Source organism: Thunnus maccoyii, chromosome 17 (assembly GCF_910596095.1).
Source record: "Thunnus maccoyii chromosome 17, fThuMac1.1, whole genome shotgun sequence".
Classification (NCBI taxonomy): domain Eukaryota; kingdom Metazoa; phylum Chordata; class Actinopteri; order Scombriformes; family Scombridae; genus Thunnus; species Thunnus maccoyii.
In genome coordinates this window covers 10,697,835-11,206,784 of record NC_056549.1, presented here as the reverse complement: position 1 = coordinate 11,206,784, position 508,950 = coordinate 10,697,835, and the positions used below count along the sequence as shown (strand labels likewise).

Sequence of the window (508,950 nt, the reverse complement as noted above, 5' to 3'; positions counted from 1 at the left end):
TGAAAAACTATGGAGGAAGTTTCTTGTTTAAATCAATAACACTGAACCTGCATCTCTGCAAGGACACTCACACATGGCGTCAAGATCAATGGCAGCTCAGGAGCAAAGTTGTGTTTTTTTTTGTTTTGTTTTTTTTCACCCTGACTTCACGTTTCAGTGGATTGGTGCTGGCGCTTGTTTGCTTTGAACAGGTCTGGGCTCTCTACTGGAGACAAGTATTACACATTGAGCCATTAATATGATTTTGCTCAGCTGGAGGAGTTTGGGCAAGGAGCACATCCATGTTTGATATAAAACTTGCTGTTCCTCCTCAGGCTGAGTCAGTCTCTTTGGTATGCCATGGTATCAAAATACCATGAAATGTATGATAAGATAATGTGACAGCCCTCTCTCTTTCTCTCTATTTACCTTCTTCTAGTTCTCTCCAGTTACACTCTTGTTGTTTTTCTTCCAGGAGTGGTAGTGTTAAGAGGTCTGTCAGAGTTGAGGAGGGAGTGGCCCCAAGGATATAAAAGGGCTGCTGAGTTTCTCCCCTTCTTTTCTGCTGAACAGCAGCACACCATCCTCATGGCTTTCACTTTAGATTAGTTTGCTTTGAACTTATGTTCCTTTACTTTTACAGCCAACATTTCATGCATCCACGCACACACTTTACACCACTGATGCCTAACGTTCCCATATTTTAGTATGAATTGTGATGCTTAGTTAAATGAATATCTTTTTGCACTGTTCATAAGTGTGTGGACTCTCATTTGCTGCAAGCCCTGAGCCAGGTTTGTAACAATAACAACACAGTAACCTCCGTATTGGGCTATTTCAACTGTGCAAGACCAGGCTTAAAAGGTTTGCTCTCATACATCTTAACGTTTGAGCTGTTTAATGGAAATAAATAGTTTATATGTTGTTTTAATATGGTTTCAGGACATATTGCACTACATATTTTGACCAAAAAAAATTGTATTAGTGTTTCCAATTCCTCACAGTAATATTTTCTTCATATAAAAGTTTGGATCTGCTTGTGTCCTCAGGATGAAAAGATACACACAGTATACTGTAGCCGTAGTGCCATGTGTTGCCACAAAGAGCTTCCAAAGAGATGTGGAGTCTTTTACTACTTGTTCCCTCAGGCTCTGCTGAGCAACAATGGCTTGTTGCTGGATGAACAAATACTTTATGTGCTGTGACATCTGCTGACTGAATGTTCTTTGCTGCTTTCAAACCCTGTGTTTACATATTCTGTATCCTACCTTTTCCTGTCAGAATGTGTCAAAATCAGCATGTACTGCTTTGCAAATTTATGTGCAGATTTGCAACATGAATCTTAGTCATACTACTGTTGACCAAAATGCATATGTAAAGTGGCAGCATCACCGCAGCCTGTCATACATTAAATAATGAAAAATCATTCAGGGCAGGATAATGGGGGTTTGTTTGGTGCAGCGCCGCTGTTCATGTGTGATATTCCCTGAGGGAGAATCATTGGTTTTATAATCACTGTGTCACTTGTAGCAGTTTTTTATTCATGCACAAATTGCAAGAGCAGGAGCAATTACCTAAAAGATGATTCTCACCTAAATACATACAAAATAACTCATTAAGGAGAACACTTCTTTGTTTTAATGAGCAGAGAGCTGAGTAAGAACTCATACCACTTTTTACACTCTTTCCCCACAAATTGGGTGGATTGCTTGACTGAACTCATGCCATGAATAATTTACCTGTCTGTTTATAAGTAAATGATAAAGCTGCATTATCAATGAAAAATGTCACAGGGAGTTAATGATGTGCTACATCGCAGTCAATGACATTAAAGTTTGGTGTTCTGCAAAGAGCAGTCTTTAGAATATAAATTGCTCCCTAAGTGCTGAGCCCAGCCGCACTTTGCAAATAAACCAGTACATATCAGCGTTATCATTATAAAAATAAAGAATGTCTCAAAGTGCAAAGTGTTTGCTTGTGTTGCTGTTGATTGTCCCTCCATGTCCCCTTTCACTGAGTTTCTCCTTAGTTTGTTTTAGACAATAATTGTGTCAGTTTGACCCAGTTTTATTTTGTGTCACTGTTTCTACTGGTGTCATTAATTCAATTCAGTGAGAAATGGGGAGAGAGCGCGCACATCCTCTTGATGGATTCTACTGACATGAGCCTTAGGGGACCAACTAAGTCTGGGTTACTATGACCTGACATCAAACACCACTCTGAAGTCAAGTGATGAGGAGGGGAAGCATTACAATTGACCCTGTGGCTGTCCCATAATTAAGATCCTTTCTGCAAAAACACTGGAGAGCCTCATCATAATGTGTTTGCACATGACAGTCTCCCAAGATGCTGTGCTCCGCTTGCCTTAACACATTTGTCAGCATCACAAAAAGAGATCATATCAACTCTCCGCACTCTCTCTCCCCCCCTCTGAGTGAGGGAAGCGTCCTCTCTTTGAAGGCCTAAATCTCTTCTAATCTAAATCTAATTATCATCCCAATTTTGTCGTGTCAACTGATTGTGAGACTTTGAGGTAAGCACTAAATGCACACACCATGATCAAAAACCTAATTAAGCTGAAACTGTCAACGTTCTTTCCGAGGCGTTTGGTTTAGAGAATTTCTTTTCTCAACATAAGTGGAGTACATTTTTATAAGTACGCAGCTTGCTCTTGAGAAGGAGAAGACTTTTCCAAACTTGCACCCATTAAGAAAACTATGTATCCAACCACCCACCTATTTATCTATCTATTCTTACAGACTTGTGAGTATTGCTTAGGATGACTATATGTTTTTATCAAATATAAATACTCTGTGTTTAAAGTGCGTCAAAGAACTTAATCTTCTCTCTTCTATGAGAACCGATAAGTGGCCATGAAACACATACAGTATCAGTCAAACATTTGGACACACTGTCTCATTATGGGAAAGTGTGTCCAAATGTTTGACCGGTACTGTATATGTAATACCAATTGCTCAAATAAATTGTGAGTCCCTCCCAAATATGAAAGTCCAAATTGTGTGTGTCCTAAAGAGTGAACAACATATAAGGTATGTGTAACTCATTAATTAGGTGGCTGAGCTTTGTTCTGAGATTAAAGCAGCTGTAAAATGATAACAAAGACTGACCATGTAAAGATGTAGGCACACTGCATTGTCAGAGTCACTTTTACAACTCATGTTTTGATGATTTACCACTGAGCTGAAGCTCCTTTTCTTTCTGCCTGCCCAGTTGTCCGTTTTGCTCATTATTTTCAAGTGTCTCCAATTTTTTATTCATACTGGAGTTGTAATGGATCCAGTAAAGGAAATGAATGGCCTTGACAATCTTGCTTTTGAGGTGAGTACAATGACTTATTCATGTCAGCTATAACATATATGGGCATATAAAGATATTCTTTTTTAACACAGTCAGCATCACTTTGCTTTTAATTTCATATTGTATTAAATAGTAAGGACTGCACTACATTGAGTTCTGATCAATCTAAAGGTTTGGACAAGTGGGAGTACTTGAGGTTGAAAATTTCAACCTGAAATTTTTTTTAAGCTCACACAGCAGCTCAAAATATGTTACATGTTTTAATCAGAGTGGCAAAGCTTTATGTTTTTCCATTTATTTGCTTTACATAGTGGCTTTCCATATTTAAAACCAATACTCTTAATAATGCATTGTGTCTAAAAATGTGTAGAATAACATACTATTAAACTTACATTCACTGTAGATGTGAACTAGTCATAAAAATAATCTGAGAACAAGTTATTACATTAGTGTGTCTTTGTCTCTATCTGTGAATTTATATGTTTTTTTTTATCTGCATTTGTCAGCAGCCGAATGAACAAGTTACTGATCAACCTGGGGAAAATGTGGTTAAAACTCATGGAGGCAGCTGTGAAGTGGAGGAAGACAGAAATAAACCAACCTATTGTGTAACTGATGTTCCTCCCTGGTACCTTTGTATTTTCCTGGCCATTCAGGTGGGTGTGTTTAGACCTGAGTATTATTTAGATTTTAATGACTGGTTTTTATATATGAGGCAAGATCTCTTTGAATGTCAGTTTCCTGGTTGTTGTGACTGATGAAATGTTAAATGTATATAATGGTTGTAACATTGCAATAGTATATATTGTTTTTTGAACAATTCTAAATGTAATCCTTCTTTGCCTTATATCAACCCAAAGAGGGGAGATGACATACTGTATATACAGTATAGTCCAGCATTCCTGAAATGTTGTGTTGTTATCCACACCATCAATTCTTCACTGTCATCATCTCTCCTCTCTCCTCTGCAGCATTACTTGACAGCATTCGGTGGGATTATCGCCATCCCTCTCATTTTAGCGGAGGGGCTGTGTCTGCAGCACGACAGCCTGACTCAGAGTTACCTCATTAACACCATATTCTTCGTCGCCGGTCTGTGCACAGTTCTGCAGGTCACGTTCGGTGTCAGGTTAGACTGATGCTCCGAGTTCAATCCACCATTCACCATCCTGTATGGCAGTATTGTTATGATGAATCATGCTTTCATAGTACATTTGGTCAGACTCAAATTGAGACTCTTTATCAGTTGGTTAGTGGTACAGTCACTGTACTTTTACTATCTAACTCCTGAATCGTGAAATTGTAAAAGTTTCACTAAAACAATGTTATCATAGTAATAGTGAATTACAGTAAATGGCTAGGTGTAATGGGAGAGTTTGCTCACAGTACTGAATTATTGCCCAACTGTATAGTCCCTGTATGATTCAGTCTCACCGCTCTGTGTTCACCAAAAAACATCCGATAAACCCACATGCTGCTTGCTTAGCACTCAATGATAGAGAGGGTCTCAAAATGAAGTGATTTGTGCTACAACGATTCATTTCAGTTATTTATTTAACTTTAAGTGGAAACTTGATTTATTGACCCCTGAAAACTATTTACCCATTTATATGTTTATGTTCTCATGTACTTATTGTTTGTGGTTGCTGTTTAATTTAATTTAATTTAATTTAATTTAATTTAATTTAATTTAATTTAATTTAATTTAATTTAATTTAATTTAATTTAATTTAATTCAATTTAATTTAATTTAATTTCTCAGGTCTTTCTGCATTATAGATTGTGTTGTGGCAATTTTACAATTTCACTCTGACAAAGTGAAATGAGACAAATTTATTAATGGTCAGAGCTCAAAGTTAGATTGTAGTACGCACACAGATGAAAAACTGTCAACACTCTTCTCACTCGTCAAGGCTGCTTCTTCCTGTAAACATCTTTATCTGGTTTTGCTTCTATCTAAGGTACTGTGGCAATGTTGCTACATCATTTTAGCCTTGGCCTTTCAAAACAGTTAACAATTAGCAAATCCTCTGCTCACACTCCCAAGGACCAAGATATCTTTTGTCTTACACATTCCACAAACCCTTCAGTGACAGTTATAGTAATTCAGTGTGTTATCAAAGGTTATCTCAGATTAGGTTGATAATATATGAAAAACAAAGATCAATTTCATTACATGGGCAATAAAGATATTTATATGTGTAGTATAATTGTAATGCTCTATTGCTGTTCCTAATGCTGTTGTAATATAATAATTAACTTCTTGAAAAAAACAACTAATCTAACTGATAGCGAGACAGATAATATTAACGACTAGTAAAGAAAATTATAAAAATAATCAGCTAATGGCCAAGATATGTTTCTCAGGAGTTGGTTGAGACCGAAATACAGTTTAAAGGAGAGAGAATGTATGGGTTTACATTTGTCTGGTAAACAGAAATACAACTCTAACAGAATGCTAATGTTGTTCTATATCTGCTGGATGTGTAAATAGGCAAGTGTTTGCTAAGGCGTTAGCCACTCTGAGGAGATGTCAGGGCAGCGTGTATGTTAGCTCGTTTTGCATGCACTAAAGTCGCTAAGTCTGCAAAATCTTATTACAATATTTAGTTAACTGGAACTAATTGATTTGTCTCTTTCTTTGGATACTGTTTGATACATAATTCTACTGTTTATATTTTTACCTTGTAGAAGAATAAGGACACTAACAGCCACATTTAGCTCTTGCACATATAATTTTGGCTAACAGTTACTGTTTTGTATCCTGAAACCTAATTTACAGGTTTTACAGGAAACTTAATTTAGTTGAATTGTAAAATTTAATACAAATAAAAACAAAAACAAAAATGTCGATCAAATACCAGCTAACCTTGCATACTGTTCTGTGCAGTCTTATGCATCACAAGACAGTGTATCCTTTAGTGGCTTTGTTTTGGATAGCCAAAATTTTCATGAAATGGTTTGTCTTTTTTGTCTGACAGGGTTATTTTATCTTTCTGTCACACTATATAGGCTTCCCATACTACAGGGCGGCACATTTGCCTTAGTGACACCTGCCATGGCCATGCTGTCCTCGCCAGAGTGGAAGTGCCCTGCTTGGACCCAGAACGCCAGTCTGGTCAACACCTCCTCGCCTCTCTTCATAGAGGTGTGGCAGACCCGCATGACAACAGTGAGCCAACACAAACACTGCATTTACAGCTTTTGATAAAAGTATACCAATGAAGTCGGGGGGAAAAGAAAATATAATAGCACTTTTGTGGAGCTCATGATTAATTCAGGGATCTCAAGTGGTTTCTGCTCCGGGAAGTAGCCAATCATGTTGGTTTGTTGTCTATCACTCAGCCAAAGACAGAGTGGTGACATTAATGTTAATGATCTTGGTTATTGTGTTCCTGTCCACAGCTGCAGGGCTCTATCATGGTGGCATCTCTCCTCCAGGTCCTGGTTGGATTCTCTGGCCTCATCGGCTTCCTCATGCGCTTCATCGGCCCTTTAACCATTGCCCCCACAATCTCTCTCATAGGCCTGTCACTGTATGATTCAGCCGGAGTCAAGGCTGGCAGTCACTGGGGCATCTCTGCTATGTACGTAAACACTCACTGTCATGGTTGTCACATCCTGCCAGGACATTCTGTTTGTGTTTACCTTTACTTCCTGTGTTTTCCCGCCTTTGTTGCGTGTCTTGTTTCACTCAACTGTGTTCAGTTTGTAATCAGACCCCATGTATTTTAAGTCCAGTTTTCAGTTCAGTCTTTGTCGAGTCGTCTGTTATGTTAAGTCTGTTCTGTAGGTTTGCGCTGTTCTGTTCTGGGATTCTGTTCTGTTCATCCTGCTCTGTTCATCCTGCTCCGTTCATCCTGCTCTGTTCATTCTGCTCCGTTCATCCTGCTCTGCTCATCCTGCTCTGTTCGTTCTGCTCCACTCATCCTGCTTCACTCCTCCTGCTCCGTTCATCCTGCTCTGCTCATCCTGCTCCGTTCATCCTGCTCCGTTCATCCTGCTCCGTTCATCCTGCTCCACTCATCCTGCTCTACTCATCCTGCTCTGCTCATCCTGCTCTGCTCAAATAAAGACGGTTTATTTGAGCAGCAGTCCTGCTTCTGGTCTCTGCATTTGGGTCCACCTGCTCTACACCAAATGACAATGGTGAATGCCTCTTTGCCCAGCTGGAAGTGAAATGTTTTTACTGTGTGAACCAGCAGTATTGTACTGACCTTGTTCTTCAAGAAGTCAAAGTCTGATATTGCATTCATTACTAAATTCTGCCTTTTATAGCTGTAGTCTGTAAGCTCTGTTGAAATTTAGCATAACAAGCCAGTTTTTCAACTGTTTTTACTGGTCTTTTGTTTCAAGTCTTTCTCTAATTCACGTATCAGTATGGTACTAACAGATCTTCTGATACTCACAGGACCACAGTGCTGATCATCCTGTTCTCACAGTACCTCCGACACATACCAATCCCTGTTCCTGCATACAGCAAAGACAAGAAACTGCACACCTCAAAAATCTTTATCTTCCAGATAATGCCTGTATGTCCACTGGAACTCTTTTAATACACTCCACTTAGATATTGAAAGCTACATTAATGCATGTTAGTCCTGTTTTAGACTAAATACTCTGTGTTATTCATGTAAATTACATATAAATTTAAGTTATACTCCATATTTGAATTATTTCATGGTAACAAGTAAATATTGACACTGATACTAACATTAGATATTGATTAGATTCTGCTGGGCATATCGGTCTCATGGTTAGTGTGCTACCTCCTCACCATCTATGATGTCCTACCATTTGATCCAGCTGAGTATGGCCACCTGGCTCGTACTGATGTGAAGGGAGATGTGGTGAGTCGGGCTCCCTGGTTCACACTTCCTTATCCAGGTAAGTTCACATGAATACTGTCAACACACCTGTTGTTCTTTAATTCCTTATTATTATTATTCTCTTATGTTTAATACATCAGTCAAAAGTCATATTACCACCGACAGGAAGATACATGAGAGCAAGAGGGGAGAATATTTTGAACACTGCTGAAAGTACTTAGATGTTTTTTATAGACTATTGAATCATGATCATATTGACTTCACATTCAGGTCAGTGGGGTATGCCAACTGTGAGCCTGGCATGTGTGTTTGGCATTATGGCTGGAATAATATGCTCCATGGCAGAGTCTGTGGGCGACTACTATGCATGTGCCAGGCTGTCAGGGGCCCCTCCTCCCCCAAAGCACGCCATCAACCGAGGAATTGGTATCGAAGGGATCGGCTGTGTGTTGGCAGGGGCCTTTGGCACCGGCAATGGCACTACCTCATATAGTGAAAATGTAGCCGCCTTAGGTATAACTAAGGTAATGTATAACTAAATGTCCTTACTCCAGTATTTAACATCCATTTCACTGATAAATGATATTGATATGATTTTAATATTATGCACAGCAAGTACTTTTATTGTGATTCTAAAATTACACAATATGGTGTTTGTGTGACAACAGGTGGGTAGTCGAACAGTGATTCTACTAAGTGGAGTTTTTATGATTTTGATGGGGATGCTGGGTAAAATTGGAGCCATCTTCTCAACCATCCCCACCCCTGTGATTGGAGGGATGTTTCTGATCATGTTTGGAGTCATTACCGCCGCCGGAATTTCCAATTTGCAGGTACACAGCAGAAGTAAAGTTTTAAAAGTCCGACAGATGTACAGTGTTGCTCTTAGCGGTGTTACTCCTCAGAATTTTGACATCTCATTTTGTAGTCAACAGATATGAATTCCTCCAGGAATATCTTTGTTTTTGGTTTCTCCATGTTTTCTGCACTCGTCATTCCAAACTGGATCATGAAGAATCCTGATTACTTAGTGACAGGTATGATGGACACACAAGAAAGAGAATGTATTATTTACACTTTCACTTCAACTACCTTTTGCTGATATGAAAGTATTCAGTTTTTCATTTTTGAAAACTGCACTGTGATACGTAACACTTGCATTCCCTCTTATGAGCTGATATTGGACAGCAGGATCAATATCTATCTAATATCCACTCCCCTCCCCTCTCTTGTCTATGGCTCAGGTGTGACAGAGCTGGACCAAGTGTTGCAGATATTGTTGACCACTCATATGTTTGTTGGAGGGTTCCTTGGCTTCTTCCTTGATAACACAATTCCTGGTAAGCTCACGTGAGAGGTTAAATATCAAAATATAATGCACACGGTAGCTGTAGCAGGTTATTGGCTTACCATTCGTTTCTGCTTTATTGTTCCTCAGAATACTTTTATCATTATGTAAGTTACATGTTAATATATAGAAAGGTGTGTTTTACTCCTCTCTTCTAATGCTCTTTCTAATATCACTGTTATAGGCACTAAACGTGAGCGTGGCCTGTTAGCCTTCGACAAAGTGCATCTTGAAAACTCTAGCAGCGTCTTGAGAGCTGAAGATGTATACGACCTTCCCTTTGGCATCACTTCTTACCTCTCATCTCAATCCTGGGTTCGTTACATCCCTTTCTGCCCATGGAGGGGGCAGAAATCTCAGTACGAGTCTAAGAACGATATGTCCCAGGGCCAGGACAGAGAGCATCTGCCTGATAACGTAACAGAATGTGCTCTATAAGACCACACTTCTCAGGGCACTCTATCTCTAGCTTTGACTTCTTGTTATTTCTCTAAATTGAAACACTTTCTATTGTTGCACTGATTGTAAGTTGCTATGCATTACAGCATAAGTCATATAACATAAATGCACTTTCTCAGCTTTTGTTTGATTTTTTTTTTTTTTTTTTGATGTACACCAAATAACTACTGCTATTTTATATTTTCACCATGTGAGCCTGTTTACAGAAAGAAATAAAGTGTGGACTGTAGCTCTCTCATGCTGTCAACACCAATTAAAAGAGAACTAAACGATCAAAGTGTTACTAAATCCCACCATTACTCAGAATCTTTCCTATAACTCACAGCAGGTCACGCAGAGACAGGCAACTAGAATAACATGCCCTTCGCTCTCTTTCAAATGAAAGTGAGTCTAGCCTGTGGATAAATTTATTATCACAGAGCCCTATCTTCACACACACATACAGGCGGTGGCTTAAAAACCAGCATCAACCCTTGAGCTGGTATTGTGTTTCCTTTTGCAAAAGCAAACAGATAACACATCTCGTCAATCATTCTCTTTCTCTCCCGTGCCTTTATCTCTTTCTGTATTCATTTCCTCTGTCTAGTCAACTTTGAGAGGCAGGTGGTGTACGGTGCCATGCTTTGATCTGTGGAGTTTTTTCCTCCAATGGTCAATGATTGACTGCCCATCCTAATGTGATTACAGGATAGTACAATGGCTTGGGCCACCAAGTGTAATTTACATGTCAAAATCTCACCTTTTCTTTTCTGTAGCTGTGCCGAGAACACATTACAGAATATTAAATTTTGTAAATTGGTGTAAGTTGGTACTCTGGGAGAGGATTTTTGCGCAGTGATCTACTATAAGGTTTTATGTAACACTGCAGTGATCTGCATTTCAGTGGGAAATGATAATGATAACTCAGAAATTCGATTCTCATCAGGGAAGACTTCAAACTTACCAGCATCATATTTTTTTTCTGTCCGAGACTTCAGGCTTGAGGAATTGCTTTTATTTTCTCTCTTTCAAATCTACATTATCTCATATATTCTCCCAGCTTCCAGGCACTTTATTCAATTCAATTCAATTCAATAAATCATTATTGTCCCCGGAGGGTAATTCTGGTGCAGCATAAATAACATGGGGACAACATATAGAAACAACAAAAACACTATCAACAACAAGTAAAAGTAAGCCTCAAGTTTACAACATGCAATGAGTAAAAAAGTGAAGGTGGTGGAATGTACAAAGTGCAACAATAAAAAGCCGCCAATAGTTTATGGTTAATGGCAGCTCCTTTGGAAAGAGGGAGCCTTGAGCTCTGGAGCTCCTGAGCCTAGGGACCCTATACCTCCGCCTAGAGGGCAGAAGGTAGAACTTCTGGTGCAAGGAGGCCAGGATGGAGGTGGCCTTTCTGACCACGTGTCTGTTGTACAGAGCAGATGAGCTGGGACGCCCTTGTGATCTTAGAGCAGGTGTTCACCACTCTCTGTAGCTTTGTGTTACTTCGCATCTTAAGGTTCCCAAACCAGCAGATCAGGACAAAAGTTCAAATGAATTCAATAAAGATCTATAAAAATGAGTCATAACCGTTTTGTCCACATCAAAAGAGTTTAGCTTTCCCAGTAAAACCAGTCTTTGTTGAGTTCTGGAGTGGATGGTATTATCCTCCCCTTTCAGTTTGTCATCAATTATTGTGCCCAGGTGTTTGAAGATATTAACAATTTCAACTGTGTTGTCTGCTATGACAGTCTGAGATGGAGTGGGTGGGGTTTTTTTATGTTGAGATCTATTTGTTAGCTCTTGAAAGCTTTCAAATACCCAAGTTTATCTTTCTGACATACAGTAAATATTAGCGCAAATGGAGTTAGGAGAACGGGGCGAGAGACTAACAGAAAGAAACGAGAGAGAGAGAGATTGTGTATTCATGACTAGTAGATGGGATCATACTGCAAGGAAATGTGATGGATTGCTCTAAACACTCCTCCTGATTCATTCATTCAAACACAAACAGGGTTAAGAAAAAAAATATCCAAACGAATGCACACATAAATAAATATATGCAAGCTGATTTAATTTGAGGTACCCAGATTCATTCAGATGAAAAGTGTAATCTAGATGGATATGTAGGCAGCTATAGTGCCTTCATATTCCCTCTCTGCATTGTGGGCTGGAATTACAATATTAAAGGCTATTTTTCAAGCATCACAGGACAAAAAGGTATTTTTCTGAATTTAACCCAACGCTGACCTCCAAGGAAGGCCTGAAGGCAATCATATCCCAGTTATCACCAGCAATATTTAATGCCTTTACACCATGCTAAGTGCCAATACATCAACAGGAAGGATGCATTTAGATGTTACATATTTCATTTCAAAATTTGACCTGACATTTTTACAACATGTTTCTGCACACATCCTGGGAATATTGATGAATGAATATTGAATATTTATGAATATCTTATTCCAACCTCTATTCAGTATAGGAGTTCTGGTGATATACTGCAGGAAAAAACGGTGTAATACCCTCACGCAGCAACAACATGTGACAATAACAATAGTACATATCATAATATAAGTCAGGTTATGCCTTGAGCTCCTTTAGTGGGCCATAAGAGTCCTTTCATTTCATGAGCTCAGTGACATATATATCTGATATTTCAGTGCTCGGAAATATTGGATGAATCAGCACATTAAGGTGACACTGGATAGCTACCTCCCCCCCCCCCCCACTTGAACCACCCTTGACATTACTGTTTAACTGCTAGATGTGAAGATATATTGTTAAAAACACATGATAGCAAGGTAAATGTTGTCTTATATATATATATGTATATATATAATATATATAATATATATATATATATACACACACACACACACACACACACACACACACACACACACACAGCTTTATTGCTGACATAAGGAGCAAACCACCATGTCATACTCAGTGTACTGTGTGTTGGATTTTACTTTCCAGGTAAAACTGGTTCTGACACTGATTTTTTTGAACTGGGAGAAGCTGAAATTCTTTTTTTTCCTACATTTGATTTGGTTGGAATATTAATGTACATCCTCCCTTAATTCAGCTTTCTTTCTTTCTTTTTATTTTCATTTATTTTAGCCTTTTATCCTCTGCTGTTATTTTAATAATGGGATTAAAGTCACGCACACATACAGTAAAGCACGTTAAACTGCACTAACTGTATGTGTATAACTGAAGATGTTAATAACAATTGATTTATTGGTTGGATGTTGCCTAGTAACATCACAGACACTAAGTTGAGTGATGTTTCATTGTCCTTACCTCCAGCTAAAGATACTGCATCTGTGGCTCCGACCACGTAACCAAAAATAAAGCTGTTACCTCCCCGACCAGTTCTCTGCCAGTGATAAGAGCTACTAAATGTGGTAGATTTCCAGGAAGCTAAAGTACAGCTTGTTTATAGAATACACCAACTGTGTGCTTTATCAGATATACAAAGCAACATTATTGTATTCTGCATCTGCATTTGTTCTGTTTTGCCTCCTCATGTAGCAGCAACTATAATTGTAGCACTGTTTGCTCCAGCCTCAGGGCACTTTTACTCTAAAATAAATCTACTACAATGACAGAAAAGCGCATATAGAAAAACGCACAAATACACATGTGAATGAAAGAGCTCAGCAGGTTGCAACTGGTAAAAGTGATCTGTAATGAGAGCGCTGCTGGGTGCTGAGAGATAGATTGAAATATTCATAATGCTGCAGTCTCTCATCATGATTTCTCTCCGTCTCCTTTACTCTTTCATCAACATGCCTGTCTCTCCCCCGGTCGTCTCGTACCACATCAACCACGATCGGGAATTAGACCGCTGTTACAGACACCAAAGCAATCAGGTCCATACATACACAGCGAGTAAGCTCTCCAAACCGATAGGATAAAACAAATCCAGAGCAGAGGTTGTTAGCATTTTTCCCAGGTCAGTTGGATAACTCTCTCCCTGCCCCTGCATCATCACAGTTATGTCCCATTGGTGTTCATTAACAAAGCTGGACAAGAAATGAAGACAGCCCACTTTAAGGCAGAGTTCATACCGAAATGAAAACTCTCATTGTACTCATTAGTACTCTGCAGCATCTGCCTTATCTGAAACAAGAGGGATTTTGTAATCCCTGATTCGTTAAAAGAACTGAGACTTTTTAAACTGCTTTGTTTCCATACATGCGGGGTGCTGAAAATAAACCAATTGTATGTCAAAGATCAGGGATTGCACTCGTAATGAAGCTCAAGTCCTGACAGCGAATTTTCTGGGGAACTGCTCTAAATTATACTGCATTCTGCTCCTTGCCGGTCAGCGGCATGGTGTAATATTTCATTTGAACACTGAAGGGAGCTACAGGCTAAACTTTGGTTTTGAGTCTGGACATGAGACAATGTAGTTTCAATAAATGTGTTAATAAGCTCTTATCATGAATCAGCTGAAAGGAGCTTCTTGCATTCTTGTGAAGATGAAGATGTTTCTACACTGCAGCAGTGTTACAAACTGATTAAAATAATATGTCATTTAGCTCATCTGCAGCACAAGAATCAGAGAGAGACATGAACTATACAGTCTTTCTTTAGTTTGTCTGTGGTTTATTGGTTTATAATAGTGTGTAGGGTCAAGTAGGGTGGGAGTCACACTAAATTGAAAATATTGTAGCAGCTTTAGACTTATCCCATCATTTAGTAATAGAGTAAACTCTGTATACACAACAGTCCTAAAAGGACACAACGGTTAGTTGTGTTATTTAACCTGCTAACAGAGTGCACTGGCCTCAGAAGTTGATCTACATCACAAATCATATATGCTGGTATCATACATCATTTTATCATAGGCTATCAGTGGTTGACAGTATAGTGAGAGTATAGGGTTATTGAAATCTGAGACACTTAAGAGGATGATAAATTTAAAAAGCCTTTAATACTTCATGTCATTGTTAGTCATAGTTAAAAACATGACCATGCGTTTTAGCCATTAAGGCCGTCATCAGGGCTGCTTCCTTTAAATGTTGGTAAATAGTCACATGATCAGTATGGACAAGTAGTGGTCACATAATTAATGTAGACAGGTAAAATCACATGACAGACACAAGGAAACCTCACATCTAAACATTTACATAATATCAATGCAAAAAAAACAGCAATAAACTAACAATATATATAAAAACATCAACATTTTTAAGTTTTCAGTACAAACAAGCGAAACAGCTCATGACACTGTTCAAAGAACCAAGATCCCTAAATCAAAGGCAATTATAGAAAAGGAGAGAAGTCAAGTTCCCCATTCAAACCAGGATATTGTGTAGCTTTCAATGTATATATTCAAAACTATTCTCTTTGTAAGAGAAGTGAAAGAGTCTGTTTCAATGGTCAAAAGAAGTTCCTTTGAGCAAAGCACTTTACACCCATCTGTTCCTGTGGAGCAACTCAGTGGTCACAGCTGGATAGCTGGTGTAAATAGCCTACATGTCACTGTGAAATAAATAAATGAATGAAATCATCCTGGTGCAAGATTCATCAGCTCAAAGAGTAACATGCATGACTTCCTGGGCTAACACTGTGCATAAATCAACCATATCTATTGGACACAATACCAGGAGCCGTATTCACAAACGTTCTGAGAATATTGTCAGAGCGCTCCTAACTGAGCCTAAACATTTCCAGCGAGAAGTCCTAGCTTAGGAGTGATTACGGAAAATTCTCAGAGCAACTCTGAGCGAGGAAGGAACAGAAACTTTTACCTTATTGAGGTGCGGTTGACCCCGTATGACTCATTATTTTAAAAGGTGTGACTGATTGATCGAAAAAGAAAAAAATAAAGGAAATAAAATGCACTCTTAATGATAATGGACATAGAATGAACAGTGAAATTGATTGGCCTAATCATAGAATTTAGTCTCTATTAAGACACGGTGTAATTATAAATACTATTTTATGTTGAATAAATTGTAAGCCATACTCTAAAAGTAGCCTATGAAATGTTTTAAAACACAGACCTACTTGTGCAGTAGCCTATTCACATGCTGATAATTGTTATATATATATATTTTTTTACATTTATTTATCATGCTGGTCATTTTGGTACTTAATCTATTTGATATTAACAGAAATGGCTCAGCTTTGATCAATTTCTGTGATTGCTGGTCAGTCTATAGAAGTAGCAGCGTTGGTTGGCGTGTATATCTTTTCTTTCCAGTTGCCAGCAAATGCAAATTTTTTCGAGTTGCCAAATATCTTGATATTGTGATCACTTTCATTTCTGGCATTATAGTGTTATTGGGTTGGGAGATGTGAGTGCATCTCTAATGAGATCGACAACAAACATTATCCCTGCACCATCTAATCTGTAGTGTTTCATCAACTCTGTAATTCAGTGTTTGGAGAATATTTCTCCTTCCTCTTGGTCTGTCTGGCATTTTCTCCTCTGCTTAAGAGACTCTTAAAAGTCCACCTCTCTTCTCTCAACAGTTTTTCACCTCATGAGCTCTCTTAAGGGCTAAGATGCTTTGTGAATAACTTTTGTCTTTACTAGGATCTATTCTTGTGAGAGGAAATTCTTAAAAAACGTAATACTTTTTCACTTTGTCACGAGGAAGCTTTATTATTTGTCATCAATCAGAAGTGAAACCAGTCGTTTCTGGGGGAAAACCCTGAACTTCCAATCAAAACGAAACGTGGTGGTGTTGATAGCAGATCATCTCCTCAATGCTTGTAAATCTGAGGATATTTGAGCTACAAGTCACCTGATCTCTGTCTGTCCCGGCCGGCCACACTGTGAAAAACGAGAATTTGTTCTGAGCCCATCAGCGTAAAACAGCTGAGTTACCTTATCAAATATTAACATTTCGGTTCGGTTATGTAATTGATCGCTTTCTCAGAACGGGTCTTCTGTTTTTGTGTGTGTTTTGAGATATTTTCGGTCGCCAGTCAAGGCTGCAGTGTTCATTACGTCATTGTCCCAAAACAACTCGAGTCTCCTCCTATTTAGCGTCGGACCACATCTTCAAAACAAGTCATAATCTTCCCGAAAATGTGCAAATGTATTGATTTCTTCTAACGGTACGTTCACGCTCTGTTGTCATTCTGTCGCAATGCACCGTCAGTGATATTTATAGTACAATTTACTCTGCTCAGTTACAGCTGTCTGTAGCAAACACACACAAGCCGGCTGATGCTGCATTTTACAGGACCTCGTAAACTTCTACACTGCCGGTTAATAACATGATTAAACCTATAATTATGTTATTATTATCTTATTGTTATTTCCAACAACCATTTGATCATAAATGACGGTATAACCAAAATGACCATGTAACAAAGATTTGTTAAAGGTAGGTAAAGTTACATAGTAGACTATTACAATGTACTGCAGATTTGAAAAAAGAGAAACCATGCAGCTATTTGTATGATTTTTGGCTAATTAATTCGCTAAAAGTTCTTAATTGTGTCGCTTTTACTGTCATTCACAGTATTGCGAAAAGATGCGACTTTCATGTTTGCGTTTACCACTTTTTAAAGGTCGAAGATGGTGCTTTAACCTCAAAGAAATGCTGTTACCGACGGTACTTAAACACATCATATGCGACAGGACAGAGTAAGGATCCGGAGCAAGGCGGTCTGAACCAGCCTCGTCAAGCGGCGACAGGAAGCACGAACACAACATGCGACATGGAAACGTGCCTTCCACATAAAAGTGCGAAATATTTGTGAGGGTAGACTTGGACCATTTGAGTCCACATCTGGAAATATTGATTATCTGATTTATATTTATATAATACTGAGGCCACGAGCATAAATGCTTCCATTGCAAGTTAAACCACCACAGAAACAGTTTGATCAGCCTTCATAAAAACAGACTATTTTTAAAATGATTTACAATGACTGAAATTTATACAATCGATTTCTGGAAATTGAATATCACAATATTATTGTCTAGACGTTGTGTCAAAGGATCCTGTGTGGTATGTACGTAATTGTGGTGGCGAATACTAAATCCCTGATTTAACTAGCGTCTCAATATGGTCAAATTTGAAGACAGATTGTCTGTAAATATTAGAATTAGCCTTTAAAATCCAGCATGTGTAATATGTGTGTAGTCATAGAATGCAAACACTTTGGGTCATTAACCTCATAAATTACTACTAATTAATTTATTATTAATGGTCATGTTTTAAACCCACATCAGGGGGAAACTTAGGCTGTCAAAGTTGACCAAATTTCCACCATCAACCGCTTAGAGTGCCGTCTAATAGGGGATGCCAATATAACAAGCCAATTTCACTATGCGACGGAAAGAGCTGCGGTTAACATGCTCCCAGCACCCTTATCGAATGCACTGGCACCCTCTGTGGGGCCTGCCCAGAGCACTGATATGTTTTGGTTTTAAATTATGTCATGTGGAAGGTTTTAGTTATCGGTCGTCTATTTGTTTTAAAAAGAATCTACACATTTTGAGGCTGCATTTGTATTTATGTTGGATATTACTCATGAATATTTTGCACGTACTTTGTATGTTTCCAAACAATCGGCACATTTCCGTTCTATTTAAAGTTCACTTTAAATTATATCAATACTTAAATTCTATATCGTCTACTAATGATTTCCTGGTGTGAGTTTTGCATGTCTTTCTTGTGTTGTTAATTTTGATTTGATTTAGTCGTATATTGTAATAGTAATCAGATTTGCTACATAAAATTTATTTTAAATAAATCAAATATTGTAATAAACTAAAGGTATTCAAACTCATGTATTCACATTCCACCTGGGGTGAAGTTCACCTAGGACAGTGGTTCTCAAACTTTTTCACATCAAAGACCACTAAACTGAGACAAAATAAACCACAGACCCCCATTTGATAAGATTTTGTTCCAGGGTCCCCCATCTGATTTTTGCTTTTAGGTGCTTTATTACACAAAGTGTATGAAACCCATGACCAAAATAGTCATACATTCAGTCATTGTGTTACTTGTGGATGGAATTTAAGTGAAAATAAATGATTCCCCTTTTTGCTGGGGACCCATGGTAACAGCCTCAAGGTCCCCTGGGGGTCCTGGACCTCACTTTGAGAACCACTGTTCTAGGGCACCAAATGTGCTGGGTAGCAGTTTTCTGTGTAGTGTAGGCTTCATTATTAGAAAATACATCTGGAGTCCTCTTCATCCATCTCAATATAAATCATATGTTATAATTATGAATGATTTATTCCTCCTCCATTACACTGAAGCGTATGGTTTATTCTGAAAGTACACACCGGAAGTTTTGCGTTTTCATTTCCGTTAGCTTGATGTTTATGTAGCTGAATGTTTGCTAGCGGTAGTCAATCTTTGTCTAAAGTCAAACAGGTTATCCAACGCCAGTGTCAGAAACTCGTATCGCGGCCAAATTGATGTCACAGGGAAGCTTTGACTGAGCCGTAGGCGTTATTTTTTAAAATAATTTTAGTTAAGTTCAAGCTTAACATCGAGACATTGTTTCGTTAGAGGCAGTGATGGCTAGCGGTGGACTGAGTTCAGGTTTGTTTTCGCTCAGACCGAAACCTCTCAACGCGATAGTCGAACCTGGTTCACTGTGAGTGCTCCATCTTTGAGGCTCACAAGTACCGACACCTAGCTGCCAAAAACAAGTAGGTAGCTGTTGTTTCTCCTGTGTTGTGGTTGTCTTCTCTTTAAGTTGAATGTCTTGCTATTCGTTGGATGTTAGCTAGGGGATGTTCAACTGGTCTATAGGTAACCCGTCACTAATGAGTAAGCTGTGTGATGCTGGTTTGATAACGGCTTTAAGTTATCGATACAGGCAGAAGCCGCACTTGGCACGCACGGGAGTGTACTCTGCCTCTGTATATCGCTTAAATTGTACCAGACAGTCAGTGAATTAAATAATACTATTTTTTGACAGCCTGTTTGTGTGCTTTTTCAGCTTGTTTTCCGCCGCAAGTCTTTCTCTGTGCCTATGCCCACCATGGAGACCGCCGAGGTGACTTTGGCTGTCAGAGGAGAAACATCCCCAGGTATGGCTGTTCAACTACACAGCTACAAATCAACGCGTCTGTGGACTCTTGTTACTACATGATCTGGTTTCATAATGCAAGTGTTATTACTTGCTTTCATCATTTACTATCTATTTGTGCTGTATAGTGCTGCCAACAAGTTGTGATGTGAAAGAGTCACTTTTGTAAGAGTTTAGTCACGTTCCTGGGGGAAAAGAGCTGGTTAGGATTGTGAAAATATTAAATTTACCAAGTTTTCACACATTTATAAGACATGCCGGCATTTCCTTATTTAATAAGACATTTCAAACATGTTCATGTCGAAATGTTGTTGTTAAAAACTGTAAAGGTTGCTGTTAATGTCAGTCATATATTTATTGTTGAAGTTACATCCGGTAACAGATCAATTTGCTGGTTTTTAGGTGAAGTGATTGCAGTTACTGGCAGCTGTGAAACCCTAGGAAGCTGGAGCCATCAGAAAGCTGTGATCTTACATCCTGATGGAAATGATGGGTAAGTTAAACACTTTAAAGAGTGTGTTTTGTTTTTTTCTATCAGGTTACATGCGAGTGGTTATCATCTTTCTGTATTTCCTCTCTAAAATATCAATGTGTGTGGCCATTTCTTGACAGAAATACCTGGACTAGAACCATCACTATACCTAAGGGAATTGTTTCCAGGTACCGCTATTTCAAAGGCTTCTTTCTGGAGTCAAAGGTGAGCAGAGTCTTCTGTCTGTAACAAGTAACACATTCATTTGGACAACTTTTGAAAGCTGTGTTGGCTGTTTAAAAAGATGGATATGGGTAAATTTGATTGTGATACGTTGCAAAATTGCTTTTCCTCTACTGTCAAAAGTATTGTTGCATGTTATGTGATGATTTCAGGTGTTTTTTTAATGCTTTTTATAGCTCATCAATAGGGAAAAAAAGAGAGATTTTGTTAGCTTGTTTGTTAAAGTTCTACATTTGCTACCGTTACAACTTGGATCAGTCACAGGATATCACGTTTTCTACATCTGTGTTTATGCTCTCAGAAACAGCTGTAGGCCAATGTTGTGGAATAGCGAGTCCCGGGCAAACTGCCAACTGGCTGGCTCTAATCTAGGGTCACGTTCAGACCAACATATGCACGTGAGCTTTTCCTGAGCCTCTGCTAAGCCTGCCTGTATGCACAAACATAGCAGGGATCAGATATCCCTGGAAAAAAGAGAGAGTGAGTGAGTGAGAGACAGAAATTTGTCAGACATTTCCCAGAAAAAACTCTCTCTCGAAGTATTTGTGTGTTGTTTTTAATTTCAAGGGTGGGGCTTACATTGTGTGAGTCTTGACTCAACTTCCTCATGCCTCCATAGAAAACCCTCACTTTGTAAATTACTTTGGCTTGAAGTTCCTTTGAGCTGAAACTTGACATTGGCTTTCTTTCCACAGTTGTTGCAATGTTAAAGAAGTTTCCCTGTGTGGTGATTTATTCATGCAGTTTGAGTTGAGCTTGAAATTTAAGAAAGTTACTCCAAATACCCGTGAATGAACTGTAGCAGCAATAGAAACACTTTTTTAAGTCATGGATTATGTTTTTTTTCATAGTTGTTGTTGTTCTTGTTCACAGTGTAATATTGTATTCAACACAATCATGATGTAATTACATTACAAAGGTCAAAATGTGTTGCTACAAACATATTGTTGCTATAGTTAACAGTGATTTAAAGAGCAGCTTTAATGTGTAACACAAGAAATTTTTTTTTTTTTCTTTCCTAACAAATCCACATTTCAGATTTCAACCCATGGTGGCTGACTGCCCTAGCTGGGGATTGGTGACTATACCAGCTCTAATTCCTTTCTCACCTTTTAGTCCAAAGACGACTCGGAGACCCGGACTGAAAATGGAATCAATGTATCTGATTTGAAAACCCTAACATTGTACTAAACATTGGAATTGCAGAATGCAGATGGTCCCTGTCAAGTGGTAGTCAATATGTGGGAGACCCATCATCAACCCCGCACGATGAGCCCCACAGGTATAAAACAACAACAACAACAAAAAATGTTCAGTTTGGTTGGGTTTGGCAAAAGTGTGTCATACTCGAACCCCTTGTGTAGCTCCCATTGCTTACTCTATAGCACTATAGGTTAAAGTTGCCTTCGGCCCTTGAGTTTGTTGTTTTGGGCAACATGTAATGCATTTAAAATAATTTAGATGTGTTATTTATGCTGCAATACTTTCACTATTGTTTCTTACCTCTGATTCAGACATAACTAGCCGAGTAGAACAGACGTTAGTTTGCCAGTAAGTTACAACAGTAGACAACCTTGATGTTACGCTTCAAGCCCAGCAAAATGCACGTGCATGTTTGTTGCGTCATTCAGCGGGAGCGGCTTAGCAGAGCGATACGAGAAAGCATCGTGAATGTTCAAACGGCCTGCCGCAGCTTTAACATACCACAACCTGTCTGCAATGTTTGTTCTTCAAATGACATCTGTGATTTATTGATAGCGCTCTTTTGCAGAGTGCACGTGCTTTGGCAAAGATGAGGGAGACCACTCGCTGGATTAATATATAGTCAAAGAGGAAGCACTCCAGTGCAGTAGATGTCATGAGCTGTCATTGTAGACCTGTCTAGTTAAAACACCAATGTGTTGGCTTACCACAGACAAAGCTTATTGAAAATGAGCTTGATAGGAAGAATAGCTGCAGCCATGTCCGCACCCCGCTTGATGCACTTTTTCACTCTGGCCTGGCACTTCATCCTTGTGTTTTTTTTGTTTTGTTTTTTTTCTTCAAGAAAATCTCACTGAAATTTTCCCACTAAGATTGTTACAAATATGAGGTTTATGTCTGTATTACATTCAGAGATGTTTGTTTGTCTTTTATAGTTTTATTAACATGCTGCTAAATTAACCTTAATGACATGCTCACGTTAGACTTCCACCGAAAGATTTATCGGAATCAAATGTGTTTTATTGCTCAGTCGATACTCTTGAAGTGAGAGCAAACCAGAGTTACTTAAATTCTGTTGGAACTGAGATTTGATATTGCTTTTGGAAAAGCTCTGGCTTGATCTGACCTCAATTTTTGTATGGTTGAGATTCTTCTATCTTTTTTCTAATGCCTTTTTCCTTTATTGCAGCATCACATCTGAATATTGACGATGGAGAATTTGGAGTTCACAGTAAGTTGGATAAAAAAAACAAAAACTAAACACAATAGCTATAACTAATCCTATACATCTAGGAGCTCTTGATTCTCATTATCCACTAAAATCATCATGAGATGGAAGAACTGTAAAACTAAATTGCTTTCTGATGTACTTAACGCCTCTGGGAATTGTAATCCCTATAGACATTGTATTCACTTCCTCTTTTTTTATTTTTGTACAGTAGAGGTTTTTAGGTCGTTCCATTATAACAGAACAAACGGTTGCCTCTTCCCTGCTTTTGTCGCTGCCACCAGTTCTCTGGTCAGCAGTCATGGCAAACAAAGTGGACATACATTCTCATCAAAAGCTTCCTCTCTGTGTCCTTTTTCTGTTAGATGGGATGAATTGTGTTGACTCTGGGTGGCTGACGTGCCAGACGGAGATTCGCCTGCGTCTGCACTATTCTAAAATGTCTCCGGTTTCCATCACTAAGAAGAAATTCAAGAAGTCTCGCTTCAGGTAGGGAAGACACCCAGGTCGAATTTAACACCAGCCAGAGAAAGTTCTGCTTGAAAGCGACGTGAGACGGATAAGTGGATTGTTACAGCGCTATTATTACCCTACCTACCTGTTAGTGTTGTGTAACAGAAACCCTGCACACAGAATGACAGCAAAACATAATTTTATTAAATCTTTTAATGTTTTGATGCGTTACTTTTTGTAAATATACGTGGCTCTCAATATGACCATAGCTGTTTATTTTACTTACCTATCCAGGATCAAGCTAACATTAGAGGGCATTGAGGAGGAGGAAGACGACGAGGATAATGAGCTCAGTCCTTCATCTTGGCACAAGATGACCAGCACTCTGGAGACCAGTATGATCAGTGCCAATGGCTATAAGTCGCGCCACTCACAGCCTGAATGTGGGTATGCTCTGGAGCCCTCGCAGTGGACTGAGTACAGTATCCACACTATGGACCCAGACAACCTAGAGCTCACCTTCGAGTTCTTTGAGGTAACACTTAACCAGTAATTTTGTACAACCCATCTCTTAATAAGCTATAAAGAGGATTCTTGACTGCTTGACTAATGCAAGTGGAAAAAATAAGAACAAAACAAGCATCATGATTAAAATAATCTGGTTTAATTTGAGCAGGATTATAACAATCCATCATCTGTGTTTACAGGAGGATATGAGTGAGCATGTAGTCCACGGGGACACTCATCCTGGTCACGTTGGCACGGCTTGCCTCCTCTCTTCCTCTTTTCTGGAGAACGGCAAGGACACCGGAGTAGCCACGCTTCCCATAATGGGTCGAAATTCCCGACAGACCATCGGGAAAGTCAGAGGTAAGATCTCGAACCAAAGAATTCCACACAGGATGTCAATGATGTGGTTTGCAAACATTGAAAGTCTCAAACATGTTGGCTTACTTTGTTACTCTGTTCCAGTGGACTACCTGGTGATCCGGCCCATCCAGGGGCTGCAGTGTGACATGAGCTCCTCGTTCACCAAGTACTGGAAGAAAAGAAGCACCCTGGATGTGGGCCATAGAGGAGCTGGTAGCACACATGCAGCCAAGTGAGCCTTAACAAGTCTTTAGCCTGGATAGGATAGAGCGATTTGCATAGAACTTGTTAAAAAGTAAATACATCTATCCTGTGTCTGTTCCATGTCAACATTTTTTTTTAAATTTCTGTCTTACAGGCACCACAGAGTCAGGGAAAACACCATAGCCTCTTTCAAAAGTGCTGCCAAGCATGTAAGTTAATCAGATGATTAATGCAGTTAAGTGAGTAAGTGAGTAAATATTTACTCATTACATTAATTCTGCCTTAATCGTGTGTCAATTATGTTCATTTAGGGTGCAGCCTACATAGAGTTTGATGTTCACCTCTCCAAAGATGCTGTTCCCATTGTTTACCATGATCTCACGTGCTGCATATCCACCAAGAAGGTATGGACATACTGTATGAAAGTGACTTGGTAGTGTTCAAATGTGCTGTTTCTGTATTTTTATCTTGAATGTATATACTTCTGTAGGTTTTTATTTTTATTGAATTCAATGAGTAATTTTTAAAATATTTAGGAAAATTGTCAGTATAATTGTCAGTATAGACAAATGTATATCACAACTAAATTTGAGGTTATGCTGCATGATCAAATCTTCTAGTAATGAATAGAAAACATGTCTTTAATAAACCTTTAGAATATTATATGTAAAATATTCTTTTAGACTGAATCTTTCTGTTTAAATAGATCACAGTGAGTTTTTAAAAAAAAATTTGTATAGCAGTCACTGTACACTACATTTTGGACATTTGTTCCTGTGGGAATATTTTTTGTTGTGGACAGAAAAGGCTGTAAACAATTAATGTGATTCTTTTTTTGTCCTCTTGACAGAAAAATGACAATACTTCTCTGGAGCTTATTGAGGTGCCAGTCAAAGACTTGACATATGACCAGCTGCAGCTTCTGAAGGTAAGAGCCTGTGCTGGCTAAACCTGTGTGTCAGGGGTGTGTCACATTCATGCTTCTCAGTAACCATGAGGTCAGGTTAAGCTGCATGGTGAAAATAGGCTTCAGAGCTAGTTAAGTGGGAGGGGTATCACAATATGTATTTATGTTTTACAGGCCACAAAGACAGAAATTCAGAGAAAAAGTTGACATTTGGGGCTACAGCTCTACAATACTGTAACTAACATTTAGTAACATCTGTAGCGCTTCACAATACTGAGCACTAGTCACTCATCACACATCCAGTTTGTTTACCTTTTAGCACTTCATTTTGACCTATTGTTTCTGCTCAACCTTACCTGTTCTCGACGACTGACGACTGTCAGGCTCAAATATGTGTGAGACTGTGGACTGTCAAATGAGTTGGAGTAGGGCTGGGCGATATGCACAAAATCAAATATCACAATATTTTTTGATTAAATACCTCCATATTGATATTGCGACAGTATTGTAGGGATGACTATAGTTGCTTTCATAAGATATTTACACAATGAAATTTTGGATAAATAATCATCAGTAATGTGGATATAATGACTAATGGGTAAAAGCAAATAATGTAACAGCTAGAACAGCTCAGAATATTACATCACTTTACTGTGATGCAGCCTTTGTGGACCCCAGGACGAGTTGCCAAGTGTAATGGCTAATGGGGCTCCTGATAAACTAAACTAAAGTGAAGACAACACCATATCACATATAGCATATATGCCATATCACAATATTACGACATCCAACATCTAAGACAATATCTAGTCTCATTTTATGATATCAATCATAATATGGATATATTGCCCAGCCCTAAGTTGGAGTATGTATTTTGAACCCAATTAGTGTTCAACTGAAATTGCATCAGCGGAAAGACATGGTTGTGACGAGTAACCTTATTAACAGCTTGATTTCACTCACCTGGTTCCCTGTAACTTGGACAAATCTGGTTTATTACATGTTTGGCTCCTACAAACAAAAGTCAATCAGGAGGTTTTATTCAAGCCAGATTACATAAACCACTTTATCTGGAGATAAAACTAAAAGCCCACACTTCCATAGTGTCAGTAATAATTCTTAATAGACATTTCTCATGGAAAAGAGCTTAGCTGATTTGGACTTGCCACAGCAGCTAAAGCAGTGACTGCAGTAATTACATTACTGATGGCCCCGTTCCATTTAGGCCTCATATAAGCTGTATCAGGATACATCATCTGACAATGATATCTGATCCACAGGCCTTTGTTTTACACCTGGTATATGGAACAAAACACTCAAATGAAATGGAGTCATCATTAATGTTATTAATTACAGTGTCCTGACAAGTCGAACTGTCTGCTGTGATCATGCAGAAACACTATGTACACTGGACAGTCTTGACTAATACTTTTATCATTTGTTCAAAACTGCAGTGATTGCATGGCTGCTTGTTTTTCTGGCCCCGTTGCTCTTCTTCTAGCAACGTCATCATGCTCCTACATCTCAGTAATTAGCTTGGTGAGCATAAAATTGTTATTACTGATAGGAATGATGGTGATAGTGAAAACCATGAGCAGAAGACTCAAGTTGAAATAAAGATTTATATTAAAATAAACTAGCAGTATTACCTTTTTTAATCTATTATTAATATTAGAAGTCAAGAACTTTAGTTTCATTATGTGAGCACAACGAAATTGCAATTGCGTCAACAGCAAATAGTGCATTTGTACAGGAGGCACTGATAAGAGGAGCACAAAACCATTGCGTCTGGGCACGCCGCCATCTTGCCATGCGTGCCGCCATCTTACATCTATCAGAAGTCAAAGAGGTTGTGGTAAGAGCCATCAGCCCAGGACTAAAGCTGCGTGACATGCTTAAAATAAAGACTAATTTGACCCTGCCTCAGCTAAAAAACAATATTAAAGGGACATTACTAAGGAGATGACACATCAGACCTGTACCAAAAATTGATAAGCATTCTCAAGAACTAAAAGAGTCAGCACAAGATTTTGTTAAGAACTATTGACCTGAAAGACAGACTGCACTTTGCATCTAAGGAGAGTGAGTCAGAGGAACACTACAGTGCCGATCTAGTCAAAGGGAAGTTTCTGAGATCAGTGGAAACCGGACTGCTCAATGACAATATCAATTCAGATCAAGCCCTTTCTTGATAACCTGGATGTGACAGATGAAAAGATAAATGAAGCAGCTAACCTTGAGGCTGAGAGACTCAACAAGTTAAAGAGGAACAGCACCAAGACACCCAGAGAAGCTGAGCTGCAGACAACCAGCAACACTTCGGACAGTTCACATGGCTCTTTATTAGCCCAGAGCACACAGCCGGCGAGGAACACCAAATATCTCTCCAAGGAAAAAGTAAAGGCTGCTTACCCTTCACCGGGGCCTGTGGTGTACACCCTGGAAAGAGAGCTTCAAACAGAGGCAGCTGAAATGAAATAGATATTGCTTGTTTCCACAAGAACTGGCAAATCAAAGAACTACAAACAAATGGCAGAGAGCAAGGACACGTGGAGGATAGGCTGCATGCTTTGCCAGGCCAAAGGAGAGGCAAGAAGCTGTAGTCACTGCTTCAAATGTGGTCAGCTGGGCCACATTCCCAGATGATGTAGAGCTCCACGCCAGATGCAGCAAAACTGCAGAGGGTTGCTACTGAGGGACCGGCAGTGACTGTCAGAGTCACGCCATTGCCACTAATGTCTGCAGACATGCACAGACATGTAGCTGGCAGGAACACTAACCCCTGTGTACAGCAGTCAGGTTAGTTGAGCGACATTTAGAGATACAGAGAAAAAAGTTATCAGAGATGTACAATCTTGATTACCTCTCAGCAAAACAAGGTAAAAAAATTGGGAAAAGTAAAATGGTGAAATGTACCTTTCATAATGTACCAGTGACAGCACTGTAGGATACAGGCACCCAAGCAACTGTAACAAATGACAAATGGCAAGCTGAACATCTGCCCAATAGTACTGTCAGAGCAATAGATGAACTCTATTGTACCAGTACCACTAAATGGACTTGGCTGATCAGATGGAAATACCATTCATGGGGTGTATACCCATAGAATTCAAAACTTAGCAGGTCAGATACTGCTAGTGCTAGTCAGCTAGTGCCAGTACTGGCTTCCAGTGACCCCCAATGAGGCAGAAGATCATATCATTGGCTTTAATGTAGTAGGGGAAGTGATTAATGAGCAACTGAAACAACAGCAGGGTGTTATATCCAGTGACAGTGCCAAAGAGATCACTAGCGGTGCTTTTGACATTGACTCTGGTGCGGCAAAAACTTTAATCCAGCTGATGCACGCTCACTAGTCCAGTAGTGAGGGGATCATGGTAAGGATCGGCAAGAGTAAAGTTGTCTTACATCCAGCCGAAGTCACCACAGTGAGATGCCGTCGATTCTAGGCTACCCAGACCTGAATTGAACTGTTTGCTTCTCAGGCAGGACTGGGAGCTGTGCTGCACCAGCGCAGTCAAGGCAAGCTAGAGGTAAAAGCCTATGGGACCAAAACGCTCACCCCTCCAGAGAGCAATTATCACCTGCACTCTCGGAAGCTAGAGTTTCCGGTGCTTAAGTGGGCCATCTGTGAGCACTTCAGAGACTTTCAAGGATCCAATGTTCATAATTTTTATTTTATGCAGTATTAATGTTTGTGGATGTGCAGTATTGCAGGTTATGTTGTTGAGTCAGAAAAAGTGAGCAGTTTGAAGAACTTTGCCTCCCTACCTCTCTGACCTCTCTACCATTTATTAATAACATGAATTCGCTACATTCAGTATCAAGAACGGATGTAATTCACAACACTCTTCAGGCTTGACAAGATGTAAAGAGGTTTTATGGATCCTCTGTCAGAATCTCTCTTAGCTCCTCTATTCTCCAATCCAGACCTGCGACCCTCTGTTGGAAAGTCCCTGTTGACAAAGTGGAAAGAATGTGGTACACATCAGTTTCACAACAGTTTCAACTTACTGAAGGTTCCCTTAAATCCTTCGCAGATCTAAGATCAGAGTTTGAAATTCCAAAACAGGACTTTTATAAATCTTACAAATTTGTCACTTAATTACGACTCTGGAAGGGTCAGTACAACTATCTCTGAGGTTGTCAAGTATAGAGAAGATTCTGGAGAGCTCCACATCATCATCACGAAAATCTCTTTGATCTATAGTGCTCTGTTAGTCCATCATAGTTCTTCCTTGACCCCACTTAAGATTGTATGGCAAAGAGATTTCGGATGCGATTTTAGTGATCTTTTGCACAGGATGTTAAGAAAGATGTATCAATATACATCTTCTAGATGTCTTTGTTATAAAATATGTACATGTATGGATATGTAATATCGATGGATCAATTATCCATATTTTCTGGGAATATAGAAAATTAACACTTTTGGAAGACAGTACACGATCTGACTGCCAAGGTTTTGGAAACCCCGTTGGACATTACACCAGTACACTATATCTTTGGTACAAAACTGGACAGGACACTAGACCTCATGTCTGCGAAGAGGTTTGGCATAATATCATATATAGCAAAGAAATGCATTTTGCTCAACTTGAACCAGCAAAGACCTCCAACATTTAATTTGTTCAGACAAATTCTGAACGAAACACAACTGGAACAGCACACTTATACCTTTAAAAAATAAGGGGGATATCTTTCTGAGAACATGAGAACCTCTAGTGGACCTCTGACCTCTATGTACTGTGACCATGGTTGAATTTCTATTTATTATTCATTTTTTGTTCTTATTTATCTATTCCTAAACATTTTGTACTTTATTTCACATTAGTCACTATTACTATTATTTTACCTTTATTTTTCCTGTACTGACTTTGGATTATGTTTGTTATAAGATGAAAATAAATAAAGAAATAATTGGAAAAAGAAAAAGAAAAAGCAAGTTGTGAAGCAGAAGGAGAAGTAAAACTCTGTTTGTTGTTGTTGTACATTACAGTAGTGAGAAAAGAAGGTAGTAGTTTTTAGCAGCAGACTGTGAGTGAACAGATACTGCTTCATTTTCGTTGTAAAGCGCAGAAATAAAGACATTGCTGGTTACTCGACAGTCCCGCATCTGCCTGAGTCTCTGGCTGCAACAATAAGAATTAATTGACTCACAAAATACAAACAGAAAAACAAAAGATACACAATTCTGGCAATTAATCAACAAACAAGTGAGTCCTACCACTTCTAACTTCCTCCAAACCAATTTACAAATCTAAACCAACCCTTTACCAGTGCACCCATCAAACAATACAGTCATAAACATTATTACTATCCTACAATTTTCACTGTATTTTCATCTTACAGCACAGGTAACATGCAGTGTTAATACTGTAGAGCAGCACTGACAGTAAAAGAAGAGAACAATTATTAGCTTCAGTCAGAAACAAATAAAAATGGTGGTCTTGGATTTTTTTATTATAGTGAAATTAAGTACTTTTCCACTGGCACCCATGTCTCATTATTTTGCATTTCTATTGCCTCGGTGATCCATTCTTTCTCAGTTGGTGTATTTAAAGCGATCAATTTATTCATGATTAGCTTCTTTGTGACCATACATAGCGAGAGAAAGATCTTTTTGTTCTTTGATGATACTCTGGTGAAGTTATGCAAATCTCCCAGTATACATGACTGTGGTGTGAGTGGAATGGCTATATTAGTTTGGATCATCGCTTGCTTTGTTATACCAAACTAAAGATCTTAAATTTTATTGTAGTCCCACAACAGACGGAGCAGAGTTCCTTCCCTGGCCTTTTTATATAGTTGTGATGGGGTTTAATATAATCTGTTAAGTATTTTAAATTGCCTTAGTTTTATTTTTTACAACGGAAAGGCTGCATTGCGTTTTTCCATCATTTTTCAATATCATTCTGGAGTTTATGGAGGTCCCTGATCCATTTCATTGCACTGAAGTCTTAAATTGATCATTTGTGCTTTTGGTGCAATATTGTGTAAAACATTTTAACTATATTTTTATTGATCAAGTTGTGGTTAAAAAGTATGATTCCAAATTCTTGTGTGTCAATTTGTCAATGGTAATATTCTTTTTAATAGAATGCTGTAAAGTGAAGATGATTTAAGCATTCACTTCTTGGGATATTATGTTCAATTATTTATTCATTACAGGAAAAGTTATATGTGTTGGAGCTTAATGAGTCCATTGTCTTTCCATTCATTACATTTTATGACTTTTGTTTACTGAGTTGTGCCATAGTGGTTGATTTATTGAGGCAGCTTTGTTAATTCCAAGGATCTTTGTTTTTAAGACGTTAAATGACGCTTCAGTTGGGCTTTGCATGATTTCCTTTGGAAGTGTCTTCATAAAATATTGACATTTCGTGTCAATGTTTAAACTTTGTAACGTTATTTCTTCAATGTGTTTCCGATCTTTGCTTACAGAGGGATCAAATAAATCACTAACTTTCTGATAAGCAAAAGATAGATTACAGTGAAAGAAGTTGGGTAGCTGTAGTCCACCTTTTCTGTTTGAACTAGACATCTTTAAAAGTATGAACATCTTGCCTTTTTCACATGGTATATAAAGGCTGAGATTGTTTTATGCAAATCTTTATTCATCTTTGCTGTGTTCACTTGACCCCACAGAGATATGGGAAGATGACCAGCGATCTATATTTGACTCTATTGTATTAAATATTTGTGTGATATTTATATCTTGTGTTTGGTAACTATTTAAGAATTAAAATTAAGAATATTAATAAACATAAAATGCCAAAAAATAAAAAATAAACTTTTAACATCACTACCACCCTATTTACAAAATCCGAAACTGAAACAAACAACCAAAACCTCCACACCCCAACCTCCTCCGCCTCTCCACTGAAAGCAGCACCTGGGAAACAGAGCAGATCAGATCATGACTTTGAAGTAGCCCTGTGGCCCACTCAACATTGAATAAGATAATGTGTAGTAATGTAATCATTCGTTGATTATTGATTAATGTATGCTTTCTTTGTTGCACAGCTGGCCCACGCCACTGCGATGAAAGGAAGCGATCACAAAGGTATGCACATATTGTTTGTGTTGTGTTTATTTTCTACAGACCTCACCACCATCTTCCAGGAACATGTTGAATTTTGTTGCACGCAGTATATCCTCATACAAACTGTGGATTAAAAAAATGGCATAAATTCAATTCTGATCCAGTAACAGTAAACATCTCTCTCTGACACATACAGTGAAATGCGGAAGTTTTTTTTTTTGTCATTTTTGGGGTTGTTGAGTAGATTTGTGTATTGATACTCTAGCAGTGTTCACTTTCCTTTGTGTTGGGTTGAACTTGGTGAAGTTGTTTTAATTGGCTGTTGTATTATCAGTTCTGGTGGTTAAAAGTTCATCTCTGTCAAATATACAGTTTATGGCTGTGAGATTATTCTGTTTATTTTATACTGTTTGTCATGTTTGCATGTTGCCATGGCAACATGTGCCGGGTGGATTAGTCGTATCTGTGGTTGTCATAGATTTTATTAGCGTCTAATTATAGATTTTATTTGCATCTAACAACTCATACGGTCCTACTGTCTCAACCTCTGCGAGAAAACTCATAAAAATCAATGCCCTCTCTCCTCCTTAAAAGGAAATGCACAGTACTTTCTGGACTTGTACAGTACAGAAAGACAGAAAGTAACTTGTGTTTGTTTATTGTTCAGATCTGCTGGACGATGAAGAAGAAATTGATGAGCATCAGCCATTCCCCTCACTGTCACAGGTACATGACTTCATTATTATTATTATTATTATTATTAAATATCTTCAGTAATCAGTATGAGTTGTTGCTCTTACCTTCACAAAGGCAAAGAACTCCATCCCTGACACCGACAGGCGCTGTCTGACAAATCTCGGTCAAATACCTGTAAAATAACTTGTTTTTTTTATCACCCACTTCTCCTCCTCCACTGTCTTTGTCACGTCAAAGTAAAATCAATCAATAGCATCCTACGTCTTTTACAGATCTTCCAGGCTATTCCTGAGCATGTGGGCTTCAACATCGAGCTCAAATGGATTTGCCAGATGAAGGTGATTAACACAGTATATTGCAACAATTATTTTGATGGTAGGTTTCATTATGAATTATGCTCTTCTCATAATAAACTGATTTGATCACTGCTCTATATTGACAGGACGGGTCATGGGACGGCAACCTATCATCCTACTTCAACATGAACACCTTCCTCGACATCGTCCTGTCCTGTGTTCTGCAGAAAGGCGGCAAAAGACGCATTGTCTTCTCCTGTTTTGACCCAGATATCTGCACCATGTAAGCACAACGGGCAACTGAGGATGAATAATGCCTAGATTTGATCAGAATGTAGAAACTGTATAGTATTCAGAAACAAAATGACCTTACATGGTGATGCAGTTATTGGCCTGTATAAATGGTTTATTTAACTAATAATTTCCTCTCAACTATCAAAAGGTTTCTTGAAATCTTTTTGATGTGTTCTTCTCAGGGTGCGTCAGAAGCAGAACAAGTACCCCATCCTCTTCCTGACTCAGGGAATTTCTGACAGGTATCCTGAACTTATGGACATCCGCTGCCAGACAACTCAGATCGCCATGAGTTTTGCCCAGAGCGAGAACATTCTGGTGAGCAACAGTTATAGAGAGTCAAATATTTATCATAATAACCACAGAAATTTCCACAGTCTAGACAAACACATGTAATACTTCAGTGTGATGAGTCAGGCAGGATGTTGTATCTGAAACATTTTCTTCACCCTCAGCAGCTAAAGCACTAATATAATAACGTCAGTACTGTGCTGAAGACATTTGGCTCACATCGGAATTTCTTTGTTCCGTCTCTTAACAAGTACCGCTGCAGTGCCTCGAGCAAAGGATTTGAAGACATAGCTCAAACTTCTCAATGTCAGTCAATGTCTGTTAAGTTCACTTAACAGACAAGTCGGCAACAATAGTTCAGTGTCAGCTGTTTCTAAAACATGCTGAGTGTTTCTAGGAAGTGGAAAAAGTCCAGACAGCTTATGCAGCATAATCTGAAGAATGAACAGTGTTTGCATGTTCATAGATTGAGTTCGAGTTTGAGGCAATTTAACTTTTTTTTTTGTGGAAAAGCCATGTCAAATACAAATTATTATTCAAAGAGTCAAAAAAAGAGTATTTTTATATGTCTTATAACATGTCTAGGGGAGGGGGGTCATAAATAAAATCTTTCTTCTCACTGAACTTCCTCGTCTGCTTCTTTTAGGGAATCAGCGCCCACACTGAGGAGCTGCTAAAGCACCTTAGCTACATCGGAGAGGCCCAGGCTAAAGGTCTGGTGGTGTTCAGCTGGGGAGATGACAACAACGACCATCAGACCAGGAGGAAGCTGAGAGAACAGGGAATCGATGGGCTCATCTACGATAGGTGGGTTAAAATGTAACACGCTTTTCTGTGGCCGCCATGTCGCTCCTTAAGATCTCAAAGTCTTCTACTGTAGACTAGAAACTGGGGATGAGTGGATATAAGATTCAATCTTATATCAGGATAAAAACACTCACACTAATTTAATTGTGGTGGATTTCCTTTATCGGGATAACCGTGAAGATCCTCACATGAGCGTGAATATCCTGTCTAGCTTACTAATGTTCAGCCTTATTGATTTTTGTGATTTATTTTGAATTGATATTTGCCACAAGGGAGAGCCTGCATCTTTCCAGTCGTTCGTCACCATGGCTGACGGCTCAGAATGTGAATGCATGGATATCAGGTTGATAGGTTGATTGTTTTGTTTTGTTTTTCCTCTCATTGTGATTCAGTTTTTCACCAAAAAGGATGTTCACAAAAAAAGATATGTGTCCTATGATGCAATAAAAAGATTTGTTTCTTAACAAAATGTAAGGTAATGTAACTCCAGTATGTTTTAGTGCCATTTTAAAAGCATTTTAAGTATATTTTGATGATTATCAGGATAATATCGTTAATCTGCCATGGCAAAGATGATCGTGACATGAAATTTTAATATCATCCTATGGCTACTAGAAACACAGACACAAGCGCAACCATATCTGTGCTGCACATCTAATATTAATAATCAGAGAAAAGCGTCTTTGTGTTGTACAGACTACTCTCACAAAGGTGAAACATATGTAGAGCATGTTTTGTGTGCCAAACCATTTATTCTAATGAAACATTCAGTTAATACTCAGTACTTTCTGGACATGTCTGTTGAGATGAACATTCACATAATTGTGCGTCCAGCTACAAACTTTGCCTGTTACGCAACACCCTGTATTGCAAACTGTCAGGCACTCCCTGTGCTATTGTGTCTCCGTTCAGCCTGAAGCAGCACCCGAGTTATCAAGCAGGGCTTTCAGTTTTATAAATATAATTACTGCGTTCACAACGCCGCTCCTTGTCATACAACTGAATGTGATTACAAGGCCCTTTTTAATCAGCGCAGTTTTTCAAGGGTCAACATTATATAAGCTAGCATTGGCAGACCTGTTAATCACTTGGCACCTACCACAGCTGTTGATGAAAATGGATGATTATGCATCGAACATTTTGTGTGTGTGACCGTGAAATTGGTTACATAAAGCTTGGGTTGCTAGCAGGGTGAGAATTTCCCTTTGTCTCAGCAAAGCTGCACGGACAGCAGGACCTGTTTGTTCAGCCGTTTCAGTTCTGTGTTTCACTGTACCGTGACATTTGCCCCATATTTATGTTTGCACTTTGGCCCAGACCTTTACCTACCCCCCCGGCAGAAATCAGATCATAGGCTTTATATATATATATATATATTTCAACCCATAAAAGTCCCTGCAGTTTCCAAATGCAACCTCTTTTTAACATCTCAAAACATAACATTTTACATCTCTAGGCTGATGTTATAACTTTGCCTCTTTCTTACAGAATTTGTGAATGCTTGGTGCCATCTCCAGATTCCCGTAATGTCTCTCTGGTTCCTGGCTGTGTTTTGTTAATTTACCCTTGGCTGGTTTTTGTTCCCCCCCTTTAAATACTGCCTGAAAGCCCATATCTTACTTATTAATATGCAGCATGAACAAATTAATATCCCTTGACAATGATACAAGACGGTTGACTTTTCTACACTTGAATACTACAGAGTTTTACGTTTCAGTGGCAATTATTGATTTATATTTTGAGATTTTAAAAAAAAACTTGGATTGAACTTAAAGGGAAACGTCTGTATTTTTCAACCTGGGTCCTGTTTTCCCATCATTTTGTGTCTAAGTGACTAATGGGGACAACAATTTGAGGAAAAGGGGAAAATAGGGTCCAAAAATACTGAAGTTTCCCTTTAACATGGTTGTTTGATTGGTCAACTGCCATGTTTATCATGTCTCTCGCTGTCCCTAGCTGAGGCTAGTTTTCCTAGCTGATAGCTAGGTCACTTCTTTTTTTTTTTTTAATGGCTATGATTTGTTTTGGATACGCTTTGAAATGCCTCTTTAGCTCATGCTTGGTGTGATTCTCAATAATAATCAGCTTCATTATTGAAGCAGAAGAGGCACAGTGAGTAATTGACTTAATGATTAGTGTATGAATTAGTGACATATTGGCTTCTGTATGACCCAAAAATATACATTTGCATTTAAATTGCTAGTTTAAATCTAATTCATTCAAAGGAAATGTTGTGAAATAACACCGAGTCACTTTGACAACCACACATATACTCACTGTGTAAAACTTGTAAACGTAATGAAAGTGAATGGATGGATGGTGTCAAATAACTTGATCCAAGAGAAACCATTTAAGCCTCATATATATATATATATATACATGTAGCTATTCACCTCTCAGCAGCTTTTTCAGATGTCACAGCATATTCTTCACATGTATTTTCCATTGTTTGCACCTGAGTATTGTGGACAGTCTGCTTGTACTGCAGTTTGGTTTCTTTATGAAGCCGGTGATTGCACTGGATGCTCTTTGTAGGCTTGAAAATGAGTTGCACTGCTTTCATTTGGTGATGCCTTCAGTGACCTATCATATGAAACAAGCTGAACACAGAATATCTTTGAGTTTTTCTTGCTTGACAAAAAAAAAATCTCTCATTTGCCATACTGGAGGAGAGGACTCAGGACTTATTAATCCTCAGCTTCCTGGGCAGATGGTTCTGTCGATCTGTGCCTTTGTCAATATTGGCTGGACCTAATCCCATCCATGGCTTAAACCCAAACCTTAACCACCTGTAACCTGCAGCACACAACTCTCTGTTGTGCAGGAGTGAAAATGATCACGTCTTTGCATTTGGCCTATATATGAGCTTGCATAGCTGTGATAATGGGAAAAGGTATTTTAGGTTAGTAGGCCATTGTCCATATGGGAACTGAATGAATCTTTTGTTTTTCCATACTTGACTAGTGAGGATGTTGGCCAAACATGTAATTTGAGCTGTAGCATGAACTTAATCTGTTTCAGAGGAGGTTGTAAGAGTAAGCCACCCAAATGAAACTGATAAGCCAGCGGTAAGCGCAAAGTAAACTTGCCAATTTATTAATCTTATTTCAACAGACCCTCGGGCGTTGCTTCACAAAATGTGGCACATGCCAGGCAAGTAAAAAGTGAGGTGCCCTAAATGTATAGATGGCACCCAAAAATCATTAAAAACACATGAACTAGACGGAGGGTCCATGTCACTGTCAAAACGGCAACCGGTGCATTCATCCCTCTAGCCAAAATGGATGCGGCAGATGTTGTTGCCATTAACATGGATGCATGAAAAATGAGTGTGGAGCTACTGCATGGTCAAACTACCGTTTTACTAGATAGGTCGGAGCAGAACAGGAGTAGTTGCATCTTGGTCGATGGATCTTCTACCATTTTTGTTTTGCTTATAGCAGATAATATTAAAAAAAACAAAATGAATCCATAAATTGAGTTTTTTGTAAGTTAGTACTTTTGCTTCACACATATGAAAGAGTCTTGTCTGATATAATGCATCATTATGATTTTATATGTGATTTTTGCTTACATACAGTATGTAATATTGTGACACATAGTATATAGATAGGTCACATATTCATTTTGTGATATTTATTTGAGACACATCACTAAGCAGTACTACTCATCAGTGTGAATTTAAAGTTTTGAGTAATATTTTGTTAATGAAACGTCGTTGGATGAGGAAGATTCTACTTTGGTTTTTGAATGACTGCTCAGACATCAGTATACACTAACGAGTAACTACTGCCACCGATCTAACCGCAACGACGTCTCCTCCTTTTCCTTTTAGAATCTGTGAGGACCAAGGAGAGCAGCCAAACATCTTCCAGGTAGAGGAACAACACTCCCTGCGGGAGGTTATTACAGAGGAGACCTTAAAGAGCTCCACCTGTTCCTGCTACTCCATTCCCTGCTCCATGGCTCCCTGCATCGACTCCAAGGCCCGCGCTGGCAGCGCCGAGTCCGATTCTGGCCTGAGCTCCTCTTAAAATCTTCCCTCAACTTCAACCTTCCAATGGACCTCACTGCACAGACATACTCAAGAGGGCCAAGGTCGGGGTGGGATGATGAAACAAAAAACATGTACTCGCTAAAAAATGGCAGATCAGATTCATGTATATAATGATCCAAAAAGTGATTGAAGATTGTGACAAGATTTGACATTCTCTCCATCCTTCATGCATGGTCACAGTAGTAAAACCATCTGCACTCCACTGTACTCATTGACAGATGTTGTCTTGTATCTTTAAAAGTTTTATTTATGCTGACAAGGGTGCTTTGCCAAAACATTAAGGCAGCCATACAAATGTTTTGTTTTTGTGTGATTGACAAAGACATGTCTTGGAAATCCAAAACATCTATTCAGAGAGCTTCATAATAGTGCAAGGATGTCAAATTGAGAAATCTTAACTTCACAGTAGATATTTATTTGGCCAATATGTCGTATTTCTTCATAGTGTAAGTGCTAAAAATGTAATGCATGTGATATTTTACGGGTGTAAATGTGTAAAATAAATTGTAAACTAAATCATCAGGTTTATGATAAATCCAGGATGATCAACTGCTGTTTTTTTTTTTTTTTCTGTTTCTGCTATCATGTCTATTCGTGCATGTTGCCATTAACTTCAATGTTCTTTTCATTGTCTCAAATAGCTATGAGTAATAACTACTGATAACTATTTCAGAAATGTAAAGCACAGAAACAACTGGAGGGTCTGTAGCACATCCATTTTTGGGTTACATTTACATATCTACAAGAAATATGCATTCATTAGATGAATGCCTACCTCTTGGCGGATAGACTACAGCACCTAGAAGATGCCCATACGATTGATGAGTTTCCTGTTGAATGGACTGTTGAAAGCACTTGCTCCTGCGTTCTGTACCTTTTATTCCTACTTTATTCACCATTGATGATTAATAGCTGTTATTGTTTAAGCATATACTGTATGTATTCTTTTTATCTACCTGATTTAAGGAGAAGCAGAAGAATGTTTTATTTGTGACAGTGCACATGCTTACCGCAGCCTTAAGGACAGGGAAATCATGTCTTTTTTCCTTTTTCTGCCTTTTCTTTCAATATCACCAGTACCTCACTCATCATCTATAAGAATAGACTTGATTTCTGTACAGAATCAACAAATACTTTCCTATTTAACTTCACAACATCCATACTTCTCTATCTGCTGTATGGCAGATTATCTTAAGATACACTTGAAACGATCCAGCATTTTAGTATTAAAATAGTGTATTAGTAAAAATTGATTGATAATGCTGCATTTTGAACACAACAAAGTAAACTCATGTACAGTATGTACTGTCTGTATAATAGGTTTCATTGCACAATCTATAACTACAAATCCTGATGATTGAGTCATGCATGGTCTGTATATCTGTGTGTGTGAATAACAAGGGAGAATGGATGACTCCGGTGTTTAATATCAACCACCACTTCAGGACCGTGTAAATGGAAATGTAAATAAAATCAAAACATGTATTTGCTTATTTTGTCTTTGACTTGTTTCTCTCTCACATCACCTGAGATTTTTTTTTGCCTTTAGTAAACATTTTTGCTTTGCAGCAGTATAAAGTCATACAGAGTGATTGTTTACTCAGAAAGCTTCAGGGTGATACTACTGCAAATGTATTATATTTATCACCATTATTAAGACAATAGTTTCAACTAGTTCAGACAATTACAGAACATATGAATTGCTCACACAACTGAGCTTTAATCAACATAATTCGTATTTTGTTGAGAGTTGCAACATGACAAAATTACATGAAATAAAAAAAATGCCAAGACCTTCACCGCAAGCCAGTGTGCTACACACTTCGGGGGGATTTGAACATGTTTTTATTCCATTGGACATAATTTACAAGAACTTATCAGTAACTCTAAGTTATTTCCAAAGGTGACAACAGACAGATTAGGTCACTCACTTTTACAGCGGGCTGTAAAATGAAGATAGGTGATTATTTCTCCATCTGTTTTCTGCTGATTGATGTCAATGTTACATAATCATCCTGCAAGATCAGAAACTCACTTCTCATATAAGCTTGGGGTAATAATGCCATTAGAGTTGGAACAGTTGTATTGTTGTCATAGAGAAGTAACTGAGTAGCATTTCTGATACTTAATAGATGTTTTTTTTATAATGTTACATCTTAAATGGCTTATTTTCTGTTTAATATTATAAAATAACATCAATATGGTGGGCTTTTTTGATTGTAGCTCAGAATAAAAAGAACAGAATTCAACTGATAGGCATGATTTTATGACATATACATTTTATAAACTAACCATTTAATAAAAAAAAAATGTAATTCATCCATTCAACAATTGTGAGAAATAATAGTTTATTTCCCATAAATCACTCTATTGGTAATTTTAGTGACTTATGATTTTAAGTCATAGTATGTTTGTTTGCACTGGCACGTGTGCCCATCATATGCTGTTAGCTAATAATGTAAGGTAAGGTAAGGATAAGGGGCTGACTGCATCAGAAGCCACTTTGCCCTGCATGTGCAGACATACTGCACACAGCCTACACCCATGTAACACCACAGTTTAGTCATTACTATGAGTTAATAATTTATAAGATTAAAGGCAGTAGTAGGCACCAATGATTATGCTTTTTTTTTTATCTCAGTCTGATTGTCTCTGGCAGTGGATATCAGAGTGAACCTTGAAACTGATGTATCATCGGTTAGTCTTTTCATTTGCAAATGTCTGAGCCCTTGTTTAAGTGTGCTTGATAAGAAAAAAAAAAGCACATATCCTCTTGTAGGTGTGGGTTTAAAGAATACACCGATAAAAATGAGAGGATAACCAGCATACCTCCCTGCTTAGGTATTTATTACACAGGTGCTTAACCCTTAAGTGTTAGAGCAGATGGTGTTGTGAGCTATATAGGCTACAACTTACCCTGCTAAATTACAGATCATGAACTTCATAGTACCACTCACTGGGATTTAAAATTACAAGGAGATGCATACCTCTTCAGTTGAGGTTACAAATTTCTATGCCCATGTGGAGTCCATGTCTGCTTTATGTTAACTGGAATATATCATTTACGCTGCAGATATTTTACAGGTCACAGCAGGAAAAGCATTAGTGTAATTAAGAACATTAATAATGGCTGCTTCCCATTTCGATGTGCCTGTTCCAGGGCGAAAGCCTCACTTTGCACGCTGACTCGCAGGCATGACTTACTATATTAAAATGTAAAACAACTACAAGTATTACCAGTTAACTGTACTTGAAACGATCAAAACCAAAGATACTCATGTAGAATGTGATATTTGTTTTATTATTCAAATCAATGATTTGTATGTAAAATGTGAAGTTATTCTGCAAAGTGACTAGTAAGTATAACTGTAAAATGAATGTAATGCAGTAAAAAAAAAGTACATTTCCCTCTAAAACGTATAAAGTTGCAGAGATTAAAATAACTTAAAGTGTCATTTATCTTACTGGTGACACACTGTGTTTTTCCCACTATGTGAGTTGATTAATGGGAGAGGAAAGAAGAAAAAACAAAGTTCTGATACACAAATCTGTTTTCAGTTTTTGGACTTTTTCTCTAATCTTTGATTTTTGGTGAAATATTGGATCATTTGAACATTTATTGAAATGAAACCATGTGAGAAGTTTAGAGGGAAATCGCTATTTGGTGGAGCTGTTATCAACTCACGGACATCTGAAATGTGACCCAGACTACATGCTGCTTTTTATAAGACGTCAAAAGCCCAAAAGGTTGGAAACCACTGGTTTAATCTCTAACAATGTGTTGTATTTTAAAAGCTTGTTATATTATCTGTGTCAAATCTTCATGTGAAAAGTAACTAAAGCTGTCAAATGAATGTAGTGGAGTAGAAAGTAAAATATTTCCCTCTGAAATATGGTGGAGTGGAAGTATAAAGTAGCATAAAATGGAAATACTCAAGTAAAGTACAAGTACCTCAAAACTGTACATGAGTAAATGTACTTAGTTACTTTCCACTATGCTTAGTGTGATGTGAAAAGTAATGTGAGGTGTACTTACAACTTGTGTCGACCTAAAAAAAATGGCTGAAATAAATCCAAAGATAAATTAAAACAAACGAATACTGACGTACTTAAGGGTGGTCTGGCTTACAAATTAATTAATTGGGACCCCTGCGAGGTGATAGATGTATAATTATTGTGTTTCTGAATCAGATGTAATGTTATAGCGCCCTCTGTTGCACAGAAAAGCAACGTGCACTGATTATGCTGCTTATTTGGTATTTTTCAGACAATAGGACATTGCAGAGAAGTAAAAACGATTGATTTGACACTGTGTAAAAAAATTAAGGATAGATATTAAACTGAACCTGAAATATATGCTTGCGAATTGCCATAAAATATTACGTAACATGGGTTATAAAAAAAATAGCATCACGTTTCCCTGGGAGTTGTAGTTCTCTTCTGCTCTGACGCAATTGTGTTCGTCTCGAAAAGCACTCCAACTCCCGCGATGACACGCGTACTCGCATAAGCCGTTAACTGGTGCACGCCTACGCTGAATAAACCCATCGACTGTAATCCTCACTGTACACAGCTGAGTCCTCTGCGGGTATTTTCTGCTTTCACCATAACTTTCTTCTACATACAGCCACAAAAATGGACAACAGTGGGAAGGAGAAGGAAGCAATTCAGCTAATGGCCGACGCTGACAAAAAAGTCAAGTCCTCGGGCTCTTTTTTGGGAGGGATGTTTGGAGGGTAAGACAGCACTGCACCAAAGAACAGACAGCTAGAAAGCGTTAACTGTCAAAGTTGGCACGCAGCCTGTTTCTACATAGACATATATATTAAATTATATGTGTTTAACTAGCAAGACACTGTGCAAATCCAGTTAGATATTAAAACCAGGAAGGAACAACGCGTGACATCCATTTTTTAACAATTCCTGCAAATCAGTTTAGCTAAGTTAGCTGTTATCATTGTAAACAAGACAGCAGATCACGACTCCCTCCTGGACACAGCATTAGCCAAGGAAGCTACGCAGTACACTGTCATTGTTAGCATGCTGAAATATCTGCTTTGGCTTTGGTTGCAACCACTCCTATAGTTTTTACCCAGCGTCCGCATAATGTCAGCATGCATATGTCCACCACCCTTTGTCACAGTATGTTGTCTTAACCTCTGTAAGGGGATTTCTTCATAGTACGCCCTCCTCACAGTGAAACCAAACACAACGTCTTCTGTTTTAAAGTCAGAATCCTTTTAACACAGCTGTATTTATAAAATGTATATAATGTAATCAGTATTAATGTTTTTTTTCCATCAGTGAACATTAACACTTGAGATAACCCCCCAAAATACATAAAGCAAGGCTTCTTAAAGGATAAGGCAATCCTGCATGATGCAGATGCTGTCATAGGATGCAGGCTGAAGGTTTCAGGTGGTCATTCAGTCCCTCGTAGTCTTTTTGTGTCAGATTGAGGTTCCTGATTTTTCAGATTGACTGGAGAGGAGACCGTGATTACATGGTATGGAGTGCAAACATATGCAGTTTAGTAATGACAGTGGCAACAAAAATGACTGAAACAAAGGGAAAACATAAACTCTAGAAGGCACCCAAATCTACACTTAACCTTTGGCTTGTCTGACTGTTTATAACAAAATTAACCTCAACATAACATATCCCTATTATTCATTATTCATTCATTCTTACATTCAAAGAAAATGGGAAGCTCCTCTCCCAGATGGTTGTCATTACAAAGATTTTAAACTCTTCAAATCCTATCCAAGCCTTTATATGTGACCTTGGGGAGATCATTACTATGGTGTTGTTAAAATCTGGTTCATGCATGTCATCTTTTATTTGCATATTTTTATTATGTAGTAGAGACAGAACAAGGCCTAAAATACAAAATAACAGCAAATTGGCCTTTGTGACTCAGTTTTTTTCCAAAGCGCTGGCCAAGATGACCCCCACATGTTACTATTCAGCATTATTCTGGTGCGTGATCATTCTTGGCAGGCTTTATACTGGTAATTCTGTGGCTGACCAAGCAGTGATGTAATCCCCTGCCATGATTGAATGGCCTGAGTATTATTACAACTACAGGGAGCTCCCAGGGGTCCACTTATTGTCATGGAGGGACTGAGATCTATAGAGCCTGCGCAGGGGTAGTCCACCAATCTGAGCTTTGCATCTCCCTGAGAAACGCTGCAGCTTAGCACTTTATACATTTCATCACCTTTTGATACCACCTAGGCATCATTTATCATGGACATAACTACAATACGTAGGCCAGACTAGAAAATCTTACCACTTTAACCTCAGTCTCCTGTGGAGCCTTTTGGAAAATTTGTACTATATTCAATTTGTGGTCAGCTGTTTTTTTCCTTTCTTTCTTTATCTAGGGGACATCACAAAGTGGAAGAGGCATGTGACATGTACTGCAGAGCAGCCAACATGTTCAAGATGGCCAAGAACTGGAGTGGTGCGATAGGCTGTTTTCTTCTATGCTAAAAAAATATATTATATTTTCAACACATTTGAGAGGCTGTAGGATTTTTTTTTCTGGCACTATAACTGCAACATGTAGCCACAAGTAAAAAGGTTGAATCATGTGCATAAATTAAGAGTGTATGCATGAAAGTTTCTGTTCTTCTCTCTTCTTTTTTTTTCTCCTTCGTCTTCAGCTGCTGGAAATGCATTTTGCAAGGCTGCACGTCTCCATATGCAGCTGCAGAACAAACACGACTGTGCAACCAGTTTCATTGATGCAGGAAATGCTTACAAGAAGTCCGATCCTAATGGTGAGACTGCCTGTCACTTCCCAACCTTTTTAACTCGACATGTATATTCTGTATATTCCAGTTATTGCAGTCATAATCATGATTACAACACCTATAATTTTGTGAGTGTTTTTATGAATACTCTGTTCAGTTAAGTTGGATAGTTACAGGAATGTGGAAATGAGGCTATACAGGTGGGACATGTCATCTGTCAGGAAATGAGTCAAGAGTCAAGTATCTGCATTGCATGGCATTTATTTGTGGCTTAATTTAATATTCTCTTAAGCATAGATGTAGCCGTTGGTCTGGGGGATGGTAGTTATCAGGTATTTAGTTTGTAAAAAGAAGAGGGCTGTTTTGCTTGTGGATTTGTTTTATATTTTACCAGTCACATCTGACATCAGCCAAAAAAACGTCCTATTTGATTGTGTTTCTCAGCTCAATTCACCTTGTTGTATGGGTCTAACAGATTTTAACCAAACTAACAATTCAGATGTCTAACTGTTCCTTCCTCTTCCCTTAATGCTGCCAAAAGAGGCAATCAAGTGTTTAAATGCTGCCATCGATATATATACAGACATGGTAAGATGCATATAGAAAGTACGCGTCTGTGCTCTGATCCAAAACAGTAAATCTGGAGTTATCATTTTTATCTTTGTGGCTGAGAAATGTCCAGTTGTGCCTTTTGTAACCTTTATTAACTCTCTAACCAAGACCGGTTTGTAGCATGTATCCAGATGTAGTAAATCAAAAGCAACTGAACTTGCTGCTTCCTTTGTCTCATTAGATCTGGAAATCACATCATCTTTATTACTGAAAATCTCTTTCTGCTTTTCCCTTCAGTCTCTGCTCTTATTGTTGAGCTCATATCAACGTATTCATAGCACAAAAGTTTGTTTATTTAACACTGATACCTTGATCATATTGCCTACTTGTTATTCCCTTTAGTGAGGATTAATTTCAAAAGCTAAAACCTTGTAGATGTGAAGCCACAGGCTTGTACTTGACCTCGCCTCTCTGACTGTAACACAGCACTTTCATTGACCTGGGAGGCGTCTGCGGATAGATCCGGTTAGTAATGATTTCTTCTCTCCTCCTCTCCAGGGAAGATTCACCATCGCAGCCAAACACCACATCAGTATCGCAGAGATCTATGAGTCTGAGCTGGTGGATATCGAAAAGGTGTGTGTGTGTGTATTCAGTGTATAAGTTGAAGAGTTTTAGTCTGGTAATATGACCAGTAATGATTAATTCTACAGTTATTAGGCATATCTGTTTTTAGGAACATACTTTTATAGTATTTGTTGTTTTCCTTTCTGTAAAGGCTATTGCACATTATGAACAAGCAGCAGACTACTACAAAGGAGAAGAATCAAACAGGTACTGCTTCTTCCACTAAAAGAAAATACTGTAGCTTACTTTTTTAAGCACCAAAATCTGTCTTTATTCACATGTAAGAAATCAAAGCAACAAATGACTTTAATTTCCCAAATTATTTTGCATCCCCGATGCATAAAGTAAAGGATGGATGTTTAAAAAGCTGTGAGAGAGTACTATGACTTTATGCCAAGCATTGAGAATTTATTAGTGTTGTCAGTGATGTCATATGAGGACATTATAAGGATTTTATTCAGTTTTTGTTCCAAGTCTATGTCATACATTTTTTGATTGTAGTACGCTGTGATTTTTATTTGATGAAACTTGTCACTAGAATTTTGTTGTACAGAATAAATATTTCAATGAACAATTCCAACAAGTAAATAGGTAGGTAGCTTTTAGGTGGGTAGCTTTGCTTATGGCTCGTACAGAAAAAAATTTGTCTTGTTGATAATAATAAATATTTTGACTTGTCACAGCAGGGAAAGCACATGTGTCATTAATGACACGAATAAGCGTACGCAATTCAGTCCACATTAATGATGTTATTAATTATACCTGTGCTTTATCTGCTTTGACATGTTAAAATATCAGCGGTTATCTGGCTTATCCGCACAGTTGCATAGGTTTTCTGATATGCCAAGTAAGACAGCACACCAAAAAAAAAGAATATGAGAGAGCTTGTTAGTCATGTAACTTGAATATTCATTGAATTTCTCAAAAAGACAAAAGATGTCGACACATTTGCACTTATTTCAGCATGAACTTAGATTTATTTGCCTTGCCTGTTGGGCAGCCAAAAAAAATTGACTCCTCTATCAAAGCTCCACTCTTGATTCAACATTTCATTATCTAATGTTATTCAGTATTCAGCTACACACTTTAAACTCTAGAAGTAGTGTATCAATTGATTTCACATACCCCTAAAATATATAAACAGCATTTATATTTCCGGTTATATCGAATGTGTTGCTTACTTTTGTCTTGTTCACTTTTCCTCAGTTCTGCCAACAAGTGTCTGCTGAAGGTGGGGGCTTACTGTGCTCAGTTAGAGCAGTACCAGAAGGCAATTGAGATCTACGAGCAGGTGTGTACTGGATCTACTTCATATTTTTCTGTATCATGCTTGTACTTTCTGAATCGACACCGACTCGGTTATTTTGACTTTTGTTTTACATTTTGTGTGATATGGATGCATCTAGGTTGGAGCCAACACGATGGACAACCCGTTGCTGAAATACAGCGCCAAAGAGTATTTCTTCAAAGCCTCTCTTTGTCATTTCATTGTTGATGAGCTCAATGCTAAGGCAAGTTTATATCTTTGGGGTTCAATCTCAGGATTTTGGGCGGGGAGTTGTGATAGAATTTCAACCTGCTGTGTCTCCACAGATTGCTGTCGAAAAATATGAGGAGATGTTCCCGGCTTTTTCAGACTCTCGAGAATGCAAGCTGTTGAAGGTAGCTCAATGCTAAGAACTCTGAGGAATACGATGGCGCACTTTCCTCTCCCTAATCTATTCATAACCCACCCTTTTTTTTTTTTTTTTTTTAACAGAAACTTCTTGAGGCTCATGAGGAACAGAACAGCGAGGCTTTCACAGAGGCAGTAAGTCTCTTGTATACTCTATGAAAGTTTTAGAATAAGCTTTTTGGTGAGCGCAGGAATCCCACAGCTTCAGCTCTTGTAGTTTTGTTGGATCCCTTGAGTGTTCAAGACAGTTGAAGGCTGGATCCCAGGTATCCATTCAGTCCTCCAGGGTTGTGTGTTTATGTGAAACTAGTACAGCCTGATGGAGCGCATCACTGCAATACCGATTAGTAACTATATACAGTTAGAGAGGTACTGTACAGCACAATGAAGGCTAAAGTCAGCACGCTCACAGTACGATGCTAACATGCTGATGTTTAACAGGTATAATGCAGACCATGCTCACCATCTTAGTTGAGCTGTTAGCATGCTAATATTTGGTTATTAGCATAAATAACAGAGCACAGCTGAGGCTGATTGGAATGTCATTAGTTCTGCAGGTATTTTGTCATAAACTAAATGATGATGAAGCTACAGGAAAAGTTAGGATCACCAAACTTATTACAGTTTTCATCCTGAGGGAAGCATGAATGTGTGTACCAAATTTAATTGCAATCTAATAGCTGTTGTGACAATTATCGGATGCATTATTGTACAGCTATCGTAACATCTCATTTAAAAACCACAAATAGCAATGTCATGGTGGAGCCAGAGGAGAGGTCAGGAAATCATCAAAGTCATTAAGATTTATCCTCTGATAACCATGAATGTCTGTACAAAACATCATTACAGTCCATCCAATTGTTGTCGAGATATTTCAGTCTCAACTCAAAAGTGGTGAACCAACTGATCGACATTGTTATCCGTGGAGCCACACCACTCTAGCGTGGCTAAAGTGTAATTTTGCACACAAGCAATACTGATGGCAGCAAATGCACTTTACTGAAGCATACATTTTGTAATTAACAAGTACATCAGGAAAAAGAAAAGAGGAATCTGTAATAACTGGGGAGAAAAAAAAGCTCATGTCTGTGCTTCCTGTCTGCCTGCAGGTAAAGGAGTTTGACTCAATCTCACGTCTGGACCAGTGGCACACAACCCTCCTGCTGCGCATCAAAAAGACCATCCAGGGTGATGAAGGGGATCTGAAATGAAAGAAACCCGGGGGTAGAAATGCGGCATGGAGGGTCAAATCCATCACGCATGCATACATACACCCAGACACGCACACAAACACACACACTCTTTCACTCACCTCACTGTGTATAGCATCTGGAGAGGGGGGCTGATGATTTTGAATATTCCACTGCTCACTGCTATACTGTCAAGAGTACTATCTTAGCTTTGGTTACGAGCGTTGTCTGAATCTAGTCAGAATGTAAATCCTCTCGCCCTCACCTCTGCCTAGAGGATTGCTGCATACCTTTTATGCTGGAATCTGTCCTGGGGGGGATTTCAGAGCGGTATATTGTATTGAAACTGATGTTAGTATTGACAAGAAGCACTGCATGTTTTGTACAATTATTGTTTCTTAGTCAGATGCAGCTTGTTTTTTTTTTTTTAAAACCTAGTTTATTATGTATTTAAACAAATTATTTGAGTATTTCAGTTTGTTGTACAAAAGATTATCATGGTGTGTGTGGATTTTAAGAATGTACCAATATCTTAATTTGTATTCGTTGGAGTAGAAGTTAAGAATCCAATCAATATCATGATTGTTTTTAATATAACCACAAAAAATTTATTTTTGTTTCCGTTTTATCACCATGGGGAGAGGCTGTTCTTGATGAAGGGCAATGATATGCACCAAGTGTAGACTGTTAAACATTTGTATCTAATCAGAGTTACTGATTTATTTTTTTTTCCATACATACTTGTGATTTTATTACTTCAGGATTGTTTATTATTACTTTAGGATTTGTTGGTGTAATAATACTTTGAATGTTTGAATCTGTAAGCTGCGATTTATAGTTGGGCTGTGAAAAAAATGAATTTCTGAATGGAAAAACACTGACATGGAAACCCCTTATTCCTGATCCCAGGGGTAGTACTCTTGGGGGAAATGTGTATCATTAGCCACTCATCTCGTGCTGTGTTGTGTCGTGAACTCAACTATCATCGAAGGTTTACTACTGCGGTGCACCTTCCAAATGGCCAGTCGCTAAGCATGACATTGTGTATAGTTACGTGTTGTGTTACATTCACTAGTGTGAGCCAGACCAAAGTTTTTACTCAAGGGTCAGTCACCCTGTGTATCCAGCTTCTTCCAGGTGGAATGACAACGGACCTTGGATATGATCTGTATGCTTGTGCGAATGGACAATAATAAAGATATTATATCCCAGTTGTGCTGTCCTGCCTTTAGTCTTCATCTAGACAGCAGTGTTATATATATATATAAATAATAAGCTTCCATCTGCCTTTAACTCATCTTTTGTCCGCACCATTTGGTAGGACATTTTGTATTGTACGCCTGATGATCTACTGTAGAAATTTACAAGACATATTATTGTAAATTAACTTGCATGCAAAAACATTAACAGCTAAAATTGCAGTGGTTTTAACTGAGGCTTGATTAGCCTCTTCTGCTGCCCTTTGCCAACATGCTATGAGGCACACTTTCCACTTTGAGTATGATTAGTGAAAACAACAGCATTCTGATTTTTGTATAGCACTAATTACATCTCAGTGAGCTAACACTTCACAAGTTCAGGGGTATTCCAGTACTATGTGTGTGTATGGTAGTGCACAAGCCTTTGTAAATTAACTATAAGTATGAAATCAAATTCATATATATACCTTTATTGATCTATTACATTCCCCTTGCCACTGCTGTAGATATTCTGCCCTGTCAGATTGCAATTTAATACTTAAACATGACCATTTGATTGGTGGAGCCAGTTTAATCAATAATCTGTTACAGCAGACTACTTATGTAACCTAGTTTTGACATTACTGTGACATGCTATACATTGAGCCTGATTTATTTTTAGTGTACTTTCTCATGGCCACATGCCACTAGTGACATATTTTTAAAAATGTAATTAGCCTACTTCTTTGCAAGTATCCACATATCGTTTTTATGGAAACTGATTAGAATTTTGTGACGAGTTACCATTAATAAAAGAAATCTACATTCTTTGTCAACCTATTTGAAAAGAAGACACCAGTTGATTTAAACAGAAACCTGTCAGCTTCAGGGGTTATTCAACTCTTCTGAGTAGTTTTGTTATTGGAGGCAGCCTTATTATATATAAAACCCTTAAGGATATTATGCAGGTATTGTGGAACTTAACTTATAGTTTGAAACACAGCTGGTAGGGAAATGGTCCCAAAGAAAGGAAAGTGCCAGAATTTGTAAGGATTTAAGCTACTTCATTTACATTCACCAGCAAAAGAAAAAAAAAAAAGTATGTTGTCATTCCCAAGTGTATGGAAGCTACTTGAGGATTCACTGGGCTGCTGCCAAGGATTTCTTTGCACAGACCTGCCTCTTATTGCATTACCCCTCTGGTACACATCAGACACACAATGATAAATGCTGTGGTCTCCTTCAGTGCATGCTACAAGGAATTAGTTTCTCAGTAATGTTTGGCATTGAATGTAATGGCTAAACACTCCCCTTCAAATATTTTTATTCAATATTTGTGCGACATAACATACTGTATATTATAATGTATGTAATTAATTGTACCAAATGTATTAATTATGCCTTAGTTTTACCTCTAAAAAAGATGTGACTAAAGATCAACAAATTCTTGTGATTTTTAATAGTATCTTGTGATGAATGCTGAGCCTCACATCCAAGTCTGAGTCACAATAAAACACTTGAATTAAGATGATAACAATGATGAAACACCACATGGTCAGAACACACATTCAAACACTGCTAATGCCAAAATACAATCAGACGCCAGGTCCAAGACATAAAATAACGTGAAAACATGGAGTAAAACAGGATTTTAAATTCCCTACACCCAGATAAAACTCTTTATATTCACATGCATTTTCTACAAATTATCTTGAGCTGAAGCCTCTTTAGGTTCAGCTAAAGGTTCGTCTGCTGTCCTTTGCTGTCCATCATTTTGGACGGCAGCCGTTTGTTCTTTTTCACACATCTTGTCGGAGACGATCACAGTTTGAATATTAGGCTGCAAAATATCTGCCTCAGAAGTGCCCTTCATTTCTGAAACTGGAGCCAAAATGGTCTGTGAGGCACCAGCTTCCAGGACAGATGACGTAGAAACAATTGGGGTCACTGAGACTGACGCTAATGCGCCATCGGAAACAGGAACTGAGAGTGTGGGTACAGACAGAGAGGTAGAGGAGGCTTCAGAGGACAAGGGGATAGGCTGAGCCATGGACACAGGTATAGAGAATGGGACAGGAATGGCTGAGCCATCTAAGGAAATGACGCTGGCCCCTGTGCTGTCAGTGGTTACGATGGGCTGGATCTGAGTTCCAGGTGGCATCTCGGTGTGGATGACAGTGATTCCACCCAGGGTGCCGTGACTGACCAGAGCAATAGCTCCGTGACTGGTCCAGTCAGGCGGGAGAGTGACTGGCTCAGCTGGCACCATGATGGACTCAGTGTGAGTTTTAACAGCATCACCGGCTGTACACACAGCAGAACCAGCACCAGCACCACTTTTTCTAGAAGTGCTCTTTTTCTCTCCTGCTCCTGCTTTTTCTGTCTTTCCCTTAGTCGGAGTTTTGGGTTTCTTGTCCTCCACATTTCCCTCCAGCACCACAAGGTAGGTCTTCCAGGGAGCATCTGAGTCATGAATCTGAAGGTTAAAGAAGCTTGTGTTATTTTCACAGCAGTCTGATGAGTCAAAGAATTCTTTGCAATTTGGTTTAGTTGAAGATTCCCATAAATGTGGCCTGCTTTCCACACTGTCTTCTATTTTTTTGCAATGTATATACATCACAGTATTTGAAGACAACTTACCAGGTGATAAACATGTACAAGTAGACATTATGCAAAAGCCTTGATAAAATTGAGGATATTCCTTTGGCACTGCCACAGTAAAAGTTTTCTCAGCATTGTACCCATACAGTTGAAAATACCCTTTCTGATAGTATGACTACAGTAAGATAAGCACTGCTCACCATAGTGTGCCTGCGAAGGGTGGACTTGTCTGTAAAGGTGCGTGTACAAAGGCCACACATGTAGGGTTTCTCTCCTGTGTGAATACGCTGGTGCCTCTGGAGGGCATTGAGCTGGGTGAACTGCTTGTCACAGTCTTTACAGCTGTATGGACGCTCACCTAACAATCACCAGAGAAGAAAAAATTACATCAATGCCAGAGTACAAACAGAGGAGATCAGTGAGAAAGAAAATAACAAAAATGTTAAGACAACTGGTTTCTCAGCTTTAGATGTAGATTTTCCCTCTAAATTAACAAGCACAAATATGTAAATTACCCGTGTGTATCTTTAAATGCTGGTGGAGGGAGTTCCTCTGAGCGAAGCCTCGACCACATTGTTCGCACTTATACGGCTTGGACCCGGTGTGGATATTTGAGTGGTGTCTCAGGTATTCTTTAGATGCAAAGCTTTTCCCACAGGCCTCGCACATGAAGGGCTTCTCTCCTAACGAGATAAAGACATTCCAAAAGCACAATCTTTTCACTTGTGTTCTGGTATGGGTACAAGCATCAAGGCTCACTTTAAAAAACATTCTTAGCTGAGACAGAATATACCCGGGCCTTGGGTTAAAAATCTCCTGTCAAACTAAAGATGACAATAATAATACATTGCTCTTACCTGTGTGTGATCTCTTATGATAGGCCAACATGTGCTTCTGAGTGAAGCGGGCATCACACTGGTCACAAGCAAATGGCTTCTCTCCTGTGTGAGTCCTACACATAGTGAAACAGTTTAGCTCTAATCCATTTCATACATGTAGACATGTTATTAATATGTATAAATGAACATCCACAACTGCTTTTCTTAACTGTCTTGTATTAATCTTTTTGCAGCTCTGTTGAATATCTATTAAATTAAGCTAAATGTACTATGCAGAAGGATTCAGTGAAATTACAGGCATGCAGTTTAAATTAACATTCATAGTCAGAATGATTTTAAATATATTGTATAACCACATCAGCATCTTCATAGATTACTGGTTTCCAGCTGTTTCTAGCTCAAGTTGTTTATGTTCACAATTGATGACAGGAATCAATAGGAATCATTTGAGTGAAATTTCCCTTCAGTTTATTCCATATTCATCGAGAAGGGGCCAGCAATACAAACTCAAATTGTTGTAAATTCTTTCTGACTGCCCCAAGATTAAAACCTGGGTCCTATTGGTTACAATCCAGCCCCCTTTAGCGTCAACATACCCCCCCTCCCCAGTGTCAGTTTCATTGAGTTAGTCAGTACCTGCGGTGCATCTTGAGGGCAGAGTTCTGGGTAAATCTGGCCCCGCAGTCCGTGCACTCAAAAGGTTTCGCACCTGTGTGTGTTCTCTCGTGCAATACTAGGGCAGTTTTGGAGCTGAGTGCCTTTCCGCAGTCAGGACAGACATGACGCAGATTGTTGCGTTCGTGTACCTGGGCAGTAGCAGGGATGTGAGACAGAAATGATCAAATCAGGGAAGAAAAAAAAACATACTATGGAAATTATACTGTAGATACAGGAAGTGTGTAAAAAAATTCAATAATTCTGACTTGTCTTTGATGGCGGACAACATCCTTCTTTCGTTTGAAGGTCTTTGTGCAGGAGTCGCAGGCAAAAAGCCTCTCGTTACTGTGGACGTGCTTTTCGTGGATCTTCAGGTTGCTGCGGTTAGCGAAGGTCTGCTGGCAGGTCTCACATTGATAGATGACTTCTGCTTTCACTCCATGGTACGTACTGGCCGACATAGCAGTGACAGGTTACAGCATTATCGGAAGACAAAGTAAGTCACACATTAACCTTTTCACTGCAGTTAGAAAATAAGATGCCCTCTATTTTGTGCAGGAATCCCCGATTGCTTTGTAGTTCAACTTGAAAAAATTCTAAAACCAACAGTATGAGCTTTTCATTTATTTTGGAAATTACGATATAGCACTATTTTATGTAACTATGGTATCAATCAATCAAACCAAGAGCACCATTATGTCCTACCTGATGTGCTTCAAATAGCTTCTCTCATAGTGGAAGGTCCGCTGGCACTTGTTACACTGGAATTGAGCTTTGGATGTTCTCTTTAATGTCTCCTTAGACTGTCCATCCATCTCCTCCCCCTCTTCCTCCTCCTCCTCCAGAGATAACAACAAGGGGTCTTCTTCAGCATCATCACTATGCACATCTGCCTCACATTCCCACTCATCCACATCATCAGAGACTGGCATTTCCAATGAAGACTTGTCTGTTTTCCCTGCTTGCTCATCTGACTGGGCTTCTGCTTCATCCCTGTCCTCGTTCTCCTCTGTGTCTTCATTGGTGTTTTCGCAAGCTTTGTTAAAAGTGTCTCTTTTAGTATTTAAACACCTCTTAAGGACTTTACGGCCAGCCAACCTCATTTTTAGCTTTTTTTCTTGTGTTTTTTCATCGTTCACATCGTTCTTTGCCTTACATCTTTTTGAAATGACTTTCTCAGAGCTCTGTGGGGAGAGCCGCCGCTTAAGACGTACATTGATTGGCTGCTTCTTCTCATTGCTCGTTTGTTCTCTCTGTGCTTTATCGTCTTCATCCACAGCTTCGGATGCAGATGTCTTCTTTGTATGTTTTTGTAGGATTCCAGCACTCATGGCCTCACCACAAACGTCTGAAAGATCCTGACAGTCCAAAAATTGCGCCGCTGTTTGAACATCACCAATCTTGTCTCTGGCAACTTCCACTTTACCAGTGTACACAAATTCCAAAAACTTGGAGAAGTCACTGGAGTGCATATTTGAGAGTACTAATTTGTCTTGGGCACCATCCGGAGAGAGAAGCATCCTCTTAAAGTAGCCACTGGATGCTGCGAGCATCACCTGGTGGGCCTGAAACTCCTGCATGTCCCCCTGGTAGTCTACCTGTACTGTGACATCACTCAGCTGTCCCAGCAGCCTCAGCTGATACAGAGAGGCCAGGATGTTGTCATGGTGGGACTTAGAGGTGAGCTGGACCACTTGGACACCCATAATTCATTTGTGCTGCTGAGGAAAACAAAGCGGGGAAATGTGACTTGTAAGGTTGAAAGTAGTTATGAACGCACATCACAGACAGATTTAGCCACTGAAGTGACACCAATGACCTGCGTGCAAACGGAGGGTTTTGCCTTGCTCGAAGGCATAAAAGAAAACTGCGAAGGTTTAGCTAAATGCTTAGCAATTTCTTTAAAATAACCAACACGCCTCTTTCACATATATATAAACTCCCAAACCCCAATTTCGCACGCCTATTTACCAATACAGCAGACTTAACGTGATATTTTTGTTGCTTTGGTTCACATTATGTTCACTGCTAGGGTTGGTAACTGCTAACAGTAACTGTTAGCATCACGAGCAGCAGTTAAGCTAGGTAAACTAGCTTAAAATTAACCGTTAACCTAAAACAAACGGGCGGTTTTACAATAATACGACTTCAATGAGTGTATCAGTGACTCTGTCAAAGCGCAGCTAACTACACAACAACACGGAGCAAGTTTTCCTACCGTAAGGTCGCTAAAATGGCAGCCTCGACAATGTTCTTTCCAGCGGAAGGTATTTCCTGTAGAAAACGGCACTCGCCTTTTCACTAACCGACATCCGGTGCCGCGGTGGCTGATATGGGATCAGTCCTTTGTTATACGGTCACATTTAGAAGTCAGAGTTACCGAGAACAACTGCTGATCCTGGATCATTTCAGTTAGTTTACTGACTTAACGCCTGGAAAACTAGAGCCTCTCGACCTTTGTTTACACGTTACATTTGAAGCTTCCCCCAGACATTATTGGCAGGCCAATTTAACTAGCAAGAGTAAAGCTCTATAAAATAACTACACCGTCCATCTCACTATAACTTAGCAATATTAATGTGATGCACTTCTAACCATACATTAAATCTCCTGCCATTTGTTTTTTTTAATTGGCAAGCTAAGCATAATCCCCGCCCTTGTGAAACATGTGTATAGGGCAAAGATATCAACTGTAACTTTTAAGTAGTGCTCGAAGTACGTAGTACCGGTTCCTTATCATTTTACTCTTTGGTGTACCATGACTTTTTCATATGCACTTGAACTTCTCACAACCCTCCTGATTCTCTTTTAAATGTAACGTCAACCGATAGTCTGTTTGTGAGGCGTTTAGGAGACATCTGTAAATTGTACCTACAGAAAATAACCTGGTTTACACTCTCCCCACTAAACTGCATGAATCTCTGCATGCACATCGGTCACACGCCACGCCACCCGAGTAAATTAAAAGTAAATTCTCAGCCTGCGGGAAACACTGGATCAGCTGCACTAGTGTGAATGAGCTGAGTACCGACACTTGTCTTTTTAGACTTCAAGCGCCGCTTTTAAGCAGTGATTTTGTGTTACCGTAACTCCGAGTTTGAACTGTATGTCTGTTAGTGCAACACTGGCTTGTGTCCGCATGATGGCGCCATGGTACAAAGGCACACAAACATGACATAAACTTGTAATGTTAGATTAAATATCAGCTTAGTCTGCGTCTTTAACACATGTTTTTGCAGCGAAATTTACATTAACTTCTGCAATTTTAATTTCCAAACCGATCACTCTTGTCCTGGCTGCTAATAGGCCTTTCACTTGGTAGACCTGACTCATTAGGTATTAAACTAGTTGAGACCCATTGTATATCAAAGGAGCAGTCTGCTAGTTGTATGAGAATGGTTCCAAAAATAATACCAAGTAAGCCAACATGCTGAAGGATTTAAGCTAATTCATTTACATTCAGACTAAGATAAATCATCCATGGAGTTGCAGAATGCATGCTGTCATTCCAAAGGTGTATGGAAATCTACTTGAGGATTCACTAGGGTGCTGTTCTGCAGCTGCCAAGGATTTTTTTCCTTCCAGAGGAAATCCATATACCTTACATTTGTCTTAATGAATTCTGCAAGCTAGCAATCTGCTCTGTTCCGGTGACTCATGCTGCTCTCTGGACCAAAGCGACGCAGACTTCAGCTCTGACCTGGAACACTGTGTTCACCTGTCTTTTATTACATTACTCAACTGCCATACACTCACTATACATATAACAGATTACACTTTTCATACAACTGGTCCTTCCTGATTTGTCTTAATATTAAAGACAAATGTGTGATGCACAACATCTCCAGATGTAATGATCTGCATATGGGAGTCAAAAGTATTTGCATAGATATTAATATGGTGTACATTATTACCATGAAAATAAGCCTAGAGTTTAATGGAATACCGAATTACTATGTGCAAATTAATGAGACAAGTCATACAAATGAATTCTCAGTATATTGCCACTGGTATAACATTTGACATGATTGAGATTAGAAGAAGGAAAACATTTTTCACTTTAGGCACAATAGTGCAAACTTTTTTTTCATTTGGTTCTGTCTGAAGGAGGGACTCAGTCTGCATATTATAAAAAAGTTGGCGAGTAAAATGATGAAATCATAAAATAATAGCTACATATTTAGTCAATAATTGCAGTTATGACTGGCTAGTTGACACTTTCATTTTCTTGTGCAGCATAATGTACAAAACAGAAAGTTCAGCTGTCTCAGGTTCAGGGTAATTTCAGGGGTAAATATCAAACCAAGCTCAGTTCAGCGCTTGTGGTTTGTTGTCACAGGATGCGTTGTCAGAGTGAAGATATGGCACAGAAACAGACTTGAGGTTTTCTACGTGTCATCACTGGTTGACGTGTAATCAAGGGGATGAACATATAGTACTTCACTGAAATAACAAAAGGTCAGCAGTCGTTTTAGAAACATGCCATTTAAATCTACTTTCAGCAGTGATACTAGCTGACTTTTCAAATGACTCCGGGGCATTTTGTGTTATTCAAAGGTGCTACAACTGAGCTGGAGAGAGAGAGAGAGAGAGAGAAAGTGGATGCCATGTAACAACAGTGAAGGGTTCAGATGTTGCCAGGTCTATGTCCAGCTGCATCATCAGGCCATCCAGTAACAAATTAAGTTCCCACAGATACATCATCAAGTTGTCAGTAAAGAGTATGCGGGGCAAATACACGCTGAAAGGTGATGGGCTCAGCAAACAAAACATTCTGCCGACGTTATGTCGTGTTTGCTCTGCTATGGGTAGACTCCTCCACACAACCGAAAATATCAGTGCTGACGTTCCACAGCGCACAAACAACATGACAGCATGTGCATTGTGTGTGAGAAAAAGCCAAACTCTAAAGCCAAGGCTGATTTTAATTTGAGACTACAGTGCACACACAGAGTCACAAAATTAAAAAAAAACACTGTAGAATTCAGCAGTTTGGTGGTGATGGCTGCGTCCGGGCTCGGTTTGCGTCCTGGACTTGTACAAACACTTTAATTTGGAAGCAGTGAGGGTAAGCCACTCAGTCAGTGTCCTTGCAAGACCTCTCTACAGCTCCTTAACAGGGCCGACTTATAATCCCAGCAGATGAACTGAACCAGTGATGGTAAGCACCAGAACATTACATGGAAGTGCGGACAGTGGTGGTCCAAGAATAACCGCAGTATTCTCTTTGTACTTGCCCATATAACCACACGGCTGATGCCAGACCAATCAAACACCAGTCCAACTCAGTATTCTGTGGTGACTTTCCCTTCCTCTGCAGTCAGTGAACTTGGTTAACAGAAAACATGGTTCATGAATTCATTTTTTTCATTTTTCTTAGACTTGTATTTCAACGGGGATCAATACTTTTGTCAGTGGCGTGTTGCTACTTTGCCGCCCTGCCCTGACACTAAAATACATTTTATTGATTTTATGTAGATTTGCAGAGTGGGTTTAGTTGTTTTAGTGAATGGACATGGATCTCCACCCATATTTATGTAAGGAAAGAAATTGGGCAGGAGTCAAATATTGTACATGTTTGTGCAGTCCTGTCAAGGCCAAGGTTACTTTGCCAGGATACACACAGCAGTCCAGACCTGTCTTTGGAAGTTTAACCTAATTCCCTTCCCCATTGCCCTTCTCTTTTCCTTTTTGAGTGGCTGGGCGCCACACCACTCGCAGCCTGTCCAGAGTCAAGCTGGAACCCCTAAAACCTCAAATAAGATCAGGACATAAGAAACCAATGATTCACAAAAATTACAGAAGACATCATGCCATCATGTTGAAATGTTTCCTCTTGGCTAAGACAGATGAGAAATATTATTACAGTGGGGAAACTTTTCAGCGTCATTGTCTTGTGTAATGTGTATATGACAAATAAACAAACCTTACCCTACCTTACCAAAACTAATGGCCTTCCCATCATCCTTACCTGTACTTTGTACTTAATGGTAATTAGCAAATGTTTGCATGCTAATACTCTATTCTAAGATCATGGCAATGGTAAATATTATAGCATATTAGCATTGTCTTTGTAAGCATGTTAGCATGCTGACGGTTGCATTTAGTTCAAAGCACCGCTGTGCCTAAATACAGCCTCACAGAGCCGCTAGCATGGCTTTAGACTCTTAATCTTGTTTTAAACTTCTTTCACTGCAGTGTATTGTAACAAACAACTTCAGCTACATGAAATAAATAAGAGTGCAAAAATAACCTGTGAATGGTATCTGTCCTCTCCCTCTCAAATAGGCTCCCTTTCACCAAACAGAGATGTTTTTCTTCTCATGCCTGCCTGGTTCAGAGAATACTTTCCTTTCATTGATGAAAAGATATACGGCATTTCAGAGATGAAATTACTTTCCAAATGGCCTCTGACTCACCATCTCTATTCCCAGTACTCTCTAGCACTCACCCTCCCTTGTTCCCCCTCTCCACCTTCACTCGTCCTTGTGAATGTTCTATCTATTGTAACTGTATACAGCACTTAGCACTTCAGACGGCAGACAAACCAACTCAAGGACAACCGCCCACTCTTGCAATGTTCATAAATAGACTATTTGTCCAGGCTTACCAATCACCTTACCCACCGAGCCTGTGTGGGTGCTTGTGGACATTGTGTAGCTCGCACCAAAATAGATCTCCACTGCTGCTGTATGAGGGCGGTTCGGGCCTCCAGCCTGCAGTGAGAAAGACCAGTTTGCACATGGAAGAAGACAGTTGTGCCTTTGAAAAGTAACAATAATGACTCACAAAGTCTATCCCTTTATAATGTGTGATTTTTTTGCAATCTGTAGCATACTAAAACAGGTGGTGTCACCTCCGCAGACTTTCCCAGAATGCAACATTCTCTCCGACTGTGTGGGACATGACCGTCAGCACATTCCTGGAGAGCTGGATCCCCAGAAGCAACAATTCCTCCTTCCTCTCTTCCCTCCCTTCCTTCCTGCCGCCCTCATGTCCTCTCCTTCGCTTCCATGGATTGCATCACTCGTCTGCCTCCTGGCCTCCTCTGCTCGGACCCTTTAATCACATATGGCACACACACATACACACACATATACACACACAAAAGTAAATGTGGTGCACACCACAGACACAGACACACACACACCCATTGTGGGCAGAAGGCACTCTCGTCAGTCCTCATACTGGTTTTGTGGCTTCAGTTGGAATTTTATGGTTGGTTTGAGCGAAGGATTCTGGAGGCTTTCCAGCTGCCCTCCAAAGACTCCGCTCGTTTCTTTCTCCCTCCATCACTTTGTTCCTTCCCTCCAGCTTTCCTCTCTTTTTCTTTCCTCCTCTCCCCTCCCGCCCTGCTTCGCCCGCTCGCCCTCAAGGTCAGAAATATCCTGTGGTTTAGGTTTGATCCCCTTGGATATGCCTTTGCTCTCTCGCTCGCTCTGTCTCTCCCTTCCTTTCTGTCCCGCTCTTGTTCGCTCACACACACACACACACACACACACACACACACACACACACACTTACACTTACTGTAAGCATACTGCACTACTCTAAGCATTCCCATACAGGAAACACATGCTGGGATAAGCATAGGCGGGTCTGTGTGCCTCACTCTTGCACTCACACACACACACATACGCTCTCTCTCTCCCACCAGGGGTCAACAGGCTATCCGAACATGTAACATTCAGGGAGGGAAAAAAAAATCGTCACAGTTCTTTGAGCTGCGGTTGTCATCACTGAAGACCTTTTCCATCTTAAATCTGACGGTACAGTGACAGTAAATAAAAGATCCTTCTTCCCGTAGAGTCACAGTCAGTGAACTCTAATAGTGAGGGGACTGCAGCCAGGTTAACCCCGTTCCTCTGGGTTCACCTATTCTCCAAGTTGTGTAACGTGGCAGAAGTCCAGCACTTGTGTAATAACAGGGGCCTTGGCCGGCTGAAAGCACACCAATACAACCAGTCATCCTTTCATATCCGCAGGTTACTGGTGGAAAACAAAGTCTTGCCCAATTAAAGCCCTGATCCGAAGTCCCTCCAGTGTGAGCATCAGTCATACAGATGTCCGGTTCAGGTTTTCGAATGGAAAAAAAAAAGTTGCCATAATAGAAACTGCAAACGTGCTTTGTTCAAATATTCACAAAAACCTAGCTTTTCATATACTGTGCGTACATCACTAGTGCCTACTTTAATCAGTCCCTGTGGCAAGAACTCAGTTATGGCTGAATCATGGTTTCCATGGGCCCCTGGATGCTAAATCTCAAAGGGACGTCCATTACATCCATTTCACATACCATCGCATTAAACTTTTTTTCCATTTGTAACTTATTAAAACTCCATGTGATTTACATAAAATGACTCCATTAGTCATTTGCCCTTTCAGAGGCCATATTGATTTTATAAACCAATCTTTAATTTGTTTTAAATGAAATTTTGTTTAATATAGCAATAAAAAAGGAACATGGGTGGGCGTTCTGTGTTGCTGGAATACCTTTTCTAACCACATGGGACTTTCCTTATCTCTTAGTCCATGCAAGGCCCCCCCTCGGTAAGCTCGGCCCCTAGGTGTGCATTCAGGACACCCTGCTGGTAGATCTGGCCCTGAGCTGAGTCAATAACTTGCGGGGACAGGAGCTTTGACGGGGATTGCCATAGCGCTGCTTTGGTTTGACGCTTTAACGGGGAAGAGGAAAGACTCTCCCAGTAAAATAAACCACAAATAGTTCTCGAGAAACACTGCACCCTGCCGCTCGGTCTCAGCTTGTTGACACAACGGCTCAAGACAGATTGTTTTTCATATACGAAACCGGTTGTCAAATATACAGTGTCAAATTAACTATGGGGTTGCCTCCCAAAGGTCTGTGTTCTCCATACTGGATTTGTCCATTTTCTTTGGGTAGTCTCCCAGAAATGGAGAAGACCACAGACATGAAAATACCTATGTGAAATGAAGCCCAACCATACAGCCAGCTGGCTCAACCCCTTGCCTGCCTGTAGAAATACAGTAAGATGGCTAGACTGTTTTTAATTATTTTCATCATTTTTCCTAAATCTTTACAGTTTAATTTCCTCCGCCACCCTTGCTTGTTTCAGAAAAGGGCTTCACAAAAAAAAAAATCGCACTGGGTGAGAAAATGATGGCAGTATTTGCTGTACTTTTTTGGAGTATCCAAGCCCTGAGGTAAGTTCTTGAATGCTGACCTGTTCCCTTTCGACTCTTTGTGGATCACCACAAAATCCAGATAATCCCAAGGAACACAGCTTTGCTTTAAGAGTCACCATTTTCTTTTTTGTGTGAACCCTGCTCTCTCTCAACATCCTTTTGAAAATGTCCAAAAATGGACAAGAGAGAAGAAAAAGAACATGGGGGGGGAGGGGGCGGGATGGTCTGAGAGTCTGCTCCAGCGATGAGACCCATGACTGACACATTTACTGTGGAACAAGACAAGTATGTGAGTGTGTGAAAGAGATAGACACAGGGAGTGAGAGGACAAGATAGACATAATACCTCTCTCTCTCTGTCTCTCTCTCTCTCACACACACACACACATACAAACTGAAGCTGAAATGTTAGCAGATAGTGTCTCTTTCTGTCAGCTGAGTGAAGTCACGGGACCGAAGCCCCAGTTCACTAATTTCATTGCATCCTGGCTGGCTAGGAATTTTGCAGGGGCACAGGCATCTCAGCAGGACTGCAATCTCTTTATACCCTGACTGTAAGCCTCACTACAGACACTGATCTGCTGCCATCGAAATGGCCTTCTGTCTGAGACAACTGTCACTGTTTATCCATATTATGAAGATAACAGGGCCATCTTCCGTGATTTGGTGGTGTCAGATGAGTGGAGTGTGGAGGAGATTGTCAGAGACGAGGAGAATGATTCATTGTGTTGCTCTGTAATTGAATGATCCAGCATTCATCGTGGGCATGATGGTGAGATCATCTCCCACCATTAGACCTGCAGGTCTTGGAGCTGGACTACAGGACGGCAGCATTGTGCACATATTTAAAGGACCATACTTGTGGTTTTACATGTCTTAGCTCATTTACTACAATTTGCAAGTTTTTCACTTTACCGCTGACCAGTTTCTAAAGCAGGCCTTAAGTGTTTTAATATCCCACTTTACAGGCAGCCACTGGATTCCATTTATTTTCACCACAGTGTGAAAATCCTTTGCCAGCAACTTGAAACTTCCACGAAAAAGGTAATCAATCACAGAACCTTACCTCAACTGTTCTTGACAGTGCATTAAAGGACACACAGATATTTGAGGGGTTTAGGAGTTGGCATCCTTTTAAGCAAAATTCTTACTTGCTGGTCTTTTTGTGTTGACTTTCCAACAAGATAGTTTTTGAATCCCACGATTTTCAGGAGCCAACTCTCAAATCTTAGATGTTGGAGTATCAAAAATTCTGACCTTGTGTTCTTCTGTTACTTTGGCAAGGCGGTGCGTTGAGCCAAAAGTTTGGACACACCTTCCCATTTCCTTGAATGAGAAAGTGTGTTCAAACTTTATTTATTGATTTATTTATTATCTGTGCAAAATGGTGCCTGGCAATCCATCCAATAGTTGTTGATATTTCAGTGCAGCATTACCGTATGACAATGATGTATCTTTGACACAAAAATAAAGAAGACAAAATGTTCACTTTGATGCTTTGAAAAATAATGTGAACTAGGAATGATTTACAGTTAATTGTGTAATACGTGCAATGTTACTACTAAGTTGTAGAGGGCAGCAGCTCAGGAAGAAGTTACATAACCTTTATTGGAGGAGTAAGGTTCCACTGATTGATAATCTGTCAATTTCAAATATGTTTTTTTTGCGGTGATTATCTGTATTGCACATTGCTGATGTAAACAAACCTTTAACAGCACCACAAAACATCAATGAATTCATATTAATGTGTTGCCGAGGGTTAGTCAGTGTGTTTAAAGATCTGTCAATCATTTTAAATGTGTCATAGGCATTTGTAATTCTGCGTTCAGTATTTTGGTGATGAGACAAACAATGTTTACACTTTGATTTCAGAATATATTTTTTTCTAAAAGGGTTTGATGATGAATGATGCATGTAAATCCCATTCGTAGTACACCAAATGTGTAATAGGTGACTTGGTGAAGTTCTTTTTGAAAGACACAAGATAAGAAAAGGTCATTGACAGTACAGGCTGTCCCTAATGTAAACAACACAGATACACTGAGCTTCATTGATTAACAACCGACACTGAGATGATAACTACGCCTTATTGTGACAGAGCTTTAATGCGTCATGTGACATTTGTCTCATCTGTCCTGCGCTTCACTTTGACATAATGTCAAGCATCCTTTTACATGTTACGACAAATAAACCGTCATTATAGTTGGAGATGTTATTGAAGTCAGATGGCAGTTTTGATTACACTTCATTAGTTGGACACAGTGTTATCATGACATTGTGCCTACGTCTGTATTTGTAAAAGTGTAGCAGAAGTTGTGTGTGTGTGTGTGTGTGTGTGTGTGTTGGTGTGGGGGGTGGGGGGGTCACCTTGACTTTGCCACTGCAGTGCAAATCAGTAAGTTAGAGAAGGAAATCTTTTTCACATTTGTCTGGCGAGTCTCACATCAGAGCACAGAGAAGCAATTTACCTTCTCAGCGTTGCACAAAGTAAATACACAAGCTGCAGTCATAACCTCGCCTCCCTCCCTCCCCGCTGCCTTCCTCTGTGTGCACGAGTGCTAAAAGGCACAAGGACAGGAGAAAGACTACTAGGTACACAGGTAGATGGACAAAATGATCCAGTTTGCCTCATTAGAGAAAAACATTGTGTTCCTGGCGATTCTGGCAGAGCTGGGTTGTCATGGAAACCGAGCAGCATTGTCGCAGACTGTTTCCGCGGGGTTCTTGTCTGTCTGTCTCTCCCCATTTGCTCTTCATCAGGGACACTTAGATCACTGATATTCTACACCACGAGGCGATGACTCATACACATTATTTCTTTGCATCTGGAACAAAAAGGGGTGGGAACAAAATCGTGCACATGTACACACACACTAGACAGCCAAGGAACACACACACACGCACACACACACTTTGATAAACATATGCACACATACTCTATGCATATGCAAACATGCACAGGAGGGTTGCCTGTATTTCAAAGTCAAATGCAGAGCATAGGTAGCAACATGGACTTTTAGGATACAAAGGTTTTGCTCTTATGCCTTTTTCAAAACACAACAGATGTGCACCGACCGTGTAGCCCTCATTTCTGAGTGGTTATCTATGTGTCCCACTGCCTTTGTTATCTGGGCTGTTTTCCCTCATTATATATCAGGTAGATTATGTGCTTTAATCGCCCTTTAGTCTCACAGATCGGCTGATGTGCTCAGTGTGTTTCCTGCTTATCTAGGCCACCAGATGTCAAAATCTGGGGCCTTATGGAAAGCCAGAACAGCATCCTCAGCACCAGGCAGGGAGAGGAGATGACTGATGTGGAGGAGAATGCCAATGTACGGAGGAGAGGGGTTGCGAGAGGGGCATAATGTATATGCGTTTGCCAAAGATGTTTCAGGTACACCAGGTGATTTTCATTTGAGTTGAGGGTAGGGAGCCCAGCCCAGTGCAGGAAACACACATGCACACATGCACAAACACACACACACTCTGAGGTTCAAGGTAGAACAAAGCGATGAGTGACCTATTGTCTCATCGTTCTCCTGCCATTGCCTACAGCTGTTTCATCAAAACCACTCTTCTGGCACCTCATCATGTGCCTGCCCTCGATACACACTGAAATACACATGCATGTACAAGCACACACACACACACACACACGCATGTCTCCTGCCAGCTTGATCTGGCCGCTTATCTCTTCAATCTTTCTTTTTTTACTCAGATGGACACACACACACACGGATGCGCGTACACACACACATTACATGGCTTAACTACATTCTACATTCCACATATGGCTCTATGAATGGAGGATAAAAACATGTTCAAGACATTTGATGTGGATTCTTTGTCAGAGAGAAAGTCTTTAATCATTACAATCCTTCTACTGCAGTGTCCTCCTCCTCCTCCTCCTCCTCCTCCTCCTCCTCACTTATGGATCATGTGCTTTCGATGTTAATGAACGCTTGTAATGTTTGGTTTTCAGTCATCTTTGTATACACCATGTGTAATATTCATTTGCTCATTGTGGATTTGCTGTAAAACTTTAATATGCAGCAATTTCCATAAATGAGACAATGGCTGGTAGTTTCATCTCTGTCACACCAGCACCGTTACAGTCAGACGAATTTCTGAAAATCAAGACCACAGTGCCATGAAAGCCCGGTTCCTGTTACAAAGAGAATGGTTGAGCCTCTCTTTGCCTCCTTGGCTTTGCTTCATGGTTGCATGGTAGAGGATAAACATGTTAGCAGTGATTTTCAAGCTGCCTTTCATTCGGTCTGCTATCTGCTATTTCAAGAACATTTTTCAGGCTTTAGCTATATTTGTCCAACAGGAACAGCAGATTAACTGAAAAATCTGACCCAGTAGCATACAATATAAAATGAACAGACTATATTCTTTGCAATGTTTTTATTTGATTAAGGTAAATAAACTGTTCTCTAAAAATTAATCCGGTAAGAATTTTGAATATCCCAGCATAACAAATTTCATCGTCAAGCTTCAGCAGCACCTGTCGCCTGTGTATTTTCAGCATGCACCTGTCGATTTGACCTTGAAAATTGTGACATTGTTTATTCATTTATTTCCTGCTTTAGTTATGCTTTTGCTGGTATGTGCTCAAATTTGAATATTAGCCATTTCGGTAAATTAGAAATATAAAACCTTCTACACAGTCTGCATGATTTCCATGAATCTTCTTTAGGTATCCTAGAAACTGTTTAAATTACAGAGTCATGAAACAAAACAAACAAACAAATAACAGGACTCAGGAAGAAAAATGGCCTCAAGACCTTGACCTAAAGGAGAAGGGCTGGAGCGTTGGCACACACACAGAGAATTTTGCCATCCTGTGACTGCTTTGCTCCAAAACCTTGTAAAACCATCTGTATCCATCTTCAAATGCATTAAATGAACTAATGAGGTGTGAAACTGGCAGTTAAAGTCACTGATTGCAAAGTGCAGGGGCTGCTTCCATGACAGAACAGCATGTAACATATAAAGGCAGCTTATTTTGCAGCCAACTGCAAATCAAACATCAGTTAACAAGAAAGTCAGAGACTCTTGTGTGAATCTCACTGGAGTCTTGAGCTCAGCGGTGCATAGCTGATGAGTTTCCTGCCTAACTGCTTCCAACCAGCCAGCCGCTCCCTGGCAAACCAGTCTGAGTATGACTCATCACATGGAGCATGTGATCGCTCTCTTAATGCACACACACACACACACACAAAGAGTCACACACAGTCACAGGGGCTTCCCTCCACAATACTGCACTACATGCATTAAGAAATCTCTGACAAGCATACAGAAAAGGGAAGCCCTTTGTGTTTAAGTTTGTGTGTGAGCGCATGCATGTGCAAGTGTGTGCCTGTCACTGAGACTGTTTATATTAGTGGCGGCGCGGATAGATGTGTGAATGGGAGTGTGGTGATTTTCCTACAGGGGCACCGTTTGATGAGGGATGAGTCATCCGGATGGAGACCCCGAGGAAGACTGGCAGGGTGGTGATTCACCCTGCAAAAAAAAAGAAAAAGTGTCTGTGTGTGTGTGTGTGTGTGTACTTGCTGGTATATGCAGTATATAGGCGTACACATTCAATGCGTATTCTTTTTAGTGCGTACACATGCACATACTGCATGTGCAGGCAAAAATGAGTGTGTGTGACCATATGTTATAATTACAGTTGTGTGTGTGAGCGTGTGTGTGTATGTATGTGTATGTATGTGTGTCCTATGGGTAGACAACTTGCTTTGAGCTGTTTTTGTTTATCTTCCTGCAGAGGGGGGGGGGGGGGAGTCGGTATATGCATAATCACAGAAATGCCACAGGGAATTGTTGACTCCATTAATCCAATACACAGGAGAGCGTTCCTCATTCCACACCGTACGCCCCCCAAACTCACACTTTGTATCAGCCCACTGAAACAATATGAATGGCATAATGCAACATAGATGCAAGCATCTGCTGTTATGTGCAGATGTGATTGAAGTGATCTCGTTATTTTCTTGTCAGAATATGTCTATACCTTCAAAGGATAGCGCAAAACTCTGCTGCAGAGAGGACTCCATCAAAGATATCAGAGACTGAGAGGACCAAATTGACATGCTGATGGCTCCAAATCTTTTTTATTAGTCAAAAGTCTTTTTTGTGTCTGGTTGAAAAACATCCTAGATTTCATGAAAGGAAAGCCTTGTTGAGAGATTCAGTTTGATCACATAGTTTTGCAACTTTCATGAAACTGCTTCTAAATGAAGACGCGACTTCTAAATAAACTTAGAGATACTCACGACAGATGGAGGAGCATCATGACAAATGACAACAACTTCATGCTTTGATTAAACAAGAACCATTCATTCAGAATAATCTAAGGTCAACAAAAGCCTTCAGTTATGTTACGGATATACTGTGTAGCATATTATTCACAGGAAAGAACCCGTAATGAGCGATCATCAGATGAATGCGGCTGTGGTTAAAGGAGTCAGAGTCTATCTCTTTACATTAAGATGATTGATCAGCAAGGCGGGATGCTTGGCTGATGATGAGGCAGTTATCTGGAAAAGACAACAGCAAGATCATTAATCTTCCCCCGTGATGAGGATGCGGGGCTGTGTGTGTGTGTGTGTGTGTGTGTGTGTCAGGATGCCCATATGTGGCTTTTTGATAGGTGAAAGCAGCACTTGTTTGTTCACAGAAGCACTGATGAGGATTTATCAAAAAAAGGGAACACTCTGTCTCTGTCTCTCTAGATCTCTCACATACACTCACTCACGCATGCACACACACACACACACACACACACACACACACACACACACACACACTGATTTGTTCTCCCAAGGGTCACCTTGAGCTGCACAAATTGGCTTTGGTTGGTTGAGGTCTCAGCGCTGGCAAATTAGTCAGGCGCTGCATCTCTTTGAAAGTCTGAACTCAACTTACTCTCATCCCAAACATCATCATGCTTCTCCTCTTTTGTTCTCCTTTCTCTGTTTTTGCAGCTCTCTCCTTTGTTTTTTTTTTCTCTTTTTCTTACCAGTTCCTCTTTGCTTGGCCGTCTCATTCATCAAATCTGTATCTCTTTCCCTTTCTCACTCTCACTTTATATTTGCCTCCGTCTCCCTTCACTCACTTACTCACCCCTCTTCCTCTTTTCACTGCTGATGAATGGAGTGGAAAGTTATCCCTGCAGTATCACTAAACGCAGCTGCTGTGGCATTTCTTTACTCATTCATTCAGAGGGTTGTTAAATACAGTTCCGCTTTCCAACTGTTAGTCCCTCTCCGCTGTTTATGCGAACGCAGTACCTCAGCTTTACTTATCGCCGCAGTGAATGAGCCTGTTTGCCTGGCTGACATCAGGAACTTAGGAAAGTGCTGCTGTGTCACCAAAGTAGCAGAGACTATTAATTTCCTGCAAGCTACATTGTGAGTGGAAACAAGTGTTCATTCTGTCAGTGACATCAGCATGAATTCACATTAAAAATGAAGGATCAGAGGCGTGTTAACAATCAGGTGTGTAAATAAAAAGCGCTCTTCCATGAATGACAATGAGTATTAAATATGCACTGATAAATTAGCATGTAAACACAGATTATGGATGTTAGGTTTGGCATTTTGATTAGCAACCAATGTTTACTTCCTGGTCTTGTCAATACAGCATTTTGTATTCTGCATGTGATCAGGAGTTGGTGCACTCAATTGATTGTTTTCTCACAATACAGTAAGAACTCATCCTTTGTTCTCTCTGTTTGAATATGTAGCTGCTCATTTTAATTAGCATCATAATAGATATTTTTGCATTTCCTTGTTTTAATTCTCATTTGTCAGTTTCTGCACCTTGAAAACTACAATTAAACAGGAACTATTTTTAGTTTCACCTTGATGTGGCACAGTACACAAACACACAGTGATGAATACTCTATAATATACTCTCCTTATGTTTACAGTATATCAGTTTCGGAAACATACTAGATAGCAAAAGCAACAGACTGAAGCAGTGGTCTCTTTGATCAGGCACAAGTGAGTCCTCATCTTTTGTCTTGCCGCTGGCTACGTTGGCATGGAAACCCCGGCAGAGTGGGGAACACTGTGGTCGATCAGCAAATGGGTCACATGGAGAGGAAAACAAGCACAGACTGACACGCACGCTCGCACACGTACTTAAAACTTGTGTGGCAACCCCCTTAACATCAAGTGCAGTGTTACAAAGTAAAGAAACCCCTGACCTATTTCACCATCAGGTGAAAAGAAAGAGCCCCTTTCTTTTGCACAACATGCTTATGTTGCAACACGCTATACTGTTAAAGTATAAGCCACGAGTCATATTTTTCACGTTGTTAGTGTGAGACTCAGCAGCATGTCTGTGCTGGGTCCCAAACAGACTATTCTAGACGATTGTTTATTTCACTTTCCTTTTAAACATTCCTTTTAAGTCATTTATTATTGATATCGTAGATGGCTGTCAGTCTGGAAGATGGAAAAGTCATTTGGAAGGCAGATGCATAGGAAAGTGTCGGGAGGAGCATTTGTAAAAAATAACATTTGGAGGCTTCAGCTTCCTGCCGGTGATGCTGAGGCAGAAGGCAGAAAGAGGGTTAGGGAGGCACCGGCCTCGCTGCAGTCGCCTCTTGCTCGAGAAGAGCCTTGTATTGTGACTCATTACTGGTTCGCAGGGAATATTCACTGCAGACAAAAGCACAGGAAGTGAGGAGAGGGGAAGAGAGGTGAAGAGAGGTGAAGAGAAGAGAAGAGAAGAGAAGAGAAGAGAAGAGAAGAGAAGAGAAGAGAAGAGAAGAGAAGAGAAGAGAAGAGAAGAGAGTGAAAAGAGGTCATTGCACATCATTCTTTGACATTTATTCAGATCTCTGAATAGATGCCCTCCTGACCAATTCACAACCTGAGACTTTGTGTACTTCAACTCCAAAAGACTCCAAAAGACTTGCCTTTATGGACCACAAACCAGTCAAAGATTTAGTGTTACAGGAGTTATGTGTGTCTTGGTCCACTGCCACATCTTGGTGACCTTGTAAAAGTATCTGCAGGGCAACGTGACGCAATAAAAGATCATGTTTACTGCAGCGAAAAATCTGTGGAGGCAAAACTAGACTTTGCAACAGGACCTAAGTTCTCTGTCTGACACTCTTTTTGCAATTAGTAGTAAATAGTGATAGAAGTGATGTAAAGATATATAAAGAATGTACACACATTTCAGCATGTCTGACTGGTTGGCTCTCCTATTTGGTTTAGGGCTGGCATTCAGTTACATCATTCTTCAGAGAACGGAAGCTCAGATTACAGGAAAGGCAAACACAGGCCTCTGGGGGCTGTGTGAGTGTGTGTGTGTGTGTGTGTGTATGTGTGTACGTGCGTGCAATTGCACTTGCTTTGCCTGTATGCTCTTCTTATATAACCAATCAGAATGCCCGACACGTTTCTCTCTATGGATGCGGTTTCGTTTGGGTTCAGATTTCATCATTCAATTCGACACACAGTTTCGGGGCTGTTTGTATAGTTGAGACTTTGGTGATGTGTTTGTCTCTGTGTAACACACTTGTTCGCATCCTGCTGAGATATTCCTTGTTACTGTGGTAGAGTACACTGAATTAATTGAATTAATTGATTACAACATGTAGAAGCAGTTCCAGTATTTCATTAAAAATGTATTTTGGTCATATTAATTGTGTAAATCCATGTTTAATACACATTAACATATTGCAGTGCCAGCATGGAGGCAATACTAGTGCTAAATGAGCCAATTGTTATTTGGAGGCTTAAAGTGAAAAACATTTCTAAGCTGAAGAGGTCATTTGAGGTCGCGCCTTATTTCAAAAGTATAGCCTTTACTGTATTTACAGCAAAAATCCTCTGTATAATCTTTACTGAAAGGCAACATATTAGTACTGAAATTCTCCCTCAGTAGGTAGATAATATTTCCAGGCATTAGAGCAGTTAACTGCGCAAAGGCTGCATAATTACCATGGAGACGTACAGTAGCTGAGAGTGTCATCATCAGGCAGGTTGAACAGGAGATAAAGGAGAAGTCAGGACACGGTGCTCCACAGTTCACCAAGCATCTCCTCCCTTGTCTCTGCCACCGAGCGTGCAAGTTAAATTTGTGCTGTATAATTAACAAGACCAAATGGGCTCGCAGATGTTCCAAAGTCAATTGAACATCAATAACTCCAGCTGAGGCTGGTGGCCATCTCTCTCTCTTTTCTCTCTCAGTCTCTCACTTTGCCTCTGTGTGAATCCCTCATCCCTCTTGTATCTCCTTCTCTGCCTGCCTCTTTCTTTGTCTTCCTCCTCGTCTACAAGTCAAACTCCGTCCCTCCATCCCCCTCCTCTCTCTCTCTCTCTCTCTCTCTTCAAACTGTGGAGCCTAAGATGGATTTCACAGTCTGTTTGAAGCTCCTTTTCAGCCGTGTGGATGGATGGGTACAGTGTGATTCTGTATGCCGCTGCTGATGCTGCTATTTCTCTCCCCACATCTCCGGAGCTGCCAGGCTGTCATATATGTCTGCTATATGCTGATCTCCGCCACTCACAGCTTTCATACTCAGATCACTGCGATTTGAGCCAACTGTATCGATTATGCGTGTCACAGAGAGAGCGCCACCAAAGCATCATTCACATAACATATGTAGACATGAACGGCGCTGCTGCCCTTTTAGGTTCACGCTATGAGTCATAGTAACAGGATATTTTCACATAGAATCGGGCTGCACCCACCGCTAAAAAACAGGATCTGAGTTCAACTAATGGAAATCTGATGCAGCCCATTTGGAATTCACCCAAATTACAAAAACCAAAACATATTTTCTCTCTTACCATTAGTAGTATCAAGTCCTGCAGATAGTTTTGGTTTTATTTATCCAGGTATTAAATCCCTGGGTTTGTACCAGAGGGAGATTGTAACCTCTTCTCTGTCCAAGGATAGTCTTCGTCATCAGATTAGGATGGCCTCTGTGTTGTTTCTCTGGCTGTCCATTGACTGTGACCCCTTCGCAGCCGATGTTGTGACTGGTTTTGCTCTGATGTTCGGAGACAGCTGTTTCCAATGCTCTTTCAGTCTTCTTACCCAGGGTCTCTGCCATTTCACAATTTAGTGTTCCCCACAGCAGTTGCAAGTGATGCCATACACCACTCCAGTATCCCTCTCTTTTAGGGATCTTTGAAGAAGTGTTTTAAGGAGATTTGAAGGTGTTGAAAGGTTTGTGGTAGTTGTTGGCTCTTTACGCCTCGAAGACTTTGACTGTTACTCTATTTTCCGACAGCTACAGCCACATAAGTGAGTCCAACTTGGCTGTTTCTGATGGTCCCTGTTGAGTTAGCAGTGTCCAATTTGGTTTCAAGTCAGGGTTTGATTCTCATCATCCACACCTTGTGCCTATAGTGAGTTAAGTAAGTGAGTGTAGAATATTTAATGACAGATATGTATCCAAGGTCAAGAATAAATCTCCATGCTCAATGAGGACACAGTTTCTGGAAATACAAGATGATGTTGAAATTTTGAAATGTCATTTTCTGATTTGAGCATCATAAACAAAATTCCACTCACTTCCATCGTATGAGGATGACGGCAGAAATCTTGAATGCAGTTATCTTAAAAACCTACGCAAACAAAACCAAAACTATTAGCGTGGAGAGATACCACTGGAGATAAATCAGAAAATGTGTTTTGTTTTCTTTTTTGGTAATTTTTAAATCTCAGTTCATGTGGAATTGGGGAAATTTTAGCTCACAGCGCATCAAATATGACACTTATCTCCAAAATGAGACATTGTTCTAATAAAAGTCTACACATGCACACATTGATATGCTGACTCGATTTTGCCCAAACTAGGCCAACATCCCACATGACTTCAGAGGCTTGGAGAGAAAAAAAAAAAACATACACACACACTCATTGTAGTTTTCCTCAGCAAAGATTCACCGAGAATTACAATTTTTAAAAATTTGGCTAGAACAGCAAGTTCTGCTCTTAATTAGTTCAAGAAATAGTGCACTTCCGCCTGAAGGCTTTATTAGCAGAGAATCAGATTGAGCTATGATTAATCTATGCTTTGGTAAAATTGAAGTAAAAGGGCATGGCATACTGCACACACTGAACCGTGCTGCAAGACACAAGCTCGCTGAAGTCTGAAGGCTAATTCACAGGAGGGCAGGACAGAAACTCCCCCTTAGTGAGTACAGATTGAATTCACCCCTGCCTGGAGAAGATTGTCTCTCCTTTTTCGCTCTCTGGAGTCTCCTCCACTCACTTTTCTATAATGCAATTCAGCAAGGTGACAATAATGTGGCCCACATGCAAAACCCGCTGGCCGTATGCAAAACACAGTCGCTCAACTCGGGGGGGAAGACAAAGCTGATAAGAGGGCAGTGATGAAGAAGAGTGTGCTGATAGCTAGAGATTGATACCGGTTGAAGATTCTAATTTCAATTTCATAACTCTTTCATAAATCATAAGCAGAGATAATTATCTGTAAGCCCGCCACTGCAGTTGTTGTCCCTTCTTGACTTTTCCTGGAGATGACCAGCTTCAAAAATGTTGTGCCTATTATGCCTTTTGTTCTTTCCTCCCTCTTGAATTATGCTCTCTTTAATTGACTGACTCTATTGCTCTTCCTCTCTGTTTTTCAGTCTCTTTAACTGTGGCAGCCGCATGACTCATACACACTGATAGGGTGACTGACTGTTCTGTGCCACTCTGTTCCCTGCTTTTCCACGAAACATCACAAGTTTCATGAATTTTTCCCCTCCCTAACTCAGACTAGGCGAGACAGAGAGGGGAGATGATAAAAGTGGAGAGTAATGGAGGGGAGGAGGGTGTAGATTGACGGAACCATAGAGACACGCTGAGAAAGACAGAGATAAACTTTGACTTTTAGCTCTTGAATGAATAATCTGAGACAAGAGAAAGGCAGACAGAATAAGGAAACTGGGGAGGAAAAAAAGCTCTGTCTCCTCTAGAAATGTTGTGATGTGGCGTGTGGGGAGAAGATGGTCTTCAATCAGCAACAGAATATAGTAAAGGTGTTACCACGGAGGATCCTGGTGGTTTTGGTACATCTTACCTGTGATAACACAACATGGAATATACTTGCAAGCATTCATACCTTTGCACATCTACAATGTAAACAGTTTTGGACACACTTTGAAAGTAAAGATAATGTAAAGATCTTCTCAATGGAAAAAGATGAAGTGTATTATTTTGTAAATATGTACATATTGTATCCACATCTGCAAACAAAAGGGCTTAAGTAATATTAAACCTGCAATCATTGATTTCTGATTGACAATTCTCTCAATGAGCAAAACTTTTTTTTACATTCAAGTGTAAAAATATATTGAAATATAAAAAATATTGAATATAGCAGCTTTAAAGATTAAAGATAAATTGGGAGTTTTTAAACAATACATAGTTGTAGTGATACATCTCTGTAACTACTGCAAGTATGACCTATAATGATAAAAAAGGTTCAAAATCCCACGTGCATACATATGTACATGCTTATGTTGCACATAAACGCACACACATCATCATCATCATCATCATCATCATAGATCTCTTCCTTTACATCACACTCAGCAGTACATAAGCACATGAAACTACTATCGAAGCATAATTTTAATCAAATTTCAGACTCAACATGCTGTATTTTCTGCAACACTGTATGACTTATTTCCAATGTGACTTTGCTGTCATGCCGTCTGTGCCAGCGGATCATTTCTCAATGTCAGATGATGTAAATCTATGTAAAGTGTTTGCAAATCACTCTGGAGTAATGCACATGAACCACCTGTTAATGAGTAATTTGTCACCCCACAGTGTGAGAGATGGTGTTAAGACATCAAAGCATATCAAAGGTATCTATAAACTTAGGGGGGGATTTTTGGTTTAGCATGTATGCAGTTGCAAAGAAACAATGAGACTGAAACAAAGAGGCAGAGACCTAGAAAGTGATGTAATATATTAAATATTAGGAGGTTATTTTTTCTTTGAAAGGATGAGCAGTTTGTACAATACTGTCACTTGTTGGCTATTGGCCATCCTTTACTGCAATGCAGTGTATCACCACTGCAACAGTGTAAAGGAATCAAACATTTACTTTTCTGTCTCTGTGATAAATATTGGAAGTAGTGCAACTGAGACCAAATACATTTAAAACTGTGTCGCCCCAGTGCTTCAAAAGACGTTAAAGGGGTGAATTATTCACTGAGGCATCCTGATTAAAAAGTGATTAATCAGTCCATCCAGACCGGCCCCAATGGAAACACAATCTTCAAACACTGCAGAGAGGTATTAAGGTTGGTTGGAATATATGACGACAATCTCATTATAGAGGCCAACAGCATGTAATCTTCTTCTTTTTTTTTTCTCTCACTCTTTTGTCTCCCTGTTTCACTCTTGCTCTCTTATTCTTGTTCCCTCAAATATGCAAAGGAGGCATTTCCTCCTGTGCTGTAATTAGCACAAAATATGCAAAGCAGATCAAAAGTTGGAATTTAATAAGTTTCATATTCACAACAAATTAGGTTTTTATTGAGATGCCCCCTCCTCATCCCCCCCCCAGCCCCACCCCCACGTGCAGTACATTTATGGGTTCACTTGTATTTAATTGCTGAGCCTCAAAGCTGACCTTGAAAAAATTAATTTACAGAAAAGTCACAATTTTCAACACAATTACACCGTCCCAGTGAATGACTGGATTATAAAACTCGGGAATGGGGAGGTCAAACATGAGCAGGTTCTTATTTTTATCAGGCAAGTGATGATGTGTGGGCACGGCAGCGACGGTGCTCTCTGAACTGATTTAACCTCTGCTATCTGCACAGCTAAAGGTCTGATGTCTGCAACTCAGAATCATTCTCTCAGTGTGTCAGTCTCTCAAACCCACATTCATTTATTAAACTAGGCCTGCTGAGTCACACCCACACACACATACACATGCACACACAGATGAAGATAGCTCAGACTCTATCTTCTGTTTGTGTGTCTGCATGTGTTCATGAGCAGTATGTCTGCATTGATGTGTAGGTGTCTGTGGGCGTGCATGCACATGTGCATACATGGACGCCTGACTCCTGGTGTTCGTGTCAACGAGTACTCATAGTGTCATTATGAAGGCACGCATCATGTACTCCTGAGATAATTTGCTTTTACCGAGCATGAACCCTCAGGGGTAGTACATTATCTTTAACTCATATTGCTAATAACTCAGGGGTGATAGTTATGTTCCTCTTGAGAGTGATTGGGTTTTCAAGCATTTGAGTATGACTGACTGAATTAAAAGAGAGAGAGGAACAAGTTCACCTAAAGAAAGTAAAGTATTTAAAATGTTGCTGGTGTTTCTTCACCATTTTTCATCTCAGTATGACCCAGAAGGTGACCCCTGTGGAATGGTATTATGGACTTAGGGCAGGAAACGCTGTGGTTATGTTCGTAATTGCCCTTGTGAAAAAAAAACAAGAGACTCATTGCCAGAGTGTGCATCGGTGGGGAAAAACAAAAACAAAATCCGGAGGCCAGCATGATCATGTCCCATCCGCTAACCACACTCCACACCCACTGGCACGCCCACACAGATACAAATACGTACACCCACTTGTGCTCATGTACGCACGTGGTCCCCAACTTCCACGGGATTGAATTAGCAAAGAGGAATCAGTTTAACCTCTTTCCTCTGGAGTACTGAGCAGCAGTTCATATCCTGCCTCTGCCTGTCTGAGGAGGAGGAATTAATCTGGTGTGGCTTCCAAGAAAAGAATCAATTCCCATCCAAGCGTTAAAGCCACCCTTAAAATGAAATGGTTGAATTCCAGTCATGTACTGGGACAGATATATAATAAGCAAAAAGGTGATAATTAGTATGTCTGTTCGCATGAACACAACATGATTTTAACTTTATTTTACCACTGTCAGAATAACAAGATTAGCATGAGGCCTTGGTTTGTTCTTCAAAACATCTGTGTTCTCTCTTTGTGTCATTGTGGCAGTAACTTGTTACTAAAGGTTGCACATACAGTACATTCTTATGCATTTTTCTCTGAAATCATGGGACATCTTTGCTGTCTTATTAGTTCAAGAAAATCTCGTCATGTGCCTTGTATCTTCTCTGGGCTGAAGCGCAGCTTGGAGTCTGGAGTGAAGTCAGCCCTCATCAGCAACAATCAAGGTGAGGTCCCTCTCCCCAGGCAAAGCCAAGCCACCAGCCACATGTTTCTCACTCACCGCCCTGCCTTGCATCATGTTCTGATCATAGCCACAACAAGAGACATAACACTGGAAAGACAGCAAGCTGCAGCACTCGGGGCTGAGGCAAAAACTGCAAAACTTTGCATCACAACTTTTTTGAAAAGACAGGGTGTGTCCAAAATAGCTGAAAAGTTCCAAAAGGAAAGTCCAAATAGATGTGAAGGGATTCAATACGTGCCAATCTTCAATGATTTCATCTGTAGCTAAATTTGTAGTTTTTCCTAATGGCCTACAAAATTATTGATCGCCACAGTTCTGCTGGCTTGAGCCAAGCCGCTACATCATAGGTCTGTCTGCTGTGAGTCTGTATCCAGCCGTGATGAATGGGAGTGCTCTGGTACTCCCCCATCAGGAGACAGGCTTTCCTGTGGCCCTGTCCATTAATGCATTATAAATGAGCCCACTTGCATCTTCAGAGAGACATGTGAGGCATGTGAGACACCACAGACCAACGCTTCCTGTCTTCCAGTAAGGAGAGGCTTGATAGCACGTGACCTGGCCGGCAGGAAACCATGTGACACAGCAGTCCAGACCACCAGACCAAAGATTGGCTGCAGACTCCACACAATGTACAATCATAAAACTTAATGCTAAATTCTTCCCTAGCTTTGTCATGATTGAGGTGCAAGAAAATGATTGGACAATTTAATTTCAGCAGCATTTAGCATCATCAGCCCATGTAAAAAGCAGAAGTACCATTTCAAAATTGTCATGCCAGAGATGAAGCACTCGGTGTAAGCTTTGCAGCATCTCATGCATCATCATCATTTACCTAACAGTGACCAAACGGATAAACATACAGATAAGCCATAGAACAGATGTAGTGTATATATAAGCTGAAGCACTGTATTTGCAGCCTCTGTCCATTTTTTAAAACTAGAATCAAACTTTCAAACAAATGAATCGATGAAACAGAATCAGGATTGTCAGGAAGACATTCCTTTGAAATTTCCACTGTTCTCCTCTTCACTGACAGAACAGTAAGAGTAACTTTCCTTTTTCTAATAACATATACATGATAAGAATAATAATAATCAATATATGATTTATCAGTTCATTTCCCACAGAATAAAACAACAGGACAGATAACAGTGACTGTGCACATGTGGTTATGCACGTGTACATATGTATGTAATGTATAAGTGAGAGTTTCTTCACCACTTTTCGTCTCAGTATGACCCACAAAGACAAAGCCTGAATGCGATTGGTAGACATGCCCGCCTTCTGTTTGAGTGACACATCGTAATGGCTGGCCTGATTAGGCTCTCAGAGTCATATCAAAGGCTTGATTTTGGGATGCTTTCGCCAGGTATTACGCAGTAAGGAAAATCCTGTCCTTTTCATCTGTGGTAAGGTTACAGTGATACCGCGTTTGATGTCTGAGCCAAGAACTCTCAGCTAAAGCACTGCTGCACTTTGAAGTTGCTTGTTGTGCAGGCACAGTTGAGAATTCATTTAATGTTCTGATAGTTGCACTGTGTCACATGATGGGTATAAGCATGAAAGCTGAAGCTCTGTGGGGTGGGAATAAAGATTTCTCTTTTAAACCCCTGGCTCTGTGCTGTGTGCCACCATATGCTCTCTGATGCTTTATCCTGCCCCGTGCTCACAGCAGCCTCTAGCTATCTCTTACAAACATAGAGCATAAATAGAGCTCGCACAACATTAGGTAGACTGGAAGAAAGAAGGAGAGACCGTGCTGTGATCCACTTTGGTTGGTAAAGCCCCAGAGCGAGCACAGTGGTTATATGAACAGCAACAGACATGCTACACACACACACACACACACACACACCACAAACACACATAAACACACACCTGCGCACAAATACACACACACGCAAAGTTGCACTGGGAGAGTGGGAGCCACAATGGAAACTCTGAGTCATGAGCACTCCTTTGCCATTCTGAACCTAAATCATTGTGGCATTGAGTCACTACAGGGCTTCCTGTGTGTTCATTTGCGTGTCTGCATGTGTGAGTGTAGACAAGTGCAAGCTCGATCTATAATCTGGTCTCTGTTTATTTGATCATGTGTGTTGTTTTATTTTGTATGCACGTACAGTCCTATTTATTTGCAGTGTTTCTCTTTATATGCAGTGTGTGCTTAGAGGTTGTGTTGGCACATAGACGAGTGACAAATTAAAGGAAAAACCTGAATAAATGAGTGGAGAAACATAACATATGCAGATGTTTCCACACAGGTGCACATCATGCTCTGTGGGATGTATAAAAAATGCTGAGCAAGCCCAGTTGATTCTGATATTGTATCAAGATGGTAAAAGGACAAGATCTAAGTGACTGAAAGGGGCTTCATTGTTGGGGCACGGATGGCAGGAGCCTCAGTAACAAAGACTGCTCAACTGGCTGGTGTTGCAAGAGAAACAGTGACTAAAGTGACGTCCGCATTTAGATCTATAGGAGAGACATCAGTAAATAGGAAACTGTGGTTGAAAGCACACATTTGATAACCGTGTTGCTCGTGCATTAGTGTGAGATGAAAAGAAAAACTTTCTCAGGTGACCGAGAATGTCAACGCAGGACGTGATCAGACTGTGTCAGCAACAACAGTCCGTTGACAATTACATAGAGAGGGATATTATAGTAGGGTTGCAGTGCATAAACCCCTCATTACAAAGATGAATGCACATTTGAGAGTTCAGTGGTGCAAAAACCATAGACACTGCTCTATAGAGATGTGGGAAAAAAGTGATATTCTCAACAAATGGGTGAGTGCATTGTGTGGCATACACCAAGAGAACAGAATGCTTGACCCTGACAGTGAGGGGATGCGGTAGCTCTGTTATGCTGTGGGGGGCATTTTGCTGGCATGGTTTGGATCTACTTGTCCCCTTAGAGGGAAGGGTCACTGCAAATCAATACAAAGTTGTTCTGAGTGATCAACTTTATCCTACGATGAACCATTTCTATCCTGATGGGAGTGGTCTCTTCCAGGATGACAATGCCCCCATCCATAGGGCACGAGGGGTCACTGAGTGCTTTGATGAGTATGAAAATGATGTGAATCATGTGGTACGGCCTTCGCAGTCACCAGATCTCAACCCAGTTGAACACCTATGGGAGATTTGGACTGATGAAATGGGAGATTTCATCCCTGCAGTAGAGTTTTAGAGACTTGTGGAATCAGTGCCAATGTGCATTGAAGCTGTTCTGGCACCTTACTAAGAAACTTTATGTTGGTTTTTCCTTTAATTTGTCACCCGTCTGGTATGTATATGTGTTCCCAGTGTGTGTGCACATATACATTAAGATCATGCATGAGAGGAAACCCCTTTTATGAGAGCAGTGGAAACTGTAGACATTGTTTTCTGTGCTGCTGAGGTACTTGTGTTGCAATAAGTGAGAGAAGAGAAGAGAAGAGAAGAGAAGAGAAGAGAAGAGAAGAGAAGAGAAGAGAAGAGAAGAGAACCTGTACTCTTATGTGTAGACTTCAGCCCAAACACGTGGTTGGTGGGCAGCTTCTCTTACAGATCAAGGGTGTAGGCAGTCAAGGATGCCGCAAATAGCAACATAGAGGGGGATTTTTATTTCTCTCTTATTACTGTCGTACACATCTTCTTCTCGTCTCATCCGCACCTTTCACGTCTCGAAACTTGCCTGCATCGTACAGTAACTCTTACTTAACAGCATAGTTTAATCCCAGAGCTTCAATACATTCTGATAGCACATAATTGGGTTGACATGTCAACACGACTCTGGTCAGCAATCACGCATTTTCCATAGAGATAATGAGGGCTTTTAACATTCCTGTTGCACCAACAAGATTGTGCATGTGCACGCAGGCACATGCACACACACACACACACAAACACGTAGAGTTGAGGGGATGTGCAGAAGGACATAATGACAAGCAGCACTGAGATGTGTTTGTGGTTGCAGTGGCTTGATAAGCAGGATGCCGACATGAAAATGAATGTGATAAGGCATTGTACATTGTGCTCCTGCTTCCTAGCTGTGTTGCGCTTCGATTCGATGCTATCACACGACACTTTGGCAGCCAGCTAACAGTCATGGTAACATGCTTGCCGCAGAATTTAAAGATAGCATTTATAGACCAGTCACCACCCAGATATATTGCAGCTCATGATGACGAGAAAAGAGCTGTTGGAATATGTTTAAGGAATGAAAATTTTGGACCAAAACAGTGTCGTTGAGTTCACTTTATGGCCATTCTCAGTCATTCTGAGCAATCATAGAATATTGTGTGGACAGTAAACATCCTTCTGAGACCACAGTGAAAAATTTTTAGGCATGGCGATTGCCAGTTGTTGATCAGAAGTCATCTCAGTCTAAGCTGTGGCTCGAATTGATTCGAAAATCTGTAGGAGTGATTATGAGACAGGAAGGTGGGAGGCTCTGAAACTGAAACCAGCCCAAATGGAATCAAATGCATGTTCAGCCAACCGCCATCAGCCTACTGCTGGCTGTCTAAAAGCTTCTGACCTTTGAGAATTAGACGGATATGGAAATTGTTGCTTTACAGATTTTGAATACACATATGGCCTGCATGAGTATGCACTTCAATAAACACACAGGTCTTGGCTCTGGTGACTATGCAAACAATCAAGAGATTATCACAAGAATATCACTACATGATTGTGTTGCAACTCAAAGTCCCAAGCAGTACAAGCACTACAAGAATTCAGTCTCAAGAGTAGCACATGGTGGAAGTTGCTAATTATTTTGTGCTTTCTACACAACATGATCCACCAGAGAGACCAGGTAATAACAGTGAGCATTTCAACCCTCCTCCACTTCAGGCAGGCAGACCAGGAATGAAGCGGCTGACTGCCTCAGATGACTCATCCCCATTGATGAGCTTAACAGCCATCAATTCCACTCTAGGGAGCAGGGCCCAGCACTCTCCCCCACCCGCTGCACTTCTGCCTGGGCTAGGCTTCTTCTATACTCCCCCTCTCCCAGCAGAAGGCCTGGAGCTTAAATTAGAGCTCTGGCAGTGGGCCATGTGAGAGAGGAGCAGCGAGCAAGCAACAGCCATTCATTCCTCTGGAAGCCTGAGTCAGATTCATTGTAACAGAGAGACAGGGCTGGGGGCTGGCTTAGAGTGGGCCTGTTAGTTTTTCCACAATGGAGCGGAGCTAGTCTTCTTCTGCGGGAAGGTTCCATCACAGTTTTGGAAAAACGCTGCTGTCAAAATGCAACGCAGCACAAATTACAGATTAGCTGATGGGTTCTCGTATGAAAGCTGCTTCATCTATATTGAAGCACAATAATGTGCTTACTGTGCTCGTTTGAAACATTTTTTAAAATTTGTTTACACATTTCGAAGGACTAAATTGTTCACTGCTCACCTGGCTAAAGGGCTTTGCTAGATGCTGGAAGGGCAAAACAAGTCATACACACATAGAAAAAAAGTAAAGAAAACACCAAAAGCTTGTGCATGTAATTGAACGGACCAGGCTGATTGTGGTTTTCTTTTGCACATTTAAAGATGCAGCAGTATAAAGGATACGATAAATACACAGATACATTCACATATACACAAATAGACATACATTACATATACACACATATACTGTATATATACAGTATATATTAAAAACCTGTGCAGGAGAGCCAGGAAACAAGTGTGTAAAAATATCTTTCCCAATAAGTCAAAGCAAGATTACATTATCTATAAAATGTAAAGGCTGGACAGAGCAAAAATATTATTTTTTTATACAAGTATTTCTCATTCCAGCTATCCATCAAGCTATCAACGCTGTAATAGCTGTAATAGACTGTAATATTTTTGATGTTTGAAAAGTCACAAAAATCAGTGAATGGTGGATAATATGCAAGTTTGCTTTACAATAATGTACATGTACAATGTGTGAGGAACAAATCAGAAATGACTTGATCATTGATGAAAGGCTAAAACTGAACACAAGGACTGAATATAATGTAGATAATGATGAGTTAGTTCAGAACAAACTTTCAGATACTATGTTAATGAACCATTATGTAGTGATTAGTTCATAGATATCTGTGAATCAACATACTGAGCGCTTTCTTCATGAGTCATTGATTAACTGTGAATCAGCTGCTGCATGGAACAATTAACAGTATATCTTGAAGTAAAATATACTCCATGATTCAGAGTTATTCAGGTATTTGTCAGCACTTTATTACTTATCAGGTTGTTCCTAATCACTTTTTCCGTCATATCTACTCTGTATTTTGTATACTTTATTGTAAAGTTTGAAAGCAGCACCTTATGTATTTAAATGAACATTTGACCACGTTACTGGAACATAATGGATGCTATTAGTTAGTCATTGGACATTGATAATGGACCTGGAAGCATGCAGGATATTAATGTGTTATTTGCATGTGTTATATGCATATTGTTGTTTTGCATGTTGACTCACTGGCTGCTCTTTCTGCTGCTACCCTCGACATGTCATCAGTCTGGCAACATTTCTCACAAATCATGAAAAATTTCTGGAAGGAGAGGTTGAGAGTGTCAGGGCCTCGCAGCAATACTACACCATGTGTCATATCTCATACTTTGATCAGTTGAAATCGATATAAAGTGAAAGACTTATTACACAGACATCTGCCATCCATTGTTGTATAATATTTGATATTTTCTTTCAGTTCAATCCCTTTGTTTTCAGTGCCTCCAAAGTGTGATGTTATCACTGTCTGAGGAGATTGCTTTTCGGTTTGCTCCTTCATTTCTTCGGCAGTTATTACATCTGAAGTCAGAGAGGTCACCTCAACATATTGCACAGGTTGTAGAAAGCCATCTGTTAGATTTCATATAATGTAGTGGCCCGCTGGCACTCATGGCACATTTCAGAGTAATAATACACCATATCCAAACTGCATCCCCAAAGTAATTTACGCAGGAACATCTCTGACAGGCAGATAATATGTGCTGTGGCTGTGCCATATCTGATACAGAATTGCACCACAGTAGGATAAGTTTCAGAGAATAATATTAGATACTAAAGTGCTTGTTCATGTCTGCAGCCTTTTTTGACTTTTGAAGCAACATAGTTTTAAATGTTGAGCTTATCATTGCTCTAATCACCATCATCAGTATCATGATCACTATAAATTTCATCTGTTGCAGCAGCAGTGTAGTTGTCAGAGTCACTGTTATCATTATTAACATTCTTTGTCACTGTAAATGATCAAAGGAAAATAGTCTGAATCTGCCTAATAAATCTTTAAAATCACATTTCCTTTAGCAATAGCGGATGTATTTTCCAAATGTGGCTCATCACAGCTGAATTAATTCAGAGAAAACGGGATTGTCAACATAGTTAATGGTGATGTCAGCGGTCAGGGCGGAATGTGACTACAACATCTGTTTAGTCTGATGGAGAGCACTGTGAAGCAAATGTCTTGTTTCCTATACACACATACACACGCACACACACACGTAGGAACTTTGTAAAAGCAATCATATGACTATATCCAGTTAGGAAGAATTGTTGGCCAAACTGCACAGTTTCCAGTGTTTTTGGCCGGACCAGCCATGGATCAAGGACCAGAACTATAACCCTGAATGTCTGTCACTGACTGACTGACTGACTCACTGAGTGATGAAGTTACACCATTGGTCAGCTGGCCCAGTGTTGAAGTTTCATGGATGAAACCATATATTTACAGGCATCCGCAGATAGAAACAGATGAAAGCAGGGGGAGTTAACAGGTAATTAGAATAGTTATAATTAAGATTAAAATAAGTTCTCTTTCAAATCAAACATCCCAAGATATGAGTGGAAAGTATAGTCCTTGCAACTGCATTTATACCCTTTTTTTTTTTAATCAAACGTTGCTTAACCACGTCATATGATAAGCTAATTCAGTACACTTTAACCACAAACATTACTGGGACCACTACAGAAAATTGCAGATGAACATTAAATATCCAAGAATTCACATTATAGACACTACCACTAACTTTCCCTGTAACATATAGGCCACAATTATGCACATTGAGCATACACGGTCCAGCTATATACAAGGATTTGATCTAGTCTTGTTTCATATAATATACTTAATAACATTACAATGGAGATGAATATATATATATATATATATATATGTATACATCCTGCATTTTTAGTGATTGTTTTTAATTATGTTACAACAGCGGTTCTCATTTGCAGGTCATTTCTCAGCAGGAAATGGGTAGAATTTTCCAAGGCTGCAATAATTACATCACCCTTATGTTATGTGCATCTGTGTGTTTGTGTGTTGCATTTGAGCATGTGTGTGTGTGAAAGTAGAGGGAGGAAAGAGTAATTAGATTTGAGAGAAAATGAAATCAAATGAAAATGGAAATGCATCTGTGTGAATCTGTGGGTGAATAATCCACAAGGGGGTTTTTTGCATTCTGACCGCATCACCTTTCCTGTTTGTATCGTTAATACAACATCCTGATGACCCATTATGAAGACATTAGATGATGACCTTGGAAAACAAAGGATCTGGTAGGAATGCAAGTAGGTAAAGTAGGTTTCTCTTTTGCTTTTACTTGCCAGCACACACACACACACAAATAAACACACCTGTGAGGTCAGCATTAAAGCGCGGCACCTTCAAGTCAGCAGAAAGGTGCGACACTGAGAAACTAGCAGCTGGGCTGTTCTCATCTTCAACCTTATCTCCTGATCTGTTCTCGGCTTGCAGAGGTGTGCTGCTGAAGGGGCTGTCCTACTCTGAGGAGGAAAACCATCAAAGATACAATCACTGAGATGATATCTCAAAGGTCTGCTACCCATAATGATCCACCCACCTACACCCTCACTCTCTCTTTACGATGTACCACATTACAAATTTATCTAAAATCAGACTTAAAATGAGTTACAGGACCTTACTGGCAGACAATATGAAAGGTTTTGGTAATGATTATCTGAGGCTTCATCAGAAAGCTTTCCAGAGCTTTTTGAGCACCGAGAACCCCTCTCATTATCTATTTCTATGTAAGCCATCATTTTCAAAAAATAGAGAAAGAATAAGACAAAAAAACCCAGCATGGGCATTCCTGTGCACAGACTTCTTCAGACAAATGCTGTGGTGGTAGACTGCAGTCATCTGAGCTGTAATGGTATGCTAAATACATTGACTCATGCCCAGCACTGATTGCCACAGGCATGGTTTGTTTGACATGCCAGCCTCTGTTAGCCAGATATGGTAGAAACAGATCATTACTGTCACAGCTAATGCTGCGAATGTTGCTTACTGTGACAGTAATCGCAGGTCCTTCACTCCTCCCTTTTTTCGTTTTCCCTCTATCCAGCTCCTTGTTTGTCTCTGTCAGGCTTGAGGCTATTTCGCCTGAAGCTCATGCCTTTTGAGTCGACAGTCAATTATTATCTTAATAGCTGCACATCCCCAATATGTGAATACATGTGAATTTCAAAGCAGTGCAGCAAACAGCCCACACAAGAATTACAGAAAGCAGGCATCCCCTTTGCGACTCATCATGTAACCATTTATATTTTTTTTAACTAAATGATGCATGCACTTATCTGATATCTGCTGCCCTCAATCTAGCGTGGCCTAGATTCTCATTCTACAACGACAACTACCCCTTCCAGATTTCACAGCACAATAGGAGGCTTCTGCCTATTTAGATTTTTCTTAAAGGCAATGTCTAGGGTAAACAGGGAGAGAGCCTTGTTTGTTTGAACTGATTGTCATGCAGCAGTTATCCCCACTGTCTTCAACAAGAGGTTGTTTGACACCCACAGTATAATGAGTGATTGCACAGAAGTGGGATTTCAAAGGAGCCTTGTGTGTGTGTGTGTGTGTGTGTGTGTGTGTGTGTGTGTGTGTGTGTGTGTGTGTGTGTGTGTGTGTGTCTGCGTGTGCGTGCGTGTGTGTGTATGTATTTGCACCTGCAAGTGTCTGGTAGGTACAAACAGAGAGACTAGGCTTGCCACATGAGACCGAGCAGCACTACAGGCAGGAAGTTGAGCTAAAGTAATGAAGTGCAGTAGCGAGTGTATGTCCTCGCCAGCACTTCATCAACGTCTTCTTCACTGCTGTGTCCCCACCTCAGAGTCTGCTGCTTGCACATGTCGTGTGGGACTCGACTTGTCTGATTGTTCTGCACAATAATAGCATGAAAATAATTGCACAGTGGTTATTCCTCTTAAATTGAAAAATGCAGAAGATGCTGTCTCGCCCAAATGGATTTCATTTGTATGGATTTCAGTTTTAACGTTGCATGGTTTAAATGCAGTTTCAGAGGCTGTTCCGCCCCGTCAAGAAAAAAACATGGAAGAAACGCTGTTGCATATAAAATGAATACAGCATAATGAAGCGGTAATTCACTTTAGATGATGGAAGTGGCGGTAAGCCAACCATAATCATGCTATGATAGAGTTCTGTGACTACATGGTGATGCATGGTATAGCAAAAGGAAAGTGAATCATGACTCCTTGCCATAATTTTCCTTTCTAAGCAGGCGTGGAACGTACCTTTTGGCACAGAGTCGCTCATAAACCGAGCTGAGTGTTCTCTCCCAGGAGATTAGAGCATGGGGTCCCTTATGTGCACTTCATTGTGTGTGTATATCCTGTGTGTTTGTGTTTATGTTTGCCGTCCTGTACAATATACCCTCAGGGGGGATGGAGACAGGTTTCCATGGCAGCAGCTTGAATGTTGCACGAATCGCAGTGATGTGGATGTATTTGTGTATGTGTGTGAGCATGTATGTTTGTGTGCATGTCTGTGTGTGTGTGTGTGTGTGTTCCTACGTTATCATGCAAAGGCCAGACAAGGACAGTGTACTCTCGTCATTTCATGGCAACAACATACAGCCTCTGAATCACAGAACAAGACCAGTTTTAAGTGACCTTCCACAATGTGAATGACCCTCCAGTGTGACCAAAACGCTGTTAGACATAATAGCTGCCTGCACAGTCACACACACACACTCTGAGGATTTCATGTTTGAGTTACTTTCATCCACATTGCCATTCATGTGTTCTTACAAGTTGTCTGAAAAGATTCTATGACAAACAACTTCTGTGTTTACATTGTACATTGATACAAGAATGACACAAAGGATCTTATATACATACCTTACAGCGATTATATTCATGTCATGTGCCACAGTATGCATTATACAGGGGGTGGACATAATAAAAGGAGGCCTTTCAATAAATATTACCCCTGTGAAGGATATAATTCTCATTTTATGCTTGAATCTGTGTCTGCTACTTCAGCTCAGGTCATTTTTGAAGCCTATATTTGTTATGTTACATCCCCTTTAATAACACGCCCTTATATCAGTCTCCACCTCCTGCTGTTATCTCACCCCCCCCCCCCCCCCCTACATGGACAAAATAATGCATGACAATATGATGCAATCCAAGGGACCATTTCACAAAAGCAATTTGTGAGCACTGCTGTCACGCGGATTGCAAATGGTGGCAGTGTTGCTTGCATGTTGCATATGCATGTAATGTCAGTTCTGGTTTACGTTCATTTGATTAAGAATAAATCTCTTTATGAATAAGCACGATATACACTGAAATTATAAAGGTTTTAAAACTATATTTTTGACTCAAGCCCCTTTATGAGACATGGCCTCAAGATAAGGTAATAATGTACTACTGTAAGTGTTGCCTTAAGGTCTCCATCATTTCACTTCATATTGTGCTTTAGTGGTGCATATAGAATTTCAAACAATACAACCGTTTACCAAATTACTACAAACTCTTTGCCATATCGTGACCCTTCAAGCCTTTGGGCCCCCTGATGGTCTGGGAGGAAATCATCATACACTTTGGTGGATGACTGGTAAGCCCGCCTTGCTCAAGAGGAGCCTCATGATAAGCTTCTTGGCTTTTTGGCTCTGACTGCACATCTGTTATTACTGTATGATTCCTATCTTTTGTTTTTAACCTGTTATTATTTTGCTCTTACTTTTTACATTCTATTATTTATTCGGGTTTTGTGCAAATATCACCACATTTTATATAGAAAGTTGGATCACATTTGCAGCAATAAATTGTACATTATAATCAACCACATTCAAGCTCACATCTTTGTAAACTCTAATTTACCTGAGCTGCTTTTCTTTGGACTTTGTGAGGAAACCTACATAAAAATGGGGAGAACAATCAAACTCTCCACAACAAAAACTGTTGTCAGTGCTCTGAGGCAAGAGTGACAACCACTAAACCACATATTTACTTGTAGTCTTTAACTATTAAAGATCTTCAGCCAAAGCTGTTTTAAACACACCCAACAAGCCACATCACCAGAGAACATGTTTCTTGCCAATCATGGAGCTTTACTCTCAAGATGTGGTTGATAAATATATTGAAACACTGTCAATAGCTCAAGTCTGTGGGATACTTACCTTTACTATGAACTTGGATGTGCTAATGTACTGCTAAGAGTTCATGAACTAACTAGTTCATCAATGACAACAGCCTCAATGTTGCATTATATTTACAGGAAAAAGATCATTCAGATAACCAGATTGTAGATTTTTTTAAACCAACAACTGCTATTTTTATGAGGCAATACATTCATGTTTTTTTTATTATGCTTTTACAGATACAAGCTTCATGAATACCATTCGGAGAGCCTATCACTGATCTGTAGCTACTCAGGAATATATATGAGGCTGATTAGTATATATTTGAAAGTCCTTGAGCTTACCGAGCTTATGTTACTGAATCCACTTTCCTAACTGTGTTGGACTCCCCTCGAAGTACTGGAAAGTTGTGCCTGACTCATCACCAGCTAAAGCAGTATAATGTTAGTGTCTTTGCCTTGCGTCTCCAAAATGTCAAGTGTTGGGGAATTTTAATAAAACTGCCTGGTTTTCCCTGTCACGCTGTAGGCGGTTTCATGCAGGTGTAGCGGTGCCAGGAAATATTTTCTACACATGGAAGTCAATATCAGCTGTCAGACTAAGCAGAAAGAAAATCAAGCCACCAGTGATGTTGTATTTGCTACAATTTTCTTCCATTTCCCTGACAGTTTTGACATGTCATGCTTGATGTCTTAATGTGCCTGTCGCTTTAGAATATACATAGTGCGCTGCATATTACAATAATATGTCAATAACAGTGAGCAATTTAGCTTGAAGACATTCACATTATGGCATGAGCCATTACATGAATTGCCATATAAACCTATAAACTGTCACATGAATGAGAGATAGAAAAGGCGGTGAAATGCATTTTTGCTTTGCAGCTGAGCCATTTGGAAGGCTTAAGCTGCTAAAGCTGTGTGATTTCACTTCTGTGGCTCTAATGTATGACTATTATTAACCTCTCCACTTATGAGTGAGTGAGTCACCCTGTCCAGTGACAGGGCTGCCACAAGTCTTCACTCAGCTGTCTGACTTCGTGAAGGAGAGATCCAACCCAGTGACGCCAATCCTGTCTCCCCCTCGAGCCAAGATCCTTCCTCTCCACGTAGAAAAGGTCTCGTCTGTGTGACCTGCTACTCAGAGCCACTCACACTTCCTGCTGCCCCAGAGTGAAAAGCGGAAAATGTTTCACCAAAATGTCTAACTCTTGAGGCAGTACATCCTGATTTCATCAATCCAGGACATGTTCATTTTGATTTGTCTTCTGTAGCTTGCACAAAAACTGTTGATCGGAGGCCAGCAGGTTGAATTAAGGTCAACGGAAATACCAGTGTTTATTTGATCTGCTGAAGTGTCCCCTTGGGTTTACACTCATGCTGACTGGACAATTTTTCAACCATTGCATTCATTAATTTGCACTCACGCATTTCCTGTGATGCCTTAAGTAGACAAAATGTGTATGACAGTAAAGTTATTAAGTGCTGTGAAAGGGTCTAAAGCTTTGCTGCTCCATTGTATCATACAGTGAGAAACATTTTTAGGTTTTGCGTGTGTGTGTGTGTGTACTTCCCTGACCCACTTTGATCGGTTTGAGTTTGCATCATTTCTCTTCACTCTGCAAATGGAAGTTTTAAATTTACATTATGGGTTGCTATATAGCACACAACAGAGCTTCAAGTGTTTTTATTGTACCAGCTTCTTAGAAGATCATAATGAAAATTGGCACTTGTCAGCAGGCTTGCTTTTCAACCTCAAAGCATATATATATAATAATAGCTTGTATTTTCACAATTATTTAACAAGAGCTCTCCTTTTGTATAACATGTCATTTTATTGGGTAGATCTGATTACAAATTTATATTTATAACAAGCCATGCAGTTGTAATTGCGCACTCTATATGATTGCAATTGCTGTGTGACGAGCTGCGGCATCAAGCAAATTATTTGGAAAGAATGGAAAGAAATGCGAACATTGTCGCATAATCAGTGAAACGTTATCTGCCCAGCTCCCTCCTTTCTCTCTCTCCTCTCTTCCTCCTTCCTGTCCTCGAATCCACAGCTCTAGCCCTCACTCTCTTGGTTAAAAACAGGCCTCAGGTCCCAAAGCACTGTGTAGGGCAGAATGTGGCACATGTACCCATCCCCAAAATAACTTGTTTTTTCACTCACTTGAAATTGAGGGGTATTGCAGCTGTTGCCCAGTACCGACACACTCACCATGGGTCATAAAAAGAACAAGTATCATGGGAATTTATATAATTCTCAGCAGTAAACAGTAAAAATAAACCGTGCGGAACGGGGTCTGCAGTCAAAACAAAACTGAGAATACCTCTGATATTAACTCAATGTTAGTGCTTTCATTATGACTGAAGCCACTGAATCATTTGTCTTGTTATTTGACATACTTGCCCTTTACTCTCACATATTTCTGTACAGTTCTGTATTAAACATGTTCTCTGCTTCAAAGCTGAATGTCCAACTTTCTCAGAATTCTCCGGCTGGCAGTTCCCGAGCTGACGGAAAGTATTTCCCTTGTTTTTTCCAAAGAAGATGTTGGGGAGCGACAACACTTTGTGTCACTTTCATCCCTCTTTCCTCCTCCCTCTTCTTCACTCTCTCCACCACTAGTCACGTTCTCCCGCTGCCGGCTTTTCCGTCCTCCGTTCTCCTACCTCGCTCTCCCTCACATCTCTTCTCACTCTCACTGAATGATCTCATTCCTCCTATCCCCGTCTTTTTCTGCCTCTGCATCTATCTTCTCGCATATGATTGAATTTCTCTGTGGAAGTTACCCGCGGGGTGTGGATGTGACAGCTCTGATTCTTGCTGGTGTCAACATGAGCTGGCTAGCCGGCGTTGCTATGTGACAGTGGGAAATTGGCTATTTCAGAATGCACAATGCAGGAAAATAACTCTCATTTCAGTGGGTTTCATGACGCATTCAAATCATTTTCATTTGATTGCAACCACTGCGAAAAACACTCAACGATAAAAAAAAATGACATTCCTTTGGTGCATTTAAACCCTAAGGCCGTCCTGTAACTTCCAACATTATAGGGGAAACTGACTTCAGATCATTTACTACAGGGCAACATACCCTATTAGGAAGTTGGTGAGTAATACAGCTCCGGGGATTCAGAGATGCTTACCCGTCCTCATTGACCTCTGTGCTCTGCTAGGACACATCTTGTTTCAGTGGTGTACACACACACACACAGTCATAAGCGTTCGCTGGAAGGCATTGCCGGGGCAGCCTGCCGTTATTCCTTGGCGTGTAGGAGTGTCTGGAGGGCTGATGAGCCTCAATGGATTTTCTCGAGTGCTGCTCTCCACTGCGAATGAGTCACACAGTATATCATGGAATGAGGGCAAAAGGAATCTTTGGGGATTATTATTCTGATTCATGCACAGCTGTGGTTTAGGCTTAACAGAATCCCTATTTGTGGTTAGAGTGATGGGCAAAAGCAGAGATGTAGTGGCACAGCTCACGAATGTGCTATGTGTAGGCTCGGTGTCTATCAGTGTGTGTTTTCCTGAGTGTAACCTGCAACATTTCCATAGTTCAGTGTGTTTTTGTTTTTTTTCACATTGTTCTCAACTGAATGGGTGAAACAAAAGCAAAGCCATTGTAAAGTGAAGAATGTTCCAGCTTTATAACAGAGAATAAAGTGGGTGGCTCACGGAGATTATATCACAGAACCTAGAAACATACATACACATAAGCTTGATGACTGGGATGTAAAGGCTTGTGGGTGCAGCCACATTCTGCAACTGTGAACCACCATTCTGAGATGAGAGGCCACTGTGTGAAAAATGCATTTCCATGTTGCGGGGGCTTATTCAGGCAGGCAGCGAGAAATGAAGATTTAGAATAGTGTGTGTTTGTGTATGCGAGTGCAAACCGCTACTGCCTGCAAGCAGGGGAATAAAGGTTAAATCGAACACTTCTGTCAGTGTCTTGCGTCCAGCTGCAAGCATTCCTCTCACCGCCCCGGATTCCTACATGGAATTGCACAATCCTGCCGTCACACCCCCTGGTAATCTAGGAAGAACAATGAATAATGAACCTCTTCCGTCCTTTGCTTTTGTAATATATTACAGAGGCAGAACTCCGCAAGACAGGAATTTGTTACCGGAGACGTCTCAAAAGCACACAGCCTTGTGCCAGCTTTTAATAAAATCTAGGGGTTAAAGATCTTTTTTTCCCCACATTTGGTACAAAAAATAATACCTTACTTTTAAATCTCAGACGTGTATATAAACACATTTTCCCTCAAGAGCAGAGCTGATTCCCATCACACCACTGAACTTAATGCCCTTTCAGTGCCTTTTTTTCCCTTTTGTGTCATAATGTGATTCATGCTCATATAATGCACTTTGTATCATGTGCAATCTGTTCAGAGGAAACTTGAAGTGGTTCACAAGTGGTGATATATTTTTTGGAAATGATTTGCAGCATTTTCTTGATAAGTCTAGAGCCTGTTTTTTTTTTTTTTTTCATCTGAATTATACCGTACTGGTGTTGATGCAAATGAATACGACTTCTCTGTAACTCTGCTGCATTGGTTGTACATCTTCCTGCTATTGTGAGAGAGGGATCCCCCCTCGGTTTCCCTTGAATGACATTTCAGGAGGAAACACATTTGTAACACTGCACGTACAGTAGCTATACTCTCCCTCCTCCCCCTCCTCCTCCACCACCACCCCCACCACCACCACCCCCTCACCCCCTTCTTCCTCCCCACCCCCCTCCCCCCATCCAATTTACCAGCATGTGATAGATTCACGGGGGTGTAGCCACACTTACATGGCTCTCACATGACTGCACTGCTTGGAAGCCAATGGGGTTTCGCTGGAGGAGTGACGTCAGGGGGCGGGCCGGTATGCTCGTGTATGTGTGTGTATGTGTATGTGTATGTATGTGTGTGTGTGTGTGTGTGTGTGTGTGTGTGTGTGTGTGTATGTGTATGTGCGCGTGTGTGTGTGTGAGGAGAAGCCCCCTCCGCCAGGCAGGCAGGCAGGCAGCACTCTCCATCTGTACAGGCGCAGTGTGTGCAGCTCGGCTCCGCACTGAATGGACTAGATTCCCAGCCACGTAAGAAGCACAGCGGCACCACGGGAGAGAGGATGTCCTGCTGAATCAAGGGATAGGCCTGGGAAAGTCGGCCGGCCGTCCCTTCCTTCCTTCCTTCCTGCCTTCCTTCCTTCCTTCCAGCAGCTTACAGCAGCAGACACACAAGACTGACGACACTTTTTCTTCCATTGGACTAGACCAAGCGAAAGAGAGAGGACGTCGACTCCCGTACACAAAGAGCTACATCAGTTTTTTTTTCTCCGGATGGGGTTTTCTCCTTATGTGGTAGATGACAGTCGCCGTGCATGGATATGATCCTGGGGAACAAGGCCGTGCACTGACCTGGTACTAGTTAGCAAAGGAAGCTAACTAGTCAGCTTTGCACCTGCTAGCCATCATTTGTCTGTCGATATCGGCTGAATTCAGCAGCTATAATAAGCTTGCAAAACTTGCTTTATATATTTTTGCTTTCTGTAGTTTTTTTTCTGTGCCTGCAAGCTGTATCCAAGTAATTGTTTCCGTTTTATGAAACGTGCCATACCATTAAACCGGCGAGATAAGCTAGCAAACAAGCTGCGGGTATAGCTCTTCATTCATTGTAAAAAGCTGACTTTTGTAGTCTTTGTTGCAGTTTTATCGTCGCTGCTCGCACTGCTAAGGTTCATGAAATTGCAGCAAAAAGGTTTTCTGTCGACTCGGGTCAGTAATTATTCAATTTTAGCCTGGCCTTATCTCTTGAATGGAAAACAAAGGGGGCAAATGAACAGTTAAACTCTGCAAGAAAAAAAATCAAAGACCCCTTCTTGTCTTATGAAAAACAACGAGCCTCTAGCTTTGCCTGTTGATAGTCTGCAGCAAGTTGGAGTTAAATCATTACTTTGTTTTTTTTTTTAATTTCATACGAGGTTAATTTAAGTATTGGACGATTTGTGATATTGCACTGAGTCTGCAACAAAGTGGTGCCCTAAGTGAGAGGAGGAGGAGTAGAAGAACAAGGAGGAGGAAGGCCCCCGATTTTGTGGAGCTATTACACCATTCCTCATGAACATACAGAGGTCAAATCCAATTAACATTTCACGTTATGGGAGATCGCGGCACAAATCGCACGATTTCGAAGAATTGTCTTGCTTAAGGACTACAGAGTCTCATCAGAGTTTCAGTCCCAACCTCGGGTCCCCCAGCCCGCCGGAGACCCCGGACTCCTCGCACTGTATCTCCCGCATCGGGGACTACCTTTTGTTGGAGCCACTGGAGGGAGACCACGTTTTTAGAGCCGCCCACCTGCACAGCGGGGAAGAGCTCGTATGTAAGGTTAGTAGGCAATATGGTAGACGTATCCTACCTCTGTGTTCCCAAAATAGCATATATAAACCCCTACCTTTTTGGGCAGCCTTTAAATGAGGGTAAGCTGTGGAAAAGTGTTCCTCACCTTTTGCATTCGTTGCAACATGCATGCTTAAAGAATATAAAGAGTTAAATTCAATGCATATTTCCCCAAGTGTACTGAACATATTATACAGATAAAACACCAGTGTGTTAGTGTCTTTGGGCTGGCTATTGCAAGTCCACCCCCCCTCTTCAACTTTTTAATAATTGCTTGAATTGTAAATAGAGAGCTGGCAGAGGAGACTAATGGAAAAAGTGAATGGGGTGGGCTGCGTGGTTTGGATTGCATGATGTAACGTTGACAAAGGAGTGAGTAACCACGCACACACTGCTCTCAGTGCTATTCTCGCTTACCCTGGCTTTTTTCTCTCTCATAGTGTAATGCTATAGCAGTATTATTTCACCCGTGGTTTAATATTTGGTGCATAGGCACGGTCGTGTTGCAACGTTTGCATCAAATATAAGTGGGATGAGTAATGTTTCAGGTCAGTTGCATTGAGAGAGAGAGAGAGAGAGAGAGAGAGAGAGAGAGAGAGAAAATACACACAGGGGCAAGGGAACTTTACAAGTTCAGCTAGCTGCTGTGACATTGGCTCCAGCATTGACCCCTCTCATCATAAAAATTAAACCACTGTTCCCTTAAGATCGATGACAACCCCACGGCCTTTCCTCACCACCTTTTATAGTCCATGTTGTGTATTACTGGTTATAAGGGCAGCAGGGTAGTCCCTGAGGTACATTCCAGCTTTAAGCAGGCTTAAGTGGTTTGATGAATTGAGATGATGGTTACATGCACCGTTGGACTCATAAGGCACAGCATATCCAATAACCCGTACCTTTTGACTTGAGATAATGTTCCGTCATGGCAGTAACTAATTAATGGCTTTTGGCACAGCATGTGAGCTAACTGCTGTTTGACCTCATCTGCTTTGGGCCTTTTTCAATACACCACCAATCAATCCCCACTTCTAGGATTGATCATTCCTGCCAAGCTGGAAGCCTAGGTCACAACTTCAGATCTCTAGAGCTGTGGGGTGTATTTGTATTGACTGCGAGCAGAGAGGAGCCCTCTCACCTGAACTCGTTGTACTGAAAGTCAATTGGGGGGTTACTATGGAAACAAAAGAGACACTGCAACCCCGAGCTGCAGTACAATACCGTTCACTAACATGATGCTTTCACTCCCCCCTCGGTGCAACCTCGCTCCGTCTGCCAAAAGAGTAAACACAAGTTTGGTGACACAAGAATGTGGTCAATTGCTCACATTGGGCTTAATTAAAGGATAATTTGAAGCTCCTTCAGTTGGATTTAATTGTGTGTCTCCACAGTGGGAAACGGAAAAATCTGAGTCTTTGGCACATGTTTCACCCTAAGATCCTGACAGCAAAACAACCTAATGAGATAGTTGCAGTCATAAGTCATCCTAGATAAGAAAAATAGCTAATTGGCTGCAACTTAGACTAGAAATATACAGTAAATGTTTCCCTTTCTTATGATTGCAGGTTTTTGACATTGGTCGATACCAGGAATCACTGGCAGCCTACTTTGCCCTGGGCCAGCACCAGCATATTAACCAAATCCTGGAGATATTGCTTGGGGAGACGCGAGCCTATGTGTTCTTCGAGAGAAGTTATGGCGACATGCACTCATTTGTCCGCACGTGCAAGAAGTTGCGGGAGGACGAAGCTGCCAGACTCTTCTATCAGATAGCCTCGGCTGTGGCACATTGCCACGACAACGGACTGGTCCTCCGTGACCTCAAACTGAGGAAGTTTGTCTTCAAGAATGAGGACAGGTGAGTTCTGGAGAAACCATAGTCTGTTGAACCTTGACTGTCGCTGTGCATTTTGGCTTTTTTTTTTTCTCTGTTTCGTCCGTGCGTGTTGTTTGTGATATTACAACCGTGTCAGTAATATCTATGTCATGTCTTAGCTTACACTGAGGATTGTGTAAACTGAGACAATACGGGACTGACATGCCTCTCCCAGATGTTATGCAGAGTACAGGAAACATAAGCTCTTTGTGTCTACCCCAGCTTTTTGCATGCACAAGGTTTAGTACTGGGCACATGATACTTATATACGTACTGTGTATATATAATGTAGAATCATACTGGGGGGGTTGGTGGGAGAGGGTGGGGTCATGACAACTAGATGTAATCATTGCACATATTTCAGCCCAGGACTGCCATTGAACTGAAAAGCAGGGACAGAGAAGTTACCAGGATTTGCTTTTGCATGACAGATGATCGATTAAGCCAAGCCTTTGCTACTGCTGCACTTCTGTAGTGATCAGCAGGAGAAAGCCTTATGTTCACACTTGTAGCACACAGTGCTGACCCCTGGTGGCATTATTTGAAAACTGCACTCATAAAAAAAATCCAGGCGTCTGTTGCCACAGCAACCTAAGAGCACCATTTTTATTAATGAACAATTTTTTTTCTTTCTTTTAGTAGATGTCGATTCAGACTGAGTATGTTTTATTGCCTTTATTCCTTATGGTCATTGCTGACAGTAAAGTCAATACTAGCTCTATGTTGCCCAGGGAAACCTCTCCAGCTAGTTCTTATCTAGCACTTCATGGCAGAGGCACAGGCTGCACCTCGGTGCCCTCTATCCGAGTGCATGACGTCATTCTTTGGCGCTAACTGTGGAAAAGGGAAGTTGAGCTGACTCACATATTGAGCACGGGTCCAATGACCTTGAATGTCTCACCAGACTGCTCATGGGCCGGGATGCCGATTTTCCCCCCTCTCATTAAATGATTGATGTTGGGTGAATTTTAAGAGTGATGGTGCAGGACAGTATTGGGTCACATTTACTATATTGCCTGTCAAGAATCCTTTCACCTCTTCAGTCCTCGCTCAGTGGGCACGAGCATACAAAGACAAGAAGATGAAGTTGCTTTAGAGACCTACACACAGATTTGGCTTGAACCCAAGAGTGTGACAAAGGGCTATGGTGAACACATAGAGACGGAAAAGGAAAAAGATGAGACGTAAAATGATACCTGAGCATGCTTCCACAGCATGTGTTGAATTCCTGACCTGATTTTGTCATACTGCTGTTAGCCTTTGACCAAACAGCAGCCTGTTTAAATAGCACCGGTCAAAGGTTAGCCTCGAAGGGAATCCAACACAGCAGAGCTACTTGAACAGGCCCTGTTGATCTCTTCACTACTGCACCAAGCTCATGAGACATTTTAGGATCACCACACATTTTAAATCCCCTTTAGCTTAAATAAAGAAATAAGTGCTACTGTATTAAAAAAAAAATGGGTTAAGTCTTTTGTTGTATTTCAAAGCCCTCTGAACTATAATTGCAGGTTTGCACATGTCCTCCGAATGAGCTGTTATCCAGCCAGTAACGTGCTGTATTTAAATAAGCACATTACTCTTTATCTTACAGAGGAACAATTAGCATTTAGCTCAACAGAACAATAGAGTTCTCCTCATTTGAAAATGTGAAAACTCTACAGCATTTTAATGCAAAAGACTACTGACAATGAACTCGTGAGTGCGGTGTTTGCACGTGTCAGAGATGGCAAAAAATACATCATACACTTGAATCTGTCTAGAGCCAGCGCTTCTCGGTTTCCTTTTTCCTAGTGGCTCCCAGCAGATACCATCAGACACTCTGGCTCTTTGTCTCGTGGACCTCACACGCAGATGGCAGCGTTTGCACAGCCTCTCTTAACCATGCACGTGGAAAATGTTCTTTCCTGAGCCTCTCGGAATTCTTTACAACCTGAACAACCAGCCATTATTATTATCATAGTTGGTATTGTGGGGTTTAGAGAAGAGTGCAAATAGATGCTATTTTGTGGCGAAAGAGCAGAGGAAAATTTGCCTTGTCTGGTCTTTGATTCTCAGAGCGAAACAGTTCAATGCGTGAAACTTAAGACGATCAGTCACCCGTAATTGTGTTCCTTTTGAATTGTGGGGAGGCCTTTTTGGAAAGCCTATTTGTACGTCCATGCTTTTGGCTGGGCTTTTATCTAAGTGAAAGGAAATGTCAAACTTAAGCCCAGAGCATTATGTGCTCTACTTCCTCTGATATCCAAAAGCGATGGATCTAAAACACTTAAGATGTCCATCAGAGCAAATTACCCCACTTGAGTGTCTTTTTGTGCTTTATTATTCAGTTGTCTCAAATTTGATTTTAGTACTCCAGAAATAACAGATACATTTTTGCTAGCTGTCATCCAAAGATTGAAACAGCGATAGTAATGATCATGTAACAACATTCACATTATCAGATGATTCAGTGTCCATGATTTGTAAAGCAGTATCATGTTCAATGTATTCTTGTCTCCCCGTCTTGTCTCTACAGAAGCCTTGTGAAGCTGGAGAGCCTTGAGGACACATATATCCTGGATGGTCATGATGACTCCCTGTCAGACAAACATGGCTGCCCAGCCTATGTCAGTCCTGAGATCCTCAATGCCAACGGCAGCTATTCGGGGAAGGCAGCTGACGTCTGGAGTCTGGGCGTCATGCTGTATACCATCCTCGTGGGGCGCTACCCTTTCCATGACGTTGAGCCTGGCTCTTTGTTCAGCAAAATCCGCAGGGGCCACTTCAACATCCCTGAGACGCTCACACCCAAGGCCAAGTGCCTGATCCGCTCCATTCTCCGCCGGGAGCCCGCAGAGCGCCTCACCTCTCGGGAGATCCTGGAGCATCCCTGGTTTGCCTCATCCGGGGCTCTAGGGGGCGCTGCGGTACACGGTAGAGGAGAAAGAGAGCAGGAGCAGATGGTGCCTGAGGTGAACATGGAAGAGGAGCTGGAACAGTTCTTCAGCTGAGCAAACACCAAGCACAAACGGACGACTCCGCCACGGTCGGCTCGCCACGCTCACAGCAGAGCCAAAAACAGTAGTTTAGAGATTAATAGGTGAACATTTGTCACTCATAATAAAGGTGTTTCCATCCTGTTTCCTTTTCCACCATTTCATGGAAAACCTTGAGCCTGGCATGACAAATGGCATCTATACCGTCACCTGGTGTTGCACCTCCCATTCGGGGACGTTGCCACCAGACATGCAAGTTGCAAACAATGTAGCAAATGTTCTTTTGGATCTGTTTGGTTTGATGTGGTGCTCATAACAGTAGACACATTCACCGTTTTTGACACTATGGGAAGCATGAAGGGACATATGAACACAGGAAACCAAGGAGAACAATTCAAGATGAACTTACAAACTGCAACGCCACACCTTTTTCTTACAGATTGTGTTTTTTTTTTTTTCGTCATAGCTTTAGGTGGTACCAATTTAAAGCCACAGATCCAGGGTCAGAAATCACAACCCCATGTTCTATTGTTAAACTTAATACAAGGTGGTTATCCCTGACCTGGGACCATTGAGTAAGAAATGGAGAAGCATAGGCTTTTTCACATCATCATAATCAACATATTTGACCTCGTCTTTGTTTCATGGTTAAGTTTTGTTTTTGTCATCTCACATTTATCTCAAATTTTACATTATAAAAATTCTGACGTAGTCACTTAACTCCTTGACGGCCTTGTTTTCATTAACTTATTTGTTTCTGCCTCCTCAGTCTCTTAAGCCTTTACCACACTTTCATTTTTCAGTAACATTACTTATATGAAAAGTCTTTTTTTTTTTTGTTTTTAAGCTATTCCAGTCTTTTGTTACTGCTGCTTTAATATCACTCCCTAAACCTCATTCTTAAAACAGTTTTCTTGGTAAGCCTACAAACATGGCATCGTGCACTTGATGTGTTAGGTGAATGGATGATTCCACCTCTTAAAAATTAGCTTCCTCTTATTTAAATTCATTCTTCGGTTTTAGGAACGAGGACGCAACATTTATTTAAATTGTAACAGCTATCTATATATATATATATATATATATATTATATTATATAAATAAATATAAATATATATATTTAAAACTACATTGCAGGGTTTTTCTTTATTCAGAGATTCCTTTTTCATGTATGATGTAGGCAATATCTTGACACAGGACAGGCGCAAAGAGGGAAATGTCTGTCTGAAGTTTTAGAATAAACACAATATCTTCTGTGCCAGTATTCCTGTGCCCGACAGCCCATGCCACCCGGTCTCCCTCATTTCTTTTTAAAAAAAACTTGATACGAGATATTCAGTGATAGTATTGCTATGACATGCTCACTCCAGGACCTCATGTTAGTTTTCTACTGCCTGCGTAGGTTCTGTGAAACGATCATGCTCAGAATGGGTACCAGTGGACATGTTTTGTCGTATCTCAATGTTACTTGAATTTGTGTTTTTATCTAGTCATTGGCATGTGCCCCATGAATGCTATAGCCTGCCTAGCAGGGGGGTGGGGGAGGGGTGGGAGTGAGGGGGGTGGGCGGGGTGCTTGTTTTTTAAGAAAAGTTAAAAACATGAAAATTCTCAATTTGCTACTTTCTGAGTTGCTTTTCAATAAAAAAAAATAAAAAAAAACAACTATTGCTTTTATTGTTTTTGTAGACAGAGCTACCTTTTATTTAAGTTGGTGCTGATTTGGTGCTAATGTTTAGTCCTTTTGTTTCATGGAGGGGGGTGGTGCATGGTGGGATATCTGCCTCAGATGTTCTGATTGTATCGTAACAGATTCTGGTGTTTTGTCCAAATTTATTCAGTAAATAAATTGTGAACTGCTGTTTGACTTTGATTTTCTTTTCCATACACTTAAACAGCACACAGATAAAAGCCACCTGTCAATATGTAGCATTATGCCTCATCATGCTCTTAAAAGATATTTATCACCTTATCAATAAGATAATCTTTTCCACCATACCTAATAAGAACCTCGCATGATCTAAAGTAAAAGATGGCCACTGACATCTCAATGGTAGGATCCAGAAAATGTCTTCTGATGGCTTATCAAAGGACTCCTTTTCTGCCATATTTTAGAAGTCTATTCATCCGTGACTCATCAGTGATTCCAGCTCTGTGATGTAGGGATCTCGCCGTCCATTTTATACAGCCATGTATGAAAAAAATAATTATTTTTCACTCTCAGACTGTGTGCCCGAACAAAAGCACTTCCCAGTTTATCACGAGATTGCAATCACCAACAGAACTTGAATAGATTCCAAATGAGCAACGAGAAAAAAAAAAAAGCTTTTGCTCCATATGAACTGCTCTGTCAGCCCCTCTTCATCTAAGTGATTGCACACATGAGGCACAAGGAAAAGCTCTCTTGTCAAATAATTTTCCTGGTGGCACTCTCATGAGAGGCCCTTTAAATACAGTTTTTTCTTTTTCTTTTGGGTTGTATTGTAGTTCTCTGAGGCTAGCTGACCTCCTCTCGCTCTGCTGACCTCACCCTGTCTTTGAGTCCCTCTGAGGAAGAAAATCACTTCAGATTGCATTTGTCCATACAAAGCTGGGACATGTGTGTTGGTGAGCCTCCATCTGTGCACACGTGTGTCTCTGTGTGTGTGTGTGTATGTGTGTGTGTGTGTGTGTGCCCACAGCTCTTCCACCTGTCATGTTCATGCAGGGTAATCCTGATTAAGGCTATATCTATCAGACAAGGCAGACGGATGTTGTAATAGCCCAAATGCTCACTATCTCTCTTTCAAATAAAGGATAAGAACGTCCTTTGGCACAGAGTGATATCTCATTTGTGTGGCAGAAGATAAGAGGTTATTGATCACAGAAAATTATTTACTGTGACAAGGTTTTTAGGCCATATTTTTTGGCAGCTACACTAAAAAAAAAGGTTCCTAGTTTCTTTGTTATCCAAATTGAAATTGATGGATCACTGCGGTGCTGCGTATTCAGATTTTTGTCAGCATTTTTTTTGGACAGGATATAACCGAAAATGGTTCTAATATAGATGAAGGATGCAAGAACATCAACAGAGAGCTTAGTGGGTCATGACCCTCATAAAATGGAGTTACTGTACTGAATGCTAGCCTGACCTCTAGTGGCAACAGCAGTGGAAGTAACAGTGGTTAAAAAATATTCCATTAAAAGTAATTAATCCTTCAGGCACATAGATTAATATTATTCAAGTGGAAATAGGGATCAGCTCCTCCCCATGCAAACTAAATGAGAGAAGTAATGATGCATTTAGATTAAGAGAAAATAAAATATTCATTAAAAGGACGAGAGGTTAAATTCTATAAAATATGGTCACCTTTTATAAATTACTTTAACCAAAGATGAAGCAGAAATATTAATAAATATGATTACCAATGTCTTTACGACTAATTGCACATTTACTCTTGTTAATTCCTCTTGATTACAGGAACAGAATACAGGCAGACCCTCCGATTTAATAATTGACAAAGGTTACAGACACCCACACCTTTTAATTACTTCACTTTTTACTTCTCATTTTATTTAGTATTATTATTTACTTTGCCGTTTTTTTTTCTGTTGGTGTGGCTTAAAATTCTCTCTGTATATTCTATGACACATATTGTTTATTATATATTTATCATTTTACATTTTAAATTTGTGTGCATCTCACGTAGAGAGTTGTGTTTCCCAAATTCCAGTTGTTAAAAATGCAATAAAAACAGTGTTAGACCTTCATTTAAAATTGTATTAAAGAAAAATACAGAATTAGAAAAAAAACATTCCTGATTATGCAAAATGGCCTCATTCAGTATTATATTATCATATTTATTATTGGATTATTATTACAGATGCATTAAGTGTCAATGTCTTATGAGACACCCTTTTTGGAGGACGACTTTTGGGTTTCCAGGTTGTGGTTGGTGTTATTCTTTAATTTATCATGAAGACCTCAAAATTGATAATTTAATCTCTGATCTGCAGACTTTATTATTACTGAGAACTATTTATTAAAAACTTATGGACATTTATAATTATAGATGACTTACAAACTTTTGCTAATGGCCTATTAGAAGGTAAGGGATACTTGACTCTTTGGTAAAGACTTTATTAATGACTCAACAGCCTGATATATTTTTCACAACCTGGAAACCCAGCTGTTGATATTATTAATGGCTTGTAACTGATCTATAAAGTACTTTTTAACTATTAACAAAGCTATTTGTTACAGTTTATAAACCCTTTATAAAGAGTGACTGAAAATGGTATCAAACTGTTGAAGGCATTTAAATGTTGTAATCGGTGGAGATGCAACACACTGTAACTTCTCAGCTAAAACTATAATAATACAAAATATTTTATAAGTTAATCACATGTTTTGTTTGTGAAATGTTAATCAAACAGACAACACTGTAATATTTGCATAACTGTATGTACACTTTTATATTCTAAGGCTGCAATTGTAGACTTGCATTTGAATTTCTATAATGTGCAATTAGGACTTGGAGTAATTAGAGAGCTTCTGCTGCGTACACAATGTGGCAGTGACAGCTTCACAGTGTAAACAACACTCCCTCGGCAAACAGTATAAGTGTTTCTATTTCAATAGAATCTGACTGCGTATATAAATTTAGAAAATTCTAGTTTTCATGTCATTACTGGTTGCAAGATAGAGATTTAAAGGCTGGTGCAAGCCAAGATCAGAACTGCAGACAGCCACATTTCCTCCCCTGCTTGTTTGTATTGCCTGTTGACAGGAATGATTCATCTCATGTTTACACTATTCATTCAGTACTGTGCATTTCCACAATCTGTCAAGCTGACGGTGAAAGCTGTTGACATTCACAAACCGTCTCAAGACTTAGAAAACACACTAAAAACATCTCAGACTCTGGTTCTGTTTGAGCTAAATAATTGATGTGTGTTTGCAGCTTATTGTAACACCAGGAGGACAGAGCCTTCGCTATTAAGTTAGGGGAAAACTATTTGAGTCATGTATTTATTTTTCCTTTTTTTTTCTGCTTATCTAATGTCCTCACCAAGACAAACTAACGTACAGTCTGGAGGTGCGCCATTAAGACAAAATGGAATATTAACTTTGGCGACAAACACATTTTTTTGTCTCAACTTTACAATTCAAAGAAGTTATGGTGCCGTGCTGCTTCCAAAACATGTGCAGTTTTGCAATCCAATTTGTGGAGCTTAATATGAGTATGAGATAATAGATTTAGTGAGGAAGTACTGTGGGCTATTTGTCTGATGAATGGGAGTTAATAAGTGTTGTCTGTATTGTATTACTAGAGAAGATAGATAGATCAAACAGTCTAATGGCTGACTATTGGGAAAGAAAGCAACATTTTAGGATATACCCTTATATGTTTGAAGAAGTGTGTTGAAAAAGCAGACAGCCTTTCTTGCGTAGTTAACAAACTGAGAGAAGTTTTAAAGAGAACTATCCCCTTGTCCCTTAATATCTATTCTTAAGTGTATGTTTCCTGGGCTACACCCAAACCAATATGGGAATTAACCCAGTGATGTCATTATGTTTTTTCATAAACAAGGGGAAGGAGGAATAGCCTTTTCACACCAAATTATGTATGTTTCTGTTATGTAATGACCTTGGCAGTCTGTCAAAGCACAGAACCAAAGAATGATGTCTTACTGTATAGCATTTACTTCTCACTAACTCCTCAGCTCTTAAGCAGGAATATAAGTATTCTGCATTTCAATTAACTCAGCCTGAGATCAGTTTCGATTTTATGCAACTCAGGGGAACATTGCTGTCTCAGAGCACTGAAAGTTTTTCTGTGTTCCACCAAGCTGCTCCAATTAAGGTTAATGGCATGGTTGTGTAACGATCCTGCTACAACAAGGCCCTTTTCAAACACCGCTGCTATTGTGTTAGGGCTTTGGCAGAATACAGGCGTCCCCCAATGGAGCCAGTAGGCTATAAAGGTGCTTCAGTGAGCCAGTCCCCAGGCGCAGCACGGTGCACATGGGTACCCTTGGGTGTTCTGGCAGAGTTTTGTGGCAGGGCACCAAAGAAAACACACAGACAACAGATGGCCTCTGTTGTCTTCCATCCAGCCATGAGGCTTCTGCTGGCTGGCTCTGGGTTACAAAACCCAGTGAGCAACAGAGATGAAGAGAAGCCTGGGATTCAGTCAGGTGGATATGTGAGTCATGTGAACTAGAACATGATGTATGGCTTTATTCTTGCATGAAAAACGTGAGTTTTAATCTAGAATTCTATAGTATAAACACATTTTCTTTAATGGTGGATGTTTAAATAAAAATACAGGCCTATTCCAAATCATGCATCCCATAAAAACCCAGTAGAGTATCAAATAGCTCTCTACAGTGCACATACAGTCAAAGAAAGATCTGTCTATCTTGAGTGTTGGAAAAAAAAAAAAGATTAAAGATAATTGCTTTCAACACTAGATGGCGCTAAGCAACAGAGTTTTTGGGTAGAAGTTGTTAACAGCAGACTTAGACTTTTTTCCCATAGGACAGAATTTGCCTCTGTGTTTGGGGCTCTTTCATCCATGTGCTGATGGCGAGTGTGATAATTTGCATGCCATAAACATCACTGAGAACTGCTAGGATTCAAATCCCAGCTCTTTTTTTTTTTCTGCATTACATAATCTGTTGCTTACAAGCTTAACCTCCTTGTCTATGAAAACATATTCCAAACTAGACGAACATGAATTGATCAGTGTCCTTAAATTGCACATGTAGCAGAAAGCAGAAACCTTGATGATGCTAATCTGGTAATTAACTTTTAACAAGATGTTTAGTATCAGTTTACACCCCAGAAAGCATGAAAAACCCCTATGCTTTTAAAAATTGTCCAGCCCAGTGAATAACAGTACATTAAACTCCGGGGAGCCAGGAAGTAATGAGTGTGTCAGGCCTCACGAGCAGTCGCAGGAACTAGGGAAGCATCATCCCAATTAAGTGTTCGGAATATTCTTATGCAAGTTGCTCATATTCAATGCTTCGCCCTAAAATGTTTGTTTTTGTCAAACGTTGCCCCAATTATCTGGTCAGTAAACAGCATAATCAGAGCCTCAAGATGACAGAGTAAATTGGAGAGTGGTCTCGCATGCTGTCTTTGCTTTTCACACTCTTTTGTCAATACCCAATTATCCTCTCTGTTGCTTTTCCCACTGATAGCGCATGACTTAAAATAGCTTTTTGGGGCATTGTTTTCTAATTACAACAATCCAAAGTGACTTGACGCATTGATCAACCATTAATGGCTTTTAAACAGTGTTTATAGGCGAGGTTGGCTGGAGCAGAAAGAGAGATCACACAGCATTTTCACACTTTACAGAAGGTATTTCTTTGGTTCATTTGTCATTTTTCACCACAAATGGCTTAACATAGCAATAAAGCCACAATGAACTGTTTCATTCGCCCTGACATCTGTGGTTGGTATAGGTGCCTCTCATACAAGGACGACTACATATTGACTGCAGGCATCAGATGAAGCATTGACTTTTTTTATGTGTCTGAATAGTAAACCTCATACTGTAATTGGAAGAGCAGTTCTCTGAGGACCTCAGGCATGTATGCAATTATCAGCTTTATGGGGCCTAATGTTTGTGATAATTACCTCTATGTTTGTCAAGGACATTATGTTTGCCTCTCTGCAGATCATCTTTGTTGGTTACTAAGAGGCTATGTAAGCCCCATATACTACATTTTCTAGATGCATTCAATGTCTGTATAGGGTAGTTATGTGACTTTCACATTATATACACATGTTATCGATCTGAAATATGGTTTTCAGAGAGCGACAAATGAGGAAGACTTGAAATAGCGTGTTATTTTTGTCTCTGTAACTTTTAGTGGAGCAACATGCGCTGCTAAATATCAGCTGAGAATCACGGAGCAGTTTCAGTCCTGGTGGGCTGACTTGTGGCCCCCAAAAGCTTTAAATCATCTGGCTCAATGAATCAGAGTCTTGACTGAGCCAAATTGCCTGACTGTGCCCTGTGGGAGAGATAATTGGGTGAAACAGGTTGTTTTGTGCCTTACTGAGGTACAAGAGAAGAGGGAGAAAGGAGAAAACAACATGGACTCATTTTAGATAAAACCTCTGAAGCGTGCAGTGTCTAGTTTTTGCTCAGGCTGAGTTTACCTTTTCAATAAGGCAGTCAGGAGACGTTAGGCCTACATCCTGCATGCCGGTGAATGGCCAAGGGCTATTTCTGCACATCAGTAGAATTTGGTATACACATTAAAAATGCAAGCCTTGATCAGTCCAAACCCATGTTAAGTTAAACAGCCAAATGTGTGATGTGATACCATGCTTGGCCTACCTGTGCAGCCTAATTTGACCAAAATCTAAATAAATACATTTCATGAACGGAAAGAAACAATTGCCACCACGCAAGCTGTGAACGCTACACTGACATCACATTTTAAGTTATGGTTAATGTGTTAGCAAACAGTTGCCTATTTACTCATCCAGCAGATATGGAACAACCTTAGCATTCATTCCACCTGATGAATGCAAGTCCAATATTTACTTTCCTTTTAGCTTTTTGGTCTCCGATAATTCCTGACAGACATATCTGGCTCTCTAGCTGCCAAATACTTCACTCTGGTCACCAGCAAGTTGCTAACTTTTAGCTAGCTAGTCACTCTGTTTGTTGTTGGGAAGGTGGGGTTTGCGCTGAAAACAGTTACCTGCTGTGGCCCAGAAATGATGATAACAGTGAGAGTGAACCGAAACAGTCAAGTTGTAGGTAGGAAATCCAAAACAATGAGCTGAAAGTCACTATAGAACTCCATAGAGCTTAAGGGAAATGCAGAGTCAGGTGATAATTAACCACAAGTGACTCCCTTCAGTAGTCACTTAATCCATTGTTAATATGAAAATATTAATTATAGCTGTTTGCACCGAGCTGTTAATGGCAGCCATTTTGTTTTTACCATATGGTTAGTTTACAAATCATTTAGTAATTGAAATGCCATGTACCAACTTTGGTACAAATATGTGAAAAAAAACAAGACGCAATTTGGAAAATACAATGAAAAATAACGGTGAATTGCGGCTGAGTTGCCCAATAATCAAATGCACAATGTAGCCTGTTACGAGTTTCAGTTTCAGTTAACAGCCCTCTTTGTGCCAATTATAAAGCCAAGTAAGAAATAAAATTTTGTCCTTTGACCCCACTGATTATTCGGCTGTGTTTTTTAATTCACACTCTGCGATAAACAGCTATACACACACAATGAACACCAGACAAGTCTGCAGAGTTGCAATGTAATTAGACTTGTTAATTGGAAGAGAGCCTTTTGCCATCTGCGGCAGCAAGAGTGTGAGTTTGTGGTCATCTCTACAGAAATAGTCCTGTTAATTGTTTTGGTTTCCAGGCATCCATGGTGGAGAAATGTGACAATATAGTTTCTAGTTGCTCTCAAGTTACACCTCAAACTGCAAAGGCTGCTGGCATTAAGGGACATTGTGATAAATTTGCAGGGTTTATTGTCATAGGACTGGCATTTTAATTCACATTTCATGCATATAAAAACCCACTTGAACATTACTGTAAAAATGGCAGCCATTCAACCACATTGTAACTGCCTGTATTCACTGACAAGCACAAAGAAGGAGGGAACACCCTGTTAGATAGGATAAATATTTTACATCAAAAAATCTGTCTTAAACAAAGACAAGGCAAGAAACACTTTGATAGTTTCAGGGGGTGAACAGCATAAATGTCATTATGATTTAATGCTGGCCAAGTACTTCCACCCAAAGGCCCTCCTTTAACAACATTTGCATATCTGAAAACTTGGCAATGCTGCTCCACTCTCTTCACAGGAGCCGAGTCATCTTGAATGTAAATTTTGCTTCACCCGATGTGTGTTTTTGCTGCAAATCTCTTTCTGAAGATGCCCAAGTGTGCCTTGTTCAGGATGCTAACGTGAATTGATTTTCCAAGGCTGATCAGAGAATCATAGCAACTGATTAAAGAAAGCTCATTCTTTGGTGCTCACACCATGATTTGCAAGGAAGTAGTCATTCAGAGACTGAACCTATGCTGTTTCATTTCCAGACAGATATGGATTTCATAATGGATAAACACAGACTCACTGTCTGCTTCATTTCCTTCTAATAGGATAAATGTGTTGACTCACCCCTTTTCTGTAATTCTACTTAAAACAATACTGCCTACATGAGTCTCGCACACAGGGGTGGGTCCTCTTTTATACTTTACTGAAACTACAGTATGGGCTATTTGCAAAGCTTGCAAAATTGACTAGGAAGAACTTTATTTCAACATGGACATTAAAGAAAATGAAAATTAATGATTTCCCTTTTTATGTTTTCTTATCAACACAAAGATAAACATATGTGCCATCCTCTGATGTTTGAAAATATAATTTGATATAATAAATCTGGGTGCTACGATTAGCACAAAGCTTATATATCCAAGACTTACTCTTATCTGTTAAAAACATTGCATCTTCAAAAATCTCAACTTCAGCTGACCTGAAGTTCATTTATTGAACTCCATGTGGGAAGCGTAAAACATCCTTAGATTCATTTCACACTCTTTTTACACCAAAAATTACAAAGTACTACAATCATAGAAATGTTGCAGACAAGACACACTGTTTGACAATGATATACACTGACCATACAAGAACTGCACCCATGAGGCGACCCTGGCACAGCTGGTATAAGAGGTGGCATTGGCGTCAAAGTGCAACCAGGTTGACATATAGCCTGAGGTAAATAATAGATACATAGAAGTTGATCGATAGTCTGTGGAAGTGAATAAGGACATCAGCCATGAAAAGAAGAGGTTCCCAGGTTTTTACCAGTTTTAACACACAGCCCTTGCAGATGTCAAACTCCTTTAAAACTCTTTTAAAAACTCAAGTGGACACAAATCTCCTGCATGGAAGCCACAATCTAATTAATTCAATTTATTTTTTTCCCCTGTTCCTTTTCTATTATGCAGAAAATAAATCCATGAACAGCAAGATGAAATGTCAGTTAAACTCAGATGCATTTTTTTTTTTTTTTTTTTGCCTGCTGCCCCCTGAGCCCAATTACTGTTGTTTACAGGCTCAAATACAGTAGTAAAGGGCATGAGTAACACAGTGCCCTGCAGAATAACTGGCACTGTAGTAAATGCAAGGTAACCTGTGAAAGATAAACAAAACCAGTTTCAATACACCAACACAAACATGGCTTCCAGTTTCATTTTTAATTAGAATTAGTGTCACAATTAAATTGTAACCTTTTCACGGGTTCTTGTAAGTTTGTTTATTCCCTGTTTTTTCTCCTTAAATTCAACACATATATTAAAAATACTTCATTTTGCTCACTTTTGTCATTTTAACAATCAACATATAAATCCTGTTCTGTCCTAAGATGAAAGCTCTAATTTTGCAAAACACTCTTAGGTTATTTCTTTGCTGTCACTGCAGATACAGACACGCTACAATTTTGTTAATTATCAAATCACAATGGCCCATTGTTATTCCCTGTGTCTTACAGACCTTGTACACGCTGCCATTAACAGTGGAGTTGTACTGCACCACCCTCCTCATTCCCGTTTTTCTCTCTTCCTGATTTGAGTCATGCTACTGAATGTAAGCCTATCATCAAACAGTCCCACGGAGCTTGCTCCATCATTGAGCATGATACTCATTTTCCTCAGGGAGAGTACTTTCATAAAACCAAAATATCAGATAGCGGCCTTTTTATTTGCACAATGTAAAACTCTTTTATTTTTTTTATTCAAACTAGTACCTGCTGGCTCACTGGGCTCTACAACAAATTAGCACACACCGTTGCACACCATCTCACACGCTGCCATGGCTGAAAGGCACAGCTGAAAGACTTCTGAAATTACTGCAAAATAGAATTTGACCCCTGATAAGGCCCACTATCTATTCTGCCAAGTGTGACATTTTGATGCAACGCTGGATGTCTCAGGAGTGGAAAGCACTCAAGTATTTTACCCAAGCATTTTGGAGTGCATATACTTAACTCATATGCTGGTGAACATGATATTTATACAGTGCTAAGAGCGAGTGTTTTTAAAGTCTTGCATTTTCTAAATTAGACTACAGCCTAAATTTCAAAACTACTCTGAAGTAGTAGTGAGTTTAATGACATTCACACACTTCTATAAGTGTGTAAAACAGTCTGTATTCTCTTACTAGAGGTTATCACTATTACAGGAGTGTCTTATAAAAACAGGATTGGTATCTCTGGGCGTGGGGATGTTCTTTCCCTTACAGAACCTGATTAGGGATGAACCATCAAAAGAGTGGTAATGCAATTGTAATGCAGAGGCTGAAGGAAGTAGGAATTAGGAAGTAATGCCTAATGTCATGTTCTGCAAAGCGTCCATGAGCTGTAACCGAACGTATTCCTACTTTCTGGAACGTCCTTTCCAAGTGTTATGACTGTGGTGAGAATTGGGTCAATAGTTAAAACTGCGATGCTTGTTGCATGTGATCAAAAACTCAATATCAGATATACTTTTCAACAAATTATAATAATCACATAGGGCTTTTTCACAGCAGACATTTTGATTTAGAGTAGGAAAAGCTCAGGTGCTACTAATAACAATAATGAGGGCTCTAGTCTGTTCAATGCATGTGTCCCAGTAAGCCATGGCAGAGTGACAGGGAGCCAGCATGCACAATAGCAGGACCCTGAAACTGAAGCAGCTAACTGGAATTCAGCCATCGTCAGTTTTATTATTTATAACTGTGCTTTCCCTACTGTGAAATATAAAAAAGATTACTGTAAGTCTATACTATCATTATGTTGTATTATACTCATGCTGTAAGTTTAAACACAGGTGTTTTCACTTCACGCACATTAGACCCCTGCTCAGGTTGAAAATGAGTGGCACTATACATGACATTACGTGATGTCACCAAACTCTATCCGCTAATAAGAAGAATTAAGTTGTCCTCTGTTCATATGGAATTGATAGAGATGTCAATCAAACACAATGTGCACGCCCACACAGTTATGAGAGGAGGTCTAATCAAGCAAAATAAGTGAAAACACCTGTGTAGTTGTACTAATTTATATGCAGGGGCAAGAGCATTACAAAACTAAACTAATGAACTAATGGATTCTGCATTCATGTTTCACTGACAGTGTTATAAGCTGTCAGGTGAACATAAATAGTCCTGTTAAGCATCAAGTGGGAAGCTTTAGAGGGGTTTGTAAGAAGTGGACAGTATTTAAAGCTCCTAACTGGACAAAAGTCTTTGGATTACAGGGTTCTTCACTGAGTTAATCGCAGCACAAGTATCAGAGAGGCAGCCGAGATAAGAGCTGATCGAACTCTCTAAATGTTAAAAAAAAAAAAGGCGCCTCGGGTCTTGTTTTCCACAACACCTTTCACGAAAGATGCAGAGGATCATGTGGCCATTTCAAAAAACAAAATTGCTTGCCAAGACAGTGTTTAAATAAGAGTGCATAATTCAGGTGTTTCTGTCTGACACCACGGCTGAATAACCAAATGTAAGTGGATTCTCTTAATGGCGTGGTTCTTTTCCTAACTTCATTATTCTACCTTCACATCTTGGCTTAGACCGCATCTCATTCCTCATTGTGTTCTGGGAAAAGTGGTCAGGAAAGCAAAAAAGGGCATTGATTTTAGGCGATTTGGATCCAGCTAGAGAGGGCCCTGTTGATTTCCATTCTAGCCATCTAATCAGGGGCTGATTTACAACCTGGATACACAGTGAATGTAATTACCAGCGTTTAACTACCAGGTAGGTTGAAAAAGTAGCAGTGCTCATGAATGGGAAAAACAACCAGTGTTTGGGGTCCTGTTGGGGTAATTTAAACCAGTTGAAAGCCTTGTGAAAATGTTTTCTGGAGCCTTCTTCATAGCCTGTGGAAACGGTTTCTTACTGCAAGGGGATGTTAAATAATAGCAGCCTAATTATACATTCTCTCCTTGTACATCTTGAGAATGAATAAAAATGTCACCAAATCAGGACCCTCTTTTGAGGACGGCTGGATTGCTCATACTGATGCTGATGTGTGAATACAGCGCTGCAGGTACATGCAATTGCACGCAGTGTCGGGTGGGAGGCGCTGTAGGGCTGGTGTGAGGAAAGCAAAGTGAAAGGGGAGGAGCAGCATCGGGAGTAAAGTGGCCACACGGTGTGCCAGTCCGTCCAAGCAGTCGCTTACATCCTAGATCCGCCGCCGCGCAGCGAGCACAGAAAGACGCGTCTGCCAAGTCCTGTCCACTCCACTTGGTGACGTGCAGAGCCGAGCACAGACAGGCCACTTACCGACCAGCACACAGCCGCCACCAGTGCACAGTGTTGTTCCTCTTGCTGTAAAATGCAACAGCAGTCTTTGCGGGATAAAGACAGCATTCATACATAAGCAGCGCCGTAGCGAAACAAGGACAAACGCCGGGGGACAGGAGCAGCGAGCGGCCGGGGAGGTAAGCGCTCATGGAAACAGTCGCCACGCTGACTCTTTGTACGCTTCATTTTGACGTGCTTTATGTCAGGCAGGAGTTTAGACGGCACACGGGCACTTGTCCTATCATGAATGAATGAGAGGAGTATCATCAGTTTCACTGCTACCCTTTAGCGGAGGACCATAGCCTGTTTGCGGCGCGCACGTTGTGCGCAAGCGCTCCTGCAAGAGGGAAATAACTAACTTCACATCTCAAACCTTGTGACAGAAACCGAACAGGTTGTACCGACAAATGCCAATCAATGAGTCATACAGTAATGGTCGGATAAAAGGTCATCAATATAGGACTAACAGCTGGTGGCATCTGCAGCTAATTTTTTTTATAAAAACATTTAAAAACACCGCTTAATTGTGTTAAAATCAGTTTAACATGGTATAAAACACTAATCTTATGCCGTAAAGCCTTTAATGGTGAGTAAATTACCATGCAAACTGAAATATGCATAATAAATAATAGTAAAAAATAAATATGCAAAGTGCACAGATTACATTTGAACCCCATTCTCTGGCTGTATGCTTATTCCTTATACTTTCTACTCAGTGTATTTACTAAATCCTATTATTGTATTCTACAGATGTATATTACTTGTAGCCTACACTACGCAAGACTTATTTTTCCGAGCAACAAAGCATTACTCATCACGGGTCCCATGTGTTGTTACAGTGCATCCTCGGCTGTGAAGTACTGGTTGTGAGGGACACTCTTCAAGTTACTGATGAATCCACTTATTTAGAAATCTGCTGCCACTCTTCTGGTGACAAGCAGTGTTTTTATTTGGCTGTCAGGTAAGAACGTATTGATGAAAGAAGGAATTTAATTAGCACATTTAATCTGTAGTCCATATTTAGCATGATTTATTATCAACTCTTATGATGCCTGTTTAGGAGCCACGGCATGAGAGTTTGTTACTATTTATATAAATATAAATAGATATACAGTCCCCCCTGTCTTATATTCCTAAATGGATGTACCCTGGTGTTGTTATTGTATTAACGGGCCAAACATGTGGGGCAGGAGCAGGACACACTTCCCCACTGATGACATTTGAAAACCTAGCAGGCTATTGTGAATCAAGGCGGGGATTAAGGGCTTTAGTCCTAGTCCTCTCTGAACAGCTCTGCACTCGATGAGGTAAGACAATGCTTTTGCCTCAGAGCTGGGGCCATTTAGCAGGGTCTTCTCGCCTCATCTGTCGCGTATGACGGAGAATTGCCTCTGCATATTTAGAATAACCCGTCACTGTAGGTGGATGATTACGCAGCAGCATCAGCAGCAATATAAAGAGGGGTGCATGTGTGTGTGTGTGTGTGTGTGTGTGTGTGTGTGTGTGTGTGTGTGTGTGTGTGTGTGTGTGTGTGTGTGTGTGATAAGCTACGTAGCCTCATTGCCAGGCAAGCTTCACCTTTGTGGAAGTGTTGTGGTGTCTCTAGTTTGTCACAAGCTTCTTTACAATAAACACAATCAGGGATTATCCTTCTATATCAAACATGATTTACTTTGGCCCAGGGACCCGATTTTGGCCTGAGGAATTCATTTAGAAATTACCCCGAGACATTTGTCCTATTATTAAAGGCCAAGTGAAAAAAGACTGTTGTTGTTATGGTCAGCAAATTACAGTACTGTGGCTTGAGGCTGTTTTTTTTTTTTTTTTTTTTCTTTTACTTAATTCCTTCCCAATTTCCCCAAGAAGGAGGTTTTCATAGGACAGAAGAAGAAGGTTGGACAGATGAAATGCTCTATGTTCTTGTACTTGGATGAATTGTGATCCATTGGTTTTGCCTCTGGTGATGTACTGTTGTTTAAAAGGAGTCTAGAAAGCAGAAGCTGTGCCAGCCTTCTCAACAAACATGACCGCGGAAAGCCAGGCTCCAAGTGTTTTTCATGTAACAACAGTCACATAAACATAATGGTGCCTCGGCTGTGCAAGGCAGCAACCCAGATGAGATGGAGCCATTTCCACTGTCTCCTTTTTTTTTTTTTTTTTTTTTTTTTTTTAAAGAATGCACACATAATGCTTCTATTTATCCTGCACCGGCTCACCAAAGCAAAATATAAATGTGCGACTGTAGCCAGCAATTACGCTGATTCCAGTTGAGCAGTAGGTATTACAAGGCCAATCTGGACCAACACGCCCCCCAATCAAAACGAAGACCAATTGTGCATGTTTTTATGCCTCTACTAGACAATGAACTCCATTTTCCCCTAAGTTGAAAAAGTCTCTATTTTTTCGTAATCAGATTTCAAATATGTCCTCTGGCAGATTTTCATAATAATGATTAAAATCTCTTACTTTAATTCTCTGTGCAGATTTATTCTGCATATAGTTTACCTGTAATTTGAATGCAGTGGTCAACATCCATTCAAAATGACTGAGCAAAGATGCAGTAATGAGCATAAGGAGAAAAGCTCTTTTAGTTAAGACTTAGCTGCTTGACACATTAGGATCTCACACCCTATTTTAATTAAACGATACCAGTATGTAGAAGCTGTTCTTTGTAGTTTTGGTTCGAAAATTTTCAGTGGATTGTGGGAAAAAAAATCTGTATTAATTCAAGAATCTCTAGCGACAGGCAGGTAACAAAGAAGTGACGCTGGTTAAATAATTTCAATATTAAAGGTTCTATATAGAAGAATTGTGAAGCAATTTACACGTATGAATTGTTTTTTTATTTCTAATGAATGAATGGGTTGTAACATAACTTAAAAAATGAGACCTCCCCGGCTTTCTCAGTTGTCTGTAACAGCCTGTGGACTGATTTCTATGTGAAGGACCCGCGTCGGATTTTCCGTAAAAATCCAAATGGTGTGACGTTTTTTGCGCAATCCCAAGTGCCCTGCCTCTCCCGCTAACGTCAACAAACAACCAGCGTAATGACACAACACAACACGACACAACAGAAATGGTGCTATCCGACTAGAAACACCCTGCAGATATTAGCTCTTAACACATTTCACAAACAAACACCCCCGCAATGACAAGTCGCTCACTCCTGAGCACACAGACAGCTAAAACAACTATTTCCTCAACAAAAGAGCAGATAACAAGCTCCAGAGCGACAGCAGAACATAGCTTACACCTTTTTTTTTTACTGTTGGTTGTACCAAAAGTGGTAATAAGCCCATATTTCACAACAAAACCGCAGCGTGTTGCTCACCGGCCACAGCGTGTTGCTTCCCAGCCACAGAGTGTTGCTTCCCGGCCACAGCTCACTGAGCCTACCGGTGTTTAACAGGAGCCTCTATCTGTGTTTGTGTGTGTGTGAGTGTGTGTGTGAGTGAGCGTTCCTACAGCGGGTGGGGCTGGGCGGGTTGACTGGTGAGTGAGAGATGCTACAAAACGGTACAAAACACAACGTTAGAGATCTTTTATGTTATTATGAGAAACGTAAGCGAGGAAAAAGACATCACCTGCAGTTGTCTCGCGCCTTGGAGCGAGCAGCGAGCGAGCACACGCGCGAACGTGAGCACCAGGATGCTGACTGCAGCTCACTTAATGGCCACCGGTGTCAGTAATGAGAGGGAATTTCTGATTCCTGTAGGACCTTTAAAATGTGCATGTGTGCAATCATGCAGGTTACACACACAGCTTGTCTGCATATTTTTTTTTTTTTTACTAATCTAGAATGGCTTTTAATTACTTTAATCTTATATTTTGCTTTGTGGAAATTGAACTTTTTTTAAAAAAAAAAAAAAATCAAAGATGAAGATTTCTTTTGTTTGATTTTTAGATTAAACTCGAGTATGAGCACCTCTTGAACCTGAAGTGCATGATGTTGCATTAATATGAAGCAAATATTTACCTCTTTACACTAAACACTACTTAAAACCAAAGGCAAAGGAGGGGATGGAGCATATGCAGCCTATTTTAAGTTTCTGGTTTAATTATCACAAATTACCTAAGATTAGCAAGAGCGTCTAATTCTGTTTTATGTTAAAGAAGTGTGATTTCTAACCAAACAATTAAAATTATTAAATTAAATTATTATGATTATGATTAATTAAAATGATGTATATTAGAATTACATGTCTCTAACAAATAATGCATTCCAGTATAACCCAGTTCTCAGACAAAGCATACCATTTCACTTGAAGCAGTCCACAAAGCATGTTTGTTGTTTTTCACTCGCGCTTGTTTTTGTTCCACTCGAAACTGTCATTTGAATTCCCTCTGTAAGCATTGCATTAAGAAATACAGCCCATCATAGCTAAATTGCTTCATCCACATAAGTGGTGCACACAGGTATCTGAGTGCAGCATGCTTATCAAGGAGGTAGCATCTTTTTTTTTTCCCCCCCTTATCGAGTAGTCATGCTGAAGTGGTGAGAGCAGCAGTTAAATGACAGCAGGAGCAAACTTAAATTATCTGTACCTGTTGGAGACAACAACGGCCGCATCCGAGCTTCACCCTCGGCCCGCAGTCAGTTAATTGCTGTGAAGAGGCAGTGAGGCAAGCTCTGTTTAACTCAGTCATTTTTAAAAGATCCAGTCTGTCATTAATCACGGTGGGTTTCAGGATGTGTGGCCATGTTTATTAGCGTATCAAAGGTAATGGGCTTGATGGTGTCTTGAATTGGTTGTCCGTGTGCAGCTTTGATATTAAGATGATGGAGTTTTTGAAAGGAGGAGGATAAGATGTAATTTCCTTCAAAGACGAAGCAGATTGAGGCAATATTTTTATTTATTTTTTTTTTTTTCCGCCATCACGTGTTTTCAAATTAACACTTGCAAATGATCTGCAACTGTGAAGTTTGCAGTTTCTATTAATACTAATTTCAAATGTAATTTCTGTAGCCAGTTTTAACAAGCTACTGATAAACATGACATGTTTATCAGATGCTGGTTGTTTTCTCTGCGTTGCATTGGTAAGTGAGGGAAAAACAGGTGTTACCTTCAGTAGTGAAAGATGTGGTACCTTTTGTGCAAGGACAGATGCATTTGTCCATGGTTAAATTTTTTTTTTTTAGGGTGAATGTTTCATCATAACCAACAGTAGTGAATCATCTTTCTGTTATTCCCGCTGTAGCCTTCATGCTTTGGTTATTGGACTTCAGCGGCAGTGATTCTCTTCTCTTTGGTTGAATATGCTGCAGAATATTTGGCATCACGGGCCATTACAAAGCTTGCTAATGTACACAGGGCAAAAGGCCACGAGCAAACGCGTCGCTTCTCAAGCTCTTTAGAGATCAGTGAACTATGAAAGGCAGTCTCTTCAGCTGCCCTCTTGAACACAGTTGCTGATGGGCTAGTGGTGCTGGTATCATATTTCTAAAAAGCCTGCGTTTTCACTGTTCAGAGACCCAAATGGTCTCAAAATGCACTAAGCTCTGAATCTCCTCCTTCCATGGGGATCTGAGTTGGAAGCTGGACTTTTAAGTGTTAGTTTCTGTCATTTAAAATTAGGTTTTTAATTCTGAAACATTTTAATGTTAAATTATATGTAGCCTATGATGTTGGATGGTAAGATATGACTTTTTTTCAATGAATTACTGTGTAAATATAAGAGCTGTGCATTAACAAATGCACGAGTGTTCTATGTAGTCCACAAGCTGTACTTTGCAGGAAGCAAAGCCAAGCTACGCTGCTCAGCAAAATGCTGGGACTCATTAGGCCTTGAGCAACCATGCTGACACCTAGAGCCAGGGCCAAGGGCCATACTTACCCAATAAGGACCCAATTCGAGATTTACCCATAGCTTTAACCCAATGTCATTTCATGGAGTGTTTGGAAATATTTGGTTTTCTGCAAAAAAAAAAAAAAAAGCCTATCTGGGGAGAAAAATTGAAGCCATTACCATAATTTTAATACCCACACGAACGGCTTAAATTCACTTGACATGTTTGGGGACAGGGGGTGAGGATTTGGTTTTGGACTCGGGCCTGTGAGGCTTCATCTCAGGGCCCCTGTGGTCTGTGAGGCTGCTGTGTCGTGAGTGGCTCCATGGGGGGCAGGTTAAGCCTGTTAGCCCCATATGTTGACACTGCAGGTTTGCTCCACAGACGGGGAAGAGATGGGAAGGAGGTGGACATGGCAAATCTTTTCCATCTTGTTGCTCATCACTGCTGCCACAACTACTGCCATGTTTTTTGTTGTTTATGCAGACTCCCATTAAGCCTGGCTATTGGAGTATTTCTGCTCTGCGGCTGTTTGACAGCCACAGCTCCCCTGGCGTCTCTTTTATGAACCTTAGTCATTTTAATAAGGTGTATTTTACTATCTTATCTCTACTTCGGAATACACATCATCTATAATAAAATATAAAATCTATTCAAGGTATGTCTATACTGTTAAAAATGCAGAATATACCAGACATTATTTGAGAGTACGCCGGCCCTTTAGAAGGACATGGATGTATTATGTAATAATTTATTTGAAATTGAATAATTGAATCTGTCTTGAGGAGAAACAAAGCTTAAAGAGAGGCCTGCTGGAACAGGTTTTGAGTTGGAATGTCAGACTCAAACCGGCTCTGTCTGCTTGAGGCAAAGCAGACTTCAAATTACTTCAAGAGGAAAACAAATTTCACCGGTCACTGAAGTCACTTGAACTCATTTCCCCCCCTCTCTCCCGCCTTTCTTTTCAGAACCATGGGAAATTACAATAAAACCATTTGAGGTTTGCTACTGTCATTTGAGTGGTGCCACTACGTAACAGCGGTATATAGTTTATGCGCTGCAGTAATTGTGCTGTGGAGTGTTTCTGCCTTGAGTTTGTCATTTGTCTTGGTGTTTGCAAGAAAACAAAGCATATTAAATGTTTTGAAAATATGTGATATCAAACAGGATTCCTTCTGAAATTGTTATATGGCCATTATACATTTATAAAGAATAACTGCAACTATCTGACTTTTTTTATTCTAGCGATATCACTGCTTTCCCTATCCTCCTCCGCCGTGTGTTTTATTTCAAGGCAACTGTAAAACTCTAAATTATTTATCTTCAGTGAGGAATGAATATGTAAATAGTTCACAGTTAATGGAAGTATACATAACAGCGACTTACAGCCATGTCTGATTTGCATACTCCAACAGTGCAAGTTGAAAGGTGGCTTTTGAGTTAAGAGGATACATAAATCATACGTTCGCAGGAGGTGTGATGTGCATCAGTAATAACATCCTATTTACAACCTGTTTGCCTTAGCCCGGATGTATTCTTCCAAGGACCAGAGCAGCTTATAAAATATTGGCCCCGTCCCAACCACCTAATGCTGTGATGCATGTACTCCAGCGTTGATTAATTCATGCTGGCAGTAGATTTTCCCTGTATAAATACCTGCAGCACAATGACCAGGGTCATTAATTGTATTTAGTAATTACTGCACGACATCTGGCAGCAAATATCAAATGAAAACGGGCTGTTTTTATTTGCAAACTGTTTGCTAAAATGCTCTCTTGCTGTCTGGCATGGGGGTCCAGCGGTTGCTATTAATACACAGTGAGTGATGAAAAATTGCATGTTGCCACTTTTACTTAAACTAGGTGTCAGCGGGTCACCTAAATATCAAAATAGAGCTATTGGTGTTAGTGTATAGGGGTAAAAAAAATAAAAAATTTGAAAGGGACATTGCTTGTACTGCTGCCTCTGCTCAAATGAAATGCTGGTTACTTAACCTCTCTTTACATCTTTACAGTTCATTGGAGTGGACTTGAAAGTCAAGTGATTGCCGCTTATATCTGAAGCCAGGGAAATGAACAGTGAAAATCAGAGAGAAGTAAACTCCTGCTTGGAAAGACATGAAGGGCAATGTTTCTGCTCGGTCTCTGTGCAGCTCATATATTTTATGTATTGCAGTTTCGCTGTTTTTTTGTATTCAAAGACACACAGACATCTTGGCTGCAATAAAACTAACCATAATGTTAAGACGCCGGTGGCTGAAGGTGGCATTGTAAAGATATCTTTTGTCATTGCTCGGTGCCTGTGGGCCGTGGTGTAATTTTATAGCTTTTCCCGAGTAGACATTTCTATTTCGCAGCATTTGCAAGATGGGGCTATCTATTCCCCCTCTCCGGACATGAATTCATTACCGCGTGGAAAAGGAGCCGTTTGATTTTTATGAGAGAAATCTTTAAACTGTAGTTGCTCCATAGTCGGTGGTCATTTGAAAATCTGGCCAATACAAAACTTCTCCGGGTTTCAGTGCAGTTTTCAGAGTAGTCCCTCGCTGTATTTTCCCAGTCACTTTACCGGTCTTGAATTTTTAGACAATACCTACACCCTGAAATGAATAGTCCACTTGACAAAGGCTCCGGCAGCCTTTTGAGAACAGAGCCAATGCAGCCGATGGCAGCCAAGTTTGATTATTAATGGCGAGTCTCTATCTCTCAGGCCCTAATTGGTCTCTGCTGATTGCTGAGCATTCTGATTAAGAAATGCCATTAAAATTGATGTATTACGCTTTCAAGTGTTTTTCACAGTTAGATAGCAGCTTCAATCAATTGATAATTACATAGGTGATTTATTGCCGGGGTTCAGTTTGACAAGTTTACAATAATTGGCACGGTACAACTTTTTTTTCCGTGCATCCTGTGAATAGTAGAAGGCGGCAAAATAAATCTGAGCAATTTCTTTAACAATGTGTTAATGCTGCAATAAAGCCCAAAAATAATTTCACATTTATCCAGATCATGAAAGAAGACTGAGATTTTCAATTTCAGGATTTTCTACCACTTATTATGAGATGTTTATTTATTAATTATCCGTTACCATGGCAATTCTTTTAAATATCACTCCGTAGTGACTTTTTGGGCACAAACTGCATGTTTTGTCCTCATGGATATTCAACTAGTTAATTAGAGCAAGAGGAGACAAAATATAAATCTATAGGGAGAAGTCAATGAGGTAGTTAATGATCTTGCTTTGTGTGGAGTTAATGGAAAACATCTCTAATTTCATGGCAAAGTAAACATTTTTCCTACGGGGTTTCAATTCATTTTCTGGTGAATATACAATAATGAAATGTCAGGTTTAGTTACCACAGTGCTCAGTATGTTATGATAAAAGTTTCGAATTTCCGTTACATTAAGCCAGTGCTTTGTGTATTTATATTGCGAAATATGTGGAATATCATCAGTGTTTTTGTAGTTACAACCTCACTCTCTCGAAGGATAAAAGAAGTGGCAGCTGAACATAATGTATTCAGGTGTAATACTTATTACAGTTTCTTGGATATCTAACTTTTAATGAGATTTCACCTAGCATTATTTTGGCAGCATTACATAATCAGCCATATGTCAGAACTTTTTTTAGAATCTCCCTGCAACAGCAGACGCTTTTTTAGCTCCATAAACTGATGGTGGAAAGAACTGGTTTTATACCAGCGAGCTACTGTCTTTTATCATCCCCTTGAGAAAGATTTGGCAAGGTAGCTGTTTCCATTCTTGCACAATCATCACAATGGAAATCAGACGTTTTTTTGTTTTTTTGTTTTTTTTTGTTTTTTAGGAATACAGAAACATGCCTTCATCCACCATTTTTCATCTTAAAAGGAAAAACCCAGTCAAAATCATGTTCTACAGACTATTAAGTCTGACATGCTGTATGTGACTTGGAAGTAGAGTCAGCAAAAAATGATGAATGAGCATTCAATAACATTTCACTTTTAACACTTTGAGGTTTCCCTGTCTGCTTTGCCTCTCAGACATATGGTTCTACTCTGCAGCCCATCCTGAGAACTGTCTGTATAATCAGTAGATTAGTTTAAAGGAGAGCAGATTCTTCAACGTCTTCACCTGTTTTTTAAATGATTTTTGGCAGAATCCCTTTAGGGCAAAGAAAAAGAGGAATGTACCTGCCCGACATGAATCTGTGCAAACTTAAAATTATGTGATTACTAACTGGCCTTGCTCAAAGGCACTAAGTGATCCTGCAGTGTTACATGGGAGTTTAAGAGGAAGAAAAACTCTTGGATTTTGCAAGTATTAAGTCAAATTGTAACAACTGATTTGTTCCAGAAGTATTTTTTATTCTGATTGAGTGGCTAGAATTTACTTTTTTGTTTCTCGGAATTTCCCTTAAGCTTCCTCATCTGTTATACTGATGAGACTTGACAACAAAGTTCCATTGTTTACTTTTTTACTTTACTGGTTACTTGTGCAACATACAGTCACATGCTGCTACAGACCAGGACAACAACAAAGTCACGTTTCTAGATTTCCATATTATGTACATCCTGAATTATGGGTACCTACAAGGCACAAAAGCCTGTTTTGGGGTTTTTTTGGTCTGTTTTTTGTCCCATACATGAGGGTCTGTTTATTTTATTAAGCTTGACAACTGCAAATATGACTTATTTCAAAACATAAGATCTACCAAAGCATTTAACACACTGTAAATGTTGCAAAATGCTAATTGCATATAGCCTGTAACTCAAAACCTCTTGAACCATGACATCTTAAAAAGAAGACCAAGACACTTTCAATGTCATATGGATACACTAAACCTTACTCTCTGTATCTATCAGGTAGTCTGAATTGTCTGTCAGATCAGGTTTGATATGAGAGTGTGTCAGATTGTTCCTCAGGCGTCTCTTTTTGGTCTGTGTGCACAGCAAAAAGTGTGTGTATTGCATGTTTTGTCTCTTGTGTCACAATCTTTCATCACTGAGTCTATGTTCAGGTAGATGTCCTCAAGTTGATTTGTAGATTGAAAGCTTTTCTCATCTGTTTTCCGCAGATACTTTCTGTTTCTCCTGTACACGTCTCCCATACGGTGCGCGAACCACAAAAGATAGGGATTTCTCATGTTTGTGCAGGACCACGGTTGGCTGCCATGTTTCTCCTCTTTGCACCCTGACATTTTCTCCCGCTTGCAGGTCAGACATTCTCCTTGTTTGCCTGTCGAAGTAAAGTTTTTGCTTCTCCTGCTTTTTCCCTCAACTGCCTGCGTACCTGGACAGTTCTCTCTGGAGTAAGCAGTGAGGTTGCGATTGGCAGTACAGCTGGGCGATATGGACAGAATCAAATATCACGATATTTTTGACCAAATACCTCGATATCAATATTGCGACAGTATTGTAGGGATGACTATTGGTGCTTTCACAAATATTCTAAGTTCAGAAAACATCACTTTACTGTTATGCAGCCTTTAAAACCAGGAAAAGACAACACTTCTGCCATATCAGGATATTACAATATCCAAAATCTAAGACGATATCTAGTCTCATATCATGATATCGGTTTAATATCGATATATTGCCCAGCCCTAGTTGGCAGTTTACCTTTCAGCCGCCGTCCCAGTGGTGTGTTGTGATACTCCAACAGTGAAATGTAGGGGTTGCCATTATTACACTCTGATTTTTTTTTTTCCAGCAGATTTTTAATAGTCTGTACCATTCTTTCTGTTTGACCATTCAACTGTGTGTGACTGGGACTAGACTTGATGTGCCTGACTTCCCAGCTTTCTGCAAAGTCTTGGAACTCAGCACTGGCATACTGAAGACCATTATCCGAGATGACAACATCAAGAATGCCATGCCTTGCAAACATCCATTTCATTGCAACTATGACTCTGCTACTGGTGATGGCTCCCAACTTAGTGATTTCTGGCTACTTTGAGAAATAGTTCACACACATAGCAGAAATTCAGATCCTCTGTAGTGAAAGAGATCAGTCCCTACTCTCTCCCACAGCCTGTCTGGTATTGGGTGTGAGAGTAACGGCTCTCTTGGATCGCTGTTCCTGTGTTTGTTACAAAAGGCACACTGAGATACCATCTCCTCAATGTGTGAGGACACGTGGCCAATATAAAACGTCTCTGGGTCTTTCTTTGTACTTAACAATTCCTGAGCGTGACTCGTGGATTTTTGTTAAGCATTTCTCGTCTCAGCTGATGTGGAACAATGAGCTTTGCTGCTTTGAACATCAGCCCAGATGTGTGGGTAATTTCATCCCTAAATGTTCAATAGGGCTGAATTTCTTTTGGTTCTGCACTTCTTTCATTCAGCCGTCCCCTTAATGTAATGTCTTTCAGTAGCTGCATTTCAGGGTCCTCTGCTTTTCTGAACCTGTGCAGTTTTTCTAACGAAAATGGGTAGCCGAGGTGTAATCATGTTCACGTCTAATTCTTTCTCCAGCAGATCTTCTCTCTGCTCTTTGAGGAATGCTCGCCTTAATGCGTCTGCAATATGAAGTTCCTCGCCTGTCTGATACGTGACTTTAAGGCTGTGTCTCTGCAGCCGAAGCAGCATCCTCTGCAGCCTCATAGGAGCTTGGTGTACAGGTTTTTTTAAAGATGCTCTCTTGTGGTCACTCTCAACATGAATGTCTTTTCCATAAACATACTGATGGAAATTCTCATATCTGTAGACAATAGCAAGTAGGTCATTTTCAATTTGCGCATACCTTCGCTGACAGTCATTGAGTGCCCTTGACCCATAGGTTACAGGCTGTCCATCCTGCAGTATGACTGCTCCGATGTCTTCTGAGCTGGCATCTACTGACTGTGATTGGTTTGTTGACATCATAAAACTTCAGAGTTGGAGCGTTGGTGACCAGCTGTTTAAGGTGTGCCACTCTGTGTCAACTTCAAACAGCTTCCTTAATGGAGTACTTATATCTAACAAGTTAGATATGAACTTGGCGAGATACTGATCATCTCCTCAGCAGTTCCTGTTTGTTCTGTGGCGGTGGTAGCTGCGTCACTGCTCTCACCTTTTCCTCATACGGTCTCAGTCCACTGATACTGAGCGTGTCTGATGTATTTGATTTCTTTTGTACTGATAAAGCACTTGTTTTTAAGGTTCAGTTTGTACTCCCTTACTCTCTCTAACAACTTCTTCAGTCTGTGATCATACTCCTTCATGGACTGTCCCCAAACAAACAGGTCATCAATGATGTTTACACCATCTAGACCTTCAATCATCTGCGCGATAGCCCTCTGAAACACCTCTGGTGCCAATGAAACGCCCAAATGGCAATCTGTATCTTCCTATGGGGGTGGTAAAAGTGCAAAGCTTTGAGCTTTCATCAAGTTTTATCTGCCAGAAGCCCCGATTAGCGTCTAACACACAAAAGTACTTTGCATTTGGCGTACAGGAAGCTACTTCCTCAACAGTGAGCAATGGGTTGTGCTCCTGTTTGATAGCTTTGTTCAAGTCTTTTGGATCTATGCAAATACAGATTTTCCTGGGTGTGACCACAGTTAACATACCATAAACCCACTCTGTTGGCTCAGTCCGCCTCGCTATTACTCCCAGTTTTTCAATGTGGTGTAGTTCCACAACTACTCTGTCCCTAAGTGCTACAGGGATTATGCACGACAGGTGTATGGTGCTGACCATGTAAGCAGCCTAGTTCATTGAAGAGATCATCATAGTCTTGAAGAATGTCATTCTCCTTTCCAACGTCATGCATTCTCTTTACTAAGCCTAGTTTCAAACAATGGGCTCCTCCCAGTATAGCTGGAACATCCTCTGTGATTTCAAGCTCAGTGTTTTTTGGCCCTTGTACCCTCATGTTAGTGCTCTCTTGCACAGTGGTGCTATCTTATGGCCAAAGAAAGCAACGAGTTTGCGTTTACTTTGCCCGAGCCAGCCTCTAACATTGAGTGCATTAAATGTTTTAACTGACATTGCATTGCAGTCTGCATCTGTGTCCAGTTTAAAAGTCAAACCTTTCTTATTTATTCTCAAGCTTTCAGTCCCTTTTTTCTTCCTCAGATTCTTTCTCTGCAGACTCACCCTGATGTGTTTTTCATGCTCCACTTTGACTGTGCCGATGAAAATGTCATTTTCACTCTCACTTTGCTCAATTGCATGCACTTTCTTTCCATGTTGTTGCTGCTGACCCTGTGATCTACACATCTTGGCAAAAGGGATTTTTTTCTTGTGGCATGATTTACATGTTTGGCCAATTGCAGGACATTTTTTTGTTCCCTGTTTAAAGCCACGTCTACCGCAACTTGACTCGTTTTGTTCAAGATTTCCTGTGTTGGCTTTAACTTTGTTGTCTTTTGGCTTGACTGTTCTTATTTTGTTCACTTCTACTTCCTCTGTCAGTGCTTTGACTTGACTGGATGTAATCTCACTTGCACAGCAGATATCAATCGTTTTTTTTCTAGTGTCAGATCTGCTTCTCGTTACAGTCTGCCTCTCACTTGGTTGTTAGTTATGCCACATACTATTTTGTCAAGTACCAGGGAGTTCTGCAACTGTCCAAATTCACAGTCTTTGGCTTTATTTTTTAAATCTGTGACATACGCATCAATGTATTCTGACTGTTTCTGGGCTCATGTGAAGAACATGTGCTGTATATATCTAAGTAAGTTTTTTTTCTGGGCTCTCAGTAGTCCTTAAACTTCCTCTTCAGCACATCTATTTCATCTCTCCTATCGTTTTCAAAGTCAAAAGTATTACTTACTTTGATCGCCTCTTCTCCCGTGACGTGAAGGAACGTTGGGCACCGCACCTTCTTGGACTTCTCCGCGATGCTGCTAGCAGTACAGAAGAGCTCGAAGTAGTCTGGTACCCCAGTTTCTCCAGTTTTCAACAAGATTGCCTTGAAGACTCAAACACGGTGGTGGTTGAAACTGCGTCATACTCTTCTGTCTTAACTTGTGACATCATATTATATTGATGAGGCTCGACAACAGAGTTCCATTGAGAACATAACCTTACTGGATCCTTGTGAAATATACAGTAACATGCTTATACAGCCCAGAACAGCAACGTCAGATTTCTAGACTTCCGCATTACGTACATCCTGAACTACGGGTACTTACAAGGCACAAAGATCTATTACATTACATCATCTATTTCTACTTCAGTAAGAAGTTGCCTACATTTCCCAGAATGGCTTTTGAGAAACCCTAGAGAGCATGCATAATTGTGCCTGAGAATTTCCGGTTGTGGGTTTTATGTGTAGGTGCAGAGAGAAACCAATAATCCCAGTGAGAGCAGAGCAAGAGGTTTTCCAGCTAAGAAAAAAGGAATATTAACAGCATTTGCCTTAAATTCAACGCAGCTGCATTGCATTCTGGTTCACTGAGGCTCCACTGGAGGCAGAAAGTTATATCTGTTCCTGATCCATGATGGATTTCTGTCTGTGTGATTGTTAAATTTAGAAAGAAAACCCCTCGCTCTTTGATATGAAGGGGATTCTACCAAAACCTGATGTTTACACTACACATTTTGAGATCAGCTGCAGGGGGAAGTGTGATCTTCATTTTGGCCAGTAAAATGTTTCAAAAGCATCAAAATGATTCAAATACTTCTCGGTTCTTTAAAGATACAGTCCTTTTTTTTTGCCACTTTGATCTTTATTTCTTTGATTTACTGTGATCAATTCATAGTGATAAAGGGTGTCTACCAAAGTTTTTTTTTTTTTTTTTTACTTGTTCTCAGCAAAAAATTGCCCTTGCACACTGATCCCAAACAGAAACACACACTCTCATATACACACACACACACTCAAAGTGAGATGTGGTGACCTCCAAAGGCTGCCACTGTGGAGGAGTCAGATGATCGCTGTTTACGGACACCAGCGCTGTTGTTACGTTCGACAATGAAGGCCTTTGAAGTCATCTCCCATGCGAACCATCTGCTTTGTCGTCATCTTAAAAAGAGCAGAGCGTTCAGTTTTGCATATAATTGTAGGTTTTTTTTTTTGTTTTTTTTTCTCCACTGAGGCATTCATTTGCTACCAGTCTGTCAGAGCTTTCCCCAACTCCAGCCATATGCCTTCAATTTGACCTTTTCCCCTGCCAAATTATCCGGCGTTGACCTCTAATGTTCTCTCAGGACAGTTGGATAGTTATTGATAGGGTTTGCACTGTAGCGTATGTCTCTGTGGAGTCATTTATCTGTTCTCCAGACCAAAGATTACACTAATAAATCTCTTGATGCAAATTGTTTCTCACTTGAATGGGTTTTTTTTTTTTTTTATTCTTTGAGTGAAGGGATGCCTGATTTTCATCATTAACAGATGGCGAACACAAGAGTATTAGGGCCAGATTTATAGACATTTTCATTTCATTTTGTGTTTTAAAGCCTCACCATATTAACCAACTGTTATTGTTTCTGCAGGTGTAGACGGCAATACTCAAAAGATCTAATTTGTCTGTGATGAGCATCCCCATCCACCAGAGACCAAAGGTACGGTAAGATATGAAAAGCTCATTATCTTATGTTCCAATAAACATTTTATTATGCGACAGACAAGCCACCCAGCACGGTAGTACAATGAAATATGAGCCAGTCATATTCTACCTCATCATTTCATTGTACCCTTTCTGTTTCCCATGGAAAACATTTAGGTCACATGTCTTTTTAGTAATTTAACTAACATTATTATTGTTGTTAAAGTTAAAAATAAATGATCAAAAGAACGATAAATTGTGCTGTAGCATAACCTGACAAATTCCAAGTCCCCAGTCATAATATGCAGTACTTGATCTTTTGATAGAGCGTACTGCGTGTGTAAATGTTTTGTGGTGTTGGCCTGGTTTAGTGGGGGGTCGATCGTCTGGAATTATTTGATATATGGCGTCATTAATTCTGCTTGACTTCCCCGCAGTGTCCAGAAAATGAGCTCTGTCTGTCTTTGTTTCTTCTCCTGCAAAGATCTTGCAATTCTGTCAGCAATTACGGGGTTAGAGCCTGATCTCGGGTCATTAAGAGATAGGATTACTCCTGGACTGCAGGACCCCAGGAATGTACAGACCCCTCTGGTGGTCTGCTCACCGCTGATGAAATAGAATTGAATTAATGGGGTTGCCCACTGCGAGGACTGATTAGAACGACATACTGCCTTTGATCCCTGAGCGAGGTGACCAGGCGCGGGCGCCACAGGCACATGGGGGAGAAGGGGGGGGGGTTGGGCTTTTGTGTCTGAGTGTGTATGTGTGTGTGTGTGTGTGCGTATTAGTGTGTGTGTGTCCGTCCTGGGTCAGTGCATTACTGATGAGCAGGACTCATTATGTGCGCTCTTTGCTGGGGTTCAACCCTCACTGGGGGGCTTCAGGTATAAAATCATTCTGTGTTGTTTGGTGTGCGTGCTGTGGAAGGCTGCCTATTTGATCCAAAGCTGTGGTGGTCCACACAGCGTTCAGCTTTCACAGTTTGCCAAATTAACTGTTGTGCTGCATACAGTATATTTTAAAGTCTCACCTGTGATCACACCTGCAGATTGTGTTTTGTAGTCTGAACCACAGTAGTTACAGTTAGTGTGATGCTGCAGACTGTTGCCAGTTGTCCGTCATGTGTTGAAGTTAAACAGCACAACTCATTAACCTGGAATGGTTTCAGTTTACCACTGTTATTTAACCACTTTGTTGGTAAAAGTACAACTTCTTGTAGTAAATTGGAAAATTCACACAGTATATGAGTTGATGAAGCCCACTTGAGCATAACACGAGGCCTTAGATTTCTTCAACCTCAACCATTAAGGCATCAGTATATTTCAACAGAAGTGCTTGTGAGATGGTCAAACAGCATCTGAAATTATCTGAGTTCAGAATTGGAATTTCTGTAACTTCTGAAACCGATAATGATGTACATCTCACAAAGTGATTGGCCAGATGTGGGGAGGCGTGAAAGTAAGCAAGGTTTGAACTTCTCTCTCAAGCTCTCTTTTTAAAAAAAATCTTTACACCACTGTTTTTGTATGGCACCAGGCTTTTCACCCTAATTTGAATGTGGCTGTTCCAAATGGCTATAAACACTTTGGCCTCTGGATGTGGTCAGACGACTCTTCATATGAAGTTGTTGGGTTGTTTTTTTTTTTCAAGCATACCCAGACCATTAGCCTTCAACTTGTCAGTGTCCACCAACTAATCCCACCTCTACATTAATACAGCAACAAATTCCCTCAGTTTGTAAGTCAGACGTATTATGGCGTAAAATTACTAGTTTTGAAGATGACATTATGACCTATAGTTCTTAGGTGAATGTACTGCCCACAAAGTGCGGCTTTGCATTATAATTAAACCATTAAGGAGAGTTTCAGCTGACCACAACATGTATTTTTTTATTTGTTTGCACTTTCAGTGAATTTTACAAGGAAGGTGATTCAACTTTTAAGGTCCACTATTGTTACCCTGCATTCAACCCATCTACCCGCTAATCGAAATCGTCTATGGGAATATCTTATGGCCAGTTGGTACCCGTTGGCTATAAGGTGTCACCATCCGTCTCTGTATACCCATAAAGCTCGGAATGGTTTGGGGTTTTTCCATTAGTTGGTATGACTGTTCTTTCTCCAAACAAACTGCACCACATTTAGCTTGGAATAGGATGCAGACTTGCATTTTCAGGGAGCCTTGGTGTGGTTATTTGTTGCAGAGCCAAGTATGAATGCTGTTGTTCTCATTTTTAACTACAAAGAGTGAGTGATTCAGAGTTAGTTTAAACCACTCCAGACATTCTTGGTGTAAATGTGCCCTAAATCATCACAGCAGAGTTTGAGAACAAGAACAGAGAGTAACATCCTTTTTAGAGTACAAAATTATAAATCTACATGATCAAAAATCCTACTGTCTGCCAAGCCTGCATGCGGAATTGAAGCTGGAACACAACACAATATGTTTTTATACCACATACCTTGGAAAGTAATGGTCATCATCACCCTTGTTTGCCCAGCAGTGTGCTGTTTACGTTGGGCCCCCAGACGGTAAGCTGGAGCTGTCTGCCGGAATCATTCTCAAGGCTACCTCAAGTAATGATAGATGACAAGCTTCTGTGAGGAGGAAAACAGGTCTCTAACAGCATGCAGAGCCGCTCAGACAAAGGTGCCATCAGCTGGCAGCCTACCTGCTGCAGTAGTTGTGGAGGAAGGTTGGGGGTGGCTATGCATAAAAGACTGCAGGGGACTCTGCAGCAGCTAATGAGAAAGAAAGCTACATCTCTTCTGTTGAGGAGTGCAGAAAATTATAGTGAGACGTGTGCTGTGACTTCTTCCTGTCAGTGAATACTAATAACACCAAGTGGTCACCTCGTTTTAACTGTTGTTCCAGCTTTGTCCTCGTCCACAGGACTAACCCAGACTTTGGACTGAGCAGTAATTTTCTATATTCTATGCAGAATGTCTTTTTTTTTGTCCACATTAATGATGTCAGCCACCTTTTTTGGAAGTGCTCTCTGGATCAGTGGATGCCATATGCCAGGTCAAAATGGGAAAATGGGGTTCATTACCTTTTAAAATTTATACCAAGGGTTGGGCAAGTATCATCCATCATGTTTCACTGGAATCATATTGTGATATGATGATTATGTGGCCTGATGGAGGCCCCAGAGAAGTGTCAAGAGCTCACCAAAAACATTAGGATTCATTTCCTGGGGACCATGAATATCCACAGCACATTTTGTGGCCATAGCTTGACAAAATCGATTGAGTCTTTGGTCTATAAAATGTCAAAAAATGAGGATCAGTGTCGCCCGAAGCACAAGATGATGTCATCAGTCCACAACCCAAAGATATTCAGTTTACTGTCATTGAAGACTCAATAAACCAGAAAATAACATTTGATAAGCTGGAATCAGAGTTTTTTTTCACTTTTTTACTTAAAAAATGACTCAAACAATTAATTGATTATCAAAATAGTTGGTGATTAATTTTATAGTTGATAACTAATTGATTCATCGACAAACTGTTGCAGCACTAGTTGGAAAAAAAAAACTAAGTGGACCTTGAGTTTAAATAATTTTGTCAAAAATTACTGTTTCCAAGATCAATAAATCATTGATTCTCAAATCTGGCTGTTAGTTTTCAAGGTACTTGGTCATGGACAAACTTCTGGTCAAAGGTGTCACTAAAATCATTAAAAATAATTATATTGGATCATGATTATTCATACAAAATGTCACGGCTATGCCGGCATATGTAGCTTGTTTAGTTATATAACATAACACTGCATTTTGCATACATACTTACTGTGCTGCAGTACTGTACAAAAGTTTTAGGCACTTCAGGTTCTTATCTTATTATTACATTATATATCTTCTTATTCTTTAGATTCTTAGATTCTTAACAATGACCCCAAACATACAGCCAGAGTCATAAAGAACTATTTTCAGTAAGAAGAAGAACAAGGAGTCCTGCAACAGATGATATGCCCCCCACAAAGTCCTGATCTCAACTTCATAGAGTCAGTCTGGGATTACATGAGGAGACAGAAACAAGTGAGGCAGCAGAAGTCCAAAGAAGAACTGTGGCAAGTTGTCCAAGATACTTGGAACAGCCCACCTGCCAAGTTCCTTGAAAAACTGTGTGCAGGTGTACTGAGGAGAACTGCTGCTGTCACAGCAAATATTGATTTCATTTCGGGGTTTTTTTCTCTTTACTGCACTTTGTATGAAGTTAACTGATAAATAAAAACAGATTATAGCAATATTTTTGTAAGCATCCTCACTTTACACCAACCATAATTAAAATCAGTAAGTTTCAGTTTTTAATAACACTGATATTAGATACCGAAATTAAATGTATATTGTTTTATATTTTGTGAATACAGTATTCATAATGGGGGAAAAAAAGACAGAAGTACATAATTACAGTTTGTGTTTATACGCAAATGTCCTTCTACCTAATGCTGTGATGTTCTCTCCTCTTGACTTTAAGCCGTCGTGTCATGTGTCATCTTCCACATCCACATTTTTCAGCATAGTTATAACATAAAGCAGAAGCAGCCTTATATAATGTTAAACGCTCTTTTAAAAAGCCCTGCCTTTTAGTCTGCTCGAGGGTGAGCCCCCACCCACCACCATTATTAAGACAAGACAGAGTCCTCACCTGCTGACAAAGGGAAAAAAAAAAAAACCTTGAGAAGGGCGTTTATCTGGATGCAGCACCAGCGAAGTATTTAGCTGTAGAGAGTAGAGACAGAAAATGATGTGGGTAGTCTTGGGTAAAGGTATGTTCTAAGCAGAAAAGTAATGTTACTAATGATGCAACCTCTGACCTGATCGCCATGAGGTGCGTGTCTGATATTGTCTTTGCTGCTGAGAGCAATCAGGTGTGCAGGAAGGAGGGAGAAGAGAAACGGGGGAGCAAGGTCAGGCTTTTCACAAGCCTCCCCCACTGCCATTCATGAGACGACCTCCGGCCCCTGCGGCACACAGCCACTGCCTTAATCATAAAAATGTCTTCCTTCTATTTTTTTTCCCCGGTACACGGGATCGCATTCACACACCGTTACCAGACCATAACAGAGGCGGAACATAAACACACATGCATAAACACCAAGCGTGGCTCGCGCTGTCACACGTACCCGGTTATATTCTTGTCACATAAACAGTGAGGCATTGTCTCCTGCACGCCCCTGGAGTGATTAAGACGTAAGGCACCGCAGGGGGTCGGCCCATGGTTAAAGGAGCATAGAATCCTAAGAGGCTGACACACACAAACACACACACATAGACACAGCAGGGGTTTTAACATTGCATCTTATCCAGGCCATTCAGGCTAATATCTGTGAATGGGCATGCTGGCACTTTCAGCGGTGCTATCAGTATAGTCTGGTGCCCTTAGGGACTGCACAGCATAAACACAAAAGTGTGTAACTACTTTATTTCTAGTGTCCTCACGAAGGAGTGGATGAGTAAAATAACAATACTCCACCTTCTTAAGTCATTTAAGTTTAAATATCAGATCATATTTTGCTCAGAAGATAAAACTTTTCTACTTTGCAGTTAAGAAGCTAAAATGCTACCTGTTTATCCTCCATGATGTCACCATCTTGTTCCCACTCTGATGTTTAACAAACTGTTTTATAAGCTCTTTTGTGCATTATATCAAATAGCACATTGTAAATTGAATAGGCTACAAAACCCCATTGCATTTATATCAGCTTCATTATTAGCTTTCCAAAATGAAAAAAAAAAAAACACTTTTTTTTTTAACTAATTTGAAAATGTCACCTGGCCTTCCACTGAAAAGTACTTAGTGTTTTTATTGTCCAGTTTGTTTAGCTTTAGTTAACCAGAAAACTGGAATTAAACATCTCTCTCTCAACAATGTCATTGAGCTAAAGGTGAACAACATGTGATAAATCTAGCTGAAATAAAAAGCATCAGGCATCTTCACTGTTTTTAACAGTGCCAGCTGCAATTTATTGATAAAACCGTGAGCTGTAGAAATAAAAGAAAAACAAAAGCACACCTGCAATGAAAAATCATTCAATTCAACAGTGGGAAAACAAACAAACAAACATGCTTTACAGGTTTGTATTCATTTATTTAAAAAGGACAATTAAAATATATCCTTGTATTAAAATTGGCATTTCAGCAGAGGATTGTAAGTCTGTCACGGTGACATAATGCAAAGAGAAAGCTAAAAAATGTTGAGCATCACCAGCTGTCCATCCATCCATCTATTCATCCACAAAATCCTGTCAGCCATGGTTTGCCTGAGCTCTCTGTTACCAAACCTTCATTTCCCCTTTGGTGACGATGTCCTGCAGCCTGATGATCAAGCAGCAGGCTTTGCCATTTCGGAGCATATAGTGTGTCTGTCATGTCTGCTCTCTTATTTAAAGGGGACCCATTATGCTTTTCTTTTTTCAGTTATATATATATAATATAAATAAAGTTACAATGTCGGATGTTCATACTAAATGTGGCCAAGCAGCGGCTTCAGACCGCTCCGAGTGCTCAGTTTCGAATGTTTTTTTCTACTTTCAGCCTGAGCCGACGTTGGCTCTTGACGGATTTCTTTATATGGTCATCTGTTCACTGCTCTGCTTGGCTAAAATAATACCATTTTTACATTGTTTTGGGGGTAGTCACGCTGAGCCGTGACTGGAGTCGAGCTGTCACGCTGTGAGTGTTTTTCCATTACACAGCAGGGCAAAGTAAAATAAGTTGTTTACCTGTTTGAGGTGTGCTGGTTGTCTGCAGCTCTTCATCAAACATCTCACTTCGGCTGTTTCTGCTTGTACTATTCCTCCGTGCATTATTTCTAACTGATCCACTGAACAAAGAGCTCCAAACATCTCCATATGTTATTGTGTCGACTGGTTTTTAGTGCTGCTAACGAAGCTCTGCTAATTTGGTGAGGAACATTTAGTCATTTAAAAGCTTTTAATATGAAGCAGTAAAGCAGGAAAGGTTGGGTTTGCATCGGCGGTAACTTAACCCTTGGCAGGCCTCTGCAAAGCTAGCCAATCAGAACAGAATGGGATCATCGAGCAAGGGGCCTTAAAGAGACAGGAGCCAAGACTGCCTGTTAGAGACAGAGGCTCAACTGAGGGGCTGCATAAAGGGCCAGTATAAGATAAATAAGGAGTTTTTTGAACTGTGAATCATGCAAAGCTGCTCTAGTGGAGTTCCAGATTAAAAATATAAAGCTGGAAATGAGCATAATAGATCCCCTTTAAGTATATCTACACCTGAGCGTCCCCTGTGCCAGGCCTCCATGCAAGTGATGCCATATTGATTTTTATGAAGGGTATCCCTGCTCTGGCTATGGAGAGGCATCATGGCATGACCCATATATCAAAGCTTAGTGTGTCATTAGTTGCCATGCTTTTGTAAGATGGTTATCATAGCAGATAAGGTATATTGTTTCACTTAATGTCTTAAGCGGCACTCAACTTGAGCACTCAACTTGAATCACGATGTGTGCTTTAGGAACAGAGTTATAGGTAATTTCATCTTTGCAGAACATTATATTGCATTATATTACTTTGCTTTTTCCTTCTCAGAGACCCTACAGTAGCTACTATAAAGAAGGCAGTCAGCTTTTGTCTTTTTTTTTTTAACTTATGCCAATAACTTATTGTTTTATTTCACTGTAACCTCTACAATGACGCTGACACGATGCACATATAAAATAGAGCATGCACAGTGTATTATGCAATATCTGAGATTCAGATAAAAACCGGTAACTTATTGCTGTTTCTTCCTCTTTGTTGCTCTCTGAACTTGACTGAGCATTTACATTTTTCAGCTGACTCAAGCTGTTTGGTGGGTAAAAATATGATTTCTTCTCCTTTTTTGCCTCATGGGCCAAGCTTGCTGCACAGTGCAGCGGCTTCCCGTCCTGCATCAGTTGAAAACACACTGTCATCGTGAATAGCCGTGGTCTCTCCAGCACCAGCCACCGTCAGATTCACAATGATACATTTGAAAGAAAGCAATTTCTAAGCCTAGTATGAAAACTTCTTTTTAACCTTAATTACATCGCAGCTCTGTAAGGACCAAATGTTCTCTACTGAAATTAATTTCCTAACAGGTCTCTTATCAAAGAATTCAGATGTACCTTCTTATCGTCTCTGGTCAAAAGGTCTGCATGAAAATTTACTCTGAATTAATTGCCAGTATCATCAGCCAAATTTTTGTTTGGCTATCTCCCTAATGTTGACATAAGCCTTAATGGCCATCTGCACAGAGCAACTCATTATGGCACATATCTCTATCCCTACATATGTAGGGGACGTCTCAGATGTTTTACGGCATTTTCCACTGCTGTTCACAAGCGTGACTAAGGTGCCAAGGCTTGTGTGCACACTGGTGCTGCTCGAGGCAGAGAAAAACCATAAATGCATTTTCCACTTAAACAGGGACTTGGGAGGCTGCTGCCATTTATCTAAATGGTTATTGCTGAAGTCTTTCAGCAGAGATGAGAGAACTAATACAGACATTAAGTAGTTAAGTGATTACTAGCATACTACAGGTCATTTGGTGTTATGCTTTTACTCAGGCTCTTGAAAATAAAGATTTGTTCTTCAGGTTCTTTCTGAGAGTCTCTAATCGCACCTCTCGATCCACAGGTTGTGCTTTTGGTGCACATGTAAGACTGTTGTAAGGATCCTCGTGCAGTTTTATGGATGGGACACATGTGTAGTGCAGATGTCAAAGAGATTCTATAGGGGGCTTAACAGAGGTGACCCCGTACTTGTAAACGTGCATTCCTGCACCATATGTGTTTTTTCTCAACTCTGCCCCCAAAGTGTCCTCGAAAATCCATGCATAACGCTCAGGCAAAAACAAATCAACTTTTAGTTTTAACTCCCGCTGCTTACTAGAATAATCAGAATTCACATCAACCTAGCTGCTCACACAACTCAACTGTCTTTCTCTCTCTTGAGTTGTAAACTGAAAAATGAAAGTGCTGCTTGTAAAATTGATTTTGAGATTGAAGTAGAAATTCGTTGATAAAAAAAAAAACAAAAAAAGAACTTGACACTAAGCTTAGAGAATCTGTGCAGGAAAACAGTGCAGCATGCGGTGTGAGCCTAGCTAGGCATGTTTTCTGAAGTGTACTTCAGGTATCAGATGAGTAGGTGTTTCTTGGCTTTAGGGCAGTTGGAAAAGAAGCCCCCCTCTGTACATACTGACCTTCTGTGACTAGATAAACTGGTGAAAGAAGAACAAATATCTTGGTGAACAGTCTGTCAAAATATGGTGCCTCTCCATGCAGTTTTCTCACGGGTTTTTTTCCAGAGATGCCATGTACAGATCTCATTCAATGTATTGATTTGAGACTGTTGACAACATACTGTACTGTGATGTTTAAAAGAATCTAGTGTGTATACTCTTGAGTCTGTCACAAATCTTTTTTCTCTGCCATTTTAACTCATCATGCCACTTATGTTCCACTCAGCTGCTATTCTGTAGAATTTGGTCTTCTGTTTGTCTATCTCCTTCGCTTTTGTCAAACTTACAACCACCCACTGAGATCAGATTAAAGCAGACATGCCGAACACAACGCTACTGAGTCGCATGCCTGGAGCAAAGCATGCTGGGATGGAGCGACACATTCGCTGCTCTGTGACAGCTGAATGGGCCAGTGATTTAAGTGCCGCTGTCTCCTGTAATTGCTCAAAATCTGATTTGGATGTATGGTACGTGGGACATTTTAATGCCACCATACTGTAATATGGTTTTATGAGATTTCACATAATCTTGTTTTCTCTGGGATTGTTGCTGTACATATGTCTTTTCATTTTTATGTCCCAGTTTTACATTGAAGTTCCTTACACCTGTACAGAAAATAAACTTTGTTAGAAAACTTATAATGGCTGACTTCCCTTCTTCTCTATATCAGGTGTAGGCAGTGGTAGATGCTTAGAGAGTAGAGTAGGGTAGAGTCCAGCATTTTGAGATATAGAATGTCCTTAGTTGAACTAAAAGATCATATCAGAGCCAGTCAAGACCCTATAGTTTAATTTAGTAGTAGTAGTTTAATATGGACCAGTCATCTCACCCTCTGTCTACACCAGCTCGCATGTATTTCCTGTAAATGAACTCTGCCCACAATGTGTGGCTGCAAAGTGTGCATTTTAAAATAAGAAGAAAAAGAGGCTAAACAGTTTAAAGTAGAAAATGAAAGTTGCTCATTAGTTACTTGTAATGTTTGGAGAACCACGACCATCTCTTTGGAGTGCTACAATCTTTCATGTAGTTATATTTGTAATCCTTTGTATGTGCTTTACTGTGATGTAAATATAATCAAATGAAATAATTCCAAGAAAGAGCGCAGTCTATTCTTCCACATGCAAGACTATTTAATTAATCAAGTATAATCAAACATGGAGTATTTGAAGTGGACTTGAGTTGTGTATTATGCAGCGATATTATGTACAGAAATATCTGACTGGTGTATGTATATCTATATGAACGAAGAAGTGGTGACAGATTATATATTTATAGATACAATGAGGCTAATCCAACTACCTCCTAATTTATTCTCAATTTTGTTTGAGAGTGAACTTTAATGTTGACGCTCTACCTTCGTCACACCAGGAAAAAAAAAAAGTTTTCCGTACTTCATTTTTTTTCAACCCTATGGCAAAAAACGTGGAACAACTTTTGAGGTAAAAGTTGCACTTCCCTATCATCTCCGGGGAATTAAGTTTTTGACATGCCTGGAGCAATTTCAGCACATCCGAGCAAAGAGCTGACAGGGTCACCAACCTGTGAGCCTCAGTCCTTTGCCCTTACCATGCACCCATGCCATCCACACTTTCTTCTCTCTGCTACCCGCTCTTCTTTTAAAACTTTATTTATTTAATTTTTTTTTTATCTCTTTACCAATTCAGCCACTTCTGGGCTGAGAGGGCCTCTTGTTTTGGTTGTGAAAAATCAATAGCCATTACAGGAGGGAGAGAGAAAGACAGAGAACACACTCAAGAGGGAGGGAGACAGACTGCTATCCCTGTCAGTCTGACCCTGCCTGATGGCTGTCATCTCCCTTAATTGCTTTGCTAATATCATCCGCACTCAGCCTGGATCTAGGTCAGCAAAGCCCCTCTGCTGGAGCTGACTGGAGGCTGTCCCTCTCCATGATCTCTCTCTCTCTCTCTGCCTTTTTTTTTTTCCTTTTTTTCCCCCTGCGGGCTCATCTCAATTAGAATAAAAACATACAGTAGAAATATGAGAAAGATACATTGTGTCTTGTCTGTGAAGGTTCTTAGACATCCAGGTCATGGTTGTCCAAGCAGGGTTGAATTAAGGGCAACGGGACTTGGTTGTAAGATTCTTGTAGACGTTTCGCCCCTCATCCAAAGGGCTTTATCACCTCTATCTGACTGGTGGGGAGCCCCAGGTATTTAACCTCTGTGGGGTCGTTATCAAGGTCAGTGGCTGCGGTTACATGCACACACAGCAGCTGAGATTGTCACTATAATGAGAATAGCTGGTCCACCTTAAGCCAGTCCACATTAAGTGAACTGGTCAGGTTAGGCTACCCCATTGTGGCTAACTTCGGGGCTGACCCCCTTCACTTTAATCAGCAGGTTGCAAGCAGGACATGGGTATTTGGCTTGGGTCTTGAGGAGTTGTAGCATTTATTCACCGATAAATAGCCTGAACTGTTCACACACTGCACTGCTACGTTCACAGCTGCTAACTTCATACTCTCAGTCACACACGCTCTCCTCTCTCTACCGTCACCTGATGTTACCCCCACATGGGGCAAACATGCGCAACCAGAGGGAAAGGATCGGATTAAGCGTTTACATGGTTAGTAGGTGGTAATATTTTCCTTTTGATCGGATTATTCAAAGGTTTACACCGCCCCTCTCAACCCGATTGAAAATTCCTTCCTGGCCGGATTGGACCAGTCTCTTCCGATTGAAGTGCTTACATGAGACATTTTTATTCATATTGGACTATTATTCCGATTATTAGTGGAATATTAGGATCCGTGTAAACGTAGCCATTGATACCACTCGGTTCGTTAGCGCTCCTGGCTGTTCTAATGACAGTCGTCAGAGTCATCACATTGTGTCTTGTTCTGAGATGACCTGGGTCTAGATGAATCCAATCAGATTTTTTTTTTCCCCGGCGGTAGGTAATCATTTATGCACCCAGCTCTATTCTGGGCTTGGGAAATAGGCTTGCCAGAATTAACCTTCATATTTCCCTCAGGTGATGCGGGATCTTCTTTTTCTTTGACTGCCATCTCTCTGCATCTCTGTGCACCTTCAGGTCAGACTACAAAGCTTCTTAGCAACCGAGGAGCTTAACATTGACAACTTCAGCAAATAACCTATATACTGTTTGTTTTATTTGTAAGATTTGATGATCAGAATAGTAGAATAATTCATCACTGGGCAGTTGCACACTAGTTAGTGATTGACAACATTACTTAGCATGACAAATGACTATATATTTAATGCAATTAGCACCATATGAACTATTACTGCTGATATTTAGCAAGGTGAAACTGTATCTGGAAAATTTAAAGCTGCAGTCAATAAATTTAATGGACAGCCACTTATTTAGAAGCATTAAAAAATAAATTGGCTTTTTATTTTTGTTTGGCAGTCAAGGATTGGCAGATATGTCAGAAATGTAGAATCAGCAGCGACCGTATTCCTTTGCTGTTCTTATTTCAAAGTGAAATGTGGAGAAATCCCTTGTCCAAAGAAGAGGCAGACTTCAATCATCACTGGTGTCAGTCACTCTTAAATAAAACCGGAGGGGGTCGTAGCTTTGGTAAATAAGAGGCGTATCATTTGTTTTGGTCTGGATTTCCAAAGATTTAATCTTTTTTCTCCTCTACTCACATAAAGCAGCTTAATGAAGTCTGGAAATCTAAATGCATCCTAGTTCCCGTTGCCAACGCACCATGGTGTTCTGTCTCAAATCAGTCGATGCTTCAATTATTTTTACTATCAAGTAGGTTTGCATAACAAAACATTTTCTGAGATGAAACTTAATTTCCCTTCCAGCTTTGCTTGGCAAAGTGTCCGCTGGCTCAAGAAAGTAGGCACACTGCAGTCGGTGTTTCTTGGGAGAGGGAGAATATTATGTGAGTGTTGGGGATGAAGCCCAGACCAGCTGTTTTCTGCCTCAGGGAAAATTGCAATATTCTGAATTTGATTTTGCAAGTCTGTTATCGTTCAAGGCTGTTTTTTTTCCATTCGTCCAGGATAGCTTGTACTTCTACATACCTGTTTCACCTTTTCAGATAGTTATAATCGTACTAAACCTTATTCGTTTATGATTTTATTATTATATAAGCTTTAATACTAGGACAGTAGTATTGGGATCTTGAACAAATAGGGCCAGATCCTAAAAATTGCCCAGCAACCTGAAATCCAACCTCATACTGTCAAACTTGAACACAACAAACAAACAAATTAATAATGAAGGGGTCCGTTGGAAAAACAACAATTCTTGTCATTGGGCTGTCATCGTCGTCGGGCTCAGTCCTCTTGGCTGTAGCTTCTTTGTTGTTTACATCCCCAGTCGTGGCTACAGGCAGCCATTTTAAACAAGGTAGCAAAGCACGGACGAGGGGCAAGGGTCTAGTAATTGTGTCAACGGCGCGGCTCTGAGCCAGGAACTGTCAAGACCTCATACTTTCCCCTGCTCCCAGTTTAATGGAGCATGTGAGGGCCAATGTGTGCTGCCCCGGCCCCAGATAGGCTCTGTTCAAATGGCCTCTCGTCCTTCTCTGATAGGCACAGTGGAACAATAAGCCTAAGGTGGAGCAGCTGGAGAAAGCATTAGTGTAAGACCCTTCCTGCAGGTTGCCATGCCAGCCTCACTGCCCTCCGTTTGCTTGCACAATAAGACGCCTTGTAACACTGCATTATGTAATAACTCCACAAAATGTGATACATTTTCACTTCATTATGTAATAACGTGCATTTTGTAATAATCTGCCACAAAGGTGAACAAATTGACATAGTTACTGATTTTAAATATCTTGGTGTGACACTGGATCCAAATTTGAACTTTAAGAAACATGTTAAAAAAAACAGTTAAAACCATAAAGTACAACTTAGCAAATTTTAGACATATTAGAAACTGTCTCTCTTTGGACACAGCCAAGATATTTATGCATGCTATGATTCTTTCCCATAAGTCTTATTGCATCACATGTTGGGGGCAGTCTGGAGATACGGCCATAAAACCTCTTGAGTCCTTATACAAACAAACTCTAAAAGCCAATGCATTTCCATCACTGCAGGGTACTGGAGAAATACAACTTACTGAGCTTTGACAATTTTAGATTATTCTCAAATTTGTGCCTAGTTTATACAATTTTAAATGGTTTGGCCCCTCCTCCACTATGTGACTTTGCGTACACTCGCTCAGTAAGTTCTGTTAGATCCTCCAGAATATCCTCCATACAAGATTGTAACAGACCATTTGGTCGCACTGCATTTGGGCAGTCAGCTTTCTCTGTGAAAGCCACAACTCAGTGGAACGTCCTACCTGATTATATGAAGAGCTGTAGTTCTATCAATGCATTCAAGGCCCAATTAAAAAGTCAACTAAAGACAAATCAGCTGTGTGACCACTGAGCCTAGTTTACATTATTAATTTTTCATTTACATTGTGGGTGTATGTGATGTGCTGTTGTGTGTAGCTTTGTATGTTGTATGGTGTGTTCTGTGTGTGTGTGTTTTTTTGCTTTGTACTGTTTGTTGTTGTGCTGTTGTATGTTTTGATTATAATGGACTACAGATGCAAATTAGCTTCAAGCTAACTCCGGTGCAGTGCATCATTTGTGTTTAATACTGCACACTGTCCTGTTCAATTTTGTAATAAATTATTACATATTTCAGTGGTTATTACAAAATGCAGAAGTTGCACTTTTTATGATGAAATTGTAATAATACAGTGCATTATGTAATAACCAACCAAAATGGATGTCTTAATCTGTACACATGTTATATTTTTAGCAATTGAGCTAAATTGAACTTCCCAAATATTAGATTATACCGGTGTTATAGTTGAGTCTGATCTTTAAAAGCCACATAAAAGCAGTAACAAGATCAGCTTTTTATCATCATACAAATACAGCCAAACTCAGGGACTTCATGTTAAAAGCCAACCTGGAAAAAACTCATTCACGCTTTTATTACTAGCAGGGTTGACTCCTGCAATGGTCTTTTGACAGGGCTCCCCAAAAAAAAAGACCATCAAAAAGCTTCAGCTTACTCAAAATTCAGCTGCTAGAGTCCTTACAGGGAGCAAAAGGTCAGACCACATCACTCCGATTCTTAAGTCCACTATACTGGCTTCCTGTCAGCCACAGAATTGAATATAAGGCGATGCTGCTTGTTTATAAGTCAATACATGGAGTGGGACCGAATAGATTACAGACATGTTTAAGGAGTACACTCCTGCCAGGCCTCTCAGGTCAAGTGGAAGTGGGCTGCTAGTAGTGCCCAGTGCCAGAGCTAAACTTGGCGAAGCAGGCAGATTATTACAAAATGCGGATGTTATTGCACAATGAAGTGAAAATGTATTACATTTTGTGGGGTTACTACATAATGCATTGTTATTACATAATGTGTTGTTACATAATGGGTTATTACATGCCTCTTTTCACGACCTATAGCGATATAGCAATATTGTTGTATTGTTGCAATTCAGCTGCAGAAGATATGAATTAACAATTGATGGCTAGGTGTAATGTTTATACCTTCAGGTGTGAATCAGCATTTGGAAGCTACTGTACAGCGAACAGTCTGCCGATCCCTCCCTGGGAGACCAGGCTAAGGTTTTTTACAACATCTCTATCCCCTGGTGAGCTGTAATCTTGTGTCTGTTGGCCCACAGTTCCAAATTTCAAACACAGTCCAAACGTAGCTTCCCTTCTTGGTAAAGAGTGAAATTCCAGCTGTCACCCAAACTGTTTGGTTTGGAGGATCTTGGGAGCTGAATAGAAGCAGACCCTCAGGGTAGCACAAGGCCTGTTGTTTTGGAGTTGCTATTGGTAGGTGGGAATAATGCCCAGATTTCACAGATCTGTGCTATCGCTGTTCAGACCACATCCAGACTTGGTACTAATGAGCTTTTGACTAGAAAGACACATTTCTCATTCACAGTTTCTCTGCTTGCTCAACGCCTTCATTTTCTCCAAATCAGCTTCCTTTCACTGAATTGAATGCTGAACTATGATACCACTTCAAGCAAATAAAAGCATGAAGCATTTGAAGAGCTTTCTAGCCACTTAGGCCCAGGGGCTTTGCTGTTGGTGGCATGTCCTTCTGTGTTGGATCTATAAGCAAATATCTTTTTTTTTGGTTGGTTTTTTTGTTGGAGCACTTAAACACACATTGAACAGAGATGCTTTTAAGTCGTTTTGTTGTAAGTCCAAGCCAAATCTCAAGTCTACACAAGTCTTTCAGATCTCAGTCATTTGGTCCACTACTTTGGTCCAGACTGAAATTTGATGGATTGCCAAGAATTCATGGTTCTCAGAGGATGAATACTTCTGACTTTGGCAATTCTCTTTTCTCCCAGCGCCACCATGAGGTGGACATTTGTGGTTTTAGTGAAATGTCTCACAACTATTGGATCGATTGCTGTAAAATTTAGTGCAGACATTCATGTAGGATAGGTTAATAACTTTAAATCTAGTGGCACCATCAGATCAAAGTCCAATACTTTGGTTTATGACTATTTGCAAAATGAATGACATTCCCATCAGTTTTTAGTGCTAATTGACAAATGTTAGCATGCTAACACACTAAACTAAGATGGTAAATATTATACCTGATAACCATAAGCATATGAGCATGTAGCTCAAAGCACCAGTGCCTAAATACAGCTTCACAGAGAAGCTAGCCAGCATTTTGAATTGTATTTATTTTTTGAATTATTTTGTGTTTAGGCAGTCAAATCTGCCTAAAGTAAATCAAGTCGCACAGCAGTCAGATCTAAATCAAGTCTTAGTTTTAAGTCTGCATCTCTGGGGTCTCATTTATAACCATTGCATACGCACAAAACAGGGCTTAAAAGATACATTCATCACTTCCCTTGAAAAAGTTGGAATTTATAAAAACAAACTTGACGGGAGAATGTGTGCAGCTGTACAGAAACTCTGACCCGTGCGCACAAACCTTTTGGAGACAGGGGAAATCGGTGACACAGATGGCGAAGTGGTGAATTAAAGCCAGATTGTATAATGATTCCTCTCACACATTTAATTTCACTGAATATCAAACGTTGATTATGGATCCACTTTATCATAAACATTCAAGCCAGCAGTGTTACTTTTGCTTGTAGTGAGCTATAACTATTCCAAAAGCACCTTTTCAGTTTTAAAAGATATAAAGCCAACTCAAATCTTAACCAATTACATCTGTGATTTATTATTGAACTATTAATGAAATATTGAGCGCAATACGCTGTCTCACCATCACATTCCCAACCCCCAGAGTGCAGAGGAGAGGGCAGGGCTGTGTGATTCTCACACTCACGATCAGTTGTGGAGCAGCACAGCACTGCTGAAATGCCAGGATGTGGCAGGTTGCAGGATTCTGGAAAGTCTGGTTTGCCTTTCCCCAATATTGAGCGAAAATATACTGATTCCTTTTCACCTCAATCACGTTAACGAACTGATGAAATTATCATCATCAGTAGTGGAAATCCAAGATGACATCAAATAACTTTGAAGAATTGCAGAACAGAGCGCCAATAGATTTTTAATAAAATCTTCTAATACTGTGCATATATCACCAAGTAGTTTTCATATAGTTTTTGTATGAACACAACTGAGCTGTCAGGTGCACAAGAGCGTGCTGGAGACACTGCGGTGTGGCTGCCACACACACACACATACTCTGCCTTCTCCAGTCACGTCACCTGTCACATCTTCACTACCTGCACTCATGTATGGACTGTGGAAATTAGAGAGACACTTGTATGCTGGATTTTGGAGTAAATATAAATGAATACAATGTTTATTGTATTTTAAATATTGAGTGTGTGGTCTCATCAGACATGTATGTATCTATATACAGTAAATGCTTAACAAATACCAAGCAATGAGCTGCAGTGTCCCCGTGCCTCCATTGGTCCATACACTCACAGTGTGCTGCAATGCACTTCTTGGCATCCACCTCCATGTCTGACCACTGCGTTTGTTGCAGTGACCACATTAACAGCTGCTGCAACCGTCAGCCTCTCAAACTTTCTTCTGTTACCACTGCTGCTCTCCACAGGAACACATGTACATCAATATTCATGAGGGCTTTTGCATTGACCATTTATGGTTAATTGTGGGAGTGTAGTGGGTAGGATGTGAGCTTTATCCATGTGCGCACATTTTCAAGTTGATGTTTTCTAAATGGGGAAAAATGCATGCATTCGTGCGTGCGCAGTTTTATAAATCTGATTATCTTTTGGCGCACGCCATTTTCAGCTTTTGTGCGGTATTGAGCAAAATAATCTTTTGCAGGAGAAATAAAAGTAATAAAATATGTCTTACTGTGATGGTGTTGCACCCAGAAGACTGCAGAGAGCCGAATAGCAGGAAATTGTGCAGGTGCTTCCAACACATTGTTTTATCACTGTCTACTCGGTGCCCAGCCAGCACACAGGCTCAGCTCAACTGTGTTCTCATGTTGATTAGCCACAGCGTGTCTGGTGGCAGCATTTTCGCCACTCACTTTCTCACTGGAGCACCATCTGCAGCTCGCCGCCTCAGTGTTTGCCTCACACTCCCAATCCTATTCAGATGTGAATGCCAAAACAATCAGATAGGAAGACATTGACATGAACACTCTGAGGTTGAATTTGTGAGTCAGATTTCCCCCTTTGCTACCCTGCATCCTGGTAAACAGATTTTGAAGATGAGCTTGTTGAGCGAGTGGCGTCTTCTTCACTATGCAGGGCCGTAGCCTCACAGGGGAAAATAAACAGCGATGTGTAGGAGTGGAGATGATGACAAGGCTGTATTAGGATGATCTTTCCGTTGCTTTTCAAATGGCTTCATTTATTTTTTTGAGCCTGGATCAGTCTGTGGGTAGTGTGTGTGTGTGTGTGTGTATATGTGTATATATATACATATATATGTATTTGCAGTGAACTGCCTGTTATCGCATTTGACATCACCAATTGATCCCATCAGTCTGTAAATAGGAGTTGCTTCACCAACAAAGGTATGGGAATGAGAGAGGCACATTTTTCTCACAAAAACCACCAATCTAACAACACATTTTTAGAGATTATGTACTTATTCAGGCAATTCAGTGTTCCCTGGATCACCTCAAAACTCTGGGCCATGTTGTGCTCGAAAATACTCGAGAAGCAAAATGAAATTGCTTAATCAATCCTTGATGATTTTTAGATGGCAAGCTGCTGGGGAAACAGTAGATAGAATGAAATAGTTCACCCAAAATCAGTCCTGACACATAGTAACATCGGCATTACCTTCTTCATCTCGGGGGCCTTTATTGTAACAGGGGAATAAATTCAGAGTCGGTTTCACGTCTGTGTGGCGTAAACCCTCTTGAACTATTGTAATAATCCACAAAACATTGCACAGCCGGCAGTGAGATGCTATCTAGTTCGTGCTGGATAATGGACACAAAAATGGTTTCAATCAGGACATCAAACTGTTCAGTCATTTTGAAGGACGGTCCAGCAACCATCCTTCAACACAGGCCCATGTCTGAAAAATATGGATTAAAAAATGTTCAGTCCTTCTGTTGCAAGTTTTGAGAATCACAACAGTCTTGGTTGTTTTGCTGATGGTTAACAGTGACTCACATATGCTTCACTGTGGTGGTAGCACACAATGTTCCATGCTGATTTTATTCAATTGGAATAAAAGTTTTATTTTGACTTATCAGTAATTTAATTCTAACTTGAAATATAGACTTTCAGCTGTGTTTCATTTGGTGTTTTACCTCATTTTCAGTTGCTGCATCATTTGCTAGAATATTGGAAGTTTTTCCTTTTGAAAAGCTATAGAATAGTACATCAGCATAATCAAAATCTCACATATCATTATTCACAGAAATGAGTAGTTGAATTAATAAGGTTCTAATGATATGATTTATTCAATTTGGTATAAATCTTTTCAGTTTCTCCTCACATTCCTTGAATTAGATTCACTTTTTAAATATTGTAACAAAAGTACATCCAAGCAATGACGCCTTATTTTTTTAAAATTTCAATGTCACTTTCGACCCAGACGGAGAACTTCAGTGAATGTGATATTTAATAAATGAACAACAGAATAGTTCTTTTTCCAAAGTCTTCAGGTCATGTTAGATAGATGTGTCTCAAATTATATTTTATGATTGGACTAATTGAAGTGGCCAGTCATTTTTTATGTCTGTGACAGGCGGCTTTACTACCTCCTTTCAGGCGAACAGCGAGTGAGTTACATCGCGGAAGGACAAGCAGCTTCCTTCATTACTCAAGTCCTCACTGTAATCTCATTTTCTACGTGCGACCAGTCAAACAACCTTTAGATTCAGTTAAGTGTGAGGTCTCACTGGCAGTTTTCAATAAGAAAGGGGCGGAGAATAAAGATATTACATTTCTGTGTCTTATTAACCTGAAGGTTGAATCAAAAGCCACGCCGTTTATTGCTGTTTAAAGCCCCGGGTATATATCATTCTTACATTCTTTTATAGATATGGGATAAATATTAGATAAAGGGTACATAATGAGGTACGAAATACGGCGAATCAGGAACTCTTGCTGTTTATAATAACTCATTAGTGGTTCTACTAAAATGTGTTTGTTTATCACATAATTAATTACCGCCATCGCATTATAGCTTGCCTCGACAACAACAGACAAGTCCGTAGACGTGTGCGTTCTTGCTTTGAGAAGCTGTGTTCCTTTAGTTTCCCCATGGTTGTGATTTGATATGAGATTCACTAGACAATTTCCAGTTTATTACTGCTGTGTCCAGGCAGTCCCTGATAAGATTAACCAATGTCTATGAATCATTGCTGGAGAGCATTTGAGAGCGCTGGTCAGTGGCTGAATGTGTATATCCAGGATTGTTCACCAGAGCAGTACGGTGCCCTTGTGATATGAGCAACACTTTACAGAAACTGCCCCTGACCACTGATCCAGGACCGCGATGAAGTTGTGTTTCTGTCCTGGTATTGGCTGAGGTTTGGATTGAGCGCATGGCTATGATGATCACTGATCTGTGGAGAAGGCTGTGATGTGCCTGTGGGGAAACACTCTCCGGCCCCAAACCCAATTTCCACTGAAAGATTGACGAGGCTAACGTGCTCCGGGCAAGGCACTGAACTCTTTTTCTTTTCTCTTCTTGCCTTTTAATCGCATCAGGCTTTTAATTCTTTCATGAACTGGTCCCAGACCTTTTTTTTTTTTTTTTTTAACTTTCACTGAGAGCGGAGAGATAAAAGAGCTGTGATTGCTGCTCCGGTCCCCCAGAATCTCAGCAGCATGCTGCATTTTAGAGGAGACTTTTGTTTCACCGTAACACTTCTGGTAATTGTGCAAAGGGAGGTGTTGACTTTGACTGATGGTTTACCCTTCCAGTACTCACACACACACACACACACATATACATGTGCATCCACATAAACACAGAGTTGATGAATTATGTATTGGTGCACTGGAAACAAACTAATCAATATAAAATGTCTAGCTTCAGTATTGACCAGAAATACGGTACACATCGGTCACAAGAAAGAAAGAAATCACATTTCACTGAGGTATGTGTGTTTTTATAAATGACTAAATATGTTTCTTCAGTGTAGGTGTACATGTGCACACCTACAGGAAGCACACACATTACAACAGATTTGTTCACCGTTGGTTATCTCACACTGAAGCATCGGTGAATGGCTTTAAACCACAGTAATGAATGTGTGGGTGGATGGATAGATGGATATCAGATTTGTGTGTCTGTGTTTACATCATGCTCTCCTTGTCTCTGTCGACTTGGCTTTATAGACCTAATCCTGACAGGTGAAAGTGTTGTTCATGCAGTCTGTGTGGGTTGTTGCCTGTGATACAGATAAACTGTCTGAAATCAATGAGCTTCTGCGCCACTCTGTCCGTGCGTGCTTCCCCACCTTTTACCTTCAAAAGGTCAGAGGCAGCCTAGTCTTTTAACTCCTCATTGTTTAGTATGTGTCATGTCCGGCTTTAATGATCCTGCCTTTGGCTGGGAACACCACCACCACCACCACCGCCACCACCATCAGCAGCCACGCTACTCCTTTTTGATTAGCTCTGAGATTTCTTGGAAGATGGATGGTTCTAACGTCCTTGACTGGTTCGCAATATGCGCCGCCATACCCTCCCTCCATCCTGCATTTGGAATCACTGTTCTCTGTTTGATGGCAGGCAATTACCGGAGATTGTTTCTCTTTTGTTGTACGTGTGGTCGGCACAGTTCCCCCTTTTCTTCTTGGAAAAGTAGTGTCCTGTTTTTCCGCTTGACAGATCCACAAAGCCTGAAGATGAGCCTTATTTGACTTACCGAGCACAGAGATTGATAGCTGGTTCACGAGTAAATACAGTAGTTGGCAGTTGCATGAAATTAGTTTTTTTTTTTTCTGTGAGCAATCTTCAGGTGCTTTGAAAGAATAATTATTGTTTATACTGATGGTTAGGTGTCTTGTGTTGAACACGACTGCACGTCATAGTTGGCTTTTTTTATTCCCAGTACCACTTCTCCTTGTTATCATAAGGAATACATATTTTCAGCGCCTGAAGAAACAGAAATTGATCCACAACAATATTCTTTTGTTTAGCTGCTGCATTGATGTGATTTGTTTGCAGTAAGAGGGTATTAATGGTGCAACTTTTAACACTTACCCAGAATAATTCAGCCAATTATGCAAGTTATTCAGATTTGATAAGAACCTTTAATTAAAAAAGAACTTTAATCTTTTATGGGGAAAAAAAAACAATTCAATCTTTTTCTCAAAAGCAAATAAACAATGATGAGCATAACCTGGAGCTTGCACTCTCTCAGGTAAAGATGTTTTCCTAATTATAATTATATTATGTTTCATTAAAACAAGACTGCAGTTTTTAGCTCTCCCATCCTCTGATGGAAGCTGAAAATTAGTGTTTCGTCTTATTCGGTCAATAAATATAGAGAGATGACGTATGGCGGTAATGAGTGACGGCTGAATAAGATGTATGGATAGCTGGAGGTGAATGACCTTGGAATCAAACATTTATATATCCGAGGATGTGAGGAAACAATCAGCATCAGCTCTCAGCATTCAGCAGCAGCATGCCCCTGATAACTGCGCCGCAAACAATGAGCCACACTGACGCAGGGGAGTGTGTTAGAGAGATGTGCTTCAGTTTCTTTTCTTTTTGTCCTACGCTTTTTTTATTTATTTATTTTTTTCTGAGTACAATCCAGAGCCTGCGAGGCATTGCTAGCCGAAGGGGTCGCTCATTAACAATGGCCAGCCTCTCCACCACCAAATAACATCCCAGACAAAAGCTGTTCCTGTAATGTTTATTTGTTTACAGTAATAAAGCATTACGTTCCTTCGCTATAAATTGTGCTTTGTTTGGAAAAGCACTGTATGGAGCTGCGAGGCCCCCCAAAAAAAGGTCCCCAAAAGTCCCAGCTGTAATCAGCAGGCACACACCAACCAATCACCTCTGCCTTATTGATATTTATTTGGCTCATAATAGGGCTGGGGAATGTATCAGTATTATCATCTTAGATTTTGGATATGGTAATATTGTGATATGGTTTTAAAGGCTGCATTACAGCAAAATAATATAATTTTCTGAACTTACCAGACTGTTGTAGCTGTTCTATTATTTGCCTTGATGACTATTTATCAAAAAACTGTGTGTGAATATTTTGTGTAAGCACCAATAGTCATCCGTACAATACTGTCACAATATCGATATGGAGGTATTTGGTCAAAAATATTCTGATATTTGATTTTGTCCATATCGCCCAGCCCTATCTTATAGCAATTTAGTTTGATAATCAAAAAATCAGGGATGCGGAATGTTAACAGTGGGAATATATAGACGTCACCGAGCTCCGCGGCGTTAGCAGTCACCCCAACAGTCTGTGTGACATTCAGCAGTTGGAAATGGCATTTGTGACATTCACTGAGTGAGAGTAATATATTCACCTCAGTTGGCTCATCTAGCCCTCACCAGAGCAGACAGCTGCTATAAAGGCTATGTGCACCAAGTATTCTCACACCGTCAACAACTCGCTGTAGCCGGGCTTCAGGATTTTATCACCCCAGATTGGAGTGAAAAGCCAGCGAAACAGGGCTCATGCTTTATTTAGAGTTGTTGCTCTGTGGGGTGTTTTGTTTTTTTGTTTTTTTTAAATCCCATATACAGTATGTGATGTACACAAAGTATTTTCACACCATCACATTTGTGGGGTGTTTCTTTTTTTTTTTTTCATTTTATCGCACTGCGCCATGGTTCACCTGCTTTATCCCAACACTGAAATGCAGCAAACATCTGGTGGTAGGCTATTACTTCCTGACATATTGCAATTCATGTCATTTAACATTTCATTCAAATGATGGACAGGGACACCTTACTGCGTTCAGCTTGTCACAAACAGCCTTCCTTAATATTTTCTGTTCTGCACGCCGTATTAGATGACAAAATGGCAACCGCCTCCATCCTCGCAGTGCTGACGCAGAAGCCTGATGCCAGATTTTTTTGTTTTATTTACTGTCACTGCGCAGCGTGAAGAACGCCACACAACCAGGAAAAACAGCCACTGACCTTCAGCCTCAGAGATTTACCTGATTCCCACCGCTGCAGGAACAGTTGTTTGCATGTTTCAGACCATTAATTCCAAATCGCACATACACTTGTACTGCTCCAAAACATGGTGTTCTGCGAGCTTTCCGATTGATTTTCCTCCTTCCGAGAGGCTGTTGGTTTCCATTCGTTTCGGATTTGAAAATCTTCTCGCAGAGGCTTTGCATGAAAAAAAAGCAATCTTTACAGTGAGCATTTTAACACCTTTAGTTTTTCGTCAAAGTTACAACTTCACTCATTCTGCCCTTCATTTTTTACTCCCTCTCAACTACGCCTCAGGACTCCTATCCATTCATACGTCTCCCTGCTTCGCTCTATTATCCTATCAGTCTAAAATCTGAGAGCCAACTTTTTCCATGTTCCCTTTATCCAATCATGTAAGCCTTAAGCCTCCACTCCTCTTACTTACCTACATGGGAGCCAATTACTTAACACCATTCTGTTTATTAACCCAATTAGCTGCATGCTTAGTGCGCCGCTTCCTGCTGCTGACACTGATGTCAACATCCAACCACCACCTTCACCGTCACCACCAGAACAACAGTGTCTTTCTGTCTGGTGTTCAACACAAGACTTTTCAATTCAAGGGAATATAATAATAAAATTAATAATAATAGAAATATGCTTTTTACATTGTCCAAAGCTTGTTTCTCATCTGGTTTTTGTTTTCTGACAACATAGCTCATGAATGCAGTGTTTGTGAATGCAGCCAAGTCTTGAATGTCAGCTGTTATGTGTCCTTGACCACACCAGGAGAGTTTTTTTTTTCTGCTTTCAACTGCATTATCACGCAACAATAGCATAGCTCTGGCAACAAAAATATCTTCCTTGTGATTGATGACCTATCTCAAAGCAAGATTCAGCAAATAGATTTTTGTAGTGAACAGAAATGAATGTAAACCAGTGGCTCTCTGGAAATGATCAGCTTATTATGTTTTGGAAAACACTTGCCAATAATTTGTGGTTAATGGGCAGACACCGGTGTAAATAGATGAATCAGGGCGTAAGAAACAAGGTGAGGAGAGAAAATTGACAGGACCATCAGGTGATGTTGAGAGATGATTCAGCCCTTTAGGACTTCTAAAGAGAGATTACACCACCTTCTCCTCTCCACTGCCAACAGCTGCTGCTGCTTCTGCACTTTCCCCGCTGAGCCTGAAGGACGTCGGAGCACCCCGCGACGTCCACCCTCTTCCTCACACATCCTCCTGCCTCATCACCCTGTAATTAGCGAACTCCCACATTTAATCAGCGCAGTGATAGCTGCTGACACCTGGAAGAATAAATAGACTAGAGAGAAGTAAAGATAGGAATTCGGTACTGTCTCTGGCTCCCTCGTTCTACTGTAGAGCTATGATTGACTTGGCAAAGATTAAATCAGGACTAGCCAGGCTACTGTTGGAGTAGATTGAATGAGAGCAAGTTTGAGTAAGAAAAAGAGAGACCAATAGAGCTCAATTGCACTTTGCAGCTCAAGAGAGAGTAGGCCTATTGTATTTACAAGCCAAGCATGTATGCGTGCGCTCTCCTCTCCTCTCCTCTCCATCCCCGCTCCTCCAGTAGAGGATTGAGAAGGCGTGTAGCACGGTGTCCACAGAGGGTTCTCAACACCGCCGTGCATTTTACCGCTTGTAAAGCAATCATTTCCATCCCCACCTCTCCCTCACTCCCCCATCGGCTGCCGGGACTGCTGAGTCAGCTCACCTTCGTATGGAGAGTGGCTCCCTCAACCGAGACGTTATTGATTTGCCCCTGTTTGTAAGGGGGAAATGTTCCCAAACCTCTCAGGCCAATTTTGCTGCACTGCACAACCGGGAACACCGCTGGGCGTTGGGATTGAGAGGGGAGGAAAAACATAAACACACACACACACACACACACACTAGCACACATGCAGTGGCAGATTGACATGCATCTAGGAACTTCATTATGTGTTAGTTTGGAGTAAAAATGGAGGGAACATAACACGTAATTATACACATAAATGCAAAGGCACAGCCTGACACAAATACAGAAATACATACGCATATTAGCCTTCATATCAGTTCTGTGAATTCTGACTTCCTGTCTCTGGTTTAATGGAATAATAGGACCATGAGAACATTTAGAAACAACACGGCTTCTTCTGAGGTGCATTTCCTCAAATTTATAGGGAAAAGTTACTCAATTAGGACTAGCTGTCTCTGTCATGCTCCATATTTTGTCTTGTGATTGCAGTTCATTAGGGTTTGTTTGCATGTAATTGCATACCAGTATGCCGCCGTGACATACAGTGTTAAAGACCCGATCATTACAACATACAGGATATGCCTCATACAAAGGCTACAGATTGTTTATTGCTCTCCTCCCTCTTATTTGCACTCTAGCGCACCCCTACCACTCCGGCGGGAGTATACACAAGTGTACACACACACACACACACACAGACATTGACACACACACACACTCTCACACAGTTTTACTAGCACACACTTTACTTCAATGTGGGCCCGGGCCAGTGAGCTACATCATTGCTTCATTTGGATCAAACTCCAGAGCTCAGGAGTCATTTATCTACATAGTGTGTGTGTCTAACCTTCAGGCATCCCACTCTACGCCACTGGGAGAAATCAATGCCAGGGTGTAGAACAAAGAGAAAACCCCCTCTGACTTCACCAAGGTAGAGATTTGAATAATTTATTTGTTATTCTTCTGCTGTAGACAATTTATCAATGTGCAGACATTATGGGGGTACATTGTGCTTTTCTCTGCGGTTTCGAGGAAACTTTGATGGAATTTGGATTTTTTCTTTTTTTGTTTTGTATTTCACTTGTTCTCATCCGCTAGATAAGATCTATGAGGATGTACTTTTAAAACCCTCGGAAAAGTTGTTGTACACTCTAGCATACAAATCCATAATTACCTTTTGGGAAAAAAACCAAGCATTTTTTATCTGTTTCCTAGAAAGGTGTGAAGTGTATCCTGAAAATGTAATTTTGTTTTTATGGTCTGACATTGCTCCACCTCTGCGTTTATTCATTTGTAAATAGTCAACTGCCCTCAAATAGACCTTGATCATTCACACTTTTAAAAATGATCTCCATTACCACCTCTTTCTGTTTTACTATGCCCACTTCACACTGTTCATTATCTGTCTTAGAAGCACGGCAGCGCTTGCCAAAGGAAGAGCACGCTTGTATAAAAATGTCAAGGAGATTTGGACAGCTGCAAAATTCATGAGGTGGCAGTTTGCTATTATCAGCATGTCTGCGTGTGTCTAAGCCTGGAGTTTCCCCAAAACCTTCTTCAGTATTAAGAATTTGTTTTTCACGTGTCCTCTGTATGTATGTCCCAAAAGTGACTGTGTCTGCGTTCACAGCTTTTGCATTTCCCGTCTTGTATTCTCTACTACACACACACACACACACATGCAGATATAAGCACGTACGCACACCCCTGGTGTCTCACTATCCTGTTTTCCCATCTCCTGTGACTCTATCTAGCTGGTACTGCTTGAGTGACAGCTCTTGGTTTGTCTGGATATCCGTGGTTACAGCCCAGAGGCCTGCGCCAGGGGACCCAGACCTGTCAGCACTCTCTGAATCCTGAAACCAGAGATGGATGGCCAGGAGCCACCTCTGCCCTGAGCTCTGTGCTCAGCTTGTCTCTCCTGCTCCTCTCCACTCTTTATCCCAGACCCTCCTCCTAAACAGACCCATTGTTGGCAGCTGGGTGCTGCAGAAAATGGAGCCAAATATGTCTTGTTACCCATTTCTCTTAAGGATAGGAGAAGAAAGAAACTTAAGAGCAAAATAAAGCTAATTTGAATAGTAAGGTGCAAGCACAAATCAGTGAAACACTCACATTTGCAATGAATTTATTCAAGACAAGGACATTATTACAATGTATTATCTACACGCAGTTGACAGAGCAGAAGTCGAGGAAGTCAAGTCACAGCATTTTGTAAGGACAGCTGGTTCTGTTAATCTTGATTCTCATACTAACAACCCGGATCAGTCGTCCCAAAGGGGAGCGCCAGTTACAGCAGATCAGGTGTCTGTCCATCTCCAGTGCCCCGCTGCTTCTGCTTTGACAGAGACGTGTATGACATCTCAGACGCCGGTATTGCTTGTCGCTCCAGCGCCTGAAGCCTCACAAGCAATAGATTGAGACAGAAAAAGAGAAGGGTGATGAAGGCAGGAGGAGAAGAAAACACGAGTGTGGTGGGGTAGAGGGGTGGGGGGGGGTTGTTTTGGACCGCCTCAGGCTCAGATGGTTTAAGGCAGTAGCTGTGTGTGTGTGTGTGTGTGTGTGCGTGTGCGTGTGTGTGTGTATGATCTCTCAACCAGCTAATGAGAATATTTAACATTTGCTGAGTCCACAGTGTGTTAGAAGTCATTCATCACTTGACTGGTTCAGTTCTCTCCAGTTATATGTTGAGTGTGCAAGATGCCTGCCTTGGGGCTTGAGGGTGGTGAACGGAAGGTGCGTTTAGTGCAAAGAAACACACCGAGGTAATAGAAGGGACTTAAGGGACTTTCTTGGGCATTAATGTTTGAGGCTTTGATGACTAGATCTGCAGTTTTTTGTCATTTAATCGATCTGTTGATCATCAGAAAATGTATTAACGAGGAGGTAAATTATTGAGCAAGCATTTTGTTTGATATTGTTTTAAATTGAATAGCTTTGGTCTTGGATTGTTGGTCAAACAACATTGGGAACTTAAGATTTCAACTTTGGCTCTGGGATCTTGTGAAGGGCACTTTTCACTGTAAATTAGAGTAATCAAGTGATTCCCAAACCGGGAGACAGGACCCCTTGAATGAGTCACAAGATAAATATAGAGGTTTTAAGAGAATTAACAGAAAAGGAAAGACACCAAAACATAGTTGTGCTATGGCAATATGTTTTTTTCTTCTTCTTGTAAAATACTATATAGATTAACTATACTAATAATTATTTAATTGTAACAATTTCCCTGCTGAACTGCTCACAATTGACATATTCAACAAGTGACAAGGGGTCCCAAATAGAAACTGCTTAATTTTGAGGGGTCATAAGGATAAAACGGTCGGGAACCGGAGTAATCAATATTCAAACTAATCAACAACTGTTAGTAATGGAAAGCCATCAAGAATATCCATCTAACCAAATAATTTATATTCTATATACAGTATACTTTAGGTCTGTAGTTTATAGATCAACTGGATGATTTACGAGTACAAAAAAATACAAGTTGACTTTCTGGCTGAACTATTTCCCCACTGTGCAGGGAAAATGCACTGCTTCATGACTTGCTATTAAATGTGTGCTTTCCATTGTAAACTTGGGGAGAAAAAAGTTGAAGTGTGGGAGGAAACCAAACATCAAGAAGTGATCCGTTAAGCCATGGCACTTCACAAACGTGTCTCATTGGCTTCCACAGTTAGGCCCTGCAAAGTGGCTGCTCCATTGTGACTGACCAAACATACACGGCACTCTTATCGCCCGATAAGAGCTCAAAGGCTGTTTCGCCTTTCATGTGCTTTGCTTGGTGACCTTCACATAACCAGCTTACATACCCTCACTCAGACAGGAACATGTAGTGACACACACGCATGCTCACGAAAAAAAAAAAAAAAAAGACTAGATAGTCAGCCTTTCCAAAAAAAAAAGAGGAAAAAAAAAAATTGGAGAAGCCCATCCTGTGTTTCTGTGACGTGTCTAACCGCTCAGTGACCGTGATGTGACCTTACTCCATCCAGACAAGCCAGCGCGGGGTTAAAGCGAGGTGAATGTGCATGTGGGTTTGTGTTTTAGCGAGGTGTACGCAGCGAGGCTCCCGTGTAGCGACGCTAAACTGGTCCCGTAACTGAAGGAGAAGCCTTGCACTCTACCTGACCCCTACGGTGATGAGCATAACATGAGCACTAAGCCTGCAGCAACCCGGTGCAGCCCAGCCGGGCACGGCACAGCTCAGCACAGGGACCCATGACTATTTAATGACCGTTTCCAGGGCAGAGGCCTAGAAACGCCCCCCCACCCCACCCCCATTCTATTTAGTGTGTGTGTGTTTTCTTCAGCCAGAGAGAATGAACTCATACCCCTGTGAATTAACATGGATGAAGGTTGACAGAGGCAACATGGGCAAGTCAGCACTTTAGTGCTAGAGTATGATATGGTATTCCACTCTTCTGAACTGAGGGGAAATGGGAGGTCACATAACACCCACGTTTTTTTTTCCTTCTGTTGCTCCGTGTAGATTTTGCCTATTTTTGTTTCCAGCTGATGTTGAATGGCACTTTGAAACAACACAAACTCCGTATGAACCCTTCCTTGTCCATTTTTAATGGGATATAACAGCAAAAGATCCATTTTTAAAAAGGACTTCTGCATCGCTAACAGCGTTTCTATTTATGCAGCAGAGTGTTCACTGGGGCAGGTGGTCTGTTGTAGTAACAGAAGTTGAACAGTAAGGCACATCATAATCATCTCCTATATCACAAACAGTCAGCCTTCATGGATTTTTTATGTTGTCATGGCAATGAGGGTAGTAGTAATATGCTTGGACAATGTATGAGACTGAAATGTTTGTACCAGTCTGTACTTGTTGTATGGCGCCCCCTTTTGAAACAATCTCCATCCATTATTCTTTCTTAATTATTTGAATAATTGGATCGATGTGTTTTTCATTTTTTTTCTTGAGCACTGTCCTTAAAAAGCATAAGCTGTGGTCTTAAAACAAGATGTAAACATGTGCACCACTATCTCTGTGTGATAAAATTGCAGGAAAGTGATAAAGGACACATAGAAACATATTATTTATCATTTTTGGCTTCAAAGTGAAATTGCAGTTTCCTGTTATCATCTTTTTTTTTCCATTTTCAAACCATATTTTCAGTATGCTCACCATATTCTGAAATTCACAAGCAGTATAGACAGTGCATTTGCAGAGAGTAAACAGTAATCGCAGTTGAAGCAGCTGTGGGACAAGTGTTTCAATGCTTTAGGCTGACTCAACCGACTCGGCGGCAGTAAACGCGCTATATTTTTATGTGGCCCCTTTGTAACTCTGTCTTCAAGCTGCATTTTATGTGGGCGACTACACACTTTCAATTGCCTTCGCCTGCAGCAACCCTTTTTCAGATGACTGAGGGAAACGAGGGATGAGAGAGGGAATGTGAATGGGTAAATAAAAGTGGATGAGAGAAGGATGGAGCTCGGTGGAGAGGGAAGTGATGAATAGGATAGTGTTAGCCAGTGAATCTCGTCACAGACAAATCAAAGTTTGTGATTGTAAACAAAAGAACATTGATTGAGCTCTTATATACTTACAGTGGAAGATTATACTGCACGTGTATTTTTGAAACTCCAAATGTTGCTCATTTTGAGATCGAATATGTCTTTGCTTAATTAGATTTTCACAATGATTATTTCACTTACACTCTGAAGGAAACTCCAGCCTGATCTGTTAAGTTTTCTGATTCTCATCCCTTTTAATTTTACTCAGGTCAGCTTCTACATGTTAATAGAGAGAAACCACATCATTTACTCCCATTGACTTCAGCATAGATACACTGAAGGTGAGCGTTGCATTTTGCGAAGCACCGTCCATATTCAGCTGTTTCAGTATTTGAAAGAAATTTGAGTCACCATGCCATATTAATAATCATGAATGAATGTGCAGAAGTCTTTCATAACTTACAAACCAAAGCAAGATTAACATAGCACATGTTTCCAAATGTTATTTTTTTTTTAGAAAGACAAGGGTGAAAAGTACAAGAAGGAAATGTAATACTCAGCAGTAAGGAAATTGAGGAAATTATATTTTGTCAAAAAGGAATTGTCCTCAAGATAAATATCACCACAACAGGAAAGTACTTCTACCTCAATTGGCAGCTGTTATGGTTATAAAACTGTATAAAACAAATGTTTTATGAGCAAATCAGATTCCTCATAATGAAAATAACAGAAATATTGAATAATATCTGAACTGATATAACGGCCTTAGCAAAAAGTTAGCTTTCTGACGCCGCACAGCTAACTTAATATTCAAGAATGTTGATGCGTTGAGATGTGGAGGATACAGGGCGGGCGGTGTTGTGACTTACTCGGGTCCCCAATGTGCATGTCCCTCGACGGAGCCAATCGGTGCAAAACTGACAAGTCATTGTCTTTTCCCAAGCCACAGTAATTCATCAGCACTTGAGACGGCTTTGGCTGATTGCATTTTCGACAGAGCAATCTCCACTATGTCATAGAGAATTTGGCTTTTATGGCAGGGCGGAACTTTGATACCAAATACAAGGGACAGTGGAGGCGAACATGGAGAGTTCACCACGCTGGGTCTGATTGCAAATTGAAAATCCTGCGTGTATCTGTGTCTGTGCACAGCTTGTGTACTTCAGTGTGTGCAAGAGAGAGTCAGTGTTTGTATCTCTTGAGATATGATGGAGTTTTTCCATCTGCTGCTCCCTCGAGCCTTATTTCTTTCATCTCCTGAGATATTCAGAAACTGGAACAAAAATAATGGACACTGTGAACCACCTTTCATCACACTGCCTTTTTTTTTTTTTTTTGTGTGGTATACAAAATGCCCTCTTCTTCATTTGCCATCTCTATGGCCACGTAGCAGCCACAGTAGTTGCCGTCCAGCCACAGAGCAGCCACCGTAACAGTTTTAATTAAAACAAGAATCCCTTTGAGGCTCAACAGACGTGGAAGAAAAATGGTAGCATTTTCTAGTATTTTAACATTTTTTGCTTACGCGGGTAAATCGTGGAGGAAAATAATGAGCGTGCGAAGCAACGCTAAGATGTGCAGCTTTTAAATGTCAGCGTGTTGCAGGAGTTCATCTCAGCCAGGGGAAAATGAGTGTTTCTCAGGAATACGCTGGAGAGCCAGGCTATAACTGCAAAAAGCTGACAGGGTTCACTATTCACAGGTAACGTCAATCCCTGGGCCCATGATAATATTTCACTGTCATTTAGAGGAATGACCAAGAGAAGCCAGAGTTTAAAGAAATAAGTTGAATAGCCTGAGGGTATCCAACCTGCCAGTGTAGCCTAAAACCCTCTGTGCATTTTTCTGGTCAAGCCAGCAGAACCTAAGAATGATGTTCTCTGATTGTAAAAAAAAACCCTTTGAACTTTAGGGTTTCGTGTCTTAGAACGAACGTCTGGATGTCATTAGATCAAAACTAACACCGGGTTGCATCGTCTTTTTACTGGTATTTCTTTCACAGTTACATTCAAATACAGTGTTGCACCCACACCTCTGCTCTATGGTTGATTAAATCCAATATTCTCCACTAACTGCTCGTTCTGCAGTCATTTGGGAATGTAGAGGCTCTTTTACAGGAAGATTTCCAGACTAAAGGCCCCATGGAAGGCAAGTATATTAGCAGGTATTACTCTGCCTATTGTAAATCTCTCCCACTTATTGCTTCCGTGCGACAAGTAATAATGTAGAACAGCGTGTGTATTTTCATTTGGCTGCAATGATTCTAGGGTTTTAAAGGGAACCCTTCTAATTTCCACTCCGCTGCTCTGGCGTCAGTGCCAGCCTCGGAGTTTTGCTCAATCAAAGCCCATATTCAGCTCTATGAACAATAAGAGACAAGTCACTGGATCGCTCAAGTGGCCTCAACAGAGCTGTGTCTTGTGCAGCGTGGTAATCAATACTTTTATGTCCATATTTGTTCTACTTCTGCGGCCAGTTTTGATTTTTTCATGCAGACCGGACAAGCTGTGCTAAATTCTGTATTTTCATTTACAGTAATAAATGGGAAAACAGTGGGACTAAAAGACTCCTTTGCCATATCAGATGAGTAAGTCATGTAGTCCAGACACCACGAGTGCAGCTGAATGAATTTCCTCATTATTGCGTTATTGCCCTGAAGATGGCTCTTGGCTATGTGATGTGCTGTGTGAATATGCACTTTATTATACTAGCTAACCCCCTCCACCACCCCCTCCTCCCCGTCCCCACGGCTCCACCCCTCACCCGTGTTTCAACCTGTCTCAGCAGTTTGGACATAATTGGTTGGATAAACAATAGTGGTTTTAGTAGCTGATGGTGTGGACCCAGGTTGCTTTGCGTATGGTCTGTGTGAATAAATATCACAGTGAAGTGAAGAGAGTAGCAAACAGATCAATTGTACGTCAGATTGATCTATTGTTGATCAGCGGGTACTTGGCAACATAGCTCATAATAAGTCATGCCAACGTATCGATTAGAACTCAGTGACAAGTTATCACAGCTACTAAGAGGATGTTCGTTATTTTGACTGACACCTCCAATTCACATTTAGATCAGATGCTTAGACTCAGACAGAGCAGAAAAACAACTTCAGATTTTGACATGCACACCCCACACTTGAACAGTAAGATTCAGGTTGGCCCTTTTAACCCTAATATATGAAACAGTGCTATGAAATCAAGATGATAGGAAATAATACTTAAACTGTAACAGTATGTCAGGGCCATCTGATGTAGTGTTTTCTGTTGCAGATGTGATTTTGGGAAGATAGCTAGCAAAACAAAAACACCTGTCAAAACAGTATTTGCTGTAGTTCATCCATGCATTATGGACTGAACAAACAAACAATCCAATGCACATGGCTCCTGCATCAGAATTAGGGGTTCAACGATGAAAGCTTAAAGTAAGGAACTTTTGTCCATGGTCTTAAATGAAAACAACGTGCAAGATGTCCAATGTTTGAATAAAATCTTTAAATATGTAAGATATTCAATACTCAATTGTTAAATTAAAGTGCAATATGAGGCATGATACAATCCTCCTTTAAACATGGTAGCGAATGAAACAATAACCTGTGTCCACACAACTTACAAACTTGAACACACATCTTGTCCTGCAGCTTAGCTTGTTGAAAGAACCGCCAAAAAAGTTAGCTGCTAGATAGCTAATTAGCTGCTCAGCTACAGCACATTAAACAGCTTGTAAACATACCTGCAGATGTTACTTTGGACCCGTCAGATGCCGGTTTGGTCGTTGCTCTTCAGAATCCCTGTTGTCGACACGCTGTCTGTCCGTGACTTGTAGCTACAGCAGGTTGTTTACTTTGTCTCCGTTTAGACAATAAATTTTTGCAATTAATCCGCAGCTCACATGCCTGCCAAACTGTGGGGGGCGATCTGTACGGATCACGGATCAACTATGTTCCATTACACCATTAATCACAATGCAGCACATCTGCATTGTAAAGAAGCAGTCGTAACAAATTTTTTCATGAGCTCGTAAGAACTTCCACTGGAGAACCACGTGCGTTGCCAAGTGTGATCTTTGCCCCAAAAAAAGACGAACTTCTCAGCAAAGAATGGCAAGGGAAGAACAGAGGTGCATGCAAATGAATAGGGGTCGAACCATTTAATACATGGTAATTAGACTCCTCTGTGGCACTGAGGGTGACCTTTTCAGATGTGGCAATGAGCTGTATCTGGACAGAATGGAGCATGGGAAAGGTATTAAGTGAAGTCCAGTGAAGAGACAGTAAGTTGATGCATGCGCTCTTTACTTCCTTATTTATTTATTTATTTTGTCATACACAGCTTGGTAATTGCATTTTGCTTTCAGGGAAAACACTGCCAATTCAATCTCTCCCTTGTTTTTGATGGGAGGGTTTGTTTGGTGCATATATTAATAAATTTAACACGTATTCCTGATTTTAGAGGCCCTCTCATCCAAATGCACATTAGTCATTTTGGAGATAAAACCAATTTCAAAGCTGCTGATGCTGATGGATTTCTCTAACAGATAACTTGGTCTATTTGTATCATTTCCTCCGCCAGTTCAAAGTACTGAATCTATTATTATTATTATTATTATTATTATCATTATTATTATTATTGCATGAGTATAATTGCTGCAGTTACCCTGCCAGGAGTTTATTCAAATTAAAATGAGTTATCCAGTCTTTGTAAAATATTGCCTCTCTGACTGATAACCTTTACACATCTTTTAATAAAAGTGTTTGACTTCCTTCCTCACTTACATACCTGAGATCAACATAAGTGACCCTGCTGCACATACACCACCATACAACTGTATGACAAAAAAAAGGGATACAAAAAGGGTGCAACTGACCATTCACCATTATAGCATAGCAACTGTAACTAGGCACAGCAGGTCTTTCGATTTGTCCACATGTCAAAGTGATGTGCATGGGCCTGTATCTTGTAGCAATACTTGGGATGTAAAAGTTTTGAGGGTTGTGTCTTTTTAATTTTGCCTTTCCAAAACCACAACCCAATAAGTAAAACTCTAAGGAGAGGATTATACTGTTTATCCACTCTGACATAATTTGCTGATGTTAGCATGTTAACTACCTACCTACAGTAGTAACCTACCCCAGTTCATGCTAGCACATCCACTGTGCAATAATCGCCCACTGTGTAGAAGCCAGTCCTGGATAAGGGTAACATTAGTCTCTGTACTGCTCTTTATTGGATTCTGGGAAGTTTACACTCCAGCAACCCGAGCCAAACTCGTAATCCGAAATAGCGTTACATGAACACATTGGTTTGTCCTCGCCTTAAAAGCCTTTTCTCTTGTAAAGTTAAAAGTGAAACATATTATTTGAAAATATGAACAATTAAGCATAAATCTGTATTGCTTGTCCAAGAGTGCTAGCAGCCAAAACAGGGTTATGTTAAGAAATAATTAAAAAAGTATGTTCAGACTCTTTATTTTAATGTCTTCCATATGGCTCATAAAACTGGCATTTTGCTTGGGACTTGCAGCTTGAAGTTTTAGCTTCAATGTTCTAGCATGATATGAACTTGATGGCTAATTAATGTAGCCATCAGTTGCATTTCATCCTTATTTAAGACACCTTTTACAGGGCTTTTGTTTTAAAACGAGTCAGCTGGAAACATATAAGTCAACCACAATGTTTTCAACCAACCCATGAAGCCAACCTTAGCTTAATTAGCTATCCACGGCAAATAAAATCTGCCAGCGACAGTTGTCTTGCTTTTGTTAACCTCTGTCTAAAACCAAGGACCCATTGTTTGAAAAATAGACATGAATTTCGAGTGGTAAATGTGCCATATTCATGTGTGCCGTGTGAGAATGGGAAGCTGGACAGGCAGTAAGTAGTGGGGCAGGGCTTAGTGAACAGTTTTAATGTCAAATATTTTAAAATAGTTTTCATACATTTTTTAACACGTTCTACATTGTCAGTGTCTTGGGTGCTGTGTCATGATATTACATGTAAGGCCCTTTAAATAGTCCACTACTACCCAAGTGTGGAGCAGATTGTTTTCACACTCGATGTGGACCACACTGCATTTTACATGAAGCAGATAAGAGAATCTTGTTTTTCATTCAGCCTAGTCTGCTTTTCCAAGTTCAAAGTCAGTGCCGATTGTGAACCATTTCAAGTCCAGCCTATGAACATCAGGTAATAATTTGTCCCTAAAACACTTGCATGGCACTTTAAAAATGAAAAAGAACACAGCCGTGAATTTGTACTTAAACACATGTGGGTACCAACCAAAGATTAAATAAAATGAAACCGTCCTCCCAGAGGCTTTAGTGTTCAAGGTAGGGCTGTATAGTCAGGGAATCCTGACTATACAGCCCTACCTTGAACACTAAAGCACTCGTACAGAGCAACTGCTGAGGCATACGTTCACTTATTTCTGTATTATCGATAAGGAGGAGAGAAAGAATGAGAGAAAAAAAATTAGAACTCAGAGGACAAAAGAAAGAGAGAAGCTGGGGAATGGGAGAGGAGAATCCAGATGGAGCTGGATACTAGCGAGCGCGCTGGTTTTATACTCGGATGAAGGATGAGCAAACATAAAAACCTACGGAAGACCACACAAAGTCATGCCGACATACACACACACACACACACACACAAGCACAGGGGTCCACAGCTGTGGCCATTTATTATAGTTTGTTCACTGTGAGTCCGACCAGATCAAACCCACTTCAGTTCCTTGGATACAGTAGCTTCAGTACAGTAGCTTTCCATACAACACACACCATTATATTTAGAGTGTGTGTGTGTGTGTGTGTTTTGCATCCTTGCTTGTGTGTATCCGTGTGCATACGTGCATGTAATTTGTGCTTACATGTGTTTCACGTATAGATGGCCTGGGGTGTGTATCCTGTATTGAATGGCTGTACACCTGTGCGCACGTACAGTACATTTGTGTTTATACTATGTCCTTGTTCGTGCATTTGAGCGTGAGCGTGTATGTGTGCGCGCGCCACCTTGCATACGTCTATCTGTATGTGTGCATGCGTGTTTATGGTGTGAGGTCAGTCAGAGTGCAGTGAGAAAAGCGTGTCATCAGGGAGAAGGTACTCCGCTCCCTCCTGACTGGTCTCTTCAGCCGAGTGAAACACCAGCGCTGCTGACAAATAACTGAAGCAGAAGCTCTCCCTCTCTCTCACTCTCAGTATCGCTCTCTCTCTCTCTCTCACTCATTGACAAACTTATCTCTGCACACACAAATACACAGTCACTTTGTCACAAACAGTCACACTATATCGCAGTGTTTCACACATCCCGTAGTGTACGCACACGAGCAGCAAAAGTACATACACACACATAGAATTGGACGGACAGTTTATGCAGTGTTTTGTAGACACACACACACACACACACACAGCCAGAATGGCTTTGTCACATAAAGTCACAAAGTCGTCTCACCCTCTCACACACGGTCAGACATGAAAGCACACATATAGATTAAGGATGTCCTGATCAAGTTTTTTTTGCTCCTGATCCCGATCCGAGTCATTTAATATTTAGTTTTCTGCCGATACTGAGCCCTGATCCGATACTTGTATTTTCCCAGATAATAAAGCTGCACAGTGCACGCTTCCAGTACATTAAAGTTATTAAAATCAATTCAGTGTATATGCTTGACAATTGAATAGCTCTGCAATGCATTAAGAAAAAAATTGCCTGCATCCAAGCTGTTCCTTAATGGGGTTTTTTTTTCTTGTAAAGCTCCAGTAGGGCAGCATCTGAAATACAGTGTCGAGAGGGTAGGGCGCACCGTGGCTCCAAAAGCTCCAGAAAACTGCAAAAAACCTGCATTCTCTACCACAGAGATGGGCTGGTCATCTGAAGCGATGAATTCAATTACCCTCTCTGTAATCTTTTTGGCCCTGTCACTGTCTCGAGGAAATTTCCCTCTCCTCTTAAAAGTATCCTCCAGTGTTTGTTGCTTCATTGCAGCCTTTGCCTGAGTGAACTGAGCATTGCAGACATTCCAAGAGGATGTTGGACTGCTTTCGTTTTCCAATTTAAATTATTTCCACGCTGCAGACGTTTTAGCTGCAGGTATGCCAGAGTACGCTTCTGCGTCCTGCCACGAATTGACCAAGGGATCAGTTAAAAAATGCCTTGATCGGCCCAGATACTGATCTTTGAGATCAGATTGGGACACCCCTAATATAGATTTAATCCACCGATATTCATGTGTACACTCCATGGTAAGGAGGTACACATCCAGAGAGGAGAAAAGCGAGCATTTATCATCAGTACAAAAGGTCTGTAATATGTATCTAATAATATGTTCTCAAAACAACCACATTGCAGATGTATTGGTTGAAACAACCTGCAAAACTGTCTCATGTCAAGAGATACAGTTTTAAAAAATCATTACCAACACTAGCATTAGTGCAGAAATGATTCATCTTCAATTGTTTCTCAAGCAAAAATGCCAGTTATATCTAAGCCACTCAGATGTGAGATTTTTCTCTGTTTTATATCATTTAATTTGGACTGTTGTTTGGACAAAACAAACTATTTGAAACCTTCATCTTGGGATTTGGGAAATTGTGACAGTTATTTTTCACTATTTTCTGAATCAAACAGAAACGTATTAATGAGCCACTTCAGACTAAATTTCAGCATTTTCTGCCTTTGCCTCATGTTTTCTGGTTGCTGAGAAACCACTATCACTATTTTTACATTTTATAGACCATTAAGACGAGAGATGCCCCAACACTGGGGTACTGAGATTCTGGCATATTTTAATAGATTCCTATCAGCTAAAATTAACCAGCTCAAATGCTGATCCTTTCATTTCTCTGCTCTTCTGTGTTTTGTCCCCCTCATCCTGCTGCTCTCCTTTACTACATGCAAACATTTCACTGCATATGCAAGCGAAAATCAGTGTGTGTGATTGAAGAGTTCTGACATCTAGGTTTGCGAAATACACAGATTGGCCGAGCTCTGATGCTAATGAATCTGTTATCGAATCATTCATAGTTGTGTTGTGTAGCGGATGTAACGGTTTGTGTGTTCATCCCGTACCGTTCAGTACAGGATGTTTGTTTTGGTATGCGACTTCCCTCAGTTCGATATGCTGCCTGATCCATACATTTACTGTCAAAATATTTAAGTAATCCACTTACTCCGATGTACGGAGCAATAATTCTCGTGACTGAGTTTTGGGAGTGCACCACTTAGCTGCAGCGTGAGGGTAGCATACTCATAGATGTTACCCTGGTTACCCTGGTTACCCATGCTCATGGGTAACCTGCTTAAACATGCTTAAATTAACTGTCACTGTTAATTTAAGCATTTAAACATTTGATCCAGGTCCTCAATTATTTGGATCAAGTAACTATTAAAAAATAAGATGTGCCAAATTAGCAGGTTGCACCTGTCATTTCAATGTGTAAGATGCATATTTTATCAACATTGCACATCTTCTGCTGCTTGCTTTATAATTATTTTTACTGTGCTCTTAGTGTCTTTGACACAAAACATCTTTCAGGATGAATTTACTTCCATCTTATCTAATTTACAGGTGGAGTGTGCATTAGGTAGCTGCATTATTTAGGCAAATATTAGTATTGGATTGAACTTGGTAGCATTACACTCATGATGAACAGTTTTTTTTTAAAAAAGGGATCAAAATCAATGCAGCAAAACCAGAGATATAGTCTTTTTTATTCCATGCATTATTCTTCCTAATCAAAACCTGGCACCTACATCACCCACAACGCAGGTCGACATGAGTCGCTTGACTGTACAGATTTGGCGTGCTATGCTAGTTGCAACTGATGTAGCCTCTAGCCCTTAGCCTCAAGCATCAGCCTCAACCTCTCTTCTTTCTTACTTCACACCCCCAGATTTTTTTTTCATTTTCAAACTTGAAGTCTTCAGCCCCAACCAACACTGACTCAAGTGACATCACTTGAGTCAATTTATCAGACCTTGTGCAGCTCCCTGTGGAGCCAGTAAAGGCTCTATACAACTTGTTGGTGTGGAGTTCCCCTTTAAAAGGGCTGAAACATTTGATTGAACCAAGACATTTTATAGACTAAATGATTCATTGATTAATTAAAAAAATGACAGCATAAGCAATACTATTAGTTATATAATATAATTAGTTGGAGCCCTAAACACAAATTCAATCCACATTCAGTGAAGCCAGTGCTAGGGGTTCTCCTGTATGAAAGGGATATTGGAGGGAACATGTTTTGTCCTCTCTGTATTTTCCTTGAGAATCTTACAAAAAATATAATAATAATTTTATAAAAATAGTTGTCAGTTGCAGCCATAAACTGCATCAAGGAAGAGATCATGTTGAAATAAAACAACTAGGATTTGACAGATGAAAAAAACTGTATGTACAGTAGGGGGTTGACTGTTGATTGGCATGCAACCTCACATGACCCACCTTTGTTTTGTCTGTTAAATTTACTCCTCTTTTATGAAATGTTATTTTTCCTCTACCCCCCGTATCGTCACACACACACACACACACAGATGGATATATACCAGCACACACCCCAATCCGGGGGCGGTCGGGGAGAGGAGGAGGGGGGGGGCACACAGACAGAATTTACACAGTGCTCACATACTGTAGCTGCATGACTGTTTGGTTGTGGTGAATGAGGCAGGCAGTGCAGCGTAGTGGTACAAATACAGTAAACACATTTCCAGCCAGGCAGGGAAGTTGTTTGAGTCGGAGAGACCGTCCCCAGCCGAGCCAGCTGACTGAAAGTTTTGGGCCACGGTTCTGACAGGAACAGACCCTAGGAGAGAAAAACATAGTGGAGATGTGCATTTTAAGGAGGTTGTTGCAGTATTTATTTGCGCCTGTGTACAAGCAAGAGCGGGAAGAAAACAGAGAATATGACATCTTTGTGTTTTTGCTTTTTTTTTGTTGTTTTTGTTAGTATACTGTATGCATTGAATGTATAAAACTTTTGTGTGTGTGCGCGCATGCACATAATAGCTTCTGTGCTCAGCGTTGCGTAATGGTGTATGTTCATCAGGGTTAGCCTTGGAACAGAATATATAATATACTGTAATGGTATGTCTTGAGCAAGTGCTTTAACTCTGCTTGGCGCCTTTTAATGAGTTGCTTAAAAAGGGAGAATTGATTTCCCGGTTTCTGCCTCAGAGATGCTTCCGTCTAGCACCAAGGGCTACTGTAGCATCACATGTTTTGCAGTTGCTGTGTGTGTGCGTGCGTGTGCGTGTGTGTGTGTGTGTGTGTGAAGGGAGCAGAGGGAGACAGGAGTCGAGAGAGAGAAAAAAAGAGTATGAGAGAGTGAGACTTTGCAGAAAGGGAGAGTTTAGTCTCTCTCTAGCTCTTTAGAGTTTCCCTGGTGAGTTGGCTGGCAGCTTGTTTGCTGGCGTAGCAGCAGGAGGAGCAGCAGCATTCGGAGGTAGAGAGATTGCGATAAGCTCCTTCAGAGGCAGACAATAGACGCTATAATGCTGTTGGAATTAACAACTGGCATTCCATCGTTTCTCATCTGATTAAGACCCAGTGACAATCTTCTTGCTACAGTCTCTAGTTGTCACCAGCTATGACTAATGAACTATGATATCCCGCTTCTCTCTCTCTCTCTCGCTCCGTGTCTCACTCTCTCTTCACTTCACGCTCTATCGATTATTGAAATACTCTCCGATCCCTCCCATTCTTAACATGCCCTCGCAGCTTCTCATCTCTCTCTCCCCCTCTCTCTCTCTCTCTCTCTCTCTCTCTCTTTTGCTCCTTTCATTCGCCCGTCTGCCGTGCCGTGCTCTCCTCCCCGTGCTGTCCTTTATCTTGTACCATTCATTTGGCTAATTTGATATTTGGAGTTGATAGGGCTCTGAATAGAGGCCTGTGTTTTCACATACATTTGTCTCCATCTCCCCATCTCTCAATCCCGATTTCTCCCTCTTTCCCTCTCTCTCATCCCCCTTCCTCTCTTTTTTTCAGAGGAGCAATAATGAAATCAGGCTCCAGCCCTTCATCTGTATTAGCGGCATTTGCGGGTCTAAGAGAGACTAACAGCCTGCTAATTCTCTGCCTCTGATTCGTTAAACTGACAGCCATTTGCATAATATAGCTGCCTGCTTTCTCCTCCTCAAAGGTTGCCTGCAGACGCTTCTGTCATTGAAAGGAATTGAAAGCTGTCAACATAATGGCTTGTTTGATCAGATTTGAATATTTGTTTAGAGATCGGGGCAAGACTTATGGAAATATGTCACTAAAACGCCAAAAAGTAACTACATTGATCCGCCGCACAGAGAGTTAAAGGTTTATTTTTTGTTCCGACAAGTTAACCTAATTCTTTTCACAGTTTTTGTACCTCTCTGATCTGTCTCACCTTCGGGGTCTACTACAATATTCACACACTCCCACTCCCCCCCCCTCCCCCCCTGAAAACGCGCTGTGTCGGAGGGAGAGGATTTTCTTCTTCTTCTCCTTCTTCTGTGATGCTAACAGAAATGACCGGTGGCAGCGCTCTGTGGCATCTCTTTTACTGTTTCCTTTGTGCCGTGGTGTCTCAGGGCTCACAGCTCTTCCGATGAATAATGTACACATGTTACAGTCACATGCACAGCCACATGAATCTGCAAGAGCACACACACACCGATCCGCACTGATCATGCCTCTCGCTCTTGGTTTCTTGCACAGCACGCATACAGGTGTTGCATTAACCTTGAAGGCTGACAGTGTCTCCAGGTAGCTTCATTACCTTGAGCATGATTAGCTCTAAACTGTACTGTTTATTTGAGGTCTCACACGCAGCACGCACACAGTTATACACCTCCATCCCCCCCGCTCACTAGCCCCCAATAGTCAGAGGGCACCCGCAATGTAGTCGTGCTTCTCACCATATATAAGTGGCTGAGTGAGGGAATGAGTTTCATGTGTGTGACCCTTCCCCCGCCTCCATGCATTAACGAAGAGATGTGGTACCAGGTGCCCTCTGTGAGAAAGACAGAGATGGAACCCAGTAAAGGAGGAGAGGGGGGTGGGAAGGGGGGTCGGTAATATGGTTTGGCATTTTAGCGGCCTCCTTTTTCCTAATGGCGCTTCAGTCTCACTGGGATTATCCAGCCGGCACGCTGTGTCACGGTCGGTAAACTGCACTGTGCCGGAGGGAAAGGGCGTGCTGAGAGGGGACAGGGGTGGCAAGGTGGAAGTGTCAGGAGAGAGCGGGAAATGTTCTCAGAAATGCCCGGAGGTATGCAACCTTTATCAAAATGAAGGGGGCCTGAGGGAGCGTATGAAATAACAGCCCTTAACCCATCGCTCTTGTGTGCTCGGGCTTCAGAGGAGACTAGGTGTAGAAGGCTGGACGCCGTGAACCAATGGCAGCTGCATGAGTGGAAGGATACCAAAGAAAAAAAGCAAATGCGAAATTTCGTTTACAATTAATGGATCATTATTACAGACGAAGTGTTGAATTGAGCGTAATAATACGTTTTGGAGATAATATGTCCTTTATAAGTCAGATATTTCGATCTCAGCTTCTTGTCATATTTTGAATTCATCTTTAAAGGGCAATTAAAAAATGGCTCCAAAGAAAGGACTTTGCCCTAGTTGAAGGTTCAGGAGGGACTACTTGAGAAAGTGTTCCACTGTCCTCTGATGAAAAATGTCTGCAGAAATGTATAAAACCTCACTCCCTCCAGAGAGCGGTTTGGCATTTTTGTTTTACTGACATCCCCGCCAGCCCTGCTTTTACAATACCTGTAAATTATTGCTCTGCTGTGAAGCCCCCCCCCTCCACACCCCACCCCTCTTGCCACTTTTTTCCTCCTCTATCTCATCCCTCTTTGTTTCCTTAACTTTCTCCCTTTAGTCCCCTCACACACAAATCACATATCTGTCGTCCAGCAGCTTTAACATTCAGCTCTACAGTACACAACCGCACGGGCGGCGAGTGTATCTTTTACACGTTAATATGTTTTTCCATGCCGCTGCTGTCATAGCTCAAGTCTCAGTCCATCCATACATAGTGTATGAATGCATACTAGGGGCTGATGTATTTTTTTTTTTTTTTTTTGCCTGCTGCACACAAACTCCTTCCATTTCTGGCTCATCTGCTTTTCCACCAGTGGTCCCAGAGAACCTGGGGCTGACCCTTACAGCATATCAAATTCTACATTTCACAGCTTTTTTTTTTTTTTTTTTTTACCATCACTGCTGAGTGCAGAGAATATTATCCACATATTTATTCCTCTCTGGATGCAGGGTTTTTTTCTGAATTTCTTTGCTATATGTAGCCATGTTTGTTGCCACCAGAGGTCAAAAGACCAGAGAACTGTCCTTATTTGCTTTGCATGTCTTCCATTAGCATTGATTCCCTATTCTATATAAAAAAAAAAAAAAAAAAGTGCAGTTAATACCAGGCGAGTACCTCAGCTTGTTTTATTTATGAACATGTGCCTGTGGAGACATCCATTATCTTCGGTGGTTACAAAGCCCCAGTGTAGGAGCTGGTAGGGGGAGCGTTATACTGAATCTCAAACTGTTTCTATGTTGAGCCCATCTGATTTAAACATATTACTTTATACAGGACCCAGGGGCATTGTCGATTACACCAGAACTATACCATAACTCATATTTCGCCCGCGGAATAAGAAAACGCATGCTTCAAACAGTTCATATTTTGCATTGGAAATGACAAGCGGCTGGTTAAAAAGCCTGCTTACAAGGAAGCATGGACAGATCCTGCGCTGTCCATGGCAATTCCTTTGATGCCAATCAGAAGATAAGTCGTCTCCCATTTGATGTCGATGAAATGGAGGCAAACTGGTTAGTCTTGGCCGTGTGTCACGGGTTCGTCACAGGCTTGGATTTAACACAGGTCATTAGACCCACATGTCATTAAAATGTGATGTGTGAAATTTGAACAGTACAGAAAATGTCTTTTAAAGAGAGAGCTAGATGGAGGCAGAGCAATGCGCAAGCTCTTTGTGGTCAGCTAATTAAGATTAAATTGAGTGAATTGATTGTAGCAGGGTTTGTGCTGCGTGTGGTTTGGCCTGTCAACAGCACTGTCAGTGAAGACGCAAGACTGTAGGAACAAAGGAGAGATGAGAGCAGCCTTGGTCTGTCAGTGAGAGGACAACTATATTCAGATGCAGAACCCAGCTTCCAGCATTTACATTAATTACATACAGTAGTATCTACCACCCTGAGTGGAGGCGTCTCAAACCGTGTTTTGAATTACAGCAAGCACCAGCTGTTGTGTTTTGTTTTTTTTGCATTTGAAATGCACAAATGTATTTGCAAAAGTAAATATGTTATGTGAAACTCAGAAGTATCAGTGGTCTAGATTATTCAGTACTATAATTTTGTCATCCTGTTTGTCCATGCTGTATTTTTGCTTTCTTGGTCTACTCTGTTCACACATCTATTGCATGTCTATCCATCCTGGGAGAGGGATCCCTCTCCTTTTGCTCCTCCTGCGGTTTCTTCCATTTTTCTCAGTTAAAGGGTTTTTTGTTGTTGTTGTTGAATCGAGGGTCTAAGAATAGAGGAGGTTGTATTGCTGTACAGGTTGTAAAGCCCCCTGAGGCAAATATGTGATATTGAGCTATACAAATAATAATTGACTTGACTTGAAATTCATGCATGAATGATTGAAAAATACGTGCGATTGTTGTGGGCTGCATCCAATGATCCCACATCTGACTACGCACTCTTGGAAAAAAGAAAAACCTGTTCTGACACAGCCAGCATAGATGGTGGTTACTAAAGCAGGTACATAGAAGGAGCGGATCACATGTCCCACAACAACAAACAGTATGCAGAAAATCAAATAGCCGGTATTGTTTTTTTTTTCATAACTAAGGAACTTCAGTTTTTCATCTTCATGTTACAACAACAACCTTAATTGAGCAGCCGTGTGGTCGAAACACAATAGATGTTGATGTTTCTGTCTCTGAGGACCTTTGTATTTCTTCATCAGTCATTGTTCAGCTGTACTGCTCTTTTGTTTTGTTTATGTTTTTGTGGTTGCGCAACAAATCATGTCAGTCCAGTTATATATTCTAAATATTAAGATAACATCTACTCTGTGTGCCCATACTGTATATTATATACTGTATTTTTCATATTAATCTTATTAGGATTTCAGTCTAGGCTAGTGGTAGCGCTACAGAGCATCTTCAAAGAGACCAGTAATGTAATGCACACACATTTAATCTAAAGAGGGTGGTTTTTTTCCCCCCCAAACCATGTGTTACTGGTTTGGGAAAACTGAGTTTAGCCTGCAAAGTCAGTAACATATTCAACATCTCCCATCAGTAACCATGGAGCTGTAGCCAGGTCAAATCCTCTACATTTCAACAGGCCAGATACTCATTACTCATTCCATTGTTACCTCTACAAAAATGTATTCACACTTAGATTTTATTGATACCATGACATCTGTGAAATGTTAAAATCAATCCGTGACCATCAGCGAAAACACGAGCGAGCCTACCTGTATGTCGTACCGCACCTTGTAGGGACACACACCTTGACAGTTGTCCGGTTGTGCATCGACGTTATATGTCACCGGGTCACGTCATAGGCTTGGCGCTTCCGTTTAACGCATACATTTATCTCCATTTGCCCATCCATTAATCTCCCTTCACTGTAACCCATCCAGCTACCGGCTAGCCAAAGCAGATGAGACGCCCCATTACTTATTTAGCACCACTTTAAAGGGGACCCAAGTCAATTGAGAAGCCGCTCTCGTTTACGGTAACAACATTTGCTGAAGCGGTTTCAAACACAGCCGGCGAAGATGAGATTGAGCGAGATGGAATCAAGTCAATAAAAGACATGGCGGATGATGCACCCTGCGGTCAGATAGTTAAGTGAAGGTCAACCTGCCAGAGCATTGTGTATCTGGTGGCTCTCTGGACGATGACAGGCAGACAGATACTTGAGGCCAAGGTGGAAAAGTTGCCTGGCCTTCAATATCCCCTTAATCGATGTGACCAGAAGAGGAGAGTGATAGCTTTTACCCCTGTGATGAATTTTTTTTTTTTTTTTTTTTTTTGCCCCTCTCATATTATAGTGGATCCTTGTTCTGAGGAGGGCAGGTTTTGATGCATTGAGAGCTCATGAGAAAGGACACACGATAAGGGGGGTTGTGGGGAGAGAGAGGGGACGGGCTCTCCAACCAGCCAGGCTTTTCTCTTTGTGTGTGTATGTGTGTGCGTGAGAGAGAGAGAGAGAGAGAGAGAGAGAGAGAGTGTTTCAGCATGGACACTTTACACAACCTAATCATGATTCCCCTCTTTTATCTGAGTGCAGACCAACTGTCCAGGCCTATACATCACAACTTCCCCCCCAATACACACACACATACACACACACACACCCATGACTCCCCCACTTTCTGTCTTCTCTCTCTCCCTTCCTCCAATGCTATATATTGCTGTGTATCACCCACTGACACTCTGGCAACATATTAAAAAGAGGGATAGTGGCTGCTCTCTGTTATTGCCAGGAAAGTGATTTACCATGGGGCCACATTCCCACCGTATTGATTAAAGAACGTGTGTATGTGTGTGTGTGTGTTTCACCTTTTCTCCATCTCGCTGGGCTTTCTCATTTTCCCTCTCTGTCACTGCCTTTCCTCCTCCTCTCGCTTCCTCTTTTCTCTTTTCTCTCCTCCTTTTATCTCTCACTTCACTTCCGCTATCTGTGATGTTGCCCAACAACCTCCACTGCTCCCTCGTCTCTCTCGCTCTCTCTCTCTCTCTCTCTCATCTATGTTGGCCCCGGACTCATGTGGCTGATTGTGTGTGAGAGCACAGCTGAGGCATGGGCTAAGGAAAGGGAGGGTAGGTGGGAGGTAACAGGAGAGTGAAAATAAGAGAGACAAAGAGAGGGCAAAGAATGAAAAAGAATTTCCCACTGTAATTCTATCTACTGTAGCTGCAGCACAGTTCATTCATTCAATGAATCATAGCAAAAAAATTGCAGCTACCTCAGGTTTGTGGCAGATTTAAAATTCTTTAGTAGTCTTACAACACATCATTTTTCGATACACCCAGGAAAACTCAGAAATAATAATAATAATACGCACACACCCTCTTACCCTTGTTGTACAGTAGAGCCACGTATGATGAATGTTAAACTTGTAATTAGGGCTGCAGCTAATGATTATTTTAATTATCTGTTAATCTGTCAGTCATTTTTTTTGATTAAGCTAATAATTATATCCTTTATAAAATGTCAAAGTCTTAAAACATGTCCACCACAAATTCTCAGAGCCCAAGGTGATCGAGCAAAAGTGCAAATCCCAAATATATTCATGATGCAATGATATAAAACTGAGAAAAGGAGAGAATACTCACACTTGAGATGTTGGACCCAGAGACTGTTGGACAACATCGGCAATGTTTAGTCATGCTAGTGGTGCGACTGTAGGGATGGCAATGTCAGCCTGTCAATATGTGGGCTGGTCTGTGCCTATGTACAGCCTCACATAGCTGCAGGCAGGGCTGTAGACTCCCTATTTTTGTGGCAGCCCAAAGTCCAATACAAGCAGTGCAGTGACGGTTTTTCTGGCCTTGTAATTTCGCTTTGCCCGAGCACTTTGTGCTGAGCACAATGCGCATGGTGCACAGGTGGGTGGAGAGGAGCAATAAGGTGGGAGGTTCATTCATATGAGAGTGCAAAGAGAGTTTCGGGTATTTTGGTAGAAGTGAGTCTTTGACGTTGTGCTGAAAATTGACGCTTGAGAGTCTGTTTCTGGTGCAATGCAGTGCCATTACACATAACCGTCCACTGTGTTTACCTTGATAAAATCACATGCAAATGACACTAGGCTGCACACACAGACTGTATGTTATAACTCCATTCTTTTTCATGTGGGACACATCAGATTACTGTAGCTCATCAATCATGTGCACCATCGCCTCCCTCTAACTTTGTTTTTTAGCAAGTGGTGTCTCATATTTTATTTAAAATGCATCATGGTGCAAATGCTGCTGTCACATCAATAATAATATGATGTCACCATTTACAATGTGAAATTCAGTAGAATTAAAACTGAAATAGTGTCAGATTGATGTGCTCATATAAACAGCCTCACCGACATTGTGATTATTTATTTCTATCATCTCTGTCCTGTAATTTACTGTTAAAAAAAAAAACCTCACATTATCTGTCTCTGGCTGCAGATTTGTGGTACTGTGTGTTCACATTATGACATTCTGCACCTTCCAAACAACAATATGATTTCCTAGAAAAGCATCTCTCCATTTGTGGAGCTTATGTTATCATGCTTCACTGTGATTGGCACAGCTGTTTCGGAGTTATGAAACCAGCGATGTGACTGACTGACAGTGTATGTATTAATCAACACACCAACCGATCTATATTCTACTTCACCCAGCCTTTGGCACTTTGCGCCGCTGCACATTCATGAACCAAAATAGCAAGTGCACTCGGAGATGCCCACCCAATCCTTGCAGCTAGGATCTACCACTTTGCGCTCGCTGTTGTGCTTGCGTGATTAAAATAGGGCCCATAGTCTTATTTTAGTCGTTATTTTAATGACTTTGAATTGCTTATCAAAATCTTTGTTCATTTCTGTCTTAATCAGCTGTTTTAGCTTTAGCCTGGTTTGACTCCATTCATCTTCTGCTATCATAGACTGTCACCGTTCAGTCTGCAACTGTAGCTCCATGCACATCACCGTTAATTCATACAATTACTTACAATTACACATAATTATACCATTTTAAGTACCAAATAAAATTGGTGCCCACTCATTCTCCCTCTCTCTTGCTTTTTCTATTTCTTTCTTTCTTCATGTCACTTTTTTCTGGAATAGTAGAATGTAAATGGTCATAAATGTCATTTAAACTTCAGTAGCACTAAATTAAATTTCCATTCCTAAATGGAAATGTTTACTAAATTCTGGGCAGTGTCCAACCTTCATCCATCTCAGGTTGGGAGGGGCGGGTCACAAATCCATGTTGGATGACGCACATTGAGCCATTCAGATTTAATTCACTCACTGTGAGTGTGACAGGTATGTAACTATACTGTGACAAAACACATTCCCCCAGTCGGTATCCCTCTACAATTTAGTGTACGCCTCATTCTCCTTATCATTACTTCTTTCTACCCCTTTTTTTTTTCTTTTCAGTCATTTCAGTGGCCTCTTTATTTGTTCATTCCACTTGCCTAGGCTGTCTCCTGGGCCATTAATCTATACCACTCCAACTGCTCCTTTGGGCCAGACCGGGCTGCGGCGCCACTCACTGTGCGCTCTGAAAGGCCACTGTGTTCATACAGATATGAAACGACGGACAGAGACAGAGAATGGCTTTTAGAGAAAGCACCCAGAGACATGAGATAAGTGGAGAGAAAGAGAGGGATACAAGGAGAAAGGAAAATATACTCGCCCCTCCTTCACTTTTCATGTCATCTAAGGCAGAAGTGACAGAATCGTGTATTTGAGAGAGTGAGATGATGTTGCCCTGAACAACTGCACTGAGGTTACCGTGGCGTCTGCCCTTTCGAAAAGGTTGAGATTTGAGGAGATTAATATGCCGTTGGATCACGCTGGGGGATTTCTGGCTTGCCAGGAGCCGGCCTGGACAGGCAGCAGCCGTCAGTGGTGACGGGGGACTCAAGCAGATGGCCTGGCTTAATCAGGGAGAGAGCGCTGTCCTGGGTGTACGTTTGTGCGTGTTCCCCTGGGTTAGGGGTAGTGTTGTGTGACTCGGAGTAAGGGAATTTTTGTAAGTGCATGTGCTGCATGTGATCGTACTTGCAAACTTGTGTGTGCACTGATACTTGAAGCAAACTTGGCAGTAAAGACCAACTGACTCAAGGCTCTGTCATTAACCGTGATAAAAAGTATTGGAGCTGACTGAGCTGGCAACGCGGCGCGCAGCACATCTGAACTCTGTTTTGCTTCAGCTTTAATGTAATTGACTAAGAAAGAAACATCGGTCTTTGATTTATTAGATATTTCCTTGTAGTGTTCCATTTTGACTTAAATCTATAAAAGGCCCTGTTCATCCAAGTATACAAAACAACTCACTAATTTAAAAACCATGTCTGAACAATCCTCCAGCATCTTTATTATTTCAACAGTGGAGTGACTTATGTCCTCTTAGTTGCCGTCACTCAGGAGAAAAATTTAAGAACTCATTTACAATAAAATTAGTGAAAAAAAATGAATTAGTGTATAATTATATGCATGATAAATCAGCCTTATTGCCTTTGAAATTGCGTTCTACAAGTGTCAGCCTGTCCATCTGTTATCAGTCATTTATTTCATTCTGGGTTGCGTTTCAGATGGAAGCTTGACTTTGTTTACTTTTCTTCCCTCTCAGAGTTCAACATGTTCTCACCAGGGAGCTGAACAGTCAGGGGCGTAATTTACAGGCGGGTGGGGGGGACAGGGGACACGTCCCTTGCACTTTTTCAGAAGGCAATATTGGACTCCTTCACAGTCCACAGTTTTACAGTCTGAAAACTAACATTATATTAAAAAAAAAACCAAAAAAACAGGGGAAACTGCACACACGAGGACCACATGGAAACACTGCCCACTCAAACTGCCCACCCTTCCAACTCCCCCTCCCTTCTCTCCTCTCTGTTGATCTTAGGCTTGACTGAGCCAACATCGATATGCTCTTGCTAGGTAACGTTGTTACTATTACTAACGTCGGCTGGTGGCAAAATAGTCACCAGCCTGTCACATATTTCCAAAGAGGGAAAAAAAAACGATTTGAAAAACTAAACATTTAAGATGGTTGTAAAACAGCATGATTTTTCTATTAACCTTTTGTAACTTGAAAACGAGGCCACTGTAAACCGCTGCAAGTATCTGTCAACAACGTATGAAAAGCAGAGTCTCTCTCACTGCTAGCTTACCGTAGCATTAGACTCATACACCACAGGCTCTATTGTATAACTCAACTCTGCTTTCATATCAGAAATCAGATGAGGTGAAGGTGCATATGGAAGACAGGGAGGGTGAGGCAGGGAGAAGTGGCACTGAGTTGCAGGTAAGTTATATGTTATGTAGTTATGTAGTGAAATATATGTAGAAATGCAGGAAATGGGATTCAAATCGCAATTTTTTTCCTTGAGGAGTACCCCCAGACCCCCTTGTCACCCAGATGACCTGGATTCCAATTTGCATACTGACAAAGATTCACACAAGGGAGGTGTCCTTGAGAAAAATACTAAATCTCTAGATGCCCTTGATCTCGGACAGTAAAGCTAAGAGAGGCGACTTAGTATGACTTGGGGAAGTTGTAGTACAGTACATACAGTATATCTTGTTCAGTGGAGCATTTGTAGTAGTCGTTGAAGGCTGAGTGTTATTTGCTCACTCTCTGTTTTCCCCAGACAGTCTAGGGATTCAAACCAGTGAGCTTTCCAGTCATAAGCATTCTGTCTTTACCACAGTCCCCTCTGTCAGGAAACAGAGCTTATATTTTAACAAGAGGAAATGTTGGCTGTACAAGCTGTCATTTCCTACTCATTTCCTTTAAAACATTGACTTAACAAGAACATTTAATAAATGCATTAAATAATTTCTGCACGGGAGTGGTTGGTGGACTTTGGATTTCGTTCCTTGTTAAATCGCCTTTTAGTGGTACAGTATTGGGTGGTGCTTCACATGAATGCGTCTTTATGTGTGAGAGAATGTGTATGGATCTATAGGTGTGACAGCAATCACTTCAGGGTGATGGATCAGGACACTATGTCGGTGTTGAGGTGAGAGCATGGAAAAAGGAGGTGCAGAGTCCAGGTCTAGGGGTTTAGGCTGGTTATCTATCTCAGAGGGAGGTACACTAAAGGTTTGGTTCCGCAACAAGAGAATACAACAGTATAGCTTCTTAGTAATGGAGAAACTATCATAGACAGCAAAGGTGAACCTAAACTAGACATAGGCAGCTACACAGATAACAGCTAGCATACAGAGCTAAAGGCTAATAACGATGGTGTTATAAGCTAGCATTTAGTGATTAGCAAACGCCGAATAAGCATTCAAACTGCACAACATATGAATGACACACTTAAACAGTCAACAAGTATTCAGTGTACAAGGGTGTAAACAACAGAAAAATAGCAACTGAAATGCACAGAAACAGTAGCTAGCAGAGCACAACTCTCACAGACTATTACAAGCTGGCAGCTAGCTCTGAGTCACGTCATGTAAACAGACAGAAACAACAGCTAACTCTACAAAATACATGTGTTTTTACTACATCTTTTTATTTTCATATAGTGCACTTTATTTAGCCTCAAGATGGAAATTGTCTTCCTGCTCCTGTGGTCAAGGTGCAGAGTCAACCAGCAGGACTGGAGCCTCTAGAGCCAGTAGGGGTTAAACATCTTGCTCAAGGGCTCTTGGAACACTGTGCGCACACTAAGGGATCAAACCTGATGCCCTCCGGTCTGGGGATGACCTCGGTAACCGCTCGGCTGAGAAAAAGTCAATAATTCGCACTCATGTAAGGGAGGGATAGACCTAAATGTAGAGCCTTTGTTGCTTCGCGGGGGGCCAAGATACAATCCAGCCCTGGAGCATCTCTATGGTAATGACGGGAAAAGCAAAATCGAAATGCGCAGGGCGACAGAGGTGATGTCGTGATCCTGGCTGCCGGCGAACTCTCTGCTGCTGCTGCTGCTACGGATGCTAACGCATGCCATGGCAGCATTTTGTAGTGAAGGCCAGTCAGCTTGCAAACTTCCATTGTAAATCACTGTCACTGTATCCACTCCTCTTGCTCCCTTCCACATTGTCTCCTGTCTTTTGCTCTCGTCTAATTCTCTCAGTCTCTTTTTCACTCTCTCATTGCCGCTATGTCTCTCTTATTGATGTCTATATCTCTTGATCTCTCCTCCAGCTTGGCTGTGCACTCTAAGCCGGCGGTGCTGAAAGAGATGGATGCCCACTGCCCTCAGTAATCTCCACAGCAGCCATTTAGATAATTAAGTCACTATTCTTGCACTTGCACTGCTGTCCCGCTACCATAGCTGAACTACACACACATGAATACACATGCCCACATGTGTGTTGATATATAAACACACGCATGTCACAGTAGTTGCAATAATGTATTTTTTTTTTTTTTGTCAACTGCCCTGGGTATTTATGTGGTTATAGTGTGTATGGGCATGGTTGTGATGTTGTGTTTATGTATATGTGTGTGTGTGTGTGTATATGTGTGTGTTGCATTAACAGTGAGAGCTGTTTGTTTTGATGCCGTTGTTGGTTTTTGTTTAGAGAACAGAGAAATTTGCAAAAGGATGCAGCGGGGAGAGAAAAGGCGACAGCTGCCACGGGCCACTGAGAATACACACACACACACACACAGACACACACACACATAGGCACACACATACACACACACATGCGTAAACACACTGCGTGATTGGCGTCTGGAAAACTGCGGCTCCCACACCCAGAAAAAAAAAAAAAAAAAAAAAAGAATTCAGAAAGGCTGGATAGGAAAGTGCGCACACTAGCCCCAGGGTTTTTTTCTCCAGCTTCGTGTCTTGCCGTTGTGATAATGTGGCGTTTTGTTGAAAGTCAGTGTTTTAATTAACTGAGCAGCAGTGTGCGGTGTGCAGTGGTGGAGGTAGCAGTGCGTCTCTGTTCCTCAGGCTAATCACATGCCTGGTATACTGACAATCAAGCACTGGCAGGGGTGTACTAACTCGATCATTGCAATATTTCATAACGCCGTGGTCATTCCTTGTCTGCACGGGCGCCAGAGAGCGCTGACATTTTTGGATAGAAAAATGACTGTCGACCCATGCTGTTTTCATCATGCAAAAGTAATAACAGAGCCTGTGTGTTCAAACGACTGTAAACAAGCGGCTTGGAAACCCTTGCATCATGTCCTATCCACCCCCCCTCCACAAAAACACACACGCGGTACACACACACACACACACACATCCGCCTCTTTTCTTAGATTGGAAGAAAGTTTTACTTACAGTATTAATGCTCCACCAAAAGAATTGTGCTGATGCATACTGAGGGGGAAATTTACTGTCAGTGGTGCAGGTATATGCAATATTTCTTAATCTTAAGAAAAAAATAACCCTCGGCCTCAGTTCCTTTTTTTTATTTCTCTACCTAATACACCATATCCCCTTTTTATCCGCTTTGAATGATTTGGCCTTTGCTTGCATGCTTTATCAAAGAGAAGATGATCAGGAAGTGTCTGTCTCTGGCAAAATGAGGCAGTGTGTGCATGTCACCCACCAGTGTTTCATCCATCAAGGTGTCAGATTAATGTACAAAGTGCCATCTCCCACTATCGTCTCCTCTGAAAGCCCTGTGGAAATCCTAATAGGCAGATGAGATAAGGAAATGTGAGGTGCTGGTTTCAGATTAGAACAAGATCTGCTCAGAATGGCTGGTGATTACCCTGTGGTTCCGGTTTATTTGTGTGTCAAATCCATCCCAGTTGTCCTGTAGCAGTAGGTATTTAAGTAACATGTATGCCTCTATTAATTAATATCTATTTTTGGTATGAATGGCGCTTAAGCTTGTGAGCTCCGTTTTGAGAGATCCTATGTTTTTTTATGATCCACTGCTGACTGTCTGGTGTCTCTGGATTCCACTCAGACCACTAATGAGGTGTGCGAATTGTAGCAAGAAGTTCTAATTCCTCTCAAACCGCTGGGATTAATTGGACCTGCTAATGCGAAGAATCAATCCCAACAATAGACTTGTTCGTTTCCATGCCAGCAGGTAGCTGCATTCATCTTTGCTTCTTATCCCTGAAGATGGCCCCTTCTCTTCCTCTCTGCAACCCCCACACCTCACACCTCTTCTTCACATACACACACACACACACACAAACACACATGAGGCACAAACTGCATCTGAGCTCATGAGATAGACACACAACTCTGTTTTTCCTTTCCTGTGTTTGCCTTTCCTCTGGCTTCCACTCTGTTGTTCTTGTGTTTTTTCCTTCTTCTGGAACATCAATTAGGTTTCTCCTGTATCACGACCTTAAGAGGGAAAGCTAAAAATACCCAGAAAGCCATGGTTCTTCTCTGGCAGATCAGTTTGCTTCATCAATCAATACTTTACAAAAAATCCTAAAAATGCTAGAGGGAAAAAAACTCCAAGGAAAGAAACATATTTACTCTGTACCATCAAATTCAGAAGGTTGAAGTCTGCATATTTAAAGTATTGCAGTACATGTTTGCCAGTGCATCGGTTAGTTAAGGAGACCGGTATTGTTTGACTGAGCAGGTGCACGTGTGTGTATGCTTACTTGTATAAGCAACTGTGATAGATGCAAGATCAAAATTGAGACGGTGTCTTCATCAGCTGGTGTGTCTTAGGCGGTACAGACTGAAGCTGAGGAGGAGAATTTAAAAAGCCAGAGACTCTGTCTTGTGTTGCTCGGGGCTATTCCTGTACCAACAGTCTCTCCCATGATTTAAATATCAGGATGAATACCTCTGTTGTCCTGGATGAACTGTTCGCACATTTGCTGGCGTGCATTGGTGTCTATGCGTGCGTGTGAGCGAGCGCGTTCGCCTCTGACAGGTATTGCGTGTGTGTGCTCGTGTCTTTCCCACAGGGCCCCTCATTTACAGCAATATCTTGTCCTCGTAAAAGTTACAACATACCGACTGTACCCGACCCTCATTTGTACCATCCAGACTTGCTGATTGACGAATTGATCATTAGTGCAGACTCGTGAGTGTAGCAGGTGGCTATTTGTGTGTGTGTGTGTGTGTGTGTGTTTGTGTGAGTGAGTGAGTGAGTGAGTGAGATTGGAAATGGAGCCTTTCCTCTTGGGGAGTATCTGTAGCGACTGGAAGAGCTGGTGATATTAAACGCAGGGCAGAATGTGCCAGCAAAGCAAACATTACACCCCAGAACAGAAGTATGACACACAACCCACCCCACCCTACCCTGATCCCATCCTTAACACCCTTCTCTCTATTTCAGGCTACACACACACACACACACACACACACACACTTGACTGCTGTTATATCTCATTTGCTCGCTCGCTCACACCGTCTCGCTGTCTCTCTGTCGTTGCCACGTTCTGTCCATCTGTTATGCTCCCTCTTTCCTCACGTCTATCCGCGGCTCCCTGCTTATTCCCACATGGCTTTGTTAACGCAGCTCTGTCACACACACACACACACACACCCGACATGCTGCGTACCGCCTCAGAGTGACAGATGCTGTTCTTAAGGGTGTGTGTCTCACGTTCCCACCTGCCAGACAACTTTTTATTTCGGCTAATCACTCAGCTGTTGCTCGGGAACTAAAGTTATCGAAGACTCCCCGGACTCGCGCACCGCCGGGACTTAACCGTAGTGCTCGCGCACGAGCACAGGAACACGCAGGGGCATCTCCATGGTGATAGCAATAAGGTCGTCATGATGTCAGCTACAATCGGCCTTGCACATGTTGGCATACGCCCACATATAAACACACACTTATTCCTCTTCATCTATTCCTTTACTGAATCTCTTTCTTACGTATATACACACCCACGCCATCTCACTTTTCCGTCTCAGCTGCACATGCATTCGGAACATCGTATGCCGGGTGCAATTTCCATTCTGACGCATCAGCAGTGCTAGAATAGTCCTTTTTTTTTTTTTTTTTTTTTGGAAACAAAAATGCCCAGCGACCAACACACTCTGCCTCCACTGCTGCTGACTGCTTTTAACTCATGACGTGACTGACAACACAATGGAGACGCCAGTCAGCCCAGTCAGTCAGCTCATTAGGTTTGATTGCTGACACGGTGTTTCTCACTTTAATTTTCAGCTCCTCTGTTCTCGCTGGAAACCGGAGCCTTTTTTGTTGCTATTTGGGCTTCCAGAGGATTAGTGTTTTTAATCATTTGTTTAGATTTTCATCTCGCCGCAAAGAATTCTCAGTCATCAGCTGTTATTTTAAGTAGCAGCTAGAGTCAGAAGATAGTTCTTGGCGTGGGAAACTCTCATACCTTTAGGTAAGATTATTAACACGCTGACAGGATAGCGGGAGCTGAAGAGCATCGTTAATTGCTTTAGGGTATGACTAAAATGCCGTCATTAATTTCTTATAAAATTGAAAAGCTTGGCTTAACATGCGAGCCTCGCAGCAAAGGTTATCATCGCTCCTCAGAAAGACCGTTGTCCTGTCCGGGGCTGACGGTGAGTTCATTGGATGTGAAAGAAAATGGGCAAATCTTTATTGGCACCTTCTCCCTAGAGCAGTGCAGCGTGGAGCAGAGTGTCATTGGAGATGTGATGTATTTAAGTGTTCATCTAGTCTGGCAGAGTCCACAGGTGCGTTGTGGGTGTGTTTCCACAGGCACCTCTGAGAGCAAGATTTCTTTCATCACTCCTCATAGTTACCTTCACAAACACACCTCACACACACTCAGCCTCAAGGTGACACACATACATGCATACGCGCACCACACACTCACACACACACAGACTTTAAAGGAGTAGCTGAAACGTCATTGTGAAGAGAATTTAAGACCTGTAATTAGTAGCTTAAATCCTTCTGTTCACCAAGGACCATAAATGTAGTGGGATTTGTCTCGGTGGCACTCGTTCTGCAGGGATCAGTTGCCAGCCTCCGATTACACAGAACACACTGACATGCATAGTGCAAGCAAGGATGACGGGAATTCACTTAGAGGATTGTGCACATATTAAAATATAGTGCCAAGATTCTGAAAATGCCACTTTGTGTAAGTGAGTGATAGAATTTTAGGCATGATAATGTGAGATGGCCTCTTCAGGAAAACAACAGCATTTGTCATCTGTGTGTATATACTTAAAACAACCTACATTTACATACAGTATCAAAAGAGAACGTAGGTGATACTGTGACATCTGGTTTGGAGATATACATAATTTACTGTGAGACAGTACAATATTTTGCACACTGTTTATACCGAGGTAGCTATCCTTTTAATATATCTGTGTGTATTAGGTAATTGTGAGCAATGTTGTAAATTCAAGAGTAGGACTGCATTAATAAAATTTTGTGAAGTGACTGTTTTAAGATATCCCAAATTACTTTGTTTTGACTTCCATTTAATAAAATCCAATTTTCTTGTGAATTAAACCAGTGTACTCACAAGTCCAGGAGTTTTTTTTGGTCACACCTCAGATCAATCAATTACCAACTTAATGTTCTATATCCATTAACACAATGTTACAAGATTTAATGCATTGTTACATGCTGTTACACAATACAACAGGCTATCACAGGGTCTAGTGGTCTACCCACTTCCCTACATTTTACCAGGAACACATTGCCCTAAACTATTTTATACATACACACTAAAAACCTTATTATGGTAGTATCACCTTTCATAAACAATAAAAAATATACTGTGTGTATTCTAGCATTTAAAGAAAGAATAATGGCTAATAACCAATAACCCGAGCAAAGTCCACCTGAAATACAGTATTCAACGTAAAACATTGTATGAACTTGTATAATATCAGAACAATACAGATATGTACCATAACTGGCACACTGTACATGACATATTGTATTTTTGCACAATTTTTGCATCAATGTAATTAAGTGCCTTGATTTTTAAAGGTATTTAATTTGATGGATAAACCAGAAACATTCCCATGTGTTCACGTGACCCATAAACAATTTCTTAATTGCATAATATATTAAATTATATATTGATGATATATGATATAAAATCCAATTTGCTATGAGAGTTTTATCCGTATCAGTGTGTAAAACTGTGCGAAGTGTCTGACTTTGACACTGAACACGGGGTTCACATCTTATCTCCTGCTAACTCGGCGTTGGTTTCTTTTAACTATGATCAGATGTTCTCAAACCTGAACAAAGTCATTTTAATTGCCGAACATTAACCGTATCTCAACCATAGGCGTAGCAGATCAGAAACCGCATGCATACTCCGGCGTTTCAGCATAAGGACTTGTTTGGTAATTTAATCTTTAGTATGAACAGTTAATACTAATTTCACCTAAGTGAAGGTGTAGATAAAGCTTTTCATAAGATACGTGCAAGACTTTTACTAATTGATTCATTTCGTGTCTTTTATTGTCACTTTTAAAGGAAAAAAAGTGACAAGTGATACAGTAAAGCCTGAGGGAACAGACAGACTTTATGTGATAAATGTTTGTTTCTTGTGTGAATATCATGCACTTGTTCATTTTCTCTCCCTATGCTGTGTATTGCACCCTTATTGAAAGTTATTCCACAAAACTCTTTTGGGTGGGCACTTGCATTTTCTTTATTACTTTTCCACATGATCAAATGGATTCATTCTCCAGTGCACCCTTGTTCCCGCAGGTTTACAGGAAGACAAAAACTCTGTAAATTACAGAACTGTCTCCACTCAGATGCACAGTGGCATGTACCCACTTCACATATGAAAAGGGTTGATAAAAATAAATTGTGTAGAATTGTGAATGCAAATGTATTCTGCCCCCAATTCTGACTCTTGAGGAGATAATGTCCATTTCTTTTTAACTTTTTTTTTTTTTTTTTTCTCTTCCTGTTTTTATGTGGAGGAATTTTCCGGCTGCCCTCTTATTTCTCAGCTAAGGTGTGGAGCTCAGGAGATAACAGAGAATATTACCTGGCACTAACTCTGCCATTGTTCCGCTGGACTAGCACCTTGTTACTCCCTCTGTCTCACATATTTTTAGAGATAATACAAGCTTATTCTATTGGAAAATTCGAGGTTATTAAAAGGGGTTACTGCAGAGAGGGAGAAAGGTTATTGCAGAGAGAGTGAGAAAGAGAGCGTGGGAGCACTGTCCCACAGCTTTTTAGTTTGTTCGCTATGGATGTTTGGACAGAGAAGAGCTTGTATGAGAGAGAAATAAATGAAGGGGATATTATATATAAAATGCACAAAGAAAAAAGAATAAAGTAGAGCAGAACAGAGAGAGCAATGAAGACAGAGAAAGTGTTTTAGTGAGTAAATAAATGGATGGTCACAGCAGGTAAAGATTCAGTAGGGCCAGTGCTCCCACCACAGGCTGCATGGTGTATCGCTTGCATCAAAGCTTTGTAGTTGTAATTCATTTCCAACATCCTGCTCTAAGAGTCTTAACATACTGCACCGGAGTTTTGAACATGTGTGTTCTCATTACATCCTGCCAAAACATTACATGCATACAGTCACTTGTAGTATATACTGCTTTCGCGCACACACACACAGATACACACAGAGAAGCTGGCATTTCAAGGCGTTCGCTCCTCTGTGAGGCAAGAAGCAGCGTGACAGACCCCAGCGTGCAGAATAAAGACTTATCATCCGCTGTCATTCTCTCCTTACAGACCAGGGGATTTTGCATGGGGCTCGCTGAACCTGGTTTGAGGTTGTTATTTATTTATTTCATCTGTTATCAAGGGCTTGGGAAGCATAACGTGCCTTTGGTGAGGAGGAGTACAATGCGGTACAAACCCCTCAGTGATGGATTTCTCTACTCAGATCCTGTACCACTTTGATTTATGATATAATATAGAGTGATACGCTGCTCATGCTACACAATAGCGCCATGCCCCATACTGATGTAATTTCAGCTCACTGTCGCCTCTTAGCCTATCACAGCCCGCTGTGCTTGAAAAGGGGAGAACCCTCAAATGCACTTCAAGGGCAATCTGATTGAATTAACCAGCCATTAGATGTATGAGATGAGCTGTAATTGCAGGGGTATTTATCTATTCAGATGAATGAGTTTTGACCACAAGGTCATGATACTGCTGCGCTGTCCTCAGGACAACTTGTCTGAGCGCGTACCTGTTTGCATCTCCCTCGGCTGTATTGTTTTAACCTATCATATTCAAGCCTCGATGCTTCGCAAAACAAATTTAGCTCCTTCCAGTGTTGGCACTGATGATGTTTTTTGTAAACCTGCTCAGCAGTGCTCATTCCTCTCCCTCTTGTCGCAGCCCTCGTTAATGACTGGGAGAATAGGAATTAGAGGCAACAAATGAGCCGCAGTGTGTTCATGTCAGTCAGGTGCAATGGGAGCAGATGCTGGGAGCGTTTATACCTCCATGTCAACATGTTCTCTGCTTAATTCACTCGGCGTCTCGCTCTTGTCTCCGTCCCCCGATCTCTCTCTCTCTGCCTTTGAAACCTCCCTGTCTGTCTCTTACTACATTTACATACGTTTAATAAAAAATTCAATCTATAAATCTGACCTATACCCTCTTCCTGTCCATTTTCCTGCAGGCCTGCCCCCGTTGTTCCCTCTGAGAGGAAGAGGAAGTGATGTCACGCCACCACCACCGCTTTGAGAGGGACTACCGGGGACCCTGGGAGCGGAGAGACATCCGTCCTTCTGGCCTCCACAATGGAGGAGCCAATCATAGCTGTGCCTCTGCCGTCGTCAATGGCAACAACCGTCCGGGGCTCCTTCCCCTCCCCGTCATCCCCTCCCTCCTCCCCACCCCGGTTACAGTTGCCGTGACAACATCGAGCAGCGACATAGCGGTCAAGCGAGGCATCCCGGCAGCAGGATCGGTGGCTCCGGCGTCGGCCAAGGTAAGAGCCTCATCCTAATAGATGCTGGGGACACCTGCTTCCCTCTGACTCGTCTTGGAAACCTCTCGCTCTTTTCTCCTCCTCTGTCAAGTTTCTTTTTAGTCTTTGTCTCTCCCCGTGACAACTTTTTAATCTGTGATGACTCCCCAGTTGGACATAATCCTACTTTCTCCATGCTTTTGAGGCTTTCCAACTTCCCTCTCTCTCTCTCACTGTCTTCCAGTTCTCCTCTCACACTTTCTCCAAATGTTTCTGTACTGTCCAACTCCCTGGCATGCCTGTCTTCATGGTTCAACTGTCTCAGCTCTTCAAGCCCCTCCACTCTCTCTTTCTCTCTCTCTCTCTCTCCCTCTCTCTATCTGTCCAATTCCACATTCTTGCCAAACAATTTCCCTTCCATCTTCATTTTCTCTCTCTGCCAAATGGCAGGCTTGTCCTGCCTTTGCCTCCTTGGTAATTTTCTTCTTTCATTATGTAAATGACCTCTGACAGTGGCTCAGATGGGTGCTACTGCTGTTAGAAGTAGTCATAGTTGGTGCTTTTCTTACAGTGCAAACAAAACAAAGGACCACATCATTATAAAAGACCCAGAGTTCAGATATATATTAGATTTTTTAAATAGATTTTTAAAAGAAAGCCTATTTCTCTTGTGGCTCCTATTCTAACCTCTTCTTTGTTAATGGAGGTTTAGCTTACTATAGGTATAAATTATCACCAGGTAATATAGTGACCATGCTATATATTTAATGCACAATGGGTTTATTAAATTTTAATGAGGCCTCAAGTGACAGAAACAGCAATATTTGAAAGTGGTTACTAAACCTACAGGATCCTAATTTGACTGTAGACCATATACCATATTTTTGTTTATGTTTAGACCATATACAGAAAACTACTGCTTGGAAGTGTCCGAGTGGTATAGTCAAGAGCCATAGAGTTTGTGATCTCCGCCCCCTTGTCCAGAGATTTGCTAGCTAGCTGGCTCTCAGCAGCGTGTGAAGAGAGGGACCTTTACCAAAAAAAAGAGTTAGACATTTCAGCCTCTCCCCTGCCTCTGCTTCCATGGATACCATTCATCTTATTTCAGCACACCTCCTCAGTATCAGATCATTTGGGTTAATTTGAACTTCAGATCCAGGCTTTTTTTTTTTTTTTTTCCCCTCTGGCACCTTCTCAGTCTGCTGCTCTCGGTGGGGCCTGCACACTAAGAGCAGAGGTAAACAATGCTCTGGTAATTTAGTCCGTAAGTGCACATCATTAGATACCCTGCTGAATGCACTGACCACAGACACAGTAAATCTGCTCTGGCACCGCGTCGGCCCCTCCTTTTGTGCAGCTGAATAATTACATACATCCCAACAAAGTCTTGCCAACTCCCACCGTGGCCATTGTCATCATTCAATGGCTGCCAGGGCAATTAGGGTGCCTTGCCTTGTACGTGAGTGCACATTTGTTTAAAGGTACAGTATATGTGGGAATGTGTGAGCGTATACACAGCAGATATTATGCAGAGCCTTCCCTAGATGCCACTATGTTAGCTTTATTCAGGGATTTACCTTTCTACTTTGTCTTGCCTTTGACAATCCTTTGTAAGACAGGCAATAGAGACCAGCAGCGTTTAAAAAGACAAATATCCAGAGTCTGGGCTCTGCTTTAATTACAGCCTAGAAAAGAAACAGGGGCAGCAAGAGCCGGCCAACACCGTAGGAGCCTTCCTAGCTGTCTGCTGTCCTCACTTGCTCTCTCTCTCTCTCTCTTTCTGTCATCTTTGATCAAAGCTGTCAGGGGTCACAAAGAGTCTGACGGACAGATGCAGCTCTCTCTCCTTGGTTCCTGTGTCTCCGCTCCGTCCATGGCTACACTAAAAAGCTGACAGGCTGTTATTGATCTCCACTGTTTGGAGACTCTCTCTTCATAAACACAACAGACCAAGTGGGGACACAGTCCAGCAGCTGGACATCTACTGAAGCGTGCATGGTTTTTGTGTGTGAAAGTGATACTCCAGCACATATTAACCTTTCCAAGTGTGTATAAACAGAGAAATAATTCTCCTTAATGTCAAATGGGACACAGAACGAGCATGTCGTTTGAGTGATTGTTTTTTTGTGTGGTCTGTTATACGTTTTCATGGTTTTCCTGAGCTTTAATGGTGATGGAAGAGTTGTCTGGTTTGCGTGATGGTGCCGTGTGTGTGTGTGTGTGCACATGTGTGTAGGCGTAGGTATGTGACGGTGTGTGTATGACAAATGCTGAGAGTAGAAAAGTACCATCTGGTCACATCCCATGTAAAGCTAACCATATGGAACGGTGGACTATAGTTAATTTAGAGCTACACTTTTTTATCCCCTGTCGGGCCATTAATTAATTTTTATGTATTTTTGTACACTTGTCACGGATATATAGTCACCGCACACACTAAATCCATATTGTTAATAACCGTAACTATTTCTGTCTCTCGCTGACGTCCAGGACTTGTGCATGTCAGCAGAAAGCACAGTTTCACTTTGTATCCTGTTGTAGTTCCTCCGAGTGATACTGTCATCCACAGCACAATTTCCTCAGAATATCAGTTCCACTCAACACTCAAATTACCAGGTAATGATTAAATTGACTTCTTTCAAAAAGAGCGGTTGCTCATGTTATAGCTTATTGTATTTGCAAAAATGAACAACAATCCGGCTTTAGCACCATAGCGGCTGAGCAAGTTCCATTTCACCATTATATTGTTGTTTTTTTCCCTGCATCACTGTGGTACTTCTGTTTATTTTATTCATAAGCTTGCAGATATGTACATTAAGACAGACATGGAAGTGTGACTGAATATAAAACCTGGGTTACAAGCTTGCAGTCCTTGTTTTTTTTTCAAATTGTTGAAAAAAATGATTTGACTATAAAAACCTGTAATCATTTTCATACTGTGCTGTCAACCTGTTAATCCAAAAACAAACGCTACCTGTCCGATTCCTCTCAGATAACGCCTCCCTTGCATTCAAATAGCGCTTCGCTAATACTGTTAATGTCACCTGTGTCATGAGTACGTCCCAAACTTTTCATTTTAGGACCGACTCGGCGTACAAGCGTTGAAGGTTATTACAAAACTGTGAATGTTAAAAGGAGAGCACTGCTAATGGGATTGTTTTGGATCACAGGACTAAATGAAAACAATGATCCAGAAAAGGCACATATGCATTTAAAAAATATATTCACTTCCTCTGAAAGGTTTTGCGAAAGGACTGTAAATTACATCTATGGTTGGTTAAATGTTTGCACATTGATGTTAAAGTCTGTTATTAAGTGTTAGTAAGGATTTTATAGGGTTTAAACACGGGCCAAAGCTGCGGTTTTTATCTGCCAACACATAATATTCCCCAGAAAGTGTCTTCCCACAGATAGCTCACTGAAACATGTGGATTTCCCCACATGGTTTAATCCCTTAACTTGATAGTTTAAATCCATCCTCTCTGGATGTTTATTAGCACCAGTGCTGAGATTTGTAATTCTTTTACCAATCCCTACTGAACACAAAGGCAGGAGCCATAGTGGATATTAGAAAAATATACAATTATGTATTGATCCAAAGAGTGCTACAAAATAATAACTGCTCTTAGTATGAGGTCATAGCTTGTAAGCCTTTGTTGATTCTCTCTAATCTTTTCGATCTGATTTACTTCTCTCCTGCTGATTGAATTTGGTTTCTATTCTACAACGCGGTCTCAAGCCAGCCGAATGAACTACAACTTCAGCTTCTAGCCATCTCATTAGTTCATTGTTTGCTGGAAACAAGCCCTAAGTAGGTTGGTTAACTTCCAATAGTAGCTGTGTCATATGGCCAATAGTACTGTAGCTGCAGTACTATATGCAATAAGGGGAGTCTATAGAGATTTCCGGTCCAGTAGTCCAGTAGAGATTTTGTGAAGATTACCCTCTCTGTGTTGTAATATTTTAACAATATTGTAGATGTAGGGCTGAAATATATAAAAAAAAAACATTTTTAAATCATGTGCATTGAATTGATTGGTAAATGGTAAATGTAAATTCTGTTGTTTCAAATGTCTTCTTCAGTCTACTTTTTATTGTTGTGGGCAGGACAGCGCTGTTATGAAACATACTTTAATATCATGTCATGATGAGCCATCAGTGGCCCTTCTGGTTTCACATTGTAGTCATTGTACAGACTGTCATGTATTTGCAAGTGTATGGATGACACATGCTGCACGTGCTGACCTAAATCGACTGCTCGCAAGAAAACAAAGTAGCATCCAAGCCAACAGCTCGGTAAACAATGAAGATGGGTAAGCTCCATGTTTACCTTTTTAGATCTTCTGTTTATTAAAGACGTGTTACCGCGGCTTCATCTACAATACCCTACCGCCGTTGGATCCTCAGCTGATATGGATTCAATGTAATACCTGCTGCTGGCAGTCCATTAAAGCAGTTCTCCCCAGCAAGGCCAAGCGTTCTGTTCTGCTGAGCACGTCTTGACAAGAACGGCTATACATCCATTTCTTTCAATTGGCTTATTTGTCTTACCCCTTTTCATGAACTGATGATATCATCCCATGACAGATCTCACCACCTGGCAGAGATCCTTTAACAGTTAGGGGTCACTCCATCTTCCAGTGCATACATTTAAAAGCTATGGTAGTATACACGTTGAGTGCACTGTATTTCTGTACTTTCAAAGGTCTGTTTTCAAAGCTGATATTTTTTTTTTTTTTTCACAAAAACTTTTCCTTCTAACACAAGTAAGTGTCAAGAAAAAAAAAATCCCTATTTCTAAGCATTGACAGCACCAATCAATAGAACTCGTCTTGAAACAAAATCACACATTGTGTCTTGTTGGTCATTGATTTGAGCCAGGTCAGCTAGCCAATGGATTGAAGCAGACCGCATACTGTTTCCAACACAACATGGTATCCAGAGAACAGCAGGTGTCATGGCCTCACTCTGACACAATCAAAAAAGAGAGAAAACTCACAGAAAGCATGCCTCTTCGGACTGATTCTTTTTTTTTTTTTTTTTTTTTTTTCTACAACCAGTCCAAGGCATTTGTGTCATTTTCCTGACACATGAGTGACAAGGAGAAAAGATTACGATAAAATATATTCTGGTCAGCTTTGAAGCGTTCAACTTTTTAAAGGCAACCGCAAAAACAGTATGTTCTGACTGTGTTTTACCTTTGTAGTGCATTAGCAGCGGTTTAGCTTTTTATTCTTTTAATCTTTTTTATTTTTCCGGGACTTTAAAAAAGTCTCTATGTGAACATCAGTCTTCTGTCAGGGAGACCGGTAATGAATAGACTGGAAAAATTCAGAAATCATCAAATCTCTGTTGAGTTTGAGGCTAAAAGGGGAAAAAGTCTTTTGAAAACTGGGATAACCTTGTGACGAGTTGCTGTGAAATGTATTGAATATGAGATGATTAAAGTTTAAGAAGGCGCACACCAGGGAAACTGGATGAGGGAGACAGAACGGAGACAGGAAGGTGGGGGGTAGGTAGGTGAGAGTTGCTTTTGAATTAGCTTCAGATAGGAGAGGAAACTACAATTGTTCTATCAAATAGTGGAACTCTATCAACTAGATAAGATGAAACTTTACATTTTGAAAGCAGACAGACTCACGATGGGGTGTTAAAGAAAACCTGCTTTTCTTATGAGGAAAGCCAAGAACACTAAACCTATCCTGGAAGAAAAATGATTGCTTCACAGCTTGAAATAATGTGAGCCTTTTGTTACATTATACTGTCTGACATAAATTGATGATGCATCCAGTTTAATGGCATAATTCACGGCATTTATACTTTACCAGAAATGTTGATGTTAATGTTTGACTGTTAACAATAAAGGGTATTGTGTTGTACTTTTATTTCTGACATTTAAACTGAGATTAAAATCCAAAATATACACTCCTGCTAAATACCAAGTAGCGCAGGCTTTCTGAGGTGCCGTTATCTTCCTCTGAGGAGCAGGAAAGTAAACAATCTTCACACGCTGCTGCCTGGATTTGATTTATTAGCTTCAACTATATGTGTTGCCATTCTATCACTCGCTGCATGCCATTTGCATTCACTGTGAAAATGTCACAAAATCCAGCTCTCAGAAGACTCTTCTTCAAAAGTAGACCAAACTGATTGATGAGAAAAACCTTATTTCACCACCGTAGCTTTCATTTATTATCCATATGCCATCATGTAAAACCTCAAGGCTTTTTCATAGGTGAGTCAAATGTCTCTTTATCTGCCTTTCAGTGATTGAACAGTTATGCAATTTTAAACATGTTGAGCCAGAGGTCTGTTGCACATTTTGTTCTTTGTAAGTGGTTAAGTGATGCGTGCGTCTGAGTGTATTTTACTGCTAAAAGTCAGCTTGTCTGACACACTGCTGAGACAAACCTGTCAGCTCTTTCTGCCTTGTCCATCTGGTTGAAATGTCAGTTTGGATCAAGACAGCCCTCACTGGGTATGCAGAAAGCCACCCTCAACAATTTGACATGCCACTATTAAAAATGCCATTTCCTTTTTGCTTCTTCTGATTGGATTTTTCCTCACTGGGAAAACAGGATTTGAATTCCTGGCACCATACAATACGCCCGGTGTTTCCAAGTAATACATTCATTGCTCAGCTTGTCTAGTTAACTGCGTACACCTGATTTTAATTGGTTTGACAGTTTATGAATTAAACGTCATCATTTTCCTATTCCAGTGTTTTACTTTCCATTAATCATGCATTAATTCTTTATGATCATTTTTTTCCATTCACACAAACATGATGTTTGTGGACAAACAAATCCGCTGTCAGGCATCCGCAACAGAATCATTAAAAAAACAGTGGACCTCAAGGGAGCAAAGCACGGATTAAGCAGTGATTTTCCTTAAGAGGATATATGGAAACTTTTGAGTGTTAACGAGAGGCAGTGATTGTGTGTTTACCAGGAGCGATTGCACCAGGGTCTGGATGTCTCGGCACCATGTGGGGAGAATTAAAGCTTTCCACTCGGAATCAGACCAGGCAACGCTGCAGTGATTGCTAATCAAGGACAGCGATACAGAGCCAGACAGACAGACAGAAAGCCAAACAGCCTGAAAGACAGAGAGACACACACCTCAGTCATGAGGACTGCACACTGTCAAACTGTCAGTGGAAAGACACTGTAAAAAGGGAACTGTCAGACTTCATCTTTTTGTTATCAGCATTTGAAATCGGACGGATGGAAAATGGGAGTCATGAATCTGATGACAGATTTATCAGAAATCTCACACCCTCATCACACAGTCAGGACATCATCATCATGTATTGTCAACAGAAAATATTGACAGCATTCTTCTCGATTTGAAAAAAAAAAAGAAAAAAAAAATCCACATCAAAATGAAACTGGCAGATGTGGAACGATAACAATGCAACAGGTCAAAGAATAGGTGAAGGCAAGCGTTATCTTTGTCTGTCTTGTCAATCTCACTGTGACAGGATGTTCCACAGGTTTCAGGTTTCCAATCCGTATCCTCTCATGGGTCCTCCTGTGTCTGTCTTCCTGTCTGCAGGGCTAGAATCCCAGCTGACCTTTTGTACCAACAGTGGAGCACTGCATTTATCCATCCAACTGCCTGTTTTTCCTGTCACAATTCTGCAAACCTGGACAAGTCCTTGTTCTCTCTGCTTTCGATGCATCTGCTTCATCAGAGCTGGATTTTTAACCCTGATTGAGACACAAGTAACAGAAGCAGAGACTAGGTTTTGTTCTAAAAGCCATGAATATCCAAAAGTAGGAGACATTTATGGGTCCTGGCATCGGGGTGAGTTTGTGCTGGTTATAGCAGGCTTTACAAAAGACCACATGCACGGCCATGGCAGGAGAAAAGAAGATGGTCCAATAAGGGATTGCTCTCCTCTTTTTCTGCTGTGTTTTGGTTGTGTGGGTGGGAATAGAAAGCATCCTCCTCAACACACTGTCTGTCTTATGAGTCTGGCTCCAAACTGACGGCCTGATGGCTCAATCTAATAAGCAGTCATTGGATATCAGATTCAAATCTCTCTCTGCTTTGTGAAAGATGAGATGCAAGGCCCCTCTCTATTTATGTCACAATGACTATGCAATATGAGTGTGTGATATTGAAAGGGCTGAGGAGTGTGTTGTCATCCAATACTGTGCATCTGCTCTCCCAGCAGTACACAGAGATCATTGTCTGGCTGGTCTTTGACTGAGCAGAAACTGGGGCTCGTCGGACATCATAACACAAACAAAGGTGTGTTTGCAAAGTGCACATTCATCTCAGAGACTCTATATTTTCTTTTTCTTTCTGCTGGTCTTCTGTACTTGCCACTACTTTGTCTACTGTGCTCAAAGATGGGGTTGGAAAATTAGGAGCTTATTCTGCTCCCTGCAGCAGCCTGATTGATGAAAGTAACAGTCATAGAAACCCCTTCCCTGCTTTATCACCCTTGCTTTTTATCTCCCTCCATCACACATCCATTACTGTTTCTATCTAATTCTTCAGCCCATCTCTCTCCTTCCACCCGACCACCACCCCTCTAGCCACTTCAAACAACTTCTTGTCTTTGTTGAAGCATAGATCCTCATTCCTGCGTCAGCGTTGCCTCCCTCTGAGTGCGCGTGTGTGAAATTGGATTGCTGATCCGTTGGCGCTGAGTGGCAGAGATGTAATATGGGATAGCGGCAACCGCATGCTCTGATGCCGGAGACAGCTGTTACAGGACACCGAGGGATCACAGATGACGCTTGACTCCTAGTACTCATCTCTTCAAGACTGGAAATGCTCTCGGCAAATCTTATGACAACATAAAGGAGAACACAGCCGAACAACAAACAGAAACGCACAAGGCTGTGGTCAGGCAGAGCACACTCTGCAGCATGTGTAGGGTTGTCAGATTTGCTCGATTTGCTAAAGTGTCAAGGGGTCATTGTTGATCCCTGGGTAATTTGAAGTGCCTGTCGTCTTAGATTTGCTATTATCATTTGTCATCCCTGCCACCACAGCATCTCACTCCCGCACCTCCTCCAAACAGGGTGAGAGATCTGTGTCGAAGGTGAAAGTGATACTTCACCCAAATTTATCTTTTGATATCAAACAGTCATCCTCTATAGACTTGTAAAGTGGCTGTAAAAAGTTGTAGTTTGTTCCCTTATAAAAACGGAGGCTGCGATTGGTTCCTGTCGCTGTCGGGTGTCACTAGTTGGGGCCAAGTTTCCACAGCAGAAATAAAACATCCATAGAAACTTTTTAAAATCCCTCCTGCAGCATTGTCTGCTTCTTTGCTTTTTTTGGAGCAAAATATGGCTAAATCCATTCCTCTTTGCACTGTCGCCCTCCTCAAAGAGAAACCACCGGAAGTAGCTTATGTAGCTGTATATCAGCAGAATTGATGTTATGATGATTTGACTGAATACTAGCTGACCACAGCTGTTGTTCCATGTCATTGAGGAAACTACAAACTTTTGGCAACCACCTTATAAAAAAGGTGACGTGCTTTTTGTGATTTTCTGTTACTTTTATACTGTTATGATGTTGGATGTTTAGGTTTAGGTTAAACATGGTCAAAGGTCTAAAACTTGAGGTGAACTTATGTAACATACTCTTTGTAAATCAAGAGCCAGGGCAATGCTTTGTTTGCTGTGTCACCTCTACTTCCTCCTCATGATGACATCAGATTGTTCGGCCATCCGTTGGTAGCCTTTGTTGCTAAGGTTGTTCCATGGGTTGTTCACATTGTCCACTTGCATGTTTCGGGTCAAATTCAGGCTTGAAGATGTACAGATGTAATTTTGAAGTTTCCATTTTGAGTAAAGAATTAGAAAAATGAAGTGAAATCCTACTACTATTGTTTGTTAACGTAGCCTCCAGAGCCGCCAAAGTCCGCCAAGGGGCAGCTTCCTGGAGCTGGCAGGACAGAGTGAGATCATCAGAAGGGGGGCCTTAAAGAGACAGGAGGTAAAACAGCCTGTTTCAGACAGAGGCTGAACTGAGGGGCTGCATAAAGAGCCAATATAAGATAAAAACAAAAATTTGAACTGTAAATCATGCAAAAATATTCCAGTGGAGGCCCAGAAAATAAATATAGATCTGGAAAAATGTGCATGATACATCCACTTTGAAGGTTTGTAGCCTAAAATAAGTTTTAAATCAGTCATTTTACTCCCCAATTTACACCAGTGCACCTGTGATTCAGAGGTTTACATGCAGAATATTTATTTATAGAGAAGTGCGATGTAGCAACGTAGCAATGTGCTAATGTTGGGGAAAATATTAACATGCCATTGTCAGCTGGGTCTATGAAAAGTATTTGCTGCATATTTTAGAGACTACTTTTTTTTTTTCTACAAAGCAGTAGACATCATTTCAGTGAATCCAAAGAAGGACACTCTGCTCTCTAGTTAAAGGCTGCCATTCATCTATCTTTGTAATTGAGCACATCATCAAATGAGTGGATCAGCTCTCTAGCCCTTCAAAGACCCACATTTAGCACCCATATTCCCCTTCAAGTGTTATATGAACCCCATGCTGAGCCTAGCTGATTGTATGTCATTTGGTTTTCGTCTGGTGGGGAAAAAAATCCTTCATCTGCCAGCCTTTTTCCCCTTCCTCCATACCCAGCCCCCCATCCCTTTGTCTGTCCTGTTCTACAATTGCCGAATAAAGAGCGGTGGCATTTAAAAAGGTCCACATGTGGAGGGGGAGTGCTGCCACCTTAAGGTTAACTCCATACGAAAGGTGATGGTGAATGCTGGCTTTTAAAGCATCAATCATGTCATGTGGAATATCGGATATCAGTGAGGAGGCAGACTGAATAGCGTTTAAGATGCACAGGTAAACAATACATCACTCTCCAGCATGTCTAGCACTTCTCTCAGGTTTGTCTCACACCTGTGATATTGAGGTCTGCCGGTGCTCTCAGTATCAGTTACGTGCAGCAAAAGACACCAGAGTTTTTTTTTTTCATGTTTGGCTTGTGAGCTGCCCAGGCTGTATTTGTGCAAATGAATATGGCTACAAAAAGAGTAGTTATGGACAAATGCCCTCAGATGCTGCCTGAGGCAGAATCTTGACTCCTGGTAAAAGTAAGACATTTACTCTTTCATTCTTATTTGAAAAAGGTGGACTAAAAGTGCCTGCACTTTCTTTGACAGTGAATAGACATTGACAGCCTTTGCTTTGAAATTTCTTTGGTTGACTTGGTAAGGTTTTCAGTCGGATGCACAGAAGAGACAATAAGTGAGGCTTAAGAGAGGTTTCTTGGAAATACTTGGAAACAAAATCATTAACCGATTGACTTTGTGCTCCTCTACCCCCTGAGCTGATATCTGGGAAGGATCCTGGCCACATTTTGTTTAGCTTCAGTGTCTCCATTGAATAACACAGAACCTGAGGTACAGAGGCAGTGGACCAGGAGAAGGAATTTAGCTTCTTCAACAAGTATCAGATATCAGTGATAGATGATGGACAGATAAACGATACAATGCATTTTCAGGCAGTCCAACAGTTTCTTCCAGACTGAAATATCTCCACAACTATTGAATGGATTGCCATGAAATTTGGTACACATATTAATGGGGCTCTTAGGATAAATTGTAATGGCTTTGGTGATCCCCTGACTTTTCATCTAGTGCCACAATCAAATCAAAATTGTCACTTATCCAGTAAAATATTTCAACATCTAGTACATGGATTGACTTTAAATTTGGCACAGACATTCATGGTTCCTAGAGGATGAATCCTAATGATTTCAGTGATCCCCTGACTTTTCCTCTAGCTCTGTTCTAGGGCAATTGTGATTCAGACTGAAACGTCTCAAAGCACTGGATTAATTGCCATCAGATGTGATACAGACATTAATGTCCCCCACAGGGTGAATTATAATCAGTTTGGTGATCCCTTAACTTTTCATCTAGTGTCATCATTTGCAAAGTTTTAATTTATCCAATATTTTTGGTTTATGAACAAATACCTGCAAAACAAATGGCATTCACTGTAGGCACTGAAATGATGGATTTTGCACCATGCTGTACTGTAACTATAGCAATAGCAAAATTAAACACAGTAAAATTCCAATAAGATATCATTATACAAGGTACAATCATACTAATATTTTATGAGCTGTTTTGCCATTTACAGGTTTTTCAAACTGTAATTGCTTGATAAACTGATAATCCAGCTTCTTGTATAGTTATCCTATTTAGTCTGTCACAATAAAGATTGGGAATGTTACATAGTGCTTGAGGTAAGGTTGTTTTTCTTGAAATCTAACAAGGTCCTCATTATAGAGGACCCTTTTCTTGGACCCCAGACAACTTTTTATCTGTCTCTCATTATTCTCCCATTTCTCTCTGTCCATTATTTGACTGTCAGTCCCTGGTATTGTAGTCCGGTTGCTGTGGGCCTGCCCTGTGCACTGAGCTCAGGGGATCCTCAGCCATCCATTTAAATAATACACACATAAATAATAGATATATTTTAAATGCAAATTCTAAAAGGGACTTTGGGGGTGACTCAATCATGCAGCATTTGTGGTTTGACCTTAACTCAGGCTAACAAATTACTGGGAGCTCGGTGTTTCTCATTAGGAGCTCCACGCATCATCACACTGCCAAGTACTCCTGTGCCATCACCATAACCACAACCACTGTATACACATCTGAATGTTTTCTTTTCATCTTTACACAGTTTAGTAGTTGTGAACTTTTACATGTGCTGTTTTTTTTAGCACTGTTGCCGTACAGTTTTAAGCATTTAATGACATGCAGAGTTCGGAGTAACACATTAAATGAAATAGTATCATTTAAATATTACAGTGGCTGGGGTGATCCATAATTTATTAACAGGAACAGCTTAATGGTTCTGGTATTAGTGTAGAATACAGAGGACAATGTTGCTGTTACTCTAGTTCTCCAAAAGGTATTTTTCACAGTAAATCACCCAGTGACTGCTGGGATGAGTATCAATAAAAACGTACATATGATTATGAGAATTGGGCAGTTGGTAAAAGTAAAAGAAGTTTAATTAACATATTAAGGTAAAAGTACTCATTCTGCAGAAAAATGGTCCATTAATTGATCTGTTTTAACATTTTACATTATTTGATTGCTAATACTGATGCATCAATGTGTAAGCCGCCTTTTACTGTTGCCACTTGCCAAGAAGGTTTGAGTTTTATTCAATGGTCCCAAACACTGGGGTCACACCCCCTCCAAAGGGTCACAAGTTAAATCTTTGGGGTTATGAGATGATTAATGGGGGAGAAAATAAGAAAAAAGCAAGCTCTGCAACATAAATTTGTATTAATTTTTTGGATTTTTCAGTTAACTTTGCTTTTTTACAGAATATTGGATAATAATACCTCTTGCAGGCAAAATGGTTGGGAACCACTGATTTGAATAATTAATTTTTATATTATGAGCTTACTAGTAACTATAGCTGTAAAACAAATATTATGGAGTAAAAAGAATATTTACCTCTGAAATGCAATGGAGATGAAGTATAAAATAGAAGAAAATGGAAATAGTCAACTAAAGTGTCCACAAAATTCTACTAGTACTAGGTACTAACTAATACCAATTACAGTAATTGAGTAATTGTACTTAATTACTTTCCACCACTGGAATTTGGAGGGAAAATACAGCAACTTGGTGCTACAGCAGCCTGTAGCACTTGAGAGAAATTAAGGTTAACAAAATATTTCCAGTATCATAATGGCCATCCTTCATCTATATGTATTGGCTTGGTTGAATGTTGCAGGAGGTTGGTTGCATGCTATCTCAGCATGCACTGGGTGAGGAGTAGAATAGACCCTGGACAGGTCGCTAGTCGATGCCTGGCCTACCAACCACAGAGACTCCCGACCTGCACATCTGGACTCTCTTGCAGACACAGGTTCAAACTCAAGACCCTCTTGCTGTGAGGCAGCAGTGCTAACGGCTGAGACACCGTGCTACCATTTATGAAGATGAAAATACCTTGAAAAACAGCAGAGTATTTGGAAACGATTGAAACAATAAATCTGAACTGTGTATCATCATGGGGACATTAACTGCATCTTGCACACAAATTCTAAGATGTGTTTCCATAGAGGACAACAAAATATTTCAGGATAGCAAATATCTTACTGCACTTAACAATTATTGTGCTATAAAGATAGGTAGTATGAGTTATTTTATAATAAAGTGGTGCTTTGCTGATTGGATTTAAGATTATGTCTAACTCTTGACTGCTTCAGCATCGATTTGCCAATGCTACTTAGCAACAGTTGCTCTACTATTGCACTGAGTCTAGTCTCCGCATTCCTCGCTGTTAAAATCAACAGCTGGCCATCAGAGTTACCAACAATCTATAAGTCCCTCCTAATCCTTGACACATGTTTTGAGTGTCTCTGCAGCCACAAAAATGTGGATCATCAGAGGAACAACAAAGGCCACACAGTTTGTCTTCCTCTGTAATGTTGCTCTAATAACAGCATTGCCAACTGTATTGCAACCGTAATCAGATTAGATACTTTTGGGAAATAACAGTTGATAATATTTGAAGAGGAGGATAATATCCCTATTCAAATTAGTCTGCAAATTGGAATGGAATAAATTGTCTGTTCAACATAATACTTTACTGAGTCTAGAGGCAAAGCAATCCAAAAGTAATTGAAAGCAATTAGATTATGATTACTAAATTTGATTAATCTGGTGAATTACACAACTGGTTGACAATTTTAAGTAGGTAATCTGTAACAGATCAGTAATATGTAACAAAATACATTGTTCAAGTTAACCTCTCTATGGGTAACACATTGCGGCACAAGTGACAGAATATTGGATGTTCTGCATAAATAGTATTACTCAGTAAAATATGAAGTTCTGTTCTCTGAACTAAAAGCAGCACTCAAAAAAAGCATTAACTTAACTTTTGTTTTTATTCTTCAGCTTAGCTTTTAAACTCAGTAGGCAGTGACTTAAGCTGTAAAGTTATTTTCAACAAAGTAGAGAAGTAAACTAATTCCACCATAATCAATCATTGTCAGTGTAACACCTTTATTAAATCAGGTAATTACTTTATAATTGCTTGGTACTGAAGTGGAGCACTTCTTTACATACTGGGGTGATTATGCCTTAAATTGCTATACAGGTGTGTAAGCAACTTTGTGTGTCGTGACTCTCATTATCACGGCATCAGTGCAGGAGTACTGGACTGGACGCTTCTTCTGTTGTCTGTTTAAGATGTACTGATCTGTCTGTGTAGCACTGTTGTCTCAGCGCCAGTGGACTTGGCGGGTCTGATTCAGCAGTGTTCTCCGCCAGCCATGCCAGGAGCTACTGTCTGTCATTGCCTGTCATTTAGTAAGAGAGAGAGAGAGAGAGAGAGAGAGAGAGAGAGTGTGTACATGTGTGTGTCGTGACTTGACACAAATGAAAACGTAAGGTATGATTGTTCTATCACTGCTTGCTCCCTCCCTGCTTCCATTATGATATCCTCTGTTCATTTGATCCATTACTGGTGCTATTACTGTGAACTACAGCCCTAAGTGTCAGCCCAGTTTGAGCCATATTTCCATTTTACTCAAGAAAAATAAAAGAGTCTCTGTCCCACAACACTACCTTTCTTCTGTGTCGAGATTGTTTTTGTTGTCGTTGGAAATTCTCCAGCTGCCAGCTCAATTACGATGCCGGGTTCGAGGGGACCGTTCGCGCAGTCCTGCCATATCTTGAGTCACTCCCGATGACGCTGCGGTGTATGTCAGGGCAGCGCATAAGGAGAACACTTTCAAGGTCAGATTGAAATTGGAACCATTTCATCATGAGGCATTATGGGAAGTGCTGTGCATCTGAGGGGGCAATAAATATTGTCAAATTCGAGCCAAGCACAGTCAGTATATGGCGCTCGCCTGTGTTATTTTTAGGGCTAGGATTTATCGTGGACTTGTTACTTTTTGCAGCGCTGTTTAAATGTTAACTGTTGCAGATCTGTGACCGACCCTTCCAGTGATGTCATGATTTGATCTTCACTTTTCCTCTCTTAATGCCAGCATGAGTCTGAACGCAAACTCTGTAGTGAAGCTCACAACTATCACAAGAAGAATATGGGAAAACGTCATTAGCATAACATTTCATTTCAGTAAAAGGGACCTTTTAACAGGATGTGTCAGCAATTGAAATGCAAATAATGTATGTTGCTCAAATGAAGAATGTGGCTCCTGGCAGGTGTGTTAATCTGCTGCTGCTAAAAAAAAATCGCCACCACTGACCAGCACGCGGAAATGACTTTGCTATGATTCTGCGAGCGAATGGGAAATGAAGAGAATATTGAATGTATTCTGTATCTGACAAGATGATGTCCTTCATTAACACAAAAAAAAAATCCACAAACTATTAAACCTAGCATGTCATGATTCAGTTTGGCTCACAGACGTGACAAGAAGCGGATGTTAATATCTCTGCTCGAAAGGGCATTCTCGGTTTGACACAATCAAGGACTCGTATTGTTCACTCGCTGGGAGAAATCTTAATTATGTTTCGACAAGCAAACCACATCAGATACCACTTGAACAGAGACTTTTACCAAGGGCACAAAAAGCTCAGAGTATATTGTACTTTTTAGTAGGCTGTTTGTGGATGTGCAGTTGGCCATGGATTGCAAGTATTTCCCAATACTTTATTGAAGGGCAGACGAGGCTGCATCACATTAAATCACAGAAACTCCGGAACAATCCAATTCAAAATGGACTGAGAAATTATCTTGGGTTTTGTGGAGCCATAATAGAAATTATTGAAAATGAGGGTGATTGTTTTGTTACTGAAAATTGTGTCTGCCAACTTGGAAATGAAACATTTTATCCAGACCATCATGGCTTTGTGTGTGTGTGTGTGTGTGTGTGTTGGGTTTTTTTTTTTTTTTCTTTTTGCAGAAGAATAAAAGCAGAGTGAAGAACATGTGGGTGTGTCTGTTTCCCGGCAGAGTGATTACTGTACCTTGACAAGGTTAAAAATGAATAAGTGCAGCTGAATAAACTGTTGGATGACAGCTGCTGATTTGAACCGTGATGCCTACACAATATACGCTTGACGGAAATAGAAAAACAGAACATCCAGGATCAGCAAGGTCACCGCTTTGAATTTCTTTGCCTACACAATTGTGTATTCTCATACCAGATTGCTTTAAAAAAAAAAAGTAAGTTTAGTATGAAAGTAAATCATGATTCTCAGTATGCACACATAAAATGGAAAATAGAAATACCGCAGGATGAATAGTGAATGTCTTGAATCATATCAGATTACTAATGCAGCCAATTTGCCCTGATAAATGGCATTGTGGCACTGAACACCCAGGAATCTGTTGGCCGGCCCGCTTCAAGGGCAAATATTGGTACTATGGCTTGATTCGCACAGAAAGCAGGTATTTTTCATGTTTGTACACACACAATGGCGATACAATTTGCTTAGTAGTTGAGTGGTAAGGTGGTCGTCTTACAATGCAAAGATTATGAGTTCAGATCCTGCTTTTGCCATCCTACACGTAGTCTGAATCGTTGAAGTTCTGACACATAGTAGCAGTATTTGTGTTTAAATTACTCGACATGGAATGCATTTCAGATCTTGAAAGAAATAAAAAATTCAATACAAATGTAGTCATGTGAAACACGTCTTCACTGAAGGTCATAAGCTACATCACATGTTTGTGAAAGTAGATTTTTATACCCCAACAGCATAAAGCGAAGATCACAATGAATTATTTTAAAGAAAATCAAGAGATTTGCTTCTTGTCAAATATTTTTGGCAGACCAAGTAATTTGTTTTGTTTTTTCTCTTCTTAATCTTCTTCTTCTTTGTCTGCTTCTTCTGCTTCTTCTTCCTTCTTCCTCCTTCCTCCTCCTCCTTTACTCCTCCTGAGATTATTTGGTGTTATTCATCTAAGTGCTCAGACCCCACTCATTTCAGCTTGCAGCTATATTTAGGGCCCAAGCACCGTGTGGAGTGAAGGCCCTATTGTATCTGAAGGAATTATTATCATTCTTCTATATTATTCTTCTCCCAAATGAATCGCATATTTGAAGGGCTAAAGGTGCTCGAAAACTCACAAAACTTTGCACACACATCAGAAGCCCTCACCTTTAAATTTGACATAGATGAATAAAATTTGGTAGGCACATGTGTCATGTCCAGACTTACAAAAAAGCCTCTTGGAGCCATACCCTAAGCCCAACAGGTAGTCAGCCATTTTGAATTTACTATGAAATTTTTGCATAGTTTTTGCCATTTGCAGGCATTGTACTTTAATGAACTCCTCCTGGAGATTTAACCGGAGCGACTTCAAATTTGGTCGGTGTCATCTAAAGACCTTTGCGATGCAAAGTTATTAAAATTGTGACATTCATTAGGTGTTTTTTGAGATGAATGTGATATAAATATGTTACACAATTGCTTGGATTATTTTCACTCTAAATCCCTAATTTGACTTTTTAAGATGATGTGGACCCTCACCTCTTTGCTGAACTGAATATTTGTTCACTTCCCAGCATAATGTTCCTTCTACTGTGTCCAGTGTTCCTTATTTTATATTAAAGTGCCCCTCAAAAGATCTAGGTTGAGCTATCATTACCAAGTAAAAGGCATTTTTTCCCTTTCTGCTGAAGGCCCCTACTTAAAATTTATTGTGGTCAAAGAAAAAGAAAACATTAATATTTATCAGGTGGGAACACAAGGAGAAGAAATGTAATAGTTGTTCTAATTCAAATCCTTTAAATTTGTATTGAGCGAGGTAAGGATGTGACCAGAAATCTCTTGGTGTGTGACCTGCATATTTTTCTGGTAAATGAGACATGTTAAATGATGTGCCAGAGGGAAAATGGGTCTTTTCAAGCAGCACACACTGTTCCGATCATCACAGATAACCAAGCTGGAAGGCCAGGGACCTAATTTAAGGGCTATTTACCATACGCCAGATTTTCAATGGAGCTGCACCCAGCTGCATAGACGGACAAAAGTGTAGAAAACCTGCAAAAGAAAAGGATTTAAACCTGGCATAGCCTAAAAGACAATTATTTTATATTTTCTGCAGTTTACAAAAGCACCGGTAATTAATAATTTATCCGACTCATCTTGAGATCCTTTGTCCTTTGTGAATGTTTTGTGAGCTCCTCCTCAGTCTTAGTACACTGCATTGAGAATGAGGCACTACAGGAAAAGAGGACCACTTCTATCAGAAACAACGAGGTGGGATGTATTTAATTCCAGGGCACATCTTCTGGTTGTATCACACTTGACTGATTCATCAGACTTGAGCGGTAAAAGGAACACCGTTTTTTTTTAATCAGAGCCATAATCCTAGATCAGCACTAAAGTGGGATTTGTCTCAATTGTCGTCGCTTCTCAACATGTTTAGGCAGCTCACAGTAGAGGTGTAACAATAAACGTCGAACAATGAGCTGTCTCTTCTTCTGTCTTTCTGTCTTTGTCAGGTATTTTTCTTATTATCTTGGCATTACTTGTATTTGTCTTTGTCTTTGCTGTGTGGGCTGTATCCGTCTCATCTTTTTATCCCTTCTTTCTTACACTCATCCTATTCATAATTCTCCCTGACCATCCAGACTTCCCACTTTCTTTCTAATACCGTATGAAACGCAGTAAAGCGAATAAGCGATGAGACTGTTCTCTCAAGAAAAACGACTGCATCAGTCGTTTCAGCAAATGCCCAATAACGACGTATGTTTACGCTCAAGTGACAAAGCCCTCTAGCAGTTGCAGGAATTTTGTCTGTTGAGAAGAAATGAGGAAATAGTGTGATGGTTTTATAGAGCCACAAAGTCAGCAGAGGGACAAGGTCGGTGTGGTTGGGTCTTTGACAGGAGAGGCTGCTGTTCACTACCTGATACCTCCCAACAATCAAAGTTTCTTTTGAACAGGACCATAATCATAAAATTGACCAAGTTAAACTGTTACCAATCCTTAACCGTAGCCGTGGTAGATCAGAACACGGTTTTATGTGTCGTTCTGAAGGGCAGTTACAGCAGTACAAACAATGCATTTTGATGTTTACCTTGGAGGACTTATTTACCATTTTTTTGATGCTGCAATTGGTAGAAATACTCCTGTACCAAATGCTTTGTATTAGGTAAGAGTGGGCACAGCTGGTTAAAAGGCAGCTACTGTATGAGTTCATTGTGTGGAAGAGCTTACTGCACACAATTGCACAATAACCGTGTGTGTGTGTGTGTGTGTGTAAGACACTGTTCTTGCCAGAGAGCTGTAGGTAAGAGAGGGACCCTCTTTGGCTCTGATGTTTCAAACCAGGTTGAATAAAATGAGCTTTAGGGGAAAAAAAAAATTAATCGGTTTAATTAAAGCAGCCTAATGGCTGCATTATCAAGTTCTGCCTACAAAACTAACAGAGTGTAGAAGTTGTTGTTGCCGTTATTGCTGGTATTTAAGTTTATTTGACAGCGATAGAGGGTGTGGTGAACTGTCTGGAACCAGTGACTTTTAGCCCCCCAAAAAACCTCACCCAAGCACTTCCTTCCAACCAGAGTTATGGTGTACTTGACTTAGAAGTGATTGTGCACCAATGAGAAATGCGGGACTCTTTCTTTTGTTTCTGCACTCAAATATACGGCCTCATTTCATCGGCTTAACGACCTCATTTAAATGAGCCTAATGACTCTCACTAATGTCCGGGCATGGCCGAGAGATTGTGACTGTTCTCTCAAACAATGTCCTCTGCATGCACATTGTATATCTCCATTATGAGGGCTGCCTGGTCTCTATGGAAAACACAACCTATTTATTGTCATCTCTCATTGCTTAAGATTAATATTAATGTAATACAATGGCTCCTACGTTATACAGTTTACATGCTACATTTTCCGGGGCATTTTAAAGCATAATGGATTTTGGTTCAGTCAAGTAGATGTTTGTGTTGTATATATTTTTTATGCAGCTGCTTGTGACAAAAATGGTTGCAAAAAAAAAAAAGTAATACATCCATTTAATCAGTTGTTTTAAGTGTATGCCACTGCCTTTTGGTTCACTGCTCCCCAGTAGTATAGTTTTTGACAGCTGAATTGAGTGCTGGAAAGGTCACTGAAATGCTAATGCCAAAATATAATTTCAAGTCAGCTCAAAATTCACCAAGAATACGTTGCACAAAAGGGAAATGTTAAATCTCCACTTTCAGACATTTTTTAGAACCATTAGCTGTCTGTGTGTCACTCCCGTGTCACTTCCTGTGATGTCTCCGCTATGTCTCGCTCAATGTACAGTTTGATAGTTTCCATTAAAGATCAGAGTGTAAAACTAGTACTTGGCCACTCTGTTATAGATCAATTTAAATAAAGGACTATGCTTGGCGTCAACACCGATCAATAAATGGACGGGCTTCCTGATGTGGTCATAACCACCAAAGCAGGCCCATTATGCGAAGCGCTCTTGTCAGACGGATGTAAAAGCACATACAGTCCAATATGTGACAGGAAATCAATGCTCTCTGATAGGGACTGAAACCTGACAGCTCAATAAGCTTTGGAAGGAAGATGTTCCCTCTTATTCCTCCTCATCCTCCCCATCCCATCGTAACTATATTCCATTCCTATAAGGGACTTAACAGCTCAACCCTGCAGACTATTTCAGATTACAAGCTCCTGTCAACAAGTGCACAGGGAACCGGTGTGCAGGGTATGTAAGGGAAATAGGAATCTGTGTACAGCGCAGGTGCTGCCTCTGACAACAGAGGTGTCTTTAAATTCTGCCTCCAGTGGCATCATTACCTCCATTCAGATATAGTAAAGGGGCTGTGCAAACTCCTGGTCAAGGGATGGGACGTCTAGAGAAAGTGTCCTGAAAACTTTGCTCAAAAACTAGTGTAGTAAAGCTGCTTTAGTAAGTTGCTGCAAAAGAATTTGTATCTGCAGATGCTACAGTTAATGGGAATTATTTTTTTCCCTACAAGACACCTTTGCAAAATTGCATTTATTTCTGAAGTACTTGTTTTTAAAATCACCCTAGCCTAGAGCAAATGCATAAATCTACAAATCTTCTATCCAAGGAACATTTTATTAATAGTCCCTTTTTTTTTTTTTTTTTTTTTGCATTTTATTGATCAGTGAGTGTGTGATGTGTCTCCTCACATAAGTAAGAAGACTGAGAGGGAGAGAAAGAAGACACCTCAGGTATTAAGCCCTACTTCTATGCGCATTGATATGCTATTTTTATATTTGGCCGCAGGAAGATTTTTTAGTAACATGACTCATCCATGTAAGTGATTAATCATCAAACTCATGAATATTAATGCTGTCTGTCTGTGCCCATGAAGCAGAAACACTTTTTCCCCTCTCATATTATCACATAACAAATCAAAAAAAACAAAATCAAATCATTTCATAAATGCCTTAGGGAGTAAATATTCAAGAATGTGTTTTTTGGTTTGGTTTTTTGAAGTCCTAGTTTTTCACAAAGTTGATGTGTGCTTGTACCCACTTAAAGTGATCCAAAACAAATCTTTGTAATTCTTCCAATTTTTCTTAAATGTGGAAGATTTGTTTTTTAGCACTGGCACTTGAAATGATAAAGTAAACTCTTGATTCTCACAGTGTACCTGCAGTGTACCAGTTTACTGAAGAGAGCTGGACAGCATCAAAACTGCAAACAAAGGAAACATTGACGGGCACGCTGTATCAGTTTTACCTCTTAAAATATGTACTTGCAGACTAGACAGAGCTTTTTCAGTATTTATATATAAAAAAAAGGAAAAACATTTAAAAACCTTGACTTTCTAAGCACATAGAAGATGCTGTGTTTTTATAGGTGGTATATGGATTTCTTTTATTACAATAGTGATAAACGCCCTGAATCCATAGTTATTAAATGCTTCTGAGTGGCATTTTGACTGGCAGACAAGATGTGTCTTTTCCCCAATGATATTTTTTGTAGACTTTACTTTTGTAAGGGCAGGTAGTTGGTTTGGAAAAACATTTTTCACTGAATTCTGGGCTGTTAAGAAACAAAACAAGCATGGAGACATCAACCAATCTTCAGAAATATCCACATTTTACTTGACAATTGTAACTTTTGACACAGGATATGGACCTTGAAATTACTTTTGCCATCTGTATAGAGTAGCATTAGCATTTGAAAAAGCAACAACATTAGACCAAATCAAGAGAAGCTCATTCACAGGCAGTTGAAAGGCAGCTCCAGACAGACTGGAAAACCCTCACTTAAAAATCCCCCCATAATTCAAGCCTAGGTTTGTTTATCCACCTGCTGCAGTGTAGTTCATGGCTATTTCTCAATTTCTTTAGGAGTCTTAGGTCTCTAATGATCCCAGCATGTCTTTCCAGTATATATCTTACCCCAAGCAGTGCGCTGTGTGGACTCCCCTCTGTGCTCGCAGAAGCACAGAGCTGCACTGACCACTTCATCTTGTGGGATAAAACCAGTCTTTCAGTCTCCTCACAAATCCAGGGGGAGCAGTGTTAGGGAGCTCCAAGACTGAAAGCTCAAAGGTTGGAACACGGCCGCAGGTTACACATCTGGCTGCCTGTGCACTGTTTTATGTGGACTTATCAGGCAGAAATCCATATCCCTGCTGAACTCATGTCACTTTTATGAAATAGTTCTGCATTCAGAATATGCACATTAACACATTTTTTTGTTTTCTTCTGTGGTTCACTATTACTCAAAGACTATTAAAGTGCATTTTATTCATTATACTAGGAAAACCTCAGTGGTGTATAAAAAGGCTGCAAAAATAACAGATAGTAAAAGGCTTGTAGGCACACTGGTAATTATATACCTTAGTGGAGTCACAAGGGGTTGTGATTTGACAGCGCTGTAATGCAGATTCTGCTGTAACTCTCGCTTAATACTGCTATTTTTAGGAACCCCGTGAAAGGTGATACTTACTCTGTAGCCAACTGGCATATTCATTTCAATGTCCAGAGTTCATCTGAGTCGAGCTGATGAATTTGGTCATTGTGTCCTCATAATGTTGCAGCACTACACCATTAAGCACATTTGCAGCAAATACAGACCATGCACTGTGCCTGTGTTTTTTAGTTTAATTACTCACACTTGTGGTCTGATTAGAGAATTTGCCTCCCAGGTACTGATGTGATGTAACACTCTAAAATGCTTCAGTATGTGTGTTTCAGCAGACTTAATCCTATGGATGTGAAGAGGAAATTAAACAAAATACAGCCTTGCTTATTTTAATACCATCTGGTTTGAAGTAAGCTGTTTCAGAGCTCATATTTGGACTTTTTTTTTTTTTTTCAAACCAGCATGGGTGTTGGCCAGAAACCTGACTGTTCTGTACTCATGGTCCCAATTGACTAGAGGCTGCTTCTTTGTCTGCCAGATCTCTCAGTGCCCAGTGAAAGTCAATAGGAGACTCCATGGGATAGTAGCATCTATGTAACCGCCTGTCTGCCCTGTGAGTGTCTGTGTATGCGTGCATCACATAATGAGTATCAAATTATCTGTTTGGTTCAACAAACCTGCTTCAGTCCAGCTTATGACCAAAGATTCGGTTAGTGGATCATCTTTTTTCATCTTGTTAGTCTCTCATTATACATGTCAAATCAAGCAAAACTCCTATAAAGATTATCCTTAAAGAAGATGATCTGTGCGCTATTTAGCTGTTTTTGCTGGACAACAGCTTAACTTTATGATTAAACTGCTCCACACTGTGTGAAGCAAATATCTCTCAGGAACTACATCTCCTGCCTTCTCATCACATCCTTTTGGCAGTTACTGTTGGAAGAGAAACAAGTGCAGAGGGGGGAACAGAGTAATGGGTGGAGGTGTGAAGTTATGTTCAAACAAACAAACTATAGGAGAGGAGAGGACAACATGTAAAGCAGTATTATCTGAAGTGTGTAGCTGCTTCACTCAACTGAAGGTGAATATTTCCATTCATTTATCAAACACAGCAGCTAACTTGTCCTTGATGGAGAGAGGTGAAAAGAGTTAAAGATTCTACAATAGCAACCTGATAACATACAGATATCACTCGTCTCATCTGTTGCGGTTGCTGCGGCTGTAAAGCTGTCATGGGATAACTTCCAAAAATCAATAAAAAATTTAAATGGCAGGTTGGTGCCACACCCTCAAACTATTAACGAGTGGGAGGAAGAAGTTAACTTTTGGGACACGGAAAAGTTTCAGAGCCCTATACCAGACTTAGCTGCTAGTCTGTCTAGCCTAGCCATACAAAGCTTCTCCGACCGACTGACAAAAGACCACGTAAAAGCTATGTCTCCAAACCCAGCAAAATCAGTAAGCAGTAAGGAGTGTGAGCGACTAATTGAGAGGATAACGCAGCTTGAAAAGTAGTTTGAAACGCTGCATCAAATACGTGAGAGTGAGCAATTCATTGACTCTGTAGCAACTACTGTGCAAGGTGCCGAGCTACCAAATACTGATGGACATACACAGATTTTTATACACTGGATTACATCAAATGTAGAGCATCCCGTCACGGATTTGGCTGACACGCTCCCCTGGATATGTCCTAATGCCACTGGATTAGCTGCGGAGGCTCCCAAACCAGCCTTCCCTAATGACGTCTCTTACTGGCACAGCACCAGCAATAGATCGAAAGAATCAACTCCGGCGCTCCGTGCCATAAATATGTACATATGGGTAACACTACACACCCCCTACACAACCCTCTGGGCAGACAACAGAGGGTCTTCAGTCAGAGGCTCCTTCAGCTGCTCTGCAATAAGAGCCGTTACAGAAGGTCATTCCTGCCCGCTGCAATAACCATCTACAATGACTCCCTTCTGTGCCGGGAGGGGAGACTCCTCCACTGAGTGGCAATGCACAATGGATATTTTACATTTAATTTGCAATGCACAATGCACATTTTACATTTAATTTGCACATTAAATAGCAATATCTGCAATTTGCAATGCATGATGCAACTTTTACATTTAATTTGCACATTAAACAGCAATAACTACAATTTGCAATGCACAATGCATCTTTTACATTTAATTTGCACATTAACAGCAATATCTTGCCATAAAGTTTTAAATTATATTTTTATTAAGCTTTTTTTTATTAAACTTTTATTTAGTATAGTACTTTTTATATAAATGCATGTTTTTGGTAATTCACACACACACAGACACCTCATCGTGTGTGATTTTGTAAGCCACGTGTGTTTCATATGTTTTTTGTCATTTATGTGATATGTGCTTGCTATCTGTCTGTCTGTCAGTGAATTTCTGCACATAACTTCAATGGCTTAAATAAATGCCATATGAGTTGCATGTTGTTTAAACTTAGTGATATTTTACCATTGTAATAGTGAATAATTTTAATCACTTTCTAAGTAAACAAAGTCCATGAGTGAAATATATCTTCTTGCCAGTCTATGTAAATACAATAATAAGCTTTTCTTACAAGCTCTATATATATAGAGTATATACAACAATTTATATTAGCAATTGAAAGGAAAACAGAAAACAGAATGGAAGAACCAATAATGACAAACATATTTTAGTTGAACAAAAGCTAAACGGCAAGTTATTTGTATCTGTAAACATTTAAATAGTCTGAAAATCATTCAATATCATTCAGTACTTGAAAAGTCATTACAAAAGTAAAAACATCAAGGTTCCAAACAAAATAACTGTTTAATGTTTAATGGTTTACCGTTTACTCTAAAACAGACACAATCAGCAGTGTAGCCCTGAGATAGCTGAAAAATATAATGCTAGAGACAAATCATATGAACAAATGATAATACAATCACAGTACTGCGGGCTGTCTAAGCAGGTCCATTCAGCAGTGCAAATAAGTAAATATTTACAAATATTCAGGTTCAGTGGAAAGCAGAATATAAACTGCCATCCTCAGTCAGCATCCTCATTGATGATCTCACCCTGCAGGTTCACGAGTGCTGCACAGATTCGGAGGGTTTTGTCCATTTTTGTGTGCCAGGTTGGGTCTGGGAGATTATTTTGAACACCTCGAGCCTCCTGATAACTCTTTCCACATGTATGGGCACATTTGCAATCCTCCTTGTGCCAGTAACATCCTCGTCAGACAACTGCCCTCCTTTACTGAGTGAATGCTGGTAAAACAAGATTAACTCTTTTCTCAAACAGCAGAACTCTGATGGTAAAGCCTCTGTCTGCCATCAGTTCATCGCCAGGACAAAGGTACTCCGGGAAGCCAGACTCTCGAGTGATGAACTTGATGCTACGTCTGCTTATATCATAAGCAGGAGAAATGAACATAACAAGCCCACAAGGGGCAATAGCAAGTAAATAAGTAAGAGTATTACTGGAATAATAATGGCTGCATGACTCGCCTCTGGAGTCAAGATTGTGTGGTTTCTGCAGGGTGGTCTCAGTGCAGTCAATGATGCAGGTGGTGTTGGTGAACTTCTCCCTGAAGCGTTGAGGCATCGGGCTCCATCTCCCGTGGCAGCCAACGAATGTAGATCCTCAGTTGCTCCTCTGTTGTGTCCATCCAATAGGAGAGGATCCTGCTCACTGCCCCTGGGACACAGCAAAGCACTCTGCGAGATTACCTTGGAGTAGATTCAACTTAAGCTTCATTCACCAATATTTGACCCATTATGTTCATTTTAAAGTTTGCTATATAGAACTGCTGCAGATATTTAACTTGATTGAAGAAGACACTGAGAGAAAGGCCTGTGTACAACAGAGAGCTGGTGTTGTTCTTCAAGACGGCAGTGGCAAAGGGATTCCTCATTCTTCGGAGGGGGATGAAGTTCACAGGGCTCCTCGCATCCACAACCAGCTTTCGTATGCAGTCAACGTTTGTACCAGTCATTATGGCAACCCTTAATTGAACAAACAATACCGGTTTTTCCTCAAAGTCATAGTTGTCCAAAGAGATGTTGTGTTAGCTGCTGCGGTGAAAAGAGAGTTAGCTAGACAATGACCGGGAGTGCCTGACCGAATGTCTTGCACAAAAAAACGTAATCTGGTTGCTTCTGTATTTCCGATTTTTAATTTATTTACTGACTCCAGCGCTAGCTACAGTACGCACCAACAACATCCAGGTGCCAGATGTAAGCAGTCCAGATGCAGTCTCTGCAGGTGGAAGTCACTGTGGTTACACCCACTGAGTGGAAAACGAAAACACAAAGAAACACAGGGCTGCCTCATGCATTGACCTTGAGACAAAGCAGCACAACACAACAGGGGAAAGCGAGAAATATACACAAATCAATTGTATTGTCATTTATTCCTATGCTTGCTGCTCAGAGTAATCTCAGTCAGTGGCTCTTCGGGTTCTAATATTTACACACACATGCATTTATCGCTTCTCAAGTTCCCCACTTGCCATCTGTAAATTAAGAAGAGTTTTTCTCAGTAGCTTAACTGTAACAGATCACAACTGAGGGTGAATACCACTGATAAAAATATTCAGTGTTAAACCGACTCTAAAATGCTCTGGATGTGTATAATTCACAGAAAACCTCCTGTTTCTCGTTTGTGTTCATATCAACAGCAACAGTGAACATGACAGCTATGAGCGTGGTGCCAAAGCTTTGGGTCCGTCCTGTAGGTCTTGGGGGCTGCCACTGCTCCGGAAATACATACTCTCCCTGGACTTTTTTGCCCTAAATATCTAAATAAAATGTGTAAACTTCATAAAGCAGATGAGCATTATCTGGGAAACATCACGTTTATTCACTTTACATGGAGCTAAAATTTTATGATTACCAAACAAACAACATGATAAGGAAGCCTACAGCTTGTGCAGTGAGCTAAGCTACAAGCAAGAAGGCTTGCTCACTGCAGTTCGTCAGTTGCCTTTGCGTGGAGTCAACGGGCGGAGATACGGACAGCACCTCTCCGCCGTTGCAAGCCATCTTGTGGTCGCAGCGGGTATTACTAAAATCCTGTCAGCAGGATTCAAGCACTCTGCTGCCGTCTACAGTTATCGAGTGCAGCCCCCTCTTTTACCGCCGCAATGTAACTGTGACATCTGTAAGGCCTTTCTCTGTAAGGCACTCTGGAGTGTGAATGCACATGGTGGTGATCAAATTCTTTTGTTCAGCCATTATGGCAGTTTGGATCTTGAACAGCTGTATAAGTGTAGACCTATGTAATAAGTCTTTCACTGCATTTTCCCCCTGATTTCCAGCCATGCCATATGGTCATTTGGTTTTTGGCCTATCTGCCAAAACATCCTAGTATTGAGCTTGCAAATTGCATGCATTGTAAAATACATTTAAAAAGCTCCCCACACTGCACTCTTGGCAAAGAAGATATTGTTTCCCTTTATATTGCAATATCAATATGAATTCAATTTACTCTTTCGCGCTAAATGGCTGTTTGCCCAGTTAACGCTCATTTATTACAGCTACACATATACTGTTCTCTACGCTTGCACACACATACACACACACATACAAGACCACACATAGTAGTAATTTTGCCTCGATTTCAACCACAGACAAGAGTTACACAGTCGTCTCTGGGCCTTTGAGGCTGGTGCTGTGACAGGCAGTGGATATTTTGTTCCCCAAACACTCACCACATATCAGGCAGGGTCATGGCCTGCTGGAGACCTATGTCTCTCACTGTCCCAGCCAGAGCCAATGGAGGGCAACATGGTCCCTGACATGCTCCTCTGGGAGGTGTTACCATGACATAAGGAAGTCTCCACAGCTCACATGTCCAAGCACTAGTCACCCTCTCTAAGAAGCCTCACCACCGCCGCTGCTTAGTCCCACAGATAAAACAACGTTCACGGCACTGTAACAGCCCAGCCACTTACGCTATCTGTGAGAGAGAAGAAAACACAAAAAAGGAGGGGTTGAGGTGAGGTTTGGAGGGCAAGTGCTGCAACCTCGGAGCACTCATGGGATATTAGGCGGGGTTTCCAGCCCTGCTTTTCCACTGAAGCTTGTCGGCCTCGCCCCTGCGATCACGCTTCTTTCTGGAGCGTGTGCGTCGAGCCAGGAGCTCGCCGAGCTGTCGGAGTGTCTTAGCTGGAATTTCAGTGGAAGTGAAGTCCGTTCCCCTTCAGTCGTTTGGCCCGGGGCTTGAAATTATAGAGTCTGTATCCGTAGCCCTTCTGTGGTGCATCAATAGCATATACACCCGGCAGGCGCTTGTGTTGTGTGTTTTCATTATGTTTGTCTGTCGTGCAGCCGGGGGTCAGTGTTAAGTGTTGGTTGCCTGAAAGGATCAGCTTTGTTTGGATTTTCAATTCTTAGTGCACAATCTGCCAGTCATGAACAGTCAACCACTAGTAATGGCTGACATTTTTCTTGTATAAAGTGATTTTGCCTTGACGCAGATGAGGCAAAATCAACATGTCATATCTGACTACAGATATGACATGTTTGCAAACAGGTTATAATGGCAACAAACATTGTTCTGTAGAATTATGACAAATGAAAATAAAATGTCTGTTGTTTAAAATATTGTTAGAATCTGAGCTACCTTTTTTGATGACTTTTGGGTAAATAATGTTTTGTATTTTTTTTGTTTTGTGTTTTGTAAGAACAGAAATGTTTTTAGCTGTTAAGCAGCATTTAGCAACCAATTTCATCCTACTTAATTTTACCTTTCTTTATTTTGATTGAGTGCTTTGTTCCTACCCATTATGGACAATAATAGATAATAAAACTCAAGGCTGATTATGACTAAAAGTATTGGTCCAAAATCATTTTGACTGGTAGCTTTTGCAATAAGAACCATGTTTGTAAGTGACTTTTTTTAAAATTAGTTACCAGCCAGGGTCAGCAGAGAAAGATTTGATAAGAGCTATGGTGCAGATTTTTATCTATAGTAATTTATCTGACTGTTATATGAGTGTTTAAGGTATTTAAACACCACACAAGATTTGCTTTTAATGATAAAGAAATTCTGCATTTTATATCTTCCACAATGCCGTGGATTTATCTAACCGCAGTATCAGTTCACATTTTTAGGCATATAATAGATCATTTAAGGTAAAAAAAATGAAAAATACCTTGGTTCTTCTCTTCAGTACACAGCCATCATACTTAATACACACCTTCTCCGTCTGTGGTCCCACGCTATTCGGCATGTCTGAGCACCACTCCATTTTAAGATGGCTGCCAAAAATGGCGCGGTAGTCTCTTTGTTTATTCGTGAGATTCTCTGCTATGTTCCAGTCTAATAGATTGGACACAGCAGCCCCATGGTTCGGCTCCAGCATTCAGCACCATTATGATGGAAGCCCAGAACAAATTCACTTCACATTTAGGTGTCAGCGCGTTGTCATGGAAAGGAGATACCTCTATACAGTAAGTGAATAATGTCCGAAAGAAAATGAGTTGTGCGCTTTGTACCCTCCTTAAAGCTCCTGGTCAGTTTTGGACCACACTTGGTTGGAGCTTTAGGACGGAGGAGGTGGAAAAGGGAGGATTTTTTTCCTCTCCATTTTATAAAAGCTGAAAATGATATGTCAAAGGCAATGATATAAAGCTATGTGATGGATGGGTTTGTCTTACTCAGCCTCTCAATCTTTCACTCCTTTTTCCGCTGCCATTCTTTCTGTCTTTTCTCAGAAATAGTGGTGGAATTACATGGTGTGGAATTACAATGCGATATTATTTTACGGTGTGCACAATATAGCAAGGCGCGACAGTCACTGTTGTTATTGAAATTTTGATTATGATTAAATTTGTGTACATGCATCTCCCCAGAGATAGCTGGCTGATTTTGAAGGTGCATTTTCTTGGATGCATTTAAATTAAACCATAATGGCAGCTCCACACAGAACCACGCGAAGTCCAGGAACATTCCTGGTCCATCCGTTTGGAATAGATTAACCGATAAACCTATCAGGAAAACAGCCGCACATTAACAGGCCTGCCTGATTACCATGCCAGCTGAGTGATATCACACAACGGTGAACCTCCTGCTTGCCTGCGGTCTGTTATTTTCCTCTTGTGTAAAGAGCTTTGCCACCAGAGGAACACTGAACCTTAAAAGGTAGAACATAATCAACCTGTGTAGCACTGGCCTGCACTCTGCACATTGCTATCTCATTGTGTCTGGAAGTTGTGCTAATGACATTTCACGAGATTAGCTTTTCACTCCGGTATTGTTACTGACCTGCTCTGTGTGTTTGTGTGTGTGTGTGTGTGTATGTGTGTGTGTAAGTGCCTTTCTCCATTTAAGGCCCCAGCCCTCCCCTTTCTTTTTTTTCTCCTTCTCCCGCTTTCTCAAAACCGGCTTTGCTCTCACTCCACCTCTTTTTTTCACTCAGACCTGTTATTAAATCTCATAGCAGTTAGTTGATTTGATCAGTGTGTGCTGTAAGATTGTTTACCCCAATGGGACCTGTGTGTTATAGACATACTCATCCCTCTCTCTCTCGCTCTCCTGCTATTTCTCCCCGAGTTGAGCAATAAAATAATTTCTCTGGGGAAACTGAAGCCATCTCTGACTGTGTAGGAGCGCTATATGTTTAGGCTTAGGTATACCGGCCGATGCTATGAGTGTAATAGGCACACAGAGCCGGAGCTTATGCAGAATGTCTATGATGGTGGTTTTCTGTAGAAGCCTGGTGTCCTACCGCATGTTATCATAGGATTTACTGGTGCAATAACTCACACAGACAAGGGCTGGCTCAAACAAAATGCAAAGACAAACACAAAGCCATGAGCAAACGCTCTCTGTTTATTTGGATGTGGATGTTGTGGATGACTCAAAGCAATCAAAGCCTAGGGCCCTGGATCACCACAAGGCCCCTCCTATCCTGTATGTTCCCACAGCAGATGGTGGCCAGTGGCAAGAGGTTCTGATAGGCACAATAATATTGCCTGCTATTGCGAGATGGTAGAGCACACGTAGTGACAGATGTCAGCGTTTGTCATGTACGAGAAAATAGCTGATATGCCAGACAGAATCAGACTGCTGTCTCCACTGCCCCAATGGAAGAGGAAAAGTATATATTTAGGCCTGATGTGTATTGATTTTATCTTTCCAATACACTGATGCTGACATGTCAACATTCAAAGGCTTGAGAAGGAGGAAGAATCTGTCTAGTTTTGCTGTGTGTACATATGTGTGCTCATGTGTATCTGCATGCGCGATTGTGCAGAAGGAGCAGATGGATAGCTGCTTCAAATTCTGAGAAAGGCTTTACATGGCAAGTCGAAAACGGGCGGCTATTCTTTTATATATCTTTTTAGGTTTAAATAACTAGAATATCGAATAAAATTTCTACAATTTCCTGTTAAATTTAGAGCAGTATCACTTTCATAGTGTGTTGTAAATACAGTATGATAAAAATGCAGCTTTAGTCTTCATGATGGAAAATTATCTAATGTTTTAGCACTAGAGCTGAAACAGTTAGTCAATTGAGTGATTAGATGATGGAGAGAAATTAATCTGCAACAATTTTGATAATCGAGTAATTGCCAGACAATTGCTTATTCCAGCCTTTCATATTGATTTCCTGTTTTAATTCATCTTATTTGATTGTAAGCTGAGTATGTTTGGGTTTAGATTTGTTGTTAGTTATTGGCCTAGACTGTAAAAAAAATTTTTTTAAAAATGGACGTAGCCAGTGTGACATCACCCATTGGTTTGTGGACTCCTGTTTTGAACCCTCAAGTTTGGCATTTTGACCGTCGCCATCTTGGATTTTTAGAGCCAGATTTGACCATATTTGAATGAAAGGGGGGAATGACCCTAACGCTAGTTGCTAGCTTGGTTAGCTTGCATTTACAGTCTGTGGTTAACCATGATAATGCTAATGCTAATTTTCGCCAGTGAAAAACACGCTTAAAACCATTAAAACAATAAGTACTTACTAGAAAAACTGAACAACTCCTAGGAGGGTCTTTTAGTACAACCAAATGCTGAATAAGACTTTTTTTTTACTTGAAACTAGCAATTGAGAAAATAACTCATTAGGAAAGTGTTTACCGAAGTAATGAATCAAGTGAGAAGTTGGGTCATTTTCTCCTCTATACAACCGAACTTCTTTTTAGACCCAGTGGAGTCGCCCCCTGATGGCCATTAGAAAGAATGCAGATTTAAGTCACTTCCGCATTGGCTTCACTTTTCCGACCAGGAGCTACCTGCTTGGTTTTTGGTCACTCTGTGAACTTGTACATGTTTCTGACCTTTATAAACCAAAGAATTAAGTATTTGGCAGATTAATTGATAATGAAAATAGGCTCTATTCCGCACATATAATCCTGTGTGTACAAGTAAAACCCCCAAAATTTCAACAACTGGTCGAGAAGAAACTCTTGCATGTGTAAAAGTCTGCATGTGTGCTCAAGAATGTGACTGCACCTTTTTGTGTGTGTATGTGTGTGTCTGTGTGTAACTATGAGTGCCACATTACACACTTACAGTATGTGGTCCATATGCACCGGCGATGCGTGCACAGCCTCCGGTACAAAAAACCCATCCCCAGCCAGCTTGACAACAAACACAGAATGGCTTGGCACGACTCAAAAATTATTTATCTGGCTCCCCTCCTCTTCTCCAGCATGGTTTTTGTCGAGTCAGAGGAAACCATCTGCTGCCCGGTGATAATGGGCGGCCAGGGAGGAGGGGACCGGAAATAGGGAGAGCAAATAATATTGAGAGAAAATGGCAGGCACTGTCCCACAACCTACAGTACCTTCCTGCTTGCCTGCAGCAAGTCTGCCATCTTAATAAACATCCCGTCTGATATCTCCTGGCTTCTGTGTGTGTGTGTGTGTGTGTGTGTGTGTGTGCGTGCGTGCGCACACCTGCTGTGTGTACATCCACGCTTGTGTTCCCAGTTTGTATGTGTCTGTGTGTGTATTGTATCTAACCTTGATCATTTTCAAGTCAGGATTGTTCCTGAGCCTAGCTGATATGCTGTCAATGTGGTGACGCTGACTAAGAACCTTTTTTTTTTTAAAAACTTTTTTCCTGCTGCACTAAAGCTGTGACAGATGGATTGCCTTTCAGCAGTAGATATTTTTCCTGTTTTTCTTCTGTTTTGGGTAAATGGGTGGGAGTATTAATGAGAGAATATTATGAGACAGGTGCAGGGCTAAAGGAAAGTAAGAGAGTCAATGCTGCAAATTAATGAGTTGCCTGTATAGAGGGGAAGGTAAATGCATGACTGGAGAGAAGTACAGTAAAGCACACAGAGCGGAGGAGGGAAAACGCTCATTAAAACAAATAGTGGGCTTTAGAAAGCAACTCCTCACCTTGAAAATGGTCAGAATTTTACCTCCCTGTGTTTCCACGGCCCTCAGATGGAATTGAGCGCTTAGGGCATTCTCTGAGTAAATCCTTTCAGTTTTCTCTTGTCTGAAGTCGACAGGTTGAGCTGGACAAAAAGACCTGACAGCCTGTCTCCCCCAAAACCCAGCTTCATTCTCTCACTCCATCAGTCTGTTTTCTACTTTGCCTTGAGATGTTTGCCTTCGCTGTTTTTTTTTTTTTTTTTTACTCATGCTCCCGGCACTTACAAACTGTCAGATAACTTTCAGTATGGATTTATCTCGTAAGTGACACACATTGAACCTGTCTTCTATTGTACAGTTGTATATTACAGAGCTGATGTCGTGCAGTCAATATCATGTAATGTCTTAAAGTGTTAAAGGCCTAGCAAAGCTGTGATAAATCCATCTTACTGGAGGGAAAGTAACTTTTCCTGAAACGGGATTGATCCGGTATGTAAAGCTACACATGAATTTGCTGTGAACCAAATTGTTTGGATTGCATTTTTTTTTAGTCGCCGTGCGGTCAAACCACACTCTGTCGGGCTTTGTCGACACAGCTGTTGGAATGCATGATGGCGTGCTTGATGAAGTGGACGCCGGGTCAGGGAGGATAATGGAATTGAGGGATGGAGGGATCAGCCAGTAGGACACAGGAGAGGCCTGGCGACCAGGTCTTTTCTATTAACTCACAGAGGCTGGCTGGGGCGAGCGAGGGAATCAGGCTTGGCTCTGCCCCCTCTCTCCCTGCCTGGTTGTTAGATTTGTTACATTTTTCTTTTCTCTCATCCCTTGCAAAAGGATTTCTTTCTATTTACTCTATTTGTTGTATTTGTGTTCAGAATTTCATTATCTCACTTGACTGAACACAATGTTTAATTCATTGCAAAATTAAGATTAAGATACAAAATCTCAGGGGGAAGGATCCGAATGTGAATGTAGCCTACACTAGAAAGTTAATTGTTATTAGTAAATAAAAAGATAAATATTGGTCTTTCTTCAAAGACTCTTGAGGTTGGAACAGGATTTTTTTCTCCCTTGTTCCCATTATATATAGGCTGTAATCAGCACTCACTCATTGCTAATTATATGCCCTGCTCCATCATCACGGCTGACTTCAAGACCTTAAAATTCAGTTGAGATGACTGTGATTTGTTGCATTTTTCATTCAAACTCAAATGAAATATTGTATTTAAATCATAGTTGTTGATAAAAATTGATTTTAGGGTCACTCACAAACAAAGCTGCACTGTATGGGATCTAAAGATCAGGGGATGTAGAGTGGATTTTAGTTTTTTCTCATACGACGCTCTAATCAGTGGTGTTATTCTTGTTGTTGCGCTGCAGGTCTCTGGTCTGTCTCCTGGAGACAGCCAGACCCCTGGACTGCTGCTGGCTCCTGGGGTGAGGTGGGGACAGACGCCCATCAACCAGCTCACACCCTGGGATACAGATGAACCCCCCGCCAAGCAACATCGAGACAGCGAACCCACAGGTAGTGAATCACACGCGCCGCATTTACATACACGCATGCAGATATGCTGACAGACACGTTCACACGTCCGCTCGCTCCACCTGATGCAGGTTTTCAGTGATGTAAGTTTTACATCATCATCGGTACGCCTGCACACAGCAGATGTATGCATGAACACGGACCACACGGATGCACACACACACACACTTATGTGCTGCACCCAAGACGGCCGTGGCCAACCACAGTGTTATCCAATGCAAATGAGGCATCCTGGCTGCCTTGCCCTACATAAAATACATGCATGTCTCCATAACATGCATACATTATATACGCAGTCATGCATAATATATATCAATAAAACACCATCTTTACATAAACCAGCTTAATTATATAATTATAGAAATGTCAGTATGATATCAAGAAGTTTAAAAAAAAAGGGAAAAGCCATGTTGCACCTTTACCAGCTTCACAGTCCCTCACCACCTTCACTCTGTTCTCATTTTATTGTCCTTGTTAATGTTATTGTGTCAGTAACTGAAGCTGAAACTTAGTCTAAATTAAACCTACAGTATGTAGCAAAGCTCTGAAAGTCCTCCAAATGATCTCCACCAAGTCTAATTTAGATGTCGACCTTATTCTATTCATGCCACTTTAAAATGTGTACGGAGCAATAATGGCACAGCGCGGTGTGCAGACCCGACATTAACGAGTTAAGCCAATGTTGAAGTTTTTTACTCTTATTGTAATGAACTCACCCAGAATGGCTCTGCCCTAGAGCAGTTAATTTCCTTCCATTGCTCTGCTGGCCTCTGCCTCCTGCTCATCACAAATGTGTCTCATTTAAGAATAATACTGGCACAGAGCTTGTTCCAGTGGAAATTCTGGCTCAACAAATCCAGATTGTAGACAGCTGCTCCTCTGTGGTAGCAAAGTATCATGCTCAAAACATGTTTGAACCCCTGCAATCGCCTGTATAACTCGTCTCCTAATTATAATTCACATATCTTCCGTATGGATTGATTCGTGGATTAATTATTCAGCAGTCTGATCAGTTACCCCAAGAGGAATGTCTCTGTAGTGGAAAGCATTGGAGGTGCTCTTACGATGGGATGATACAGTAGCTGTTTGCCTCCTGCGGTGGTGCATCCCCCCGCTGTGTGGCCACAGCCCCCTGCTGTGCATTGAGGGGCCGGCTGAATTGGACATGAAGTTGTGGAGGTTCTTTATTGTGCGTAAGTGAACGAGGCTTCACTCCCTGCCCCCCCCCCCCCCCCCTCCCCCCTCCCCTTCCACCACCGCAGCTCTAAAACCCACACAGCTTGGAGTGAAGCGTGAGGAGAGTGAGATGTCACCGACCCAGCACGCTGTCGCATATGACTCTCAAATCCAAGCATAGTGTTGCATATTGATTGGTGTGTGTGCGCTATTCCAAACTGTGACTGGCGTTTGCAACGAAGCCAGTTCCTCTCCACACTTCACTGAACTGTGTTGCCAGAAAGTTCTCTGCCAACTGTGCCAGAATTAATCAACGGTTTCTTTCAACAGAAAGTTCACTATTTTGTCTGTTAAAGAAAGTTTGTCTTTGAAAAAGTTTTGTTTCAACTTTTCTTTCTTTGTAAAAAAAAAAAAAAAAGCCTGGCATCTTTTTTTTTGATTCCAGGCTTTAGACTTAAACAAATCATGAAATAAATAAATAAATAATGAGTTTTTATAAAAGGAACGTGGAACTTTTAAAGATCTTAATTCTGAAATACGTGACAGCAGTCACAACCACTGCATACGTTTAGTATTAATGTAATTATTTCTTCAGTTTGTTAAACTTTGCAGACAAATCCTGTGAATATAGGTTCAGTATTGGGTTGTGATAGTGTAAGGACGAGGATGTAGAATTGGATGTAGAATGAATAAATAAATAAATAAATTATACACAGATATATATTATTGAGGTCATAGTGGGTGGTGGTGGTATACTAGGGTGCATTATTGAATGGTGTTCCTAATATTTTGTCCACTCCAGTAACATTTTTCAATATACTGCATCCAAGTACACCACCACCACCACCCACTACGACCTCAATAATAAACATAAAGTAGAATTATCACCTTTCTGACAATATCAACAAAAACTGAAAACGTATAAGCTTTGTAAATGTAGCATTTATAGCAGAGCTGATGTACTGGATTGCATTAGATTGCACAGGTGTACCTAATGAAGTGGCAAGTGAGTGTATATATACTATATACGCTGTACACACACACACACATAATGTACATATGAAATTCTAATCAATGCCATCACAGCATTAAAACCTTGAAACTTTATAAGATGTGAAATTGTTATATCAGCGCATCTTATTAGAATCCTTCATCAAGATGAGCTACAAAAGAAGGGAAATGAAATACAGTTTTGATGTCGATTAGCTCAATGACTTGTGAATTATGAAGTGAACTGGCCTCTACTCTAGACTATTCTATTTCCATCCTCTTCTCTCGCTTTCTTTTCTTCCTGCTATCTGTCTTTATCTCTGTCTCCTCACCATCTTTCCTCGCCCTATTATATCAACAGGGCCAGTATCATGAATAATGTGGGCTTCTTTTTTTTTTTCTTTAGCTTTTTGCGTGCTGTGATTTAGCCTATGGCCTCTTGGCAGAGTGGTAGGCTATTTTTGGAGCTTGGACCATAGCAGGAGGAGCCAGAGATGGGGGAGTAGGAGTGAATGTAGGGAAAGCAGCGTTCAGGTCCAATATGGCTGCACCTTCCCAGCACACCCTCAGCATCTAACGCCTCAGGGTAGAGAAATGATTGGCTGAGTGTCTGGGTAAACACAGACTCTTACACGGATAATAGCGCCGACTACCACATGCTCTGAGCATGTATGCTTTCACATTCAGAATACCGTTTGTTCATCTTGTAGCGAAATAAATCTCTTAATCTTATTATGATGTTGATCTTGGATGCAGATCTGTACGTCGTCTCAAATATTTTGTGTTTGTTGTTAAGTCTCAAGTCAAAAACAAACTTGGACGGGGGCTGAGCGGCACACCACTGACAGTTGTGGTGTGGAGAGGAACAGACTCAAGCTGGAGTCTGTCTTCTCATGCTGTTTTCTGTTTCTATTTGATCATCTAATACCAAGACTTAAATTCAGCTTTTTGGCCCTGTTGTCAGCTTTGTGTATGGTTTACCAAAATACCACGAATCAGTCTACAATTTAGATTACATTTACTGTGACTCTCAGGTGTTGCTATGGTGTAGAAGCTGGATATATAATTGATTGTTCTCTTCCCTTTCCCTCTTCTGTCTGTCTGTTTCTCTAGCGGGTCCAACCTGGGCGGCACCGTTAGCAGCAGTGAGCCAGCCCAGTCTCCTCCCCCACACCTACGCCCTCCCTCAGCCGCCCTCCTTCAACCACAGCGTGACCGCGCAGTCACCCATCATAGGAGTAACCCCATCCATCCAGACACCAGTGCCCCCACAACACCCCCTCATGACTGCCCACTTCCAGCTGACGCCACAGTCGACCCAGCAGCCGCCCTCAATGGTGCTGAACATGCCCAGCCAGCCTCCGTACCCCTCAGCTCAGCCCACAGTCGCACCGTCCGCCCTCACTGCCCAAGCCAACCAGGTGGTTCATCCGAGCCCTCACAGCGTGATGGGCAACGGCCACTTAACCTCTCACCCTGGCCTCATCCAGCCCCCCGCCCTGCCTCTGACCAATGGACAGGCAGCAGCTCAGGCCCAGTCCACAGCTGCAGACAATCAGGACGGTCCTAACGGGCTGCAAATGCTGCGGACAGTCGGGATGGGGAAGTACGAGTTCAGTGACCCGGGACATCCTAAAGGTAAGCAGAGACAGCCTCAGCTGATGCACTCTGTTCAACTGGAATTTTTTTTTTTTTAGGGTTTTTTAAGAGTCAGTTTCTACCAGATATGGAACCTGTCACGACTAACTTTCAAAGGCTAAATCAAAGCAGATCTGTTCAGCTGGCAACCCAGGCTCAGAAGTGAATCCAAGCTGGGGAGGTGTTGGGTATTAAATCAATGTACTTTTAGCTCTCTATTCCTTGTGACCTCCCGTTATGTGGGCTGCGCTGGAATGAAAAGCACGGGCCTCTCTCTGCTTTCTCTCTGTGTACCGGAGAGCCGTTTCAGATGCCAACAGTCATAAACAAGGCCGCAAACACTCAAGCAAGGGGTTGTTAAAATACAACTTGCAACCAGAGCCAATTCACTTCAAAGCTGCTCCAAGGTCGCAGAGAACAGAGGTACACCTAAAGTAGCCGTGAGATGGCTGCTTCTAAAATCCTGTAATAGCGCCTATAGTGAATTCTTTGGAAAGAACATGTTGTACAGATCTCAGGCTACTACACAAGCACAGCATTTGTACAGTTGTGCTCTGAAATTGGTTAAAGTGTGTCAGGTTTATCTTTTCACTGCTCTTAGCTGCAATACTCACAAGGCCTACTAAACACGAGGCAGGAAGAGCTTTCAGTCCCTGCCCTCACATCTCTCTCGAATCGTTTGAAGGCTTGTTGACTTGTGCTGTGTTTGTGAAGGTGCTTCACAGCTCCGGCTCATGCCTGAGTCTGCAAGCCGTAAATTGGTGTTTGGTTTAACCTTGGAGTTTATGACGCAGGGCGCTAGAAACAGATGTTCGCAATTCCCCGACCAATTTTCACATTTAATGAAGCTTTTAATTTAGGTTTAGATTGTTTTCTTTTTCCTGACTCATTTTGATCAATAAAATGTGTGCAAATGAACTTGTAGATTGCAAAAAAGCAATTATTCTGGGCGCTGCTCGCGATACATTGAAATGAGACTGCAGGTAGAATTGGAAATGGATAATTAGACAGGCTCGTCAGCTTGGTCCGGTCTCTTTTGAATGAGAGCTTTTTAGCGTCTGCCGTGTTGGATAGACTGTCGCGATCCATTAACCATGTACATGTCAAAATTTATTGACCTTCCTTGAACAGGCCAAGAAAGCCGAGTTTAATTGAAATTACAGTATTTATTCAAATCCGTTTTGAAAGGAAATAACACACCATACATTTGTCAAAACGCAGTAGCAGGAACACCGTCGCTTCTATTCATGTTATGATAAAAAACTGATGTGTTCAATGTGTACGGATACATCCCTGTGTCAATTCCTAGACATCATACACACTTGAAATCTTGTGTAGACCTCTATGAATGTCAAACTGGAAATTGAGGCACTTGAGTCTCACATCTATTCAACCTTTTTTAGCTGTTTTTATCCCTGCTTGGCATTAAATAGACATTAGTAAGTACGTCATTGGGGTAATGTCACAAGGACAGTCGAAATAGGTAAAATGTCGAGCACCAGTGAATTAGCAGCAGTGGTGTTCTTCAGCAGCACTCATGAGTGGCGAGGCAGACCTCTCCGCTGACAAGAACACTTAACATTGCAGCCGTAATCACAACAGTTGCCACCCCAACCGCCCTGCCCTCAGACTCTGCCCGCTGCTGTCGTTCTTTCTGTGCTTTTCTGTCTTTCTGATTATCTCTGTCTGTCACTTCTCGTCCCTTTCTTCCTCTCCCTCGCTTCCTTCTGCTGTCTCACTTGCTCCGAGAAGTCGCAAAGCCCAAGCTCCCGCAGGCCTTATGCATTCTGTTTTAAATCAATTAACGCTGCATTTCAAATTCGCCAAGGGTCCCGCTGTCCTGCTGTAGTGGCATAGTGGTAAAATATGTAGGGTAAGTTCTTGCGACCTGCATTCCGGCTCACTTCTTTTACAATTACCTTGCAATGCTATGAGGGAGAGAGAGAGAGAGAGACTTTTCTTTCTGCTTAGACAAAAAAAACGAGGTAGGAGTAGTTTTAGTAAAGAATGCAAAGCAGACACAGGTTAGGGGTCAGTGTCTTTGCAGCCCTCTAATGGCTGAGATGAGGATAAGAGGGATGGCGAGACTGATCCCTGGGAAAAGATTGTGGGTTTCACACATCCAAGCATAAAGCAAGTCGCAAAGCATTAAAAGCAAGTCACAAAGCATTCACACACACACAGACAGACATGCTATATTTATATATATATATATCTCACAAACACACAGAGGCTTTATTTTGTCCTGAAGAAATGTATGTTGATGAAATGCAAAGAAAACCCACACAGAAACACCAACTGACTCATACAAGGTGGATCTTGTTAGGGTTTCTGGTGTTAAAATCCAGACACTCTGGATAAAAAGGAATAAATGAGGTGCCCAAACTCACACTGTCCCTCTGACTGACATGCGGGAGACTCGAATTATCATCCTGATTGAGGTCCAAAAAGTAATGTAGTCGATGCAAATTTAGAATAGTTAATTATTCTGGTGGTAATTTGGATGGTTTGGATATTTGGAGAGACTACTCAATAATGTTCTGTCAGATCCTGGTCATGATTTGCGTCGTGCATAAAAAAAAAGTTTTAGCTGTTGTTGTCGGTAAGCGCTGATGTGAAGAGGAGGTTTTGTGGCTCTTGATGGCAAAGGCCTGGATCTCGGAGGAGCTGACAGAGCTCTTCCTCCTTAATCCAGCTGCACAACAGGCCGCTGTGTGTGTGTGTGTGTGTGTATGTGTGTGTGTGTGTTTGTTTGTGTGCACGAGCGTGCATGTGTGTGTGTGTTTGCACGCCTGCACAACTTCTTGGGTGTGACTGCATGGATGTTTTGTCAGATGTCAGCCTCACAGCCTTAAAGCCAAACACCACAGTGACAGAAATCACACTCCGTGTTTGATTTGGCTTTGCCTTCAAAGGGAGCAATTTGTCTTCGCTCTGCATCAGTGGGCACATCAACAACTGTGTGTTCCTCTCTTGGCGTGTGTGTGTCTGTCTAGGTGTCTGTCTGTATTTCTGTTTACAGTACATAGTATGTGTGTTTGTGTACGTCTGCGTATATGCCATATGTGTGTTTGCGTGTGTGTGTATGTGTATGTGTGTAAAGATTCACACCGAGCAGCTTGAAGGCAGCTTTAACCTCATCACCTACTGAGATATGCCAGTCACCAGGCTGTGATCTGCCTACCTGGTTTCTCCATCCACAGCAGGGCTTTTCATAATACCTGCCTGTCATAGTGTACAAATCAAACTCCACACCCTCATGCCAGTTGTTAATTTCCTTCACACCACCCACTCTTTGCTCCTTTTCCATTGTCCTCTCTTTGTTTCTCTCTACCGCAGATTTTTATCAGAACATAAACCGAATCTCGACACATTTAAATAACCTGTTCACATCTGTAGCTCGAGTTCCAGCGAGCGTGACTGTCAGCGTGTCCCGTCAAACGCGGGAACACGGGATGATTGACATTGTTGTTAAAAGGGACGATATAAAAACAAAGAACAGGACACAGAAGCCAGGAGTAGAAGAGATGGATAGGAAGAGAAGGTGAACATGAGCGAGAGGGAGATACTGAGAGTGGAGTCAGTGTGTGTCTATTGACCAAGTCATTAAAATCGATGGCTGTCCTGATGAATATCAGCCAGGGGAAGCGAGTGCCGAGCTCAGCAGGGACTCTCACTGCAAAACCTGATTGACTGACACGACTGAAAAACACATTAATATCAAAAGGATGTTATTATTTCCACATATCTGAGCCTGTTTTTAAAGGTTACCGCTGTTACCCATGCCAGCCACTCTCCAATAGTTTATTTTTTTTGATATTGTTTTTCCAGCTTGGTATGAACTGAGAACTGAGATGACTGTTAGCTGCGTTGCGGTCATGCAGCACACTGTGACGCTGAAGGCAATGTTGTTTTTGTTGGTAAATGCCTAAAAAATAAGGAGCGCGTGAACCGTCGCCGCATGTGCTGGAAGTCTCGGTTCACATTGAAGTTTGGGGTCACAGACCGGTCTGTCAGGCCACCTGCTGCAGTATTGAGCATGTGCTACGGCTCCTCGTCCCTTTTTTTTTTCTCATGTCAAACATCATTTTAACGCTTCCTTCCACCTCACTGGCCTTTACCGGTCCCGTTCTGTCTTTCTCTCACACACACACACACACACACACCAGTAGAGACGCACATATGCACACAGACGATCACATGCATAACTGGACACGATGGAAGGACACACACATGCATGTAGACATACTCCCCCACCGTTGCACACACCCAGCAACACCCAGCCTCCTCTCTCTGCCCAGGAAGTTCATCTTCCAGTCAGCTCACATCAGCCATCATCTGGGGACCGAGCAGCTCTGGAGCCGCTAGTGAATGCAATTAAGATGCCTTGCTGAGTTAAGATCAGTGTTTTACTTTTCTACGGCGAGGCTGGCGCAGCCTCACATCCATCAGCGGCTATTCTGCCTTATCTGTCTTATTCAAACTTTGGTCTCAATAAGATTTTAATTATGTATTCGTTTTTATTTACTTTTGGACCAAGCATATTGGAACTGCTGCATCTCTGCCCACTTGGGTATTGGTTCTCTGCAAATAATTGCTGCGATATTACCACTAACTGAGGAAATTATAGATCACAAATAAGTAAGATAGCAACTTGTTTACAAGGGCAGGCTGTATGTGCTGGTGCTGTTTATTTAAGCGAGATAGGTGCTTATTTTCTTGAGATTTATCCCACCTTGATATGCAACTATCGACATGCTGTTTTAAAAGATTATTTCTACCTTGTTGCTGGTTTATGATATTACTGGATGTGATAATAAGGTTTTATTTTTTAGATGTGCTGTGCCGATTGCATACCTTTTAACCTTGGAGATATTTGTTGATGGACTTGAGTAAAGTAGTTACAGTTATTAAATAGACATAAAGCATACAGCATTATCAGTATTATTAGCGATGCATAAATATTCATTTTGACTCAAACACAAGAATAACTGCTGGCAGGACAGAACGTTCAAACCAGTTATTAAAAACACTGCCAGTTTGTGATAGCCACACTGAGACCATTAATCATAGCAAGCACATTAATTAAACCCTCCCCTCTCCTTTCTCTCCTTCTTTCTCTGTCTCAATTTCTCTTTCTACTTGATGGAGCGCAGAGGATCTTGACTACATCCTTACTGCAAATTATACAAAAGTATGCCTTTCACCGAGACAAATATAATACTGGATCTGCTGTAAGAATTATAGGGCTTCTTTTTTTTTTTTTTTTTTATTTCCAATATGCTGAGTTGGATCAGCGTCTGTGGAATAAGCAGTGGCAAATTAATTAAAGTCACTGCTGTGTTGTGCTGGGCGATTATCTTAAAGCAATCCACATCAGGATTAACTAAAGCAGAACTAGGGTTATTATGATTCCAAAACAGGCTTAACTTGGAATATGAAATGCATGGATTTTAAAGGACCAGTGTGTAGGATTTAGTAGCATCTAGCCGTGAGATTGCAGATTGCAACCGACTGATGACCCCTCACCCTACCCTTCCAATTATGTAGGAGAACCTAAGGTGGCCATGAAACGTGAAAGGCCCTCTCTAGAGCCAGTGTTTGGTTTGTCAATTCTGGGCTACTGTAGAAACATGGCGATGCAACATGGCGTACTCCATGGAAGAGGACCTGCTCTCAATGTAGATATAAAAGACTCATTCTAAGGTAACAAAAACATGATTCTTATTTTCATGGGATTATACGGCAATGAAAACATAACTTATGAATACTATATTTCTTCCAAGTCTGTTCCACTAGATCCCACTAAATTCTACAACCTGGACTTTTAAAGGATTTTTTTTTTCCCTCACTCCCATAGCATTCCTCAATAATTCGAGGTAGCTCTAGTGGAAAACGAAATTCACAAGACCTGGGAATGTTGCAAATTATTAATGAGGTTGAAATTTATTCCAATCACTGTGCACTCAGTATGTGCAGGTAATTCTCTTAAATGAATACATGCAGTACCTCAGTGATATGCTTATAAGTAACCTTGGCACATGAGTCCATATGGGGCCTACATATTAATGATATTGACTCAAACATCTCATTTTCATCCGAGACTGCACCGATCTGTCCATGTTCAAATCACTAATCAAAAGTCACCTTTTCAGAACTGCTTTCCATGTGTGTTGATGTTTTTAGTGTGTTGTCTTCTCTGATCATTTTAACTTATGTGTTAAGTGAGTACCCTGAAAAGCTCTCTGTAAATAAAATGTATTATTATGATTATGATTATTTTTATTATTTTATAACAGCAGGAGCGGTCAGGAGACCACTGCGCTACTGTTCAGATGTAGCCTAGCAGTTACAGTACCTCACGCTGTCTCTTTAACTTGGCTAAGGATGGCTTCCATTGAGATGTCTAACTGTTTCTAGTACAGCTCAGGCTCTCAGGAGAGAGCAAAAAGAAGAGGGAGGGAGTGGAGAAGAGAGGAAACGTGAGGTGAGCAGCAGCAGCAGCGTGTAATAAGCGGAGGAAGGAAAGCTGCTCGCCCTTGTTCTTTCTCTCCCTCGTTATCGTATTTTAAAGGAGAGGAGCCCCGCCAGGAGCCCCATACATTATATCCCCCCACAGTTAATATAGGGACGGTGGATAGCTCATTAAGATTGATCATTCCTCGTCCACCTCCTCCATGCAGAACGTGGCTCCGGCTTCATTAATCACTGGGATTTCAAGATAAAACTCAGTGGCGGCACAGTCGCAGGACCCAGAGCCTGACAGCCCGGCTGCTACATGCATAATCACAGACGCAGTGCAGCCAAGGAGCAGCCGCCCGGCTCCCTGCCACGCTAGAGGGGGCACCGTATCTACGCCTCCCTCCCTCCTCCATCCGCTCTTAAACCTATACTCTCCTCCCCACCTGTCCTCTTCACTGCAATTGTCTGTCTGTTCCTTTCACTTCAGTTCCACTCCCACTCCCGACGTAACCCCTCCCATCCTGTTGTCTCTCAGCTACCCCCCCCCCCCCCCCCCCCCATCCTAACATCCACCTGCTTCCCATACCCACTTATATCCTCTGCCCCCCCTCCCCTCCACCCTTTCATCCACTCACATCCCTTCTCTTTTTTATCTCTCCCTCCCATCTTCTACATCTTCCTTCCTCACTAACTGCCACCTGTTCAACGCTTTTTTAACTTCTCTCTCTGCCTTCATGCTTTCTCTACTCCACTGATGCTGGAGTTCTTAACAATTTCTCTAATAGCCTGTTTTTTTTTTTTTCTTAGTCCAATAATGCCTCAGTTAGCAAAGTGGCAGTGGAAAATTTAAGAGAAGAAAGGATTAAAGAGGGGGAAAAAAAAGTCTAGTCAGCCCAGATTGCTCATTTGCCTCTGACAGCTGGACAGAGTGTCAAATGGCTTTTTTTCATCTGAAACGCCCAATCAAACTGTCTCCCTTACCTTATTACCTTGACAAAAAGTTGTTTTTTTTTGTGTCCAGAGCCTCAGCTGGCTGGTAGAGAATCATAAGCACTTGATGTTTCATTTGAAGTCTTTATGACTCTTAATTTCATCATCTGTGTTTGCATAACAAGACCTGGAAAAGGTTCAATGTCAGAGCTGCGATGGCTGAAAAAAGACTGAAAATAAGTGTTTAGCCCTAAGGCTTGCCCAATTGAGTCCTACTGATTTTTTTTTTTCATGAAGTAAACAGAATTTTAGCTGAACAGTTGTCTTTGTTTAAAAAAAAAAGGAGGATCTAAACACTGGTGGATTGAATTCTAGTTTGCTTGCTTAATCATCACCAAGTCAGTATTCACATTCAGTTATTCATATTCAAGGTTCAGTAGGAGTTTCTTTTTACTGCCACTCTTTCAAAAGATTTCTTTATTTGTGTCATTTAGTCTCTGTGACACATTCTTACCCTGTATTGTACAACAAAATAATAAGCAAATACAAAATATTGTGTAGTGATATCATGATTCAAACTTTGCCATTGACAAGTTTGAATGGCTATATCAGAAAAGGTCCGTCACCTTTTTATATTGTATCAATATTTTTATTTGTGATTTTTAGTGAATGCTGAGCTAACAGTACTTTTGCTGGAGAAACATTGTAGTCTATGTTTCTTCTCTTGCCAGTGAGTTTTTAGCATTTTTAAGGGAAAAATCTCTATCATGAGTACATGCTTTTCTTGGCTTTGTGAGGAAGTGTGACACTCTGTTGCTCGGAGCCGTGGTATCATGCATTGAGTATTCGGGAGAGGACTTGAACTGGAACAGTGCCATTTCCCTTACATGAAATGTCCACTGCCCTCAGTTATGTGGGAGCAAATTGATTTGTGTGTAAAGTAGTGTCAAAGGGAATGACGCTTACACCCTCAAATGGGCCTGAATCTTAAACACATCGTGTCACAGGCTATCTGATATGACGGGATTAATTGCCACAAGTCAAATGTCAATGTGTTATTCTGCACATCAGCAATGAAATGGGCGGTAATGCATTATCAATGAGGCCGAGTGTAAACACAGCAGATGTTACCAGGAAGCCAGTCAATAGCGGATGTTTCTCTCTAATGAGAAGGCGTAATTGCAACAGGGAGGGAACGCAGTATCCAAAACAGCAGCAGATGCGCCTCAGTGTCTCGGCAAAAAAAACTCCAGAAGTTGTTCAACAGTATTAGCTCGATAATATTCACGGTGTGTTCACTTATCTGAGTGGACAGTCAAACTTTCCCTTTACCCAGAAACTTTTAAATGGGTTTGATAATGCATGCAGGGCATCTAATAAATACTAATGACAAGACCAGACATTAGCAGGAATGGCTCCCCTCTCCAACTCATTATTCCACAGAGTTAGCAACAGGCTGAGCAGACATGTGAAGACATACAGTATAATTCTTCTGTGACTTAGACGAATGATAATGGCCTGAATTGCAATCAAGAGATCTTTTTAGGCTAGTGGTGCACTCTGTAAGCTTGATAGACTTAAAGTATTCCCTAGCAGTAAAATAGCACACACTGGCATGCTGAAACAGCATTAGACCATTGTCCTATTAAATTTACAGAATGTGTTTTGTTGCTAGAGGCTGCAGCTCTGAATTATGGTGTTGATTATTATCATTATTCTGCGACAGTGCTCATTGTATCTATTCTCCTCTCTCGGAGCGCTAAATACAGACATTGTTTACTTATGAAATACAGCTCGCTGGAGTGCTGGATTTAAAAAAAAAAAAAAAAAGAAGTATCATAGAGTTAAACTTCGATTATAACTTTACAAGGACACATCAGCCACACATAAGCACTGGAGCATGCTGGACAAAATCAGAATTTGTGAAGCGGTCCAGTCACATAATAGATTGTTTTCTATCCCCGGAGAGAGAGAAAGAAAAAGAGAGAGGCAGACAGAAAGAAAGAGAGAGAAGGGCTGAAAGAAAAGCGAGAGCGAAAAAAAAAAAAAAAAAGAAAAAATCTGATGAAATGCAAAGATTACGCGCCTGACTCCACAGTAGGCTCAGAGCTCATCTCAGGTGTGCAGTCTGCTGAGAAGACTCCCACATACAACCTAACCCCACCACTAACCTTTCTGCTTGGGCTGCTATGACTCTCACAAAGTTACCCAGTAAACACACATTGTCTACGGGGGGAGATGTGACATTTATCTTAAGCTGCATGGGTGACATGAGACGTTTTTTTTTTTTTTTTTTATTGTTGTTTTTCTGTGTGTTTTTTTTTTTCTGTGTGTGGTTATGTTGTCCTGCTGTTTAGGGTCAACCTGGGAGAAATGTAGCCCATAGAGGCTAGTAGTATGCCAACGTGCAAAGCTTGTAAGGAATGTACACAAACCAAACTCATAAACACGGTCGAGGTGTAAGACAAGCTGGACAGCATATCTACATTCTCTCACACATACACTGGCATCTGTGCGCGACCACCGTTACATGCCTGGTTCCTGAATGTGAAGGGTTGAAGAGGGCTTGGCACAGCTGAAGCTGTTGGTTCCAGGCAGCAGTTGGAAGCAGCGGAGTAGTAGAAGTAACTTTAAACTTTTCATTAAGTAGAGCACTTAGTTTAATTTTAGGTATATTTGCGCTATAAATATACTGAAAGGTAAAACGACTTCACAGCTTTCCTTAAAGGGACACAGACATAATGTCCATAAAGCATTTTCAACGTTTAAAGTGCAGTCGTACATTCATTTAATCCCCCATTAAAACAGCAGAGACTGGCTCAATTGCTGCAATCCATTGTACTTGGAGCTTGGGGAAAAAAATGCCCTCTGACACGAAAAATGTAATAGAACGGTCATTCAAGTCAGAAACTCGGGCAAGATCCCTGTAGCCCGCCTGATGTCACAGCAATATGGCGGCGCACACAGTGAACAGTAAGCAAGAATTACCTTTTCATCAACTTTTACCTTGTGTAGTGTTTGTGTTGTGAAATGTGCTGTAACAACTTTGTAATTGCCATTTCCATTCAGCTAATTTGTGCTTGATAGAAGTCTTTGAGAGCATGCAGCACTCGCCTACTCCTCCCATCTCTTCTAAAGTCTGCTAATCCGTTAAATCAACTGCTGTATTGTTGGGCTGGAATGAATCCCTGCATGTACATGGCCCTTCCAAACATCAGTTTGCTGCGGGTGTCCGTGTTTTTTTTTTCCGAGCAGATGCACTGGGACGCATTTAGATTGGAAGTCGGGAACACCGACTCGGAACTATCGACTTCCAACTTGCAGTGGATTGCAGCATTTGTCCTGCTCGCAAACCTTTGATCACCCAGAGCAGTCTTTGTCAGCTTGCACTTGGAGAGCTGTGTTTTTTTTTTTTTTGTGTCAGGAATGGAAAGTCCTGGAGAGCTACTCTGTGCTGTAATGACAGAAGAAAATATTCACATTTCTAGTTTGAAATTTTAAAGTACAGGTAGTGGTGGTGGCAGAAAATGAAATACTGAATAACTAAGTTGGACTTTTGGACCCAAGTTGCAACCGTTTGGTTTCAGAACACCTGGATTATTTCAGTAACATGCTCTGTCGCCCCACAGTACACCTCCTAATACCATGGCATGTTAGTAATGTCTCTCTAATCACTGGCTCAGCTCCCTGCTAACTATATGTCCTGCGGAAATGCCCTCGCTCAGCCATTGTAAGCTAGAGTGCCAAGTGAATGCTTCAATATAATTATTAAAGCTACTTTTTTGGAGTTTTAAAAGAGGCATGTTTTGTTGTGAGTGTTCTCTCCCACTGCCTGGGGTGATAAAAGTACCTCAAGTTTCAGTCAGGTGAAAACTTAGTCTTTTGATGATGAAATGCCAGAGTGGACAGACTATGCCTGACTGAAGGCCTGAAGACAACTTTGGTATTTGTTGTAGCCATGATGTTGTGGCTTCAGGTCAAGTCTCATTCTCCGTGAGTGCTTGGAACAGATGTGTAACCTGCTATAGATTGTACAGCTCTCGGCGGTGCATGTGAGTAATCATCAAACACTCTTAATTACTCACAGGCACAACTTGATGCTCCAAAATGTCTTGGGTGCTCAGTCAACCCTCCCAAGGTGAAGTACAAATGAAACATAGTTTGAGCAGATGCTCTGTGAAAGGTTGCATTCACACTGATACACAAGAGTTGTGTCCAGATGATTCATTTCACTCAATTAGCCTTGTTTTTCCATCGGGATTTATAATGTGGGTTAGATAGAACTCTGCCCCTTGCAGTAATTTATATGAAATAGTAACTTAGCAATTTAATTAAAAGGGAAGACGAAGAAGTGTTGCACACCCACTCAGTTCTAATCAAATCCCCTCCAAGAATACAGTATGCTATCTACACCAGCCAGCGACTCCTCATAAGCGCGATATTGTTGTTGCGATTATTCTCTTATGACATTGTCTCGCCCAAAGTCGAGTGTGTGTGTTGTGTATTTGTGTTTGGGCACATTTGCATGTGTGTTTTAGTCCTGCATATGTATGGCTGCATGTGTGTCTCATGGCGCTCGAGTGTGTGTCTTTGCACAATGACAATGTCATTCATTGTGCGGTGGATGAATGAATTACTCGACCCCGAGCTGAGTTTGACAGTGACGTCCTCTATAATGCTTAAGCAGAATGTTTGCTAATCTGTGATAGGGCACAGTCCACTTTTACATTTTCTTGTGGCATAAAAAATTAAAAAGTAAAATCCATATAGGCATCATGCCTCTTTGGCACTATGACAATAAGCAAATCTACAAATCCTGGGCTTAAGTCTGCCCTGAGCAGTTAAAAAGTGGGCTTTTTTTTGGGGAGCGACCCTGTAACTGAATGGTTACTGCGTATGCCACATAACCGTAACATCCCTAGTTCGATTCCAGCCAGGGACCTTTGTTGCATGTCATACCCAATTCTCTCTCCCCTTGTTTCCTGTCTGCCTCTTCACTGCCCACTATCCAGTAAAGGCAAAAAAAAAAGTGCCAAAATATAATCTTAAAAAAAGTGGGCTTTTTTTTAAGCTTGCAGGCCTGCATTCCTCAACCATTTTATCTCAGTTCCCAAAAGTGGTTCTTGTTAGAAGTAAAGAGTTCTGGGATTTTCCTTTCTTAAAGCCTCTTAGACCAACTTATAATACAGAATTCTTGACTAGAAAAATGAAATGCTACAAAAAAAGGGGTTGGAATATCTCAATATTAAAGGCATTCATAAGTAATTGTGATTTACCAATTAATCATTAATTCAGTCAGTGTGGTAATCAACATCCATTGTTAGTTTTGGAAGAATTCCTGGTCATTTGTGGAGCCGCATTGTTTTATTTCAATGAGTAATTAGCGCAACGCTCAGAGTAATGGAGGAAATGGAAATTTTCCAATCATGGGGCTGTTGCTATGGAATAATATGGCTGCTGCCTCCTGTAAAGCAGGAACTTCTGCTCTGACGTGGAGAGCGATTGTTTATCAAATACATTCAAATATATTCTATTTATAATCTTTATTCTGTGCTTTGATCTTTTTCAGCAACCCTATAAATGTGTATTTTGGTTATGGCATATTATGGAGTCCTATTCTGGTGTATGAATGGGCTGTTTTGTGATTGGCTGTCGTTTCCCAGAATTGCAATTGGCTCTCAATTGACCAATCAGAGCCGACATCCCCTCTGCACACCTCTGTCTGCTTCCAGCGGCAGAAAAACAGAAAAGCAACTGAGTCTGCAACTTATCATCGAAGCAGTTAATTTAACTAATCAGTTCATAATTATTAGTTAATTGAGTGTTCATCACATCTCATTAGTCCATCTTTCTGCCCTCACTCTCTTTGTTTTGTGAACTTCTATTCTGTGGTAAATTGTATTATACTTTTTACTGTTTATGCTGAGCTGAGAATAACAAATGCATCGAATTGTGAACACATTTCTAACCATGTTCTGACCAGTTTGAACAAATTAACATTAAGCTGCCTTCAAGGTACTGTCAGAAACATCAGAAAGTTTAGTTCAAAATGCATGAATCATATGAGCGAGCGGGTAAAAATATGTCAGAGAAATTTGGGATTTTCTGTGATGCCCAGGTTACTGAGATGTGACATTTATGACACAGAGCATGAAAAGATTGTCATCAGTTGATGGTTACAGTCATGTTTCTTTCAACTTAAATTTGAAACTTTCTCAGAAATTGTCTGTTTTGTTTTTGTTTTTTTATGTGTGTGAGTTTACTGAGAAGCTGTGTGATGGATGTGAAGAATCTGTATGACTCTGGCAACTTATATTGACATGTAAGAGGGAACGGGTATTGTTAGGATTTTATCGATACTACTACTCTTATCGATTCTCCTTATCGGTTCAGTTCCTTAACAATACTCTTATTGGTTCTTTTTCATTACTAAAGAATTGAAAGTGTTTGTGTGTATGGCGGAGCTGAACACAGAGAACAGAGGAGAGGACAGAGATCAGAGACAGTGCAACCGTAAGTTATACCAAACCGTAAAAAAAATACAGAGAAAAAGAACAGACCATAAAAATATCACAGGTTCTTAAAATTTTAGCACCGGTTCCAATTCAGAAGTGGATTTTGAGAGAATCCCTACATGTACGCTTGAATAACTTGTAGAAAGACTTTTGATGGGAGCTCTGTGTGTGTGTGTGTGTGATAGCAAAGCATAAGAGTGTGGATGTCAAGCCCATCAAGATTCACCCACTCTGAGAATAAAATCATGATAAGTCTGAGCAGGCTGCCTCGCACCTTCTTTATGTGGAGCTGTCATCAGCTTAGCCTATATGTGTGAAATTATGGAAATTATTGGGTATCCCGTGATATACTTACACCGAGTAACTTCACTGGCGAAACAGGTGGCGAGCATTAAGTTGGCACTAAGCTATTTTCCACTTGTAATAGGGTTAAACATGAAAACAGTGTTTCCATTTTGGGGTCCCTGAATGCTTGAATGGGTGTTTTATTTCAGTGATGTTTGATGGAAAAAAGCATGAAGATATAGTTAGTCAGGTCTGTCACATTAGTAGGTTGGCACCATATTGACTTTCACATTTTCAGCGAGTTCAAGAACGGGTTCAAAAAGAGCTCAGGAGGAGTGCTGCACTCGTAATGACGTGTCAGAAAGCTATAAAGGGACCACACACACACACACAAGATAAGTGGGACTCCAGGAATATAATCTATACACATCTTTGATGATGTGTGGTCGGATCTTGCCAGTATAGAAGAGTCAGTCTAATTACACCTATTTCTTATATGCTTCTGGCTGAAGTCTATATGGCTTTCAAGTCATGTGACTTGAGCAGGTGACAGGTATTGGCACAATCAGTATTACCTTTGTACACTCTTATTAAGACTTGCTTTTAAGTCAAACCATGGTTTCTATATATATATATATATGTATATTAGTTTAAAATTCTTTCAGCTGGAATAAACTCTACACTTCCCCTTTGAATTAAGTGGAACATATCCCAGTTCTTGTGGTGGAGTCATTCCTGCAGTGCATCTGTTGTAGGTTAGCCTCGCTCTACATTGATTGCAAAGAGAAAAGATAGATGAGTACGACTCTCCTTGTTTATTTCTGTCATTTACTAGTGTGAAACGGAGAATCATCTGTCTATACCCACCATAAAACAGATCTATCATCTGAAATATTCATTTAGAAATTGACAAATGGGATTCAAAGTTTAGCCCAGATATCTTGTCGACCAGTTTTCTGTAGTTTCTTACAGTTCTCGAATAAATCAAAGGCACTTTTCTAAAACTCCAAATGAATGCACTTTTAAAATGTTTTATAAAATCATATATAATAATTATAAAATCAGAAAAATCCTGAACATACACATGAATATATTATTACCTGTGATCCACATATTCTGAAACAGCTGAAAAAGGCGTCCTTGTAAAAACAATGATTTATTAATCTGCTTTATACTTGCATCAGGAGATGTACATTTTAACTGATCTGAGCAATAAATGTGCATATACTGTCAATATTTGAACACCTGTGCTTTCAAAAATCATTTTTTGATGAAATGTTAACATGATAGGGAATGCCTAAAATGTTTTTAATTTTATTTTTCAGAAATCTTAAACACCTTATGATATATGTAGCAAGGACAGATTGAGGCTCACAGCAGAGTTTCTTCGGCAACCATATCTCACAAAACCTCCGCCCCCTCTCTTATATTTTGTCAGTTGTAGGAGCAATGATTTCTTTTTTTCCTCCTGAACTGCAGTTTAAAATAGCTGAGACTCCTGCATCAGCCGGGGAGGAGATTCTTTGTGCTGAAATGTCAAAACTGGAGTACTGAATGTAAATTTTAACCTCCTGTGAACTATAACCTGCCTGACTCGTAACCCACTGTACAGTATAAGCACACACAGTACATATTACTGCCTTCTGTCTTCAGAGGACAATTGTAGGCAACTTTTGCCACTTCAGTATACATTTAAAGAATGCAGCATTTTCTTTGCTTCAAAGTTAAACCAAACGCTGAAGGAAGTGATATGGCGGTGCGCTTGTTTGCTAGCCACAGGAATATCCTCTTGTTAAAGCCTGTTTGAGGGAGTATGACCGCTTTTCACCTACTGTCCCCCCTGCCTGGCTAATGAGGAAGCCCCTCCCCCCACACACACCAGTCAGGACCAGAATCTTTAACACATAAACACAAAGAACAAGACAACATTGCATGACATCCTGTCGCTCTGTTACAACGCGCCAATGGATGCTTCCAGGCCTCTCTTTGTTTATGTCGTTTCTCCTCCGAGCCTGTATTTGTATTTGCCTCGACTTTGTTCTAGTGCCAACTGTTTGCTCGCATGTGTGTGTGTGTGTGTGTGTGTGTGTGTGTGTGTGTGTGTGTGTGTGTGTGTGTGTGTGTGTGTGTGTGTGTGTGTGTGTGTGTGTGGATGTATAACCCTTGTACCAGAGAGTATATGTAGAGGTTTGAGTTTGCAGGGCAGAACACTGCTTTTTGCCAGTCATGTCTTTTCTTGCATGCCTATTGGAGAAGGCCACAAAGGCCCAGACAGCGTCTTCGAGGGGCACAGGTTCCTCACTCTTTTTGTTCCTCCTATTCATTTTCTCTGTCATAGTGTCTCCCCCCCCTGGCTCAGTCCAGGCTGGTTGACAGGAGTGCTGAGGCTCAAACAGCTCAGCTCAGCAGATTCAAGCAGGGAAAAATAAAGCGTCCTCATCATGGACTATTCTCTAAGGCTCTGCGGTGCCACTGCTCTCTTACAGACTGAAATCAGGACAGCTAGAGACTCAAGGGGTCTCGAGGATTTCTGGTGCCTTGCATGAGCTGATTTGCTGGGAGTAGGCACAAACTGTTGAGATGTCTCCAGAAATGAATGTGGCGGTGATTGTTAGAGGTATGTTTTTAAAGACTGCTCAGAGTAATTGCACCTTGAAAGCGACACTGGCTAGATTGGATAACACATGTGATCTGATGGCTTTTATCCACGTCAAGCATCGTTTGTTCAGAAGATGGAATCTAGATGAGTGGCCTGATAGTGTTCATGACATTTTGCACCTGTTAAAGCCTGACATTTAGCCAACATGGCTTTTGAAATGAACTGACCTGAGCTAAAGATGGTGGTGTTAAGAGAAATAATGCCTTATGAAACATTCCTTTTGAAAAGTGGTGGCCTCCTTTCTCCCTTTTGTGCTAACAAATATGAAATAATTCATTTTCAGGGTGATTTTCAAGAAAAGCATTTTTAAATGTAGAAAATATTTCAAATATTGTTTGGAGATCCACTCTCTATATCAGTGAAATGTGATGAACTCTACTCAGTTGCCAGTTTAAAGTAAGACTCCCATTGTGCATATTGAGGAGTATTGATGTATACAGTATACAGTGCGTTTATACTGTATATAGTATGTAGTATATGTTTGTTTGTTTTTTTAAAAAAAAGGCTAAATAGGAGCAAATGTTAGGCAAACTCTGAAAAAAATATTTTACTTATTTTTTATACCTTAAATATTTAATAAATTTTAACAAAGGTTTATAATTTAGACACCTGAGAACTAGTCAGTGATACAATTCCTGCAAGTTACAAAAAATATACAGTAAATGATCATTTAGGGAAAAAATGATTTATTTCCAAGAGGGAAAAAAAATAATATATATATATATATATATATATATATATATATATATATATGTGTGTGTATATATATATATATATATATATATGTGTGTATGTATATATATATATATATATATATATATATATATATATATATATATATATATATATATATATATATATATATATATATATGTGTGTGTGTGTGTATGTATATATATATATATATATATATATATATATATATATATATATATATGTGTGTATATATATATATATATATGTGTGTATATATATATATATATATATGTATATATATAATTAGCTTTGTTAGCAAGAAAAAATTAAGCCTCATAAGTAAAATATTAAAATGTAATATAAAGACATGCAGATTAAATTTTTATAAAATTCAAATTTCCTATTATTTCCCCATAGAGCCGCCTACCTTCTGTTTCTTTTGGGTTAGAAAGTCAACTTTGGAGCTTAAATAAATTTTAAAATAACTTAATTCTACTGAAAGATGTAAAATGTTAATGAGGATTTATGTTTGAGTTTTTTCACAATTACACCTGTATGCAATTGTATACAACACAAAAGCATTCTTTCAAATATCTTTTCTCACCAAATATTAGTAAACTTGTGTACAAAAAGTATATGTTTTTATTTAGACGTCTTTATATAACTGGACTGTTGCTCACAATGTTACAAAGACCTTTGTTATGTGAACTCAAAAAATCCTTTATTTCTCTTTTAAACATTGGTCTGAAGGTCTTAAATAAGCAAGCTTTACTGTAGCTGAATAGCTGATAGAACATTTTAAAAAACATGTATCTGTCAGTCATACTTTTCTTTAAGAATTTAGTACAAATCCTGAGCTTCAGAGCTGAAATTGAGTCTTTTCTGTTGTTGTACTTGAGACCTGAGGTTACAGAATAGAGAGATTACATTATCCAAGAATTTATGCTTGAAGTGAACTTTTGACCACCTCTCGTCCTGTGAATGCTGCATGTGGGTGTATTTAATGTCTGCAGCCAGAATACCATTTGAATTGTTTGTCTTATCAAAGTCAGATGGGGAAATTAAGATTTTTATATTTTATTTAATATCTCTGTGACCATTGCTCAGATCTGAACCATGTTTTGGATTTCGTGACAAAAACAAGTTAATTAAAAGCAGATGATTTATTCATTTTTTATTCAGTGTTATTATTACAGCAACACTTCACATGACAATATCCCTCCCAAATCCACATAATATTAACATACAGTGTTTTACTGAGTAGTTTCAGGCTTTCTACTCTCTGCAGGAAAAGACATTTTTGGGGAGCCTAACACTGAGAGCTTATTTCCTTGGAAAGAGTTCTTTTGTGTGCATTTATTATGAACCATGCTCTTGGCCCGCTCTTCTTATTCTGTTGTAAGTTCCTCTTTGAAATAGAATTTCTCAAACGCCCCTACTTATAAAAAGGCTTTTGGATGAAGAAGCCAATTTTGATCAGACTCTACTTCAGTCTTGACACAGTGCTCTCTCTCTCTCTCTCTCTCTCTCTCTCTCTCTCTCCCTCTCTCTCTCTCTCTTCCCCTGCTGTTTTTAAAATAAGCAGCTCCTTTTGTCCTTAAAATTTGCATTAATTTATCTTGCAAAATTCAATTTAATTAGTTTAATTAAGAGTAACCACAATGATCATCATGTAAATGGTAAATTTGTACAAGGTTTCTGCAAACACATGTCAGTTTTTAATCTCTTGAGACAATTGTTTTATTTTTTGTTAAGGTTAACATACATGTTTTGATCATTGCTGTAAATTTTCAAAATTTTATAAAATAATTGATGATGATTAAATATTTTTTATCATTTTGATGGTGGAGACATTACTTACCATGAAATTCAATTTTCTTTATAATAATATAATTGAAGTTATACATTATTAAATTCTTTTTTAACATTCAGTGTGATTAGTTAAAATAACAATCATTTTAATTAAATTCAAACACAGTATGTAATACTGAAAAAAGGTAATAAAATGAAATTAGGGTATTCGGTTTGATCATTTAAATTATTAATTAGAAAATATTTTTCAGGAGATTTCATGCTCTTACAGAATAAGACGGTGCTGGAAAATATTAATAAAACAGCTTTATAAGCTTTATCCTCAAGTCACTTTGAAGATAAAAAGTAATTTCATTTCATTTTCATATGTGGTGTGAAAAACGATCATGCACCGCTTCAGTGAAACATTTACTGGTACACTGTCTTCTTCAAGCAGAAGAAAAAAACATGGCAGAGTTGTACATTGAATTATTGATCAGCTAGCATGGTTTGTTCTGGGTAATTAAGCTGGGAGTGTTGGTGGGAATTGATTGTTGAAAGTTTAAAAGAGAGCACAAAGGTCAGAGTGAACACATCAGTGAAAGGTATCACTGCAGCACAATACAGAATGTCATCCAGTTGGATAGATATGTGGCTGATTTTATTTTTACTTTGTCCAGTAGAGGCATTATGTGTCAGTAAAGATAAGAATGGCAACAGGAACAATAAGAAATAATTTTTAAATGCCATACAAAACTGGCAGAAAGTCACTGTTTGCTACATCAATCACTGTTTCCACCGTACAACCTTCTTCTACTTGCTCTGAAAAAAATGATACAAATATTTATTTAAATTATTAAATATTGAATAATGCCAAAAAAATAACATACAACAAATAACGTAATATTTTAAAGCAATCATATATTATTAACTATAATGATGCAAAGCTATACATTTATAACTTTAAGTTTGGTATCAGAAAATCCAATCCTGTGTTGCCAGAAATGCACATATTTATCATTGTAAGTTGAATTTTATGTGTGTATTATATTTATATTCATTATTATTATTATTAATTGTATATTGTGAGAATCAATTTTTAACAGACATTTTGTGAGAAAAGGAAAATTAAAACTCCACGACAGTTTTTTCTTCACAAACCTGTCGATAACGTCACTCAATAACCATTTCTATATAATTTCTTTGCTCTTTGTAATCTTTTTTTTTTTTTTTAAAGAAACTTAGATGAGTTGGCAAATTCCTCAAAAAAATACAGAAGAAATATGATGTATGTTTAGATTTTTGTATAAACACAAAATGGTGGAACTACAGAGGAAAATGTAAATTAAATGTTGAACCCTAAAATGGCTCCAAGATTAGTAACCAATAGCATGCTCTGGCACCCTTTTACAACAGCCTATCACAGCTCAGTATGTAATTTACTACACCCTATAGTAGGGAAGCACAATGCACACTGATAGGTTACTGCAAATTGCACCTAGGGACCTCATTGGCCAGAGCGCTGAAAGATGTTTGACAGTAGTACAGCGTTACTAGGCTGAGCAGCAGAGTTGGCACACTCTTCAAACCCCCTGTGCCGACTGCCAACCAATCATGAAGAGCCAGCGTAGGGTGGTGTTATTATTGTGAACAGGAAAGCAGGAAACTACGCTAGTATGTTTCATCACTGCTCGCAGTCCGTGATACACTGTACCGTTCACTGTCCCATTGAGAATTTCTGTCTACTTCAAACAAAACAAACCTTACCACTATTTTATCCATCAAGTGCAATTCTCCATTGCAGAACTTGACAGTCCTCAAGAGATTTTCCTTTAAGAGTATTGAGACGTTTGGTGTTTCAAAGGCGGTTGCGGTCCCATTGAACATGGCTGTGCCTCTCACCACACTCCACGCCAGACCTGAGAATGGGGACGCCATGTGCAGTTTCATGGTCCCCAGTGGTGATGAGTTGTTCTAGGGCACACACCGATCCACCCCCAAGAAGCCATAATTAGCTTTTCCATCAGGCATTCAGGTGTGTCTACACAGCTCTGAGGGAGGCGGCCATTGTTTGCTGACAAGTGGAGTTCTCTGTCTCCCCCTCTCACTTTCTCTATTCTCGGGGTAAATGGATGGTATGCGGTGTGGCTGATTGGAGGTGAGAGCCATATCGGTCGCTGGAGATTCACTAATGCAAACTCAAAACTACTGTGTATTCACTATTCACAGTCAATGCCCACACAGTAATCAGATAGCCGGCCGAACTGACAAGCAGCAATGGAGTGGAATGTGGAGAGTGGAGAGAGATGGATGAAAGACAAGGCAAATGCCAGCCTTTGTGTTGTGCGTGTGCACGTGTATGGCTCGCTCAAGCAACGCAGCTGTGCGTCTAGTCAAAGTACAGCAGACATATTGTCAAAAACTGTATCTATTTTTTTTTTTTTCCCCCACCCATTTTCTATTCAGCATGTTTAATAACCAGGTCATTTTCCTTCTGGCCATTAATTCCTTGATGCGATAACTCTGAAGGATGCGGCGCTCAGAGAAAAGGCTTTTTACCAAAGTGCGCTTCTGAATTGCACCTTATTTGTCATGTGTCTTTATACTGTATAATTCCAGCTACCAAATTAATTCAGAGCTGAGCTCCTAGTGTCAGTCAGGAGAATGGAAGGAGCTAAATGAGTGGATATTCCAGCCCAATAGAGGGGCGAGTGTCATCCCAGGTTAATTAAATCCCTGCTTCGAGTCTGGTGTGAACATAGACCTCTTTCAGGATGATAACGAAAAACTCCTTTATTTCAGCTCGGGTGTCGCCAATACAATCGTGATTCTGATCAGTTTCCCACATTAAGCAGCTAGATAGCTGTGTGAAGCACATATTCATCCACACACACACACACACACACATCCGCACCTTGCTTGTTACACATTATAGGCAACAAATAAATGAATCAAGAAGGTAGCATCTAGATTAGTTGTTCAGGATAAACTTCAAGGACTGAAAAGTAACCCTGGTGGGAGTTTGCCACCTTTCTCGTGTGAATCATCACATACCCCATGCTGCGGCCACTGTTTATCTTCTCCCAGCATGGAATATGTGCCCATACCCAATGCAGACTGTGCTTTGCGGCAAATGAGTGTTTACTATGCCTCACAGGCTGCAGTTGCTATGAAATGCTCTGTTAATTCTAAGATGACACCACAGAAGTTGGCTTCCTCTATAATTATAATGTCCCACATTACCGTGCCTGTAGCTTACCATTTGAATCTCTTAGTGTTCTGTTTTAGTGGCGTTCTTGATAGGAGATTAACAAACCTTCAGCGTTTGGTTATCCCTCCTAAGGCTGTAGAATAAGTTGCTAGTCTCCCGCTGATTTTCTCTCTCAGCATCCCCTCATGGTGCCTCATTAAGACGCAGAGAAACAAGCGCCTCCGACCCAACGCTACAGTAAGGCCAGGCCTAACATGGTGATTCTACACCAAATTATACAACTCACTGTGTACCGTGGCCTTCAACAGCACATTGGTTTGCTCCAAGCATGTTTTCTCAGATTGTGCTCTGTCCCTGTTTTTCTAGTCTATTTTTTTTTTTTTTGGTCTTACCAGAGAGGAAGACAAGGGGCGAGCGAAGAGTATTTTAATGTGAGAGAGAGAGAGAAAGATATGGGGCAGTTGTTTTCTCATTGAGCAATATTTGAAGGTCAACTCTACACCGAGTAGGACACTAGTGAGAAGCCAAATAATTTTATTTCAGTATGAATAATGCATTGATAGTGTCTCTTTTGGACACTTGAGAATCTCATTCAGCTCCCTTCATTGAAGTTCTAGTGCTCCGGTGTACTTTTACAGAAGTCAAATACAGTTAAACAAGTGTTTTTGATCTCATGTGCATGAACTGTGAATATTCTTGTTATGTAGTAACATGCTTTAGGTTTTGCATATTCCTCAGTACAGTACATTATAGAACATGTGAGCTAATTATTTTATTTTATTTTTTTTACATGCATCTTTCTCTGCTATTTGTTTTATATACACACTTCATTTTGCCTTTGCTGAAATGTTCAATCAAATATGTACATGTCATTTCCTCTCTATCATATAATGAACACTGTTTCTTAAGACTCCAACAATACTGTATTGTGTTTTTACAATCTTGCACTTTTCAACAGTTTTGTTCTGTTTTTGTATGTATGGAAGAGAGAAAATTCTAAACCAAAATGTGGCATTGTCTGTTTCTTTTTCTTGTTCTACAGAGATGTTGAAGGAGTTGAACCAACAGCGCAGAGCGAAAGAGTTTACAGACCTGAAAATTATTGTTGAAGGAAAAGAGTTTGAAGTCCACCAAAATGTTCTAGCTTCCTGCAGCTTGTATTTCAAGGACCTGGTGAAAAGGTTTGCCTTCGCTCCCCTCCCACCAGCTGTTGATCCAATCTGTTCTTTTCATAGGGCGCATTTGTGTCGCTTTTTTTTTTTTTTTCCCTTCCCCTCTCTCTCTTGCAGGTGTGTGAAGACTTTGGTTCCTAGCACAGGGCCAGCAGCCATTCCTTCCTCTTACCACTCAAATGAATGTATCTGAAACTGGAGAAAAAGGTCAACCCTCGTCATTACCTTTCCTCCCCATGTAGGGCAATTTAACCACATTTCCATTTTAATGAGCAGTGAAAATGTTCCATGACTGGGGATGTTTTAAAACTCACCAAAGGGCCAAAACAAAAGAATCATACATTCTACACTTTGGGTGGTAATTCGCCAAAGCCACGCTGTCTTCTGTGGGCAGAGGGATTTTTGTCTCCCAAGCTACCATATTTTTCTGTTGCTAATTCTTGAGTTTTTGCTGAAAAATACCCTTTTCATATGCTAATAAATCTTGGTTAGTGTAATAAAAAGACATTTCAGAGTCATAAACAAAGGACAAAACAAAAGCACATCTAAGACAGCTTACTGAGCCACCAGTTTGACTGGTTAACACCACCCTCCACTAATGTATTCATTTGATGTGGATCTAAGTATTCCCCTAGTATTCTGCCCTTCATACTCCATATTTTTTTGTCTTCACGAGCTGTTTTGTTTCCGTGCGTGCCTGTCTACATACAAGTGTGTGTGTCTGTGTGGCAGCTTTTTAGTGTCTCCAGGTGTGTGTGTGTACATGCCTGAGTATGACTGTATAAAGTCTGATAGCGCAAGTATGTCTCTTTTTATCTGACTTGTTTTCCGAAGAGGGAATACCATAAATCCCTAATGTCCTCATCCTTACTTCAAATCCTTGCAGGTATTTTCGGCTTGATTGAGAGTCCCCTGGACCCAAAGTTGTTTTGCTGCCTTGGTGTGTTTGCGTGTGTGACTGTGTGTGTTTGTACTCGCTTTGCATGGCTAGGGATGAAGTGCTGAGCAAAGACAAAGACAAACAGAAAGACACACAGTCGCTAGCAGTAGCTAGAACGCCTTAGGGGAGTTTGCCACTTTCCCCGCAGCCATGCTGCCTCCACAGCGAGCCCCTCAGAGAGTGGCGAGCTGCTTATCAGCCACCGTTGCCTCCTCGCTCGCCAACAAGATACACTTGTTCCTCCTGAATGGGGATGGGGTGAGGAAGACCAGAGAGAGAACAGACTCCGTCAGAGTTAGAAAAGCCACAAAGCCACGTCTGTACCAAGACCACTCATCTCCATGACAGCAACACTCATACACACCCCATGAATAAAAAAGAGAGACTTTCTTTGACCTTGACAATAGCAGGAAACCTTCCTGAGAGAATGCAGTGACTTTGGAGAGAACTTAAGCCCCCATGCTGGTTAACCTGTCTATCAGATTGTCTTGTCTGTGCCTCTTATCCAGGACATAGCCAGTTCATTTATGCATGAAGACAGGACCCCTGAAAGACACCCAGGCTCCCAGAGGAGTGGGCTGAATTTCACCAAGCTCATCTTCATGCCTGCTGCTGCCTACATTGTCTGATTTTTCTTGTTGAATTTGACAGTTTAATAGAGCAAATTCTCATTAATTGCTTAATTAATTCTGAAACTACTTTGATTTATTGTCATAACACTGTCATTTTTTATGAGATTTTGTCTAAAACAGAAATTTTCTCAGCTGACTTCATGCTGGAGGCTATTTGATAGATTTGTTAAACCAATTGTTTATTTTGTAAGACGTCTTTAGTTTGATCTAATGAAGTCATGACCGTTAGTGTTATGCTAACATGACGCCATCAACAGAGGCTGCTGTTGATTTTATAAGGTATGTGGCACCTTGGCTTTATGGAAATGAAAGTTGCAGTAGAGGACAGCAGTGAAATGTTGACAAGGGAAGGACAGAAAGGGAGCAAAAACAAATGAATAAAAGTGAGTTCAGGCAGCAAATATGAAGGGATAAAAGGAGACCATTTTGGTCACAGCTCTGCGGTGTTCACAGCCAGGCAGAGTGTCGCAAGCTCGGTCAGAGAGGAGCAAAGACTGCCAAAGGCCTGTCTGTCATTGAGTTACGGCCTCCCATGTGCCACTCAGGTCACTTTTCCAGTGCGGCTGGAATTATACTGATGCTGCACGTGGCTCGCTACTGTCCACATCTTTATGAGGTCAAATAAGAGAGAGAGAAAGAGAGAGAGAGAGAGAGAGAGAGAGAGTGAGAGACTTCCTTTCCTTGCTCTGTATCCCACCCATCCTCCCACCCAGCTTCACTGCCATCCCTGTCAGTTCGCTATAAACCACCAGGTTGTACGTGTACAGTATGTACTTGAAATATTGAAAATTTGTGTGTGTAAATGTACTTGACACGAAGTGTGTGCGTGTGTGCTTTACTGTATTCATTTTTGTGTGTGTGTGTGTGTATATGTGTGTGTGTGTGTGTGTGTGTGTGTGTAGGATGCAAGGACAAAATTATTGTGTGTTATCCAGGCAGGCTGCCATTAGTCAAAGAGAAAGTAGAGATGTAATACCGGAGGGTTAGAGAGTTCACATTACACTTTTTTTTTCTATGGTCTACCCACACACTGTCTCACACACACACACACACACACACACATACACACACTAACCAAAGTACTCACTTAAGAAATGAATGGTTTCATTGGCAATGAGTGGAAATGCAGCAGCAAGCAAAGGTAAAGTAATTGTGAAAATTCATTTAAAGAATTAGAAAATGTTCCTATTCAGAGATACTCCACAGGACTCATGAGACATTTTAAAATGGTACTTAAAATAACAAAAACACAACCTTTACACTGGAATGCTATAGGAAATATGTTCCATCCATTTATTATCATTTTCTATTCTGGAAAAAAATCCAAATCTTACCTTTCAACAAAACTTGACTGTCTCCCTCTTTGCAGTGTGCTCTTCCACCACTGCCCCTCTCACAGAAAGTATTCAGGCCTCCCCAACAGTATGTGTTCAGCCAACCTGCCATCTTACCCCCCATGATACCTGAAGGATGTAATGCCGCTCTGAGATGTACGCACACGTGTGCCCTCGCCCCCACCCAAAAACCTATTACCCTACCCTTTAAAGGGCCGATGCACAGAGCAGGGAGACAGATCATCTCCGGTAATTCCATTTTACCCCTTGGGATTTTCCAATAAGTGTGCTCTGCAGGCATTTAATTTATGGCCACTGCATCTCCGCACCACAGTAATGTAAAAAGCTCAGAATCTTTGAGCGGTCTTGACACATGCTTTCATGCCATTTGTTTCTCTCTCTTCTTCTTCTCTCTTGTCGGCCCATGGTTTCCTGTGCTTGTGACTCAGAGAGTTTTTTATGACTTTGAGATGGGTAGAGAGCTGTGTTAAAGCCCATTACAGTGTCGGCCCTGTGTGAACAATGCAGCTGAGTGCACTGTTCAGCCCTGTAAGGGTTTTTTTTTTTTTTTTTAATTGTAAAATTAACGATGAATTTTTTTTGCTCTACACCAATCTCTTATATATTGGCTTTGGAGATATTTCCATTTTATGTCATAACTCCTCAAAAGAAAGTTTCAGGTAAAGTTTTTGTGTCAAGAGTTCTGTCAATCCAATGTCCATGTTAAGGTTTTTCTTTTGTGCTGATGGCCCTGTATTCACACTTGGACGGAGGTTTGGGCTTTTATTCTCTCCACCTGTCACCTTGTCCTTTTTGTCCTTTAGAGCATCTGACACAAACTGGACTTGTTCCAAGCCAGATAGCCTTGACGTCTCCCGTATCACGCCTGATGTTTCGGATGAAATATACCGTGGCCTCAATGCAGCAAACACATGCAAAACATGAATCCCATCTGATAAAGCTATCACATTATCTTTGTTTATTTTATAAACAATTAATTCATTCCTGATTCATGTTGTGACAGAACATGTAATGAATGCAAGCCATTTTTAGCCCAGACAGTGTAGGCTTTGCATCTGAATAAGCTTCTATCTTAACATATCTTGGTAGTGTATGTACTCCCGCAGAATAAATGGTCTTGTAAGAACAAGCTAAATGTATTCCCTGTAAAATAGGCCTTTTTTTTTTTTAGGTTGAAAGATGTATTAGGAAAAGTGTGTGTGTGTGTGTATGTGTGTGTGTGTGTGTGTTTTGCCTCTCCCCTCCTTCCTCTCTGCCTCTGCTCACCACCATTTTGACAGTCTGCTGATTTTAAGACTTCCTCTTGAATAAGTGGTGCATTTTTCACAAACATATTTCTTTGCCTGAATGTGCCCATCTCCCCACCCCCCCCCCCACCACCCCCCCTCTCCCCCGCCCGCCCATCCCACCCTTCGCCCTATCTCTCCTATCTCTTCTGTCTCTCCTGTCCTCCCTGCCTCCATCTTTCTACTATTTAAATTCAAGTCTGCAATCAGATGCAGCATAAATATCCACCTCTTTTAGAAGCTCCAGAAAGTCATTTCCATAACATAAGTGCTCAGACAAAACAAACTGCCACTCGAGCTGGTTCCTATTGCACTAATTGACCAGGTTGATGAGCATGCTCTTCTTTTATTTTTAGCTCTTTTTTTCCCCCCCTCTTTTCTCCCCACCTCCCTCCATCACTTTAACCCTGAACGACACTCCCCTTCCCTCCTTTCTTTCTTACTACCTGCCCCCACTGCAGGGCTTTGTGCGGAAAAAGGGCAATAACACTATGTGGCTTTTTGCTTTGCAGGAGGAAAAAGAGTAACTACCTTGGTTTTTCCAGCCAATGTCCATCCAGAGACAAATGCCATTGTCTTTTATTTTATTTTTTTGGATGTCCTTCTCCCCTCTCACCTCCTGAGTGCGCTTTAAATGACGACTAATGTCTCAGTTCATACACTACAGGCTACTGATGATTATTGCAGCGGGGACAAAGGCTCTGTTTAGGTGTGATGGTGGATTTTTTTCGGGGGTGGGCGGGGGTATCTCTTATTTAAAAGACCAAGGCACAGTCATGGAACAACCCAACCCCTCCCTCAGAAGGATGGCTGCTGGCTCCCTGTGGAAGAACTGTCTCGCCCTGCCTCCCTCCTTTTTGCTTCCTCCTCATCGACTCCCCTCCGTCTTCACTCTAACCATTCCGTCTACCTGTCTCATCTTGTTTGTTTTGCTGTCTGTGTCTCACTAAATGCTGACTGTTTGTCATGATTTCTAATCCAACAAACTGGCTTCAACAGAAAAGGAAAAGAGACACACACGTGAACACACACACACACATACACACAGAATCAGACAGAGCGTTATCATTGTGCTACCATGAGTGACAGAAGCAAACAGCCTCCATCCATCTTAATGTAGGCTACTTTTCATATTGTTGATGTCCATAGCCGCAGGGGAGAAAGACATAGTAGTGGGGGCATGAGTTCTGCGGGGCTTTGATTCCATTTATTTTGCCCTTGAGTGGATTATTGTTTCACATGGGACATTAAACATGGGTGGCGAGGTGTTATTTAACGCTCTCATTCCTCCTCGGGGGGATCCTGCATGTGAACTAATCTCGGCCATTTGATCCCGGTGAAGTCACAACGTCGCCCAGTTCTGAAAGCGGCCCCCCTGCTCCCCACACATCTCAGGCTCCGCATTACGAAAGGGATATCATATTCTATTTAATTTGCTCATCCAAGCACTCCCTGGCACCTCTTACACCATGCCAGTAGGAGTGGATACGCTGCTTTGATATCCAACACGCACATTGCATCGGCGTAGGCTCACGAACAGCGGGTGCTCTCCAGTACGAGATGCTTTAACCGGCATTGCCTGCATTATGTCATGTGTCGGTATATGAACTGTGCTGTCACTTTCTTTCTCTCTGTTTTCTGTCAGATAGCTCATACAGTATGTACCCTGCCATGTATGCATGTCCACCTTTTTAAAACTATGCATACATGAAAACACACATGTGATAAGCATGCCTGTTGAAACAAAGCAATAACTTTTGTTTGCCTAATCTTTGTTCAGAGAGTACATTTTGTTTCAGATGCAGCACTATAGTTGCAAATCTGCTAGCCCCATAGAAAAAAAAAAAGTAGAAACCATTCAAAGTTTCTGTTTCTGTCCCTTTTCACTTTACGTTCTTATCTTATTGTGTAATGATTCTCTTATTTTCTCCCCACTCTCGTACTGGCCCAGGTGTGTTATAGGTGTTGTGTGTAGCATACACGTATCTGTGTCCCTTGCCTCTTCTTTTTGTTTTTGTTTCTTTTACCTTTTCCTCTCAGAATCTCTCTAACTCGCCTCTCTCTGCCGTCATTGATCGATCAGGTCATCGGGGGAGACGCGGAACGGGGAGATGCTGGAGCTGAACATGAGCAACATCAGCGCAGACGTGCTAGAGCTGCTGCTTGAGTTCGTCTACACGGGATCGCTGGTCATCGACTCGGCCAACGCCAAGACGCTGCTGGAGGCCGCCAACAAGTTCCAGTTCAACACCTTCTGTAAAGTCTGTGTCTCCTTCCTAGGTAGGAACAGCAGAAGGGGACGGGGAGGGTAGGGGGGGGGGTTGTTGGGTGTGTGTTTGCGTTATGTGCTTATGCCAGCAAGTGTGCGCATACTTATTACATCAGATATTCCAATGCGACCTTTCCTGATACATGCAGTGTCTACAGCCTCGTGTATTTTCATACGCTGTCATGCTTCATCACTATGCACAGCCTTACAGAATGTCTTGTGGAGCCTAAATTTCCTCCCTGACTCTGGCACATCACACTGCTTTTTGTCATGTTTCCAAAGCTAGCAGCCGTGTGAGAATTGTGCCTGCTAACGCTTTCAGTCGGGCACGGTGCCTCAGATCTCGTCCCAGTGGGCAGGACCAAGCACGGGGGCAGACTTATAAAAAGGTCACGGAACAATTGTCACTTAAATGTCAAATCTTCTGGCCTGAACCATGATGGAATCGAAAAAATAGCAAAACAGATTGATACTTAGACAAGGTATGGAAAGTGGAGCAAAGAAGGGGAGGGTCTTTCAGGAGCCCGTGGGGGTCACATGAAAATCAAATGGCATGTTCCAGATTTTAGTGGGTCAGGCAACCAAAAAGCAGCAAATGTCAGGTTTTGCATTCCATTTAATAAATTGTTTTGGGTATCGGTAACACAAGGGAAGTGCATGTTACCAAAAAGGTCAGGCAGGCAGGAGAGGAGTGAAAAGAAAGCACAAGGGAAACAGCAGCCACATTATTGATTTGTTTTTCTCGATTTGGGCAAAAAAAAAAAAAAACGGGGAAAACAGGGAAGCCATTTGTAGACTTCATTGCCAGTGAGGCGTCAATCCATTCTTTCTCGACAAGATTCATGACATTTCAGCATATTAGAAGGGAGGAAATACAGGCGCGAGCGCGTGTCCTTGAGAAAAGAGAAATTGATACTGTGTCAGATATTATTGAAGTTTGTAACAAATACACTGAGGAGAAATGGCAAACATCTCCTCGACCTACTTATACCACTTTGACTTTTATTCACAGAACTTCAGATTCAAGCAAATACAAACTAAGTCACTTATTTTGTGCCAGCTGCTCTGTGAGAAATTATGACTTTTTCATTATCAGAAGATTTGAAGTGAATTAGCAACATCTCCCATATTCCAACTGCTATTAACATATCAGTCACTATGGGAGGTATTTTCAATTGCAGGGCTTTTTCTAGGCTGATCTAAGTAAACAAAACCCAATTTTATGCAACACATTAAATTGCAAACCTGGCTGTCTGGTAGTGAAGAAACTGATGAGAGGATTGTGCAGCATAATGTTCTGACTATGCAAGCATGCACCGCGAAATAACTCTTCATCTGCCCAAATGGCATAACAGAGGGTCATTTTCAGGCAGCCTTTTGTTTAGTCCCAAACCCCCACTTTGATGCAGCATGCAGGCTGATTTTATTTGGTCTTTGGTTTGGCTTTTGTTTAGTCGTGATTTAGCAGATGTTAGGTGACCTTAATTGGTTGATATTTGTTTAGGAAATACTTTTAAACTTTTGTGATAAAAGGCCTGGCGTCGCTTCCCTTTAATGGCTTTTGTTTAATCAGGCCTCTTTCAGTGGCCACTGACCCAGTGTATCCATGCGTTTGTCTGCTTGTGTGTGTATTTGTGTGTGTGTGTGTGTATGTGTGTGGACTACACCACCAACATATTCCCTCTTTTTTTTGTGATAAATAGCATTGTGTGCTAAAAAACTAAAATTACAGACACACCACCTTAATTGCTGCACCCTATAAAAAGATCACAGACGGTAACATAAACCCTCTCTCCGCTGGTTAAGTTTATATATTCTCAGCTGTGTGTATGTGTGTAGGAGACCCCAAGATCTGACAGGACTTCTTTAAAGTGGCCCAGCTAATCCCAAATCCCACTAGCTGTCATCCACCACCTCCTGCCGAGGTTGTGAGCGATCGATTCCCCTCGTTGTTTGTCCCCGGAGCTGTTTTGAGTTATTATACTTGTTCTACCTTAGTCTCTGGCAGATACACACCCCGATAGGCTGTGGGTCGGTGTTACCTGCAGCCGCTTTTTCCATCTCCGTAGTCCTCTATGTCTCATTTTTTATGGATATCTGAACGATGTTTTATTCCTGCTTTAATCAATCTGCTTGTTTCTTTCTTGTATTGGTTTCTCTGTCCTCTCGTGTCTTGTCTGTCTGTCTGTCTGTCCCACCCACCCCCTCCCGTCTCTCCAACCTTGTTTATTGACCCCAGAAAAACAGTTGACTGCAGCTAACTGTCTAGGAGTGCTGGCTATGGCTGAAGCCATGAGTTGCACGGAGCTCCACAACATGGCCAAAGCTTTTGCACTGCAGAACTTCCCCGAGGTGGGTAGAGATCTATCATCCAAACAATCCATTTATTGATCTCAGACTGAGGAACAGCATTACAAAAAGGCTTCACAGTTGAGAGAGAATAGTACATAAATCAGAAAACGGCAATAAAATGTGACTGCAATCATAACCATATTAGAATTGATATCTATAGTGATCAATAAATGAACAAATCACTTAACTTTACCTCAGTATTACCATTTTTTGAGACTCCACACATGAAATCTTTATATTGCGGAGTGTGAAAACACATTTTACTCCTAAAGTTTTTCTGATGTAGTTAGTAAATTAATGTGACGGTTAGTTGGATATGATGCAAAACATACATGAAGCCCATTAAATGTGATGCATTTTTAGTTTAGATTAGCACATATCATATGGATTTGTTAGTCCAGTGACAACATTAAAAGGTTTCTTTCAGGTTAAGGCTTTTACCACATAGGATGTAGTTTATGTATATGTTCTTTTGTAACAATACAGCTATTTGTCTTGTAGCCGAAGCCAGTGAATCAAACAGAATTAAACATTTTCATTAGCCAGCAAAGACAATAAATAGATTTTAACCAGTGTTTAACTCAGTCATCTTTCACATTAAAGTTGGATATCTAGGAAGTTTTAAACAGTAGTAATCAATGTATTTTGTGCACTTGATAAATGGTTGATGTTGTGCAAGTTACGTGAATAATGTAAGCATTTACACACTACATATTATAAAAAGTAATACTTGACTAATTACTCAGGAGCAAAAGTAATCACATGTTACATTACAAACTCAGCTCAGCTCACCTCCACATTCACATGATGTCACATCTTCTGTATTTAGCACATGTAGAAATATGAGAGAGAAAATGAGATGAGAGTTGAGAGACGTTTTATGAGGTATTTACTTGCCATGAAATGCTATCTTATCCCTGGTTACTGCACGCTGCACTCCAGAAGTTACAGTCACAGTGAACCAGTGGAGTCCATCCACACACCCTCCAACTCTGAGCCAAACCAAGTGTCTCCTGAATGTACAGTAGACTTACCAGGTGTTTACATTAGCAAACCAGGCTAAGAACACACAACATGTAAATTGAACAGCATTAAACATTGTTACTGGGTACACAGCCAGTTTCAATATCAACCCTCCATTAAACTCATAGTAAGAAAGCAAACAAGACAACCCCCAAAATGTCAAATTGACTGTACTTTCTTATTGCTCAGAGACCGTGATGTAAACTTGCTGATGATTTTGGTGTCAGTTTTAACATGGAACAAATGCATCTTTGTGTAGAATGACAATCCTACCATTATATGTGGTTTTGCATGATTGAATCAGCAGTCCATAATCATATAATAACAATCAAATCAAACAATCAAATCTACTATACATGCTGGTCTGTGAAAGTGTTTCATATAATTACAAAATAATCTGAGTTCACCTCTAGAGATGATACTGGTAATTCTAATTATGGAAACATATTTATGTGTCATTTAAGGAGTTTAACCAGTTCATAATTCCTCAGGTGGCAGGACAGGAAGAGATTTTGAGCGTGTCCAAGGAGGATCTAGTGGCCTATCTATCCAACGACAGTCTCAACACCAAGGCTGAAGAGCTTGTCTATGAGACCGTCATCAAATGGATAAAACAGGACCCCAACTCTAGAGTGCAGGTAATAAAAGGCAGCTGAGTGTGTTTGTGAAGTGTATGTCTGCTCTGCTCCGACACTACAGTGTACTTCCAAAATGGGAACACATTGTGTGTATCACGAGGCAAAAAAAAAAGATAAAACCCTCGTTACCACTGACAGCCGTATTAGTGTAGTTGTTCTATCGACCCTTGCTGTCTGCTCTGAGAGGTACACAGTGTGAAAAACCAGAAAAGTGACTCCTTGTTCTCTCTTGCTAGTGTTCATCAACTTTGTGCTGCACATGCAGCTTAACACAGCAGTTGTTCATAATCCCAGGAGTGCCTTGCCCTTCGAATGCGCTCTATTCTTAGTTAAACTTCATTTGTTTGTGAGACACTGCACTGCATAAAAAAAACAACAAAAACACAAGACAGCCACCGTCCTTTTTTCTGTTCCCTAAACATGGTTTGATTTATTTCTAGAGGCTGTTAATCATCCTCAAAGGTTATATCCCTAAGTTAGGTATTGACAGCAAGGTACAGCAGGTCAAATTTTTTACAAACGTGGAATCGATAAGCGTCAAGGTCAGAGCATCAACTCAAGCTCACGTTCATGAAAAGGTAAATAGGACGCGTCGTAGAGAGATATCCATCCAGCGGTTAAAACCTCAGGTCATGAGATTTTTATGGATTCCGTCACAAAACCATGAATTTAAAGCTCGTGATTTTAAAGTATTTTATGGCTGTTTAAAAATGGAGGTGAGATTATCAGATAAATTACAGCGATCCATCACTGGAAGAGTCATCCATTCAGAGTAATGTCTTCTCATCAAACAGCAAGGGGGAGAACTGCCTTATATCAGCTGGATCAGATTCGGTGCAGACCTCTGCAATCAATGTAACTTTATTGGCACCCACTTTTATGAGGCATATACGTCAATATTTGAATTTTTCACCTTTTTGGATTAAACATTTAGCATTTATCTTTTGATATGTGGCACTCTGAGATTATGGTGAAATCCATCATGCCTACTGAGTGTTTTGTAGTGAAGGATTGTAGAGTATTGAATGCAACACAAAGTATAAGGACAAACCATTGAAAGCCGATGGTTATGCCTGTCAGAAATGTGAAAGAAGAGTGGTTTACATAGGTACTAAAACAGAAACTGTGTTGAAGAAGTTTTAATGACACGGGTATCAAACACCCCTACTGAGAAATCCACTAAAATTGAAATTTATGGGGTGACTGATAGGAAATTTGACTCGGTGGTCCAGCAAATTTACGAAAAACCACAACAAGACTGCATAGTTTTTAAGAGGACATACGATCCCTGTCATCTGCGTCGAAAAAACCTCCAGCCAGCTCAGTCCGGCGGATTCCTGCAATCTCACACTCTAATGGAGAGGTGCAGAGGTGAGTTACTCAGATGAAGTAGAAGAAAAAAGAAATGGAACATTTTCCCGGTTGTCTGAACAACCTACCGCACTGGTTCCTGAGACAAGAGACCCGGGTCACCCGTCTCCGAAAAGAAAGGGAGAGAAAAAAGGAGAAGTGGGAAGAGAGTTGGAGCGAGAGAAAGAAGCAGAGCGAGACAGGAAGACAAGAAACGGGCGAAGAGAGATTGAGAAAAGAGAAAGACGGTGAGAAATGAAGAGAGGGGGATGGGGAAAAAAGAGCCCTGTGTTCTAATCTGATATTCATCGGTTTGTGCCTCTGTGCACAGCTATGACATCCAGGCAGCGGAGATGTGATTGAGCTCTCGGTCAAGCTCAAATCTCCTGCCCATGTGTGACCGAAAAAACAACTAGCAAGCCCTGGCGCCTGCGGTGAAGACAGGGGAGGAGGAGGAGAGAGCTGAGAGAGAATAGGCTGCTTCCATCATGCTACAGGAGAAGGTTAGGTGACCCTGAGGGCTGACTTTACACGCATGGTCCAGCAGCAGCTCATCATTCCCACCATCCCTCACCTCCATCCCTTCTGTCCGTTTGAAGGAAGAGCGCAGAAGAAATCACTCCCCCAGAACCTGTGACACTTTTTAATGACATGTCAGGGCAGAATGTCACAGCACTGCTGAAAAACTTAGGCGAGGGGAAGGAAATGCTTTAAGCCGGGAGCTAAGTTCGTGTGCGTTCGCATTCACCTGAGAACGAGCGTATGCATGTCTGCGTGTTTGTGTGTCCGTGCATGTGCTGTGGGGATGTAAGCTGCAGGCTATAGAGTGGAAAAGTGGCATATTGGAGGCGCTGCGTAAATTATATGCAATTTTCTCTCTCCGCTATGCTGTCAACTAACATCCAATAGCACCAGGAAACGAAGCCTGGACATCGCTTTGAGACAGGAGGGAGAGCATTTGAGCGTTAATAATGCTTTGCTATGAGACACAAAGGGACTGAATGAAAGAAAGAGAGCTGTTTCAGTTTTCTTTGATTGGGTGTCATTGAAGGTGTGTCACCCTGAAAGCGTCTGCATATGTCTGTGTTTGTATATTTTAGTGGGAAAACAAAGGGTGACAGAGGCTTTGGAAACAAAAGGAACAACCCTTGCAAGAGAGGAGCATTTGGAAGCATTAATTGTTGAAACAGTAGATACAATATTAACAACAATTTTGATAATTGATTTATGTTTTAGTGAAAATTCAGTCAGGAAGATTGTCTTTTTGCATGCTTAGACCTGTAGTTTTATTTCTCATACCATCCTGCCATTCACATTTTTCACGCATCAGCTGTTCACATCAGCTGGTCACATCTATCCAATAGCACAGCGACAAGCCTCCATTGTTAGTCTCTCATCTCGCTGCTGTCTTTTTGAATATGTTTCTCTCTCTCAGCTTTAGCGCGTTCATGCTGCCGTTATGCGCGACCCTCCACCTCCCCATCACCGCCCAGTCTTCGCAGATTAATCATCAGCTTCATCACTTCATCAGCCTATCACTCTCAGCAGAGTCATCAACCACCACCACCACCAGTATCTGGAACTCCATGGTGGAGATTTATCTTGCTGCTGCTCAGGGCCTGATGCCCCCTTGATTACAAAATCTCCTGTAGAGTCTAAGCGCCAAAGACCTTCTTGACAAGACTTAATTATCACTATATCATCTGTTAGAATAAACAATTTTCTTTACTTCATTCACTTGTCTCTTCCAATTGAAATACACTTATTCGCTAGCTTGCTGAGAGTTAGATGAGAAGATCAATACCACTCTCATGGCTGTTAGATAGTTAAATATGAAGCTACAGCCAGGAGACAGTTAGCTAAGCTTAGCATAAGAGTGGAAACAGCGCTAATCTGCTCTGTCCCAAGGTAAAAAAAAATCAGCCTACTAGCATCTCTCAAGCTCACTAACACTTTTTATGGTTTTTTGATCGGTGTAAATATGTCTCCTAGTTGTAACTTCATATTTAACTGTCAGATATGACAGTGGTATCAATCTTCTCTTTTCATTCTTGTCAAGAAAGCGAATGAGGGCATTTCCCAAAAGATCAAACTATTATTCTACATTCATTTATTGAGCAAAAATGCCAAACATATTACTGTAAGTAATCAAAAAAAGAAAAAAGTCAACAGATTAATATATAGAATAAATAGAAATTGTTGCAGCCTTAGATTAATTTTGTTTACCTCTAACACTACAGTGAAGTTTACTGATCGTGAAACATCACATCTGAGAATAACAGTCAATCCGCCCCCACATTCAGCCTGCAAGACACTGGTTTTCATAAGTTACATAAACAAGAGGGTGGAAAAACTGTGTCCTGTGTTGTGTTTTCTCTCTGAAGGTGCTGACAGAGAGAGACCTGTCCTTCCTTTCACCGAGCAGTCCTTTGTGGGACGACCACAGACATGGCTCCAATTATAACAGGCCAGTCTCTGCCAAATCCCTGAATAGGACTTCCATTACGCCTCACTTCAACATATTTCATAAAGGATCCTATCTTGCCAGGTGACTCAACCTGACAAAAGAGGCTCTTTGGAAAGTAGCCAACTAATGTAACAGCTAAAAAGGACAGTTAATGGTGTATTTTCTTGATAAAAAAAAGGCCAGCCTTACCATTAGGAAGAACCTACTGTCCACTCATCAGAAATAACAATGGCCTGCCCTGACATTTGCAGCTCCCAATCCAAATTAATATAGTTAAAGGTATTACTTCATGTGTTTATAAGTTCTTATTTGGGGGATTTTATACAATTGACTCTGGTAATGTGGTAATGTGATTTTTTTTTCCTACGGCACTCATTAAAAATAAAAAAATTCCCAGAACAAATGATGCTATCATTATGTTGTTAGAGTATAAAATTATCAAAGGACAAGAACGCTTTGAGGCTGTGTAGGGATATAAACTGAGTTTCCCTTACGGTTTTACAATTCATTTACCTTCAAAACTACAAATGACCCTTTCACCAGAAGCTTCACTTTTAATTTAGTGATTCTCTTTTTAAGCTCCAAGTTCAAAACGGAAACTCTTCATCATCGTACACCGTTAAAGAAAAGGTTAATTGTGTTTTGTTGCGATGAGGAGCTTCATGTCACAACAATCATCCTTGAAGAGGAAACTGAAACTGTTGTGGAGTGAGCTGAAATGAACACGACGCAGGCCGCCGCCAGCATGATCTGTGACAAATACACACTCTTGAAGAGACGTAGCCAGACAATGGAGATTGATGCAGCGAGCAGTCCTGGCTTTTTTCTTCTGCCTCTCTGCCTCAAGTCCTCTTTGTCTCTTTCTCTCCAACTCACAAGCACACATTCCTGCATGTACACACACACACACACACACACAGGATTTACAAAACAGGATGTCACTGTTCAATCCCAGTCCTGTACTCAAACGTTCACACAAGCCTGAAAATCACTTGTATATTGGCCCGAATACGACTTGCGTATTAGCGAGTGGACGGGATCTGATGCAAGCCAGTGAACTCCGGACCTCCATTCTCATCTGTGTCCTTTGTCGTCCCAGAGCACGCTCAGTCCTGATGTGTGCAACCAGTTGAACACAGCCACTCAACCACAGCGGCTGCATATCCAGAGCAAGTCAAAGGCGTCTCATTTCCACTGGGCTCTCTTATAAACACGCAAGTGTTGCATGAGCAATACAATACATACAGAACAAACAAACTGCGCTATCTGTTCAAAGGAGGCAATCTTCTGTGTTTTCCCAAGATTCATATGAATAATGAAAATGTACTGCACTATATCATAGAAGGGGAAATACAGAAGTTACTAGATACCACTTGATGTCAAAGAGAATTCAGGTTAAAAGCAAGGCAACACCAGAATGTTTTTCGTTAATATACATCAAGCAGTCTCTCATACTAATGTTTGCAGTGAAATGAGCAGAAGAAATGTTTTTTGTTCTTTGAAGGAAGTCATGCTGAAATAGGCCTCAGAGGAGAACACATTGCACCTGTCAGTAGTTGCTCAGGGCAGCAGTCAGCGTCTGTCGTCCGCTACATCTCTCTCCATCCCCCCATGCATCCTTCTGGCTGATATGCACATGTAGTCACGCAGCTACAAAAAAAAACACGCAAACACACCCAGCAAAGCAAGGACATCTCTTAAACCCAAATTCAGTACCATTTGCAAGAGCATATTTTACTCGTCCATAATGTGTTACCAGAAGAAAAGGCACATGCGTGTGTTTTCACACAGAAACCTGCACACACTCAAATGGACACCGAGCTGTGGTCATTTCAGCTGAGTGGGTTTGTTAGCGATGTGAGGCTAAACATGGGCACGCGCTCTATTGAACACACACTTGTGAGTCAGTGAGCGAGTATGTGTGTGGGTTTTTTTTTTTTTTTTTCCTTTCATATAGGGCTGGGTTTTAAGCATCGGGTTGTCCATTTTTCACACTAAAGCAGACGCATACTCCTATCTGCTCAGAGCAAAGCAAATAGATATGACCGTTCATGTGTCATTTATTTGATGCCACCGTGGCACTGAATCATTTCACACTCACACACACACACACACACACACACACAGTAAGAGGCGTTAGTTGTCGCTGACAGTAGTGGAATGGGAAATGCTCAGTGGACATTTGTCATCTGTGTCAGAGGATGGCGGCCTCCCGGCTGCTTCTCTGCTGCCTCTGACAGATCTGAGAGGTTCCCTGTTAGACACATTATCCCTGCCTTTCACCAGGCTCAAAAACCTACTCACATCCACTGTCCACCTGCCTGAATATGTGTGTGCAAGTATGTGTGTGTGAAGTTTTTTTTTTTTAAGATCTGGGCTGTGCTGCATTGTTTAGCAGTATATGCATGTTGACGTGGCTGCTGGGCATGTGCATCCACTGGCACTGAGAACCTGGTGTGCTTGTGTACTGGGTCAATGTGCAAGCTGCAGACCATTAGAGAGGTGAAGCCACAAGGTGTTACCTGGATTGCACATCAGAATACAAGCGGATAAACATATGGACTCCTTATTAACGCTCCTTGTCCAGAGAAAATTGGAACAGGGAAAAGTATGTGTGGACGGTCAAACTAAAAGTAGTGTCTCCATATGTCCTCAGACTCCAGTGGATTCCTTGCATATGTTCAGCATGTCAAAAAAAAACCTCACTGAACTCCATATTAAGAATGTGAGAAGATCACGCCGTGTTTTCTTTAAATGCACAGTAGGCTCTGTATCTTTCAGTTGGCACAGTAGCTGTTAAGATTTGAATCCATTAGACGTCGTCTCTGTTTGAAAGTATACAAGGATTGCCTGCATGAGTGGGCGAGAAGATGAAAATGACAGGTCACACCATTCGTCTGCAGGGATGGCGCTCACTTTCCCCTCTATGTGCTTGTGCATGAGAGAGTGATTGCCCAAAATGGAGAGTAGGATGCATGCCGCCTGCTCTCATGTCATTCATTGGTCTGAGTGTCGTGAGTACTCTCATTTACCTGGATCATGTCACACGCATGCACACCATATAAATGTAACCCTTTTAGCACACAGTTCATATGGCATGCATTGAGTGCATGTAGTCAGTCACTCACCATGGCCCCTAAAGAGGAAGGTAAAAGCCTGCATGCCTTAGCTTCCTCAGCTTCCATCAATATTTACCAGACTTAACACCCACGGAAGGTTTCAGCCTGTTTAAATATCAAATCATCTACTTAACCTTTGGATTAGCTTTCGAGGTACTGCAAAGTCAGCCCTCACCTCAATTTCAGACATGTAAAAAAGTGACTTATCCAGGTTTACATAAAGTAAAACGATGGGGTAATTTAATTACCCACACTGAAGAATTAAGCCTCAATTCACCAGGAAGGCACACATCTGCAATATTAATGTTAGGAGTATATGTGTATATATCTGTCACAAAAAGAGGAGAGCTCCTCCACAAACATAATGTGTGAAAACAATTTTGACAGTTTGGGTTTTGATAGAAGGATGAAGTTTGAGACAGGTGGTGAAGATGAGGGGGATGAACGGGCTAAACCGTTAAGAGCTGGTTGTAGATTTTTAATATATCTCAGCAAAGGGATCGGACTAAAGGATTATCATGGTGCAGCTGTCTTGGTAATTTGTCAAAAAGGATATGCCTCTGTCCAGCTCCCCCGTGACCCTCTAGGGGATAAGCAGTAAAGGAAATGGATGGATGGATGGATGGATGGATATGCCTCTGAAAGTTCAACCCAAAATCACATGAATTTATTTGATCATTTCACTCTTTAACAGATCCCTCTTGGCAGTTGCCATGTTCTACAATGATTTGCTTTTTTTAAACAAAAAAGCCCACCTGTTGTAGAAGAAAGGGGCCTTTGCTGTTTATAAGGTTTCTACAATCCATAAACAGATTCATTGCACAGAGTAAGCCATGGCATTTAAAAGCTTTGCAAAGCAAATACGGTGTACACCCACCTCCGAGTTAAGTATATTTACTCAGTGGCGAGTGATTTAAAAGAAGACAACATGTAATTAACAACATAGTAATTAAATACAATGAACTGTCCAGTCCAGCACAGCACACCTGAATTACAGTTGACTTAAATTTGCATAAGAGTATGTTATTAGACAAGGTGCTGCCACCACTGATAAAATTTGCATATCATGTGGGTATGTGATTGGACAAAAACTAACCGTCCGTTTCATTTCCATGGGTGAGGCGGTGACCACAAGACGCGACCGTGCAGACTCCAGCACCGAAAAACTTGAAATGTAAGAAAATTAAAAAGTACTGCGGTTCCCTAAAATCATCTGGGATGTGAAGACACAACTGCAAAGCAGTGTCAATGTGACAAGAAAACTTTCTTCTTTTTTTAAAAAAAAAAAAACACTTGATTTTAAAAGATAAACAAGAATTTTGAGTAAACAGTTTCTGCAATATTTTCTACTTGAGTAGATTCAATGGCTGGCATGAAGCAGGACTCCTTTTTCGTAAGGGTCTGACAGTTTGGATTTGAATATTAGCAGCAAGTGTGCAACTCTCTCTCATTTCCATGCCGATATATGCATGTGTGGGAGGAAGAGCGAGGAGCTGGAATGGAGGTGGCAAGAGAGACAGAAATTGAAAAAGAAGTGGGAGAGATAGTGAGTTAGAATTAGAGATGGATACTAATTCTTTAAAGTAGAGACAAACATCCAAGCATTATCCCACCACTCTGCAACCACTCAGACCCATCCACACACACACACACACACACACAGGGCGGTCCCACAATTGAATCCATGGTGGTTTATTAAATCACAGGTCAGCCTGAGTGACTTTACATTGTCTTAATCTCTTCGAAAAGATTTACAGTTAAATCAACCTTTGAACCCAACACAAATATGACCACAAACAACACATCATTACAATGCAGCGCTACAGACTTTACTGGTGAAGTCTAACCATCTGTGTATTTCTGTATTCACATGTGAATGCCTCTGTGTATACGTGTGTGTTTGTGTGTGTGTGTGTGTGGGTGCGTTTTTTGGTGGATATTTATGTGGTAGCAGTCCTTGCCTTTTTGCAGAGACCAGATGCTGTCTCTTTGAAGTAGTTTTACTGCCATTTTAAAGATGTTTGGCAAGTGGAAGAGAGACTACAACAGATGTGGGTTTGTGTTTAGCTAAGATTTGCAGATGGTACAGTGGATGCTTTTGTTTTTCTTTATTTATTTTCCACAGGTATGAGGAAACTTAACTAACCGTGTACAAGTGTGATTGAGCGCTGATTTGGGTGTGGTTTCACAGCGTGCCAAGACACTACTGCTAATGAGCACACATACACGTGCACAGAACTCCCAACACGGCTTAGTCTGTCCATCTTGCCTTCACCTCGCGACCTGCTGACTGGTTGTGCTCAGAATTCATTCGTTCATTAAAATTCTGAAAGTAGCTTGTTTCTTAAAGTGCCGCTCCACACCTGGTGACCTGTTTCCTATACTTTAGTATTCCTATTCAAGGTCATTGATCATCTATCCCTGTATGCATTGCACGAGAGAGAGAGGGAAACACCTGGGACAGTCCATGAGTGTATTGCATAGTTATACACAGAGATACACAAAATGCATGCTGTCTCCAGCTGCAGGAGACCTAAATATTTGGATGAAAACCTCACAACAAGCAAAATCCACAACAGAGAGGACCCAAGACAAAAATTCAAGCCCAGGGCCTTCTAGCCCGTCCACCTGCTGTTCCAAATGGGAGCAAGATTTCCACACACACCCAGAGACATTTGAGCACATTTATTTCTGCCGTGCCACTAAGGGCACCACCTGGCTGAAACTGCCCCATATACAGCTTTAATTTAGCTCTGAAGGTCAGAAGAGTCAGTCGTGGACCTATTTCACACGACCCGCGAATCCACAAATATGATCTCATGAGCCGAACGGACTTTAAATACAGTAGAGCAACATGGAGTTCCCTCTTCCTTAGATTGGAAATTGAAAGGTATTTTTTTCTAAAAGGGCTTTACTGTCAAATAATGTGTTTTTAAAATGTGTCAACATCCAATTACTGGCATTAATCACATTATATAATGTCATAACATGAATGTAGGTGAGGTTGTAGCAGACCTGGAGAAAAGTAGCTTGTAATAGAAAAGCAAGCCTGAAGCTTAAGTCACCTCAATTTGAGTGTGACATGACTCAGTAACTACTGGGGCATATCTCTCACTATGGGGGAACCGTAATTGGAGGTAGCAGCTTCTCTTCAGCTAGTGATTCTTCCCTTAAAGGTGCAACATATGACATTCAGCCCTACTAGACGTCAAAAAACAACTGTTTGCTATGTAAAGATAAGGTTAAGTAATGGCGTCCTGAGCAGAGAATGAAGTCACACTCCCTCTGTGTGTGTTGTTATCCGAGCTTCTCTGTTCTTCGTTTTGGAAGTCGTCCTCAACATGGCGGCAGTGGGGCTGAATGTCGTATATTGCACCTTTAAGAATATTGCAGTATGCTAGGTAGCTTGCTTTTACTCTCCTTTCTTGCTGTGTTTGAGCTGAGCTGCTGCGAGCAACCACCAGTGTTTATGTGGGTATTGAGCTGTTTGTTTGATAAACTGTTGGGTAAGCTGTGTGCGTTCGTCGGAGGAGGGAAGCAGACAGTCCCATCTGCAGGATGGCGTTTCGCTCCCAGCGAGCTTGCAGAGAAGAAATGTCATCAGCAGATTTCTCTGACCGCCGTGGAACCGTCACATCTTCTCTCCCGTCCTCTCGTCGTCTTTTTAGCTCACTTCAGTTGGCTCGTCTCGTCTATTCTCCTCTCTTGTCGTGCTACCTCTCATCCTTTCCTCCTCCTCAGTCTTCGCTTGTCTTCCCACCTCCATTCTCATGTCTTATCCCCTCCTTCTCATGCCATTCTCTTCTCTCCTCCACATGGTCCTTCTCTTCACTGTCTGATTTCTTGCTTTCTGGTCAGATGCGCCCAGGACATCGGTAGAAAACAAATGGGACACATGCCAGAGTAAAAGGCCTCAGGTGGGAGAGAGAGATGCTTAGGTAGAGTGTCAGCTTATTATTTGTTCTCCCCTGAATGATGTTTCTCTGAGTCTGTTGTTTTGTCACTCTCCCTGCGCGGCTCGGTCACGTCGCTCTGAGCCGAAGGGTCAGAGGGGTCAATCTCCACCCAGCTCTCTGTCGCTCTGTCCAAGCTTGTTTACAGCTTTTACTGTCGACATAGATGAGACTCCCATGGGAGTACACACCAGCACACATACACTTACATACACACACGCACACACAGAAGAAAAAAAAGCATTCGGCAGCCAGAGCTATAGACAAGGTTGCCCTGGCAACAGGATGTCCTGCCTCTATCTCTGAACACCTATACAGTTCAAGCACGTAAATGTATGCGCACACAGCCATAGAACATAGCATAGCACACATAGCACACAAACATTAGTTTTACTTTAGTTTAGGTTTCTCTTAGTTAAGGTTCTTTCCACACCCATGAATCTCAATGTTCACCCTCTTAAAAGCATCATCTTCATGCTCAACAGACCCTTTAAAGGAAAAGGTGCCAATTTAAAGTCATAATTGTGTAAAATCAGTTTTAATTTGTTTTTTCTCACTTGAATGTTAAAAAACTAAAGCTGGCGATGGCGTCTTGATTTGTATCATCTCTTGGTTTGAATGGCTTGTGATTAACCAGAACTGGGTCTTAATTTGGCTGCAGAAGAACATTAGCTTTCGGTTGAAAGATTTAATTTCGAGACCGAAAAATAGGAAGCAGAAGGTGGAAGTAAGATACCCCCTGCTGTTTTGTTTCGGCTCTTGCGGCGTAACCAAATGCACATGTGAAAGTGAGATTTTGAGCGGATCTCACTGAAAACTTGGCAAAACGTGATTGGCAGCCTCTTGTTCTGTGATGAATTGCTTTTAATGACTCAATTAGAAGTCTCTAGAGTTGTTAGTAGTTTTTGGAAATGTGCGAGAGTGAATAAGGCTATCATGGTGAGTACATAAAAAAAGCTGCCAGCATTTTTGGAGGATTTTGAGGATTTCTTCTCTCATCCTTCCATCTTTGCCAGGGCATTTTGTCCTGCTCTCGTGTAGAAATAGAAAACCGATGCATGCAGGGTGTCAAAATGAAGCTTTGAGGTCCTGGCACAGAAGGTAACTGATCTAATGGTCTTTCCACTATTAGGTTTCCTGACTTACAACAGAATAGGTTTTTATCAAACATGATAGTTGCTTTTCCTATCTTTTAAGATATCAAAGTTATTTGTACAGCAAAAAACATTCATAATGAGGTGGGGAGTTAATCCAACTGCGTTCCTTGTGAAAGATGTGAGTGTCTGTGTTTACTGACTTTGATCCACTGTGTTTTTATTCTGTTTAATGCTGTTCATATAAAACCTCTTTGATCATCCTTGGTAATTTCACTCAGTCTAAATTAATTTAGATATCCACAAATACTGTTTTATTGGTGCTTGCTTTTGTTTCTTTATTTTTCCCTCCGTTATGTTGTTTAAGCATCACTCACTGATAGCAGCCTTCAACCTCTAATCCTGCTTTTTCTGTTTCCCCCTCTCCTTTCTGTCTTTTCAGCATTTGTCGGAGCTGTTGGCGGTGGTGCGCCTTCCCTTCATCCATCCGTCCTACCTGCTGAACGTAGTGGACAACGAGGAGCTGATCAAATCGTCGGAGGCGTGTCGTGATCTGGTCAACGAAGCCAAGCGCTACCACATGCTGCCCCACGCACGGCAAGAGATGCAGACACCCAGGACCCGGCCAAGACTCTCTGCTGGTACACACACACACACACTCACATACAAAAACATAGGTAAACTGATGTGCATCTTTGGCCTGTATGACCCAAGAACAAGCTGCCAGTGACATGATCTGCCTCCCACCGGTGTAATTGACCCAGAACTTATTTCTGGGATCCATGCACCCACGCACACATATCCACTATTCATATTTCACTGCAACAAGGTGACAGAGAGATCAGGTCCCTACAAGACCCTCCAGGAGACCTTGCCTTGCCACTGCATTGTATTGATTTTATCCACCAACTGGAAGGCAATGGTTTAGAGCTCCATAATATTTTCCAGACAACTACAGTAAATACTTACACGAACACATGGGCAACAGATCATATTTCCAAATCTCAGGACAGATTTTTCTTTCCGCATTCAAACAAATGATTGCTGGAGCCACGTATGATTGAGTTTACCATGAAAGTTGAAGGTGGCAGACCATAACGGCTTCCCAGGGTTTGTGAGCTACTGAACTCAGGCTCTTTTACAGCAAACCCAGCACATAAACATCCCCTAACAACTTTTTAACACCAGCTAGGCACAGTCAGTTCTGTCCTCGCTTTCTAAGCAACCAGCCAACCATTCACTGTCCGGCCGACGCCAATGTCCAAGCCATTGAAGACTATGTTTGTTTACATCGTTAAAATCAAAGAATCATTCATGGAAATTGGAAAGCGCCTGCAAATTGCTTTTGGCCGTTAGATTTTTCCCTCAGGTCGGCCAGGACCTCACTCTTTCCCCCTGTAAAGAGCTGCCTAATTATAGTGTTTGCATGGTATTATGAGCCTCGCACCAGCACACCTTACTATTCAGCACAAGTTATTTTCTGCTTGGTAGAATAAAGATAATTGCCTAACAAATGGCACTTTATGGAGAGGTCAGTTTACCAGCCAACTCTGTTGTCCAGCCAGTGTGTTTACTTGCCAGTAAACAAACATTGGAGGACTTGTTTTAGGTTAATATTTTTTGAATCTTTAATTGCTTCCAATGCAGTCGCATGAGGCCCTTCATAAAAAATCATTTGCCTCTTGAGAAAAGATATTTGGGGCATTATTTGCACTCAGCATCCTTCCATTACTCATCCTCTATCCAGTAGTTTCTCTTTGTTCTCAGCAGTTTCTTGAAACATTTTCTGTCAAGGCCCATTTTATAGTGTTTGGTATGTGCATATCTTATGCGTCCTGCAGTCCCGTTATACAGGCTGAAGTTTGTATTGATTCACAGCAGCTTGTGGCTCTGTACAACAGAATTATATAAATGCATAAATGCTGCTGAGATTAATACATTCATGATGCATTATACACCGATGGCTCAGTGAATGATAAATATGTTTTCTCGATCAAGTTTTGAACTCTTCAGAATCTGAAGTTCTTTATGAACTGACTATCTGGGTCGAGAATTTTATCAGCGTGTTTGCTTGTTGGATTCATGGAGTGAAGTGTGAAAAACTGTGTGCTCATGTGTTCTGATGTACCGCACTCGGTGTACAGATAAATACAAATGCACTTTGACATTTTGTGTAGCTGTGTGCATTCCTGTAGGTCTGAGTTTTTTTGTACGCCTGCGTGTGTGCATCTGCGGTCGTGATTGTTTGTGTGCACGTGTGCCGTTCAGCCATCTGCTGCATTGGACAGGATGGGCTCCGCACAGCAGGGCGCATGGTCGTTGGGATTGCAGGGTAAACATGGGGACTAGCACGTGGCCATGAAGATAAAATAAAGACTGAGGAGGGAGAGTTTGAGGTTGTCGGGGAGCGAGGCTGGCACACAGAGGACGAGAAAGCGAAGGGACGTGGGAGAACAGGAGGAGAGGTCGGGATGTGGTCGGAGAGAGAGAGGGAGGGAGAGAAGGAGCCAGGGGGATCAGAAATGAAATTTGAAGGGCAGACATTTGATTGAGTTTATTCCTAGAGCATGTGTCTTCTTGTGTAAGCAGAAAGTGTGTGCGCGTGCACGTGTGTGTGTGCGTGCGTGCGTGTGCGTGCGTGTGTGTGTGTGTGTACTTTAAATGTGCGCAAGCAGATGGGGCACCACCTGAGCTCGGTTGATAAGTCTGTCAAGCGGAAAAAGAAAGGAAAACTGCCATCCGTGAAGCACTTCTTGCTGAGCGTAGTCAATCTGTGAATATGTGGGTGCATTATAGTGGGGGTGTTTGTGTTCATACTGTGTGTGTGTGTGTGTGTGTGTGTGTGTGTGTGTGTGTGTGTGTGTGTGTGAGGGCCGCATGTCTGAGTGCCTCATACATTCAGTCTTTTTACGACTGATAAATTTGAATGGATTGAAATGAATTTTTTTTTTTTTTTCAATCTAGAAATTTAATTTACTCTTTTGAGCCAGTGAAAGGATATTTATTTATTAATATCCTTTCACATCTAGGCTTCAATCTGTGAATCAGATGCTTGATGTTATACTCGCAGTGCAAGTGTTCCTTTATTATTTATTAATAGAGCCAGACCAATACTGGATTTCAGTATTGAAAGAGTCCAATAATGATATATTAAAGTTTTAAAAAATGTGACAGTAATACATCTGACAATGTTCATTTTTTAAAACATAAACGCATAACATAGACAAACATTTTTCATTAGAATCTCTTCAATTAAAGAGCTGTTACTGTTGAAAAAAGAAACTTGTCTGTTCTCTCTGATTCAAACCTGTTTTTGGTATTTCTGTACTGCAGTTTCTTGTCACTTATCAACCCACGTATACAACAATAGCAAAACAAATGTGATGAGTTGAAATCAATAATATCTGCCATACTGATATAGCTATTAGTCAGCTTCTAATTGTTATACAAGTTTAAATTTTAACCTGCATTAATTGCTTTTTAGAGCAGTAAGCTGTCAACACAATGCTGACATATTATCACCTTAAAAAGTTATAGAAAAAGTATTAACAAACACATTAACTTATTCACACATTCAGAGCAACATTAGCATTTATTTGGAGTTGCATTTCTGTCCACCTAACCAGCATAAGTCCACATATTCACTCTTTTTTCAGCTTCCAGTTTTGACTCTCCACCAACTCTCTAAGAAAAAATATTTGGCATTTTAGCTGCTAAATGCTCCGCTATGTTCACCAGCTGGTTGCCAGCTTTGTCTTTTTGCTGTTTGGCACTAAAGGTAGTGTACAGAGCTTTTTCCACTGAAAACAGCTGCCTGCTGCTGCTGAAAACAACCCTATGAGAGCGATGAGAATGAGAGTTTAAAACCGTAAAGTTGCGGGACATAAAAACCAAAGAAATGAGTTAAAAAGATGCTGAAATGCTCCGTACAGCTGACGGGAACTGCAAAGTCTAGTGACAATTCACTATGGTTTTCTTTAGTGTCTTCTTTCACATTATACACAGTCATTTGATGCAGTGTTAATGTAAAAATTATTGGCTAGACCAGCTTTAAATATTATATTATGACCCAGTGAAAAAAAAATCCAGTGAAATGTGAACTGGTGCGAAACAAAAAATATATGTATAGCAATGCTGGACAACATTTGGACAAAGCTCTTCTCTCTCAGAATTAACCCAAGGCAAGAGTAATAAAAGTCTGAATAGACACCATGGCGTAAAGGTTATTTTTAAGCTGCCTCTCTAACTGAAAATGAGACAGTCTTCTGTCTCGCGCTGCACCGATTTTGCATTTTGGAGTGTTTATTGAGTGGATGCTCTGCCCATTACTTTTATTAGATGCTAATTAAGTGGCCAAAAAAGATGCTCAGCATAGAAATTGTCTGTCTTTGATCTTCAAACAGGAATACAATTTTAGACATAAAGAGTTGCTTGGTATGCATGGGTTTTGTGTAAATGTGTGCATGTGGTTGGCATTCTTGTATCTTTTTTTTTTTTTTTTTTTTTAACAAAATCTGCGCACTCATTTAAATGGTACTTATTTTTACCTTCCATCTCATTTTACTTGTTTCCTGCTGCAACAGTGAACTTTTGAGGAAGGCAGGGGGGATGCAGCTGATGTCTTCTCTTAACAGCCTCCTATCTTCCTCATTTGGCCCAAAAAAAAAGAGTCTCGGGTTAAAAGTGAAAACTATGAGAACCTCATAATGAATTCACGGTGTTTCACGTACTGTATGTGTATCCGTTAGCTGCTACAGTAATTGGTTAATTAGAGTGTGGATGTGCATCTGATTAGCTATCATTAGTGTTTCCAGGGGATAATGGGGATTAAACAGCCGCTGGTGCTGCGAGTTTACTCACAAACCTTTTTTTTGTCTCAAGACATAAGATACGCTCTGATTTCGTTGGCGTTATATATCTATATGTGTACTCGTGTGCTATTAAGGAGCAGGGAAAAAGTTTTCTTTGGGATACATGCTCTGTGTGTGTGTGTGTGTGTGTACGCGTCCCAGACAAACTCATACATTATGTTCCCAATTCCTTCTCTCCACATGTGTCGCTGTGCTCGGCTCAGAGGAGGGTGGAGAGCGCCAGGGCAAACTGTTAAGTCAACCCAGCCAAGTGGAATAGCACTCAGACAAATGAGCTGTAATGACTAGGAGACGCAGGGGTCCAGCTCGGCTCACACTGTTTCTCTGTCTCGCTCGCATACACACACGCGCGCACGCACGCACACACACACACGTGCACACGCATTGTTAAACCTTTAAATACATACACTGTAGGAGGGAATCCTTAACAGTAGCTCCACTCTTTCTCAGCCTGTCTTCCTCTGCGTCCACTTCATCATCTGTAATCAAGTGTTCATGTATCTAAAGGCGGAAAATTTAACAACTACAGTAAGACACACTCAGCATCAGCAGCAGGGGCTACTGAGATAGGAGTTTTCAGCCTTGTCTCTCTGTACAAGCATTTTATCTATGTGATCATTCCTCATGCATGAATTGGTGTTTGCAGTTATAGATTACTCAGTTAAAAGCTCCCTAGAAGTTTTTTTTTTTTTCAAAACTGAGATCAGAACCCTTTGTTGCAGCAGGATTGAAGTCGCTCCCTAAATTTCTCTGGAAATGTTGATGTCAAACGTTATCAACCGTGTAGAATTCTTGCAGCGGAGGGCAAGCCAAATAAAACACAGTGTGCTTGGTTGTGTGTTGGTCTAAAAAAAAAAAAAAACTGGATTTCATTAGATCAGCCTGCACAATAGCTTGGCTTTGCATCCACAGTTTAGAGACAATAAAACCAGGGCTCTTTTGTGAGGTCCCGAAGCCTGTAGGCGTGACATTCATCTGCTCATTCACACCTCTGTCAGCCAGCGGCTCCTTGGAGAGTGGCCTTGAGTGCCACCGCCGCAAAGAAAAGGAGAACAAGATTCACACCTTGTAAGGAGAGCATAAAAGATCATCAGATGACTTTCCGCTGAAGCCTGCCACCTACTGCTTCTGGCTCAGGCGCGATTAACACTCTCTCGCTGATCGCTTCGTCGTCCCCTCAACTGTTCCTCGTCAAAACGGTGACAGTGGCTCTTTTTCATGCAATAATTGAATTTATTTGTCATCTTTCTCTCTGGCTGCGCAGCCTCGACGCTAACCATTAAGCAAGGCGATCGCAACAGGGAAGCTGTCAGCAGTTTGGAAAGACACTTTTCAGCTTTGTGTGTTCTTTTTTTATTATTTTTTTTTAATGTCAGGATTTCGTTGATTATTGTCCTGCTCTGTGTAATTATTCAGCCTGGTTTGTCTTTTGGAGCCATTGCAGCGTGAGATTACTCTGTTTCACCTCTCAAACTGGAAAAGCAGGATGCAGGAGAATGTGCCAGAAATGTCTTAATCGCTCTATGTGAAGAGTGCCCTTCAGCGGATCCTCTTCCGATTTTATTTCTGGAGTCTGAAATGGTATTTGAGGGGGGGGGGGGGGGGGGCGAGAGGGAAAAAGAGAGCGAGCAAGTGCGAGAGAGAGAAAGTTGGATGCAGCTATTCACTGGAGAATTGGAGTATGAGTTTTTGATATTCCTGCGGCTTATCAGTGAGATCTCAAGCAAACACATCTATCTCGGCACATAAATGTAACATGGAGGCAGTAAATCCAGATTAGATAACCTTTGGTCTGAATGTCTGCAGGGGCTGCAGCCAAGATTAAGGTTCCGTCTGCTTGACCTTTTGACTAGTGACTACTGTCAGCCTGAGCTACCATGGAGGGAGGAAAGGGCGGGAGAGGGAGGGAAGCGGGAGGAGGGGGGTTGCAGGTGAACGATTGCTTCGGCTGTTGCCAGAAAACTTGACTCATTCTGTTCCTAAAGCTGCAGTACGTGCTCAAACCCAAAGCGAGCAGCATTTACAAGAACACGGATCAGCCTCACCATCGCTCACACTGCATCTGGCACTTTGACCCGCTATACCTGCTGCAAGGCTCGAAGGCTGCTTCAGCTTCATCCAATATTCAACAGACAAAGTGAAACTGGTTAGAGCTTTGTCATTGCATGTGCTGATTGTGCAGATCTGTGTGTGTGTGTGTGTGTGTGTGTGGTCTGTCATAGGCTACTTTGGGGAAAAATCTCAGACTTAGGACCAGTTAACTGGGGACTGCTTGTCAAATTGGGGACAAAAGCTATGTCCCCAATTGGGAAAAAGCTGTTTTTTGGGTCAGTGGTTAAAGTTAGTCTCCAGGAAATGAATGAAAGTTTATGTAATTTCCCCAAAAGTGACCATGATCTGATATGTGTGTGTGTGTGTGTGTGTCTCTTATCTGAGTCTATAAAATTAGAATGTGTGACATTCAAATGCCACTCAAATACCACAGACTTTAAAGGTACAGTTCACCGAAATTACAAGAAATCAATTTTTTTTCCCCTCTAGTGGTATCCTGCCATATTTTTTTTTTTTTTTTTTGAAAAAGTTTTGAGACATCACCATCTTTGAGATATCATCTTTGAGATTTCTGCCACCGAACATTACATTTAAAAAATTCAACAGCAAGATCTCTTTCTAGACACAATGTCCTAGTTACTCTGAGAAATCCACAGAACAAACCGCCACAGGGCCATTTCTTCGGTAGAAAGTAGTTCCACCAAAAACTGTTCACGGTGAGATGTATGGATTATCCTGCATATTGGGTACACTGGTTATTTTAGTTTTTTGATGTAATTTTTCAGCGCTGCTCCACAAATAACATTTCATTCACCATTGTACTGGAGTCGAGGTGGAAATCTCAAAACTTGGGCAAATAAAACTGAAACTGTATCACCATCGCCAGATATCACTACGTGTAATTCTAGAGAAAAAAACGACTTATTGATTTGCAGCCTTTAATAGCGCAAGCAGATCAATGTTTTTACACTACTGTGCTTTGATCAATTTCACAAAGTAGTTTGTTAAACAGGATTTCAGAAACAAAACAGCACAGATATATCCTAGTTACAAAAAAGTACAAAAAATACAAGTACTGCATCCATTGAGTATAATCATTTATGAAATAAAACTTTAATGACACTGCAAAGCCATGGTTAGCTCGTGCCATAGCCTTATCCATGTTTTATGTGTACTTTCCAGTTTTGTGTTCAGATATCAATCTTTAGTTTGTTCACTATAAACACCAGACCACAGTTAACATTTCAGCGTGTTGAGAATATGAGTGCTGCTGCAGTTTAGGAAGGATTTTGTGGTGTTTTTTGGGGTTTTTTTTTTACCAGTATGTGGATGTATGAAGTATTTAGCATCTGACAGGTGGTTTTCTAGTATCAGAATGAACAAGTCTGTGTTTAAGAGTGATCGAAGGAGGCTCTGAGCTGATATTAGAGGTGGATCGCTTTTGAGAACATTCCAGTGCTTGAGGATAATATATTGGACCCCGCTTGCCAGAAGAGTATATTCAGTAGATGTAATCCATGTTGAAGTAGGAAGAGCTCTTGTTTTCTTAACTAAAAAGGATTCCCCATTTGTATGCAGGCTGTCTGATAAGCTGAAGAGACGTAGGCTGTAGGGTAACCCCTTTGCTGAAAACACTCTCTTTCATTTGAAAGGCTTTTCACCATTAGAGGTGACTCAGTGATATACTGAACTGACCCTTTAAATGGGGTTTGAGGACACTTGAGGCCAGAAAAAAAAATGTTTGTATTCAGTTTTTCGCTCAACAGATAAACACACATCCAAGAATGCACACATACACACTTAAAATCATGCGCACAAATAGTATACACATTGTACATCCCTGGACCCTGAAATTATTTGGGAGCCTTTGGCCCCCTGATCCTCACCATAGCAAATTAGCACCCTGAGAGAGAAGTCATAGGATTAGGGAGGAAAAGAAGCAAAAGAGAGAGAATAGAGAGAGGCGACTGAGATAAGAGGAAATGGTTATGGACCAGCAGTGAGATATAAATGGCTCTGAGCCTTGAGAGACAGACTGCCAGTGTCACTGTGGCTGTGATACCCTGTGAGTAAAAGTCTGTGCGCTTCCAGTTTTCCCCAGTCGTATACTACATGAATATATTTACGCATATATATATTTATACGTGTCACCTTTACTGAAACGTTGACATGTTTTGCTTTGTTTTCGTCAGACTAGGTAGTGTTTTTTTCATTGTCATTCAGTGTATTCCTGTGACTTATGTCTTTAATGTCTGGCTGAAAACCAAGCCAATTTCCTTCATGATATTAATAAACTTAAAGTTGAAGAAAAAACAGAGCTCAAGTTGAATCCTTTACAGATTTCTATTTAAATCTGTACTAGTCATAAAGGAGGAGATGTACAGTAAATAAAGAGAAGCAGAGAAGTTGGAGGAGGACTTTTAATCTCTCAGACAGTTTGAGATGGGAATTGTGAAAAATGCGCTGCAACTTAATATTTAGATACCAGTAACATTTTGTACACCCAGTCTACTTTACAGTGGAGGTGTTCTGCACATGAACGAACAAATCCTTAACTACGAATCTCAAGTTGAACTGAAGCTTCCTTGTCAGAAACTTTTTTAAACTGGAGCTCCCCTCACTGGTGACTGAAAGCTTAACCATAATAAGATTACCGCTTAAAAGCTTACTGAAAGACTGTGAAAGCTACAGATACAATCATGAAACAATCATGTTTGAACAGAACATCAAACTACAGATTTTTTTTTTTTTTTTTTTAATTGAATTGAACAAAACGATTTGAAACAGCAAAGTGATTTGTAATTTCACCCTCTACGGTACAGGCGTAAACTCATCTACACGCCTTCTAAAGGAAATTGCAGCTTCGTTTTTATCTTTTGTTGATTTATATGTATTTATGTTGGGTTGATTCTCTTAGCAGCAGTAGGCTGTAGATGTTAAAACTTCTCCCTTTTTTTTAGCACTTTAGGAACTCCTCATCCATATTGGTTTAAAAGTTGAGGTTTAAAATTCATAAAGTTCTTCATCGTGGAAACAGCAGTGATGAAGATCCTGCAATATTACCAGATACAAAATGGACCTTGAGGTGAGATTTTTTTTGTCAAGGTCAAGAATGAACTTTGGAGCTGGCATTTGTTGGGTTGCTACTGTAATACGAACCACTTGCAGGCAAAGAAATCTGATATTGGGAGGACAATTCTTGGCTGACGTGCACCCTCAACTTAAATCTCAACATGTAAATGTATGTGTCCTGGCAACTCCACCTAACCCAACCCGGCAATTTCCCTTTGACTTCTTCTGCAGAATATGCAAGTATGGCTGGTTAAATAAAGGTCACAAAAGGCTAAAACATTGGGGTAAAAGGTACATGAGGTAAAAGGAACAGGAAGTAGGGAAGGAAGATGAAATGGAGAGAATATCGGTAAAAGAGCAGACTGCTGCGGTTCCAGAGAGAATGAGCTGAAGAGAGAGAGAGTTGGAGTGAAGTCACCTGAGGGTTGAGAAAGAGAGAGAGAGAGAGAGAGAAGAAGAGAGGTATTAGCCGCGGGGTAAAAAAAAAAAAAGAAGAGGAATAAGGAAAGCAGGGTCACAGCATGGGGCAGAGAGCAAGCAGACACATAACAAGGTGAGATAAGACTCAGTGTGGCAGGAGGGAAGAAGAAACGACAGAATCTGTCCATTCTGTCTTCATCTTTCCATCAACCTCTCTTCTTCTGGAGTGACTGTATGTGTATGTGTGTGTGTGTGTGTTTGTGTGTTTGTGTATATGTCCTCAGTGAGAATCCAGCTTGTTCCAGCATGAGGTAAAGCATGGGCGGTGTGCTCCTGTCACAGATAGGTTTCATTTAGTTGAAGTCGAGTTGGGTGGAAGCAATGCGCAGAAATTGTCAGGAGGTGTTTTTTTTTTTGGTGCGTGTGTGTGTGTGTAAGTGTGTGTGCGCATGTCACGCTCCGTGGGTGGGCATCAACTTCAATTTGAGATTCAGCTCTTACACAAGCCTGTCTGTCCCTTAGATCACATACATTTTGGGGCTTTATTTTGCCACACAATTCATAGCTGGCTATAACTGAAACCACTTGTGAGAGAATTAATAGTTACTAAGTAAAAGTAAAACTTTATTTATATAGCACCTTTTTTAACACAGGTTACAAAGTACTTTACATCAAAATCAATATAGTGGGCTGTTTAGATTTTGCCATTTTAGTCAAGCTTAGTGCTCGCTGCTGCAGTGTTTCACCCTATTTCAATATACAAATACGCTACTTCTAAGTACAAATTAAGTTTAACTGTGGTAGCCTAAAGTCACAAACAAGGCACTTCCTGTAGAGTTGCATAGTACCCAAAAGTACAAGGCTGTACTGGTATGCGCTTTTAGAATTTATGTATCTGTTTATATATGTTTCTTTTAAACAGGGTGTTGCTCAAAGCGTGTGCTCAGTTGACTTTTTCCTGAATATAGACAGGTTAAATATATACCACAAATAAAACAAAAGGTCAGTAACAATCAGGAGGAGGCATTTTCTCCCCAAACTGCCATGGGTATAAACTCCACCAGGAAAAAGAAAAATAAGAGCTGTCAAGTCTTGGTTATCCCTTCATCCCCGACCGCCCATCTCCATCCTTTGATCCTCCATCCCTTCATCCCTCTGCCCAACTGGCATCAAACCTCTGACTGACAGCCGTCCCTGTGAGGCTTCGTTGTCTGAGAAAACTCGCACATATGCACAAACACACACATACACTCACCCACGCAGTCATCTGATCCGATGCCGTGACTCCCCGTCAGCGGTGCCGCTCTCCTGTTTTGTTGCGTTCTGACAGGCCGGTGTTGGGTTGTGTTAGCTTGTGAGTGTGTTCAGGGCTTCAGGGGTCAGAGCTGCGCAGCAGCCTCAACGCCCAGATGTGGACTCTCCCTGACGTGTCTGGCCAAGCGGAAAGCGCAGAGAACAACCCTGCACATGGGCACTAGGTGATAATAAAGACCTGCATGTGCAAAGAAGTACAATTCGGCACAGTGAGGCAGCATGTGAGATTGCTTTAGTTGCTCTAATTAGACACTGTGGGGCTTCAAGTTGGCTTGTTGGATGACTAAATGCTATGTAAAATAACAACACAAAAAATGTCTCTTTTTCAGTTTTGTCTTGTCGTCTGTATTTTAGGATTAGAGTGGAAAAATCCAATAAACAGGAAGAATCAGGAAATTTAATGTTTTGTACATCCTCCACCATGTTTTAAGATGGAATTGAATTTGATATCTTATTCTGAAAAATATGAACCTATATAGATATTAAAACAACTTTTAAACAGTCTAATATTGATTGATGTGCAGACCAAAGAAAGAAAATCCCAAATTGGCTCAGACATAGACACAGAAACTTCACCAAGTTAATTGAGGCAGTCAATATAAACAAACTGAAACAGCAAATAGGATGAAAGACAGGAGATGAAAAATGTAATCCTATGAAAGCAGGGAAAACTGTCAAACTTTTTAGAATCCAATAAAGTTGAAAAAAGAGATAAAGAGAAATAGAGTACAAACACGTACAGCAATAGCGGCACACTAATCACATGGAAGAACAATAGCAGAACAAAGTCAATATAATTAATGTGTGTGTGTGTAGGTATGGTTGGAGGCTCATGAGAGGGAAGACAAAAGAGCCTGTTCTCACTTTTTTTTCATTTTCAAAGAACAGCCGCTGTAGCTGCGACTGTCCTACAAAACCACACTCCCATTTATTAGCTGAATACCCAAGGTCTGTTGGAGGTCTTGAGGGCCGTTTGAGGCTTCGAGTCCGGGGCGTGATGCCATGGAGCTGTGAAAACGGGCCCGTGATGGGAACGAGTGCAACTTAAATCTTTTTTAGCAGCCCTCCAAGTTCACACATCTTTCACACGCTGCCAGGAAGGGCAGCGACGTGTACGACTCCTACGCCTTCTGCATTTTGTCACGATTGTCCTTTTTTTAGCTCGTGTATCAGACCTTCATCTTCGCGGTGACACTGTCACAATTTCTCCTTGAGCCATCACTTTATTTTCCATCCTACACAGAGGAACACATCCTTAAAACCTTACAGAGGAAAAGAGCCAGCCAGCATTAAGCTGTCCACTAAGTCTAAGCTGTATGTGCACGATATGTCTGAGGCAGTGCTTACTGCTCTGTCTGTTTGCTCAGCCCCAGCAAAGCCCATTGTAGTTTTTGTATCTTTCTCCTCTTTTACCCCTTTTCCTCTTCCTAGAGAAAAGCTCTCTGTTTTACCAGCTTTGAAAGAAAAAAAAAAAAAGAAGCTCTTGAAAAAAAAAAATAAGGGTATAGTTTTTTAACTGAAAGGAGCTGAAGGAAAACACAGCCGCCTATGGATGTGCCTGTCAGGAGAGTGTCTGTGTGGAAAATTATCGATCCAAGCAGATAAACCAGTGGTTAGCCTTGGTTTGGAGTGTATGAAGATTAGCCCTCCCTCCCTCCCATCCCTCTCTTTCTTTCTCTCATTCCCTTTTTGTTTTTTTTTTCTCCTGCTCTCTTTCTCCTCACACTGTCTCTATCTCTCCCTATTGCCCTCCTCTCCCTCCCTGGCTCGCCTCCCTCTGCCCGCCTGCCTGCTGCTTTCAAACACACAGCTCATTTCTGTCTGGCGGCTCGTCGTCTTGCCTGCTCACTGGAGCCTGCTGCTGAAGACTGAGAGGACCTGAGACAGTCATGTGGCAGCCTGCCAACCTGTTTGTGTGTTTTGGATCACTGGTGTCTTTATCCACCAGCTCTGTGTGTGTGCATGCGTGTCTGAGGGCAGAGATCGGGTGAGAAGTAATAGGGATGAGCACTGAGCGTGTTTTTTGAGTATCTTCTTTAATCACACAAGGCTCTCAGAGCATGTGTGTGTGTATATGAGACAAGACACATCTCCACATACAAATGCACACACATTGATTCTCCCCTATTGATTTTGTGATTCTCTTATGCCTTGCCCAAACAGTGTAAGTTTCATTGTGAGTGTGTGGACGGGTGAATGCAAGTTTAGCGCTTATATTATGTGTAGCAAGGGGGAATACAAGAGATAGCCGGCAACCAAACGAATGACAGCCCCATCAGTCTTGGTAATTGAGTTATAGTTTCTTATTTAACTCAGTACTTTCCTGAGACCAAGAGGAAACTTTTCTATTTTGCATTTTGTTTAGCATTTCCCGACAAGCTTATTGACTCAGAGACGGCCAAGGCCTGGTGAATTCAAAACAACACATAATCTACGGCTGGTTGTGTGTTAGCTGGTTCTCTCGCAGCCTATCAAGGTTGTTGTCTAAAAATGAAAAGGCGCAAAGGTTTTTTTTTTTAAATAGTGCCATTAATAAATGTAAAAAAAATGTTCACCTTGCACTGAAAGCCATATACTGTAAATACTTTAACATTGGGCAACATGCCACAAAACATTATGCTGCTATTTACAGCAGCACTGGGCACTCTCAAAGAGCCTTTGATTCAATCTTGGCCCTTATTTAGTGGTGGAAACCTTCCCTGATGGCCTGCTTTCTCCCGTCTCTTTCCATCCTTTGTCCACCCTCATCATCCTCTCCTTCCACCCTCCTCCTGTTCCTTTGTCCTCTAGGTGTAGCAGAGGTGATAGTTCTGGTGGGAGGGCGTCAGGCTATCGGAATGAACCAGCGTTCCCTGACAGCGGTCACCTGTTTTAACCCCCAGAACAGTAAGTGGTACCCGCTGGCCAGCCTGCCCTTCTATGACCGCGAGTTCTTCAATGTCATCTCGGCGGGAGACAACATCTACCTGTCAGGTGAGCTAAATCACCCACTCCAGCAGCACAATTGAAGCATTCCTTTTGCAGTTATTTAGAGGCAAAGAGCAAGAGGACAGTAGATGCCGTCAGTTTATCACACTACAGTTGTGAAAGGTGATGATCTGGCTGTTGTAAAGGCAATCTTTGAACTACAATTCAAATTAAAGGTATACTATGCAGGATTTGTCAAAGTTAGCCCCTCCTTCCCGGCTCAATGACACAAGAGCGAGCTGAGAGCAGAGCGAGAGAGAGCGAGAGCAGCAGTGGTTGAGCAAGCTAACGAGTGAATGAAGAGAGGGAGCGGCGGTAGCAAGAACAAAGCAGTGAATCAGATAAATAAAATGTTATTTTCTGATTGAATCACGGTGGTTACGTTCTGAAGTACAAATAAACACACCCACACCTCTGCACAACCCTGTGGGAAGATGCCGCATTGCCGGATTAGGTCTTTATACATCCATGACACAGACAGAGAGCAGAGGAGAGAGATGGAGACAGTGAAGTAACCTTGTTGCTATGTTTTTATAGAGTCCCGACCTAACACCTTGCTAGTTATAGACTGGGAGCTACACACCCACTGCCCAAACGTTGATACCCAGAAACGTCTTGAACACAGCAAAATAGTAAGAAAATAAGAAAATGCAGGCAGAGGGCAGGGTCTTTGTAGATATATACACCGCCACACACTTCTAGTGGGTCATAAGTGATGATTTAGAGGGAGAGAGATTCCATGTTTTTTTAGGAAAATCCTACATAGTATGCCTTTAAGTGCATCTTCATCCCATTGGTTCAAATGAATACTGTAAATATGCTCACTGACCCCAATTTAAGTGATTGAGGACCAACATTTTTTATATGTTAACATAAGTCTGATTATGCTGTACCTAACTGTTTTTTTTAATAAATGTAGATACCACATGATTTATTTTTTATAATATTCAGCACTTGGACAGATAGTGTAGAACGTAGTTAGATGCAGTCAAGAGTGCAACAGTCCACTTTGGAAAACTCAGTAGAATAACAGAAACTACATGACTCACATTTCAATAATCAAGCAACACGTACAGAAAACAAGAGAAATGCCTGCAAAAAGTTGCATCTTTACTGGCAGAATATGCCAGCCAGAAGTCCTGTTCATATGGTTGTAGAATTTTTGCCAGGGGGCTTCCTCTTGATGCTGGTGTTGTGTCGAAATCTGTGTCCCTCTAATCTTCCTCCTGTACCCAGCCTAGGCTCTAACGCCAACCAGTTATCCCTTTGACGCCTAACCATAACTTAACCTGAGACCTAACCTCAGCCACAGAAGGCAGTGCTAAATGCATAAAGAAACACTCTTCAATGGGGAAACAGACTGAGACACAAGACTCTCGGGCTAACATCTCTAACAACACTGCCAGGACTGAGTAAGATAAGACAAGCTACTGTAGCAAGTCACTGGTGGCCTCATCCGGCTCTTTTAAATCTCTCTCTGGATGCCTGCCTCCACTTCATCATTTTCACTAGTGTCTGGGACCTTGCTGGATGATAAAACAATACATTTGAGCAATGTGAACCCGCCAAGGTGATTCCAGTGCATAGAAGGTTGCTGTGGCAATTGGGGACGCTATTGGACTAGATCAACTGGAGGATGGGAGAAACAGCAGCCAAAAATAGTATAAGTAAGACATGATTTTGAATGTGAAGTGGGGTCATTTCTTTGTGGGGCTATTGTAATTCTTGGTGGACTATAGCCCCATCTAGCCCCACCATAGTGCCACCTATGCAGATGGTCCATCTCTTGATTTCATCATGTCAACAAAACTAATTCGGATCAAAACCCAGGTTAGGATGGTTACGGAAATACAAACTTTTTGTGCTGTAAACTTTTTTTGAGTCATTTTGTCATACTGAATAAAATCAGGAGCATTTTAATGATCTCTCAGGCATAATGTAGTATCATAATACTGCCACTAGCATATAAAAAAGCAAAACAACTAACAAAAAAAGGATAAAAAAATACATTATAGTTTTAGATCAAGTAAAATCAGATCTGATTCTGATAAAGGCCACAACACTTGACATTCACGATTTGAGGACATTTTCTTTCTGTGAGCACTATGATTTGGCAAAGTGAAGCTCCCCAGGTTGTCAACCACTTATGGAGCCTTTGTGAAACAGTTAAAGAGTTTCAAAAAGGTGGCTAGCCTTGAAGCTTACTCATCTGATGCTTTGAAAGCTTTGCTTTGCCCAGTACTGTTGACAACTTTAAAGCCTTTCTTTTCAAAAGAGTTCTTTTTGTATATAATGTCTTTCCTATTTACCTTCTGTGGAGGTTTTTATTTAACTTGACTTTTTTCCTCAGTCTGGCTGTACAGTCACTGCAGTGTTCTGCAAGTTATTTTGTTCTATAGTGGCACACTGTGCACTCTGTGTCTCCCTCTATGAGACACCTTTAAGTTGCTCCTCCAGAGGTAGACTGAATTTCTCCCTCCACGGTCCATTTGTGCGAGAATCTTGCACGGTACTCAGACCTTGACATTGCACCGTGGAATTGCAACAGGATTTGTCCTGCGTGTACCTTTCCGCTCCCTCTTTTCATATAAATGTAAATTTGTGTTTGGGCATTGGAACAGGTCTGCATGTGTCCGCTGGGAGTCAGAGAGCCAGTGGGGAAATCAGAGGTGCTCTAGCTAGCCAATCAACAGGCTCTGGTCTGTAACCTTCCTCACACTCTGAACAGGGTCACCGAGTCACGGCTGGTGTTACATGTCAAACTACACAGCTAACAGGGCTGCTTTGAAGCGAGCTGAAACAAGTACAGTTTTGTAGCTTGGCTGGTTGACTAGTCAACACAGCAGCAACAACTTTTAGTCAGTTCTCTGCCACAAGAAAGAAGAAAAAAATCAATATTTTAATCAGTATCCCACAATTTGATGCCATATTTTTGGATGTACACATTACCTTCCAGCTGTATACCAGATGGTAGTCATGATCACTCCACCAGCATACATTAAAAACCCTTCTTATATATATTTCAGGTGGTACAGAGTCTGGTGTGATGGTGGCTGATGTGTGGTGTTACATGTCCCTGCTGGACAACTGGAATCTGGTGTCCCGGATGACCGTAGCCCGCTGCAGACACAACAGCCTGGTATATGACGGCAAACTGTACACCATCGGAGGACTGGGCGTATCGGGGAACCTGGACCACGTGGAGAGGTAAGAATCACGCAGTCTCAACAGCAGGCTGTCCACAAAACAACAAACACCTCCAGCGGCTCTCAGCTGGTGAATGCACAGTCCTGTGCGGCCTTTACCCCAATTTGACAGCCATGTCCAAGCATGCGCGGATGATTCTGCAAAAGTAGGTGTATGCTGAGAAATCCAGTTTGAGAAAATAAATATTCACACTGCGCAGCGAAATGTGGCAGATGGTGTAGCATGCAGTAGTGCGGTGAGCATATTGCAAAAGTGGTTGGACAGGTTTGTTAGCATTTTCTGTGAGAGCAAAAGGTGCAGAGGAATGAATCTGAGCCGGAGCATATTAAATGGTCACAGCTGTGAGTGTTGTTGTGGAACGACAGAGTGCCTTTTACTTGTTTGTGAGTGGTCCATGAGTGAGAGGATTTGCTTTCACAGAGCAGAGTGGTATACTGTGTCTGATTCTATCCACTTCAGCATCGACACATCACCAACACTTCATTTGAAGGTCGTCCACTGTGGCCTATTCAGCTGGGTCTTTTCTTCTCTTTTTTTCTGTATTTTTTGAAACTCTTCAGCATAAACCAGACATAGACAGTATCCTCATGGAGTATACGGTAATGAATTCCTAGTGGCATAAAACATGAATAGGGATTTTCCAGATTTAATAACTTCATTGATATTGCTTGACTTTTGCAACAATGCCCCCCCATTTTTTTCTTTTTCCCTCTAACCTGGGCTGAGGAGTGAGTTTCAACAGAGAGGGGGCTACCTCCCCTGCACAGCAGAGCGAGATTAACCAAAGCAATCAAAAGAACATTACTGAGTATATTAGAGCAGGCCGCTGCTGCTCATTACCTAGCAGCTCAATTGATCTCCAAAGCTGTTCGCAATGCACAACAGTCCTCCAAATGAAACAGCCTAATTTGATATTTCCCCCTAATGCTGCCATACAGTGTCGTTATGACAGGGGGTGGATGGAATATTTGCCCCGTAATGGAAACGCATTTGATTCCTCTGTCTCTGAGCTGCTTAATTTGAGAGCTGCCGGTGCATCTAGGGCATTCACGGCTCCAAAGAAATCAGTGTTTTGCGGTGTGATGTGTTTGTATGTGGTTCTCTGTCTGTGCCCTTGTGTGTGTTTTTGTGCAATCATGAAGCTTCTCTGAGGCCCTGCGCAACTGGACTCAATTATCAGCACTGTAAAACTTTAACCTACTTTGCCTCTCTCCAAGAACTGCCAGAGGCCTCCTCTGCTTGTTATTACTGCCCTAGTGCTGCCCTCTCACAAGGTGCACTGGCTAGGGAGAAATAACTTACAGAATGAACAAAATAGTTGAACTTGTAATTGTTAGGAAGAAAATACATGGTGCCCAGGCTGAAACCATTTGCAACACAGGGTCAAGGTTGTGGTCACCGGCCTTATCATGTAAAAGCTAACATGTCTCTCAAGCTGTTTGGGCAAATTGTTGGAGCAGTCAATGGGCTTGTTTCCAAGCAACCCAGGCTTTCATTTTTTTCTTTTTCAGAAACCACTATGTGGAGCGAGAGTCAAAAATGAGTGAGAACGTCCAGAAACTAACTATTCTGGGAATAGAATGTTTAAATACAAAGTTTGTGCTTTGAAGAAGTTAGAAGTAGACAGATAAGAGAATTTCTGTCTGTTTTTTGTAATAAATCGGTATGTCTGATATGACATATCAAAAATGCCATTTTTTTAATGTAAGGTTTGTTATTGAATGAATTGTTCATTGGTTCAGACTTCCATTTAAAGTGTTTTATTTAGGTAGCCTACCTTATTTCTGGTAAGATGGGTTGTTAATGTCAACTGGTTAGTATTGCCAGTGTGAGCTGCATACACCTTTGTGGAGACCACAACATCTGTCTGTATTTACCATGAAGAAGGCAACAAAGGTAAAGCTTGAACATATTTTTTCTTTCATGCAGATAAAGTCGGTTCTGTATCTGCAGTATTATAGTACCCTAAAGCCCAATAACATTTCCACTGTTGCATTAGGAAATTAATTTAATAGGCAAAATTTTGCAGCTCAGAATCACACAATACTTAAATATCTACTGTATATCTCTAGAGAGAAAGTACATATTTTCTACATTTCTAATGTGGTGGTTTATACATAATTTACAACAAAAGTTTTGTGGATATTTTATAACTCTGTCCATATAATATGAACAGAGTTGTCTCTCACAAACGTACTGTAAATACCCAAACCATAATGTTCAAGTCACAGCACACATTTACACTTATAAGCGATATTCCCACCATTTTAAGAAAACCAATTTTTAAAAAGTTTAAGCTACAAGAGCTTTTCAACAACCCTACATCACTTCTGAAGAGTAATTTATCTCAGTTGGAATGTAAAGCTGTGAAGGAATTAAAACATCATAATTTGTCGTTTTTGTCAGGGACTACAAAAACTACATCAGTGAGTCTCACTGTCAGCAGATTAACCGAAGAAAGACCTCACAGCCATGCTCATAGGGTGATTGATGCAGAGATTGTTTACACGCAGCAAGTGTTTTTCATCGTCTATGCGTCTGCATTTCTGTGCGCACTTGTGTGTTTCACTGCTCATTGTTCCCTGAGTATATGTAGAAGTGTATGCTTCCGTGCACACAGTTGTGTTTATTTGTGTGCCTGTATGTGTGTCTACATATATCAGCCTCCCCCAGCCAAGATCTCTCACCTTCCAGCTCTGGTTCAGAGCACCCTGACTCCTAATTTGCAGTCCTTACTGCCTCCCTCGCTCCCCATCTCTCCATCCATCTCACTGAGGGTTTCACGCTCCTAACCGTGAAATTCACCCACATTCACAATTATGTCTTCAATCAGAGCCATCTCAAAGCTAGTAGGATGCAGCCTTTCTTTGGGAACGGCAGGAGGTCCAAAGCAACACTCAGAGGACTGAGCAGGCTTATTCCCATCTCTGCTCTCTACACTAATGACTGACAGATTTTTAAGGATGGGAGCAGTCGAGTTCGGGAGGCTTTTAACTTGCAATCAGGTACCTTGGGCCTGCATGCTCCTCAGCATGTTGATCCTTTAGCAAACCAATATGATTGCAGATATTGAATAATTCATGGGTGTCTAATGATGTGTCAATCACGGATGGTTTTGTTTTATTTATTGCGCACTATGCACAGGTTTGTGCGTCCTCCAAGCTCTATTGCAAGTTAATATTGCATGAAGACTGTTAGCAACATGACACTGAGTATAGCAACTAGTTTTTCTCATCAGGAATGTTGTGCTGTTTGGCTAACGAGTCTGGAGGAGAAAGGAGCGATCTGCAAAGATCATGTTGTGTTTTTTTTTTTAACTTTTCAAACTAAAATGACCTTTCAAATTGCAGAACATGAATATGTGCCTCGTAAAATGTGTGGAGAGACCACCATTGTTCACAAGTGGTTTATCTCTAGCTTCATTAACTAGCGTATTTGTTGTTGTTGTATAAGCGTCCCTGCACATGCTGATAGTTATTCAGGTGTATTTTCATTCCCCTAATGCTTATTGTCAGAATCGTATTTTTTACATCTCTGTGAAGGTTGTTGAGCTCCTTTAAAGTGGTCAGCCTTGCTCCGACTAACTGACAGCTTTTTCCTACTCTTAACACAACTCTCCTCCATCTATTTCTTGAGGATTTTACTTTTTCCATTAAGTAACGTTATACGTTTGACCAGCATAATGCACCGTTTCAAGAATATTGGCTTACTCTGGTGCAGGAGGTGACCTTGCTCTTTGCAAGGTCATCCAGGCGAGGTTGTCATCCAAGCATTGAATGGCTCTCAGGAAATTTCATCAACTCAACAATGACCAAGAACATACAGTGAGATGGAGATTCCAGTGGGAGGATTCATCATGCCTCACGCTGCACACAGTTGAATTCTTCTGTGGGCTACTCCGTGAACTGACAAGTCCTTACTGTAAGTACTTCATATCCATGGGTGGTACACACGCTGGGTTGCCAGTCACCCAGAGAAAGGTCCCCTTCTGTGGGACACCAGGGGTGGGAGAGACCCCGCGTCGCACTCATAGAAGGAAGAAGCTTCAGCAGCACTTTGAGTTGTGGTGAGGCAGGGCTTGCCTCCCTGCTTGCCTGTTGACCGTGCTCTGACGGGGATCTACTTCTTTGTCTGTAGGCAAAAAGCAGCTGTCAAGCAGCCAAAAAGAGGAGATAGGTCCATTCAAACTCCCGTGGCTCATTCATCCTGCCGTCCACTTCTAGATTCTCATTTCCCGAATGCAGATGCATATTAAACACACAGGCGACATGTATACGGACACACAGGCAGCTCTCTCACATACAACACACTGACTCGGAGGTGGAAGTCCTCCTTTGTCCGTTTCAGCTCTCTGCCCAACAGCACTCTCTTTTGGAGACAGTGGGAAAATAATCAGCAGGGCGATGATGCTAATAACAACGGAGCGTCCCGCAGCTCTGCGGCCCCAGGTGTTCAGGACCCTGCAGCGAAAGAGTCCAGAAAGAGGGAAAGAGAGAGAAGGGGAGTGAGCCAAGAAGAGTTTAGCGGCGCAGAGCCAAGGGGTGAAGATGAGAGGAGAGTGTAGATGCAGCAGCCCCCAGGTGGGCCTATGAGCTCTTACACAATCAGTCATACTGGAACCGATGGGCTCATGTGAAGACACCCTCACTCTTCTCTCCCAGCCCCCTCCAGCCTCTCCACAGCAATAATGAACTGATGAGCTGTTGTGCATGTCTTTTTATGTGTGTTACTGTGTAGATCTGTTTCCACGTACTAGGTCAGACAGTGCCTGGAGCTAGTTTTGGAGGGGTGAGGGAGTGGGAGGGGGAGACGGTGATGGGGACAGCCAGCCCCTGTAGCCCCACAGCATGACACTGTGGTCTGGGACAACGGGCTCCCAGATACCCCCTGCCGAGGCGGTTACCCCCCGCTGAGCTAATCCCCTGCTCCTCAGGATTAACCAACTTCACAGCGCTGGCCCCTACTGCGCTGTCAAGGCACCGGTCCACCCTCCAACCCTACCCCAGCAACCGCCCCCTTCCACCCACCATCCTCCCCTGCACTCACACACACCCTCATTACCCCTCGATGGTACCCTTCTCCCCTCTGAAATGTCAGTTTTGATTTTTAGATCTCACGTCTCTCTCTCTCTGTCTGTCTGTCCTGCTCACCCTCTTCCTTTACACGTTACAGCTCATTTACTACCAATCATGTATACTTAACATCATAGCTGATCATTTTCCAAATCATTCTGCTTTATAACCAGACATCCATTGGTTTCCATTTATTTCAGCATCTATTAGAAAACTCTTGTAACTTGTTTGAGTTGTGTAATTCATCCCAATGAACATTAGGGTGCATTCATTTTTGTCAATGTTACATTATTATGAAGAGGTGATGTGAAGAGATGATTGGGAAATTGAATCCATATTATTACTACTGATTATTATTATTATTATTGGGCAAAAATGTTGATAGATAAAAAGAATATTTGGACTTTTTAGATGATAAGATTGCAACAACTCTCAGGTCTGTACCATAGACTGTAAAAAAGGTCTGTATGCTAAATATGAGCAAGAGTCAGTTAGTTTAGATTAGCATAAAGACTAGAAGCAGGGGGGAACAGATAGCCTGGCCCTTTAAACAAACAGTAATGTAATAACGACAGTTTGTGGTTTTACAGATTTATCTGCTGAAGCTATTTCATGGCTAGGTGCAGTGACTGGTCTTTATGCTAAGCTAAGCTAACTGCCTGCTGGCTTTAACTCCCAACAGTATACCATACAGATATGAAAGTTGTATCAGTCTAACTTTCAGCAAGAAAGCGAATAAGCATCTTCCCCATATGTTAAAGTATTCCCTTGAACAATTCCCTCCCATTTATGAAGCAGAAATGCCAAAAAATATGCAAGAACAGATTGCTTTTCTTTATTTTAGATGATTTAAATTGAATATGTTTGGGTTTTAGACTGCTGGATGTACAAAAAAAAAGCAATATGAAGATGTCGGCTGCGGGTTGTGAGACACTGATGTACATTTTCCACTGTTTTCTCACATTTTATAAATCAAACAATCAGTTAATCAAAAAATGACAAGAAAATTATCAGTAGTTGCAGCCATAATTAACATACTTGGTATGAAAAAAATTACGCAGATTTGATGTTCACTTTGATGGATTACACAATTTAGAGACTCAAACCTAATTGATTTTCATGCCACACAGAACAGAAGTGAATGGCTGCCTGGAACAACAGGAAAAATACAATAAAAATCAAAAATGGCATAGCATGCATTTGAAAGTGGTCAGGAAAAATGGAAAGTATTTATAATTTGACATTCCTGCATGATCCTTTAAGCCACTCTGGTCTGTTTGATTGAGTAGGATGATTATAACAGCAGCAGCCCATTTTAGTTGTTCCTTCTAAAACTTTTTCTACAGTTCACCATGATTTCCATCATTAATTTTGAGTGTTGTAACATGCCCTCGCAATTTTTGTATACTTATAGTCCTTTATGTATGTGTGCTTTTTATTTGTCTGTTGACAGAAAGAAACCTTTTGTCATTTTTTTTTTTTTGTACTGTATACACATGCATAGTCTTTTCTCAGCTCCATAGCAGACCTGCTGTGTTGATTTTAGGCTCCAGGTCTGAAAGAGATCGGGCCCACATCAGGCAGATCATCATATCTCTCTTTCCTCCTCGCCTCCCTCTATTCTCCCCACAGTTTCCTCTTTTAACCACACTCTCGAAACTCTCTCCCGCACCTCTCATCCCCTCGCTCCCTCCGTCTCTTCACAGCGCTGATTAGGTGGGCAGGAGATGATGGGTGTATTTGGAGCCTGCAAGGCCAGGTGATGTCATATCTGTCTAACATGCTTGAGTAAAGACAGCGTCTCCTCTTCATTGTCTTCTAATGGGGCGCTGAGGTCTCAGAGACATCGAGGTAGATGGTGCAAAGAGTGCACGTGTGCTTGTGCGTGTATGTGTGTGCATGACAGTTACAGAGAAAACACTTGCAAGCAGCAGCAGGTGTGCCTGAGGATGGTATTAGGAGAAAGGCAGAGAGAGGCTGCAGGTAATGAGTAGTATGAACTGTATGTGCTTCCGCCTCGTTGATAAACGATGGTCTGGCACTTCGGACAATTTCCAGCCTTTACCAACAGGCAAGTCATTTTTCTCTTGCCTTCTTCCTGCTTCTGTGCCTTTTTCTTCTTTATGTTTCTCTCTTCCACCCTCCATCTTTCTATGCCAAAAGACACACAGGTGCACACACATAAAAACTTCTTCTCTCTTGTATCCGGCTACCACCCAGTCACCCAGTCAGTCATCCAGTTAGTCGGTGTGTTGCTGGCTAATTATCAGTGGTTAGAATGTGACAGATGCCCCTGAGATGGTTGGCAGGCAGTTCGTCGTCCCCCACAGGAGGAAGCGACAACTGACCTTTAGAAAGCATAGCTCTGGCAAACCATCGCAATATCTAGCCACCGCACCTCGCTGGCACCCGGGGAGGGATCGACACTGGAGGTGGGAGGGTTAGTTGTTATATATAGATTTGTTGCGTGTGTTGGTGTGTGCGTGCGTGTGTGTGTGTGTGTGTAAGCCCAAGGTGAAGGTGCTCACATCAACACAAGATAAGTGCAGACACAGTGCTATTTTCAACTGTGTACAGGTCTTACTAGTGAGAAAGAGAGAGAGAGAGAGAGAGAGAGAGAGAGACTGTGTGTTGCATCAGTAAGCATGTGTCTATATGTAAAATACTCTATATGCAGTATTCAATGTATATTAATATATGGAAGATACCCCTACAGTCAATGAGTGGATTACTCAAGCCAGACTGATAGCATATAGCAATATTTAGGTTGTTTAATAGAGGCCATGATCACTGTTTTAAATGCCAAAAATAGGAAGAATTTATCAATGTGTCAGATTAAGAATGGGTGCTATTAAGGGGAACTAATAAGACCTTGCCTTGCTGCGAATCCCATCCATTTCTTTCTAATATATATTTTCTTATCTCAGTCAAGTGAACAAAACCGCCATGCAAGCATACATACATACTTACTGTAGGTAGGTACATACCAGGTATTCCTCATGTTGTGGGGACTTAAATCTGTTTACACAGTCACATGTGAGGACTTGCCTCTCTTTTGCCTCTCCCGTAAATTTTTAGGGTGAAGACTTTGTTTAAGGTACGGTTAGGTCAAGTTTAGGTAAGGGTTAGGTGAGGCTGACATATACATCAATATTGATATACCTGCAATAACTATTTCTAATCATATTTTCTTACAGTGCAAACATTTATGAAGTAAAGGTGCAAGAAACTCAGTGAACTTTGCATATTTTTTGGCTTTCTTTTATTGTGACTGTTTACATGCTAATCAGTGATAATTTTTTTTTTTTTTTTTTGTGGTAAACAAGAGCAACCTGACATTGTTTGTAGCTTCCTAAAAACATAGAGAAGCACATCAAAGCAATTAAACCTCAAGCTTTGGCTGCAGCCACTTTCCCGCCAGCAATTTGGGTGTCAATTTTATTTGAACCCCCCCCTCCCACCGCGACTACCCATCACCCCACGCCCCCACTGTGCTGCCCTACATGGCTGCTATCAACACAGGGGCTTACTTTGGTAATGAAGTGGGGTCTCACTCTTCCATCTCCCGTCTAGTTTTGAAGAGCGCGGAGCAGTAATTGGTGTACGACCTACACCACCGGCAGCACTCATGTCCCCTGTCCTACGTGACATTCCCATCCAATTAAATCTGCGTCTCCACACACGCACATGTGCGCGCACACACACACACACACACACACACATAGAGACACTAAAAGAGCACACAGTCACTATTATCACAGCTCCCTAAATTATCTTCCCGATAGTGTTTCAAGGTGCCTTTTTAAGTCTGTATGAGTGTTGTACATTATATTTGCAGTTTATCTACATACAGAGTGTTTGTGTATGTATACAGACATGGACATATTGTGTACTCACACATTGAGGAGGCAGACTTCTGTTCTGAATGAGTTCATTCACAGGGATTATGGGTAAATCTGTGTGGCCAGTGGATGGATCGCTCCCTGTCTCACAAGGATTAGCTGAAGGTGACACTGAGGTGACAGGTCTGTGTCCATCTGTGTTTGTATGTGCTGCCATAGTCTGGTGCGTGTGTGTGTGTGTGTGCATTTGTGTATTGTGTACACGTATGTCTGTGTTATTAGCCTGAAATGTGTTGTAATCCATCAGAGTTAATGAGTTGTGTGTGTGTGTGTGTGTGTGTGTGTGTGTGTGTGTGTGTGTGTGTGTGTTGCTCTTCTACAGTGGTGGCAGTGGAGTGTGTTTTGTGTGTGTGTGTCTTTTGGCTGACCTTGACTTCAGTCTGTCAGATGAACACACTCCGAGACCCTCCATATGGAGAGCAGGACTCCATCAGATCCCCAGATGTCATCATAAACAATCTGTCAGATGTGCGTACCATTAGCAAATAGCAAGCACAACTCCTCCGGCCTCTCCATCAAATGAAACAAGTTGGGAAAAAAATTAACTGTCCACACTACAGCCATTACCTTTAACATGGGTTCAGACGTAGACATTGATTTGTTTTAAAGGTCACAAGCCAAAAAATGTCCAGAGACCAAGAGCCTGTTGCACCAGCCCCTGTAATTCAAATGAAGCCTAGTTATAATGTAAGTTTACTAATTAGAGATTCATGCATTATTTAATTAAGCCAAGTTGCACCACAGGAACTAGTTCTTTCATAGAGATCAGTTAATATGTATACTGCTACTGTTGCACAGCTGAGTGAAGAGACTAATGCTAATATATGACATGTTTGGTTTTTAAAAAAGAAATATGGTCAATGACACAACCAGGTGCTGTTTATTATGATGTAAACTATTAAGATTTTAAATTACATTTCACAAAAATAGCACACTTTTAATTACAAAAGACTTAAATGACCAAATAACGTCAGCTAGGTTAGCATAACCAGATATTAGCCACTCATTCTAAAAGGCATGAATATTATTAACTCTGAAACATAAGCTACATTATCCATGCATGGATATTTACTAGCTTGACATTTCGTATGTTATAATGGTGTTTCGTGGCAATTTTGCAATTCCACTCTGACAAAGAGGAACGAGACAAAGATCTCTTACAGTACTGTCACACTTTAATACGCGTGCACAGGGCCTCAGTGTCTGTGTTTAGACAAAGAGCGAAGAGGCAGAGTGAAACACATGATGTATAGCCAGCTGGTACGAAAGCTACAAAGCATTACGTTACTCTCAGAAGTAATTAAAAACTACAGCTCATCAATTGTCTGTAACTTATGTTTCTTTTTCCCGGGGAGCTTCTTTCAGCTGCTGAGAGGCCTTTGAGCAGCAGACTGGACACCTTCTCACACATTCTTCTCTGCACCTTTAGCCTTGGCTTTTCTGAATCATTTATTCTTTATTCACACTCTCAGTGACTAAGACGTCTTTCACATCAAAAGCTCTCTAAGTCAAAGAGCACATGTTTAAGATCCAGAATAATCAAACAGTGAGAATTAAACATGATTACATAGTGAAAATATACTGTATAAGCAGACATGTGCAATAAAAGATATTCGAACTGGATTATATGTGTTGTATGTGTAATTTCCCTCACAGGTGCAACTCGATTTAGTAAATCACTAGTTTGAAAATTGTAGCTACTAAGAACTTAGGAGGGACTTTGCTCACAAACATAGTAATGGCTCTGAAAATAGCAGGTATAACCCAGTCCAAGAAACAAAGCATGGGAATGCATTTTTCTTGCTGTTTAGTTTTGAGGCTGATGCCAACAGGAGCCTAGGAGAGTGCACCACCAGTCATTCGTGTCATGTGTTAAAACGAAGAGCAACTGCTGTTATGCTTTCCTCACAGTTCCCCAGATAAAGCTGCAAGGATGTCAGCGAAAAGATGTGCTTTCTATAGGATGGGAATACCCAAAGATGTACATTTCTCAGCACTGATGCACCGTTCCTCTGCAAAGTAAGACTCAGTAGATTTCACTGTCAGACATTGATTAGCAAACCCAGAGTGAGGGAGCCTCGGTTACAAACAGCTGTCACATGCAGAGAAAATCAACAGGGGCAACAGAGGTGCATACAAACGAGTGCAGATTAATTGTCACAAAGCTGCTGTTCTTGTTTTCATCCCTGACAATTTGCGGAAAGCTGTCGTTTGTGAAATAGAGCGTAGCAAAAGGTGAGTTTGTGCGTGTTCCTCCTGCTTCACCTGCATCACTTAAGGACCTCTGTATGTCCAAAAACATCAGTATAACAGCCAAATTGTGTTTTAAATTAAATGTTGATAAAATAATCTCCAGTGCTACTCCACGATTGCTGCTAAACCTACAATATACCTTTTTACTGTAACCAAATGTATATCTTCATGCACCAAAAACTACAACCCAGGCTGTAATTAGAATTATTCATGTCTCTTAAGAACAACATAGCATCACATTACAATGTCTTTAAAAAACAAAACAAAAAAAAAGCTAAATAATGACTCCATTTCTGGGACCGTTTTGGTTCTCAGCAGTGTATTTTTTATTTCAAAGATAAGTGTCCAGTCTCTGAGAGATAATTCTAGTGCAGCTAGAATGGACTTTGAGTGCAAGACATTTTTCAGCTATAAAAAAAAAAAACAATGGTAATCATTGTTTTGGTTTCAGGCCTTCAGAAATAAAGAAGTTCAACAATCATAGTGGCAGAAAATCGCCGTAGAAAAGACTGAGATACAGATTTTTTTTTACCAACAATAGCCTCAGCAGACGAGAACGCGCTGCACCTTTAAAACAGGGAACAATTTTGAAAACCCACCCACCGTAGACTGTATTTAAAGATGTCACCCATCAACCTTTGACTGGAAAAAAAAAGCAACTGTGCGCTGTATGTGTGCGTGTTTCCAAGTGTAGGCAAAATATAACGAAAAGAGTGTGAGTCAGAGAAAAAGAGTGACGATGGTGGTTTGTTGTATGTGTGAGTGTTGGTGCCCAACAGACAGCAGGGTGATGGTGGAGGTGTGGGCACAGGCCTCACACATTCTGTGATGTGCTCTGACACACAGATGGCAGCTGACACAACACAGATAGACTCTCACTCCTCCTCCTCCTCTACAAAATGGATGTTCTCTCTGTTCACCTTCATGTGCCTTTATCTGTTGCCTGGTTTGATAGACATTCAAATTAATGCAAAAAAGGTATTATCCCCATTCTCCTTTCCTGGTTTTGTTTCCTCTTCTTTACCCCCTTTTTTTTTTTCCTAACAGTTTTTTCCTTCTCTACCCCTTTTCCTCCTGTCATCCTCGTCCACACGGTGATCTTGCCCAGGTGTGAGGAAAACATTTTGGATGAGATACAAGCAAATATGCAAAGAAACAAAATGTCACAGTTGGATGATTTTAAATGAACATCCAGTGTCACTATCAGCAGCTTCCTTTGTCAAAACAGCCACATGCAAAACACAAACGAGCGGTTACATTTGGTTTAAAATGAAAGTTCGTCTTTCAATTTCAACAGCATTTTTATTTCTAACCGGGACTCTATAGAGTAGTTTATGTCATGCTGTTGAGATTTCCCCCACCTAGCTACTAATGAACATTCTTGGCGAACATGAAAAATGTTAATGTAAGCAAATGATGCCTGTATCTGTGTGCAAATTGTTTTAAATGCCCTCCAGGCTGGAGCTGATTCACAGTAGCCCTGTTTTCCTCAAGCCAAATCACAACCTCTCAGTTCATTACTTCTGACGGAAAACAGAGGGTCTATGATAAGGGATTGATTCATTCACATACACAGGACTCTCCCTCTCGTCCTGTGCCTGTAAGGATGGCAGGTATAGAAACCATATGAAACTACTGCCAAACATGGCACTGCATTCAAATGTCTGTACAGTATATATACCGGTAATAACACACAATATCAGATGGGTTGGGGTGGATAGTCCACATCTTTATAGTTGTACAGTTACTTAATTCACATCCTACACTTTAAATGCAGTAAGTAGAGCCTCATATAGATTCATCAACAGTTAACAAGACAAAGAGTCCACAGCCATGCTAGATGCTCTGTGAGGCTGAGATAAATGCTAACATAAGCATCCTAACATGCTCATTTATAGCAGGTAAGGTAATATTTACCATGTTCACCATCTTAGTTGACCATGTTGGCATGTGAACATTTCCCTAATGAGCACTGAACATGAAGTACAGCTGAGGCTGATGGGAATGTCATTAGTTTTGCAGTTGTTTGTGTATAAGCCAAAGTATTCGACAAATTAAAATTTTTACCTGATGATGAACTAGATGAAAAGTTAGGGGATCTCCCGAAGCTATTACACTTCATCTTGAGGTGGACATTAACCAAATTCCATGGAAATTCCATGGTTGTTGAGACAAACCAGAAATGGTGGCTAGAGGAAAAGTCAGGTCATTACCATAGTCATTAGTATTATACATGGGTATCTGTATCAGATTTGAAGGCAGTCCATCCAAGAGTTTTAAAGACATTTTACTTAAAACCAAAAATATCAACATAATGATGGCGCTAGAGGAAAACTGGCAATCAATCCAATGGTTGTTAATATATTTCAGTCTGGACCAAAGTGGTGGATCGACTGATTATTCAACATTGTCGTCTTGAGCCACACTGCTAGCATGGATAAAAAGTGATGAAATTCAGTGATGTTGTTGATCAATCGCAGGCAATGGTGCATCAGTGAAGTAAACAAATCTGTGTGGAAATTTCAAGTCAGCTGTGGTGTTAAAAAACCAAAGCAACACTCTTATTTGGTTGCAAACTGGCAAATTTATTTGGCAAACAACGCAAATTTAACCACACAGCTAATATGCTGAAGTGTGCACGTGTACCTGAGGGTGCGTGTGGGCAGCATGAAGAGAATGCGAGAGACACAGAGATAGTGCTCGTGTGAGTGAGAGAGATATAGTGTGGGTGTTGCAGGGATTAATGTGAATTTGTAACTTAAGGGCATGCGTTGCTGCTCGATAGAATCTAGAGCATCAGCTCCTCTCTCCAGGCAATAAACGCATAGCTTCCATTGCATTCCAGTGCGCTTGCTCAGTTTTTAAAGGTTACAGTGTTGTTGTGGACCTGTGCTGTATAAGCATTAACAACTTGCATAAATACAGGTCTTTCTTTCCTGTTAGTGCGTCATCTTCCACTACTAGCTATTTAAATCTCAAGGCTTATAATAGCTAGTGTGAGGGACACTGTATTGTTAAGCAGTTGGTGTTTACATGGCTTTCCAGTATGGATGTAACTGCAACATGATGCACTCCTTCTGCCTCTTAATGGATCTTTTTGTCAGCGTTGAGATGTATAGAGCTTGAGTGGTTTTGTTATCGGAGCGTTTTTTTTCTTTCCTCCCTCTAACTCCCCACTCTCGTTACTCATGCGGTAGTTTGTATCTCAGGGGAAAAGGATACATGTCAGTATCTCAGAGACTGGCAGCCCCATCTATTATAGTTTATCACATGTTTGTCTGTGAATGAGAGAGACAGGGGTATAGAGAAAAGCGAGGTTCTTCATCCACACTCTCCTGCAGGTAACCATTTTAGTGAATCGATTGAGATGCCTTGGGTGCCTTCTGCATGATTAGGTTGCATCATTTGTGTGTATTGGTTAGAGGGAGAGACAGACAGCTAGTCTATTTACAGTGTAGGTCATGTTCGAAAGATGGAGAGTATGTGGTCAGCTTTAAGAGGCAGGAACTGGTGAACAACTTGTAAATTATCCAAAGTCATTACCTTTGAGACCAACAGTTTCAACTTGATGCTGTTGCATCAAGGCTGCTATAAAAACAAGACGGCACACACATACACAGGCTTTTAGATGTGTAATGCCACCGAGCAAATCCAATAGAAGGCTGCATTACGGCTGACAGTTTACTGCATCCATTCGTTTTCATGGTCTGTGACTCAGATATATATATGTATGTTTCCTAGCCAGTGTTACAAAATGACGGCCCAGGGGGCAATATCTGCTTATATGCTTATACGCTGCATTTTCTGAGCTTGTCTGTAATGACGTCATCACTGAAAGACATATTCATAGCTGGTGAAGCTATGAACATGTCTCATGTTCCTGTTTTTTGAGAACAGAAAAGGATTTTAGAGAAAAGAGCAGCTTGTCTTTGAGTTTTGATGTATTAGAAAATCAATACATATCTTGTCTAGTGATATGTTCATAAAATTTACATCCAGTTTGATTTTACAAATACAGGCAGGTCAGAGGCTCTATAAATGTTAATTTCATACCACACATATCTTATACATTATACACATTACATGGATATTATTCAAACAGATGTGTGTTATTTGCTATCTGTCTGTCTTGGTGTGTTGCAGTATGTAACAAACAAAGCTGATAGTCATGTGGTCTTCCTGTCCTCCCCCAATCCTCATCATCCAGTAGTGTCATAAAACCTGAAGGAGCCATAATTTCATATTGCTTTTGATCTACAATTATAATTTACAATTTAATTTAGCTTTTATCCAAAGTAACTTACATCTGAGAGTTGATACAACACAAGCATGGATCTAGTCAGGAGAGAACAACTCGAGTAAGTGCCATAAAGTTAAGTTTTAGTCTGATAGGATGTAGTGCAAAGAAAGCATAGAAGCAGATTTTTTTCCCCAGTCCATCAAGTGTGGAGGTGTATGCAAAGAGCTGGGTCTTTAGCCTTTTCTTAAAGATTGAGAGGGACTCTGTTGATCAGGTGGAGTTTGGTAACTCGTTCCACCACTGGGGAACTACAGAAGAGAAGAGTCTGGCTAGCGACTTAGGGCCCTGTTGTGGTGGTAATTTAGTCCAGGTGCCTTTCATTGGCAGAGCGTAGTGAGCAGGAGGGAGAGACCTGAATGAGGGAGTTCAGGTAGACGGGAGCAGTTTTAGTTGCTGTTTTGTAAGCGAGCGTTAGGGTTTTTAATTTGATGCGGGTAGCAACTGGGAGCCAGTGGAGGGATATGAACAGCGGGGTGGCATATGCTGTTTTGGGCTGGTTGAAGACCAGTCGTGCCACTGCGTTCTGGATCATCTGCAGAGGTTTGAACATATATGTGGGGAGGCTTCCCAGTAAGAAGTTACAGTAGTCAATGATATTATAAGAGCCTGTACCAGGAGTTGTGCTGCATGCTTGGACAGGTAGGGTTTGATCTTCCTAATGAATCTTGCTCTGCAGCACTTTGGAAACCTTGTGTTTGTTAAAATCGTGCTATATAAATAAAGTGGATTGGATTGGATTGGATGTTGTAGAGGGTAAATCGATACCACCGAGCAATTGAGGCCACATGAACCTTAAAGGTTAGCTGGTCATCAATAATGACACCTCAAGTTTTGGGCAGACTTTGCGGGCATGAGTTGGGTTGATTCGAGCTGTATACTGATCTGTTGTTGTATAGAGGGACTGGCTGGGATGATGAGGAGCTTAGTCTTAGAGAAGTTAAGTTGAATGTGGCGTTCTTCCATCGATGCCGAGATATCGGTAAGGCATGACGAGATCCAAGCTGAGACTTTGTGGTTCAACCTGGGCTGGGCTGGGTATAGCTTTTTTGAGCAGCAGGGTGACCAGAGCTTGCTTAAATGCGGTGGGGAACACACCCGTTGTAAGCGAGGACTTGATGATGTGTGTGACTGCAGGGTTAAGTGCAGGGGAAATGGTCTGTCGCAGGTTGGATGGTATTGGGTCAAGCAGACAGGTAGTGGGACGAGAGTCCACTATAAGTTTGGAGTCTTCCTCCTCAGTCAGAGGGGAGAATGAGGAGAGTGTGGCCCTGTTAACTGGCAGCTACAGACTGAGTTGACCAAGCAAAGAGAACTGGTTACTGATAGCAGAGACCTTATCAGTAAAGAATGAAGCGAAACATGTCTGCAGCGAGCAGAGTGGAGGGCGGAGGAGGAGGAGGAGGAGTAGGCATCTGTGGAGCCACATATCTTGTTCTGATAGTAAGTGGCCTTTGGTGTTTTTAAACTGGAGGAGAATGATACTAGGAGATCCTGATAGTCACCAAGGTCAGTGGGCTCTCTGGATTTACACCATTGTCTCTATGCTGCCCTGAGCTCCGCCCTTTGCTCTCTAATGACTTCATCGAGCCATGGACTACGGGGGTTATTGCAATCAGTTTTGGATGTTAGAGGACAAAAATTCTTAAGAGAGGAGGCTAGTGTTGAACAGAGTGTGTCTGCAGCCTCATTGACAGGGAGTGAGGAGAATTCATTATGAGGAGGCATGATAGCCAAGACCTCATTGGAAAGTTGAGTCGGTGTGAGGGACCAGATGTTTCGGCGGAAGGAGACCAATTGCGGAGGAACATGCAGGATGTTCTGGTAAGGAGATCGTGAATTGAATAAAGAAGTGGTCAGACAGATGTTGGGCGTGACAGTCGGATTTGCTGTGGAGCATTTCTGAGTCAAAATCAGATCAAGAGCATTGCCCGCTTTGTGTGTGGGAGGGGATGGAGACTCGTTTGAGGTCAAATGAGGACAGAAGTGACAGGAAGTCAGCTGCTTGGGTTTTGTCAGTATGGATATTCATGTCTTGCATGACAATTAGTGGTGTGTCATCATCAGGAATGGCTGAGAGTAACATGTCTAGCTCGCCTACAAAGTTCCCCAGTTGACACCCTGGTGGGCGGTATATGACAACCGCAAACAGCTCAGTGGGAGTAGTTACACTGATTGTATGGTATTCAAAGGAGGAGTTGTTGCTTAGTGGAGAAACCTTAGTGAATTTCCAGCCTTTGGAAATGAGGACCCCCAGCCCGCCTCTGCACCCAACACAACAGGGTGTGTTTGAGAAAGTGGAGTCAACAAAGATTGCAGCTGGTGTGGCAGTGTTGACGGATCCAGGTTTCAGTCAGGGCTAGTACCTGATTGTCTGACAGATTAGCAAGTGCTTGTATAAATTCTGTTTTGATCTCCAGTTCAAGGTGACTCACTCCGTATTTGGCATTCATCCAGATTATTTATTTTTAGATGCAATTGAATTAAATAGCTCTACAATGTAACCGCTTTCTCTTTAATTTGGACATGGGGGGATATACCAAATTATGCTCTTTGTAGTTTTTTCTGAACTTGTTTTTTTCAAAATTGGCTTTTTATTTCATACAAAGCTCTCCTAGCTTCAATAATAAAGAGCTTAGCTAACAAACACCTACCAGAGGATCTCGGGCTCATATGGAGTGAGCACGTCAGAAAAATAGTTAAGAGCCAATTCCACAAGTGCCTTAACTGAGGTCATTAAAGTCCTGACATCTACTCCACAGCTACCCATGTGTAGAAATGCTAAAACTTGGGTTACTTGTGCTCTGCTCTAGGTCTTGTAAGATTGAACGCTGCAGCATTCTGACCCAGACATCACCCACCATCAAATATGAAATCTTCATGTGGATATACCTTTCAGATGATGATGCACAGTCCACTCCCACGCTTCTATTTAACACTTAGTATTTATGTTCTTTACTCATAGTTTGCAGATAGACATATTGCAGTTGGATATAATTAGTCATGTGCACTACGCAGAGCAGGCAAGCAGGTGGGGAGAGGGTAAATGCATCCGCTGTCAACATAAACAAACATGGCAGGTATGACTGTGCATTTCCACAGCAACAGTCCCAATTTCACCTGTTGTTATCAAATATCATGCCTCTTATCCAGATGGGTCAGTAGAGAACAAAAGCCAGGCAGACATTCTGTGGTACTCTTTTGCCAACAAAATCACACCGCGTGGATCGCTTTTACACCTGGCTGACATCGAATTATGATTCTGATTTGTTGACACATCAGTCGCAGTGCGTGCTGCAAGCATTACCACGTTTTTTCCTTTATCCAGATTACATATTCAGAGGAAGATCTAGTTGAAAGTCTTGCCTCTTTCTTTTATTCACAATCTCTCTCTCCACCCTTCCTATCTGTCTTTCTTTTCGTCTCTCTCCCAACATAAAAGAACACAATGCTACATTGTTGGTTTTGTTGTAACCCCGCAGCCGCATTTTCAAGATGATTGTCCCTGCATGATGAAACAAGCCCTGTCAGGAGCTACAGCCGATTACATGGCTTCATGCAGTGATCAGTCTTTGTGTATAAACACTTTTTAAAAAAAGCAATCGACGCAGCGCAACATGGTGATGGATAAACTCCTACAGTGTCTTAGTGCCAGTGGAAAAGCTCTGTCTGCCTTTGCTGTCTGACAAGAGCTTCAGAGGAAAGAAAAAGAGACATATAGTCTTTGTTTTTGGAATGAACTCAGTGTTTTTTTTTTCCTCTGTCTCTCTCCTCCCTCCATCTCCTCTGCCTTGGAGATACAATCAAACCATATACACCCACTCAGAGAATCTTTTTAGTGTCAGTCCTAATGTCACGGTTCACATTAAATGCTTGATGGTGAATCACACGTGTAATGAATTCAATCAAATTCGTGACCTCTGAGATTGTCTGAGATGCTGAGTTTCTTCTGACCTGCATGTGTTCCTCTTTATCAAAACTCCAGACCCTTTTTACTGGATGATAGCTGTGCCATGTTTACATTAATGGCCCTCGAAAACCTATTTTCTAGATCCGCTTCTTACTAAAAGAGATGGGGTCTTACAAGAACACACTATTAACTGCCAAACACCGGTTATTTCACATCAGATATTTCTGTGTTTGTGTTTTTTTCTGTGGGTGGGATGTTGGAAAAAAGATGAAGTCTGGTATTTCTATGCACCAATCAGAATTTAACAAAGTCCTGCAAGATCAGCTTTAGTTTTTGAGTGTTAAATGTATGAATAAGGATGTTTTATTCTACTTTTAATGCTGCAATAATTGTTTTGGGTATTGTCACTCCAGGGCAGCACAAAAAAACTGCAAAGAAAATATCGACATATTACATACATAACCTTAAAATGTTGATAAATGTAAGTTCAATATCCACTTGCCATTTAGCTCTGTTTTGGTTTCCACCAACTCCTAATGGAAATGTCTGCCTCTGAAAGTGTGCAGCTTTAACTTGTTGCTTATTTAGTCACACATAACATGAAGATCTTAAGAAAAACTAAAGATTTGAAGCCATGTTTGAGGATCTGAGTAGTATGCCGACATGAAAGATGGAAAAAAAATAGAGATTCACAACCTCTCCTATTTTCCAGCTAATTGTAACAGTCTGTTGTGTTTACATACAGAATGAAGTCTTTCAGGTATTTTTCTTTTATCTTTTCTCATCATGATTCACTGTTTGTAGTGGTCCTGTTGGTCTGTTGTCTATCTGCAATCAGCATCAGTCAGCGGCGTCAGACCCTTAAATTTATGAACCTCCCCCGATGTGGTCGGAGGGGTAATTACATCTTCCATCTCAGCAGGGCTCAGTTACTCAACCTGATGCTGGTGTGTGTGTGTGTGTGTGTGTGTGTCCCTGTTTAAACAGTGCTAATTGGCACTCGTTTCGAGTCCACCTTTCCCAGAGTGTCTCCCGTGTCACCACTTTCTCAGACTGCGGCTGTCGATTTAAACCCCTCCCCTCAGCAGCTGTTGCCAAGGACATTATCAGACCCCCAAAGAGAATATTCCCAAAGGCTAATTCACCTGTCTCCGCTAGCACGTTATCTAGCGGCCTTCTCACAGGAAGGTGGATGCAACCACCGCTTCCAGGTGTCTTTTAAATTCAGCCTGACTTCAAATGCCACAGGAGTTGCGACAGTAAAGCACCCATGCATTGAAAAAAAAATTTTTTTGCACACCTGTACGTCTAAGAAGGGTGTGTCAGATGAAAAAATAAAAGTAAAGGAAGAAGACAACCTGTGCACTGTCTAAAATTAGGCAAAACGCCCAATGAATGTCATTGACCTCAGTTAGCTGTTAGTGACAGTTTAGGAGTCTGTTCCTCTGAGCAATAAAGCATCTCTCAAGTGTTTGAAGTTCAAAGTTTGTTGTCCTGGGGGACGGTGAATACAGATTTCCATGTAAAGGTGTTTTTCTTTCATAACAAAGAGACAACCTTGATTAAGAAAGCTTGCTTTAGTCTGAATGGATGTGTGTTTTAATCACGAATCCTGGATCCGTTTGCGGCTCTTTAATGAGGCCTACTCCAGCTGGAAGGCTGTCGGCACGGCTGCTTTGATCAGTGGCCCATGGACACGGGATTACACAGCTAACACACTGCGCTAATGGAGCCACGGGGCAAAAAACATACACACACAAACATGTCTAAACACACGCAAATAAAGCACACACACCAAACAGAAATGCAAATTTAACAAATATACATATAGACACATACACCCCCTCAACCTCTGACAAGGGCACAATCCCATAAGCCAGTGTCTTGTTCTCGTGCAGCCCATTGTGTCAGGCCCTTTCATCTGGCTGCGTCTGTTTGTGCCAGTTCGGGTCGGCTGAGTTTTAGGCTCGGCGTTGAAGTCTCTGCCAAAGAGGGCTCAGTGAGAAAGGTCCAAAGCTCAGCGCTGACACACAGCCCAACTCTAGAGACTAATGGCTTGTAGCTCCCAACATATGTTGCTTTGTGTAATTGCTTTAATTGCTGTCATTGTACGTAATGGTTGGTCTTTTTCATCTTCCCTGGTGGTGTAGGCATTCTGCTAATTATATCTGTCAGCCCTGCAGCCAAAACGAGCGTTTCACAGTGAATTCAGACCAATGGGAACTTTAAAATTGGAGTGTTTCTGTATACAGTTGGTGTGTGTGTGGGTGTAAATGACTGACTGCAGAATGGTGGAATAGTTTATGAATCATTAGAGGTTTCATAAGTAATTCAGAGACTCCCCATCATAGCCCCTTTTAATGGAAGTGTGGTTGTGACTTTACTTATCAGTCAAGTCTGAACCTTGACCTGTAATTCATCTGTGGTTGCAGTTACTGAATAACGGTACACACAAATGCAAAAACATCTCAAAAACTCCTTTTTTTCCTCTCTCCAGGTATGACACTATCACAAACCAGTGGGAAACGGTGACTCCACTGCCCAAGCCGGTCCACTCAGCGGCAGCCACAGTGTGCGGAGGGAAGGTGTATGTGTTCGGGGGTGTGAACGAGGCCGGCCGCTCGGCGGGTGTCCTGCAGTCCTACGTACCGCAGAGCAACACTTGGAGTTTCATTGAATCGCCCATGATAGGTAAGACAGGTGACAACGCCGACAGTCTTTGTCATATTCTTTCACACGTACTTGTACACAATGTAGAGATGTTATGTCCTCAGGAGACATGTTGCAATGGTTACCATCACCTTTTGTATTTCGACATTGCTGTTGTTGGACTTTTTGAACCTGTGTGTGCTATATTGTGGTTTGATTTTCCTGAATGCGTGGTTTGTTTTCCCTCATTATGCCACCCACTAGCTAAATTGTTCTCCTTCAAGACATCATAAAAACATGAATATTAATGTTTGCTTTTTATTAGTAATGTAATGCCAAAACAGGAAAAGGCACATATTGCAACATCACTATAAGCATTCATATACATGCATTCCTTTAATCTTTAGTCACTGACATCATGCAATCTCGTTAGAAAGCAGCAAGGAGTCTTTGGGGCCCCATTATGGTTGCCTGGTTGCCTAGCAACAGTGTGCTCACAACTCTACCCACTTGAACACCTTCTATATGATGTACTTGACTTGACTTGCTTGTTGAAATCATAAACTAACGATTGCCATTTGACGGCAACATATCGTCGTACAGTAGATGACTGTATGAGGTCGAATCATTTTTGAGTGATTCGTGGTACTTTTAGGGAATCCCTTGCGATATGCATTTTGGAGTGTTTCTGGATTTTATATCAATGCCTCTGAAGTGCTCAGGTGAAGATACAAGCAATATTTCAAGTTAGGATATCTCATAGTTCTTCCCATTTAAAGACAACCTACAATTGTAGTTGAAACCTTCTACAACAGGAATTTTAGTATTCAATCTTAGAGTTATTTCAGTGAAAATGTTAACCTGCACCCATGGCAACAGAATACGCAGTGGTCAGGTTGTGACCTTTTCCATTCCTGTTGTTTTCTCCTTATCATTATTATCATCCTACTCAGTATTTCCCATTACTCCCCTCTTGCCATGTTATTGCTCTATCATTATAATGAGAAGACCATAGCTGAGATGACGGGTGGGTCTGACTATAGCTTCTGACATGTTATTGGCTAAATTCTGTAGTTATTCACCGCACAAACCTGCAGCCGCATTCCAGCCGGAGCCATCGGGGACCTGTGAAGGACACAACACCAGAAGAAACACTTAAACCGAGCTGCTGTAACTCCAAGGTAGCAGGAAAAACACATTGTACAACTCTGCGTGATTCAAAACACTGTCAGCTGTGTTCTCAGTGCAAAGATCTTATCCGCAAGCAGGTTTTTTTCACAAAAAGGAGTATCCCTAAAAGGTGCATAGGGACGATTGTTATTGATTTGAGCATATCCTCTGAGTCATTTGGCTTCACATGTTTGGCTTTGCACACATGTGAAATTTAAGCCAAACTCACTAAATTCAGTGTGTTGCAACTGCAACTATGTTTATATCCATTTAATTAATTTTCCTCACAAATACAAATTCTATATTTGATGTTGGATTACCCCGTTTAAGATGTTTGGCAGATGATGGACTCTCAGGGCAAAGAGTTGTCCAAATGCTGCATTTAAAAAATATATCTGAAACGGTGGCATACTGTTGCTGCTGGCAGCACTTGGAGCAGCAGGCATCAGAGAGAAACATGGGGTCAAAAATGTATTTATATTCAAATGTTTCCTGACAAGAAGTTGTTCTTGTGTCATTAAAGCGCCAGCGCGGAGGCACTTCCCTCAGCACTGTTGCCCAGAAACTTGCTCTCTGTTATTAGTGCCTTTTCAGAGTGAGACTACTGTGAGCGAAATGATGATTATGTAATGCGGGTGTTTGGGGCGAGAGCTGAATGGTATTAAAGGGATGGAAGAGCAGCTGGCAGAGGAGAAATGAGAGAAAGTCTAGTGAGAAACACACACACACACACACGCGTGCACACGGAAACGCAGACACACACAAGCTCTCCTTACCTCATATCAACCATACATCCCCCAGGGGCACAGGTACACAGCACATGAATTATGTAAAGAGCCAGGAGGTTACTCTACGTGTGAGCGTGTGTGTGTGCGCGCGTGCATGCTGTCTGTCTCTGTCTCTGTGTATGTGTATGTGTATGTGTGTGTGTGTGTGTGTGAGCATGACAGACACAGACAGACAGACCGTCATCTGTCAGGGTGTAGATGAGCCTGTGTCTGACAGCCAACGAGCCAGGAGATAATGGACGGGTTTAGTGCTTCCTGTGAAATTGGGCCGGCGATGATTTTAGTGAGCCGATGGGGAGTGTTTCTCGATCAACCCGCTGCCTCTCTCCATCGCTCTCCCTCTCTAATCTCTCTGTTCATCTCTCTCTTTCTCTCTCTCTCTCTCTCTCTCTTTCTCACCCCCACTCGCTCTCTGTCTCACTGTCTCCCCCCTCCGTACGCCTCCCCGCCTCCCGTCTCTCGCGGTCTCTCAGCACTGTCTTATCGACTGACACAAATACAGCTGTGTGCGTTTTCTGCAACTGTGCGCCTGTGTATGTGTACGCATATGTGTGGGGTGTGTGTGTGTGTGTGTGTGTGTGCGTGTGTGTGTTTTCGCTCTGCACGGACCATCTCCCGCATGGACTGCAAATGGGTTTCACAAACACTTATCAGGACTGACTTCCTATCTCTTGCAGAGTGAAAAATAATATTACTTGTGCCAAAAATAGTTCCTTCAACAAGTCTATTGAGATGCAACGGTGTCTCTGCAGCTTAGTTCATCTATATCCACCTCTGTCTTCAATACATCTGTCTGATGAGCAGTACATGGACTGACAAATGAGCCCCCTCATATACAGTAAACTATTTATGAATCCCCATTGCTTCCTGTAAAAGGTCAGTTCACCCAAATGCCAAGGTTTTCAGATACGTTTCTGAGATTTCTGCCTCTACTCCCATACAGTGGAGGTGAATGTAACTTTGTGTTGCTCATATCATTGAAAATGACATTTCTATGGATAATCCCTAGAGCTCTTTTATTCGTCCTTCCTTTTCATACCGCAGCATAGTATGGCAGCATCGTATGAGTACATTTTCTACAACCATTCATAAAATTTGCCTCCTCTTAAAATATTTTGTTTGATTTGCATTCAAATCCACCCCGTTGGTTCCTTTATTTTAGCAAATTCAACTTCTTACAATATGTGATTTTGATGTTTTTTCCAATTATATATTTTTACATACAAGATACAGATCATCCAGCATCACTTTCAAGTCACAATTTCAATTTGTCCAATACTTTGGTTTATGACCAAATACCAGCAAAACTAAAGACATTCATCCATTCATCCATCAGCCTCAGGTTTAAGACTTGTGTTTAGTGCTGATTGTGTAGCATGTGAACATGCTACCATTTGACAAAGATGGTGAACATGGTGAACATTACATGGTTAACAACAATGTCATTGTTAGCATGCTGGTGTTAGCATTTGGCTCAAAGCACAGCTTCACAGAGCTGCTAGCATAGCTGTAGACTCTTAGTCTTGTTTTTTCATGTCATAAGGATACATGAGCCATGTACTGGGCTATTTTTCTCTCCCTACACATTACTCTTTATTATTACTTTTATTAACTAATTTCTACTGAAGAAATAATCCCTACAAAACTGTTCACAGCATGTTCTATGCAGTAAAAGGGACACTCATCCTGGAAGAATGAATGAAAAGATATTGATTAATTTTTAAAATTTCATTCACCTTTATTATATTAGGGTGGAAAACCCAAAACTGTCTGCTGTGCTATATACCACTTAGTTCATTAAGGGAATAGATATGGCTTTTCATAATTGTATAGTGAATTTGAATGAATTTTATAGTGAATAGTGAATTTACCCTTTAGAAACTCATAAAAGTTACTTACTATCACACATCTGGGACATCCACACACGCCAAACTCCAACCAGCTCCCTCAAGTGTTCATCCAGCAGGCAATCCCCACTGACAGACGGGTCGCCATCGACTAGTCGGCTCCAGGCACCTGAGAGCAGCAGCGTTGCGCCCAGACCGCTCAATCGAGAAATTGACCAAAGGACAATTACTCGCGCAAATGACGTAGCAGTCAAACAGGTACAGCAATTGAGAGCACCATTATGAAGGAAGAGGAAAGTGACAAGATGAGATAGGTGGAGAGGATGGGGTGTTTCCATAGCTACCTAATTGTACATGCCCCCCCCCTCCCCCAATCATATTAAATTAAAGTACATCATCCTCTTTCGCTCCCCCTGATACTTTGGCCTGTCATTTCGAAAGGCTGCTCTTATTCTCCCCACACCACATAAAAGGACATTGTGTGAAAAAAAACATTTTTTTTTTTTGCTGCTCCAATTACCTTTGTTGTAATCTTATCTAAGCTTCTGGCAGCAAGAACTGAAGCTTCTTTGTCCTATTTCCTCCTGCTCCCTCGCTCTCTTCTGTAGGACACAGGAAGCCGCAGAGGATACCCAGCACCTCGTTCTCCGTCTTTCGGAGGAGAATGTCTTGTTTATTCCTTGTTTATGTTCTCCCTCCGCCTCTGACTGACCGCACATTTCCATGTTGCCGTAATGCTGTGGCTTTGTGATGACGTCCACAGTTTGGGAGTCTATCAGAGAGAACGGTCTTATCTAGATCTGTACAGTGCACAGTATTGGTTTGATTGAGTCACTAGTGATATACAGTATATTTGTGTGTGTGTGTGTGTGTGTGTATGCATGTGTGTGTTATCCCTCCAGTTGTGTTCCAGTTTTATAAAATCAGATATCTGCTGTGTTGATGCAGGAATCAGATAGCAGAGGATGTGAGGGAACAACAAGGTGTTTGTTTAGACAGCAGCCACAAATTTCATCATAGCCGTGTGTGTGTGTGTGTGTGTGTGTGTGTTTTCACTTGTGTGCTGTCCTTGACCTCAGCCCGAGGGGTCCCAGACTTGGTGACTAAGCTGTTTTATCAGGGTGTGAGAGGCTGCGTCAGCCTATGTCACCCCGCAGGCACAGCTGTACTTCTATCACCGCTGCCGTGTTAAAACCTTGTTTTGCTGTCTTTTTTCCCCCCCTCACTCTTCCCTTTATTCATTTTTTTTATGTAGAATGTGGTCAATTGTGGATTGTTGGCTGAGCTTTATAACCTCAGAGCTGTGAAACCAGACAAAATCCATCGCAGGATTTCAGGAACACATGCTGTTCCACCTCCAGAGTTAGAAAGTTTTCAGCTGACACAGACAATACTCGATCGCTCGTTACCGTATCTCAACGGCTTTTCAGCAGAAACGGCCCGTTTTCCGCGTCGAAGGCCCAGAGAGGAGCCGGGGGGATGAGTGCAAAAGCAAAAGTGTTGGAGAGATGTTGAACCCCGACAGCAGCGGTCCTTTGTGGCTCGCCAAATGAGAATGAGATTTACCTGCCTGGTACTCCTCCAAGCACTCAAACCGCTGCCTACTGCAGGTCCACTTGAGAGGCAGGAAGCGATGGTGAGAGTTTCTATGGAGAAAGGAGAGAAATGTTTTTTCCTTTGAGAGCATCCTATTATTATTTTGCCTCAGGCACAGAGAGAAATGAGTCTTCTGTGTTTATGGGACCTAACACAAAACATCATGTACACACACTTATGCTGGCACACACACACACACATGCTCGGGTAGACTGGCAGCGGCATATCAATGAGATGAAGAAGGTAAAAGAGAGAAAATAAACACATCAGGCGGAATGCAAGGAGGGTGTCGTGGCAATTCACCTCTTGCACTTGACTTCAATGAGAGAAGAAACAATTTGTCAATACAGCATTGTCACACTTTCTTTAATGCTCAGAGCATGACTCACTCACACTCGATACAGACATACAAGCTGCTGCAGAGGGGTGAGCCCCGAAGTGTTAGGGTGAATACTCCTTTATCTCTTTCACACCAACCTCTAGGAGTTGTTGTAACTACTACTTCGCGTGGTTATACCCATGCAGACATGCAGGCAGGATGTGCTTCAGCATGAACAGATATTCTTTGTCTCTCTTTCACAAAGGAATATACTGTTCAGAAACACAAACATGGTTTCTATGACTGTCATTAAGCATTTTTAACCTTTCAGAAGTTCACACAAGCATTTCTAGATATTCATACAATAATTTCCCTCACAAGGTACAATCAGTGGCAACTTGTTTCTCGAGGGCGCAAATTGAAGGACGTACCGCCTCAGATGGTTGCAGAGGAAGTTCAGATTAGATTTCAGTGAGTTAATGATTGCAGTGAGTTCATATAAGGTATGAAACTGATTAGAGCAACAACATAAAGAGGCTGAAGTTAAGTGTTTTGTTTTTTTTTTGTTTCAGAACATTATGATTTGAAGTGCAGTTGAAGAGTGTGGCTCACTCACAGAGAGTCAGTCTGAGGAGCAGCAGAAGCACCTCTCGTATCCAGAGGATGAAACCTATCGCTTTGGTCATCCCCTGACTTTCCTCCCTAGCACCACCATGAGGTTTAGATTTGTGGTTTTGAGTGAAATGTCTCAACTATTGGATGGATTGTCATAAATCCAACATGTCAGACTCCTTGTTAAACATGTCAGACTCCTCTCGGCAACAGGAAGAAAGGTAGAGAAAGGGGGCGGCAGCCTACTACACGAGAGAAGGTTTCAGGGCTTCCACCGCCATTATTAAGGCGTCAGACTCCAGTTGCCCGTCTTCAATGAGGGATGTCCGTCCATTGTGGCAGAAAACAGCGAGGAGGGCGGCTCACGGCCAAGTGTCTGTGCATTATTCATGCTGCTTGTAAATTGGCCAGCTGCAGTCGGCTCGAGAGAAATTGCCCTGAGTTTGAAATACACTTCCTCTTCCCACACAGCAGGGCTGCTGCTCATGAGCTGCAGGTTTCCAATGGCATCGTTCCGCACAAACCACTGTTTCATTTTGTTTCCCATCATCTATAATTCTACAGCGGTGCTGCTTCAATGCCTCTGTTTTCCTCATGTGCTATATACTGTATCAGATTGAATTATACAGTATGCAGTATCCCACCTGTTCACTCATGTATTTCCAATACATGCACACTGTGTTTTTTTTTTCTTTGAGAATCTATGGAGGTGCCAGAGGGCGTAATGCAATTGTGAATTATTGGGACTTAGGTAACTCTTTTATATTGCTGCCAAGCCCAAACATATTTTGGAGCAGAACCCAATAAAGCCGCAGTGATTTATGAACTCTACTTTTTCACTGGTTTGCCATTATTCAGTTTTTTTTTCCAAAGCAATCTTGAGAATGGCACATTTGTAAAGTGATAAGGAGAATGTTGCTGATGATTTCGCATGCGGCCTGGGGACGGCAGAGAGAGAGAAAAAAAAAAGAAAAAACAAATTGATGCCATTATACTGAATGGGAATGTCTGCTATGTGTGAGAATGACATCCAAACAATAGCTTTGTGCTTTTTTTTTTTTTTTTTAAACAAAAATCTCCTCTCTCCTTCTGTCTCTCCCTCTCTCTCTCTTTCTCTCTCTCTCTCGCTCTCTTCCTCTCGTATCTTTAGATAACAAATACGCCCCTGCAGTGAGTCTAAATGGTTTTATATTCATCCTGGGAGGAGCCTACGCTCGAGCCACCACTATCTATGACCCAGACAAAGGCAACATCAAGGCTGGTCCCAACATGAATCACTCTCGGCAGTTCTGCAGGTAAGAGATTATTAATGGAGCAGCACCACATGTAAGTTAAATCCCCACTGTGGTGTTTTTTAAAGATTTTTCAAAAGCTCAAATTGCAGGTCTGTTTTCTGTGAACATTCAAAAACACTCACAGCGTTATTACACAGCCCGGAAAAATATGTAAAACGCAAGCTTATTAGTAATCTGTCAGTCTTTGTGTGATAACGCAGGTAAACGGTTGCACAAGGAAAATGTACTCAGGCCGGTTAATTAAAATTTGAACAAAGTCAGTTGTGGGTTGACAGTATTTCCACCGAGATGCAGTCAGAGTTGTGAAACTTCTCCCTCGGTGGAAAAATTGCTGTCTAATTCATGGGCTTGATTTTTAAATTTGCTTGATCAGTAACGCCGCTGTCTGTCACGCTGAGAGAAACAAGACACATCTGTTCAAATAGCAGAGACTCTGCTTGATTTAATCAACTTTCTTTCAAAGCATTTAATCGCTCAATTTCACCCCAAGTTATTACTGTGACATATAAGTCATTTAGGGGGGAGGGGAGGGTGGGGTTTCCACATAGTTAGGTGAGTGTCAGGTGAGATTGTGTTCTAACAAGAAAAATCAACAAACCGCAGTCCACAACTGTGACTTTTATACCATTTGTGGACACATAATAGCTGATAAAGGGAGATAAATGAAAATTTACAATAGTGGGATCACATCCTAATATCCCAGTCAGCTCGAGCCACTGAGGTGTGCAGTTTGCTGGATAATGAACCCACTGTTTTCCAGACCCGAGCCTTTCTTTTCTTCTTTTTTTTTTTTTTTTTTTTTGCAGAAGCTGAAAGAAAAGCATGCGCAAAATACATTTGGGAAGCAATTACAGACAGTGATCTTATGTGCAGAATGTATAACATAAATCATGTTGTCAGAGTTATTGATAAGCTGCAGCAGCACACGCCAGGCAGCTGTTCTGCTACATTTAACTAAGTCTGACAGAAGAGAAGAAGAGATGCAGGGAAGGAGGGAGAACAACACACACACACACACAGACACACAACTGCAGAGACAGAAACACACAAATACTCAGAAACGGCACTATCTACAGTGCATGCTCCTGCACAGACGATGAAGTCTAGCAGGTCATCGTGCAGGAGAGCAGATATTCTCTCCTCGCAGCGTCCAACCCTCCGCAGGCCTGCACCTCCCCTCTGTTTATCAGGAAGAGCAGCTCCAGGCTTTGCCCTGCGCGCTCTCCATTTTGGATCAGCTGTGCTTTCTCTCTGAGTAGATTTAGGCTTTATGTAATAATCTTTTTCAGTCCCAACAGTGTTGTGAATTTGTGCAATAGGACTGCATGTTGTTCACTGTCTGTGTGTGTGTGTCGGAGCTTGCACCTTATGTAAATGCAGATCGTTCCAAACCCCAATAGGAGTACAAAGCCCTAATCAGCTTACAGCCCAAGTTTTAATCCTCTCCGCACACAAACTCCTGTTTCTGTTTCTCATATCAAATGAGCACATTTGTAGAGATATTTGCTTTTTCATTAGTTTTGTTTTTCTTTCGCCCTCAAGAGGGAATGTAATGTGTCGTCGTCCCCCCACCACCACCACCACCACCTCACAAAGTAGCCTTGTTGGGCATGTTGAGAGCATGTGTGAGTGATGTCATATAATCTCAGGCGTGGCCCCCAGCATGTTTGTAGAGATGTTGTCTTGTGTCTGGCTTTGTTGTCTGATCATGAGTAACAATACGTAATATTTCTGCTGTGAGTCATACCGTAGCAATCTAATATCAAAGCCACATTAGCTTTCACGTTCATTTATCTTCCTGGCACTGATAACCTCTCGTTACTATTTGTTCTCAACAGACAAAAGTGTGTGATTACTGACACAAGAAGTCATATTTAACTTAAAAAAAAAAAAAGATTATTGAATAAAACAAAATTGTGTGTTTACAGCGCTGTGATCCTGGACGGGAAAATCTACGCCACAGGAGGGATCGTGAGCAGCGAGGGTCCGGCCCTTGGCAACATGGAGACCTTCGACCCTTGCACCAACACTTGGACGCTCCTGCAGTCACTGCCCTGCCCGCTCTTCAGACACGGCTGCGTGGTCATCAAGAAGTACATCCAGAGCGGCTGAGAGCGGCTCAGATGGGATCACACTGGGTCGACGCCGAACACCAGCTGAGCTCCGGTTGTGGGACGACGTGTGACAGCAGCTTAGGGCCAGCCGGTCGGGTCTGTCAGCGACCTCTGGACTTGACGCCAGCATCCATCCACCGTTACCCGTCCCACCCTCAAAAAGCCCTGTGCAGAATGTACTCATGTTTAAACTACTCAGCCATGTCAGGTGACGATGCCTAACCTCCAGTACTGTATGTGTCATGGTAGTAGTTCATCCTCTCATCCAACAGGCACAGGGAACCTCTTAGTAAATTACGAGCTCCTTTGTTTTCAATGTCATTGTTTCATTTCTGTCTTTTCCTGATCTCTGTAAGCTCACCACCTCCCTGTTTCTTTAAATATACTCTGACTCAGTGCAGCGTAAGCCAATGCAGGTCCAGATTTTTGTCCTTTTTTTGAGTAAATTATGTTTGTCAGGTGTAGGTTTCATAGTCATTCATTAGCGAGCAGAGTTTTGTTGTGGTGTATGAACGTTTTTCACTAGTGACATCTACAGGAGGGGAGGAAAAATGAAGGGAAGTTATCAGCTGACTGTGTTCCTCTTTTATCCAATGGATGTGATGAGTTTCTTCTCTCTCCACTATGTCCGGAAGCAAAATTCCAAAGTATGGATTTATGAGGTAATTTTAAAAACAGATTTTGAACTCTGTGTAACCGGATTCTTATAATGACTCGCTAAACACAGGAAAAACCATCAAATCCGGGTCAGGTAGGGTTTAAAAAGAGAAAAATCGGTATTTTATCTTTGTTCTTGTGCAATTCCAGCTTGATTGAGATATCATCTGGACAGTGAGTGGTCTGTTCCCCCTCCTCTCCCCCTCCCCTCCTTGACTCACTCTTTTGCTCTCTGGGACAAAGACAGAGAGTGGGAATTCCTCCTTCCGCTGATGTCTGATCAGATGTTCAAGTTGGGACAGTTCCTCCGGGAAAAAAAAGCACAATAATCACCTGTGACTGTTATCATAGAATTTATTTGTTGTTTCAGGTTTTTTCTCTGTCTTCATCAGTTTCCCTCCCACCTTCTTTTGTTTTATACAATGTGTTTCATTGCAACCCAAAAGTGACGTTGGGTTGATATTCTGTAAATACAGGAAGGAAATATGTATATTTTAAAAACCTGAAGGCAATTCTGTATAAATGTTTTTAGGAAAAAAAATGATAGGTTGGATTCAAAAATGGTATGTCTGTAAATCTGTACCCAAAAAGGAGAAATTAACAATTGTTATTATTGAAACCTAATACATATACCAGAACATGGACACATTGTCATGTCTTTTTTTGTATACTGTGTTATGAATCAAGGGTTATAGTAAAAATCTTCTCAAGGTGAAAATATTTGAAACAGGTAAGTGAGGTTTTTACAGTGTATTTACCACAGAACAAGGGTGAAAAGTACATTTTGACACATAAAAAAATACAAAAGTGTGATTTATAAAAATGAGATGCAGCCAAATAGCTTCACTGATGTAAGCCTGTGTAATCCTGCTTCCTGAAAATATCCACAAGTCATTTAAAACATCAAGTGTGAGATCACAAATTGTCCAAATTGACAGTAAGGAAAAAAAAACAAAACAAAAAAAACACTTCAAATTTACAGTTTGCACCTTTTTATTCAAGTATATCACAGCAGTTTATTTGAGAAATACAGTAAATGTTTCATTTCAAATATAACTTACACTAAAAGTAACAATTGCGAACAGGTGTGTTAAATACACTTAACCTCAAAACAAACAGAATTGACAAAGCTATGAAAAGTCTTGACTAAATTAACTGGAAAAAAATAGGGAAGAACAAAGTCTTTTAGGATAGAACAAACCCTTTCCTTCTGCATACTGGACTAAGTAGTCTCAACTACCAGACAAAAATTGGTTGTTAGTCCAAACTGGCTACAATTTATAATAACAAAGGAAGATCACAATGTATGACATTTAACTACCCATATTTCATTTCCAAATGTGTTTCTAAATTCATAAAAAATAACTCTTTTGGCAGAAAGTGGAGACAAAGTGAACAACATTAAAAGAAATGTTTTTAGTCTGGTCCTGTTTCTCTTCCTGGGATGCGTTAGACAGACACTATGTTTTGTTTAAATATCCGTCCTATTGTTAAGTCTCTTCCAGTATGCCACAGTCTATAACCACTTAAAAGAAAAACACCAGAACATTGAAATAAATAGAAAAGTTGAAAGGGCATGTTGTCGCGTGTTGAACCTGAGAGACCTGTAAACCCTTTATTCCCCTTTACACGCCAAATAAACCTGCTACACAAACGCTACGCAAATCAGCAAAAAACTGTTAAAAACGGACGCGTGAGGCTTTCCAATTAGTTAAATTTTTCAAAAGTACAAAAAGACAATTTACTGAATATTAGGTGTAAAACATGTTTAATAATAAATAATAAGAATCATGAGATGAAAATCTGCAAAAAACTGAATTTGAAAAAAAAAAAAAAAAAAAAGGCGATGGATGTGTAATGAGGCAGAAAAATGCTCTCTATAGCTTCTAAGAAGGTATGGGGTGATCATATGAAAGAGGAGCAGATCTAGGATATTCTCCTCAGTGTCAAGGTACAGTAGAAATGAAGAAAACCTGAAACTAAAGCATAAAATATACAGTCCATGAAATATCCTTAAAATGTATGCAATCATCATCTGGCTCAAATGCAAACATACATAACAATCGGAGAGATAAACAAATCTTGGATTACTGCAGCAGCCGTGGTTGCACTGATCTGGTACCTTGGATGGTACTGTAGATGTTGCAACAGTATTTTGGGGGGGAGAGAAAAATACTGTTTTTGTACCCAGTAAACAGTTTTTGCATTAAAATAAATTAAGCTGAGGTAGCTTTGGTTTCTCTCTCTCTGCAGTAGTCCAAGTGCTAACCTGTCATTGCCAGTTTGCATATGGTCTTTGCTTTTATCACCTAGAATCTGAGAAAAAAGGCAGAGGTGAGCTGGGGTCAGAGTTGCACCAAGAGGTTTGAGGATTGGACAAGAGTGCTTTTGAGAGAAAGAAGGGGCCTTCTCCAGTCTACACCTGGTCAAAATATGGCATCTTCAAAAAACACGTAAAATGCCATGAAAACCTTTATAAAGCTTCAGTAAATACCTTCATTTACTGCAGTCAGAGAACATACTGTGTGTTGGCCACAAATGAGAATCCAGCGTCTCTCATCTGGTGTTGTAAAGAACAGAAATAAATCCATAAAGTTGGTACACATTTGAAAGGAGAAAAAAAATCATGTAATGCTTTATACACCTTAGTGACGGGCACTGCCTAGAATGGCCTTGTTCATTATGGATTCACAACCCATGCAAAAAAACAATCTGAACTCGAGCAAAGCACCTTATAAAAAAAAAAAGTAAAAAATAATTATCAAATACACAACATAATACAGAAATTGTATCTAATAGAACATTTTCATAGTTGGAAACAGAATTCCTGTGAACAGGCACCGTTATGTCAGAGCTCAGCACCTTTGAGGGAGTGGGGGGTAAAACTTGGCACAATGAATCATTTGACTCGCATCATTATTTTTGCATATGAAATCTGAAGAAAAGCTGGTGTTGTTGACCTCTCTTTACACCTGCTCAGGTGGTGACTGATCTCCCCAGCCAGTCTGGGGTTTAACAGGGCATGAATACATTTAAATATCATAACATTTCAAGTGCTTGAGACGTATCTGGCCAGACAGTCACAGAAGTGAGAATATTACTTTCTAAGTAATATCAACAAGTATTCTTCAAGTTTTCACATGTCGTCAATTAGTTATTTTGGACCAAGTTGAAACTAACTACAGATGTATAACCTAGATATGTTTTTAATCAATCTAATGGTGTTAAGATATATATATAATTTTTTTTTTTTTTTTTGCTTCAAGGTCACTGTGACCTCAGTGGTTAGGACCCACCCCTAGTTGGAGCCTGTTCATTGTAGTTGTAAAGAAGTAGTTCTAAATAAAAAAATCCTGTTAAATATATCAGTTTCATATGAGATTTAAATAAGGCACACACTAGGCAGTGCAAACTACAGACGCATTCCAATTTGTACTGCTTTCCAGTTCCTCGGCCGGGGTGTCGATAGGAAAATCAACTGGCGGGAACAGCTTGAGCGGAGAGGGAAAAACACATTCATATCGTGAATGCAGTGAGGAGGGGGTTCAGCTACCACAAAACTATTTAGGACGTGACAATCTGCCAAGACTGTGAACGCCAGAGGTGGTTTGAGAGCGAATGTTTTGAGTGAGGGTTTTTTTTTTGTTGTTGTTGTTTTGTTTTTTAAGAGCTGAGCTAAGCTTACGCTGCACTTGTTCACCAGTAACTCAGAGAAAAAAAACACTTGAGTTTTCCACACCTGATGACCGCCGTAATGGGAAGGACATAATCACTTCTAGTCCTGCTGTGCTAACCTCATCAAGTTTGTGTTCGCACTAAAACTTCTTTGTAAACTATTGTTCTGGGTCAGTATCCTTGACGGTGGCTCAGATATTGAACTAATGAAGTAGCTAAAATGGCAGAAAAAAAAAAAAAATGAGCCGCATAATAATGGTAATAACTGGCCTGTGATAAAGCGTTCCACTCGAGGGCAAGATTGGCTCAGCAACGTAGTTCAGTGATTCAGAACATTATCTGTCCTCATCTCCTAGCGGCACTCTGCATTCACACTTCTGCTGGTGAGGATCTGAGTGAGTGTGTGTGTGTTTAGAAATACATGCATACCCAAAAGTGTCAGGGGTGTGCGAGTGTGTATGCACGGACCGCTCCACAGAAAAAAAAACGGCCAGGTTGTGATATGACATCACCCGATCTGTCTGTTGGTTTTGCTAGTCGTCCAAGTTAAGAAGTAATCCCAAGAGCAGCATGGATAAAAGTTAGGATAGCACCCGAGTAGCACCAGGGTTGCCCGTCACAATTGGTGTATGTGTGTGTGTGTGTGACTGACACACCTCCAGGGGTTTGGTTGTGTAGAATGGGTCTGGATCTGGCCAGGTTCCTGAGACGATAGCACCATTGAATGTCTCTGTCCTCAATCTCGTCCTCGTTGTGTTCCCTCCCAGCAGGAGGAGGGCGCTGGATTTTTCCCGTGTGTGGTTGTGTGTGTCTGTGTTGAGGGCTGGACTCGGACGCTCCTTCACTCTCTCTCACTCAAGTTTGTGTGTGTCTTTGTGGTCCCAGGCTGTTCAGGATTTACCTGATGGGTACTCTCTCTCTCTCCATCTCACAGGAATGTATCAAAATGCTGGATTCTCTCCTCCATCTCCTGCACCACAAACAAACACATAAAAACATACCGCTTATTCTCAACCAACACAGGAAACTTGGAGGTGTGTATATAAAGCATCTGTGCATCATGGTTTCAATATTACTTGGAAATTTCCCACAGCAAACAACAACTTTCACCATGATAAATGATGTAAAATGAGGCAAAGCTGTGCTGGAATGAGACGGGCAATTTTTCTGAGCATGAAAACAGCAGAGTTTGACACTGACTAAATCTGAACAGAGCCGGAGGAAGAGAGATGGATGTTAGCCTGCAATAGACCATGATTAATGCCTTGAAGATGTTACACTGTGTGTGTTCTCATCTGAATGGCTGAGTCAGTGCGACAGACGCCGCTACAAGATACCAATTTCAACATCTACAACAAAAAATTAACCATCAACAGTGAAAAGCAATATTACACGTCTAAAGAGATTAACTTTTCAGGGAGGGCCAGCTCTCCTTTGCTCAAAACTTTTGCATCACACACACAAACAGGCAAAGTTAGTGAGAAGAGCACAGCTTTTTGGGTGATTATCAACTACTGATACTACAAAGGCCTTTTTTTTAAGCTAAGAAGTACTCAAATATTGCTACTATCTTTAGTACTTAGTACTGCACTTTTTAAAAATGTAAATCGCTGGAAACTTTTTGTGATATTTCTGAAATTTGGGCAAGAAAACTGGGCCAATTTATTCAATTAATTGAATAGCCAATCAACAGATGTATGTTCTTAAGCAAAAATACTAAAATTTCACTGGTTCCAACTTATCAAATGTGAATATGTGTTGGTTTTCTGGGTCTTCTAAGATAATGAACTGCATATCTTTGGGTTAGTTGGGACTGCTAGTTGGACAAAAGCAATTTAAACGTGTCACATTGGGCACATTGGGGAAAAATAAATAAATAAATTAATACATTTCAACTGGTGCTCAAGTCCTCTGTTAAATGAGACAAGTTGATAGTGGCCAGCTGTTCACACTCTAGATGTAATGCCAACTATACCCAACACATCTTGCAATTTATTCTGAATACATTTCAGAAAGGTCACAGGAGTGATGCCATGCTGCATATGGTTCTAACTTCCCTTCCAACTCCATTTATAACATCAATTAAGCACTTCGCACTTCATCATACCCCCGCAGCTATCAACACCAGGTCACACAAGCTGTAAAACCCAATGAAGCTATGAAAAGTGGAAGTTAATGTGCAACTGAATAAAAATCCATTATTTTAGAAATTCCCTGAAAGCTCTAGTTCGTCAGGTACAGCCCATGTTTAGAGACACCGATGCTTTTAACACCCGTCTCGTTTGCGGCGTTTCACTGTACACCCACACACAAATAAGCTCTTTGCCGCCTTGACGCTTTGCACTTCTGTGATCTCAGTTCCATCAGCCTGAAGGCCTATCACCTTGTCTTCCCAAAAAACACAGCAGACAATCTAACGAGCATCCACAGCACCTATCCTCTGTGTCACAAACCTACTCTTCCTCACTAACATAAAGCTACGCCTGTAGGGCTCCCCTCTCTTGCATGAGTGGAAGACGACCTGCATGGAAAGAAGGTCTCATTTTTCCATCACTCAACAGGCAACACATGGCAGAATTTTTCCCACTGGGGCCATCAACACTATCCATTAAAAGACAAATACAGGTTCCACATTGTTAAGATCGTCATCCATTTGTGATGTTCAACCCGTTTGTGACAAAGGTGTTGTAAATTACTTTGGTGTACCCACCTTCTTTGAACCTGTCCTATCCACTGCCAACTCAATACGGATTTTTTTCTATTTCCCAGAACAAATTTTCTACAACCCCTGAGAGAACAGGATTCTCTGTGGTGTGTATGTGCACGTTAGGAGAGCAAAACAACAACAATGTAAGTTGTTTTTTTTTTTTTTTTCCTGGAAAGAAAAAGAGAGCAGAGAAAGAACAATTTTGTCTATTGTGTCTGGATGAGGGTGTTGTTCCACAAGCTACTGACAATAGATTCACATTCGGCACTCTGCTCTTCATGCATTCTGCTCTACAGAGCCTAACGTCAATGGAGAAGCTCACTTCTCCGCCTCTTATATATTATGGATTTGTCTTTAGAAGACTGTTCAACATTGGTACAAAATGTCAAAATGAGAGGTCTCAAAAGAAGCTCTAGCCTGACATAAAAGCCAGATGTTTACCATTAATTATTTAAAAAGTACACATGATCAAATTATCTGAATGTGAAAAAGTCACGTCATCTACTTTTTACCATCTACAGTCTGGAATAAGAGAAAGATACCACCAAATAACTACATGGACCTGGAAATCCAACGTGTTTTGTGTTGATGGTGCTTTGGATTAACAAGTGAGCTAACAAAAGGTATATTACTGTAAATGCCTGCAGGCTACAATCTTCAGTTGCAAACATAAATAAGCAGAGAAATAACAAACTCTCATGATGTTCAGCTAGCTCGGCTAGTGGCATGTACAGCTCTGTCACTGCACAGATGCAGGTTAAAAGGTCAAAGGCTCTCACAAAGTATTTAATTGCTGTCTGAAACATGGGCAAAATGTAATACTAGGCCTAGGGCAATATGAATGCCAATTTGTAGATAGGAACATAGCTGGTGTGTTATTGTGTACAGGGCAGAGATGGTCCCTCTGGCTTTAACTGGAAGCGGGGAGCAGTCCACTCCATCTGCTGAAAGGTCAGCTCTTGTGGAAGACTGAGACAAGCCGTACCCAGAGGAGGACAGGGGGAGGGTAAAGGAGACAAATGAATGGACACGTTCCATTTCACTCGTCTCTACGATGTAGACACAAACAACACGTGCTACAGCTGAATGCAGAATTAAGTGGAAATGGCCTAAACCGCCATACTGAGTGTTCAGGAGACTCTTGAAGTGAGAGTGGAGTTGTGTGTGTGATCATGTGATGTGCGAGAGCATATCTCCTCCCCCTCATGTGCTGGTTGAGTGGCTGCAGCAGCCAATTAGTGCTGGTTAGTACTGCAGTAAACCAGTAAGTAATGAAAAACCCAGGAGGTGAAGAGGAAAGAGATGAGAGCAGGAAACAGTTGTAGCAGGTTAAATTCACCAGTTTAAAAGAGCAGTTAATTTCCCCGGGATTACCTGTGTGCGTTAATCAAGAAAGTAAGTGCATGTTTTACCTGCCTTTGTGTTTCATGTGTAATTATATTGACATGCTAGCTGATCATTCTAGAGGCAGTTCATTAAGTTTGTCTTGGGTGGATGTTATGTTCTGCCTGTTAAACTTGTTCAGTTGCTATGTTTCACAATTAATCCATATTGCCAAGATAGGTTAAGGTTATAAAGAGCTGCAGCTCTGTGGGGAGGGGGCTGCTGCTGAGCTACACACATGCAGAGCAGAGAGACCACAGCGGACAGGATGAAGCTCCGCATTTACACAAAATCCACCAATGCAGCACGTTCCGGCAGGGTTGTGCAGAGGTGTGGGCATGTTTATGTGTGCTTTAGGATGTAGCTGCCGTGAAATTCATTCATTCATTCACTCTCTAGCTCGCTCGACCACCACTGCTCTCTCTCTCTCTCTCTGAGCCGGGGAGGAGGGACCATTTTTGAATGCTGTGTGTTTACAAACACCAACCAACAAATCCTGCATAATATACCTTTAAACATTAATGTTGTTGTGACATTTGCACTTATTTCCCTGCAAGATAAATTACTGCCTAAATTAGCTATTTGCTGGCATAATTGTTTCTATAACATTATGTATGGAAACAGAACGGAGTAATAATACATTAGTGTTACTTAAAGAGTATTTTATTGAGTGTAGGTAATTGATGCATATTCAGTGGTGCTATTTGGGTGACATTTCATGCTTCCAACTTAGTGGTATCTTATGTTATTAACATGTAACTTCGAATGAGAAACTTTCTAACCTTAGAGTGTGCCACCAGTAGCAAATGAGACCATAAAGCTAAAATATGTAATATATTTGAGTGAAGGAGACTATGACATTGAATGTTGAAGGGTAGATTATTATTAATTTATTAATATTGCTCCATATCCTCCTATTACTGACCTTGAATTTGCGGTCTTATTTTCATGGTAAGCTACAGAATGTAGTGTTATGATTGCATAGAATGTGCATATGTTTGTTTCCCGCAGACCACACGCAATAAACTGGTAAAGGAAAGTTCTGCCTCCTCTGTGTTTGATTAACACACCTTGGCAATGGCTATCACACTCAAACCACTTAGTGTCACCTACATTGAGTATCAACCCCGCATACCTCTGTGTATGTGCGCATGTTTTTGCATTCTCTGGGGAGTTACAAGGAGATGACCTGCTGTAGAGTCGAGATGTGTGTTGGAAAACACAAGCAAACAGAACACGTGCCAAATGCGCTGACATTTCTGCTCTTGGAAACACCAATTTAGGCTGGCGGTATGAAACCAACACAGACGTGCACCCTCCCTCCCTCCACCAGCCTGCCTGTTGACAGGCGGCACCACCTGGCTGACTGCTCTCTCCCTGTCTTTCTGACATTCTGGCAGCCAGCTCTGGCTACCAGCACCAGGACACTGCCATTCCTGGCCCGCTGAAAACACTAACATCCTACAGCAGTGGCAGCATCAGCAGCAGATGACCAGATGGGATTCTGGGAAAATATACAGCAGCTTTTTCTATATGGAACATTGTCAAAACAGATTAGAAGTGAAAATTTTTAACCTTATACTGAGTTTTTCGTTAACTCTTACTCACAATAGGTGAGAAATGTATTTTTTGAGGTATTTTCAAAAGAGACAAGGATAGAAATGAACGTATTAAGAAACTCAAATCCAAATTTCATATCTCATGCTACTTAGATCTCGCTCAGGTTGTTGGACATGGATTATCTTTTAAAATTGTAAATCTGCCTTTTAGAGAACAGGAGCCAAACGATTTTAAGACGTAGAATAAATAATGTTGAATGTAGGATTCTCTTATTAATCTTTTTAGAGTCTGGTCCCTGGACTCATACATACTGAACACAATCTTTCCACTCTGTCCTCATTTGATCCTATTTTGGAACAAAAAGAACACTGGTAAAAAAAAAAAAATAAAAAAAAAATAAGAACCCTTAATTTCAAACCTGATATTGATTTATACCATTTCTGCCTGGCTCTCCAAGGGTGGATATCTATCTACCAATAGCAACACCTAGTAGTGATTTCTGTCATGTTGACTTCCAGATGCAATATCCTGTTCAGCCGGTTTCAGTGTGTATTGATGTCTATATCTAAGCTCCAAAAAAGGGATACTTGCATTGCATTATTTGAAACGGCTCCTCTCAGATATACGGCCCTGTCCACTTTTCCATCAAGCCTGGAATGTTATTAGTTCAATAAATGTTACCAGTTGTTTAAAACCCTCACTGTCAAAGTGGCAACATGTGTCATCGCATCATAAAACAAGCTACTTGGACCGAGCTATTCTACTTGCACATGGTTAAGTCTGGTTATGAAAATACATATTTATCCTTTGGCGTCCTCTCCGAGTCCCGTAGAGCAGCTGTAGACCATTTGACCTCAATTCAGCTTTTCCACAACTACTGAAGTCTCCTCTTTTGTATCCCACACAAAAGATGACCCTTGCTGAACAGCTGTAAAAGAGGGTCTCACATTCACTTACAAATGAATTTTCCTTGTTCACATATTCTCTTAAGAGGCTTAAATTGACTTGCTGGTTACCTAGCAACAAGGTGTTGGGGCAACTATTGTGTGTTGAGAAGATGAGAGGTCGACGGAGGAGATGGAATCATGTAGCAATGTCTCAAATGGGGCTGCAATGATTGTTTTTATGATTGATTAATCTGCTGCTTCTTTTCTCGCTTAGTTTTTAGCATTTATACATGTTTTTAAAAACAATCTAATATCAAAATAATCTGTCATGAGGCTAATCTGATGCACTGCATTGTATTATTTAACATAATGTTGAAGATTTTAATAGAAGACTAATGAGTTATAGGAATTTAGTGGCTCCTTCTTGGCACACGACACTTGCTCTATGATTTACTTTGACTGACTTGTACTGACAACTAGACCGTTAAAGGAACTTTAAAAAAGGGGTAGTGCGAGTGTCTCTCTCTGACCTCCAGTAGCTGGGTCTTGTCGTACTCTCTGCGGTGCTGGAAGATACACTGGCTGAGAAGGGAGTACAGTCTCTCCAGCTGCTCCACGCTGTAACCCTCACTCTTCTTCACCACCATATCCAGTAGAGCCTGAGGGGAACGGTACAATTACACATTAAGAGCTGAAGATGTATTTACTTTCAAACACTTCTTAAAGACACATTCTAAATATTATTAATAACATCCAGTTACAATAATGAAACGCGAATATTGCTGAATAACTGGTCACACAAGCTAAGCATCAATGTTGGTGCGTAGAGATTAAGCATTTGGAGGTCAACTGTATTCAAAAGCAATTAAGATCAGAGTGACAGCTAATTAAGGCTAATCATAATTAGAACCAAGTTTACATTTCACTGCTACTTTAATTAAAACATTCTGGACAGTCAAAGGCCATTTTAATTGACCTGTTCCTCACATTTTACCCAAGCCAATATCTGTGTGTGTGTGTGTGTGTGTGTGTGTGTGTGTGTATGCGTGCGTCTATTTAAACACAGAGCTCATCAGAATGCATGGACTCAGACAGCAAAGGCGCAATAATTAAAGTTACCATCAATGACACAAGGCAAACAGAAATGAAATGGTGTGTGCATGTGTGTGTGTGTGTGTGTGTGTGTGTATGTGAAAGACAGTGACCATGTGTTAAACACATAAAACCGAGGCAATGTCAAGATTAATAAGGCGTAGATGTTTGTTGAAGCCTCTCATCAGCGAACGTCTGAAAGATAATGACACTGAGCAAAAGAAAAATTACAAAGGCAAAAAAGGTTAGCATCGCTCTACTCCATCTGACAGTGATTTCTGTTTAAATGACAGAACACTTGTGTTGATTAAAGTTAGACTAAAGCTTCAGATCAACTAAAACTTCAGTAAAAACTCAGACTTCACTCATGAACCAGGGATCTGAACCTAAAGTGCAATACTTCGCTTTGTTAGGACATTTTTTTGCTTTTCAGTACAAACACCTCTAATGGAGTTATGGAAAACACTGCTGCCCTTGGGATCCACCGTGACAGTAAACATTCCAGTTTTTTTACCCCACGGCTCTCAACATGAAATTGAAAAGAGGTAAAATTATTTCTTGAAATGTGACACTGAAAACATTATGTACATAACATCACCTGGGTCCACAGAGCGATGTTTAGTTGTTCAGTGTAATAGCTTCATGTGTGGCTGCTAAAGTGTTATGAGGCAGCAGCAGTGACTATGGTTCCCAGAAATTTCCCTACAAGCACCACCAGATGAGAATTTGGCTACTGTTGCATAACTATTCTTTCATCTACCCACTACACTGTTGACAATAAACATAATGAGTAACAGGGGAGATTATTAGGCTTTTCATAGGTCTGCATTCTTGAGTCTTTTCTTGTTTTTTTGTTGTTTAAGTAGAACAGTATTAATTTTAACAATGTAGTAATGTTAATATCCACATCAACGTTTTAAGGTTTTCTATTCTGAAGAAAGATTCACTTTATTTTAAACAAATCGACAAGGAGAAGAAACGCACAAAAAAAACAACCTTTTCTCAAATCTTTTTAGTATTCCGTCACTGAGAGTAAGTTTCATTTTCCATATTTTTCCAGCTTGATTTCCAACAGATGCTTATCACGCTGAACTCAATAGCCTGGAAACATGACTGTGAGCAGATAATACCTTTCAAATATTCACACTCCCATTACTTAATCTGGCAGTGTAGGAGGATTCACCAGTAATATGCCTTCAACATAAAAACTCCACCAGGCCAATCTAATTACTGTGGGTCCCTCGACAAATAAAAAGGTGCTCACAGAAATGATAATGATCATACACTTCAAAAAAGTCCCATAAGCTGCTCTATATTGAGCATATTTCTTTTGGTGCTTTTTGTACAGTGAGTCTTACTGCTCTACCGTCAAGGGAGCTCTCAAGTTTCGTGGGTTTTAGCCCAGACTTAAGTAATATAGGAGGACAAAATAGAGCACACCATGGTGAGATGCCAATTTTAACAAGACACGTATAAAAGCTTTAATTGGCATCATTATAACCCATCTTATATGTAGGTAATAATGTGAGATTCTCTGCAGGACCCTGCTCCAACCCTTCCTTTCATGCGACTGGCACTGCATTTCCTTCCATTTTTCATTATGTTTTCCATCTTGTGCTTTAAGTGCATTTCACTACTTTACAGTGCACCTTCTCTCCTTTATAGAGCATCTTCTCACCTCCTGCCTATTTAAATGTTTTATAGAAGCTCTCCTCACCTCTTCTTCAACCCCATTTTTTCCAGACAACACTTTCCTCCCCTTTGCTTCCAATTTCCTGGAACGCACTGTTGCACTTTCGAAATAATCCACTTCAGACTGCATTCCCACTTGTTTTTTTTAAAAGCTGTATTTCAGACGGTTGGTCCAGATATTTTAGTCATTTTTAACTGCTCTCTGTCTACTGATACTCCGCTCCTATTTTTAACATGCCACTGTTTACCCCCCCCTTTAAAGATGCCCTCTCTAGATCCCTCTGCTTGAAGTAATTTTAGACTGATCTCCAAGCTGCCATTTTTAGCGAAGATTTTAGGAAAAACTGTCTCCACTCAACGGATGTCTTTTCTGAACAACAATCAAATTTTTGAAAAATTTCAACTGGTTTCTGCTCCCTACACAGCACTGGGACTGCTCTGGTCAATTCTACTTGACCTCAGCTCAGCCTTTGATATAGCGGACCAACGTGTTTTAATCAGCTATCTGAAGAACTATGTTGGCATCAGTGATTTGGCTCTAGATTGGTTAATCTCCTATTTGTCGAGCAGGTTCTTCTCTGTAATACTTAGAGATGCCTCCTCCTCTTGTGTTCTTCTCTTTTGTGGGGTCCCCGAGGGATCTATTTTGGGTCCCCTCTTATTCACTATATACATGCTACCCCAGGGGCAAATCTTACGTAAACATGACGTCGATCTCCGTTTCTATGCGGATGACACACAATTATATGTCCCTTTAAAGATTGGTGCCACCGATATTTCTTGTATTATGTCCTGCCTTGCTGAAATTAAAAATTGGATGTCCAAAAATTTCCTGCCGTTGCATGACAGAAATAATTATAATCACCCCATCTGGCCCCAGCACTAGCAGCGTTAACAATCCCTCCTCTAATCTGGGTGCCTTATCTAATAATGTTCAAAATGAGGCCCACAACCTAGGTATCATTTTTGACTCAGAAATGTCTTTTGACACTCAGGTGACCACAGCTAACCAAGATCAGGTCATTCCTTTCTTCTACAAGTTTAGAAAAGGTCATCCAAGCTTTTATCTCCTCGAGACTTGACTGTTGCAAAGCACTTTGTTCTGGCATCAGCAGGTGAAACATCCTAACACCGCAGTTGGTACAAAATGCTGCTGCCAGGCTTTTAACACGTACTAAGAGAGGCAACCACATTACACCAATCCTTACTGCACCTCACTGGTTATCTGTGAGTTTCAGAATTGATTTTAAGATTTTACTGCTTGTTTTTAAAGCCTTGAATGGTCAGTCTCTCCTGCCTATATCTGTAAACTCCCCATGAGTCTGATTGCTGCTTGAGATCCTCCAGCAGGGCCCTGCTAATGGTTAGAAAATCTCGACTAGTCACTACAGGTAACCAGGGCTTTGTTGTTCGAGCCCTTCAGCTGTTGAACTCTCTACCTGGAGATCTCAGGGAGGCAAACTCAGTATCCTCTTTTAAATCTCTTCTTAAGACTCACTTTTATCTTATGGCTTTTTCTTAACTGATGGTATTTGTTGTAACTCTTTAAATTACTTTATCTTGTTTGTATCTTAAGTTTTAGATCTTATTTACTTATCTGTTTTTATTATAAAGCACTTGGTAACTTCATTTCTGAAATGTGCTGAATAAATTGAGTGATTATTATTATTAATTTATTTATCTTTTCATTCGCTTCTAGTTCACGTCTTTTCCTTCCCTGTTCCCTCTCTCTTCATCCCCTCAATTTATTCTCCTCTTACAGTTAGCCAGCTGATTGCAGCGTTGTACTACCCAACCTTTGTCAGCTTGATCAGGATGTCTGTGACAGTGTGGGGTAAATGGTGTGAGTGTGTCTTACACAGGCTCTGTGATTGAGTAAGCTCACTGCACACAAAAGGGCAGTAATCCCATGCGTTAAAGACTGCTACTGACATGGACCATTTAACCTCACCCCCTCTAAACTCCCTGCTCCATCTTCCCCCTCCCCGTCTTTACTCACATTCCTTTCTTTACTCACATCTCTATCTATCCACATGCTTCTTTAGACCACAGAAGGAGCTGAGAGAGCCTGGGATGACCGATGCTTTAGGTAAAAAAGGAGAATAATGGAGTATGGGGTTGGATTAGCGCCAAGACTACTTGTAAGAGGGGATTTGATCATAAAAAGGAGATAACCTCCAGGATTTATTGTAACACAGTGAATAATTAATACTGGCTTTATGTTTTCCTCTGATCATATGTGCAGAATTCTGACCGAACAATTACACTATTTAAATAGCATTTACCACATTTTTTAAAAGTATTTGTTTAAAAAGAACTTCACAAACATCATTAGAGTGCAAAGATAGTTTAGTGAATGCAAAATAACACACACTAAATAGTTGTATATAATGAGAAAATATAAGAGGAACAAGCCAGAAGTGATTCATGAGACTGGATTCAGGCTAGGGACTGTGCATCAAGACACTTCATCACATAGTGTTGCAGCTCCGGTATTTAACCCCTGAACTATGAACCAGCTGAAATGCGCACAACAGCAACCCCAATGCGCAGGTATGCTGATTTTACCCATATTCATCTTGCCAGGTTAAGATCACTCGGAGACAACAAAACCAACACCGGGTCTAGAAAGCTTAATTTTTCAACCTCATCACTTTGCCCTTCTGACACCAGATTCTTGAATTTGGGCTCTTTGCCTCATCATGATAAGGTAAAGAAACAGCTACATCAGTCGACATGGATTCCTTGTGTTATGGAGCACATATCAATAAATGTATAAATGTCATCTGTGACATTTAACACTGTTTGCAAGCTGTGCTAGTTTCCCCACTTAGAGGTCATGTTCAAAGAGTAATTTAGAGTAATATGAAGTGGAAATGGCCTGTTTCACAAGTCTCTTGTGGTTGAAAGTTTCAAGTACAGTGTTGCACCTGTAACCACAACCAACAGTGATGTGAAAGTATACTAAGCACTCCTCGGATTAACTTCTATATCACTGCAGCAAGGTGGGAATCTCAACCAGTAGTGGTCAGCAAAAACAAGATTCTTCACTGGTGTTAAGCTGCTCTTTAAGCATTTGTGAAATGTCATGGAGACAAATAAGTAAATACTAAATACTGTAAGAAAGTGTCATTTATGCTGTGCAGTGATGAAATGTGCAAAAATGTGGGTGTGGAATGCAATCATTAAAGACTAAACTATCTGTAAACAATCACACATGTATAAAGGAGTTTACTGTGCTGTAGTGGAGGGTCTTCCTCTTTGATCACTGAAGGATGCCTCACTGGCTGCATGTGTATTTGATTGTGTATGAAAGGCCTTCCTCAGTATTGAGTGAGAGAAAAGGGTTACTAGGCAGAAGCAGAGTGAAAAAAACAAGGATCTGAAGCCCAATAGTCACTGTCACCAGGGACACTATTAAGCCTCCAATATCTGCTTCTAAGAGAACAATTCACCCCCTTCCTCCTGTTTTAACTTTGAAATTTTTTTTTGGTCTCCAACACTAGCAGAAGAATAAATTATAAATGATTCTGGTTTGCTTGTTACCATGAATGCCATCAGCAGCTCGAGGGTGGATGTGGCACAAGCGGACGGTGATTTTGCGGATATAAAAAATATGCAGTAACAAATCACGTGGCTTACAGGGGACTCAGTCATATAGGTAATGCAATATATGTATAGTGTTTTAAGGGTCAGGGACTATCATGACATATATTACTGTGGTCTCAGCACATTAAAAATAATAAAATGAATCCACAGATATTGTTTAAGAATGATATTGCTTATGATTTTAATATGTGGTCTAATATTTTTTTGTAAATCAAATGTATGTAAATTACAGCCTTCATGCATTTCAATATCCATATCACACTGAATCTAGATGCTACTGGTTTAAATCAGTGACTCAGACATTCAGATAATGGGGAAAAAAATAAGCTTAAGTTAAATAATTAATTTTAAAAAACTGTTACACATTCACCCCAGGAAAATGATCAATAAAGGAGTAACGTTTTATCAATGGAGAGCTTAGTGAGTTAGGGCTAGTCTCCTGGGCCGGGAACAAATTAAAAAAAAAAAAAAAAAAATCTCACTGTCACACTTCTGAATGCACTTTCTACCATGGGTTCCCATAAAACAGTGTCTTTCTCCATTAGCATTAACCTCTTAGCAAAACATTTAACATTAACTTAATCTCTCTCAACCATTCTGGTGTTACCCATCAGTGTCAGGTTCCTGCTGTAATTATTTGACATGAAAACCTGCTCTGCTACCATGACATTATGTTACTGTGTCAGCAAGATGAATTTTTATATGTTATTATAATTTGGGCCAAATAAACTCTAAATATTACAGTAAAATTATCATGCATCACTGTCAGACTGTGACATACTTTCCGATTGGGGACTACTTTGTTACCCATTCCCCACCATTCTCATAAAAGACATTTTTTTCCTGGTTAAAATTAGGGCTATGGTTACAATTTCTGCCGTTCAGTGGGGCAATGTGGAGGTGTTGGTCAATAATGAAAGAAATACCTTCAGAGAATGACTATCTATCAGGGTATAATTGAGTATAAAATGATAAGGGAACCTTTATTCTTCTGTTTTCATTTGACAGGTTTTGGGGAGAAAACGTTCTAGTCAAAAAAGGGGTTAAAAAAGGTATGTTTTTTAAGTACTATAGGCTACAGGGGGAGAAAAATTATATTTTATAGATTCAAGACAGCTTGGATCCAATATTACCAAGTAATAAAAGAGGAAAAAACCTAGCACTGACTTTACACATATGATCCCAAACATGCCTCCGCACATCCCTGCAAAACTACCTGATGTAGAGATGATGTTTTCAAAACAAATGCAACAAAAAACATAAAAATTAAACACAGAAAAAGTTTCAGATTCGTCAAGGTCATGGAAATGATTAGGCATTGAGCAGCTATGGTTTAACTTAGGCAATGTTTTTGCTTCCAGTGGTAGACCAATACTGTTGGCTACTATTGTACTTGACAAAGTAAACAAAACAGAAGCCAAACATTAAAATATCCTTTTCTGACCCTGATTTCATGTGCTGTATAACTAATCATGAGTACACAATCCCACACAATATAAATCTTTAGTGTAAATAAGCCGAGGGTTGAGTGGGACGCATGAAGTGCGAGCGCTGCAAAAGGGCATAATAAATCACCCTGAAGGCTTGGAACAAGGGCAAACTACCACAGAATATGATGGAAATAGGAAAAACTGGTATGTTTATGCTGTGGGAGCTATTGACACTACTGGCCCTTACATGCATGTCCAAGAGGCACAACTGTGTGAGTGCAATTACATGCAAATAGCTATACTGTCAAGGCCATCAGTGGGAATGAATGAAAATAAAAGAAGCACTTCAAACACTATCTATTTTTATTGACGATCAAAAGCTGGTCCAGCACTACCATTAAGCTGTTCTCTTTTGAACAGACATGTGGCATGGCTACTTCACCAGAGGGGCCCCCGCTGTTATTAGTACTAAAAATGAAGGAAGATGACAAACTGAAATGGGGCCATTTCTGTTGACAGGCTTCTCTAAAACAGGAAATCCTGACATGCTGTAATAGCTAAGCATCAAGCCAGAAGACTCCATACTGTGCCAGCAGCTAGAAACACTAGCTCTTTCTAGGCAGCTGCTAAAGAAAACAGCATAGCAGACGATAATCTGTGTTCTTGGTAAAATGGAGGAAAAATTGCCGGGCCAGATTGGATTTCTTGTTACTGAATTCTCATCTGCAATCGTCAGCACCACTTCTTCCAGTCCATCTGTGGATAAGTGTCTGATTATTGATGAAAGAAAACAGCTGAGAATGAGAGACACTTTTGAGTAGAGAGAGAAACAAGCCTCAGGACCCATTTATTCATGCTGAGGAATTCATTTTGATCCAGACAGCATCAAGCATCATTTCAGAGAAACTGACAATAACAGAACTTGATTTTACTAAGTGAATCAGAGCAAATAACTGCCATGGCTCTGAGAGGGGTGTGTGAACACTGAAATAATACCATCTCTGTCCTACAGGCTTTGAGTGTAGGAACTGTGAACAAACTCATTACACTCTGATGGTATTTAATTCCAGGGAGATTTCAGAGTCCCTTCCATCAAGTTAAAAGTCAGAAATAATGAGCTCAGCCCTCTACAATCCATGAATATGACTAAGGGAAGAGAGAAGAAACAGTACACCACTCATTGTGGGTCCTAACACACATCAGGCAACATGCCAGTTCCAGCACTGCCAGTAAATATCTGCTTAAATGGTGACTCTCATCCTGCGCACCGGAAATTCAATTTGTTCCGTAAGCCGGGGATGAAAAAGCAATTATTCACAGTCCCCTCTTTTCACGATCTGTTTCTTTACGATATCTCCCTTCTTCCCCCTACCAACAAATAAACCTCCAGATTAGTGCTGTGTGTGGCTGTTCATAGGGGCAGCCAGTTGAAGCACCAAGATCAAGCCAACTAAAAAGCCTGTCAATCAATTTGAAAGATGGAGTCAGGATCGGCAAGACACGATGCCTACCCCGCCATCCCCATCATCCCTACGGGACATGGGTAAAAGCCACTAGATAATGGCTTGATAGCTGGATGTCATTTCGGAGCAAGAAGGAAAGAAGGAAGTAAGCGCATGTCAGAAGAGCACTTCTTTTACACCAATTACACTACACAGAGCGCCCTAAAACCAAGCCTTCACCCCCCCCCCGCCACCACCCGATCACTCAGAAGTGCTGTCAAGGGAGCCCACTGAGCCGAGGCTCCAATTTACACTTGGGGTATTAGGTGGGACCCTAGCGTGACTGTGCAAAGTACCACAGAGCTGCTTCACATGTTCTCTGTTACTTGAACACACATCCTGGGACAAGTTGTCAGATCCAGCGGGGCAGAGAGAAGCTCATGTTTGAGTCATAACCTTGTTTCCTTATACCGTTGCAGGAACAACACCTGTTGATTGAGAGATGTGAAATTGGTCTGCCGCTGTAATTGGCTCCCCTTCCCGCTCAGATAGTATGGATACAAAATGTCGAAAGATGAAAAGGAAAGGGAGACAGTGGCATAACCATGGGGGGAATGGAAACGAGGGATAAGCGTCAGAAGTTAAGAGTTATCCATCTGAGAAGGGCAGTGTGACAACATCAGCTCCAGAACAGACCTATGGATCTGGAGGAGGCTTAAAGCTGGTCACCCATGAATGACTTTGCCCATCCTCCATACCTTAAATCCCATTGCACAAAAAAACATCCAACATATCTGCTAGTTGCTCTTCAAATAATGGCAGACTTCTAATGATACAAATACTAGCTCCATTTTCTAAATTTAGAAGCAAGAGAAAGGATGGAGGACAAAGGGATGGATTAATGCCAAGTGCAGAAGGCTTCTGAGATGAGCACCATACAGCGCTTGTGGCGGGGTACGCCAGCGAGAAAATGAGAGAACAGGTCTAGCTACTTGTGCTGGCTCACTAAAGATAACACGAATGGTTAGCCTTCAAAGGGAGCAGGCCTAAGCAGAGTATGATCATCAGCGCCATTTCTAACACATTCTGACCGAGGGACATTCAGTGACACATTCAATCTGCTGCTTTTGCATATTAATGTATGTGATTCAAAAGCAACAAATATAGAGTATAGAAATGAACAGCTGCTTCTTTTACAGAGGGGAGGAGAAAACTCTCAAAAAAGCCCTTCATCCTCACTGTGAACAAAATTTATACAAGCACCCCCATATGAACTTAAATAAGACAAAAACAAAAAGCATATTGGTAACATTTTAGGATTATAGCTCCTCTTTTTCATAATCACAGTCTAATTAGTCAGTTGCAAAATGTGACAGCTCACCACAGCTGGTTCTGTTGCAAAAAAAATAAACCTATATTTAAGTTTTTTTCTAATCTACTGGTGGGATTTTTGGGGCTCTATTTTTTTCTCCATATCTATCCTTTGTTAAGAGCACTATAAATGAAATAGCTCAAAAGTCAATCTACTAATATTTGGCTACATTATAACTTGAGTTTTCTGTCTCAAAGACTTTCTGTAGCTATAATGCATTTTGCTTAATTCATTTTCTTAATTATTTTTGGAATGTGCTGCAATATTCTTTAAGTGCTAAGTTAAGAGTACATCAACACTAATTCCTACGAGCTGAAATAAGTGAATACATCAAATGTTTTCCCCTTTAAGAATGTTTCTCTTCCCGTTACCACATCACTGCGTTGCTACAGATCACACTACCTGTTAAATCTCCAAACCACAGTCAGTGCACAATGCTAAATCACCCCAGCTGTTACATCCTTCATGGTATGAATAATAATGATGAGCGTGTAGAATCGACCAAGCTGGTGATGGGGCACAGACTAGGGATTTAAAAAGCTAAAGTCTTGGTGGGTTAGATAATGTTTTAGCACTAGAGTTGCTATGGGGGTTTTTTCCTTAACAAATCGTTTAAGCAACAGTGAATGTGGTGACTAGAGGACGGTTTCTTCAAGCGCTGAAGTAGATTTCTTTGTGCATTTTTAATTAAAAATGCTGACCATGTCAACAAATACTGCAATAACACGACAACGCTACAACTGATAAACAGCACACAGATGAACAATCACGTTGAAAACAAACACTATTTGAGAAAGAATGTGTATAGAAATTACAGTCTATCAAACTGTGATCTCTAACAAAGAATAAAAGTCACAATTTTCAGATTTAAGGAATGCACTTTGAGCAGAAATTTCTATTTCACAGTACTGCAATCCTCCCATACTAAAATGATTTTACAGAAATGACTTAGATAGCTGTACCTATATGGGCAGATTACTCTTAATCCATGCTAGTAGGTTAACACTAGAAATTGTCTACACACTGGAATTGCCTCAAATACCACCTATACCGTCTACGAAACAGACATACTGTATGTATCCCTGATGGTCTCTGTCAGCTCTCCTGCCCAAGTCTCCAGTCAGTAGGCACTTACATCTCATCTTGCAATGCAAAGATATTATTTATGACATTATTTTTAGATAACACTGAGGGCACACTATACAGTTTGGATAATTAATGCTTATATAGTACTAATTGACCATACTATATACACAGTACATTATAAATTCATGTATAAATATTTGAGGTAAGTAGTTGGTATTGAAACTAATCAAAAAAATAACCAAGTAACTAAAACTAAACGTCTGCTGTTAATCGCCTTGGCAAATTAAATTGAAAATGTTTCTTTCTTCTGTACTGAAAAGTTGCCAAACTACCACCCCAAAACCACAGTGCCAATCAGAATTTCATGTAGCGGTACACCACTAATGAGCAAAATACCTCATGTATAAAAATTTCTCACCGAAAGTCGCTCGTGGTCAACCACTACTGGAGGATGAGGAGGGACTGGATGTGGCTCCTCTTCTGTCCTTTCAGCAGATCCCTTCAACTGCTCTGACAGGCTGCTCTTGCACTTCCTCACTTTGGAATCCCCTATTAGGAGATAAAATGAATGATTGATGGGAGGAAGGAAGGAAGGGTAACATCGATATAAAGAATGAAAACAGGGTTACAGAAATCAAAAACAACCTAGTATTTTGGGTCACCTTAATTTGATTTTATTGGATTATTTCCTTCTCATGAACCACTCAAGAGCACAAACTGGATAGTTTGAAAGGAAATGAATTCCAACTGCCATGGCTACAAGATTAATGCAATACGACACTATATGAGAAAATCTATTTGAAGCTACTAGCAGCTACTGAGTGCACAATATTTCACAGCTGGCCCCTTTCCTGTCCATTTATAACAGTGTTCAAGAAATGCTTTGATGGAAACAAAAGGCTTGTAATGAGAATAGGGGAGGAGTAGCTGAGTTGTTGTTGGTTGTTTAAGGAGCCAGAGTTTGTTTGTGTTTTGTTGTTTGATCGTGACATCCTCTGACAGCTACTCCATATTCTAGCAGCACCATTACCTCAGTCATATATTACCTCAGCCCTTTTGATGTTTACATTTTTATCCATAATGTAATACCATCAGGGAGAGGTCTGATCATCCCAAATTTATATTGCAGCATGAAAATGACCCCAAACATACAGCCAGAGTCGCAAAGAACCATCTTGAGCAATAGAAGAACAAGGAGTCCTGCAACAGATGGTATGGCTCCCACAGAGCCCTGATCTCAACATCATGTCAGTCTAGGATTACACGAAGTGACAGACGCAACTGAGAGCCCAAATCCACAGAAGAACTGTCGCAAGTTCCCCAAGATGCTCGAAACAACACACCTGCCAAGTACCTTGAAAAACTGTGTACATGTGTACTGAGGAGAACTGGTGCTGTTTTAAAGGCTCTTTACTGCACTTTGCATGAAGTTAATTAATAAATAAATAAATAAATTATAGCATTGTTTTTGTTAGCATCCTCGCTTTACTTTTTGTGCCGAAACATTAATGCTGAAGGTATTAAAACATACAAAAACCATAACACAAAAGGTAGAAAAATAAATTTACAAATAGTGCTAAAAAAAGCTCAAATCTTAGTCTAACTTTATACCTTCTTTATCTTGATCTTCTTCAACACTTTCGGTTACTGTCGTCCCATCCTGGGGAGGGTGCTCCTGAGTTGGTTTGCTCTCATTTTTGTCTTTGTGCTCTTCCTGTTCTGGCATAGCAGATCCCTCAGGCATGCTCTCGGAAGTCCCTTTCTCAGCCTCACTGCTTCTCTTGGGGCTCTGCGCGTCCAGGCTGTCCATTGACTCATTCCCATTCACACAGTCCACTTGTGACACCAGGAGCCCCTTTGTGTGTTTAGGCTGGGCCTCAGCATCTGAAGACTCGGACGTTTCAATCAGAGGCTGGAAGTCAGCCTCCTTGGCTTGGCTATCCCCGTCTGTCTTGGGTGGAGAACCGCCACCATGGCAAAGCAGCTCGGTGTGTTTCTCTGTGTTCTCAGACTCTGCCTCTTTGGCTGTGGGCTCCTCTTCTTTAGGTGTTGGCTCTTCTCGTGCTTCATTGGCATCTGGAGGTTCAGCAGGAACCACAACAGGGGGCTCATTGGAGCTCTCTTCCTCTGTGGAGGGGACATGGGGATGATGGCCATTGGGCTGGGGACCTGTGGTATCACAAGATGATTCCTCATCCTGTGTCAAACACGAGTCACTGGGCCCTGCGGCTTCCGCTTCCACCTCTGCCTCAGGCTCATCCTCCTCCTCTTCAGTTCCTTTCTTGTAGATCTTCTTCTTACGGATTATGCCCCGCCCCCATGATGGCCGCCTACGAATCTTCCGCTTTATATGGTCTGTGATAGAGAGGGGAGACAGCAAAAGATAGGGAGAAAACCTTATTAATTCAGACAAGCAACTCTTTAATACAATAACTCAGAGAAATTATAAAAATGACCAGCTGTCCACGCAGCTGATTTCAATTTAACAACACTTAAAATCATTCTACACCTTTCGATGTCAACACACAGCCCTCAACTATGCCTCGCACTTTTATAAGAAAGCTATACTTACAACCCTTTAGCAACACTGGGGAAAAAACATAAGCTCTATTTCATGGCAAAGTCCCTTTTTTTGAGTAAAGGATTTGAAGTGTACATATTTAAAAGGCTGCTAGGCTCTAGGGCTCAGAGGCTAGGAAGAATGGCATGTGTGAGGATGAGAATGGGCAATACAAAAAGAAAAAAAAAGTTAACATTTCTGATTTAAGACAACTGAAAGCAACCCAAGATTTTAAATTTAAATTTGCAGATAAAATACATTTTCTCACTCCTTCCCTATATCAAAAAATACTGAAAGTGGAAGGGCCATATCTCCATCCTCGCTTAGCATCCTAGTGTAGCTTGCAAGCACCAGACGAAATGTTGTTTCCATTCAAATCTGGACATTTGGCCTTCCCCGAAGAGTATCATGCAGTGGACAAAAAAGATTGCAAGGAAGAGAGGCAGACAGAGACAACAGCCCTGCTATATCATGAATGTTAAGACACTAATGACAACAGATGGTGCTTGGAGCTTTAGGAGGTAGGGGAAAACGGAAGCCTCTGAGAGTGCTGTAAAAGTGTCACAGCAAGCAAGGAAGAATGCTAAATGCAGTGAAACTTTAATGTGGTTGCCTTCATTTACTGCTTTTCCCGAGCAGACACTGAGATACAGGTCAAAGCACCAAAGTCAGAGAGAAGGGCAGACGTAGAAAGACTGTGAAAGAGAAAACACGTATGGAGCACCACGAGTCAGTTTGCTAGGGAGGAAAGTGTTTGAATCTGTCAATGAGCGGCATTAGCATGACTCGTCAGTGAGCACCCCCTAACCCCAAGGAAACCTTTGGGCCTGGCCTCAAACAGCATTCACAGCGTACATCATCTGTTGAATCACATCAGACAGCTTTTGACTATTTGAAGAGATAACTTAAGAGATGCTACATTTGCATGTATGTCTGTAGATAGGCTCAAGTGTGTGGATATGCTCACTAGATCACAGTGGGCTCATTAAAATCCATAAAGTCCTAGCAATTATAATTCTGTCAAGGGCCATTTGAATGATGTAAATCTGCCGAAGTGGAATCTCTTGCAGAATCAATAACATATGCCATCCTGATTCTCAAAGGACTAAATGGTCCGGACTGCATCATGCTTTTCAAAAGATATCATAATGTACAATATATATTGCTTATAAATAAATCTTTTGCCTTAATACTACAGAATGGCTCCATTGTCTCATCTGTGTCTGCACCATATTCCCCACAATATGACTACGCAAACTGACAAGAAATCATGATATGCCTGCATGTTGCCTGTCAAATTTCCTCTCTCCAATGCTTTCAGCCAGGGCTCGTCTTTCCACTCTGAAGATGTGATTATGCACACTCTACAAACATCAGAAGAAGGTGGAAATGAAACCTTATGCTGAGTACTTGTTCACATTTGAGAAGGAGCAGGAGGAAAAACACACTAACTGAAAGTTATATTTTGCCTACCAGAAAAACACATAACAAAAAGGGGATAATTAGACAACCCCTGCTTGCTGATGGGCTCAGGACCCTCCTCTTTAGTAACCATTTTCTCTTGATGACACCAGCACAGCACACCACAAAACCTGGAGCAGCAAACGCTGTGTAATTATTGTTACAAACAGCAAATTTACATTTTGTATGCAGTACCTATGGCTGGGTATATATATCTTGTTGTACCTACTTTCAAGGAGATTTAAAATGTTTTAATAAAGAGTGTATATTGAAAGCACCTTACAAAAACTAGAGGACAACAAAGAATATGTACCATTTTTATACACAGGATTGTAATTTTCCCCAGACTTCCTCCATTGCTTCTTCTGCCTCTTACTGTCTTTCTCTTGTCAGTAAGAATTAATCTCTCATGTTACATCTGCTCTGCTCAAAAAAGTATCTATCTTTATCTATCTCTAGCCTGGCTATTCTCAGGCTAAGTATGTTATCATGCTAGGGGACTGATGGATACCTCTCAAGCCCAGAGCTACTCGCATTCTGCATGCACAAGACAATGACAGCACATGAATATTCCACAAATATCCCCACAGATTGGTCTTTAAGACACTTAAAGATTAAAGAGACTGGACTGTCTTTCCTACTGAGAAGAGCTGGAGGTTATAACAGACAATGAGACACATCTTGCTGCCAAGGCATGCTGCAGTGATCAGCAGCATGTCCACTGGCCATCATGCCCCACAGATTGTCATAGAGCCTCTCTCAAGTGGGTACAGGGGATACTGGCAGAGTGAGTTTTAAGGTGGGATGCAGCTTTGTTTTTCGGTTCCTTCTAATCTGATCTGGAGGGAGGAGACTGCCATAGGGTATTTTATGGAGCTGGCAGAGAGCCTCATTCTTCCTCAGGCATGACTAGCACATGGGATAGTTGCTCTGTGCTCTGTTGTAAGGGGGGGACCAAAAATGGAGAGGGTGGGTGGGGGAGCGGAGAAAGCAAGGACAAAAGAGAGAAAACATACTGGACATCTTGGATATTTTTGAATGGCATTATCCCATCAATAGTGCTTTGAACACTAGTTAGTATTCGCTCTTCAGAATTTAATATTTCATTTAGAACTGTCACCTTATGATATCGAGGGATTAGTCATAACTTAGCTCTTTTGAATTCCAGTACAAAAAAATATCGCTTCAAGTTTTGCATTCATTTTTGTATATTATGCCTTTTATCAAACACAGCCGAGTAAAGTCAAACTTAAGTTATTCTGAAAAGAAAATAAAGTACAGGGGTTAACGTTCAACTGAACCCTCATTTTCCTTTTAACCCTTCCTGGATACATACTTTCCACAGTCTTTTTTTTTTTTTTTTACACACACAAACCAAAACAAACAATGCTGAACTCAGTGAGAGAGGTCTTGCTATCACCATCGGAGCTATGAAGCGAGCTCCTGAGGGAGGAAAAGGTGAGACAGAATGGCAGCAAATGACTCGTCATAGTCAGCTCTTAAATAATGCATGAAAACTGTTAGAGCATGAACAGCCAACCACAGAGGGGAAATATGCTGATAGGGGAGGGGAGAAGGGAAGAAGTAAAGAAAAAAGCAAGGCTAGAAGCAGAGCACTTTGTAATAATTAAAAGTGCCTCACCCATACAAGATTCATGTAGTGGCAGAAATATTTCAAGCTGCCATTACACGTACTTGTCAGAACAGCGCGTGCGCGTGCGTGTGTACGTGCACTTGCAGGCGTGCACACGGACGGACAAATAAAGCCTCTGAGAGCAAAAAGCCCCAGGAGATGAGTTTCCAAACTGCTATACCAGCAAGTATTAAATAAATAAATCAGTCCAGTGACACTGATGGACAATTCAGCGGCATACTCTGGAAAATGCCTTCGGGTGGAATTACGAATCAGTATCTCTGATTCACTGAGTTCTTTATTTAATAATTCCTAGTATTGAGTAATCGAATCACCAACAGACCCAGTGTTGAAGACAGGACAAAGGGAGGAAATGTTCTGTACAATCTGTAGACTAAAACCTAAACTAAAACTGACAGCTTTTATACTGTTTTAACAGTTACACATATAATTTAAAACATTTAGGTGCCATTCTTGTCCATAATGACAGAAGATGATTGAGAAGCGCAAACATGTTTACAACAGCATCACTATACTGTATGTTTATGCTAATCTGGGTAAATCCATCATTCTATACACATTTTTAAAAAAATCTAGTGTGGTTTGCTTCCATTTCAGTGCTGCTGTGTAACTGTCAGATGTTACGTAGCCAAACAGATTCACTCCCTCTACAGAACAGTTGAATCGGTACCCTCGTCAGTATAATCCAGATACATTTCTATATACAGTTTATAGCAGAGCCATCTGAGGAAACTTTAAAGCACCCCATTCCCATAGCATTATGCAATAATGTGCAAGCTATTTATTAATTTTATATGCTCCCAAGATGCACGAGCCCATAAAAACAAGTGTATCTATTTCAGATGTGTGATAGGTGTGGACTCAGTATTAACTCATTCTTACGGCACACCTTCAAAGCTAGTTAAACAAATCTATGTAATAAATCTATTCTGCTATAGTTTAAATTCTACTTCAGTTATTTTCCTATATTTTAGCTGAAAGGAAAAAACATATTGGACTGAACAACCTTCAAGTTTTACGTACCCCTTTCGGTAAATAAAAATATGATCTACCATGAATTCTGTCTCATAAGCCGTCAGACTTCCCCATCTCCCCACCGAACCACGCAGATACACACTACACTTAACCAAACTTGCTCTTCCATATCCATTTGCTAGCACACTGGCCAATTTTTCACTGTAAATCTCAGTGGCTGCCCACATTTTAAAATTTGCATTTGGCTGAGGCAACAATTCTGCAGTAGTGCACTGTGAACTTTAGGGCATAAGATGAAATACATTGTAAAAAGTAGGCTAAATAATAAAGCTTAAACTTTTACTGCATGGTTACAAGTATGTCTAAAATTATGATCCTGACAGATTTTCCAGATAGGGATTTATTACTTTTAATTATGTGAGGAACAATAACTTAAACTGCATCATTATTAAACATACAGTACCTACATGCCTTTAACTGTGGAGCACTTCTCTGGATATAGACACCAGTTGCATACAATAAGTTCACAATAGAACCATGACAAACACACCATACACATGGCAATCAGTTGCTATCTGTACATTCAGTAGTTTGAACCATAAAAGCCACTTTGGCAGTTCAGACAATGTACTTAGGACAACACTAGTTCTAAAACAGATCAGATGCTCGACTTTCTTTTGAAGGAAAAGTATAGGATGTAGATATTACTGGTTAATGAGCTGCTCTAAATAACAACCTAGGAGGCTGCTATTTTATATGCCTACTTGAATCCTTTAGGTCTTCCGTCATTATATGTGTGAGTCATTTAGGAGTTTTACATACTGACCACTTTTCTTAATCAACAAACTTAATTCATGTTTGTTATGCGAGTGATATCACAAACCCCTGCTGGTGTTTTTTTAATTAGATCCTATGTTTCACAAATAATTTGAGGTCCGGTCTAAAATACAGATAAATTCACGGGCATGTATTGACATTTTGCAGTGGCACAGTCTGGGGAACCAGCTAGTCTGTCCAAATCACTCCAAAATTCACACTGACACAGACCCCTCCAAACCTGGACAGATGCTCTGTTGTTTACTAACCTACTTACCTCCTTACTGTTGAGTGAGCGAGTGTGTGTGTGTGTGTGTGTGTGTGTGTGTGTGTGTATGTGTGTGTGTGTGTGTGTGTGTGTGTGCGCATGGGCATGGAGCGTGTGTTTCCATGGCAATGAGCAACATTTTCCTCGCCTCCAGAGACAACTTGCTCTCTAATTCTCCTCAAAAGAATTCACATTTAGGACACTGGGCCAACATTGAGACATATTCATGCTGGGCAATATATTACAAATTTTTTGGGGCCAAGGGAAAACCTACACCAGAGAAAAAAAATATGAATATACAAACAGTTTTGTATGTGTTTGTAATTTAATAACCATACGGGATTTGTTAGCTTATTAGTCACAGCAGAATCCATTTGACTTGAGATTCAGAGTCACCGAGATCTCAGGTAAGACTTAAACAAAACTCCAAATTGAAAAATATTAGACTTTCAAATTTGACAGAGAACAAAATGTGAAATGGGACAGCATGTGAGACATGAGAGAGTCCTTCTGGCAATAAATGAATGCAAAGCAAATCAGGTATAACTTTGGTTGAAGGGTAAAGACACATTAAATAGTATGTATACATTAAGCCTTAAAACATTTGATTGTATCACAGCTGTGTAACAGTTAAATCCACTAATTATGATTGGTATACATCATAAATGGGAGAGTTTGGCCTAATGTGTTAGACAATACTCTCTACTACCATCATCCAAACATGAGGCAAAATATTTTGGAATAATGTTGTTCATCCTTTTAGTAGATATCAAGAGACTTGTAGAATGGATGTCAAGGACTTTTGAAGCTGTTCAATGCGCTAGTGATGGCCCAGCACATCACAAAGACACTTTATGCTTTTGTCACCCATGTCTAAGAGGTAACTAAGAACACAATAACTTCTTCAGTCCTCATATTCCCTGTTAAATTTCATATAAAGTAGCCACAAAGGTTTCTCAAAAAAGTCAAACATGTCAAATATGAGTGTGAAGTCAAAGTAATTTTTCAGGGTGTAGTTTATATAAAGCAATTCAAAACAATAGGAATTTTACAGCGAGGACTTGTTATTTTGCCCACTTCATTGCTGATCTGTTGCCTTGTCAAGTCATTTACTGTAACCAATAGGGTTCGTGCATGTTCTTCTACACATACAGTATTGTAAGTATTCATGTGTACGCAGTTGCTCGAATGCAGACACACTCGTCATCCTGTTTCATTGGAATCGACTGGAGTTTGGGCCTCAATCTTGTAACATTAATGAAGTATTGATCTTCCCTGTTCTCATCAACTACGACTGATGGGGAGGAGCTTTGAGTAAAGAGTTGTGTCAGAATTTAAAAATAAACAAACATCTTCATAAACATCTACACCTTTATAAGATTTTACATGCTTTCTTGCTGGCGCACCTGTGATGATGCGGTTTTACAACCAGCAACGATTGGTTTGCCAGAGCTGAAGGGGAGCGACAGTAGCGACGGAGTAGGCTACGGCAGCTAGGGATATGGTGGACCCTATGGCAAGCTCACCTGTAAGCATACCTCATAAGCACGTATTGACAGTATTTGTGTAATTACTCTCATTGCCAGGAGGGAGAGAAAAAAGTTCTGCATTGCAGGTTCAACCCATTTGGGGATAATGTCAGCTCCTAGGAACCACCATTCTGAAAGTCTCTTGAATATTTAGTGTAAAATTCTTATTAAGACAAACTGTCTATTTTCATATGTCTTTTCTGACAATAGTATAATAATTCAGATGCCATTATCCCTTTTTGCCCGCTGACAAACGATTGCTAAAAGGCAGATGATAGACATACTGTACGTCAACAGCACACAGGGGACCGAAAAGCATTGGCACAAGACTGTCTAAACTTTAATTTAATTGAGTTACTTCAAAGCTGAAGTCCTTTTTAATGAAGTGTTAAATTTACTTTATAAGACTGTCCCGACTGAATCTTCTGGGGCCACTGAAGCTTCAGTATTAATTAGCATAAAATATCAATGCCACCAATATCTGGTGTCTACTTATGCTCATCAGCATCATCCGGCACAGACATTGGCATTGATCATTTAATACACTCGGGAAAAAACAAATTAAAAGGGTCTGTATCTGTTTCACACATTTAACTTTACAAGCATGTTTCTTATTAAAGAGAGAAATTAAGTTTTGTGAGCAAGGCTCAATGTTTGCAACTCTAATCCAAATATAGAATCTAAATTCTGATCCTGTTTTGCTTATATATTTTGTTGTATTTATGTTTTGGTTATTTACCGAGTACTTAAGTATTTGTGTGTGTATGTTTCATCTTATTGCAATTTATTGTGCTATTGTTAACTCCATGTCATTGCAAATGAGGGCAACCTCAATGACTCTCGAGATTACACAAAGGTTATGAATGAATGAACGAACATATACATGAACTGGCTTATCTTTGAAAACTATATTTTCCCAACTGTATCCCTTCTTGGGGATTCAGCCATTTTTTCCTCAATATGAATCATTCTACTGAGCTGTAATTAACACAACATTAAGACTGTATATCCCCTGCTATGACTGCAAAACAAATTTCAATTCAATGGGAATTTCTGATAACTTAAACTAAATGATCAATTTAAATTGTGTCTCTAGAAATGTAAACATAATAAAAATAAAAACAGAATAACCACTCTACATGTTCAAAATGCTAGTCAAAGGAAGTACCCCTTTAAAAGCTAATATAACGTGAATGATGATTATGTATAAATAATGATCTTTTATATGATGCCTTTGCTCTGTTGAATAAGCAATACCATAGAAATTCGACATATAAAATTCTAACCGTAGGTGCAGGTAAAATGAAGACTATACATCAGGACGACATCAACTGCAACTGAACTGCAAATGGCCATCTCATCTCATGTATTAACTTCAAATCATGAACTAGGTATCCAACAATTTCCCACCCTTGACACTTATGTCAAATTGTGCAACTTAAGTATATACACCAATAAGCGTGCTGACTGCACCTGTGTTACACATTCACCTATGTAGACACAGAGTAATATGTACAGAACAGCATGCACATTTATAGTCTGTGTCCATTTTGGAGAATATCAGAGACTTGCCCTTCAGAATTCACATTGAGTACACAATAAAAGCCTTTAAACTACAATCGTTTTATATATCCATGTTTGCTCACTTAAATTAGTGCTTTTTATGTCTTAATATCACTTCTAAATATCACTCCTAATTGAAAGATACAACTGAGCAGCAGTATTTACTACATTTGCTTTGGGAGTTTGAACAATGGAGTAAGAAAGTATGCAAAAGAAAGGGTGAAAAGCAAACTGCAGACAACATCTGAAACACTGTAAGAGACAAAGAAAGCCACAAAGGCTGTCATGGTGACACAGGGCTGCAGGGTCTCTGGGTCATGGAAGGAAGACAGCTGTTTGTCACCTGATGTGACACTTTGCACTGACACTTAATGAAATGTCCAGATCAATAAATGATCCCATCCTTGCTTCTGGAAATGAAGGAGATCAGTCACTTCACTCAATTGCTGTGTCGCTCCCTTCCTATTTCCTTCCTTCACTCCCTCCTCTCCCTATTTTTTCCCCACATACAGGTCTACACAGCCTTATCAAACAGCTTGCTTTGATGTTGTGAAACATTCTTTGAGTCTGAATACATCTTAGTTAAATTACAGTTTTTAAATTCATACATTCCCATTATATCCATATGTAATAATTGTGCTGTTGCAGTGGGAGATGCTCTCTAAACCACTTTTGACTGATGATAATCAGATTTGCCAGGTAACATATCTCTGCCAAGGGCCAATGGCCTCTAACTTCATAACATCAATACATACTTGCGTTACTTCACATTTGCAATTGATTTTTGTATGAATTCTTATCTTGTATCTAAAGCATCTTAAATCTGTGATTCGCATATCTTATAAAACATAATTTGCCGAACGTCTTGCATAGTAGTAACACCGGGCGAAAAGCAATTTCGATTCCGTATCTGACACTTTGCTTTACAGAATGCCAAACAATAAATTCATCTTCTTCAAACCAAATACATTGTCACTTCCAAATAACAGGCACAATGCTCGTCTTTAACTCATAATTTGGAATATTTGTCACAACTACACTACAGTTGTCAAACTACTCTAAAAATGGCACTCAATGTTATTTGTTTGGGAAAAAAAGAATGGATTGCGGGCCATTGGGCAATCTGAATTGTCAAACCTTGTCACACGCATTGAAGGGCTGACTATTGACTGCATATCAACACTACTACAAAGAAGAAATACAGACACAAGATAGAGGAACTGAAGACATAATTCAGTCAGCGCATCTATCTTTCTCTGTCCTCTCTGCTGCTCAGTAAATGGCCAGTGGGATGACGGTACCTGTGGTGCCCTCCTCTCAGAAGACAGATATGCCCTAATGCACCAGCAGCTCCAAGTTCTGTTGCAGATGTCAGCCTGACACACAACCCCCCACATACACACATACATGAAAGGACTGTATGAAAACCTTCTGGGGGGGGAAGGTCTGTTGCCCACAGCAAAAACATGCATATAGACAAGTTGTAAAGCAGGAGTAAAGGGGTAAAGAGATCTGCACCGGTCATTTCATATTGACTGATGTGTGTTATCACTCCCCTTGTGGAGGAGAGAATATAGGCTTGCACCTAACAAGAGCCTTCCAGGTGAATGACAGTGTCCAACAGCTATCTGCTGGGTAAAGTATGGACTTGTTTAATAATGTGAACAAACAGGGATTTCGGTTTAGAACCTTGAACCTTGAGTTTTCCATAAGTGTCCATAACATTTCCAGCTGACTACTTTCTCACTGTTTTTTTTCTTTAAATAGCAAGTTGCTTTTTCCCTATTAATGTAAGGACTCACTCCTTGTTTGTGTGCAGTGTTGCCCATAATTTGTCCCGCCACAGTTTCATAATAAACCATAAATAATTTTACTCAACAAAGCATCTTTCAATCCGAGTCAGTCCTGTACCAGCATGGTGATGTTGAACTTCGTGGGGGGTTCGCTATTTTGTTGTCAGGTTTGTATGAAGGTGAATTGTTCATGTGACATGATTCAGGCGTGTTTTATACTCAGCTGCCAACACCGGATGCCCTGCTGTGGCTGCATGCAGGTTAAATACAAAAACCAAGTACTGAACACAACACAACGATAGATAATGGTTATAATAGTTGGTTATAATTTCTTAAGAGCTCATGGTGATGTCTTCAAATCATTTTGTCCGATCAACAGTCCAAAATCCAAATATGTTATTTTTTACTATTATGTATGACACAAAAAAGCTTAAAATCCTATTTGAGAAGCTGCAACAGATACATTTTCAGCATTTTTCCTTAAAAAATTATTATCTGTTTATCAAAATAGTTGCAGATTGATTTTCTGTTGACTAATGGATTAATCATTGCAGCTCTAATTTTTTTGGCCTCCTTCTGTTTTCAGCAGAATTAACTAGTGAACACAAAACAATGTCAGAAAATAGTTAAAATAGTTGGTTATATTTGCCGTGTCATTATCATTCATATCTACACAATGTGTTTATGATTAAATTGTTTACAAGAGTACAAAATTGTTTACAAGAACACAGAAGTTCTTCATAGATCTCTAGCCTCTTAATTTTGCGCTCAAAGTGTAACAGATTGATGGGGTCCGGTGAACATGCCCCTGAACCCCCCTAGAGGGTCCAAGAGGTCCACCCACCACAGACTCACAAAATCCTGTGGGAAACACTGGTGTGTACAGGCCTGTCAGTCACACAGGGAGGAGGCAGGACAGGTAATGAGGCCACAAATTTGCAGGGTTTGCCAACTTAATTCCCAATGGTTTCAGAAAAGACACATGGCTTTTTGTTATTGTGAGCCGCTTTTCACACTGATTGTATCACGCTGATTTATTGACGTGGAGTGTTGTTTCAGACCTTGTTTCTCTTGCCCGTTTACTCTATATTGCTTTTAACTTGAGTCATGCCACTGAAAAGGTATAATATGTAACTTTCCTGTGTTTATAATGTCTAAAAATGACTAGACTTATGTTATATATTTTGTTTAGTTGTGTACTTAACTCTGTCCCAAATGTTTCCAACAATGATTCAAACCAAATCCGTAATTTTAATCAGGGTAACGATCTGTTTCATTTGGTTGCCTGTGAATGGCATCATATCCCCTTTGTGCATGTGTCAGTGTTGTGGCCGACCATAAATTGACTTTTTATCCAGTTTTAAGCCACACACACACACACACACACACACACACACACACACACACACACACACACACACACACACACACACACACACACACACACACACACATATTGTGTAGCAGTGCTTATTGCCTGCCAACACTTTCTCCACAATTTAAATGTTGCTCCATCTTATTTTCTTATATTATAAGCTTGCAAAATTTAGAATTGATGAAACTTTCAAATCTTTGAAATATATTAATTTAACCATTCAAAAACTAATTAAAACCACATTGAAAATATGCCTGTGTAAAAACAAATACAATAGAGGGCCTATAGGGGATATTATTATTTAGTTTATGTTACTACAATTTTTGCTTATATTCTGCTGACCAGCTGGCAAAAGCCATGATCTAGAGGCATATCACATTCACAGAGGGACAGCCATTGTACTTTATCGGATCTCTTACACTTGCTAAATTGATTAGATTAGATACTAATTAGATACCCTTTGAGTCTGTTAAGCGATTCAGGTCGTCACAGCTGTATCATAATAGGACTCTGCAGAAAGGGATATTAAATTAAACACTGTTTACACAGGGATTCTTTACTCTACCATGGACACCTTACTGGATCATTTTTTTCCCCTTAAGATTCATTGACTTTTTATGTGGTGGAAAATTAAATAAGAATTAGATCTCTTTCAGGCACATGCATGATGTCATAATGTCATACCAAATTACTAGTTACTGCAGCGCATCAGATGGACTGGCGGACTCACAAATGAGGACTGAAAAGGAATGCCTACATTGGATCTTGAATCAGCTTCAAAATTAGCAGCTCCCTCATTCAGAATATCGTTTTTGAGTTTCTGCACATGAATAAATTTTGCTCTACTTTATCTTCAATAGATCATATTTCTCTTGGTATCTGATGAATCTGATATACACGTTTAATATTTTACATTGTTTTGCATCTCCTTGAGAGAAAAATGGCATAAAGGTTTGGTTGTATTGTAGGCTCTCCACTAACTAATGGCAATTTTCCCAGACAGTATCGAGACAAAGGCCAATGCAAACTGAAACTGGCCCATGATGTAGCTGGTGCTGGACGTTGTTGATGTGGTGTTGGATTTTTACTATTGATTGCTCCCAACTCATGCTTTGGCTGATTCAACAATTCTGCCTGCAAGCAATCATCAAAACAGCACCAGGAACCAAAATAAAAAACTATATTAACATTTATTTTCAATATAAATGTTCTCATTGAGCATGTAAGTTGTCTAGCTGAAATGAAGTGAGTCTGCTACATCAGACAGGCAATTCGAGCGGTACTGTGCTCTTGATCTTCTATTTCGTCAGCTGAGTTCTTGCATTACCATTACTTAGCTGAATGGTCTATTTAAGGTGTCAAACTGAGTTCATACCTAACTGCCATTTGCACTGCTTGTGCACTCATACCCTGCTGCTATACCTGTATCCACCTGTGGGCTTTCTTTATAATTTCCAGGAAAGCTGTTACTGGTATTTCTTTGCTCTCGTGTTGGCATTGTGCTTCAATAAAAACTACATGATTGAAGGTGGTCATTTTTATATTCACACAACTTACATTTATTCTCAATAAAAACCATTCTTATTCAAGGTACTCTGGAAGGTCACAATTGTATTACATATTTCTACAACCATTTCCATTTGTCATTGAAAACGTATATACAACAACAATTAGATTTATTATTACTAGTAATAAAATTAAAATGTGTAGATTAGCGATTATTAGAGCCAATCACATTGGTGGGAAAACTTTAGCTTATTGCAGATAAATCAGTGAGTGAGTAAAAAGAAATTCAAGCAATGGAAAGCCAAAGAAATATGTTTGCGTTATTGCATATTTTTTCCAGCTGAGCAAATTGCAACTCCACTTTTGGCACCACACTAATCCCTGTGAGTTGTTTGAAAGCATCACGGTCGAGCTTCCCACTGCAAAGCAGAACCAAGTCTGCATTTGGGGGACTGTTTCGTGTCTTCATGGTAATGTCCTCATTTACATGTGAAATAAATTACTTGCTCAGTTTACATACTGCATCATTAAAGATCGCATGTTTTTAAATCAGCATTTTAAATCTGTTGACATGCTGGTAACTGGATACACTGGATAAATACATACATGAAACAGACATGGAAAATTAAGAAGTCATGTATGACAGGCAGCCGTAACTATCAAAAATTCATTTAGCTATCATATAATTTGTTTTGTCTATAAACAAGTACCCTTGCTTATTAGTAAATTATAATTAACAATAACAATAGTAATGATAATTCCAGTGAAGTTTGCTGTTGTGGTCGCTGTTAGTTATGTTTTTGACAATAAAGCAAATTCATTTTTCAAATGCATAACATCCCTCTCAGGCAGAACTCAACTACATGTAAGGCATCCTTATCAAACATGTTTATGTTATTTGTCTCAGTTAATAAATTAATATCGGCTGACATGATGTTCAGATTTGTTAAACCCTCGAGTATCAAAATCGGCACCAGCTTTAAAAATCCTTTATTAGTGCGGCTCTATTGATTATGTGTATTCATGTTCCTATGCCTGAACACCCATGTATGAAGACCTAAAAGCAAGATGTAAACAATAGTCTTCAACAGTTTTTACCATACTTAAATATTCTACAATGACTGGGCAACACTGAATAGACTACACTATCAGGAATTTATAATAATGTGGTACAACCTAACACAAAAGCCCTGTAATTGTGAGGTTGATAATACTTGATTTTGGTTGATACCCTCAGAGTGATGCCAATTCAACAACTGCCTAATGTTAATTTTCATTGAAGTCATTTGCCATGGCATTGGACTGCACTAAATTTGTAAGATACCCATGTACGGACGCATACAGAGAGGTCATGCAGTCATCAACTCCCTAAGTGGAGAGTTGATTAACAATGCATCAAACACAGAGAATCAACCTTGATTAAAAGTTATTGAAAACAATCATACCAACATGACTCAATCCCATGGCTCTCTTAATATCCTAAACAAAATGTCTATTTCCATAAAACTCTGTCCTTCATCCGAACTGAAAGGGAGCTGAAAGTCTCAGAGAGAGCAATTTACAGCCACTTGTCTGTGACAAAGAGTGCCGTGATGGTGCCACAACAACAGTAGAGTAGAACAATTAAAAGCTCTTACTCAGATTTGTCATGTTAATACCTTATGAATGTGGGGCCATTAGTAACTGGCTTGGCACAAATAAGATGGTATGATAAATAACAATGAAACACAGAGGTCTGACTTAAGCTGATGAGTTACATAACTCCCCTTGACTCATGACATGTCTTAATGAGTGGTTAGCTGGTAAGGGGCAGCTCTGTGTGAGAGAAAATGCATCTCATCTCTGGGTTTAATGGAGATGTGGTGATTAGCCTGGATAAGAGCGATTCTAGGAGTAATTTGATGTAATTAAAAACCCAGTAGTTGCACGTTCCTATTCTTATGGTGGTCTAATGTGACTCATGTCGCTTAATGTGGCCCTCTCTCAAAGAGTCCCCTGAGATGTGAGCATAGATTGTTGAATGTGTGTTTACGAAAGTTAATCTGCTCCCTAGAACATGTAGACATTAGCTTATTTATTATTCTGGGAAACAAGATATTCAATAGTGAATGTACTCCAGTCTCAGGTATCAGTCTCAATACCCACAAGAGCAAAACCAAAACAACTCAAGTGAAGATTTTTGTAAAGCATACAATCCCCAAAATGATTAACAAAGAATAAAAAACCCATAAAAAGGTCAAGAATCTGAGAGAAAAATGGGTTTAGTGATGTCTCTGGTGATATTCTTAGAATATGGAGTCTAATATATTCTAAATTATCCAACCAGTTACTGAATCTTCAACACATCACTGCATTCAAATCAAAACATAATACACAAGGTGACTATGTTATGAGAAAGGTAGATCTTCATGGGGAACAGATAATTCAGATAGTTCACCTTCCATCAAGCTTGGTTTGAGTGGTGCACAAAGTCCAAATGATAATTTGGATCTCACCAGCAAATCCATAAGTCATTCCAACTAATCAAGCACTAATGCATCATGTTTTTGCAATTGTTCCAGTCAATTACAACTTATCAGAACCAGGCAGAGAGAGGGAATACACCCCATTAGGCTGCTTGGTTTTTACTAGCTTCTGATGTTTACTGAAATTGGCTAATCGACTGCACTATGGTAAAAACAATGAGAGTAAAAGCCCAGGAGACCTTGTATAATTTTCTGTCTGTAGTACAGCCTAAATGCCGAGATGCTGGCCTGCTCTTTAATGTTGGAGACAAACAGAGAAAAAAGACTAGGTCAAAACCTAGTATGTGGCTGGACCATGTATGAAAGAGGGCTTTTCATTTGTACTGGTTGCCATCAGACATGGACATCGAGCATTTTTAAGCTGTTTGTTTTTATGTAGGTTTATTTATTTGTATAGCACTTTTCATACAGTAGCTGTAACTCAAGGTGCTGTACACATAAGAAAAACATTAATACTTAAAATACATTGCACCAGATTTTGGGTGTAGACTATATGGTGCTGTTGTAAGAAGGGCTGAATTCAGATTTGGGCTATTTTTTATGTTTTATATATTATTTCATTTACCCACAACCTGAAAAATAGTTTTAATGCACTAACTATCAAGTTAATCATCCAGGCTAAGTGTAAATGACCTCAATAGTGTGTTTCATGTGTGTAAAGTTTGTAAATATATTTGTTATATTGCTTTTATTTTATTTACCATGAACACGGAAGTGCTTTATTTGTAAAAGACACTAGACACATGTAACGTAGAAATTGACAGGAAGTTACACCAGCAAAGGGGCACAGATCCTTTCTTATCAAACAGGTGTTATTTGAATAAACTGACCACATACGGGGTGTCTCAATGGTTACTTTCTCCCCTGAGAAAATATTAAAACTTAATAAAGTGACATATTAGATGTCCTACGGGGAAAATTACAACAGCTTAATCTCTGCCATTGCATTGCTGTCGGTTGGTGCGAAATGAAATCTGGGATACTTAGCTTCGGCCAACCAATGGTGTAACTTCAGTCAGTCAGTCAGTCACAGACAATTGCAGTTGTAGTGCTGGCTCCACTGCTGCAGCCCAGCCAAAAAGAGTGTCTTTATCATAGAAAGCACAGGACCAGATCCACTTTAAATGGAATGGCAGGCCAGTCAATCCTTTGTGAAAATCGAAAACCTGTGTACTACCCATGGAAGCTTCTGAATAAGATTTGTGATGGACAGATTACTCCTAGAATAAAAAAACAATCTCAAAACAATAAATATGTCACACGAGGTCCAACCATCTGATTACTCAATCAGCAGAAATTTCAGCTTTTAGAAACTGAATGGAGCCTTCTAAGCTTTACAAAGCTTCGACATCAGGTGCAGAAAAAAAACAAATAATAAATTACCTAAAGAACACTGTTCAATATGGATACCTTGCCCATCTGCAGTACTTAAAATGCTCACCCTTGCCCTAATCCTGGCATCGTCTGTATAACACTAAGCCTTGCTTCTGATAAGGCAATAGTGATTTATCAGAACTGGGCATTGTCTGCATTATAACTCTTCCAGTCTGGCTATCAAAAGCTTCCCTCCCTCACTCTCTTCTTTCCCTTCCCATCACCTTTCTAACATCCTTGGGCAGCACAGCTTGTAGTCATTGGGCATGCAGAGACAATGAGCATCAATGCTCAATCATTCCGGTGCAACTCTCCAGGCTCATTTCTTTCAGGCAGAAATGTAAGCCGTTTACAATAGTATATAAAGTTATCTGCCCTCCACAGCAATAAAGAACAGACATTAAAATCCAGTGAAAAGGATCACCACCCAACCTTCTCAATTGTGTACACTTAACACGCAGCAATGACGATGCACGGTGATATGTTGGGAATGAATAGACTCTGACACAGAATGAATCTTCAAAGACACTAACACTGATGTCAGCTCATCTGCACCCTAAAACAATAAATGGAAGCAAGAGGCATCATGGATGATTTTACATTCATTTCACGCTTGATGCCACAATGATCCAAGAGGCATCTGTGCCCACAAAATGGCAGCTTATGCTCTGCGCTTATACTCTTAGGGCTTTGCATGGATTTTATTAGTGTGTACCGCAAGGTGTGCAACTCAAGATTGCTTTTGCATGGTAGCTGAGAAGCAGTTTGGAGAGAATCAGTGTCCAGTTCTAATAACTAATGATAACATCACCACCATCTCGGTTTCAGGCAAGATGCTTTGTTTTCTGCTGTTGACCACTAGCATGTTCTAATTTTAGCCCTTAGAAAGCTTCAGAAATATTGCATCCACAGAACAAGGTGCCATTTATCACCTGAAGTCTGTACCAGATGCTGTTAAGAATCCAGTATAAACTGAATTGTGGAATTTATGATGACTTATAGAGAATTCATTTTCAATCATTTTTATAGTTTGAATAATGTAATCCTATTATTGCAAAGACACACATTTAAAATTTGATTTGAAGAAAAACCTGCTTTGCATTTTCTAAATCCAAAACAAGGCAGGATCAACTACAGAACAGAATTCAATCACATTTCCATTTTCAAACTTGAGATGAGATGAGATGAAGGAGGAAGAAAAGTGGAAAGAATTTTGAAGAAGGGATCGGGTTAAAGGAGCAGAAAACAAAAGCACAGAAAAGGGGGTCTGCAAAGAAAGAAATGGAAATTTAACCTTTCCAGGACTTTAAAGATTTCACATCATTTTGGTTGAAAGAGCAGCTTGCACATGATATAAACTGGCCACCTGTGTTTCCATGTCACTTTACTTTCAATTCACAGAAACATGACATATGTTTCACTTGTAGAGTAGTGCTCTAGAAAAGCATCCAAGGCTACAACTGATCTGTAGCTGTTAAAGCAAATATTTCGGAAATATTATAGACATTGGTTAGCATTCAAAACACACTGGCTTCAAGGTAAAACTTCTTCCTTCAGTAAGTGTAGCAAGTCCAACATCCTTGTAAGCAGAGGAGGCACAGAAGAGAAAATCCAGTTAATAGAACTGTCTTCAACAGTGCTTTGTGTTTCTTTAATAAAAAGTGTCTTCCTATTAACCCATTTCCTTGTGCACTGTGACCATAACATCATGTCACAGGCTGTGTGCCTGTTGTTCTTTTGTCCTGAACCAAAATCCAGGCCACCCTTTTATGCAGTAACTACTTCAGCCTGAAGTAAAAAGGAAGCAGGGGTGTTTATTATGACTTTAAATATCCCATCAAGGCCTCGTGATGGATTGACATTGGCAATGGGGAGAGAAGAGCTGTCTGTTTACTGTGATGTGAGATGCAAGGCAGGGGAGAGGCAAGACACAGCAGTGTTCCATCTACATGAATGCAGCCTGGTGGCTGTTGCCTTGGGCATGCTATTGAGTGACGCAGAGGACACATTATGCAGTGCCTGCATCGTTATTCTTTTCTTCCACAAACAGTCAGCAGTTGAATAAGGACAATCTTGTCAACTACTAGTGGAAAAACACTGGTGAACCAAGCCAAAAAAAAGATTGAGAAAGGTTTATCCCAAAGTGGATAATCAGACATTAATATTTAGTTAATCTAACTGCTGCTGCTGACTGTCATGGAAAAAGCCAGTTTATTTAAGCAAGCAAGAAGTCATAAGTGAATGAGATAAACTGAGGGGACTAAATTATGAATGAAAGGAAGGCACTCTGTATGAACCGGATCCTTGTGGTGCTGCACCACGAATGAACCCAGGGCTGTGGCCCAAGTAATGGGCCTTGGGTTTTCTTCTCTTCTTGTGAGAGAGCGGCAGAAGAGAGGCTGGTAGTAGAGAGACTGACTGTAAGGAAGGGGAAGCACAGAAACCATGATAGAACTATCCTTGTAAGCTAATGGAACCCACATCCTTATTCCTGTTTTTTTTGTGCATTAACAGCAGCAAGATTTCCTATCATCCTATCCCTGATTGACCTGGCAGCGGCAGCAGCTGCCCAAGCCATCTAGATTTCAACAACTGGGCTTATCCTCGGCAACTGCTTTTTACACCTGATTCAGAAATATCCTTAGCTTTCAAAAAGCTTTTTGCGTAACTTTCTCCACAATTCCAAATGCTGCATCTCATCCCTGCCACCACTCTCTGTTATATCTGAATGTCACAGGCAATTCTCAGCTCTGGGCAAACTGAATACAGGGATGGACGGAGGGAGGGAGTGGTGGCCCAGATAAAAGCCCTATAGAACTGCAGATACCAAACCAGCTCCAGATAGGCTTCCCCCTGCAGGTAATGATCTAGGATAACTTTAACCTTCAACTGTCCTAACCTTGCACAAAAGGAAGAAAAGAAAGTCAACACCCCCGAAATGACCTGGCAGCATTGGGTGCAATTTCATGAACTGATTATTTCTTCAGTATCGGCAAAGAAATTGGCATCTCTTCCGGCAGATGCACTGCGCTTCAGCTGCGAGGGTTGTGTCGTATCTCAAGATCCTGACTCTGTGATCAATTAGTGTAATAGCTGCCTTGCTGAGGTGCTCCAGGTGAGAACTGGCTGCCGATGTCACAAATTAATCACCTGAGTTAGCCTAATTAATTAAGCCTCTGGTGGAGGCTGATAATAACTCTCCCAAGAGTTTCTAAATTGGTGGTCTGCAACTGTGACATTTGGCTTTGTAGATAAAGACTGCAGCTAAAAGTAGCATATAGAGGTCCACCATCAGAGAAGAAGTCTAGTTTAAACATCTGATTAATAGAAAAATAATTAAGAATTTTTATCAGTAAACAGTCAATCAAAAAATATAGTTTAGTTTGCTTTTAATTGTTTCACAATATTACAAATATATGAATAAGTAGTTATGATTATTCAATAAGCAAAAAATTAAATCAATACTGCAAATAACTGTAGCTCTAAAAAATATGCAATGATAATATACACTGAGACATGAGTTCATCAGGTACTCCTGTGCAATATGTAATCCAATTAAATACCACAGCTGTAAATCATACATTTGTGGATCTTTTCAAGTTCAGTTCTGCTGACAGGGTGTCAGAGATGTTGAATAAGCTCTATAGCAATTTAGGCTGTAGTTAGTAACTGTGATTTACTGCACTGCATTATGTTGAAATGTGTTTAATATTTTCTACATCACCACCCCTTAACTAAAGAATAAATCTTTGATGGAGTTTCGACTGTAGACTGTAAAATCAGGTCAGATCCAGTTTTTCAGTGTACTTTTGACTGTATTATTATGGGGGAAAATTATAAGGTTAAGCCTATATAGCCTCCCCCTACTATATAGCTGGTTTTTACAGATAAATAGCAGTGTGCTCAAGACTTCATACATGCCTATGGGTCTTACAGTATTTATGGTGACCAACAGAGGCCCTCATCTCTCATAAGGGGACCATCTCCCCTGGAGAAGGAATAGTTTTCCCACACAGCAGGGGTCCTATTAGGGGTGATCACATGAGAGGCAAGCACCACCTTGTGTTGGACAGCTGAACTACAGACTAAACTTGGGCAACAACAAACAGTCCATTAATATTGTTGTTATTGTAGTTATAAGGTTGATGTTGCTGTGTTGATGATGAAATATTGCTTCAGGCTATAGAATTAAATCATGTCACATCTTTTCCATGAAAGAAGATGAAGTATGAAGCAGGTAATGCATCATCTGTGAATAGCACAGACAACGAGAAGAGGTTGGTGATTTTTTTTTTTTTTTTAAGTCAGAGCATATTCTACCACACATCTACACATGCCACATATGCCACAAACATTCTGTACATGTCCATTGTAGGCACCTCTCTTAGCCCATTTCATTCTCCACATTTTGTCCAGGTGGAAGTTAGAGGGCTTTTTTTTTTGGGATTGCGTGTAAAACCTGCTTACATCTGATTCGTTCAGGTGACAACCTCATTAGTCTGCCCCCTGCCCATACATGGCCCTCCGTTCAACCTTAGGCACCTGCCGTTTGCCACAGGTGGGCATGTAATTGCTCTGTGGCGTGGTCATGTTCTGAGTGGTTAGGATAGAGCAGCCTGTTAATGAGGCTGCTCACTGTGTTGCTTCTCCACTGCTGGGAAATGTATGTGTATGCATGTGTGTGAGCAGGCAGGTGTGTGGCATCACATACATCTGGTACACTGTTGTAATACAATACAGCTGCTTGCTGCTGCGACAGAGAAAGAAAAAAAAAAAAACAAGGGAGAGAGAAAGAGAGTGTCAAAGTTTGAGAGCGTGTGAGTCGAACAGTGGAGTAGAAGTGTACTTGGGATGCGTTTGATTTACTCACAAAAGCACATGTACATGCATTATTATTATTTACTACAGTGGTGAATGCAAGAATTTGCAAGTCACTTTCAATCATTTCACCATCCAGTTGTTTTTATAAACACGTCCACCAAAACAATTATTTAACAACATGTGGCTTATGGATGGTGTGGATTTCCTAACTGGGCAGTGGACTCAGCACTACTATCATGTAACCTGAAGGTGGATGTGTGATGGAGCACACACGTTTGCATGATCACTATGTAGTTTTTGTTAATCCCCCCCCTGTTAGGGTTGTGTAGACCCAAACAGGGGGTGTGTGTGGACTGAAAGACTGTGTTTGAATACTCACTAGTGGTGCACTGTTTGTCAGTGGCCTCGCCCTGAGTGCTGCTCCTGGCCTGTTCCTCCCCTGCAGTATGATGCTTTCTGGTTGCCACAGCACCCGGCGCTGCCGTCAGCTGAGTTGGCATCTGGTGGTCTGCAGTTCCCACAGAGGATCAGTTACCAAACACAGACAATTCTCTTTGTTTGTGAGTGTGTATGATAGTGTGTGTATGGAGTTGAAAATGTGAAAAAAATTTGAAATATACTGTTGACAGGAGAGTGTGTGTGTGTGTGTGTGTGTGTGTGTATATAGATATGTATGAGCACCAATCGACAAAGAAGGTACTTGGACAGTCAATGATAAAAATGTGAGCTGACAGGAAAAGATAACCAAAGGGTTGTGATATGTGGTGCGGGGGACCTGTACATGTCAATAAGCACAAATCTTACTATATAAAGTATAAAAATATAATTTGCATTGTGACTGATGACTTGAATGCAAGCTCCTTCTCACAAGGAGAAATAAACAACAAGCTCATCTCTGTGTCCTCGTCTCTTAGTTCACAGACTATAAGTTTCACTGAGAGCTCGAGTGTGACAGGAATAAAAAACAGAAGTGGGGAGTTAAGACATGCAAGCCCCTGAAAATTAGACATTTCAACTCTGACATCAAGTAATATTTAAGTATTTTGTCAAATTTATCATAGTGCCTTTCATCTTGTCATGGGGGAAAATTCTCCCCAGATGCTGTGGGTTTTGAACACTGTTACAACTGGACATCATGCAGTGCTGGGCTAATTGATAGCTTTATAGCTGGACCTTGACTGGAAGATGAAATATTTACACTGCTGTATTCCTCCTCTCAGGCAGTTGACTTCTGCTCCTGCAATATTCATTTAGCATCCTGTGCTTTTAGTTGCTAAAAGAGGAAATCAAAAGCAACAAAGTGACTTCTGAAAATTGCTTCCTCTTTGATAAGTTTCCCGCTTGACATAGAAGAGTCAAGCCTCTCTGGCTCAAGTCAGAAGTCAATGGGCCCTCAGGGGGTAGGGCTGTGCATACTGTAGATAGTGTTTTTAAAAAGAAATCTAGTCTTCTTACGCAGTTCCTTCAATATACTTATGAGCTTTAAAATACTTCTAAAAATTATACCGAAAAACAAATCAGCTCAGACTAGAACAAAATTGGGCCACATACTGTATGTGACAGTCTAATTTCTTTAAAGATAAAAGATGTTATCTGGTGGGTGGGGGGGGTTATGCATAACATTTGCACATATGCTTGCACATGTACATAGACACAAAGTCATGTTTTATCTTGGCAAGTGTACAGCTGGACCTACAGTACCTCAGTCATGATAAGACACATAAATTAATAAATATATTCATTTAATAACTAGTATATTTACACACCGTTTTATGTGGGTAAGTGGGAGCCCTGTTATATGAGTACTGTGTTCAGTATAAGGAAGTGTGTTAATTAGCCTATTCCCACATGGGCAAGCATGGCAACAGGAATATTTGCATATGATTACATGCCTTTGTGCTCCAATATTTGACAACTTACATAAAATCCAATACTTAAGAGCTTAAATGTATCATTTAACTACATTGTAAATGTGTGTTTCTATGTGCATAAGCCTGATTTAGATTTAACTTAAGTCCACTCGCCACTGCTTGGGGCTGTTTGGTGAGTGTACAGATGCAGAGCACCAGGCAGACAGCTAGCACAGAAGGTACTGTCTGGAACAGTGGAGCCTCGGGCATCACTCCTTTCTGCGCCACATACTCTGCACTAAAAACTGACTGCTCCATCAAGTACTACTGGGCTACCCTACAGATTTTTCTTCCTAAAAGCAGGTTTCCATTCTCTGAAATAATCTGTCAAAGCATTTCAACAAAAGAGAGAGGGGGAGAGCCTAAACTGAGAACAACACAGCCAACACGGACTGGCTCGGGCTCATCATTCAACTGAATGAGTATTCTACCAAAATTCTTGTATATTTAAATAAACAAATGGTGTTGTGTTTTTTGGCTTCAAGAGTAGTCTGCTGAATCAATAACATAACAAAAAAAATCAAGGATTTATCAGGTAATCGCAGTTATTAAAATTTATAATCTTGTAAAACCATGCTTTTCACAAGCAGCAAACTGCTCATTTACGACCCGTTTAGGTCTGCAAATTTTTTCATGTTTTGTTAACGGTTTTTTCCATTTTGCTTAGTTTAAATGATGTTCTTACCCCTCTTCCTGCGAGCCTCCTTGATCTCTTCACACATGCGGTCAAACTCGGGATCCAGCTCAGCAGCAAATATAGCATGGGCCGTGTCCTTTAAACTGCATGCTCGGTGCCTGATCACCTTGTCTGAGAAAATGAGGGAGAGAGTGAAACAACAGTAGTGTCACAAGATGCAAAACTGGGGTTTTCTGTGTGGACATGTGAGTGCATGTATGTTCAAGGACATGCCCTTTGTAACACAGGATATCAACCAGTATCTCTGCCATGGCATTAGTAAAGGTTTATGTTTTCTTTTTTAAAAATATAATTTTCCTGCAACCATCAAGACTTGTGCAGGACTGTAGTTTGCAGTTGAATGTTACATGTTCTCCGCACTCTACCATGTATGTAAGGCAAAGCATTAAAAGACTGCCCCCCCCCCCTCCCCTCTTTCCACTGTACCTGTGAGAAAAAAGACTGTAGCATTTTCCCACAGTTTGAATAAAAGAAGAGAGCTGGCTTTGGTGAGAAATGTATGCAGGCAGAACTCAGACATGCAAGGAGGTCATGATATCACCACTTCAGCCATTTAAGACAAAGGTGGGCACATGCAGACACACATATATATAAATAATCTGAGACTCTCTGGAACGCCTTGCCTCAAACTCTCACTGAGGCTTCAATAACCTTACTATTAAAACCAGGTAAAGAAAATTCTGATTGCAGTTCTTATTGCCCCCATCTCTCTTTTAAATGCATACTATACAATTCTAGCTAAAGCAGTAGCTCCACGGCTTGAATCGGTCATGCTAAACATTATATCACCAGACCAAACCAGGTTAATGAAAAACCAACAGTCTTTCTCTAATATTTGTCACCTTCTCAATGTTCTTTTCTCTCCAGCATCCACTTAGACACCAGAAGTGGTTGTCTCTTTATGCCTCTTGTTATTTGCTTTGGTGATCAAACCTTTCTCTATCGCACTTGAATCTGCCAGTTTTAGTCAAGGAATTCTCAGATGTGGTTCGGAACACACACACACTTTCTTTATACCATTTATTATTGTTTATTTCTAGCCTGATCTCTACCATCGCCCAAACAATCAAACTGCTAAACAGATTTGGGACTTTTTCCAGGTTATAAATTTCTTTTTTTCAAAGAATGAATGCTTTCCTGTAAACAATCTAGCCCTTCAGATCCCTGATAAGTACTTCCTGTTTAAGATACCTAGAAGCAATTTCAAGAATTTAGGTGTGAAATATCTGTCGACAATTATCAGACCTTTACAAAAACAATTTCCCTCCCTTAATTGACAAGCTTAAATAGGACCTGGAAAGGTGGAACAGTTTGAATATAACCATTGCTGGGAGGGTAAATTGCATTAAAATCAATGTGCTTCCACGCTTTTTGTATCTTTTCCAATATCTGTCTTTTTACAAATCCTTTTTTTGTACAATAAACAAACTAATTTCCTATTTTTTATGGAAAGGCAGAACCCAAAGGATCAGGAGAGAGTTTTTACAAAGGCATAGATCTGTAGGCGGATTGGCACTTCTTAACCAAAGAAACTATTATTGGGCAGCCAATATACACAAAATGACTCTCTGGATCCAGGAACCAACATTAAGTTGATGTGAAGTTGAAGCCAAATCCTGTCCTTCTACATCACTTTTGGCTTTGCTTTCATCTAAACTGCCCATTCGGCCAACCCAATTTTCTTGTAACTGAATTGTTTTTTCCACTTTAAGAATCTGGTCTCAATTTAGACTTGCCTTTGGACTCCAGGGATTGTCTAACCACAGTCCCATTCGCAATAACCATCTCCTTCTCCCTCCTGGCACTGATATAGCCTTTTCTCTATGGCAGGGCTTGTCAGTCTAAAGGACCTTTGAACTGACAATGTCTTCTGTAGCTTCAGTGAACTGTGTGAAAAATTTAACCTCCCAAAATCTTATCTATTTCGATACTTATAGGTCCGTAACTTTGTTAAACTAAATAACGCCTCCTTCCCCAGTATTCCTCCGAAGTAAGTAATTGATTCAATTTTGGACATTCCCACAAATCAGAAAGTCCTCATCTCAAAAATTTACACCTTAATCTCCCATCTCACAGAAACCTCTCTTGATAAAATCAAAAAAGATTGGGAAGATGAACCTTGCACAGTTATAGATAACAGTGACTGGGATGTTCGACAAAAATGTGAAAAAAAAGTCCTTCATCTTCATTGTATTTCATTGTACCTGTCAAACACATAATATGAAATATTTTTTAAATGCATACACACACATACACACACCTTATGCCTCTTATGCCTCCTTTCCCTTAGATGTACCACAGCATCATTAAATCTTCCTTTTTCCCTGCATCTATATAGGGACTGAGCTGAAGAGGCAGACTAAAAGCATAGCCACTGTAAACAGGTTGTCTCTCATTACGGCAGGCAGAGGGAGAACAGTTCAGGCAGAGAGTGGCAGAGGGGTAACAATCTGGCAGCTTCCTTTGTCTAATTGGAGGATTGCTGCCTAATTGCGATGGAGGCAATTTTTGTATGTGTGTGTGTGTGTGTGCATGTGCTTTACTTTTGACTGAGTGTGTGCACATCCAAGTCCATTATAAGGGCAAAAATGCCTGTCAGTGGAAGAAGTGTCAAAGGCCAGGTGGGATGGTGAGAGCTCATCAGCACCCTTATGGGCCCAGCCTAACCTCCCCATCTAGAACAGACAAGCATGCACTGATAGACAACGCTGTTGTGTTATGTTCCCTCATGGTCAAAGGCTTGTTATCACCATTTCCCACCAGCAACAAAGTAGTATTTGTGACACTGAGCCACATTGTGAAGCACAGAGATACCAGGCTTTTTTTAACATAATAAAGTAATTATTTAGCAAGGTGGGGAGGGAAAAAACAGGGAAGCAAACATGATTGTACATGGAGGACAGTACGATAAAGATTGCATGAAGGACAAGGAGAAATAGACCACTGAGGGATAATGAGGTTTTTTCCCAGCACTTTGTGAGCTGGTGTAAAACTTCCCCAGCAACATAATTGTGCAGGGTCTAGGCCATATTCCCTGGGCCAAGCACTGGGTGAGCAGGCAAGAGGCTTCGTTAGTCTTCTTTATTAAACTGCCTAATTGCATTTTTCCCCTTTAGTGTATCATTTGTAGACCCTGCATTCCAACAAATGACCCAGGCCCTCGCCTGCAAAGACAGAGATATGATTTATTCATTTGGGCTGGCAGAGAATTGCTTCCCATTAGTATCAGGCCGCTATATCCTTGTGAGGGAATGAAACAGCTAAACACACAAGGCGAGAATTAAAATGGTCATATAAATTGAATGGTCCTGAAGCAGGCCTACTGTATGCAGCTTTCAATTAACATCATAGTATTGCTGTTGAAGATTTGATTCGGGTAGAAAGTACTCTTTCTTCCTTGCAATAGGCTCTTCCTAACTTTTCCCATTTTCCACATTATTCTTTTAAATGTATTCACATGGGCTTTTCCCTGTCATCCAAGCAAGTGCCTATTTAAACAGTATAAATAAGTCCAATTCATTTCTAAGCTACTGCAACAAGCTTCTTTGATCGATTGTGTGTACATGTGTGTTTTTATGTGTTCCAGCACTCATTATGAAGCCCGTATTTAGCTTTGGAAAAGGTGCTGAGACAGTAAGGAGGCTTGAGGTAAAAATCGGTTCAAATTGCAAGACAAGAGACACAATTAAATTTTCATGCATATGCAGCCTTCCTCAGCTACAGAGCATGAATTACACTGTGGAAATGCTATTTTCAGTGGGGCCTGTATGCACTTTATTTCATTTGAATTTCCAAATTGAAGAAAAGCGTTCTGAGGTTTTGTAATTTTACTGCCTGGAGGCCCTCTTCATAAGTCATTAGGTTTTAAATCTAATTACTTTTTATTCACACAATGACAGCCTAATGGAACACAACAATAACTACAGAAACACATTGTCACAGTTGTTTGGAGAGTCCAATGCAGACTCATGATCACAGGACTGTTGTGCGTCATCACACAAATACAAACGTATGAAAGGTTGTCAATAAATAGTCAGTGTCAGTTCTACACTTAATATTATGGTTGAGTTTGGGATTAAAGGAATTCCATGACACTTGTTCGTTTTACTACCAGGAGTTGGATGGGAAGATATGTATATATTAATCCAATATCTCTGTGTTAATAAAGAAAATCTCTGATGTGTTTAGCCTACCATAGCACAAAAGTGTGAACTTTTTCAAAATGATTCCTTATTTTCTAACATGGGGCAGATTGGTGCTGTGATTAAGTGATTATGTACATGAAGGTGCATGTCTGTTGGAGTACAAACATGTGAATAGTGCATATTTATTTTTATGCATTTCATTCATATATTGCATGTGCATTTATGTACAGTACTCTAAATGTGCATGTATGTATTATTCATGAGCATGCCAATGTCATTTTCCTTCTTACCTCCAGGGTCCTTGTCAGGATTGTATTCTAAAGCGTTACTGCAGATAAGGTCGATGTCCACCAGGAAGTCCTTCACTGTAAGATACTTGTGGGTGTCAATCTTGGTCATGACAGTGGACAGGTCCATGGGCTGTCGAATCACCTCCAGGTAGTCTGACACCTGACACACAAGCACACAATACAGAGTACAGACAATGTTCCAGCAGGATCTTTGTATTTTGTGGGGCATATGTTAATTAGGTAAGTTCTTGCTATGAGTGAGCTAACTATGAGTGAGATAACAAGGTGTAGGTGAGTCCATTTCTCTTTTACCTCCTCAATGTCAACTGGCTTGCTGAAGATGTTAAAACGTTTGTCAGTGGCCAGGCGCTTGGTCACGTCCCTGAGAAAGAGCCTGAGCTCACGTAGTGTGTTCTCTTCCTGTTCAGCCAGGCGGCGCTGTTCCTCTGCTGACAGGACTCTGGGGCCTGGAGCCTCTGCCACAGGTAGTACCTCTTCACACCTCTCTGTCAGGAGAGAAGCAAAAAAGTGAGAAGCACAGACAAAGATCTGGGATAACTAAAAAGTTTTAACACAACTTATATCTATAGTCAAGACAGAATAATCTAATACCAAGAGTTTCAGAGGAAAAATAAAAAAATCTTTGTGCATATGCCCATGGCTAAACAATAACACACAAATGACCTCAGCTATAGGCAAAATCACTAAACCCATAACAAATGCAAAAAAAATAAATATACACACAGCTAGCACATTGGTTAGGAATGAACCAGACAGTCACACCTCAAACCTGATCCTTGACCTTTTCCTTTTAACATAATTCCAGACACAGGCCAAGTAATACTTACCCCAGGAAAAAAACATGTTTTAAGATTTGTGCAGCTGAAGAAAATAATACAGCTAAGCTCCTTCACAACCACATGTTTTGAAATACACTAAGGAATAGCCTCTAGCCAATGACAGAGTGATGAAGCAAGGCAAGCAGATATCCTCTCTTCCTCTACCTAGGCACCAGTCCTAGCCCAAGGCATCTGCCGACATCATTAGGAAGGCTCCACAGCACCTCGGGCCGCTTCACTCAAAAGCAGCAATCCAAACCCTGATTCTAATTATGGCTAATAGCAGTCGTGCCCTCTCATAGCAATTCCTCTCTCTGCTTTTCTGCCGGCCCCTCTGCTGGAAGCCAGGCTGCAGTCTTAGTCAGGCAGGAACCCCTGAAGAGCACCAGGTGAGTAAAGCGGGGGACCCCTGCCTTGCATCAATGAGGAATCGGCGGATGAACGCTGGGCACCATTTACATTTGAAAGCCTCGGTTGACAGTTCTCTCATATTGAACTGGAACGGAGGGCTTGGGGAGCACTGAGGTCTGAGGAAATGGCAGGGGGTAGTTTGACGGGTGGATCGAAATGTGATTGGGGGTTGGGAGCCCTGATTTGACTGAGGGATAGAGATGTCAAGGAAAGTACAGGCTTCACACTGGGCCAATCTTACTCCTGTGTATGCAGTGCCTTATGTATCTTACATCTGTACACTTCTATTCTCAATCTGAAGTGACAAAAAATGATTCTTAAATATGTCAAACATACTGCAGTGTGCAAATGTGAATGAATTATGCACACACATCAAATAATATCTGATCCCCTTCCTTTCACTACATCCGAAAAGTACTGTGGGAACGACTGAGAACATAGCAAGGAAGGAAAAGAGGCACATGCAGACAACACTGCCCTCTAGGAATGACAGCAGACATGAGTCATAACTTTCTTAGCCTGTATGTGTATACATACTGTAAGAAGACAGAGTGAATACCTGCATTCCTGAAGCGTGGTGGAGCCCTGGCTGCTTGGACCAGCAGCAGGTTAGAGAAGAAGCTCCTCCTGTCCTCTTCTCCTGCAGGACACAGCGTTACTACCTCCCCATAGGTCCTCTGAAACATACTTCTCACCTGGATTAAAAACAATCAGGAACCAATGAGAAATCAGTCACCAACACCATATATTGCTGTGCCTTATAATTAAATGCCATTTTGTAAAAGAAACAGCATTTCAAAAGTACAAAAGTACAAATGCTGCAGGATATTATGAACTAGACTAGTAGAAGCAGAAAACTTATTATAACAAAAGCTATACTAGTTTCAACCACTGGGTGGAAAGTGCCTCTGATTCAGACCAGTTTAATTGCAAAAACTACATAAATTAGTGTGAATATGTGTAAACATGCAAAGTGGATAAACATTCTGTTCATAACATTTAATACATTCACAAAAGTCCACCTTCAAAATACATTCAAGTACATTTTGTGGGGATCAAGCTTTAGTCTGTGGTGTTAATGTTCGCAACTATTGATTGAGCTGTTCTGTTCTGGGCCAGTAAACTAACGTACAAGGGTGTAAAGGGTTGGCTGGACTGAAAAACTCCTAACAGACCAGATTATGATGGAAACTGTTCTAACATAACCATATCTTTTTTGTTTGTTGCTATGTTGTTACTGAAACCTTCCAACATCTTTGAGAAGGTTATCCTTATTGATGCATTTTGTTAACTTTTAATCCTAGTGTGTTAGTACACAGTGCAGGCAGATCAGCTATTTAATATTCAGGTTTCATGAAAAGACCTGATTTTTTTTATTATGAATTATTCTAGTAAAGAGACATTTAAGTTGTAATTTTTCAGAAAAATGGACTGTGGTTTAAGTCTTAGAGCAGTACATCAGATCTACTTCTTTCATTTCTTAATTTCAGTTCCCTATAAAATAGATCAAAATTTGAGAATACTACATTTCAGTTCAATTTCATTTCATTTTGCACAGCCACTGTAGCCAACTCATTACTCCAATTTAGGTTTGTCAAATACTGAAAATGAGCACAATGATGAATAGTACATTATTTTGTAGACAGTGTGCTGCCGATGTGCCTGTTTTCATCCGACACTACAAGAGACTAAAACATGAATAGCATAGCAGAGACTAAGCATACTGATTAGATGTTCAGGATTTAATGAAGAGATGAAATTTTATTTGTACAAATTACTTGCAGTAGTAAAAAAGACATTGGGTCTTCAGTCATTACTATTAGAATCCAGATGATATCTGGACAAACTATGCAAACCATTCATACTTTCAGTGAATATTGACAAATAAACTACGTGATTTATACTAAATGAAAATTTCACCACATTTATCCAGTATCTTTTACACATCAGTAATGAAACACAGGACTTAAACTGGCCTATTTTCTCAATTATAATAGGCTGATAATTGACAATTCTGACATTTATCAATACCATGTCATTTTTATGGTCAAAACAATAACCGGGAGCAATACCATGAGTGTAACCAGGTAGCCAGATGACAAAGCAAGGAGTTAAATTATTTGATAAATGAAAATACAGTGCAGGCAAACAAACACATGAGCATTAATTTCTGGCAGATACTACATCGATACTTGGGCTGGGGGGGGGGGGGGGGGGGCTTCAAAGATCCTAGTTCGATTCTACAAATGGAGCTCAAGGCTGCTTCCAAAGGGAAGCCCTGTTGCAGACTAAGCACCTACTTTCCACTTTATATCCCCCCCTCCACCCCCCCCATCTGTCTTTGCCATCGATTCTCTCCATTATCTGTGACATGTTTGTTCTCCCTTTCTCTCTGCATTGCCTTCTGTTCTCTTTCTTTCCTGCTCTGGATTTTTTTTCGCCTCAGAAGACGGGAGGAAAAAAGGAGGAATGGAGTAAAACTGGGGAAGACAGCAGGGGAGCCACAGACAGTCAAAGTGTATGTAGCACACAGTAGGTAATGATTCTCAGTATTTTTCATCATGATAAAGGCTGCAGGGGTGTTGGCACAGGGAGGGATAGCAGAAACGTGTTGATAGATGAATGGATAAAAGGAGGGAGGGGGTTAGAGGAGAGGGCTGGGATGTACAAAGAAAATGAGGGATGTCTGGCTGGAGCAACCCTTAAACAAAACTGGGCATTTGATCTGCGAGCATAATAAATTCTTAACTGTAGAAATTGACTTAAAAGCAAACTAAAAATCATTCCTGTGAGGCTGCCCGACTCTGCCCCATTACTACATGTCTGTCTCAATTTTCTGAAGAAAAAAAAGCCCTAATACAGGAATAAAATGCATCAACAGTAAAACACAGCTTGAGTGAATAACTTTTCATGTGATCCACATAAAAGCAGCTATAGCTGAGAAACCTGACTGAATCATAATTGCCTAAAGACGGTACTAAATGCTTTCATATAAGAAGGGATTGCACAAAGAAGTGCTTTCAGCATCCTGTTATACACCAAGCATGAGAAAAATGTTGATAATCACATCTAGACAATAAGGTAAAGTGCTGCTGGTGACAAACAAGTGAGGAGAAGATGGAGCGTGAAATCAACAGCCGGATTGGTGCAGTGCCCTGAGTGATGCAGATGCTGTACTGGACTGTGGTGGTGAAGCGGGGAGTTGAGCCTACAGACAAAACTATCAATTTATCAGTCAGTGTACGTTCCAACCCTCATTTATGGTCATGAGCTTTGAGTAGTGAGCAAAAGAATGACATCTTGGATACGAGCCACAAAAATTAGTTTGTAGCTGGGCTCAACTTAAAGATAGGGTGAGGAGTAGAACCGCTGCCCATTTGCATTGAAAGGAGTCAGTTGCGGTGGATCAGGCTTCTGTTTCGGATGCCTCCAAGTTGCATCCCTGTGGAGGTGTCTGAGGCACGTATAACTGGAACGACACCACATGGCAGACCCAGAACATGCTGGGATCCCCCAAAGAGAGCTGGAGGATATGGCTAGGGAGAAGGACGTATGGGATACCTTGCTTAGCCTACTGCCAAGGCGACTAAAACCCAGATAAGTGGCAGAAAATGAACAAATGGATGTATGGATAGTGAAAAGTGATTTTTTGACACTCTGTCATGCTATCACTATAACTGATGTTACCAGTTATTTTAAAGTGCACTCCTCGAAGAATTGCTTTTGGAGACTCACATGACACACAAAAGCTGGATGTGCACTTGGAAGTCATTTAAGGGGTCTCTGGACAACTACATTCAGCACGTTTTTGTGTGTACAAATGAATGCAACAAAATAAATGCCTTTTTGAGGAAAGGCTGTCCAAAAGCGTATCCACATTTGAACAGACATCTCATCTGTCCTCTACGGTGGCAGTCTTTCCAGCCCACCTTCAAGTGTGGCCACTCAGCATAACGTGACCTCACATGTATTATATGTAATAATTATTGTGCATAATAAATATGGTATGTCTGTTATTAAAACTATAGATGTCAATCAAGACACAAAATCATGATTAAGGTTGAAATTCCAGAAACTTTACACTGTGCTCTAAGACTTCACCATATCAAAAAAAGTTGTCTGTTTTTGTTAAAATACAGCTCTATGAAAGCCAGGTACACATTTTTTACACTTAAAACTCCTCCTAAATCTTAAAGAAATATGCTAAATGAAAGCGATACAAGAATATGCTGCCAAAGCAACAAAAAGTAAAAGGGTTAGATACTGATGATACTGGCTTATGTGTTGTTTGGGACGGTACATCTGTCTCACACTGAGACCAGATTCCTGATGCATCGATAATCATGTCCTTACGGTAAAACTGTGTTGCAAGCATTCTCATTCAACATTCACTTCGTGCCATTACAAAGCACTTATGATACCTCATAACACACATCACAAAAAGTGTTACAATACTAAAAGTAATGAACTGTCGGGATGCCATCTCTCTCTCTCTAACCGCAGTTTCCTAACCCTAACAATCACATGTTCTAGCAATTTCCATCGGTCCTCCACCAAAAAGCAAGTCAATCTAAGCAGAGGGAACGGTTGTTAAGGGAGGAAGGGAGGCTATGTAGTTGGACCCAAGCCTGTAGTGTCAGTTTTGGCTGGGGAGGGATGCTCCCTGCTCCCTGCTGAGCTTTGGAGCTGAGACAGCAGCTGTCACTGTGTTCTCTGTGCCAGAGAGTGAAACAACACTCTAACAGATAGCCAAATCACTTAAAGCACCGTAGTCTGCAGCATGACCATGTCTAAAAATTGAATCCAAAACTCCTCAAACCTTTGCATGAATGAAGCCCCGGGGACACTTTTGAGACAAGGGATAGGGAATCTCATTTGAACAAACAAACTGTTCCAACACATAGACCCAATGATTACATGATAGAAAAGAAAACTGATTAGCATCCAAAGCACAATTCCACTCTTTTAGCAAACAGTCTGCTAATTGTGCTCTCTCTGAAAAATCTGGGGCACTGTATCAGTGGGACCAACTTCCATACAGGGCTTGTAGTTAATAACACCTGCATCACATAGACAAGACTAGGTAAAAACCTAGTATATGGCTGGACCGTATATGAAACGCTATAGGGCTTTTAATTTGAAACGCCGGATATAGGAAGTGGCAACATCTGGTGACACCCAGCCGAGGCGAGTGATGAAGTTACATCATTGGTCAGCCAACGAAGTTATAGTCAGTGATTCACTAACTCAGTCTGTCACAGACATTGCGTTTATAGGGCTGGTCCCTTTGGTCCAACCAAAAATCACTAGTAGCAACAGCAGTTGTTTTACACATAAAACATGTAACTTCATCACTCGCCTCGGCTGGCTGCCACTTCCTATATCTGTCGTTTCAAATTAAAAGTCCTCTAGCGTTTCATACGCGGTTTGTCCTCCATATACAGACAGGTGACAAATTAAAGGAAAAGTGTCTTAATAAAGTGTTGGGCCACCATGTGCCGCCAGAACAGCATCAATGCACCTTGGCACTGATTCTACAAGTCTCTGAACTCTACTGGAGGGATGAACACCATTCTTCTAACATGTTGGTCCAAAATCTCCCATAGGTGTTCAACTGGGTTGAGATCTGGTGACTGCGAAGGCCATAGCATATGATTCACATCATTTTCATACTCATCAAACCATTCGGTGACCCCTCGTGCCCTATGGATGGGGGAATTGTCATCCTGGAAGAGACCACTACTATCAGGAAATGTTTCATCATAGGATAAAGGTGATCAATCAGAACAACTTTGTATTGATTTGCAGTGACCCTTCCCTCTAAGGGGACAAGTGGTCCCAAACCATGCCAGCAAAATTCCCCCCAAAGCATAACAGAGCCAACTGACTTTTAGTTAGACAACCTTGTAGGGAGCCACTTGTTATAGTCCTCTTAGTATTATAATCAAATAAGAAGAGACTTGAAATTTGCTTGAGATAATTAACCCACCACAGTTAATAAGTTATATCATTGTTTGTAATAGAGCCAGGAGCATGGATTGATTTAAAAGCTCTGTGAGGTTGGTGCTTTCATGTAATTGTAGGAAGCTTCAACATAGAAAATATGAGCTTTGGCAACCAAATAACCAGCACTGACTTATTGGAAATAACCAGAAAGCAGCCATTACCAAAAATAAAATCTTTTCGAAAGTTTATCTGAAGCTCCCAGTGTGGCCAAAATGTTTAACAAAAGGTTTAACATTTAACATTAAAAAAAAAAAAAAAAATCAATCTTCAATTAATTTTCAGAGGGCAGCCAGTCTACTAAAGGTTGGTGCAGCTGTGAATTAATTTAACAGTGAGAATGTCACAGATGTGAATCTTTTTCTCAGAGTAAATAAAGCAACAACTGGGCAATGGTCCAACTCAAAAGTTAGGCAATAATATTCATCTTTCTGTCGACCATTTATCAAGCATACAAAAAAGTGTTTATCATTGCCAATATGGGAACAGAACACATAAAAATATGTGTAAATAAAATAATGGACGTAGCCACTGTTTGTTGGTTTGTGGACTCCCATTTTGAAGCCTTGAATTTGGCATTTTGACCATCGCCATCTTGGATTTCGAGACGAGAGGGTGGAGCTGACCATAAGGCGAGCTGTTAGCTTGGTTAGCACGGTGCATTTACAGTCTATGGTTAACTGTGATAATGCAAATGTTAATGCTAATTTTCACTAACAAAAAACAGGCTTTATAACATTAAAACAAAATGTACTTCCTGGAAAAACTTTTTTTTCTTTTAGTACAACCAAACGCTGAACAAGACTTTTTAGGCTAGCAGAATGTTACAATCTTATATCAGCCTTTAAAAATTCACTATCGGGCGACCTCTTCTTGATACCCTCATACTGAGTCCATATTGACTTGAGCACTCTATTTATTCCACTTTGCGTTTCCCAATTTTCCAGGTTACATGGCTATATGCTCATTGACCAAAGAAAAATTAATTCATAGAGAAAGTAATTGACAATCATACACAGTTTCAGCCACCTTTCAGTTATCTAGTATATAACGAAATGCTACCATGTGACAATGGGACTGAATGGTCTATGGGGTGTGAGTGCTTCCATTTTCAAACTTAATCTTTTTACACAGCATGCAAATCAACAATCATGCTGGAGTTAAGTGAAGTAAAAAGCCTAAAAGCAATATAGAGAATTGCAGGGAACTGTCAACTATAAAGGTGGAATAGCTTCAACTGATGATAGAGAAAAATAAAGAAAGATAGCAACAAGTAAAAAAAATGGCCATAAACGAATAAAGAAAATAAAACAAAAAATGTTGCAACCAGAAAGTGAAGAGGTTAAAAAAGAAAGCCCCCATTGGATGCAACAGCCCAGGTGCCTCAGTCCTAATGAGTCAAGTACAGGGCAAGAATCATCCTGAGAGCCTCTCTAGCCTTGGAGTGTGGCCAGGGTTGAGGCGATGCCAAAACAGCAGCAGCCACACACACACACAGAGCACACAGAAAAAAAAAACCTGCCCAGTCTGCACAGGCATATTGATATGGTGTGTGTGTGTCCTGGGGTGAAGACATGGGGCTGTCAACCCCCAGACCTAATTAAAGTCCTTCTGTTGCCTGAAGAAGACCCTCCTCCTTATTTTTCTCTGTCTCTTTTTTCCCTTCCATTTTTCTCTATTTCCCCTTACTCTAATGAATCCCCTCCCTTACAGCCTAACCCCCAACGGGTGGTCTGACTCTGCTTTAGCTTTCAGAAAGAGAATAATAAATCCAAGTGAAAGGATAAAGGAGCAGGAGTGGGTGATAACCAGGGAGAAAAGTGGGCAGTGGGATAAATGACAAGAAAAGGGAGATGGAGCTAAAGTAGACAAAAACTCTGTAGGAGCAGATGACCTTGACCAAGACCCTGTCTGCACTAGCGATCCTGACTATGATAAAAAGAAAGAAATCCTTTTGATCATGGTTTACTACAACATTAAATTGCATCAGGTTAATACTCCCCTCTCAGAAATAATGGAAGAAATAGCATCAAAACAAATATATAACAACCCCCCCCCCCCAATATATGAAACAGGTCTCCAATTAAATGTAAAAATCTCAGCTCAGGTGTATGTGTGTACTCTGTCTTCTTACCTCATCTGACAGGTGTGAGTAATGAGTTTCAGCAGTGGCAAAAATAAGGACAGGGCTGAAAGAGGGCACATCCTGTAGCAGGGTCAGGAAGGTGCTCTTCACAGTATCACCCACTGTCTCCCACCACTCTGAGATATGCGGCATGAACACCACACTGGGCACGCTCCGGCGGGCCTCACGGAAAACCTAGGACCACACAGATAGATCAGACACATAATGTTGCTTAACTCTGAATGAACAAGAACCTTAAGGCCAATTCATGCTTTCAGCATCCACAGACAGCTGTGGTCCTGCAGACGTGCATGTGGTTCCATTTTTACTTTTTTCGGAGGTCCGTGGACACAGACACGTTCTACATGTTCCCACTAGTAAACAGGGTTGCAATGTGATAACTTCCCAGAATTGTAAAATCCATTCTGTGAGTATTACAAACCGCTGTGCAGTGTTTTTCTTAAATGCAATAATATGTTACTCCAACCAGACTTCCTGGATTGTATTTCATTGTCTCCCCAGCACTTTAAACAACACGCCCACACCAACACAGCTCCTTGTATTGTTTTACACAGGGCTGTTTTCAGTCTGAATGCAGCTGAGTTCCTGTGTGTTGCTTAACAACAAGAAAAAGTCAAAAAAAAGAAAAGAGATCATACGCATCTCTCTCTCCCCCAATGTTTCCTGTCTGCCTCTTCATCGCCAACTATCCAATAAAAGCTAAAATGCCCCCCCCCAAAAAATAAAAAAAATAAAAAGTTAAAAGAAGCAAAGTTTAAGGACAGTCATCACACATTAAACCAGTGAGTTGCTTGAGTGGATCTGCTTGAATCTATATTTGCATTTTTCCCCATGCATCAGTGTGTGTTACCTGAGCACAGGACTCTTCTGGCGTCTTAGCGCTAACAGAGTAGAGAGTGGGCAAGTCCAGGCGGTGCACTGGCAGCTTGTCCAGGTGGTGCAGCAAGGCAGGGGCCAAATGGGAGCTCTGTCCTGAGCCTGGGGCCCCGGCTAGCAGCAGACGAGGCCGGTACGCAGTGGGCTGTTGGAGGGCAGAGCTAGAAGCAGAAAAGGAGGGGGGGGGGTTCAGAGTTAGCATTGCACGATTATCTGTTGCCTTTCATAACTGACCAGGAGACATACTATTACTCAAATGTAGTCATTGTTGTCTGTAGAGTTTTTGATACTAACTCAAGAATCCTGAATTCCCTTCAATATAGGCATGCCTATATAATGGGCTCTGCTTGTGTTGTCTGTAAGGTCTGCATCTGTATGCAATACCAGTAATTCTACTGAATGTTTTGCATCTATGAAAACAAATCAGAAGTAATGGCATCTCTATCTCCGTCCCGCTGTTCCATGATTTCTGCTCTATAAATAGGACTTCTAACTGTTCTTTGAGGAAGACTGGAGATTACTGTGAGTTTTCACTGGCACAGGTGTTTTGTAAGATTTAATAATAAGGCCAGTTCATACTGGCTTTGAGGGTTTGTTGACCGTCCAATAGACCATCTACTTCTTTAATTCTAAACATTTGCCTTGAGACGTTTTATTTTCGTACACAGCATACACCACTCTTGCAGGAAAATTCCTATTTCAGTGTTACAAGTATATTTGGAAGATCTGAAGACTATAGGCTTGATAACTGCCTAACAGGTTACTCAATAAATGGTTCCAGTAAATGAAAAGCCATGTGTCTGTCCTTAAGCCATCCTGTTCCTTCTTGTCTCCCCATCTTTTAATAGAAGCAGCGATTGCAATTCTGATTTCAGAACTGTCTTACTGCCTTCTCTTTTCTTTCATCCTCTCCTCTGATATAGCCCTTTTTCCACTACAACTGAGTGCTGCCCGTGGAGCCATTGAACTCTGTTTGTTGCTCATTCCACTTGAAATACACTCTAGCTTTCTGATGACACATTTACTTCTGGTGCAACACTAGATTCTAGCCACACTTCTCTCTTGGCCTGAAAAACCCCTGTCTTTTTCATTGATTGAGTGTAGGGTTACACATATAGACAAGCTTCCCTCTACTAGGTTGCATTAGTCCCTAGCTAGATGACTATGATTAGAACCAACTTGCAGCTGTCTGCCTTGCGAGTTCTTGCGTGGGTCTGGGCCGCTGCACTGAATGCATTGCATGAAGGACAGGAGTCACACAACCTCACTTTCACTAATTGAAAATGAAATGTAGGTCAAGCTGAAACAAGCGAATAATTCAACAACTACCGTGTGGTAATGATGGCAGAGAGATCTACAGTCTTCAAATGGAGTTTTACAGTGTATTTAATTTGTAAGGTGTAGGTATGTAGATCTTTTAAAAGACATGTTTAGGTTTTTATGTGTTTACAGTGAAATAAATACACCTATAGTAGTTAAGTAGTTATGTCTCTCGTTGTATTGGTTTGCCCTCTTATGGACATAATGCGCAAAAATGGATATTCAAATGGTTCGAACCTATGTGTTTTTTTTTTAAGGAAATATCGAGCAGAGGGAGAAAGGTCAGTATATAGAGAATGTATTTCATACAATTTGATATGAGATAAGTTTTTTTCCCTCTCAATGTTCATTTGTATTGCTTGTTTACATTTATTGCAATTCAGATGTGTCAAGTGTACTGAGACACTACCGACTATGGACTTCAAATAAACTTTATTACACATAACTTATTCATCTGGTGACATTTAAAACCATGATTTTGTGGACTCACGGGGAGTAATGGAGGAAGGGTCTGTGCATTGCAGAAGAGGAGAGCTGACTCTTTGGGGATGCAGCAGGCTGGACTTCATATATGGAAGCAGAGCCATCCTCATTGTCATCATCACTGTACAAGTCCTCTTCAAGCAGTTGATTGTCACCGCCTAGCACAGAGAGGGACAGAGTTCTAACAGACATACTAATTTTTCCAGGCATTATTGAGAACAATGGTGGCAAATCCACTAAAATGTTTATTTCTACAAAGTTTTATCTTCAAAGCAAACCTTTCACTGACACCAAAAAGTGAGAATAAAAAAAAGAGCTGGCTTAATAGATGAAATGTAATGGGCATTTAAAGCAAAACAACACCTTGGGAAATTCATGCCATTATTGGGTGCAAGAAGTACAACTCCCATAAGCAATCTGGTCAAGTGTTGCACTGTGGCTAATCTGCTGTAAACACTCTTCTGTTGATTGGAGTGGCAGTTGAGTTATTGAGGGGCTAGCAGGATGACTAGCTATCTAATCTCCGTGCCATTACCTCTACATATTGAGGGGGAATGTTTCACTACAGATTCAGTGTGTGAGGGTGATACAAAGCACTTTGGTAATAAGATGGGGGGAAAGAGATAATCAAATACTACGCAGTGCCAAAGGTAGAGCACACTAACAAGTGAGACAAGTGGCAAGGGAGAAGAGAGCAAGAGTCAGCAAGAAGAATCAGCAATCAGCAGATGTAAAGTGAAAACAAACGACACAGCTGAAACCCAGGGTTCCAGATACCTACCGTGTGTGTTGTCCATGTCAGTACATTGAGCATGGGGGAAGACTCGGAGCAGAGCTTTCAGCACCAAGGAGAAAGAGCTGGCCAGCAGGGGCCTGAGGGTAGGGGACAGGGCTCGGCCTGGGGGAGCCAGAGCCCTTTGGGAGGCTGGGACGATTGTCCTCATGGCCTTGCTGAAGTCGCCAGGCCCCAAGACGATGGATGTGACATCCAGCTTCAGTTTGACGCTGCTGCCGTAGATCTGGGGGTAGCGGCGGCGCAATGCCACCAAGGCTGCCTCTGTGCAAAGTGCTTTGATGTCAGCACCGCAATAGCCTGGAAGCAATGTGAGCAGATTCAGTGAAGAAGTTTGGTTTTTTTTTTAACGCTTTTTTGATACTGCTTGGTGTACTATGTCCTTTATAGATCCACATTAGACAGTGGTAATTTGGCGTGACATTCATATTGCAAAGATGGCACAAAGTACACACATGAATCACTCTTACCGACACATTTTTCTGCAAGTTCATCTACAAATGGCTCAGCCAATTTGGGATTCCAGTCCCTTGTGTGTATCTCCAAGATGTGCTTTCTGGCCTGAACAGAGAGAGAAAGACAAAGGAAAACAGACAAAAAAAGAGTCAAAACATGAGGGAGATCAGGTCCGGTGTAGCCTAATAGAAGCAACATGGCAAAAAAACACTATTAAGGTAAAAATAAGAAAGGTTAAAATGTGGGGGTGGGGTGGGGGTTTGAACTTGCTTGCTATTTCCAAAAGGGTGAGGTTTTTAAATTAGTCAGGGCTCACTACTGCTGAGTTTAGCTGGCAATGGCCTGCAGATTAGGCTTTGATTACCAACGATCCCACTGTGTGGACAAAAAAACGCAAGATGACCAATTGGACAGGCTCAATGGGGAGGAGTCACCATTTATCTGATTCGCTGTCACATTCACATGCACGCACATTGTTTTGTGCACAATAAAAAGAAAAAAGCCATGTCTCCTCAAGTGCAAGATAAAAAGAATCAGAACTGCATGACAATAAAGCCGCTAAAATTAATTTTCTCGAGACCTAATGAGGATCTGCTTTGCCACTTGCTTGTTGGATCAAAACATCAAACAGCAAAGAAAAACAGCAGAGGAGACTCTTGATAGCCAGAGGGCTGCATGTACTAATTTCATCGCAGGACTCTTATGAGTAAAACCCTGATTACTTGTGCATTACATTGTGTGTCCAGTGGGGTGTGCGTGTAGGTACAGCAGTAAGTGCTGCTTGCACAGGATGTTGCGTGCTGTCAGAGATGCAGATTCCATCTATGATAAACTGCCATTGAGTATGTTGGACTACTGCATAACATGCAGTCTTTTAGGTATACAAATCAAGTATTAATGAAAATCAGATTTTTGTATGTGAGAAGACGATTACTGTGTCGATATACACATGTCAGATATCCACAATACTCATGTTTCACTGCGTCTCACCTTCTTGTCGGGCAGGTTGAACAGAAACTCCCGGTCAAAGCGTCCAGGTCTCCTGAGTGCCGGGTCGATAGAGTCAAGTCTGTTTGTAGCACCAATGACCACTATCTCCCCACGACTGTCCAAGCCGTCCATCAAGGCCAGCAGAGTGGACACAATAGAACTGGACCAAAGGAGAAAGGTGGTGGAACAGAATGTAATACATGCCTCTCAGTATATAGAGAAAAATAATACATTATTTAACATACTGGTCGAATTGGAATTTCATTAAAAAACACCAAAAACCAAAGTTGTACAAGTAATCTAACTTAAATTGCTTTCAGACAAAAGCAGAATAAAATCTGACTTGATTGAATATACAGTGAAGGCAAGATGTACTACAAATACATGACATGTAGGTGTAGCCAAATTAGAAGATTAAGACAATATTGACTGGATTCATGAGACAGTACTGACATAATAATACAAGGCTTTAGTTTTTGCAAATATGAGACCTCCTCTCACCTGTTCTTTCAAACAGGCATAATGAACAAAGCGCTGTGAAGCAAAAATATCATCAATTCTAGTTCCCTGTTGACTACAACTACCCAGCATGAAAAGAAGTTCTATAAACTCAAGTATACACATTTCATGTTTTGAATAAATTGTACGCCAGAATCGTAATGTTGCATTTCACAGTAGCAAATATTCAATTTTCTGGAAGGCAACCATTTCCTCAAGGATCAAGGATAAAGTGTAAGCTGCACTTGCATTATCAGAATCTTCCTCACCTACAGCGCTTTAAACTGGTCTGCGTCGGAAGTAACATTGATATAAATTCTGATTTCCATTGCTTTCTGATGCCATATGAACAAACAAACAAATAAGGACTTAAGTGTCATTGTGCCACCCATCGGCAGGAGAAGTATCAGCAGCGGTAGTTTAGACTTGCAGATCCAAATATGCCAATGTGCACTTAAATAAAAGCAGCTGCGATTTTTACACTTCCACTACTGCAGGTCACAGTTGTATAGTACAGTTAAGGGTTTTTGTTTTTTTTAAATAGTTGCCATTTTTTGTATTTTATCCTTATGTAAGATGTGTGAAACCATGATTACCACTGTGGTAATAAAAGACATACACAAAAAAACCAAACACTCTTGAGGGTGCTCACTGCCAGACTGACTATAAGAGAAATTTGACACTGGGCCATGTTGGAGGTGGCAGCATGTTTAAAGCATAAACAAAAATACAGAATAGTTGTCATTCGGCGATGTGAGCGTTTAACCACATTAGTCTTACCTGTGTATCTGGTCTTGCCTGCTGGAGCGAACTGGAGCCAAACCATCAATTTCATCAAAGAAGATAATGGATGGCCTCATCAGGTAAGCCTGATCAAAAGCACACAAAACAAAAAGACCATTATACTCACATACACACACACACACTGACTGATTACAGCTGGGTAAAGTAAGATTTTTCTCAAAAGATACAAAAGTGAAGTTATAGTTAATAGTATTATAGCTGCAGTAAATAAACAGTTTTCTATTTACATTGTGAAGTTAACTCTGGTTAAGTAACTAAAGCCTACAAGGATGTTGTCCACCAACTGCCTTCAGACCTCAGCAGGTGACTCACCTGGTCAAAGAGCAGGCGTAACTGGCGTTCTGATTCACCGACCCACTTGCTGAGGCAGTCAGCTCCTTTCCTCATGAAGAAGGAAACCTTCTTGTCTCCCTGGCTACACTCATTGGCAAGCGCCCGTGCTACCAGAGTCTTTCCAGTCCCCGGGGGGCCGTAAAACAAACACCCTCTAAAAAGGAATGGAGAGGAAATAGAGGCTCTGTTTATTTGATAACTGCAAATTAAGACACTTTTTTTTAAATTGAGCCAAGTTTGAGCTAACAATTCTACATAAAAAGAAAAGCTCACCTTGTAATATATCTAATTTGTCCCTCTACTAATCTGTCTACATCTACTGAATAAGTGAGTAAACTTGCTGTTTTACTGAGAAATACTACATATCTATATTACCTTATATCTATGCATCATGTCATCATGAAAGACCTATATGCACCTATATGTTGTCAAAATATAACCTGATTTTCAATCAAACCAAATAAAGTGACAACCTTGAAATAAAGTGTCATATATCGGATCTTCTCACCTGGGAGGCTGAATCTTGAACTTCTCAAAGACTTCAGGATAAAGCAGCGGGAACACTACCATCTCCTTTAGTGACTGGATGTGATTACTTAGGCCACCAACACTGTCAAATTTCACCTGGGAAGAGCAAGCATATTTTTAAAATTCACCTATGAACACAGAGCTTAAGCCAGGAAGTCTCCATGTATGGCTACAAAAATGCATTAATACAGTAAGTATCATTAAGAAAACTCCATGTGGAACTTCCAAGATTTAAGACCAAAGTCGTGCTACTCTACAGCTAATAGGTATTTATGATTGTAAACACTCACTGAGCTGTCAAGATTCATGGGATCCACGTCCGCCAAACTGGCACCCACTTTCACCCGATCACGCAGCACCCCACTAGCCAGGTCTTCTGCTGTCAAGTTCATGGGCAAACATCTGTGACACAAATAGGATTTATATACAATAAATGATTACATCTGACGAGAACAAACAGTCGGCCACAGAAACACGAGGATAATACTACGACTATGGCTGCAGTCCTTGTACCTAGATCTCAACAACTTTAGAATTACTTTGAAAAACCATATGACACCAACAGAAAAAGATGAAAAGGTAGAAGAAAGAAAGCAGCATCCATCACCTGTTCCTTGCCCGGGTCATGCTCTTGCTTTTTCTTCGCTCAAACCGTTCTTCGTCAGAAGACGAGGTTGTGTCACTGCTGTGAATGGCATGTTTCTTCACTCTGGAGAAGTGTGACAATTCAGATTCAGTATCACACCACCACCTTGTCACATTACTTAATTATCAGCAGAGAAGAGAGTGTAAAGAACTATAGCTCAGATTCTATTAGTCATTGCACAAATGAAAAAGGGTAAGAGTCAGACATGTAGCATTTAGCATCAGATTTGATTTCTACTAACCTTATATGGCTTCTTCTTGCTGGGGATCTGTGGGTGTCAAAAAGTGATTGGTTGCTCGGTTTTCTGTTCACAGGTTCTGAGAAAACAAACACAAAACAGCTGGTTGTCACACACCAAGCCTCTAAAATAGTCTAAAACATGATTGAACAGAGAAAATCATTTAAAAAAAAAAGGAACATAGCGCCTAACACAGCTAAACAAATATATATACATTTTTGATAAGAAAAAAAATATCGTAATTACCAATAGGTGGTGCCTCATATCTCTGCACAGTTTTACGCTGCCTAAGGTTGTACGGTCTGTCATTTTCCTCTCCTGCCTCCTCTGCTTCATCCCCTTCATCATCTTCATCGTCATCTTCCGCATCCTCCTCTTCTTCCTCCCCGTGAGATTCTGCAAGACAAAAGTGTGGTTTTATTACAAAGTACGAGCTTTTAAATGATTCAGTATCTCAGGATTAAAAAGGCATAATATGTAGGATTTCCCTAAATAACAACATATGTACTTATACAAAAATAATCCCTGTCAATCATCACTTATGACCCACTAGAAGTGTGTGGCAGTGTATGTATCTACAGAGACCCTGTCCTTTGCCTGTATTTTCTTATTATTTTGCTGTGTCCGGGACGTTTCTGGGCGTCAATCTTTGGGCAGTGGGTGTGTAGCTCCCAGCCTATGACAGCACACAGGGTGTGAGGTCAGGAGTCTAAAAACATAGCGACCGGATTACATTGCTGTTTTTTGTTGGGGTTTTTTTCGCTTCAGTGATTCCCCTTAATGCTTTCAACAGTAGCACTATGATTCTCTGTCTGTCTCCTCTGCTCTCTGTCTGTTTGACTGAGGGCCGGGCTGAGCCACACACACACACACACACACACACACACACACACATACACACACATACACACACATACACACACACACACACACACACACACACACACACACACACACACACACACACACACACACACACACACACACACACACACACACACACAGAGCAGAGAGACCACAGTGGACAGGATCTTCAGCTGCATTCACACCAAATCCGGCAATGCAGCACCTTCCCATAGGTTTGTATGGAAGTGTGCAGAGGTGTGGGCGTGTTTATTTGTGCTTTAGAACGTAACCGCCATGAAACATTAAGAAATTAACATTTTATCTCTCTGATTCACTGCTTTGTTCTCGCTACTGCCACTCCCTTACTTCATTCACTCCCTAGATTGCTTGACTACTGCTGCTTTCTCTCTCTCTCTTTCATGCTCTCAGCTCGCTCTGGTGTTGTTGAGCCAGGGAAAAGAGGCCAATTTGTTGTGTTTACAAACAGCAACCAACAAATCCTACATAGTATTCCTTTAAGTACACTGAACCAAATCTAGATTTTTAAATTTGATTAATTCAGTTAAAAGATGAGATAGTTCTTTCCTTCTTTCCACTGATTCATAAAGAGCACATAAGTAGGAAACTTGCCTTCTGTCCCCTCCTCCTCTTCCTCCTCCTGCTCCGTTTTACTCATGACTTTGTGGTGTGTAGGCATGCTGAAAGTGCTCCTGCGCATGGATTTCCTGCGCTTCACCCGGGAATACATGTCCATGTTTTCCTGCAAGAACAGGGCCTTAATGTTATCACTTGTGTTCATATTAGATTATCAGACAGTGGGACTTTTCAAGCTCTGGGTTGTGTGTTACAGCTGCACCACATTCACCTCCTCAGTGTCTCCAGTCCACATGCGAAGTCGCTCCACTTCACGGTTCTGCCTGATGCTGCTGATGTTGTCCATCTCCTGGAGGACAGCCTCAGCAGTGCTGCACATAAACACACAGAACCACACAGAATGACAAACTGAAGGCACCTTTACAGAAGCTTAACAGGGAACGTTCTTGTCTGGAGGAGTTATATGACCTACAATGTCGACAGTGCAGTTTTGAACAGTGACATTTTTGCTGTGTCGTCTCTTTACTCCAGCATATGGGATATGAAAAGAAAGAATAGCTATGAAGATAAAGTGCTGACTTTCATCTCTAATTTGAGGCGTTCACATCCATATTTTTTTAACAGAAGGGCATGATTTATAACTTAACTGATACACGGTTCAAAGATTTTGTATAAGTAGAGGATGTGAGTGCTCTTAAGACACCCTTAAAGCTGAAGGTCAACGTTATATCTTTAATCATGTTTTAGTTCAAATCCAATATTCTGGAAAATTGAGCCAAAAAAAAATGTCAAGTAGCTTTCTGAAGGAATCAGACCTGACCATTACCATCATAACAACCAAAAACAGTTAAATAAATGTGCTTGTTATGGTCCTTTTTGGACTTTTCTCAAGTATAAGAAGTCCACTTCCATTTGGTCAGAGATTAAACTGTATGCTCCTGAGTCCTGTATCTCTTCTGTTTGAGGAAAGCAAGAAAAGGTGTCAGTAGCGCATCTGCTAGCTTACCTGTTGACCAGCTGGTCAAACAGCAGGCTCTGATTGAGGTGTTCAAATTGGCTCTTCTTCACCCGGCAACTCCTCTTCAGCTCCACATGGCCATTCATGTGAGAGTGATCTCCCCCTCCACTCTCCTCATTCCGGTGACTCATATGGGCTGCAGCATCAACAATAATTAAATCAGAGATACATTTTCTAATTGCTATACATGCTATATGCTCTACATAACACTACAAAGAATGGACTGATTGAAAAAGATAAATTGCATTACCGTGCCCATTCTGCATTATACGAGATGACAACCTAGAAATAAAACAACAAAGTGAAAATCTGCACAGACTACAATTAATCACAAATCAGTCCCTCCAGGAAATCGCGATTTTGCGATCGCAATAATTAACGCAAATTCAAGGAATCTCTGCAATATTTGTGAGAGCTTGTAATTTTGCCAAATTACTGCAACTCTTCGGCATGAAATGTACCAAATCAACAGACCACTTGTGATTCGGACCATTTGTGGCAATTCAGTGCATTCAGCAAGGATTCAGGCATGCATTCAGGTGGACGATGGACAAATCTCACCTGCCAGCAAAAATGACCACCATAGACTGCCAAGCCATAGACCGAGCAAAACAATTCCAAAATGTTCCCAAATGAGGTTTGCATTCAGTTAGTCAGAAGAATTCAAGGTGATGCGTTGTTCAGACAGCAAAGAAGGACATAATCTACCTCAAACATAAAAATGGGCGCTTTGGAAATGAAACTATACTTTTATGTTAATGGGTGTATTTTAATGGAATTACTGACTGATTTTATTTGTCGCTAATGTTGAGCTGAAAGTTTATTTAATAAAGGCTTATAAATGGAACTCTTGTACAATATTTTTCTTTTTTATATAACTTTGAGCCCATGGTTCTCATGTTCAGAAAATAAATTCAAATTAGCACTGAAATATAGTTGTTTCTGCGATATGCAGTGTGATTTTTATCAAAGGAAGTGATTACATATGACTCTTCATTGGTAGTAGTTTAAAAAATAAATAAATAAATAATCGCATTATTTTCCTTTGCTTGCAATTTTTCCCAATTCCTGCAATTTTACCACAATAAGAGCACATAAAAATTGTAAATTGTATGACAAATTTTGAGAACAGCCACTGCAAAATCAAGCATTTTTGATCGCAATTATAAAAAATAAATAAATTCTGCAGAATCCTGGAGGGACTGACAAATAACACTATTTGAGAGCTCATATCACATCACATCTAGACCAACTCTGGATTACTTACACTTGCAGACAAACCAAAAAACTACATGACTTTAATACAACTTAATCTTGACACAATATATTTCTGCAGAAACCAATGTAGTAATATACTTGTCTATCATTATGCTGCACAATACAATCATAAAGTAAGACAAAATCCTGCAGCTGACCTAGTGCGGTAGGTGGGAATGTCCCAGCTGACCCTCTGGCCCTTAGTCTGAGGGGATGGGGAGGTATCACTGGAGCTGGGCTCAGAGGCGGTCTGCCGCCGCGTCCGCTTGGAAGGGGGAGCCAACCACGGGCTGCTGGTACTGCTCACATCACTACCGGCCTCCTTCTGATGAACATAAATACACCACACCAACGTTTAAGAAAAAGGAGGGAAGAGTGAACACAACAGTAACAAAAATCATAACATGAAGCAACAGAGAAAAGAGGATCTCACATACTGTCACAACATTTCACAAATATTTGCATTAAAAGAAATCACTGTGTCAATCATTGTATAAATCCAGAAACATGCATGACCAAACTGCTCACATAAAAATCAAATCCATAAAAACATAAGAAAGCAAGAACTCCAAATAGCAAGACCAGGTAAGAGTATCACGATGAGACGAGACATCTTGTACATAACTCCTCAGTGTATTCTCTGAATCACAACAGAGCCCCAACCAGACATATGCCCTTGATGTTCACGCCCTTCACAGCTTAACTTCCCTGCTGATATGAGAGCATATCTCACTGTTGTCATAGGCAACTGTCTGCAATGCCTGCAAAGGGGTTTGCCTGACTGGCTGGATAGATAGATGCAGACAGACTGCAAAGTGCAAGATGTACCATCAGTGAGCAAAGACTCAGAGGAGGCCTGATGGGGTTCATATTGGTACTGCCCAGTATTACTCCTCCTTTAAATCCAAACATTGTCACAAAAAGATTGTCACTCTTTAGTCCACGTTTACAAGAACAAACATTTACACACATCAAACTGCCACAGATATGTGACAGCGAAGAGTACACAAACAATCTGACTTCTAGAAATAAAACTGTGAGAGTGTAAGGTTTATTACTCTTAAGCCTTTTAATCACAGATCACATTTCATGTGCCATCAGTTAGCCTGGCTTGCAACCAGCTGGATTGGCCATAAGCCAGGAATGAGTCGAATTTTTTGAACCACAATTTAAGAAAGTATAAACCCTCGCCAAACAGCCCATTAAAACTCAAGAATGTGCTAATGACTATCAATAAATCATCAGATCGGTGAACTATAGGGTTTGTCTGTGTTGAGTGCTTTGATGATTGTAAATAACGCAGAAACAGGGAGCCTTGCCTTACATAATCTCAATGTTTACATTTTGAAACAAAGACTGTCAGACAGCTTGTAGGTCAGACGGACTGTGAGTAAAGCTGATGATTTAGTGTACATTTGGAATAAGTAAAGCAAAATCGTATAGCATTATATCAGTGCGTTTAAAACACTTACAGTAAAAACAGGATGTTTAGTGGTCTTTAAGGGTACTAATAACACAAAGTTCACCAAGTTCATACTTGCTAAATACGGGACATGAGCCAGCCAACTGTTGTGAACCTGGACTCCCTTCCCCCACTGTCAGCTAGCTGTTGGGCTAGCTGTACCCTATACACGCTAGCTTTAACTAACGCTATTTTTCTTCACGTTTGAGAAAATAACTGCTGTAATACTTCCAGGACGACGACATGAAGTAACGCTAGTGGCCCCGTGTCAAAATCCGAGTTGTCCTTATTTGAAAGGCTTATTTGTAGAGACAATGGTGAAACAAGTCCGCCGGGTAAAATTGCCAAACACAAAGGGAACTCAACTTAGGGCTAGCCGGGAGTTAACATCGCTAGCTTGTGATTTGACAGCTGTGCAATACGTTCAGGGCGAATGACACCCGTGTGAATCGCTCCATTCGTGTCTTTTGTTGTGTATCTGCGTGACTGTGCGGGTGTCAAGTCCAACACTGCTCGTATTTTTGCTGTGAATAATACATTGTGTGGAGCACCTTGAGGCCACGGCTACAGCTACCTAGCCAACTAGCAAGAGCCAGCTAGCTCGCCGGCAAAGAAAAGAAACCGGCTTACATGGTCTTCAGAGTTTCGCTCGTTTCTCGACGACGACCTAGTCCTCGAGGAGATGAAGGGACCGCTCCCTGGCCGTGAGCTTTTCCTTGTGTTCACCATGTTTGTTTTTTCTTTTGTCTGCCCTTACAGAGTCTCCCTAACCGGCTCCAAACACTGCCTCAGTGAGCGCAGCATCGAGGCGCCATTTCTCTCTCTCTCTCTCTCTCTCTCTCTCTCTCTCTCCCTCTCTCTCTCTTTCTCTCTCCCTCTCTCTCTTCCTCTCTCTCCCTTCTTCTGTCAAGTGAATGGGTCTGTTGAGCAGATGCATTAATTTTTGTTGACTGGACGTCTACTTCAAAGAACTAACATCATTGTTTTCATATGGATACTACATAAACATCAAAGAGACCATAATAGTCAATACTAATGTTTATGTAATGTTATGGGTCATAATAAATTGCAAGATGCAGCTGAGACAGAATTCCAGATGAAGTACAATGAAGTCACTGCTACATTAAAATAAGTATCAAGAAGCAGTGGTTTTCATAGTGAGTTCCTTGGACCCCCAGGGGACATTGAAGGGACTCCAGGGAGTCTCCAGCAACAAGGGGAGCAATTTATTTTCAGTATAATTCCATCCACAATACAATGACAGAATGTATGACTATTTTGATAATGGGTTTTATACACTTTATGTAAAAAAAACCCATCTAAAAGCAAAGATCTTAACAGATGGGGGACCCTGGGACAAAATCTTATCAAATTTGTGTCAGTTTAGGGATCCTTGACGTGAAAAAGTTTGACAACCACTGTCAAGAGGAATAAGGAAAGGAAATAAGGTCAAGAAAAATAAGAAGATAACGTCTGTAATCTTGAGTACACAGTGTACCCTTCAGATGAATATCGTGCTGTAGTGATTTTTAACTTTTTATTTTCTTGTTTTTAGTGGAGAGGAATATAAATTATAAAAGTTAAGCGGGGTGGGAGTCTTTTTGAAGCTGGCAGAGAACAGATGCAGACAGCAGTTACTGGAAAGACCAGATCTTCACTGTTTTCACAATTGACCATTACATGTTACAATCCACTCTCCTTAATTCTAAATGCTAATATCAAAAAAAGTATGTGATCTGTGTATTATAGTAATTATGTAAACATAAAACCTGGTCTTGAATCACGAAAAATGTGTTGATTCTGGAACAGTGGAAATATTTCATAAAAGCATTATTACTATCACCTTAAAAGGTTATTTTGTAGGATGTCAAATAACATGTTATTATTATTTTTGTTATCTGTCTCTACTGCAGGTGGGGCAATAACAGTGGAAAGTTTGAAATCTTTGATCAGATTAGGTTTGCTACAAAGTAAAAGTGACATTAAACAAAACTGTATTTTGCCAGGAAGTCCCTGTGATCCTCTCCAGATCCTCTGTGGGATCCCTTGACCCCAGTTTGGGGAGCACTGCTGAAACCCAAAACTGTGTGTGTATGTACTGTATGTGTGTGTGTTGCCAGTTCTATTTCTGGCATGACTGAAAATGCCACTGTGCTAGCCATCTGGTTCATCATTTTGTCTCAATCTATATTTATTTAGAAGCTAAAAAAAAAAACATTGCTTTATTTCCTTGTATTCCTATGACATTATATCCAAATGCATGAAGGTGTTGAGGACATAATCTGTGATTTAACTGTGAAGACATGAGTAAATGAACACAAGGTTGGAACCTTTTATCACTCTGATAATATACCACAGTGAATGATAATATTGAAGCAGATGTGATCATTATAATCTTGCTGAACCACAGATGCACCATGTGTTTCAAGAAGATTAACAGAAACGTAATCATAATACAACTCATTAATTTACTGATGAAAAGATGACAAGCACAAATATATATATATATATATATATATATATATATATATATATATATATATATATATATATATATATCATATTAGCCTAATTATTATCATTGTACACCCCATGATATGAGTATTTGAATGCAGTGCATTATTATTGTAGTGAATAATGATGTTAGCCTACAGGGATACAGTGGTGCGCCCCGCAGCTGGAGAGGCAAATACAATTATTTCACGATAGATAGATAGATAGATAGATAGATAGATAGATAGATAGATAGATAGATAGAATCTACTAGCATGCTGTTAATACATATTCAGTAATTTTTTTTATAGAGCAATATTGCCCTATGGGGGTGCCTTAGTGTATCAGGTGTGTTTACCATGCCATTTAACACTGTATCATCAGTTTCAATTGGAAGAGGATGTGCAGAGCTCAGCAGTATAGTATCATTACGACACTGGAGCCCGTTTTACGGCACTGCTTACGTCACGCATTGCTCAGCACAAGAGCTGCTGCTCGAAATTTATGGCTGCAGATGTGTAGCCCCGGATTAACCGAGAAAACGCGGACTGGTAAATCAGTATTTGACCTCAGCCTTATTACGCGCATGTAAATGAGCATCAGTTGTGTGTAAATGTATATATATATATATATAATCCATGTTATACACAGGTCCTGTATCTTTGGGTCTGCGTGCGTACTGTGCTCTGTGACGCCCACTTATATAATGAACGTTAAGGCTACAGGCTGTTTGTGGTGGTGTATGTTTACCAGTAACGTTATAGACCTTTATTAAAATGAAATGAACATTTATTGGGGCATTTTGTAACCGTCTAACTCACTAATTGTGTACATGTGAATGCTGTTTAATCAATTTACATGATAACCCGCCTAATAAAGGTGTACTAAAAATATACTCTGTAAAGCCGTTATGATGAAATGTGTTTTGCTCACGACTTTGCATGTTGTTTTCCCCCTTTAGATGGAAAACACAAAACGTCATGAAAGATATTGACACTGTGGGGGGTGAGAAAGATGAAAAGTGGTAAGTCTCATCAAATTGGTTGCATTGTTCCTTTAATTTCCTTATATTTAAAGGGAAGAGTTTAAAATGAGAGCCATACAGTAGCAATTCAACTCACTGGATGTTATGTTGGAGGTTAGTATTTTTTTTTAAGTGTGAAGCCCCTCAAATGACAAATCAATTTGCTTGAATGTTAATGTGTCACTGAGAGCACAGTCTTTTTCTGGTGGCACATTTTCTGGTTTAGAAACACATACCTATAGCATAATTTTGGGGTCGGGAACTAAATATTTTCTGTATAATAACCCCTGTGACTGGGAGGCAAGGTGAAGTTAATAAGGCATATAATGACTGAATTACACACCTGTCTATCCTTTAAAGGGTTGTCAATGAAGAAAATGAAGCGGAGGCTCCAATGAGGCGTAGCTTCTCGGTAGAAGACCTCCTTGATGAGGTGGAGAAGATCTGTTATGATGCCTCAGGGACTTCAAAGGTCAGAAACAAATTCTATTAATTAAATCTTCAGTCGATTCTTGAAATGTGCACCATGCAGCCATCACAGGAAAGCATCAACTTAAGCTTTTCAGAAATTAGAATTAATAACTATTGACTGTTACCTGTTTTGTGTAATAACTTTGTATGAATGCAATCATGACCTTATAGTCACAATGAATAAATAAATATACTAAATATATACATACAATATATATTTCATTGATTAAAAAGAACAGAGTGAGGCTGACATTTCTCGTATTACCAGCAGAGTGGCCACTTGAGCTGTTGACCAAGTGTGGAGTTCAGCTCCTACATGGATGATTGTGTCTCAGACTCATTAGAGCTCACTGTTGTGGCTTTCGTTCCAGGTGGAGATGGTGGTGAGGCTGTGGAAGGATGGCTTCACTGTAAACGATGAGGAGTTTCGCAGCTACTCCGTACCAGAAAACCAAGACTTCCTGGATGCCATCAAAAGGGGGTGAGTCTCATTCGGACAAGCCAGAATTTCCAAAGTCTTATAACGTTGTAATAAGTAAGGTTTTACAGTTTTAAAGCACAAAAGGACCATCATATATGAAGCCTCCATAGGTTTGTTGATTAATATTGATGACTTAACAGTTAGTTCTACATGTGATGAAATTTCTGGCTTTATTAATTCACTATTTGGTCTGAAACAAGCAGGTTCCCTCCCATTGTCAAACACTTGATGGTAGAGGACAGTGCTTCATGGGGAAAAAAAGTGTCAGTTTTTCGTTATTGTGGTTACTTCATCACTAGATATTTCATAACTCTGAAATTACATAAATACCAAATTAAGTTTCAGTTCTCTCTCTCTCGCTCCCTCTCTCTATATATTTATTTCTCTTTTTCTTTATTTAGATTCAACTTGTAGTTGCAAAATGAGGTCAGATGATGTGCATTGATTCATTGAGATTTGACCACAGACACAGGTTGCTGTTGGTCTGAAAGGGTTATTATTGAAAAAAAAAAAAGATTTCTCCGAGTTGTCCAATTTTTTTTTTTTTTTTCACCTCAGCTCAACATTGGTTTTTGGCACATTTCACCATGTCCGCTGATAACTGCCATTTCCTCTGTTAAGAAATACAAATTTAAACAAACAATGTATAGCTTTACATTACATAAAAACTTCTAAAATGTGTACATACAACATGTATAGAGAGATATCTAACTTATCTAACTCATATGTAACATAATGTCTGTCCCTGGTTCAATTCATCGGTTCAATCGTACAGTTGAACCCATCAGTCTCCAAAAGGAAATTAGCAGTAGAGATGTCCCTCCTACAGACCACGACCAGGCGACATAACATAGATAAAGCATAACGCTCATTAGTGTTCATTTGTCATATTGATTGATCTGACTAGAGTCAAAGCCTGGTCTTTAATCTGTCCCAGGGAGCTTCCGGCAGAGTGGGAGAGCAGAGCAGAAGAGGAAGAGCTGGAGATCAGCGTGGAGGATCTGACAGAGGAGAATTATGTTCCCAAGAAAAAAGCCTTTCACCCATTCAGTGGTCGAGGATACCGGCTTGGCAGGTCAGAGATTCTCATATCTGATAGTATTAACAGGGGAAACGTAAAATTTCAGAGCGTTATATATGTTAAAACATAATGTTTCCCTTCTATAAAGAATTATTTTGCATATAACATCTAATATTTGTTATAAATAATCACTGCTGAGTTGGCATTATTGTCTCAAATAGTGGCACAGATCACAAGATCTGAATCTATTATAGGAAGAGACTATTCTACTTTATACCACTAGGTGTCCTTCTAAACCCAGGTATCTAAAAACTGACAAGCAAATCTGACAAAGCAAGACAGTCACCCTGATGAAATGAGAGCCTCAACATTTTCAAAGCATCTTGTATGAGTAGAAAATTCTCTTGAGAGTCCAAAGAGGATTTTCTGTGAGATTTTATCTGCCCATACCAAGCAGTTATCCATGTAAGAAAACATATAATTCCTATGCTGTGTCTACTTTAAACTGGTGCTTAATCTGTTATTTTTTCTGTCCATTCCCAGTGTTGCACCCAGAGTAGTGGCCAGGTCACCATCTGTGCACGAGGATGGAGAATCTCCTCCTATTCCCATGGTAACACTAGACCACACCCTTCCTGTTACCTCCCTGCAGATCTGGTTGGCTGATGGCAGGAGATTGGTACAGAGGTTTAACCTATCACATCGGTGCGTATCACATTCTCAAGGCTCAAACATCTTCTTCTCAATCTGCGAGCTTGACATCATCAAATAATATCTACATATTAAAAACAAGAGTAACTACTCGGGGTAATAACATCTTGACTCTTCCCACCCCTGCTGTGCAGTCTGTAAATATCATAATCTCAAACATCGCAGGAAAGAAGTAACTCAAAAGATGACAAAAAGATTTTTGTTTGTTCTTGTTTTGGATGTGGCTAGGGGGTTTGTTTGAAGATTACGTAATGCTTTGTTCTAGTCTGGTGGAGTTGCAGGCATGGTGCATGTTATATCCCCTGCCACAGTGCATGGGGCTGCAGAAAACATAATCTGAGATGTAGCAACGGAGTGGATCTATAAAATCCCCAGAGAGGGATTGCGTAACTCTGATGCAGCATTTATATAACAGGGTTAGTAGCTAAAGGATGGAGAGGACTGAACCCCTCCAACCTCCAGCTAGCCTCAGTGTTAGCAGAAGAGCCGCCATAGGATCACTTGTATATGCTGGGTCGTAATAAATAATAGATGATGTTACTAGTATAGTACTTCAGAAAGAAATCATGTGTCACAAGAGAGAGTAGAGTCTTTGGCCGAGAATGCTCCTGAAAACAAACAATGAATGATGTTCAGTAGGGAATATTTCCAACTATCTTTCTCTAGTGTGTGTTTTTTTAAAATCTTCTGTCCAGATGCTTTGTCTTTAATTTTTGTCTGATTTTGGCTAGGATCACTGATGTTCAAGATTTTGTGGCACGCTGCCAGAGGAGCTGCCCACCTTTCATCCTGACGACATCACTTCCCTTCCGAGAGCTCAACGACAAAGAGTTAAGTCTTGAGGAGGCGGATTTGGCGAACGCTGTCATTGTCCAGAGACCCCTGAACACACAGGCTCCGTTTGGACACTCCTGACCAATCGGGCCCCATAATATACACAACACACCACCCACCCCTCTGTTGTTGTTTCTTGTTTTTTTTTTGGTTTTTATAGATGGATAGCTGATAGTAGACAAGCAGACAGGAAAGAGAGGGGGGCATGACATGCAACAAGGGTCCCTTGACACGCAACCAAAGTCGGTTGTGTGTCATGCGCAGTAACCACTCGGCTACCAGGGCGCTCCACCGCCCACCCCTCTTGACACCTCACCATCCCTCTGATTGTGGTCTCAAGGCCTCCTATACCGTAACTTATCACCTTCCTCAATTCAGCAGTTTGTGCTGCACTTGATGATTGTTATCTCCCTGTACAGTCTCTGTGTGGGATTATTTACAGTCTAATGGAGATGTTGTAAGTTAGTTACAAACATCTCAACCATCCCAGGTGCTGCCAAGGGTGCTGTTGTCAATGCTTACTTTGTCTTCTTCCTCCCGAGGACGGTGTTTACCTGCCAGAAGATCTCCCTAAATCCCTAAACTGCAAGAAAATGTCACCCATGCAGATGGTCATCCATGCGTGTCCATCTGTTGGTCTACCACATGTAACCCCCCCCCCCCCCCCCCCCCCCCCCCCCCCCCCCCCCATACGCACACACACATAAACAATACCACCACCAGCACCGCCAACCAACTCTCTAAAGTCTTCCCAAAATGTGATCATCAATTTTTCTGCACTATTAACTGCTAAAATAAGGGGCTGCTGTTTCAATTTTTATCCCTAGGTTTACAATTGTATTAAATGAACATATGATCTTTTATTTGCACATTATGATGATAAAAAAAAGAGAAAAGATAACAGCTTGTTATTTATGGTGGCCTGCCTGTTTAGGTCTATCAGTTGTTTTGTCATTTATTGTTTTTTCTTTCTTGTGTGAACATTTTTCCTTTGTCTTTGGGGGGGGGGCTATTTAAGTCAGAATGTGGAATGTATTATGTTATTTGACTTGTTACTTGACAGATGTTAAATCCATATTAACACTACCCAGGTGTTGTGTGAAGACTGCTGACAGAATTATTTCATAATTAGGGCATCCATCAGCTTCAGGAGATTATGATTATCATGGTGATTATGGCGTGACACCTAGCAGCACCTTACTTCATGTTGTTATGCAACATCTGTGCTGTCATTACAGATTTAATGGGGACTTAGACAAAGGAATCAGTGAGGGGCCACTGATGTCAAAGAAGTCCAAATTGGATGAATGATGACTTTACAGTGGTGTTTCTCAAGATGCTTAGCATGGGAAACATCTGATGGTAGTTTGTATAACCAAACTGGGTAGGACAGATCAGCAGCTTTGCAACAAAACTAATCAAGAAAGCTGGGGTAGAGAGATGGGGTAAAGTAAAGTTGAATCCTTGTTGGGTCTTTTTTTCCCCTCGTGAATGAGGCATCTTGTGTTTCTTGTCATGTCTAAGAGCATGCGTGTGCTTTTACATGAGTGCGTGTGCTTGCTTCTCCATCTCCAAGCTTTCTGCCTGGCCTCGGGAAGAAGGCGAACACCATTATCCATCTTCAATATTTAAAGCAATGGGAGGGTGGTGTACAGAACAGCAGAGGATGTGTGTTTGCTCATGGCTCAGGAGGAAGAAGAGATGACAGGCTCGGGATGGTCAAGGTCGTGGGAAGAAACTCAACGGCTGAAATGCCTTGAATAAAACCTTCTGAAAGATTAGCTTTCATGAGGCCATGCTGCACATTTACCTTTTTTACCTGAATGTGGAGGCTGTGGTTTTCACTTGGTTGTCAGCCAGAGGGGCTGTGGCTAAAGAGTAAAAGAGAGCACATTTCCTTTGTGCTACATATTTAATAAGGCTAAGCATGCAGGGAATTACTTTCCCTTTAACTCCCACATTTCCTTTCAGAATGACCCTTTTACTCGCGCAGCAGCCAACCTTTCATTTTGCACATTCCTCTTCACGCATTATCGGAAACATACCCATTCTAATGCAGGTCATATGCCTGACTTTTCTGCGGTGGTGCCTCTTTCATTGTCAATAATATGGTTTTGGTAGAGGGGTTTGCATGCTTGGAATTTATGGAGAGGTCCAGGTTCAGTAGTTGAGGTCTCCATGACATGTTTGATGTCATGCTCTGAGGAGAGGCTTACTGTGGAGAGTAAGCATCTTGCACTGAAAGAGCCGCTTATGAAAAGGAAAGCGTGTGTGGAAAAGGAAAGACTGAAAAATGTCTTATGAAAATAACATTACAAATGTGTGTAGAGTTGTATCTCATTCTCTAACCAGACAAAAGTGTGCAGAAAAGGCTTATTTTCTTTTCAGAGATGAGCCACAAAAAGAACAATTTTATTTCATAGAACTAATTAAAATTAAACCAAATAGTAATCCTACAATAAATGAAATGAGACTGGCACTGCAATCCTGCATTGCAATACTGCAAAACATTATGAGAATGTAGGCAACACTCCAGCCTGTCAATCAGATGTGTATAATGACTTCTGTGGTAGTTTTTAAAGTTATTAGAAATAACCGCATGTCAGGTGTGGCTGCATGGAGTTCGATAGAAGTGGATGTTCAGGAGCCAGAGACGGTCTAAAGGCTTAGTCACACCAGAAAGTAGCACAACAAAATTAATCTGTGCATGTAAACAAAATATGTGGTTCTAGAGGTTAGGTGACATTTCATTTCATTCAATAAAGAGTTCAACTGAAGTTGAAAAGAAATCTATCCAGGCTAACAAGCTTATTTAACTGTTGATTTACGGTCTTGTTGCTTGGTTGGTCATAGGACAATAACTTCACACAGATTATTCAAAAAAATGTAGCCAGTTTGTACCCGTCTTCTGTCTCAAAACTGTCTGCAAACCATTCCCTTCTTTCTAAAGCATTTTAAAATCCAATAGAGGAGGTTAAATAAAAGTAGATGGTGTAACACAGCTAATGATTTATGACAGCTTTCTCCATTTGGGCTCTCCATCTCTGATTCCCTCAAAGGTCAGCATTGTCAAAACGGCTTGCTACTGGTCAAATATGTGAGTCAAAGTTCATTAAAATTTACCTCAACATAAAACATTTGTGTGGATTTACTTGAAAACCATGAGCGTAATCCACTAATCTCGTCGAATTAATTTATTTTGCTGAATTAATGTTGCCGTTTTAAATGCTGGTTTGACCAGGCCTTAATGAAAGATAGTGTTGCATTATGGGAAATATAAGATACAGTGTTGGAGCTTGATCTGGGGCTAAAAGTCTGGAAATCCCGCGACCGCTAATCGGATTTTGATTATTGTTTTTTTAAATTGTGTATCTGGTGCGTCCCTCAATTTTATGTAAATGCTATGCTAAATCACTGGAGTACCCCTTTAAGTAGGCCTACCGCACACACACACACACAATACTTGGCTTATGTTTATGTAAATGATTATTTAAAAATGCCATTGGGTAAACGATATCTCTACAAAGCAGCCTACTGAATCCCACAAGCATCATAACTATGATGATTATATGAGGACGGTGATGATGCAGTCTGAGAAATATGTCGCTGGATATCTGATGAATTCCTTTCACACACACACCTTTTCCTGTTCCCTGTTCCAGAAAACAACACAGGTAATTACCACACAGGTGAAATCAAACCAAACTGCATTTTTGACATCTCAGCTTGATCAAAAAACTGTCTCATGAGAACAGACATTCATGCAGATGTTATCAGTGTTAACAGATTTATAGCCTGCTTTTTATAAACAAGTTTGTGACCAACCGTGCATGATTCCTACTGAAAAAAACAATGTGCCTAGAACAAGTGTTTCACATGAATCATATCTTACATGACTGTAGAATGACTATTATATCAATATTATATCAGATAAGGTTAAGAATAACACTACGTTGTCGCTATCTCGCTAAAAAACACCACACTCCTCTAGGCTGTTATATAAACAGCTGTGTTTTTTTTTATTGCATAGTCTTATTTCAAAACATACATCCATTGCTGGTGTTAAACCATCGCCTGCCATAATCCCCTCACAGATGCGCACACACGCACACATATTGTACGGATACATACATGCAATCCGATTGTGTCACACACCGTCACGGCCGCTGCGGGGCGCAGCTCCGTCACCGCAGACTGAAAACAACTGAGTGGAGGAGAAGCGCAGACCCATCTCCGTCTCCGCAGTCTCCTTCTCATCCTGCCCGTCTACTAGACTGACTGACTGCCAGATCACCGCGCTGACCAAACTAAATAAGTAGAACAACTCACTGCATCGCTGACAGCAACTGGCTGTTTTTCCACCAACACTGGGTAAGATGAAACATTTTTTTTCTTCTTCTGTGCGCCAAGGTTCTTATCAGGTGTGCAGAGTGGCTGTTGATGGATGCACTTACAGTAATAGTAAGATGAGGGCAGACAACATTACTCCTGCACAGGTCATCGTCTTATTTTGCATCCCTCTTTTCTTTACGCCTTCCTTAATCAGATGCACAAGCATTTGGAGGACAATTGCATGATGTTAACCTGAATGACATTTTACTTTTATTATATAATTGGAAAGGTTACCTAAGGTTAAGTGTGTGCATCTGTATTCATCTGTTCTGTGCTCTTCTGAATTGCCCCATTTATATGTGTGTGTGTGTGTGTGTTCTGTGCTTGAATCCATTGAGCAAGTCTTTGTCTGTGCTCATACATGTTTGCCTGCATTCTTATGCTTGTATGTTGCAGTACACGCTTGTTATTGAGTGTGTGTGCAGCCTATATATGTGTGTATTTTTGCATGTATGTGTGTGTGCGTGCGTGTGTGTTGCACCACCTGTCTGACTTTGTCCTTCCCTCCTGGCCTCATTCCAGAGCACAACAGCATGTGAATGGCGACAGAAAGCAGCAGAGTTGTCACAGAGGAGCAGGAGGAGCTCCCGGCCTCTGAAGCCGTCACTCATGCACACCACACACACACCCGGAGTCAGAGCCACATCCAGTTTCACCCTCTGACACACACCACCCAGTGGCAGGCTCCTCGCGCTCTCGCTCATACCAGGAGTCACAGTCACACTCACTTTAATACTCCCTCACACACACCGTCGCAGAAGTACGGCTGTCGCCTCACACACAGTCTCTCAGCCATGACCAAGGGAGAGAAGGGAGCGCAGGGCTCGGCGGGGAAGCTCATCAAGGCTACTGACCCGCTGTTCACTAAAACACCTCACCAGGTAAGATCATCTGTTTTTAATGCTTCTTTTGTGTTGTACCACAAGTTGTTATCACATGTAGCCTAATATCAGTATTGTAAATCTAAGTGATCATAACCATTGTTTATGTCCTGGATGTATTAAGACACTTAAACGACTGAAATTTTCAATCTCATCTGATGTGCGTGTGTGTGTGTGTGGGTGTGTGCCATAGTTTGGCTTTGAGTGACTTCACACGGTTGAATGGAGAAGGAGAAAAAGATGGAAAGTGTGATCTCTTTAGTCGCTTATCTGTTTGTGATTACTCAGCTCCATTGTTTCCCTGTGAACTGTAATCCCTCAGATATTGGATTCAATGCCTGGAAGTTGATTGTTTTCATTTGAGAAAGGTTGGTCTCATTGATGGGGATGACCCCGCTTGATGAAAAGGCAGGATTGCTTTCTTTGTCGGATATCAGTGGACTTTTGTTATGTAGACAGTTGTAATCAATGCCGTAATAGGAAGCAAGACAGTGGATACATGGTAGAAAGGGGTAACTTACTCACCTTTTGCAAACACCAAAATATTGAGTTGACTCACCTGTTATTTATTTTTGTTTTATCTTATGTTATTTGGCTTTATGACAGATGATTGCTGTTTGAGTTAGATGAATTTATGACGTAAACGTGTGTGAGAGTGTGTTCATTGTTCCTCAGTTCAGTGTTGGTTGTCTTGCCTGGGAAATTTTGGCTTGCAGCATGGCAAAAACAGACACACCAAAGCAACTGTCGGTGAATCATATTAAAAAAAAGAAATAGCATTTAGAAAGAGTAACACATGATTAATAAGAAACAAGAAGTAAAAACAAATTAAGAAGTAAGAGAAGCTGTGTGCCCAGATTGATGGTTCTCATTAGCACAGGCTGTTAAATCAAGGTAAATGAAAGACAGACAACCAAACCTTTACATACATACCAACATTGTTCCTTGGTAGATACCAATATATGTAGACAATATTTCAAATGTTCTTGTGATGCAATACCATAGCAGTTAGTCATTCATTTTCAGTTTTGTTACATTGACTCAAGGTGCCCGTGAAACAGGATTACATCTCACGATCTAACCAGTTCTGCAACTGGCTCATCTGTGCTGAATTTCTGTCTCATTAGCCGTGTTCTTTGTTTCACTTTGACTCTATTGAGTTGGATTTCACGCCTGAGATTTAGATTCCAGTACAAACAAAACATTGCAAAGCGGGTTTCTCTGAAGATGGCAAAACATTCCTGACATGAACACATCTAAAATTTGTATCACTGTTTTAGTAGCAGTGATTGAGTACTGTGTAAAACACTGTAGGCTGGTTCAATTTAACATAAATTCCCAACTGACTTAATAATCTGAGTTAACTGACCTGAGTCTGAATAAAATGTTTGGCTCATGATTTATTGTTACTGTCACTGAACCTGAGAAAACAAGTTCATTTAATGTATGATAATAAGTTCAATCTATTACTGTTTAGTCACACTGATAGATGATGTAGTCAGATTAGCTCTGAAGTTACTTTTTTCAGTTTAAAGAGTCAGTTTTCATTTGCCATTTGAGACCTTACAGCCGTAATTGTTCTTGTTAGAGCCACTTGTGCTTCAGAGGTGGTACAAAGTAGAGACTGAAGTGGATACACAACCTTGACATAACATACAATAAGTTTCTATTATGCAAATTTTCTTTAAACTACAAAGACGAAGGGTTAAACCTGTTTTAGAGCTTTAACCTCCAAACCATGCATGCTGGGAAGTCTGCCAAATATGCTAATCATGTTTCTTTAAAATTGCATTTGATGTGGTAAGTGAACTAAAAAATGGAGAGTGGTCCACAATGAAAACAGAAATAAAAATGTATACTTTCATATTTACATTCAGTAGTAAAAGATGAGTTGATTCACTAAATGTTTTATTATGTTTTACAGTGTAGATACGTAGCATTGCATTTTTCTCTGACAGACTAGTACCACAAAATTAATTTTTTTCATTTTATGTATAAGATGTGTCCAATAAAGATGCATAAGCAGGACATATGATAAGAGTTTTTCCCCCCTTTGTGAATGAGACTAAAATATAAAAAGACAGATCCACAGTCAGTAATGGGTAAACTGCTACAGCAAATTTCCATCACAAGAATGCTTGAAACAGAACTATGTCATGCTGACAAGACCCGTGCACTTCAGACAGAAAGTATACCAGACTATACATTCTTGACACCAGTCCATCTCTACGTTTTGGATTGATTCCCTGGGAGTTTAGCCAATGTCAACAGGCTACTGTTGATACAGGACATTTTAGTGGCTGGCTGCCATCACTGACATAATCAACCTGTCCTTTCACTCTCATAATCTATAATCTGAAGTGATGACTCAAAGCTACTGTTGTCTACTTGTATGACTAGAATCCGTGTTGTGACCCTCATACCCAGAATTGTCAGAAAATCCTTCAACAAATACACATATAAACTGCTTTATAGATCCATTTTACCAGCTTAACTTTTTTTGCATGCAAACATTCAGTGTACACATTTCTGGAGGGTATAGCTCAGCTGTATGAGGAGTCGTCTTTCAGCGCTGCTCCTCCTTTCTTTGCACTAGAATTATCTTCAATCCTGATTTAAATTACTTGCTGTGCAGTTCAGACATTTTAAATGGTTTCCCCCTAAGTGTTAGGCTTCATTAACTTTAGAGATTAGTCTTATCTGTCCTCGTCCTTTGCTTGTTGACAGTCTGAACTTTGCAGATGCTCCCTTTACTCTGCAGCCGGTGTTTCTATCTATGTGTGTGTATGTGTTTAGTTGTGTGTATGTGGTTTTGTTTGTCCTTTAGCCAGTGCATCCAGACAACAGTAGACGGGATATCCTGTTTATCCTCTTTGATGATAAGAACTCAGTAATGAAAGATTGAGAGTTTGGAGGGAAAGAATGAGAGAAAGAGAGTAGTTCTGGGCGCACAGAGTATTTTTGCACATCATCAGTTAAGCAGCATTCTCCAGACACCAAAGACTTTGATTTCCTCTCCAATTAGGGGTAATTGCAGTGAGAGTGGAAGAACAGAGAGTTTTGAAGTCGGAACCGCTGTGTAGCCTTTACTTACCTCTGACCCGCTTGTCTTGCGATTGAATAATTACACACCTCCCTCCTGGTAATTGTCGTTCTCGAACCCCTCGATGTTTTGATGGAGCGAAAAAAGGAGTAAGAGAAAACGTGAGCCGGATAATAACAGTGTTTCGGTTGGGTCTGTGGTTCCTTTGGTGATTTCCTTCTTTCATAAAGCTCTGAGGGGTGTAGCTGTGAGCCAAGACCGAGCCGCTGGATGTGGAGTGACACTGTTTTTTTGTGTGAGTGTTCCTCTGTCTGTCTGACACCAAAGGTTCTTATAGATGCGGGAACAGGGAAAGGTTGATATGTGTGCACAGCCTCTGAGACAGTCGTAAATATTGGGCTCCCTAGACTGCGGTGTCTCGTCTTATTCATGTGTGAAGATGAAAAGCTTGCCCCTCTCGCTACACAGACATGCACTTTAACACAAAACGCACACAGAGTCACGTGCCTGATGGTTTTAGCAGAGCACAGAGAGGGGAAACGGAGCCGCAGATGACTCGGTGGGTTTCTCAGGCTCCTCCATGTGCCTCAGTGTCTGCACAGATAGACCACAATGCAAACAGCCAGCAGGGGGTCTCCTTCTGATCCTCTATTTTGCACAGACTCACTTCTACATATTTTATACATGAACATCTTGTGTGCTGGAGTAACATGGCATTTTGGAAAAAGAAGAGATTGACGATTCAGATGTAGGAAACGTAAGGTTGTAGACAATCCGTGTAAGTGTGTTTTTGTAAAGGAGAATACTAATACTAATCACTGTGTACACATCCTATACAAACATCATAGCAAATACAGTTTGACGTTGTAACGCTGAAGCAACAACTGCTTTTCTTTGCATTCCACTGAATCACTGAAACATTGCGACATGAAGATGAGGAAGGAATGTTATTTTTGGAGCACCTGAAATAGAATACCAAGAGGATTCGGATCGTGAATGACAACAGGATTCAGGATTTGTGAGTCACATGTCTGCTCTCATGGCCTAATTCATTCGAAAGCGACACACCTTATTTCACACCCGTGTGTTCGGGAAGATGTTTTTGAGTTTTGGGCAGGAGTTTCTGTTGTCTTTGCTATAATACTGAGCTTCTTTCATGGAAAGGAACTGAAGTGAAATGCGGTTGATTATGTATGATGAAATTTCCAATTTATCACTGTTAACACTGCATAGCCCACGATTATTGGGTAATAAAATGACACATTCCTTATTTATACTACTGACCTCTTTTTCCCAGAATGAGTCTGATGAAACTATAAGCAGTAAATGCTTAACGCCTTCACCTTGAATGAACCATAGATATATGGCTTTTTTTGTGCCCTACCATTCAACAGTCATCTGTTTTTGTCCACAATTGCATAATTATCTTATAGTTACTTATGAGTATCTTAAAACTTAAATGGTAAGCAGTTAAACTCAATGTGTTTCACGTCAGCAATAATTTTGGAGTGGTTGGCATCTTTCATTTCCCACATTTTTCATTCCTACTTGAAATGAAGTGGTCATCAGATTGCTTGCAGAGGAGAAAAGTTAATTTGCTCATTAGCAGCCTCACCTACAAGGACACCACAATCTTAATTTTCTTTTTTTTCCCTCTCCGCTTCTTACCTTTGTCTCCACAGACCGACTTGAACCACAAGTTGTCATTATGCAGCAAGCTGTGTTTTGCCATCGGCGGCGCACCCAAGGAGGTGGCTGCCAGCGCCACAGCCTTCTTCCTGCAAATCTACCTGCTGGATGTCGCTCAGGTGATGTATTTGAGGAAAAAGAGAATGAAAAAGTACAAGAATGTGTGTCTGTGCAGCTCCTTTATATGGATAAATGGGAATGTGAGTTCTGTGCCTGCATGTGTTTTTAACTCCAGTCTGTTGATGTTCTGCTCTGCAGATCAACGCCTTCCAGGCGTCCATGGTGCTGTTCATCGGTAAAGCCTGGGGCGCAGTAACCGACCCTGTCGTCGGCTTCTTCATTACAAAGAGCAGATGGACAAAGATTGGCAGGCTCATGCCCTGGTAAGCTCCCTGCTCACACTAAAGGAAACTCTTGTATTTCTCCTTAATTCCTATTTCCCATCACATATTCCTATATTTCTCTGCGATTTCTTTGCATTGTTTCTATACTTGTACATTGAGCATGTTTGTCAACTCAAATGTAGTTCCAGGTGGTACTGACATAATGAAACTCGAAATATCTCTAACTATCCACTTCAATACTGATATTATGATGGTATTGTAGAGAATGTGTATTTTGAAATGATCACTTCCTTATGTACTCTCTAAAATTTCAAGAAATTACTTTGAATATTACAAAATATGAATATATAGATTAGGACCACACAGGAACAGGTAGTCGCTGAACATTTTACTCAGCTACAAACGTTAGCTGAATCCAGAAAATAGTAATTAACTGTAGGCATGGCATTACAATAACCCAAATCGTTGACAATATCTAGTCTCTTTTCACACTTTACATTTTGCTCATGTTTACTCAAATGTCACCTAAGAATGCAATGAAATGTTAATTTATGTGTTTATCTAAGATAATAGCCTCGGGCAAAATTATCCTCTTTTCCTTAGAGAATGCACGGTAAAGTGCTGCTGCTGACATACAGCTTAAGATTGCATAAAGAGCTGCAATTTTAACATGAAACATGTTTTGGTTTGCTTCCACTCTCTAAGACATAAACACAGTCACTACATTATGCTAATGTTAGTGCAAAATCTTTACAAAAACAAACTATGTGCTCCAGTTTTGAATGGTTTTGAAATGATTCTCAGGCTCACTTGAGGATTGCACTGGAAAAAAAAAACAGCCAATTACAGTTAGTTACATTGTTCTAGATGCTCCCTCTGATGAGCTATACATACTGTATGCTTTAAGGGCGTGGACTGCTATTGCCTTTTGATGCCAGGCAACAACAATAAACAAGGAAGCATTCTGTCATAAATCATCTGCCACCATGCTGCTCGGTGACATTTCATTGAATTTATGTAACACCTCATTTCACATTTGGGTATCATCCAGCATTCTTTTTGTCAGTTCACAAGATGTCACTCAGTATCTCATGGCCTTTAAAAGGAAATGCAATTTCCAATCTGTGACTCTATAATTGTGGATTATATGAAGCTTTTACCGCGATTTCCATTATTTACGATTACCATGGATGACTTTATAAGCGGCTATGCGTGTGTGTGCAATATATGTTTTTTGAGCACGCTAGCGTGACACTTACTGTAATTACACAGCGAGTATCTAATGCCTACTGCATTATAAACCATAGATTACACACAAGCTGACAGTGCTGGAGGGGGACCAAGTCCACTGTGGCCAGCCAGCCGCGCTCGCTAGTAGATGCTGATGGCTGTTAAATCAGCTTTGATTACCCCTGGGAAGCTGTAGGTGTGTGCGTGTGTGTGTGTGTGTTCTTGTTCGTGTATGTGAGTCCATATGAATACTTTGTGTGGTGTATGTGGGTATTTTTGATATGTGTGTTCATCAGTATTTGTGATGAGATTACAAGACACTCCCTTGGTTTTTGCCCCCCTTCGGAAAGTCCCCTCTGCCCATTCAGCAGGAAGTGCCTGTCCCCTCTGTCTGTCACATCAGCGGCCAGACATAAAGTGATTTGTATCTTTTCCCTGAGTTTTTCAGAATGAAGTCATTTGGCCCAAAACTCCCCCGCTTGGGTGCTGCCCTGTTTATTATTTTGTGATTGTAGCAATCCACCATCCCAGTGGCAAGTAGAGGCAAGTTTTCTCATATTAGATTGTGTCTGTTAGAGAGAGACAAGGTGACAGTGAAGGTATATCAGTGGTGGAAGGAGTACTCCTTTAATAAAAGTGAAAATAGTAATACAACAATGTAAAACAATGTAAGAGTACAGAAATATTAAAAGCACTTGGCCCCTTTAACTTATATATTGTTATATGTTAGGTTATTCGATTGGTAATAAATGCATCAATGCATAAGTAGCATTTTACTGTTACTGTGTTGCTAGTTTTTATATACAGTTTGATAGTTTAATCCAGTGGTTCCCAACCAAGGCTTTGGGCCCCCTCCAAAGGATCACAGGATAAATCTGGGGGTTGGTGAGATGATTATTGAAAGAAAGTTCTCCTGCATAAATTTCTATTCATTATTTGGACTTATTCTCTAATCTTTGCTTTTGTTTTTTTGTTTTTTTAATATTGGATAATTGTCCTTTTGGGCCGTTGAAAAAGTTGAGAGGGGAAACCTCTCTGTGGTGGCAATGCTAACAACTCGTAGACATCTAAAACTTGTGATGAGGAGCCCCGTCTAGACACTTCTCTTCTGTAAGAGGGTCACAAACAAAAAAGGCTGGAAACCACTGGTTTAATCCTTAACAATAGTTTGAGTTTTAGAAGCTTAACATATGTTTTTTTAATGTAAAATCTTAATGTGAAGAATAACACGTAACTACAGCTGTCAAATAAATCAACCAAGAAAACACACTCTCCCCTTTTGTAAATCCCCTCTCTTCCCTTGCACATCATCTAATTAGCATGCTCTAAGTGTCCCGAACAAGTCAGAGAATTTAAGTGCCAGCCTCTTATCAACCTGCTCCGGTTTAATTAAGACTGTGGAAATTATTGGGACAGGTGTGAATGTGTACTCATGCGCGGCATGATGTGTGAGAAAGTGTGCAAGTGTTGTTGCACATGTGCCTTTGTTGCCTCTCCGAACACAGTCATCTTGCAGGAACATTCTAACTGTCCTATTCACCGGCCCCGGGGCCCTTTCATTGCTCCCATGACCAACCGGTCAATACTGCAGCACCAGCGTTGTCAGTGGCCTTTGTTTAAGCAAACAATCAGGAGGAGAGTGAGGTGGCAGGGCTGGACGATGCTAGAAATGACTGTTCCCGGCCTCTCTCTACCTCTTTCTCCCACTTTCTCTGTTTATTATTACTGGTGTGGAGCAGGTCAGAGGTCAGAGCCCCTGTGAGCTTTGTCACCTAAATTCCAACACTCCCTTTTCCTACCTGTAGATGTGTTGGTATTACAGCATTTCCAGGCCCCCAGACCACAAGAATGTTAAGAAAGAGGGATAGGATATTCCTGCCCCAAGATTCAGGTCACTCCCATGACAAACAAACTCAATTTGTTCTTAAAAGGAAATAAAGAAGAGGGTGGATGACATACTGGTGTTTGCAGACAAGTCATACTGGTCATCATCCGTAATCCGCCCTTTTTCTGCACAGCTGTTGACTTTGACCATAATAATATGTACCAGTTGTTTACTTATGAATTATACATGGCCCACATATCACTCCAAGTCCAGAGAAAGACACAACACAGCAGAATCGCTTCATGCTGCGCTTGCTTGAGTGTGTACTGCATATTCATGTCTTTGTGAGTGTGTGTGTGTGTGTGTGTGTGTGTGTGTGTATGTGTGCTTAGATCTTTAAATGCTATGTGGGTTTGAAATATTGTGGTATTTCCCTGCTTGCCTGTCCACTCCCAGGACAGATTCCTATCATACTTACAACAACATAATCATTTAGCAGTCAGCTTAGCCTGACTGTAATCTGCCAGAAATATGTCCTGATTTGAAAATTACTTAACACAACAACTGTCATCCCTCTGTCAGCTTAAAATAGTGCTTTCAGATTGCTTAGAAGCATAATTATTTGAAAGAAGTTGAAGTTTTTCAGGATAACTACATCTTGGAAAAACACATCTTTTTGTTTCTTCTTTATAGATTCATATATTTGTGCTTCCATTTGACTGGACTATGAGTCTCACCTGTAATATTTCTGTGTTCTGTAGGATGGTGGGTTGCACTCCGTTTCTGGTGGTCTCCTACTTCTACCTCTGGTTTGTTCCTCCTTTCATCAACGGCAGGTTCATCTGGTACCTAGGCTTCTACTGCCTCTACCAAACCCTCATTACTGTAAGTACAAATGGCTCTTTCAGAAGCACATTTGATGTTTAAGAAAGTGCGCATGCTTCAGATAATTCGACAGGACTTCACATGCAGTACAAGAGAGATGTCAAGTGGGTAGCGGGAGATAAAAGCTGTGATTGAAGCGTCTACAGATGACACATTACATAATGTAATTGACAAAATGCAGCAAACATTGTGAATAACAAAGTTTAAAGTGGATTATAGTGATCTCATGCCAGCATCCGACAGCTCCTGGTGGGATTTACACTTTGATTTGTGACATGTGCAGCAGATTAGAGCCCAGAGCTCTTAGATACCTCACCTCAAAGGGGAAGTGTAGTTATTTAGGTTGCCTTTTGTTATTATGGCCCAAACCATTCATCTCTCCCTCTCTGCTCTGCTCTGCTCTGGGGTAACCCATATAACACAGAGCGTGTAGACCGCTGCAGCCACACTGTGGTGAGCTGTAATTGGCATGTCATTCTAACTACTTGATAAGTATACGGTCAGTTCTGCCAGGAACCTCTCACTGGGTAAATGCTGGTTACCACTTTTAGCCTTGCTTCATTGTCTCTGGATGTGTGTTTGTGTGAAGTTAGCTGGGAAAGTTCAGCTGTTGTCATTCAGAGCATCACAGTCTGTAAACAGAGGTTACAGTGCAGTATATAATCTGTTTACGTAATCAACTAAGACTGGGTATCCATCAAATGTATAAGTTCTCACCTCCATCTGTACTGCACAGTCAAGCAGTTTCAGTTCTATAAATGTTTGCATCCCGTAAAGGCCCCATAAATGACATGCTGTATAGGACCGGTGGCTGAAAAAAAAAAAAAAGCCCTTTCACGGCCGCGTTTATTTTTGTCGTGGCTATGCATGCTCGTTTGGCCGCAGTGCTGACTGAGCCCTTGTGTAAATTACAAAGTGAAGCAGGACTTGGTTTGCTCGTCTATTCTCTTGGAGAGGTGGTGAGGAAGGAGAAAACAGAGAGCTGAGGTTCACCAACATGGAAACTGCAAACATTGCTTTTGATATATATACAGTGTATATTTTGCATCTGCATTTTCACAGGAACATGTGAATAAAAGACATCTTGAGATATCTTGGGTGTTCCCATGTCAGTCAAATGTTATTTGTTAACACAAGTAAGAGTATACAGTCATGCTAACGGCTCTGTGAGACTTATGCACTTTCCAGCATGCTAACATGCTCACAGTAACAATGCAAACATGCTGATGTATAGCAGTATTTGGTCATAGACCGAATGATAGGACAAACTGAAACTTTGACCTGATAATAGCACTAGAGGAAGTCATCCCAAGGGGAATATGAATGTCTGCACCAAATTTCGTGGCAATCCATCCAACAGTTTTTGAGATATTTCAATCTGGATCAAAGTGAACAACCAACAGACTGATATCCATAGAGCCGCAATAGTAGCAGTGTAAAATGTAAACCTCTAAATCATTATCTTTCTCACCTCATGAGACTTGTGTGACTGCTTAACTGCAGTGCCACACTTGTATTTATTTCTGTTTTAGCCAAGCCATGACTGTGTCTTTCTGCTCTAATTTAGTGCTTCCACGTGCCTTATTCTGCTCTCACCATGTTCCTGAGCACAGACCAGAAGGAAAGAGACTCGGCCACTGCCTACCGTAAGGTCTTTTAATATGCAAAAATAGGTTATTAATGCCTACAATGCTGATTAAGACAGTGTTATTCCCTTTGAATTTGTGGGAACTGATTGTTGGATCTCTACTTGTATTGTTCTCAGGAATGACACTGGAGGTGCTGGGGACACTTGTGGGCGCTGCCATCCAGGGTCAGATTGTGGCTAGCGCTCACACTCTGAAGCACTGCCCGACTCACAACATGTCTGCCGGTTACCTTGGCAACAGCAGTGGGGCAGAGATCGTCAAGAGCCTGGTGCGCTCCCAGGACTACCTGTCACACTCTGTAAGTGTCACTATGCCAAGCCAGGAGACCAGGTGTTCTTAAAGTAGGCCATAGATTTGGTTTGAAAATAACTTGGACTGTCATCAGCGTTCTCACTTAACTTGAAGCTGTGGTGTGTGCTCAAGGCGGTTTACTTTCGCTAAATATCCGAGGTCAAAAAAAGCAATGTTGAATAAAAAGGAGGATTGTTTGCAATTGGGTCCATATTTACAGACTAGAGTCGACATGTTCTGACACCCCAAATGGCTTCAAGTTTTAACCCATGTAACCCACTGGAATGAAAGGAGACGCCACTTGTTTGATATCTGAACCCGACATCCTGAGCCAGCTCCCCTCTCATGACCACAAAGAGGGTCCCTCCCTCACATCAGACTCCAAACTGTGGCCCCTGCATTGAGGGGTCTCCACAGTCTGCAAGTCATTAAGCCTATTTATATCCCACCCAGAACATTTGAAGGCACCCCCAGATTCAATATGTTGGAATTATTAGTCTTTTACTTCAAGGCGGCTGCAGCTTAACTTGAAGTTGGAGGAAAAGGAACACGATAGGACACATTCATGTCCACATTTCAGTTTGCAGAGCTGTGAATAAACACGACTGCTGCTGTGAATCCGTCATGGGACTTTCATGAAGATGAAACAAGCCAAAATCCAAACTGTCCCATGTTGGATTTTGGTTGCACCGCAGCTATTTGGGTTTCAAATGGTTCTTTTCCAATGGATTTTGGTTGAACCCTATCAGGGCAACCCACTCACCACGCCAAACCCTCTGCAGCCACCCGCTAAATTCCTCTGTGGTTGCTGGTGAGGGTGGCACACCGTCTGGGCAAACTCAGTCTGCCCTCGGAAACAGGGAGTGTTTGATGTGCATAAATAATAATGAACCACTGGGCTGAGCTACATGGAAAAATAGCAAACAAACAGAGGTTGTTTAAGGCAGAGCAGTTCCTGTCGGGGTACGGCATTAAATGGTTGAGGCTGTATTTTGGGATACAGATCTACTTGAGGTTTCTTCCTGTTTATGCTTGTATTTGTACAGTGAAATGTGCATGGCGGATTTTGCCATTTAAATGGAAAACAACACAAAGTCACAGGCAATAAATCATACACTGTTTATAATGAACTGAAAAGAACAAAATAAATGTATCCATCAGTCAGAAGAAAAACTGACACTGACTGTATTGGGGCAATTTGTTTCCAGAATAGATGTATAGCATTTTGAAATGAAGCCCTTACATTTTTTTTAGGCATTTGAGCACATTATGAATTAAAGATTATAGAAGGGCTCAGAATAGACTGGGTTGTTCTGCCTCTGTAAGAAGAGATGTATTGATGTTGGCTACGTGTTTGTTCTTTCTCTCTGCAGAAGGAGGTGTACATGATAGCTGCCGGTGTTATAGGAGGAGTGTTCCTCATCTGCACTGTGGTGATGTTCCTGGGAGTCAAAGAGAGAGATGGTGAGACTTATTTTTTTTCTTTTCGGGTGTGTGAAGTATGGTGCCGAAACATTTCATCTATTAGTTGATCATTGAATTGTCAACAATTCTGGTGAAAGACTAATGATTTAAGTTTTCTCAAACAAAGACTGTTGGACTGTTGGTCACACAAAATAAGTAATTTGAACATGTTACCTTGGGCTATGAAAACCTATGACGTAAATTATTTACTGTTTTTTGGAATTTTATCAACTAAGGATTCATTGATTCATTAAAAAAATACACATATCAGTGATAACAATAAGCATTATTTGCAGCTCTAGTTAATTATTCTACATTTGGGAACACATTTTCGATTTGGTTTGAGGAGATATTCAGTAGGCTGGGGGGGTGGGTGGCCTTGTGGCCTAGTATGCATACATAAAACCTGCAACATCCTCAGTTTGATCCCGGCTGGGGACCTTTGTTGAATGTCATGCCCCTAGCTCTCCCAATGTTTCTTCCCATCCATTTCAACTACTAGCTATCAATGAAAGACAAAAATGCCAAAAAAGCAACCTTAAATACTTGAACTTGGAGTTAGTACAACCAAAAGTGGTTTCCAGTTAGCTGGATAAGACCTGTGTATGTGCCTCACATTATTTTTTTAGTATTTTATATTTTTTTCATATTGGTCTCTTAAGATAAAGGTCAATTTCTCCATACAGCTCATTTCATTGACAACTGCAGTCCAATAGTTTTACTGGAGGTTTTGCTTGCAGCCGTTTCTGTGTGATGGCTTTCTTTCAAGTTGACAAATATATTTTAAAGAGATACTCATCCTGTGCTGTAAGTTTATTTTGAATTTTGCGCAGATATAATGTGACACAAGAGCAACTTCTACTCTGATTATTTTCAGGAACTCTTAAACACTTTCTCAGTACCTTTACTAGCTACCTTGAAGAAACCCCTTAATATGCTACATTTCTGGGATGATGTAAGAATATAAATCCTTTGCATCTTTTCCTACACAAGAGAGTGTCATTTAACTACTCTGCCAGTGTTAGTTCTCAATCTCTCTTTATTACATTTTAAATGACGACTCTCAGTGGGACAAAAAGCATCCACTGCAATGCAGAGGCAGTTCCAGGATTGCCAGTGAGCAAATCCATCGCCTCTTACTTACTGCGTGTTATTTGATATGCTGCATACTCATATTCTTATTCCACATGTGACTCTTCTAGATCCATATGCCCCAAAGACAGAGAAGCAGATCCCATTCTATAAGGGCTTCATCCTGGTGATGAGACACGGGCCGTACCTCACTCTGACTGCTGCATTCCTCTTCATCACTGTGGCCATTCAGGTAAATGCAAATTTTATTTATAAAGCGCTTCTCAGGCATGACACTCAACATTACAGTAAATGGAGCCAGTCCTGGATCCTAAAGATGCAGCAGAGTTGGCTGGCGCTCAATGTTGATTTGATCAGTGTAGAAGAGCACTTACTGAAAGCTCATGGTTTAAAGCGTGTTTTAAGTCTGAGGACTCTTGAAAGTGATATCAGCAAAGCACAGTCTTGCTGTTTGCCTGTCACTTGTAGGCCTCTGCTTCTGTTTTGACACTTCGGTTTTAGACTGTTTAAATTATTGCAGACTTTCCAACTTTTGCATCGGATCTATTTCTGTGTATTTTCGCCATCTCATCGCAGAGGTGTCAGCTGTCATCCATGTGAACCCGGGGTGGGAATAAATCTCTGCGAAACACCGTCAGCAGCTTCTCCAGTCACTTCAATTGGCACTCAGCACAGAGAGCTGAGTGCCTGGTGACGGTGCTGAGTAGACAAGACGGTTCTGAATATCTGAATGTTTGATCTCTGTTTCTGCAGCTGGTACAGAGCAACTTTGTCCTCTTCTGTACTTACGCCGCCGACCTGAGGGATCATTTCCAGAATATTGTGCTGACCATCCTGGTGAGTCCTGCTCTTATCACCTCACAAGCACCCAGAAATGTCTACAAAGATTTGTTGGGATCATTAAATATGTAACTTGAACAAGACTAAATACAGTAAATCTATTCAATCCTTTATGTAAGGAACATCTAATTTTAAAAAAAGGAATCTTGCCTCCTCTAATGACTCACTGCACATTTGCACACTGAACCACATTCAAAACAATTCTCTTCACGGATGCGTCACACATCTTTTTTTTGCACATGTTTACCCAGGTTTCTGCAGTGATAAGCATCCCACTCTGGCAATGGTTCCTGCAGAGGTTTGGGAAGAAGACGGCAGCTTTTTGTGGTATCACAGTGAGTATACTGTTTTTATTTGGTTTGCCAGAGTAGCTTTTAAGACTGTTACGCTTTGATGTGTGTGCCATCTTGTGGATGAACTTGGAAGTGTCCTTGTCCTTGGTACCCACAGAAACTCTTGAAAAATGCAAGTTGTTGGAGACTTTAAATCTTGCAACACTCCATACCTCTAGAAAGAAAAAAAGTACATTAGATAAATAAAAAAAATATGAAGCAAATGGCTTACCATTCTGTCCCTCTTTCTAGTGGATCATGCCCTTCACCATGATGCTGGTGTTCATCCCTAATGTGGTGGTGGCCTACGTTGTGGCTGTTTCCTCTGGACTCAGCGTGGCCGCCTCGCTCCTGCTGCCATGGTAAGACACTTCAGTGCACATCAGATCATACTACGCTCATGCACAAATCATTTATGGATGTGATTTAAATATTTGAGCTAAACTGGCAGCCAACGACACAACCTTGAAAGTGAAAACATCTGTCACCATATTAGCTGAATCATGAGTTTCTTCTTTTTCTTGGGTGCTCCAGTTTTCTGTTGCAGCTCAAAAACAGGCAAGCTTGGTAGACTGCAGTTTCTATGTTGCCTGCTGGTAAAGCAGATCCTAACTAAGTACAGGCTCAGTGACCACAAATTGGCAATCGAAAAAAGACAAAAAATCATGGCAACCAAAAGAAAACAGAATATGTGGTCACTGTTCGACAGGTGAGGTTGAGACAGAGTTGCACACAGAGACAGAGGAACATTTACTTTGACAAGTTCGACTCTGTGATTTCAGATTTCAAAGAGCTTAATGACCTTTCAGAGACAACAGAGAGACAACATTGTTCTCAAAACTTTCATGTCAATAAAGCCCATTGAATTCAATTGAAATTGGTATTCTAGTCTGTCTGTATCAACCCTATAATTGACTGCCATTTGCCTAGTGTATGTTCTGAGAGCCCCCACAATGACCGCAAAGGAACTGCACAAAGCACACATAAATATACCATAGTCCACTTTACATCCTTAAAATATTCAAAATGCAGGAAGCCTTTAGCGTCTGTTATGTAAATGTCTGTGCAGGGACACTGCGGCTCATGCTAGTACCCTTTGATTTGATGCAAAATGTCAAAATCAAACCACAATAGTGCACTAACATGCTCTTAGTGGTGACTTAGTGCCCAGAAGGCTCTATGCTTAATGTGGAACTCCTGTCGATTCACTTGGGTCATGTCATGGTCATGGAAGTGATGTCATTTTTATGAATTAGACGCAGTGTCTTTCTCTGCTGCTCATCATCTAATCGTGTTATTAGCCCTGTAATTTTAGCCCACCAGTTTATCAGAGTGCTATAAGTAGACCTCACATTATCAGCAGCCACCGTCTTGACGGGTTGTGTAAGATGATTAAAGTGAGAGCGTGCGTGAGGAAGGTCTCGCGCACACATCGGCTTAAAATTTTTACCATGTCTTAGGAGTGATGATCATTAAATAAAAGACACATGCTCACAAATTCCTGCAAAAAAACAGAATACCACAGATTGGTGCCCAGAGGTGCCTTCACACAACTCTGTGTATGTATGTGTTCGATTCAGGTCTATGCTGCCAGATGTGGTGGATGACTTCAGACTGGCCAACCCCTACTCTAAAGGCCATGAAGCCATCTTCTACTCATTCTACGTTTTCTTCACCAAGTTTGCTGCAGGCATCTCCCTGGGAGTGTCCACCTTATGCCTGGAGTAAGTCTGCATCACTATCACACATGCACGTTTAACGTACACACTGAATGCTGTTCTGTATGTGCGCTTAAGTGTGTCATGACACCTTGAAAAAAATGCATTAACCCCAGTCCTGATGTATAATTCATGAAGTGAAAGGTGTCGAGTTTGCTCCTTTGTATTGTTGCAGCATCAGGTTGGATATGGATTTTCTATAACCTTTATTTAAATGGGATCTCTGCTTGTGTGTGTGTGTGTGTGTAGGTTTGCAGGATATAACACCGGCGCCTGCAAGCAGCCTGCTGCCGTCGTGTACACTCTGAAACTGCTGATCGGTGCCGCCCCGGTGGCCTTCATTGTTACAGGGTTAATGATCCTACTCCTCTATCCCATCAGTGAAGACGTTCGGCTCAGGAATAAACTCTGCCTGGAAGAGCTACGGTGAGTTGAAATCATACATGTGCACCTGAGAGAAAAAAAAAACCCTTTCAAGTTTTAATTGCAGGTGACCAATTCAAAGACAACATTTTAACATATTTGAGAAATGTTAGCACTGCTTCTCTAGTATTCTCTCTTCTCTCAAACTCTTATTATGCCAATGATGGTGTTAACATTTAATACACTATCAGTGTAACTTATTATCAATATCAATGTCTCCCACAGGAAACAAAGCATCAGCTCCAGAACAATGGAAGATTTGAGTAACGTGTGACCTGGATCTTGAATGGAGTGAATTCACAAAGCCACGTATTCCAGCGACGCAGCTGGAAGGTTGTTCATTAGTGTATATTACACTGAGAAATAGTTGAATTGTTTTAATGTAAACATTTTTGTTTCATTTTCACATGAACATGTACTGTATAGTCATCTTGGATATATGAATATATAATAAGATTACCTAATTTATATAAATGAATGTATATCATTATTTGCTGTGTTTAGCTCTACAACACTGTTATTTATTTATGATATATGATTACAGAGGGTTGATGATATGGAAAGAATAAATGTTGTAGAGATTGGTTTCTAGACAGAATACATTTGCGTGTGTTGTGTTTCTTGGTTGAGGAAGTGGCAATTAAAGGAAATAATACACAAAAAGTGCACACTGCAAATTTAATATCCAAAAGGCTAACAAAATATGAATTTTCTTTAAACAAGATACACATTTCATTTGGTCTTCCACAGAGCTCCAAACAAAAAACACTTTACTGCCATGAGAGGAAGGTTTCTGTTGAGTGTTGCCCCCTCTAGTGGTCAGTTGTTAACATTACAACTGCACAAGAAAAGTGCTTCAACTGTGTTCTCCTGAACATATTAGACATGCATAACACCTCAAGAGGGTAAGTTTATACTTGCAACATTTGAGTAGGACTATTTTGCATAAAAATCATAATTACATACACCTTACTGTATTTCCATACCTGTGAGGGTTTCTGCAGAGCTCCCAATAATCAAACCAAACATTTACATCAGACATTAGTCGTTTTTGTAACAGGACATTAGAATAATGGGTATAACGACAATCAGATAAAACTGAAAATATGTCTTACACTTCTTTAAAACAAACTGAAAGCTGTTACTTTGGTGCCATGGCACTACAATTGGTGTCCTCCTTTAATGGAGGTTTAGACGACAACTGTACTGCATTTTGTCAAATAACAAAAAAAAAATAAATAAAAGGAAAAACATGGCTCATTACTCAAATTTCTTTCAAAGCAGCAACATGTAAACATCACATCTGAATAGGCAACTCCTTTTCAAATCACTACCGTTTTCCAGTACATACAAAAATACATTTGATATCTAGCTCTGGTTATCTGCATGGGTGCATCACGACCATAAATTGAGGTGAATGTTAGAGGGGCACTATATGGAGGCCTCTGTGGTTGTGTTGGGGCTTTGAACGGGGGCTGGACTGGATGGGCAGGAGCTCTCTGGACTCCCAGGGGTCCGCAGGGTAGTTTTCCGCTTCCCGTTCCGCACTGTAAGCTCCTCTTTGGGTTTGAATGTCAAGGGCACAAAGCCGTCTGCATCTGCCACAAGTACAATCCACAATGGCCCTGTAAAAAAAAACCCCAAAAAACAGAAGATGGTTGGCTCAGCGTAATCTTCTACACATCTGAGCTCCATTTAATTATCCAATAAATTAAGCTTCAAAGAGATCCAATGTAAGCTTCTAATATAATGCATGCACTGTAGTCTCTAAATCATACTGTATCTGTTGAAGTAATTAAAAAAAAAAAAAAAAAAAAAGAGTTAAAAGTGCACAGTCAGAAAGTCAGTGACACACAGTTGGTGGTGATTCTCAGTTTAGGACTGCCTTTGCTATAACAACAAAACACTATCCATGTTAAACGGCAATAAGCTGCTTTTGTTTAAAACCCTGTAAGCTGACCTAGGCTTTTAATCATTTCCAATTATAGCTTACGCACGTTAAGAGAAGAACAATGCTAGAACGTGTTGTTTTAAGATTGTACTATTGTATAAAATATATATAATTCTGAGTGGGTAATTTGGAGGTTTAGAAAATTTAAAAAAAGAGTAACTGCTGAGAGTCGGTGACATCTGGGTGACCTCACAGGGGAAAGCCCATCACACAAGCCTGCTGAAAATACTCACCGGGGAAGACCTTCTTAAGAGGCCTACAAGGAGTTTCCTTGAAGTGATATTAATGTATTAACCCTGTACACTCCCTGTCACAACATGCTTAATCTTGCAGGCAACGCAACATAGACGATTTTAAGAGGACAGCTCGGATACTGATTAATAGTTGAGACCAAGCTATTCTGGGCTCTAAACTGACTTAGGACACCAAACTGACAGCGGTTAAGTCTTGAATGTGATGCAGAGTATGTCATTTACTCTCAAAAAGTAACAATATGGCATAAACGTAATAGGCTCCACACATACCGTACATCATTTCCACAATGGTTAAATTGAAGAGGTCTTGGAGGGCTCGCAGACACAACTTCCCTTCACACAGCAGCACTGGCCTCCGCTCATCAATGAACACATTTTCTGATAACTGCTTCTGCATTTGCACAAAGTAAAGAAAAGAGAGACAATTGCAATCAGGACTAAATCAGAGTGAAACTGAATGCCATTATACTCAAATAATCAGTATCTTAATCTGATATCTGTTGATTAAACACATTATACTTTCTGTGTTTGTACCACATTAACAGGTATTACAGCAGTCTTATCCTGAGAGTGAAAATTGCAGCTGATTGAGTTGTTTAAGCCCTTTGAGTAAAATCCGCTGATGACAAGCAAAGGGAATCTCCTCCTCATCAGCTAGGGTTATTATACCTACACAGTCTGTTATATATAAAGTAGCAATCTTTTATCTACAGGGGAAATGTAGAGAACCACTGTACCTGACATGTGACGTTGACATAAGGGGGTTCACAGGCATTGGGGTAGACAGTCAGGGCTTTCTTGCCATTTTGGGTATAATCTCTGATTTCTGTCAGGCACTGCTGTACATCTGCAAAGCGTGTAAAAAGCCTTTCCATGTTGTGAACAAGCTGCTCCAGCCCGCGCTCCTTGGCATTGCTGGGTGTCTTTTCATGCATAGGCAGCGTGGGCTCTGTGTGAAGCTTGTCCGACTGCTCGAAGCGAGGAGAACTGCACCGGCTGGAGTCTCTGCTGACCTGGCCGGCCACCGCCAGGCTGGCCATACGGTTGACATGGTCCATATCGAAATTCTCAACGGTGATGGAGGAGGCACTGGACGGGGCTCTGTCTGATGCTCGGTCAGTGAAGTCCACAGAGCTGGCGGCGGGGCTGGGCTCGGTGCTCCTCACCTCCTCCACCAGCCTGCGTCTGTTCCCTGGTGAACGAACTACTCCCCCTCCAGGCAACACCAAGTCCTTTATGACCGGACGCTCCCTGTCATCCTTAGATAGGTGCTCCGAGTGCCTCCTAATCCCTGCGCAGAAATTAGAAGCAGACTCAGGGTTGTGAACAGTGGGGGATGGTGCGATAGGAGTCTCTCCATCGTACATCAACTCTTTGGCTATAAGACGAAGTATATATTTATCTGTGTTGGAAGATGGGAGGAAGGCAGGGTCATTGGACTTCTGCTTGCCCACCATCAACAGCAGCATCTTGTCACTGAGAAAGCAGACCCCTTTGGGCCTCTCGTTCGTCTGCAGAGAGATCTGCTGGATGTTCGGCATGGCTGAAGCTGTGATGCAGTACACGAGCACCATGTTGCACGTGTTAGAAGCCACTGCAACGGTGGAACCACGTGCATCGAACGCCACAATGTCAGGGACCAAAACCCCAGGGATGCTGACTTTGCGGGTGGTAGTGACTTTACGATCGTAGGTGACCAGGATGAGGTGTGAGGAGTCCTGGCCCGAACCTGTCACAGTGTCTCTGCGACGTAGGTGAATAAGCGGGCTGGGGTCTGAGCGACGGTGCCTCGCCAGGAGGTGGGTGAGGTCTAGAGGGCCTGAGCTAGAGATGAGGGACCTATCTGACTCAAACGATCTTCTTCTAGAGTCATGAAGGGTGTCTTCATCTGACATGACCACATGCGAGCCCTGGCCTTGCAGGGACTCTGCCTCTGTCGGCATGTCGAAGGCTATGCCTGCATTTAACCCGCAGATTTTATCTAGAGGCAGCTCTGTAGCCACAGCTACTTGAGCCTCCCCTGTGGCCTCGATGGCACAGATGTAACCTCCTACATCAAAGATGGGACAGAAGGAGCAGGCCACCAGGCTCTTCTGGATGTCATTCCAGATGTAGGAGTGAAGAGCGCTGCCTATAGCTACCACCAGGCGTGTGCCATCCTTAGTCCAGCAAGCACAGTGGATGATTCCGCTACCTTTGATGTCTGCTTTGACTCTCCTGTTGTCCACTCTGACAGAAAACAGCACAGAAGTGTCCCTCTTAGTCAGTACAGCCAGCATGTCCAGTTTAGGATGCCAAACGCAGCCTTGGGAGAGCAAGGGGAAAGGCTCGCTCATCTCACAGGTCTGAGTGCACAGCAGCTTGTTCTGCTCAAGAGCGCTGAGCTGCAGTTGCCAGACGGTAACATGTTTCTTGTGCTGAACAGCCAGCAAGGCAGGGGAGTCAGAGCAGCACAGCGGGCCCCAGAAGAGCCCGAAAACATGCTCAAACTGCCCGATAACATTGGTGTCCCCAAATTTCACCTCACCATTCATGAAGTAGAAAGATGTCAGGCAGACCTGCTTGCCGTCCGTCCATGCTATCCCGTGCAGAGGATGGATGGCTTGGTGTAGAGTGTTGAGTCCTGTCCGAAGCAGCTTTGCCTTACCAAGATCCATCCTGGCAGGTATGAGGAAGCTTGTGCAAAGAGAAAAAGAAATATGACTCAAAAAGTTAACATTGATGACAGAGACCTGTATCTGATCTGAACGGGTCTTGCAGAAGAGCGGCTATTGCTACCTATGCAGATTAAGAATAGGAAAAGCCTCTCTTGTGTCTCCTTCCAAGTACATGCCTTAATCCCCCCTCCCTGAGCTGAGGCAGTGGTGACGAGCACTTATAGCTGCTTACCTGAATGACCTTAACAACACACGGGTCCTGTTGGTCCTCAGGGCATTAACTTACTACTGAGTGGGAGTGTCTCACCCCTGCATTCATTCTAGTGGATCTGGTGACACTGTCCTAATCACTGTGGGGGAAATATGTCGTCCCCTCATCAAACAGAGTGGTATACAGTATAACCTAGAAGAGGTTAAACAGGACCTGCTGATGTGGAGGTATATTACACGTGTGACTGAAATTAGAAAGTTTTAAACATAACGTTAACGCTAGCAGCCATAATGAGACACCTAAGTTCCCAATGCAAACTCAGTAGAAATCATGACATGCCTTTAGTTTACACGAACTTATCCTTTAAAAGTAGCAAGCTAATAATTAGCGCCAAAAAACACACAATAAATCTAAGCATACCTTATTAAACCTCAAACATCCCTGTTAAACACTGAGAATGGATTTTCCAACCATTAATTCACGTTTAGCCGGTTAAAATGTGCCTCCAACGTTCATGTCTACCTGATCCGGAAGCAAAACTTTCTGAAAATGTAAGTGCATTGTGGGATATGTAGTTGAATTATAAACATCTTGGTTTTGTTGCTACTTTGCCCGCTCGAGGGCGCTGCGTGTGCGTTAACATCAAATCCTTGGTAAGTGAAATGAACTAAAATAAGAAAGTATTTAATATGATGAAGAATATTACAACCAAAGAGAATAAATTAAACCGGAATAAACAATAGCTGATGTCTTCACTTTCCAGTTAGCGGTGTGGCACGGGCTATTTAATTAGCTGAAAAAGCTGAAGACGACGTACGTGAGGTAGTTGTGGATCTCGACGCTGTCGCGGTCCAAACAGGAAAATATCTTTGCTTCGACGGTTGGCCAGAGCTACGGGTCGGTAGTGGTCGGTGAATGCATGGTTTCCCCCGATATAGCCCGACTCGTAACCGCAAAACGGGTAACATTGGCTGTCCAAGGCTGTATGTTCCAGGGCTAATCTTCGAAGTCGCACAACCATGGGCGTGGAAGTCGAAACAATATCCCCCGGTGATGGTAAGTTCATTAATTCGCTTGTATATGCTTTAATGCGGGGGTGGTGGTGGTGTTGGTGGTGGTGGTGGTGGGGCTCCCTTGTTCCCTTGAAAGCCGACCAAAAACTGTTGAAATGTTAGCATAATTTCTACAGTACACACACTTAAGATGTGTATGTGTGGTAAAGATTATTAACTTGTTAGGTAGGTAGCAACCAAAAACATGCATTCGGGGATATAATAAGGGGGGGGTCTGTCTGCAAAGCCAAAAATAATTTCAACACAGTATATTCTTACTGTGTTATTTATTCATCATCTTTCTAGAGCTCACCATACTTGCTGTTAAATGACTCTACCAAGGTTAATCTGCATTGGGAATTTACTCATAATGTAACTGAGATTTGACAGTAAATTACAGTAAGTTAGATAACACTAAAAAGCACCTAAAGTCTTGTTTCATTCTGTGAAATGCACTAATATGAAATGTGAAATTTATGTATAATATATACTACTAAAATGAGGATGAGACTAACAGTGTATCTGACTTCATTATGTCTGCAGGCAAAAGGAGGGTATGATATTCATGCCAGAAACACAACACTTCACCCGCCCTAACCCAGCCGTTGTTATTAAGTGTAACATATATAAAAAAAACATATAATAACACACATTTTCTTTCTTTTTTTTTTTTCCTCAACAGGAAGAACATTTCCAAAGAAGGGTCAGACATGTGTTGTTCATTACATAGGTAACTGTCTTCTTTCTTTGCTTTTGGCAATCATGAGACCAGATGTCTTTCCTGTCTAGATGTAGTGAAAGGAAATATCTCCCCGCGCGCATGTGTGTGTGTGTGTGTGTATGCGTATGTGTTTGTCAATATCTGTTGCATAGCACGGCTCAGTTTGCAGCCTATACAGTACACACACAGTCTAGGAAACACGTATGCACCTGTGTGTCGCTTACGGGTTTCAAAGATGGAGCGGAGCTGCTGCCACACCCAGAGAATATTAATTTGATTTTGTTTTAAAGGAGAACTTAGCTTCTAATGGTATTTGAGAGGCTGCACCACACACATACTTAGTTTATTTTTATTTTTATTTCTGTGGCATGCCAAACATTTTGGCCCATCCCACTTGGGATTATAAGATACCACTGTTTTACAAAAACATACATCTTCCAGAATTGTATATTCAAAGCATGTGAAAAAAGGAGAAAAAATAAACAAATACAAAATAAAAAAACAAAACAAAAATCCTAAATGAACTGTTCACGTAGAGCTTTTTTTTCCTTTTCGCCTAGGCTTTCTCCAGATAACTGGCTAATTTATATGTTTCATACATGATCAGCCAACTCAGTCTTTGTGCATCATCCATATTTACAAAATCAATATCTATTTTTATCTTACTAAATAAAGCATTGCATGGTTCACAATGAAAAGGACAGTAGGAAGCACAACGGAGCTCATTTTCTATATCAGTTGGACGGCATATTGAACAAATCTGCTCGTCTTTTTGTAGATTAACATACCGTCCGGTTTCATCAGTCAGAGGTAAAATACTAGATCTCAGCTGGGCCTTTTAAACAAATGATACACAATATAAAACTCCATACCATATTCAGTTTTTATCATCGTAATAATACGCAGTTTTGCTTTAGTCCACATATCGTCAGCTCACTGCCCTTTTGTTCTGGGCAGTACTCTGGTGCACACATATGCTTTCTTTTTCCTGCCTGTCTCTTGTCAGATCGCCCGATGATTTTGAGGTGGGGCAGTAAGATGCTGAGACATTTGGGAAATAAATTTGGGTTATTCTGTGCCCCGGGGTCGGCAGTCCAGACAACTAGGTCAGACAGAAAGTAAACAAAACCTAGTTCACATGTCATCAGTTTGTCTGAGAATCACAAGGTTTATTACATGGTTACAAATGCATTTGCACGCTCCGTTGTATCAGTAAACAGGTGTGATTCAAGCGTGTGAGTAATGTAGAATTTATTGTGCAATTTATTGTGTGCGTGCGTGTATTAGCGTAGGAATTTAGCACCAACCAACAGCCAAATGCTGGTAAAATATGAAAGTGGCTGGTAGATTTCAGACACAAAATAATGATTTACTATTGAATGAATTTGAACATTTATCTGTCAGTGGCTGGTAGATGTTCACATTTTTAAAAAAAAAAGTTAATTTCCCACCCTGGTCTACAGCCAGTTCCTTCTTGTTCCTGCCGCTGGGAGTTTCATCTCTTATCGTTCAAATTGGGTTCACATGATTGTCTTAATCTGTGACTGAATTGATTGTTTGGCTTCACTGACTTGCTTATAATATTTGCTTTCATGAAAGAACTGCAGCTCTGTTTGACTTAGCGTGAGTGATTATAGGCAGACAGACACCAGCCAACTCTGGATAACAAATGTTGTGTTGTGTTCAACTTTTTTTTTTTTTTTTTTTGGGACTGTGGAAAAAGTAATCAGATTTCCCCTCCGGGCCTGATCCTCACAGAGATCAGCCACTGCAGTAACAAATTATGCAATAATTGGAAATGATACATCTGAGCACGTGAAGCCGGTCTTTTGAGATAGCTACGTCGCCATCCTGCCCAGTGAGGGTTTGATAGTTAATTGCCTGGTGGTCCTATTTTCCTCTAGCTACCATTATTTCTTTTGTAATGAGCCCTAATATCCATCAGCACCTCACCCCATTCTAGGATATTTATATTGGATACACTCCTTGTTTTCCTGCCTTTATTTCCTTTGCTCCATGGTAACTATCACATCATTAACTGCTGCTTTCTGTTATCACAACCCCAGAATGGAACAAATTGACTGCAGTGTCCTGTGTACGAGTATCTGTTAACACCAGGATGTCCTAGAGCCTGGGAATGGCCTCTGTGGTTGATCAGAGCGAGCTCAGTACTCTTATTGCAGACAGAGTTCTCTTTCAAAATGTTTCATCAAAGTCCTCCCCATCTCTCTTTTCCTCTCTCCGACTCACAGGATTTACCCATAAGCTCCTGGTATTTTGGCAGCGGTGGCACGCAAAAAACAGAGTTAAGCTGAAGCAAGGACCTTGCCCACAGAACACAATATGCGCTATAAATATGTTATTGTATCAGCAGGGGAAATGTGTTTGTAGCGGGGTAGATAGAAAACATGCAGCGGTATTTATGAGCGGTGCTGCACACCGTGGGAAAATAGGACCTCGGTGGTGAACACGAGCCACGAGATTAGGGGAAGAATGTGGTTATCAAAGAAGAAATTAGAGGATTTGTTCTGTAATTAGTCATACTAGATAAAGTATGCGCCTCACAGTAACGCATGTTTGCACCTGTAGCGCTCTTAAGTTTGTGTAGTTAGTTAGTTGCCCGGCAATTTGTATGAAAGCTGAACTAACAAAGACTTCAGATTGCATATTTACTCTTCAGGCTAGTGCACTGTAGTAAAGGCAGACAGTGTTTTATTTAAAAGCTCAAAGACAAGATTACTTTGAGATCTTATATAGAGATAGGTCCGGTAATAGAGGTTAGCTGTAGATTTGGGACATAAGCCTGTCCAAGTCATCCAGCTGGCTGCTGGCACAGAATCCCAGACTGCACCCTTCTTCAGTATTAGTTTTCCAGATAGCAGAGTGAAGATAAGAGTAAAGAGAGAATCATTTTCTAGAGCGTAATGGGATTTGAAGCCACTCTGTTTCCAGCATTTAACATTAGGCAGACTCACTCCCACAGAAAGTCTCTCTCTCTCTCACACACACACACACACACACACATATACACACATACACACACATACACGCACTCATTGCAATGCCTTTTTGGTCTTCACTTTCACCTCTGGGATTCTAACCATGCAGACACACACGCACACACACACACACACACACATGCCAGAGCACACAGACACTCGCTCACATGTGTGTGTGTGTGTGTGTGTGTGCGTGAGTGACCCTCTTTTGACTCTGGTGAGAGTTGTGGTTTCCCAAATTAGGATGCCACGAGGCAGAGCTCTGGCTTCATGTAACTGGCAGGACAAAATAATTAGAAAAGCTGCTCGCTCTTTCACGCACATTCTTGTTTCTGACATGCCTGACTAGCAGCGTGTTGGAAGAGCAGGAGCTCTATCAGGGGCGCATCTCCGAGCAGCGTCGCACAGACGAGCCGCCTGGTGTGGGTCAATCTGGCCTGAGATGTGTTATTATTTTGCTGTCTTGATTATTTTTCACCGGCCTTGCTGTGCTTACTATCACATCCTGTTACAGACTGGCCGCTGAACAGCTTCAAAAGCACAAGGCAACTTTTTTTTGCTGATCAATTAATCGTTTTTCAATCAAAAACTCAAAGCACGGTTCCATCCTTAGCAGATGGAGTTTGCTCAGACGAGGGAAGGCTGTGAGATGCATTTCAAAACTCTGGAAAAAGATAGTATGTCAGCCTTGAGTAATTTAGGCTTAACCTTTTGGTGCAGGGAATTTGTGATGGGCATTTTTAAAAACGATTTTCTGACATTAAGATGAATTGATTAGTTGTAGCCCTAGTAAATTGCCTCATTCAGGGACAGATCGTGGATTTGAAGAGATGTCAGGGGGTTTAAGGGGTTTTTTTCTTGCCCTATTCGTGAGCCGGTCTGAGCCAGCAACCCTGCAATCACATACTCCGTGTGTCAGGCTTTCACCAGAGGAAGGAAATGGAAGCAGATCTCATATCAGTCAATATGAAGAAAACGACTAGCAGCACGCTGGTTTCCATGATTGACAGTTATGAAACTCGGCTATGATGATAAACAGCACCTCCAGTGACAAGACGCATGAGCTTCGGAAGCAACAGGCTCACTGGATGCGTTGTCACGCCTAAATGTGGACGTCATTCCTTACCATGTTTGAGCTCCAGACTTCACCATGAAACGTGCTGAAGTTGAAACCTAATGGCACTTGGTGTGTGGCACAGAAATAGATACTGTAGAGTGAAACACGGGGTTGTATGTCAGGAGATGCCAAAGTGGCCTTCCAAGGGGATAATGTTGTGATTGAATGCTGTGGGAAGTGTTCAGTCCTTACATCTTAAGAGCTGGAGAAAGCAAGAATAGAGTTGACACGCGGCTTTTAATCCTAAATCAGTTTGAGCTTTTGGTATCTGTTGCTGAAATATGGCTCCCAGGTGCCCTGGTTTTTCACGTACATGTTATCCTCAACAGAGGCACAACCTGAGTACGGATATAAATTTGTCGAAGAGTGTCACGTCATTATCATCATCACACCAAAAGAACAGCACGTAATGGAATATTGAGTCGTCTGTGTGTGTTTGACACAGCTGAAGAAAAGATGGGACAGGACTATGAGAGAAATACGACAGTGGCTACATGGCACATAAATAATTACCAAGCGAATCCCGGTGGACCCAGGATCTCACCTACTCCCCCGTTTGTTGCACTCTATATATTAGTGAAGCATGAGCAAGATTTTATTCTTTCCATTGAGCAGCTGTGAACCGCGGTAACACATACAAGTTTGTCATAGACAGATAGGTTTACACGCATCCCATTTCATCCACACTTGGGCCGAGGGGGTTGTTGTGCTGGCAGCCATCCTAGACGAGGGCGAGACAGGATACAGTAAACGGAGTAAAAATATCCCCACCCCTCTGCACTACAGCTTTTTTTTTTTGCAGATCCAGCCAAAGCACTACCAAGTAAAAGCTTCAAATGAGGAGAGAATCTAGGAGCCAGCGTCAGGAAGGGACGGGTCCAGCTTTCTTTTTTCAGACCCCACCCATGCTTATCCAGAGAGTGATAACAGAGAAGTGATACTAGCAGGGTTCAGGACTAGTTTTGGATGGTTTTTGCTTTCCTGCAAGACACAGTCCACATTTAGCCTAGCTGTCTTTATGTAGAAAAAACTGAAGACAGCATACATTATATTGTCTTACCTTGCATTGTAGACTGCAATGTTTATTTCATGCAGTCAGTTAGTGAAATATTGGAATCCATCTCTCTCTTTATAGGACATTGCTATTTTTTTCCACAGGAAACACGTAGCAGGTGGCGTTTTTTTTCTTTCTCCAAACTGGTTTTGGAAATTTTCCAGTGTGAATCACAGTCCCTGTTGCTTGACAGTCCCTCCAGCCAACCACTAGGAGTTATTAGTGCAACGCCCAAGATATGATCCCTCACTGGCTTCCCACTCATGAACATTACCCATCGATATTTCCTTGCAATTTGCAGCTACTGCTGCCAGAAAACTGAACCCACTTTTCTGCAGTTGATGCAAGAAAACTTCTCCGCTACCGGGATGCCCTGTAGCAGGTGGTATTCGCCTTGGTGTGTGCACTTGATGACTCCACGGTTGGACCGAGCCCAGACCACTGATATCTGGGCTACAGTGATTCTTGGAAATGAAGGTCCTACTAAGTTTAGGGGAGAATGAAATGGGAGAAGCAGTACAGTACCAGTATTCATCTGACTAGATGAGCCCGACACCATTAGTAAACTTTAGTTAACACACAACTTTAAATGCCAAGTATTCACACTTGCTGTATTACGTCAGAGAAAAGATAAATCAAAGGACTATTACAGAGCAACCTCCAAAATACCAGTGGATGTTGTGGAATATTTTTGAGTTTCACTTCCTGCAAGACTGTGAACTAGCGTTAAAAAGGTGAATCATTAATACTGGGGGTGGGGGATATGGATTAATTATATGATAGAGGTACTATATTATGAGTATTAGTACATTTTCCTTTTATAGATAAAATAACCAGAATGGAATATCTGCTCTTGGCTAGTGCAGACAAATCAAGGTATTTAATCAGATTAATTCATAAAATCCTTGGAATAGTGCCCACAGTGGACTAACACAATCAGATTCATTCATTAATTTCCCACAATAAATTGCCAGTCACTGAATTCCCTCAAGCGAAAGTGACAAAGGGAAGTTGTGATGGGAAAACACAGCACATAACTCGCTTTTCACCTTCACAGTTAGATGTGCCTGGGTTTTGTTTACTATGACGGTGATGATGATTCTCTGAGTCTTCTTTCTTGTCGGAAGATCTGGGTTAAGAACCATGTAAAATGGGAGATGTCGAGATATGATAAGAAACGTATATGCTGTTTACTGTGTTTGTATGTGTTATTGTGTAGACAGCTGTATAAAACCTAGACCAAACAGAGAGGCTGTAGCTCTCAGCCTGAGGCGTATTATGTTACAGGTTGAAGCCCACTTGCGAATGATTTGAATAAATAACACAGAAAGACGTTCTTTTTTTCTGAGTCTCTTATTTAATAGGAAATTGCCACTACAGAAGTCAAGGAGGGCATGTTAAAATCACTGATGAAGTGGGGCCAGCGTCTCTGTGCCTTTGGTGTTTATCCCCAATGTTATTATCATGCCTGAATGGTCGGTCAGTGTTCTGAAGGAGAACAGTCCTGCACTGCACCGCCTTTTGTTATCCTTTTCTCCCTGTGGTCTAGATACTGGCAAGCAATGGCCTAGTTAACTTTAAAAATAATCCACCAAACCAGGCCAATGCTTCCTGATTCACATTCCCTTTGTTCATTTGGATAATTGAAACAGACCCAAGATCCTGATAAGAACCCCCAGCAGAATAACTCCTCCAATCGGATCCAATGTTTCCTCCTTCCTTTTAATCTTAAAATGCCTCACTTCAAAGCATTAGAACTGAAGGAAGGGCACACATTGATATGGCAATGCAGGGTTTAGGTTAGGTACATTACAAATACAAGTAACGGTAACTATACAAAAGTTAAAAAACAGCCATAAAAATATGCCATTTGTCTCTGGCAGGTATGTTGCAGAATGGGAAAAAGTTTGACTCCTCTCGAGACAGGAACAAGCCCTTCAAGTTCAAGATCGGACGAATGGAGGTCATTAAAGGTTGGGAAGAAGGAGTAGCACAGGTAAGAGGAAGACAGTCCTTCTTTGACCCTTTTGCCTCGTTGCATCGAATAACTTCTATTGTTTTTAATTCAGCCCGTGTTGCCTCAGCTGGTAGTTTGTTTATTTAAGTGTAGGGCTGGGTATTGTTTAAAAAATGATGATACCAGTACCAATACCCGCACCCTTAAAGTGATACCGATACCAATAGAGTACTTTATTTGATACCTTTTTTTCCTACTTCATTCGACAGGCGTGTAGTATAAACCATACTTTCGAACGTTTTGGTGCCAACTGCCAACTCTTTCAAATGCACTGCGCTCAACCTCACCATCGCTCAACCTCACTGTATGGGTTGTAGCTGCTGTGGTGGTGGGCCAATCACACATCGCATTAAACCGAAGAACGCTTGCGGTGATTGGCTGCGAGCAAAACCATACAAATGGACATTTTTTTCTAGATCTGGCTACAAAAAGGATTGAATGCTACCTGGTACTGCATTATTTCGGTTGATACCCTCTTTAAAGGGATCATATCAACCAGTTAGGTACTATTGTCAAAGTCGTATTGTCGTGTAATAGTACAGTAAAAAGGATATATTGTTTTGAACAGCTTGTATTAGAATTCTTGGTTGGTATTTTAAAGTCACACTCCACTCAAAACACTTTTTACACCACCCTTGAAGCCTACATGAGCTAAGTGTTTGGTAGTCAAACAAGGTTTTGGTCGGAGTGTCACTGTAATGTAAGAAGCTATCAGACTTACATGACCCTTTTCACGATGTCAGTGTTTGCTTATCATCTTGTCATCTCTGTTTGAATTTTCTGATGACAAAAATGCAGCAAAATTTTAAATTGTAACTGTAAATGCAATTCTGTATGAAGGTTTTTCTGAACTCGCCAGAATCGCCGCCAAATCAATCTGCACTTGAAATTGCATTGACATTAAATGATTTTACGGTTAAGAAGACTAAATAAAGACACTGTTTACTATTATATAGTAAGACATCTCAATGAACAGAAACCAATTGCTGCCTCCAAAACAGGAAATCATGCTATGATGTAATTTGCAAGTTGTAAAATGAAAACACCCACACAGTTGATTTCAATTATTAATTAGCTCAAACAGTCTTCTACTCAGCTTGATCTTTGCTGGTGCCACACAGGGACTTTTATGAGGTCACCTAAAAACAACAATTGGCTTTTTTCATGGAAGATGTGTTGACATGTCACAGAAGGAAAAAAAGTACAGGTGTAAATAAAAAAAATTAATGATGGCTGAATTTCATTTAGCTGCTTCGGGTTTCAGGGACCTGTTATTGTGCATGTCGACTCACTGTCACTGTTATGGCTTACTGGGACACTTGAATAGAATAAGATGTCAGTCAAACACGTCCTGAACATGCCTGCACAGTCTTGACAAGATGTCTTGAGTGATCAGCCAAAATAAGTAAAAAAACCAACCCTATGCGGGTGTACCTTTTGTTGAATAGGGGCTTGTGTGAGAAACACTTCATCAACATACTCATTTCTGTTTTTTCTTTTTCTCCTGTGCTTTCAGATGAGCCTGGGCCAGAGGGCTAAAATCACCTGCACACCAGATATGGCTTATGGAGCGACAGGCCACCCCGGGGTCATCCCCCCGAACGCCACACTTATATTTGATGTGGAACTGCTCAAGCTGGAGTGATGCCTGCAGTGAAATACAAAGGTTAAAGGTTAAAGAGGCTGCGTTCGCCATAACCTGTTTCCACAGGGAGACCATACCCGGCTGCCGCCTCCCACCATGCACCTGCTCTTCTTCTCTTTGATTTCTACAGTCTTCTTCAGTTCAATATTTAAACGTATCTACTGCTGCTTTGTTGCCATCTTGTAATAATAGATACTGCAAGACAATTTTTCACATCATGCGAGACTCTTTCCACATGCACTACATTTTGGTTTCTGTTTGTTAGTCAGTTTACTGAAACGCTTTTTTTGTTTAATTTCAATTAAAGTTGTAAATTTTGTTGAAACCGAGAAGAAATCAGTCATCTGATGAAAAAGCCGTACTACATTGCAATCAAAAAAAATATATACTGCCTTACAGTTTCAGCAACAGAGGAAGGGTACATGTTGAAAGTACAATACTTCTGCTCTGTATCTTAACTGGGCATTATACCACTGTCTGCATTGCCACTTTGAGAAAGGTTTGTCCTGCTGAATGCTCTGAATGATGTTGCTATGTTTAGTATATTTTATATCCCTCATAAACATTTACTGCAAGTGTACCCGATCCAATCAACCCAATCCAATACTGTACAGATACTCTGTAAGAGCCATTGCTACTATGACCGTTTATTGACCAACTCTTGAATAAAAATGGCATGTACTGTGTTGAGAAAAATGTGTCCTGTGTTAAATTTGTGGTTGAGTGATACAAGGGTTAATGCTAAATTGAGGTCTGCTTGATGGGGGGCGCTTGTGCTGCAACATCGCCTCCCAATGGCACATTTTATACAAATGCACACCAATCTAATGAACTGTGGCTGAGTCTAAATTACTCATATTACTAGTAACGGAAATTGTATTATAAGCAGTGACCATAAGATTATGTATTCACCCTACAAAGTGAACTTTATGGACTAACTTCGCTAATATGATGTAATATTAAATAACAAGTTGTAGAATGCAATAACAACGCCGGTATTGCTTATCTCTACGAAATGCAACAATCTTGACTGTACTATTTAGTTCCGGTGTAGTAGGTCAAAGTTCAACCGTTGACTGTGGCACGTGATTGGCTGACGGACAATGTTATGAAACTTCATTGGACAGACGAGCACACGCCTTCCGCCACCTCGAAAGAGCACAACAGAAGACAAGGTCAGAAAATTATCCTAAAATATTTAGAAATAAAGCTATGAAATACAGCGGAGCCTCTACTTTGTTCCCTAAACGACAGAAAACGTCTAAGCTAAGCTATGCTAGCAAGAGAGCCACGGTTAGCTATCAAGTGCGCAGCTGCGAACTGTAGCTTACTTTGCGTTATTTCAACATAAACATGGACGTTTGGCCTTTTTACTCTTCATTTAAACAAGTCTCCATAGTCCGACCGTATGTATTTAGTCATTCAATGTCTTTACGACCTCTAGAGAGGACGGCAAGTGTAAGTCACCGTAACCTATTGGTTGGTTAGTTTGACGTTTTCACTGTCGAATTACAGCGATGTTAGCTGTCAAGCGAAAATACGCCAATTCCTGTATTTATTTCCTGATTGACTGAAGCAATATTAAGCTGCATTGTCTGCTCTGCACTGTCAACGTCAACCAAGCTACTCATTACCTGCATGACGTCAGCTAAAATTGTTCCTTGTTGGCTCTCTGAAATCCTGTATAAAGTTATGTGCTTCTTTGGTTGTTAATCTTGCACGAAAATAAATAAACCAGCAGGGAACTACATCAACTACTGGTTAATTTCTCACTAAAATGCTGCTTCGGTGGATGATATCCATGCCGACTTAATAATCAATAATTTAGAAATTGTCAGATCTGAAGTAGCTTCTTTATCTCTAATCTAATGTTTTTTGAAAGGCTGTAACCTAATCTCCATAAAAGAGGAAATGGGATGCATTAGTGTTTGGTCCATGTGTGCAGGCATCACCAACTCATTCCATACAGTATTTGACCACTTCGTATATGCTCCTCCTTTGCCTTCAACAGGTGATCCATCCATGTGTGTGTGATTGAGCCAACAGTAACCATGCTGACTGCACACAGAGCATGTGCATCGATGGCTGCCCGCCACCTGGTTAGAGCTTCTGTCTCCTCAGCACACACACACCGCTCTCTGATCCACACCGCCACACCGTGTCAGGACCAGGCTGAACTGCATGCAGAATGGGCCGGCCTGGCTAAGAAACAGCTGAAGGGAAAGAACCCGGAAGATCTGATATGGCACACGCCTGAGGGCATCAGCATCAAGCCTGTGTACACCCAAGCAGACTCAGTCAACAATGCAGATGAATTGCCAGGAGTGTTTCCTTACACTAGAGGGCCCTATCCTACCATGTACACCTTCAGACCCTGGACAATCAGACAGTATGCCGGCTTTAGTACTGTTGAGGAGAGCAACAAGTTCTACAAGGATAACATTAAAGGTAGCTTATAATTTTGTTGTTGTGAATGCTTCCATTTTCAGCTGAAACACCACAGATTCAAACCTGAGTGAAAACCCATCTTTAAAATGAACTTAAAATAATACATGGCCATGTGGAAGACTTTACTCTGAATGTTTTCTGCATTATTTCAAATCTCTTGTTCATTCATATTGTCCTCTCCCATAATACCAGAACTCTGTTTTTTATTTTCAACACATACTTTTAGACAGCATGTTTCTGTAACACATCTGAACCCACATAAACTAAGTGTGTTTTGCCTGTTACACCTACATTGGACCTGATAGTTAAGGCAGTCATAGAATGTAGTAGTAAATAGTACACTTCACAGGTCAGTAAAACTACTATACTAGACACTACACTTTGGATTACATAGAATATCTAAAAACATTGATCAAAAATATGCAAGGACTATATACATCTTTATATTCTGATATTCACAATATTACTCTATTTGAATTGCTGAAACAATCTGAGATAAAGGCAGTAATTCAGATGTAGGAATTGGAAACAAGGATACTTTGTTTACACCCTAATTAGTAATTAAGATGTTGGCTTCCTCCAATAACAAAGGGTTAAAGGCCATCTTCTGTTGTCAAAGTTTACCATTCACTGTGTAAAGGACTGAACCTGTGAGCCTTATGCTCTGCAGAAATGTCTGTGAATGTTTTCAGTAATGTTTTCTCTCTGAGCTTCGGTCTATGACTCACCTATTCTTTCTTTACCTCCTTTTTCCCATCTCTAACCCACTACTTCTCTCACTCTTTCATCCCAGCTGGACAGCAGGGTCTTTCCGTTGCTTTTGACCTCCCTACGCACCGTGGTTATGACTCAGACAACCCCCGAGTTCACGGAGATGTCGGCATGGCTGGAGTCGCCATAGACACAGTCGAGGACATGAAGATGCTTTTTGATGGAATCCCGCTGGAGAGAATGTCTGTTTCGATGACAATGAACGGAGCAGTTATCCCTGTGTTGGCGATGTTTATTGTGACTGGAGAGGAGCAGGGTGTCTCCAAAGCCAAACTAACAGGCACGATTCAAAACGATATTTTGAAGGAGTTTATGGTGCGCAACACGTATATTTTCCCCCCAGAACCTTCGATGCACGCCATCGCAGACATATTCGCCTATACCTCCAAGGTATTTACCACTTAAATGTTATTTTGCCGTTAGCTTGAATGGCTCTTACTGTATATCATGGTGCGAATGTAATACTTATCATACTTTGAGTTTGACCGATTTGACTGATGTTCACAGAACATGCCCAAGTTCAACTCCATATCCATCAGTGGCTACCATCTTCAGGAGGCTGGAGCTGATGCCATCCTGGAAGTGGCCTACACCATCGCTAATGGCCTGGAGTACTGCCGCACTGGTCTGAAAGCAGGCTTAACCATTGATGAATTTGCCCCAAGGTACAAAATATTAAGATGGCGCTTAGTGTGGAGGCAATTATTTTGATTTGCATATCTGTAGCTCGCAGCTATGGCTGGATAATTTCTTTTTAAATATTGCATTTGAAATTTCCACACCCGAGGGGCAATTTGTTGTACAGCCAGCAGTAACCGCATAACAATCAGACAACAACGATAATAAATAGACAATAAATACAAAAACTATAAAAATCACATGAGTTATTTAAAAGGCCAATGGCAGCAGGGACAAATGAGTTCTTAAGTCTGTTGGTCCTGCATCTTGGCAGATCACACACAAGACCTGTAGTTTCACTGCCAGTATGCATGAAGATAATAAGTGTCGCCTATATCAGTCTTTTTTTTCATTACCATTTTTGCCTCCTAGACACTGTAGAAGTGATATTTCTCATTGCATGTTGGTTTTCACTGAAGCTTTTCTTCAATGTGAAATCATGTGAAATCAATGTGGTTTATGATTTGGAACATCTAGGTGTGAAAAAACACTTTCTTACATCTTTCTGTGGATTTTTTGTATCAATGGCTGTGCACTAATAATTGCTTAATATATTGTATAAGAAACAAGCGATAGAAGTACATGATAAATGTTGCGTTGGCGTACATACATCATTAAGTTAAAATGAATAGACTGATAATAGGTCCTAGTTTTAAATATGTAGATCATCAGATAAGACATGAGTATAAACAGTTAATTGATCCTTGGGAGGGGAAAGTCTCTGTGAAACAGCAACAAACGAACAGTATGATTTTGTTGGTTTGTTGCTGTGTGATTTGGCTCCGTACACTGTGGAAATACCCACAGAAAGCACTGAATTTTCCTCAGAAAGTTTCCTGTGCTTGCCGTCTCATGCAAAAATCTCCAGTTCAGCTTCTGCTCTGCTTCAAAACGTATATATGAGACAGACAAGCTGCTAATCACCCGAATTATGAGACCTCGTTCTCATGTTCGAAAGCGGGAACTGGCGCAGATAACCACCCGGTTGAGTGTTTGTCATGTGGAGCCACAGCGGTGCTACGCATGATGTCTGTCTGCTATTAATATTCCACTGACACTGTGCACGATTGACTAACGCATAATAAGTATGACAACCGCATTTAACTGCCAAACAAATACTTTCCACTTAATTTGTCGAAGCAGCAGACGGGACTCGCAGAGTGACAGCTGACTAAAATGCAATTGAAGCCAGATGGAAAGGCTGCTGTACAAAACAAGCACCCTCTAGAGTAATTTACACCACCCGTTGAGCACAGCAAAAACAATGCTATCTAAAAGATTGTAGAAAGAATAAAATATCGGACATGTTGACATCTGTTAATCTCTTTGGCTCAGTCCGCCTGTTGCTCCATAGGATTACTTTTCCGGTGCAAACTAAGTGATCTATAATGTAGTTACTGTAGATAACAGATGGTCTTTTCAGTCAACAGCACAACTGAGCCACTTCACGAACCCTGTCCTCTGTCCAAGTCCTGTTGATAATTGCAGAAATACATATGCATACAATCCTCAGAAACATCCTCAGGGCCCGGTCTAGCTTGATCCTTCATCACATAATGACTTCAGAGATGGGCTTTACAAACACAAACACACTAAATCAATATGTTTATGTGAAATCGAAGGTTTTCCACCCAGAGTTATTATCTCTGATAGTTCAGCATTTTAGCTGATAGCTGATAGTTCATATTTTTCCTAGACTCATAACCAGCTCACACGTACAGTACTGTCTGGATATTAATGTTGACATTTGACTTTTTAAAGCTCTGGAAGTAGGATTTTAGTGTACTGTCGTGTGGCTGTAGTGCAATAAAGGGGTAGAGGTGGAAACTTTGTATGATTACTTTACAAGAGAAAATCAGTTGTCCTTACCGATTGTCAGTATTTATTAGTTGTGTCCTAAATCTATACAACCTACTTTATTCTATTTATAATTCTAAGCAGGTTTTGTAGTGTGTTCACACTGGAAAAGTACACTGTTTGAGTACACTGTTCTCCCACAATGCAATACAAAGGAAATGGAGGAGCTGCTCACAAGTGGAGAAAATTTAAATAAATTGCAGGTTGTGGTGAGACACCTTTAAGAAAGCTCTAGAAAAATACAAATCTAAATCTTAATAAACACATTTTACTGTCTCCCTGGGGAGTTAAATTAGCAGTGACATTGTATAATATCACAGTTAGTGTTAATTGGTGAAAGTCCCCCCTCCACTCAAAAATGTGTTTGGCTTATCGTTACTTCACTGTGATGTTTGAGCTTCACTGTGCAGAATGATGTACGTGCACAGTTTGACACTAGAAAGCTGTTTTCACATTTATGTGCTGAAGGAGGAAAGGTTTTTTTGTGCTCACCTTAAATCTCAGTTGGAGGTGTGTATTTATGAGCATGGTTGTGACATTACAAGTACTCTGGAGCCAATGGTGATCCAGTGTGAAACTTAAACAAGTGTGATGTGATGAAAGTTGAAGACTTTATGCTGAAGTGAGAAGACATCTTGTATCCAGCGGTTAAATTTTAGAAATAAAAAATATTTGCATATTTATAGATTCAGTCTTTTTCAATGAGGGAGAAGTTGTAGATGACATTTTAATCACAATCATTGAACATTTTTGTGGAAAAACCATATTAGACACAAATTATTATTCAAAGCAGAGAATCTGTATATATCTTTAAGAATGTTGACAGTATTAAAAGACCATAACTATGTAATATAAACTGTATAGAAACAGTATGTATTTGGGACACAGTGATTGTTCTGTTTGATACGTTGTAAAAACATTCTTATGGTAAAAAAAAACGATAAAATCATCATGATTAATTCTGTCTTGGCTACTCAAAGAATAATAACGTTGGTCAGCTGTGTGAAGAGAGCCTTTATTAAAGGCCTAATTCAAGATTGATGCCTAGTACCCAAATGTCACACTGAGGTAGTTCAGGCGGTTGGACAATCAATCTCCGTGGTCTGTCGTCCTGTTTCAGCTCATATAATTTTGCACCCACGTGCCAAATTCTCAATGCGGTCCACGTGGACGCTGACAGGTGGAAAGGGCAGAAAGAGCAGAAAAGCCACTGTGCTCCCAACCATTATGGAGCATGAAACTAATTAGAGCAGTAGTTCTTTTTGTGACATGGATTTTTGTCAGTTTGGCATTTTGTTATAAAATTGCAGAGGTCAAAAAGCCTGTGTGAGGTTTAATGCTTGTCTCTGCTAATAAGGTCATAGCACCCGTTTCATAGCCATAGACATCACTGGCTGAAGTCTGTTATTATGTTACTGGCATTGATATAAAACATAAAGATTAATGCATAGATCTGATGCAAAACACTGATTTCTATTTTTGTGTGCAGAATTGCCATCTAATTTTCAGTACATTTTGATTATTATATTTCTGTCTTTTGACCTTGTTTTTTGTGTGCTGTCAGGTTGTCATTCTTCTGGGGTATTGGGATGAATTTCTACATGGAAATAGCCAAGCTGAGGGCAGCCAGGAGGTTGTGGGCCACGCTCATTAAAGAGAACTTCCAGCCCAAGAACGCCAAGTCTCTCCTCCTACGCACACACTGTCAAACGTCAGGCTGGTCTCTCACAGAACAAGTAAATATCAGCTACTGTTTGAAATAAAGTTAGAATTGTCAAAACTTCAAAATCACACTTGTATAATAATTCAAACTTTCCCATACGGCTCCTTTTCCTAGGATCCTTACAACAATGTGATCCGGACCGTGATTGAAGCCATGGCGGCTGTGTTCGGGGGAACCCAGTCGCTCCACACCAACTCATTTGATGAAGCTCTGGGCTTGCCCACGGTGAAGAGCGCTCGCATCGCCAGGAACACCCAGATCATCATCCAAGAAGAGTCAGGCATCCCTAAGGTTGCCGATCCCTGGGGGGGCTCACATATGATGGAGTCTCTCACAAACGACGTCTACAACACGGCCTTAAAGGTTCGTCGTGTCAAATGATAATTAACCTTTTCAGCAGAACTGAAATCAGATGAATAGGAAATATTGGAAATGTGCAGCATGTGTGGTCTGGTTCCTTCCTTGTGTCACACTTATGTTCTTTTAACAACCTGTGTTTTCCTCTGTTCAGTTCATCACAGAGATCGAAGAGATGGGCGGCATGGCCAGAGCCGTGGCAGAGGGAATTCCTAAACTTCGCATTGAGGAATGTGCTGCACGTAGACAGGCCCGCATTGACTCAAGTACAGTATAATATCAGCTGCTTATTGCCTTTTAATGTCATTCTTTAATCTGTTAATCTTCTCCCTCTGGGTACCATACATTTTTAACTACCATATCATCAGGAGACTACTGCAATGACCTCAATGCTCTGCACAGGATAAACTGAATCTCTGCATTTTATTGCTTCTTCAATTGCCTTTTTTTAAGAGTAACTAAACGTTTTATTGCCATTACTGTTTGGGAGTTTCACTTATCCTACATGCCTTTTTTTTCCTACCTCAAATTGGTGTAACATAGCACTGGCCTTCATGTTACTTTGAGCAGAGCGATGGCCCGCCCTTTAAAACTGCTTGGTATGTCTTAGATTCTCTCTAGTTTAGTTTACTTTCATCCTGCAGAGGTCAGTGCTGTTTGCTATGAAAGATTTAGTGAGTTAGGAGTCCTTGAAGGAACCAGATTAAATCACTCTCTGAAATAAAGATTAAATAAAGTTTCAAACTTGGTATTTAATAGAAAAAAAAAAAGTTCAGTTCTGTTCAGCATCCAGTGGTCTTGTTGTCTTTCTGACCCAAACCTTGATCACGTGAGCTCAGGCGTGTTGTATTTTGAATTTAACATAGATTTAGTCACCTTAATTAAATTTGAAAGTGTCTTTTTGAAAGTGCTCCTAACCCAAGCATGTGCTTATTTAACGCTGCTTGACCACAAAGATCGGAGCAAAGTTTGTGGCGTGCAACAGCAAGCCTACCTACCGCCTTTACGCGGTGGGCAGGACGGACGGCCCTTCACACATGAGCCGCATCGCAGCATGAATCCAGCTGAGCGTGTGTTTTTCCGTGTTGTAAGGGGAGCTAGTTAATGTGTAAGTCAGGATGTTATCTGTGAGTTTAAATGGTGGCTCCTTTGTGTCTCTTTAGAAATTTACTTTTACTTACGTCCCGTTGTGCCAGAATCAACGGCGATGGAGCGGAACACAACCTTTCTAAGCTTTTCCCCGTCGTCCCCCTGATGCCTGCTCTCATTTATATTCATTGGCTTTCTGATTCAGCACGATAGCGCATCTTCACTGTAGACTGTTTTTTTTTTTATTACTTCAGGTGGGCGTTCGATTATGGTGCACTGTGTTGGACTTTCAGATAACGTTCATTTTCCTACAGTGGTGTCAAATTATGAGATTGTACATTTTGAGACTTGTATAGATTGAGGTTTTCAGCATCCACTGTGTTAAATGGAGATGGGGCCTTTTTTTAGTCTAGGTTTAGTCTAGTTTAAAAATCCTAATTGATAATTAATGAATTAATTCTATGATAATTAAGTATAACACCACCACACTGTAATAGTAAATCAAACTGTGCTTATCGTATTGGTCTTCTGTGCTGTCCGGTTGAAGATGTGTGTGTGAAGCCTCCACGTTTTAGAATTTGTAGCTTCTTTGCAGCAACATCCACATCTGAAGCATCGTTTACCGTCATGGCTACAACTTTATTGGCCAAGCATGTGAACACATACAAGAAAAATACATTTAATACCTTTTTATTGAATTCCATCAAAGTCTTCACTACAAATATTATATGAGTCTTGACAAACATGGATGTAAACTGCAGGCATACAACGGCAAGGAGCTTTTTCTAGTTTCCTCGCCGATTCATGTGCTTTTGTACTTTTGTCTCTTCTTCTTTCTCAGGATCAGAGGTCATCGTCGGGGTAAACAAGTACCGTCTGGAAAAGGAGGAGACTGTGGAGGTGCTGGCCATAGATAACACTGTTGTACGTCAGAAACAGATAGAAAAACTGAAAAAGGTCAGTGTTTCTTTGAAATTCGACTCCTAGATATATCAGTGGTATCTAATGTAAAAGATAGCACTGTTTGTTGGGTTTTTTTTGTTCTCAGAAAGCTTCAAAGAATACCACAAATATCACTTCAGTTCAAGCCATGAAAAAGAAGCAGAAAACTACTACAGTTACATATGAAGTGCATTAAACCACCGTGCAAGAGGCCAACCGCATCCATTCTTATAACAAAACTAAACATTACGAGATCTAAAAAAAGAAACTTTTTTATTATGTCGTTTTTATACTGTATATTAGATTTTGTAATTCCAAAAATCATATAATTTCTTCACTAGTAAAATGCTAAAAAAGTCAGTTATTATTTGTATTAAATGCAAATACTTGATTCAACATCTGCAATTGCTCATTTTAAGGGCCGCCCTCGTGGCTTTACGTTTTTGCTCTGTCTCATGAGATAATGGACGAATTTCACAAACCTTTAAGAAGCGCTATTTAAGATTAAGCGCTCAACTTTGCATTCCTCAACCGTTCTCTGTATATGTAAGATATATGCCTGCAGTGACAATGTGAAGAGACCCTGCGGGCTGTTATCAAGCATACTCTATGCAAACTGACAGGAGAACGCTCCCGTACCTGCTGTCATCCGCCAGTCAAACGTCTCGGGCTCGCCGTACGCCAGGCGTTTTGCTCGAGGCGAGGAAAGATGACAAGCTTTTCTTATTCCTGTGACAATAAGAAGAGGAAGTCAATCAAGTGTTTCTAGGACATCGGGGGCTTATCAGAGGACCAGAATTAAAAGGAGGATTGTCACAACTGATTTTCATGGAGTGATGCATACATTGTCATGACTGCCTGCAGAAATTAACATGTCTGTTTTACACTTTTTACTCCAATTAATAATACATTTTCTCTTAATATTGTATTTATGGAGAATTTTTGCTAAAATAGTTAACATATAACATGCAACTTGGAAAAGTGGGAGGTCAAAAAAACTTCTGGCATTATATCTTTCTACCCAGCAGTATAAAAATAGACCAAAGTGACATTTAGACTTGAGGAACACAGGTGCAACTAATAACTTTAATTAGCAATAATTGCTGCATTCCATTCAGGTGTGTCAGCAGCAGGGTCCTGTTATTGTGCAGGCTGGCTGGCTCTCTGCACGCGTTACTGGAAAATTCAAACTGACAGCGACTAAAATGAAACAGAGGCATTGTTAATGATAATACTAACACCTGTGCTTAGCTCCTGCTATGACACGTCAAACTATCTGGTGTAGGAAAGGTCTATAAGCTTTAAGTTTGGATGTTTTCATTCTCTCTCTTGTAAGCGGTGCAGATAAAAGATCTCCTTTCTCCGTCGTAGGTGAGGGAGAGTCGTGACCCAGAGGCAGCAAAGAAGTGCTTGACTGCCATCGAGGAGTGCGCCCGAACCAAGGAGGGAAACCTCTTAGCCCTGGCTGTGGAGGCTGCACGAGCCAGGTCACAACTCCCACACAAATCAATACAACTGACCTGTTGTATTGACGATGTGTTGCATTTATTGTTCACAACTGAGTTTTGTCTTCACTGAGATGTTCTCGTAATCCAACAAACCCAGTGAAAAGGTTGCACACAGTAGGCGTATCAGATGAGCTATTATGAAGTGTAACAATTTATAACTGGTGTGAAATAATGTCCCTCTTTATAAGAAGTATGTAATCTTGTTTCGCACACGCACACACCGTACAGTAACATGATCATTGCGGTATTTTTCTGTAAAGCTCTCTTGTTCGTGGGGAACTTGAAGAAATATGTTTGTGGTCAATATTTCTCCACGCCCGAGGCCGTCATGCGGCAGTTCAAGCCACACTCGCTAAATCTTGAAAGGCAAAGATTTGCCAGATACTTCCTCACAAATTAGATTTAACTTAATTCTAGTTAAGAATTGCATTTCACAGGTAAACCGTCAAACCACCTTTCTTGCTAAGGTCTATATTTGTATCTGGATTTTGTTCAAGGTTTTATTTATTTTTATTTTATTTATTGGTTTATTCAAGGTTTCCTAATGTCTTTTTAGAGCTACCAGAATGCCAAAGCCAGATTTGTGCCTTATATACTGTATCGAAACTGTTAATTTTAAACTTTGCACATACATGAAGCCTCATTTGGTGTATATAGCAATATGAAACACACTTTCTGGCCTGTATATGAGGCCCACGTGTCTTAAACATCCTGTACTATTCCACTACCATTAAACCCTTAATGCATGTCACTATAATACGCTGTACGCTTTCAAATAACTACAAACAACTCTGTCATTTGCGTTTCAGCAGTTAACTTACAAATGGTGTTGAAAATGAACTGATTATTGCTGTTTTATTACCATCTCTGTGGTATTGGTCTCATGCAAAATGCTGCTACAGTAAATCTTTCTACCATGAGACACATATAATGATAAGGCACCACCATACAGCATACAGATGATAAAATGTGAAAGATGGTAATGAAAAAGCAAGAAATCTGCATTCACTCTGTCTTAAAATGAGTCAGATCAAAATAAGTTATTGCTCTGCTTTGCATTATTTATCACTGGAATGTGAAAACATATTGAGGAAGCCAGTTTCTGCTCCTTTCTCCAGATGTTCTGTTGGTGAAATAACCGATGCCATGAAGGCAGTGTTTGGCGAACACAAGGCCAGCACCAGGATGGTGAGCGGAGCGTACCGCAGCGAGTTCGGCGAGCACGAAGAGATCACCTTGGCCCACAATAGGTAGAAGATAACAAAAGTGAACAGCATCCGGAGCGTCGTAATGTACAGACAGATTGCTTAACCTATTTTCCTACCGTTTTTTCTTAATCTCAGAGTTGCAGAATTCAAGAAGCACGAGGGCAGGAACCCACGACTTCTGGTGGCAAAGATGGGGCAGGACGGCCATGACAGAGGTGCCAAAGTCATCGCCACTGGGTTTGCTGACCTGGGCTTTGATGTGGACATCGGACCACTGTTTCAGGTCAGTTTCATACGGTTGAGTGGAGCTGCCACCTCACATTAAAGCTTTTTCAGCTTGTGTCAAACTCATCTTTCGCTTTTCATTCAATCCATATAAACTGCCAGTGAAATAAAATTTGTGCATTTATTTCTCCATGTCTGGCTTCCGGTTGACAGACTCCCCTCGAGGTCGCCCAGCAGGCGGTCGACGCAGACGTCCACTGCGTCGGAGTCAGCACGCTTGCCGCAGGACATAAGACCCTGGTACCAGAGCTCATCAAGGAACTACGGAAGCTCAACAGGCCAGATATCCTGGTCATCTGTGGAGGTGTCATCCCACCACAGGTAACCTCTAACGCTTATTAGATCATTATGGATTATTAAATCTCTAAACTTGATCATTCATCCGAGAACTTCCTGTCAACCTGTTGTTTAGCATCACTTCATAAACATCCATCTTGCTTTTCTCTTTCATTGTCTTTCTTAATGTCATAGTCCAAATCCAGCATCTTCTAAGACAAAATTACTATATTTTATAAATGGAAGTAGGGATTTTGTGTCTATATTGAAAACTAAATGTCAACAGCTGTTGTTATTTACCTCACTGTGGCCAAAGCCTTTGCATAAGCGTCGCTTTCTCTCGCACTCAATTAGATTTGTGCATGCTTGAATTAAGAGACCATGCACTAATGACTCTGTGCGTGCTCTTCATAGATGCTCTTTCTGTATTTGGCCAAACCAATGTTTCACGCTAGGCTTTTTGTTTTCCAAAGTCGACGAAAAGGTCATAATTGCAGAGTACATTTGCATTTTCTATCGATAAATGAAGCAGAACCAGCGGATTTCATCTCCTAATGAGCCTCGGAAAAAGCCCGTGCGAGTTGCCAGTGTCATAATTACAACAGTCCACATCTTGAGCTGGTACTCCGGCGGTATGTGTAAATTATAATGACCTTGATTTATGTCGATAGTGGTCCTTGTTTAGTCATCACAGGGTTCCTGCGGATCCTTAAAAAATTCTTAAATTAGATTTTTAGAATTTAAGGTCATAAATGTCTTAAAAAGTCTTATTTTTTAATTATGGTAGGTCTTAGATTTTTAATGTGACGCCTAGTTGCAGGAGAAATATCACACCACAGGACTCACTTATTTAAATGTGGTTTGGTCTTTGGTCTTGACTCAATCCAGCTCTTTCTTTTTTTTGTTCCTTTTGGTTCAATTGGTTCTCCACAGGCCATTACGTGCTCTCACAGAGGTAACAGGATTAAAGAAGTAAACAAAACAGTACAGATGATGCTCAGCTAAAGACAGTTGGCCCGAGGGTTTCAGAGAAGACACAAAGTCCTCTGTTATTACTGATAGTTGCTGATGATGAAGGAGAGCAGCGGATGTTTAATTTGGTGACCGTTTAGTTGGTGTTTAAAGATTTAATGGACTGTTAAAGTGGATGAAAGGTAGATATACTGTAATGTGTAATGGGGAGAATTAACTACAGCCGACTCTGTGTGCGAGAACGACCAGAACAGCCTTAATGTTTTACACAGTATTGTCAAAATTAACAATTCCAAGCAGATTGTAATTAAAATTTTTAACTAAAATGTAGTTTTATCCAATGTAAATCATTACTGTGGGACACAGTTCATTGCATTTGCCATTCATTTGATTACTTTTTAAGATTTTATATATGATTGTTATATGGAGATATAAAAATATCCAGAAAAATACACTTATTAATATTGTCAAGTTGATTTCAAACATGAAGCTCAGCCCTAATGTGCATTTGTTTTGCTGTGGAAAGGCTATTAAATTTTCTCTGTCAAGGTCTTAAAAAAAAAAAAAAAAAAAAAAAAGCATTAAATTTGATTTCAAAAAGTGTGCAGCAATCCTTTATCATCACTGGGGAGGATGCAGGCACTTAAGCAGCAAAGGCTTGTTGAATAACAGTCTACAGAGACAGAAATCAATTCCCCTGCAGCTCTCCCGAGCGAGCTTAGCCTGCATTGCCTCCGGCATGACAACACGCAGCACTGGAAGCATGAAAACACATTATGTAGCATTACGTGAAAAGCCCACAAAAACAAATATAAAATGTCATGTGGGCAAAGAACCAATCCGTCATGATTAAGTGTCCCCTGCTTCGTATAATTATCATTACCACAGTAGCTATAGCATTTCCTTGATTGCATGCAGAGCAGCCTCCTGCAATCCTGTCATCCTGTCAATATTTGTGTTCGTCTGCAGAACAAATTTCACCGCAGTCCTTTCGGGGATACTTCTAGTTGAATCATCTATTGCATAATTAACAACAGAATCACACAGGGACTATACTTCTAGTTGAACCATCTGTAGCATAATTAACAACAGAATCACACAGGGACTCTGCACATTCTTCTGTCTCTGTATAATGAAATCTGAATTCCCCGTTAGCTGCACTTCATCTAAACCTCGCTCCACCTCTTTATGTATGCAGGACTACGAGTTCTTGTACGACAGCGGCGTGTGCGCCGTCTTCGGCCCAGGAACCAGGATCCCACAAGCTGCAGTGGAGGTTATCGACAACATTGAGAAGAGCCTGGAAAACATCCGGCAGGCCATGTGAACTTAAGAGATAAGAACTAACTGAGAACAGGAAGAACTGTCCATTCATGCTTTATCAACAATGAAGTCATAAGTGGGATCCCGAACTACTTCTGCTGTGTTCAGAATCAGTCTGACTTGTAGCAAAAGATTGTAAAAAAAAACAAAAGTCGTTTCCTCACTGTGAGTTCACAGCATGTACAGCAGTCAACATGATTGAACAGCTTTTGGGGTGCCGTGGTCGTATTAAGTTTGCTTTCTCTGTATATTAAATTAGATTTTAATTACTATCATAATCTACACAGATTGCCATTTTCAGCCCTGTAACCTCATGAGACAAAAACAAGATCACAAACATTGTGTTTTGTTCTGCTCATTGTTGAATATCACTCAAAACTGAAAGAAACATTTTGATCAGTACGATAGAGTTTAATAGGAAAGACTTCAGTATGTTTGATATAGATTAGACTTAAAAGCATACCCATATGTGACAAACAAAAATAACACTACATTGAATCAAATTAGGATTTGCTTCACTATCATAATACAGTATGAGTGCAGAGCACTGTCAACCATAATGCTTTTTTGTAAAATGTGTCATTTGCAGTTAGCTAGCAGGGTCTAATTAGTGTCAATGCAATTGAGATGATAGATAGGATTTCACATCAAAACAACACCATGCCTTTATGTTTGTGGATATTTTTATCTTGAAACTGGCCTTATGTGGTTTTGATCTCTTGCCTCCCTGCATCATGTTACATTTAACTAACTTTTGTTAACCGCAGATAAAAACCACAGAACAGTGATTGCAATGTATGAAAAAGTTGGAGATAGTATTTTTCTACACGTGATTCTGAATCAGATTAAACACTCTGTGCTCTAAAATAAAGTATGTGAACTTTGGAAATGTGACCCAAGTCTAATCATTATGTGAACTGCGATTTTGAAAATGATTGAGAGTGAATTCAGTCTTATTTTAGATTAGCGTGATAATGTCAGATCAACATGTGTTATGTGGTAATATTTCATACCTAACTGGTGAAACTTAATGAAAGTTGGGAGGGATGATTTTTTTTTGACATAATTGCACTAATTTGCCTGATGGAAGCCGCACATATGTACTTTTTAGAATATGACTCTTACAGCAATTATTCTCTGGATATACTTTTATTTCTGGTTCAGGTTAGTTCTCTGGCTTGAAATCAAACACATTAGGACGTTAGGACATTATGTTACTTCCACAGAATCCATCTCGCTCCCATTTTCAGTGCAGCAGTTCCAGTTTACTATATTTAATTCTGCAGCTCCTCTTGTGCTGTTGGAGTTGTTCTTTCAGCCATGCTAGCAGCTGTTGGTCTGTCAGTTCACCACTTTGGTCCAGACTGCTGGATAGGTTGCCATAAAATTTCATTTTATTCATGTTCCTCAGAGGATGAATCCTACTGACTTTGGTGATACGTGACTGTTCCGCTTGCGCCACCATGAGGTTGACATTTTTAGTTTATTGATTGCCATAAAGTTTAGAACAATCATTCATGTTCCTCCAGATGAATAGACCCTTTTCACAGCTGATATTTTGACTTGTCAAAGCAGGAAAAACACAGTAGGTATTAATAACATTAATTAAAGCTGCGTTACATTTAGGTGAGCCAGTTCCAGGGCTCTAGTAGTGTGTATACTCACTCACTGACATGGCTTACTGGGACAATTAATGGAATTGAACCATCATTAATGTTACAAGTCAAAATGTCTGCTGTGAAAAGGGTCTATGAATAAATATATTCATAGTAACACTGGATATTTTAGTATGTGGACTTTATGCAAATCTACACACTGACGTTTTATACACTTTTTAGATGGATTTACCCTGACTGACTGACTGACTGACATTGACATCATTTGCGGTTGAGCTCTTGCTCTAAAGAAAATGGAGACTTAAATGTCAGCATTCCAGAAACTTATTCCAGGGTTGACTGCACACAAATCCCGCAGTTGCAGCTGTGTCTGACTGGAATTCAGGATGAGCCTCACACTCTCCTCAGTAAACACAGCCAGAACACACTGCTATAGCGAAGAAGGTCGAATGTGTGGTTGAGTGGAACGACCTTGTCATGATGGATTCATTGTCCGCTACTTAACTGTATTCAATTGGTGTTTATTCTCAAACATGACCAATGAATTGTGCACACAAGGTTCATAGCGCAACATTCACAAAATTTGAAAATAATTCAACACTGTCAACAGTAGTAACAAGTTGCAATTTAAAAAAAAAAAAAAAAAAAAACTTCACATGACACTGCAAAATCCAAAAACGGTATTTGCCACTCAGCCAAGCTCATTTAAAGGGAAAGTTTAAAAAGGGAATTGCTAGACTGCAGGTGACAGTATATCAGGAAAAGTAATCCCTGGGTAAAGCAAGACAAAAACAGTCATCCGTTAAGCAGGAGCGTGACAGAAATCCTTTTTTAAGCTGAATTACATACAATAATATCCTGTGACTGCGGGCAACAGACTGTCACAGGGGAATTCCAGTGAAATTTCAACAACTCTATCGTTATACCCTGTTGACATGACAATCTGTTACACACTGATTTCTAAATAAGCTTTTTGTTTTTAGAGCTCTGAGTGTTCACAAAGTTACAAAATGAAGGATTTAAACGATAAGGCTTTATTTGATCTTTTAATTATGAAATTAAAATCAAACAAATCCCATGAGAAACCAAAATCAATTAATTGATCCTGCTAACAAGTACTGTCTGTGCAGTCAAAACTTGATGTAGCTTATTCCTCTGTGCCATAGAAGTTGTTGTTGACTAAACAATCTCAGCTCAAGGTCAACTCAAAGTCGTGCTCTGGCGCTTTCAACCATATCACCCGGTCCTCATTAGTGCATTGAGTTTGTTCAGTTGCCATGGATGTTTCTCTAAGACTTCTGGTTCCATGTTTAGTTTTAAGTCTACAGTTCCAAGAGAGCAAACTCAATGTGCTAATGAGGATCATGTGATACGGTCAAGAGCTCCATAACAAACAAGTAAGTGAACTTTGAGTTGAGATTGTTTTATCAACTGCTGTTTCCCAGATCACAAATGAACTGTCAAGCTCAACTCATGCTCTAAAACTTTCCAAGGAAAAGTCTGACATTTTGGGAAACTATTTCTGAAATTCTGGTGGATTTTATTAACTTTTGACAGATTCAGACTTTGTTAAAATATTCCTTTAAATACACAACATAAAAGAGCAATACCTTTTGAATATGGCCAGTCTAGTGGCTGCACTGACAATGCTTGTTAGTAGAATAAATTAATTATTGGTTTTCATCTTAGATTTGTTTATAATAAGAATATAAAATAATGACAATCTTCCCCTTTTAATATAATAGCTAGTATAATAGCCTCATCCTAAACAACATGCAGAGTGCTGCTAAAATTGATATGAGTTGCAAACATACAAAAAGGTGCAAATGTTTCTCTTTCTCTGACACAAGATTAGATTTATGTTGGTGACCAATAATTTTGTAAACATTTTTAGGGGCAGACTTAAAAAACATTCAGCTGTCACTTATAAAGTAACATCAAACACATGCAAATGATTAGGTGTCACAACATAATCACACAACCAAGCATCTATCACAGATTGAACCTGAAAGTAAACGTCATGTTTTTGTTTTGTTTTTTGTGCTTAAAATAAGATTTTGGTAATTCTCTGCCATACAACCTTTGGTTTTGTAACATGTAAAAATGAGTAATTTTCTTGAATCCTGTGCAGCTTGCTTGCAGCTCGCCACCTGCTTTCTCTTATTTCACATCTTGCCTTGTATTTGCGGAAATGTACCGTTACATGGCAAATGACAAACCTAAAAGCAGTTTACTGTGGTTAATTCTTCAATAACACAGTTAACTCAACAGTGAATAGGCCTCTGTTTCTGGGCTACAATGGTTTATGGGGTTTTAGCCAGCTGTAAGCACAGATTTAACTCTAATTTATTATCTTAGTTGACTGAAATTTCACAGCATTTAAACATAATGTGCAAACACACCCTCTCATTCATGCTGGCCACACACAAATGAGGCCAGTACAACCCTGCTTGTTATGTTAAAACAACACACACCAGTTGCATTGGAAAAAATACAAAACAAGTGTTTTCGATCTCGAAAATGTTTGTCAGATAACACATTATGAGACCAGCAGGTGCCTGAGCAATGGAGTAAGTGGAGCAAATGCATCCCCATTATTCAATTAGTTTTGTCATTTTTAAAATAAACTTATCATCATACAGTCCCCGCAATCAGGCTATTTTCAGCAACTGACAAAAATAAGTAAAAAATCACACATTTTTGGACCATTCTTTGAGTTTGTTCAGTTGAACCTGTCACTAATGGTTTGCCACAGCATGCTTTGGCTGTCAATCACAGTCTGTCAATCCACACAGGAGTCTGACTGTTTACAAAGACGAGAAACATGCCATTTAGCTTAACTGCAATCATTGACTGAAAATAAAACATACAGAAAGACAGGCTAGTGTATGTTGAATGTACCTGCTTGGCCCACTGACTCCAGCCAAACGTTAAGTTAACTAAAAGTAGGACTGCCCTGTCGCCAAAATGCCAAACCGATCTGCGAGTCAACGTTAGCTAACTGTAGCGCTAACGTTAGCTCGCTGATTGGACAGGATTCGGCTGTGAAGACGGGACGTTTGCGAGGGAGCCGAATCAGAGAACCACAATTTGCTCAAATCAGTGCAACTTTGAGGTCAGCACACCAGGTTAGCTAAGGCTGTTTCTCAGGTGGAGCAGGGTTGGATGGAAAGAAGAACATTTTGGACAGGGGGAAAGCTACGCCAGGAGCGGTTTAAAAAACATTGACCCAAAAGAGCAGTCGAGGAAGTCAGTAGGCCAATATATAAGGCTCTTCATTTCTATTGCAGACAGGCATCACAGTGGTGAACAGTCATTATCTTACATCAAATGACATCAGGTTTAACATTGTTTAACTAGGTTTAATTATCGAAATCATATTGTAATGTGTTGTAAGGCTATTTTGTTTATATAAATTGTTTGTCATTGTTTGGCCTTGAAGATGGCCTAGTAGCCTGCAACCTACTAGCATTTTAAGCTACATAATGTCTTTATAAATATAATTTCAAATATGAAACAGTCATTCTTCTAATAATCATTTCCTGTCCTGATCCACCTAATTAGATTGTGTTCTTGATGCATTCTTGGTTTTCATAGCACCTTCAATCTAACTAATCTAGATTTGTGCAGTTGGCTGTTTCTTGACTTAGTCCAAGAGATTAGGTGGTGTAGAAATCCAGGAAATTTGTTTTAAATTAGTTTTTTTTTTCTAGGGATCGAGGACCCCCAGACCCCCCAAATTATGTATCTTTCCAAGTTTGCTCCCTCAGTTTAAAACATAACCAGGTGCCCATGATGAGACCACTAATTTGTTTTTTTCTTTACAGTTAAGAGCACAAAAAAGTGTTTGTTGAGAAGTAAATTCTTTCCTCTGAAGCATGTCCGAAGAAACAATCAAGTCTTTCAATCCAAAGTCTCTGTCTTTGGCTCCATGATCTCCTGAAAAGTAGACCGGGCAGCTACCTTTGGTTTCATGCCAGTGCTGACCAAATAAATGCTGTTGTCATTGATGCCGTTGGAGTGGCTTGGATTGCAGCCTAGACACAGCCAGCGCATCTGCTTTACCTCGCTTTTGAAGCTCTGGCTGAAGATGTAGTAGATTATGGGATTGTATACAGTGGAGCTCTTTGCAAACATACACGGCAGCAGAGTGACTTCAGGCGGGATGGTGCTACTGTCACGCAAAACTGACCATAGGCTTAACACACCATATGGAGCCCAGCAGCCTATGAAGCCTACACTGATCAAAACAGCGATCTGCAAGAGAACGGGAGGATAAAGTCAGTAAAAATGCCACAAAATGTCTGGAAATAATCTTGAAAATGATCAGGCATTTCATTAGTTTAGTACAGGCTTTAGTGACAAACTAACATGTAGATGTTAAAACGAAAGATGCAGAACAGGCCCTTTCATATTCTGAACATAAGTCTAAATTAATTAAATTCCACTATTTATCCAACATTTGACAGATGTTTTCATGTCTTGAGGCAACATTTTGTTTGAAATACACAGAATAACCAGTTTGTTTGTATATGAACTGCCTGTGACTGCAGCTGTGCAGCAACTGATTTGAAATGGTTGAAGTTAGCAAAAGGTTAATAAACAGTTGAAATGATTAGCTAAAGTAATGGATGCATGGATACTAAAAGTTAATAAACTATTGAAATAATTAGCTTAAGTAATGGATAAATGGATGAAATAGTTAGCCAAAGGTTATTAATAAACAGTGGAAATAATTAGTTAATGTATATGGATAATTTGTTGCAATAGTTAGCTAAAAGTCACCAATAAACAATTGGAATAATTAGCTAAAGTTAAAGGATAAATGGGTATGTTGGCCAAATGTTATGGATACACAGTTAAAGAACATAGTAATGGAAAGAAATGTAGAATGTAAGTTAAGTATAAAGTAATGAATTAAACAATTAAAATACTTAGCTAAAAGTACTGGACAAATGGTTAAAACAGCTAAAAGGCCTGTGGGGTATGTCTGACAAAAAAAGATGGGGAACCACTGCTCTATACTGTACACGCACACTGTCAGTAACATGTGATCACTAGTGTGTTACTAAGCAACCACTGGGTGTGTTTGTGTTATTTCACAATCTTCATATAATAAATCCCTAAATAACAGACCACTGTCGATCTAATCAAAAGCCACTCAATTCAGTGTTGAATCCGCCAAGGACAAACTGGTACTTTAAAATGTCTTAAAGTCCCCAGACCTATAATAATAAATCTTCCTCATCAGAAAAAGTTACTTACTATTAACAGCCTTCGATGGAGCTTGACAATGTTGGGGATTCGGTTGCTGTTGTTCATCGCCTTTTTGTAGGTGTAATACAGCTTGATGGCGATGCCAAAATAGCAGCAGGTGATGATGACAGAAGGCATGATGAGGTTGAAAGAGAACATGGAGATGACGAAAGAGAAGCCTTCATGCTTCATTTGTCCCCAGGCAAGAGAGCAAGACAGGCCGAAGGGCTCCGGGCCGTACCGCCCCCAGCCCAGTAAGGGGAACAGAGCCCAGAGCAATGCGTACAGCCACGTCCACAAGCACAGCATCTTCACCTTCCTCCAGCTGATTTTCTCCTCTGCAGAGCGAAAGAGAAAGGATCTAATTTTGTATTGCACACAACAGATAGAAAATAATATGTTTTGACTCATAGAAATCTGGAGGAAATCTAGAGAAAGCATGATCAAATTAGATAAGGGTTCTGTGGAGAAGATAACAAGGCATGAAAAAGAAACAACTTCTATTTAGGTTCCTCTGGTCTGGTAATATCCTCATATTAAAAAAAAATCCATTTTTATCCTGAGCAATCTCAATTTAACATAACCTATATATGGTTTAGTAATATGTTAGATGGTACAAAAGGAGGACATGGAACTGTTTCGCAAAACAATAATTTCTGCGTACTGCATTTTTATTTTCTGAAATAAGTCTGTGCATCTCACCAACATCTTGAAGCCCCCATGGAAATAAATTAAGTTAAACGACCTCAGTTTGTCTCTTCCAACAGATTAGACAATAAGCAGCGAATGCAGTGATGTGAGATATACTGTAAATAGATTTTATATAAAATGACATTACATCCAGAGGGTCTTTTGTTGTTGTTTCTTGTTTCTTGTAATGTAAAACTGTTGTATTTTTCCTAGAGCCTGATGCTGATGTGAGTCTTATCCTTGTGACTTGTTTAGTGTTTGTCTTATGTTCTCTGTGTTCACATTATAGTTCTTGTGTGCTAATCGGGGCACTTGAACTATTTCTCATGTGAGCCATGCCTGGGACGTTTATTTAAACCATTTGACAGTTACAATACATTTGAAGACATATGCAGATATGTGCAGTACTTGTGTATATGAGTGCAGACAGTGTGTATACTGTATTTGTATTATTTTCATATCTAGTTAGGCACCTTTGTAGGTCTTTTGACCACACATAGCAAGTTTATGAGGAAAACATGGAAAACACCCCCTGATTCTGATTACCTTTGTTTGATAGCCTATTTAAGTCTCTATAGTTTTTTTTCAACATTGTAAACTTTTAGGCATAAAATGAATTTACTTATCTTTTTGTATCTGAAGAGGCTTCTAGTAATTTACCAGTGTGCAGGGGTTTTTTTTAATCTATATATGTTCAACTTGGCTACACCCACCTGATACCACTTCTTGGTAAGCCTGTAGTCAGGTATGCAAACCTTTCCACATAGTTAATTCCTACATTTCCCAACTGCACTGTCAGTCCTGTTTGTTTACTTCAGGCACAGAACTTCCGTCAGGTTTATCAGTAGAAAAGAGGTTTATCGTGATATATTTTCAAGTGGCAGAACAGGAAGTTATAGCCTTGCTGGCCATATAGCTGAATTGTTAATCAAAAGGAATGAACAATATACCAACACAAAGGTTAGACAGTCACAAAAAGTTATTAGCAGGGGCGCCTCAATAGAAACACAATTATGAAAGATGGACACATCTAATGACTAAGTAGAAAATAAGTAATAAAGAGATGCAGATGGCTACCAGAGGTCCCTGACAGGCTGCTTAAACCTTAAGCAAAAAACTACACTTAAAAAATTCACAAAGAAATTAACTTTTGATATTGACCTGTTCTACTACATTTTTTAATTTGAATGTGAACATTTATGTTTGAATTGTAAGGAGAAGCAGCTACCATTTGCTGAACGTGGGACAGTAGAAATAACATCTAAAGAGTTTGGAGGCCAGTGTCCTTTTTTATTAGCCTTTCCGTAATTAACAAATACAAGAGCAAAAATGTAGTAACAGGGTTTTTTTCCTGCTGTTATGTAAACTACAAATGTTAGCATGTCTGGCTAACCACCTTCCTACTGGTGTACTGACTGCCTTTCACTGCACAATAATCAAGAACAATGCTGCTGCTATTTCCATGTGTTCTACATGAATAATCAACTGGTGAGGATGCTGACTTTATTCTTTGGACCTGTTAGCTTTATCCTCAATTATCATAGTCATGCAGAATTATATCACTGGAAGCTTTTATCACTGTTGGTTGAATCTTCCACCAGATGACCAGTCATGTTTTGAATAATGATACTGTGTCTTAGGGCGAAGAAAATGTGAGAGTAAGGTCTCACATGGGGTTAGAAGTTGCTGCAGAATATATGCATTGTAAATGTGCTTTTTAAATGATAAATCTTTTAAGGAAATGCCTGGTTGTATTTTATCAGTGTTTCAGCTCTGAGATACTCACTGGGAGACTGCAGATTGAGGGACACAATGAAGCGCACTATGGCCAAGATAGTCAGGTTCATGATGCTGGCCACGCCAAAGAAGAATCCTGCCAGGCCATAATAAATACAGGTAACATCTCCCCCGAGCCATCGGTGGCTCCAGGCAGAGGCCACAGCCAGGGGGTACATGGTGACAGCGGCCCCTAGGTCTGTCACTGCCAGATTAACACTCAGTAGCTCTGGTGGCTTCATCCTTGATGACCTTTTGAATGCCATAATGAGGACCAGCAGGTTTCCCAGGATGGAGAGCACAGCTGAGACAGACAGGACGAGGAGACAAAGAAGTGAGGATTTAGAGGACACAAGTGAAAATTTATGTTTTCATGATAATGACTGTGTGAATAGAAATACACATTTAAAAACTCATTTTACTGCACAAAGAATGGAATTACAGTAAATGTTCTAATAATACATCCATGGATGTTCATCCTTGTATGAAACAAAAGCTGCAACAAACAAATAATCTCCATTTAGAGGCCTTGATTGCATTATAGCAGCTCCAGCAGCTTAAGTTTTTACCCCAGCTTGCTGTTTATGTTGTGAGTCATTGAGCCTTACACACATTATTATCTACAATCACTTCAACACACAAACCACCCTCTTTAGGTGTGCTCATGTTGCAGGTCCTGGATGGCAGGGCAAACAACCACATAAATGTCCTTTTAAACAGGAGAAATGATGATTCTTTCAGGGATGTTAACCTATTTTACATAGCATTTAATCATCATCAGTGATCTACACATACATGAACAATTCTTTAATGCACCCTCTGTTACCAGTTTTAGCATGAAATCTGTCTAATTACAAAGAGAAACATATAAAGAGTTCATCTGCAAAAAACATGAATGTATAAAGAGAACTGGATACTGGGCAAAATACAGGTAACAGGCGGACTCGTACCTGTATTTTGTTGAGTTATTTTTACTTAATCAAAACCACCAAACTGCTGTTCGATTAATATTACCTGGAATGCACAATAAAAAAACATGATTTATGAAAATTAATAAAAATGGAGATATCTGATTTTGCAAATATACACATACTGACCATTGCCTGAGAGAACCTAACAAACAACCAGATAACAACACATTGCAATAACGTATGTATATAACACATTACAATAGCATATTGTAAGATACTTGTGGCCTTTTCTTTAATTCATAGATAAGGAAGCTTTTCTTTAATCTCAAATTGAGGAGGTCGAGTGAATTCCACAGAGGCATGGAGAGTGCCTCACTCCTGGACCCCGAACTGACCTCTTTGCCAAGTGGAGATCTGATAGCATGATACTGATCAAAAGTTAAACACTGTGACAAAATGGAGATTGAACAGACCTGCTGAGAGACCATTTCTGACCAATAACTAAATTATAGCCTGAACTAAAAGCATAAATTACCTTTGGGGTCATTTGAACCAGGAGAAAGGAGGTTTACTCAGTAAACATGGACAGAAACCCCCCCTCTTTGGGGCCTTATCTTTCCCAGACCAGAGTTATAATTCACATTCCTGGAGGACATTCATGGAGTCTCTCTGAAAATCAGAGCCAAATCTGAACTTGAAAATTAAACGTATAATCATTATGTAAATAATTTTATATTGCTTGTCCTATAAATACATGAACACTGGTATAACTTTGATAGATGTGTGACAATCTATTGAGGAGATATTAATTTTTTCATTTTATTTTTTTACTACACGTGACAATACTGCCCCCTACTGATAGGTTAGAACTTCATATTGAATTTTCTTATGTTAAGAGTTAATGAATGTTTAAACGTTTAAAACACACCCAAGACTCCGCCCATTTTGTCTTCAGAAACTCATGAGCCAAGACACAATTTTTATTAAGATATCTCTTTGTTTTTTGACCAAGTATAGGCGTATTTTAATCTTGTATTGAAAGAAGTTCAGTTGTTTTTGTTTTATTGGTAGCATTGAGTCTCATGTGTCCATGTATAGTATTTTATTTTTGAAGTTTACGCAACTAAAGATTTGAATGTAGTCAGTTTGAACTTTATTCTGCATTCAACTAAGATTACAAGATGCCAGCCAGCTTTTACTTAGCATCCCCCATTGCAGCATGTTAGCCTTGAGTCACACACTTCGAGTCACTCTTTCTCAACAATCTTCTTTATTATTTTATTCTATAATCATTTATAGGCCGTATTATTCTTTTTATTTATTATTTTATGCTTTATCATGTATCCTCAAGATGTTTAGCTATTAATAAATGTCTTTAATAAATGTCTCCAGTCGAGGTTTATATTAATAAAAGTATTAATGTTCCAACACATTGCAAAACAAAACAAGAAAAATCCACAGCAGAAAACCACAACAATGACAAGATAACAAACAATATATGCTAATAACAAATATACATGTATAAAGTTACACATTTACATAAAACAAATTACAATAATTAATGGGAGTTTCTCACAGTGTCAAAAGCAGGGACACAGGTGGGAATTCACAACATAAACACTTTGTATTGTCTGTCGCCATATTAGCGTTTGCTTCATGCTTGCTCTCTATCAACACTCGTGTGGGACAGTTTATACACACGTTATTATAACTCTTTCAATTATAAATTTTTGATGCATTGATGTTTTATATTTGTAAAACTTTCCTTGAGCTGAGAAAAGTGATTTAAAAATCTGTGATGTCATCACAATGTAAAGTCTATGGGCCGAGTGGGAACTTGTGGACAGGGTCAGCAGGGGAAACACCACTGTACATATTCAGTGGGCCACATAATGCAGAAGCAAACCCAGAAGCTAGAAACTTTTTTTGGCATATGCACCAGATGAGCGATTCTTGTAAGACTGATTGAATACCATTTTTGGTCCGGTATCCAGCCCTTTTAATAAATTCATGTTGCAAAGGCATTCCCTGAGTTACAAATGCTCTGCTAATGCCTTTCATTGGCCTGGACAGGATACAACACCAATCCCTTTAAAAAGAGTAAACAGAATGCTTTTACCAAAAATAAAGTTAATTTTACACCACAATAAGGTAAATACACAAACCAAAAGTATGACTACATTTCATGTGGGTCACACTCCTGTTTACTCTTTTGTTGTTAATGATATCAGATCCCTCTGTTGGGGTATGCTGTCCTTAGGCAAACCACAAGGAATAAATTACCAAATACAAAATAACAGGGCTTTAACTCCACATTAGAAACATCTGTTACACTGTTACAGACTTAAATTGTCTGGTTTCGATGAGGTTTTTATGTTTTTTCCCCAACACAGTTCAGTTGTAACATCAATTTGACTTTGTGGACAGTGTGATGTCCCAGGGGCAGGTGGGGGATACTCTTTATCTTGTTTAGGACATAAATTAAGGAGTGTCCCCTCAGTCCTGTGTTTGCTTTGGACACTCCTTAACTTTATGCGTCCAAAATAAAACAGCATGTGCTCCTTCTGGACAGACAGGCCAAACAAAGAATCAATACACATGAACCAAAACCAAACATAATCATGAGGTGTGTTAAGAGGATAAATATCAGTCATGTGTGTAATTTACGTAAGGGTGAGTGAAAGTGTAAAAAAAACACGGGATTCAGGTTGGGGAGGTTGCCCAGGAGGCAAGAAAAGGGTCAACTACAGACCAGATTTTACTGCTAGGTTTAACTAATGACTCACCCATGGACTTTTAACTAATCTTTGCTTATGCTGGTATAGTTTTGATACAGAAGAAGCTTTTCGACTGTTTTTATCATTTTACTAAATTATCTGATAAACATGCCTAATTAAGAATTAGGGATATAGAGATATGTATCAAGCATGGGCTAAAACCCATGCTTGATACAAGGACGAGGTGTATCAGTTAGGTGAAAAGAGCCACATCTTCCCTCCTAATTAACAAATGAACAAATTCCTCTAATAACCCAGTCAAATTCTGGAATATACTATAAAATGTCTTAAATATATCCCTGCCTGTTCTCTCCCAGTGCAAATAAATACAGATTAAGTTGCAGTAACTATCACACAAGTGAGATACAGACCATTATTTTATTTTTTTCAAGCGAAAATGCAGTATGCCATGTTATAAGTTCTAATTCTTCACCAATGCCGCCAAAAACCTTGACTAGTAATGGACTTTGTAGTGATGACAACAACAACAAAATTTTCATTTAGGCCCTTTTCTAAATTGGCTCTTACAATTGGCCACTCCGTTTATCTTTTATCCACTTACACATATTTTTAATCTCAACCTGACGACAGGGACTATTCCTAATATCTGAAATCTGCTGACATACTTTGTTCAGTTGGTCTTGATGACACCTTCCTGATATAGGAACTACTGCACTTGAATGACAATTTACAATATAAATAGCCATTTATTTACTATTCATTTTCATTGGTTTTTGTCTCTCTTTGATTTGTCTTAAAAAAAGCCGTTCACTATACTTTTAATGTTCTTATTTCTTGGACCTGTCTTTTATGTGAGTTGTTTTTCATCTTTTGTGAAGCACACTGTATTGCATTTTTTGTATGACATGCACTACATAAGTAAAGTTGTATTATTATTATTATTATTTATAGATTTCAACGTCTTTTTGTTAATGGTGTATTGTCTGATTTCTTGCCTCAAGGGTCTGTTTTAGAGCCACTGTCATTTCTCACTATACATTAATAATATCTTTTCTTTAAAACATTCTTAATATAATGTTTATGCAGATGATACAAATTTGTATGTAGTAGCTTCATCACAGTTTGTGGCAATATTCAATCTACAAGCCGGTTTACAGGTTTAAAACAAGCTCTTACTGATCTCAATCTGTTTTTAAATGCACAAAAACAAAACAAAACAAATTTATGCTCCTCTCAAAGGTAGATGTGTGTCAGCAGCTCCCTACATATATGCTTTGGATAGCTCATCATTTGAGCTGGTGACATCCTTGGTCTGTGCATCAAATTACATGTTGAGGAGCTTACAAAAAACTTTATATTGACTGTGTGAATAGTAATGTGCCCTTGTGTGTTTGTCTTTGTACTTTTTCATGAAGCAGATTGATCAAGCCCTGGGATTAGCTTAAGTTTTTCACTCAAGTCGAAACATTTTCAGCTTGCACTTCCTCTTAGTGGTGCTGCCCCAGGCAAAACTGCATCTTATCATGCCTACTCTTATTGTCTGCCATTCTGTCTGAATACACTTTTAGAGGTGCTTTTAGGCTGATGGTTTTTTCTTTTGGACAAAGTTTCATACTGAACAGAAAGGTACAGTATTTAAGAGTAGTATCCATCTTCTCAACTAACTCACGGCAAGAAAGCAAATATGTGTATTTCCCGCAATGTCGAATGATTAGCTTAAGCAGGTTAGACTGAATTTAAATCCTCTCGTTACTTTATAAATTGTACATATAAAATGACAAGAATTGCTGTGTACATCTCCCATTTGATCTGAGAAGAGAGGGAAGAAAACCAGAATAGGAGCGAGCGAGAGCCATTAGCAGGCACACTGAACAATGAAGCTTCTGCAAAAAACCTTCCATTACAACATTAGCCATTGGTTAGGTTCCTATGAGGTGAAATAGCTCTCTTTTGAGCAGGAAATTGATAAATGGCTAACACTAGCAGCTCTTACAGGGCCCAATGGTTGTCCAACTACCCTACCCAGGAAGCTCACTGTTGCGGAACAGTATGATAACAGGGAGGGCTATATTCCTCTGGACACCTCATCTCACACCACATCTGTGAAAAGGTGTCAATTTATACACTGGGACATGAAATACAGTTATATAGTTATACAGTTATACCCATTTCAAGAACCATAACGTAAGTTCTAGCGTTTGACTCAGAGGAAACAGCAGAGAAGAGATCAAATGCCCCTGGTATAGCTTTAAAATTTTATAGGTACGTTCACCTCAGTCCACATGACCATTGGTAATGTATAGTGTATAACCCTGGAGACTTACACCTCCTCTCAAAGAGTCAGTCTGACAGCACCACTCTGACTCAGTAAGTGGTGGAGATGCTTCATGTGTGACAGAACAGCTGCTGTTGCATAAGCTTTTTCCGCTGATCACTACTGTGACGTGATACACCTACAGTATGAGTGTGTTGTAAGATATGAGTCAAGGTCAATGTGTCAAAGCCTTCTCTCAGTTCTATTGCTAATTGCAAAGTTATTGACCTAATGCTTTTTTGCAACAAGGAAGTGCTCTGACTCCATAATTTTGTCTTGTAATGTCCTGTCTGCCGGAAGTAGAGATATGTCGCATTGTGTGCATTGACATCTGCTGCTTGTGCCCATGTGTCAAGTTTTATAATGTATCGCGTCGAGGATTGACAATGCTGAAATTAACACGAGAGACCGTCTTCCTCAGCAGTCTGACAAACACTGAGTGCTATTTTCATAGTGAACTGCTTAACTTCCAGCTTGCTGAAAATTACTTTCATGGAAGTGCACCTGACCCCATTGCTTACCACTTACTGCAAAAAAACAAACAAGCCAAAAAACAAACAAACAAACAAACAAACATTAAAAGAATCAATGGAAAGACCTCAAGACCTTTGAGGGCCTGTGAAGGAAGTGCAAGACAGCTATACATACACTATCTCACTGAGGAGTGAATGTGGAGTGATGTGTATTTTTCTAATTGGGACAGTGGGGACAGAGTTCAAGGGGGACCTTGACATTGTCACGAGAATTGCCCCTCCATATTGCTACATTTGCCAGGGTTCCTTCCCACTTATGTGGGCTCCTGTAGACCTTTGAGGTATTATGGGGGAATCTTGAAACAGTGAAAGAGTAAAACTGTACATAGGCATCATCATATATGGTGTACATACAGTAGGGACATAGGGTTATGAGGTGCTTTGACACTGTCGCAACATCCACACCTGCAAACAAGCTTATACAAGTAATAAATCAAACCTATCAATTCCCAGGCAACCAACATAGTACTTGCCCAACACATTCCTCCCTATAGTGGAGGACAGCTTGGTTTCCCACTAGTGCATACAATGTTCACCTGGGTGAAAATATTAGCCAGCCAGGGACCCAGGGAGGGGACGCGCTGCTGCTTCACAATATAAGGTGGGGAGGGAGGGCTGGTGCTGCTGCTGCTGCTGTTCAACCACATGAGCTAAAGTTATCTATCACACATTTTTAAGGCTATATTCTGTGTGTGTGTGGCTTAACTGGATAAAAAGTCAATTTATGACCTTCTAGCGGTCAACCACAACGCTGACACATGTGCAAAGGTGATATAATGCCAATAAGAGGCGACCAAATGAAACAACAGACTGTTACCTTGATTGAAATTATGGATTTCTTTGGGTTCGAACATTATAGATAATGTAAGTACACAACTAAACAAAGTATATAACATAGGTCTAGTTAAAAGCGATAGAGTAGAAGGGCAAGACAAATGAGTTCTAAAACAACACTTCAAATCACTGTCAAATCAGCGTGATACAGTCAGCATGCAAAGCAGCTCACAATAACAAACCCTGTGTCTATTTTGTTTGCCAGAAAGAATCAGAAAACCATTCGGACTTAAGTTGGCAAACCCTGCAAATCTGTGGCCTCATTATCCGTCCTGCCTACTCCTCGTGTGACTGATAAGCACGCACACACAAACAAACAGTGAGTGACAGTTTAGCTTTCGCTTTCATGACGTAGGCTCCACTCAATTTGATGCAATGCACCGAGCGGGAGTGATTTAATGGATCTGTTATTCCAAGATGAAAAAGGAGAATGAGTTGAAGAGAAAGTATCAGAATCAGTGGACTACATGGAGGAAAAGCCCTTGTGACTTCTCTCATGCAAAGGCGATGCCACTTTCCTCACACACCAGCCACATCAGCACAGAAGTCCAAATCTGGCCCTGATCAATCTGCAGTCATACAGCCAATTGCCACAAGGGGACAAAAGAGAGGAATGTGAAACTTATGCACAATATAAAATGACTGTAAAAGTAATGTTCTTTGCAGTTTTGCTTGTTTGAAAATTGCAAACCAGTTTGCTGTTTCATTTTGTGACTAATACAGTCAATTTAGAGTTGATTGTGTAGTTTGACAGAGAAGGAAGACATATGGTTTGTAGACAGTGTTGATAGATGATAGATGGTTTTAATAGCTATAATGAAATCTACCACTGAAAAATGTTGTATCCCTATGTTCTCCTGTTTGGGTAACATGAGATAGTGTGATTGTATTTTCTCCCCCTCAAATATTAATGAAGGATTAATCACCCATTAGTTAATGACTGATAAGATATATATGGATGCAAAGTACATTTGTGGTTCAAAATAAAGTATAGGAGCTAATTATATATAGACATTTTTTTGGTTTAGGTATGGCAGGCCACACACATAGTTAAGCTCCAACAGTATTATTAAAAACATTAACCATGCTTAATGGCATGTAATCCTCTTGCCCAGACAGGAAGCAAGACAGACCACACACAGAATCAAAGGTCATTTCTGAACATTAACCAAACCCAAACATAATCATGAGGTGCGTACCGATAACACAGATGAATGCGTATGTGTAATGCTTGTATGCGTGAGTGACATTTTGTAGCAAGTAGCAGGATAACTGCTAAAATATAATATAAGATAGATAGATAGATAGATAGATAGATAGATAGATAGATAGATAGATAGATGTTTCCTTCACTGACTCTTCAGCTACGGGCAACCGACATCTTGCTCCAGATTTATAATGAATGTATACAAATATAGAAAAGATCTAAAACAAGAAATATATAAATAAAGAAAAAAATATCTTGATCTTGATCTTAAAACCAGCTGGAAAAACTCTTCAACGTGCTGTTGTTCAGTTTGCTTCTGAACAGTCAAGTCGTATGTAATGACCATAAGGAGGGCAGCATGCATCAATGTGCAGCTCTAAAATTAGAACCTTATTGTCTTCTCAAGATGCTTGTGCATGTTTGACTATGTGACAAAGAGGATGCGATGCATGAGATGCATTATTCCAACAAATGGCAGAATCATCCCTGTGAAACCTCTACAGTAAGTCATTCAGTAACCTGGCTGAACCAGGCCATGTGGGCAGTGCCAGCACAAGTGAGCTGACTTCCAATCAGATTTATTAATTTATGTATTTATCCATTTTTTCCGATATATGTATTAGATCTATGGGTGACCTCCTAGTTTTACCACAAATTCCATTTTTCAGCCTGAGGGTGACAGTGTTTTCCTACTGGGCCCAATTATTTTACCTGCACTAGCCTGGTATGCAGACAGTATATTCAACCTTAAATGTCTATTTTTGGCTATAAGCGAATGAATTAATTTATTTGATGGTTTCAAAAACACATATAACACTGCACTGTAGTCATTACACACATTAAAAATCACCATGGATAAAAACACAATAAAGCCTGAAGGCTTACTTCATTGCGGTCCTCTAGTTTAACACTTAACACACCACAAGATAAAAGTAAAACAACAACAAGACAGCAAGCGAAGACAATACAATCAACACATAAATAGCAGGCGGTGGGGGGGCTATGTCAACTCATGTTTTCTTGGTCATAAAAAGTTTGAATTAAAATTGAAGCTTTGTAAACATTTGTTTAAGGCCACTTAAAACAAGGTCTGTGTAACACTCAATTTCAGATTTGTGGGCAGATTATAACACTGTACTGCTGCACAGTAGAGAAATGTGTTTTTGCCCATTAGGCTATTGAATTGAAAAGGTATGTAAGGTCTGTTATGCTACCTCTTGTAAAGTAGCTATGATTGTCTCTTAGTAATAAGAAATAATTAATTAAGTACTAACAATTTTATAGGTGAGCAGCATCTTAATATAAATGTTTCTTTTTTCTTCCATCAACCAGTTAAGCTTTTTAAAATGTGCAGGATCAAGATGTGCATGTGGATGGACTTTTAATATAACCCATATCAATTTATTTTGAGCCTTTTGTAGTTCGATTTTGAGGTGTTGTGATAATCCAGTGATTTACCGATTCAGTGATGTGATATACCACGAAATGGCACCGTAATCGAGATGAATTTGAACTAGAGCTCCAACTAGTGTGTGAAGAATTGAGCTGTCCAGAAAGGTAGCTTTTCTGGCTAAAAACTTAATTCTTTGATTTATCTTGGTGAGTGCTATTAAATCCATATCTTCACCTGATAAAAACACGTCTAAAATGCAGCCATGATAATTTACATTGTCTTTAGCAGTTATATGGAAGTCTCCAACTTTTACCTTGCTAATTTTATTTTAGAACCAAAAAGAATGCTTTCAGTTTTTCCCAAGTGTAGGGATAATCAATTATCTGATAGCCATCTGATTACATTTCAAAGATCCTCACTAAAAGCGTTCTCAACCACGATTTTATCATTATCTGCTACCAATAAAACAGAATCGTCAGCGTATAAAAAAAGATTGCATGAGGCAGCTGCTTTTAAATCATTTATACGTAATGAAAAGAATAGAGGACCCAGGATACTACCTTGTGACACCCCCAATCTCATGACTCTTAACTCTGAAAGGGTTCCATTCACATCAACCATTTGAGTACAATTTGATACACATGATTGGATCCAATTCATGGTCAGCCCACTGAAACCCATGGCTCTTAATAACGATAGCAACTCTTGAATGAAAGTGTTAAATATACAAGCTCTTATCGACACTCAGCATGCTTATTTTGTGTCTGTGATGTGATTATTAGTTTCATCATTATGCCTGAATTCTGTATAATTTGTGCAAAGCATCTGAGAGGAGGCTTGCCTCATCCTAATGACCTGAATCAAAGCAGTCACAACAGCGCTGACATTCCCACTCTATTTGAATGCTAATGAGAGAGTGAGTCTTGTAAATTCATCAAATAAGGAGAGCAGGGAATTGAACGACATGCCATACTAGGGTGCTTGAACCAGCTCAAGAGCTCATTTCAATACACAAATTAAGCTTTGTCCTCTCACCCTCACCTCTTACCCACTTGTGTTTTATTGGATTTTGATTCTATGATGAATTATATTATGAAATTTTAAAGTTATTTACATGAATATCACTGAAATATATTCTGTTACCGCAACCTCCTGATAAGCCAGTAACCCTCTATACCAATTTCTCTGAATAAAAATGAGGTAATCATAAAAGTAAGATGCGTATTCATAAAACCTTAACAAAGTGTGAAATTACAAATGTAATACATGTCTCAGTAATCGTTGTCAGTAATATGAAATATTGAGAATAAACGAAAGAATCAGGCGTTCACAGCATAATATAATTCCCTCTGTAAGAAAACACAGTGAGATTTATATTCTTAGAATACAATTCCCTTTTTGCTTTTTTTCTGAAGTTATTTTTTATTTATCTTTCTCCTCACACCCTCTCTCACACTCACAGTGACACAAAGTTCAAGTTACAACCTGTGTCTTTTGTCACCATGGATGTTGTCATATTGCACCCCAAAAAAAAAATAAAAATAAGAAGAAGAAGAAAAAAGTCACACGGAGTGCTGTGTGGAGAGTTCTGTAACATTTGGAATGAATAAAATAATAATGTAGTAAGCAGTTTGATCAGTGTACAAATATGAGTGAAAAATTATGTTTTTTCAATGTAAGATTCACCACAATGATAGAATCAGCCACATCCTCCTCCTGGTGAATAACAGAGAAATGAGCAGGGATACACCAGATGTGAGGTGAATGTCAACACTCAGCTCAGGGTGCTTACCCAATCCTTTGTCCATTAGAGGAAACAAATCACTTCACAATGCTGACATTTTATCACAAAAAGGATTTTGAACCTATATTGCATTGCCACAGGGTCCTACATCAGGGTCAGCAGTCCGCCCAATTTTTTTTTACCCAATTATACACATGCACAGAGTGCTTGACCAAAGCCACTATCATCCATCTTTCATTACACTCTGTACATCTATGTTGTTCAGTAGATGAACTGCCTTATGATGTAGTTCCAGACATATATGATGTGTGAAACAGCAAGTGGTCGGTTATACTGTCTGTCATCCTAGGTGATTACTACTGCTACTAGACCTTAGTAGCAGAGCGAGACGAAAGCACTCCTGTTGAGAGAGGATGTGAGCAGTTGGGAGCTGCGGGAATTATATGTAACGTAGCTCAGAGCTACACAATATTAAGTCTGGCTTTACTGTCAGATATATAATATTGCAATGAATGTGACACATGCAGAATTACAGTTACAGAATTACATTTTCAGTATGTATCAGCAGAAAAAAAAAACACTGGACTAATTGCTCACCAATTGTCATCTACATGAGAGGTTTTTAATGTATCTTTTAATTGCACCACTTAATTATAGCACCATGGACACTGCATAATATTATACTATGTAATATGAAAGGTAGAAATATATCCTAGGGTCACAGGCTGGCCTCCTTTACACACATTCATTTGTTTCTGTCACTTAGGAAGGCATTGCATTGACATATTAATTTCTATCTCTTACCTAAGAACTATGGCAAACCATAATTGTCTTAACCCTAAAATGTCATGGTTAACGTTGACTTTTTTACCCCCAGATGGAAGGCAAACCCCAAAATATGACCCTGTAAATAGATTTTTACACACATTACATACACATACATGTACATTTCACAGACATGTATCTGTGTTAGGTGTGACCCCTGAAAGTTTCAGATGAGACGGAATAAAACACAAGAAAACACTAAACAGCAAACATATAGACTTAACTGACTTATCACATCTTCATGTGCGCGTAAACGATAAGTCTACCCACTTCATTATCAACGTGTTATTACAATCTATGAGTAAATGCCTGCTCCAAGCAAACGGTGCGTGACACTGGACTATGAAATGTAGGCTATAATTTAGTACTTTTTAATTCTCTTTTCAAGTTCCCAAATCCTGGAGAAAAAGTTAATTGGCCTACTGTATTTTTTCCACTCAAACAGGACTGCGATGAGCAGGGATGCAAAGCCTCTGAGCTCTATTGGTAACTTACTATATCATACTGATCATACTCAAGCTTGCGCGGATGATAACTTACCTAATATAAGCAGGTAACATCCTGCGCCGATATCTAGCGCAGGTGATAAAGTGGAGGAGTAGATATCCATTGGAACCCTGACCAATAACCGGGATAAGACAGAAGCGATCCGTTTTCATGGGATGGAGAAAAGTCAAACTGTGCCGCTGCTGGTGCGCTCCGATGTCAGATCCATCTGTCCTCAAGTGGGGAGCAGAGACGCAAGAAGTCCTCAGGGCGCAGCGCAGGGCTACGGTGTACTGTGCTCCAGCTGATGATGAGTCGTCATGGAGATCATGTAGCCTATTAGGGCAGCGTCTCCAGTGCTGCCGTGTGACTGCATGTAAGACTTATTCAAATAAGCTAAGTCAAACAAGTGGAAAAGGATAACAGAAACATACTGGCAACTTTAAGCACAATGCGCTCTAAGACAGTGTTAAATCACCGTTTGACAACCTTATATTTCAATAAAAACACGTGGAAATGTAGTCAAGAGAACATGAGAAGAACACATTCATAAATTCACTTATCACATTCATGGAGGCAATATTTTTGGGTGATGCTGCTGCATCTTATCGTTTTGTATGGTCCCAGTGCTGAATGGATAATTGGGTAGCTGCTAGTGGCTCCTTCATTGGTATGTAAATGCTTTGGCTGAGATAAGGCTATGTAATCTTTAATGGCTTAGGCACCATTACAGATTTAGGTGGAGGGGGAGATAACTATTTTTTGTGCTCAATATACTTATTTAATTCCCTCAGTTAAGTTTTCAAGGTATTTCTCAGTAACCTTTTATTTTCATGTCTTGGTATTTCAAATTTTAAATAATATTTTAGAAAATGAAGCCAGTCCGTGGGCATGCATACACACCACAGCTACCACTGAGGACACAGAGGTCATGTCCTCAGTGTTTTTTCTTTTAGGTGTGCATTGTGGCAACTTCGACTCCTGTACTCAGTATTTCTAAAATATGGCTACGGCCCTGTTCAGTAGGATTGGCCTCCCGGTATTCAGTTTTACAAGATGAAACATTTGGGCAGAAGGTATGGAAATATTTCCTTAGAGTTTAATTAGGTTTCTGCAGGGTCATAGAGACTGTGAAAGGCTTTGACAGCTTGGGGGCTCAGAAATTGCTTCCCCTTTTCCCCCATAGCAACGCCACTGATCAATCTGGTTTATGGCTGTCACTCTACATCGAATTCTAAATTAATTGCATCTATGGGAAATTCTATTAGCTTTACATCAACATGAGCTGTAATGAACTAGTTATTTCATGATGACTATTCGAAATACGTAGCCTTTTCAGTGACGTTTAAGATAATCAAAGTGAAATAGCAACATAGAGATGTGTCTATGACATTATGTCAAAAAAACCAAAAGGCTTTATCTTCAAGATTGAGAGGTCGGTTGAATTTTTTTCGCTTTGAGCTGTCTGTCATCCGTTCACTCTGTGCATTATTTTTGACACCTGGAATAGATGATTGCCCAGAAATCCATTGTGGAGACTCAGTGACCCACACTGTCCAGACGCTCAGCCAGAAATGACCTTCGTTATTAACAGCCAGGCGCAGGACAGAGCGCAGACATATGTTACTGCTGCATACAAGTGGGTGTATGTGTGTGTGAAAAGGGACAGCGTGATAATACCAGGCTGTCAAAGTTTTAAAAGGCGTTTTGGTATTGAGAGTACAGAGCAATTTTCAAAAGGTTTGTAAATTTAGGTTTTGTTTTGACAAGTCATCTGAAAGTGAAAGGTGTTGATTGGAGCGTTGTTTGTCCACTCAAAAAGCTGATATAGCCAGGGGGTTATGTGTTCAAAACTATGTAAAAGTGTTAAGTCAGCTTTGATGGACATGGGACAAACACAATTCTGCACATTGTTTTGGGCTTTTCTGACTAGAGGTTTGATCTGAAAGCATCAGCACCACATGATACAGTACGTGCCACTTTGAGTGCAAGCATTGAGTGTCTGTGAAGTTTAATGAGCGATAACCACTCGAAGGTACTGTAAGTGTCTGTTCTTTTTGTCTGTGATAGAAACAACATCGGGACTGTTCAGGCAATCGTGAGAAGTTTACAGTGAGCCTGTGGGTCCACTGGGTATTTTTACCCCGTGGATCTGTTCACTGTAAACAAATGCAGCATTGTTTATATTTGATGTTTGTAACAGAAACACATTGAGTTATCCCTAAGGCCTATGTTGGATGTTCTTCTTATCTTATATAACACTGATAAACCCTTTTGAGACTTGCATTGTTTATGTCTGCTTGCAGTTTCTTTCTTCTCCTTTCTTATTGTTACCTTTTAAATTGCCAGCTGTTATTGCTCTCTACAGTTGGAGCAGGGGCATTTTCAAAATGACACTTCAGTATTTAATGCTGCTGAAAATGGAGTATTTAGCTACTTAAGTGCTCAAGAGATATTTCCCAGGGCATCCTCTAAAATCATCATTATGTATTTAGTGTCGCAAACAACTCTGATTTATAAGGACATATATTGCTTTTTTTAACTGGTCACGTTCATGTAAACTCTAGATTTGTGTCCTTGTTTTTCCTTTTTCATTTGTTTTATCTCCTCTCCGTGTACTCCAGAGTACAGCAATAAAGTGAAATGACTCACAATCGTTCTTATAATAGATCACAGGATAAACCGTCATTGCACTTATTTTGTTTCATTTCCTTACAGTCTAACAACAGTAAAAGTCAGCCTCATACATATAAACAAACCGCGCAGATGATCCACTCTTGTTTCTACTAGCCATGGACTGGGTAATGAGAACAACAACTGAACAAAGAACAGAATCCAGTGGACTTTGTGGACACAGCTGGATGATCACGACTTGGCACTACTGTCACAGAGCCACCATCAGATGCAGGATAAGACCACAACACTTGCAGCTATCACCTTACAAGTAGGACTTAACATCCACAGGGGGAAAGATGAAGATCATGAGCATGAATGCAACCAGTGTTAAACCAATCTCACTTGAAGGCAGCAGGCTCAAAGACATAGAGTCCCTTACTTAACTTGGGGATTATCATTGACAAACAGGGATGTACAGAGGCAGATGTCAATGAAAGAACAGCTAAAGGACATCTGGTGCTCTAGAGTGATACAGCAATAAACAAAAATAAGAATCTTCCACTCCAATGTAAAATCTGTGCTGCTTTATGGCACTGAGAATGATGAAGACCACAATCAATTAAGTGCAAACCTTTATCAACAACTGCCTAAGAAGAATTCTTAATATCCACTGACCAGACAAGATCGGTAATAACGATCTGTGGACGAGGACATAACAATTACTAGCAGCAGACGATATTGGATGAAGACGGAGATGGATCTATGAAAACCAGTGTTAAACACCAACAGACAAGCTCTGACATAGAACCTCAAGGGAAGAGGAAAAGAGGCCGGCCAAAGAACACCTGGCGACGGGATCTCTAGGCAGACATCAAGAGACTGGGATACACCTAGTATCAGAAAGAAAAGAAAGCTAATGACCAAGAACTCTTGGGGTCCCTTGTTGACAGCCTATACTCCAGGAAGGGTATCAGGCATAAGTAAGTAAGTAAAGTCTAACTGCAGTGAAAGTCAGCCTATTATACATGTAAACAAACCATGCGGATGAATATCAGCCTATGCAGCCATAATGCTGCTACATATTGCTAGTTTCTGTGTTTACTTTCACTGTCAGATGCTTATGATAATAATCTGAGCCTGTCAGTGGCAAAAACAAGCCCTTTTAGTAGACGTACTTTGATGGGCGCAATTGGCCCCAAGGATTACATTGCAGCCCGTTTCGCGGCTGCCGGCTGAAGCTCTATCGCTCAATACTGGTCCAATTTCAAAATTCTTTGTCCCCATTAGTCACTTAGACCCAAAATGATTGGTCCAGGTTGAAAAATACTGAACTTTCCCTTTAAGCTCAAAGATAGCTGGCTAACCCACTAATCTTGCTTCGTGGTACAGGCCCCGGGGTCAGTATATGTGGAGTGTCTGGACAGTGTTCAGCATAAACATGGTCACACAGTTGCTGTAACAACTTTATAAGTTGATAATATTTCAGTGTTGTGTTTGCAGTACGTGCAGTGCGCTGTGGCCAAAAATCAATTAATGCAGATTTAAAAATTTAACAATTATTTTTGACATAAAAGAGCTGGAGCTAAGGAGTTGAAATAAGAGCTAGGGGTACAAATAGAAGAGATTTTAAACTAGAACACAGATATTTAAGAGCAGATAGTGAATAGTGTGTCCCATCCATAGTTGCCACATCCGTGTAACTCGGACAGCTGTGGACTTGCATGTGGGTAGCAGCCAGACAAACATGTGTGTCTACAAATACAGATATGTTTCATGCATATGCACTAGAAAACAACGTGACAACAGCAAGAGGAAGAGTTCCTTTGTTTGTTGTATCTTGCAGAAGAAAAAGTTGAAAAAGTAAGACTGTGTGAGCGACTACTTAATGAGAATAGGATCAAGGATGGGGATTTACACAAAACAAGCACGCAGTTTACTTTTCTAGTGCATGTGTAGTTGGCATGCTTGTAGTGCGTGCAGTCCCTGTGGTAACAAATTTTGGTCTGCTGAACGCTGGCAGATGACAAAATTTATGTCATGTGGACCCACGCGGACACAGAAACCATGAACAGACCTTAAGGCTGATGATATTGTGGCAGTGTAATAACTGGATGACAAAACATAACCCACACAAAAATAATATTCTTCATATTCTTCTAAATGAAACATGACAAAGCATATACTGTATGTGCTTGTAGAAAAGGAAAAAAATACCTATGAAGAACACTGAAAACATTTTCTCACTAAATAATTGACAGCAACCTCTACTGAAACAATACTGTTATTGATGATCCACTATTCCCACCATATCTAAAGTTCATATCTAGCTGTACACAAATCTCATTCAGACCCAAAATAAGAAAACTGGAATACTGAATTTCATAATTTTTCCAGTTGTGACATCATAACGAGGGACAGTTTAAAATATTCTGATTAAATTGTGTATTTTGACTACTGCACTTTGAGATATGCAGTAGGCCATAATGCAGAAATTCTGTCACATCTTTGAACCCCCGTTTGACTTGCTCACATTAAGACAGAAACAGAATACACCAAAGAAGTCAGCAGAGACTTGTTTTAGTAGACGATATTTTTTAATTTGGTATACCTTCCCTTTGAAAGTCCTTTTCACCCACTTCAAACTACAACAAATCTCCACAAAATATCTTAGGAACCATATAGCAGCCAGGACATTGAGAAGCCTAGCGTAACTAAAATGGCCTGTGTATGTGCAATAAGGTGTTGACAGCTGACAGTGGTGCTGAAACGTGATCGTAATGACAGGCTTGTTGTCATTCTCAGAAAGTGTTAACGATTGCAGTTATTTCTTGTGTGGCCATAAAGGATATACCTTTTAAAGGGTTTGTTCAACCACACAGCAACCTATTTTCTAACTAAGAATGGGGTTCTGTGATGGAGCTTAGCCAGAGTGTCAAGGAAGGTGACAAGAGGCAGACTCGAACTTGTTGAACGATTAAAAAAAGTGATTTATTCAGACCTGTGGAACCAACAAGTTTCTCCAAAAAAATGAAAAACTCAAGGACAAGTCAACATAATACACTAAGGCATGATCGCGTGCAGACAGTAGTGATGTTACGTTTGATACCGAGGCTCCGAAGTGTGTGTTGAGTGCGTCCGGCAGTTTCCACTGATGCCTTGTACCGAGGCTTGTATAATTTTCAGAGAATCACATGACTGATAACAAACGAGGCTTCAGTTTTGGCAGATGCATGTGATGTTTTAGTTTGAGATTCGATTTGTTGATATAAGGACTACGAAACCTGAACCTGAACCTGAACCTGAACCTTTCGTGGGCATACATACATGGGGTATAGTTGGTTGTTTGGTTTGCGGAAATTGCAGTTTGACAGTTTGCCGAATTTTGTTCTATTTCTAAATAAAAATCAATAAAAGCTTCCCTTTGCATAAGCACCTTCCCAAATTAACTCTTTATTTCATCTCCTGTTTTCCGCCAAACCTAACCACCTACCTGACTATCTATCTATCTATCTGAGAAATGTGAAGCCAACTACAGCAAATCTAGCAGTAACACCAAGTAATGACAAAAGTGAAATGTATCCTTATTGGATACAGAAGTAGTATCACGTAGTGCAGCACCATGTCAGTAATAGCAGTTGCACATGATCATTGATAATGTGTTATGACCCTGCCTAAGGGGAACCTTGGTGCAACATCAAAGATGAGACTACCCTCTTCCCAGCTCCCAAGAACCATCCGCAATACAGGATTTGCAGCTTTTTAAAGGTTTCTTTTAAAATGTTTTAGCTTCAGGGTGGGTTAACGACAAAACAACAAACAAAAAGGAACTAAAGCTGAGCAAACTGAAATGACCTCCTCAAACAGAAGAAGAAAAAAAAAGACAAATTGCTAACCTAACTCGTAGTCCAACAGAAACAAGAGAAAATAGAATTAAACAGAAATGCTACCCACCCCTACCAAACCTGGTCCTGTATATCGCGTTAGCAAATCTAGATACAACATTTTCACACTGAAACATGTTGGCTGGCAGGTTGTTTGGACATGGAGAGAGGAGAGATCACAGGAGATGGGGGGAAGCCGGCCTTTAAACAGCAAGCTTGGAGGCAGGAACCAATCAACTCCCTGGAACAACCTACACACTCACACAATCAGATAATCAGCCGAGCTCACACACACACACACAGGCACCACAGCAGGAACACCAGAGAGACAGATCCACAACACATGCACAGAGGGGTTTAAAGCACATACACAAATACATAGAAAGCCTTCATACAACCTCAGGGGTTATAACATTCTGTTCCTAATTATTTTTACCAGTAGGTGTCACTAGTGAACACTGTTAACTGAGTTTTCAAGTAATTAATCTTTTGGTGATTCGACTTTACGGCTTCATTGCTTCAGGAAAGCCTTGCTTCACCATCACTGGCACAAAGCTACACAGACATCCTCATTACTTCCTGCTCCCTCTCAAACCAACAATTCTCCCTTTAAATAGGTCCCCCAATCTATCTCGGTAGAAATATATTTCTCATAGAGGTGTTTCACTCTCCCACCTACAATATAACAGGTAAACAACAATTCTACTTGTATCAGCCAACATTGTTTACCCATACCATCGACACCGTAGTCCTCATCATAAAAAAAAAAAAGTACAAATAACATAAATACTAAACCCAACATTTAACTAAAAAAAATACCCCCCCCCCCATACTTGGTCCAACCTATGACATCACTGGTGATGTCAGTGAGAGCTTAAAAGCAGGAAGTCATTGGGTGACTTCCCCTTTGTCTCCTGGAAAGCGTGGTGAGTATGGTAACACAACAGTATATAACTCTAATATATAATATAGAAACTAAATCAATAAACAATAACAGAACTTAAATAATACTTGTTTGTCTTGATTAAACCAGAAATGCAGATGTAAATGTAACAATGCAAAACACAAACAAAACCTGTGATACTATGTGAAAGCAATGCTAATAGCGATGTTAAACTGGCTGAACAAACAAATGACAAACATGTTAAAAAATACATTACAGTGTAACGGGCACAAACGATGCGGTCTTGCCCACTTTGTCACAGGTTCGATAACATTTTATCAAATTCAAATCCAGTATAGAATCCACTTATCTAATTCGAAACTTTTCAGATCTCTCATTGAATCTCATGAGGTCTTTTCAAGTAACTAAACTAATAACTACAACTCAAAGATGTCTAATCACCTTTCGTTGGCTGAGAAGACAGATACACTTAGGTTTTAGTGGCAGCCTAATTAATGTTTACAACCTGTAAATGAGATGAGCAGCATAATATATGAAACATTAATTAAATGTATCTGACACATTCAGTTAACAGCTTCAACAGCTCCAAATACTGAAGGCCTTGATTCACAACGATGAAGTTAGATTAAAATGTTGATAAGATATGAATCAAATTGATTTGATTTTTAAATTGACGTGAGGTGATCAGCTGATCATTCCCCTGGAACAGAGTTTCCACTCTGAAACCACAAAATCATAGTCCGCTCATGGTGGGACAATGGTGTGTCTTTTCACTCACAAACAATCTTTGTCTGAATACAGACACAAGCTGCAGCGGGCACATTAATCCCAGAACATTTTAGCTGTTACAAAATTAACATGAAGCAGATCTAACCTGCTGCTGGTGATGTGTGAGGAAAATTATTGTATGAATAAGTATAAATGTTTTTGTGAACTTGTGGAAGGTTAAAATGCTTAGTGATAGTCAAAGAAATCAGTATGTTCCTGTGTGAAAGAGAAACAGAGAACATCTATTTATTCTGAAACAGATCGTGTCATGTCTGTTTGGTTATAATCACACAGAGAGGGATCACAACAACTCCTATAGGTTGGTGTGAATCAGATTAAGAAGTATTCGCCCCACTGTGAGAGCTCACTCCTCTACAGCAGCTCGTCTATATCGAGTGTGAGTGTGCCATGCTCTGAGGATTAAAGAAAGTGTGACAATACTATATCAAGAGTTGTCTCTTTCCTCACTGAAGTCAAGTGCAAGAGGTGAACTGCCACAACAGATGTTAGTCATTGTGACAGCCAGCTAAAATGTGAAGCCTGCTAGCTATGTTTTTTATTGCTCGTTGATAATGATCCTAATAATGGATCCGAAATGGAATCGGCTATTGGAACCCATCCCTATTTCTAACTTACCACCAGTGATATTTAATCATGCAGATAGTTTTGTTTTTGTTTGCCCAGGCTTTGAGATACCTCTCTAAGATTTCTGTTGCCTACCAAATTCAATGGAGGTGAATGGAATTTGGTTTATGCTTAAATAACTCAAATGTTTGCCAGATAATCAGACTGAATTGCCATTTCATTACACTTCATTCATTCAGCCTGATAACTTGTTCTTGAAGCTGATTTCTTGTTAGGAGGGAGGTTCTTTTGGGGTTTTTTTTGCCCTACCCAATCAATAGCGAGTGACATATCCATACCACTGATGTCATTTTTAGTTGACATACTGTAGATGTTGTAGTGGTAGCAGTTTTTCATGTTCTGTAGGTAAACTTACAACATCTTGAATGTATGTGAAGAGGTCAATTCTTTCTCTAATCAAAGCAAAAAGTAATCAATTGGCACCACACTAAACCTGCTTGAATTTCGGAGATGTGGGTGACAGTTCAGAGAGGTCATGAACCAGGCTGTTCAAATGTATATTTGCAGGATCAATTTCCTGGTTGATCTTGCATGATGCACAACCCTCAGTGAAAAAGTTTTCATCTGATCTATTTTCCACTGAAATGAGAGTCCCTATGAAAATCTTTTATGTTATAAAAGTAAATACAATTTTATTGATTCAACACTTTGAGTCTCAGTTTTACCTGTGAGTCATGTTTGGTGGCATTTCATGGTCAGTGATATAGACACCACAAGAACAGTCACAATGGCAAATGAGAAGTGTTTGCAGCAATTCTAATTAGTGAAAAAAAAAGTCTTTCACTCTTTGGTATGCCTTTGTTTGACTGACCTTGTTCTTCATGGTCAGGCTGAAGGCGGTAGGATGCCAGAGCAACATAGCATATCATGGAGACAGAGGGATGTAAATGTAGAAACTAAAAGGTAAACAACATAAACATTACATTTACTGAACATAATGATACACTTTCTTGGAGGACAAAGCCAACCGTGCTTTGTACCAATGCAGAGATGGCGTTCATTTTACTGAAAGAGTAAAGCTTACTTGTATAGAATTATTTATGTTAACCCTGAACCTTATATATAAAAAATGGGGAGCAGAAACAGACCAATGTTAACACTGAATTCAATTATTCAGGCTTTAAAAACATTCAAAAATGCTTTCAAATGTTTAATGTTTAATTGTTTGTCACACCTTAAGGCCATTTTCACAGTTCACTGGTGAAATGTTGAATGTAAACAAACCTGGTTGTTTACAACAAAAACTATACAGGGTACAGTACCTTTAATTATCTAAATTATCTCCTACCATCATTAGGGGGGAGGGGAAATCATTTGTTATGCAAGCACCTATTTTCCAGACTTTCCACATCTTCCTCATAATGTGAGGGCCATTGTGTTTCTGCCTCATAACCACATAGAGTGATTCATAAATCCTGGGTTTATCATGACAGCATTTGATCAGTCAGACAAATGGGGAAAACTCTTTTTTGGGGGGTGTGTGTGTGTTCTGTCCTTTGTGCAAAGGTGGGTGTTAAGGCAGTTAGGCTGTGATGTTTCAGTGTTTTTCATCTATCACATTTTGTACACAGAAAAGCTTTCAGGGACAACATGATGATGGAGCTTGGTAACAGGCTGTCATTTGCTTTCTCAGCTGTTAAGAGGTGAGATATCCATTCGCAGTGCAGGATACCCTGATGAAAAAATGGAAATTAGTTTGCAGGATATCCCTTTTTTCTCTCTGTCAAAACACTGTATTTCTGAATTTTTTACATAACAGACATGATGGCGACTGCCAAAACACACCTTATATGTAGCACCAAGCTTAGTTTTGTTATACAATATATTGATTCATTTACACATGGGCCATAGCCGGTATTTTATAAGCAGTGAGATCGTGAGTCTAGTTTCCTGAACAGCGATTTTAATCCTAACTAAGCATGGCAGGCCTGTCAAGCTTTGCATTTCTCCACATGTTGAAGCAGTGCACATAGAGTATGATACTCTATTGAGAGTGTTACTCGGGTATCTCAAGAGTTTGGAGGGTGGTGTCATTTTTTGCGTTTTCAACACCAAAAACACAGCACATTTATCTGCTCTTATGTGAGCTGCTAACATTAACATTCCCGGCTAAATAGTTTACTACTTACAGTGGTAATATAGAACTACTTGCAAAGGCAAGTGACATTGTATTAATTAACCACATTATTCTGTGGGGTTATAGGTTACATTAAAAAAATACTTCTTCTGGACTAATGCATCCACCTGGAAACCAAAATACTACATTTTCCAAAGTCATCAAGACTATAGATTAATGTGTTTCTTTAACATTTAACATTTTAATTAGCCTACATTTTTATCTATAATAGAGTGCTATAATAATTGTGCTATCTCTGTACTATCTCTAATCTGACAGATGCTGCTCCTTTATTTCCATGTCTTCTGTCATCAGTTGGTGAGTGCACTGTCTTTTTGGCTGAAACATAGTTTTAGACTCAGTCTTTTAGCATTATATCATGTATGCAACCATCAAATGCATATTTAAGACCCTTTGAAAGACTTCTCTTTTCAAATGGATCAGCTGGAAACATTAAAAAGTCAGCTGGAGATTGGGTTTTTCAGCCAATTTAGCATTAGCTTACACTAGCTAGCTACAGCTACTAGAGACAGTTTTTTCAACTGACAAATCCCAAGGGTGTCAGCCAGAAATGAGAAGCCTGGTTTTGTTTACTTGTATGTGAAATTTAAGATCCACTATTTCAGAAATTACTGATAATTTCAAGTGGTAAATCTGCCACCGTTCTTGTAAACCGTGTATGTGATGCAAGATCGGAAAGCTTTACAGTAGCAATAGTAACCCATGGGAGTAGGGCTTAGCGAACAGTCAAAAAACATTGCATAACATTAAATCCTTCCTCTACTTTCCAATGAATAATAAAACAATCTGAAGCTGACCTTTGGCCCTGCATTCAAAGAGCTCTGATAACAGAACATGGTCTTTTGTTCAATACCTCAAACCAGTACCAGGTACCATATGTTCCACATAGATTAGACACTGGAGTCTAACTTTAGGGTCTCCTAACCCGCCCAATTAATGGCAACATTTCTGAGCTCAGGCAATTATATTGACAGAGCAATTTTGATTTTTCTGTGAAATAACAGATTAGTGGAGGGATTGATGGGAGATCATTGACTGTTCATCAGTACTGAAAAGCATGCATAAATGTAAACACAAACTGATGTGGTTCAAATTGCCTTAGGAGGCCTATGTTGGATGGGGATAAGGAACATAAAATATGAGCTGATCAGTGGTCACTTTCTGAAATCTTATAAATTATTATAATTATATATAATTACTTTTTATAATACTATTTAATTTTATATTCAGATTTAGTGGGTAGTTAATTGGTGAGATAATTTTCTTCTATACCCTTCATTATAAAAAGGTAATTGCCTGCAGTTCACTCACACACTAATTATATCTTGATGACCAGGTAGTCACTAGGTAATTAATATCCCAGCATTCATTAAGTTAAAACTGTGACAGTTTTGTACAACTGATGAACAGTTAAATTGCCAAAATCTGGGTAAATTAAAGCTATTTTCAAACTAAAAGACCCCAAAAGGCCCAGATGTTCTGCTCCTTCATTTCCAGTTAAACTTAATTCAACAGTTACAGTGTCAAGATGTTTCATGTGGGAGATTTGTGATGATCTTTTTCAATGACACATCTTCGTACAACCAAACATCCTTTAAGTTAAAAGCATAGCATGCAGTGTTTTGAAGCAAAGTCACAAATGGCGCCGGTTTACGTCACCTTCAGTCTTCTTAAGAGTTGCGTTTGCCTACGCTCCGGACTACAGTCAAAGGTCAGCATGCATGAGAGAAAATAACAGGAAATAGTGTGTATGTGTCTAGAGAACATTGTGAAGAGACAGAAACTAACGATTTTCTTTTTTATATATGAAATTTTATTGAGAGTTTCCTTTTTTTTTCAAAAACATTGAACACAACATGAACAGGCATGGCCTGGACAATTAGGTGAGGTGGTACCAACAGAATGAAAGCATTTATCAGAGCACTTATGAAAGAGAAGTGTCAACAATATCACACATTCATCCATATAACAAGACTAGTTGTCCAGTTCAGTGAACCGGAGCCTTTCATGATTAGCTCACTTAGGTCTGTAGATATTTTGCCAAAGGTTGCCATATATTCATAAAGCCCTGCTCTTTGTCCTTTATCCTAGCACTGAGTCTCTCCATTAGAAGGACTCTAAATATTTCCACTGTGTTTCAGTGTCAGGCTTGTCCTGGATCCAGTTAAAGAGCATTTTCTTGCTAAGAAGAGGAGTTTGCAAAGCGGTTTGGTTCTGTGTAGGCCTGTAGTTCCTTTTCTGGTTGGCTAAAAGTACAAACTGTCCAGGGTCCTTACAGAGCTTGTTTCTGAAAATACCTTGTGGTTCCTTGACAATGCAAGACCAGAAATTTACTATTTTGGGGCAGTTCCACAAACAATGCAAGTAAGTTCCAACTGTCTTCTTACACTTAACACACAAGGGGGATCTACTGGGATTTTATTCAAAATGTAAGGGGTTCAGTGTTGTCTGTGTAATATCTTGTGTTGTGCATCTTTGAATTTGTTGCACAGGAAGAGAGAGTGAGTAGATGCTACACATTTTTTCCAATCATCCTCATCATAAACACATTGAAGATCCTCTTCACATCGCTTCACTATTCCATTAATGTTGTGTACATTGCAATAGTTTTACAATCCCACTTTTTGTCTTCTTTAAAATAAACTTGTCATCACAGTCCCCACAATCATGTGATTATATTTAGCAGCCTATATAAATGATCATTTTACTATTTTCAGCAACTGACAAAAACCAGTAATAAAAAAATCACATTTTTGGATCACGCTTTGAGTTGGCTCAGTCAAACCCGTTGCTGATCGATCTGAGCAGACTGAGTGCAGTGAGAGAGAGACAGACAGAGCGGCGCTTCTCCTCACACTGCGAAAGTGTCTGAATTAACTAACAGTCAAATGTTCAGCAGTGGGAAGTGACTTATTTCTCTCCTTTATTCCAGCTGCTCTGCTCAGATTATTCTCTATACAGGGTAAATGAGAGGCACAAGTTAACTCTAAGGGGGGGTTTCACAGTAAGGTCTAGTCCTCAACTAAAATCACCCTTGTAAGTCTTGAGGAGCAAAAGAGTTGTGAATTAAAATAGTCCTTGATTGAAAACATAATAATCTGCTATTGAAGTTATGATTATTCATTCCTGTATAACATTACAACTACATCAGCTAGTGGTGCTACTGAGAATAGCTGCCACTGTTTAAAATAAACAGTTGGGACTGGAATGAGATAGTTGTTGTGAGGCCATTTCATTCATCCAAATCGTTTTTATTTTGTTGTATTTGTTAGACTCTGTTAGACTGAAATTGGCCTTGTGAGTATTGAGAATAGCTACCCTCAGGTTCAACATTGTTTTACGAGGTTTAATTATCTGAATCATATTGTGGTGTCTTGTAAAGCTATTTCA

At 40.5% G+C, this 508,950-nt stretch overlaps 13 protein-coding genes across 31 annotated transcripts; 9 read left to right on the top strand and 4 right to left on the bottom strand.

The window, feature by feature from the left end:
* Positions 1-3,270: 3,270 nt before the first annotated feature.
* LOC121882783 (solute carrier family 23 member 1-like) lies at positions 3,271-10,170 on the top strand. The gene is made up of 12 exons (XM_042391231.1): positions 3,271-3,318; positions 3,804-3,953; positions 4,269-4,426; positions 6,310-6,469; positions 6,703-6,884; positions 7,709-7,829; positions 8,028-8,184; positions 8,397-8,650; positions 8,795-8,959; positions 9,055-9,163; positions 9,371-9,466; positions 9,659-10,170. Exons 1-12 carry the CDS (start codon positions 3,271-3,273, stop codon positions 9,910-9,912), a joined length of 1,854 nt encoding a protein of 617 aa, XP_042247165.1. The 3' UTR covers positions 9,913-10,170.
* A 9,037-nt stretch (positions 10,171-19,207) lies between these two features.
* Positions 19,208-40,506, top strand: gpcpd1 (glycerophosphocholine phosphodiesterase 1). Of its 3 annotated transcripts, none has more exons than XM_042390571.1 (20): positions 19,208-19,564; positions 19,858-19,948; positions 20,350-20,440; positions 20,560-20,644; positions 21,869-21,944; positions 23,055-23,096; positions 23,459-23,582; positions 23,841-24,081; positions 24,254-24,416; positions 24,519-24,648; positions 24,775-24,829; positions 24,932-25,024; positions 25,471-25,548; positions 32,554-32,593; positions 33,240-33,298; positions 33,541-33,606; positions 33,711-33,847; positions 34,041-34,176; positions 34,796-34,956; positions 36,445-36,756. In XM_042390571.1, exons 2-20 carry the CDS (start codon positions 19,891-19,893, stop codon positions 36,548-36,550), a joined length of 1,941 nt encoding a protein of 646 aa, XP_042246505.1. In that variant the 5' UTR covers positions 19,208-19,564; positions 19,858-19,890; the 3' UTR covers positions 36,551-36,756. The 3 variants fall into 3 exon arrangements, with proteins under 3 accessions (XP_042246505.1, XP_042246504.1, XP_042246506.1); XM_042390570.1 differs by lacking the exon at positions 36,445-36,756 and adding an exon at positions 38,792-40,506 and having other exon boundaries at positions 19,209-19,564; XM_042390572.1 differs by lacking the exons at positions 19,208-19,564; positions 19,858-19,948; positions 20,350-20,440; positions 36,445-36,756 and adding an exon at positions 38,792-40,506 and having other exon boundaries at positions 20,559-20,644; positions 21,701-21,944.
* Positions 40,507-43,507: 3,001 nt separating this feature from the next.
* Positions 43,508-51,026, top strand: napbb (N-ethylmaleimide-sensitive factor attachment protein, beta b). Of its 2 annotated transcripts, XM_042391383.1 has the most exons (11): positions 43,508-43,749; positions 45,400-45,479; positions 45,682-45,798; positions 46,313-46,359; positions 46,882-46,959; positions 47,102-47,157; positions 48,157-48,241; positions 48,357-48,461; positions 48,544-48,612; positions 48,710-48,760; positions 49,735-51,026. In XM_042391383.1, the coding sequence occupies exons 1-11, from the start codon at positions 43,649-43,651 to the stop codon at positions 49,834-49,836; spliced, it is 891 nt and encodes a 296-aa protein (XP_042247317.1). In that variant the 5' UTR covers positions 43,508-43,648; the 3' UTR covers positions 49,837-51,026. The 2 variants fall into 2 exon arrangements, with proteins under 2 accessions (XP_042247317.1, XP_042247318.1); XM_042391384.1 differs by lacking the exons at positions 43,508-43,749; positions 46,313-46,359 and having other exon boundaries at positions 45,406-45,479.
* Positions 51,027-52,429: 1,403 nt separating this feature from the next.
* gzf1 (GDNF-inducible zinc finger protein 1) lies at positions 52,430-57,691 on the bottom strand. 3 transcript variants are annotated; one of them, XM_042391379.1, is made up of 8 exons: positions 57,309-57,691; positions 55,796-56,811; positions 55,357-55,540; positions 55,070-55,239; positions 54,452-54,546; positions 54,110-54,277; positions 53,795-53,952; positions 52,430-53,469 (listed from the first exon to the last, which is right to left on the bottom strand). In XM_042391379.1, exons 2-8 carry the CDS (start codon positions 56,794-56,796, stop codon positions 52,693-52,695), a joined length of 2,553 nt encoding a protein of 850 aa, XP_042247313.1. In that variant the 5' UTR covers positions 56,797-56,811; positions 57,309-57,691; the 3' UTR covers positions 52,430-52,692. The 3 variants fall into 3 exon arrangements, with proteins under 3 accessions (XP_042247313.1, XP_042247315.1, XP_042247316.1); XM_042391381.1 differs by having other exon boundaries at positions 55,796-56,808; XM_042391382.1 differs by lacking the exon at positions 57,309-57,691 and adding an exon at positions 57,010-57,025.
* Positions 57,692-97,791: 40,100 nt separating this feature from the next.
* trib2 (tribbles pseudokinase 2) lies at positions 97,792-104,798 on the top strand. The gene is made up of 3 exons (XM_042391136.1): positions 97,792-99,212; positions 100,790-101,082; positions 103,619-104,798. The coding sequence occupies exons 1-3, from the start codon at positions 98,943-98,945 to the stop codon at positions 104,091-104,093; spliced, it is 1,038 nt and encodes a 345-aa protein (XP_042247070.1). The 5' UTR covers positions 97,792-98,942; the 3' UTR covers positions 104,094-104,798.
* A 13,442-nt stretch (positions 104,799-118,240) lies between these two features.
* On the top strand, positions 118,241-336,944 carry LOC121882639 (kelch-like protein 29). Of its 5 annotated transcripts, XM_042391013.1 has the most exons (16): positions 118,241-118,557; positions 134,611-134,679; positions 162,077-162,154; positions 198,917-199,228; positions 235,748-235,895; positions 239,193-239,717; positions 263,309-263,447; positions 269,735-269,931; positions 272,160-272,272; positions 273,787-273,933; positions 286,359-286,557; positions 300,436-300,618; positions 303,639-303,819; positions 325,751-325,944; positions 333,385-333,529; positions 335,458-336,944. In XM_042391013.1, the coding sequence occupies exons 4-16, from the start codon at positions 198,956-198,958 to the stop codon at positions 335,639-335,641; spliced, it is 2,628 nt and encodes an 875-aa protein (XP_042246947.1). In that variant the 5' UTR covers positions 118,241-118,557; positions 134,611-134,679; positions 162,077-162,154; positions 198,917-198,955; the 3' UTR covers positions 335,642-336,944. The 5 variants fall into 5 exon arrangements, with proteins under 5 accessions (XP_042246947.1, XP_042246944.1, XP_042246945.1 ...); XM_042391010.1 differs by lacking the exon at positions 162,077-162,154; XM_042391011.1 differs by lacking the exon at positions 162,077-162,154 and having other exon boundaries at positions 134,611-134,684.
* On the bottom strand, positions 331,335-413,274 carry atad2b (ATPase family AAA domain containing 2B). Of its 3 annotated transcripts, none has more exons than XR_006092136.1 (29): positions 412,669-413,274; positions 410,735-410,901; positions 409,570-409,601; positions 409,308-409,455; positions 408,573-408,672; positions 408,338-408,467; positions 407,108-407,257; positions 406,865-406,940; positions 406,585-406,686; positions 406,268-406,379; positions 405,958-406,073; positions 405,429-405,603; positions 405,093-405,181; positions 403,815-403,974; positions 402,839-402,929; positions 402,357-402,668; positions 401,583-401,733; positions 399,747-399,933; positions 398,885-399,070; positions 391,307-391,442; positions 389,810-390,003; positions 389,498-389,657; positions 385,051-385,173; positions 382,835-382,963; positions 359,847-360,590; positions 358,654-358,784; positions 347,043-347,171; positions 340,632-340,945; positions 331,335-331,353 (listed from the first exon to the last, which is right to left on the bottom strand). XR_006092136.1 is itself a non-coding variant. In XM_042391008.1 (28 exons), exons 1-28 carry the CDS (start codon positions 412,765-412,767, stop codon positions 340,904-340,906), a joined length of 4,371 nt encoding a protein of 1,456 aa, XP_042246942.1. In that variant the 5' UTR covers positions 412,768-413,274; the 3' UTR covers positions 337,276-340,903. The 3 variants fall into 3 exon arrangements, 1 of the variants encoding a protein (XP_042246942.1); XR_006092135.1 differs by lacking the exon at positions 331,335-331,353 and adding an exon at positions 337,276-338,860; XM_042391008.1 differs by lacking the exon at positions 331,335-331,353 and having other exon boundaries at positions 337,276-340,945.
* Positions 413,275-413,983: 709 nt separating this feature from the next.
* On the top strand, positions 413,984-419,752 carry ubxn2a (UBX domain protein 2A). Of its 3 annotated transcripts, none has more exons than XM_042391017.1 (7): positions 413,984-414,129; positions 415,493-415,555; positions 415,916-416,027; positions 416,398-416,507; positions 417,445-417,582; positions 418,072-418,233; positions 418,971-419,752. In XM_042391017.1, exons 2-7 carry the CDS (start codon positions 415,512-415,514, stop codon positions 419,152-419,154), a joined length of 750 nt encoding a protein of 249 aa, XP_042246951.1. In that variant the 5' UTR covers positions 413,984-414,129; positions 415,493-415,511; the 3' UTR covers positions 419,155-419,752. The 3 variants fall into 3 exon arrangements, with proteins under 3 accessions (XP_042246951.1, XP_042246950.1, XP_042246949.1); XM_042391016.1 differs by lacking the exon at positions 413,984-414,129 and adding an exon at positions 414,976-415,082; XM_042391015.1 differs by lacking the exon at positions 413,984-414,129 and adding an exon at positions 414,979-415,119.
* Positions 419,753-422,159: 2,407 nt separating this feature from the next.
* Positions 422,160-441,732, top strand: mfsd2b (major facilitator superfamily domain containing 2B). Its single transcript, XM_042390512.1, has 15 exons — positions 422,160-423,444; positions 423,988-424,346; positions 429,072-429,197; positions 429,337-429,461; positions 433,239-433,362; positions 434,930-435,008; positions 435,128-435,309; positions 436,676-436,766; positions 437,969-438,090; positions 438,612-438,695; positions 438,950-439,033; positions 439,283-439,392; positions 440,611-440,754; positions 440,998-441,174; positions 441,397-441,732. Exons 2-15 carry the CDS (start codon positions 424,005-424,007, stop codon positions 441,443-441,445), a joined length of 1,839 nt encoding a protein of 612 aa, XP_042246446.1. The 5' UTR covers positions 422,160-423,444; positions 423,988-424,004; the 3' UTR covers positions 441,446-441,732.
* A 103-nt stretch (positions 441,733-441,835) lies between these two features.
* Positions 441,836-447,147, bottom strand: LOC121882328 (WD repeat and coiled coil containing). Of its 5 annotated transcripts, none has more exons than XM_042390510.1 (5): positions 447,062-447,146; positions 446,266-446,383; positions 444,114-446,052; positions 443,647-443,767; positions 441,836-442,796 (listed from the first exon to the last, which is right to left on the bottom strand). In XM_042390510.1, the coding sequence occupies exons 3-5, from the start codon at positions 446,031-446,033 to the stop codon at positions 442,603-442,605; spliced, it is 2,235 nt and encodes a 744-aa protein (XP_042246444.1). In that variant the 5' UTR covers positions 446,034-446,052; positions 446,266-446,383; positions 447,062-447,146; the 3' UTR covers positions 441,836-442,602. The 5 variants fall into 5 exon arrangements, with proteins under 5 accessions (XP_042246444.1, XP_042246442.1, XP_042246443.1 ...); XM_042390508.1 differs by lacking the exon at positions 447,062-447,146 and adding an exon at positions 446,665-446,772; XM_042390509.1 differs by lacking the exon at positions 447,062-447,146 and adding an exon at positions 446,665-446,771 and having other exon boundaries at positions 446,266-446,436.
* A 74-nt stretch (positions 447,148-447,221) lies between these two features.
* fkbp1b (FKBP prolyl isomerase 1B) lies at positions 447,222-457,545 on the top strand. Its single transcript, XM_042390513.1, has 4 exons — positions 447,222-447,300; positions 447,979-448,026; positions 455,071-455,183; positions 456,721-457,545. The coding sequence occupies exons 1-4, from the start codon at positions 447,264-447,266 to the stop codon at positions 456,847-456,849; spliced, it is 327 nt and encodes a 108-aa protein (XP_042246447.1). The 5' UTR covers positions 447,222-447,263; the 3' UTR covers positions 456,850-457,545.
* A 374-nt stretch (positions 457,546-457,919) lies between these two features.
* Positions 457,920-473,180, top strand: mmut (methylmalonyl CoA mutase). Of its 2 annotated transcripts, none has more exons than XM_042391018.1 (13): positions 457,920-458,024; positions 458,861-459,297; positions 460,091-460,458; positions 460,576-460,733; positions 464,168-464,339; positions 464,441-464,689; positions 464,838-464,949; positions 466,614-466,729; positions 468,086-468,201; positions 469,341-469,472; positions 469,566-469,713; positions 469,869-470,036; positions 472,162-473,180. In XM_042391018.1, exons 2-13 carry the CDS (start codon positions 458,901-458,903, stop codon positions 472,288-472,290), a joined length of 2,265 nt encoding a protein of 754 aa, XP_042246952.1. In that variant the 5' UTR covers positions 457,920-458,024; positions 458,861-458,900; the 3' UTR covers positions 472,291-473,180. The 2 variants fall into 2 exon arrangements, with proteins under 2 accessions (XP_042246952.1, XP_042246953.1); XM_042391019.1 differs by lacking the exon at positions 457,920-458,024 and adding an exon at positions 458,101-458,307.
* Positions 473,181-477,613: 4,433 nt separating this feature from the next.
* On the bottom strand, positions 477,614-495,366 carry opn8b (opsin 8, group member b). The gene is made up of 4 exons (XM_042390953.1): positions 494,664-495,366; positions 481,635-481,928; positions 479,168-479,496; positions 477,614-478,159 (listed from the first exon to the last, which is right to left on the bottom strand). The coding sequence occupies exons 1-4, from the start codon at positions 494,731-494,733 to the stop codon at positions 477,806-477,808; spliced, it is 1,047 nt and encodes a 348-aa protein (XP_042246887.1). The 5' UTR covers positions 494,734-495,366; the 3' UTR covers positions 477,614-477,805.
* Positions 495,367-508,950: the final 13,584 nt, after the last annotated feature.

Coding starts and splice junctions, on each gene's coding strand:
- LOC121882783 (XM_042391231.1), top strand. CDS start 3,271: ATGGATCCAGTAAAGGAAATGAATGGCCTTGACAATCTTGCTTTTGAG. Junction 6,470..6,702: donor GGCAGACCCGCATGACAACA/GTGAGCCAACAC, acceptor TCCTGTCCACAG/CTGCAGGGCTCTATCATGGT. Junction 8,960..9,054: donor CCGGAATTTCCAATTTGCAG/GTACACAGCAGA, acceptor CTCATTTTGTAG/TCAACAGATATGAATTCCTC.
- gpcpd1 (XM_042390570.1), top strand. CDS start 19,891: ATGCCCACCATGGAGACCGCCGAGGTGACTTTGGCTGTCAGAGGAGAA. Junction 25,549..32,553: donor ACCAGCTGCAGCTTCTGAAG/GTAAGAGCCTGT, acceptor TTTGTTGCACAG/CTGGCCCACGCCACTGCGAT. Junction 34,177..34,795: donor CCCAGAGCGAGAACATTCTG/GTGAGCAACAGT, acceptor TGCTTCTTTTAG/GGAATCAGCGCCCACACTGA.
- napbb (XM_042391383.1), top strand. CDS start 43,649: ATGGACAACAGTGGGAAGGAGAAGGAAGCAATTCAGCTAATGGCCGAC. Junction 43,750..45,399: donor TTGGGAGGGATGTTTGGAGG/GTAAGACAGCAC, acceptor TTCTTTATCTAG/GGGACATCACAAAGTGGAAG. Junction 46,360..46,881: donor TCGATATATATACAGACATG/GTAAGATGCATA, acceptor CCTCCTCTCCAG/GGAAGATTCACCATCGCAGC.
- gzf1 (XM_042391379.1), bottom strand. CDS start 56,796: ATGGGTGTCCAAGTGGTCCAGCTCACCTCTAAGTCCCACCATGACAAC. Junction 55,541..55,795: donor AGCTATTTGAAGCACATCAG/GTAGGACATAAT, acceptor TATGTCGGCCAG/TACGTACCATGGAGTGAAAG. Junction 53,953..54,109: donor GCATTTAAAGATACACACGG/GTAATTTACATA, acceptor GGTGATTGTTAG/GTGAGCGTCCATACAGCTGT.
- trib2 (XM_042391136.1), top strand. CDS start 98,943: ATGAACATACAGAGGTCAAATCCAATTAACATTTCACGTTATGGGAGA. Junction 99,213..100,789: donor GGGAAGAGCTCGTATGTAAG/GTTAGTAGGCAA, acceptor TTATGATTGCAG/GTTTTTGACATTGGTCGATA. Junction 101,083..103,618: donor GTCTTCAAGAATGAGGACAG/GTGAGTTCTGGA, acceptor TTGTCTCTACAG/AAGCCTTGTGAAGCTGGAGA.
- LOC121882639 (XM_042391010.1), top strand. CDS start 198,956: ATGTCACGCCACCACCACCGCTTTGAGAGGGACTACCGGGGACCCTGG. Junction 269,932..272,159: donor AGTCTGTGTCTCCTTCCTAG/GTAGGAACAGCA, acceptor TATTGACCCCAG/AAAAACAGTTGACTGCAGCT. Junction 300,619..303,638: donor AGACAACATCTACCTGTCAG/GTGAGCTAAATC, acceptor TATATATTTCAG/GTGGTACAGAGTCTGGTGTG.
- atad2b (XM_042391008.1), bottom strand. CDS start 412,767: ATGGTGAACACAAGGAAAAGCTCACGGCCAGGGAGCGGTCCCTTCATC. Junction 399,934..401,582: donor CCCTTCCTCCATTACTCCCC/GTGAGTCCACAA, acceptor TTCTGCTTCTAG/CTCTGCCCTCCAACAGCCCA. Junction 385,174..389,497: donor TCCTGACAAGGACCCTGGAG/GTAAGAAGGAAA, acceptor TCATTTTCTCAG/ACAAGGTGATCAGGCACCGA.
- ubxn2a (XM_042391015.1), top strand. CDS start 415,046: ATGTGTAGCCCCGGATTAACCGAGAAAACGCGGACTGGTAAATCAGTA. Junction 415,556..415,915: donor GGTGAGAAAGATGAAAAGTG/GTAAGTCTCATC, acceptor TATCCTTTAAAG/GGTTGTCAATGAAGAAAATG. Junction 417,583..418,071: donor CGAGGATACCGGCTTGGCAG/GTCAGAGATTCT, acceptor GTCCATTCCCAG/TGTTGCACCCAGAGTAGTGG.
- mfsd2b (XM_042390512.1), top strand. CDS start 424,005: ATGGCGACAGAAAGCAGCAGAGTTGTCACAGAGGAGCAGGAGGAGCTC. Junction 436,767..437,968: donor GGGAGTCAAAGAGAGAGATG/GTGAGACTTATT, acceptor TGACTCTTCTAG/ATCCATATGCCCCAAAGACA. Junction 438,696..438,949: donor ATATTGTGCTGACCATCCTG/GTGAGTCCTGCT, acceptor ATGTTTACCCAG/GTTTCTGCAGTGATAAGCAT.
- LOC121882328 (XM_042390511.1), bottom strand. CDS start 446,033: ATGGATCTTGGTAAGGCAAAGCTGCTTCGGACAGGACTCAACACTCTA. Junction 443,768..444,113: donor ATGTCAACGTCACATGTCAG/GTACAGTGGTTC, acceptor GTGCAAATGCAG/AAGCAGTTATCAGAAAATGT. Junction 442,797..443,646: donor CATTGTGGAAATGATGTACG/GTATGTGTGGAG, acceptor TTTTTTTTACAG/GGCCATTGTGGATTGTACTT.
- fkbp1b (XM_042390513.1), top strand. CDS start 447,264: ATGGGCGTGGAAGTCGAAACAATATCCCCCGGTGATG. Junction 447,301..447,978: donor AACAATATCCCCCGGTGATG/GTAAGTTCATTA, acceptor TTTCCTCAACAG/GAAGAACATTTCCAAAGAAG. Junction 448,027..455,070: donor ATGTGTTGTTCATTACATAG/GTAACTGTCTTC, acceptor TGTCTCTGGCAG/GTATGTTGCAGAATGGGAAA.
- mmut (XM_042391018.1), top strand. CDS start 458,901: ATGCTGACTGCACACAGAGCATGTGCATCGATGGCTGCCCGCCACCTG. Junction 468,202..469,340: donor GTGGAGGCTGCACGAGCCAG/GTCACAACTCCC, acceptor TCCTTTCTCCAG/ATGTTCTGTTGGTGAAATAA. Junction 469,473..469,565: donor ATCACCTTGGCCCACAATAG/GTAGAAGATAAC, acceptor TCTTAATCTCAG/AGTTGCAGAATTCAAGAAGC.
- opn8b (XM_042390953.1), bottom strand. CDS start 494,733: ATGGATATCTACTCCTCCACTTTATCACCTGCGCTAGATATCGGCGCA. Junction 479,497..481,634: donor CCTCAATCTGCAGTCTCCCA/GTGAGTATCTCA, acceptor TTCGCTCTGCAG/AGGAGAAAATCAGCTGGAGG. Junction 478,160..479,167: donor TCCATCGAAGGCTGTTAATA/GTAAGTAACTTT, acceptor GTTCTCTTGCAG/ATCGCTGTTTTGATCAGTGT.